General features: G+C 43.9%; 3 protein-coding genes across 8 annotated transcripts in view; 1 reads left to right on the top strand and 2 right to left on the bottom strand.

Moving 5' to 3' along the window:
• CALM1 (calmodulin 1) overlaps positions 1 to 6139 on the top strand; it is an 11068-nt gene extending 4929 nt beyond the window's left edge. For both annotated transcript variants that reach the window (XM_004434200.3, XM_087448060.1), the window contains 3 exons: positions 1314 to 1420; positions 2256 to 2391; positions 2570 to 6139. In XM_004434200.3, coding sequence (XP_004434257.1) covers positions 1314 to 1420; positions 2256 to 2391; positions 2570 to 2598 — 272 coding nt within the window. In that variant the 3' untranslated portion in view covers positions 2599 to 6139. The remainder of the gene's footprint in view (positions 1 to 1313; positions 1421 to 2255; positions 2392 to 2569) is intronic.
• A 105273-nt stretch (positions 6140 to 111412) lies between these two features.
• TTC7B (tetratricopeptide repeat domain 7B) lies at positions 111413 to 360363 on the bottom strand. 5 transcript variants are annotated; one of them, XM_087448059.1, is made up of 22 exons: positions 360157 to 360363; positions 336695 to 336849; positions 331103 to 331271; positions 301879 to 302009; positions 286113 to 286234; positions 255601 to 255679; positions 249916 to 250088; positions 241665 to 241728; positions 237679 to 237816; positions 217109 to 217192; positions 215966 to 216070; positions 214172 to 214289; positions 211953 to 212010; positions 206006 to 206078; positions 203082 to 203242; positions 181577 to 181693; positions 174601 to 174698; positions 169896 to 170060; positions 167436 to 167486; positions 158465 to 158605; positions 145297 to 145499; positions 111413 to 112393 (listed from the first exon to the last, which is right to left on the bottom strand). In XM_087448059.1, exons 1-22 carry the CDS (start codon positions 360275 to 360277, stop codon positions 112172 to 112174), a joined length of 2748 nt encoding a protein of 915 aa, XP_087304185.1. In that variant the 5' UTR covers positions 360278 to 360363; the 3' UTR covers positions 111413 to 112171. The 5 variants fall into 5 exon arrangements, with proteins under 5 accessions (XP_087304185.1, XP_087304180.1, XP_087304183.1 ...); XM_087448054.1 differs by lacking the exons at positions 167436 to 167486; positions 169896 to 170060 and having other exon boundaries at positions 360157 to 360356; XM_087448057.1 differs by lacking the exons at positions 111413 to 112393; positions 167436 to 167486; positions 169896 to 170060 and adding an exon at positions 116451 to 116561 and having other exon boundaries at positions 360157 to 360357.
• Positions 360364 to 402779: 42416 nt separating this feature from the next.
• On the bottom strand, positions 402780 to 573541 carry RPS6KA5 (ribosomal protein S6 kinase A5). The gene is made up of 17 exons (XM_087448053.1): positions 573249 to 573541; positions 516106 to 516177; positions 496506 to 496724; positions 469661 to 469776; positions 466289 to 466396; positions 449986 to 450069; positions 447419 to 447522; positions 429140 to 429290; positions 425884 to 426045; positions 423988 to 424113; positions 423477 to 423610; positions 423006 to 423099; positions 419294 to 419464; positions 415656 to 415847; positions 407501 to 407660; positions 405938 to 406101; positions 402780 to 404620 (listed from the first exon to the last, which is right to left on the bottom strand). Exons 1-17 carry the CDS (start codon positions 573352 to 573354, stop codon positions 404381 to 404383), a joined length of 2403 nt encoding a protein of 800 aa, XP_087304179.1. The 5' UTR covers positions 573355 to 573541; the 3' UTR covers positions 402780 to 404380.
• Between the last annotated feature and the right edge of the window lie 3175 nt (positions 573542 to 576716).

Below are 576716 nucleotides of genomic sequence, written 5' to 3'. Positions count from 1 at the left end.
CTAGATGATTGCCTTGATTAGTAGCCATTTAAAAAAATATGATATCTTAAGGTGATAGAGCAGAATTACACTTGTTTGGTCACATACATTTAGAAGCAATGGTTTTGGATAGGCATTTTAACAATCATTTCAGCCCATCTGAGCTACTTCTAAAGACTGTTTTCATCCTTAATATTGTTTGGAAAAAGGTTCTCTCTAGTTTGACTGCTAAGAGGATCAGCCATCTGGGAACGTGGAGTGGCTCCCTCCTGTGTTTTGTAAACCCTGGGAAATGGACTGGTCCCCTCAGATTGTGTGGGATAGGCGGGGAGAAGTTGTCTCAGGCTTCAGAATCTAGTATTTCCAATGAATAAGTATGATGGTGCCTAAGGCCATTATCTCTGTATGGCTATGAGATAGCACTTTAAATAATTTAAACTTTTGGAGGCCAAAAGAACTTGAAAAGATCTCTGAATTATTTTGATTTAAAGGTACTGGTGAAAATGAGTGACTTAACCTAAGGCTTTTTTCTTCTAATTTAATTTCATTTCCATTTAATTCAAGTTACACTATTAATCTGGTGGCTTGTCTTTGGGGTGTTCATCTAACTCTTAGTTTTAGAGGAGGAGTTGTTTGGAATACTGGCCATAGAACAGCTTCTTCTGACACAGTGTCCTAAATGTTAATGATCTAAGCTGTGAAAACACTTCTGACCCTTGCCCTTAATGGGAGATAAAGATGCTGAGTTGGGAAGAAAATGATTGGGTGACTTATCATCATAATGTGACTGAGAAATGCCTCCTGGAGAAGACTTTCTAACACTTTATGGTTCCTGGCATAACAAAGTCAGTTTTTCCCCTCTCATAATCCTTTTCTTCCCTAAAAACATTTTGTACTCCTGGTGGCCCAATTATGGGCCTTTATTAGCATCACTAACCGGAGTTAGAGCTGACTGCTGTCCCTAACTCAGGGGAAGGCAGTCTCAAATGCTTCCCTTGGGAGTGGAAAGAGTCAGCCTGTGGTGCTGTGTGCTTTTTTCCCTCTGGAACTATACAGCCCCCTTCCGTGGTCAGGAATCCATATGTGCAGTTCCCTTGGCATCATTAAATGCTATCCAGGGTACTCATTACTAGTTTGAATTATGTGAATCATGTGAAATTACATGTGAAGTATGTGAACAGTTTAGACCCACAAGTGGTTGAATCTAATGAAATAATTTACCAGTTTGTCCTAGCAAGTGCTTACCATTCTATAAAGTAGTTCTAAAATTATCACCGCAGAAGAGCGTTCCTGGAGTGCTTATTTTACGTGAGCTTTTTGTTTTTTAATTTGAGGTAATGGCACCATTGACTTCCCAGAATTTTTGACTATGATGGCTAGAAAAATGAAAGATACAGACAGTGAAGAAGAAATCCGCGAGGCATTCCGAGTCTTTGATAAGGTAATCTTGTGTCTACGTTGCAGACAGTACTTAAATATGGCTTTTTTGCTATCATTTTTAAAAGTTTTGACAGTCTGTTCTGGTTAGAACACTTAACTGCCTGAGCCTCTGTAATCTCACTTTTAAATATCCTGACTTAATTGCGGTAACTTTATTGGCGGGGGGTAAGCATAGTACATACAGTCACACGCCGCTTAACGACAGGGATGTGTTCTGAGAAATGGGTCGTTAGGCGATTTCGTGGTTGTGTGAACATCATGGAGTGTACTTACACAAACCTAGATGGTATAGCCTATATGCACCTAGGCTTTATGGTACTAGTCTTCCCCACCCCCCAAGCCCCAGTAGATAGCTGCATGTCATACCTGCACATCCTTCTAGTTGCTGTATGTGGGACGCGGCCTCAGCATGGCCAGAGAAGCGGTGCATCGGTGCGCGCCCGGGATCCGAACCCGGGCCGCCAGCAGCGGAGCACACGCACTTAACCGCTAAGCCACGGGGCCGGCCCTGTGGTACTAGTCTTAATGGGCCCATCATTAGACATGCGATCTGTCGTTGACCGAAATGCCGTTATGTGACACATGACTGTAGCAGAGAAATTTTGAACCAAGTTTCTTGATTGTTACTTTCAATTTCTGTTAAATTTTGAAGAGCCCCTGCCTTTTTCGCATTCACTGACTGCATGTATTTAGTAGGTAGAAGTGGGAACTGGAGATGGGAGGATTGTCAATGTCCAGAGTTGGCAGTAACTTGAGAGGGCATAATTAAGTCAGAGACCTTGCCCACACTGAACCCCCATCAACCTCTATCAGTAACAATTGCTGACCCTTCACAGGATGGCAATGGTTACATCAGTGCGGCAGAACTACGTCACGTCATGACAAACTTAGGAGAAAAACTAACAGATGAAGAAGTAGATGAAATGATCAGAGAAGCAGATATTGATGGAGATGGACAAGTCAACTATGAAGGTAAACATGACGTTTCTTTAGCTTAGTTTTTAATAGTCTTCCGTTTAGGCTCCATAAAGAACTGTTTCACTAGACCTTCACTGATTTTTTTTTTTTTTTTTAATGCAGAGTAGAGATGTTGTGTTCGTTAAAGCTGCTTTTGAACGTAACCAAAAGTTATGATTATTTGTCTTTACAGAATTCGTACAGATGATGACTGCAAAATGAAGACCTACTTTCAACTCCTTTTCCCCCCTCTAGAAGAATCAAATTGAATCTTTTACTTACCTCTTGCAAAAAAAAAAAAAATTCATTTACTCATTCTGTTTCTATATAGCAAGACTGAATGTCAAAAGTACCTTCTGTCCACACACACAAAAAATCTGCATGTATTGGTTGGTGGTCCTGTCCCCTAAAGATGAAGCTACACATCAGTTTTACGATATAACTCCTTGTACTACCTTAACGATAAGGAAGCACTTGGTGGACTCCTTGCAGGTCCATTTGCTAATAAGTAATACACTGTTTGGGCTGGCCGGTTTTTCATGCATGCAGCTTGACAATTGAGCAGAGTCAGGCATTTGTATTAAAACAAGAAAAACGAAAAAACAAATTCAAAACCTATTCAAATGGGTTCTAGTTCAATGTGTTAGTATAAATCGTCATAGCTGGTTTACTGAAAACAGACATATTTAAAATTGGTTTACCTCAGGATGCTGTGCAGAAAAATGGGTGAAGGATAAACTGTCTAGACAGAGCCCCACTAGCAGGATGGTCCTCTTGTACTTCCGTGTGCCCTGACCCGTGGTGACGATGACACCCTGGTGGCATGCCTGTGTGTTTTGGTTTAGCATTGTCTGCATTGCACTAGAGCGAAGTGGGTGTCAGGCTGTCACTGTTCACACAAATTTTTAAAAACAAACTTTTACCAAGGGAGCATCTTTGGACTCTCTGTTTTTAAAACCTTCTGAACCATGACTTGGAGCCAGCAGAGTAGGCTGTGGCTGTGGACTTCAGCACAACCATCAACATTGCTGTTCAAGAAATTACAATTTACGTCCATTCCAAGTTGTAAATGCTAGTCTTTTTTTTTTTTTTTTTTTTCCAATAAAAAGACCATTAACTTAAAGTGGTGTTAAATGCTTTGTAAAGCTGAGATCTAAACGGGGACAAGGAAGTCAGAGGGGAGGCCAGTGCGCCTTTAAATGCCCACAGCCCAGCATTGGGTTTCCCTCCCTCCCTCCTGATATCCTAGCACCAACCTCTGAGCCTGAGACCTTGCCTAAAACCAAGCAGATAATAATTGCTTCATCATATCTCTGGACATGTAGGTCTACTTGTGTTTTCACCGGGGTGGGGGGTGGTGGGGGGTGACTCTTGGTAACTTAATGATTATTCAGGCAGTAGAGCTCTTAATGAAGGAAAAAAACCACTTTCTCTCAAGCATGTATTTAGGGGTTCTTCTCAGTCGTGCTGCTGATTACCTGTTTTATGTAACTACTTGAGACCATCTGTGCAAGAGACATGATTTAGTGTGTCTGTAATTCAATCCTCGCTGTGTGTGGTAGAAGCAGTAGTCACTTTTCTAAGCCAGTCTCTTCATGCCTAGAAGACACTACCACTCACTCTTTGATTCACGATTTTTAATTTATGATTTTATTTACCTTAGCCTCCTTTTACCTTTTTTAAGTTGACTTGACGTTGCTTTCTTCCTCTAAGTGGAACTAATGCTAGCCCCTAGCTTGAAAGTAAAACTCCAGCCCAGAGGGAGTTGTCTGATTATAAACCTGTAACCCAAACTAAGAGATCCTGGTACTGGTCTTTGCAGTGGGATTGGTCCACTTAAAAAGCCCCCTTGCAGGCATATTGCGTTTAGTGCGGAACTCTCTGAAGTGAAGGCTGGATGTGCATCTTTCAGGGTGTTAACTGGTTTTATCTTACTAGCAAGGAGATTTGGGTTCTGAGTGTTTGTGTGGGAGGTTTTAATTTGCCAGGGAACAGTGGCAGGTTGCTAGCGAAGCAGCAAGAAGCTCTTGGCAGCCAAATGGGTGCATTCAGGGCTGATTTATAGAGACCCTTGGCTTCTCCCTCTCCTACTCCCTGTCTTTCTGGCATTTTGCAGCTTGATGGATTTCCTGCCAGAGGGGTGGGTCAGAGCAGTGGAGAGGAGCCCGCCCATCCGCCTCTGCTGCTGGCCCTTGGGCCGGGTGGTTGGTAGAAGAGAGGTTGACGTCATGAGCTAGGGTTGGTTTTCATAATTCCCTGAGTCTGGAAGGAACACCTAAGGGTACCTTGGGGGTTCTTCCTGTGAGATAGGGAGGACTGAGGGCACCTGGTTAAAATAAGTTAACGACCTGGATGTTTCTTACAGGGAAGTCAAGTTGCCTGACTGTTGACCCAGTCTCAGGCCTGCGGCTGAGGACCTTCTGGTAGTTTCAAAGAGGGTTGGGGGTGATTTGACTTGTTTTTGAAAGCTGCCTTCTATCTTACCCTCTCACCAAGTCTTTTTCTAGAAGCTGAGTGGACTCCACTTTAGTGGTCCCACAGTCTTTCCTAAAAGACTACCTTTGAAACCAGATTCTTGTGTGGCCAGGATCCTGCATGGGAACCAGAAACCTTTCCTCCCGGGAATGCTGAGTTCCAGTTTGGTGCAGAGGTGAAGTCGATTCCACTGTGGCCTTTTCCTCTGGCCTTTGAGGGGACGACCAGCCCGGGGGCCAGGTGTCCGTGTGAGTTTGTGGGAGGAAATGGTGGATGCTGTGGCAGGGCAGTACTCTTCGGTTGGTTAGCACCTTCCTGTAAACTCGTGCCCCTACTTCTAACTGCTCTATAAATATATACATATATTTATATATATAAAGTGATTAGTTTAACTGGCATCCTGCTTGACTTGCCATAAAAAACTGCTGAGTACTTGGCAAACACTTTTCCTAGTTTTGTTCTCCATCTGTTTGGGGTAGATGTTGAGTAAGACAAATGTATCCTGGTGTTTCAAATGGGCTCTTGAAGCACTGTTGCCAAGGAAGGCTTTTTCTGATTTTTTGACAAATGAATTTTTGCACACTTTAATTGGTGTCTTTCGGCAACTTAAACACGTTGAAAATTAGCTACTGTACATATTTTTATATTCTCTTTATAAATGCATGTCTGATTGTACTTGTAACCACATAGTAACGAGTGGCTGTCCAGTAGGCCTAGTGCCACTGTGGCCCATCAGAGTAGCAGTGTATTATTGGCCCCTCAGTATACTGGGAACTTCTTCCTAAACAAAGAATGTAAATTTGGTCAAGTCTGCTCTTTGTTCAATTATTTTAAACATCTGAATTAATGTATATCCTAAATACATTTATCCTTTTGGCAGTGACTAGATTTCCACGAATGCGTCTTAATCTATCCCTCCAGCTGGCAGTTATTTTCTTTTTTAATCCCTTGAAGTTGTCCTGTAGGAGACAGAAATTCTTTGCTGTCTGCATCCCTTGGAGTAAGAAGGTAGTGGCATGGGTGGAGTGTGTGTTCTTTCTCCAGATCTATTATACTGTTCATTAAACACGTCTGTAGCAAAGATGGTGGCGGTTCTTTTGTTACTGAAGTGACCCTTCACCGTGGTGATTTGAAAAGGAGATGTACTTGAACGTTTCTGTAAATCTTGAGATAAACTGTTTGGAGATTTAACCACCTCTCTGATGGGGGACCAACTCTATGGAAATTGTAAATAAGTTTTATTTATAAACCTGGCACTGTATTCAATAAACATTTCTGCAGCCTTTCATCTCTAACTGCGAATTGTGTAGGTTTTTAGCTTGGGTAGCTTTTAACCCATTTTGCTCAATGAACAAGATACCTGCCCTCGGATGTAATTCCACCTAGGCTCTAGCACAGTCATGAGCGTGAGGGACCAGAACTACCACAAACACATCCCACTACCAGCCTCGCTCGAGCTATAAGTAGTTTGGGTGTTAATAGCTGACATATTAACACAATCTCTTGGCCTATTAGTGTATCCAGGCTTGCTTTATGCAGAAAATGTACACCATGAAAAGATTAATTTCCCTGTAGCCTCAGTGTTAATGCAAGTCTCTAGGAGTTGGGAAAAGAAACACATTTAAAAAATTAGGTGGGAATTTTAAATTACATAAGCACATACCTCTCTGCCCATGTCAAGAGCAGGGCAGCTGAGGAAAACCAGGTGGGATGCATCTTCCATTCGGAGCCTTGGAGTAGAAGGTTAGCGCTGTCCCAGACCCTGGTTCCTAGATGAGGTTCTCAAGCAGGAAAGGCCACCTCCTGGCTGCCACCTCTTTCCAGAAGGAGCTTTTCCAAGCTGCTCTGCCCGTTTCCTTTCCACTTTGCACAGAAGCAGTGAGAAGGCTGAAAAGAGGAACCATCAAAGGGTAAGGGCCTTCTTTGGCCACAGGCTTGAGACACATCTCCAGGGAGCTTATAGCCCCTCCTGTATACAGGGGCTGGGACTGCAAGGATGTGCACACCACTGTGGGGACAGAGCCCTCTTCTCTGAGACTTTAGGCCTGTCTCCTAGTTTTGGTTCTGTCCCTCTGTAGCCTTGGGCGGGTTCGTTACCTTCTTTGGGCCGTGGTTTCCTCCTTGGTAAAACAAGGTTATTGGACTAGGTACCTTCTACCTGTGGCTTTCTAGGATTCTGACCAACCTGGCTTGGCATCACTTGGTGTTTAAATTGAAACTGCAGCCTAAAGGGTGGGAGGCAAAGTAGTGTGGCAGTGCCGTATGCTTTGAGCTGACAAATGGGGTTTTTAAAGTCTCAGCAGCTCCATGTTGGGGGTGGAGTGGAGGGTAATCTTAGTGTTAAGACTGTGATGTAATCTTGGAACGTGGGTCAGAGAAACTAATCATTAAGTGACTTCCATCCTCCTCCCAGGACGGAAGTAGGAAGCTACCACCAGGCCCGCAAGACAGATTCAGTCCAAGTGACAACGTCATCTGGTTTTTCAGCGGCTTTGGCTCAGGAAAAAAACACACATACACATTTCCGATTTGAGCTGAACTTCCCCAGGCCTTGGGGGCTGGAGCATCCAGTGACTCAGGACGCCTTAGAAGGAAATAAAACTTAAAGTTTTTTATAGCTTGGTGCACCTCCTCTCCCACTGCTCTCAGCCCTCTGCCAGGGAGTGGGAGGAGTCAGCGCATGCTCCGGCACCCACGGGAGAGCTGGCTGGAGCCGAGGAGCTGGCTGGCTCTCCCATCACATGGTCAACAATCTCCGAACTTGGGTTAAAAAAAAATTGGCAGCTTCCCTCAGAAGAGTTATGTCCTGCCTGTGTGTCAGCCACCCTTGGAGTGAGTGTGTATTTACACATTCAGATAGTATTTCCAATGCCACATTTTCAAGTTTTATTTTCCCTTTTACAAAGCTGAAAGGGAAAATCTGGAGGCTCCTCCTCTAGTAAGATAATTTCTTAAATATTTTGTTACAACATAAGCTTTTTATCCTAGCTACTGGTAAGCGTATACAGTTGGCTTTTAAAATAGTTTTCTTTCCCTTTTTGAGTCTTAGTATACCCTTCAAATGTGATTTTTCTATTTTAGTTACTCTGTTTTACGTGAAAGATGGATTCTTTTTCCCCATACATACTGGTACCAGTCAAGGTATGAGATAATGGATTATTAAAAAAAAAAGAAAATAAATGAGAAAGTAATTATAAAATGATATCATCTTAGTTAAAAGGACTCAGTCATATATAGTGGGTCAAACTCCTTCCCAGTGCAAGTACCCATATCTGGTGATTCTCAAACCTTTTGGAAAACTTCCCATGACAACAAGCTCATTACCTCACCAGGCAGCCCAGTCCCATTTTTACAAAAGTATTTTTCTGCTTCTAAAAGAAATGCTGTTTATTGTATAAAATTTGTGATATCAAATGACCCCACTACTCTTATAAAATATAGTTAACACTTTATATTTCCTTCCAGAATTTTTTATAACCAGATAGATGCAGAGATATAGTTGGTAAAATTGGAATCTGTATGGATGTTTTTTTAAATTAAGCATAATATTCTTTATTATATATAATCACATGTATATATACATATATATTATAATCTTTTTATTCCTTATACTCTTTCTTGAGACACAATTCATGTACCATGAAATGCATACCCTTTTAAAGTGTACATTTAGTGGTTTTTAATATACACAAGGTTGTGCAACCTTCAACACTATCTAATTTTAGAACGTTTTCATCACCCCAAAAAAATACTGTACCCGTTAGTAGTCACTCCCCATTCTCCTAGGCAACCAGTAATCTACTTTCTGTCTCTACAGATTTGCCTGTTCTGGACATATATAAATGGAATCGTGTTCATGATTCTTTATCCTCTCTTTTTCACTTTTTATACTGGACATTTCTCCATATACTTAGATTCTTGGATATAATTTTTAGGAGCTGGCTATATTAATATGGCATAATTTAGTTAACCAATTCCTTAATAAAGGCTATTCGGCACATTCCATCTTGAGCAGTTCCAAGTGTGAGAACATGCTTAATAGATTGAAACCTGCTTCCTTTTAGCTTCCACCTGTTGATTCTGCTTCACACTGGTGGAGCTAACACTGGATTTCTGATCTTGTTTCCCCGAGGCAGACCCTTGGTCTTTCATACTTTCTCATACCCCTCCTTAAGTCTTCAGGCTTAATATTTGCTCCTCTCTCTCTCTCTTTTTTTTTAAGCACCCTTTGAGAGGAATCAACAAGATTTAGTGAAATTTACCCAGGTTTTGTCTTCAAACAGCTCCACGTCCATATCCTGCCTTCTCAAGTGGCATGCCTTTTGGCAAGTGACAACTCTGTGCGTCAGTGTTCTCAAGGTGGTTGTAACAGTAAATGAGATGATGGAAATCTTCTAGCATAGTGGCTAGCACATGGAAGGTGCTTAAAAATGCTCTCTTCTCCTTCCACACAATATGAATCCTATTATCACAGAAGAAAATGAGACCAGTTTTACAGTTTGCTTCATTTGACCCAGCTCATGTTGGTTCTTGGAAATTGCCACTTCCTTTGTTAAAAGCACACAAGCCTTCTGTTTAAGCATCTACTCCTCATCCCTTTGAAAATCCTAATGACCGTTGCCAGTGTCTAGTCTTCTGGTACCTGCTCCCCAGAGCCCGTGGGCAAACCTGCTGGACCCTCAGCCAAGCCAGGCCGGAGAACTTCCCTCGTTGCTCTCCCTTGGTGTGCCTGCATGGAAAGATCTGCAGCATCTCTGGGCATTTGCAGGCTCGGTCTCCGCTGGAGAGGGATGGAGGTCTCATTCTTGTTAAAGGTCAATCTCCTTAATAGGCACTTGACCACACTTGGGAGAGGTCAGTGGTTAGGCCATCTCTCCATTCATCTCTCCAATTAACATCCCATTACCTTCCATCCCCTGGCAGAGGCCTGCCTCTTCCTGCTCCTTCTCTTCTGGGACCCTGTGGTTCTACCAGTGTTCTGACTAGTTCTTGAGAGACGCTCATGCCCCCAGCCGGGAGCTCTTCTCTGTAGTGTGGCTGGACCTGGCCCAAACTTGTCTAACACCATGGGAAGTGATGCCGTCTAGTCACATCTCACCTCCTCTCTTCTCTGCCAAAGTCTTGATCTTCAACTGGAAGATGTCATGCAACACCCCTAGCTCCCAAGACCTGATTGCAGCTCAAAGTCAGAGACACCTCCCAAAACACCAGAAGTGGGCGATGACCCAATGGTTGGCTAAATCCTAGCAAGCTCATCCTTTTTTAAGGGTTCTGGACAGGAACTCAGGGCCCGGATGCAGTGTTCAAACAGGGCAAATCCTTTAACTCAGCTTTGCAAATAACTACCTGGCCTCTCCATTCAGTGGCCGCCTGTAACCCGGAAGGAATTCACAACGTACTTCTTTTGCTGTTTCGTAGTGAGAGAGGCAGCTGGTTAAAGGAAAGAGTGGGTGAGTGGTGTTCTGATTATTTGTTCTCAGGTTTGATGCCTACAATGTTCAGAGCTCTGAATTAAGAGGATTTCAAAATATTGGAAGGCTCCGTCTCTACCTTTTGAGGAGCTTTTGCAGGCTTTCTGTTGAAACATCATCAAACACAGCTGCCAAGCAGCATGCCGATGAATAACGTATACCCACTTGAATACTTAAGAACTGTTGCAGACAAAGCGTAAAAATGTATAAAGCAAGAATCAACAACAACAAGAATAACAAATCTGTCATCACAGAGATTTTAACTTACTTCTCCCAGTAGTTAAGAAACGAAGCAGACAATAGTACATTTGAACCACACAATTAACAAGGTTGATCTTTGATGTGTGTATGTAGAACATTGCACCCAGTATTTAGAGATTTCACATTACAGATATTAATTAGGTATTAACATTAATAATATTAATAAGTTAATAAACTATTATATTAATTATAGTTATAGGATTATATATAATTATAAATATAGATCTATAAATAAATATGCTAAAAATGAAATTAATATGTTAGATAATTAAGATTGACTACACATTAGATTGTAAAGTAAATCTCAACAAATGTTTTTTAAAAATCATATTGATCATGTTGTCATAACTGCAATGGATAGAAAATAACTTTAAAAATACAGCTTTAAAAATATCCAGTTTTGAAAATTAAAACTTCTAATAACACATGAGTATAGAAAGAAATAATAACGAAAATCTAGAAAATGTTTAGGACTGAATGAAAACAAAATTTTACATTTCAAAACTGTAGGATACAATTTAGAAATGTATAGCATTAAAATGTTTATACTGGAAAAGAAGAAAGGCTAAGAATAAATAAGGTAAATATCCAACTTAAGTTAGAAAAAGGAACAGAATAAGCACAAAGAGAGTAGAAGGGAATTATCAAAGATAACCGTAAAAATTAATGAAATACAAATCAAAGGCACAATAAAGAAGATCAACAGGGGCCGCCCGGTGGCGCAAGCGGTTGAGTGCGTGCCCTCCGCTGCGGCGGCCTGGGGTTCGCAGGTTTGGATCCCAGGTGCGCACCGACGCACCGCTTGTCAAGCCATGTTGTGGCGGTGTCCCATATAAAGTGGAGGAGGATGGGCATGGATGTTAGCCCAGGGCCAGTCTTCCTCAGCAAAAAGAGGAAGATTGGCAGATGTTAGCTCAGGGCTGATCTTCCTCACAGAAAAAAAAAAAAAAGATCAAAGACAAAAGTTGGCTCTTTGAAAAGATTATTAGAAACAGTATGGTAGTTTGTCAAAAAATTAAAAATATAGTTACCATATGATCCAGCAATTCCACTTCTGGGTATTTATACCTAGAAGAATTGAAAGCAGGGACTCAAACAGATATCTGTACAGCCGTGTTCATAGCAGCATTATTCGCAATAGCTAAAAGGTGGAAGCAACCCAAGTGTCCACCAATGAGTGAGTGGATAAACAAAATGTGATCTATACATACAATGGAATATTATTCAACCTTAAAAAGGAAGAAATTCTGACATATGCTGCAACATGGATGAACCTCGAAGACATTGTGCTACATGAAATAAGCCACTCGCAAAAGGACAAATACTATATGATTCCACTTACAGGAGGTCCCTGGAATAGTCAAATTCATAGAGAAAGAAGGTAGAATGGGTGGTTGCCATAGAGGGAGGAATGAGGAATCATTGTTTAATGGGTAAAGTTTCAGTTTTGCAAGATAAAAAAGTTCTGGAGATGGATGGTGGTGATGGTTGCACAACAATGTGAATGTACTTAATACCACTGACCTGTACACTTAAAAATTGTTTAAAATGGTAAATGTTATGTTATGTATATCTTACCACAATTTTTTTAAAAAGTCAAGGAAGTGGAGAGAACGTTACAGAAAGATAATGTCATCCTGGGAGTTGCTTATATTGCAGATGATATTTCTCTTCTGTTTCATTGATTTATTGTCTATTATTTCACCATTAATACACTGTTTAATTATTATAGTTTTATAATAAAAGTTAATGTCTGGTGTTTCAAGTAGAAAAATTATTAGACAAATCTCAGGCAGTGCTGATGAAAGAAATGTTAGGAATGAAAAGGGAGTCAGAACCACAAATAAACCAGAGATGTTTTTTTAAAGTATATTATAAAAAATTTGATGGCAATAAATAAGAAAACTAAAATAAAAGGGACACTTTCCTAGAGAACCGACTCAAGAAGAAGTAGAAAATTTAAAACAAACTATAACCATTAAAGGAATCTAATCAGTAGTTAAAAAAACGTCTATCTGGGGGCCGGCCCCGTGGCGTAGTGGTTAAGTGCATGTTCTCCGCTGCTGGTAGCCTGGGTTTGGATCCCGGGCACACACCGATGCACTGCTTGTCAGGCCATGCTGTGGCGGCGTCCCATATAAAAAAAAAGTAGAGGAAGATGGGCACGGATGTTAGCCCAGGGCCAGTCTTCCTCAGCAAAAAAGAGGAGGATTGGCATGTATGTTACCTCAGGGCTCATCTTCCTCACACACACAAAAAGTCTATCTGTGGTGGCTGACAAACTGTGCTATTCCTCCCACTGAGTGATGAGGTCTTTGTCCCATCCCGTAAAATCTAAGTGGGCACTGTGACTACTTTGACCAATGGAATACAGTCGAAGGGTTGTGCCAGTTTCTAGGCGCATGCCTTAAGAAATTAGCTTTTTCCAATTCTGTCTTTGGAACACTGGAAACCCTGAGATCTCTATGCTGGAGAGGCTACATGTAGATGATGGGCTGAGCCTTCCTGCCTGCTGTCCGCACCAGGGTGCCCGATATGTGAGGCCATCTTGGATCCTCCGGACCAGGTCATTTGCCAGCTGAATACCACAGAGTAACCTCAGTTGACCCCGCATGGAGCAGAAGAATCACCTGGCTGAAGCTTGCTTGAATTCCTCACCCACAAAATCATGAGATAACATAAAATGCTGGTTGTTTTAAGCCACTAATATTTGCGGTTATTTGTTTTGAAGTAACAGGTAACAAAGCAACACCAAAAACAAAACAAACTTCTTCCAGGAAATGAAAAAAAATTATGCTGTCACTCTTTACTCATTCTTGACAAATTTTTCCAGAAAATAGAAAAAAAGAGATATGTTAAAACTGATCATCCACACCAGGTAAGAATATAAGAAGGAAGGAAAATTACAGGCTGGTCTTAAGTACCTAGATGCAAAAATATACAAATATAAATATTAAACTCAATCCAGCAATGTATTAAATAAAATACATCATGAACGTGTTGGTTGTAACCCCATAAACCAATGGTTATTTTACACGGGAGAAGAGAGAGTCATGTGAGGGGAAGGAAAGACTGAACAACCTAGCTAGTTGGTTGGAAAGGCAGATGCCCTGAGCCTCAGGCCCTTCTGGAACTGGAGACTTCCCTTCCTCCTCCGTCAACCCTCTGTCCCTCTTCCTTTGTACATTGCCTTCCTTCCTTCCTTCCTTCTCCTCACAGACTGGCTTTCTCTACGGTAGGAAATGTGGCTGGTACCACTCCTGGACTACTCAGCTGTACCAGGAGTTAGAGTTTGTGGAAAGGACTGTGTATTAGTTTCTCGTTGCTGTTGCAACAAGTATCACAAACTTAGTGGCTTCAAACAACACACATTTATTGTCTTACAGTCTTGGAGCTCAGAAGTCCAAAATCACTTTCACCGGGCTGAAATCAAGGTGTCAGCAGGGCTGGTTCGTTCTGGAGGCTCTAGGAGACAATCCGTTTCCACGCCTTTTCCAGCTTCTAGAGGCCTCCTCCTGCATTCCTTGGCTTGTGGACCCTTCCTCCATCTTCAAGAGTAGCATCTTCACATCTCTGTCTTTGGCTAAGACCCCTGTATCTATTGTCACGTCTCCTCTGACTGTGACCCTCCTGCTTCCATCTTGTGATTATATTGGGCCCATCTGGATGCTCCAGGATCCTCTTTCCACCTCAAGATCCTTAACTTAATCACATTTGCAAAGTCCCTTTTCACATATAAGGGCACATACTCACAGGTTCCAGGAATTGGGACATGGACATGTTTGGGGCCGTATTTTGTCTGCCATAGACTGTCATTGGCTTAGCTCAGATCAGGTGTTCACCTCTGGACCAGTCAGCCACCACTAGGAAGTTGGGCTACTGTAAGATCAGGCAGCTCCCCCAGGAACCACAGGGATGGGGGTGTTCTCAGAAGAATGGGAACGTTGCATGGAGAGGATGGAAGGTTTCCACTTCAGTGGCACTGACATCCACTCATCACCCAAACTAGAAACGTGGGAGTCATTCATAATTCCTTCCTTGTCCCTCATGCGATATCAATTACATTATTTGAACCAACACTTAAATAGCACTTAGTCTGTGCCAAGCAGTGGTCTAAGCCCTTGACACAGAGTCACTCATATAATCTTTACAATAGCTCCGTGAAATAGTTACCATTATCACCTCCGTTTTCCAGCAGGGAACCTGTGGCACAGAGAAGCTCCATCTCTTGCCCAAGGTCCCACAGCCAGAAAGCTGAGAGCCAAGATTTGGAGCCAGGAAAACGGGCTCCAGAGACCATGCTCTTAACTGCCCTGCAATGCTGCCTCGAGCCTCTTCCTGTTTTGCCAATTGAGTGTTTACTAAATGCCATGTTTCTTCCCCACACCACCTCATTTAATCCTTGACATAACTGTGACGGAGGGTGGTCCAGACAATTTTACCTCTTAAACACCCACCTGATCCTGACTCGCTTCCCTGATCCTGTTACCTTCCACCTCTTATCTCTCTCTTGGTTGACTGCCACCGCCTTCTAACTGGATTGCCTGCCTCTGGCTTGTCCCCCTCACATCCATCCATCACACACTTGCTACACATTTCATGCAGATAAAATGCAAATCTGACCGCGTCACTCCTACTTAAAACCCTGAAGTTGAGGGTTCCTTTCCTATTGTTGAGGGGAAAGTCCAGTCTCATTAACACGCTCTCCAAGGCCTTCCGTGAGCGGCCCTGCGCAACCTCTCTAGCTGCCTTCCCTGCCACTTTACGATTTGGCAAAACAAACTTGCTCATGGATACCCTTGCATACAACCCCATCCCATTAAATGGTGAATTTCTTGAGGGCAAAGACTTTCTTACTCATGTCTGAATCCACAGGGGCCTGCTATGTCGGAATGACTGTACTCCAAAAATGTGTTAGGGACCAACTCCCGTGTGGCGGGAGGTCTCCAGTGTATTCCACTGGGCTCTGTCCTGGTCTACGTTCCTATGCTTGTCTCTGATGAAGCTATGACAACACCCTGCATGACAGAATCAAGATATGGAAAGTTCAGGCTGGCCAATGGGCCCCCAGGAGTTTAACAGGCATTTATGTAACATCTTATGCATATGTTCCAGAATGCACCTGCCCATGTACAGCATGAGAGAGACAGGCTCTAGGGCAGCCAATGAGGTAGCACTATACAATTTTAGAGATTCAGTGAGTGACTCAAGGCCAGGGAAGGATCAGTGTTGAGTCCAAAATTTGAAATCCCGTTTCTGATGCTTCTTCTACATTCCAGTGTGGCCTGCGCAGTGGCGTCTCTCTCTTATTGGATTCTGTCCTCTTTGAGGATGAGGAGTGTGTCTTGTATTTCATGGCATCCCTCTTGGCTCAGGCTGTTCCCTCTGGCCACAATGCTTGTCCCTCCATTCTGGGATGGCTGGGTCCTTCTCAGCCTTTGGGTCTCAGCTTTGATGTTTCCTCCTTTGATGTTTCCTTCCATCCTCAGGAAGGATGAATCCTTCCCTGACCACCCTCTACAAGATGTCCACCCATTAGCCTCTACCACAGCACCCCTGTTTTGTTGATTCACATCAGCATAATTTGCGTCACTCCCTTGTTTATTGTCTGTCTCCTGTGCAAGACAAAGACCTTGGGGCAGGGACCAGGTTGGTCTGGTTCACCAATGTATCTCCAGCCCCCAGCTCCAGGCCTGGATGTTGGAGGTCCTCAATAAATAAATATTTGTTGAGTGGGTGAAAGATACGCCACTGAAGCAGTGGAAGGTTACCCAGGACAGAAGTGGCAAATAGTCAGCACAGGTGGGCTGTATCAGAGATGCTTCTGAACAACGTGGGCCCTCTATGATGGGGCTCCTGTCTCAGTGGGGGATGGGGAGATGGGGAGGTCAGCAAGCCCATGGCAGGGTCCAGCCCTGGGGCGGGACTGTGGTCCTGACCAGAGGGCCAAAGCAAGGACTCAGACCCCAGGGTCCAGGTGGCTTTAATGTAACATTGTTCTGGCTGTGTTCATATAGGGCCTGGCACACAGTAGGGTTTAATACATATAGCTGGGTTTTTAAAAATATACATATTGCACTGTAACTGCCTGACTTCTCCCTGGTTTTTTAATTTTATTTATCTTTTCTTTCTTTCTTTCTTTTTTTTTTTTTGTGAGGAAGATCAGCCCTGAGCTAACATCCATGCTAATCCTCCTTTTTTTTTTGCTGAAGAAGACCAGCTCTGAGCTAACATCTATTGCCAATCCTCCTCCTTTTTTTCCCCCAAAGCCCTAGTAGATAGTTGTATGTCATAGTTGCACATCCTTCTAGTTGCTGTATGTGGGACGTGGCCTCAACACGGCCAGAGAAGCGGTGCGTTGGTGCACGCCCGGGATCCGAACCCAGGCCGCCAGTAGCAGAGCGCGCGCACTTAACCGCTAAGCCAAGGGGCTGCCCAAAATATTTGTCTCGTCACTTTCTTTTTTTTTGTGTGAGGAAGATCAGCCCTGAGCTAACATCCATGCCAATCCTTCTCTTTTTGCTGAGGAAGACTGGCCCTGGGCTAACATCTGTGCCTATCTTCCTCCACTTTACATGGGACGCTGCCACTGGCATGGCCTGACAAGCGGTGCACCGGTCATGAGCCGGGGATCCGAACCCGGGCTGCCAGCAGCACAGTGTGTGCACTTCACCACTACGCCACGGGGGCGGCTTTAATTTTTAATGGTAGTGAAATTCACATAACATAAAATTAACCATTTTAAAGCATACAATTCAGTGGCATTTAGTACATTCACTATGTTTGGCAACCACCACCTCTATCTAGCTCCAAAACATTTTTATCACCTGAAACAAAACCCTGTACCCCGTTCCCCCTCCTCCCAGCCCCTGTCAACCACCAGTCTGTGTTCTGTCTCTATGGATCTATCAATTCTGGACATTTCACATAAATGAAATCATACAATACGTGACCTATCATGTCTGGCTTCTTTCACTTAGCATAATGTTTTCAAGATTCATCTGCACCATAGCGTGTACCAGTGCTTCGTTCCTTTTTACAGCTGAATAATATTCCCTAGTATGGATCCACCACTATTTGTTCCTTCCTTCATCAGTCAATGGACATTTGGGTGGTTCCCATCTTTTGGTCTCCCTTGTTTTGGTCAGTGATGCATGTATCTTAGCGGGTCTTTCAGTGACATAAGAAAACGCTACCCCTGTGTGCGATGCCACGTGTAACAAGTGAGAATAACACACAGTTGTGCCCTGGGGTCCCTGTGCCCATCTCGCTGTCTTTGGCGGCAGGGCTAAGAGCCCAGCCGTTGGCCTGAGGATACCGGGTTCGAGTCCTGGCTCTGGCCTGTGGGCTCCCGGGACCTCACCTGCCGAATGGAGATGCCACTCTTGTGTTGTCCCCTCACAGATGTGTGGGGAGGCTCCTGTGGATGCAAGAAGCCTTTGTGAACTGAGAAGCTTAGTCAATAGGAAGCTGGTGCCACGGGTCCCCAGACTCACTTGGAGCAGTAAGACTCTGGGCCCAGTGTGACCCAGACTGCTTGGGTCCAAATCCTGGCTCCTCTATGTTCTGGCTGAGTGGTTTAGGTAGGTTGCCAGCTTCTCCAAGCTACTTTCCCCTGAGCTGAGCTGGACTGGGAACTTGGTTCTCTTTTCCCAAACTTCAGATTCCTTCCTCTGAAATAATAAGAAGGGACACCTTTTATCAAACTGCTATGGAAAGGTGAGGGCCAGGCTCTCTGTGAAACCAGCCTATGTGAACTTGCAGAGACAACTGTTCACACAGCTGGGCACACACATGCAGGGCGACCGTCAAGACACTGAACAGCAGGTAGGGTCTCCTTTTCCCTCCACCAAGCAGAACACTCTGTTTCCTTCACCAGAGTGGGGTTGGGAGGTAACCCTTCAGTTGGAGGCTCATGGAGTGGTCCCAGGGATCCAGGGGGAGCTGAGGCAACAGAAGGCCACTCAGGGGGGTGTTTGGGGCAGTGTCTTTTTACCAGCAGGTAAGGATGTTATAAAGTACTTTAAGACCATTTAGGTCACGATGGTATTTATCAGGTATGCATCAGATGATGTCAGCGTAACACACCTGTGAACACTCGCTCATTCATAGGCACATACAAGGGCGCGCGCACACACACACACACACAAACGCACACACATCCTGCCCGACACCAGACTTCCTGACCTCCAGCAGTTAGTTTTCCTTGAATGAGGCCAGAGTTGGGCTGATGCAGGCGGCACCCTGCCAGCTTGCTGATATTTCCCTCGGCTCTGGCCTGAGAAGCTTTGGGGAAAAACCCACTCACATCCTGAACTCTCACCTGCTCTGGGCGGGCCTGCTGGCCTCCTGGCCTGCGGGTCATGGCAGGCAGCCAAAGTTCCACTCTGCTCTCCCCTCCTGCCAAACACGTTTGCAGGGAGAAAAAGCCACCACACACAGGGTTCTCCAGAGTCTTCCTTGGAAAGAGGCCTACGGGATGGTCTGAGGCCGGTTGTCCTAATATTTGGAGCTGAGAAGGCGCTTGGAGATAACTGGTCTGGGCTCTCCGCCTACCAGGTGAAGAGTTAGGTCCCAGATGGAGGAGAACCAACCGAAGTCATACATGGAGAGGGTGGAAAGACCAGGGCAGAACCCAGGCCTCCTGATGCCCCAGCTGGCACCTTCTACCCAACAAGTCGCTCCTGGGCAGGGCTCCCAAGGGCAAAATGGCCTACCTGGCCCAGTTTTCTGTTGAAGCTCTGTCCCGTGGCCATTCTGAAGGCCTGCCTTCCATCAGCCCCATCGGAACTTACCCATCCTGTAGCCTGGTCTCCCACGTCTGGGTGTTGAATGGGCCCTTCCAATTGGCCAGCTGACAAACACACTGATGCATTTTAAGGAATTCCCTCTCCTGGGGTGTGTGTGGCGCCTTAACCCAGTTCAAATTCAACCCTCCCCACTCCCACTCCAACATATTAGGCTGAGAGCTTCTTGGAGGCCAGGGCTGGTCCCACGGTCTCTTCTTTGCAGAGCCCAGTGCAGGACCAGACTCAGGGCAGGAGCTTGGTGAGCTTTGGCTGAAGGAGACTGAAAAGAGAGGGAAATGGTTCTCCTCATAATGGAGGGGACCAGGATGGGGCGGAGCCTGCGGAGGGCGGCCTGCCGGGTGGGGCAGGAACAGGCAGGGAAAGTGCTCCCTCAGAGGCCTTGGAATCCTGTGCCACCTTCATAGCCCTCCTGGATGGCACCCACGGGGCACCCAGTCCTTCCTGGGACTGCTGGGGACACAGGGCACCCGCAAGTGCTTGCTCAAGACAGGCTGGGTGGTGGTCCAGGATGCAGCAAGGCCGCAAGGACCCCCTGGGAGTGTTGCAATTCTGAACAGACCGGTGTGGGAGAGGTTTGGGGACTGGTCGAGAGCCCAGGATGCAGGTGTGGGGTGGGTGGGGGTGGGCAGTGGGGAGCCAAGGAGCCTGCCGTGCTGGCTGTTCTCCATTCACCCCCCAGACTCAGCTGAGCCCTTCTCTGCCCTGCCCAGTGCCCGGAGCAGGCTGACCTGTCTTCACTGCATCAATGGGCCCCCTTGCCTGCTGGCTTCTGGTTGGGGTTGGCCACATGGAGGCACCACGGTAGACTGAAGGGTGGAGGGGCGTGGGTCTCTGCTGGGCCATGAGTCAGCAGTGGCTGCTCCCTCTAGTGAGGGTCAAGCCTCTGTGGGGCGGGCGGCCCTTCCCTGCAGCTCTGGCTCTCTCCCCAGGCTCTGAGGACTGCTCCCGCCCCTGGTCCCTGTGTCTGAGCAGGCCTCGGGGCCAGTGCTATGTCTAGCCCTGGGGAGCTTCAGTTTCCTTAACCCTGGCCCCACCCTGTAAACAGTCCCAATCCGCTGTTTGAGGGGGGCCTCTGTCTCTGCCAGGACCCTAGCTGGGTTCACAACCCTGTGTGTCAGGACCAACAGTCAACAAGCACCCTTCTAGAAGATGAGAGGAAAGAGCCTAAAGCAGAAATGATAGTAACTGGGACTCTGGGAACTGAGGCTGGGAAATAGTGGCCAAGAAGGAGGCTCAGCCCCGGGAGAAGCTCCCCAGGGGAGCGAGACTTCTGAGCAGACGGTAGCCCAGACTCAACTGGGGGCTCTGGGGGCTCAGGTCAGAGAACCAGCTGAGCCCACAGACACAGTGAGGGCGACTCTGGCCTGGCTCCCAGGAGGAAGAGCCCAAGATGGCCTCCCCAAGTCCAGGCAGTGGGGGTGTCTGAGCCTGCAGACAGGCACCCCAGGAAGGTACGGAGCTGGGGAGGCCAAGGCAGGCTCATCTCCCACTCCCACTGCCCCGCCCCACGCCTCTGCAGCCTGCAGGGTGTTGACCTGGGCTTCCAGCATGCATGTGGACCCCTTGGGCCCTGATGGACTAGTCCCAAGCCTCGGGGAGGTGTGGGAAGGGGAGTGGGTCAACATGGGGGCTTGTTCTGGCTCCAGCCCTCCCACTCATGGGTGAGGGAATCTCAGGGGGCAGCTCCTTACCGCTGGGGCTGCGCCTTGCCCTGCTTCCACACCAGGACTCTGCGGCTTTGAGACAAACCTACTGGAGAAGCTACCGAGAGCTGCCTTGGCTTCTCTAGAAAATTGGAGAGAACAAAGAAGCAAACTTACCGGTTACCATGGAAACCACCCAAAATTTAAAAGATTAAAACAACAGTTTAATATCTCAAAAACCCTCTCATTTTTTTTTTGTCTGTCCTAAAAACACACCCTCACATACAAAGCCCATCGTACCACATTAGTCTGATGAGACAGGGGGCGAGGATGAGAAAAGGATTCAGGATCTCAGGGGGCCACGTGGCGCATGGAGTCCCCAGAATTAGTTTTAGGGCTTTAAATTAAAACACGAATAAACATTTGAAATGCAAAAGATCTAAATCCTCAGGGTCCACTGCAAATGAAAAAAAGGTAAAAGCTTTTTGTTGGATTAAAAGGGAGAGAAGATATGACGGTGGAGGAGGGGGGCTGATGAAGCCAACAGGGCACAGGTGTCTTGGCGAGGGATGGGGACCGCTGCTTCCCCCAGAATCCCATTTTGTGGACTCGGCCAGCACTCCAGCCCCATCCTGTCCCAAGCCCCGCGCTCTGCACGGCCTGACAGGCGGGGACCCGGGACAAGGCATCCCCAGTATTGCGTGGAGCTGGTATGGACGAGCAGGGACTGAGCTCATTTTCTATTTTGTGGAGGCCATGGAGCCACTGCCGACATGCTGGGTCCACTCCTGTGAGTACAGGTCTCACCTCCTAGTGCGTCACGCTGGCCCTAGGGATGCTGCCCTGGGGGGCCCCTTGCAGGCAGGATGAGTCTGTGAGGCGTGCTTGCTGCCCTCTCCTGGGAATGGCTCCCTGAGTGTCCACAGGAGACCACCTACCCTTGAGTCTCAGGCATGTGGTTTGTGTAGGACTGACCCCACTCCCAGTTCCAGGGGAGAGGCCTGCCTGGCCACAGGGCCCGGTTAGAGGATAGGCAAGTGACGCATAATTAGATGCTGGCTTGGAATTCTGCGAGAGTTTCCATTTTTCCCTCTGGTCTTGAACCTGCTTGGAGAAAGGAGCCAACACTAAGAAAGCATTGCTGAGACAAGATGATCCTGGATTAAGCTTTACCTGAAGCTCACTCCCCTCAATCCCAAACATTTCGGTTATATGAGCTGATATTCCCTCTTGTGCTTAAGCTAGTTTGAGTTGGTTTTTCCCATCATCTGCTCCTGACAAATTTTTAATTGGTACAGATCTGAACCCCTGGGCCTGGCATTCAAGGCTCCTTGCTGTCTGTTTCTCTCTCCTTCTTTCTTCACCCACACTCACTGCTCTGCACTACTCCTCCACTCAATACACTGATCCAGTCGGCCTTTTCCAAACAGAGTGCTGGCAGTCCACCTTCTAGGTCATGGCTTACAACTCTCTCCCTCCCTGGGGTGCCTGCCCCGCTTATCTAAGTACTAAATACTTAGCACTTAGTACAATCTAAGTAGTACTTAGACAAGTAGGGCAGATTAGATTAGTACTAAGTGCTAGTACTGCTTATCTAAGTATCTACTTATCTTCCAAGGCCCTTCTCCAAGACTTCCTTGTAAGCCTCCTCTCATGTGTTTTCCTGACCGTCCAGATCTCTCCTCTGGCCCCAGTGAAATACACCTGGCTCCCCCGGTGGCCCATAAACTCCAAGTATCATCCCTTGGCTTGGTTCAGTAGCTTCCTAGAACCTATTCTTATTCCACAGACCCGTTCCAGCAAGGGACCCCAGCCCTGCCCTGTTCAGGAAGGAGATGAATGATCATTTCACACTCATTTCCTCATTTGGTCTCCACAACAGCCCTGCGAGGTAGGGGGTTTAACCCACTTTAAGAACAGAACCTTGAGGCTCAGAGCAGTTCAGTGACTTGTCCAGGGTCACACGTCCCTGCGCTAGTGGCCCTGGGACCTCTAATCCAGCGCTTTAGATTCCCTTGTTCATTCCTCAGATGAGAGACAGGTATGAACTTACTGAGGGGTCCTGTGGGATGTGTGTGCCTCTCTCCCTGGCCCTGCCGAGCCCAGAGTGGCACCTGTACCCTCACAGCCTGGCTGGTGCCCTTCCATCGTGGATCCAGGGGGCCAGTTACCAGGTGGCTGTGGATTCCGAGCAGCCAGAGGCAGGCCAGACTCATCCTGACCACGTCAAATCCCAGAGGCCTCGCGGAGGGGTTGTGGCCCTCCAGATGGACGACATAAATTCATGGAAATGTTTTCACAAGGGCGTTTTTCCTCTGCTGGCCTCCACTTCCTTGAAAAACACAGACTGAGAGGTAAACAGTCTTTGCTGCTGTAAGGGAGCAAATACAGACTTCCTTCCACATCCCTGGCCCCAACAGCTCTGCTTCCTCTGCCCTTCCTTCCAGCACCGTCCCCCAGGGAGGCCTGAGAGGACCAAGCTCCAAGGATGGAGGGAGTCCCACAGAGACGTGCCATGGGGACCCCTGGAGCTTCAGATGCTTCTGTCTCCCTACCAGTCAATGTGCTTGGCCTCCTGCCCTCTGGACCCTCCCCACTCCCACCAGCCTGGGCCCGACGCCCTGGAGAAGCAAAAGTGGGGGCATTCCTGAAAGAAGGCTTGTTGTCAGGTTAAGACGGATGCTCCATCCTAAAGGGAAAAATAATCCATGGGCTTGAACTATGCTTTCTTTGTACTTCCAGACCCTGTAATTTGCTCGTAAACAACACATTGTCAGCTCGATTTTCAGCTTTTGGAAATTAAACACTCTGTTAGGAAGGTTTTGTGCGAATATCCCCAACTGCAGAGGGTAAAATGAGAGGAATTACTGTCTGTTTGTTTACACTTTACATTTTGTACTTGCAAAGTGCTTCAAAATACATTTCACTTTCTGTCGGAGATTTCCCCCCCCCGCCCCAAGATCCTGGTGGGGTGCATCCTTCTAGTGATTCCTGGGTATGGATTGGAGGAACACAGGTGCAGAGTGATGTGCCCTCAGTCACCTGGAGGTTAGAGACTGACCTGATCGGTCAACACCGTGGCAGGTGGGATAACTGGTTGCAATTCTTCACTTCCCTGTGCTCGTGTAACACACCCACACCCTTGCCACAGCCTCAGAAAGGCAGAGTGGATTTCCCCACCCTCCTGACATTGAGGCTGGCCACGTGACCTGCTTTGACCAATGACAAGTGGACAGAAGTGACAGCGTGCCAGTTCCAGCCTAGGCAATGAGACTGTGCGTATTTCTACTTGTCTTTCTGCACTTCTGCTCTCTCCACGCAGAAAGTTTTCCCGATAGCTGCTGCCCCTCCCTCCTGGTCCCCAGAGTGAATACATGGTGGGCAGAGTTGCCCCTGTTTGCCTGCAGACCCTTCAGTGAGAATAAATGATGGCTGTTTTAATTCTCTGAGCTTGGGGGTGGTTTGTTACACAGGGTTTCACGGCAATAGCTGACTGATACAAGTACCTAGTAGAAATTCTGTAGATAGTAGGTGATTAATAAATGGCACCATCCCTGGCACATTTATTTCCTACGGATTTGCTGAGCCTCTGTGGTTTTGCCAGGACCGTGACCTATTAGGTGATAGGGACACAAATAATAACAAAAATCAATAAAATAATAATAATAACTAACATTTATTAAGCATTTACTAGGTTCCAGGTATTCTGCTCAGCTCTTTATACATATTATCTTATTTAATTCTCCCATCATTCCTGTGAAGAAATTAAGCCTTTGAGAGTGTCAGCAGCCTGCCCCAGATCATGTGGCTGGAAAGATCCAGAACCTACCCTCAGGAAGCTCACAGTCTGGCAAAGAAGGACACGTTAATGGTAAACACTCATGCACGCCTGTCTGTGTATCTGGACTGGTGGTTATTATTGTGTAAGTCTGGATTCTGTCGTGAGGCAGCACAAGGCAGACAGGCAGTTTTGGTAGGAAAGTCTGCCCTGATCCTATCTGCAGGCAGAGCCCTGTGAAGGCTGTTAGGAAGTCAAGAAGCAGTAAGGTTATGTATGACCTGGCACCAAATCACTTGACAGTGAACATACCAGGAAACCCAAGGATGTTTAGGAAAGTCCCACCTTCAAAGTTATAAAAGCTTGAAACTGGGTTTCTGTGGTTCTGGCCCGGCTCCTCCACAGGCATGTGGTGCAGCATTGGGTCTACCCCTTGCCCTCTTTGGGCCTCAGTCTCCTCACCTGTAAAATAGGCTGGAGAATGCAGTTGGGTGATCTCTGTGGTGGCTTCCATTTCAGAGATGCGGGGAGCCTGGAATCCCTGCTTTGGAAGAAAATAGTCTTCCTTTCTCTTTGTTCTTTTCATCTGCAAGTGGGGAGGAGAGTGTGGCGGGGTGGAGGAGGAGCGGATATGTCCTTTTATTTATTTATTTTTTATTTATTTATTTTTTTTAAAGATTTTATTTATTTATTTTCCCCCCCCAAAGCCCCAGTAGATAGTTGTATGTCATAGCTGCACATCCTTCTAGTTGCTGTATGTGGGACGCGGCCTCAGCATGGCCAGAGAAGTGGTGCGTTGGTGCGCGCCCGGGATCCAAACCCGGGCTGCCAGCAGCGGAGCGCAAGCACTTAACAGCTAAGCCACGGGGCCGGCCCTGGATATGTCCTTTTAGAAATTGTGTTAAAAGCAGTATGCGCAGTCTCATACTGTGATGTTTGTTTGTTTAGAGACCATGTTTACTGCGGCACTTTGTCCTGGAAACTGAGCTATAGAGTGGGATTTTAGTACCAACATATGGTTTATATGCGTGTGTGTGTGTGTGTGTGTGTGTGTGTGTGTGTGTGTGTTGTGGTGGGGGAGGTGTTCTGTGGGTGGAGTTTAGCTTTTTAAATGGAAGGATCAAAACCACAGCAATAGATACCATTTATTGAGCAACTATTATGAGCCAGGCACTCGCATTATGCCAGTCAATCCTCGTAACAGCCTTGAGATGTGGGTACTAGTATTTCCCCATCTTACAAAGGAGAAAACTGGGGACCCTTTAGGGGCTACCATCGTGCTTTCTCTGGCTCAGGATTATCTCCTCTTGGAAAAGCAAAATGCTCTTCATGGCTCTGTGATCTTGGGCAAGTTCTGAACGTCTCTGGGCCTCAGTTTCCTTATCATTACAATGGGCATAAGAAGCCCTTCCTCACAAGTTTGGGGTGAGGATCACATTGAGTAATGTAAAGGGTCTGGGACATAGAAGGCATTCGATAAACGTCAATGTTTTGTTTAATGCATGTATTTACTTGAAATAAATTCGTCAGTCCTTCTCTCCAGATGAAATAATTCTAACTCCATCTTTCCCCAGAAAATTTTATTCTGTTTTCGCAGTTACTCACTTTGCTCAATTCAATTCAAACCACAGAATCATGGAACATCAAAGCTCGAAATCACCCAACGTCTGCCAGTCCAGTTGGTTTTAATCTTTTTTTGTGAGTCTAACCAGAGGAAACTTTTTCCTAACTAAACCTTATGGAGAGGCCCAACGAATAAAATACAGAGAGCTGGGCTGTTCTCACTGAGGCGGGAGGGGTGGGTGGCACAAGGCCTGAAGTCCTGCCCAGTGGTGGTCCCTTCTTCCCAGAGTAGGGGTCTCTCAGTGCCTCCGACCCTTGCCCGGTGCTCTTCAAGCTGCAGCTGTGACCCACCGATCGTCACGAAATCCAGCCGGAGGTCGCCACTTACACAGAACAGAAAAGGAAATATCTGAGTGCCTTGCACACAGTCAGGGCTAGTGTTGGTTTGTCTCAGTTTTGTTTCGGTTACATAAGTACCTACTGGACTGCCATGTACAATTCTTTCTGCCTGTGACTTCCCAAGGGAAAAGTTGGAAAGCCACTGCCATTCACTCCAACGCTTTCATTCCACATCTGGAGAAACAGAGCCCAGAAGAGGGAAGGGAGCTGCTTGAGTAAGAGGCAGAGCTAAGAGGAGAACACAGGTCTCTGCGTTCTTTGCCGCCTGTGTCTTCTTAACGCACCACACGATGGACTAGTTAACCGTCGCTGATCACTCGCTGTGTGCCAGGTCCCATGCTCCGTGCTTTAGACGAGAAGTCATTTCATCCCCACCACCCCTGATGATAATAAGAACAATACTCTTAGTATCCCCATCGATAGATGAGGAAACTGAGGCATAGAGCGGGTAAGCCCTGCTGCCCGGGAGGGAGGAGAGTTCACTGGGAGCCAAGGCTGGATGGGGAGGTCAGACACGGAAGAAGGAATAGCGCACTTTACCTGACTGATGACGGCAAAGGGCTGGGCAGGGAGTGGGCTGAGCTCAGAGGAAGGGGAATTCCATGAGGGAAGCAGCTCCCAGCCCGGTTTCCGCTAGACCAGGAGGGCTGGCACCCCCAGGCTGGAGCTGGGAGTTACCCACCTGCTGCACCCCAACACCCTCAGTCCCGCTCCAGAAACCTTAGAGAAGGCAAGTGAGCCAGGGCGACTCTGTTAGAGGACAACCTCGAACCTCTGTGAAGTTACATTGATATTAATCAGCACCTTTGCCCCATGCAAATTACTTGGCATCTACCTCACCAGCGATCCTGCCTGAGACACTGAAGTGGAAGCCCCTAGGCCTGCAGCAAACCAAATCTGGATTTTTGTTTTTCTTATCAATATTCATTTTCTAGACACAGCCCCTCCGACCCTTCAGTCCTGTCTTTGTCCTCATCCTCTAATTGTTCCAGTCTGTCCCTTTTTGTCTCTCTGTGTGTCTCCCTAGGTGCCCCAGCCTCTCTATGGACGCTCAGGGTCGCTGTCTCTTCCTTTTTCCCTCAGTGTCTCTGATGTTCTTCCTTCTTTTCTTACGAACAGGAACAGAGCTGGCTGCTCCAAATTCACAGTTGCTCCCCACTTGCTAATTGCACCACCAGGACCAATAGACCAACAATCACGTGGAAAGAGGCTTTCTTGCGCAACTTTCAGGGCAAGGGCTGTCCCCACGGTTCTCTCCTCTCTCCCTGGGAACCCAAGGGGAGCCATTAGTAGCTGGTTTCTTTGCAGGAAGCATTAACAAGGTGCTGGCGACCACTGGCGGCCTTTGGAGCCTCGATTGTCCTGCCTCCTCTGAGACACCATCCAATTCCAGAGAGAACCAAAATATCTGCCCTGCACAGGGCAGGGTATCGCAGTGATCTTAACGCTAAGACATGAACACTTTCCCCTCGGCATGCACAGGATCATCTCTGAGGGAGGCCAATATTGTCCCGTTTTATGGATAGGGACACGGAGGGCCAGAGTGGTGAGTGAAGTGACTCCCCGGAGGTCACACAGCTGGTTCACAGCAGAGTCAAGACTCCAATCCAGGTCTCTTGACCCCAAACTCCCATGCTTCTTCCCTGAGGCCTGTTGAGACGGAAGCTTCAGGAAAACGTTGGCGGAGAGAGAACAAGAGAAGCAGGATGCAGGTTGCTTAGAGTTGTGACTGTCTGTTTCCCCCGTACCAACCTCTTCTATTTTTCCAGGCTGAAGTGAGGAAGTTCCCTCGTGAAGAAAAGTGCCATTGCTCCCTGGAGGCTCCTCCTCCCTTGGGGCGAAGGTTCCCAGGGCAGGAGAAAGGGAGCAGTTGGTGGGGGAATTCCTTGCACTGTCCCAGAATCCCATGGGGCTGGGTGGGGCCTGTGGGCTCTGGAGACGCTGAGGCCAGCAAGTCAGACAGACCGCCAGCTGCATGCATCTGTTTATTTTCCCTTTGGCATCCTTCTATTAAAATCTTGATTAAGGGCTTCAGTCTGGTTTTGGATGGGCAAAGGGGAATCATGGGAACTGAGGAGGATGGTAAAGGAGGAGACCCCCGGGCCCCCAGGCTGCATGGGGGTAGCATTGGTGATGAGTGACAACACCCTAAAGAGAGTCAGGGAGCTCTGGAGTCCAGGCAGCCTCCCCACATGGAGACTCTCCCTTCACTGCTGGCTTTGAAGGGTTAGGGTGAGACTTTATTTAGGGGGCTGAAGCTGGTGGGCTTGATGGGTTATGGGGTAGGGGTGGAGGCACTAGTCCGTTGCTCTCCATCCTGGGGGTCTACCAGTGGTTTAGGGAAGCAGGTCAGCCTTGTCCAGCCTCCCTGGCAGGATGTGCACTGCACAACTGTGACGGGCACTGATACTAATGTGCAGTGTACAACCTACACTCCTGTATGTGGCAGCCTGGTCTGGGAAGGAGAGGTGCCTGATTTCAAGGCAAAAACAGCCCAACACTCAACACATCCTGGCTCTGGGAACCGAAAGGCTGGTCTTAGTCCCCTTTAGTGACCAACTCAATTTCAAATTGAACTAGCACATACTGAGCTCCTATTATGTGCCAAGCTCATGGTAGGTAATTTTTCTCCTTCAAACCTCTCTATCTCCCAGTGCATTCTAGACTACATTTTGAATTGGAAGAAATTTACTTGCTTTATTGATGGAATGACTGCATTTATATTCTCAATGGCAGATGGTTCATTTTCAAAGTCAAAAAGTCAGTTTTGCAGTCAAGTCTGGCTTGCAATGTAGTCTGCCTTTGTGCCTTTAAGAATGGTTGGGACATTCAGGTTGGTACCCAACAGGCTCTTTGGTGCCCTGTTGATGTCCCTTCTCACCCTAGTGACCCACAGGCTTCCAAGCAGTCACTCAAAGGGTCCCTGGGCATTTGGCTCTTAGCCAGGTTAGAAAAGGCTGATGATTCCGGGAGGTTCTCCAGCACACGGGCTGGGGCTGCCTGCTGGAGCTGCCCGCAGAACTAGAAAGGACCTGGCCTCAGCATCAGACCTTACCTTTCTTCCTTACTAGCTGAGGACCTCGGGTTCAACTCTTACATTTCTTGTTTACTAGCTGAGGACCTTGGATAAATTTCTTGCAGTCTCAGTTTTCTTATACGTGAAATGGAGATTATAACACATGCTGTATTACATTGTGAGGTTTGCATGAAATGAAGGCACTGTTTATTGAGTACCCGCTGACCTTTGTCAGCTGATGTGACTTGTACCAGGCACAAAATCCCCACTATTTGCTGAATGAATGAGTAAATACCTCCTCCTAGGGCCAGCTCCACGGGCATGTGACCTGGGCAGTTGCACAAGGAACCACACTTGGTTTAATGCTCTGCTGTTGCCATCTTGAAATATTTCATTATTTTTGAACAAGGGACCCTGCATTTTGATTTTGCATTGCAAATAATGTAGCAGGTACCACCTCTTCATCTATCCCTGTGGGACATGCCTATTCTGTCATACCTATTCCACAGATGCATAAACTGAGGCATGGAGAAGTGAAATGACTTGCACAAAGTTACCCAGCCTGTAAACCGCAGAGCAGGGTGCCGGCATGGACCGCCATTAAACCGAGTCCGTGTCACTGGGGTGGTGGCCCTGTTGCTGTGGTGGCAGGCCTGGGCCGGGCCTGGTGGTGGACAGGTTATAAATCCACAGTCTTGAGTGGCCTTTCCCTCCAGCTCTTAGAGGGCAGAGATTTGGAGGGTCTCACCAGTTTTTGGGAAAACTTCTAGTTTTTGGCAAAGCAGTAAGAATGGCCGTCGGTGCGCCCACTTTGTTTCTTGTTCTGGAAGATGAGGGAGAAGGAAATGGGGGAGAAACAAAGAAGATGAACAAATGTCATGGAGGGTCAGTGGTACCTCCCTCATCGGCCCAAGTGAGACGAGGTGGACGAAGGCAAATGCCGGGAAAGAACAACCCCTCCCACCTCAGACCTGGGGCCTCTGGATGGCTATATCCACAGCTCTCTGACCAATGCTGAGAATGAAAACCTTGGGACCAGCTTGTCCCCACCGCCTAGAACAAAGGGAGGCTGGTGTATCTTAGTCACTGCTAATTTCTGGCAAATTACAGGCCTTGGGAGCAGGCCTGCTTGTGAAGTTCTCAGCTGCTCCAAGCTGGAGGCAATTTATTCGAAGAGAAATAGGGCCATATCTGCCGAGTTGATGGGGAGATGGGGAGCCTCTTGCAAGCTCATAACATCTGAGTCAGAATCTTAGATGCACCTGCAGCGGGCCCAGCCCTCTCCCTAGCCTGGTTTTTATTCCTTTGGATTGGTTTGCAGAAGGATGCTCAGAAGGGCTTGTGTGAGCTTGGGAGGGTGTGATGGGTTCTTTAAAAAATAATAAAGTCTTCTACTACTCCCGAGGCTGAGCACATTTGAGGAGAGTCGTGGGCGAGAGGAAATTGCAAATGGTTTTTTCAGCCTGAGATGGAGGGTGTTGGAACACGTTCTGAAAGAGAGGAAATGCTCTGTTAGCTCTTAATTCTGAGGTGACTGGATTCACACACAATACTCCAGCAGCTCAAGGCAAGGAGGGACCCTCAGGTTCCAGGCGAGCATGGGTCTCAGTGCTGCAAACCCTGTGAGGGCAGGAGGAGAGAAGGAAGAGGAAATAATGTCTTTGCCTTCTCCAGCCTCAGTTTGCTCCTCTGTAAAATGGGACATGAGAGGCCAGACTAGAATAGACCTTTCTAGCTTGAACATTCTAGATTACGTCCCTAGAGAAAAGGAACAGACAGGAAGAGGTTATTCATGAGCTCTAATATGTGCACAGCACTTCACAGTTTATAAGCCTCTTTAAATATATTGTCCATTTCTTCTTCTTCCTCATTATCATCATAGCAGACATACAGAAAAGGACATAAAGGTAAAGTGTCACGAATAATTGTAACTGTAATAATTGTAAGGCAAACACGTGTGTAATGAACAATCCAGATCAAGACAGAATGAATGTTACGGTGATGCCAGCATCCCTGAGTGGCCTTTCCCACTCCCATCCCCTCCCACATCCTGCAGGCACTCATTGCTTTGCTTTTATGAAGATCATTTTCTTCTTTGTTTTAGTTTTGCCACCCTGTATGCATCCCTAAATAATAAAGTTTAGTCTTGCCTGTTTTTGAACTGTATATAAATGGACTTACACAGTATATGTTATTTATGTCAGCTTCTTTTACTCAAAATCATGATTGTAACATTTGTCTATTTTTCCAGATGAAAATACCGAGCCCCGGGGGCCGGCCCCCTGGCCTAGTGTTTAAGCTTGGCGCGCTCTGCTTCGGCTGCCCAGGTTGGCAGGTTTGGATCCCAGGCACGGACATACACCACTTGTCAGCCATGCTGTGGCCGTGACCCACATACAAAAGAGAGGAAGATTGGCAACAGATACTAGCTCAGGGAGAATCTTCCTCACCAAAACAAATTTTTTTAAAATGGAGCCCTGGAGAAGATAAGCAACACATCAAAGGTCACATAAGTAGTCATGGCAAAGCTGGGCATAAAGCCACACCTCGTGGTTACTCCGCTACTCAGAGTGATCAGCTGGGGTTGGTGACTTCCATTTCCAGCAATATGGCGGAGTAGGTAACCTGAGAACAGGAGAAACGGCCCTTAGGGCTGAGCCAAGGTCACAGGCCCCAGAGAAACAGCCTCTGTCCCCTGTACTTCTGTGGTGGGGTCCCATGCCTAGAATCATTCTCCCATGAAGAGTATAAACAACAAGGGAGACAGAATTCTCCAGAAGGAAATGGGGATGCTATTAGGAAGGCGGGTGGCTGTTGGACAGCCAACAACATATGTTTCTCATTTGTCCTTTCTTAAATACAGGTCAATCACTTTTAATTTCTCCAGCTTCACTTCTTAATACATGAGTTAGGACAAGGTGTCAAAATAAATCTCTTAGTACTAGTGTTCCATCCTCATCAATCAGTTCAGCAGTGATTTTGGAAACATCGACTTTCTGAATTTCTTCTTTAAGAGAGCCTTGAATTTTCTCCTCACAGGCTCCTGCTCCTGAGGCTGACACAAACATAACATAAAATCGCGGCCTTTTACAGCAGTGGGATGCCCGAAGGACTAACTTCCCTAGGCCCTGCCTGGGGAACTGTTGTTCATGTTACCCCGCCTTTGCTCGGCCACTCAACTTCATGCCAGGGACCTCTAAAGTCTTGAAAAATGCCCTCAGACAAACAGCTCCCAACCGTGGCAAAAAATGGTTCCCTTGTATTGTCTTAGGTGGGGTTCCCGGCAAGTCAGTTATGTCCCAGTGCGCAGAGAGGCCCCGAGTTTTCAGAAGATATTAGCAGCTGGGATGAGACTTCGGGGAAGGGGGGATTCTTGGCTGGAGCGGAGAGATTGTGAGGGAGGAGAAATGAATAGCTAAAGAAATTGGTCTGGTGGGGACTGGGGCGTGGGGATGGAGGCAGGGCCCCACAATACAGCTTAGAAATCACAATGCAGGGGTCACAGCCCTTGGGGAGGGGGCAGGGTGGCGAGGACAAGGGGCTGGCACAGCCCCTGGCCTGGGGCAGTTCCTCTGGGGTGCACATGACTGACTCCCTTGGCCCCTTCCAGGAGGGCACAGAGCTCTCCCAGGAGACCCCTAGCCTTGGGCAGAGGAGAAAGCACTGAGGGGGTAGGGAGCCCTCAAGACGTGCCTGGCACTGCTCGTGTGTTAACTCATTTGAGATTCACAAGGACCCTAGATGTTTTATTGGCATCATTACTTTCTCATAAAAGAGAACATTACTGTTTCCTTTTGACAGATGGGGAAACTGAGGCAGAGTGAGATTAAATAACATGCTTGAAGCTACTCAGTGGTGGAGCTAGGATTTGAACCCTGGCCATCTGACTTACTATTTTTTTTTTTAAAGTTTAAAAAAAATGAGGGATGTGACTGGGCGTCATCCATGGTCCTTCCCCATTCCGCCATCGGAATGGCTGATGGGCTTCTCTGCTAACATAATTACCGAGTCTGGGGTCACGCAGGGCAACAGAACAGACCTTACGAAAAATAAGCGGCTTTGTAAAAGATGAGCCTGTCAGGCTAACCCGATTTCCTTCCTCGAGATCATGAGATTATGAGAGAACAGCCAGGCCGGGGCACATCCTGCCCAGCGGTTTGTGGAGAGCTCCCTCGAAACTCCTCTGCTCTCGTGTCTCTGGACCAATCACGCTCTGCCTCCTACAGCTGATGCTGGGCCAGCTGGCCTCACCTCTTCCGCCCACCCCACCCGCTACCACGACAGCGCAGGGGACTGAAGACGGGCCTCTCTCATCCTTTCCCCATGGGGTAGCACCGGGTTGTCATAAAGTGGGGTCAACCTCACAGAGCTGGAAACCCAATGCTTTCATTGGCCTGACTTAACTCTGGGGCCTGCTTAACAGAAAAGCAAAGATGAGCCACAGAGGCTGGCACTTACCAGCCGCCCAGTCATCGTTGGAAACAAGGAATGCCCGGCGATCAGAGGGGAAAACATCGGCCCCCAGCTCTGGAGTGAAGCTCTGAGTGGCAGAATCAGGGAGTTGCAATCAGGGAGCCCTCTACCTACCCCCTCCCTGGACAGATGACGTAGTCGAGACTCAAGTAACGTGCTAAATTCACACAGCCAGGGATGCTGGAGCTAAGATTCAAACGAGATCTCGGGAGGCCAAGTCCAGGACTCGACCCACTTAACCTTGCTGCTTTCTCATCTGGTACCAGCTCAGGAAGCTACATGCTCTGGTAATACGGGCTCAGCACTCAGAGGCCCCCACTGCAAGGCCAACGAACATGAGACTCAGAAACATGACAATGAGCTTGTCCCGTTCTCTAAGGGAGCCTCCCGAGATGGTGACTCAGTAGCACTCGCATTCTCTGAGCTCTCGGAGCCTCCTCATCCAGAAATAGAGAGCCCGGGAGGAGGACGGCAGGCGGCTCTCGGAGTCTCTCCAGGCCGGAAGGGACACAGGCTGCATGGCCTCAGCTACGGGGCCGGCCTGGCAGCCTGCCCCGTCTCTTGGGGAGACCTCTCCCCCGTCTCTCTCCCAGTTCCCTGACGCAGTGGTACAACTAGCCGCCAATCATTGCATATGTGAGTTTATTTACACTGCACAACAACCCGAAGGGGTTGATATATCGTTGCCTAACAGCATTTTGCCGTTGAGGAAACAGCCATAGAAAGCTTCAGTACCCTGCCTGTATTAGTTAAGTACAACTGTAAGTGGGAAAGCCAGGATTGCAAACCCAGACAGCCTGGCACTCAGGTTCCCCCTCCCTTCTCCTTTCTGCACTAATTTCACTCAGTATTTCCATTAAGAAGAAGCCCCTGCCTCTTTCTTCCATGAGGCCCCAGGTGGGCCTCTCGGTCACCATGCCCCACCCAAAGGGCGGGTCCAACACTCAGCCTGGGCCCTGACTATCTGGGTGCTTGACTCTTAGCTCTGAGTGACAAAGAAGCCTTTGAGTCATCTTCACAGTGGTGCCCCCGAAAAACCCGCTTCCAACTGAGTTCTCTGGAATTGCCTTTGTTTCTTCAGCTTTTCTTTACCTTTGTGAGCTGTCCGGTTTCCTCCCAATAACTGGCATTTTTTTCCCCTGCTCGTTAGCCACAATTAGGTTCTACAATTCAAGAACCCTATTGATACAACCATCACAGAGATGATTCGCTTTTTATTTCCTATACATTTAGTAGGCACCAAACGTGTGCCCAAACAGGCCTGGGTTCAAGCATGGGTTCTGCCACTCATTAGCTGTTGTGATCCCGAGGAAGTGACTTCACTTCTGTGATCTGATCTTCACCTCTCTCGTCTGAAGAATGAGGACATTATCTTGTAGTGCGATTATAAGGATGATGTTCCAGGAAGAGGAAAAAGCAGGTGCAAAGAACCGGAAGTGATGGGCCGGCCCCGTGGCTTGGTGGTTGAGTGAGCGTGCTCCACTGCTGGCGACCCGGGTTCGGACCCCGGGCTCCCACCGGCGCGCTGCTTGTCCGGCCATGCTGAGGCCGCGTCCCACATACAGCAACTAGAGGGATGTGCAGCTATGACACACAACTATCTACTGGGGCTTTGGGGGGAAAAAATAAATAAAGAAAATCTAAAAAAAAAAAAAAAAAAAAAAAGAACCGGAAGTGAGCGAGTGTTTGCCTTTGACCACAGTGGCAGGTTGGGTGAATGGCCCCAGTTCTTCACCCCTCCCCATGTCCATGCTCTTTGCCATGTGACTTTGCAGTGCCCTCCTCGCTGTGAGAGGAGGTACTTCCCTTCCTCTTCACTCCTCACCACTTTGGCCAATGGGATGAGAGCAGACATGGCTCAAGCATACGCTTGAACAGGGCTTGCAGGATTGAGTTTGCACTCATATGCTACTACCACTGCCTCAGATGGACTTACCCAGGCTGGCCCAGTGGTCCTAGGAGGGGGATGAGAGCCACGTGGAGCACAGCCATCCCCAGTTGAGCTCAGCCTAGATCAGCTGATCCTCAGCCAATTGCAGACTCGCAAGTTAGTCCAGCTGAGACCAGTAGAGCCAGTCAAGTTCAGCCTAGATCAGCCAACCCCCAGCTGACTCAGAGACATGTAAGCAATAATAAATGATTGTGATTTTAAGCCACTGAGATTTGGGATATTTCATTATGCAGCAATAACTAACTGATACATAAACTGGTACCCAGAAGTGGGGTGCTGCCATAACAAAACTTAAAATATGGTACCATTGGTTTTGGTGACTGAGTGGTGGGAATGAGTAAACTATTAGGGTAGTCTGGAAAAATAGTAAGGAGACTGCTATTGGAAGCTGGAAAAACGGCAACCCACTTTACATAGTGCTGAATCATTCAGCAAAACTGTTGTCTGTAGTAACTTGGGAAATAAAAATAAAACTTGGGAAATTATCTAATGAACTCTCGGAATTGGGCAAAGAGATTTCCAGGTAGAATATTGAAAGGCTCAGTTGGCTTTTGTGGCTGTGTTTGATAAGATACTACAAAAAAGAGATGAGCTCAGAAAATACCTTCCCATTTGCAAGTAGTATTTGGACTATAGAGAAGTTAGAATCTGTTCTGTTGATATGGCTTTTGGCACGTGGAGTAGAATGGAGTCAAATCAGAGGGAACCCACAAAGTTTTTAGAGAGAGTAATATTGATAAAAAGACTCTCAGCCTAAATTAAAAGAGACAAAGACTGTTCAAAATGGAAACAAACCTCTGGGTAGGAAGCAATTTGATTGCTTAAAGGACGCATTTTACAATGCCTTCAGAAGTGGCCCACCAGGGTGATAGAAAAGGAAGGACATCTCAAAGGCCGGAGCAGGGAGCAGGAGCGTGGAGGACAAAGGAGAGGGGACCCTCCCCCAGGATGCAGATCTTGGGGCTAGTCAAGGAATGTCACCTAACAGGGTTGGAGTAACTGGAAACATTTTCCCAGCAGGATTTCAGAATTTCTATGGGCCAGTGACTACTGTGGGCCTCCTTCTCCCCCTGTTTGAATGGCAGTGTTTATTGCTGATGTCCTGTCCCTAGTTCCCCTTTGTGTGTTGGAGGTGTGGGAGGTGGATAATGTGCCCATATGTGTCTGGGTCAAGAGGGGCTGCATCTGGACCTGATGTAGATCTTGAGAAAATGGACTTGGAGCTTGACGCCATTGGTTTTTTTGGAGTCTTGCTATGGGAGTGAATGAATTTTGCATGTGGAAGGACTTGAATAATTGAGGCCATAAGGGTGGAATGTGGTAGATCTGATTGCATTGGTGGAGACCCAATTCTTCACTCCTCCCTGTATCCACGTCCTCAGCCATGCAACTTTGCAGGGCCCTCCTATTGTGGGCAGGGGGGCACTTCCCCATCCCTGACTTGGAGCTCAGCCACGTGACTTGCTGTAGCCAATGGGATGTGAGCAGACATGATAGACGCAGAGTCTTGACAAGGGCTTACACCATGGGGCTTACCCCTGTACCTCTGACATTGCCATGAGAAGGATATGCTCAGGCTAGCCTAACGATCCGTGGAGGAGGATGAGAGACACATGCAGCAGGGCCACCCCCAAGCTGGGCAGCTGCAAGACTTATGTGTGAGTCCATTCAAGATTGTAAGAACCACCTAGCCAACTCAGCCTAAAGCAGCTGGCCCCAGCCAATCCACTCACATGGAAAATAATATGATTGCTGTTTTAAGCCACAGAGTTTCGAAGTGATTTTTCATGCAGCACTAGCTATCTGATAAGCTACAAAGTGGAGTTTTTCTCCGCGGGAGGCTGCTAGCCACATATAAAGACAAAATGAACCCCCTCCATTGTTGTAATAATTTCTCCACTACTAATCACAATAACAAAAACTACCACTTACCAAACTCCGTTGCCAGGTCCTGTGACAAGTGCCACATATGTATTATCTCATCATATTGTTACAACAACACTGAGGGGTGGGTATGATTATTCCCATTTTACAGATGAAAAAGAATGAGGCTCAGAGAAGTTAAGAAACCAGGTCTAGGTCACACAGCTAATATGTAGTAGAGTTTGGATTCAACTCCAAGCCAGTCTAACTCCAAAACCAACCTTTGGAGCATTCTCTGTCCTACTTCTGACTTTACTTGTAGCGTGACCACGTTCATTATGATCTCCAAGGAGAAAAAAATCCTCGCAAAAACAACAACAAAAAATTTTATTCTGAGCCTTCCAGTAACTTTTTTTGTGTATGTACTTAGCTGTACTATAATAGTTGAATTGTATGAAATGGTTAAAAAGGCCAAAGGTAAAAGTTTTATTTTTTTTCCTTTTTTTGTCTATGAAGTTGCTGGGTTTTTTGTTTTGTTTTTTTTTTTTTTTTTGGCATGTTGGATGTATGCATGAAACAATGTTGTCTGACAATAAACTGGAATTTTATTTTGCTGAGTTGTTCTAAAAACAATATACAGGCAGGCCTATGCCTTGGGAAGAAGTGACTCCATTCTTTGGGCCGCCCTGTGGGTTACACAGCACTTGCTGGTTTTGTTTTCCCAACAGAATTTAATATAAGAAATTATTTGAACATGTTTTGGAGAAGTGAAGAAGCGAAAAGAGGACACCCGGGTACCACAGAGGTAGAAATTGCAGGAAGCTGCCGTCACCCCTGGGTCGGGGAAGAGAGGAAAGGTGGGGTTATCAGAAGCTCACAGCTGGGGGTGGGGCCCTGCAGACCTGGGACTCTGACTTCGGGGCAGGGGCCCTGCCTGGCAGGTGCTGGGGCCTCTGAGGGGGCGGAGCTTATTTTTGACATGTCAAGCGCCTCAAGGAACACAGCTGGCTGGCTGGGGGATGGAACCCCCTTTGCTCCATACATAAAGAAGATGCCCAAGAAGAAACAGCACCAGGGAGAAGATGGGGTTTGGATCGGCCATCAGAAGATGGTTACGATTTGGACAATTGAAGAAGAAACCTAAGGGAAGGATTCACCCACCCAGGTCATGGGGCTAGGATGGGGCAGGGCTGGGACTGAACACAGACCCAGGTGTGTGCACTTCCCACTACCCCACACTGCCCGGGGGAAGGACCCTCCCCTGGAACCTTCTGCCCAGGCCCTGAGCACAGGTTTGTCCACTATCTGACACACGGCCATGGGCACCCACAGCCCTGGGTCAAACCATGCTGGGGAGAGGCAGGTGATAGTGGCCTTCTGAGTTGGCAGAGTAGTGTGGTCAGAAGCATGGACTCTGCAGCCAGATGGCCTAGGACCTAAGCCTTACCCTGCCACCCACTAACCACGTGACCTCAGGCAAGTCCCTTAACCTCTTTTATTTTTAAACTTTTTATTTTGAGAGAATTTTGGATTTACGAAAGAGTTGCAAAGCGAGTTCCCATATACACTTCACCCAGCATCTCTTGACCTTAACATCTTACATTACCGTGTTACATTCATCATAAGTAAGAAATTAACAGTGGTACCTTACTATTAACTAAACTTCAGGCTTGAGTCACCTTTTTCTGTTTTTCCACTCAGGTCCTTTTTCTGTCCTGGGGTCTAACCCAGGATGCCATGCTGCATTTAGCCTTCATCTCTCCTTGCTTCAGTTTCCTCATCAGTAAAATGGGATGATGGTGGTGACAGCGCCTGCTCCATCGTCCTGTGGTGAGGATCAAGTGATGGATCACAGATGTTCAGCACTCGGATGGTGCCTGGCACAAGGAAGTGTTATGTAAGTGGAGGTCACAATTATTGCACTTAAACCCAGTGACACCTTTTCACGCCCTCTGGGAGTGTATCTTGGAGTGCCAGGCAGGGCCTCTACCACTCACTCAGGACCCAGGTTCCTCTGTAACCCCCTGACAGGCTGGGTGGGTGACAGCCAACCCCCCAGACACCATCATGGAGACCCAAGGGGCACTCCCTCTGCCCCTGTAACTGACCGGAACGGTGGCTAGGGACCCACTTTGGAATCAGACAGGCCTGGGTTCAAATCATGACCTGAACGGGATGGGCGAGGGCTTCCACTCACCCTCCTGTCGTCTGACGAGTGTCCACTGAGGGCCTACTGGCCATGCCTGGCTCTGTGCTGGGCACTTCCATGCATCATCTCATTGACCCCTCCCAACAACTTACAGGATGGTTATTGTTTTCATCCCTATCTTACAGATAAGGAAACTGAGGCTCAGAGTGTTTGAGTGACTGGCCAAAAGTCAGACAGCTAGGAAGTAAGGGAGCCAGGGTACAGGTGCAGACCCTGGCGTGTATCTGAAACCAACACCATTAGTTCCTCTTGTAATTGCCACTGCCTTTCTGAGCATCAGCCTCATTAATAACAGTTGCAACACCAGGTACCAGGCATGGTTCTAAGCACTTTACATGAACTCATCTGGTTAATAAAAGCTTTTTGTTTTAATTCACTTACTCCTCACAATAACGCTTTGAGGTTAGCACTATTATTATCCTTATTTTACAGATGAGGCACAGAGAGGTTAAGTGCCCAAGGTCACACAGCTGGAACGTGACAGAGGCAGGCCTTGAGTTCAGACTCCAGCATCACACGCTTCAGCACCCAGCCACGCTGCCGCACACCCATCAATTTGGAGTCAGGATTTCACAGGCTCAGGGTTTGAGGGGCCCCACACATACTGGAGGATGTAGGACAGGACACAGAGCTGCCTCAGAAATAGGAACAGAAATAGAGAGAGCAGAATAGGAGGAGAAATAGAAGCAGAAATAGGAACCCAGAGAGAGAGTGGGCAGCAGAACCTCGTCTGGGCCAGCCTGAGACCCTCCTCTCCAAGTCACGATGCCACCTGGAAGCCCTGGCCGAGCGCCCAGTGCTGGCAAGGCTCTGGGAGAAGAGCATGAGGGCGGGCACATATGGCTGTGCCACCTGAGGCCACCCTCCGGGAGCCTCCCTCTGCCTCTGGGTTCTGGAGACATCCCCCAGGGAAGGCCCTGATGGCCTGGTTGGGCATTTCCGCAGAAGCATCAGCTGGGGAGAAGAGGGCAGGCAGGGGTGCAGAGAGGAGGTGAAACAGCACAGCCAAAGCAAGGGGCAGCTGGGCAGACTGGGGGGGGAAGTGGGCATACGCGATTCCCTGTTAGCCAGGCGTGTGTTCAAGTGAGGACAAGTATGCGTGTGCGTGGGCAGCAGGGAGCCCAAGCAGAGCCCAGCAGAACAGTGCGGAAGTCATTGCACGGGTCTGCATCGTGCTGGGAAAAATAGGGAGTCTGGGCTTGCTGCAACGGAAGGAAGACAGGAAGCTGTCGTGTGCCTCACCTGCTGCATGCCCTGAGGCTGACATCCAGTCGGCCACCCTCTCATCTAGCCACCCTGGGAGGTCGGGATCATGGAGGCTCAGAGAAATGAACCGATTTGCCCAAGGTCACACAGGTATTAACTGGGAGGTGGGGGTGTCTCAGATAGTATCCTGCTCCAAGGAGGGGGGCTCTCAGGACACACGGAGCTTCTGCACCAGGCCGGCCTCCAGCTCACAGCCCCACCTGCTGTCATTCCTGGCTCTGAGGTGTAGAGGGGACTCTAATGCAGTTCATAGGCTCTGGAGCTCATGCCTAGCAGTGGAGGCAGCCGGAAAAGTCAACCCGCAGCCTTGGGGACAGACCTGGGGGCTTTAAGACAGGCACCAAAAAAATGTTAGGAGGGCAAAGAGAACAGGCACTTCATTTGGTCTGGAGTGGATGGGGAGGGGGACATTCAGGCAAAACTTCAAAGAGCTGGAGTATGAAGGGCCTTGAAGAACAGGAAACAGGCCAACAGGTAGAGGGAAGGGGCAGAGATGGGGTTTGCTGCCGACTGCATGATGGCCCCAGTGAATGCTGTCCCCACGCCCTTTGCAACGAGACTTTGTAGCTCCTTCCCACCCCCGAATCCGGCATGCCCTTGCTACTTGCTTTGGCTGACAGAATGCAGTGGAAGTGTGCCAGGCCTGAGAGCAAGCCACATGAGACCTTGTGTGTGGCCACTCACTCTCTCGGACGCCAGCCTCCTCAGTGTGGACAGCCTGGGCCAGCCCCCTGGAGGATGAGACACCACGTGGAGCAGAGGCAAGTTGCTCGGTTGTCCCAGCTGAGGCCCTGATGTGAGCCCAGCCCACAGCTCATCTGCCAGCTGACCGCAGACGCAGACACATGAGTGAGACAGACAAGATCAGAAGTGCCCGCTGACCCACAGACTCAGAGGCTAAAGAAATGCAGACTCTTAAGCCACTGGGTTCTGTGGTTTGTTAGGCAGCACCATTGTGACAATAGAGCTGATACAGTGCTCGACAGAGGCGGAGGGAACGGAAAGACAAAGACTCAAAAGTGGGAACATGTTGGAGCTTGGGGATGGGGGAGCAGGACAGAGTTTCTGGTTCAAAGGGAGGACTGAAGGTACCCCCAAAGCACCCCTCAGCCAGCAGCCCTGAAGCCCCCAGGGCAGGCTGTTGGATGACGGATTAAGCGAGTGTCTGATCACCTGGCTGACGGGCCACCAGCCTGACCATCACCTGATGAGCTGACTGGGTGGACGTCTGCCAGGGTCACTGACAAACAGGCTCGCCTGGCGGGATGTTTCCTCCGCCCGTTTTCTCCTATTTGCCAGGGGCCAGGCTTCTGAAACTCCTATCAAAAGGCTGCTTCCACATTCTTGGTGGATCCTGGTAGAAGGTTGTCTCGTAGGACAGTGTTTTCCGGATGTTGTGCAAGAACCTCCAGAAACTCCTGGCACCTGCACCTCAGCTCTGCCCACTGGTGACTTTAGGCCCCTCACTCATGCCCCCTGTTATGGATTGCGTGCTTGTGTCCCCTCCAAATTCATGTGCTGGGATCCTAACCCCCCATGTGATGGTCTTTGGAGGCGGGGCCCTTGGGAGGTGATAGGTCATGAGCGTGGAGCCCCCATGAATGGAGTTAGTGCCCTCATAAAAGGGACCCCACAGAGCTCTCTCACTCTCTTTGCCATATGAGAATACAAGGAGAAAATGGCTGTCTGCCACCCAGAAGAGGGCCCTCACCAGAACCCAACCATGCTGGCACCTGATCTCAGACTTCCAGCCTCCTCTGGAAGGAACTGTGAGAAATAACTGTCTGTGTTTATAAGCCACCCGTCTATGGCATTCTCTGACAACAGCTGGAGTGAACTAAGAACCTTCTGTGCCTCCATTGCATCGATGTCTGTATGGGGTTGTTCTTGTCTACTGTTCTAGTTGTTGGCAGGGAAGGACTTACAGGTGACTTGGATGACATAGGAAGGTGGAGTCAGGACAAGTAAGGTTGGGGGTCTTAGATGTGCCCCCTCCCCTGCTGGGGTCACCAGTGCTAGAGCCAAAAAGGGCCCTTGAAACCTTAGTTTAACCCCTTATTGTGGGAATAGGGAGCCCGAGGCCCAGAGAGGGCAAACAGCTAGTCCTTGGTTACACAGCAAGTTCACAGCTGAGCTCAGACTGGAACCCCAGGCTAGTGGTCCCATCACTCTGCCCAGTATTGCTGCCTCCCCTGTAAATCTCCCCTCCACTGCCAGAGCCAAGCTCCCCCTTGTCCCCCTCTTCTGCCCCTCTCTGAGGCTGAGGGGAGTGGAGTCACACAGAAGGCAGTCTGGCACCCCGGTTAGGCAGATGGTGAGCTCCTTTCTGCCATCTCAGGATCCCAAGTGCCCTTCCCCCGTAACTACAGACATCAGTCTTTCTCCTCCTCCTTCCTCTGTACATGATCTCTCCCCACCAACCCCAGCTTCTGTCTCAAGGCTGCTCAGAAGGCCTGGGGAGGGCAGCCTGCCCCTTAGAGAAGAAAGAGGGGCCGTTAAGGAGAGAGATAGGGTCCCTCCTTCCTCGCTTTCCACTCTCCACGTCCAGATAAGTGGTCCACCTCCATCCTCCCCTCTTCCAGCCTGTCCTGCCCCTTCCCTGACTCTTTGTTAAGGAGTCCTTGGTCAGCTACAGTGATGGGGAGAGCCCCACAGGCGTGGAAAGGACGTGAGCTGGCCCCAGTCCTGGCACTGCCCCAACTGTGGACCTCGGGCAAGACCTTTCCCCAGGGGCTCAGTGTCTCCATTTGTCAAGGTTGGGGGGTCTAGGGGAGCTTTGGTCCCCGTTTTTGTCCCCAGCCTGCAGTTTTGGTGTGCTTCCCTCCCCCACCCCAGAGATTTGCATCTGAAAAGGGAAGGAGGCTACCTGTATGGGGTGCTTCCTGCATGCCAGGAGCCCTTTGCACCTGCCATGTGGGTGTGATCCCCAGGAGCTTGAGGGAGGCCCAGAGAGGCTCCAAGACCACGCCTATGTCCCACAGTCAGTAAGTGGCCAAGGCTGGATGAGAACCCAAGTCTCAGGCCCTGGGAGGGTGCTCTGTGTGACAGAGTTGGGGCCCCAGCTCAGCTGCACACCCACCTCTGGCAAAGGCACAAGCAGGAAGTAGGTGGGAAGCATTCTAGTTCAGACCTAGGCTGGGGCCAGGGCCAGGGGTCAGGGAGGGGGCTGGCAGGGAGGCCTTACTGCCTCTCTGCACCAGGAAGTGCAACTAGGTGGGGGGATGGGTGGTCCTAGGGCTCTGCCCCGTTTCTGAGAAATGTGAGGAAGTGCTCCCTGGGTGCTGACTCTGGGGCTCCAGCTGGAAGTGGGTTTGCAAGGCAGGCTGTCTCTCCACCCTTCCTGCAGCTAGGCAATCCCCCTGGCCCAGGACTCCTGCTGCTCCCCAGCCCAGGGTGGAACCCTCTCCTCAGTCTGGGTCACTCTGGGTGGCCACCTGTGTGAACCACAGAGCACGGGCTTTAGAATCAGGCCGCCCTGAGCCAGCTCCAGGCTTTCTGCCACTTCACCTCTCTGTGCCTCAGTTTCCTCGTCTGTCAAATGCAGATCACCACAGCGATCACCTCATAGGGTTGGGGGAGGGGAGGGCCCTTGTGTGCCAGTGTATGTGGTTTGGATGCCCGGGGCACACGATATTCGAGGGGTCTCGCCACAGGTACCCCTAGAACTGGTGTCTCCTCCCCTCCCCGGAGAAGTAAAAGCTGCTTCGGTCCCCCTTCCCAACTCCCCCTGTCCCACTCCCTCTGGCTATTTGAAGGATCTTTTTTAAAAAAAGCGCACTGATTTCCAAGGCAAAGCCAAGCCCTGGGCAGCTCCCGGCTGCAGGTCCCACATTTCGGACTCAGACCTGTAATTCATCGCATGTCTAGAGCAGGTCGTAGGTATCGAATCATGCTTTATTTCTGTGAACCCAGGCGCCCGCACTCTCAGCCCAGCCCTCCTCCCTGCGGGCACGCGGCTGTCTCCCGCGCGGGCGGGGCTGGCGCCTGTTTCCCCTCCAAACTCCCCTAGGATTTGCACGCCCGCAGACGCCAGGACGCCTGCACCGCCCCAGGAGGCGATGGAGCGGAGGTGTTGAGAACCCGCAGCCGCGCTCCTCCAAGAGCTCAGGGAGGGACCACGGCTCCCCGCTCAGTCCTCGGCCCCCCAACACCCCCCGCACTCCCCCGCTCCCCAGACCCCATCTGCGGAAAACCTGCTGTGAAAGGCAGAGCCCCAGGCTCTGGAGTGGCAGGAAGGGCAGAGCATTACCTCATCACCGTGGGCTCCCATTGGTTGGGAACACAGCCTTCCTGGCTCCGCATCCCAGCCTCGACAATGGGCCTCTCTGCGCCCCAGGCTCCCAGCGCTCCGGTGCCAGGGTTGCAGAGAAGGCCCGTGTGGGGCAGAGCGCTGGGCTAGACGGAGCTGGAGGTCCAGGCTCTGCCGCTAATTGGGAGTGAGGCACGGTGTCGCCAGGCGTCGGGTTACTCAAATGCGAGAGGAGAAGGTTCCTGCTCTAACATCCTCCTTCACTGCCACCATTTTTCAGAACTCCCCAGGACCAGGTTCTGCCTCAGTTTCTCCACCACCACCCACTCACGCCCTTGAGAGTCCTCCCCGCAGGACCGCCAGGGCCACCCCCACCCCGGCCCTCGGAAGACAGGGGTCTTGTCTGGCTGGCTCTCCTTTTCATCCCCAGAGCCTGGCAGGATGTGAATATGTATAATAACGGTTAGCATTAACTGAGTGTTTCCTAAAGCAGACACTGTGCTAAGTCTTATAAATTATTTAATTCATATTATAAACATTAACTCCTCACTGACAGGGAGGCTGGGTGAGGATAACCGATTTCCCAAGGTCGTGGAGTTGGTGAGCGGGAATGTGAGGATTCGCACCCAGGCAGGCTGGCTGCAGAGCCCTCAATCCCAATGCCATGGGCACGAATAACCACCCCCACCGTTGTGCCTGGTTTGCGCTCCCCAGCCTGACGCACAGTCCCTGGCAGGAGCCTTCCCTGAACTGGCTTGTCAGGGCCAGGCTGTTCTGCTGAACTGTCGTCAGCGAGCCTGGGTGGTGATGGGGAAAAGCTGTTGCTGGGATTTGAGGAGTTCGGTTCTGAGATGTCAGAAAGGATTTCAGCTCTTCTGCCAGCCCAGGCAGGGATAGTGGTGCATATCACAGCGAGCTGGATCATGTCAGGTGAACTGCGGCATTCAATGCTGGCACATTGCTGCCTCTTCTTGCCTGCCTCCTCTCTCTCCCTCCTCATCTCCTTGGCTCTAGTTTGAGTTCTGCACAGATTCTCTGAGTGATCCTGAGAAATCTGTGCCTCCTCTCTAGGCCTTGGTGTCCCCAAACCTGCAGGGTGAATCCTGTCACCTCCAAGAAAATGCGGGGCCAAACCTGTGCCCTCCATCTAAGCAACCTGACATCCAGGCCTATGCCCTGAAGTTCTGGACCCTGAGGGGGTGCTGTCCCAGTGGGATGAGGGAGAAGGTGCAGGTGTCTGAGTGCTTAATAGGACCAACACCTCTAACCTTAGGAAGCTTCTGTGGAGTCAAGCTTGGTGACTTAGAACATGAACGTCTGACCCATTTCCCACTACTCCTTGGTGGGTGCGGCGGGGTGGGGAAGGGAGAGAGATTCGACTCTGAAGGATGGTCCTGTGGAAGACCAGCTGGCTTACTCAGTGTGGTACCAGCAGTCTCACCAAGGGTCCCAGGTGGAAGTTTCCGGTAGGCAGATTTCAGCTGTGCATGAAGAAGAGCTTTGAAATTGCCCAGAATAAGCTGTCTTATGATAGTGAGCTCCCTGTCTCCAGAGGCATGCAAGCAGATCACTTTCACTCATGCATCCAAATTGACCTCTGCAAGGTGCTGTGCTAAACGCTGGGGGTATGGAGGAGAATGAGGCCCAGTGGGGAAACAGGCACCTTAACAGATGACTGCACAGGGAGGGAGGGGCTGAGTCTGCCTGGGAGCCTGAAGAATGCTTTGAGGATGAGGATGCAGCTCTTTGCTGAGCCTTAAGGTGGACCAGATGTTTGCCAGGCAGACAGGGGCTGGGGAGAGGGCTGGCATTCATTCATTCATTCAGGTTATGTTTTCTGAATTATATATAGAAGGTCATGTTGCAGAAGAAATGCGAGTATCAGGGGAGGATAGAAATGCGAGTATCAGGGGACATTTAAAATTCAGAGTGGACTTCACTATGGGTCTTGAGAATTAATCTCCATGTAGAGATGCTTCTGGGGGGACGTTTCTCCAGCTCCCTGGAGCTCCAAGAGGGGCCTGGACCACCCCCTTCTTGGCATGCCTGTCTATTGAGTGCAGCCCCTCTTTTCCCCTCCCCACTGCACAGTCAGCCCAGCTAGTGTCTGTGAGCCACTCCAGAAGGATGTGCCTCTGAGGAGGCTCTGGAAGCCGCGTATCCTAGCAACCTGCAAGGCTGGCATCCGCAGGGCTAGGCCCAGACTCAAGTCTCTTTCTAATTTCTCAGCCTTCCATTAACGGTGCACCTCCCACAGGGATGTGGGGGGCGGGGGAGAGGGGAGAGGCAGGCAGGAAATGTAGCATCCAGCTCCATCACTCTCTCTCGAGCAACACAGCCAGGATGCGGGGGGAAGGGGGACAAAAGGAGTCCTTGAACTGAATATGCCACCTGCCTGTCACCAAGGCCAATTTATATGCAGTTAGAATACAATGAATCTAAGTAGTGCTCATCAATGACAGCTAACCTCGTAAAGAGATAGACAGCTGGAAATTACAGTTCCCTCTGATGGAAGACCACAACACCACCTATGAAATATTCCTGCCAAAAAATCAAACCTGAGTCTGATCAAGCCTCTAGAGGTAACTCCCGGTTACAGGGATGCGGCCAGGTTTTGTCTGTAGGCAAAACGCTACAGATTTCATCAGCAAAAGATTGCAAGGAAGAAGAATAAAAAGAAAAAAAAACCCAAACAAAACAGAAGGGGAACTTATAGATTAACAGAAGCTCAAGAGAAATCTCAACCGATGATGACATATGGACTTTATCTGGATCCCGATTCTCGCTAACAAACTAAAGAACAATAATGACAATAAAAACTGAGACATTCGTGAGACAACTGGGGAAATTTGAACACTGACTGGATGTTTGACGATATCAATGGATGACTTTTAATTTTTGAGGGGTGTGCAAATGGTATTAAGATTATGCTTAAAAGGAATCCTAATTGTTGAGGTATACGTCCTGAATCATTTATGGATGAAATAGTAAGATGTCGGGGTGTGCTATAAAATAATCCATGGGGGAGAGGACGGCGTGGAGCTTTAGATGAAAGGAGATTGGCCCTGAGCTGATAATTCTTGTAGCTGGGTGATGACGGGCACGTGGGGGTCATTAGATTACGCTATTAATTTGAGTCATAGGAAGTTGCGATGTGCACCCGTTTTTGACCTTCAAGCTGGCAATTTCATGTGATGCAAACTAATCCTTCAGTATATGTTTGAAATTTTTCATCATCAAATATTTTTTAAGAGCAAAAAGAGAGGTCCAAGCCAGCTTTTCCAGGAGCCTCTGACCTGGGAAGGAGGTTGCCCAGGCTGGCACTAAAATCTGTAGGACTGTCATGAAAAAAGCTGAAAGCAACACTCGGAGGCATCTGTAACCTGCATGAATTATTTCTGCTGAACTAATAATAATGGTAATAATAATAATCTAGTGGGCACTGACAGCAGACGCTCACCAGTTGCCTGGGTATGTTTGAGCTGCGGAAGATGGCTTCATTGACGTTTTAATAGCTCAGTAAACAGTAATAAAAAATGAAAGGAATCCAAACAAGGAGTAGAATGGGCATCACATGGAAATTCTTCTCATGGCAGAACGCACCAGGGTTATTCCCGGAGCATAAATTGTCCTTGTGGAATGCTGGCCAGAAGACCCCGCAGGCCCTGGACTTCAGCCCTGCTTTATTCTGTGGCCTCTGCAAATCTCCCAACTTTTGTGGCCATAGCCTTCAACCCCTGCCAAGTTCTCGGGCTTGTGGTTTCCTGCACCTGGAGAAGGCCCAGGTCATTGCATTCAGTCCCTTGTCTGGTTCCTGTTTCTATCTTGATGTCAAGTTAATCAGTTGGTCAAGCAACAAGGTTTTATTTGTTTGTTTTTAATGTCTTCTCTTCATTGACCACTGTGCTGGGTGCCTTAGGTGACGAGGTTTCTTGCCTTAACAAGCTTGTGAATCAAATCCTGCCTCCACCTCTTAATAGCTTTGTGGCCTTAGGCAAGTATTTAACCTTCATTTGGGCCTCAGTTTCCTTCCCTGCAAATTGGGGGTAATGACAGTTAAGACTTGCTTCATAGGGATTTTGTGAGGATTAAATAAGATAAGGCAGGTCAACTCCTTAGTGTCTGGCACGTTGTAGGGCTCAGTGTAGCGTAACTACTACTATTATTGTTATTGCATAAAACCCTGAGGGTTTAACAGTGAACATAACCTGCGTGGTTCCGATGATGTGTGATACGATATCCCAGGGGACTGATGTCACTAAGAAATCTTGTACTAAACTTTGAAGGATAAGGGAATCAGAAACTACTAACTGCCCCTCAATATTCATTCTCCCCTTTTTCCTTAATAACAAAGCTGAGATTATATTTCCCACCCTTCCTTGTTGCTAGGTATGGCCATGTGTCTAAGTTCTGGCCAAAGAAGTGAGAGCACAAGTGTTCTGTAGGACTTTTGGAAAGACTGCTTAGAAGGATCTGACTCAGCTAGGAGGAGAGTCCCTTTGTCCTCATTTCTTTCTTCTGCTGCTCTGGAATGCTGATATGATGGCTGGAGGTGCAGCATCCATTTTGGAGTGTGAGTTGACCTTGCAGATAGAAAATGTGCGCTGAGGATGAAAGAGCATGATAGGAGCCGGGGTTTCTGATGATACTGTGGAGCCACTAAAATATCCCTGGACTGCTTATCTCTTTCCTTTTTTGTGTGAGAGAAGTAAACTTCTAAGTCCCCTTTTTTCTATTATATGCAGCTGAACCTAATTTCAGGGGTGTTATTCAAAATATTTAACAACCAGAATGGCATGGGCACTGAGCATTCAGAACAGACTCTGGCCACAGTGCTAGAGCAGGAGAGGAAGAGATTGGGGTTGCAGGGGGGCTTGGAGAAGCAGATATTTACCAACCAGTATGGAAGTAGTTTAATATTTGGGCAACAAGTCCAGCTATATCAATGCATACCAGCTGAACACCAGCCCTGCCTAATCATAACTGATACATAAATAATGTTTGAGAATAGCTAAAAAGACAAGAAGCGGGCATGCCGTGGGCAAGCTTGAGCGGAGGTTTAGAGGGTGAATAAACCTAGTGAGTTATGAATATGAACAGTGAAAACTGTAGATCAATGTGACACGATGGGAATGTTCCTTTTATTTTATCCAATTTTAAAATTGTGATAAAATACACAGAACATAAAACTTACCTTCTTAACCATTTTTAAGTGTACAGTTCAGTAGTAGTAAATACATTTATAATGTTATGCAACCATCACCACCATCCATCTCCATTACTCCTTTCATCTTGTAAAATTGAACTTTATACCCATTAAACACTAATTCCCCATTCCTCCCTCCCCCAAGCCACTGGCAACCGTAATTCTACTTTCTGTCTCTGTGAATTTGACTACTCTAAGTACCTCATATAAGTGGGATCATATAGTATTTGTCTCTTTGTGACTGGTTTATTTCACTCGGCATAATGCCCTCAAGGTACATCCATGTTGTAACATATATCAGAACTTTACTTCCTTTGTAAGGCTGAATAATATTCCATCATATGTACATAGCGCATTTTGCTTATCTATTCATCCATCAATGGACAATTGCGTTTGTTCCACATCGTAGCTATTGTGACTAATGTTGCTATAAACGTGGGTGTACAAATATCTCTTTGAGATCCCACTTTCAATTCTTTTGGGTATGTACCCAGAAGTGGAATTGCTGAATCACGTGGTAATTCTATTTTCATTTTTTTGAGGAACCATCATACTGGTTTCCACAGCAGCTGCACCATGTTACATTCCCATCAACAGTACGCAAGGGTTCCAATTTCTCCACATCATCACCCACACTTGCTGTTTTCTGTTTTCTTGATAGTAGCCATCTCAATGGGTGTGAGGTCGTAACTCAATGTAGTTTTGATTTGCATTTCCCTAATGATTAGTGATGTTGAGCATCTTTTCATGTGCTTATTGGCCATCTGTATATCTTCTTTGAAGAGAAAATGTTCTCTTGAATGTGTGTGTGTGTGTGTGTGTGCGCGCGCGCGCACGTGTGTATAGGTCATAAGAGGGGCTGGAAGATATCACGGGAAATAACACCAAAGAGGTCAAATGAATCAGATTACAGAAGCCTGTGGGCAGCAGATTCAGAAGTATTCTTGAGTTTGAGGCAGTAAAGAGCGTTTGTGGGTTCTTTGGTGGGTGAGGGACCAGATGACCATCGGAAGTGAGGAGAAGTGGCTGCGCGGTGCCCGGGGTGTTTCAGTTACCAGTGCAGTGTAGCCATCCCTATTGGTCAAGGAAATCAAGTTCATCCAGATTCAAGGGGGAGCAGGCACAGGGGCCCCCTTACTGGGAGGAGTGTCAAGGTCACGTTGCAGAAATCGACATGGGAGGGGAGATACCGCTGCAGCCATCTTTGGAAACTACAACCTGGCCCAGGAGGTGCCCTCCTTTTCAGCACCTGTCTTGTTAAGAAGCCCCTCATGATGGATGCCTTCTCTTCCTTAGAAGTTCCAGCCATCTAGAAGTATCAGGAGGCTCTCACTGTCTTGTAAATGGGATATGCAGAGCGCACCTAAATTATTTATGGAAACCAACTATATCTTTGGTGGAAAGTGTCCAAGAAAAAGCTTAAGCATTGAACTAATTAGCTAATGTAATTGAAACGAAGGGAATAGTTCAGACTCAAAGTATGACTCAAATGAAAGGAAATGGATTTTTCAGTGGGAGGTGATATAGTCCCATCACTATCCAAAATTATTGGCTTTATGAGTTTATTCGTTTAGCAAAATTTCTTGAGTGCCTACCAGGGGCCCAGCACTGTGCTAGGTCCATACTGAAGATGCAGATGACCCAGCTCCTACCTGCAAGGAGCTTAAACTTGGCAGGGGAGATGACAAAAGATATGGACTATGATGTGCTAAGCGCTCTGATGGAGGAATACAAAATGTGCCCTGCGAACATGGGAGTGGTTAGCCTCGAGAGTCACCCTTGAGCTGGGTTTGGAGGAAGGAGTGTAAGAGTACCAGGAACCCAGGGGCAAAGCAGGGCAAGGACCTCCCAGGTGACCCTGGAAGCTTCCTGAGGCTGGGTCTTCTCAACCATGGCTGAATGTTGGTCTGTCCAAAGATATATATATACATATGGTCTCTCTCTCTCTCACTGTAGATTTAAGATGAGCAATAGCAAGTCAGACCAATTAAACAGCAATATGAGGCCATTCAGTGAAGGGGCAAGCAGCCCCCCAAATCTCTGCAAGTCCAGAGGGAATTGCCCAATTAGATTTAGAACAATAATCAATGTCCAAAATTATGATTCTGGGCCATCCAAATTTTAAATTACATCTTAGATCCATTGTTTAAATGAGATACACTGGATGATCACATTTTAAAGAAAGTTTTGTATCTTAAAGGAAAATCAATCATCCTTATATACATTTTTTTTTTTTTTTGGTGAGGAAGATCAGCCCTGAGCTAACATCCGTGCTAAACCTCCTCTTTTTGCTGAGGAAGATAGGCTCTGCGCTGACGTCTATTGCCAATCCTCCTCCTTTTTTTTTTCCCCCAAAGCCCCAGTAGATAGTTGTATGTCATAGCTGCACATCCTTCTAGTTGCTGTATGTGGGACGCGGCCTCAGCATGGCCAGAGAAGCGGTGCGTCGGTGCGCACCCGGGATCCGAACCCGGGCCGCCAGCAGCGGAGCGCGCGCACTTAGCCGCTAAGCCACGGGGCCAGCCCCATCCTCATATAAATTTACAAGGAACTTTTACACGTACCCTTTGATCTAATTTTCTTGACAGCCCCGAAAGGGAGTTCATCCCCATTTTCTTGATAAGGCTCAGAAAGGTCGAGCGGCTGATTCAAGGTCACCCAATTAAAATCAGAGATGGAACTCCAACCAAGTTCTTCTGACGTGTTATACTTTCTTTATTGGGTAGTTAACTTCTGTGGAATAGCTAGTTCTTCCGTGATGCCAGATAAATGACAGGTGAGTGAATTTGAGTTAACATCACAGAAAGGAGGAAGTGACAATCTTATACCGTTTAGACCGCCCAAGGTCACTCTGAGCCTTGACATCCTGCTGGCAGAAGGAGGAAGAGAAGGTGTGGAGCATCCCGATGGGGGTTTTCTGGGCCGGGTTGGGATGTGGTGTACATCACGTCCACCCACATTCTGTTGGCCAGACCTCAGTCACGCGGCCCCATCTCAACGCCAGGGTGGCTGAGAAGTATAGGCCCCAACTAGCCACATGGTTCCCAGCACCATTCTTTTACACTAAGAAGGAGGGGCATGATGGTTTGGTGTTCAGCTGGTCATCTCTGCCACAAGCCAACACTTACTGAGCACTTACCATCTACCAAGCGGCAATCTAAGAGTACCACATGTGTTAATGCATTTAGTCCTCACAATGTAACTCTATGTGGAGGTATTACTATTAGTCCCATTTCCTGGGTGAGGAACCTGAGGCACAGAGATGGGGTAGGTAACTAGGATTCAAACTGAGATCCTTGCTCTGGACCCTGGAGCTTGGCTGTGCCCATCCCTTGCATCCCTCATTGATTTCTCCTCTGACATATAGCCTGCCTCTCTCCATCCCTCTGCTACCGTTCCAGGTCATGCCCTCTTCATGTCTCACATGGTCCCCACTTTCCCCCAGCTTGTCTCCTCCCATCCAGTCTCCCCTGTGCTACCAGTGATCTTAAAAGTCAAGTGTGGTCCTGTCCATGCACCTTTTTACCAGTGCTCATGTGTTGCTCTCAGGATAAAGTCCAGAGTCCCCTCCTTGGCATTCTAGGCTGATTCCATTTGACCACATCTCCATCCTCATCTCCCACCAACCTGTGTGCTCCAAACTCTCTAGGCTTCAGCCCCTCTCAACTTCTCACCAGTTCCCACACTCATCAAGGAGCCCAATTGTGAATCCATGCTTTTGCAATCCTTCTTTCCGGAATGTTCTTCCTTTCTTGCACTTGCCAAATTCCTAGCTACTCAAAATGAGGCTCAGAAGCCACCCACCCCATACCTCCCTTCCAGGCTTCCCCAGGCAGGTCCTTCACTCCCTCTTCTGTGCTCCCTGAGTTTGCACCCAGATTCCAGCTCTTCCCACACTGCCTTGTTGTTGGCTCTTTATGCAAGTGTCTCCCTCCCCAGACCAAGAGGAACGTAGGGTCAGGAAAGTATCTCATCCATGATCATTCCCATGGTACCCAGAACAGTGGCGGAGCTCTCACGCTGTCACACTGTCGTTCCAGGAGGAAGGGAGCCTGTGTTCCGTGGCCTGTTCTGCCCCTGGCTAGGTTTGACTCTGGTCAGCCTCTCTGCGAAGGGAGAGCATTTGTCTAGTCAGTAGTTCTTAACCCTGGGAACCTTGTAAAAATCGCTGATGGCCAAGCACCACCCCCAGTGATTCGGACTCGACTGCTCCCCGGTGATGTTAATACGCAGCCAGGATGGAGAACCACCCTGAGTGCTTCTCCAGCTTCAATATGCCCATAAATCCCCGGGGATTGGGTTGAAGTGCCGGTTTGGATCCAGTAGGTCTGGGGTGGGGTTGGAGCGTCTACATTGCTCACGAGCTCCCAGCTGATGACAATGACGCCAGTCCATGGCCCACGGTTTGAGTGGCACTTAGATGATCTCTCCCGTCCCTGGTCTGATATTTGATGGCACTGAGACGGGAGGAGGAGGCCTGGAGGCCTGCAGGTCATAAAGGATGTATGGGGGTGAGGGAAGGTAGTGAGGTTGGGGAGGAGGGTCATACCTGAGAGCTGTCACGGAGGACACACGGGCAGGACGTGGCGACACCTGGCACACGGGCGGTGGGCGGGAGGTGGAAGTGCTTGTATCCGTGCCGTGGCACCAGGGTTCTGTGGTCCTGCTGATCATCATGGCTAGTGCTTACTAGGTGCCAAACACTTTTCTAGACTTCTAGTAACTCATTGAATCCTCCCTCCCATTTTATAGATGAGGAAACAGAGGCCCAGTGAGATTAAATAACACCTCCAAGGTCGTGCATCTGGGAAATGACAGAGCCCAGGCAGTCTGGCTCCAGACTCTGTGATTAACCCTTTGCCGTATTCCCCTCTAGTTTCTGAGCCAATGCCTATTCATGTATTTGCTCATCTCACCAAATATTTGATGAGCCCCTGCTCTGAGCCAGGCTTGGGGTTGGGCGCTGGGAACTCAAGTGTGTCACTGCCCAGGACAGAGCCCAAAGACAGGCCCTGAGCATGCACCTGGAGGGCTTTATAATTGGGGCATCCCTAGGCCTGTCTGGCCACACCACAGGGAACCCCATCTCCTCCTGCAAGATCCATGCTGATGAGTAGCTCCTAACATCTGGCCCCAGCCCGAACACGTGCCTGGCAAGGTGGAGGGTCAATGTACAGCCACCCACAGGGCTCTGGACAGGAGGCAGGCAGAGCAGCCCGGGGCCCCTGCCTCTTTCTGCTCACAACCTCCTTCCTCTCCCATCCCAGCTTCCTAGGATTTCAGTCTTCCTCGGCCCTGTGCCCACTCCAGCCTTTGAATCTCATTGTCCCAGCCCACCGGCCACATAGCTGCCTGCCTTTTACAAAATCAATTCCATTCTATTATTTACTGATTGCTTAGTTATTATTTTGATGGATGGAACAGAGCACACAGCCTTCCGGGTTCCTGTAAAACAAATTGACTTCCAGCCCACACCACTCGGATAAATAATAGATTCTCATGTTGGAAAGCTACCAGGCGGTTGCCCTGAGCTCCAGGTGGGGGAGAGGGGAGGGAGATCGGGTCAGCAGGAGAGTTATCTAGGCCAGAGGGAAGCAGACAAACCGAGGAAAGTTTTCTCCAAGGCTGGGCCCTCCCCAATCCCAGCCCCTGTCTCATTGGGTTGTCGTATTTGATGGCATCATTCCCTCCACCACCAGGCTGGGAGCTCCACCAGCATCCAGTTGATCTCTGTCACCTCAGGAACCAGTGTGGGGCTTGACAGAGTAGATAATGTCATGTGCATCCTACGGGAGGGGGGAGCCCAAGGATTATAATTCCAGCAGCTGTACCCAGCCTGGCATCTGCCCTTCATGTGTTGTGCTTGATTCTTGTTCCCAATAGCTCACGTTGTGACACATGCTTCCTGTGCTGGGTTACGTTCTGGCATATTGTTTATTCATAGTCAGTATTTCCACTTGATGAAATCCTATGGGATTTTGCAACGTATACAACAAACTCTTAGAGAGTATTTAGTATGAGTCAAGCACTGTTTTGGGTGTAAGTAACTCACTGGATCCTTATAATAGCCCTGTGAAGTAGGTACAGTCATTATCCACATTTTACAGAAACCTGAAGCGTGAAGAGGTTAAGAAAACCTGCCAGTAAGTGAGGAGCTGGGATTCAGCCTGGGGGGCCTGGCTGCAAACCTGTGTCCTAACCCTCAGCTGAACTGCCTCTCCTGGTCTTCTCATTTCCAACCATTCTTCTTGTTCTCTGATGTTGTATGCCTGCTTTGGTCGTCATAAAGTAGCTTCTGAACTTTTTGATCATGCACCCCACCAGCAAAAATTTCTGAGCATGAATCCCTCCAACATATGTCTATTTAATGATATAAATGATGGTCAAGCATTGCTATCAAGAATTAATATCTCAACGCCCCATATAGACTTCGTGCAAGGGTCATCATTTACAATGATGGAAATAAGCACACTCTTCAAACAGTCTTCTTGAGAATTTCAAATTGGGGGCGAGGGGTAATTGCTTATCAGATTTGTCACTGGTTTTATCTCAATGCAGCTGAAAGTAAGGGTTGTCCTCAGAAGAGAAGAGGGTCAGCTTTGTCATCTGCTTGTTTTTCTCCTGTGCTTCCGTGATTAGTACTATCTTCAGCCCACTGATTCTTTCCAGGAGTCTTTTTAAGCCATCTGTCCACATGGTGAGAGTTGATGTAATGGAAAGTAGATAGTTTGCAACCCAGTTGCCTGGGTGAATCTGGACTACCATACATTGAAACACAACTGAGAGAAATGCTGCCATTCACCCCTCCACCCTGTGGCGACCTGACCAGGGACAACCTAGAGATCAATTTGTAAATTAACATTAGTAAAGCTTCATTTATTTCCTAATTTTTACATAAAGATCTGAATAAAAATTCTAATATTGTCCTCCTGCACTCAGATGAATCAGCTTTTACACCCCCTTGGGTACGCCCCCCGCATTATAGTCTATTTCTTTGATTCTCTAATATTTAACAGCATTTCTCCTATGGTTTTCCAGAGTTCTTACCCATGATTCAGCCATTTTTACACAGAACATCTGGTGAACATTGGTTCACCAAATAAACGTTTACAAATATCTACAGGTAATTATTTGATTAAATAAATACAAGCTCAGAAACACAAACAGTTCTCAAAAATACTTTTGTGTGGGGTATTAAGTTCAGAATCTATGATCTATGGTTAGCATTACATATGGTGGAAATATGCTTGATCTAAGCTTGATTTTAGAGATCAAGTAAACAAATGCTCTGAAGGGTTTACAGTCTTTTTAAACAGTCCCTACCTACCTGTCACCGGTTGGGTCAACATTTATAAAGTAACAGGCATGGGTCTTAGGTGGTCATTGGCTGGAGTGATCACAGGTTTAGTGGGCCAAGCTAGAAGTATATCTCCCAAATAAGCAGAGAGATTTAATAGGGAAGCACCTGAATCTTGGAGAGGTTAAAGGTCACACAGAGAGTTAATGGTGGCACTGGATTAAAAGCCAGGTGTTTTAAGATAGCTGCTACAGCATACCAAGCAAGCTCTTTATTCTTTGGTGTATTAGGCAGCTATGGCCACAGTAATGCAGTGTAACAACCACTCCCAAACACAGTGGCTTAAAACAGCAATCAATTATGGTCACGTTCACAGGTCTCAGTGCACCTCCGCTGGGCTGGTTTACAGATGCCAGGCCCCCGGGCTCCAGCCAGGCTGCTGGATGGACTTAAGTCTGCTCTACATGTCGCTCATCCTTGTTGGCCCAGCGCCTACCTGGGGCATGTGGTCTGCTCCGCGTGTCTCATTCTAGGGCTCAGACTGAAGGGGCATATTCCTCCATGGCGATCGCTGGAAGCACATTTCAAGCCTCTGCTCACTTTATGGCTACAATATTCCAATGTCACATGGGTGAGTCACACAGGAAAGCCCAAAGTCCAAGGGTGGGGAAGTACGCTCCATGCACCACGAGGCTGTAGTAAGAGCGTGGATTTAGAACTCTATTAGAGGAGAGGAAAAAATTGAGACCAATAACTCAAGCCATGCAGCTGGTTTAAATTGAAGGCATGCACATCAGGCCCAGCATCCTGAAAGCATCATTGTTGCCTTGGACTCATACCTTCTGGAGCCCTTTGGATGATTCGAAGAAGAGGAACGCTTGAAGGGAAGGTGGGAAAGCTTGTCTCTTCATTTTTGCTGAGCTATTTAAATAAGTGGAGTGATTTCCTCTGGTTTCCCAATGCCCTGCAGGGATATTACTCAGCCCCTGGAGTGTGAAGGTAGTCCTGGGTTTCCCGGAGCAGGGCTAGGGGAGGCCTGTGCCGCATCTCTGTAAGGGCTCCTACAGAGCCCAGAGAAGCCCAGAGAAGCCCAGAGAAGGCCCTGGCTGGCACCATGGGGCTGGGGAGCTCTGCGGAATGATAGAATGAACAGATGTGAAGTTGGAAAAGTAGGATGTGACCTAATCACCCTCCAAATACCCACAATGACGGAGCTAAGTCTGAGCTTCTCTTCATACCGTTCCCGGAAATGCCCCAGTTGTCAGGGAGGGGAGTGAGCCCTATTCCCGCCCCTAGAAGCGGTGATTTGACTTCACAGGGGCCAAATCTCCAGCTGCCTGAATGGGCCCAGACTTGTGGCTGCCGCCTGCACAGAAGATAGGTCTGAGTCTCTGAAGGATTGCAGTTCTGCCTTTACTGGGGCCTTTTTTTTTTCTTTTTTGACTTTTTATTATGAAAAATTTCTAAACATACGGAAAAGTAGAGATAGTAGTATAAGGAACTCTCACATACCTATTACTTAGATTTAACATTCTGCCATATTTGCTTCATCTATTAGTAATTAATATAAGTTTAATACTATTGTCACCCCAACATTAATATTTAATTGCTTAACATCATCTGGTACCCTTAATTTCCCCCAATTCTCTCAAAAAAGCCTTTTTACTGTTGTTTGAATTAGGATTCAAAGTCCACACATTGCATTTGGTTGGCATGTCTCTTAAGATTCTTTCAATCTATAACAACACTTGCTCCTACTTTTTAAAATACCATTCATTTGTTGAAGAAACGCGGTCATTTACCCTATAAAATGTCCAACATTCTGGATTTGACTTGTTATGTTCTTGTAGTGTTGTTTGACATATTCCCCTCTCCTCCAATTTCCTGTGAATTGGAATTTGATCTAGGGGCTTAAATAGACTCAGATTTAGTGTTTGGGGTAGAGTGGCTTCATGGGTGATGCTGTGGACTTGCAGGCGTTGTATCAGGAGGAACGTTCTATCCGGTTGTCTCACTTTAGGGATGTTAAAATTGATCAGTAGGTACAGGCGCTGTCAGCCTGGCCTGCTATAAAGTTCTCCAAGAGTCTTCGACCTTCTGCCAATTTTAGCAGCCATTGAGTAGACAGACCCATTATTTTGTTGGGAGCTGCAATGGTGATATTCCAATTCTATCATTTCTCCTGCTTTTATTAGCTCTAATCCTTCTATAAAGAAGAACTTTCTCACATCAACTATTTGGTTATCTTGAAGATGACTTTGTACAGGAAAGGCATGATAAACGCTTGATTCTTTCTCTTTAATTATCAGTTTTCAAAGTAATGAGATGGAAGCTTAGCAACTCCAAAGGTAACCAGTAAGGATTGATTTTTTTAAAGTATCATTATGACTAGTGGATTTTTAACATATTTGAAGTGTTTAAATCCATTTCAGTCATTATTCTTCTTGACAAATAAATACTCCCATCTTTGGCCAGTGGGAGCTCATTCAAGTTGATTCTTGTGTCCTTTTGACATGACCCCAGTAATATTTGATTACTTTCTCGCTTTCAAGCAGAACAAAATGATCTATAGTGGCTGCACTAGTTTGCATTCCCACCAGCAGTGTATGAGGGTTCCCCTTTCTCCACATCCTCTCCAACATTTGTTGTTTCTTATCTTGTTAATTATAGCCATTCTGATAGGTGCAAGGTGATATCTCATTGTAGTTTTTATTCGCATTTCCCTAATAATTAGTGATGTTCAACATCTTTTCATGTGCCTGTTGGCCATCTGTATATCTTCTTTGGAAAGTGTCTCTTCATATCCTCTGCCCATTTTTTGATCAAGTTGTTTGTTTTCTTGTTGTTGGGTTGTATGAGTTCTTTATATATTTTGGAAATTAACCCCTTGTCAGATATATGACTTGCAAATATTTTCTCCCAGTTGGTGGGTTGTCTTTTCATTTTGTTCATGGTTTCCTTTGCCTCACAGAAGCTTTTTAGTCTGATGTAGTCTCATTTGTTTATTTTTTCTTTTGTTTCCCTTGCCTGAGTAGACTTGTATTCGAAAAGATACTGCTAAGACAGATGTCAAAGAGTGTACTACCTGTATTTTCTTCTATGAGTTTTATGGTTTCAGGTCTTACATTCAAGTCTTTAATCCGTTTTGAGTTAATTTTTGTGTATGTCATATGATAATGGTCTACTTTCATTCTTTTGCATGTGGCTGTCCAGTTTTCCCAACACCATTTATTGAAGAGACTTTCCTTCCTTCATTGTACGTTCTTGGCACTTTTGTCAAAGATTAGCTGTCCATAGATGTGTGGTTTTATTTCTGGGCTTTCAATTATGTTCCATTGATCTTTGTGTCTGTTTTTCTGCCAGTACTATGCTGTTTTGATTACTATAACTTTGTAGTATATTTTGAAGTCAAGGATTGTGACAGCTCCAGCTTGTTTTTTTTTCCTCAGGATTGCTTTGGCTATTAGGGGTCTTTTGCTGTTCCATATAAATTTTAGTATGGAGATTTCTCAAAAAATTGAAAATAGAAATACCATATGATCCAGCTATCCGACTACTGGGTATTTATCCAAAGAACATGAAATCAACAATTCAAAGAGAATTATGCATCCCTGTGTTCACTGCAGCATTATTCACAATAGCCAAGACCTGGAAGCAACCCAAGTGCCCATCAACGGGTGAATGGATAAAGAAGATATGGTATATATATATACAGTGGAATACTACCTAGCCATAAAAAAGATAAAATTGTTCCATTTGCAATGGATGGACCTTGAGGGTATTATGCTAAGTGAAATAAGCCAGACAGAGAAAGTCAAACACTGTATGGCTTCACTCATATGTGGAAGATAGACCAACACATGGATGAGAAGGATAGATTAGTGGTTACCAGAGGGGAAGGGGGTGGGGGGAGGGCAAAAGGGGTAAAGGGGCACGTATGTATGGTGACGGATAAAAACTAGACTATTGGTGGTGGACATGATGCAATCAATACAGAAACTGATATATAATAATATACACCTGAAATTTGCATGTTATAGGCCAATATGACCTCAATAAAATAATTTTTTAAAATGTTTTTCTTTTTTCCCACTGACTTGAAATGCTGCCTTCATTATATATTCAATTTCCATATGTACTTGAGTCTATATCTGGCTTTTCAAATCATGCACCATAAATAAGTACATCCATATTTATGCACCAATACTACACTGTTATAATTATAGAGGTTTTAAAATAGGTTTAATATCTTATAAGGCTAGAACTCTTTATTACTCTTCTTTTTTAAGGTTTTTTTTCTGGCTACTCTTACCAGCTTTCTTCCATATGAATTTTATAATCAACCTCTGATGTTCCAGGAAAAAAAAGATGGTATTTTGGGAGGGGGAAATCTCGTTAAATTTGTAAATTAACTCATGAAGAATTGACATTTTACAATGTTGAATTTTTCCACCCAATAACATGGTATATAAAAATCAATTTGCTCAAGTGAATATATTTGCATTTCAGGAACTTAAAAAATTTTCCTTCTATAGATTTTTCACATTTCTTGTTAAGCTTATGTCTTAATATTTTAAATTTTGCTATTATAAATGAAGTCTGCTTTTCTGTTATTTTCTTCTAACTGATAATTCTTTATATTTATGAAGACTGTTTCTGCATGTTAATTTTATTATCTTACTACTTTACTAAATTCTTGTTGTTTATAGCAGTTTTTCCATAATCTTTTGGCTTTTCCAAGTATATATAGTCATATCATCAACAAATAGAGATAGTTCTTACCTCTTCCTTTCCGATTCTTACGGCTCTACTTGCCTTTTCTTGTCTAATTGCATTGGCTTATACATCCAACACATGTTAAATAGTCACAATGTGCTGTTTTTTAACATGCTATTGGTTTTTGTTTGCTAGTATTTTTGTCTGTTTGTTTGCTAGTCTGTTTGTTTGCTAGTATTTTTTTTAGGATTTTTCTATCTGTGTTCATACATAAGATTGGAGGGGCCTGTTTTGAAACCCTTCTGTGGTAGCCATGACTTATGCATGGGTGACAGCATGAACCGCAAAGATTCTCATGAACTTCACTTTGCATCTTCCTTTGCTTTTGCCGCCACACCAGCTGCTGTAATCACCTTCAAAATGTACCCCTTCTTTGCTTCCTTTGCTTCACCCTCCACAGGTTTTTAGTCTTCTCCATTCACCCTCATATTTGCTTCCTGTTCCTTCTCCTTCTTGGAGATGAGTGAAGCTTGATGGTATTGAGAAAGTGAACAGGAGTTGGACTCACACAGACCAATCTGGTATCAAATCACAGCTCAGCCACTTACCAGTTCTGTGATTTTGGGCTGATTGCAGAATCTTTTCAAGCCTCAGCTTTCTCATCTGTAAAATGGGAATAATAATGCCTTACTTCACAGGATTGCTGATAAGAGTAACACAACTCAAGAGATAGCACAATTAACAAGTGTTTGTCATAGCTGTTCACCAAACCCATTCCTTCTTCCCGGGCATAGACTTAGATAACATTTTCCACTCTTCCTTGCAGTTAGATGTGGCCATGTGCCTGTGTGCTAGCCAATGGAATGTGATCAGAATGATGTGTGCCACTTCCAGTTAAGACTCAAAAAACTCCCCACACGTAATCTTCCATGCTCTTTTTTTCCTTCTGCTCGTTTGATGCAGACAAGCAAGGTGAAGATGGTGGAGGTGCAATGTGGAAGGGGACTGGGCCCCTGAATCACCACGTCGAGGAGAGTCACCTGCTAATCAGAAACATGGTTTTGGACTTTACATGAATAAATAATAAACTTCTATCATGTTTGACCCATTGTCCCTTTCAGGGTTTGCTTGTTACAGCACCTAGCATTACCCTAATTAATACCATGCTCAGTAAACATGAGATCTTCCTCTTACTTTCCCCTCTTCTCATTCCTCATGACCCAGCTCAAAATGCCAGCTCCCTGCTGAGACTTTCTCCAACCTCTTCAGGCAAAATTAATGAGTCATTCTGTCTCTGTGCTCACAGGGCACTTAACACGAGCCCTGGCCCAGTCACAGACTGGGTTGTGAATTTGTTTACACGTCTTCTTGAGGCTGCTAGGCTGGAGCTGGTGTTCAGCAAGGGTCAGTGGATTGAATGAGGAATGAGTACGTAGTATGCAGATACATCAAATGCATGTTCTGAATGAAGGCTGAAGGCTGGCTAACATCTGCAAAAGGGTATGGCAATAACACATTAACCTTCTCATCCAACTTTAAGTCTCAAAGCAAATCGCTGGCCTAGTTACAACTTTGGGTCACTGCCAGGGACAGCTGTCAGTAAAGGCTCCTGTTTTCGTACTGGAACAAATGACGTAGGTTGCATGGGCCCTTCATTTCCTACCACATAAGGTTCAAGTCTTGGCTCTGCCTGGAACTTGCTACGTGGCCTTGGACATGTCACACACACACACACACACACACACACACACACATACACACACACACTCTGGCTCAGACAGCTGTACCTGGGAGTGAGGGAGACCACTCCTGACCTGAGGGTGGGCCTAGGGAAGCTGAGTTGCAGGGAACTGAGGCTGGAGGAGGCAGCCCTAAGCTTCTCTGAGGTCCCATGTGGCGTTCACGTCAGCAGACTCCTGAAATGCCAATCATGGGCCCAGGCTTCAGCAATCCCTGCCTTGGTCAGCTCAGCCCCAGTCAATCTCCTGTCCAAACTCCCTGAAGGCAGGGCCACATTAAGACATTCTGAGGCCCTATATTTGGAAGAGATTCTGGGGACAGCCACCACCCCACAAGTCATACAAAATTAAAACAATACTGGAAACACCATAGTCCAACTGAGTTCTGATTTTTTCATGATTATTACTCTGATAGTGCTTTTGTATTACATATTAAAACCTTTTAAAAATGTTTTATTTTTCCTCATTTATTTTTGGGGCCTCTGTTTGCTGTGATCTTCAGCACCTCTTGGGCCTCCTGCTGTAGGATCCGGGAGGCAAGTGATACTTATCTTAAAGCACCTTGAAACTGTGCGTCCCTACTGTCCATGGGAGCAGAGCCTCACTCCTGTCCATGCGGGTAGGTGCTAATACTTTCCCTCACACGTGGCTGGAAAGGAGCCAGGTCTTGGAGCTGCAGCACCTCTCCGCGGTTCCTGTGGTGCTTGGAGGAGGCAGGAAGTCTTGCAAACTGCTGAGAGCGTGGGAGCAAGGGTGTGACAAAGGGCGCTGGGGACGGGGACAGGCAGGGAACAGACAGGCTGAGCTGGGAGGAAAGCGAGCAGGGAGGGGCCTTGGAAAATGCCCGTTGCGTGATCCCTTGGGCTCTGGGTGAGGCAGAAAAGTGTGGAACAAGCCCAGGTGCTTCCTGTACAGAGGTCTCAGAGCAGTTGGCTGGGATGGTGGCTTGGTGGGATGGGGGTGGGGGGCTTGGCACTGGGGGACGAGGAGCCCCTGGCTGCCCTCCCAGCCTTTCTTCTGATGTCTCGATAGGTGGCAATAAGGCAGAATAGTTAAAAAGCACACACTTTAGAGCCAGATTGCCCAGATTTGGATCTGGGCAATCATGCACTGGCTCCATCATACACTGGCTCCGTGACTTTGAGGAAATCACTTAATGTTTCTGAGACAAGAGTTGGTCCAAACTGGAAGCAATCAAAAAAGCCAATTAATCCACAACCTTGTTTTACAGATGCTGCTGCTGAGGTCCTGAGTAGGGAAGGAGCTCTCCAAGAGTCCTAGCTAGTAGGAGGCAGAGTTGGAGCCTGGACCAGGGACTTCTGACTCCCATCCAAGTACTTCATCCAGCATATCAATGTGAATATTGGGTACAAACAGCATCCACCCACCGATTGCCCCCAATTTAACCATTCATTCCCCCAACCATCCGTTATCTATCCATAAATCCACTGATTCCTCCATTTACCCATCCATACACCTCATACCATCCACCCACCCATCTGTCATCCATTCATCTACCCATCCATCCATCTATCACTCTATCCACCTATTCCTTATCCACCCATGTATTCACCATTCTTTCCATCATCCATCTATGCACTCATCTATCTACCCATCTTTCCATCTAACCACCACTAAATCCAACAACCTGGAGGGAATGACTCTTGGGTACATAAACAACAGTGTTTGCCATAGAATGTGAGAAGCTGCAATTATTACTTTTAAACCTTTTGTTCCTAATTCAATTCAAAGTGGTTACTGAATTGCTATTAAGTTCACAGCATTGTGCTAAGCACTGCTGGGTAGGGGTAAGGATTCACAAGAAAAAAAAACCAGAAAAACATAGAATATTTCCTCTTAAAGAAATATGACAACTCAAAGCAATCCAAGACCCTGGATTGGATCTTGGACTGGGAAAATAAAAGAACCATAAAGGACATTATTGAGACAATTGATGAAATTCTAATACAGACTGTGAAATAGATGATAGTATATTGCTGGAATGTTTGATTTCTTGATTTTTATAACTGTACTGCAGTTATATAAGAGAATGTCCTTTTTTTTAAAGGAAATTTCACACAGAAGTGTTTAAGGTTAAAGGAGCATGATATCTCCAACTTATAAATTATTTCAGAAAAAATTATATATTTATTATATACATAAATGTATATATAAACATTGCAATATATAACATAAAATATATTCATATATAATATATAAAATATATGAAATTGTATCTATATCTATCTATTTATGTATATAGACAGAGAGAGCAAAAAGTAAGCAATTGGTAAATTTTGGTCAAGGATATAAGGGAGAACCTTGTACTATTCTTGCAAATTTCCTGTCTGAAATGATATAAAATTAAAAGTCAACTCCCAAAATCAATAGTCCTTCTCTCTTGGAGCTTATACTTTCATGAGGGAGATACCCATGGGAAACCCAAATACATATGAAGAGGACAAGATATGTTAATCTGTGAGTGTTCATATTCCCTCCTGCAGCCCGGTAATGTACATAATGAAGAACTAGAGAAGAGAGAATGGAAGAAAAACTGTAGGAAGCGGGGCTGGGAAGAATTTGTGGAGTGGGCTTGTGAGAGCTGTAGCTGCAGGGTGTGAGAGAACTTGGGAGTGGCAAAAGGAGCTTCTGAGATGTTTGCCATGGGTTATGAATTTGATTGTTATTCAAGAATCAAAAATAAGGATTGAAATGCCTTTTAAAATTACTTTTGGTTGCTAGGCTGTCTTTTAGTGCAACTTCATGCAAAGACTGATTCACATGGAGCCCTGCATTTTATTCAGGTTACATATACTGATATATGTATATCATATATCTTGTTGTATATGTATCATATCTTATGTATATGATATCATATATCATGATATGCAACTATTTCCCATCAATGAGAGCTACAGCAAAGATGCCATTGGGGAATGGGTTGGTCAGAGAAGCTCTGCCTCCAACAGTCATTGGAAGATGTTGGGGGTAGAGCTTGAGGTGTATGTGACAGCTGGCTGGGCAGAGAGGAAGAAGAAGCCCTGGGACTCCAGGTGAGAAAGAGGAAAGACACAAAGAAGATGGATATTTATGGAGCACTGTACTAGGCTCTTTTACATACCTTCTTTTCACTTAATCCACGCAAGATCCCTGCCAACTACTTATTATTAGTTCTATTTCACAGATAAGGAAACTGAGTCACAGAGAGCTTGCCCATACTGCTGGCGAGTGGCAGAGCCAGGGATTGCATGACTCCAAAAACCTGTGATGCCACGTGGCTTCAGGAAAGAGCACAGCTCGAGGAGATGGTAGGGAGAGGTGGCATGGGGGTGGGCCTGACGGGAAAGGCCTGAACGCTAAGAGCAAGAGCCCAGACTTTACCAACACAGATTCCCAGAAAACTACTAGCAGGGAAGGGGCCTGGTAGACGTGGAATGTTAAGAATTGGGGTCAGGCGTTCACAATCTTTTCCAGCCACAATAGCCGCAGTGACAAAGAATGCTGCCCCTTAGAGGGCCCCGCTGGCAGACCCGTTGGCCTGATTCCTTCTCCTCAGGGTAGGAACTGCTTCTTTTGCCATGGCACCAGGCACATTTAAATTCAGAGAGAAGGATTTGTGATTCTGTGTGGGCAGACTCCAATTGTGATCTTGCCAGCTGCTGCTTCCTGCTCTCTCCTGCCACAGGATGGGGGGAACAAGCCCCCCTCTCCCCCTTGCAGAATGGGTGATTATTGGACACACACCAGCTGCTCAATTCACCCAGCCTCCTCTGCTTGGTGGCTTGGACTGCAGCCCTGCCCACCTGGCCAGCCCTGACTCCAGACCAGGCCCTTCCTGGATGGGCAGAGGGGCTGAGCATGTGACACAAGGGGCCAAGAGAAGGCTGAGTCTGGAGAAATGGCTCAAGGGCAGGATGAGGGGCGCAGTGAGAGCCAGAAAAAAATCTTTTGGGATTTCAGCAGAGTAGAAGTAGGATTTTCCTGACTGGGCCAGGGCTCTGTCTCCTTCTGTCAGCTGGAGGTAGACTATAATGAGGCCCTATAGGATGGCCGAGCCACAAGATGGAGGGAGCCTGGGTCTCTGAAGGACAGTGAGGAGTACAGCTAACCAACCACCCTGAATACCCACCCAGGACTAGTGTGAGCAGAAATAACTTCTGTGTAGTGATCTGTTACATGTTTGGCCTGTTTGTTACAGCAGTTAACCTACTCTGACTAATACACACTGAATCATCAAGTGTCATACAGAGAGTACCCTACTCCTGGCTCTGCCACCAGTTCACTCTCTCATCTTGGACCAGTCACTTTTCTGTACCTCAATTTTACCATCTATGAGACAAGAGGATCAGTTAGGTGACTTCCAAAGTCCCTTCTATTCTCTAAGTCTTTTTTCTAAAAGGCAGGCAGCAATCCTTGAGAACAGAAACCCAGCCAAATATTTGACAAAATGCCTCACAACGTCCTTACTGATAATATGGTAAAATGGAGCCTTGCAGGTTGTAGGTGGAGATGGGTCACAGCAGGTAGATTAATGATGCCTTAGGAGCATTGATTAGTAGATCAATAACAACCTGGAAAGGAGGTCTCTAGTGACATGCCACAGGGCTCTTTTAAAACAACTCGGATGAATACACAGAAGGGAATATAGGGAAAACACAGAACTGGGAGTGTTGGCTCATGGATGAGAGACTCAAAATAGTCTCTATAAGGCAAGAGGTTGGGACAAAGGCAACAAAAGGAAATGAACAAAGATAAATGCAAGTCCTGCAAAACCCAAGGGCTAGCAGAGCTTGTCTTAGCAACAGGCCTTAGCAATAGGCTGTGCAAAAGTGACCCGGGCATTTTTGTTGACCGCAGGTTCTCTTGGAGCCAATACTGGGCCATGGCTGCTGAAACCCCACAGCATCCCTGGCTGCACCAAGCAGCCACACATTGAGTCCGAGGAGGGGAAATGGAGGTGTCCATCCTGAAGGTTAGGCCATACCTGGGGTCTCCTGTGCCATTGAGGGGACCAATGATGCTTTAGAACAGGGCTCAGAAATGTTTAAATCTTTGTAGGCCATTCAGTGTCTGTCTCAACTATTCAACTTGGTCTTTGTAGCACAAAAGCAGCCATAGACAATGATAAACGAATGAGCGTGGCTGTGTTCTAATAAAACTTTATTTACAAAACCAGGTGGTGGGCCAGATTTGGCCCTTGGGCTGTAGTTTGCCAACCACTACTTTAGAAAAAAGACAGACATAAATGACCAGTCTGCTGAAGGTTCTGGAGGTTGAGACATATGTGGACTGGCAAAAGAACTGGGTGGAATTAAGTGTGGAGAGTTAGGCATGCCCACTCAGTGGTCCCAGAAGGAAAACCATGAGAGGAAGTTATTTTCATTATTATTTCACTTATTTTCATTCATCCAAGGAAGACCCTATAAAACAACAAAGGGATGATTTGGCGTCATCAGAGACGTGCAAGCAGAGGCTGCAGGATGGAGGAATTGGGCTGGGTATTCTTTAACACCTAGTTTTACTCTGGAGTGAGAAGTTCTCTGCCTCCCACCACGGCCCTGTCTTCCCGTCTTTCCCAGGACTCAGAGCTGCGCTGGTACATCCTGCCCACACAGTGAGGCATGAATAATACACTGGGATGCAGCCACAGTGCCTTTGATCATGAGGCTCCAGGAGTTGGGGAGACATTTGTAGGGCTGGAGACTATGGTAAGCCTTTGATTGGAGACTGTGGTAAGCCCTGTGGGGGCTGGGGAGGCCTCTGGCTGCCGATATGCTCCCCCATCCATATGGGTGATAGAAAGCTGGCTCCTCAAGTGGGAGTCTTGGCCCAAGACTGAGCATTCAGAACTTGGTTTGTGCCCTCTCCTGACCAAAATGGTGGGAGGGGATTGGATGAGTTAATTTCTCTGGTCCTTCTCAGCATAGGTATCTTGGCACCAGGCACAGCCACCGATGACTGCAGATGGAAACACAACTTCCATGTCACTTTTGGCTGACCACTGGAACGAGGCTTGTGAATAGAAGTGGGACCTCCAGGTTTCTCGAGGCAACATTCTGGATCCCCTCACCTCAGTTCTGTAAAGCCATAACTGAGCTTCAACAGGTCTGAGTCATTCGATCTTGCAATAAACCTATGAAATGGGGTACCAGCCAGGAGGTTTTGGCTGCTAGTAACAGAAACCCCAACTCAACTGGCCGTACTGAAGCAGAGAAGCAACTGATTCATCACCAAGGCATGAGGCCCCCAAGTTAGTGAGGTGACTGCTCAGGTAAAAAAATGCCCAATACCAAATAGCTTAAACAAGGAAGAAATGCACCCATTATCTCAGCAACAATATTCAGTAACGTGGGACCCCACCTCTCTGGCTACAGCTGATTGGACCAAGGAGAAGCACCAGACGCAGAACAGCCAGTCAGCAGCCTGGCCAGCAGCCAACGGGACAGTCTCCAGGGGGAACTCTGCCCAATTAGGGTGCCGGCAATTAAGACATCCAGGCTGGATCTCGCTCTTGGGAACTTGATCCAGAGAGTTGGAGAGAGTGTGGGACAACCCTTAGAGGGATCTGAAGACAAAAATCCCACCCAAGGTTGTGAGTAGAGGAGCATGAGCCACAAGGATGCAGAAGCTAGGAATGAGTGAGGAGCAGGCAGAGCCAGCCTGGAGAGGAGTCCACCATCTTTAAAGCCAGAACACGGGATTCTGTGCCCAGAGCTGAAGCAGATCTTTCCAAGTCCCCAGTTTGTTCTGGTCTCTCTAAGCTTGGCTGAGTGGCTCACCATGGCATCACACCAAGTGACCGGCCTCTGAGTTGCTATCTTTGCTGCTCCCACAAGATCTTTTTATATGACCTCCCACTAGCCCCTCACTATCACCTGGGAGGTTTCGAGGAGAGCAGTGAGTCCCCTGAATTCTGAGTAATTCTCTTGCAGGATCATGATGTGGCATTCGTCAGATGTCCCAGGTCAAGTTCTCTCTCCCCAGGGCATCCCAGGAGGAATGAGGGGGTCCTGGGAATGGCACACAGGTCTCCAGACCCAATGCCATCCCTGGCCCAGCAGCCTTCTCTGGGCCTGAGAGAGTGAGCGCCAGTCAGCCAAGGCCAGGGAACTCAGCCAACAGCGGTACCAGAGGGGATGCCGTCAGCCAGCATTGCCCTTGGCTCTGGCCTCCACCAAGAGGGTCGGTGTGGGGTGCAGATAGAGGAGAGGGCAGTAGGGGAAGGCCGTATGGGGTCTCGAGAGCATGGACACATGCCACCTGTGTCCCCTGTCTGCCCCCCACCCACCCTCATTTCATTACCAGCACCTGGAGTTTCTCAGACACTCTAGTGGCTGAGGGTGTAGTCATGGGAATCCAACCAAACTCCTGAATCCACCATTTACTGTGTGAGCTGGGCAAGTCACCCAACCTCCCTGGGCCTCCACTTCCCCATCTGTAAAATGGGGATGATAATTTTACCTACCAGACAGAGTGGGAGCATTAAATGAGTTCACGTGTGTAAACGCTTGGACTAGTGCCTAGTGTAGAGTACGGGCTCAATGTTAGCCACTGCTCCTGAGAGCCAGGGCTCAGGGAAGGGAGTGGGGAAAGAGGGCCCCAGAGAAAGGAGGAAAGGATACAGAGAGAAGCATCCAAAGAGGGAGAAGGGAGTGAAGGCAGAGAGGAAATACGGGCCCTTTTGGGTGCTGGCCTTGTCCACCCAATGCCTGCTCAGGGCTCACTTTCTTGTTCTTCCCTCCCCCTTAGAATCTCTCCAGAATTCTGCTTCCACCCCCCAGCAGTTGCCATGGTGATGGAAACCTGGACCCAGTGGAAAGTTCTCTGTGCTTGGCAACGAGGCTGCAGCACCCAGCCTCCTGCCTGCCTGCCTGTGCGTGGGCGGCCAGCTCCAACTGCAGCCAGGCTTCCGGGCCAGCTCGGGCTCTCCGTGCAGACCCAGCCCTCCCCACCGAAGAATCTAGGGTGGGGGCCCTGGTGTGACTGGTGTCAAGGGCCCTCGGGGAATATCTAGCCCGTCCCATTTTACAGGTGGGACATTGGGCCAGAGAGGTGACTTCTCCAAGGTCGCACCGGCCTCCTGACTCCCCTGAGTTCTCTCTCCTGGGCTCAGCTGTGAGTCCAGTAGGCCTGGTGCACCTGAGGACATCACAGACGGGACTAGCTACATGGCAGGCCAGCTCCAGAGAACAGGCCAGCTGCTGAGAGCAGGGGGATGCAGGAAAACAATGAGAGTCTGGGGAGGGCACCACAGCCTCCACTTCCCCCAGACACAGTGCGAGGTGGGGTTTGTTGGGATGCCATGTTTGCTCTCAACAGCCCCAATTTTCAGCCAAAGTGAGAAGGTCACAAAGCCAGCCTTTAGCAGCCTCCCTCCAGCCTTCTCTGACAGAGTTCCACTGCTCCATCTTGACTCCTCACTCCGTCCCTTCCCCCCAGACTGAGCCTCGGTTCCCAGCAGAAGGCCAAATACCCCCTTCAGGGGTTGGTAAGTCCTGGCTTAATCAGGAATCTCCCACATTTCCCCTACCCAGCTGCTTGTGTGATTTTTTTTCTGTGGACCCCATGTTTTCAAAACCTTTGTCCCTTAAGCAAACAGCCTTTACTGAATAACGATGCCCACCATAGCCCAGGTTTGTTTTTCTTTTTTGGTGAGAAAGATTGGCCCTGAGCTAACATCTGTTGCCAATCTCCCTCTTTTTGCTTGAGGAAGATTGGCCCTGGGCTAACATCTGTGCCACTCTTCCTCTGTTTTGTATGTGGGACGCCGCCACAGCATGGCTTAACGAGTGGTGTACAGGTTCGCACCTGGGATCCAAACCCGCGAACCCCAGGCAGCTGAAGCGCAGTGCACGAACTTAACCACTATACCACCAGGCCGGCCCCCGTAGCCCAGTTTTGATTATTAAAGCCTCACAGAACCCAGGCTTTGACTGCCCCAGAAGCAGTAACACAGGACTTGTGTGGTTGTGTGGTGGATACATGGGACAGTTCCAAGAAGTGAAAACTGACACTGGCTCAGGGCTTATGGTCCCCACCCCTCCAAACCCTGCAGGTGAAGGTGCCCAGGTTGGCGACAATGGAATTTCCCCAAGGTCCCATGAGCCACCAGCAAGTGGGATGTGTGCTGTCTTGGGAGCTCTGGCCACTGACCAGACTGAGGCCAGGCTGGGCCATATCACGCTTACCTCCACTTCCTATGGGCTTTGACTGTCCAGAAATTTTGGGTATATGAAAGGCTCTTGAGGTTGCTTCTGAGAATCCAGCTCTTGGAAAGAAGGAGCCTCCCACCCTGTTTCTGACAATGTAACTTGGACAATAAAATCACTTATTGGGAGAAAGGGCTTTCCTTGTGTAATAGCCCCAGAAGCTATTACCCAAAGAATAGAGACTAAGCCCATGGCTCTTAATTTTCCATGGAATCTGGGAGTTGGAAAATTCCCTTAGAAATAGATTTAGCCCGATGCCTTTGTTACACAAGGGCATGAACCGTGATCTGGGGAGGGGAGTGATGGCATAGGCAGGAGATGGGTACAAGGTCCAGAGACAAGGGGTAGGGGTTCACATTCCACCTCTGTCACTCTTGAGCTATGTAATTACAGAAGAATTGCATCACTTCTCTGGGCCTCAGTCTTCCCATCTGTAAAATGGGGCCCATGTTATCAGCCACTGTTAATTCCTCCACCAGGTCACATGTTCCTTAGTGGAGAGGCCGTGCCAATCTCTTCTCTTGTATGTTTCTAGCACTAAGAGCCTGGCATCGTAATCTTGGCTTAATCAAAGGGTAGGAACAAACCGTGAGGGCATTCCTTCCCTAGACCATCTGCCACTCATTTGTTCCTTTCATTAATTCATTCATTTGTTCAACCAAAATTTATTGTCCTCACTTATGTCCTGGGGACACAGCAGTGTGGGAGACAGATTAGGAGCTTATAGTTGACTGATGGGGCCAGACAGTTGATCACTGCATAGTGGAATGTGGGAAGTATAGGACACCATGTGAACACAGAGGAGGACATTACCTTCATCTGCAGAGTCCAAGAAGAGTTCCCTAAGGAGGCGATAACTCAGCCAAGACCTCAAAGATAAATAGATTTAATATACACAAAAGAAGCACGAATGGAGTTTCAGGAAAGATAAACGTAACCTGGAGGGGGAGGGGTCCTCTGAGGTCACACAATTCCCTTCCCTCCACCTCTACTTACCAAAGAAACAACCTCACCCTAAGCAGCGACGAGGTGATTCAGGACCACGGAGAGCACCGCAGCGACCTTCTCGCCACCATTTTGATCTTGCTAATCCTGTGGAGCACAGCTCAGACTAAGAACTGAGAAGGAGAAGGGCAGGGTCTGTGGGAGTTTGGGAACCACCAGGTTGGGAGAGGAGGAAGGAGAGTCTAGGGGGCTGGCTAAGGTCCAGGATACTGACTGTCACCTCTCCAACTGGGTGAAGTCTGTGGTCCAGACCCGGGGGGAGCCTGGTGAATACCTCCTAGGCCTGGGAGCCCAGGAACCCTGCTGGCCACAAGGAAAACAGCAGGATGAGTGAGGCAAGTGGTTCTCAACCATTTAGAATCAGAAAGCCCTCTGAGAATCTGATGAATGATAAACAATAAATTTAGAAACATAACATAATAAGTAAATTATATAGTATGTCAGGAGGTGATAAATCCTGTGGGAGGGGGAACCTCTCCACCCCCAAAAAAACCCAATTCAACCTAAAATTTTAATATTCAGGAGGTTTTTAGCAAGCCTGAGCCATCTACGGATAGAGTTAAGAATACTCCCCCTCTGGGATATAACCCATTTTGCATGAGAGTGGGGGAAGGGAGGGAGGGTACTTGGAAAGGGAAGCAGGACTGAGTCTGCCTGGATCCCCAAGACAGGTATGAAGGGGGCCCCATGCTCACCGACCAGCTACCAGGGGAATCCCCAAGCCCCCAGCTCCTGACTTGCTCGCAGCCCCATCTCTCCATCATCATATTTGTTAATTGAGCACCAATGTTGTATCAGTCACTGTTCTAGGTGTTTAGGATATATCAGTGAGCAGAAAAAGTAAAGTCAGTGACCCCAGGAGCTTATGTTCTAGTGGATGGAGACAGATAATAAATAATAAAATAGCTTAAAATTATATAATATATTAAAAGTGGTAAGTGCTATGAAAAAACTTGGCAGCGTAAGAGCAATTAGGAGCATCCAGGATGGGCCAGAGTTGGGGGGCAGTTGCAATTTTAAATATGGAGGTCAGAGTGAGGCTCACTAAGAAAGTGACTCCCGAGCAAAGACTTGAAGGGGACGAGGGACTTGGCCATGCAGACATGTAGGAGAAGAGTGTTCCAGACCAAAGGAACAGCCAGTGCAGAGGTTGTGAGAAGGGGACTGTGCCTGGTGTGTTGGATGAATAGTAAGGAGCAGGCAGGGAGGAGGTGAGAGGAGTTATGGGGGAGCAGATTGTGGGGAGCCACCGTAGAGACCAGCTTCTGCTATGAGTGGGATGGAAGCCAAGGCAGGGTTTTGAGCAGAGGAAGAATGCTCTGACATGTTTAGAATGGACTGTTGAGGCAGGGGATTGGTCAGGGGGGCATTGAAGTTATCCAGATGAGAGATGACGTGGCTTGCACCAGGTTGGTAGCCAGAGTAGTGGAGGCAACAGGTCAGATTCTGGATAGATTCTGAAGGTAGACCCAACAGGATTTGTGGAAGGATCAACTGTGGGATGGAAGGGAAAGAGAGGAGTCAAGGATGATGCTGAAGTTTTGGCCTGAGAAGCTAGAAGGATGGAGTTGCCATCAACTGAGATGGGGAAAGGTGTGGGAGGAGCAGGTTTTGGGGGACAGAGCAAGAGCTCAGTTTCGGCTGTGTTCTTTTTGAGACATCCGTTGGACATCCCAGTGGAAACATCGAGGAGGCATTTGGAAATATGTTTCTGGATTTCACAGCCCAGAGTGGCTCAGATGGGATGAGCCATTAAAAGGCTGCCTGAGCCCAAGCCCCCCTCAGAGCTGGCACATCTCCACACGTTTCCCACCGCTGCTTGCACGTCTCCAGGGGCGAGTCGTCGCTGTTTGCCAGGGCAGCCCCTGAATGTCTGAAGAGTCCTGACTGAGAGAAGTTCTTCCTACCCTGAGCAGACTTCTGTCCCAGGGGTCTTGGGACCACAGAGAGCTATGCAGATAAGAGATGCTGCGGCCTCTGAGTGCATGAGTGAGACGTAAAGGAGACATCTTCTCAGTGTCTGACTGCAATCCTTTGTGAGACCAGGTTTCCTCAAGACACCCAGAGGCTTCCCAGCAAATGCTCCCTTTCTCTTAAGCTGGCTCCAGTGGGCTCTGCTCCTGCCACCAGAGACCCCTGCCCAGCCAAGCCAAGTACTGACAGAGGGACTGTGAGGATTTAGTGAGAAGTCAAATGCTTAGCCAGGTGCCAGGTGCAGAGGAGGTGCAAATGCAATGAGATAATCATCTGTGACAGAGATAACCACCTGTACTCCAGAACCATCCTGGAGGGCAGTGATTGGGGCAGGACACCCTTGAGTTAAACCCTAAGAGGTGTGTAGGAGTTAACCAGATGAAGAGAAGAGGAAAGGGGTTCCAAGAATTCCCCACCAGTTTCCGTGTCCCCAGGCCATCTCTTCTCTGTACTGAGCATGCCCAGCTCCCGCCACACACCCCTCCCCTGGAGCTAGTGTGGCCCTGCTCCTTATTTAAAGGGCAGTGCCCAGGACAGAGCCTTGAGACCCAAGACAGCACAGTGCAGAAGCGTGTGGAGACTAGAGCAAGCTATGCACATCCAGGCCCCCTACTGGTCAGCTGTGCAATCTTGGACAAGTTACTTAACTCCTCTGTGTTTAAGTTTCCTCATCTACAGACAAGGGGGATAGTAACAAGACCTACTTTGCAGGCTTGTTGTGAAGATATAATGCCTGGAAAGAGTCTAGACATGGTGAGCACTCAAGAAATGTAAGCATCTCAACACCACTAATCATCAGAGAAACGCAAATCAAAACCACCATGAGATATCACCTCACACCTGTTGAAATGGCTATTATCAAAAAGATGAGAAATAACAAGTGTTGGTGAGGATGTGGAGAAAGTGGAGAAATTCCTATTGGTAGGAATGCAAATTGGTGCAGCCGCTATGGAAAACAGTATGGAGGTTCCTCAAAAAATTAAAAATAGAACTACCATGTGATTCAGCAATTCCACTTCTGGGTATTTATCTGAAGAAAATGAAAACACTAACTCGAAAAGATATCTGCACCTCCATGTCCGTAGCAGCATTATTTACCGTAGCCAAGACATGGAAACAACCTAAGTGTCCTATGATAGACGAATGGATAAAGAAAATGTGATATATATGTACACACACACACACACACACACACACACACAGGAATATTATTCAGCCATAAACAAGAAGGAAATCCTGGCATTTGCGACAACATGGATGGACCTTGAGGGCATTATGCTAAGTGACATAAGTCAGACAGAGAAAGACAAATACCATATTATCTCACTTATATGTGGAATCTAAAAAAAACCCACCAAAATCAAAACCAAAACCTGAGCTTATAGATACAGAGAACAGATAGGTGGTTGCCGGAGGTGGGGGTGGGGGATGGGTGAAATAGGTGAAGGGGTTCTAAAGGTACAAATTTCCACTTATACAATAAATAAGTCCTGGGGAGGCAATGTACAGCATGGTGACTACAGTTAATAACACTGTATTGCATAGAAAGTTGCTGAGAGAGTAAATCTTAAAGGTAATCATTATAAAACAAAAATTTGTATGTGTGTATGGTGATGAATGTTACCTAGACTTACTGTGGTGATCATTTTGCAATATATACAAATATCGAATCATTATGTCATACATCTGAAACTAATACAATGTTATATGTCAATTATATCTTGATTTAAAAAAAAATAAATGTGAGCATCTATTATCGTAGTTGGGGCCTGACAGTGTACTGGCCTCAGCTTCTGCTCAGCCCAGCGAACCCCGACAGGTCTGCCATGGTTCACAAAGCCTGCTCCAGTCCACGAGCTCAGGGGGCTCCAGTTTACAGAGAAAGAAATGAAGGCAACTCAGTAGCTGAATGACATTTCTCAGACCCTATGGCTGGTCCAGGGTAAACTCAGCCTGAGGCTCAGGATTTGGCTGAGGAGAGAGGCAGTTGCTGAAGGACCAAGTGAAAGTGTGGTGGGAACTTAGGGCTGGGAGCAGGAAGCAGAGGCGACAGGCAGGGCTGAGGGGAGAGGAGGCAGGTTCCAGCAGGAAGGGGGAGAGGAAACCAAGTGGCCTTCTGAAGGGCTCTGGAAGCTCCGGCCACGGACACCTGGCTTTCCCATTGGGTGCCCCCTCCTGCTTCAGCTCTGGGTCCTGGGCTGCAGCAGAAAAGCCATTTGCTGAGTCACTAAGCAGCTGGAAAGTCCTGGAGCTTCCTCCGGCTTTCTGTAGAGCTGAGTCAGCAGCCCCCACTCAGTTCCATTCCCCCACCCAGCAACTCCCCAGAGTCTTGGCTTCTGCTCCTGGCTGGCCACCAGCTGATTGTGTATCCTTGGGCAGGTCGCTTCACCTCTCTGAGCCTCAGACTCCTAAACTGTCCAGTGGGAGTTGCCATCACCAGAACACAGCCCCCAGGAAGCCAGGGACTTTAATGGCTTGTTTGCTGTGTATCCCAGGGACTACAATGGAGTAAGGTACATGGTGCTCAGAATGTATTTGTCAAGTAAGTGAATGAATGAATGAATGAATGCCCAGCCTTGGTCTGAGGGCAGTAGTGGAGACCAAATGAGCTAATAGACAACATAGGCCAACTTGGTTCCATGCTCCAGATGTGTGCACACATTGGCAACTGGACCCCTCCTTCAGGATGCTTCCAGGCCTCAGGGGCTCCATAACTGAACCCAGACTCATCACCTGCCCTCCCACCCCTACTTCTGCTTACACATTCCCTGCTCTAACATCATTGCCCCTGACCACTTGCTAGGAGTCCCCTCAGTATCACCACTCTAATTGCCTGTCCATAATTTGCTCCCTCTACCTCCTAAATAACTCTCAATCCCACCCAGTCTCTCCATCTGAACTCCATCAACTTAGCCAGACCACACCCTCTCTCCCTTCCTACTTACCCAAGTGACCTCGCAGCTGGTCTGTCTCCAGTCATACCCCTCACCACACGTGCCATTCCCTCCTCCCCATGGCAGCCAGATGGGTCTTTCTCTTCTAGGGCTCCTCATTGTCCTCAGGACAGAATCCAAATCCCTCAGTGGCGCCTGCATAGCCCTTGGAAACTAACCCCTGCTTATCTCCAGCCTCCTACCTCTCCATACTCCCTTCCTCTTACTGTACAACACTCCCCTTATGTTTCAGGAACCGCTATGCTCTTTCCATGCCTCTGTGCCTTTGCATATTCCATTCCCTTGGCCTGGAATGTGCAAAGATCTCCCTCGTCTATGTAAGAAACATCTATCCCTCAAATCCCTCAAGACCACCCAGGGAATCCCATTCTGACCTCCCCAGAGTTGGCAATTCCCCCTCAGGTTTGCACAACTTCTTGTGAACACATCTATTATATCACATTTTTCATGTTGTACCTTAAAGATGTGGATATCTCTCTCCCTTATGACGTGTTTCTAGAAAAAGGCTCATGGTTTATTCAGATTGAACATGAATATAAATGTGAATATTTAAATATAAGCAATATCTATATTTGATTTTTTTTCCTCTCCAAAGCCCCAGTACATAGTTGTATACTCTAGTTGTAAGTCCTTCTAGTTCTTCTATGTGCGCAGCTGCCACAGCATGGCTACTGACAGACTAGTGGTGTGATTCCATGCCCGGGAACCAAACCTGGGCCGCCGAAGTGGAGTGTGCTGAACTTTAACCACTAGGCCATCAGGGCTGGCCCATAAGCAGTATCTAGCTCAAGTAGGGGTTCATAAATATGTAATGGATGAATGTATTGATGGATAGAAAAGATGAGTGGACAAATGGAAGGACAGAAGAAAGAATGCTTGGATAGATGGATGGATGGAAGTAAGGAAAAAAAGGAAAGATGGATGGCTATATTGAAGGACTGAGAATGGAAGGAAGAAAGGACAGCTGAATGGAAGGAAAGAGGGATAGATATTGAAGAGAAGGATAAAGGATGCATGGATGGATGAATAGAGGAAAAGACTGAAGTTTGGATAGATAGAAGGAAGGATGGAAAGATGGAAGGAAGGAATGAAGAGAGAAAGGATGAATGGATAAAAGAATAGTTGGATGGAATGGATGAATGGGAGGATGAAAGGAAATAAGAAAGGGTGAAATGATGGATGGATGGTTGGCTGGGTTGGATGGTTGGACAGATGGATAGAAGGATGAAAAGATAGAAGGAAGAATGTAAGGGAAGAAGGAAGCCAGAATGGAAGGATGGCTGAGTGAATGGATGAATGATTGGATTCATGGATAGATGTGACAGAGTTTTTATGCCACTTGAGCTGGTCAGTTTTCTCACACGGCAGTCTGGACCCCCTGGTAGTCCCTGAAGCTGGTCCCAGCTGCCTGACCTGGTATATTTATCTTGTACATTTTAACCTTAGACAATAAGCTAACCATCTATTTGTGGTTATTAAGAAAAACTAGAATGCTGGAGATCAGTCAGCTCAATAGATTCAAAGGAGTGTCAGAGAAAACAGCTCAGAGGGCTTAAGCAGCCTGCCAAGTTCATGGCCGATTCCTGAAATGCTTAACTTGAACTCAGCTCTTCTAACTTCCCCCTGAGCTCTGCAATCTACTCTTTGATTTGCTCAAATCTTTTTCATGGAGGCTCCTTCTAAGCAGTGCCTGGCTGTCCACTAACCTGGGGGGAGTTTTTTATGGAATAAAGGAGAAAAGGAAATGACCTCAACCTAGGGTTGAAGGCTGGGGAGGCCTGAGCGGGGGCAGCTGCCTTTCCACACCAAATGTGATCCTGGGCACATTCCTGAGCAGGAGGAAGAGAATCTGGTCCAGCGCCAGCTTCTGGGCACCCTGCCAGGGCCATGACACAGAAAAGGTTTGGGCAGCATTAGAGGGCAATCTGGGTGCCCAGAGAAGCCTTGGGGGAGGTGAGCCAGGATGTCAGAGTGTCCCCCATGGAACCCAGAGCAGGGCCTGGGCAGGGAGACATCTGTAGCCCCTCTGCCCCTGCCCCAGCAGCCCTTTGTGGTCAAGGTCCAAAGGCTGAACCTCTAACTGTGTCCTCAGCCTTGTCCCCCTAGTAACACTCACCACTCTCTTTCTCAGCTCTTCACCACGGACTTCATTAATGAAGCTTTCAGAAGATGCTTGGATACCTGTGGTACCCACATCCTGTCCTGCATCCCTGCATCCCACTGTGGGCGACAATGACCCTGGATGCCATTTGCTCCTTCCTCCAGTCTCCTTCCACACATAGCCCCACTCTGGGACACTTGGTAGTTCCCTCCCCTGGACTTCCACCTTTACCCTCTGATGGAAACTTCTCACAGCCCCTTGAGGGGAGGGGCTTGGGGTGTCTACTACACAGATATGGACCCAGAACCCAGGGCAAACGGGTCAAGAGAGGTCACACAGTTTAGTTACCAAGCATCGCAGATTCTGGAAGTTACTATTAAGAAGAGCTAAAGACCACTTTTTTTAGCCTCTTTGTCTAATTTTGTAAGTCCTGCTGCAGGACTGTTTTCTTTAAGGCAGCTTAAGGACAGAGCATGTATTTTTAAAATGGCAACATTTTAGTGTTTTCTTTTTCTCCCTTTCTTCCTGGAAAACAATTCAGGGCTTTCTTTTCATGCTTCATGACCATGATGGCTGAAAAAAACTCTGCTTTGGAAAGTCCAAGATGAGTCCAAGTTTCCTAGGGAGGTCGGCCTGGCCAGTGGGGGGTGGGCTCTCTCGTTTTCTTTGGTGCAGATGAGGTTGGCCAGTCTCTGCCGGCCAGCCTCAGACACTCAGCCCTTTGTGGGCCTCGCGCCTGCTGCGGTTTTTAATGCTGTTATTTTTCAGAGTTAAGAATCTGTGGTTTGTAATTGCACCTCGGGATACCACCGTGCTCTGTTCCCAACCACTGCTCTCCTTACAGGCAGAATGGACGAGCACGAGGTAAGGTTGGAAGCTCCGTCATGTTGATAATTCACAAAAACACACAGAAATCTGTATTTACTCAACCAGAGACAAGTCCTAGAAACACTTGCAGAGAACTAGATATAAAGTCTAATTTTAAAATATGCTTGTGTAAATTTATATTTGAATTATACAAATATATAGCAAAAGTGTGATAATACTGTACTCTGGGATTTTATTACTGCTTAAGAGTCCAGCCTCCTAATGGGCCTCCTTGCCTCTACTCTTGGCCCTTGCAGTCTGTTTTCTGCATCGCAGCCAGAGCAAAACTCAAGGGACACACAGTTAGGACAGGGTTCAGAACACTTTCTCTGTAAAGGGCCAGATAGTAAATATTTTAAACTTTGTGGGTCATATAGTCTCTGGGGCAGCAGCTCAACTCTGCACAAAGCAGCCATAGACAATAGTAAACAAATGGGTAAGGTTGTGTTCCAATAAAACTTTGTTTACAAAAGTAGGCTGAGGGCCAGATTCGGCCCCTGGGCTGTATTTTGCCAATCCCTCTTTAGAAAAAGGACAGATATAAATGACACTATAGTGAGTACTCAGGAGGTTGAGACATATGTGGCGTAGTGAAAAAACTGGGTGAGGTTCAGTGTGGAGAAGACTCAGCGAGTTCGACATCCCCCTTAAACCGTCATGGGATGGCAGAGGGATGCGCTCAGTGGTCCTAGAGGCAGGCCACATGAGGAGGAGCTACAAGGAGGTTTATTTTCGTTCATGACAAGACAAACTCCGTAAACAACAAAGGGGTGAGTTCCCCAGGATTAGAGGTGTGCAAGCAGAGCCTGGGGCATGGGGGGATTGAGCTGGGTGTTCTTTAATGCCCAGTTCTGCTCTTGGAGTGAGAGGTCCCCTGCTTCTGCTCAAAAGTCTTCGTGGCCCCTCCATGGCCCCTGCTTTGCTCAGAGAAGAAGCCCTAGTCCCCACAAAGACCAACAACCCTGCACATCCTGGTCCTGCTGCCTCCCACTCCTTTCCTTCTCTCTTGACTCCAGCCCTGGTGGCCTCTGGGCTGCTCCCTGAGCTCCCAGACACACTCCCACCCCAAAGCCTCTGCTCCAGCTGATCGTCTCCTGGAATCTCATCCCTAGGCCTCCCCACAGCCAACTCTCATATGTCCCCCCCCCGCCAGCACACCCTAGCCCTCTACCCTACTTGCTTCTCCTCCTTAGCACTTACCTCCACTTACTATGCCTTTTAGTTCACCTATTTATCTGGCTGATGGTCTGTCTTCTCCCACTAGAATGTCAGCACCACAAGGCAGGGACTTTCTCTCTGGGTCACTGCTGTATCCCACTGTTAGTACAGTGCCTGGCTCACAGTAGGTGCTCAATAAATCGTTACTGAAGATGGCGGGTTGTATTTTCCAAAGATGGCGGCCACAATACGCCACCCACTTCCTCTTCTGACAGCATGATGGCAACACTCCCTTTGAGTGGCAGGGTCTGCGCTCGCTCCCCTGGAATCTTGGCACAACTGTGACTATGTCAGAAGGGACATGACTCCCAAGGCTAGGTCAGAATAGGCGACAAAGCTCTGTCCAGTTATCTTAGAATGTTCACCCTGGGAACCCAGTCGCCATGGTGTGAGGAAGCCCAAGCCACACAGAGGCCATGAGCAGATGCTCCAGCCAACAGCCCCGGCTAAGGTCCCACCTGATGGGTAGCCTCAACTGTCTGACGTGCATGTGAGTCTTCAAAACGACTCCAGCCCCAGCCACCATATCCCCATGCAAGGCTCCAAGTGAGAACCCCCAGAGCTGTGGGATAGAGTAATAAAGTATTGTTTTAAGCCACTAAGTGTTGGAGGAGATCTGTTATCTAAAGAGCATTGAATGAGTGACTGCTGATGTGGTATTTGTAACTCACTGTTCTGGACCCCGCGTGACACTGACTCCTTGCTAGAAACCAGCCCCCCTCAGAGTGGGCCGTGCTGCGTCTGTGTATTTCCCTGGGCGCTGCCTCCCTCATGTACTGTCCTGGGGCCTGGAAGCTTCTCCTGGGGCAGGTGGGTGGGGTCTGCTGAAATTCCTTCTCCTGGCCGTGGCTCTCTGTGGGGAGTCACTGCTCGTGCTCTCCAGGCCTTGGGAGGTGTGGGGACACAGCTTCCTCAGCCTGCTCCCCCTCCTGAGAGCAGCCAGAACAGACACCCCTGCTTCGAGGCTGAGGGCTGCTTGCTCATTGTCCTTGAGACTGGTTGTCCCAGGAACCGTTCACCATTCTGGGCTCCTACCGCCACCTCCACAAGTAGGAAACTGAGGCCCAGCTTGTCTTTGACTCCCAGCTGCCTCCATGTGATCCAGGGAAGCTCACCCACCACCAGGACCACTTCAGGCCCTGGGACTAAAAATGTGAGTTCAGGGAGAGGAGAAAATCCTTTCCCGCTCCTCGCCCACTAAGACTCTAGCCTTTCATGGATGTTCTTTCCAAGGTGACTGACAGCATCCATTCCACTCAGATTTCACCTGAAACATGCCCCCGATGCCCACCCAGGATGTGGTTCAGCATCATGGTCCCAGCACGACGATCCCCAAAGAGCCTGGCATTGGTGTTTTCCCGAAAATCTGGCCTCGTCAGTGTTATCATCCCTAAGCACCCGGTTCCACTTCTCTCTCCCTCCAATGCCCTACGGCGCAGGTTGGGGCAGGTTCCTCTGCACTTGCCTTCCCTAGGGGAGATGACAAAGGTACAAAGAGCAGGGCAGGGCTGGGGCAAGACCCAGGTTTTCATCTGGCTTTGTGACATTGGCAAAGTCACTTACCCCCTCTGATCTCTGAAAAGGGGATAACAGTAGCCCCTTCTGGGCTGTCGTGAAGATTGCTGGGTTAATGGATATAATGTGCTTCACATAGTGCTTGGCACATAGTAGGCTTGCAATAAACAGTAGATGTCGTTATTGTTATGTGACTTGCTGAGGTCGTGCAGCAAGGCAGGGCACAGGCAGTCGTGTGTCCCCATCTCCTGTGGCTCACTCAGCTCTGACTGCACCCTGCCCCCCATTCCGTGGCCTCAGACCCAGCCATTCTCATTAAATGATGCTGCTCCTGATCTGTGCCTCACACTCGTGTTCCAGAGTGCACATCCCCACCTCCCGGGGCTTTGTCCTCCTCCCCATTCTTACCACCATTCGGGAGACAGCCCAGGGAGTGGCCTCAGGGCCACGAGCCAGCCTCCCCGTGGCTTCTTTCCTGGGCTTGCAAATCAGAATGAGCTCTTCCTCCCTGTCTAGGCAGATCCCCCTTTCTTCTCATTCCCCCCCAAACACAACAGAAAGAAGAGTCCAGGAAAGGAGGGGGTGTGGAAATCTGGCCTTTGAGTCAGGGTCAAATGGATCAAGGCTTGACTGCTGGAAGCAACGTGAACCCCTAGAGGGTTTCGGGGACACAGCTCTGCTGCTTACTAGCTATATAACCTTGGGCAAATCCCTATACCTCTTTGAGCCTCAACTCTGTCATCTCTGAAATGGGCACAGTAGTACCAGCCCTGGGGCATCTGGTGCTCCAGCTAATGGGTAGCAGTGTGGGGTTCTCTGCTTCCTTCTGAGAGCAGCAGCTGAGAACAGGGCACCAAGTTGTTCTAGGCCCATCTCCAGATATGACGTTATCCCGTAAACCCCCCTACATGCCACCTGGGGCTTTGTGTGCTTGGGTTTCTTCATCTGTAAATGGAGACAATAATGGCCAGCTCTGTGGGGGCACAGGGCTGGGTACAGGGGAGGATTTCAATATCCATTCAGCCTTCTTCTCTCCTTCCTGTCCACCACCCAGCCAGGGCCAGCTCAGAAGTTCCTGCTGACCCAGTTCTGCTGGAACAACATGCTGGAGTGGAGGGGGTAAGAGCAGAGCCAGGGAGGGGCCCCAGACTCCAGGGCTGGCTGCACTGGGGGGCAGCCCCAGAGTGTGCCAGCCCCAGGCAGGGGGGCATGTGCCCTTGACCTTCCCCTGCCAGGCTGAGAGCCTGGGCAGGCTCCTGGAAAGAACACTGGGCCAGGCTCACAGCAACCCCAGGGCCTGGCCCTGAGCTGTGGGCTGTTTGCCAGGGTTGGTGACCCCAGGTCAGGAGGCGTCCCCAGGATGGCCTGCCCCCACCTTTAAGGAAATGCACTCTGTGCCCCAAGGATTCCCTGCGTGAGCATCCTGCCGGCCAAGGTACACAGGGCTTTTGTTTGTGGAGCCCAGGGTGTGGGCAGGAGGGGAGGGTGGGGCTCCGGCCAGGAGGAGCACCTGGCCTGGTGGAAGCCCATCGGGCACATGCCCAGGGATCATGGGTATTCCTGGAAATCAGCTCCCATCCCCCAAAGCCCCTACCCCCAACCCCCTGGGTCCCCTGTGTAAAGTGAAGCTGAACAGGGACCTCAGGGTGGGAGAAGGCAGAGCCAGAGCACAGTTTGTCCTTCCCCAGGAGGAAGGGAGCCAGGGAGGGTGGCATTGGCTGAAGGTCACACAGCAGCCCTGGCTGCCAGCCACCTTGGGCTGGGCCTGTCACGGGAGGCCTCTCACGCACCCAGGGCCTCAAAGGTAGCCCTTTGACATTCTCTCCAAAGGAGGCAAGAGCCTTAGGCATGGCTGAGATGTCTGCAGGGCTAAAAGGAAGTTCATTTTACAGCCCCTTGTGGGGTCCCACCACTGGGCGCACCTCCGGGGTCCCCTAAGTGTGTATACGTGGAAAATAAATCCTGTAACTAGCTTGTAGCTATCACTACAATATTGCCCTGGGAGGGAGGTTTAAAAGTGGTAATTTATTAATTGCAAGCATTAAAAATAACACTATGATTCTTATAACTCTATCTTGATGTATCTTGGTTTGGTAAGACATTAAGGCCCTTACAAACGACTGTGGTTTGGGTTGTTCTCCGCCTCTCGGGGGCCTGGTCCCAGGGACTGCTGGGCGAGTGGGCTGGGCAGCACCCCCTCGACCCACCTCAGGGATGGTGGGAAGGTGGTGAGGAGTCGGGACTGAGCCAGGCACTGATGACCAATGTGCGAGGGACAGGTGGACACCCGCCAAAATCAGCGCTGTGCAAAGGACAGAACCTCGGCGGCCAGGCCTGTCTTGGCCGGATCCCTCCTCTGTGACCTTGGGCCAGGGACCCTTGCCCTCCACCCACCTCAGTGTCTCCATCTGAGCCCTGAGGGGCTGAGCTGAGTGACCTCTCTGATGTCCTCCAGCCCTGCCCCTGTGTGGCGAGGACACCCCAGCTCTGCTGTGCACGGGGAAGCCCCTCCGATGTGGGGAATCACCTCGAGCAGCCGGGGGCTTGCGCAGCCTCAGGAAGGAAAGAAAGGCTCTTTAATCTCTCATAACAGAGCGGGCCTCCAGGCACCTCCTGTTTACCGAGGCTGAGTAAATACAGCCAGGCCTTAGCAACAAGCACAAAGGGGCCCTTGTGCGCCTGCCCCCCCTCCCCGGGCTCCCTCCCGAGCTCAGCCCCAGCTGGGAGCGCTCAGAGTGGCAGGGCGGCCTGGCCCGTGGCCCGCCTGGCAGGTGACAGGGTGGCCACAAGACCTGCTGTGTGCAGGCTCCGGGGCGTGCCAGGGAGCTAGGCCCTCGAGGGCCCCTGTCCTCTACAGACAGGAAATTCCGCCCTCTTCTTCCGATGGGCTTGTCAGTCAGAGATGGAGCAGGTGAGCCTCGGACCAAGGAAGCAGGGGGCTTGATGTCAATCTTGGTCGTGACACCTTAGGCACGTTGTGAAGCCACTTTGAGCCTCACTTTCCTCATTTGTAACAAGGGGCTACACTACCCCACCTGCCTCACCTGGGCCCCTGGACATCAAACGAGATGAATGTTCATTCTATAAACCCTACCCCTGGGCAGACCGAGGGAATTGTTGTTTCAGGCCAAGGGGCAGACCAGGAGTTAAGAGTCGATGATAAATGGGTTGTGCCCCTGTCGAGTGCTAGGAGTCCCCTCTGAACGAGGAGGAGTCCCACCACTGGAAGCCCGCTCTGTGCCGGGGACTGGGGGACGGGGTGCGGCTGGCAGGCTGGCACACCCTCTCCCCACAGGCCCTCACTGTCCAAACGGGCGGTAAGGCAGATAATGACAAACGGCTGATTTCTGTAGCATGTAATGCGCTACTATAAATCAATAAAAAGATAAATGGCCTGGTTGAAAAACGAGGAAAAGATATGAAAAAGTAATTCATAAAAGACTGGCTGATAAACACTTGGAAAAAAAATCAACCTTACCAGTAACAAAAATGAAAATAAAAGCAAATATGAGATTTTTTTTTCCTGCCATCAGATTATCACGAGATTAGAAATGCTTCTCCTAGTATTGGCAGAGTAGGGGGGAAATGGGCGTCCTCGTAAACGAGTGCTCTGCTACTCACTAACTCTTGACCACCGACGTGAACGTCCCCGTGCCTCACTTTCCTCGTCTGTAAAATGGGTAATGATATTACTCACCTCACAGGTCTGTCGGGAGGACGACATGAGTTATCAGGTATCAAATGCGTAGAGCTGTCCCAGGCAAGGAAAAAGTGCTCAATACATGGTAGCTATTATTTATTTTATTTTATAAAATAAATATTTTATAATTTCAGAGTATAAATTCATACAGTCTATAAATTCATACAACCAGGCCAATTTGAAAACACGTATCCCAGTTTTAAACGTGCCCACCAATTCCAGATGTAAGGAAATAATCAGACAAGTGGGTAAAGATCTATATACAAGGCTATTCGTCAGAGTCTTGTTTGTAAAAACAAAAAACTGGAAATAATCTAAATATGAATTAATAGGAAACAGAATAATTAGATTATAATCCATCTATTCAATGGTGGAGATGTTCGCATTGACATGGAAAGTTCTACACATTACACTGATAAAAAGCAGGTCATGTGACAGCTGGTACAAAGAGATCCTGTTTATATGAAACCGTAAACACAGATTTATAGGTGTGGACGAGCATCGAGAGATGTGCGCGTAGGGATGTTCACCAGAATGCTAGCGCCAGTTTTCTCTTAAGGTAGCTTTTATTTTCTTCTTTACACGTTTTTGTATTATTTAAACTAAAATACAAACAAACGTATACAATTGTTTTAAAAAAGCGTACTGAAGCTGTTTTCTTTTGTTTAAAGTTCAAACGGTTTAAGCGCTGAATTGGAAACACCAAGGCCTCACTCTCTGCGCCTGGAAATGGGACCATAGCATGGAGTGACTTAAATCGAGGATTCTCAGTGGGGCCGGGAAAGATGTGGTCAGTCCTGATGGGGGGAGGGGTTGGGACGGTTCCACGGAGGGCGGCACAGAGGACATGAAGTCAGTGCAGGAGGGCACCCCGAGGGTCAGGACCTGGGAGGAATCCAGGGGGGTGAGGGACAAGGGAGGGCAGCTAGAAAAGTAGGTTGAGGCCAGGCCATGGTGACTGGAAGGCCAGACACAGGGTGTGGATTTTATTTGGCAGGTGCCAGGGAGCTGGAGTGAGGCGTGGGCCCTGACCTGGCGCGTCTGCTCTCTTTCGGGCAGGAAAGCCTTGGAAAGGAGGGGGCAGGCCTGAGGAAGCAGCTGGACGCTCACACATGAGCAAGTCCAGCCTGCTTGAGGCCTGCCGGGCTGCGGCTGGGACAGAGTCTCTCCCAGCCCGGGAGCATGCGGGCCACCCTGTGACCCACAAAGAGAGCTGGTCCCCATGCGCCTGCTGGGACTCGGCGAGCCTGAGGAAAGGGCTGCATCCTCCTGTGGTCAGCAGGCTCTCCCACCTCAGAGCCTCACGAAGACCACAGGCCACTCTCCAGAGCCGCCCGCCGGCAGCCTGACTGGTAACACAGGGATTTTGCCAGGTGGCATCACATAATTATAGGGGATTCCTGGCTCCGTTCTCCGTGCTCCGGCCACTCCCCTCGTCCAGAGATGTGCAACTGACATTTTGGAGCTTGGAAAATTCTATATGGTGGGGGCTGTCCTGTGCACTGTAGGATGTTAGCAGCATCCCTGGAATCAACCCACTAGATGCCAGTAGCACCCCCTGCCAGTTATAACAACCCCAAATGCCTCCAGACGTTCCCAAATGGCCCCTGGGTGGCACAATCGCCCCCGTTGGGAACCAGGGCTCCGCAGTGACCTACGTGGCCGTCAGCCCCTCTCCAGGACTGAATGCCCCTGCAGAGGGCAGAGGGCAGAGTCTGCACAGCCCAGCTCAGGCCTGGCGCACAGAAGGGGCTTCAGCAGTTTGTGGTGGCTGAATGGGGAGCTCCGGCCCTGCCCCACCTGGCCCTCCCCGCCTCCTCCCCGCAGGGAGCACAGTAGCAGCGGGAGAGAAGCACACCCAGTGCCCGCCCCCGCACCCACCCCGGCCCAGGAAGCTGAAAGGCGCACTGTGCCCTCCCCGCTCCCCAGCTCTGGTCTCCTAGCTGCTGTGGAGAAAAGAACCAAATCCTTTGAGTGAAACAAACTTTAGTGACCTTTTCAGACAACTGGCCCCCAGTCCACCCCCACACAGGGAAGCCAGCCCAGCCGACACACCCGGCCGTGGTGGGGACCCCCTCTCCTTGGTGCACACGCATCCTTCACACCCCGTCTTCCCTGGTGCGGCTCTCTCAGAGGGAAGGGCCACCTGGGTGTAGCGCCACATCCTTGACACCCCAAAGCACTTATGGGGAGTTAAGTTCTCAGAAGGGCAGCCCGGGAAGTGTGCTGTAGGGGGTGCACCTCTGATGTGCAGGAGGAGCCAGCCAGCAGTGGTCCTGTGCAAGGGCACCAGTCCTTCACAGCCCCGCGTGAAGTGCACCGTGGAGGGGGGCTCGTGCAGCAAGTGTCCTGGGGCCACCATCTGCACAGGCGGCGGTTTGCTTTCATCTCAGACTCTGATCTGGAAGGGATTCTGTCACCTCTCTCTGCCAGTGCTTGGGACAAAGACAGCTGCTGGAGGGGGAGCTGCAGGGCCAACCGTAAAGCAAGAAGCTGTTCTGGTCAGGCAGGTGGGCAGCGCAGCCCCCAGAGCGTGGAAGGAAGGAAACTCACGACAGCCGCTGGCTGGGCTGGCTGGACGGGGAGCTCTGAGCCATCGCAGGTTCAGGGACCCCAGACGTTGTGCACACGGTGACACGGGCCTCACCTCAGGAAGGGCCCCTTTCCAGAACCCATGGCCTGGACGAGAGCTCGCGGGGCCCATAGGGGGCCCTGAAGAGGACGGTTTTGGACTAAACGAGAACAGGGACACTTCTCTAAGAAAAGGATTGTCACCGGTCCCCAGAGTGGAAAGACTGGACCCTGATGACCAAGCCCCACTGTCAGGGCTCAGCCATGGCTCTCCATCCTCAGGCTTTGTTAACTGAAGAGCAGACATTAACTTTGATTCCAGAAGGTGCCTGACAGCTGGCTACCCTCAATGAATCATCTCCATAAAGTGCTGCTACGTCAGGGCTTCTCAGCTCCAGGTGGTCCCTGGAGTCACAGGGTCCACGGAGAGGGGCCACACTAAGACATCTGAGCTTTAAATGACTTCCTGTTTTTCCCAAATTGAAAGGGATTCCAGGCCACCCCATGACGTCATCGTGCGCAGGCAGGCAGCTGTTTTGGTGAGGGCTGGTGAAGAGCGGGACACCACCGGGATTCCGCCATCGGATGTGTGGTGGTGGGAAGAAATGAAGGCCGAGAACTGCAGCACCAGATGGGTTTGGGGGACACAGGACACTGTGGCCAAGATTCCGGTGCCTGGGGGGGCGCACAGCCGTGTAAGTGGCCCTTTCCTGCGTCCAGCAAGCTGTCTTCAGCAGGCTTGTTTCTGGCGGGACTTGCTACCTTTCTGGGCACAGCTGCACTGGAATTTGGGGTCCCTTCTCCCCTCCTCAGGGAGTTCAAACCCCTGTGCCTTCTGTGTCTTCTGTCCCCATGTTGCCCCCTGGAGGAGGGATGGAGGAGGGAGCTCATGGTCACATGGGCACAAGAGCCAGACATTTTAACTGGCCCTCCCCCTCCTCTTCCTGGCCATCAGAATCCCGATTATGTTCAAAACAGCAGTGTGCCTAGGCCCAGGGGATGAATCTTGCCTCACTGACAGTCTTATGCCCCTTTGCGAGATCCTTTCTTTCCCAGAATCCTTTGCAGCTCTAGGTGGCCATTGATCCAGTTCCAGGTGATGAAATAGAAGGGAAAGTCCGTGCGGAGGGAGAGGGGGGGGGACATGTGGGAGAGCTTTTGCTTCTTCCTAAAAGGAACAGGTGTGAAAGGAGAGTTCTCTTGGGCCACATTTCCTTTTCTTTCAGGCTGGAATGCAGACATGATGTCCAGAGCTGCAGCAGCCATCCTGCAACTGTGTGGCATCAGGTTAACACTGAGGATGGTGGGCAGAGAGATGGAAAGATCTTGGGTCCTTGATGACCTCACCAAGCTGCCAAACCACCCTGAAGCCCCCTATGCCCAGGGTCTTTGTTAAATAAGCAGTTACTGTACTTGTGGTTTAGAGGGATTCTGATACTTGTAGCCAAACACATCAGGGAGGCAGTGAGGTGTGACTTGCTCAGTGTGAGTGTGTGTAAATCACCTAGCATGGTGGCCATCATCACCATCGTGTGTGTGTGTGTGCGCGTGTACACGTGGTCCGTGTGCATGCAGTTGCTTACTCACATGGGCACACGTGGATGGTTGACGGATGTGTGAAGTGTATGTACATGTGACCTCTGGGGTCAGAATGTGCTTCAAGTCCAGGTCCTGTGACTTGGCCTGGACCCTTGGGGCCCTCTCCTAACCTCGCTGAGACAGTTTCCTTAACTAAGTGGGGATGGTGACTAACTAAATTGGCAACTACTATGTCAAGTCTACGCAAACGCAGAAGTAGGGCAAGAGTCCTGGCTCCCCCTGGCAGATGGGGAAACCGAGGCTCAGAGAGGTTAAGCGACGTGCTGAAGTCATGAGCCAAGAAGCGGGGAAGCTGAGACTTGAACCAGATTTTCTGCTTCACCCTGTGGCCTCCTGGGTGTTGGAGGGCTGCCTGTGCCTGTGTGTGTGCAGGGTGTGTGCAGGGTGCGTGTGCGCACAGTCGCACGGGCCGGTCACATAGGCCCTCCCAGACTCCCGGGCTCCAGCAGGGCTGCCCCTGTGTGACGGCTCCCTCTGGCAGCGCCCCCCCACCCCACATCCCCGGGGCCCTGGGGCCTCCCCAGCAGCGCCTCCCCTCCGGCTCCCTTCTCCAAAACAACATCCACAGCAGCAGCAGCAACAGCCCCCAGGGGATGAGCCACCTCCCTCCTGTTTACCACCAGCCTGGGCCTTACCCCGCTGGGCTGCTCCAGGCTGCCACCAGCAGGTGTGTTTTCCAGGCCCCGAGCCTTTCCCCTCAAGGCATCTTTGAGGGCCAGCTTTGGTGCAGCTGCTCCTGAGGAAAGCTTCCCTTGCCTTTGATGCCAAGACCCCAAGACAAGGGGTGATTCCCAGGCTTCTCCAGCTGGGCCAGCCTGGGGGGACAAAGTGGGGACATTATGTGACAGAGAAGGAAGGTGAAGGAAGTCAGAAATTCTGAGACAGTCACAGGCTCTTTGCCCCACCCTCACCCTCTTCCTTGTTGGAGTAGATCTTCCAGGTTGCTCTGAAGACAGGGGTCCACTGGGACCTCAAGCTCCAGCCCAGAGGTTGCCCAGTCATGGCAAACATGCTGGGAAACACTCCTGTTCTCCCCTTATCCTGAAGGGCGCTTTTCTCCTCCCCCTTGCTCCTTGTCCTCGCCTCCTCTTCTGCATCTCTGGTGGAAGGAGATTCCCGCCCCCACCTCCATCTGGAGCTCAGGGCGGTCCCACCTCCTGGGCACACCCACCTTCTCCAGCCCCTGAGCCACCGGCCTCACCTCCGTGATTTTCTCACCACAAACACGCTGCCCTGTTGCCCTCCCCCCAGGGAGTCTTTGATCCAATTTGGGCCCCGAGCCAAAAAGTCATTAAAAGAAAGTACAGCCAAGGAGAGGAAAAAATTGCTCTTCTGACAGGACAAAGCCAAACACTGTCACATGCCAGGGCCACTGGCCTTCTCCCAGGAACTCGGGGAGAACTTCTCGGGGGGCGGGGCAGGGTGGGGGCCAGGCAGTGAGGCAGAGAGGGCTGCTTACGGCCAGGGCCTTGCAGTCCGGCTGGGGTGCAGAGCCCAGCATCACTCCTGCTGAGGCCTTGAGCGACACCCAGCCTCTTGGGTATGCCCACCCTGCAGGGTTGGTTACCTGGCACAGAGCAGGTCCTAGGGAGGAGGTCTCTGCTATTTCCCACAGCTCACAAAGGTGTTTGAGAGGGGACAGCTCCAGCCTGAGCCTCTCACAGGACAGGCGACCAACTGCTCGACATCACGGAGTAGATGAGACACCCCTTGGCTGTTCCCACATTCCCTGTGGTCCCGGTGCCCGTCCCACACCTGGCGCATAGAAGACACCACAGCAGTAAGGATTGCGTCCTCCAAGAGCCTCACCTTCTCAGCCCACAGCTGGAGAAACTGAGGGCCAGAGCGGGAACTCTGACAGGACAGGGGCTAGAATACAAATCTCCTGGTCCTCCCTGCCTCGTGCTCTGCGAAAAGAAATAGCTGATGCATATTGGGTGCTTACTGCTTGTGGGGCCGAGTGCTCTGAGCTTTCAATACTTGATCATATTTGGTTTTTACCACAAACTGATAAATTAAGGGTCTTTATTGCCCTCCCACTTACAGATGAGTAACCTGGGAGGGTAAGGGACAGAGCCCAGGTCACACAGCTGGAGCACGGTGGAGTCAGGACTGGAACCCAGGGCATCTGACTTCAGCGCCCGTGGCGGTGGCCTTTGATGGGGGCCCAGAGAAGCTGACCAATCCTCCATTCTCTGGCCCCTTCCTGAACCCCCGGGCCAGGTGGGAAGGGTACAAGAGCTCCTCTGCGGTGCACCTGGTGCATAGTAGGCGCCCAAAGGATGTGGCACTGACTCGAGATGCAGGCAGGCTGAGCGGTCATAGTGACAGGGTGCTCTGGCTGAGACCCCCAGGGAAGACATGAAAGGGGCTGAGGGGACACACGTAAAGTGCTTAAAAGTGCATGACTGTGGTTAGCGCAGTTTAAGGGCAAACTATTGACTCTATTGTTGTTGCTGTTATGGAAAGAGCACCACCCAGCGTTTGGAGCCCCTCTGGTGGAAGGACAGGTGGGCATGTCCGTGAGGAGGCAGGGACCAGTTAGGACAATTTGCAAGGAACAGAAGAGCAGAGAATGCGGGGAAAGTCTCTCTCAGGGAAAACCAGTCACGGTAGTGGGAGAGAAACCATTGGCTAGAGGATGCAGGGGCTGTGGTCAGGAGCGGCTTCCTCCAGGCGCCTGGGCCTGCCTGGGCGTGGTGGTGACCAAGGAGATGGCCTGTGATCTTGTCACGGCTTCCTCGCTCTCTTGGCCATAGGCCTTTCCCCGCCTCTAGAGCTTCTGCTCTGAGAACCTGTCCCCATCACCTGTCCCCTGAAGCAGCCGCATGTTCTTGGGGGGAAGGTAGGGCAGGGTGGGCCTCCTTCCTGATCCCCAGCCCAATCCTGCTTCTTCTGGCAGCCACAGCCTGGCTCCATACCACTCTCTGTCCTCCCAACCTCTCTGTAAAGCCAGATGTAGCCAGGACACTCAAAGAGAGACCCTCCTCCCCGGATTGGGTGGTGGGGGCAGCTGGTCCTTTGGCTCCAGACCCTGGGCCTGTGTCGGTTGCCAGGGCAACAGCAGCCTTGGGGAGGCAGGCCTGACAGCTGAGAGTAGGCAGGAAGCTGGAGTACCAAGGAGCCCAGCCCCCTTCATCCCTGTGTGCTGTAAGGGAGGTGTGCGTGTCCAGTGCATGCCCGGGTGTGCGAGCGGGGGCGTGTGTGCCTTGGCGTGTGTCTCTGTGTGTTCACATGAACCTGTAGCCTATGAGCATCCAGCCCTCAGTTCTGCAGGGGAGAGGAGGGGAGGGGAGGCAGAGGGAGGGGACGGTGAGGGCAAATTTATCAATCCTCCCAACAGCCCTGTGAGGCAGCGAGCATTGCCCTCCATTTTACAGATGAGGAAACTGGGGGACATTCTATCTTTTGCTGTGAGGTGGAGTCCCCCTAGACCCGCTGGCTCCAAGCCCAGACCCTTCCCCTGTCCTCCTTTGTCACTCCTTCTGGCAGTGGGTGCAGGGCCCGAATTATACATTTTGCTCTGTCCTGAAGGACTGTGTGCCTGGTGCTCTCGTGCAGACCTCCTGGCTCACCTGCCATCCGTCCTCCTGGGACAAGTTGGGAGCAGCTGTGAAGGAGGCCCCATTCAGATGGAGACCACGGGCAGGGGCAGAGCATGGACCCCACAGCCCTGAAGACCAGGGAGCCCTAGGAGGAGGTAGCAGCAGAAAGGGCTGTGGGTGCTGGGCCTGACCCCACCCTGGTCAGCTGAGTACCCGCGGGCAGTTTGAGGGTCCTGAGTCTCGCATTCATCACACTGTCCCTCCCACCCCTGGCCGCGGGGAGGGCCTGGGGCTCTCTGCAGGAGAGGCAGCTTAACAAGCTGGTTACCCACGGCCTCATCAATAGCTAAGCCCCCTCACAGTCAGCGCTCCCTCTGGGACAAGGAGAGAGCGATGCTCTTTTTTGCAGAGAACTTGGTGAAAAGAGCCTGGGGGACAGACAGTCCTGGCTTCAAATCCAGCCCCAGAAGCTCATCAGCTACGTGACCTGGATATGTGTCTTAATCTCTCCAAAGCCTCAGCCTTTTCACCTATAACAGGGCCTGTGTTAGTCGGCTCGGGCTGCCATAACAAAGTACCACAGGCTGGGGGACTTAAACAACAGACAGTTATTTTCTCACTTTTCTGGAGGATGGAAGTCCAAAATCAAGGTGTCAGCAGGGTTGGTTTCTTCTGAGGCTTCCCTTCTTGGCTTGTAGGTGGCTGCCTTCTCCCTGTGTCTTGACGTGGTCTTCCCTGTGTGTCCCCTTCTCCTCTTCTGGTCTCCCAATCTCCATCAGTCGTATGGGATCAGGGCCTACCCACGTGCCCTCATATGACTTAATCACCTCTCTAAAGCACCTGTCTCCAAGTACAGTCACATCCAGAGGTGCTGGGGATTAGGACTTCAACATATGAATTTTGGGGGCTACAATTCAATCTGGAACCGGGTGTAATATGAGTATCAGCCTCATAGATTTCATGTGAGGATTATTAATCATGACATGTAGCTACCAGAAAGGCTGGGCACCGCCACCTCTCCAGGGTCTTACACGCATTATATCAATAACCCTCATGGTCCAGGGGTGCCCAGCCTGCACCCCGAGGAGATGGAAGGTGCTAGAGCTTGGTGCTGGCCTGGGTGGGTCCTTGGCCAGGGTGTGGCCTTCCCGAGGCTGACCTGTCCACTCTACACAGGAAAGGGCAGGTGTGCACAGTTTTCGAGACCCATCCACACCCTCAGCTCTGTGGGCACAGCCCAGCTCTAGAGGGGGCGGGGCAAGGTGGGGGAGCACTCCACTTCCCAGACGGGGAAACTGAGGCACAGAGAAGCCATGCAGGGCTGTAGCAGGTTGCTGAAATGCACTGGGGCTGTAGGCTTAGCCCAGGGAGAGGCGGTGCCTGGGGAGTGCTGAGGATGAGGAGGCTGCTGCCTGCTCCGCCCGTGCTCCTGGCAGCCGGCTCTCGTGAGGTGGGAGACAGGAGGTGGGCCTGGCGTGAGCAAGGGAAGGGTCTCCGTGGCCCTGGTCCATGGCCTCTGGCCCAGGCCCTGCCCAGCCAAGCCTCCTCTTCCTGAGCTGGCCGCCAGGGCCGGCTGGGCTGCCGAAATCCTTCCTAAAAAGGAATCGGGCTGTGGTGGCCCAGGCTATTTTTAGACAATTGTGTTGAAAAATCCGCAACGTACGTGTAGCATCATGCGTTTTTTTCTTCAGGAAGAGAAAAGAGAGGGAGTGAGAGGACCCCCCCTCATCCAATGGGAGGGGCCCAGACTGTCCCCTCCCTGGAGGGGCGGTGGCCAGGGTCCTGCAGCTGACCAGCCCTGGGGTTTAAGAGCTCCAGGCTTCGGGCCAGGGGCAGGGCTCACCTCGGCCCCCTCCTCAACCTGGGCCTTCAGGGGTGCGAGGCACACACGGTCACCCCACATTACAGGTGGGGAGACTGACGCTATGCTGTCCTCGTCCCCGTCCTCAGGCTCCACTTAAAAAAACCAACCAGCTTTATTCAGGTACAGTTGGCACATAATAAACTGCACATATTTAAAATGTACAATTTGATATGTTTTGACGTATGTACACACCCAGGAAGCCATCATCACCATGAAGACAGTGAACATACCCATCATCCCCCACAGTCTCCTTACCCTCTGTGTAACCCCTCCCACCTCTCCACCCTCCTCAGTCCCCACCCGCCCCCCGCAACCACTAGTCTGCTGTCTGTCGGTATAGATAAGTCCACGTTTCCTAGAGTTTACTGTAAATACAGTGTGTTCTCCTGTTTTGACTGGCTTCTTTAACTCATCAGCATTATTTTGAAATCCACCCATGTTGTTGGACATATCAACAGTTCATTGCTTTTTGTTGCCAGTAGTATCCCGTCATGGGGATCTCCCACAATTTGTTTATCCATTCATCTGTTGACAGACATTTGAGCTCTTTCCAGTTTTTGGCTATTATGAATAAGCAGCTCTGAACCTTCATGTATGAGTCTTTGGACGGACAGATATGTCCTTTCCGTTTGGGTAAATACCTGCAAATGAATTCCTGGGTACCTCTATGTTAAACTTTTTAAGAAACTGCCCAGCTGTTTTCCAGCATGGCCGCACCACATTACATTCCCACCAGCAATGCATGAGCCTGCAATTTCTCCACGTCCTCGCCAACACTTAGTATTGTCTGTCTTTTTGGTTATAGACATCCTAGTGGGTGTGACATGGTCTCTCATTGTGGTTTTGATTTGTAGTTCCCTCATGACTAATGATGTTGAGCATCTTTTCATGTGCTGGTTGGCCCAAATCTCACTTTTTGTGTCTGTGTGTGTGTGTGTGAGGAAGATCAGCCCTGAGCTAACACCTGTTGCCAATCCTCCTCTTTTTGCTGAGGAAGATTGGCCCTGGGCTAACATCCGTGCCCATCTTCCTCTACTTAATATGGGACGCCGCCACAGCATGGCTTGATGAGTGGTGCGTCAGTATGCGCCCGGGATCCGAACCTGCAAACCCTGGGCCTCTGAAGCGGAGTGGGCTCACTTAACCACTATGCCACTGGGCCGGTCTCTCACTTTTTTTTTTAATTAAACTTTTAATTTTGGAATAATTTTAGATTTACTGAAAAGTTGCAACGATAATACAGATACCCGTATACCCCTCCCTCAGTCTCCTTATATTACCTGGTACATTTGTCATAACTAAGGAACCGACAGTGGTACAGTCCTATTGATTAAGCTCCAGGCTTTATTCGGATATCACTGGCCCTTTATAATACTGACTTCCCTTTCCTGTTCCAGGATCCCCTCCCGGAACCCATACCACATAACATTTAGTTGTCATGTCTCCATAGGCTCCAATGGCTAGTGTCAGTTTCTCAGATTTCCTTGTTTTTCATACTCTTGCCAGTTTGAAGAGTACTGATCAGATATTTTGTAGTAAGTTCCTCAGTTTGGGTTTTTCTGAAGTTTTCTCATGACCAGACTGGGGTCATGGGTTTGGGGGAAGAAGACCACAGAGGGGAAGAGCCTTCTCACCCCGTCCTATCAGGGGACATGCTCTCCACCTGCCTTTCTGCTGGTGATGTTGACTTGATCACTTGGCCAAGGTGGCATCCGCCAGGTTTCTCCACTGTCAAGTCACTATTTTTCCCCTTTCCTCACTCTGCTCTTTGGATGCGAGACACTCAGTCCAGCCCACACTCAAGCGTTTAAGCCCCCCAAGCCTCATTTATTTGAGAATCTTCTATGCCACACACTTCACACTGATGCTTCACTTAACCCCCAAACCTATCACTGTCCCTCTGGGAGAGGTCTCGGTGATCTCTAAATTTAGCGGCGTTTAAAGTTGCAAAGGATCAGGATCATTTAGTCAAACTCTTTATTACCCCTTTTCCAGATGAGGAAACTGAGGCTCAGAGAGGGAGGTGATTCACTTATGGTCACACCACAATTAGAAGGAAGATGGCCTCAGGGCACTGGGCCAGGGCAGCGATCTGGAAGGATGTCCCAGCCAGAGTAAACGCTCAGTAGGCGTTTATGGGTAGATGAGGTGGACGTATGTGGAATGAATGATAAGGACTTCTGTATGTGATAAGATTTCTCTGTGGACAATGTAGACAGCCATGCAGGACACCTGCCACCTCCCAGTTACTTGCACAACCGGGGGAAGCAGGAATGGGTGATGCCAAAGGGCAGACAACCCCACACTCCCCTGCTGTGAGCCTTAAATGCACCCCAGGCTGGCCATACAACAGCAAGACTGGAGGAAGCCAGATTTGTGGTTTCAGGTGGCTACAAATGACCTCCCAAGGGGTCAGTTAGGAACTAGGGCCCCCATAGTGAGCAGACACATCACATCCTGCAGATGAGAGAGTGAAGTGGTAGGGCAATTTATTAGTACATACCAGGGCATGAAACATGTTAGTGGTTTTTGCCCTGGTCCCTGCAGGGAGGCCACAGATGGGCCATGGAGTCGGATAGATCCTGGACAGAACACAGGTTGTGTTCTTTGGCGAGTCACCTGATCACTCTGAGTCTCAGTTTTCCCGTCTATAAAATGAGAGTGGATATGAGAAATGTTTCTTTTTTTTTAACGGTGAAATTAATGGTATTAAAGTGTAGACTGGCTAGCAATATTGTGCAGGCATCTCTAATGCACCCAGAAGCCTCTACCCTCCAGGAGCACCGCAGGATCTAGTTCTGTGTCCACAGGACTTTCAGGATTCTGTTGCCTGATGTGACCAGAAGGGAAGCTGAATCCTGAATCCTGAATCCTGCCGTCAGAATCCTGTTGTATCAGACTCAAGTCGACCTTTCATGGGAGTGCTTCCCAGTGCCTGAGATGCCAGAGGGCTGGGACCCGCACAGCCCGGACCATGTACTTGCTTTGGCACCTGCTTGCCGATGGCATAATCTGTCTGCACCTCGCATTCATCGGGGAGCCAGCTGGCAAGGTGAGCTTGCAGAGGAGGAGCCCATAGCCCTCACTACCACTAATGATTGGCCTCTACGCAGAGCCACCAGACAGATTCTAGTGATTTGAACTGACCAGCTGGGCTCAGTCAGTTTACAGACCGCTCATAGAATCATGAGGGTTAAATGAGATAATCCACAGAAAGTGTGTCGTGTGGTTCCTGCACAAATGAACATTCCTCCTAGAAGTCTATCCTAAGATAGACAATCAGAGATGCTGGGGAAAAAATGTGTATGTGAGTGGCTTAGAGTGTGGATCCTGGAGTCAGTGACCTGGGTTCGAATCCTACCACAGAATCACTCACTCTCGGGCAAGTTTCTTCATCTTCTGAAGAAGCCTCATTTCTCATCTGTACCAGTATCTGTAATAATAGTAGCCATCTCACAGGGTTGTCATGAGGGTTAGATGAGTTAATACATGTAGACTGCTTAGAACGATGCATAGTAAATGCTCAGTAAATGTGAGCCAGCATTAATTGTTCCATCACAACTGGTATGTGGGACAGCTTAAATGGCTGACAATAAGGGATAAGTTAAATCTTACAGTGCATCCATGTGATGGAAGGTTATGAGGTCTTTAAATTGTCTATAGAGTTTAATGACAAGGGACTATTAAGTGAAAAGGTCTATAACGTGTTATAATATAGTATGATTTCACTTCATTAAAAATATACACTCAAAGGAAAATGCTAGAAGGCAATAGGCCAAAATGCTGAGAAGGTGAACATGCAACGGTGGAATTTAATGACTTTAATCTTTATATTTCTGAAACTGCGTGTGGTGGGTGTGGTCGGCAGAATAAGGGCCCCCCAACGATGTCCATGTCCTAATCTTTGGAATCTGGAAATATGTTGCCTTACACGGCAAAAGGGACTTTGCAGATGTGATTAAGGATCTCGAGTTAGGAGATTATTCTGGATTATCCAGGTGGGCCCAAAGTAATCACAAGGCCTTAGCCATGAAAGAGGGATGCAGGAGTCAGGGTCGGGAGAAGAAGATGTGACAAAGAGGCTCAGAGGTCAGAGTGATTCACTGCTGGCTGTGAAGATGGAGGAAGGGGCCGTGAACCAAGGAGTGTGGGCCGCCTCTAGAAGCTGGAAAGGCAAAGAACGGAGTCTCCCCTAGAGCCATCAGAAGGAACGCAGCCCTGCTGACACCTTGATTTTTGCTGCACGAGGCCCATTTCACACTCTGACTTCCAGAACTCTAAGATAATAAACTGCAGTAATAGGAAACTAACACAGTGGGTATGTATTTTATAATCACACATACACAAAAGAAAAAGCTGCCTATTTTTTTTTTTTTAAAAAAAGGGCAGAGTTGTGGGTGGACTAGCTTCATTTCCACACATGGGCTGTGTGCATCTGCCGGTGCAGACAGGAGCCGCCCAGGTTCAAGATGGTAAACACGATGAGGGGAAGCTTGTAAAATTTCTTTATAAAGTTGAAAGCCAGAGAATTCAAAACACTATACCGAAAGTCTCATTGTTTTTGAACTTTATCTGGTTCCTTATTTTATTGTTTTTAAGACCACTGTCGACTAAATGAAAATATTTGTGAAAAGTAACTTAGTTACCTTTGAACAACTGTACTTGTAAAAAACAACCTTGAAAGGATTTAAAGTTGATCCCGTATTTTCAGCTCAGAGAATGCTTTTTCCTCTTCACGTGGTCAGATCGTCAGATCCTCGGTGTCGATTGGAGGATGGGTCCCATGTTTGCCCACTGGCCGGGCCCAGGCATCTGGTAGAAAGTGGCAGAACCACAAGCTTCTTGTTCATGGTTTGCTCTCAGGAGGTCTGCACATGCTCCTCTTTCAGGCAGAGAGCCCCAGACTCCCATGTGGCTCCATGGCGGGCACCTTCCTGTCACTCAAAGTCACGGCCTCATAGAGGTGTCCCCTGACCACTGATCTAAAGTGGCCCTCCACTCATCACTTCAAACTTGCTCCAGGCAGTTCCATCTCGCCGGTAATTATCTTATTTATTTGCACCTCTGCTGGCTGCCTCCCCAGTCCCCATCTAGACCACGAGCTCCCAAGGCCAGGGCCCCTGTGTCTGGCCACAGGAGATGCTCCATCCACGGTAGCTAACAAAGGAAGGAAGGCCCGGTTACTGCTGGGATGTGGCTCCACACCAGGCTGGGTGCCCAGGAAGCCTTGGGGGGATGTGGGGGGCCACCTTCCTAGCAGCTGTACCTTCCTGGTGCTGCCGAGAGACAGCGGGGCTGCGGGTGGGGCTGAAGCTCAGGCTGGAATCCCGTCCTTCCTGCCATGGCCTTGGGAAGTGGACCCGTTGGGGGTGCTGCCTGGGAGGGTAAGGTTTGCCTCCAGCTTGAGAATAGTTATAAACACACTGATAGTAAAAGTAATGCTACAACTGGCCCCACTGATTGAGCACACACGCGTGCTGAGCACTGCGCTCATTTTACGCACACACTGAGGCTTTGCAGCGATCTGTTCTGCCCATTTGACAGATGAGGAAACTGAGACTCAGAAAGGACCAGTGACCCCCCCCCCCCCAACAAGTGTCCTCAGAGAGTGGGCATCCAGGCCCAGATTCACATTCCGGCCAGCTGGCCCCACAGCCAGGCCGTTGGACCACAGGCGCCGTCTCAGGCAGCTGCAGACGTGAGCCGCCCCCAGCGCACAAGGGCAGCGCTGGGCCTCACCTCCCTCCTCAGGCCAGGCTGGACCCAGGGCCATAGGGTGACCCTGGGGGGCCGAGGAGGCAAAGGTGAGGAGAGGCCACCAGCTGCACTCCTGCGACCTCAGCCTGGGCCCCTCCCCTCCTCCTCCACACAGGGAGGGACTCTGAAGCACAGTGGGAATCACTGCCTGGCTTCCAGCTCGGCTGCAAATAGTTCTGTGTGGGAGGAGGGAGAAGAGAGCCAGCACGTCCCCGCCCGCCCCCCGCCAGGGCCCCTCTGCTGGTCCCAGGGCCACTTACCCCTCCCCTTGTGCTGGGCAGAGAAGAAAGGATGTCCTTGCAGTGCAGCCTGGGCCAGGCACCGCACCTCATCAGGGTCATGTGAGCATGCCCAACAGCCCTGTGAGGGGAAGTGTCACCCCCACTTTGAGACTGGAGCTGGAGGCCCTTCTCCACTGGAGGTGACGTGGCCAGGCAGGGCTGGGATTCCAGCCAGATCTGTGTGACCCACAGCCCAGTGGTCACCAGGAAACCCTATTGTCCTCAGTGGGTCAGGGGTTAACCAGCAGCAGATGGGGAGGCAGGGAGGGCCATGGAGGCTGTGGGCAGCCCAGATGGCCAGCTGGAGCTCCTGACTCCAGATGGACCTGCAGAAGGTGCCCCACAACCTGCCTGCCACCTCCCCGTAGCCAGCCCCACTTGGGGCCTGACCTCCAGGAGGAGTCCTGATGCAGCCTGGCCCGGAGGCCTCACGCGGTGGCCCTGTGGGGTGGCGTCCTCTTCCTGGCACCCTACAACCCCTACTGCCAAGTCAGGTCTCAGCCTGGAAGGCAGGCTGGGCAGGGGTGCCTGTCCCCATAGGACCCTGAGACCCAGAGAGGGACAGAGACTCAGTCAGGGTCACCCCCAGGCAGGCGCAGAGCTGGAATGGGTCTCCCAGGGTATGGCCTTGAGGAAGGGGCCTCAGCCTGGCCCCCAAAACCCTTCAGGAGGAGCCCATGCCTGTCTGAGACATTCACAGGATGTCCTTCTCCTGGTCCCATCCGGCCGTGGCGGGGGCGGGGGCAGCAGGAAATGAGTTGATCATGAGTGTGGGAAGAAGGCTGGTGGCGAGAGCGGTGGCAGCTCTGAGGGTCAGCCTTCTGGGGACGAGCCCTTCTGCTTGTGTTGGGGGGCGTGGGGTCTTCGCAGCCCAGCACGGCCCGCCCGCTGACTGTGTCCCCCGAGACGGGACCTGAGCAAGGTCTCAGGGGCTTGCGGTCAAGTGTGAGGATGCTTGGGAGTAGGCAGGAAGGCATACGGACAGGAAGCAGAGAGGGGCGGGGAGGGAGGCAGAGGTGCAGGGAGAGAGAACAGCCGCTCGCAGAGGAGGCAGCCGCAGCCACCATGCGGCCACCTTGCACAAGGCCTGAGGGCACTAGTCACTATTCTACAACAAGATTCGTGCCCCTAATTAGACAACGTCCCCCCTGCTGGCCATGAGAAGTATCCGGGAGGGAAGAGCAGGAAGGAGACAGGTGGAAAGCAGGAAAGAGGGAGCCAAGCAGTGAGGGGGCTCCCTGTGGGGGAGGTGAGCCGTACTGCTGGGAGGCTGGTTGGTGTTGAAGAGGGAGATGGCAGGGCACAGAGGAGCCCATCCCGCCTTGGAATTCCCTTCTGCTGCCCCCATGCCTTCCACACGGCTGTGCTGGTGGGAGCTGGGCTGGGGCCATGGCTGGGCTGGGGCCATGGCTGCGGTGGGGGTGAGAGGCTGCCCGAGGTGCCCGGCATGGACAGGGTGGAGGGTGGACATCTCCAGGGAAGTGGGGAGGGTGCCTGGCTGAGGGCGTGACTTCTGTGGGCAGATGGGATGGGGCATCCCAGGATGACCGTGTGACCACAAAGATCTGAGTGACCGTCTGGAGGAGTCTGGGGGCTGTGGCACATGGTTACAGACACGGACACACGCATGCCCTCTCTTAGGCCTGAAGACAGGTAAGGGGCACAGGGGACGGGAGGCCTTCGTTCCCATGCCTAACCCTGTCCCCAAGATCCTTCTCCCCTGGGAGGCGGGGCTGGCTGTCTTTAAAGAAGGGCCTCCTCTCTCCCATCGCCTTCTTCTCCTTCCCTCCCTGGTCCACCCGCCCTCCAATTCTCCTCAAATTCCCCTCATCTCCTCCCCACCCTCCCCCTCAGCTTGCTTTCCAGCTTAATGAGGAACGGGAGCTTTGGGAGGAGGACCCCCAAGGTCCACTGGCACAGGGCCCAGGTGCTCTACCCACAAGAACACCTGGGCTCCTACCTGAGGCAGCCCGTCGCCTCTCAGGGGCTCGAGGACACGGCCCCAGCAGTTACCAGCTCTCCTGCCTTATCAACTTGCCCCTCTGCAAACACTCCTGAATCCATTCCAACCTGGCTTTACCCCACCACTCTGTCCAAACAGCTTGTCTTAGTCAGCTGGGGCTGCCATAAAAAATACCACAGACTGGGGGGCTTCAACAACAGAAATTTATTTTCACACAGTTATGGAGGCTGGAAGGCCAAGATGAAGATTCCAGCTGATCCAGGTTCTGGTGAGAGCTCTCTTTCTCTTTTTTGTCCATGGCCATCTTCTGGCTGTGTGCTCACATGGTGGAGACAGCAAGCTCTGGTGTCTCTTCTTATAAGGACGTTAATCCTATGGGATCAGGGCCCCACCCTCATGACCTCATTTAACCTTAACTACTTCCTTAGGGGCTCCATCTCCAAACGCAGACACACTGGGGGTTAGGACTTCAACACATGAATTGAGGGGGAGCACAATTCAATCCGCGGCACAGCTCTTGTCAAGGTCATCACTGACTCCACAAACCCAAGGGTCAATTCTTGGGCCTGCCCTGCTGGACCTCTGGGGCAGTGAACACAGCCAACCACCCTTTCCTCCTTGAAATTCGGTCTTCGCTCGGCCTGTGAGACTCCACTCTCTGGCTCCTCCTCCTCCCTCACAGCTGCTCCCTCCCAAAGAGGGACATTCTTTGCTGGTCCCTCTTCATTTTCCCAACCTGTAAACCTTGCCATGTCCTGAACTCAGCCCTGACGTTTCCCCTTTCTGTCTCTATTCATTCCTGATGTGGCCCCATCACAGCCCATGGCTTTCAATTCCCCGTTCACGCTTCCCACATTCACTCCCTCATCTTGGACTCTCCCTGTGCTCCAGCCCCATGTAGCCAGCTGCTTCCCACTTGGAGGCTTCGTGGGCATCTTATTCCCAACCTGCCTACAAAGAAACTTCTGCTCCCCTAACGCCCCAACCTCACCAACCTGCTCTTCCGTGGTCGACAACTCCAGCCTTCCGGTAGCTCAGAACAAAACCTTGCCGGCATCCCTGACTTCTCTCTTTCCCTCACAGTCCGGATTTGATGTGTGAGCAAATCCTCTCAGCTCTGTCTTCAGAGCACTCACAATCCAACCACTTCTCGCTGCTCCGTCTCCTTCCACTTGGTCTAACCACCATTGTTGCTCATCTGGAGGGCCAGCCTCCTGACAGCCTCCAGCTTCCCCCTGTGGTCGGCTGAACAATGCCCCTCCCGGCCCTGCAAAGAGGTCCACATGAGGGCCGGCCCTGTGGCTTGGTGGTTAAGTGCGCGTGCTGCGATGCTGGTGGCCCGGGTTCGGATCCCGGGTGCGCATCGAGGCACCACTTCTCCGTTCATCCTGAGGCCGAGTCCCGCATACAGCAACTAGAAGGATGTGCAGCTACGACACACAACTATCCACTGGGGCTTTGGGGGGAAAAAATAAAATAAATAAAATCTTTAAAAAAAAAAAAAAGAGGTCCACATGATAATCCCTGTAACCTGTGAGTGTGTTACTTTATATAGCAAAAGAGACTTTGCAGAAGTGATTAAATTAAGGAACTTGAGATGCCGGGAGCTTATCCTGGATTATTCGGGTGGGCTCAATTTAATCACAAGGGTCTTTACGAGAGGGAGGCAAGAAAGTCAGAAGGCAGAGGTGATGTAACAATAGAAGCAGAGAGAAAAAGAGTGATGTGATGCGGGGCCTCAAACCAAAGAATGCGGGCAGTCTCTAGAAGCTGGAAAAAACAAGAAACGGATTTTCTTCTAGAGCGTCCAGAAGGAACATAGCCCTGCCAACACCTTGATTTTAGACTTCTGACCTCCAAAACTGTAAGAGAATAAATTTGTGTTGTTTTAAGTCACTAAGTTTGTGGTAATTTGTTACAGTAGCCACAGGAAGCTAATACACACCCTTAACATGGCCCATGAGACCCTACGTGATCTGGACCCTGTTAAACCTCTCTGACTCATCTTCTGGCTCCTCTCATCCTTTACCACCCTGACTGTCCCCTTCCCACCTCTGAGCCTTGGCACCTGCTGTTCCTGCTGCCTGGGACGCCCTTCCCCAACAGATCCACCCGGCTTACTCCAGCCAAATGTCACCTTATCAGAGGCTTCTCCGACCACCTTCTAAAAAATCGCAGCCTAACACTCCCTAGGCCCTGTACCCTGCTTCTTCTTCCTCCATACACATATCACCATGTATATATGGCACGAATTCCATGTTATACATTTGTCTATTTCCTTCCATAAAAGTGTAAGCCCCATTCACACACACCGCTTACCCTCAGTGCCCGGAATAAGCGTCTGGTGTTGTAAGCTCTCAACAGATATCTGGATGAATGAATGAATTTTACAGATGGGGACTAAGACCAGGGAGGGGGAATGAATCAGCCACGGCCTCTCCACTCCTCACCGTCCCCAACCACTTCAGCTGGGCAGCGCTGCGCACCTTTCAAGGTTTTACCCCTCAGGCCCGGGTCTCAACCCCGGTTCTGCCAGGCAGTTTCCATGTGACTCAGGCAGGCGTCTTACCCACTCAGCTTCTGCTCTTTCGTCTGTTAATGAATGAGTGAATGACTTCATTCATTCAGCAGGGCCCTTAGTTGGAAACTTGCTCAGCAGGCTAGGGGACTAGGAGGGAGGCTGGAGCAGTGAGGGAGTGGGAAGAAGGAGGAGAGGCCGGCCAGATCCAGGCAGCAGGGCCTCGGGAGTAGGGAGCCCGGTTGCGGGGAAGAGCTGGGGAGACCTGGAGGGGGTTTAGAGGGCGGAGCCTGTCCTAATCCTCACCTGGAAGAGGACACACAGGGTGTCAGAGGATGGGCTACAGGGAGAAGGGAAAAGCAGGAACACTGCCGGTGGTCCAGCGAGAGGAGGGGGAGAGGTGGAGAGATGGAGATGTGATTTGGGTAGAAATGACAGGATGTACTGGAAGGCAGAAGGCGTGGGCGGGACGGAGTTTAGGAAGAGCTCCCACACGGGGAGTAATGAGGACGCTGGCGCTTCCCTGCCTTTCCCAGGCCCCTTTCAGGCGTTAACTGATAGAAACTCCACTTGCTCTAAGCAAAACGTAAATGTATCGGCTCATGATGGAAAAGTCTAGAGCTCCAGTACTCCAGCGGTGACCCCGGGACCCAGTCCTCTATCTCCTCACTCTCTTCTTCTGAGTCAGCATCCTCAGGCAGACTGTCCCACACAGCGCCAAATGGCCACCAGCAGCCCCAGGTTGGCACAAACCCGACAGAAAGAGGCTTTTTTCTAATATTTCTACATAGTCCCAGGGGAGCCTTTCATTGGCCAACATTAGGCCACATGCCCAAATCTGAACGAGTCAGTGAAATCAGGGGCTGCAGAGCTCTGGCTGCCCAGGCCAGGCCCGTGTGTCTGTCCTTGAGCCATGTGGATGGAGAGTGGAGGAGGGGGTTCTCCCAAGGGAGACAGATGCCATGAAGGGGATAGATGACGGGCAGGCAGACAGGAGCCATTGCCAGCGCCCCTACACAGGCTGATGCGCACAGGATTTTCTGAGGCAAGGGCTTGGCACAGAGCCAGCCTGGGAGATAGTGGCTGGTATGGTGCCTGGACCATTATTCTGGGGTGGCCCCGGCCTCCTGATGCTGGGCCTGGGCTGGCCCTAGGTGGGCCTCTCCCTGCACTCCTGCATAGGATGGCAGGGCTGCGCCCTGATCCTCCAGTCAGGGCAAGCTGCCACTCCGCTGAGCACCTGCCCTTTCCTGCCAGTGTCTCATGTTGTCAATTCCATGATTTATGACCACGCAGAGCCCCAGATGCCTCCTGGCATGGTCAGTGCTGAGGTTGGGGTGCCTGCCTGCTCTGCCCACAGTGGGCTCCTGACTGTGGTCTCTCTCCAGACCTCAACTGCCCCCTTGCCTGCCTGCCCAGGGAGTCAGGGAGGTTGTGCCCAGCTTGGGTGGGGTTCTTGAGACTTTAGGACCCTTTAGCTCAGGCCCTCCACATTTCCTCAGATCCTGGCAAGGTGGGGCTGCCCCACAGTTGTTCAGCCAAGCAGCTCTGGGAATTGGAGAGGCCTGCTCAGGTTCTTTCTGTCTTGGTCTTCGCTATCCACTCTGTTGGATTCAGTCTCCAGCTTCACATGTGGCCCCAACACCTCTACACCCTCCCCTCATGGTGGCAGGAGGGCTGCTGCAGTTCCAGCCTCATATCTCAGGTTTAAGTCCAGCAGGAAAGAGTGGGAACCTTTCCTTGCAGCTCCCACTCTGATTGGACCACTTCAGGTCACATGCTCATTCCTAATCCTCTGTGGTCACTGAAGGCCAGATATTGATTGGCCAGGCCTGAGTCATGTGCTCCAATCCCAGACAACATGGGGAGAGTTGGGAAGGGTGAATTCCCACACTAGGGCAGAGCCTCCAACTGCTGAGGGCCCCCAGGTGCAGACAGCTCCCCACCCCAGGAACTGAGCCTTAAGCTCTCTCAGATCTGTGGGCTTTCACGAAAGACACAGGCCACGGGTCCGTTTAAAAATCATTTTATTATTAACATCATCTTCCCATTTAGCCAAGTGTCTGTCATGTATAAGGAATGTCGGTAAATATTCCATTTGAAGCTTCTTTGTACATATTTCCATCGATAAATAAACTCTGAATTCACATAAAAAAGTTAAACTTAAATAACTCATATTTCCTTCTCTTGTAACAGGCATATATTGGTAAAATATAAATATTCTTGGACTCAGGCTTTGTTCTAAGTGAGGACAGTAATTCATCACATAGTACAATTACTGACAACAAAACCAAGAAATTGTCAGCTGGTGTCCTGGCTTGGACTAGTATGAGGTGGGAAACGGAAAGTTCACATTTGGTTTCTGGGCCAAGGGTGGGGCGGGAGTGGTGATGGGGAGGAGAGAACAGTTTTCTTTACAGCTCTGATAAAAATAATCTGTTCTGCCACTGAATTTTAACTTTGAATATATTCTTCTACATTTGTTGATTAAGTCCATAATCATTTTACTTAAAACTCAGATGTCAACTAACAAAATATGGCACATAATCCATTTTGAACAATGTCAGTAGATTCAGAAACTATCATTGGGCTGGCAAAACAACAACAGAAATACACACGTGGGGAGCGATGATTCAGGGGTTGTTTGGTTAGTTCACTGTGGTCGATCGCACAGTCACCCAGGGCCTCGGTATGGCAGACTCGTCCCCTCGGGCCACCCCAGGCAGGGTCTCCTTGGCCTGAGCGGCAATGGGGCTGGTGGGTGCCTGCTCAGAGCACTCGAGGGATGATGGTGAAGGGCACCGCCGGGCTGCTGGCCTCCAGCTCCAAGGCCGTCAGGAAACACTCGGTGGCCGCTGCGTCATTGCCCTGAGCTTGGAGGACCTCACCCAGCCCGTTCCAGACCTCGTGGGCTGTTGAGTTCACCTGCACCGCATCCCGGAGGATCTTCTCTGCCAGACTGTAGCGGCCCAGCTGATGAAGGATCAGGGCCTGCAGGCACGGGAGAGACAGATAGACAGACCGTCAGAGAGACTCTACAGCTCTGGGCTCCTATCTGTCCGTGAGTTTCAGCAAGGTCCTTGGAGGTAGGTGTGTATCCCCATTGGCTGGGCACACGGTAAGTTCAAGTTCTACCTGCACTTGGGCAATGGTCAAAATAGTTGCTTGAACCATATGAAGTTGCCCACAATCAGCCAGTTTTGAATGATAAAAATGGCAGTTTAAAATGGTTCATCTGAGGGCCGGCCCCGTGGCTTGGTGGTTAAGTGAGCGCGCTCCGCTGCTGGCGACCCGAGTTCGGATCCCGGGCTCCCACCGGCACGCTGCTTCTCCGGCCATGCTGAGGCCGCGTCCCACATACAGCAACTAGAAGGATGTGCAGCTATGACACACAACTATCTACTGGGGCTTTGGGGGAAAAAATAAATAAATAAAATCTTTAAAAAAAAAAAAAAAAAAAAAAAAAAAAAAAGGTTCATCTGAATACTTAACACCCAGCAATGAACCAATTGGAATGGCCACGGTCTGTACTGATGCACGGTCATCCTGCATGTACCAGCAGACACCTGCCTGCATGGAAGGGTGTCTGTCATCTTTTTTCTTTAACCTACAGAAATGTCATTTGTGGCATTACTATCTTAACGATTAGAACAGAATTTTTTTAAATTGCTCACAGCCCCCTACCCTAACCAAACCCCTGATCTCATGGTCCCTTGCTCACCCCAGGCTCGGCCAGGGCACAGCTGTCATTTTACACAGTGTTAATCAGGGTGTATGTGTTGGTCCCCAACTATTAGATCATAATCATGTTTCCAAGTCGTGCAACTCCACAACTGATGTGTTTGCACTCTTTCATCCAACAGACATACCTTCATTTACCCAAGCTCTTCCTCACGGGGAGAGATTTAGGTCACACCCAATCTCCTTGCTACTATAAATCACGCTGTAATGACATCTTTCCAGATAGCGCCCCTTCACTCTTTTAGATCAGTGGATTTCAAATCCTTTTTACAGCCTCGGAAACCTTTGGGTAAATGGAATCTTACTGAGAACACCCACATATTGTGGGAATAAACAGACAAAAAGGAACTGCTTGGGGGCCGGCCTGGTGGCATAGCAGTTAAGTTTGCGAACTCCGCTTCAGCGGCCCGGGGTTCGCCAGTTCGGATCTCGGGCACAGACCTACGCACCGCTTGTCAAGCCATGCTGTGGCGGCGTCACGTATAAAATAGAGGAAGATGTTAGTCCAGGGCCAGTCTTCCTCAGCAAAAACAAGAGGAGGACTGGCAACAATGTTAGCTCAGGGCTAATCTTCCTAAAAAAAAAGGAACTGCTTGGTGTAGGGGAGGGGAGGGGTCCAGAGTCTGTCACCAGCTCCTCACAGGGGCCCTGGACGAGGCTCTATGGGACCAGCTTGACAACCATTTGGAGATGCTTCTTTTAGGGCACATTTCCCCAAAGTGGTTTATTGGGTTGGAGGATATGACTCTTTTTAGGGTTCTCCAAATATTTTGCAAATTATATCCCTAATGAGTCGTGTCACTTTTTTGGCCATTTACAGAGTTTCAGTGGTCGGTCCCCCATCCCCCCACTCTCATTACTCTTTATTTTTGCTAATTACCCAAGCGCAGAATGTCCCGCCTTACTGAAACCTGCGTTTCTTTCACAACAGTAGACGTTAAATATTTCCCATGCCTCTGTTTCCGAGACTTTTAGAAGACAGATATTCATCTGCTATCATAATTGTCTAGTTTGTTGTTGACTTCTGAGGTTTTTCTCTTTGAACAGAAGTTTTTAGTTTTCTTAGTTGAATTTCTTAAGTTGAATTTGTTGATCTTGGATTTTTTTGTTGTTGTTGCTTCAAAGCTTAGAAACTTACCCTTTCAAAGAACTGACACATTCAATGTCATTTAATGTGACCTGACTTTCCTTACGTAGCTGTCCACTTTACCTTGGCGATAGGAATCTAAGTGGATTTCCCCGACTTTGCTAATGCTCCCTTCCCCTCACTCCTGCGAGGCGCTGCCTTTGTCATATAGTGAATCATTACATGAAACTGGGGCCGTCTACAATTTCGCAGGGAGCCATAATACCTCTCTTTGCATCAGGACGTATTGTGTTGATTTCTGTTACTCCACATCATGTTTCAACAGGTGGGATTAGAGCCTTTCCACACTGCTCTTTGCTTTCAGTCTATTTGCGGACAGTCTTTCCCTGTACTATTCCAGATGAATTTAAAGATCATTCCGTTCGTTCCCTTTGGGAGGTGACCTGTACTGCATTAAGTCTCCAGGTGTGCGTGGAGAAGCCTGACATCTCTACAGTGTTTAGTCTTCCCACCCAGGAATGTGGCACCATCAGATCTCATCCCAGATCTCCCAGGAAAGCCTGCACTTCCTTCTTGTGGCTCATGCACAGCACTGATGAGGCATCCCGTGTTCTCAAGCCTGAGCTTCACCAGGGGGCAAGGGGAGGGGCCATCTGAGGGCTTGACAAGCAGCCTGACTTCTGATCGGCGCCTGCACCTATGAGCACCTAGTGCAGGAGCTGTGAAGCCGACCCGGGAGGAGCTCATGGCCAGTGGGGCGACGGCCAAGGAGACGCTGTGGAGTGTGTGAGGCTCTGGAGGGGTCCTCGCCACACCCCCAGCTCTGGGAGGGGGAGGCAGTTCAGGGAGCCTTCCTGAGCAAGGAGGTGGAGGAGGCCCCAGGCAGACAGAGGCTGCCCTCCCCCGGCCAGGGCACAGCAGGCTTCAAAGTCAGCTCTACCCTCTCTCAGAGGACAGCTGAAAGGAAACAGCATCCATTTCCTTTCTTATCAACACTTAGACATGCCTTAACAATGTCCATGCTGGAGTCCCTGGGTAGGACCAGGTCCTAGATTGGACCTGCCAGAGCTGAGGGCTCCCAGGAGGTGGCCAGGGCCAGGCAGACGGGCGGCTCCCTCCTTGAAGCTTTAGAAGGAGACAGGTGGCCGGAAGTCAGTGCTCGCAATTAGGATTCCACCTTGGCTTCTGAAATTTGCTCTCCTCAGACTGCAAGGCCTTGCCTGTTCTCCAGGTGAACTGCTGGGTTTCGGCGGCCTTCCCAAGGCTGGTCAGGGTCAGGTTCTCAGCGACCACCAGCGGAAGTCTCCCAGCCCTACCTGTCCACACACAAGGCCACCGCAGAGAACCATTTCCCAGGCCTCACAGGGTTTTCTCCTCAGCTCTCTCCCCCCAGCTCCCACACTCCATCCACTGGGGGTAAGGGAACTATGTGCTGAGAACAGGGGCAAATATCCAGCACGGACCCAGGCTTCCCGGCAGGGTGAATACTAATAGTAAGAATAGCAGCAAGCACTTTCACTGTGTTTATGACACACCAGGCACTGTTCTAGGTGCTTATATTAGTTCATTTGATTCACCTGGGGACCCCCAGAGCCATTTCACAAGGGCATGGCCAGGACACACACGCATCTGGTGCAAGGCCTGCTTTCATTGCTGTAAAGCAAGAGCCCACAGCTGCGGAGCACCTATTACCAGGTGGAGAAATAGCCCCATGTACCAGGTATTCCCACTCCATTTTGCAGGGGGTAAACTGTGGCTCCTAGAGGCTATGTCTCGTGTCCCCAAGCATAAGCTAGCTACTGCAGAGTGGGCTAGAACCCGCATCCCCTAACTCCCAGGGCCTGCCTGAAATCCATCCGGATGGGGTGTGCAGTCCAGGGTGGGCGTGGTGAGTAATCACATCCATCTCAGGGTGGTGCTCTTCCCACTCTGGTCTCCTTTAGAGAAAATCTGACAGCTTGACACCCTCATTTCCCAGCCTTGAAGGTCAGGCGGGAAGAACGGGAGGCCGCTTTCGCAGGTTGTGTTCGACAGTATGTAGGGCTCATGAGTTCCTGCCTCCTTCCTTCTACGGGAGGTTATCAGCCTGAGCTCACTCAAGAACACTCTGATTTACTCAACAGAAATGAGAGTAGGGAGGGGGTCCGTGTAGTGGCAGCGAGCAGCAGCGTGGAAAGATTACAAAAGGAGCCCCATCACGTTCCTTCAAGGCATGACTTGCTCAGTACATCAAAATTACTGAATACAAACCACCTTTCTCCAAGTGGCTCTACCAGGCAGGGAGACACACACCGCATGTGTTTGGCAAATGGGTGATGAGGGACGAGCCACCTGGTAAGACAGAAAGAGGCATCCTTGGTTACTTGGCTACAGGTGGAGGATAGAATTTAGGCCCCACTAGGCTCTGCTGCTGTCGAACTAGCTGCTGTTTCCTTCCTCTACGTGGAGTGTCTTCTCCCCATTAGGCACTGTGCTAGACTTGTGTACTAGGTTCATCTCGTATTACTGTCCATTTAGATACAAGGAGACAAGGTTCAGAAAGGTCTTGCATGAGGTCACAGGGCCAATGAGTACAGAGCAGCAGGCCAGCCCAGGTCTGCCTGAGGCCAAAGCCCCGTTCTCCCCACCACGTCTTCCCACTCACTTGCTGCTGCCTCTGTCGGTTTCCAAGAGGAGCCCAGAGCCCCTCAGGCACTAACCCAGTTACATCTGTGCAACAGCAAACGGGCATCTGCCTCGCTGTGTCTCCCTCTCACTTCTCCAACCACCAGGCTGGTTCTCCCTTTCTCTTCTCTGACCACTGGTTGCTGACTGTTGCTCCTTCCCACGGTTATGGCTGGGAGACTGCTCCTCTCCAGGGCACAGCTTTTCTCCAGCTCGGGCCTGCTGTTGGGGAGCATCCTATACATTCACTCAAGGACCAGTTACCTTTGGTGACCCACAGACTGGCTGTGATCTTGAGGCTGGGGATGGCTGCACGTGCCAAAGGACTGGGGGGTCCTGTTTAGCCAGAAAGTGGACCAATGAGATGTGGAGACACAGGAGGATGAGGGCCTTGGCCCAGTGAGACGTGGAGGTCACTGCTCTCAGCAGCAGTGACCTGCCCCACCCTGCTGGAGTGGAGACAAGGACACTAGTCCTTTTGCTGGGAATTTTGTTTGGAAAGTGGCAGGCTGCTGAATCTGGGTGTAGCCTACCATGGGGGCTCCAGGGTAGACGGCAGGGGCAAGTCTACCCGCCCCCAAACACCCGCAGAGAACCAGCCAATGGCCTAATCTGACCCATTGCCCTCAGGGCTGGGCAGCTAAGAGCCTTTGTGGTTCTCTGGTGTTTTGGGGTTCTTGTGGGCTTGGAAATTTCCAGCCTATACCAGACTTATATTCCTAATGCAGGAACAGGCTGCCATTTCCAGATGACCTTGAAGCTTCCTGAGCAATCTGTTTAGTGAAATTAATTCCTAAAGCTGGAGCTGCTCAGGGAGATACCACAGACTTGCCAGGGGCTGCCAGCTCAGGCTTGGCGAGGGAATGAAAAATCGGCCTCTCTCCAGTGCCCCAGTGAGCCAAGAGCAGCTCAGAAACCAGTCACCCAAGGGGATCGACCAGAACAAGCTTCGGCTGGGGTCTGAGCCACTGCTGGGTACCAGCGTCGCTGGCAGGTTGGCCAGAGGTAGGCTGGGACCTGGGCATGCCTGGCCATCAGGACTGACACCACCTGAGCCCCCCTGTGCTGTGAGAGGCCTTCCCTGGCTTTAATGTGCTCTTATGCCCTAGAACCCTGACATCCTTTCCAATTCTACGGGCCCTGCTTCCTCGCTTCTCCAAAGACCAGATGCCTAACTCCTGAGGCTGGCATTTACCTGTTCTCACCACCAGCTGGGCCCGACTTTCTACCAGTACAGACCTCTTGGTTCAGCCAGGCTGGTCTGACAGCCCCTGCATTTCTGCAGGATACAGCCCCCAGCCTCCTTCCACCGCCCTAACCCTAGTCAGTCCCGGCCTGGCCCCTCCCCCTGGAGCTCGAGTCCATCTGCCCAAAGCCCTGACCACCCTCATTCCCTCAAGAGCCCAGGCCACACTGCCCACTACAGGCAGCGCTACCCAGAGGCACACGGCTCCCGCTCGCAGCCCTCAGGCTGGCAGGAGACAGATTTCCATGACTGACATATTTCATTACAATAACCTGCCCTCCCCCCATATCAAAATCAACCAAAACCCACGGAGTGATTGCCCAGATCCCAGCCATGTGCTGGGGACACAGACGTGGGCAAGACTCAGGCCTGCTCTCAAGGAGCTCGGGGCCGAGTGAAAATCATAACACGACTGAGCAGTTCCTCTGTGCCAGGTGCCAGGCTACGCCTCGGCAGGCAAGATCCTGTTTAACCCTCTCACTCTACGAGTTGGTGCTGTTGCGGATACTGTTGGATAGACAATTAGACCTGCCTAAGACCCTTCCTCGGGTAGTGAGTGGCAGAGCTGAGGTGTGAATTCGTGCATCCGTGCTCTTAACACTAGGCCCTCCTTCCTTCTCTTGGAGAGGATGCCCAAACAGGCTTCCACCTTCCCCTACCCTGGTGTTTCTGGAGCCACTGTAGCTTAGGAGCCAGCTGGCCTTCCAAGAGGAGGGGAATCGCAGAGGAGGTAACTTATTAGTCCCTCTCTTGAGACACAAATGAAGACAGCCTCCTAAGCTTGTAATTATTATAATCAGGTGTTTTGTACAAATAAGATCTTGGTGGCGCACCAAATTGGAAATAAGGGATTAAATTAAACCCATTATTTCAAATGAGACAAAGTAGACCTGGCTAGGTTGAGGACAATTAGCATCTTCCTCACTCATGTCTTTTGTGTGCGTGTGTTTAGCCCCAGAACTAAACACCCTGCCACGTGCTGTGAGGACCTGTGCGGGCTCTAGTGTCCAAGGCTTCCTGCTGCAGCCCTGGCTCCGGGGAGCACACGAAGCCTGGCTCAGGCCAATAGCAAGGCTGCAGGACAAAAGCCCTTTTGGAAGATTTTAGACATTCCCATGGTGCTCTCCCAGGTGCCAAGTCAGCCCCTCGCTGGGCTCAAGGGCATGTTGCGGACCACTGCTTGTCCCTCTAGGAGTACAGGTACTGGGAGACAAGGGCCCTGCAAGAAAGCATTCTTCCAGCTACAAAGAAGTCACGCAGCTCAGCTCTGGTTGGGGGTCAAGCAATCGCTCTCTCTCTCACTACGTGGCTGTTGCTTTTTCCTACACATAATGCTTTGGAAATCAAACATTCGGCAGCAGGATGGAGATGAACAACTCCCTTGTACTTTCCATGCCGGGGCCTAGCTGCTGCTGCAGACTCCACCCTGCGGGCCCTGCTCTCGGCTGCTCTGAGCCAGCCTGGGATTCGCAGAGGCTGCGCGTTCTCACCGAGGCCAGGGTTGGGGAGGAAGTCTGGTGTCAGGGGTGGAACTGGAGCACCTAAAGATCCTTCTGTCCCATCTAGGGTCAGATGCTCCACCATCACACCACTGCAGGGGGCTGGGGGTGGGGGGTTTTAGGGCAGCTTTGTCAGGAGGCTCCTCCAAAAATACAAATGAACCTGGGAGGACAAATGCATGGACCCACCAGGCTCTACTAATATTTTGTGTGCAAGGGATTATAACCAACGTACTGTGTATTTTACTGATTGCAAAATACTTTCATAACTGTCCTGTGAGTAGGTACTACATTAACCCACGTGGCTCATCTCCATCTCTGCTCCCCTACTAGGCTTTGCTCTGAGTGCCTGGAGGGCAGAGACTGGGTGAGCTGTGGTCATCTCTGCACCCTTAGGCCTGACGCCATGCAGTCGGGTGGTAATCAGGGCAGAATGAATGAATGAGCAGACACCAAATATCTAAGAAACAAGAATAACGTTTAAAGCCACCATTGTCTGAGTCCAGGTCTATCCAGCCCAGAGCCCGTGTTCCTGCCCACCGCTGCATGCCTCGGAGAGGGTGAAGGACTTTCCCAGCACCCATGAGCTAGGGGCCTCATACAGGAGGAGGATGGGGGGCTGATGACCGGATCCGCAGCCTTTGCCAGGGCCTGGTCTGTGCCTGAGCTGCTTGGGCCATTCGAGCCAAACTGGCACCGCCAAGGCTTTTGGACAAAGCTACATTAAGCCCCCTGTGGTGGGACATCTGCTGTCAGGACACTGGGAGTGTCATGGCCACTAAAGGAAAGCCTGTCTCCCCAGCTCATCACCCTCCGGGACAATGACAGAGCTACCGAGCTGGCTGCGGCCTGAGCTGTGGCAGTGCTGGCCAGAGATGGCACGCCAGGGGCTCAGGACCCAGGTCATGTGTTAGTGGGGCCCTCCAGGTGCAGGAGAAAGGCTTTGCGCTCTCAGAGAAGGGAGAGACTGGGTTTGAATCTTAGCTCTACCATTGACTTGGACAACTTCCTCTGGGTCTCAGATGCTTTATCTGTATAATCGCTACAGACACGAACTCACAGGAGAGTCGTGAGGCCTAAAAGAGACACAGTTTGTAAAGGGCTCAGCAGAGTAAACCTTTGGTAAATGGCTGCCATCATCAATATTAAGATTATGATCATTATCATTACTATTAATGAACGAGGGGAGGGGAGGTCTCTCTGAGGGATGGGAGCAGCCCCATGGGAGAATGTGCATTGTTCCCACCAGAGTCCAATGTGTGGCTACAGTCTCCCCTCAGGCTATTTGCTCAGATCTGACACTGCTCCCCAAGAAAATCCCAGAACCTACCTAAAGACTCTCTGGTCCGACTTACTCAAGGACATGACCCCACTGGACACAGAGCAGGACAAGATCCCTGAGGGTGCTGGGAGGAGAGGGCCTGGTGTGGAGCCTGGCAGGTGCTAAGTGCCCCAGGTTCTAGACCCCGAGCACAGTGTTCCAACACTGCCCTCAACCCCAGCTGCTTTCTGCCTATCCTGCCAGGGGCTCTGTGCATGGCAGAGTAAGAGCTTTCTGGAAGCCTACCAGGCCCCCAAGAGTGGCTTCCATAACCTGGTGGGGAACAGGCACCCCTGTGAGTTCCTGCCCCTCCCCAGAAGCTGTAGTCTGCATCAGCCGAAACATAAGCATCAAATGAGAGAAACCAGCACACTCAAATCACCGCTTCTTTTCGGGTATTTGCATTCTCCTTCCTGAGGATACAATCGGCCAGAGAGAAAGAAGTGGGGTGGCAGTGATGCTGTTCTCAAAAATGTTTTTCTTCTAAATGAGAATATAAATAGACCGCAAACCAGTGCTACTCTGAGAAGACCACAGGAGACACGGCTTTGAAAGGGTCTCCTTGGAGCATTCATGGGAGCGCAGAGCCTCGGGCTGCCCCCTGCCTCCCTTCCTCCAAGCGGCCCTTTCTTCTCTGGCAAGTATCAAAGGCACTGTCAGTTCTGAGCACAAGCGTTTTGTGGGTGCAGCTGAGGGGGCAGCCCCGAGCCCCGCCCTGCTTTCCAACAATGCCTTGAAAAGGAACTGAAAACATACTGCATGGATGGGGGTGGTGCCCGGCTCCTCTACCTGGATTCCAGCAGCTCTGGGTCAGGCCTGGTCTATACTGGGCTCTGTTTTGTGTTTCAATTCTGTTTGTTTTGGGTGCTTAGAAATTGCACCGGCTTGCCAGGGGGCCGAGTGTGCGTCCTGGCCAACAATGCTAGCCTGGAAGGCCTGCCTAACCAGGCCAGGAGCCCCAGAGGAGCCAGATCCTAGGTGTCCTGGCTGACGCCGAGGGCATCTGCAGCCCTAACCCCTTGCACGTCTTTGCCCCCAGAGCTGCAGAGTGGGGTGGGGATCCCACACTGTAACTCACCCTTCACCAGGTCAGTCAAGAGGCAGTCAAGGGATGCCCTGCAGAAGGACCCTCTGGGAGTCGGCGCGACTCCATTTTCCTCTCAGCAGGTCAGAAGTTTTCGGGACGGACTGGTGTGGGGCTGGTCTTTTCATTTTGGTCATTTTACTCAATTTTGAGCCAGTGTCCCCCAAGGCCAGCATTAGCTGTTCCTGATCACACAGCTGTCCTAAGCCACAGAGACAGCAGGGCTTACATGTGGTAGCCGCAGCCATCACCTGGTGTTCTCCAAGTCCCATCCACCCCATCCCCTGCCCTCAGGTGGGGACAGAACATTCATGAGGTCACTTAACCTTCAGAGCAACAAAGGGCTCTGTTCTGGGGACCTGGACTGAAGAACACGAAGAGGCTGAGGGGCAGAGGAGAGGAGGGAAGACGCTGGCTGGGTGGCTCCTGGGCAAGGGCCATTTACTGAACATGCTATGCTGAGGCCCATCTGACAAAGGTCGGCTGGGATTAAGGAGCTCTGGAGGAGGCGCGCGGGAGCCAGGCTCCCATGGTAGCCGGCTTTTCTCCATCTCCGATGGGGTTAGACACAGACATTACAGAAGAAGCTCCTTGCATCCTTGCGGCCAGGCTGGCCTGGGGGAGGGAGGGGGCAGTGGTCTGGGCACTAACCAGACCCCCTTGGAGGCTTTCTCTCAGTGTGTGCTGTGAATTGGAGCTGAGTATTCCAGAAAAGAGGAGACCCCCAGTGACGACCAGACATGGGCCCGAGAAGCTGCCTGCACCTTTGTTCACTCAGGATATCTGATGACTGCAGGAGGCTACACTCTCATGGGGCTCCTTTTCCAGGTCAAATGTTTTATTTGAAGAAACGTGCCTTCCGAGGACTAGGCCTTTCTAGCATTGAACTCAACTCAGAAGGAAACAAAACTCAATTTTTCAAAAATCTCTTATTTTTCTAAGCCAGTGGCCAACCAGCTATGGAAGCAGAAATCCTCAGGGTTGGGAGGGGAGCTTGGGCCTCTGCTCTGTGATGTACAGGACCCTGCTGCAGTCCCTGGCAGGTAGCCTCCCACTCTTGCTTGCACCCTCCAGTGACGGGGAGCTCACCACTTCCCTGGGCAGCCCACACCATTAGTGGGCAGTCTGAACTGTTGGTTAAAAATGTGGAGCCCTAATTATAGCCTTTTTATCTAATTCCCACTCTTTGATGTTGGCTGAGTCCTCTGGAGTTATGCGGAAAAGTCCCTCCCCTTTCTACCTGATAGCCCTTCATGATCTGAAGAAAGCTTCCAGAACACACACACACACACACACACACACTCACTCCAGGGCTTTAGAGGAAGGGTAAATTCAGGCCCCCCACCCTACTTCCCCACCTCACTGAATTCTGCTGCTTAAGGCAGCACCTGGAAGGAGACCTCACTGTGGGTTCAGAAGAAATCATTAAGCCCCAGGAAAATGTGAATGTGGCTTTTTCTTTTTTTTTAAGCATCTGACTGGCAGAATCTTTCAAAGCTGCTTTCTTCCAGGATGGTTTGGAATATTCTGGAGAAGTTTATTCTGCAACGAGCTGTCAGGCAGTAAACACCAGCAGCGAGGATGGGGACAGTCTGGCCATAAGCCAAGGGGCCTGTCCAGCCTCGAGTGGATTTCACACAGACTCGGGCCCCTTGGCCCCAAATGTCCCCTGGCCTAATTTCTTTGCAACTGGGTGCTTCAGCATCAGTGCCGAAATATCCACAGGCTGTGGTGGCTTTTAGAGGATAGTCGCTGGGGATGGGTGGGACATTCAGGGGAGGGACCACAGCCACAGACCACAGTCTGGCGGTAGCTTCCAAGCACCAGACCCACAGTTTGCCCGCTCTCTGCAGCAGGTGCCCAGAGGGTGGTCAGGGATGGTAGAGAAGGGCACGTGAGCACTCCCGAAAGGGCCAGCCTTCTAATTTTATAGGCGGAAAAGGGGCCCTGAGCGGGCAAGCACTCTGCCAAGATCACAGCGGGCAGCTGAGGAACATCCTGGTTCCCAGGTTCCCAGGCTGGGGCTTTTTAACTATGCTACAACCAAAGCTGTTTCTAGTTCTTTCCTCCCTTCCACAAACTTTTCACTGAGCACCTGTGCATGTTCCGGCACCGGCGCAGGGCACTCAGTGGCACAGGCTGTCACCGGGCCATGCTCCCTGCCCTCTCTGGCCTGGAGGGGCTGGTTTGCTGTGGGTCCCGCCCCAGACTGAGCTCCTGGAGCCGGGCAAGGCTGTCCTGCACGTGTGGAGACCCAGCGCCTGGAGCAGAGCAAGGCCTGTTGGAAGGAAGATAGGGGGGACATTCCCAAAGAGATAACAAGATGCTCCCACCGTTTTTTTTAAACAAATAAGGGTGAAGCTCAGAGTCGGGGTGACTGGCTCATGGACATGCAGCTACAGAGGAGGAGCTACCACCCCAAATCGGGTCCAATGCCTCTGCCTGATTACACCTAAATGGTCTGGGGCAGGCACCTATCTCCCGGGCAGCTGCTTCTGGGAGGGGCCTCAGAAATGACGGAGAAATGAGGAAACAGCCCTGGAGAGGCAAGTACTTGGCTCAGCTGGAGGCCAAGCTGGGTCTCAGAACCCAGGTTTCCTGAGGACTCTGCTCTATGTCTGGCTACCAGGATCTCTAGAGAGGGTGTCAGGCATTTAGGGGACCAAGAGACACATTCCCAGAGGCCTTCTCTGGATCAGCTGGCTCTGGACCCCATGGCTCACGGCTGGGCTGCCCAGAGAGCAATCCTCCCTGGGGGAGAAGTTCTAGAGACTTCCCCGTTCGGCTCTGTCAGCCTGCCTGGGCACTGCAGGCCCTTCCTCCATGTGGTGGCTGCCAGACTCCAGAGGGGCCAAGACCACCCAAACTCAGGTGACCACCAGAGGACCAAGCTAGAGAGGGGCTGATGGGCTTGCCCACATCTGAGTGACATGAAGAATGCCCACCCTACCCAGCACCCTCTCATGGGGGCCGGGGGGGTTACCTACACAGCAGGCCCCTCACAGTCTGGATTCGGCCACACGGAGCAGGACAGGACGGGGGCAGCCCCGCTCCCTTCCCTGTGACCCCCCGCCCCGCCCCGCCCCGCCCAGCAGCATTCTGGCTGCTGTGCTCATCTTATAGCAAACCCCCACCTGTAATCGTTGCTGGAAGAGGAGATCATCTAGGTAACTAGTCAAACTCCTAATCAGAGAAGGGCCCTGTGCCCTCAGCAGCCTCACCTGGCCCAACTACACCCCGCTGTCTAGAGCTCAGAGTCCCTCTACTCGCCCTTTGGAATCAATGGTGTGCTGATTTTGCCAGTCAGGAGAGAGAAAAGGAGACTGACTTTAACAACGGAAGGATGACGTCACCTCCACATCAGTCTGTCTGAGCTCCTCTCTGACTGGAGACTAAGGAGGCGTCTGCTTCCTCCTGGAATAACAGCACGAAGGCTGGCTGGGAGCTGCCCCCACCCCAGCCCTGGGATTGAAGTACTTTCATCGGTATCCCCATGCCTGGGCGCCCCCAGCTGCTGCAGGCAGGCTCCTTGGCGACCAGGCGGGGAGGGTGATGGGGAGCCCTGTACCTGGGGTTGGGAGAGCTCCCCTCCAGCTGCAGCCTGAGGCAAGGCATGCATAAACTCAAGGAGCAAGCGCACACGCAGGAACACCGGCATGAGCACCTCAGAGCTCTGCACGGCGCAGTGACCTAACTGAAGAACCGTCAGAACCAAAGGGTCTGCCTCTGCGCCACTCAGGCTGGGCGGGCCGTGGCCAGGGGTGGAGGGGGACAGGAGGCAGCCTTGGGGTCCCCCATCCTCCTTACTCTGAAGCCTGACATAGTTCTTGGTAATATTCCAGATGAATCTCTAGCCTCCGGTCCCCCAACTTGCCATTTAAACCACGCGCCGTTGTTGTTGCGATGAGTATTAGCTCGAGGCTCGGTGTGAACAGGAATATCAGCTCCCAGCTCCCAGGAGAGAGAAAGCTGCAGTTTGGCCCTGGGGCTCAGGGACCTGCCACACCCCAGCCAGCGTTTTCTGTGGCGCTAACACAGCTCCCCTTGCTCGTACTTTTCCATCGGTAATGGGCAAGAGAATCCTGTTGACTTACTTATACACCTCCCTGGTTAACTTATTTATTTATTTTTATCTACTGTCCCCAACAACCAGTCAGGCACAGGGTGGCCTGGAAGTCACCGCTTCCCCATGGCCCGTGTTACCCACGCAGTGGAAAGTTTGGTGCTAATCACCCCCCAGAGGCCGAGGCCCAGCCTCCCACCCTCAGGGGAGGCTGCTGCTGCCCTGGGTGTGTTTGGAAAGATGGCGTTCCACCCCAGGCCTATGCGGCCCAGCCAGAGATGTGAGGGCCTCTGGGAAGCTCTGAGTGAACTGGGCCCTGCTTCAGGCCCAGTCTTCCCCTGGGACCCTGGGACCCCAGCTTCCACCAGTGAGACTAGTGGCCCAGGCAGATGCCTAGCTCCCCCACAAGCTGGTGGGGACAGGGATGGAAGTGGGGGGAGACACACGACCCCAGAACTCTGGTGGGAGAAGTGGAGGTTCTCCACGGTCAGACAAACAATTCACACGTGACCACTGCAGAGCTGAGCTGAGGGGCTTTCTGGGAGAAGCTGACAGTAGGAGAGTCCTGGAAACCCAGGCCCCACTTCCCAATGCCCCTGACAGACCCTCATAGGGACTCTGTTTCTATCTGTCCTCAGATGGCGCCGGGGGGTGTGTGTCATGCCTTTGATTGGGGGTCACTGTACTTGGGTCTGACCATTTATCACCAAACACTGAAAGCAAAGCCTATCCCTAGTTATTTCCACCGAGACGTCCTGTCCCTCCCTGGGGCAGGAGGACAGGGCTGGGAGATGTCGTGCTGGTGGGGGGCACGCCCTCTCAGGCCTGCTCTGTGGTCTACCACCTGCTGTCCAACTCAGACAGAACCTTCTCTCTCAGCCTCACTTTACCAACCTAGGAAATGAAGGGGTGGAGTAGATTATCCCAGATGAAAATTCTGGGGTTGGAAAAATCTGTCCAACAAGTATTTTTTGGAGCACCTACTTCACAGCCAGTGTGTATCTGTTCTTTCAGGACTTAAACTTTAACTGGAGGAACGAGCAGAAAACACCACAGGGCAGCCTCTCTTTCCTGCGGTCTGCGGGGTGGAATGCCCACAGCATGCCAGGAAGGGGCCAAGGGCAGCAGCTGAAGCGGCTGGGAAGGGCTTTCTGGAGGAGGAAAGGCCTGGTGCAGTGCTGTCCTCCAGCAGCAAAGCTGGCCACAAACAGGACAGCGGCCCTGGAACCACGCTCCCCTCTATGTGCGGTGGCGCATGCAGGAGAGAGAGGAGCGGGCTCTGCTCTGGATCCTCAGTGTGTGTGGCGTGTGAGCCAGCCGAGCTGAGCGGGGCCCTGCGGGTCACTGAGCAGTGCAGCGTGGCTTTCTCTCTGACTCTTTAAAGGCAGCCTGTGGCTGGAGACACTTTGGCCCAGTGTGGAATAGTGACAAAAGACGGACTCGCTGGGAGTACTGGAAGACTCTGGGACTTATGGGAAACTCTGGAAAGCTCAAAAAAGCCAATAGTGCAGAGGAGGAGAACTTCCAGAGATAACTCAGGCTCCTGGAAGCAGAGGCCATGGAGACTCATCTCCGTATCCCCAGCCACCTGTGTGGACACTCAGTAAATGCTTGTGGACAGCATGGCAGTCCTGGTCCCTGGCACACGCTTGGTATACTGTGGGCACTCAACAGATGACTGTGGAATGGGTGTCATCCCCCAGCTCTGCGCCAGTCACCCACGCCCGTCCAGACAGAGTCCACCATGAGAAGGGTGTGGAAACCTCACTCGGTCTCTGTGCCAACTTGCACCTCTGGGTGCAGCGGAGCAGTGCTCCCGGCAGGCTGACCCAGGAGTGGAGAGGGTGCTGTCTGGGTAGTGGGATGATGGGTGCACTCCTCAGCCAGGACGGCCAGCAGGGCACCCAGACCCCATCCCTGAAGGCCGCCATGGGAGGCAGGCTCCATCCGATTTCATGGAGAATGCCAGCTACATAAGCAGCCGCCAGGATGACACAAAGCCAGAGCACTCCCATAGTCCGAGTTTTCCGCAGGCTCTGCTGGGGGGCTGCCCACTCCAGGCCCACCCCAGGCAGTGCTTGGTGCCACAGCTATGGAGGAAATGTTCTCTGAACAGCCCACCGTGACACAAACACCGGGTGATTCACGACCTGCCACAGGGAATGTGGTCATTTGGCGAGTGCCTTCCCCATCCCTGCCAGGGTTTGGCATTAACTATTTTTCCATTTTTAAACAGGAACAAACAGAAATGATAAGACACTTTCTGATGGAGGGAGGACTGGAATTGATAAGCCTTGGAAAAAATTTTTTCCACAAATAACAAGAGAACTCACAAAATGGAATCTGGGCAGGAAGGCGGGGTGGTGGGCCCACTGGACAGCGCCCTGCTTGCCCCGACAGCTGCTCACTCACACCTCCCGGCTTTCCTCGTGCCAGAGCTGAGGAAAGCTGACATTTAGTGAGGAAAAGAAAAACAAGCAGTTTCTTCAGAAATGGGGCCTTTCATTCCTGGGTTTTGTTATAAACTTTCTCCCCAGGGCCCTCGGACTTTGTCCCAGGGCTGGAGCAGTGACCGACGGCAGAAAGGCTGGGGACACTCAAGGAGTAGCTGCCACTGGGGAACCGTGTGGCTGCTGTGGAAACAGCACAGAGACTCAGCCCAGCACTTTCTTTTCCCACACAATTGAGCTCTTACCATTGACCACTTCAATATAGAATAAATCAGCATCAAGATTAGAGCCATTTCCTCAAAAACTCCCCGTCAGCACCGGGGGAAGAGCACAGTGATGTGTCTGCTCCCCTGCGAGGAGCCGTCTGGGGCTGAGCTGATGTGCACTGGCCACTAGTCGTCTGATGGGCCGCGGCTGACAAGGAGCAGGGAAGTCTTCTCTGAAGCCAAATGCCTGTGCAGGGAGCTCCAAAATGGTCCCCAAGGGGCTCAAACAATCATTTGGAGGGAGACGGGGGAAATCGAGAGAGTAAATTAAAGCAACAACAAATATTGCTCCCGTGGTCAAGCTCATGTGACCCTCACACTGTGTGGACTTAGGAAAGGTAAGGCCGGGCCGGCCCCGTGGCTTAGCGGTTAAGTGCGCGCGCTCCGCTACTGGCAGCCCGGGTTCGATCCCGGGCGCGCACCAACACACCGCTTGTCCGGCCATGCTGAGGCCGCGTCCCACATACAGCAACTAGAAGGATGTGCAGCTATGACCATACAACTATCTTCTGGGGCTTTGGGGAAAAAATAAATAAATAAAATTATTAAAAAAAAAAACATTAAATGAGGAAAGGTAAGGCCACACGGCTCACTGGAGTCCACAGAGGGGGCCGCTCACAGCCAGGGGAGACCTGCTTGGCGTCTCTCGCTGCTGAGGAGCTGGGGGGTGCAGGCCTCAGCCTCCCTGTAACCCACTGGGGCACCCCCTGCTCTCTGATGGGGATGCTCTGCTGAGAAGTGAGTCCTTTCGTTCTCCCTAAGAATGGGGGAGGGCGGGTCCATGGGGGAGACTTCATGTCCATCCTCCATGGCCTCTGGGGGACCTCTTCACCTCACACACGACTCTCACAGCCACGCTGTCTTGGGAGAAGGAAGGCACAGAAAACCAACAGCTGCTAGGCAGACCTTATGTGCTGGGCAGGTGCTCAGAACCGTCCTCAACCCTCACAACAGTCTGTTAGGGTGGAATTTCCATTTCTGTATGACAGAGGTTAAACAACATGGCCAAGGTCACACAGATCGCCAACGGATGGGTCTTTGCTCCAAAATGTGTCCCAATCATACCCCTCCCTGCCACCTGCCCGGGCAATTCTGAGTCTTGTTCTTTATCCCCCGAGCCTCCACTCAGCTGTTCTGTCTCTATCTAGAGTGGCGAGGTGAGCTCCACTGTATCTGTGCCATGAGCACCCTCCACCCTAGAAGTCCTGAGTCAGGGACACTCGTGTTCTTCTCTGCCAATGTCCACTGCTCCCCCCATTAAACCGTCTGGATCTCTGAGTCCTGTGGTGTGGTAGTACACTGGTTCCCTGAAAGAAAAAAAAAGCCCTGATTTGTAGCGTTTGCCAGTTTCCGTGGTATAAATGCTCCCACCATGGCTGATTTCAAGCTGCCCATGATGTCACTGTAGGCGGAGCTGGGAAGGATGAGCAGAATGGGCTTGCTGGCTCTCGCAGGCACTGCCTGCATCTACTGACTGGCTGCAGCTGCAGGAGGCCCTGGCACAACAGCAGAGAGACCACAAGGAAATGCAGGCAATGCTGGGGCCCTAAATATGCCCACCCTGTTGGCCAAAGCTCACTGCTATCCTGATGGCTGAGGGGGTCAGCACAAAACTACCATTTTCTTCAGGGTTGAGGTTACAGAAAGGGAGAAAAGAGATATGTTTTCTTCTGTCATCGAGCAACTTGACTTAGGGAAGCTTAAGGCATCACCGAAACACTCTCAGAACACCTCCGACACCTGGGAAGATGGGCCGAGGGTTTTGTCTTCCCCAGTCAGTCTCCAAAAGACCACTCAGCCACACAGCCTTCTGAGCCTGACTTCCCTAAAGCCAATCTTCTTGTAAACTGGGCTGTGTCCCATGTCATACCTGCTGGTGGGTGTGTGGGCGTCTGTGCGGTGGGAGCGGGCGCTGGAGGGGCTGCTGTCGGCCAGAAGGATGGGATGGCGGCTGGCCTTCTTTAATCATTCCAAAGGCAGACGCAGGTTTGTCACCTTTGTGTAAGACGCCAGGCAGCAGGTAAAGAATTTAACAGCTTGTGGGGAGTTCTAATTAGAGAGCCAATTATAACTTGATTGACCTGCCTGGCTTTGAAAGGCCTGGAAAAACGCATGTTGTCCTTAGGAAGAAGCAGATTTTGCTTCTAGTTTGTTCTGGGAGATCCCCGCAGGGATCTTCGCTTGTGCTTTGGTTCCAGCCCCATGCATCTGTCTGATGCCCACTGCTCCAATGCAGAGGATGAGAGAAACCCTGCGGGGACACAGACCGCTGGGGAGGGGGCGTTTTCTGCAATAGGCATGCTTCGCTCCTTTATTTATGAAGAAGACCCAGCATGACATCCCACAGGCTCCCCTGTGGGGGTGGGCCAGGTGCTTCTGCCTCATTTGGAAGGACACTGGCCAGCACTGCAACTACAGATCTAATCAAGACTGACCTCTTGGCAAGGCCAGATCCCAGGCTTGGTGCGTGCGTGTGTGTATGTGTCCAAGATTCCTTGCACTGTTACTGTCAGCTTGGGTCACCCACCCTCCCCTGGGAGACTGATACCTGGCAAGAGAATCAGGTTTCCAACAGACATGAAGAGGGGATGTTTCACATTTCTCCCAAGAACCAAGGCACACATTCACTGTTAGACACCACTGCTAGCTCATACATGTGATCACATCTAATTCTCCACAGCCTGGTGGGATAGATACCATCATCCCCACTTACAAGGAAGAAATGAGGCCCAGAGAAGCCCAAGGGCCCCTAGCTCCTCCGTGTGGAAGCTGTGTTTCTAATTTGAGTCATTTCTTCTCCTGATGCTAATCAAAGAGTGATTTTGCTGCCTGAGTCCCCTCTTCTGCACAGTGGCTTTACAGGCATCACGTAAACCACGGCAGGGCGCAGGGCCAGCCACAGCCTTAAGCTGAGAGCAGAGTGGGGCTGTGGAAACAAGGGCTTGTGAATCTGGCAGGGTCAGGCCTGAAGCCCAGCTACAACTGGGATTAGCTGGGTGGATGTGAAAAAACTGTGAAATTATCAGAACCTAAGTTTCCTCGTTTGTCAAATTTCCCTCCAGCTCCTTAAATGTTGGTGCTCCTGGGTTCTGTCCTTGGCCCTCTCTCTCTCTTCCTCTCTAAGATTCACATCTCAGGCAGTCTCATGCCCTCCAATAGCTTCAGCTACCACCTACAGGCTGCCACCACCCCCTAACCATGGCTTCAGCCCCAGAAATGCCCCAACTTCCAGACCCATGCAGCCACATGCCACAGGGCATCTCTTCCTGGACAGAACCAGGTCACCCCACGTCAACATGGCCAACCAGATTCGTGTCCTCTTTTTTCCCATAGCTGCTCCTCCTCCTGTGTCCTCTCATGGTGGTGAAGACATCTTATCCATCTGGGTACCTGAACCAGGTGTCTGTGAGTCAGCCTAGAACCTTTCAATTCCCTCACCAAGCCTTACTGAGTCTACCTTCTCAATATCTCTTATCCTGGACTGTCGATGTCTTATCAGCTGAGTCCAGTCCTTAGTGTCTCTTAGCTTCCACCTAACCTATCCTCCACAGCTTCTAGAATGATCCCTCCAAAATGCAAAACTGATCACATTACTTTATTTTAAACTCTTTTTATCTTGAAAAGTTGCAAACCTGCAGAAAAGTAGAAAGACTAATAGAATGAACATCTATATACCTATCACCTAAATTTAATAACTGTCAACATTTTTCTTACTGGGTTTATTTATTTTTGGGGCAAGGGTGAGTATTTTAAAGTAAATTATAGGCATTGTGACATTTCACCCCTAAATATTTCAGCAGGAATCTCTAAAAAATAAGGATGTTTTCTTATATAACCACTCAAACATATCACAACTAAGAAAATTAATAGTACCTCCTTACTCTCATCTACTACCTGGCCAACATTCAGATTTCCCCAGTTGTCCCATACATATCTCCCACAGCTGGTTTGTTTATTGTATATTTAAACTCCATCTGAGCCCCAACTTGTGGAAGAGTCCACATCTCTACTCAGCTTCTGTGGAGCCTTTTCTGTCCCTCCTCCCCCCAGGATAACAGATCGCCCTATATCCTGTCCATCTGTCCATCAGAGTCCCCATGGCTTTTCTTATACTTATATATGTCTGTGCTTTCCTTCTAAACTTTCAGTGCTTGAGGGGAGCAGCATGTTTATAGCCTCAGGATCTAGTCCAGTATCTGGCACAGAGCTGGATTCCACGTATCTTACATACATCTCATTTAATCCTTACGACGGTTATTAAGAGGCTGTTGTGCTGAATCAATGACTAGTGACTAGATGAATGTGGTGCTAAAAGTAAAGCTGGAACAATACCTGACACAGGGTAGGCGCTCAAACACTGAGTCCTTGCCTGTTTCACAAGCCTTTTGGGTGACTAGCTAGCTGATGTTCTGAGAGGCTTGAAAAGAAACAGTACCTGCGAAGGTGTTCTAAGAGACAGGTGTTACGTAAACACCAAGCAGATGAGAAGAGGGCGGGAGCAGGCTGGAGGAGGGGAGGGAGGGGGTCACGCATCAGTCTGTGAACCTGGTGGGAAGGGAAAGGGGCAAAGTCGCCACGGGGAGGGGGAACTGCTGCGGGGCAGAGAGGGCTGGAGGCCCAGGAGCCTCGCCAGAGTAACTATCGAGCAAAGGAGCTCTCGAGGGGCTTTCCTATAGCTCTTAGAGACTTGGAGCTTTCTGGATGCTGGTGCCCACTGAGAGGCAGTGGTGGGGCTCTCAGACTGTGGTACCCTTCTCTCCCCAGGAGGTGGCTGAGGCTGAGAGGCACATTAGGGGCAAGGCCACCTCCGGACCCTGTGCAGTGCTCTCACAAAGGGCCCTGGGTGGAGGCTCTGCACACCTGCACCCCATTCGCTGGTCAGCAGTGCTCACTGGTTTCCAAGAGCAGGGGGTCTGGGAGGACAGGGCTCCAGACCAGGCTTTGGCAGATCTGTGCAGGGGAGAGGGACCTGCCTTGGCTCCAAGTCACGATCCTCCCAGAGCCTGAGGGTTTGAGACTTGGTGATTCTTGGTGTTTTGTCATTAGTATGTTTGTCACTGGTACATTTGTCATTCCTTCCTCCCAAGCAACCCCGTACTCTCACCCCCTTGGCAACAGGAGGGGTGCCAAAGGCTAACCTGGAAACTTTCCTGTGCCTGACTAGGCTCATAAATCAGTGCTGAAGCTGGCAATCCAGGCTTATGTGGGGCTTGGGCAGTATGAGAAGGGATGCTACACAGCAGGGAGAGACACTTCTAGGGAGGTAAGAGGCAAGAGGAGAGACCAAGACTTCACTCTAGTTGGGAGCAAAAGACAAAGGAGACAACTTCAGAGGACACTGCTTGACTGTCAAGACAGAGTCAGAGCCCTCCAAGCCCCAGAGGATGAGGAGAAATTCCACTCCTCCCCACTGGAGCAAGGGGCGCCGTTCTCTGGGGCCTGGGTCTGTGCTGGGGGCATTCAGAGAGCTGATCTCTTTCCCCCTCACCCCCAACCCAAGAAGGCAGGTGTGATTGTCCCATTTTACAGATAGAGAAAGTGGACACGAAACCTTCAAAAGTGATGGAGTCAGGATTCCTAGTGGGTCTACCACTCACTGCCCTATGCCCTTGGCAAGCTCCTTCTCCAGTCTGGCCTCAGCTGCCCCATCTGTAAAAGGGGGTGCTTAGATTAGGGAATTTCATTGGCATTCTAAATCCCGCCATGCCTTCAACTCTTTGGTGAGTGGCAGGTCCAAAGGCTTTATCTCCTGCCCGTCTACCTTAGGCCCTCATCCTTGATATTGCTGAAGAATAACTGGAAGCAGCCCCTGGGAGAGACTTCTCGTCAGATGTCCGCCCTAGATCTTTGGGCTGAAGATTTTTACGCTCTATCTGAAGGTCTAGACAACGTGTGGGGTGGTCACGGTGCAGAGAGGGCCCAGGAGCACTGAGTGAGGAGAGCCCAGGACCAGCACCAAAGGATGGGGAAGCAATTCAGGCACCAGCCGGGTTGGAGGCAGCCAGCCGGGGTGGCCCTGAATGCCACTTTCTCATGGTGGCAGCCATACCCTCTGGCTGAGTTCAGAGGCAGGCAGCGTGGGGGTGGAGGGTGCTGAGGAATCCAAGAGACGCAGCAAGGCTAAAATCCAGGGAGGCCTGAAATAAGGAGGGGGATTAGGGACTGGTATCTGAGAACACTGAATAGCCCAGAGAAGCGAGAACTCGGATCAGATAACCGGCTCCACGCCGGGAGCAGTATCTGCGGCAAGGCAGGAAGGCGGGAAGCGAAATGTCAAATCGTACTGGAATAACGGGGCAGAATTTCTAAGAATAAATGGTTTGGATAGAATATGTCAGATTTTAAATAATTTTAGATCATAATTACTAATGAGACGGTGAACTGCGCCGCCTGTAATTAGTCATCTAAGACTTCAAAACAGAAAATAGAAATAAACACAGAATTAATTTTTTCCTTAAGCTGCAGCAAAGGAACGCCTAGTGACCCGGCTTGCATTTCAGAGCCTGCACTGGCTCTGTGACTTCAGTCCTCGGTGAAAGCAGGGGTGGCCTGGTGCCACATCTCCCTGGCCAGCACTGAGAAAATGCTGCAGTGTAGGAGGGACCAAAAATCAAGCAGAAAATGTCTGCGGAGAATATCTCTGCACCAGTGATGCTGTTTAGGGTGGGAGGGTTTCTCGGCGGGGGTTGGCAGGAACAAGGGCCATAAGCCACATGGGAGTCACGGGGATGTATAGCAGAAGTCCCAGATTCCCAGGGGACTCTCCTTTTGCTCTAAGGGGACACACATGCCCAACAACTAGAAAATGTTTTATGCTAAAAATACACAGTTTCAAAAAGATGTGAGGACATAGCTTGAGTCATAAAAAACCTTTCATTCTTCCCCCGTAATTTCCAATACCTCCCCCTACTCAAATGTCCTCGGCACTGGGTTCACCCCTCTGACCCAGCTTCGGCAGGCTCACTCTGTGACTGTTACTGCTCCTGCTGTCAGCTCCTCCCCAGAGATGGGGGCAGGCCCCATGCAAACCCAGTTAGAGCACTGTGGCCCCCCGCTTCCTCCCCAGAGGAGCCCACCCTCTCAGCTGGATGTGAGAGCAGAGAAGACGTCCTGGTGCCATGGACACAAGGGGAGCTGCTTCACTCTGGGTCTGGGGTGGGGCTGGGGACAAAAGAAGAGGCTCCCTCAGTCTGGGACCACAATCAGAAGAAGGTCACGCCCTGAACGGGCCAGCAGGCTCACGATCTATGGAGGGAACCACGTAAGGAGGGCCGAGGATGTGTCTTGAGTCACCACCAAGAGACGAGGGAGTGTTCTTGGCGAGAGATGACTGGGGGGTAACTAACAGAACAATGTTCCACAGCAGTTTCTGGTCTAAGGACAGTGACCACTACGCTCCCCAAATGGGGTTCAGGATCTGACAAGGAAGAATGTGCTTGGGGACAACAGAACAGAATGTCTGAACTTGAGAGAGGTGGTCAGTGCCCCCACCAGGGCCCTTGAGCAGAAGGCTGCCCCTCCAGCCTTCTGCCATGTTCGGCCCCTGGAGCAGGTGCTGCAGGCCAGCCTGGAGACCCAGCTGTGCCAAGCACACCGGACAGGAGTCCTGCCTTATAGCCCAACACATCCTCTCTGAGATCTGGCCTGTCATATCCTGAGATCCTGCTGCACTGGAAGGTTCCACGAATTAGCCCTGACCTGGTCTCCAGGCTCTCATGCGAAACCATGTGGGTGCATCCTCCAGTCCTGCCTCAGCATCATTTCCTGTACTAATGGTTGGAAGAGACTTCGTGCCAAGGCCACGCCAACAAACACCCAAAGGCTTCTGAGCAAAGAAACACTTAACCTGACTGTTCAAAAACAGCATGTTCCAAGGATACCTGCTCGACACCTACTCAAGGGAAATAGCATCTAGTGCTTTGGGGAGCTTCATTTGTAAAAGGGGAATAATGATACCCCTCAAGTTCAAGTTCACTTGCAGTTGCTGTTCTCCCTCCCTCTCTCCCCCGTCCCCCACCCCTGGTCTACACAGGCCACTGTGCAACCTCAGGCATGGCGCCTTCCCCAGGGAGCAGGTAAATCCGTGAACAAAGAACCCCACGTTGGTTCAACAAGTGCTTCAAGAGAGGCAAGTCAAAGGCCGAGGGCCCCTCTGGATGGCTGGGTGGGTGGGGGTAAGAAAGGCTTCTCAGAGGCACTGACACCTGAGCCGGGCTCCATGACAGGCTCCACCCTTCCTGCCGTCCAGGCTGATCTACGGTGCCTGACCAGCTCCCGCCCTTCAGGTCCAGGCCCACCCCCACCCTGGCCACGGGGAGGGCCCGTCTGCAACAGCAGCCCAGTTCAGTCTCCCCTCTGAGCCCAGCCAGAAGACATGCTTTCGGTCTCTACCTGACAGGTCACGCCAGCTGGGGCCTCCACCCATTCCTACTCCTTTCAACTTGAATAACCTGGGCTATACGCTCGATAGAAACAGTCAGAAAGTCCTACTTAAAAGTGAAAGTACCATGCTTTTGGCCAACCATGTGCCATGCTATATTTCTATTTCAGCTCCTCCAACTGCTGAAATTCGGTCATGCTAGTTCAGAAGGAAAGTCACACCCACAGTCAGCTTGTTCGGAAAGGAGATGCCTCACTCACTGTCAAATGGATGCAGAGGGGCTTCCACCATGGATGTGACCCAAATTATAGAGAATGACAGTCATGCTCATGGCTGGTGTTTATGGAGCATTATGCAGCCTGTATCAACTCATTAACCCACACAATAACACCGTTGGGGGGGGCACTATTATTATCCCCCTTTTACAGCCATGAAAATGGAAGACCAAGGAATTTATCTCAGGCCATACAGATAGTAAGTGACAAAGCTGGGACTCGAACCCAGGCAGGCCCACTTAGCACCATGCTCTTAACCTCTGTGCTGTCCATCATTCAAGCTGTAGACTCTTAAATGACTCAACTAATGTCCAGTCTTAGTATCTTCCAGTCCTGGTTCTGCTCCTAACTTGCAATGTGACCCGGGGCAGGTCACCAAGAGCAGTTTTCCGTCAGTACAAAAGAAACTCTCCATTTCACCGCATATTGTGAGAACAAACACATCAGGTACGGCGTATGAGGTTTTAAAATTCCTTGTAGAGGTTAAGGTTACAGTCATGCCAAGTATCAATTCTTGAAAGGGCCTCAAGCTGTCAAAGGAGCTAAAACACAGTGTGTGCCATTAAAGGAAGGGAGAGAAGGTGGAATGAGGAACAGAGACCTAACCTCCAGGAGAATGCACTCCTGCTCCCTCTGCACTGTTAGTTTGAATCTCTGTTATACCAGGTAAAGATATTAGAGAAATTAAGGCCTGCACACTTTTCAAAGAGTACCATCAACAAGCACACAGACGCATAGGAAGGGTGGACATCTAAATATTTCATAAGTCTTCAAAGAAAAAAGTTTTCTCCTTAATTTTACAAGCATTTTTTTTTAAATCCTGAAAGTAAATAAAATGCAATTAATAGATGAAAGAGCCTTCTCACTAGACTGTGACGAAATGTTGTTTCCTTTCAATCATTCTATGTACAGAAAGAAAATGGATACTTTGGATGAAAGAGATCCATTTCTAAAGATCAGCATTTGAAAGGGGAAGGGTATCTCGATTCTATTTCATTAGTTTAATTGTACCTGGGTCTTATCCAGAGTAACAGAAGGAATCAAATGCCCCCCCTTCAGGATTGGTTTCTCCAAGGGAAAACTGGAGATGTGCTGATGTGAAACCCTGCCCTGTCTGTGCCCTGGGCCGCCCGTGGCCCCAGCTCCCCCTTAGAAGACTGGTAGAGAAATCAGACAGACACATGGACGCAGGCTGTCAGTCTCTGGGGAGACCCTGGAAAGTTCAACTTCATGCTGCATCTCTCCTCCAACAGAGGCACAAATTGGAAAACACGCTTCTAATTAACAAAATATGAGACACAAGCAATTTCCCCCAAATCTCATTAAACAGATGGACACTTTAAAAGACGGGAGAGAGAGAAAAACACAAGCGTTTCATAATTTAGCAGTGCAAGCTGCCTTAGGCAAGCCAGAGCTCACCTCTTTCCCTCGATTTAAACCCTCTCTGCCATCCTTCTGGCTTGTCACGCATAATAGGATGAAGGATTTTCCCACAGCAAACAAGCAAGTAAGCTGAAGACGGTTTAAAGGAAGCTCCGACTTCAGGCCTTTCTTTGAACTTCAGAAGAACTTCTTCTCAGAGCAATGTCGCTAGTCAACCTTGTTGTGATGGATACTTCTGGACCAACCCTTCAAGCTGTTAAGACAACTTAGAATGTAGTAACAATCCATGACACACCCCACCACACTGTGCACTTGATGTCCTCCTTCGAAACCCACCATCGGTGTGGTGGGCCTTCGGGTAGTTCATAATAAAATGCACTTTTCACATAGCTCAGCCATTCTCTCTGCCAGTCTTTTCTACTAACGTACTCCCTCAGAACAGAACTGCAACCCCACTTCTGACGTTTTTACTCTTAATGTTACTCCAGGTTTCTGATGTTTCAGAAAACATAAGATCATGGAGAAACCGTCCAAGAGAGCTCGCGCATGAAATCTTTAGCCTGAAGCCATCTTGATGAACTCAGGAGTTTCCACGTCTTACAATTCGTCCACAGAAGACAAACAAGCACTTCTGGACCCACCAGGCCCCAAACAAAAGCTTATTCTATTTTAGATTGACTCCTTATGGTAACCTGAAAGCTGTCTTTCCACTGAGCAGGAACCCCTGCCAGCCTCACTGGCATATCCTATCTGTACTATGACCCACACTCCTGCGCCCCCATTGGAGGCAGGCAGCCTCAGCCACACTCCTTGGGTGGACTGCCTGGGCCTATCACATCACGGCTCTTCCCAATCATCTTCCCCCTTCTTTGGGGAGCTCCACCAATGGTCTTTTCCACTGCTTCCTCTGGAGGAGAGGGTGAAACTTATCACCTCTCCAGTCTTCTAGCCACCATCCTTTGAATGACTGATGGCTTTCTGTCCCTTTCCAGGCCCCCAGCCTTGTCCTGGGAACTTCAACACTCAAGGCGATGGCCCCTTAGTGCTTTTAATCTCTATTTTCTCATCTCTCAGCATCAGCTCTGAAATACCCGTGTCTCTGTCGTACCAGAGTCGCTTTAGCTGAAGGCCCATCCCTCAGGTTGACACAACGGTTCTTCTTCCATGCTGCTGGGTGGGGGTGGGGGCTCTGGCTCACAGTGTCCCCAGACCCCCAGGTTGTCCCTTTCCCGTGCTTCTCTGGGCCAGTCCCTCTCCAGCTCACAGTCGTCCTCAAAGCTGCCTCGGGCACATCTGCCTCCCTCCTTCCACAAGCTGTCCACCCCGGCAAGCCCTGGGCAACCTCCACCATCTGCTTCTGTTCCACACTTTTTCCTCAACCTGTCAAGGGGGTGGAGGAAGACCGGGGCATCCTGCCTATGCTCGAGGATAAATTTATTTCTCAGCAACACTTTTCCCCTCCTAGCCTTATCAACTCCCCTCCACACAACCTGCTTGGCTCCCTTCCACGTTCATCTCTCCCCTGAAAGCTCCTGTGCCTTTCCCACCCTCCAATCTCACACACTGCCCTCAAAAGCCCAGGCTGACATTATCAGAGGGCAAGCAGATGTCCCTGTCCTGGTAACTCTGTCCTTGGCTACCCTGAGTCTCTGTCTCTGTCCTTGGCCTGGGCCGTACCACCCAGGGAGGCTGTTCCTCTGCCTTAGTCCATCGTGAGCCCCATCTCTCACTTCTCCCCTTACTGAGATCTGGAGATCTCAGAATTACTGGTTTGGACAAAGTAGCTCGATGTTTCATTAATTCATTTTGGGTACTGGGAGCTAAAGGCTTTTTAACATAGCATGCAAATATATGTAAATTTATACACTTATGCAAAAATGATATGAAAATACGCCTTTAGATTTTCTGGAAAAAGTCTGATCAGTCTATGAATTCCTCCCCTGTCAACATTACTTTGTAATTCCTCATCCCTTCAGCCCACTGCTCCCTAGTATCTGCCCACACTCAGCCCTCTGCCTCCCTTGTCATGTGCTAACTCATCATTAATATTAAAACACATGATTTCTCTTCTCCCTTCTCTCTCTGTGATTTTAAACACATATATGAAGGCTATAACTATTAGAAAATTGTCAGCTTTCATTGGGGTTTAATTTACATTTCTCTTGTCAAGTCTGAGCTTCTATTTAATTTACATTTCTCTTGTCAAGTCTGAGCTTCTATTAACGTTAATGAATACCATCTGCCTCCAAGTCATTTGTGCTTTTTAACAATATTAATGTGTTTGCATTTCTGCTTAAATAGTACCTCTCCTCCAAGCTGGGTCAGGTGAGCTGGCACATGTTGCCACTAACAACCCCTAGAAGTTAACAAATAATTGTTCTTCACGGAACAAGCACAAGCTTCTGACTGTTCACAGTTCTCTGCAGTCACCATCAGCCACCTGGTGTCTACCTGGAACAGACAATGTGGCCTCCTTCCTTGAAACACTAATTCGAAGAGATACATGCACCCCTATGTTCATTGCAGCATTATTTACAATAGCTGAGATATGGAAGCAACCTAAGTGTCCATCGATAGATGAATGGATAAAGAAGATGTGGTGTATACATACAATGGACTATTACTCAGCGATAAAAAAGAATGAAATCTTGTCATTTGCGACAACATGGATGGACCTAGAGGGTACTGGGCTAAGTGAAGTAAGTCAGAGAAAGACAAATACCATATGATTTAACTTATATGTGAAATCTAAAAAAAACCTGAACAAATAAAAACAGAAACATACTCATACATACAAAGAACAAACCGGCGGTCACCAAAGGGGAGGGCGGGGTGGAGGGATGGGTGAAATCAGCGAAGGGGATTAAGAAGGACAAACTTCCAGCTACAAAATAAATAAGTCACAAGGATATAACGTATAGCATAGGGAATATAGTCAATAATATTGTAATAACTTTGTATGGTGACAGATGGTTACCAGGCTTATCATGGCGATCATTTCATAAGGTATATAAACGTCGAATCACTATGCTGTACACCTGAAACTAACAGAATATGGTGTGTGACCTATACTTCAAGAAAAAAACCAAAAAACAAACCACTTCCTCCAGCTGTCCCTGCAGCTCCTCTCCTTTCTCTCAGAGCGTCAGTGCTGACGCAGACAAACTTTCCATCCTCTGGGTTCTTCTACGGCACAATCTGCCTGCAATTGGTTCCTTCCTTTGGAATGTCTTGGTTGGTTCTTTAGTGGTCCCCGGTGCCCATGTTCTTCATACCCCTTCCAGTCTTGATCTTCTGGCCTTTGCCTTGGCCTGGCCCGGGGCGGCCTCCCTAGCCAGCCCCCTCACTTGCACACTCCTCTCCCTGAGTGCCAGACAACGGTCATTGTTCATCTCCGTTTCCGCCTCCCTCTGCCACATAAGTCTGGAGCCCCTGGACCTTCCCTGGGACTTGACCTGGTAAAAAGACACCTTCTGATCTCCCTGCTGGCCCTGTCTTCTCAATTTAGGGGCTTATAAACCAGTCTGGTTCCCATGAGGGTAGAGGCGGGATCTTTTGTGACTCAATGAGAGATTTCAGTTCCTGTGCTTTATTTGTGTCTGGTGCTAATATTATCCCCATTTATACAAGTGAGGACACTGAGGCACAAAGTGGGTGAGTAATTTGCCCAAGGTCTCAAGGCTAGTGAGTGACAGAACTGGGATTCTAATCCAGGCCAGTGTGGTGTGGAGCCTCCTCCTTAGCCTCCGAGTACACGCAAAGGCCATTTCCCTCCCTCCTTCTGTCCACAGTCACAGAATCACCGCTTTTCCGCGCAGCGTGGTGAGGGAGGCAGAGAAGAGAGGACTGTGATGTCTCAGGGCTGGAGAGCCTGGGCTTCCAGGGACTGCCCCTCCACAGTCACCAGGAGGTCCAGCAGCACCAGCAGGAGGGGAACCTCCCTTGGCTATAGCCGGGGGCCCCCCCAGCTGTGCCTGGGCTGCGGGGGCAGGCTGGGAGAACACCGGCCAGCATGCATCATTTACAAGGTCGCCAAGAAGGAACTATCGAAGCCATCCTTTGAGAGTCACACCGATTACGGTCTCTGACCACGAGAACATAAACTCCTCAAAATCTGTAGGCTTATTGGTCTCAACCAGTCTCCACTCTGGACAGTTTTTGAATACATCAGGATGTAATGAGAAAAGTCTTAAGAGTTTATTACTATTACTGTTTTCTATTGGTGAGATCTCCAAAGCAGCTAATGTCTCTGAGCCAGAGAAGGCTCAGTCACTGCCCATGGATCCAACAGGCCAGGCCCCTCCATCACCCTCCCCTTGCTCGCCAGCTCTCCTGTGCTGCGCCCACTGCTGCTCCTTTCAGAAAGGACAGGGCCCGGCATGTGTCAGGGAGCTCAGGTGTCTTGACAAGCTCCAGAGGTGAAACAGAAAACTTTCCTGGTGCGATTTTCCTATTTGATCTTTTGTCTCATGTGTTCCCCTTGGGGATGAACAAGAGATCCTTCTTTGAATAATTCATAGGCCCCAAGGTGGAAACACGCTGCCTTTATTAATGAAAAGGGTGGGTACACGGTGCTGATTATACCTCTTCTGCGACACTCCAGCAAAAGCACAGAGATCTGAAAAGCTCCTTACAGATTTCCTCTCACAATAGTGAGACAAAAACGAAAAGCCATGTCATATCTTTAATCAAAGAGACTAATGTTTGGATAATATGTAAAATTACTTATAAAGCTGTATCGAGCTACAAAATGCGCATAAAGGGAAGCTGAAAACAAATTAAGTAGCTATAATTATTATAAGGTCTGATTTATTTTTAAAACTGAAAAGGACTGTCTTAGTGTTCTATTTAATGGGCACCTACTAGGAGCCAGGAACTCTGCCAGGCTTGTTACGTGAATCACTTCACTTAGCTCTCATGATTGAACTGGGTAAGTGACAGCCGGATTCACAGAGGCACCGAGGATCCCAGAGGTTAAGCGACAGCCCACGGTTTCCCAGGAGCAAGGACAGGGGTGGAGTTTGAACCCAGAACACGCCAGGAAGCACACACTCTTCCTCGATGCCTAATGCTTGGGGCCTCAGCATTCTTCTGCTGGAAACCAGCAGTTACTGCTCAGCCACTTCTCCATTTTGCAACGTCACTGTGAGAAATGGCCAGAGAAGGAAGGCTTTGGGATCCGTCAGAGAACATTTTACTTCTTAGTTACAAAACCATATCCTATCAGCACTGGATGGAAACTCACAGTCTCTCTAGTTGAATGTTTTCATTTTACAGAAAGGAAACTGACAGAGACCTTATGGGCTTCCCCAAAGTTAAAGAGCGAGTGAGTGACACCACTTGGGACCAGAAGTCTGTCCCGAGACTCCTTGTTCAGTGCTCACTCTACCATACCACACACCACTGAATGGACGCTGTGCTCCCAAGGGCTGCTGACATGAAGGGCACCTCGGTTTCATGACAAGGCTTTTCTTTCCTGTGGTTCATTAAATCAGAGACATCCTACTGCTAAGAATGAAGCAAAAATTCAGAACTCAGCCTGGCAGGCAAGCCCAGAGAAAGCGGTATGGCTTTTCACCAGCCCCTCAGACTTGTTACCTTTCGAGTTTCAATTCATCCTCTCACAGGAGGATAATAGCAGACCGATGGCTTTGTGGGGCAGCTGTGCTCAATGTATGTTCTTAACAGATGGAACCCTCCAGAGTGGTCAGTCTGCTCCCCCACCTAACGGAAACCAATAGTCGGGAGGCCAATTCCAGGCAGGGGAGGGAGGGTGAGCAGTGGGGCAGCCCCAGGCTTCTGGCCTGGGCATCCAGAAGAGGGACGTGTGCATTTCTGGAGAGCCGCCATAGCCATACGCAGTGTGAAAACTGGGGTGACTTACATGGGTCCTCTCGGTACAATAGGGCCCTCCCCTCGCCTCCTCTGATGGGATGCCCCCACTAGCCAGCGGCCTCGGAGACAAGCTGGAGTCTCCAGCTCCCTCAAGGTAAGAGAGCCCCCCAGGTTTTTAAAGTGCTCTGACCTTTGTACTGAAGTCTCCCCAGGGTGTGACACCCCCCAAGGTGGCTGCTACTTGCAGCACAGAGAAAAAGATGACAATGACAGTGCCAGGGCCACAGGAATGTCTTTATTGAGCCCAGAGCCACAGGGTGTCTTGGACTACTGGCCAGGAGACCACTGACTCAAACTCTCCCCTCATACCGAACAGCACCACCGGCCTGCTCGGTCTGTGCACTGCCAAGTCCTAGGGGCTCCATTTGCATAAACTACAACAGGAACGGTGCCCACCGGCTTTGTGCAATGTGACAGCCCGTCAAGCTAACTGCATCTGGCCTTTGGAACCAGAAGAGGGCTTGAGGGTCATGAGCCACCTGCTGCTTCCAAGGGGAGCCCCAGTCTAAGAGTGGGGCCCCCGCCGGTTCTCGGACTTACCAGTCGCTGCATGCTCTTCACGTGGGTGGGGCTGATGGACAAGGCTTCTTCATACCACCGCCGTGCCTCATCGATGTTGCCGCGGAGCTCGGCAACCTGGCCACGCATGTACAAGACGTTGTGGGACATCGGGAAGAGGTTGGCAGCTTCTTGGGTACAGGCTGTGGCTTCTGCAGGCTTCCCAATGCCAATGTAGACTTCAGCTGTGGGGAGGAGAGCAGAGGCAGATGCTTTCCCGGTTCACTACCCTTCAGAGGCCCTCAAAGGGCTGTGACTCTGGTTGGGACACTTACGTTCCCCCCACGGGAGTCTGGCAGGGGCCCATCTGGAATACCCCAGGCCCAGAGCCAGACAATCTCCCACGCGAGTGGAAACAGCTGCTGGCTACAGTCCTTCCCGCCCATCGTCACACAGGGACTCGTCACTCGTACTGTGGGGCCTTGGAGGGGACACATGTCACCACCAATGAGAGGGGAGTGAGGACTGCCTACTGCTCGCTGCACCCCTGGCCTCCGCCCTGGTAAACCGCTGCTGTTTCCACACACACTTTTGTCTACCCTCTTGCTCTGCCCGTCACCCGCAGCCCCCTTCAAGGCCTAGCCCAGTGGCCACCATCCCTGGAAGCATCTCTGACCCTTCAGCTGAAAGGGAAGCCAGCTCCTGCTCCTCTCTGATGGCTGCATCCTAGACGTGTTCTCGTGAGAGGTCTGGGGACACGCCGGGACAGCAAGCTCTGCTGCGGATCTGTCTATCTCCCCACCTCAGGCTTCGGGCACGGAGACTGGGAAAGGGCAGGTGCCATCACACGGTTGTGGTCAGTGTTGGTGCTGCTGCCTTTTTGACCCCAACCAGCCTGGATGGCCCCTGTCCTCAGCACCCTCACTTCCCTGGGGATCACAGGCACACCAGTGACTGACTCCTCAGGCTACAAGAGAGCAGGCCCTGCCGTGCACAGACCTGCCCTGCCCCTCCGGCTGTCAGTCCCCTCCTAACAGAGAGCCCCGAGATGCTGGGCTGGCCAGGGAGCTATAAGGGGAGGCCCTGCGCCTCTCACACACGGAACTCCGGACACTTCAACACAACCACTGAGCCCTAATGGGGCGCCTGCCCACGTCCTCTGGACATTCAGCTCACGAGGTACTTACTGAGCACCTACTACACCTGGGGACTCTACAGGGACAGAGGTGACATGGACCTGTCCTTTGTTTGGGCCCAGGCAAAAGCCGGCCCCTCCTGGGAGATGAACACCCTCCTAATGACACTGCAGGGCTGTCTGATGTCTTTCAGTAACACAATTCTCTCCAAGCTCTCGCCAGAAAGAGTCGGGTGTGTGCCCACGGCGGTTTTAGGTTACCTGAATGTGGTGGCGGGTAACTCGGGAGAGCGGTACAGGACGTCCCTCTCACTGTCCACTGGGCTCCTGACTTGCTTCCATTCTGAGGGTGAATTTATGCACATTTCCAAGATCCCCGGGGCCCAGAGCTGTCTGTGGTGAGTGAGACACCTGGGCCTCTACAATGTAGATCGCCATGGAAAAGCCCAACTTGGGAGAGGGGCCCGAATGCTTCCAGAATTTTTATAACAAGATTCAAAGGGGGGCACAGTGCACACGTAAGTCCTGTTCTCTAGGGTCCTCCGTGAGACAAATGTGAGACCCAGTATCTTACTGATCACCGTGTCCTCATCAGCCACAGGTCTGACGCTATTGCTCCCTTCACGTAATGAGGAAACGGAAGACACGCTACGCTGAGTCATGACCATGAAGGTGCGAGAAAGAATCCAGGCCTCCAGGGACCTCTTTCCAGGGCCGTAGAAGGCGTAGGAGGGAACCTATGTCACTGATAAGGCCTGTGCTCCTGATGCAGACGGGGCAGAAAAATGCATGGCCCAGGTGGTGCCTAAATCCGTCCATTTTAAGTTGAGGTGGAAGGACACAGGGCATGATGTACTGTGCCATTTCCAAATGACTTTCCCTTATGGAGCCTCTTTTTTCCAAACAGATCTTCAGAGTGGGCAGCTTGGCCCCCTCTTGGTTTGGCCCCCTCTCCCAGACTCTGGGGTACCGCTGGGGACCCCAGGGCTCTAGGGTACCCGTTTGTAAGCTGCAGTGTCATGAGAACACGGAGGGCCATGGGTGTGGCCTTGAGCAAGGTGGTCGACTTCTCTGGGCCTGTTCACCTGTCAGATGGGGGCCCGACGCTGGCCTGCATCTCTCTCGGGAAAGTGGTAAGGATCAACCAAGAGGATGGAAGCCCGGAGCCCAGAGGGGCTGAAAATGGTGAGGACGACGCTTAGTCGAGCCTCATCCCCATTGAGACTGCAGCATGAGGAAACTAAGGCGCAAAGAGGTAAGATGACTCTTTCGAGCCCCGCAGCTCTGTTTGGCTGAGTCAGTGGATTAGGGGGTGCAGGTGCAGCCTTTCCGTTTCCCCCTGGCTCCCTGGAGACAAGGGCTTAGTACAGCCATTCCCCCTTTATGAGGACATTGCATCTTAATGGAGCACAGAGTCTTAGGCTGCAGGAATGAAACCTCAGTGGTGGGATTTCCGACATCAATCAAGTTGTTTGGGATGGGGTTAGGGGAAGAGGAGGAAAGGGTTAGAATGCTTCCCAGCATCCCTGAAATTCCCAGAGGGGCCTTCCTGCCTGGCATACAGCTGGTCCCCTAGAACACAAGGAGGCCGTGTGGCATTCACCATGAGGCTGTGCTGCTTGGGAAGGCTTCCTTCCTGGGAGTCCACAGCTCAAACAGGGACCAACATCTCCCCGGAAAAGGGTTTCACAAACATCCACCCCTGATCCCACAGGCTCGCAGCCCCTCTTCTGTGTTCCCCTAGCACCTTCTATAACCTCTGTCATCCCCTTGATGCATCATCTTTGCTAGAGGATCCTGCAATCTTTGCTTCTTGTTTCTGTCAGGGGCCCATCTGTGCAGCCGCACACCTGGCCCCTCCCCTAGGTCCCATCTGATTGACCCGCTTGGGAGAAGGACTGAGGCTTGCTCACTGTGGCCCCTCAGACGCCTCTCTGTCCAGCGCCCTGTCCCTGGGATGCTCACGCAGGCACGTCACTGGGCTCTGCCCCTGCAACAGGAGGCCAGCACTTGGGGATGGGTGAATACAACTTGGCTGAGATGCACTGGGAAGCCCAATGGAGACCAGAAGTCAAGCCATGTTCTCTGATTCAGCCTCCCCAGTAACAAAGCTGGAGGTGCAATCTCCATCTGCCTCTCCTGTCTATTTCTTTTTTTTTTTTTTTTTTTTGTGAGGAAGATCAGCCCTGAGCTAACATCCATGCTAATCCTCCTCTTTTTGCTGAGGAAGACCGGCTCTGAGCTAACATCTATTGCCAATCCTCCTCCTTCCCCGCCCCCAAAGCCCCAGTAGATAGTTGTATGTCATAGATGCACGTCCTTCTAGTTGCCGTATGTGGGACACGGCCTCAGCATGGCCGGAGAAGCAGTGCCTCGGTGCGCGCCCGGGATCCGAACCCGGGCCGCCAGTAGCGGAGCGCGCGCACTTAACCGCTAAGCCACAGGGCCGGCCCTCTCCTGTCTATTTCTTAATTGGTTCAGAACTCAGGAGGTCAAGAGAGGAGTATTGTTCATACTTCCCTAAAGCCTCCAAAATATGATCAGCAGTGTCTTTTCCCAGTAAAGTGTGAGCACTGCCCAGCCACAGTCATCTCTGCATCCCTCAGCACAGGCTCTGGCTCTTAGTAGGGGCTCAAGGAAGTCTGTAGGTTAATGAATGCTGAACGATGGTCAGAAGAGGGCACAGGTCAGTGAAGAAAGTCGAAGGCCAGAGAAGCAACAGCACATGAAGTTTCCCTGACCCTTTCACCAAGGGCTAAATTCCAGTTAAAAAAATAAACAAAAAGGGCCTTGTGAGCTTATTAAGAGATAGAAGAGCTTGTACTCTTCTATCAGGAACCGTAACACAGAGGGAAGCTGGCTCTGGGCGCTTCCAAAGGCAATCAGCTCCAATAAGAACACACGTCAGTGCAGTGTCGGTGCTGCAGGGTGGGCTCTGAGACGTCACTCTCTGAAGAGGTCACAGGGACCGAGATTCTGTCCTGGTCACTGACAGTCTCCAACCAAAAGTAAGGGGCTACTCAGGGTCACGGACACTTGCCACCTCACTCCGAGAGCTCCCTCTAAGCTCTGACCATCTTCTTTGGAATCCCTTGCTTGGTCCTTGTTACCGGGTTACTATGAAAAATGTTGGTAATAAATCCCACCTCTGCTTGCAAACCTCCAATGGTTCCCGATTGGAGGTGAATGTTTTTGCCTGGCTTTCAACATCAGGAGCCGGCTACCTTTCCAACTCCCTCCCTCTCTGTTCAATTCACGGTCTGACCTCCACACCTCTGCTGTGCTGGTCCCTCTGCCCAAAATGCCTTCCCTGAATTGCCGTCTGTTGAAGACACACCACTCCTCACTCTGGCTCCACCAAATCCCACCCGGCACATGATGTCCCCAGAGGCCCCAGGTGAACCATCTCTCCACCGCCCTGTGTGTGCCCTGGGATCCCTCACCCCAGTCTGCCTGTGCTACAGTGACTGCGTGTGTGCCAGCTTTCCCACGAGATGCCACGCTCCTGCAGGGCCAGGCTCAAGTCTGCTCCACCTTTGCAGTGCCCCATGCTCCTAATTCGCCTTGCACAGAAGGCTGTCTGAAATCTTTGCTGAACCAAACTAAAGACGTGATCTGAAAGAGCTGAGCTATGCTGCGAAGGCCTGAGAACCATCTCTTCCTCAAGGTGAAGTGGCATCCCGACTGGGGGACCTGGATGCACTCACAACCCCACACAGGTCCAGGTTCCTCAGTCACTCATTCATTCTTCTAACACTTGTCAGGCACCCGCTTCATGTCGGGCTGCAAGGTTGAGAACTGGCTCACGATGTGCCTACCCTGGCCTCAGGGTTGTGCAGGTTGTGCACTGTGCAAAGGTGCTGGGCAGAGTGGGGCTAAAATCTAGCCTGGACTCCACTGGGAGGCTGTGTGCCTGGTGCAGGACTGTGTCTGCCCCGACGAATGCAAGGAAGCCCTTTTCTTCTTGTAAAGGTGCCTTCAGCTAGCCCAGCCTGCTCCCTGGGGGTGAGTCTATCCAGAGGGGACACCTTTTGTGAAACTCACAAAGGAGCAGTATATGTGAGAGGCAGCCCAAGGACTGTACCTAGTGTGGGTGCTGTCAGATCTTCTGTTCCACCTGAGGTCTGGCAGAAAGCGGTGAAGGAAAAGATGGGAGCACCATCAGGTACTCCCCAGTCTTGCAGGTCAGGCAGGAAGCTAGGCTGGCACACTCCCTGATACCTCAAAACCAGTTCCTCTACCCCAAACCCTACTTCCCTAAAGGAGAAGTGACTTGTGCTTAGGAAATAAACTCCAGCAACTTGGTTCTGGGATAGCCCCCGCCGTGAGGGGCAGGAGCCCCCAGGGTGAATGCAGGTGTCTGCCAGGAGCAGCAGCTACTCCCTGAGCACGCCCCCCGTGTCTTCATGGATTCACTCTTTCATACAAAAATCAGCACGAGGGCCAAAGAGGAAAGGGATCACGTGTCCTGATGAGTCTCCTGTCACCCTTCCAAGTCAGCAAGGTCCAGGGGAGGCCTCATCCTTATCAGCTCTCACAGGAATTGTTCTTTATTCTGTCTTTGTTTGGGGACTCCAGGAAGTGAAAGGAGGTGGTGATTTTGATTTGAGCTTCTCTGGGCCAGCCCCCAGCTGGGGCCTGTAGTTCCCTAGCTGAACACAGCTCAGGTCCTGCCACTGATGGCCCAGCCACATGCCTTCGTCAGGGTCTTGGCTGCACGACTGACATTTATTTCCGAGTTTGTGAATGGCTGTGTCAGTCTGTCAAGAGTGATCCCTTCCCCAGGGGCTTGGTGGGGTGGCGAGACCAGCTCCTCACCCCCTAGCTGCATTTGTGATACGCTTTATCCCTTCCAGGCCTTGCCCAACTGTTCTGACTCCTCAATCCTTCCCCCAAACCCCGCACCCCCTTCGTTGACCTTGACTCGTCATTCAAAGAGAAAACAGAGGCAAGCCAAGCTGACCTCAAGCCTCTTCCCACTACCAAACCCACAAGCCCACTGATGTCCTCTGTCCCCACCCTCTTGGCCCCCACCTGCTATAACTGAGGGCCAATCCCTCTGCCTGTGCCCTGGACCCCACACTCTTGCCTTCTCAAGGACTTCATACTTCATACATCCTCTCTCTCTTCTGAACGACCAGGGTCTCAAGCTTGACTTGATCATCCCCATCAGCAATCAACATGCTTCCATGTCAGCCATTTGTGTGTGTGTGTGTGTGTGTGTGTGTGTGTGTGTGTGTGAGGAAGATCAGCCCTGAGCTAACATCCATGCCAATCCTCCTCTTTTTGCTGAGGAAGACTGGCCCTGAGCTAACATCCGTGCCGATCGTCCTCCACTTTATATGGGACGCCGCCACAGCATGGCCTGACAAGCGGTGCATCGGTGCACGCCCGGGATCCGAATCCGGGCCACCGGCAGCAGAGCGCGCTCGCTTAACCGCTACACCACAGGGCCAGCCCCCGTGTCAGCCACTTTTAACCCCCCTCCCTTGACCCCACATTCCTCCCCAGCTACCTCAAGTCCCCACTCTGCTCCACAGGGGTTCTTCCCGCAGGGACTGTGCATCCCCTGCCTCCAGTTCCTCACTCGCCATAGGCTCTGGAGCCCACACCAGAACGGCTCCATCTCTACCCCTCCACTAACACCTGTCTCGTCACAGTCACCAACAACTCCCACACGCCACATCCAACAAAGGCTTTTGTCTCCACCTCACTCAGTCTCTCAGCAGCATTTCCTACCAGCCATATCCTCCTTAAAAAGTTATTTTAATAGCTATTAAGCACTTGCTACCTGCTGAGCACTCTCCATGCACTATCTTGTGTAACTGTCACAACTGTCCTCATTTTGCAGTGGAGAACACTAGGGCTCAAGGGATTAGAATAACCTGTCCAGGTCACGGACTAGATCACGGGTGGGGAGGCCAGGATTTCAACTAGTCTGAGTCCAGAACCCATGTTCTTAACTGCACTGCACAGGTTGCTTTGTAAACCCCCTTGGCTGCCATGACAGCCCCTCTCCCGGTTTTCCTCTGGCCTTGCTGACCACTCCCCATTTCTTGGGCTTTTCCTCTCCTCCCCAAATTTTAAATTTGGGGGGCTCAGGTCTCAGTCTTGGCTCTTTCTCTTCTCCATTGACATTCTCTTCCTAGGCCTTCTCATCACACCCCTTAGCTTTAAATCTCCACTCCCAGATTTATGTTTCTAGCCCAGATCTGAAGTACAGGCTTGAATATCCAGCTGCCTGCCAACATCTTCACTTGCATTTCCTCAGGCACCTGACGCTTCCAAGTTCCATCAGGGCTCTGGCTTCTCTCCTCCCTGGCCCCAACACATCAGTTCTTCCCCCAGGCTTCCATCGAAGAGAACGGAATCACCCGTCACCCACTAATTGCAGCCCCAGACACAGGATTCTTCCTTTTCCTTCACTCCTACATCTTATCCATCAACAAGTCCTATCAGTTCGAATGCTATCGAAAAAGCATCACAGGTACCCATCTCTCTCCACTGCCACTAATGCCACCTCAGACCAAGCCGTCTCCTCTCCCGTGGACCAAGGCTCCTCACTTCCACTTTCCACTTTTCTGCCTTCCATTCCGCTCTCCACATTGAGTGAGAGTGGCCTTTAATGACCTCTATCCGATCCTTCCACTCTCTCGCTTGAAGTCCTTCAATAGCTTTTCAATACTTTTAGGATTAAGTTAAAAGATCTTAACCTGGCTGCCAGGGGCCTGGCATGATCCTGCCTCACCTCAGGCCACTTGATTCCTTTCTCTTTAGGCTTCAAGCCCCAGGGCCCCTGCCATTTCTCTAACACGCTGAGCTCATGCTGCCTGCAGGCCTTCCCACGTGCTGTCCTAGGCCCCCCACCCTCGTCCTGACCGACTGCTGGCACTCCTCAGGTCTCTGTTCCCCGGATGGGGAAGGCCTCTGCTACAGTTCTCACAGGCCCACACTGCTCCTTCATGGCACTTGGCACAACGGGAATTAAGTGCTTCTGTAATTGTTTTGTTTTGCATCTGTAAATTCCAGGAAGGCAGGGACTGTGTCTGTCTTCAAAACCACTGCACTCCAGAGCCTTGCTCTGACTGTGGCGTGCAATCAGATGCTCAAAGATACTGGGTCCAACAACTGGGTGCCCATCCTGGGTTACAGCTGGGGTTCTGGGGCCAAACTGGTTGGGTTTGAATTCTGGCTTCTCCATTTATTAGCCATGTAACCTTAGGCAAGTGACTTGACAGCTGTGTCTCAGTTTCTTCATCTGTAAAATGGGTGAATAAAGGTATTTATACCTCATAAGGCTATTATGAGGACTAAACAAGTTAAGATAGATAAAGTCTTGGGAATAACATCTGACACACACACAGTGCTTGATAAACGTCAACTAACTGCATGTTGTTGACCATTAATCAAAACCTCCCAGGGCAGGAGAAGGGGCAGGTCTGGCGGGCCGACCGATTCAGACTGGCAGTGTGTCAGGGCAGGCCTGACCCTGGTACCGCGCGTTCCCTCCTGCAGCGCTCCCTGTGCAGTGACCCACACGCCACCTGTCTGGGAGCTGTCTTCATCTCGTCGTGGTAACTGTGCCACAGGATTACCCGTCGGCCCGGGTGAGGCAGCCTCCCGGAGGCTCAGAGGAGCCTGGTAGGGGGAAGGGCAGACAGGCCAGGGCCAAGGAATTTGTGTGAGTGTCACAGCTTTAAATTCCCAGCAGAAATCAGAAAATCTGATCTTGCACATCTAAGAATAGCTGTTGGTTTCGACTGTGAGAGGTGCCAAAGTGGAAGCTATAATTATTAGTAAGTAACAAGCAGAAATTAACCACCTACAGCAAAGTCATTTTTAGCTGCCGTCCCAATGTGGAAATTGAAAGATGGGCACCAAGAAGCTGCTTGGCTTGGGAAAGCTCTGGTTCAACTTTGAATTATGGTGAATGTATGAATTTCCAAAGGCCAACACTAGGATTCGCATTCTAAAGAAGTTGTATGGTTCCTAGGGAGACATGTCTTGAGGCACGATAAACATCAAATGCTCTAATTCAGCTCTCCTGACTCCTTCCCCAGGAGGACTGTAGAGGCACGCACTTCTATCTAGGCTGGGTTTCCCTCCTGCAAAACGGAGGAAATAACCCCTCTGACCTTCTTTATAAGTTGGTGTGTATATAAATGGCACTGGAAGATACGTAGAACTTTCAGGAAAAGAGATCATAAAAATGGGTAGTTCCTTCCTAAATATCAAGTGAAGCCCAGATGCAATAAAGAAAAGACTGATAAAGGTACTTAAAAAAAAAGAGATGAACATAAGAGAGTAAATCTTAAAAGTTCTCATCACAAGAAAAAAATATTTGTAACTCTGTATGGTGACGGATGTTAACTAGACTTATTGTGGTGATCATTTCACAGTAGATACAAATATCAAATCATTATGTTGTATACCTGAAACAATACGATGTACGTCAATTATACCTCAGTAAAAAAGACAAAAGACACACAAAAAAATAAAAATGAAGGAAAATATTTACAACACATATCACAGACACAAGGCAAATTTCTTTGACACATAATAAATGCTTATAAATCAAAAACAGAAGCTCAGTATTTAAGAAGATGAATGGCAAGAAGCCGTGAACGGACAACTGAAATACCACTTTGCACCTATCAGACTGGCAAAGATCTAGAGGTCCGATAATTCATTGTGTTGGCAAGGATGTGAGAAAATGGGCATTCACACATTGTTGAGTGGAATCTAAATAGGTACAATATTATGGAAGGCAATCTGACAAAATTGATCAAAATTAGAGTCCACACCCTTTGATCCATCAATTCTACTTTTAGGAGTTGCTCTTACACATATAGAACAATATATAGAAGGATATTTATTGACCCATTGTCCGTAACAGCGAATTACTGGAAATAATCTCAATGTTAATCAACAGAGTACTGGTTAAATTATGGTAAATTCATGCAATGGATTTATTCTATGCAGCCCATCCTTATATGAGCTGAGAAGCAAGGCTCTCCAGTGTGTGATATCTCTGGAAGGTGCAGACTGCTAACGGTGGTTGCCTGTGGGTGAGGGGGACTGAGGCTCAGGGATAGGAGAGAGCCTTTTCCCTCTGTGTCTCTGTACCTTTTCAATTGTGTACCACATACATGTCTTATTTATTCAAAAATAATTTAAATACAATTGTCACATAGGTCCAAACAAACCAAAGAACAAAACACCAACAACCCATGCCGGTTGGCCGCCAGGTGTCCTGGTGCAGAGACTGAGGCACTAGGGTCAGAGGTGTCCAGGACAGCAGGAGGGAGTGCAGAGAGAAGGGGCGCCCAGGGAGCAGGTCCCCCCCCACAGGAAGGGAGAGACCCTGCATGATCAAGCATCCCTGGTCTTTCTGGGCCTGTCCTCCGTGCTGGGCCTTTGGCTCGTTCCCTCACAGAGCAGCTCGACGTTCAGGTGTGCTACTCATGATCTCTTCGCCATTCAAATGGACACCCAGGTGGCTCAGGGGCTCTCTCATACAATAGGCTGGAAATCTGACGTTGTCTCACAGTGACCTTACCTGCAAGCCCCAAATCTGGGGCCACCTCCACTGCAGGCTCCCCTCACGAGCTCCCACTACACTCAGCTCACCAGAAACAACCACCAAGAGAGAAGAGACCCACAAACACCACAGGAACACCATGGCCTTGGCTGTTAGGCCTTGATCTAACTAGTTTCTCCTAAAGCTTGCAAAATTTATGGAATCTGGCAGTAGTGCTAGAGCTGATGATGGACACAGATGTCACCTCGTTTCCATAAGTTATCAAAAATGTGGGTCACTTTCATTTTGCCTCTTAGAGCAGTACAGCTCAAACCACATATGCTAAAACCTTACAGTTCAGTGGAAGCTGTTTTCTGAATTCCTTCTGAATTTACCTCTTCAAAGACCATGTGAATATATCATATGATTCTAAATCTTTACTCAAAGTCATGGCTTTGAAAGAGTCATATGGCATGAATCCTATAAAGATTCTAATTACTCCATTCATTCATATTACATAAGCACTATGTACATTCTGCCCAGGTCTATAGGGCAGGTATCACCTTCACTTCCCATAGTTCAAGTCCACCAACTTGTAGAATTTTAAAAGCCACACACGTTAACTAGCAATGAGAGCTTTATTCTGTCCTATTGGCTCTGGCAATGAGAAATGGATGTTACATGATTATGTAAAAGTTCAAAGATAGTTCCAAACTGAATCTTAGTCACTGAGTTCTTCCGTGTCTAATAAGTAGCTACAAAATTTCCTCCCAAGAGCAATGGTAGGCCATGCAAAGAGGAACAAAGTCCCTGGATAACTGAGTGAGGGGCAGCTGGCCACCAGGTGAAGCTGTCCTGGTACTTAGTGACCCTCACTCAGGTCATTAACTTTCCCAAGAAATAAGAAAGAGAAACAATGTCTGTGAGGTCAAGGGAGCTAGATCCAGCCTAGAAGGATCACCTTCAGCTCTTCTGTTGTTTTTAGACTTTGGCCCTTCAAAAACTCCACTTTGAGCCCAATCTGAAAGACAACTCTGCCCCCACACTGGCCCTGCAGGTTCAGCCAGCCTCTCCTGGCCCGGACACTAAAGCATACTCCTTCTCTTTCTCCTCTCTGCAGTCACTGCTCACGATGGCGACGGAATAGGAAAGGCGCCAGGTCCTAGACTGGGGCCTGGGCTTTCCTGTAAGAGAGCTGATGGGGAAGGCATTACTGCCGCTCCCGTGCCCTCCGAGTCTGCTCGTCTCGGACCCAGTGAGAGGCCGAATGCTGGCAAGCGTCTGCACAGGAAGAACAATCAGCACATTCATGAATCATCCCTCTTTTGTACTTCGGCTTAGAAGAATATAATTTGTTAATTTACGGTGGTTGTTATGGCTCAATTAAAGATGCCAACACAGAAAAGGCTGGCTGAGCTTGGCTTTGTGACACGCCAAAGCCAGGTAAACCCAACCATGTTTTCATAGCTGAAGGTCCGCCGACGGTTTGAAACAAACATCATACAATTAACCTTGGCAACAAAGGAGTAAACAGATGGACAATGGTGGATAATAAGCACTTTCCCAGCCAAATTTGGGCTTTTCTCGTGCATCCTGAGAGTCAAGCCTGGGAAGGCCCAGTTAGGGTCTTGCCGATCAAGTGATAAAGCTTGATAAAAGTTACCTTTTATATAGAAATATAAATACATAAGTAAATCAACAGCCATCATTTGCTCGGAGTCCCTGTATAGTGGGATTCTCATTGCTAAAATGCCTGCATGCTGGGTTTATTTTTGGGAATTCCAGCTATGCAGAAGCAGCCACGTGAAACTGGAGGCGAAATCATACCTGCTTTCTGGGCCACTTTCCAGGTCAGCCTCCCTCTCTGGATTATCAGAGTGCCATCAGAGAGGGGAGTGGGGACATCAAAAACCCAGCCCCTTCCCAGGTTTTGTTCAAGACATCTATATCATCAATATACCCGCCCCTCTCCCAGGGACTCCAAGACTTCACTGCTGGGAGGTGCCAGGCACTGTGCTCATCAAAAGCAGGAAACAGGTGCTATTAACCCCACTGTAGAGATGAGGAAACTGAGGCTGAGAGGTGAAGCTATTAACTCGAGTCTACACAGCTGGTAAGCAGTAGATCTGGGACTCCACTCCAAGTCTGCAGGACTTCCAGACTCCCAGGTCTGGGACACCAGGCTACGTTGTCTCTCACAAAGAAGTCTGGGGTGTAGCCCTCTGGTCCATGCAGCACAAACCCTGCACCCCACACAGCAAGCTCCCCGAGATCCTTAAAGTCCAATTCAGAAAATCTTTCCTGGATGCCTGCTCTGTGCCAGGCTCTGGTCAGGGTACTGAGGCAGGGGAGGGATGGGGAGATACAGAGTAACTCACGGTTCCTGCAAAGTAGTAACATTTTGGTGTGTGACTGCAAAAGCTTTGATTTCTCCTGAGGAGAGGTTGTGGGCTAAATAGGCAAGTGTCCACAGGATCCTACAGCCTCTGGCACAGCAGTAGGTTGTGGGCAGGGGTGGGTGGGGTGGAAGGGCCCCAGTGGGGGCAGAGTGGTACCTGCATGGAGCCAGATCTGCGCCAGCGTCATCCAGGGGTGCAGCGGGCCCTGCTTGGGTGCACTGCTCTGTAGAGACGAGGCCACTTCCGACAGGGCCTGCTCCACTCTTGAGGCTGCTACTGATGTGGCATGGATAGAGCCTGTGAGAGGTTTTCAAGAAGGTGGCATCAGAAGTGAAAGGACAGACCCAACCAACCAACCACCCACACCCTCCTTCCAGACACAGACAAGAGTGCGAGACGTACATACGCCCCTTTCCCCATGATGCTTCTAGGTGTTATTTGTCCCTAAAGAAATACAGACAATCATTATGGCCTGGAATCTTAATTTCCATCCTTTGCTTTAGCTGATCTTTTAGTCAACAACCAGGGGACATGCTGCTAGGTGCTCCCTCCAGGAGCTCGTCTAGTACAGTGCGAGTGTTGGGGGCAGGAGAGGGGTACAAGGTGTCCACAGCTGTGATACACATGGCATCAACGAAGTCTACCAAGGGAAGTTCAAGGCACCTGTCAGTCCCTAAACCTAGAAACATCTGGGGAGCGGGGGAGGAACACACTCGCCTCCGGGGGTGGTATTTGGAGTAGATGGAGACCATTCTCAAGACAACCCAGCAACTTCCCACTTCATTCCCTGGCCTTTGAGAGGTGGGCAACACCCCTAGATTTGGAACCATATTCTAGGACATGGCTGGAAAACTGTAGAAAAGGCACACTTTTGCCCTGTGCATAAGCAGATGTCCATTATTAAGGCTAATAGTCGACTAGTGGAGGAGAGGTTACGGCAAAGACGCCTGGAGCTCAGAGGCTGCACCTCCCTAAGTCTTCTTAGGCCCTGCGGCCCTGAACGGCCCAGGAAAGGGGCAGACTAGGCACATTCACTAGTCCAAGAAATTTGGTAAAAGAACTTCTATTCAGAAATCAAATGACTCATTCTTCTCCACGCTGACCTTCTAGAGGTCCTGATGATCAAGACCACCTCCTTAAACAGGGGCTCGTTCCCCACCTCTTTCCAACACTTACTCTTGGAGCTGTGGTTTCAGAACTGAGAGCAGGCGTCTCTGTTATTTCACATTTAAACCTGCTGATATTTATATTCACGGACAACATTCTTAATTTATAATGCATCATAAAGTTTAAAATGGAGACAAACATTCCAACGTTGTTAGCAGTAACTACCAATTTATCCTAAGGTTTAAAACAGTGATAATATATAATGACAAATGCTGATTACTCAAATCGAGTTAGTTATACTCTGGATAAGACAAAATTGTGAGCATAAAAATAATTTCTGTTGGGCTTTGAAATGCACCATAATTTATTCATTTTAAGAGTATTTGCAGCAATAGACTGGCCACCCATATTGTGTTTTGACTGTTCCAACACGAAGGAAACTTGGATTCCTCTAAATACACTCAAATCCTTTGGTGCGGGTTTGGTGGAGACGACTTATGGGAGGTGGATGGAAACCGGACTGGGAATCCACCTTCTGTGGATAATCCACTACTCAGACAGCACCCACGAGGGCGAGCAAGAAGACAGCACCTCTGGGAAAGTACCAGTGAGTTCTCCAGAGGGCACGCTGCCTCGCAAGAAGGAGGAACTTGAGTCCCGGTCAAAAGCCACTAATTGATGTGCCATTCTGATGCAGGAGAGCCAATGAAGCTCAGCTAAGAATCTATCCTTGCTTAGACAAAGCGTGTCTGACTACTCCGAAAAAAAAAAATCTAAACAGCAAATTGATGAAACTGCTGTTGATTTTTTTGTCTTGTTTTGTTTTTAACCTTTTTATGGAAAATTAATATTTGAACTTTGATAACAAGGACTTAATGTAATTTCTCTGAGATTTTTAGTAGCAACAGTCAGTTAATTAAACGAGTAATCGAGAGGTTGTTGTTGCTATATTCTGACATTACCAAGCTGGCTTAACTTCTCATTGACTACCTTGAACAGTGGTTCTCAACCTTGGCTTCACAACAGAATCACCAAGGGATTTAAAAAATCATGACGCCATAGCTACACCCCAGACCAACTGAATCACTAACTCTAGGGGTGGGGCCAGTCTGTTAATCACCCAGGTGACTCCAATGTGTAGCTAAGCCTGAGACACCCTGACCTGGAGAGACAGGAAGCAGATGGTACTACCATTTGGTCAGGAAAAGCCTGAAGGCGTATTCCACACATGCCAGCCAGCCTGAGCTCTCCTGCTTCCCTGCAGCCCCGTGAACGGGGAACAGGGTTCCTGGAAGACCTTGTTCTTCAGAACAGTGGTTCTCAAACCTCTTGGTCTCAGAATCCCTTTAGACTCTGAAAACCTACTGAAAATCCTAAAGAGATTTTGTTTACCTGGGTTATATCTAGTGCTATTTACACATTAGAAAGAAAAACGGAGACACATTTAAAATATGTAGTTATTAATTCATTTAAAAATAACAATAATAAACTACTGCTCTAGAAAAATTCTACCAGGATCTATGGCTTCTTTGCTATAAGGACTTGTGACTTTTCAAGAGGCTAATTTTGCTTTTTGGATTAACTATTTTGTCCACAAATGAACTAATCAGAACTACTGCCAAAGTTCCCTCTCTTTGTGATATCTATATAAAGCTAAATTAATTAATTCTTCACATAATAATATGTTCCACCGTGAACAAGCTCTGACGATGATGATGATGGTGGTTATCAGTTTTAGAGAACATACCATGTTTCAGGCACTGTGATTAGCACTTTATATATATTATCTCATTTAATTTTTAAATAATTCTGTGAGCAGGTAACACTGTTATCTGCATTGTTTAGATGACAAAATTGAGATTTAATGAAGTTATATAACTTACCCAAAGTCATACCACCAGCAGGTGGTAAAACCAGGACTCAAACACTGCCTCTGACCCCAAATCTGCCTCTATCTCCAGCTGACACCACCTCCTCCAGGAAGGCTGCTGTGAGCCTTCCATTTCTTCTCCCTACCACCCCCCTGTAAAGTTAGGCTGTGGGTCCTCGGTGCTCCCATAACACCCTGTGGGTATGGTTGTCACCGTACAGACCACACTGTTTTCTGTTAAAGCTGATGTAACTGTCTCTCCTATTAGACGTGTGTGCAGTTCTAGAAGACAGGAAGCATGCCTTCCATTGAGGTATTTTCAGGGGATAACAATGCTAGGCCCATGGGAAGTGCCTGGTATATCCTCGTGGAATGAATGAATGAATGAACAAGTGAGTACTGTCAACAGACACGTCACTGTATGAAATTTGGAAGAGAGTGGTCCCCTCCTTTGGATGCACGTCTGTGTGCTCTACTCTCCTTTCCCATTGGCTCAGAGGCCAGAACCTGCACTGTCTCAAAGGGCTTCCGTCACTTTCAATACCTGGACTACAAATGACAGTGGCACATAGTTAGATGACACACTGCACCTCCTCTAGCAACTTTCCCCATCTCTAACATAACTAACCCACTTAAATATGGAGGATAACTGAGGTTTATCAGAAATAATGTTTTCCTTCCCAGTCAATCCCTTTTTACACGTTTCCCCAGGGCAGAGACCCTTCATGTTCTGAACGAGGGATGGATACTAGCGCGTTCAGATATTTATTAATAATAGCAGGTTACTAACTACAACGGTAAAATTATTTAGTACTTAATGTCTACTATTCCTGGCAATAAGACAATAAATCAAATTCTTCCATTGGATTAGAATTTGGAGGAAAAAAAGAATAAGCATCATTATGAATCAAAACGGATATATCTGATTAAAAAAGATCAGAACAACCTGTATCTTACTGTTTCATAGGACTGAAATGGTAAGTGCCAAAATAGATGCTGGATTTTCATTTATGTGGGTAAACAACTAGAAATGCTAATTCTAACCAACATATTTTTAAAAGCAATCCTTTTCTTTCTCTCCAAAGCAAATGTGTTCCTACAACATATATGGGGGTAAAGAGGATTATTACCCTAAGGGAAATGGACAAATTGAGGCTTGAAAAAGGAATCAGAGGGAGGAATATCAGATATATTTCTAATTTGAAATCCAAGACTCTGGAGAAATAAGCTTCCAAATAATCAGGTTTGACAGGTAAGCGCCTGGCTGCTGGGCATCTTTTATTTATCACATTAATTCGAGAAGTGCTTATCACTGTTGTAACCCTGAGGGCTGAGCAGCTGCTGTGCTCCACCAAGTCCCTCAGTCATAGCACACAGTGGCTCTGAAAAGCCACCTTAACTGAGCACTGACGCAGGCAGATGAGAGCGCGCCCTAAAATCTGGCCCAGGTTCTGTGAGCTAATTGCCCAAATGGTCCAGGGGGCATAAGATGCTCAAGAGCTGAGGAGATCTGTACTATTTCCTCAAGCTGACTGCTTTCTCTTCCCTCCCACCTAGATGCCCAAGAGAAGATGTTATCTCAGACGCTGGGTAGAACGGCCAAGTTCCACTTGAAGAACTGTTCTGATCCCTGCATCCAGGGTTTTCATCTGGGTCCCCCCTTGGACCACCATGTGTGTGGGGGTGGGGGAAGGAGCAGGCAACAGAGAGGATCCAGGAACTGCAGTGGAGAAGCTTTTTTCCAAGGGCTGAGAGGACCAGGAACCAAGGCCACTGACCTCAGGAAGCTGTGAGTCCAAGCTCTGAACCCCTCCCAAGGATTTCTGACCCATGCTCCTATCATATGCTGAAGCCTATTGAGAAACCTTGTCACAAGTAGGACACTGGGGACAGCCAGCTCAAATTGCCTTCCCAGTTGAAGCCTTTCCAAAAATCCTTTTTCGGAAGCACACTGCACCTGTGGTCAATTTCACATAGATCTCAAATGTGGCAATCACATACAAACCCTATTTCACCAAAGTTCATCATTTAAAGGGATCTCAGAGCCAATAATTTTGTTAAGCAAAAGGCTCAATAAATTATGTGGCTTAGTTATGTTCGATAACCTTGTATTTCACAAGCAGGGTCACTGAATGCATGGTATATATTTATATTCCAGCTACCCTTTTAATGTTCTGGTGGCATTAAGGAAGCTGCTGTAGTTTGAAGGATGTCCACCTTCCCTCTCCCCTCCTTTCTTCACAGCATGTAGAAGATGAACTAGATCTCAGATGAAACCCTGCCCGCCTGGTGACTTGGTGAGCACCACGGTCCAGGAACAAGGGACAACTATGTTACATTATATGCGAAAAAAATCCTCTACCAAGGAGACATCAGTAGACACATCTCACAGGTGTTTGCTCAGGATTCGGGCTGCTCTTTGCTTCCCAGCCCTGGAGTATTAACTCAGATGCCTCACGTGCAGGAATATGGGAGGATGATGGAGCACACGGCTGCACCCCAAGTCCCATCTCTCTGCTTGTCACCTACATGCTCTCTGCCTAATGCTGCAGCAGCAGATACCTGCTCCCCCAACGTTTTTCTGAAAAGACACCGAGCCCACCCAGTCGCGGGCCTGCAGAAGTCACCCATTGCTAACAAATCTCCGTGCTTATTTTCCCTCAGTCCTGAAATGACTCAATATTATCTATCAATAGAGCTATTCAGCTTCCAGCTCTTAGAAGCTGTGCCCTCAAAACAAAGAAGAAAAAAAATCAGCAGTTCCACCTCCTAAAGACCCGAAACACGAAACAGCAATCCAAATGACTAAGCCTTCTGCCAGAGAGCTTTGCTTAAAATTTTTCATTTTTAACAGGAAAAGAATGTCTGTTTCTCAAAATAGGGCTTGAAAATAAATCAGTCCAATACTGCGGACTGCTGGCAGCTGGTGACCTTCTCAGACCTGCCACCTGTGCTCTAAGAACCCACACCTCCTGGGGGCTGAGGGAGGAGGTGGCCGGGGAGCCAGTGATGACTGTCTCTTGCCTTTTGAAGAAGGAGATGAGATATGAGAGGCCACTCTCACTTCAACCCTCAAATTAGGATATTTTCTCTGTACCTTTTTTTTTTTAACATCAAACATTTTGGTCTCCCCCTACCCTGCCCCTGAAGGCATTAGGACAATTCCCATCTTAGTTGGAAGTGGTCCTGCTTTTCTGAGGAGGCTGATTTGGGGTGGTGGGCTCCTCATACTGTGCTGTCAAGGAGCTCCCTCCCATATTTCTGATTCCGTGACAGCTGCCACCTCCCCTCTTCATAGCACCTCCACCAGTGTGATGGGGGTGTAGAGCTGTGGTGGCTTTATGGGTAACTGCCTGGTCCTACCCGCTTCCCACCGACAATGAGGCCTCCTGCTTGTGGGTTCCTCTGAGAAATAACTTTGGTCCCCATTCTAGTAGATACTTTCTTTTTTCAGTGAGTGGAAAAGAGATTAAGACAGCCAAGTAAATCAGGACAGCCAAACCCAGGGTCCCAAGACGAGATCATTATTTCCAAATGACTTTAACAGACTGTCAAGCACAGTTGAAACCTGATGGCATGTGTCTTCTTCTGAAAGGGGAAAGTTCTTTCCAGGGAAAGCTTTAGGGAAGGATCCCACCGAGGCAGGGAGGGACTGGGATATGCGGTCACCAGTGGGCATGCGGGGGAGTCCAGCATGCTGCCGGGGCTGCTGGCAGGGCCAGGTGGTCACACGGAAACGTGGAGGGAAGCCATTCACAAGCATGCGGGAAGATGCCAGCTGTCACTGTGAGCTGCGCTGTGGCTCTGGGCTGGAGACAGTACCTTCTGGAGGACTACACCGGGCAGATGCTTCCATTTCCATCGAAACCCTCCCCATTGCATATTCATGAGGGTGTGTCTCTGGACTGAAATGCCCTTCTGCCTGGGGGAGGCTGTACTTGTCTTGGAATGCAGCATATGGGCAAAGCCTCCCAGGTTTGGGCGACAGTCTAATTACTGGACACAGACTCCTCAACTTCTATCTGAGTGCCATTTATTACTGACTTCTCAGTCTCCTAAAATTCCATTCAATCTTCTTCAAAGAAAGATACCATGGAACTAATTAAGGAGAATTCATTAATTTTAATTAAAATAGCAAGAAAAGGTTTATAGTTGAATCATTAGGGCTGAATTTTTAAAACTGCTCCCCCTCAAAAGCAATGGGGTCGTCACTAGAGTAACTTTCTCCTACATAGGTTAAAAAAAACTATTCTATTAAGAAGGAGCAGAGTGTGGAATATAACACCTAACTGAGGAGTCACTTCCTGATCATGATATACATTTTTGAACGTTAGAAAATACAAAGGCAATAATAAAATGCTGGCCAAAATGGAAAAACTACTACCTTGAATTTATTTCTCAGTCTATTTCATTTGAGAAGGGTGTTTTCTCATTACTCTGTTTATTCTCTTCTCCCGGTTTTACATTCCTAAAGGAGAACAAGAGTTTCACCAGAATCGGCAACATGGAAAGCTAAGCCAAGAACCCGAGTGGGCATTCTTGACTATAGCACTTCCTGGAGAGGAGAATAAAACATAAGCACATGTTTTTCTCCAAAATGATGGCCGCTAGAGCACTCAAGAATGGGGGCGCCTGGGGTCCTCAAGTCTAAGGAGTGATGGGCAGCATGGAGGGAGCCCTGGGTGGCTGTGTTACCAGCCGGCTTTCCCCACCTGGTGTGTCACTTCCTTCTGGGAGCCACAGCTGGAGAAGGACACCTGACTGAGGCCTGAAATCAGCATCAGCTACTGGCAAACCACAGAGGCGTGTGTGAACAGACGCGTTCGTAAATTGACATCTTGACAGATGAGGAAACTAAGGCCCAGGGAGATTACGTGAGTTGTCTGGGTTTCTCTGCAGAACTGGCTATTGAACCCAGGCTTCCTGATCTTTGAGAGAGTGGGAGCCATTTCTATGCAAAACAGCTAAGTCCCCTGCATAAGTATATCAAGCCTCCTTTAACTAATAAGGGCTGCTTGAAGATTTTAAAGTAATCTGACTTTCTGAAAATCAAATCTTTTTAATGTATCTGAGGAGCCTGATATTGAAAGGACCCTGGCAGTGAAACTTTTTTTTTTTTCTGAAGAACCCTAATGTGATGACAATACCAAACATACCTCTTTTCCACTATGGACTTTTCAAGCCAGAAATAAAGTCAATCTAGGCTGAGCTGGATCTCAGAGGGGAGATCAACTCCCTGAGGGGTATATATAAGCAGTAAGGCTCAGATCATTCAAATAGATCACCATATACATATGGATCACCATATACATATGGATCACCATATACATATGGATCACCATATACATTAGCATTTCCCAAAATACAGTCCCTGGAACACCAATTCCACAGGGTGGAAAAAATGATGAATTTAGCTTGGGAAAACTGGGTCAAAGTTAAGAGAGTCTTGAATTGTTTAAATCGCGGGACTGCTCAGAGACTTTAATGTGCTAATGTGAACCGTGAGTCTGTACGAGAGAGATATACTATTTCCCAAAAATATTTGACCAGAGAGAATCAGTGGCCTAAGAAACATCCTTTGAAGAATGTAATAATTCACTAATGCCTTAAAAGAATACCACCTAAAGCACCAATCCTCAACCAGAGAATTGCTTAGTCTCCTTTAAATGTTGGTAGAGGCAGTTTAGCCTACTTTAGGGAAAGTAATTATTAGAACTGCTTTTCTATGTAGCAATAATGGTTGAACTGGAAAGGAATTTCAAGATTCAACTGGTTCCCTCTACCCCAAATTTACAGACGACCCGTACTGGGGAGGCTAGCTGTCTCAGATTTCTGATCAGCACCAGTGGGGCTGCTGATCAGTCCACTGCACGCCCTTAGTTGGGCATTTTTCCTGCAATGCCCTCTTCTGTAGTCCTTCCCAGACAAGTACTGCCTCCTCAGTATTTAAACCCAAGCTGCGTTGGAATGCACTAGGATCTCAGGAGAGATGGGCCCCAGGTGGCGGAATGGGCAAGCAGGTGGCAGCTTAATGTCCACACCATCTCAACATTCCCAGCAATCAACAACCACAGCACACGTTCCATGGTGGAGGGAAGCGTGATTCTGGAGACCCTCAGAAAGGTTAATAGAGATTGGTAAACTACTTACTAACTGAAAAAAGGGAGGGAAAACCATGAAAGTATACTTCTGGAGAGTTGCCTTGGAACAACAAATCAAACCAAAAATTAAAACCAAGAAACAAAACATTTGAAAAATCAAAATTAAGGCTAAAAAAGCAAATAGAGTTCTAACAACCTTCCAACTGTAAGTCTGGCTGTCTGGGATCAGATTTCAATTCGAGTGACACATGTTTTTCCACTAACAATGACTTTTTTTTTTTAACCAAAGAAAGGCCAACCGGGCATTCCCCTCTTTTTAAATGTTCCTCCAGCACATGAAAGTTGGCCAATTCATGTAACGTATTTTGTTTCCAGGGCAGGAAATTCCAAGGGGAAGGGAAAAATAATCAAATAAGCAGTTTTCAGGTCTTTCCAAATATTAACCCTAATCATGATTGCAACAGTTTGTAGGGTTGGGCTAGTTTTCATTCCCATGAAGTTAAAGGATTGGAGGAAGAATTTCATAAAACTTCAGGTCTTGATTATCTATCCTAATAGAAAGAGTTGGGATTCAAATTCATTACAATTTTAATCAAGAAATTCTACATTTATCAGTAATGTATGGTATGTTTTCCCTTCTCTAAATGTTGTATTGATGGGGTAGAAAAAGACTCTTGGGTTCTTCACTCTTAGTTAAAATACCTGGTTACTGGTATTTTAGGCATTCCCATGGGATGCAACATGGTAAATACTGGCAGGGTGTGGAGTTGGTGGGTTTGTTGTGTAAACAAGAGTGGACGGGGCGGTGAGAGCACACAACATTATTCTAGAACAGTGAGATCCCATTTTAAGGCAAAAAGTTGGGCAAAAGTCAATGTAAAAAACTATTTTTTGGAAAAACAATTTTTCTGGAAGTTGGCAATTGCCCCTATGCACTGTATTAAGGGAAAATGTCTATTTTGAGAAGTAGATTAAAAACAACATAAGCAGTTTATAAACATTATCCTCGTCTTCCATTTCATAAAACTGGGATTACCATTAAAGCAAAGCTCACAACACTTAACATACAGATAAGTAAGGTCAGAGTGTTTCTTGGTTTGAATGATTTATTTTAGACGATAGCCTCATCTCTGCCCTGACTTCGTGTGTGTGTGAGTTTAATGGCGGGTTAGCCATCCGAAAGATGAGCACATTAGGGAAAGTAGCTCTTTCTGGCAGCAGTTCCCCTTATGAGCTTTTGTTCAGCATATAACTGAACATTTGGAACAAAGATGAGCCCCTATAAATCATAGATATAGAGATTAAATTGTCTGGCAGTGCTGCCGGACAAGTGAACATTAAATAAATGAGGGAAACAAAACAAGGGTGGATTCTCCTGGTGAAACCCATATTTAGGGCCCATCTAAGGACTTTATCAACCAGTGTTTTACTTTAATACAGGGATCTTTTTTTTCATTGACAGGTCCCCGAATACCCTAAAACAGACTTTCAAATTTCTGTATTAATTAAAAGCAAGATCAGATTAAAATACTGTTCAATTTCCCTGCATAGTTTCAAGACACTAGCCCTACATTTTCCTTCTTTGCAAATGGAAACAATTTATAGCATCGTTTCTCAAAATGTAGTACATAACCCACTGGCATTATAATCACAAGGGGGTATTTCATAAATCCAGATTCCTGGGTCCTTCAGGTCTACTGAATCATGAATTCTGGAGGTGGGGCCCAGGGGATCTGCAGCTTTCAAGGCTCTCTATGGGATTTTAATGCACATAAAGTTGAGAACCACATATTTAAAAGGCATATGGCCATTATCTTTAAAATACTTTCATTACTACATACTTGTTGAATTAATTTCTAAATTGAGGGCCAGCCTCGTGGTGTAGCGGTTAAGTGCACGCGCTCCTCTGCTGGCGGCCCAGGTTTGGATCCTGGGCGCGCACCGACACACCGCTTGTCAGGCCATGCTGTGGCGGCGTCCCATATAAAGTGGAGGAAGATGGGCACAGATGTTAGCCCACAGCCAGTCTTCCTCAGCAAAAAAAAAAAAAAAAAGAGGAGGATTGGCATCGGATGTTAGCTCGGGGCTGATCTTCCTCACACATACACAAAAAATTTCTAAATTGAAAACCAGAAATATTTAGGAATCAATGATTATTTGCAAAATGTTCTAATTTGCCCTTTTAAAAACAGGAATCTTATGCATTTATATCAACTCCAGGAAAGCACAGAAGTACCTGAGAACTAGAAGCAATATTCTAGAGAAGTTTCTATTTATTCTGCTCAAAACAAGTTTCTTTTACTTTTCAAAGAGGAGGTTGGAACTTGGGCACCAATGTCTCCTTCTGCCCCACACAGCTTTTGGATTTTCAAGTTGGCAAGATTTTCTCTCATATAAATTTGATGGAGTTTCCTATCCAGCTTATCAGTTAGGAAGATTATCAGAACATGAAACATCAGGCAAATGAAGCAGGTCTAACAAGAAAGGAAAAACCATAAACCATGTTTACACAGAGAGGGTTCCTGGCGGGGACCTGGGTCACTGAATGAATGAGCTGCAGGGGGCCACACAAAGGTATCGGGTTTGGGATGAGAATGAAGATGAGAAGATACAAACAGGTGGAGAGGAGATTCGGTTCTTGAAAGAGAAGAGGAGGAGGAGGAGGAATCTGACACTAAAAAAGTGAAAGAGAAAAAAAAAAGGATAAAGGCAAAAAAGCTTTAGAAACACAAAGAAAAAAATAAACCAGCTTTTAATATACTCACATAAGCTGCAAAGAAAATGAGGTCATGTAATACACAATCATTCCTCTACTTGACAATAGAATACAAGTGCTTTTCGAAGAAAACAAATTTGTTGTTTTTCCACTGGTTATTTAAGTGTTCTGCAACAACACCATGGAATAAAAATAACTCAGATTTACCTGGGCACGGATTCAGCAGTATGATCCACTGAAAATAATACATCTTTAATTTACAATGTCCAGGACACTCTAGAGGAAACTATTTGCTTTTCAATTGGAAAGGGTTAGAACTTGACTTTTCCTAGATTTGTTTTTTATGAGAAGCACTTATATAAAGTTTACTTGAGAATTAAGGTTTTCCTAGGTGCAGGTACTAAGGTGCAATGATATGTCACGGTCCCAGCATCATGACAACCGAGTGCTAAGCTTTCTAAGTTGGTCTATGGTTGGGCGCACTGGCTGGGCACTTGGAAAAGGAAGCTATTACTGCCACCTCCATGTCTTACAGCCGGAGAGAGACACAGCAGTAGGGGGACCACCACAGCGACAATTATTTTCCCAGACAAAATGGACCAAACTTTCAAGTTAAAAGAATTATTTTGCTTTGGATAGGTGTCCAGTAATATCTACCAATGACCAAAGATAAATCCCCTTACTCCACATCCTGTTTTGAAGGCAAAAGGAAGAAAAAAAATTTTTTTTCACCCTCTATTTAAGGAACCAGCAACTTATTCCAAAGAAAAGGCAATGATTGATAGCTTCAGAGCCAAGGCTGTCGCTCCATTTGATTCCTCTTTGTCGATGCTGGGACCTATTAGATGACAGAGGTGGGGGGAAGGGGAGCCAGAGATGATATTAGAAGGGAAATCAGGGTCTTGAAGGGGGGCTTTTTCAGTTTGCCACGTCCATTTAATAAAACCAGCATCTACTTTATAAGCCACGGCAGATTTGGCCAATCCAAAGCTTCTAGACATGGGTTCCCCTTATGTTATTCCACAGGACTGCATATGGACAAGTTCAGAGGTGGAAAACCATATTCTAGTTAATGAACCCCTTGAAAAATCAAGCACACTGAGCCTTTATAATGACCCAGATGTATAACAATGGTATTGTAATTCTATTTGTTAAAAGTTCTGTTCTGTTTGACAAATATACTGAAATTTTAAGGTGAAATATGATGTTTGGGATTTGCCTTAAAATACTCTTCAAAAACTAAGTCTGGGACAGGAGAGATGGATGAAAAAAAGAATACTAATTGTTGAAGGCTGGCAGTAGGTACATGGGGATTCATTAGATTAGTATCTCTATTTTGGTATATTTGAAAATTTTCCACAATAGAAAACAAAAAAATAAAAAGGAAACAAATTTTATTTCTGGAACACAAAAACAAGAGATCCAAGAGGGCCTGTGGCTTCATGAAGGGGTCAATCTGCACAGTGGGTGATTCGGAATTGGCAGGACTGTGACAGTGGAAGTTCACCATGGCTTTGGCCACTGTATGGCTTTGCTTGTGTTAGATGCTTGTGCCCTTTAAATTAGGGAATTTAGAAAAGCAGGGAAGCAGCGGGTGTGGCTTGGACCAATGCTATCGACAAGCTGTCACCTGCCAGGGGTGGGCTCTCTCGGACCATGGCTGGTCTCAGAGTCACTTCTGTTCTGATTTTTTTTACCTCCGATAAGTTCCTTTTCTCTTTTTCTCTATGGCCCAGTAGCTTTCCTAAATGAGCAGTGCTGCAGTGGATATTCAAAATTAGCCAGTCTCCTTCAGCACCACATGAACTGAAAATGCGGCAAAGGAAAGGAACACGGCTGAGATCATGCCGGACAGAGAAGCCCAGAACGTGTAATCTGTGTGTCATGGAATACTATGCTGCTCTAAAGAAGAATGAGGACATTCTCTATGATGGATATGGCAGGATCTTCAGGATATGCTGTGAAGTGGAAAAGGCCAGGTACTGAACAGTGTATATATATATAGTACGCTATTTTTTCTGTAAGGGGACATAGGAAATAATATCTATGCTTATTTGCATGAAAAAACACTGGAAGGGTAAACAGAAAGCTAATAACAATGGTTATCTTTAGGGAAAGACAAGATGGAAGCGCAGGGGTGGAAGCAAAATTTCTCTATGGTGCGTTCTGAACTAGAGTTGAAACAAAATCTGTAGGCAGTTCACAAGACAGGCCATCCACAGGGGTGTACGAATAAGAATGTGCTGGCCCTCCCGGAACTTCCCCCTGAGCTGAACTATATAAAATTGGGCTTTATCAACCAAAATGGAGGCATCTTTTCCATTTTTAGATGAGCCTTCCTAATTTTTAAGTCTCTTTGATTTAAATGATCATTTCAGAAAGTTTTATCCTTACTTACAACCAGTCTGCAACTGATAGGGCCTCCTAACATGGCCTTCCATTGTTCTGATTCCCTGGCCTCCTGGTTAAGTAATCGGTGGTGTGCAAACCAACAGTGTGGGGCTCTGGGGGCAGGGCTAGCAGAAGAAGTCTTGGAGGGATTCCTATGGGTATCTCAGCAACATCAATAAAATGGGCACTGGGCAGTGCCCTGGAGGCTGTGGTTTTCTCCTGTTGTTCAAGGACTCCTGCACCAGCCATCTAGACTCTGACCACCTGGGCTCCCGGTGTGAGAGAGAGAGCGGATGCATCACCACCATTAAGGAGAAAGGGGCAGCGACCCCCTGACTGTGCCACACAGACATACTTCACCTGACACTATGGCATCTGAGACTCTGAGGGCTCTAGGGAAAATGTCCCAAGGGGCAAAGGGGAGAACGAGAACAAGGGCCTCACTTCTTTTCTGTCACTATCTGTTGTCATGTGATGTGGCAGGAAAGTCTTGGGACCTCAGGGGAAATTAAGGTCCAAGCCAGCTGGAAGGAAAGAGGTTCTGAATTTGGTATGACTGTCCTCAGAGGATCCTTGGGAGGGGCGAAGGGGGAAGACAGCCCTGGGCAGCCGCAGTATCTGTTTTGAATCTGCCAAACTTGCTGCTGGTGCGGTAGTGAGCGTCCTCTCCTCTTCTCTGCCCTGTGTCCGAGCCTCACCTTGCAGTGGCTAGTCCTGACAGCCTGACTTGCCCTTTCCAGCAACAAAGAGGGTTAGACAGTGTCTCCAGGAGGACTGGACCCACGAGCAGAAATCTGCTGTGCCGGTCCAAGTCAGAGTCTCTGCCTAGTTTGCAGTCTAAGCCCACCAAGGACTACTGATCAACCCAGGGGTCAGGCCACTGCAGGGGGTGAGTTTCTCTGTGGCTTAGGCAGTCTGCATTTTGAGCAGTGGCTGCAGCCATGTCAAACTGTACTAATTTGCAATTCGTACTACTTCCAGTGCCCAACACTCTTTTGACCTAGGAACCCCAGGGTTCTGGGATCAGACTTCTCAAGCCGACTTTAAAATTTGGTAAAAGGGAGCCTAGCATAGGAATGCAGTCTTCAGGCAGCTGTGAGGACTGGCTTGCGTGAGTACCACACCTGGCTCCCAGAGACTCTATCCCTTCCATCCCACCAGGGCAGAGATTTTCCAGGGGGTGGCTGTGCATGCCCAAGGGTTCCTCTCTGGCTTTCTTTGGAAGGGCTCGGCCAGGAGCTGGGACCTGGCACAAGAGCTGGAGAAGGGCATGGAGGTTCCTTTCATGAAGCCAGCCCATGAAAGACCAGGCACACCCAGCTACCAATTAAGCCTTTCACAGGCCCCTGCGGGGTAGAGGGAGAGCAACAGAACCAGGTTCCAAATGATGCTCTGGAACTACCTTTGAGGCTCAAAGTGGAGTGAATTTCTTTATATTTTGTGAGTCTGTGGAGTCCTCCAAATTGCCACTGAATAGCCAGTATTACTATTAGAATTGCTTGTTTGGAGTTTTGGAAATTGCAGAGGTATATTTACTCCTCTGTACTTAGGCAAATATGGTCATGGAAATGACAACGAGGAGTGAATATTTGCTCAGAGGCCAAGTGCTACAGGCCTCCCTCTGGGGAGAGTAGGATCAGAAGCTCGGAACCCACCTGCCTCTCTACAGGGTCTTTTTGCTGGGTATGTGTGTGTTCATATGTTCAGTTAGAACAGATGAAAATCCAAACTTGGATTTTAGAAATCCAAACCTTGATTTCAGCAAGGTCTCAAATCTAGAGAGAGAGGGAGAAACAGAAAAGCAGAGGGGAAGCTCGATGGGGATGGGAACAATCTAATTTTAGTCTCAAATTTCAGGCTCCAAGAGCAAGGGGAAAAATAAAAAGATTTCAAAGAGTTGTATTGGGCAAGTAATATTACTTCCTCCACCGTGAACACACACTTGAAAAAGACACTGGAGAATATGCGCCTCATTTGAGAGGTTAACCTATTTGTGTGAGGAATTTTTCCAACCCAGTCCCTGGCAGTCTTCATCCCACACCACTCAGGGCCAGGCCCCCATATTCTCGTTGACACCATTTCATCCCCTCTGGCTTTTTATTCTCACCTGTCTCGGGATCGCTGAAGTCTGGCAAAGTAATTGTATTAAGCTGTCGTCTGTCAGCAATGGTTCTATCTAAGAGGCTGCTCCCACGTCCAGAATCACTGCAAAACACAGCTATAATGTCAGTCATTTGAAAGGTGGGCAGGGGGAAGGAAACAGAATCAACTCAAACCGACTCCTGAAATGCAGTAATACCTTCTGTGCGTTTTTGATGTTCTTCAGCACCTTTCCACTTATTACAAGCATCCTGCTTCCTGGCTCGGCCTGGGCTGGGATTCCTTTCAGTATTAAATATCACAAACATGGCATAAACGACACCCATATAGACTCTTGCTAATTTTAGCCTCTTTTGTGTCATTATAAGATACAAAAATGAAAACTTCAAGCCAGGTTCTCCATCCACCTTATAGGGAGAACCTGATTGGCATTCTATGCTGTGAAGTCTTAGAACCCATCAAGCCCATAAAGACACCATCCTGGAACCGTCTTTATGAACGAGCGCCCTCATCAGTGCTTCTAAGCCCTCGCAGCACAGGAAAATCACCTGGGGCATTTCTGAAAAACACAATGCCTAGGTCCAGCTCCAAACTAAATAAATCAGAATTTCTGGGGCGGTCAACATTTTTCAAAGCTCCCCAGATGGTTCAAATGTGTAGCCGGATTCGAGAATCCCCAGCCCCTGCTTTTCAAAGGGCGATCACAGCCACGGCCCCGTTCGCATCCCGGTTTAATAGATGAGGAAGAGGAGGTGTCAGGTCACGCAATGAGCCGGTTGCTGGCAGACCGGGAAGCTACGGCCCCTGTCCAGTGCTCCAAAGCTGGAGAAGGTCGGGCCTTGCAGACAACACAGCAGGGCTTTGGCGCCAGCCTCCAGGCCAGCATTCCTACCAGCTTCCTGCCCTGATCCCCCTTCTCCAGCTTGTTCCTATAAAACAAGCTTGGCACCACTCGTTTGGCAAGTCACATGGAGGCCACATCAGGCCTAATGGGAATGAAACACAGTTAAGGGACCTTAGCTCATACAGACTCCTGTTTTGTTTTGTTTTGTTTTTATTCTAAGAAGCTCGTAAGTGAAAACAATTACATTCTCCTTTTTTCCTCTCATGATATTCCATCAAAGAAGCTCCAAAAAGAAGCATATCTGTCTCTTGAGGTTTGAGTCTCTAATGCTTTTCTTGGAATCCATTTTTTTTTTTCAATCTGGGGGCTCTGAGAGTGATTTTTTTTTAAAAGAAGTTCAAATTATACAATAAAGGGACACAATTTCCTTCCTCTATGCAGCTGTTGCTAAAAGTGGTACAAACGAGATTTGGTATGAAACTTAATATGGCTTGCAGGCTGCAATTTCCACGTCCAGTGATGTAGTTAGAGAAATCCACAGGAAACAGAAGGGAACTTGCTTCAGTACAGACTGTTTGTCAGCCTATACTTATTACATCATTGGACACATGTTTTTTGGAAATTGTTCTATTAATTATTTCCACAACTGAGAAACAATACATGTCTCTGAGCAGAAGACAACATAAAAGAAGTACATGCAAATTTTCATTAATCACATTACTGAATGAATATTTCTGGCACTGGTCTGTTCATGTATGTATTTTTAACATAAACATTACAAAAATATTCCAAAGAGTTAATTATCTTAATATTGCAATGGCTCCCCACTTAGGAGTTTTTCAGAAGATATCTGAAAATACAGTGATATTTTTCATCACCTTGGGGAGTCCAGGACACACATTGAGGTGTTGGCATTTCGAAGGAAGGACCTGCCTGGGTTTTCGGTGGACCAAATCTGAGGAAGTGGATCAGAAACATTTGTTTCAGCCATACTCCTCCAGGCTTCCTATCTCACCAAGGTTCAGAGCATAGGGTTGGCTGCCATGTGTGATGCTGGTCCTGAAACTCAGCTGGGGGTCTGGATTCTTATCCTACATCTGTCCCTAAAGAGCAGGTCACTTTGGGGAAGGCCACTTTCCCTGTGCCTCCGTGACTTCCCTGTCAGATGAAGACAAGGACCGTCTTCCTACATAGAACTGTGTGAGGCTGAACCAAGGTCGTGTAGATGGAGCATTCAGAAGAGTTATAACTTCCAGGCACACATCAGGTGTCCTTATAAATACACATACCTACAAACATACATCTGGGGTTAATATGGCCAGCTAATTTCTGAAGACCACTTATTCCTAGTCTTCTGGGACAATGAGAGGTGTGGGCAAGCTGAGTTAAGGACCTCCTACTCCAAATATTAGAAACTCCAACTAAAACCAAAATCTCATCTTGTGGACCTCATCCACTGATACCGACACAGGATCTGTTCCCCCTCCCCCAGCAGAGAAACTATATTTGATTACAGTCCTTAGTTTGTCTCCCATAGCTCCTTTTGAAAACAGTATATAAGCAACAATTAACTATTCCAAATGGAGATGTTTTTGTTTCTACTCTGAATGTTGTGACTGATTGAGAATTTTGCTGGATGCTTCCAGCAATTTTTAATTCTTCATTTATATGGGGCAGAGTCTTAACCAATCAAGATGTGCCTTGGCTATGATCCATAGAATGTGGAAGAAGGGGCCAAGAGAGGCCTTGGCCAACCCTTGAGTCTCCTTAACTCTCCCACTCTGGCCAGTCTCTCTCATGCAAGCCTGAAAGTTGTCATCCCTCTCCCTCTAGGACACTGTCTGCCTGGGCACCTCCTGTGGACCACCCACACTCCCCTCACAGGCCAGGTACCTCACCTTTTCTCTGCCTGGCCCTTCATCTGCCAGAAGCACTTTCCAAGGAGGATGGCAGGAGGGAAGGAAAACCATTCCTGGTCAGGGGGGCCAGTAGAGGGTTTAGGGAGAGGAAACCGGAAGGAACCCCAAATCCAGGGTACCTAAACTTGGACATCCACATATGTAGATGTATATACATCCAGGTAATTTCTTTTCCCCATTAGGACTGACAATTCAGAGTAAATTGTAGTGATGGTTCAACCTTCTCTTGGAAATGCTATTTTCCACAGCCAAACAGAGGTGAAACACAAACAGAGGCAAGCAGTGGTGGCCTGGGAGTCAGAACCCTGGAGTTTTTGTCACATGCAGCTTTGCCTTTTCCCAGCTTCTGAAACAGCGCCTGGCACACAACAGATACTGGATGTAAAAGCAGGGCCTTGGATAGGAAACCAGAGCGGGGCAGGTGGGAGCGGGAACTCCTGTTTTTCTCCAGGCCTCTTACGACTGGATTACAAGAGTCAAGTTCCCAACGTTCCTGAACCTCAATTTCCTCATCCGTAAAATGAGTATAACATGACGTTTGCCCATTTTATGGAACTGTTTGAAGATGAAATGAGAGCACACTTTATAAAAAGAAAAGTTCCTCCAAAATGCTGGCGACTATTAGTATGAAATGGGGTCTCTAATTTCCAACTGAGGTTAGAGCAAAAAAAATCATCCTTTTTTTTAAAATTAACTTTAAATGCTATTCGTAAGTGATTGAAATAGGACTTAGGAAGAAAAAATTTTCTTCCAATCATACGGCTACATGATGGAGATAGTCCAAGTGGCAGTGACAAGAGGGGGGAAAGAAGTGGTTAACAACAAAAAATAAAAATAAAGGAAAAGTTGGTTGTCAACTCAGAGGTAGAGGGAGCTGATGTTACACAGACCTGGGTTTGAATCACAGCTTGATTACTTGTTTAATTGGGAAAACTTGGGCAAGTTATTTAGCCTCGTATAGCTTCAATTTTCTACAAAACGGAAAGAATGGTAGCTGTCTGGCAAGGCTAACGCAGGGGCTGAAGATATATAAATGGCCTAGCACACTGCTGACACAGAGCATGTACGACCATCCCTTGTCGACATGCTGTGATGTTCACTTCAGGGAGGCTGCTGAGACCTTCCGTGGGGCTCTGGTCAGAAGTCACACTGTCTGGAGTGGCCAAGTCAATATGCACAAGAACCGAGGGACCTTTATACTCTACTAAGAGACAGAAGACAAAACACGAGACAGATTTTTACCCTAAATGCAAGCAAAACTGCAGAGCTAGGGAGATAAACCCAGGCTTCTGCAATGACAAACACCTTGCCAAATGTACACTCAAGAGAGTGCCACCCACCATTTTGCTCACAGCAAGAGATGCATTCTCAGACTGCAGGTGGAACGCTCTTTGCAAGTTGTCTAAGGCTCAGTTCAGCAACCAGCTCATAGTGGGATTTTCCTTCAAGCAAAAATAAAGAGGAGGGGCCAAGCTGCAGAGAACATGAAGCTCGGGGCTCTTCTCCATTTGGCCCTGTTACTGCCCATGTCTCCCTCTGTGCCTCACCGCCTCGCTGCTCTGGAGGCCTGTGCCAGCCTCACGATGGAGTGGGGAGGGGGTGGGGGACAGTGGGAAACCCTGGCAGGTTGAGCAGAGGACCCTCCCACAACTGAGCACGTGCAGAACTAACGGCCCCTGAGCCAGGACGTCAGTGTGGACCTTCTCCAGGTAGAAACCGACCGCCTCCTGCCAAGATGCGTTCTGCTCAGGTTTTTTGTTTTTTGTTTTTAAGCAGGGATGATTCTCACACATTTGTTCATGCGAGTCTACCCTTTTCTAAAACCCTGTGTGACCTGACCGCAGACTCAAGGCTGTTGGACCCAGAGCTGCCCTTATCTGGAGAACTGCAGTGTGCTGTCCCTCGTCAAGACACAGCCCTCCTCTCTCTACGCTTCCTTCTGCCGCCAGGGTCACGTCTTACCCGACCACACTGGGCAGGATGTCTAAATTTGCACAATGGTAAGGGCTACAGGAGCAACATTTATTTATATCCCAGAGAAAATAAATATGGTTAAAAAAATAAACAGGAAGCTCCTTCATAAGGGCCTGCTCGATTACCACCCCCTCCCTCCGGGCTCGCAGAGGAGTGGCAGGAGCAGTCCTGTGGAACTGATGGGTCCTCCTCCACACCCCCACCTCATCCAGACTCTGCCTGGAGCCCGGGTTCCTCCCTGCTCTGGCCCTGAAAGATCCTTCAGGAAACGGAGGAAGTATGGACACAGCCCAGGCATTTGGTTAAGTATTTTTAAAAAGCCTTCCAATTCCGCTATTTTTTTCTCCTCGCATTCAATATTCTTGGTTGCTAAGTGGGAGGAAATGTGGGGAGGTGGGAGAGGTGTGGAGAACTGAGGGAGAGCTGGCAATGTGAAAGCCGATGGATTTATTTTCTCATTTCTGAAGGGGGTACAGGCAAAGGGATGGGCTCCAACACGGAAGCAGCCAGCCTGGGGAGTATCTCCTGTGAGCTGGGCTTGTGGCAAAGACTCCCCCCCAAATCCTGCTGCTTCTGATAGGCCAGGAGTGGGGGGCTTTTCTGGAACATAAATATGGGCATTTTCTATTTCTGCTGACAGCCTTAGAAAAGTAGAATTTTTTAAAAATTAAAATGATCTTTATTTATTTTCAGAACATACCCACAAAAGGGAAGAGGCCAGTGTCATGGTTATCTTTTCATCAAGAGGAAGGTGGGAGCACTAGGCACAGTAATGTGCCACAGGCTATGGTCATGAAGGGGACTCTCTCTAATTCTTTTGACTCCAGCTCTGCAAGGCCTTGCATGGAGGCCCGGTGGGCGCCGGACTGTACAGCGGGCTGGCTTTCCAGTCTGAGCTCCCTCCCTTCTAGCTGCACTGCCCACGCGGCCTATGGTCACGAGTCTGTCTAACATCAGTTCACAGGGACCCATCCCCTTAACAGAGCCTTGATTTTGAACATTTTTTTTTAACCGCAGAAACTTTTGTAAAACAAAATCTCACATGGGACCCCACCTGCACTCTGCTGCTTCCCTAACGCCCATCCCACCTTTCCTCTCCCCAGGCCATTAGCCACTTGCCTACCTCCTGGTGGGCTGGACTGGGCAAGCCACACCCTTAGTACACATTTACAATTTGAGTTACACATTTTTAGGCTCCTGACTTTTAAGAGCATAATGTGGGCTTATCCATACATCTTGCTATGAACTTGAAAAATATTCTGAGTATATGACATGTTGTTCAAATTCACTTGAATCACTAGGTCCCTTTTCATTAAATTACTTCTTTCATAGGGCAGGACACACTTAGCAATCTAAACATAGACCAGGAAAAATTGCCCAAGACTTGAAAATGGGCACAATAGGTTATCGGGTATCTTTCAGGGGCATGAGGGTGTTGACTAGTGGACCTTCCCCAGATTATCTGCCTCCTCAGTGTGGCACCTTCGACTAGGCCATTTTACAGCTCTGCAGGGCAGAGTTAACCTGTAGAAAACTGATAGGAAGGCAAATGAATTTTGTCTGGTCGAGATACAGTCAATTTCCACCCTGTAGAAAAGACGACCCCACACAATATATTTCACTGTCCTATAAGATATTGTTTTTGCAAATTCATTTCAGCATATCTATTTTTCAAATTCTTCTTTGAACAGGTCTTAACATGTTACTGGTTCCCTCATTAGTTAATGAGGTAAATAAAATCTTTGATACGTGTTTATTTTATATTTGTTTGAGTCATGATTTTACCTTTTTGAAAATTATACTTTATCATGCCAACAGGGATTTCCACTCTCCTTAGTAGAAGGCGGCCTGTTGTCTATGCAGGTCTTTTAAATCTCACTGTAAGGCCCCCTGCTGGAATATATAATTGACTAGTCTATCCATAAATCACTAGGAAGACGATAAGACTTGTCAAAGGAGTTCAGTAAACGGCTGGTTGAGAGAAATCAGATAGAGACCAACTGTGAATTGAGCCTTGTTGGTCACTGTGGCAGCAAAAGCAAAAGAAACCCACAGAAAAGAGTTGGAGGCTTCGTCAGCCATGGGGAGAAAATCCCCTTAGAAATGGAGTGTGTGAGGCTCCGCCGCCATTATCTGCTGCTCGAGGGGACCTGGAGTTGATGCCTGCTAAATGCCGACCAGAGATGGCACTGATAGGCAGGGGCCCATGCAAAAATCACACAAAACAGGCGCTGCTGGCCTCTTACCTGGGATTGGTCAGGTTGTAGCAGGATTTCCATATTTGCAGCATGTGCTTACAGGTGAGGAGCGCCTCGTCAGGGCCCCGGCAGAGCGACTCCAGCTTCACCTTGGAGAACAGTAGTCTATGGCAGGGGGACAGGGAGAAAACAACACAGCTCAAGACAGAGTCCCCACCAAAACAAAACCAAGTGGCCTGGCTTAGAACCGGAAGCTGCTGGACTCATTCTAGAATGGGGTGTCCAAAGGCTGACCCAAGGGAAGCAGTGGCATCAGGGCCCAGGATTCCAGAACTCCCAGCTCAATATGTGGCTTTGCATAAGTCACCACTAAGGCAAATGCAGGCACAACATGACCATTTGTGGTCAGGTTAAAAGCATCAGAGTGACTAATTTTATTCAGAACACAGAGATTTTGCTTTTAGAACAAAACCAACTTGCAAAACTTTAAAAATTTGTGAAAAGCGAATCTTGATTTATTTACAAAATTATACGAGATGTGACTCAGGTGATATAAGTATCTACAAAAAACCTTCCACAAGGATCCTCATCATGTGAAAGTGAATAAATCTCGTACGCTTTGAAAAGCCTGAACTGAAGGCACATAACGAATCTGGCTAAGGTCCGCTCCTCTTTGATCTTCCCCAGCCCTGCTGTTCAAGGGCTTCACCAGCTCACTCCATAATCACCAACTATCTCTTCTCTATTTTTGTCACCAACAATGGCTTCACCCCCCATCCAGACCTTCTGAATATAAGCTTAGATCCTTGTCTCTTGGCATCTCAGAGTTATCCCACTCCCAAATTCTACTTGAGTCTCCCTGTAGACGTCAGCTCTCTTGGTCCCTGGGCTCATCACTACTATCCTTATGAAAGCCCCAGCATGAGCCCAGATACCTTCCCAATGGTCTTTCTGTCCCTGACTTGCCCGGCTCCAAGAAATTATAAAGATCTCCAAAAATCATTTTCATTCCCAGCTCAAGAAACTACCATGATTCAATACTGTCTGTAATAATAAGTCAAAATTCTTTATTAAGTCCCTTAACACTCCGCCCACTGGCTACTCGTATTTCACCATCCCATTCTGTGCCATTTACTCCTACCAATATCATTCATTGGCCAAAGACTATGTTTCTTTCATAACTCTATGAATATATATGCCATGTTCTCCATATTAATCTCCACTAATCCATGTCTCTTCTTAATTCTTCCTAAATTCAGCTAAAACCCCACCTCATCAGATAAGTCTTCCATTGATATCACTTTTACACCTTTATCTTCTCTATTCAGTATGTATCATACTGGCTGGTGTTTGTGTCAATAATAACAATAAAAAGAAACAAAAGAAAGGGGGGGGAGCTCCTGTTTATCCAAGGCCTCCTATGTGCCAGGCTCTGTGTTTGGCACTTTACAACAATTCCAATGTCATCTTCCAATGTCGTGTAATAACCCTTCTCAGTAGGTGAATAGTAGGTTCTTCAATAAAAGAACTCCAACCTCTCTCTCTCTGGCCTCACTTCCACAGAGCCTAGAATTATGCTCTGAAGTCAAAGGGCCTTAAATCAGCATTTGCTCACTGACTACTTTCTCTATAAACCACAGAAGATAAGGAAATATGTTTCTAGCTATGTAAGTTAGATGTATAGGAGAATTCCTCAACCACACATGCTGTAATGGCCTCATTCGAAGGCACTCTGGAGGAGGAAAGTCTCTTTTTCCTCTGGGGTAGATGTGATGAGGGTGGTCCTAACCTGTCACTGCTCAAGCTCAGGAACGGGTTAGCACCAACCACCCCCTCTAAATGGAACAAAGGATGCCTAAGGGGGTGCTGGTGGCTCCCAGAGGGCTCAGGTCTGCAGCCTCCTCAAGCCTGGGTTTGCAGAAGCCCAGGATAATGGGGCAACGGGCCAGGTAACAAGAGGATGCAGCCCCTGATCCATAAGCAGGGGGGCATAAAGAGTGAGACCAGACATGAAAACAGGGGTCAGCTTCTGCTAAAAGACATCTCAAGAAGCTGAAATTCCCTGAGGCCTTTCCAGGATCACCTACAAGGAATCGCAGCCACTCAGGGTGTCTTGAGACATTTTTAAGGAGCTAGAAGCGAACTCCTGCTGATGTCTTCACGAGTCCAGAAGGCAGTAGGACTGCTTTTCCACTAGAATCTCCCCCCAAACTTGGGTCAACTGGGAGATGTGTTACAAAGGAAGGAGAAGCTGCCAAATGGTCACCTGTCAGCACTTGGTGGAGACCTATTCGGAGGCCAGAGACCTTCCTGGATGAGGGCTGGTTCTGAGCCATTTTGGCCAAGAGAGACCCCACCTACGACCACGGTGATACCCTCTGGAAGGTACACTGAGTTCCTCTGGCTTAGCCAAGCTTAGAGCTGGCTTGCCCCAGGGAGAGCCGTGAGATGCTGGGGAAGGTTTCCCTGCATGGCAGGCAGCAGCAGGGCCCTAAGAGCAATTATCCACGATTCCTTTAACTGTACCCAAAGTACAAAACGCCAGAGCTCCTCTCTAAGCCTCAGCTTGGGGGAGCAGTTCTGTGCAAGGCTTCTTGGCTGGAAAAAGAACTTCTAATTAACATGAAATAACAGCTTTCAAACACTTGACTCAGGATATGGAGTTGAAAAGGTGTGGGCTGATTTAAGAGAACCAGACAGGAAGAACAATAGTAGAATTGCTGAGCACAAATGATAGAAAAGGCACCTGCAAGTGAAGCAAGAGGAACAGCATGAAAGAGAAACTGGCAGAGAAAAGGAGCCAGAAACACAGGCAGGAGAGAGAGACCAGGGCCTCTCAGCCACCGCCAGGTGCTTGCAACACAGCGGGCAGGCAGCCCTGCCAAGCCCAATTCTGATACCCCCTCGAACACCCAGGTAGAAGCAGGAGAGAGGCATTGCCTCAAAGACACTGTGCTCCTTCTCACCATGCCCCACATCTCACTTGTCCATAAGGCAGAGAACAATACCGAAAACAGAACGAGTGATGACTTGTCATCATATTTGCCAAACCCCGCTTGCACTTTTCAAGACTGTTCGAAAATATCTGGCCGGGTGTATGTTACATTAGCACAGAAATGAAGGGTACACAAACATGATTAGCATTAATTTGCTGCAGTTGATGTCCAAAGATATTATAGATTCAATCTACTGGGGAAATCCTTAGGCAAAAAAACAAGTTATGAGAAAACCTGGGACAAACCAGCATTGACTGCATTTAAGTACGTGGAACTGTCAACCTGACAGAGAGGGCAGAAGAGACTGCCGGGCCACATTACCCAAGTCCACCCAAGAATTAAGGAAGATGTCTCTCTAAGCATAGTGAGAAGTCACATGCTGGGAAAACAGTCTATTCCTATCCCATACACCTGGCTCAAAGTTCATTAACCTAATTTAAAAAATTTTTGTTCAGACTCACTGAAAACTTACAGGAAATTACTGAAGAATAGAAGAAGAATCTTGCTAAAGTATCAATCTGACTACATTACTGATAGCCCAAATCTAGCTTCTCATACAATGCCTTTCATGACCTGCCCACATGCTTAGCTTCGGTATGCCCACTGCCCATCACATACATCCCCCATTCTAGCCATGATCCACGTCCTCCATATGTCACTTTCTTTCACGCCCTTGGGTCTTCGCACATGCTGTTTCTTCTGTCTGGAATGCCTTTTCCATCCATTTCTGCTTTGTAGGCATTTACTCGTCTTTCAAGGTTCAGGTCAAATAGCACCCCCTCACTAAAGCCAGCCTTTAATAGGAGCTAACTCTCATACAATTCCAGAAAATACAAGAGCTCTCAACTGTGGAATCATAAGCTACAAGCCAGGAAACTTCTGCTTTCAAACAAATGAAATAATAACAATAACAACAGCAGCTGCCATATACTTTAAATATTTAATCACTAATTCTTACAATGACCCTGCAAGTTAGGTTGAGAGGTAAGTAATTTGCCCAAGTTCACATTGCCAATCACTGGTAGAACAGAAATCTGAACCCAAATCCATCTGACTCCAAAGTACTAAACAGGAAACAGAGGAGAATGACTTAAAATCTTCTAACCACACTACTGACACTAATGAAGATATATAGAATTTTCTAATCCATTGCCAAATATTTAAAACCCTAAAATGTGCAAAGATCTGTGTTAGATATTGTGTGGAATAAAAAGTGGTATGAAATATAGTCCCTTGTTCTCAAAGACCTCAAAGACCAATCAGAAGACCTGACCATGAATATTCGACAGGACTTTCACGGGGGACAGTGGACGGCCCTGAAACTTGAGTAGAGTGGCAGGGAAACAGGAGTTTGGGTTCTGGGGTGTTGTTCCTGGGATACATCATACGTGGATCTTTAAAAAATGATCACATTTGCTGGTGCTTTTTGTGACTTGCCTCTTTCACCCAAAAGTCAGGCACATAGAAAATTCTAGTCATTTGAAGGATCCAGTCAATCAAGGTTTTACTTTTTATTAAAACTAATAGAAACAATATTTTACCCTATTTTTGAATTTTTTAAGAATCCCAAGATAACTCTTGAAATAATAACTATGTTTAGCTTAGTGTAGAGCTTAGAGAGAAGACATGACACCCCTGTGAAGCGCTGGAGCATGTGGCATTGTGACTTTTCATTGGGCACCTTAGGGAATGTATCAAAGTGGCATTTTATCAGGGCCAGGTTTAATGTCTAATGATTATCCCCAGGAAGACTTTCTTGACTCCCTGGAAATCACCCCAACCACTAGACATTTATCTCTCATACCTCACTCTAGCTTAGGTATATCCTGGGCCCCAGCCTCATGAGTACCAGACTCCAGACACCATGCCTTGAGCTCATCGCAGACACTCACATCTCCCTGCCTTTGCTCTGCTTGCCTGGAAGTCCTCTCCTCAGCATCCCTCCCACCCCCAACTGTGAAAATCTCACTGTCTGACATCTTCCATGACCCCATCCTCAGGCAGAAACTATCTTTTTCCTCAACTCACATGTATAAAATATTTTTTGTAATCTGTTTATTCATCCCATATTTGTATAGTTGACTACCTATACATCAATGTGCCTGACAATGAATTTGAATTTGCTCATCCTTTGGTCAATCATTTTAAAAGTACCTATTATGCCCCTGAGGCTACAAAGGGAATAAGACATGGTATCTTCTCCCACAAAGCTCACAGTCTAGTGTTATATACACATATGGACAAAATTCTTTGGCAGCACAAAAGGAAGATGAGAGATTCTGCCTGGGGGTCACAGAAGACAACAGAGAAGAAGTAGGACTTTCACAGTTGGGGTGGGAGGGGAAAAGGGGGGGGCCTTCCAGGCAGGCAGAAGGAACACCTGGAGCATAGGCAGGGAGGTGTGAACATCCACAATGAGCTCAAGAAGTGGTGTCTGGAATCTGGGATATAAGGCTGGGGCCTGAGATAAAGCTAAAAGAGTAGATATTTCTAAATTCTGAAATCTAATATGACTTACTGAAGCTTTCTGATGAAGAACTCTCAATGAAAATAAATTAGAAAAGTTCAGAGAAATACTAAAGTAATAATTCCCTTCAATCTTATTTGGCAGTATAAAAACATGCATTTAAGCGCAACAAGGAGGAAACATTCACATTAATACACAAAACTCTCACTAATTAGCTTGAATAATGTTGCATTCAAGGCAGCTGATTCAGAAATAAAATCACGGGAACCTTGAACATTTGGTATTTTGTACTGATCTGTGTTTTGTGTGCTCCTGGGCTCAGCATGCCAGGGACCTGCTCTTTGTTTATCTGCTGAATGTAGGCAGGGATGCAAAACAGCTGTGCAGGAAAGCACATGGTATCTGCCCAAGGCGGGCAATGGCCATGGGGGCCTTGAATGCTGTCCCCATCTCTCGCTTCCAGGGAGTCTGAGCTGAGATCTGGAGTGGGGCTGGCTGTCAAACGCCCAAAGGAAAGCGAGCATCTGTTACCAGGTAAAAGAAATAATAGATTAGCACGAGGTGGGAGAGGCAAGTATGTTGAAATAAAATTTTAAATTGAGAACATGGTTTGGCAGCCACAGATCAGATTGGTAAGATAAATCAAAAGAGATGTGCCAAAAGCATGTGGTGACTAGGAGAACAGACATGGAAATTTGAAGCCAGATGAGTCAGCTGGGAACAAAATCTGAAAGGACTGAGCCCATGTGCAGCCCATCGCTGCTCCGGGAGAGGAATGTCACCAGATCCATCTAACCAACCCCTCAGAAAGCAGGGTTGCTTTCATGAAGGCAATCTATCTCAATACATTGTTAGCAACATCTCTGACGACCTACTGTGTGCTGGTCTTGGAGCCTTTGCTCCCCTGGCTGAGTTTCCTAAGCTGTCCAATCCCAGAAGGTGGTATTTGCTGCAAAAAGCAGCCTCTGATCCTGGGCTGAGTCACTGTGGCTGAAAGTCAATACCATGACCGGTCTGTGAGCTGTCTGGCCTGAAGTAGTTCAACTGGGCTCGACCACCATCAGGTGAGCCAATGATGCTGGGTTTACAGCTGTGCAGGCCCCAGAGCTGAGACCTCAAAATGGCTCTGAGGCTGCTCTGAGAACAGCTGGAAGGAATGGGAGTTGTGGAACCAGTTCGTGTGACTGCTCCTCTCACTAAATAACAAATACTGCTTGGGGTCTCACCAATGATGCATGTCCAATAAATGTCACCTGAATGAATGATCTTACCTACCCAACTGTTACACAGGAATATACAATTTCTTTGATCATCTAGTTTACCTAATTGCTGCACTGACATGCTGTTCATCAGCTCATTAGAAAAAATATAGATTTTTCCAGTTAATCCAAAGCTGGAAAAGGCCTTGAGAGGTCCTATAAGGCTTTGCTACTCAGTGTGGTCTGGGGCAGGCAGCCTCAGCATCCCCTGGGATCTTGTGAGAAATGCAGAGTATCCACACACTCTAGACCCAACGGATCAGAATCTTCCTGTAACAAGATTCCCAAGGTGATTCGTGTGCAAATTTAAGTTCAAGAAGCACCACTCTAGTTCATAACTCTCCATCCTAACCTTCAGTGGTCTGGTTTTTTTTTTAAAGACCTACAAGGAAAAGAGTTCCCATAGTCCCTACGCTTAGGAAATTCTACTCATGTTTATTTCATCCCTATAAGAATTTTCGGAGTATTTTGTTCTTAAATTCAGTGGGAATTCTGATCAACCAATTACATTAAGCTTACAAATGAAGGGCACGCCCACCCATGGTCTTGAACAGAATGCCTCCCTTCCTTCTGGATGGCTTCCTGATGACTGTGCTATAACCTCATCCAGGTCCTCCCTGAGTGTCTCCAGTGAGGGTCAGTTACCAACCCCAGGGCACCATTCACACTGTCACCTGCATAAGGGGCACCTCCTGAGACTGCAGAGCACTGAGTAGTCATCCACCCTTGTTGTGGGTCCTCTTCAGGGATCAAAAACTCAAATGTCTCCCAGAACCAGGCAAGTAAATAAGAGCCAGGCTCAAGATATCAGCCTGCCTACACTAAAGGTAATTAAATCTAAACATTTTTGAAAGGTGCACTGACCTAATGGAACTCTACTAGCAGACGACAGCTCACAGGCTTCCAGATGGAAACCCCTAGTCTACAAGCTTTTCAGGGATCAAATCCGAGTACCTGGTTTCCTTTACAGAACCCAAAAGCACCCGCTGACTCCTGGTCAGTTTGCTATCAGAACCACCAAAGGAGGGTTTGAAGAGTATGGCTCTTATAAGTGCATCTCCTCTAGGAATAAAGCCCTGTCGAGTAACTGACCCAGGTGGCTCACTGGCAAATTTCTGTGTGAGAATTTTTAACCACTGGAGAAGTTCTAGAAATCTGACCACTTTTAAGGCCTATGGTTGCCCGAGAAGGAGACGCCGAACAACGTGCCAGCACGTCTGGGGAGGTCATTCGGCATTTCTGCCACGCTGGCCTTGCTGTCACTGTGAGCGTTTTCCCAGTCCAGGCACCCAGATCTGCTGGTTCCTGGGAAAATCGACACTACGTCTATTAAGCAAAACTAAGTGTCAGGAGCAGACGTCTAGCTCGACAGAACTCAGCGGCCTCTCAGCCTCAGCTGGGAGGCTGCTCATGAGTGGCGGGTGCTGGGGACAGTCCACAGCCGTCCCTGAGGATTCGCCTGCGCCTCTTGGTTTCCTAATCCTGCCTCCTCTTCATAACAGGCAGGAACTCCTGTTAGATCCCATATCAGTTACATTTTGCTTCTCATTTCAGTCAAAGTGTCAACAATCTGGAATACTCCCCCATCCTTCTAGCAGTATTTCTAGAACAAACAAACAACTGACATATTTAGCTGGAATAAATCACCTCAAGAAACCCCAGTTGGGCTCATTTTTTGCTCCTGATTCAGCTATTAATCTCAACTCCTATTCGTGTCCTGGAGCCAGCACCTAAGCCGGAAATGATCTGGACAGCTTGAACTAAAAACACCTCTGGAATCACACCGTCTGTGTTTCGAAGACCTCCTCTACTGCCTGAGTTTGATATCTTTATGAAGGGAGCCATTTCCTTAGTGCGATCCACAAGGCAAGAGAGAATCCACATGAAGTTGGGACAGCTTCCTGAGTGCTATCTGACCGGGCGGTGCTAGGGGCTGCGAGGTGCAAAGCAAATAGGAGGTAGGGAACCTGCCCTCTGGTTTGGTAAGTGAGCTGGTGAGCAAGTGCCTTTGGCACAGTGAGCCGTCTGGTAAGTAAATGTGCGAACAGGAAATATTTGGAAGCAAGTCTTCCCATGGAACAATTCAGGCTCTCAAAAGAAATACTCTATTCTCTCTGAACCACAAAGCCATTTGTCATTTCTAAAGTGGGGGAGGGGGTGACCTGCTGCTCCCCAAAGGCCATCTCTCTGGAGAATTCCCTGTCTTCATTTCTGACTCGGCTCCCATGGCCCTGATTCCCCCACATTCCCAAGTCTGAGGATGGGAGTGCAAGTGAAGAAATAAGACATCTGGGCCCATTCCAGTGGACAACAGCAGATGTCAAAAGAATGGGAATCCTACAATCACCTTACCCTAGAAGGGAAAGGGCCCAGGCCAGATGTGACATGGACTCAAAGGAACCCATGAAGTTCTGTAATATGGAAATGGCTCCCTCCACTCAAAGTCAGGAAAGGAGCCAGAAAGGAAGAAGCCCAGCAGGGTGCTGGGAAACTGAACCAGCTCTTTGGGACCAGAGGTGGACAACGCATCTCTCTGGGATCATCTGGATGCCGAATGGGACCAGGAGTCTTTGCATCAGAAACCTGCTCCTGTGAATCCTGGCCTGTTTTCCATCTCCCACATTCTCTGTCTATCCCTCCTGTGGGTTCACATGTAGTACGTCGGGAAGGGTCCTGTTTTGTTTTGCTTGGCTTGTTTCAGTGCTGCCAAGGGAGATCAAAGGCAGGACCTTTGTTGATGGGAGCTGGAGCTTTAACAGGGAGCCCAGCTCCCTGATGGTGCGGCGGTGGTGGCCGCACTCACCATCTTTGTTCCTTCTGGGGCACTCGGCACACTCCAAAGTAATTCTCCTCCACATCGAGCTGTGAGCGGCGTGAAGGCAGGGACAGTGCTTTCCTCAGCCTTGGCTCTCCTGAGCCTGGCACACACTTGGCAGAAAACGGGGGCTCTCTAACCATGAACTGGGGGAGATGTTCAAAGGGCAGTGAATCTGATCATCTGTAGGTGGATTATCGATTCCCACTAGCTGTTTTCAGCTCAGGATTCCCACGAGAATACTTGGGGGATAAATTTGGAACTTCTCTTCTTTGTCTTCTTTGCTCTCAGGTGTTTTTGTTTTGGTTTGTTCTTAAATAGTAAACTTTCATTACCTTAAAACGCAAAAGACTGTCACAAATGAGCTGATATTCAACTGTATTTGGACTGTTCAATGGGTTTTTCACAGTTGGCTGGGTAACTAGCAGGTGCTCTATATGACCCATTTGCAGTAAGTAGACCATCAATTTATCATATAGTGAAAATTGGCAGTCAAAACCAAAATGGACCATAGAAGAAACACAGGTGGACATGCTTGGGCTATGAACTAAGGCTGCCAGGCTACTCAGCAGGGTCATTAATTTCAACTATTCATTGCACAAACATGTATTAATGTTTGCAGCATACCAAGCACTGGGCTAGGTGCTGGGGATCCAGAGGTTTCCAGGAAACACCCTGCGTGAAATCTGAAGATGATACTCCATACTTTGAATTGTTGAACAAGATATCTAGGAGAACTTGAGATCTTGTAAAGAAAAGCACTAAAATAAATAAACCTTCTGTATGCCACCTTGGGGATGGATGGCTTTGGTGTGGCTGCCCCAGCCTGGCCTTTTCTGAGGAGCTCCCTTCCCTGGCTGACAGGGAGATCGGCATGCCCTGAAGGCTTTCTCTCCAGCATACTCAGAAATAACCAGGAAAGGGGGAACTCTCTGGAAAAGAAGCAGGATACTCTTGTGAGGACTTTATTTTGGGGGACAAACAGCCACACGCAAGCCTAGTGCTGGTCAAGTGGAAATGGGGAGAGGAGTTCAGGCCACCACAACTCCCCATCTGAGGACAAGATGCTCCTAGCCCTGGAGAAAGGAGGGCCCACTCATAAACAAATCTGGCTTCAAGTACATGTCTCCTCCATTTTCTCTTTTCCAGTTCTTCTACCCTGGCCTCATAAACCCAATTTTCAGTTTCTGAGGCATTGCCTTTTGGGGATTCTGTCTCTCTTGACAAGCATCTACATTACTGAAGGCAACAACACAGACCCAAAACCTCACAGAAAGATTATAAATGGCTGGTATGGCGGGAGGCTCTTCCCTGCTTCAGTAAGTCCCTCCCAGAGGAACAGTGGCTTTGTGATCCAGAGCCACAGAGAGAATTCAAGGGCAGAAGAGCTCCCAGCCATCTAATCTCAAACTTTCGGGAATGCTGGAAACCCTCCTACCCCAACACATGTCAATAAGGAGAGGTCAGAAAGTTGATTTTTTTAAAAATTGTGGTAAAATATACATAACATAAAATTTACCATTTTTAAGTATACAGTTCAGTGGTATTAAGTACATTCACATTGTTGGCAACCATCACCACCATCCATCTCCAGAACTTTTTTCATCTTGCAAAACTGAAACTCTGTACCCATTAAACGATAACTCCTCACTCCCTCCTCCGCCCAGCCCTTGGCAACCGCCATTCTCCTTTCTGTCTCTATGATTTTGACTAGTCTAGAAACCTCATATACATATAGTAATTGTCTTTTTGTGACTGGTTTGTTTCACTTAGCATAATGTCCTCAAGGTTCATCCATGTGGTAGCAATGTGTCAGAATTTCCTTCCTTTTAAGGCTGAATAATATTCCATTGTATGTATAGACCACATTTTGCTTATCCATTTGTTCAAATGGACACTTGGGTTGCTTCCACCTTTTGGTTATTATGAATAATACTGCTATTAACACAAGTGTATAATATTTGTTTGAGTTCCTGCTTTCAGTTCTTTTGAATATTTACCCAGCAGTGGATTTGCTGGATCATGTGATAGTTCTATTTTTAATTTTTTGACGAATTGCCATACCCTGTTTTCCATAGTGGCTGCACCATTTTACATTCCCACCAGCAGAGCATAAGGGTTCCAGTTTCTCCACATCCTCACCAACACTTGTTACTTTCTGTTTTTTCTTTTAAGAGCCATCCTAATGGGTATGATGTGGTATCTCACTGTGGTTTTAACCATCCCTAATGATTAGTGATGCTAAGAATATTTTCATGTGCTTATTGGCCATTTGAATATGTACTTTGGAGAAATGTCTATTCAAGTCCTTTGCCTATTTTTTATTCAGGTTGTTTTTTTGTTGTGGAGAGTTAATTTTAAATAAGCTACCACACCACTGAATCCACTCTACTTTGATCCGTGGTGTTTTTCAGGCTGCCACCCACTCTCCTTTGCCCAAAGATCCCCTCCCCAACTTGTATCCAAGGGACAGGCATCCCTGGGTTGGTGATGTTGCCCTCCTCCCTCCCAGACATCTTGCAGGTATCCATGGATCATTTTTCTAATTTAATGAGATGAACACCCTCTTTCCTTGTGGCCCAACTTTCTATCAAATGCAAATTTCATGGGCTTGTTCATTACTTCATCACTCAGCTCAGGCCTAAAAATATCCCATAACATCTGGCCTCTCAGTAATCACTACATCAAAACATTACTCAGTATGACATTTCAACTTAAATTGAGTTTCTCTGAGTGAGAGTGTGTGTGTGAGACAGAGTGAGAAAAAGACACAGTCTTACTTGCCAAGTAATGATTTTTTTTAAACCAGATATATACTCCAATCAAGAAAAGAATGATCCTTATTGTGTTTTCTAGTTTATTGAAGAGATTAACAGGGAAGACAGCATAAAAATCCTGCTCATCTGGATCGTTAGTTCTAAGCATAGACTTTTTCTTGTTCATGGCAGCATCCCCAACATGTTGTATGGCAACTGGAATGTGGTAGGAACTCAATGCTTCGAAGGCAGTGCTTAAGAGCACAGATGTCGAGGCCAGACTGCCTGGGTTCAAATCATGGCTCTGCCACTTACAAGGTGCATAATCTTGGACAAATTACTTAACCTCTCTGTGCCTCAGTTTCCTTATCTGTAAAATGGGGATGGTAATACTACCTACCTTTGATGATTCTCATGAATCATTTAATTCTCATTAAATTAGTTTAAAATGTGTAAAGTGCTGATAAGAGTTGCCTGCCACAAAGTAGCGTATAAATGCCAGTCGTTATTTTTGCTAGATGAGTGACTGAATGAAGGGTACAAAAAGAAATGTGATTGTCTGACAAAATCTACTTTCACATGTACAAGAGCAGAAGACCACACATAGAAGAAGAGTATTGCAGAAGAGCTTGTGGTCTTGCAGTTGAGGGGTGACTGAAGACTGGTTTCAATATCTTCCAATGTATCAAAGTTATGGATCAGAAAAAACACTTAAAAGAGTTGTGTATACACCATAATGATCCCACTTGTATTTGTATCCTTGAGATGTTTCAAAAATTACTTTCTTGTGCTTTGCAGTAACATCGGATGGCTTCTTAAGTATATTATTGATATGATGACCTCTCTGAGAACACATGAGTAAGAGTGTGTATATATTCCATTTAAATAGGAAAGAGTAAAATTCAAATCAGTTAAAAATCTATAATTAGGAAAGTTGCACAACCATAATTCATCTCAGGGTGAGAAACTAAACCCATTGTAAAGCTTGCTGAACTGCAATAAAGCATTTTAGTTACACTCAAGTTCTCAGACTCCACCATAAGTATGATACTATCTGATAAATCTTCCAAAGAAGAAAGTAACAAACTGTCAGTTCTCATCCCCATATTTCATCTAAAAATGAATCTCCCTGGCAGAAACACAAAGCCTGTGAGGGTCTGATCAAAGCCCTGCTGACTGATGCCACCCCGTCTTTAGGAGAAAGAGTCTTTCCAAACATCACCAGGCACCTACCTCTACCTTTTCAGGCCAGCAAGAAAAATTACTGAGTAAAATGTTTTAATCAATTAGGAAATTTTTGCAAAGTTATATTTCAAAACAAGAAAGATCAAAGCTGTTATACCAAGTACAGTAGATCGTGAATCCACTGGAATTCACGAACACTATTCAATATAAAAATGTGTACTTTGCTAAATTTTATTTTAAGAAAAACAACATGTTTGAGACATTTAATACATAATCAGCAAATATTAATTTTTAATCCTTTGGTTTAGGTATTTAATAGTTGAAGGGTTTAAAAAACAATTTTTTTCAACAGAAAAAGAAGGCAGTATGGGGGGAACAAAAAAGGCAGGACACAAATAGAAATGGCAGACACAAATCCAAACATATCATTAATTATATTAAACGTGAATGCACCAAACACTTGAGAAAAAAGTCAGAAATTATCAGACTAAATAAAAAACCAAGACCCAATTATATGCTGTCAATAAGAGAAGAAATATTTGAAGAAATAATAGCTGAGAATTTTCTGGAAATGATAAATAATGCAAACGATACTGATCTACAGTTTAAAAAGTCCCAAGAATCCCGAGCAGGATCCACTCTTAGCTGTATCAGAGTGAAAATGTAAAGCATCAGCAACAACAGCAATGAAAAGCAGCCAGAGGGAAAAGACAGATGACAATAAAAGAAACTAAAGTTAAACAGCTGACTTCTCAACAACTACAAAAGGAGCAAGATCACTTGTGCTGTGAGGAACTGTGAGCCTAGAATTATACACCCAGTTTGAAGAATCTCTTTTGAGAGTAAAGCCAAATATATTTTTAGACACAAACTGAGAAAGTTTGCCAGCAAACAGACCCTCACGAAGATTTCTAGGGCTATCACCAAACAACCACCAGCAAAATGGAATGGTTCTTTTCTAAATTAGTAAAGGAAAAATAAGTAATAAAAACATAATCTAAAAGAAGGTAGGAAAGGAGAAGATAAGATATGAAAAAAAGAGCAGGACAAATAGAAAGTACAAGTGAGGTGGGAGATAGTAATACAAATATATCAGTATTTACAATAAAGGGAAATGAATTAGATATTTCAGAGAAGACTGTCAGCCTGAGTTAAAAAAAAAATCAGCTATATATAATGAGCACAAGAGTACATCTAACACATAAGAATATAGAAAGTTCAAAGAGAATGTAAAAAGATGTTCCAAGCATATGTATACACGCACACAAATAGTTGTGTGTGTATATATGTATATGTGCACATACAGGTGAATATATGCATATAGATACGTGTGTATAGCATATAAAATAGACCGTGAGACAAAATGAATTACATGACTTATTACATAATGATCAGGGGTTGAATTGACCAGGAAGACATAGCAATTCTAAATTTATATGCACCTAATAGCATAGCTTTAAACTATATAAAGCAAAAATTGCTATTAACTATGTGGTGAAATGGGATAACCTACCATCCTACTGGTAGATTTCAAGATTCCTCTGCTCAATAATTGATAGATTCAGTAAACAGAAAACATCAATAAGAATAAAGAAGATCTGAATAGTATAATTAATAGCTTCATCTAATAAAATATATAAAAATTTACCCAAAAATGCAGAAAACATTCTTTTCAAGCACACACAGAATATTTACAAGAAGTTATGACATGCTGAGCCATAAAAAAGTCTCAAAAAATTTCAAATTTATATAGATTATAGTCTCTCAGCCCAATTCCATGAAGTTATTATAAGCCCATTAACAAAAGATAAGTAAAAAAAAAAAAAAAAAAAACCCATATATTTGACAATTATGTAACAAGGTTCTAAAACAACTTATGAGTCAAAAAAGAATAATGGAAATTTTAAACTATTTAGACCTAAATAATAACAAAATTTTCACTTATTGAAATTGTGATTTACAGCTCAAGCAGTACTTAGCGGGAAATGTTTAGTCTTAAAGGCTTATGTCAGAAAAATGAGAAAGACAAAAAAATAATGAACTAAACATCCAACTTAAAAGATTAAGAAGGAAAACCAAATAAAACAAAATGGAACAAACTGAAATAAAAAGAGAAGAGAGGAAATAACAGAAATAAGAACAGAAATACAGGGAAGAGAAAGTAAACATACAGCTGAGACCATAAAAAAGCTGGTTCTTTGAAAAGATCCGTGTCACAGACAAACTTCTGGCAAGAGTATTCAAGAAAAAAAAGAAGGGACTTTAAACAGTATTAGGAATGAAAAAGACTTAACCACCGAGGCTGTATGATAACAAATAGATGATTAAAACACATTATGAACAACTTTATGCCAATAAAATTTAACATTTAGATGAAATGGATAAATCCTTAAAATATATATGTTACATATTACAGCTTATATGTTATACACAGCTTAATAAACTAAGAAGTAAGAAAGGTGAATATCATATAATCATTTTTTAAAAAGCATCAGGAGTCTTTCATAGAGAAAAGACCAGCCCAGATGGTTTTACAGACAAATTCTACCCAAACTTATTATTCTAGGAACAAGTAATTCCAATCTTACACAAATGATTCCAAAACACACAAAAAAGAACTACTTCAACTCATTTTATGAGGCTGGCCTAACCTTGATGCCAAAACCAGACAAACATATAACGAGAATGGAAAATTACAAGCTATTTCACACATGAACATAAATGTGAATGTTCTTAAAAACACTAGTAAACTAAACCCATAAACAAGCTAATATGTCATGATCAAGTTGGGTTATTCCAAGAAAGCAAGGTCAACTTAACATTTAAAAATATCAATTAGTGTAACATTCACAGATTAAAGGAGTAAAACCATATAATCATTTCAATAAATACAGAAAAAGCATTTTGATAAAATCAATACCAATTCATGATTTAAAAAAAAGAACAACTCTTAGCAAACCAGGAAGAAGGAAATTTCCTTAACCTCTTAAATAGTATCTATAAACAAACCTGTAACAAACATTCTTAATGGCCAAACATTGAAAGAATTTTATGCAACTGCACTGAAGGTCCTAACTAGTACAGTAAGGCAAATTTTAAAAAAGTCAAAGGATTAGAGAAAAAGAAACTAAATATTAATTAGTTCAAATAAAAGTAATTGTCTATATAGAAATCCCAAAGTAATCTATATACAAATTGTTAGAATTAATAAGGGTTTGGCTGGGTTGTTGGGTCAAAAAGAATGTACAAATACCAGCTGCCTTTCTATACACTAGCAATAAGTAGATAGTAAATTTGATTAAAAAAAAATTACTGCAGATATATACTGTATACAAAAGCATGGAGATTTTTTCAGGTAACTAGAAATAAATCTAGTAAAAAACAGGCAAAATATGTATAAAGAAAATCATAAAACTTCATGAAAAAATATTTTTTAAAGGCCTAAATAGAGAGATATAATGGCCATGGATTGGAAACCCGCTGTCATAAATATATAATTCTTCCCAAACCGAGCTATTAGATCAAATGTAATTCCAACAGATTTTTTTTTGTAGAACTTGACAAACTGATTTGAAAATTTCTCTGAAAGCTCGAAGGCCTGAGAATTGCCACGACACTCCTGAACGGAAGAGCAGGTTAAAGGGACTGACCTACCTCACACATAACAAAGCTGTAAGAGTGAAGAAACAGTGGCACTCACACAGAGAGGGACGCACTGACCGACAGAACCAGATAGAAAGCTCAGACACAGCACCCTCCCCCACATGGACATTTGATTTAAGACTTCATCGGCACCATGGAGCAACAGAAAGGAGTCTTTTCCACGCATGATGCTGAGACAATTGGACATCCATACGGGAGAACATTACATTGGATCCCTCACACCATACAGACATAAAACAATCAGCTCCAGATGGACCCTTAGAGTTAAGCGTGCAAGGTAACAGAGAGTTTACAGAAGATAACTTAGGAGACTATCTTCATGATCCCAGAGAAGGGAAAGGTTTCTTAAACTAGACACAGAAAGTACTATCCATAAAGGAAATAATTGATAAATTGAACTACTTTAAAAATAAGAACTTCTGCTCACAAAAAGACATCGTTAAGAGAAGGCAAAGAGAAGTAAGTCACAGATTAGGAGAAGATTTTTACAATGCATATAAAAACCAAAAGGACTTGTAACCATAATTTATAAAGAAATCTTACAAATTAGAATGAACAAGTCGACCCAATTAGAAAAGAGGAAAGATTTCTACATGTGCTTCACAAAAGAGAAAAGCTAAGTGACCAATAAACAAATGAAAATGTCTTTAACCTCATGAATAACAAAGGACATAAAACTTAAACTCACAATGGGATACCATTAACCAGCAACCACATTGCCAAAAATAAGTCTGACAACACCGAGTGTTGGAGCCACGTGGGCTCTTGGGCTCTGCTGGTGGGATTGTAAACCAGCACAACCACTTTGGAAGCAGTTTGGAATTATTTGGTAAAACTGAAGATACACATATCCTATGACCCAACAATTTCACTCCTAGGTGTACACCTAGAGAAACGCTTGCATGTGTGTACCAGGAGACCCATACAAGAATATTTACAGCAGCATTGTCCATAATAGCAAAAAACTGAAAACAACCCACATATCCATTTATAGTAGACTGGAAAAATAAATCTTGGTAAATTTATATAATAAAGTATTATTCATCAGTGTAAATGAATAAATTGCTACTATATGCAATAAGGATGATCCTCAGGAGCATAATGTTAAGCAATGAAAGCAAGTAATATAAGGATAGTCAGTATATCCCTTAAAAAACATTTTAAATATGCAAAACTGGAAATTTTTATTATTAGGAGTACAAACATATATGGTATTGAAACCAGGGGCCAACTTGCTTTAACTAGACTCAGTTAGTTATCTGTTTGCAAAAGTAGTTACATAATGCATTACTAAAAACCACCCTTATAGATAACATCTCTGATGCCTTGGTCACCATGGTAACAAGTGCTTGAGTTTTTCAGGAACTGAGAGTCAACTACTTGTCCAGTTCAGGTGGCTGAGACCACCAACTCATCAACCTGGCTTGTACGGATGACCAATAAGCGATCTCCTGACATCAGGGAGCTAAAAACTCTACCCTCATATCATGCTAACACCGCTATTTTTGAACATGCATCCTATGAAGAGCCATAAAGCTTGACTACACTTCCGCAGATCATCAATTACCTCAAGTCTCCTTACCTCCAATCATCTATTCCCACTTCAGACCACGCCGCCCCTTTATCCCATAAATATCTCTAATCTCCATTTTTCAAGGAGGTGGATTTGAGATTGGTTCTCTCATCTCCTCACTTGGCTGCCTTGTGAATAAACCCTTTCTCTTTGCAAATTCGTCCTCTAGGTGATTGGCATAATTGTGCAGCAGGCAAAATGAACCTGGTTCAGTAACAGTATAGAAACACAAGAGAATGCTCAACATGGAATTCAGGATGGTGGTTAACCTATGAGGGCCAAGGCAAGGGGATAACATAGAGAGAGTCATACAAGAAGCAGCTGTACATATGTTAGTTGTATTATTATTTTAAATATATTCAACAAATATTCTTTTGCTTCTACTCTATTTAATAACAACAATTTTAAAGGATTCTAAAATATCATATTTGAAAACACTGTAGTAGTAGTAGCAGTAATAATAACATGAATTCATACCAATTATTGACTGATCACCATGTACAGATGCCTTAAATGCACTAGCTGAGACAGCTGAATGCCCCTGGAGGGACAGCCAGTCTCTCAAGTATTACCCATCCTACTGTCACCATGAAATGATAAAAGTTGGTGTATAAGCACCTTGAATAATCTTAACAGGGACCAAAAAGTTCTGTAATTCTCTGCATCTGCATCAGGCTATGAGGCTAGCTAAATCAATTCTCTGTTCAGCAGTTTAACTGTTCCACAGGTGGACAGGCCTGACCATAACAGTGGGGAGGGCTGTCACCTCCATCTAGCAGGTACTGACGAAACATCAACTCCGTACTCAGTCTGTGGTAGCTATGGCTGGTGGCACACAAGAAACATGAGGCATTCCCAGGCTTCTGAGAGCCTATAGTTCTGCTGGAGACAAGCACGTCACAAACAAACAGATAATATTCCCTGGCAGCTGGGACAGGTGCCCACATCGTTTTGTTTAGGTTGGTGTTAAAATGTTTTACCCAGGTTGGGAAGAGACCATGGGACCCACTGACAACATCTGGCCCCAACTTTTAATAAAGTATTCTTGGGAAGAAGTTTCCCATCACAAAGGAAAAAATACAAATATTTAAAAAGCAAACAAGTCATCGGTTGCTCTCAGACCTGCTGCCATATGCTTTGCTTTTTTGAGCTTACAGCTTAACATTAAAATAACAGGCTCGCATTCCTCAAATATCTCTACTGCTGTTCCTTACTTACACTACTTGAAAAGGCTGTCAGCTGCTGTCACTTGGAGGCATTACCATATTAGCCACCACTGTTTACTGCTTACTGTGTGGTGTGGTTATTAGTTTAATAAGGCTCCTCTCGGATGACACCTTAGGCTGTCGATGCAGGAGCCACATGCTGGTGTCTAATGTCTAAGGAAGGTGTTGGGGGTGGAAGGCAGGGAACGCTACTTTATAAATATTGATGAGAGAAACTGAATTCAATTGCATCAGGTTGTAGTTTACTGATGGGTAAAGGACCGAGTATTTTTCAAAGTGCTTTAACCACTTTAAGGTTCCACGGGCTAACCAGCTTTGGATAAACCCAGAAATATACTCGCTGTGCAAAAGAGCAAGTTTGAGATCTGCAAGAAGTAAAACACTGAAGCAAAGCTCTTTAATTCACTCTGCATAAATAGCTGAACCTACAAAAGAAATCTCTAGTCAGAGGTTTCCTGGATTATAATGAGAATTTTCTCGATGGGGGGAAGAGAAGTGCCCTTTTCACTTGAAGACAAAGAAATGTTTGTAATGGAAATGTGTGAACCAATTTTCCAAGGAGAGCTGCTGAAATGCACTGATTAAAAACACAGTGAGGTGATGAGGCAGAGAAATAAAGCCAAAGCCAATCCACTCAGATTTGCAATGGCATTTATTTCTGAAAGTGAAGAGCCAGCCCGGCCACCAGCTACATTCCTTCCCCTCTCCCCCGCCCCATTACTGACCCTGCCACTTAGACAATTAGAACCTGCCAGCCTGCAGGAGTGTTTACTGTTTCTAGCTTCTGTGTACTGGTTACTAAGCTACTCCACTGAGGATAAAATGGGAACCAAGTAGCCCAAAAGACAATGTCCTTCTCAACAAAGCCTAAACAACAGGCCTGGATTCAGGGATTCGGAGGAAAGACGTGAAGATAAGTAGATAACTCAAACATGTGGCAGTTTATAATGACAATTCTTAGGTTATGTACAAATATCGATTGATTGATTTAAGGAATTCTATTTCCCAGAGAATAAAACCAAGCACAAAGAGGTCAGGTATCTTGATCAAAGTTGCCTAAAATAGAATAGTCACTCGGAACTAGTGACAGCCCCTGGAAATGCAAGACAAACAAGCTATAAAGCAATGTTTCCCAAATTTCAGTCACTGGAGTTTGTTCAACATAGCGTCTGCCATATCCATGTATATATGTATTTACTTAATTTTTTTCTTTAAATTGACTTTAAAAAAATTTATTTAGGAAATTCTTAGTTTCCCTCTGAGCAATAATTTCCATGAAATCACACTTTTAAATGCACTTACATTTTTTTCTAATGTACACTTAAAAATGTATAACTATTAAAACAAAAATGATCATGCACAATCCATCTAAAATCATCTTGTACACTCCCAGGGTACACACTGGGAAAGAATGGATCAAGTATTTAAACTTAATAAGGTTGGCCTAACAGACTATGTTTGTTTCTAAATATCATGAAAAAACAAGAGTGAAGGGAATTTTGTACTATTTACCCATGAAGGACTTAAATTAGATAGACTGGAGAGAAGGAAGGGGGAAGAAGTAAATTTAATATGTTTCGAGTAAGGGAAAATAAAAGCCCAGGATCACTTACATAAAATTTTCTGGATATTCACTCAGCGCCATGTCAATGATATTCAGAGCATCGTGGTAATGCTTCTGTGCTGACAGTAAGAGGGCAAGGAGGTGCAGGGAGTTCACATCATCGCCCTGAAGTTGAAGAGCTTGGCGGACATACCCCAAGGCCTCTGGTATCTGGTTTAAAACAAAAGAAAAAAGATTTTAAACACACACACACACACACACACACACACACACACACGCACGAAGCCACCATTTCAATAACTGATTCTCTGTAAATACCAAGAGTTGTTTCACCTTGTGCCACACTCAGATTTTAAGCTGTCTTTATGACAGCCCCAGGATATGAACCACAAACATGAAAACAGATGCCCTTTTCAAGTGACAGTATGACCGATGAAGTGATAGTGGAAACTGTTTCTCTGTATGACTGCCAACACCAAATCTTTTATTTCTCCCTAAATAAATTCTCTTTTTCCATAAAACTGATCTACTTTTGATTATAAGAGAGATAATTTCACTCTAAATGGAGACACATAAAAATTGCCAGAAGTTTTTAGTGGAATTAAACTGCCTTAGCTGAACTGTTCTCATTTTTTATAGTATTACTGAAACTACAGTGCTTAACATTACAGAGCTTCCCAAAGGATCAGACATCTGTGATTCTTTTCAAGTTGCTTTGTCCTGGCTCTCCACTAGACATCAAGGAAATATGCAAACAAACAAACAAACAAAACCCCCACATCTTTCCAAACTACAAGCTAAAATAACTCCATCCAAGAAGCAAATTGCAGTGCCACATACAAAGCAGATGTATCCAAATTCAAGCAGGACCAGACACAACCTTAACCTTTAAAATGCAACAGCTGTTGAAGACTCTCCAAAATCCTCAAGCACAGGGGTTGATAAAATGCATACATGGTGGATATTTGAACACCCAAGATTCCACGCAGGTTTCACAGTGACCAGGGAGAATTAGAACCTGAAGCTGGATTTTGAAATAGCGCTCAAGACTGAAGCTTTCTTACACAACTGCCCCAGGGACTCCTTCCTGTCCTCCCTCCAACTCCAGTCCCTGTGCTGGACCTCTTCTCAACAATCCTGCTTCTTCCTAAACCCTCAGTAACCTCACTCCTTGGTAGGAAGCCATGACTTCTGTCTTTCCCAAATCTATTCGTTTTCCTCTCTGAAATTCCATTTTTGATGGATTTCAGTTATAAATGCTGGCTATAGAGGCTTTCTGCTTTTGTACCTTAGAATCATGGCTATCACAGCTGGAAGAGAAATCATCTGGTCCAACCCTTCATTTACAGGGAGGAAGATGAAGTCTAGAGAGGTGAAACGACTTGAGCAAGGTCACCCTGCCATTGAGTGACTGAGATGAGAGTGGCTCTAGATCTTCTGATTCCTCTCTCTTCCTCTCTTCCTGGTCAAAAGGCATTGGCTCTAAAGATAAGAGGGCCACAACCCCATACCCTTGGTCGGAAGGGAAACACTCCCACAGAGGTCTGGTGTTGTCATGCTGCATGCCACCCAGGCTGCTGCTGCCCCCACAAGGCTCCATCTACTTATCCACTCCTCAGGGTGACAACCTACTGTTATAACCACTCAGCCTGGTATTATGGAAGGTTGGAAAAGCAGGTATACCAATGGTGTCAATTTGCAGGACGACCAGAGCAATCAGGAACAAACTGATGAAGGGTTCAAAATGATGGTCTTAAGGGAGAGCTGACTTGAAGGAATTCAAAGCTGGCTCCTTCATTCAACGAGTATTACTGAGTGCCTAACACATGTTAGGCAGTGTTCCAGCCGCCAGGGTAAAGCAATGATGACGACAGACATGGGTTCCTGCCCTCATGGAACCTAAAATCTAGTGGAAAGATACTGAAACAAGAGAGCTGAGCAAGAGGAAGGAGAAGTGCAGGCTGCTGTAGGACGGAGGCTTCACGGAGGAGGTGAGAGAAGTTCCTGGTGGAGGACAGAGACCAGATGGTCAATCACCAGCCCACAGTGTTGCAGCAGCAGCTCTTCATCAGTCTAGCTGCGAGCCACACCACGCCGGGTGAAAGGACCTTTACAGAGGAGGTATCTTGGTTTCCTCAGTCCCCAGGTCACCAATAGGAGCCACCTCTCAACACCATTCCCAGGCCTCCAGGAAGAAAGAAGCATGCCTGCGGCCCAGGCTGGCCAGGGGAGTGGCATGTCTGGGGCACTGACCTTCCTTTCACCCTCCAGTCAGCACTCAGGAATGTGCTGGGGCTACCACCAGTGTCTTGCACCTGGGGGCAGGCAGGCATGCAGCCAGAGTCTCCAGAACAGCTGGGAGGAGACAGAAGGGTACAAGAATGGCAAAGGCAGCTTCTGGAAGCTGCCATTGGGAAGATGATGGCCAGCAAAGCTTGCCCCTCCAGCAAGGAGAATACTGTTGATGCTCCTATTTCTAGGAGCCACTGTGTGTAATTGTTCACATCCTCTACATATTTTAAAGGAACTGGTGTCTTTTGTCTATGCCTGCTGGCATCTTCCTGTCAATCACCAACACCCTTATGACAATCAGGCCCCAACCAGTGACTAAATCCCCACCATGCAGCTCAGCACTGAGCTCTGTTACAAGGGACAAAAGCTCTGTGAGGACTCCCGGGTTCACGGTACATGCCACGAGCTGCATCCCCTGTTGCCATCTGACCCCAGGTTGGGTCATACAGATTTGTGGACTTAATCTCCAAAAGCAGAGCCTGGCACGCCTGTGTCTTCACAGCGATGCTTAAACTGATTAAACACCAGGTCTTCACCGTGGGGAGCCAGCATCCTCTGAGAAGAGTTCCTGGCTCCAGGTTACGAACGAAGGAAGATCAGCTACTCTCTCAAACCAAAGGGCTGAAGGGACTGTATCAAGACAGAGCGTGCACCAAGTTAGGGAACATCAGAGACACTGACCTGTCTGGAGATGGCAAGCTGCAGAGCCAGGTAGAAAGCTGCTTGGTGATCTGTAGGTGACAGGCTGTGGGCCCTGAAAAAGTATTTATGGCTATTAGTACATGAGAGGCCATTTTTACTTTCTCTATCCAACAAGTATTTTCATTTGCACTTTTATGCCAAGGCCATATATTTAACTATTTAATGTTTCATTTAAACTCTTTTCCTTTGTCTACTAACAAATGTAATGCATTTTCCCTCTTACCGCTGTATATCGGCACGACACAGGAGCATGTTCTGTGTTTTGTCTAGCATCTGAAATGGCAGCCAATGATCTTTGGCTTTGAGGGGGAGCCTGGAGGTGAGGAATCCATAGGCCCTGAGGCCTGACCTCCCCAGCAGACGTCTCCCTTGGGCTGAGCAGGAGAGGCCTACGTGTCATGCTGGGACACGGTGAGGCCATGAGTGTACTTGGCAAGGTGAGGGCTGCTTTGGTTAAGTTTTGGCTTGGCCTTAATGCTACTTCATCCAAATCTCTGAATTTCTGAGAAACCATATGAAAATCAAATACCAGGCTTTGCTTATAAAATGAGGTTTTGGTTTTTTATGAACTACAGAGAGAAAAGAAGGATACTCGTTCAATTTTTTGAAGCTTCTGCTAAGTTCCATGCAGTTTACTAATTTAATCCATGTAACTGTGACATGTTAAGGCTCTGTGGCCAGACACTAGGCTTAGTTCTATTCATCGGTGTTTGACACCAGATGGGAGAGGCTGTCCTGGCCTCCCACTTGATTGCAAAGATGGTCATTCTTGCTTTTATGTGAAAGTCAATTGCATTTCACCACGAGCAACTCAAAACGACTATACACAAGACATAATTCTGTGTTTAACAGTCTGGTGGGAAGAGAAAAACAAACTTTTACTTTCTTTTAAAAGGCACTATAGAGCAGACTAACTACAAACAAGTGGAACCCAGATAGTAAACAAACCTTCAGGCTGTTCTGTCAACATTCTGTGATTAAAGGAGGATCTTCTACCAGCATAAAACAAATTCAAGATAAAAAAGAAAGCCAAATCATTATGGATTCAGCCAAGGCAAACATGCCAAGGATGGCTTTCTACAGCATTAAGGTCTTTTAATGGAATTGTCCATCTGGAGAAGAGCTCAAAAGTCCTCTAGGTGTTTGCCATCCAGAAAATACGCGAAGTCCCACAATCCAGGGCACTGTTGGGGCAGATGTGGTAGCTCATGTGAGGGACTGGGGGAACGCGGGGGGGCGTCTATGTCCTTTTATTAATCTTAAGAGCAGAGCACCTAAATTCCCCTTCCTGGGGAATCTTTACCAGTAACCTTGCCTCAAGACACAGCCTTTGGACTCTCCTCACTTTAGTGGAGGAGGCTGAGGCTGAGTATTTGCCTGCGTTGCCCTTTTAAATGTCTTATTCCTACCAGAGGCCTACTCAGTATGCTTCAGTTTTTATTATTTTACAAGTATTGGTTTTCCACAAATTTGAACATCAAAGAATTTTTTTCTTTGGTGTTCATAAAAAGTAAGACTGGAACATCATGGTTTCTGTCTCTCCCAATTATTCAGGGAAGATGAATACAAAATTAATTATAAAGAGACTTTGAATTATTTAGCATTATTTATTTTATCTCATCTTCTTTCACAGTTAATAAAGTCAAGTTTCTATAACCCTCAAAAAGAATTCCTCAGAGCTATACTTTTCTCAGCCCAGTTTAGATTTTTCACACATAAAGTTAAATCAAACCATGGCTGCCTCTGCCCAACACCAAGCAAGCGAAAAGCTGGCAAGGGTCTGGTGACTTCAGGGTGTGGATATGGATAGTTATGACCAGAGGCCCCACTTGAGTTCATCAAATGATCATTAACTATTAGCCACAGCACTGAGAAAGAAACAAATCAGAAGTGCCAGAAATTTTGGCATTTCTGAGGTGTGTTAGGGCAACATTTGAAGAATTGCCAACTTGGCTAATAATGCCTATCCAACCGCCAAATTCCTAATGAAGGACAACTTAAACATACACATTTTTAGAAAATCTTATTTCAATAATTTGGCTAATGAGTTAAACTGACCACATTAGCCTAAGAATGAAAAAAGGATAAAGGAGAATGCCCAAGAAAAAGTGCATGGTGTTGATCTCATGTAGACTCTAGAAAACTTGCGTCAGTCGTGCAGAACAACTTCAGAAGGTATGCTTCCTATGACAAAACCACTATGGTATGCCCACAGAAAACTTGCTGGACAGAAATCATCAAGCGATGCAAGTGAGAGGAAGGACATTAGTGATCTTGAAAACTGCAAGCCTGCTGGACTCTGCACATGAATTTAAAGCAGCCCCATAAACCCCATTCCCATACAGTGAACACCTGGTGAGGCTGCTAAGAGAAACTCAGAGACCTAAAAATGTCACCACAGAGACGCTCACAAAATGCTTCCCTTGTTAAAGCACCTCCACGTCCATTAATTCAATTTCTCTTCCATAAGGAAAGAAAGAATTATTAGACTGCTGGCCCACCGAGGCTGCCTATCTATTTATCTATCCACTCATCCATCCACTTATCCATCTGCTCATCTACCCATCCATCCATCCATCCATCCATCCATCCAACCATCCACCATCCATCCACATCATGCAGTACCTACTGTGATGCCAGACCCTATGCCAGCCTTTGGGGAGCCTGAAGATGAAAAATACAAGTGCCTTTCCTTGAGGAGCACCCCCCCATCCCACAGAGGGGGAGACCTACAGTGATTATTACAGTGCAGTGGGAGCAGTGCCCTGAGAGAGGTATGCCAGGCTGCTATTGGAGAGCATGGGATGGGCCTCCCAGACCACCTGGCTAACACTCAAAATGCCTTGAGGTCTACCCCAGTGCTCTCCTAGACTCCGGTTCCAACATCCGCTAGAGCTGAACAAAGAATATAGAGAAGGCTGATCAATTTTGACCCTGGTCCATAAGCCACATACTTTGTAACAATAATAACTATAATTCATGAAGCATCTACTATTAAGCACCTTGTCCAAGAACATCCAGCAAAAGAAGTAAAGCCAGAAGTGAAATTCTGAGGCCTGGTCTCTTCACCATATCACCCTGCTGACTTGTTAGCCGATTCTCCTTGGAGTTGCTTTCAGTACTGATTACGGTGGACATGGGATTAGTGTATTACTAAGTTAAGAAAAAAATGTACCTACCTGGTTAAATATATTGCTCAGGAACCTCCCATTAGTTACACACATACTTGTCCTAGTTCGCCCAGGATTTTACTGGTTTTAGCACTGGAAGTCCCAGATTCTGGGAAACTGCTCAGTTCCTGACACACTGGGATGATCGGTCACTCCGCACACACAAAACATACCACATTCAAACTTAAAGTCAAGCTAGGAGGGGGAGAGGAAAACAAAGCGAGATTGTGTACCCTATACCACACTGAGTGACAAACACAAATGACACCACGCCACCCCTTCCTCACGGATCAGCCCAGATTTCTGCATGCTGGGGGTCAAGTCACTGAAATATGCTCTCAACTGTTTTCAGACTCGCTTTTCTCTGTAGGATGTGAGAGCCCACAGAAGAAGCCACTCAGATCAATTTGACATCTTCAGAAAGCTTTGCAAACAACGTTGTGCTTTTCTTCACTACACTTTTGTACAGGGCAAATGAATTGCTTCAGCTGCTTGGGCCGAGATTATGAGTGTACGTACAGCTGAGGGTCTCAATATTAATGTAGTCACGCAACTGGGACGTCTTCAAGAATCACCTTGTTGCCTCCACTAGAGAGTAAATCTTTCTGAATTCTGACCCCAGTCATAACTAAGAGTTAATTTTCACATACTATATCTGCAACCCCGCTCCTTTTTAAGTTACTCTGTCTTCTTTTTAAACAAAAATTGCCAAACAATAGTACAAACAGAATTGCAGGGAGAAGATTTAAAATACATAGTAAAAAACGTACAGTCATGCATCACTTAATGACGGGGATAGGTTCTGAGAAATGCGTCATCATGTGATTTCATCATTTTGCGAACATCATAGAGTGTACTTACACAAACCTAGATAGTATAGCCTACTATATACCTAGGCTATAGGGTACTAATCTTATGGGACCACTGCCATATATGTGGTCCATCATTGACCGAGACATCATTATGTGGCGCATGACTATACTTCTCATCCAAGTTGTTTTTAAATATCCATTTACATTTAAGACGTAATACAAATCATTCTTATTTACTTAAAATCCATCCCTTATAGATTTTTGTTAAGTCTACATGCATTAGAGTCCAAGTTAATGTGTACATGAACCAAAATAATTTTATTCCTTTGAAAAATATTCTTTATTTCACACAAATACTAATTTAGGTTAGCCTTCCCCAATATAATCACATAGGTTAGTAGGATTTTATTACTCTTTATTCCCATATGAACTAATATTTTAAAAATCTCTTGAATTAAAACCTAAGCAAAAAAGGAACAAAAAGGAATTCAGGCCAATGGAACAGCTGTTACATAACATGAAGTTACGAATTCTGGCGGCTCAAGGCAGACCACCACCATGGCTGTTTTTAGAGAGCCAGTGAGATGTGCTCATTTAAGAAAAGTGAAACAGACGTAATGACCACTTTCTTAGGCATCCATGTGTGGGTTTTACGAACTAGGACTGGAGGATTTAAACCTGCAAATCATTTGAAATGGAAATGCTTTCCACACTCCGTGCTGAAGAACATCAACAAAAGCTTAGCACAGAGACAGGAGATCTGTTTGCAGATGTCAACTGGTACTTTTTGTCATTAACCAGTCTGGGACTGGCAAAGTGAAGAAGCTATCAGCAAGCTTGCTAGGAAACGGAGAGAAATGAGATGACAGAATTTCAGACTAACTGACACCGAATGATAATGATGTCATGAAAAAAGTAACATGTACCCTGTGACAAATCCGTAGGCAACCCCAGTTCTAAGAAAAGAAATCTAACAAAGGTTTTTAGGTATTGAGAGGTCCTCATGAAATTTTCAGATAAGTTACTAAGTTTCTGATACAATTCCAAGAAATCAGTGTAACAGTTATAGTTAAGGTGACAGGATCAATACAATTCTAGATTTGACACCAGGGGACTGTACTTTCAGGCAACGATTCATTTTAGTGATTTATTATACCTGCAATAAGAATAAAATTAGGGCAGTGTGGCATAGAAGGTACCAGAAAAGCTGGGCCAGAGTCAGGAGACCTTGATTTTACCTTAACTTTAATAGCTACATGATTCTGGCAACTCTTCTCACTCCCGCATCTCAGGCCCCTACCTGCACTAGACATGCTACTTCTCCTGTCCACCTGACCGGTGAGGGGTGAGGATCAAGTTAAATAAGGATGTGTTAGAGCACTGGGACACTCGACATTCTCTAATCATAAGGCATTCTCCTAACTTCACGAAAGGCACAACGCTGGAGACAAGTACAAGGTGCTACAGAGCATGGCGGAGCTGGAGGGGCCTGGGACTTGCTGGCCTGACTGTCTTAACATAGCATTTCAGAGGCTGTCCTAAAGTCTGCCTTTTCCTTTCTTAATATAAAAATCTGCAGCTTGACATATGGGGGGGAAAAAAAAAAGCTAGAAAAGAATGATCCCTTTTCTAGGTGATGACAAATTTGTTCAATAAAAGGAATCATCTCCCTAGACATACAAAGTATCTATCTTCATAGAGCTGAAATCACTTTATTAGGAATGAATAAAATGTGCCCAAATGGATAAACAGATTAAGAATGCAGATTTACACAGCAACAAGTGATGCAGCAAGTTTGGATACTGTATGTTCAGTGCTCGAGATGAAAGACTCCCAGGGGTAAAACACTGTTTACATAATCTTTATAAATATCTCTTCTTTTTATACTTATCATACTTTGGTGTCATTATGCACAGCCAAGTGAAAAGATGAACTCCCACTCACCTCTGAAATGCAAGAAGCGCCTTTCTCTGGAGGACCTCCTGCATCCCTCGCAAAGAAGCTAAGAAAAGGGTTCAATTAGTCAGTGGCATGGGAGATCAGGAAGTTTTTGACAAATACAAAACTCATCACAAAAACTATACATTCGAGTGGATTAAAGGCAACAAATTCTGGGTGCCTGTGTGCCCAGTCCTGTCCCAGGCAATGTAGAAGACTGGAAATGAAGCCCAGGCCAATCCAAGGTGCTTGCACTTGCTGGGCATAACTGTGGAAGGACGCCAAGGGGAGAGTATGGGTGGGCTGGTCACTTTGGTGCCCCCAGGCATAGCAGGCTGTTTTCAAAAGACCCGCTGGGAACTCCAGAGAGGAGCACATCTGGTTTCTCCAGTGTAGGCATATGACTCCTGAGTGAAGACTGGCTCTACCGGGATGGTATAGAAGAGATTTAAGCACCAATGGTGTTGGATTAGACGGCCTTCAGGGTTCCTTTTGGTACTGAGAAGCTATGCTCCTGGGCCAAGGGCACTAGCTTGATACCATGAAAGGCCAGTTTAATTCACACTGGACAATAACCAGGACCTTTACTACCTTGATGTGAACACAAGGGATAGACCAGGTAAACCCAGAACTGATGGCAGAAAATCAGCTGGAAAATGTGAGGCCATCTTGCTGTGAGCCAACACTTCCCCTGTGTGGAGCACGTGAGAAATGGCTCCTTTAGGGTCTGTCATAGGAACTAAAAAGGTACTTTTTACTGGGACAAGAGACAAAGTCCTGGAAGAACCTGTTCATGGTTGGAACTGGTGGAGGCCCTTATCTAAAATCCAACATGGCAGATATCATCCTGACATCACAGTGAGAACAGCTGAAGGCTGCCCCAGAGGGCCAGATGTGACTATAACCCATGGCTGACTTAGAACAACAGTGAGTGAGCTAGAGGGAACCTTCGAGATGACCCAAGTGAACCACGAATGCAAAATGCAGTCCAACGGGGTAAGTGACTCTCCCAAAGTTACAGGGCCAATTAGGGGTAGAGTCTGAACTAAAAATCTATATGGATAAATATAGGGCATTAAACTCACACTTCACTGAAAGTCTACTATAATTAAAACAGTGTGCTGGGTATTGCCAATATACCATGTGTGTATGAAAAATTAGCCAAAAAATATTCATTATTGAAAATCAATTGATATGCAAAACTCCTCCAGGGGCTTTGATATTTTAGGGCAGAGGAAAGAAGGATTTAAGGTAATTTGTAAAATAAACTATGGCAAAACTATAAAGAAAGAAAAGGAAAGTGAGTATATAAAAGTCAGGATGGTATTTTCCCTTAGGGGGCCTGGGATCGGGAGGGGACACATGGAGAGCTCCCCAGGTGGCTGGCAAGGTTCTATCTCCTGAGCTTGGTGGTGATTACAAGGATATTTGCATTATCCTCATTCATTAAATTATACATTCATTTTTAAAACTTTTTTTTTGTATTTGTGTTATATTTAACAACAAAATGTTAAAGAAATAATAAAGAGTTCAGAAAAACAATTTATCAATTTACACTTTCTGCAAACATATAATTGAAAATCTCATTATGTATACAAAAAATAATTAAGATTTTTTATTTTTTATAGCCAGAAGCCTGTCCACCAAACCTCTAAGTACATCCAAAACGTATAATATCACTGCATGGGTATTTGGTGAGCTGCTGCACTGCACGTGTACATATCTGTGAATTAAAATGTGCAAACAGAGAAGGGGCAGATCTTGGCCAGTCAAGGGAAGCTTCCTGGAAGAGGCTGGCCCTGAACTCCTCTACAGTCCTGTGCCTTAGACCCACATCCCTTCATATGAGGACACCCAGCTGAACGCTGGGGCAGAGGCAGACGCAGGCTGGGTTGGGTGAATCCTCTCTCAAGGCCCTGCTCACCTCACACCTCACAGAAGAGGCCCTGCACCCGCCAGCAGGGCACCCTGTGCACTACCAGCATAACACACCTGTGAAGAGGGCCTGGGAACGCTGGCCCAGGGCCTTCACCCCTTCCCTCCCTTTCTCCAACCAGTCCGAGCTAGGAGAGCAGCAGCAGCGGGGCTCCACAGGACAGCCCAGCAGAATGACCCAGCTTATGCACCCTCCTGAGACAGGGGGGGACTGCGGGAATCCCACAGGGCAGACTTAGGCAGCCCAGCCCTGCGGATCAACAGCTCCCGGGGCGTGGAACTCCTCTCACCGTCAGTGGCCTGCAGACTGTACGTGAGCCCCAGAGCTAAGTAGCCTTTGGCCTTGAACTCGGACGTTTTCTCTCCCGCATCAACGACTGTTTTGGCAAACTTCTCAGCCTCTTCTAACTGAAAAACCAGACAAGTGAAAAACAACAACCTGCAGAATTTCTAACACGAGTTCCCATAAGCATCTGCTGCCAAAAACAGATTTCAGATGAGTCACTGTGAAAATAACTCTCAGATCTTCCAATTCCACTCTGGTGATTCTGTTTTCTTGATTGGAGCCTCGGTAACAATCCTCAGGATTCCCACCTTGCCTTTTTCCTTTCAAGTTTTCCTTATTGCTTTTTTGACTTCTTTTCCAAAGTCACTTTTATACTTGGTGGGGTTCTACCATTTTCATCTTTCATTTTTTACTGATTGGTTCTGTAATTAGGTTGTGCCAGGTATTTAGAAGTTGAATTTTATACATATAAATAATGAACATATAATAACTATATATATGTAAATAATAAAGTCCTTGAAATGTTTTGTGCTTGAGTCTTTTCTTTTTTTATGACATAAAGAATCCATTTAGGGTTGGATTCTCTTTCCCACAAGCTGTTAAAAATTCCAGAACTCCATCTATTTATTTTACAATGCACAGCACATGGACCTCGCAGCAGCAGATTCTAATGAGAAAATATGCACCTGTAAACTACACCCACAATAAGACCTTTTGCACAATTCATTAGAGGCAAAAATAATAAGATTTGTTCCTTCAAAGTATGGCAAATGTTGATGTTATCAACGCTGGGTGACAGTACATGAGAGTTCATTATACTCTTTACTTTTGTGGTGTTTGGAAATTTTAATAATAAAAATGTAAAAAATATATACAGAAAAGGTTTGTTACTCTCATCTTTAAAAAAAAAGAGTCAGGTTTATTTTAGGGGTTAGAGAGATATATGTTACAGTAATGAACAATGCCATAGCTGGAAATTGGCACTTTCAAAACCGAAGTGTTTGGTCCCCTCCTCCACCCACTCCCAGGGCCGGCCGGCATTGTCCCAACTTGCAGCACCAAATTATTGAAACCTGCACGGACCACACAATGCCTTCGCAACTGTGTGTTTCAGGTAAGAGCCTGCTCTTTCAAAATGCCTTCTTCCTTCCACATTTTCCCAAGTAAAATCTAACAAAAGTAGAGCACTTTCTTCATAAGGCTTATTTTTCTCTTGCTGGGTGAGAATACATGGAAAAAACCAAGCAGCAAGAACTGTAATGGTAAAAAACCTTAGCAAGATGTCTCGGTCTTTGGAGAAAATTCTTCTTATCACCAATCTTGACATAAAGTTAAAGAAAAGGAATTAAAATTCCATTGTATGTTGCAATTATCTCTACCACCATCTCAGCAATTAGTTTGAGTTTTCTATTTTCTATTCAAATGGTATATTTTTGAAGTATAGAACTGTTACAAATCAGGTTATTCCCAAGTTCAAATTTGAACAAGAATATTGGAAGAGGAAAGCCCATGTGAAGGAAAAGGAATGAAGAAAGTTGGGTCCACATATGAGGGTCACTCTTTGCTTTATAGAAAAACTCAGGCTCCACTAAAAGCGAATCATTTAGTGACATACACTTTTTCAGTGCTACGTTACTTGCATACAGCAAGATACGTCTGCATATAAATCCCAATTCTATCTTATCATTTCTACCTTTGAAGCACATTCCCATGAAAAAGAAAAATCTGGAGTACTCTGGGAATATACTGAAGAAGGTTGGTAGCCCTGCCGTGAGCAGAGAGCCACAGCCCTACTCACCCAGTGAAGGGAGCCCACGCACAGCTTCGCAGCGAGGAGCGGTATGGTGGCATCATCGGGCTTCAGACGGATACACTCTTTAAGCACCTTCACGGCACGAGCAGACTTGGCAAAAGGAGATAATTTCTGTGAAACTCAAAATTTTTGACAGAACAAAACACTAAAGCCTTCCCAGAAGGGTTTTTGGTTAGGATGCCCTCTTCATGAGGTTTTCCAACTTTGAGCCCAGCCACGCAGGGGCCTGGGGATGGCAATAGCCAGAGTGTGCGGCTCTTGAGTGACAGGGGAGTCAACTGTGGTTAATGCAAGCGGGAATGCTTCCCTGGAATCACCCTAATTCTGTTCCCTCCTTGTGGGGCCATTGTAAAAATAAGAAAGAAAAAAAAAAAGACAGTGGAGGCTTATGTTATTATAAAAAATAAACCATCCAATTTAAAGCATACCATACCGAATTTCCATCTCCACTTAGCCCCAGTAATCTTATATCTCAGGCTTAACAATTCACCAAATGGCAGATTTACTAAATGGCCCAAATTAACAAGAAGAACAACGGCTATGACCTTCACTGAGTGTGTACTGTGTGGGAGGTGTCATTCTAAGCACCTTATGGGTATCATCTCATTTACCTGATAACAATTCTATGAAGCAGGTACTATTATTACTCCACTTTACTGAAGAGGAAACTGAGACACTAAGGGACCTCCCTGGGTCACACAGCTATGAGGGCAGCCCCAGGCCTCAACTCCAGCGGCTGGACTCCACAGCCCACACTGTCAACCAATGTCACGTGTTGTCTAATATAATATACTGCTAAAGATAACTAAAAGATTCCACCTCCAGGAGTAAGTTTATACTCTCAAATGAGTAAAAGGGTCAGTGTGAACAATTAGCCTTAGTTTAAGCCACATCTTCACATGATGAAGTTACAATAGCTAGAAAAGGCAAATAATTCAGAAATTTTTCTTTTCAATGATGTGTCCATGTTGGCCCCCAAATAATTACATTTGATTGTTCATTTACAAATGATCACAGGACAGTTTCAAACAATTGGTTTAGACTTCTACAAGGTATTATATCAGCCCTTGGAATTCAAAGACATTAACCACCGACACAGAGAATTGCACAGCACAAAGGGTGACTCACTTTTCCAGCAGCCATGAGTGACAGAGCAAACTGGTACCAGAGGTGGAACTCCTCAAAGGCAAACTTCATGGCTCTTTCTAAGCACTGGTTTGGAAAGAAAAACAAAGACAGACATCTGAGAATTGCCAGTGTCACAGCTGGACAAGTGTGAGTTTGTGTCTGTGCACAGTAAGTTAAGTCCTACATGATCTGCTTCCCTTGAACGCTCAAGACATAATCCACCACCAAACCCCTCCTGAGGAGTCCCCTCAGGGTACAATGCACCGAGCCAGAACCGAGGACAATTCACAGTTGCCTAAAACACAATCATTGATCTCTAGTAGCTTTTCATCTGGTACAAGGAAAGAGGCAGGTGCACAAATGACTCAAAAACATGTGCCCCAAGAGCGGGAAACAGAAAGTACAGTGGGAAAGTGATCACAGGATTCAGGAATGGCATCCTGGAAGAATGCTGTTTGAGCTGTGCCTTGATTAACGAAAAGGAAAAAAACACAACCTATGATTTGGAAACACACTCCAGGAAGAGGGGGCACAACAGCACATGCTTTGACTCAGCGATGGCGAGTGGTCCAGTGTACACGCAGCCTCGGGAACACAGGCAGAATGGGGAGAATCAGGCTGGAAGGCAGGTGCGGGCTGGGGCCACGTCCCTGAATCTGACACACAGCTCCTTTGCAAAGTTGTTTCATCTCCTTCCTCCAGCCCAGCTTTGGTTCTCATAACTGGATGTTAATGCGACTGTCTTCACCCTCCCCACCCCAGCCCAGCCCAGTCCCACTATGAGAAACTATCAAGGGCAGAGATCCTGACTTCTTTGTCTTCTCAGGGCCTGCCCATGGTAGAAAATCTACAAATGAACTTCATTCTCAGTCAATGAGGAGTCTCTGGTTTCTGCACAGAGTGACATAATCATATCAGAGCTCCAGGAAAATCATGACGGGGGAGGGTGAGACCAGAATGGAGGCAGACCAGGAATAAGGGAGATAGAATGGTGCAGGGACTTCAGAACTAAGGCAGAGAACCAAGAAATGTGTCCGAGTTACAATTAGCAAGGACAGGCCACCCAAGGTGGGGGTTGGCTTGTGAGGTATAAGGGCTGAAGGAGGCCCCTAGCATCTCTGGTATACCCAGGAGCACACCCATGGCATAGAAAGCCCATGAGTATACACACATGTGTGCTGTGTGTGTGTATGTATGTGTGTGTTTATGAGAGACAAAAACAGAGAAAGAGACAAAGAGAGAGAGAGAGAAAGAAATTTTTTAGAATAAAGGGAGAATGAGGAAGAAAGGTGTTTCATTAATGAATAGGGTATGGAACATGGTGAGTTTGAGGTGTCATGTGATGATTTACTGGAGATAATTAGAGACAATCTGAGCCTCAAGAGAAAGATCTAACAAAAGACATACATTTGAGCTGAAAGAAATTAAAGAAGACATAAATAGAAACATGTCCAATTTCATGGACTGGAATGTTAAGATGTCAATACTACCCAAAGTGATCTACAGATTCAATGCAATCTCTACCAAAATCCCAATGATGTTTTTTGCAGATATAGAAAAACCCATCCTAAAACACATATGGAATCTAAAGGAACCCCAAATAGCCAAAACAATCTTGAAAAAGAACAAAGCTGGAGGACTCACACTTCCTCATTTCAAAGCTTATTACAAAGCTACAGTAATCAAAATAGCATAGTACTGGCATAAAGACAGACCCAAAAGAATTAAAAGCAGGGACTCAAACAGATATCAGTACACTCATGTTCACAGCAGCATTATTCACAATAGCTAAAATGTGGAAGCACCCCATGTTGCTTGGATGAAGGGATAAACAAAATGTGATATATACATACAATGGAACATTATTCAGTCTTAAAAAGGAAGGAAACTCTGCAATATGTTACAACATGGATTAACCTTGAGGACATTATGCTAAGTGAAATAAGTCAGTCACAAAAAGATAAATATTGTATGATTCCACTTAAATAAGGTACTTAGAGTAATCAAATCATAGAGACAGAAAGTAGAATGGTGGTTGCCAGGGGTTGTGGGGAGGGGAGAATGGAGGGTTATCGTTTAATGAGTACAGAGTTTCAGTTTCACAAGATGAAAAGAGTTCTGGAGATGGATGGTGGTGATGGTTGCACAAAATTATGAATATATTTAATACCACTGAACTTTACACTTAAAAATGGTTAAAACGGTAAATTTTATTTGACATATATTTTACCACAATAAAAAAATTTGAGAAAAAAACACATTTGAGAACATGAAAACACCAACGCGTAAAGATACATGCACCTCTGTGTTCATTGCAGCATTATTCACAATAGCCAAGACTTGGAAGCAACCTAAGTGCCCATCAAGGGACGAATGGATAAAGAAGATGTGGTATATATACACAACGGAATAGTACTCAGCCATAAGAAACAATGAAATTCAGCCACTTGTGACAACATGGATGGACATTGAGGGTATTATGCTAAGCAAAATAAATCAGAGGGAGAAGGTCCAATACTGTATGATCTCACTCCTAAGTAGAAAATAAAAACAACAACAAACAAACACATAAGAGACAGAGATTGGACTGGTGGTTACCAGAGGGGAAGGGGGGAGGGAGGAGGGCGAAAGGGATGATTAGGCACACGTGTGTGGTGATGGGCTGTAATTAGTATTTGGGTGGTGAACATGACGTAATCTATGCAGAAATAGACGTGTAATGATGTACGCCTGAAATTTATACAATGTTATAAACCAATGTGACCTCGATGAAATGAAAAAAAAACCACAGTTGAGAAAACAGTTGAAGTTACTGGAAGAGATCAGATCACCCTCAAAGAGCATTGAGAGAGAGGGCAGCTGGGGCAGAACCTTGGCAGAAATCTCTATCGAAGGGAAGGGAAAGAAAAAGGACCAGGAAAGGAAACTTAGAGGCAGAATCTGGGGAGAGGGTGCGGCAGGAGGTCACGACACAGACAGGGTCTTGGGAAGGCAGAACAACAGGGTCAGAGCAATGGAGGCCAAGGATCTGGCCTCGGGTGACCAAGCTCCACGAGTGTAGTTGTGGGGTGTGCTGGAGGAGGGTGCCAGGCCATGGGGGCCGGATGAGTCAAGAAAAGGTGAGGGAAAGGACGTGTGAAGCAAAGGCCTGGAGGCGGAAGAAAGGCTCCTTATCTACGCACTTATCTTTTCACGGAGGCAACTTGAGAGGAACAAACAGAAGAAACTGAGGAGATAAATTGGGTCCCAGAAGACTAGAGAGAGCCAGGTCCCTGGAACGAATGGGCCCCTGAAGCAAGGCCTTCTCTTAAGGAGGCAGGTTCCATAAGATAAAGAGGAGAGACCCTTACGGGCTCCTGCCCAGTCACTGTGTTCTCTGTAAAGACGGATGAGGTGGTTATTGGGAGGAAAGAAAAAAAATAGGGCTAGGAGTTTTTAAAAAGAACAGAAAAGCTTTAAACAACAATGAAAACTTTACCCTGAGGAGACAGAATGCTCACATCGGGGTCACCTCAAAGACTGTGGTATGGACGTGCAGTGGTACCTACAGCACCATGTGGCCACTTTTCTCTAGTGATGCTCCACAGCCAGCCCAGGAGCAGAGGAGAAGGATGGATGGAATGCTCAGGATTAATGGATGGACCAAGAGGGAGGGGCACAGAGCTGGGGGCCAAGAGACAGAGGAGCTGCAAAGAGGGTGACAAACTGGAGGAAATAATAAAGGTAAAGAAGTGGTGGGAGAGGAGAGAAAAGAATTCCAGAATTTTACATGTTATTTACAGAGAAGGTCACAGTAAATATTATGCTAGCTGGTTTACTGTGAAAACCTATCCAAACAAAAATATGTCATATTAAAAAGCAAAGTAATAAGCAGTTAATAAGCCACCTACTATCACCTAGTGATGGTATAGGATGGGTATCTGCAGATCCCAAGTAAGATGAACTTGGTTCCTCGTTTTGATCACATTGGCAATGTGCTTAGCTAAAATCTCGGGCGTGGACACGTGACTCCATTCTGGACAATGCGATGTCAGCAGAAGTCGCTGGGTGAGGCCCAGGATAGCTCTTGAAGAGGAAGGCATCCTCAGCTGGTGCACACTTTGCTTTCAGCCCTGGCCCCTCCTTCTGCCTGAGACAGGGACTCAATGCTGGAGGTGGGGCAGCCAGGGATTGAGAAGCATGAGAACAAAGCCACGCTCTAGAATGACTGAGCAGAAAGAGAGAAAGCACTGGGCCCCTGATGCCATGAGAAGCTGCAGCTGCCTCAGATGGCAGCCTCTCACCAGACTTGTTGTCATAGGGAAAAAATAAACTCATATTTGGTTAAGTCACCATAAGCTGGTTTTGTTGATTATATCTGGATACACCTCTCACTAATACAGACACTAAATGGCAAGGCTGGATCTGAGTAACTGCTCTGCTATACTGATAAGCAACAAGAAGCCGTTACTTTAAGAAGCACAGTGGGGAAAAAAACCTAAAGCACCTTGCTGAGAAGATCAAGCAGGCAAGATGTAAGATGAGATGCAGAGTAAGGGAAGACCTGATCCGGGTGTGGGTAGTACGGGCTGGGAACAAGTGGGAAGGACAGGGGTTAGGGAGAGAACGCCAAGCAATGAAAAGCCAACAGTACTTAGAAACTGATTTAGGGGCCGGCCCTGTGGCTTGGTGGTTAAGTGCGCGCGCTGCGATGCTGGTGGCCCGGGTTCGGATCCCGGGTGCGCATCGAGGCACCACTTCTCCGTTCATCCTGAGGCCGAGTCCCGCATACGGCAACTAGAAGGATGTGCAGCTACGACATACAACTATCCACTGGGGCTTTGGGGGGAAAAAATAAAATAAATAAAATCTAAAAAAAAAAAAAAAAAAAAAACTGATTTAGGGCAGGCGGATGAGGGATGATGAAGAAGGAGGAAACAAGAAGGATAATCACATTGGCTGGAATTAGGCAAAGGAGCCGGGATGTGGAGAGAAGAGGGTAGATGATGATCAAAAATGAGGCTTGTTCTAAGAGCTCTCCTCAACTAATTCACCGCAATACAACCACTAAGTACTTAAATACATACACAGAAACATGCAAATGTTTGAATGCTTTTCTTCCTTCTTTTGCTAAGAGAAATGATAAATATCAACTGTTTTCCTGATAAACAAAAGGAGCTCAGCAGCTGAAACAGTCTGTTCTAAATCAAAAAGCTGGATGCTATAAATAAGTGTGCAGCCTTCTTTTCTTTTGTGCCAAAGGCTAACACACTCATTATACTCAGTGAAAAACACTTACTGGAAGCCCAATTGGTAGCGAGCTCCACTCCAGGTGCTACAGGAAACTACCAGCCCTTGTGGAGTAGACTCGGAGCATCTTGGGAAGCTTCTAGTTAAGTCCCCAAAGGAGAGGACATTTGTCATTTTGGCTGCCTATGACCTCAAAACTCTTCTGATTTTTTGTTTTAGGGGGTAGGGCACCCTAGTTAGAAGGGAAGCAGCCTCTCTGCTTCCCAGTAAAAAAGCCTAAGTGCAAATGAAGGAGGGAAGCCATAGGTGTGTCACATGACCTAGAACGGCCAATCAGATGCTCCTGCCAGCGAATTGCCTCTGGAGCTAGTGAGGCAGGGAGAGCAGCCATTGGATGTTATTTCCAGGGGCCAGGCCTGGGGGCACGGTAGCAATATGGTTGGTGGAGGCCCTCCAGAGCCAACTGGATCCTCCCGGATTGGGGCAGGGGCCTCGCCTCCTCAATTTCTGCTCATGGCCGTTCTTCAGCCTTCTGTGGATCCTGTGAGCAGTAGGCATCAATAAATGTCTTTTGTGCTTGAGTTAACTCGTCAGGTTCTGTTACCTACAACCAAGGCCCTGAAGGGGCTTCAGGCCCCTCTTATAACATCCCCTACCTCCCAGCCCCCAACAAGTAGTTGTACTCCTTCTGCCTGAGAACTTTCCAGAATAGGGAATTCACAACCTGAACAGTAGCTAGAAATAAAGAATCTAGGCACCACCACAGATTAAGGGTGTGAATTTGGGCAAGCTAATTAACCTCTCCATACCCAGATTCCTCACTGTAAAATGGGAAATATAACAGTAATTAATGTAGAGAGTTATCAGGAAGATTAAGTTAGTTAATACATATAAGCAACAAGAACAGTATCTTAGATATAGGCTAGTAAGTGCTAAATCAAGGTTAGCTATTACCTATTTTTTAAAATTTAACATTCTTATATTAAGAAAGAAAATTGCATAATATCTATCACTTTATCCACATTTAATATATGAAAATTCAAATTTATAATACATTATATCAGAAATAATTATTTACTTTACAAAATGTTTCCTCATTTTAGGACAGGATTCAATCTGAGACCCTTGAAAATAGTGCACAACTTTACAGAACCAGACAAGAATATATGTTTATTATTTATTTTCTTAACAAGTGGTATGGACTGAATGTGTGTCCCCCCCCAAATTCATATATTGAAGCCTAATTCCCAACGTGATGGTGTTAGGAGGTGGGGCCTTTGGGAGGAGCTTAGGTCCTGAGGGTGGGGCCCTCATGAATGGGATTAGTTCCCTTAAAAAAGAGGAGAGCTCCCTTGCCCCTTCCACCCTGTGAGGACACAGGAAGAAGCCAGCAGTCTGCAACCTGGAAGTGGGCCTTCACCAAACACTGAACCTGTTGGAGGCGTGATCTTGGACTTCTCAGCCTCCTCAACTGTGAGAAATAAATGTTTGTTGTTTATAAGCCACTCAGTTTGTGGTATTTTGTTATAGACAGCCCGAACGGACCAAGACAACAAGCTCCAGGATAACAGTGACTATATAGCCAAGAGCTATTCTAATTGCTTTACAAGAACTGCCTCATTTGCTTGCCATCCTAACAACCCTATAAGGTACAAGCAGGTATCATTACGGTCCTCCATTTACAGACGAGGAAACCACAGCACAGACACGTTCCGTGACTATGCAAGGTCTCTGTGAGCGGTGGTGGAGCCAGAATCCGAATCCAGGCAGTCTGGTTCCAGAGTCGCAGCTCTTAACCACAACACTTGTTGCCTCTGAGACTTTAATTACAGACATGCCACTCACACTTAACTTTCCAGGCCCACTCATGCTGCACAAAGCAAAGTATAGCTAAATAAAAGGCCCCTAAAAACGCCACATGTTCCCTGAACAGTTTCCAAGATTCAGCAATATTTTTTATTGCTAACAGGGCCCTTGCTCCTATGGCCTCTTTGGGATACCCGAGGCTACGGAGGACTGAGGCCTTTCCAGCTTGCGACATTTTCAGGAAACTTCACAGATCTTGTGATAACCACTAGCCCCACGGCGGCCGAGGATGCACTGTCCCAGCCCATCTCAAAGGTGTCAGTTTATACGACTCATGTGTTTCCTCTACACTGCAGCATCTTCCACAGACTACTCTAGTTTGGAACTCTTTCTCATAACTATAACAACTCCCATCCCATAATAAGCCACAGGGGTATTATAAAGAGAGTTAGGCAATACAAGTCAACAATTATAAATTAGCCCTTCACCCCAATTCAGAGGCATTTGAGCTCTGGTGTCACAGCTGATGGCTCTTGGCATCAGTGACAGCACGCTGGCTCTGAAAAAGTGCCCAGACAGTTCCAGCTGCTCCTGAAATCTTGATGCCAAGCACACTGCTTGATATATAACATGTCCTCCCCTATGTTCCCGTAAACGTCAAGATTATATAAATCCCTTTTAGCTCAGGTCAACATAACTCCGTCACAAAAAGAGGCCCTCTCCCAAAGAATGCATCCAAGAAAAAAAGGAACCTGGGTTGTCACGGGGACATTTGCTATCCACAACCTCTGCCCCTCAGATGGGGTATGGCTCACCCCAATTCGGTTTGACCACCCCTTTTAAGCACCTAATCATATCTGTATGTGACAGAGTAAAAATTTCCACTTTTAATGGAGTGGGGGGATTGGGAACAGAATATACACTATAAATAAAATAAAATAAAATAAAATAAAAGCATTCATATTTTAATAGTGGTTCCAGTCTAAAAGAAGTACTGATGAAATGGACTTTTAAGAAGACATAGGTGTTTTGTGCATGGGGGAGGGGGCTATATAAGAAGCTGCTTCAGTCACCCAGGCCCAGCATGGCTGGGAACGGAAAGTAGAGGCAGCATGAGTCCAAGAGGAGGGCAGCCACGTGGTGGAGGCACTGGCTCTGCGGGCGACTGCCTACGCTCAATCCAAACTCCTTACTCACCAGCCATAGGGTTGTTATGGGGTTCAATGAAGTGCTACACATAAAATGCTTAGAAGGGTGTCTGGCGCAGAGTGCATGCTATAGACACGTTACTGCTGACGTTGCTTTTATGAAACAGAGAAGTAGCAGATCCTGTGGGGCTCAAAGTTCCATCTGAAGGAGGAAAGAAGGGGAGAAGGAGCAGCCCTGGGAACAAGGGCAGGGGTGCCAGTGGATGGCAAAGGGAGAGTGGAAAGGAGCCTCAGGGTAGAAAGGGAGAGAAGAGAGCTAGATTCTGGCCCTTTTTCACTTCCGGTGTCCAACGGAAAGAGGGCAGTGTGAGCCTGGGGAGAGGGATATGGGGTCCCACCCAGATCTGCAGATCCCTGAGTCACCCACACAAAACAGCAGGTGACATCTCTCAACCATCTCCCTTACCAGAAAAGAAGATGGATTTGGCCGTCGTAGTATTTCTACCAGGAAAGACAGGCCCATTCGCTGTAATCATACTACTGCCACCTCTCTACATCCCAGATAACATTCATTTAATACCATGAATATTTGGTAGAACAATAATTGGACTCGAATGGCATCCTAATCATTTGAGTCGTAGTCAAAATGTCACTTGCAAAAACGTTATTTCCTTTTGGTAGCAAGAGCTTACCCTTTCCAGTCTCCTATTTTGGCTTTTCATACACCAGCCATCTCTGAGGGGGCTCAGGAATGAGCAGCTCTTCTGGCATAAGAAGGGGATCTAGCAATTACCTTCCTAGTACGCAAAGCCCAATTACACGAACTGGGCGCATGGCAGTGACAGCTGTAGAATACCACGAGCAAGGAAAAGCCAAAGTCTATTTTTGGAATTCAAGAGTGAGATTCAGCATCCAAAAACCCATGGGGGAGGGGGCAGGAACAAAATAATCAGATACCCCTCAAATTTAGCCTGGAGCTTAAGTCTAAAACTCATCACTATTAAAATAGAACAAATAACATAGTGAACTGTCTTCACCTTTGTGGACAGGTTGGCCTTATCCTAAAAGTTCTTTAACGTAGATCTTTCAATTGATTAGAAAGATTTTCTTTTCTACATCATAATACTTAATGAGTCAGTTAATAAATGTATTTCCTTGCAGTTGTGTAACAATTTTTTTTAATTTAATACGGTACATGGATAATATTTCATGTCTTTACTTTTAGCAATGAAAAACTATCTAAGCAATTTAGACATTTTGGACCATTATCTTAGACTCACAAAAAGACATAACCAGAGAGCGTGTTGAGACCTTCAAGATTATCTCATGCCATTCTTACTTTTCAGACGTGGAAACTAAGACCCAGAGAGGAGACAGGACCTGCCCAAGTAAGAGCCCTTATTTCTAATTAACTAAAAATAAAAGTACAAATTAAAGTGGAGTTTATGAGATCTACTCTGCGGGAGTATGGGTCCAGGAAAAGCTTCTAAAAGGCACGCTTTTGGGACTCTCAGCTACAAATAACACCCCCTCTCACGCACAGGTTTTGAGAAAACATAGATGATGTTTATCAAGTCTTGCTAGAGTCTTCTCCCCTTTAAATTGGAAATAAAATAAAGCAAACTCCACATCCGTGGTCGCCTCCCATTTCTCTTTTTGCCCTAAAACAGCAATACTGCTCTAAGCAGAGGAGTCTCAAAGCTTTATTGCTTTGGCAAATGCTTAAATTAAAGGATACCATTGCCGCCGGCCATGGTGGGAGGAGTAGAGAGTGGGTTGTTTTTCAAAGGTCATAGACGTCATTACAGAATTTGAACACTGGATGTCATCCTCCGGCATGCTCTCTGCTCAACTATATGAAGCAACTCGATCAAGTTTGCACAGTGAGTGAAGGGTCTCCAGGGTCCAACTTAAATACTGCTTCATCTGCCATTAGCTGACGTTTCTGCCCTTTGTTGTTCTTGCAAAATGAATCACTGAATTCAAGAACCGAGCATTTCATTCCTCTACCTCTTCCCTCCTCAATGGCCTCTCACCTTCTGGTCTTTGTTTTCAGTCTATCTCCCCAGGCTTGGGGCACCAGGTTTTAACCCTTCAACCACAGATGCCACTTTATACACACAAGACCTAAAGGAGGGAAGAAAGGAGTCCAGGGTGCTGTCCAGAGGTGTGTCTTCCACAAAATAGGTGCTCAATGAATGCCTGAATGAAGGAATCAACATAGACCACATGTTAGGATGCATTTCTTCAGATAGCCTTTATGGAGGCCATGGACAAACAAGAAAACACCGTGAGGAGTGCAGTGAATACAAAGAATCTGGAGATGATGCCATATCAGAAAAGACTAAAATAGAGGTGGTAAATTATGGCCTAAGGGCCAAATCCGACCTGCTGCCCATTTCTACAGCAGCAAAAAGTTAAGAATCGTTTTATACGTGAACATTTGCCACCAATTTGATGAGAGGAAATACTAACTTTGAACCCAAATTAAGAAAATGTTATCTTCCAAAACAATCCCATTCTTCTCAATAATGGACCTGTATTACAAAAACTTGTACTCACTAATTATATTTTGAATTTCATCATAAAAACCTTGCGGAAACTTGTTTCCTCTCGTTATACCTACACAATATCTTTGATTTTGCCTCTTGGTCCTCAAAACCTAAAATATTTAGTGTTTGGCCCTTTATAGAAAAGTATCCAACCCCCAGACTAAAGGAATGGGGCACTTTATGCTAGAGGAAGAAGACAATATAATAGCTGTCTTCAAAAATAGGTGAAAGTCACAAGGAGATACATTTTAGATCAATCTTTGCTAATAGCCAGAGAGGAATGGCAGGGTGGGTATTACACACCAAGAGCTGTGCTGACTATTTTACACCTAATGTCTCACTGAGCTTCATAACAGTCTCTGAGGTGGAAATCCAGAGTGGCTAAGCATCTTTGCCAAAGTCACACAGCTAGGAAAGGGTAGAGCCAGAACTCAGATCTGCCTGATTCCAAGGCTATTTTTTCACTAAATAATGAAAGACCCTACTAAGAGTTAAGGATCATCTGCCAGGGTTATTACAGAGGAGTTTTTTACGTTAGAAAGCAGATTATCAACACCACCGCTAAGAATAGTAACACACACTTTGCAAACATTATCTCTTTAATCCTCACAATGACCCTGGAGGTCCTATTATTACCTGAATTCTCCACAGAAGGTTTAGAGAGGTAAAGGGATCTGCTCAAGTAGCAGAACTGAGATTTAAACTCAGATGTGACATCAAAACATGAGATATTGTTAAGATGGCAATACTATTCAAAGTGATCTACAGATTCAACAATATCTCTATCAAAACTCTAACAGTCTTATTTTTCCCAGGAAGATATACAGATGGCCAATAGGCATATGAAAAGATGTTCAACATCACTAATCAACAGGGAAATGCAAATCAAAACTACACTAAGATATCACCTTCCACACTTGAGAATGGCTATAATCACCAAGGCAAAAAATAACAAACGTTGGAGAGGATGTAGAGAAAAGGGAACCCTCATTCACTGCTGGTGGGATTGCAAACTGGTGCAGCCTCTATGGAAAACAGTATGGAGATATGTCAAAAAATTAAAAATAGAAATACCTTATGATCCGGCTATCCCACTTCTGAGTATTTATCCAAAGAACTTGAAATCAACAATCCAAAGAGGCTTACGCACCCCTATGTTCATTGCAGCATTATTCACTATAGCCAAGACGTGGAAGCAACCCGTGTCCATCAACAGATGATTGGATAAAGAAGATGTGGTATATATATATACAATGGAATACTACTCAGCCATAAAAAAAAAACGACAAAATTGTCCCATTTGCAACAATATGGATAGACCTGGAGGGTATTATGTTAAGTGAAATAAGCCAGACATAGAAAGACAAACACTGTATGACCTCTCTCATATGTGGAATATAAACTAACACACAGACAGAGAGAATAGTTTGGTGGTTACCAAGGGGCAGGGGGTTGGGGAGTGAGCACAAGGGGTCAAGGGGCACATTTATATGGTGACTGACAAATAATAATATACAACTGGAATCTCACAATGTTATAAACTATTATGACATCCATAAAAAATGCAAAAAAATAAATAAAATCTGGGATTTGCTTCACAGTAACAAGAGAAGGGGAGGTGAATGGCATTACGGATGGGGCAGTCAGTGTTGGCCATGGGTTGGTGGTTGTGGGGCTGAGTGATGGGTGAATGTGTTCATTACACTACTCTGTTTTGGACATGTTCAAAATTCTCTATAATAAAAAAGTTAAAAAAAAAGCAAAAAACTGTAACAGTCTTTTCTGCAGAAATGGAAAAGCCAATCCTCAGATTCCTGTGGAATTGCAAGAGACCCTGAATAGGCAAACGAATCTTGAAAAAGAGCAAAGCTGGAGGACTCACACTTCTCGATTTCAAAGCTTATGACAAAGCTACAGTAATCAAAACAATGTGGTATTGGCATAAGGATAAATATATAGAGCAATGGAATAGAATTGAAATCCTAGAAATAAACCCACATCTATGGCCAACTGATTTTCGACAAGGGTGCCAAGTCCATTCAATGGGAAAAGAATAGTCTCTCAACAAATGCTGCTGAGACAGCTGGATTTCCACATGCAAAAGAATGAAGTTGGACTCCTACCTGATACCGTACACAAAAATTAACTCAAAATGGATCAACAACCTAAATATAAGAGCAAAAACCATACAATTCTTACAGGGAAACGCAGGAGTAAATTTTCATGACCTTGGATTTGGCAATGGAGTCTTAGATATGACACCAAAAGCATAAGCAACAAAAGAAAAATTCAATACACTAGACTTAATCAGAATTAAAAACTTGAATGCATCAAAGGGCATTATCCAAAAAATGAAAAGACAACCTAGAGAATGGGAGGAGATATTTGCAAATCATATATCTGTTAAGGGTTTTTTATCCACAATAAATAAAGAACTACTATAACTCAACAACAAAAGACAAATAAACCAATTTAAAAATGGGCAAAGGTCTTGAATAGACATTTCTCCAAACAAGATACACAAATGTCCAATAAGCACATGAAAAGATGTTCAACTTCATTAGCCAATAGGGAAAGGCAAATCAAACCCACAATGAAATACCACTTCACACCTACTAGGGTGACTACAATAAACAAAAAACCAAAAAATAACAAGTGTTGGTGAGGATGTGGAGAAAATGGAACCCCAGTGCCTTGTTGCTGGGAACGTAAAATGGTGCAGCTGCTAGGAAAAACAGTTCGGTGAGTCTTCAAACAGCTAAACAATGAATTACCCATATGAACCAGCAATTCTACTCTTGGATATATACCCAAAAGAACTGAAAACAGGAACTCAGATATGTGTATGCCCATGTGCACTGCAGCATTATTCACAATAGCCAAAAGGTGAAAACAATCCACATGTCCATCAGTAGATGAATGGATAAATGAAATGTGGCACATATACACAACGGAATTATTCGGCCATAGAAAGGAATGAAGTTCTGACACGTGCTGTCAGATGTATTATACAACATGGCTGAACTTTGAAAACATTAGGCTAAGTGAAACAAACCAGAAACAAAAAACAAGTATTGCATGATTCCATTTATATGATGTACATAGAACAGGTAAATTCATGGAGACAAAAAGCAGATTAGAGGTTACCAGGTTATGGGGGTTGGCAGAACGGGGAGTTACTGCTTAATGGGTATTTCTGTTTGGGGTGATGGAAAAGTTTGGAAATAGCTATGATGTTTATACAACATTGTGAATGCTATTAATGCCACTGAATTGTATACTTTAAAAAGGTTACAATGGCATATCTAAAAAAAACTTTTTCACCTAAAAAATTAAAAGTTAAAAAAATTTTTCAAGGACCTTAAGAAGAGAGCAATGATGCTTAATTCAAAAAACGCTGCCATAATGGTGGGAATGTAGGTACCAGTGGCCATGTCAGTGGCTAAGATTCTTCAGGGCAGGCCTGTCCTGCAAAAACGACAGAGTTGGTCCCTACTGGGCTGACCCCTAACGCTGGTCCAGAGTTGGCATCTGTACCAATGCTCTGCCCCAAGCTGGCCCCACCTCTTCTGCTGCCTATTTCCCAGGTAAATGACCTTTAACCTTGGGCCTGCCTGTGGAAGACACACTCATTGCACATCCATGGACAGTTTACCCTCAAAAAACCAAAGAAAAGGGAGCAGGATGAGAATGTACACTGACTTTGCAGCATTGGTTTGTTCAGCACTGACCATGAACCAAACACTGGGCCTTGATTTATCAGAAGTCTGCGGCTCCATCTGTGTCAGGCCACACTGATGCCTTCTCGGGACCCTGACACCTGGGTCAAGGCTGGGCTTCTGCAGTACAAGTGGGCTGCATGAAACACCAAACTCTAATGTAAACTAACAAATGGTGGCCTGTTAAGCAGACTTAATTAGATGCACAAGTGTTTTTCACAATGCTCCCTGATTAAGTAAGTGTTTGGGTTAGGGATGTGTAAATGTCCTTTTGGTACAAGCGCTAGCCAGACAGTTCTACCCACAGAACTATAATGTTGTTGAGACTTACCATAAACAAATGAATATGAGTTCAACAGGAAAGACAAAAAAATACCATTTCTGTCTTTAAAGCTGCCATTTCTATGTAGAGGCGACACATACACCCTTTCAAAAAGGACCCTATAACGTTCCATCAAAATGGAGCCATTAATAGTCAAATTCAAGAAACAAACCTCCTTAGCAGCTTAGGTTCATTCTAAAAAACAGAGGAAGCCGGGCTTGTTGCTTTACTTTTAATAGCGCGGGTTGTCATGCCAACTAGTGCTGCTGTTTAAATTAAAGGGGAAAAAAAAGAAGTGTTCCTTCCTACACAAATCTTTCAGCAGGGCTCACAATTAGTCTTTAAAAACATGAAAACTCATAGCACTGGAGATATGGTAGACATTGTACTTATATTTAAACCTCTCAAAATGAGGATGAGATAAACCTTTGATTTGTATTTCCTTTGCACGATGCTCCTTGCCCAGTATCTGGCCGAACAGCGCCCTGAAAAAAAGAAAGGCATGTGGGCATACACAAAGGCACCAACCTTGAGATGGGAGAGGAGCCCTTCATCCTGAATAAACACAGCTGAAGAAGGAGACAGAGAGAAGACAGTTTTCTTGTGCAGGTCGCTCTGCTTCCCCTATAAGCACAGTTCTTAAAAGGCTGGGTCCGGGCCGGTCCCATGGCTTAGCGGTTAAGTGCGCGCACTCCGCTACTGGCGGCCCGGGTTCGGATCCCGGGTGCACACCGACGCACCGCTTCTCCAGCCATGCTGAGGCCGTGTCCCACACAGAGCAACTAGAAGGATGTACAACTATGACATACAGCTATCTACTGGGGCTTTGGGGCAAAGAAAACGAGGAGGATTGGCAATAGATGTTAGCTCAGAGCTGGTCTTCCTCAGCAAAAACAGGAGGATTAGCATGGATGTTAGCTCAGGGCTGATCTTCCTCACACACACAAAAAAAGGCTGGGTCACATAACGCTGCACAACGCACGCAAAAGTGGCAATAACAGGAGGACAGAAGACGAGCAGACGTGCTAAGAAGCCCGGCAGAGGTGCCCCTACCCTTCCCCTGTGGGTGCAGGAGTGCCTAGGGGCCCAGGTCAGCAGAGGAGACAAGCCAGAAGAAGGAAAACATGCCGTGTCCTGATGTGGAAGTGATGCTGGTTCGGGACAAGAGAAGCAAGGAAAGTACGAGGAGAGGGTGAGAAGGAGGTAAGACCTCTTCTCTCACCATAGCCTGGTGGTTGTTGACTCTTCCGTTGGTAAAAGCTTCCTCCCGGTATAAAGGAAGGTCTGTGCAGAGTCGCTGAGGCAGAGGACCTGCTCACAGACCAGCCGAAGGGTGATGTGGCCGGATCACACCAGCAAGGGGCACAAGCAGGCTGTACGGAAACGTTGGCTCTGACACTCTGGCCCCACGCTTTGTGTCCAATGTCCTCTCCTATCACCCCTCTGTGACAGAAAGCCCTTGGTTCCCGGACCCTGAGGTCCAATGCCCTCGCACCTCCACAATCCTGATGGTAAAGGGTGTCCCTCTGCGTTTAGACTTTTTAATCCCTATCAGGCCTTGAAGAGCCCATGCATATACCAGCTGTTCATAATCTCTCCCTGGCGCCCCCAACCTGCATGCTCTGAGGCAGCTGGCCTAGTCTGTCCACCTGCAATTAACATGTTGCACTATCCAGTCTTCTCTAATTAGTTATCTTTTCATGCATTTCTGTTTGATCTCCCTGACTAGACTAGAAGTTTCTGGAAGCCAAAAGACCTTTTTGTATACTTTGTAGCTTCCCCTGTGCATACAGCAGTAGGAAGAGCACAGCTGCCACTGAATGAGCTCTACGTGCCGGGCTCTGTTCTGAGTACTTTATATGGATTGGTCAGTGACCCTCACAAATACCTGAGATAGGTGTGATTATTATCCCTATTTAACAGAAGGAAAAACTGAAGCATAAGAGGTTAATGACTAGCCAGGATCACACAATTGGTATGTGGCAGATCCAGAACTCAAACCCAAGCTCTCTGACCCTAGGCCTGTGCCCAGGACGCACTAGTTGCTGACCTGGGGTGGGGAGCTGAGGAGGCAGGGATGGGGTGGGATGCCAATGGAAGGAAGAAGAATGATTCGGAATATCCACAACAAAACAGGTATGATATGACCCTATTCCTTGAAACTTACATAAATGTACATGCATTTATTCATAAAGAGATACATGAAGAGATGGTCTCCAAATGTCAATGGGTAGTCAACTATCTCAGCAAAGCGGGATTCTAAGTGACTTTTATTTTCTTTTCCCTATTTGTATGTAGTGTTTGATTCTTCAAGGAGCCTGCAGGGCCGGTGCGTATGGCAGAAAGATCAACAATGAAGTCAATTTCATTATTGGAGGAAAAAGAAAACAAAATAACATAAAAAGAGAGAAAAAGAAGGGAGAAGGGGAAGAGCCATCAAACATTTCTAAACAGAAGGGTGGCATGCCCATTCCTGTGTTCTAGAAAGGTCACTGTGAGGACGATGCAGGAGATGAAGACAGGGAAATATAATGTACTACCACGACGAATGACAACAATGGTAATCACTAACATTCGTGGGCCCGAAGAAGTAACAACAGAGTTTAAAATGCAATTACCCACCGCCCCCAGCACCATTCTCCATAGCCAAATGCTCACCAACTGATGCATGGATAAATAAATTGTGCCAAATCCATACAACGGAATGTCATTCAGCCATAAAAAGGAATGAAGTCTGATACTTGCTACAGCATGGATAACCTTGAAAACATTATGCTAAGTGAAAGATGCCAGACACAAAAGGTCACTATTGGATGATTCCATTTATATGAAATACCCCAAATATATAAATCCATAGAGTCAGAAAGCAGATTAGTAGCTGACAGGGACTGGGGGAAGGTGGAATGGGGAATAACTGCTTAATGGGGCCATGGTTTCCTTTTAGGGTGATGAAAATGTTTTGGAATTAGATAGAGGTGATGGTTGCACAACAGTGTGAATGTACTAAATGCCACTGAATTGCACACTTTAAAATGGTTATGTTAGATGAATTTACCTCAATTAAAAACAAATCCAGTGGGCCGGCCCAGTGGCTTAGCGGTTAAGTGTGCGTGCTCCACTACTGGCGGCCCAGGTTCGGATCCCGGGCGCACACCGACGCACCGCCTCTCCGGCCATGCTGAGGCCGTGTCCCACATACAGCAACTAGAAGGATGTACAACTATGACATACAACTATCTACTGGGGCTTTGGGGGAAAAAAAGGAGGAAGATTGGCAATAGATGTTAGCTCAGAGCCGGTCTTCCTCCACAAAAAAAGAGGAGGATTAGCATGGATGTTAGCTCAGGGCTGATCTTCCTCAGGAAAAAAAAAAAAATCCAGTTAGCCGTTTAACCTAAGGTCCCAAGAAAATGGAAGGGCAGATGAGAAGTAAAGAAAACCCCAGCAAATGAGGGACGCAGGACACTCTAAGACATGGCCTGAGACCAAGGGAGAGAAGGTCACTGCTCAGCCGAGGGTGGACCCAGCCCCCGTCTGCTGTAACCAGGCTATCCAAAGACAGAACCGCTGCCTCGAGATGCCGTGTACTTTCACCTTTCTCCTATGACACCACCAGTTTTAGTTAGATGATCTGAGACAACATGGCCGTCAAATGTTTGCTGGGGGAAGCTCCAACTGCAAAACTAAGCAGAAATAGCAAAAAAGGCTGAAGCCAAGTCTTCAAATCCTTTATGACTGGATGCAGACACTGCATGGACCCTTCCCCAGACTCAGCCACATAAGATGGAGACTGCCCGCTGCTTGGCTGTCGCCTTCCAGACTGGGAGCCACTCCTGGCCAGGGACCACGCCTCATTCATGGCTGTATCCTCAGCCTTAATTATAGCCCCTGGCACAGAACAGGGGACTGCATGTATATGTGTTGAAGAAACGCATGTCCTCCATTTTATATATTTTATCAATTGATTTATATTTTTACTAGATAAAATACAGACATAGTACAAAATTCAAAAGGCTCCAAGGGATATACAGTGACAAATTTCCCTTTCTCCCCACCTTCTACTCCACTACCTTCAAGGCGACCTCTGGCACTGTCTCCATCATTTTAAATGTGACCAGGGTAGTGAAATTCTAAATTGCAAAGGCTCCGGCAATCAACCAGACTATCCAGAGACTCCAGCATCAGGTCATCACCACAAGATGGAAGCTACACATGACATCAAGGTGAAAGTCATCTGGGTGAAAACAAGGTCCCAGTATTCTGTGCCAGGAGGAGGCACATGCCAGGGAGCTGCCGGCTTGCAAAGGAATGCTGCTAGGGTGACAGCCGTCCCCCCAGAGACATTCACGGCACGATGAGAAGTCTGTGGGCAGGGGCCATGCAGCCTGTCAACCAAACCAGCCGCCTCAAGCTCCTCACACCTGTTTCAGACGTAGGCGAATTTCAAGCTGTGGAAAGGCTATATTGCTATATGACGGAATGAAAGCAGACATGAAAACCACACTCAACCCTGGACCCAGAGAGATGTTTAGTGGTTTGTTTGGAGGAAAAAATTTCATCTTAAAAAGAACTCAACTGAGCTGAGTGGCACTGTCCCCACAGATGGGCTCCATGGCGGACGCAGTAGACAGGAACTAAGCTGGCCAGGAGAAGAGGGTCCCAGGAAATCAAAGCACCCAGTGTGGTGAAGAATCTGGGCCAATCCCAAGCTCGGGCAGAGTCCCAGGGGGTGAACTGTGTGTGACAGGAACATCTGGATACACGGCTTTATCTAGCTGGATTGTGAGGGGCTTTTTTTGAAGACTGAGTAACCATTGCCCTGTATAGTCACCAAACCAAAGACTAAAAAAAGATCCAAGCCACACAGGCTCATCTGTTCTCCAAGGCTCCTGCCTAATGTGGCGATGCACCGCAGGCTAGAGGGTGAGCCGGGCGCTTATCTGATTTCAGCCAATCTGTTACTGTATTTCATTCCCTGTCCTCGTGCCCAGAGACTATTGCAACGTGTATAAATTTAGAAAAAGAAAGATAAATAACATGGAAAAGTTCATTTTAACAAAATGAGTTGTTTTCTTTCTTTCTTTCTTTTTACTCCACTAAAGAAAAGATAAAATGATCTTGTTACTTATTTATCCCCCTTACCATGGTGGAATTCGGTATTTTGGGCAACAACTCACTAACGCAGTACCACGGCCCAAGATTAACCAGATTCGTCTAAAACTATAAAACAGTCAAGTTTCCATCCTAAATGTTTCTTAGAAGCTGAGGGAATGAGATGACAGTACCTCACATAAGATCTGTAATCAACTGGGGTCTCTTCCGAATGAGCAACAGACTCTAAATGAAAACAGAGCTTACTTTACATGAAAGCCTACACCAGCTCTCCTGACAACACACTGCGCCTGAAGCTGCCATTTCACCAGGAGTTATGCATTGATACTTTAAATAAAATAAAATCTGTTTTATAATGAAATTAATATCACAGATGGGAGATTGCTGGTTATGGTGGAAATTACATGGAAAGAGAAACTGTTTGAGAAATGCTTGCCTTCCCTCACACAACTCATAGCCAGCGGGTTTGTGGACCACCGGTAGCAAGTGACTGCCAGTGAATTCCACCACCTAATCATTTAGCCCAGTTCCCATTTTACAGAGGAGGAAACCAAAGTTAAATGATGGAACCAAGGTCACATGGCTGCTAGTGACAGAGCGGGGGCCAGGACCAGGTCCCACAGCTCTTCCCACCGCCAGCACCACTCACTGCCTGGAAGTCAACCAGACTCAAGAGCTGTACCTCCGACAACATCTCATACTGGCCTCTTCTTCCAAGAGCAATGGTCAGTAAATCATACACCACAGATGCGCTCTGCAAACTGATGAGGCGGTCGCTCTTGTGCTCAGGTATCCTGCTCAGCACAGCATCCCGGTTGGCCTGAAAACAACATTGAAGACAGGAGAAGATGATGAGCCATGGATATAGCTAACACTTTGTGAAGAGAAGACATTTGGGCCTCCTGCCCCTAACTGCTTGCTGGGGGGTCCAGAGACAAGGGCAGGAATGAGTAAGGGGCTTGTCGCCTCAGGACATTTATTCAAAATCCCCAGAGCACCACAGCACATGGTACACGGTATTACACCAACCCTGAAGGCCTGGAGGTGTAATCCTAGAGGACACGTGTACCTGTCAGCAGGCGTCTGGAGGAAGCTTTAGGAGCTGATGAAAGGCAAGGTGATTTTTCCTGGGCTCAGGTTCACAGACAACCTCGCCGCAGACACAGCTGTGCTCTGGGGCAGCAGAATCATCCATCAAGTGAGGCCCTGCTGCGCCTTACTTGTAGATCCTGCTTCTGCTCTACATTAAAGAGCGGGAGAAAAGTCCCAGCCCCACACTTCCCATCACCAAATGGTGTCATCAAATTCCTTCAGTCCTACAGAGATATATCACACTTTTCCTCTATCACCAAAGCAACATTCAAATCCCTATATGACATCTTCACTGGAACAGACTACAAAGACTAATTCAGTCTTGTTTAGGGAAGCATAAAACAGATGCATAAGAGAAAGCAAGAAGCAAACAGATTTTTGTTTTAAAAGATATTACCACAGAGGACTCAAGGGAACACAGTGCCTATTTCACATCTCCACTGCTTAGCACAGAAGTACAGCAGGGACGTTCAAGCTTATTAATCTCATCTATCTAGAAATCAAATGCTCTTTACAGCAACTTGTTTTCATTACTTTTGAAATTTAATTTCTCTACAGATTCCTCAAGACATATCACATGTATTAGAGACTCTAACTGCTGGCTCATTTTCCTTTTTTCCCTACTAGGAGTTCAGAATCAATACAGTTAAGAATTTGCCTGTCTTTTTTCCCCTGCTAATTAACAGAAGCCCCAGATCTATCTATCCCTAGGAACACAGACAGGGCCCCTCAGCTTTCCCGGTGAAAGTGGTACATGAGGTATCGGGCTCTTGTCCAGGCTGATGTTTATCTTCCAGCCTGACATTCGGAAAGGCCACGCACACACCTTTTCTCTCACTAATGAGACAAAATGCTCTCTTTTTGTGTGTGAGTCCAAGGCATTTACATTTAGCCACCCATCAGTACTTACTCACTTTAAAACTCCTTGCTCTTAAATGTCAAAGACAAATAAGAATATATAAGACAGGCCACTTCCTACAAAGTGAGTCATCTCTTATGGAAACAAGCCTGCTTTTGAAGATTTCATTCTAAGTTTTTCTTGTTAGGAATGATTTTGAGCCAACAAAAGAAGATCTGAGGCAAATAGGGACTGCTATAAGTGGTCCCATTTTATTTATTTGCTATAAATGTTTCATATTGAGACCAATGCCTAGAAGAGAAGAAAACAAAACTATTTAAGAATACTATTTAAGAGAGATTTTCAAGTTATACCAAATGCATTCTTTTGTTAATTTTTGGAGAAAGTCTATCAGTGTCTTTTGATTAAAAAGGTAGAATGTAGAACCTCAAAGAGATCCACAAAACATAAATATTCCAGAACATTATCTCAGTGGTAGTTGTGCAAATATAGTTCTGATAACCCCTTTCTCCTGGAGAGAGCTAATTTGATTTGAGGTGAGAAAGGAGTATAATTCCAAATAAGTTCTGGTAGGTGGAGAGACTATGGACAAATTTATGTTTCTAAGTTTAAGTCAGAACCAACAAAGAATACAATTTCCTCAGACACCAAAAAAAGCACAGCAATTCTCATTTTGGTTCTTATATTGAGCACATTCATTTTCTGTCTAAAAACTGAAAAATCAAGGATTCAAGAGACATGAAAAAAGGCTTCCAAAGGCAACTTAATTTAGGTTCCTACCTACATAATTATGGAATGATTTACAGGGAGAGCATAATCATTTTGGTTGGAAACCTAGTCCTTCATATTTACTGATGATGTCATTGGATTTCACCATCCTCTGAAGAGATTTTTCCGGAAATTAAATACCACAGAGCCAAATCTGACTGTCTCAAAGGGATTTCAACTTTCAACTGAGTATTATTAGTCGCTATCACTTCAATTAAGGAGCAGGAGAGTTGGAGACATCATTCCCAAGACATCTAAACTTAGAGCAAGCATTTTAGAGATGTGGCCATGTTTTCTAAATTCTAACCTGGAACACATGATCTGACAATGGAACACAATATTTTCAAACAGAATTGTCCAAGAAATCTAAAATGTGTGGTCATCATGCTTTCAGAACTTTTACAATGTAACCAACCAAGTTTGCCCAAAGGAAGCTAACCGCCAAGTTGCTAAGAGTCCGGCTTAGAATGAGGGCATGTTAGCTGGGAGGCCAACATGGCCTGGGACCCATCAACGAACTGATGATGAAGCACGGTGCGACTTGCTCATTCGGTAAACAGTTACAGAATGCCGGCAAGTGCCAGCCTGCTCACATATATGCCTTGCCTGATTGTGCCAAGGCAGAGTAGAGAATGTAAATGACACCGTCCTAAGTTACCAGCTGACAGTCAAGGAAAGACGAGCCAAGGGGGCAACCTGTTTCCTTCAGAGGAGGTAAGGCCAATGACGTCAAAGAGCTTCCAAATAAAAAGAAGCGGTAACTCAAGCAGTCTTGCTCTTGTAAACATCTCCGGGCCATTTTGCAGAACAAAACCCAACCCTCCCTGACTAATCCCAGTCCCTTCTGATCCCTCCTGCACTCAGCACACCGCACATTCTTTTTCTGCTCCATTTCTAAGTCTTTTTCACCTGAGTGTATTTCAAACTTCCATTTAAACTGTATGCTTGGGGAAGAAGGGAAACATCTTCTCTTGCTTTAGTTATGATTCCTTTTTCTCCTCCTGCCTGCCTGGTGGGGTGGGAGAGATGGGAGGAGGCAGCACAATCTACTAGAAAGAGCAACAGACCCCTGCACGATGCAACCATTTTGCCTGCTCTGGGCCTCAGGTTCCTCATCTGTAAAATGAGTGAATGGACGTGAGGACCCCTAGGTCCTTTCAAGCTCCAGGAGCTTGCCATTCTGCTCAGGTGCTCAGCTATCACACATATTACTCCAAAAGTTTCAAGCCAGGGTCCTCATGCCTAGTAATATGCAGAGTAGAAACCAAATAAATGATGAGCGATGAAATTCTAGACCTAAAATTTGATATCCTGGCCAAACACTAAGAAAACATTTCAAAGGAATCTCACGATCTGGCAAAAACTCTCTCACAACAGCAGAGCCAGTTAACAGGAGTGAGCTCTCCTGGCCTGGGGCTGTGCAATGCCTGGGGAACAGGTGGGAGCCTGGGGAGAGGACCTGTGCAAGAGGACGAGACAGGTTCACCAGGCTCCTGCTATAAAAACCAGAGGTTCATATATCCAACAAGTGATTTATCCTCAAATTCTCCCTCCCACCAAGGCAAATGGAGAAGGCTCACAAAGGCTACCCTTTGGGGGTTTCTTCCCCTTTTAAGGTTCCCTTGGTGGTCATTTTAGCTATAGTTTACCTATATACAATTGTGTTAGTGTTCAATCAATACTTGGTGGATAAACGAATGAACTCAGATGCCTGCTAATTGCTAAGGGAAGAGAAGCTCCACACTCCCGGCCGACCAAGGGCCATTTCTAGCCAGTCCAAGAATTAAGAAACATCTCTCTTTTTAAACCTCTATTGTTTTTTCCCACCCAGGTATCCCCTCGAAAGTATTCTTTTCCCTTGAAAAAGAGTCGCTATGCTGGTGGAGTCGCATATCAAAAAAGGGACTATAGGAACAGGGGAAAGAAATGTAAAAACACATTCTGCTTACCATTGACTCACTAATCAGCAATAACAACAGGGCTTCTTCAGTATTTTCTTGAGGACAAAAAATGCTGTATAAAGAAAATCAACTTTGATATATCGCAATTTCAAAATAACACAAAATACATGACTATGAGCAGAAGTGAATGCTAATGCTTCTAGATTTTTATACAGAACCCGTGAAAAATACAGTATAATCTGGACACAAATTAATTTGCTAATTTCTACGGTAATCTATGGAATTTATACGTTTTAACTATGCATTTTCATAACAGTCAGCAGGGTGAAGTAAAGCTGTAAAAACCAAGTTAAAAGCCCAAATAACATATATGCCTATTATAGAGGCAGAAATTTAGATTTGCTACAAACTGACATTATCTAAATCATACAAGCTTTCTCCTAAACCCATTATAGAGGCATAAATTGCAGATATTTCACTAAACAGTACTTTTCTTACCCCTTACTTGCTAGCTGGAATATCTTATATTGTCATTTAGATGAAAAAAAACAGATTGGAAGCAACTTTAGAGTTTGAATAATTCCTAGAATACTGTAAGAATTTAGTGAGCTATCTTACTTAAACACACATTTTATTCTGGGATGGCATGCAAGAGCTGTCTTATTAATCTATTTTATGGAATTTGGCTGAACGTTAACCTCTTGGATTAAAAGAAAAAGCTCTTAAACTCAATATTGCTCAGGATTAGAGAAAAATAAAACCCCATCTCCATTTGCTAGATCCTATTTGTTGTGCTTTGAGCATTTTTAAAGACTTCTAGCATTTTTTTTTTTTCCTGTTCTAAAGTTCTAGAATCCTTTGAGTAGAGTTCTGAATGTGATCACCAATTGGGCCAAATTCAACCCTTTTTCATACAATGGAAGAAGAGTGTAATAAAAATGAACTTGGTTAAAAAAACAACTCCTGGATGTTTTGGAGATGACTAGATAAAGGCTAAATTTACATCTTCCCAGGGGTAACATTACAATCATTTAAGAGATGGGATGATTCCCAAAAAAAAGGGAAAAAAAAATTTTTTTCCAAATCATTATAAATACTTGTTTTCTTTGAAATGCTGGCAAATTTTGTATTGTATCAAAGGGCCATTAAGGGCAAGACAGAAAAAGCACAGTGCCTGGTACTCTTTTTACAACTTGGACGTCCCTAGAGGCAAGGAAACCACCTGGGAGATAGTTCTATTGTTCTTGCAGGGCTAAAATTTTATGGAATGGCTGACCTGTGAATGAGGAGCAAGATTTGGGATTTTTAGTGACTTCCTTAAAAGAGGCAGTTTGCCGTGATCTGGGTTTTTAGAAGATGGAACACTTCTTTCCCCTTAAATTCAGAAAGAGAGCCTACAGGCTCTGAATTAAGAGCACCCCTGTGTGTGTGTGTGCACGCGTGTGTGTCTATCCAGCAATCATTTCCTGATAATCTGGCTCGTGCTTACATGCAATTGGGACCTTCCAAATAAAGCAATATCATAACTTTTTTTTCATGGTTAGCCAGTTCTGCATTGTCCAGATTAATTGAAAAGAGAGAGAGTCCATGCTAATTGTGACTTGACACCAGCCAATTCAGCCCATAGATAATCCCCAAATTCCATCTGAGCCATCCAGCTTCCTTAAATGCTAGGTTGTGTTATTTTCACCAGAGCTGCTAACAAGTAGCACATTAACTGATTCTAATTCCACTTCCTCCATCCTTCCTTTCGAGGCAAGATGGGTACTCAGGAGCACTGCAAAGCTCTCAGGGCTGGCAGAAAGATGTGAGGGGAAGGGAAAAGGGCAGTTTTAAGAGGAATGCCTGAAAAGTTACACACCGGAATGCTCCCCTCTCCTTCATTATGAATTCTCTAGACCCATTTCTGGCCACGCTTTGCCTCTTCCCTGTTCAGGGAAGTGTGGAGCTCAGGGTGAACAGTCAAAATTGCAGGGACTTTCCTTTTGTGACATTTTCCTCTTGGGGCCCAAAAACCTCAAGGGGAGACCTAGGGGTGCCACTCAGCCCTGTGGAGCTGGAAAACTAGGGCCCTAGACCCGGAAGAAGTTGATTGAAGGGCAGGGTGGGGGATAAAAAGGGACAGGGAGAAAACAAGGATCAGCAGGCAGTGAGGACAAGCCCCCAAGAGCTGGACGGGTGGGCTGGCGGGGGAGGTGGCAGCCCCGGCGCTGTTGGGCTAAGAATGGGAGGGCTGCTTTCTAATTCTAGCCACGTTACCAACTCACTGGCTGACCTTTAGGCAAATTGCTCATTTTCTTACTTGGAATGAATTTACCAATTCATTATCTGATTCTACAGAAGACATACAGAGCCAGGGCAAGAATCTTCACTTATAAATAGTAATTATGATCTTACCAAGGCTCCCAGCTAATAGCTCTTTCTTAAAATTTTTCCCAGATAGGTAAAAAACCTTACTGTACGTGGTGGAAACAATCATACAAAAGAAATTAATCCAACTTTATCCAACTGCATTTCATCTCTTCTGACATCTGTTACACAACTAATGACGAGTCGGATGTCTTAAGGTCAACGGCACCATGCAGGAGTCAAAGCAGATGCTACAGTCACATGTCGCTTAACGACGGAGATACGTTCTGAGAAATGTATCATTAGGCGATTTTGTTGTGTGAACATCATAGAGTGTACCTACACAGACCTAGATGGTATAGCCCACTACACTCGTAGTCTACATGGTGCTAATCTTAGGGGACTATGGTTGTATATGCGGTCCGTCGCTGACCGAAACGTTGTGATGTGGCACATGACTGTATTTAGGTGCAAGGATGGCCTTAAGCACCTCCAACCCATGAGAAAGTTGATCTGTAAATAACGACAACATCACCCCAAAGCCCAATAATGGTGCCTTTATAATTTTAATATGCCTGGCTGGGACACTAACAGGAAATTCCTGGAGAAATACAGCCTCGGAACCAGTGCCAGCCAGATAGGAGCTGAAGAATTCCCAGCCCCACCCCACCCCAAGTCGCACTGTCTGTTAAACACGCCAAGGCAGAAAATACTGTCAGTCCCAGGTTTGCGTGGAAGGATCAGTGTACCAAGAAAGAAACAAGATTTAAATTAAACACTAAGAGTGCCTCTTGCTTATTACGGATCAGCTGGTCCAATCTGAGGATTACCTAGGCGTCTTCACAAGCCTTCCCTTTTTTGTCAACCCACATAACGTCAAAATCTCCTCGTGACAAAGAAAGAAGGGTCCTTCACACAGATCAGCCCAGGTCCACTGAGCTATGCTGTGCAGGGTATTGGGTGAATCCCACACAGCATATCACCTTGAACAAGGGCTTCCACGTACCTGGTGAGAAGACATGCCTCTCCACAACAACTCAAAGGTGGGCCGTGTACAACAGAGGTGAGGAGAGGAGGTGGTGCAGCTGGTCGTTCACACAGCTTTGGTTCTGCCATCAAGTAGTTGTCAGGACCTTTCAACGTCCTTCATCTTTATACTTCGAATAGCATCCTCATCCTTACCAAAAACCTCTGCCTTGGCTACCAAGAGGCTCAGCCCTATATTTAGCACTCCATGATCATTACTTTCTCCTCCTAGGCCTACAAAGGAGTTTAGCACAATGGCTGGCACTCCTAGCTTTCAATAAATCCTTTCATCATCCACTTCCTGGCACAACAGTGGTTTTTAATCTCCTTCTTTACTTTGTGCTAATTATCTAGCCTAATATGCATTTAATTATCTAAGTCACCTCAAATGCTTTTTACAAGGAGGAACACGATGAAAAGAAAAATATACCTGACTGAAATGCACATATATATGCACTAAGAAACATGTATAAGAACGTTCATGACATCACTCTTCCTTTCAGGCCCAAATGAGAAACAACTCAAATGTCCATCATAAGTAGAATGGATCAATATATTGGAGTATATTAATAAAATGGAATATTATGCAGCGATGAAAACAAACTACAACTGCATGCAACAATATGGGTGAATCTCTCAAACATAATGTTAAACATAAAAGAGTACTTAATATATGACTGTATTTATATAAATTTCAAAAATGGGAGCAATTATAGTGATAGAAGTCAGAATAGGGGTACTCTTGCAGGGGTAGTAATTGGGAGAGGGTACAAAAAGGGCTTCTAGGGTTCTGGCAATGTCTGTTTTTTGATCAGGATGTTAATTACATGGATATGTTCACTTGGTGAAAAGTCATCAAGTTTTATACTTTTGGTTTGTATATTTTTCTCAATGTATGTTATGTGCCAATAAAAAGCTTACTTAAAAAATAAGTAAACAAAAGTCAATAAAATTCTTCACAGACAGACCTAGAAGAATGGAAGTGAGGTGGCCAATGACATGCGATCCTTCCTCTCCTTTCTATCCAGGACTGTCCACATTTTATTTCCTTTCAAAATTCAAGATGGAGAGAGAACGAGCATCCTGTTTTCACTTTACGTCCAGGTCGTAGTGATGGGGAGTGGAACTTTCTGGCAGAGCTTGCTTTTCAGTTACATTCGTATATTATGTTATGTATTATAACCAACCACTCTGAATGGCCCTTGTGGTTTGCTGGAGCTGGAAGGACCTAGGCCACCTAAAGTTTGCTTTGTACTCATATTTCTCATAAGAGACTGAGGCGGGGGGAGAGTTCGGGACTACTGGCCAAAATGAGGTTTAAACATCATCTATGGATTCCCGTTTTTACCTCCCAACCAGCATAACTGAATTGGTGATAATGTCCTTTTGGCAACAGAGTCTATTGATCAGATACTCCTGCCTTGTTAATAAGAGAGCCCCAAGAAAAGTATAACCCCAAGACATTTTCTCTCTTTACTAAATAAATCAGAAGTAAGGATGTGAACATACAAAACTAGAAAGCTAAAAACTTATGGTGATAACTGAAGGAGTAAGGATTAGCACGGAAATTAATGAAATAGAGAATAGAAACACAATAGGGAAAATCAACAAAACCAAAAGTTAGTTCTTCAAAAAGATCAACAAAATTTGACAAACTTTTGAGCTAGACTGATCCAAAAAAGAGAGAGTAGAGATTAAAATTACTAAAATTAGAAATGAAAGAGGAGACATGACTATCAACCTACAGAAATAAAAAAAATTATAAGGGAATAGTACAAACAACTGTATGCCAGCAAATTAGACGACTTAGATGAAATGGACAAATTTCTAGAAAGACACCAACTACCAAAACTGACTCAAGAAGAAATAGAAAATCTTAATAGACCTGTAACAAGTAAGGAGATTAAATTAGTAATCAAAAACCTTCCCACAAAGAAAACTCCAGGACCAGATGGCTTCCCTGATAAATTTTACCAAACATATAAAGAAGAATTAATACCAATTCTCTACAAACTCTTTCCAAACATAGAATTCCTATTTATTATTCCTATTCCTATTATTGCTATTAATTACCCTAATACCAAAACTAGACAAAGACATCATGAGAAAAGAAAACTATAGATCAATATTTTTATGAATATTCATGCAAAAATCCTCAATAAAATACTAGCAAATCAAACCCAGCAATAAATAAGAAGGATTATGCACTGTGACCTAGTGGGATTTACCTAGAAATGCAAGGTTGGCTTAACATATGCAAATCAACCAATGTAATACATCACATCAGTAGAATAAAGGACAAAACCCACATGATCATCTCAATAGACGCAGAAAAAGCATTTGACAAAATTCAACACCCTTTCAGGATAAAAAATACTCAACAAACTAGTAATAGAAGGGACCTTCCTCAACCTGATAAAGGGCATCTATGAAAACCCACAGCTAACATCATACTTAATGGTGAAAGACTGGATGCTTTCTCCCTCCTAAGATCAGGAATAAGACAAGGATGTCCACTCTTGCCACTTCTATTCAACACCATACTGGAGATTCTAGCCAGGGCAATCAGGGAAGACAATGAAATAAAAGCATCCAGGTTAAAAAGGAAGAAGTAAAACTACCTCTTTTTGCAGATGACATGATCTTGTATAAAGAAAATCCTAAAAAATCTAAAAAACCATTAGAACTAATGAATGAGTTCAGTAAGATTTTGACTGCAGTGTAGAAAATCAATATAGAAAATCGATTGTATTTCTATATACGTGCAATGAACAACCCAAAAACGAAATTAAGAAAACAATTCCATTTGTGGTAGCATCAAAAAGAATAGCGTGCGCATGCACACACACACACAGAAAACCCTTAGCAATAAGTTTAACAAAAGAAGTGCAAACCTTATACCCTGAAAACTACAAGTTGTTGTTTAAAGAAATTACAGAAAACCTAAATAAATGGAAAGACATCCCATGTTCATGGATCAGAAGAGTTAATATTGTTAAGATGGCAATACTCCTCAAATTGATTTACAGATTCAATGCAATTCCTATCAAAATCCCAGCTGCCTTTTTTTTTTTCCAGAAATGGACAAACTGATCCTAAAATTCATATGAAAATGCAAGGGACTGGGGGGTGGGAGGGTGACAGCTAAGAGGTGCTGGGATTATTTGGGGGGGTAATAAAAACATTCTAAATTTGATTGTGCTGATGGATATGTGACTATATTAAAAGCCATTCACTTTAAATGAGTGAATTGTATATATGTGAATTACATCAATAAAACAGTTAAAAAGAAAACCAAATGATTGTATCTGTGTGAAATGAAACTTGTGACTCAGTAACCAGCATAGTACAGGAATGCTCCCTTTAACTGGTAACTGCACTTCCTAGATCTGCATTTGCTTCCATAATTCTCCCTGTATAAATGAGGAAGCTGATGTTAGAAGAGGGACAAAGTCTGAGTGGTTCAGGAAATAAAGAAGTGGCCAGCACTGTGGGCTTTTCTGCCTTCAAGGAGTGAGGCCACATTGGAATAGCACCCAAACAGACACCGAGCTCCATCCATGTGTCAGACTTCGTTGGGGGAGAGAGCAAGAACTGAATTCTTCAAGATACTGGCACCTTGGCTACTAAGACGCATCTAAAGCAGAAAAAAAAATCTAGAGTCTATTTTTAAGATATAAATAACACTTAAAAAATGAACCCTAATCCTGCTGCTAAATAAATAGTTTATAATGAGGGGTCAGCATTTTTAAAGTGAGACTTTGAGAATTGCTAGAACAGATGTTCCATAAATCCAGATAAGGACTAAGGAGTAAACACAGGCTGTGAATTAAGCAAATTCCTGGCTCAACAAGGCCATGAAAAAGGGGGAGGACAACTAAATTAAAATAAGCCTGGGGGAAAGCTAAGAACATCCTCACTTGTCTGAATCTATACAAGAAATGCAAACCGAACAAGAAGATAATGAGGGAGACAAATGCCAGGGTCAACTTAGAGGATTAAGAGGCGGCCGCCTTGAGAACTGCTGTCCCCTTTGAAAATGCAACAGTCATTTTCAGAAGTCACACATGTAGTAAGTATCCAGTCACTCCCATCTCTTATCAGTGCTTCCTCTGGGGCCTCAGAAGCAGCAGCCTGCAGTCTTTCAGCCATTTTTCCAATTTGACGACAATCGAAGAGGGTTTCCATATTTATTCATACACGTTCCCCTTGCCTTCATGCAGAGAGTTTGAAAAACCATCATACCTGTTCCTTCTAGGAACAGGGAAGTAAAGACTCTGAGGGAGGAATCAGTAATGAGCAGCAACCCTTCCTGTCTCCCAGCCCTTCTCATGGTCTCTCTCCTTCCCCTCTCCTCATGCCCTGACCTGGGGAGACCCATGTGAGACTGCGGTAATCCACCTGCCCGTTTTCCTCAAAGGCGATCAAGTCCCAAATTTAAAACTTAAAAAAATTAAGAAGTTCTCAAGAGACATCACTTTCCAATCACTTGCAAATTATTTAATTCTCCTTCTTATAGCTAATTCAGTTTAAAACAAGTTTTTAAACAAAAGGATCAAGGAATTGCTGAAGAAAAGAAAAAAGGTTAACTCTCGTTTACTAGTAGCTTTGTCACTGATTGCTGCCTAATGCTGGGTTCTCAATGATAAATGGAATGAGAATCCCAAAGACCAATAGTGATGGCTGAGAACAGTAGCCAAGCACTGAGAGGAGAGCATTTTCCTACTTAAAATGTATGTCCCCAGTACAGCACAGATACTTGCTGCAGTTGTGAATAGTAACGAGGTTATCTCTATTAAACTGGTAAATGAGTCTTATTCATCTGGTTCTCCTTTAGGGGAAAAACCTGTCTTGGAACTTCCACTCATCCTTGAATTTTTCCTCCCCTTCCCTAACCTACAAATGAGGACATCAACTCTCATACTTCTCTCCTGAGTAGACGCGGGCTTTCCGAGTGAGGGTGTAGGTTTTTGTGTTTGCTCCTTTCCGGAGAGGATCGTCCAGAGGCGACTGGCATGGCGGATCCTCCAGAGGGTTCCAGTAGCTCTGTTCACACATCCCCCGCAACAAGATCTCAGCCAACTGCCTGGCTATTGTCTGGGAACACAGAGGGGCAAAGGCAGAGCCATGAATCCACTTTGTATCATTCATTCAGTCATTCGCTCACTCACTCGTTTAATAAATATTTTTCAGGCATAACTTTGTGCTAGACACCATTCCAAGACTCGTAATTAAAAATTTTTACTTCTATGATGAAAATTATATCAGTTGATGGCAAAAAAGGAAAGAAAATATGATACACTAAGATATTTGAACAATTTAAAAAAACAAGTTCATGTCCTTCAAATGCCACCCTGCCTCTGCTACACTCTGGAACACTAAACATGTTTTATACCTGAAACAATGGAAACTTTTAGTTAAGCTCTTTTCCAAAAGCTCTTATAAATAATAAGTGAACTGCAAATATTTTCATCACCTCCCAACTGATGCCTACTAAAGCCCAAACTTGGCAAAAGCTGGTACTCAACCTAGATGATGTTACCTCTGAAAAAATCTCTTCATTGACAATAAGATGATGTCCAGTGCAGATTTTTAGAAAGTCTTCCTTCCTGGAAGTGCCAAGGGCCACTCCTACATGGCCCCACCCTGGGACTCAGCACCTGACTGTCCTAATCTTGGTGCACCGTGGGCCTTCCAGCCCAAAGGCTCCCACCAGCCTTGTACAATAGGGAAGGCAAAATGGGGACTATGACTACTGATCAAGAAAGACCTTCTTTCAAAGCTGGATAGGTATCTCTTTTCTCACTGTGAAAACCCAGAAATATCTAGATCTGCCCCTCCTAAGTTAGAAGCAGATTACTGTGCTTTTCCAAACTCACCATAGCGCCACTACCTATAAGAGCACCATGTATGATGTGTAGGGAGAGGGGGTGTATAGCGTCTACTAAGAAGTATTCTGTTGACTGACGCGTATCAGTTCATTTACCTTGGACTCTTCCATTGATAAAGTGGAGAAGTTTAAAAAAAAATCCCTCTGAAAACAGAAGCACTGCATCTCAGAGCAGTCCAGGCTACCCCATAAGCAGCCAGAGGTGGAAAATAAAACTTCAACCAGCAGGTTTTTCCACCAGGTTTTATTTAGCATTCTGTGGAAGATGCAAACAAAGAATGCTGATCTTCCCTAAGAATGAGCCTTTTTTAATAAATATGTTCCAGAAGAGAACTCTGGTAGGCTTTCCTCCACGTGAACTCTCTGAAAACACCACAAGGAAACTTAAATGCAACCAAATCACTGGCTTAGTGGTTTCTGATAACCACTGGGTAAAGGCAAATTTTCTTGATTATTCCCAAGTAAGACCCACTGGCTTTAAATGTCTACAAAAACATGAAATTAAATGCTCTCCTATCATCCCCAACTGAGCCATCTGTAAAGATCTCATAAGAACACAATTTTCAGGACCTAAACAGCTCCTGAACTGTTTTGTTAAACCTTCCATTATAGTCACATTCTGATCTCACTGCAGTCATAGAAGCTAATGACTTCTGCTGGAAGCGTCAACTGGCAAAAAGAACCTCCACTCACTCTAGCTGGGAAAAAAAATGTTCAAGGAAAAAAATGGGCAAGGAACTTCATTTTCTGGCTATATCTGCCATGGAGATTCTAAAGTTGTAGAAATCTCTGCCCTCAACAGTTTGCTTGTTCACTACAGACAGCTCATGCCAGATCTCATTTTCCCTCAGGGTATTAACCCTCCAGAGAGACTTTGAAAATGAGGTTTTGATGTGACTGCACATTTTAAAGTTATCACCTCATCAGTGCACTACTGATTAGGAAGGACGTTTGGTTGTGTTCATTGGAAGCTCAAACGAAGTTCAGAAAAGGAGATTAAATATGAGAAATTATGAGCAATCACTAATATCTATCATACCTTTTATTTTTTATACTCTGGTTTTATTTAGCTTGTGGTTTAAATGCTTAAAAATTGTTAGTAACTGTCAAATAAATTCAGAACTAAAGAAAGGAAAGAAGGGAAGTGGGCCTGAGAGAAGACTCGAACTTTTATATACAAACTTGGTCATTAAATGCACTGTTTTTGTATGTGTTTTTTTTAATTGTGGTAAAATTCACATAATATAAAATTCATCATTTTAAAGTATATAATCCAACGGCATTTAGTACATTCACAACCTTGTGCAACCATCACCACTGTCTAGTTCCAGAACATTTTCATTACCCCAAAAGGAAACCCCATATCTTTTTAAGTAGTCACTCCCCATTCCTCCTTCTTCCAGACCCTGGGAACAACTAATCTGCTGTCTGTCTCTATAGATTTGCCTATTCTGGACATTTCATACAAATGGAATCATATAATGTGTGGCCTTTTCGTGTCTGGCTTCATTTACTTAGCATAATGTTTTCAAGGTTCATCCATGGTGTCATATGTATCAGTACTTCACTCCTTTTTGTGGCTAAATGATATTCCATTATATGGATAGACCACATTTTGTTATCCAGCCATCTCCTGACAGACATTTGGATTGTTTCCATCTTTTGGCTGTTGTAAATAGTGCTGCTATAAACATTCATGTACAAGTTTTGTTTGAACACCTGATTTCAATTCTTTGGAGTATTTATCTAGGAGTGGGGTTGCTTAAATGTACTTTTAAATCCTTCTCTTCCATGGTTTCACACCAGAGTTTTACACAGCAACTTTTCCATCTCATAAGAATACTATAAATTTTCAATTACCAGCTAATCTAAAAAGAATCATATAGTTATTAAGGCTGATGGAAAGCTCTTATGAATGGCATTAGCTGCAGAAGCTCTCTGATATCCACTGTAAACCAAGACACCAGCAAATAAGACCCAGGAAGTGCTTCTCAACTAGGTTGGGCAAAGAATCTAGTTTGTGGAAACTAGAAAATAAGATTCTCAGGTCCTGCCCCAGACCTACTCAGTTGGCATTTCTGAGCTCAGGCATAGGGATGTGTATTTGTTCAAAGTTCTTCATATAATTCTGACGCACACCTTTGGTTAAGCACTCAAGGAATTAGAAATAGTTTAACCTAGGTCACTTGAGGATCACCAACCAAGACAAAAGGTATATTGCACCTCAAGTATGACATAAAGGAGAAATGACTCCCCTCATGTTAACACTAACCAGTTAATAGCTGAAAATGTCCAGGGGCAGCTCTAGTCTACTCAGACTTTCTTTAGAAGCCTCTTCATTATACTTCTCAGAGAAAAGAAAAAAAATTGAAGAAACTCTCTCCCTTACTAACATACCTCTATTCAGAATCCTACCTCACAGGATTTTTATGAGTTAAAATACATTGATCTGGGCCGGCCCTGTGGCTTGGTGGTTAAGTGCGCGCGCTGCGATGCTGGTGGCCCGGGTTCGGATCCCGGGTGCGCATCGAGGCACCACTTCTCCGTTCATCCTGAGGCCGAGTCCCGCATACAGCAACTAGAAGGATGTGCAGCTACGACATACAACTATCCACTGGGGCTTTGGGGGGAAAAAAAAAAAAAAAATACATTGATCTAAAAATCATAAACCTTAGACAATAATGGAAGATATTCTCTAATTCCAAAAAATAATGCTGAAGTAAGTATAGGTAGATTCCCACAGTGTATTCAATGCACTGGCATCTATTAATAGGGAAAAACCATTCATTTCCTTAATGAAATATATATATTTTTGAGAGTCAACAATATAAACAAATATTCATATTTAAGCAATTTTGAAAGATTGGCTTTTTCAATGTGCTTTTAAAACAATTATAAGAACACTTGCCAATTTAATCAAGTACTTTCATTGTGTTTCCAAATCTTGGAAGAAGCTGTTCATACTGACCAAGTGAGAAGTTTTATGGAATGTTGGGAGTAGGTCAATTTGAGAGAAAAGACATTTGGCAACAATTTTTACCCATATTTTGCAGGGTTTTTTTCATTAAAGAACTCTACAAATTGAAACGTTTTGTTTGAACTTCTTAAGGTACCATAAATCACATCAATATATAAACAAATACTGAAGACCAAGCGAGTTCTTGGTAGGGAGAGCGTGTGAAGTTGCTCCTCTTGTCTCACCCCCATAATTCTAGGGAAGCCTAAGGCTTAGCCATCTGGGCCCGAGGGTTGTATGTCCACATCCTAAAACTCTAGAGAAGCCAAAATGAAGATACGGCCTCATTTCCCGTGACGGGAATCTATTAGCCTTGCTCAACTGAAGATTCTCTCACAGCACTTAAAGGAGTCACGATAATTGGAGGACAAGAGCATGGATGACAAGAGACAAAAGAAATTGCAGTCTTACACGGGGTTGCTACATCAGTTGTGACATGTGGCATCTGCTGAGCTTCCAGTAAGCACCAGGCCTTCACCCAAACACTCAGTGGCTATGGTTCTGAAGGGCAAGCTCTGCAAGTATAATTAATGAACCTCCCCACACCTCCCTCCCCAGGAAAGCGAGAGGATTAAAAAGGAAGAGAGAGAATGCAAGTCAACAGGAGAGCCTAGCTCCTGATAACCAGTTTATTTAACTAGCTTTTATATTTCTCTTCTCAGTTTTATTGTCAATATAATTAGTCTCAAGATCTAATCTGCTTTGCTCTGTCTGGGTTTTGGTATGAATCATTAGCATAAAACCAATCCCTTCACTCATTGACATCCGGGAGTGGTTACATTGTACCTGCCTTACAGGATGCATTTCTTATGTTTCAAGAGAGAGTGCTACCAATGAGCCCATGAAAAGATGCTCAACATCATTAGCCATCAGGGAAATGTAAATCAAAACCACAATGAGAGAACACTTCCCAAGCACTAGGATGACTATAACTAAAAAGACAGACAACAAGGGTTGTCAAGGATGTGGAGAAATTGGAACCCTGGTAACTGCTGGTGGGAATGTAAAATGGAGCAGCCACTTTGGAAAATAGTCCGGCAATTCCTCCAAATGTTAAACACAGAGTTTCCATATGATCCAGCAATTCCACTCCTAGATATATACCCAAGAAAAATGAAAACATATGTCCACATAAAAAACTGCATAAGAATGTTCACAGCAGCATTATTCATAATAGCCAAAAAGTGGAAACAATCCAAATGTCCATCAACTGATGAATGGATAAATAACATGTGGTAGAGCCATACAAGAGAATGTTATTCGGTAATAAGAAGAAAAGAAGCACTGATACCTGCTACAACATGGATGAACCTCGAAAACATTATGTTAGGTAAAGGCCGCCAGTCACAAAAAAACCACATATGGTATAACTCCATTTATATAAAATGTCCAGAATAGGTAAATCCATAGAAACAGAAAATAAATTAGTGGTTGCCAGAGGCCGGGGAAGGGGGAGAATGGGGATTGACCACTAATGGGTATGGAGTTTCTTTTGAGGGTGATGAAAATGTTCTGAAATTAAATATTAGGGATGGCTGAACAATCCTGTGAATATACTAAAAACCATTGGCTTTAAATGGGTGAACTGTCTGGTATGTAAATTGTATCTCAATAAAGATCACATGTATATGTACATATGTGAAAGAGAAAACACTTGAAGGAAGGGCCTTTCTGGCCTCAGTCAAGTCATTAGTCACACTTACCATTCGCAGGTTTTGAGTTGTTCTCGTTTCAACTGCTCTGAGGATCTCTCTAAATCTCCCCACTCCTCTTGTCAAGTTCCTGTGTGCACACAGAATGTGACAGGGTTTCCATCTGGTGTGTATTAATACTAAATATTTTATACACATATTTCAATGCATTTTGTCTACATAAAAGCTGTTGGCTAGATTCTAAGCAAACAATTATCCTGCACATGTCTGTCCATCTTTGTCCAACTCTGAAAAATGTGACCTACGAATGATGGTCTTTTGTTCTTCCACATCAAATTTTCTCAAGAAAACAAAAATCTGAAAATCAGTTCTGAGGTGAAAAAAAATGCAAGACATCTTACAACAGTCTACCTTCAACCTTACGGTGGCTCGGTGGTTTTCCTGTTCTGTTGACTGGTACTGAAATCTATCTTTTCACTTAAAAGGTAGGTGGCAAAAGGGTATAGGAATATCAACAAGGCACCATATGCAATGTGGATAAGGCTTCTTGTCACTTATAATTTTTATGGACAAGACAAAGATAAAGGCATGACAAATGAGGGGCTCCACCAAGCAACCACTCTGCTTCTTTGAGAACATAAACCACTGCCCAATAAATCCATCAAACCACTCCCACTCTCCCAACCCTGCCCTGAGAGAAAGAAGCCAAGGGTCAAAGGCCCCTTCTGGGAGCGAGTGGGTGAGGACTGGGACCTGGAGCCACCTGACTGTGATCAGAACACGTCTCATCTCGCTGCCCCATACACCTCACAGAGACATGTTTGGTGACACATTTCGTTAGGGGACAAACAATTCTTTAGTAGCATCCTGGTCACTACATCCAGGCCTCACCTGTTGTCCTCTCTGAAAGCTGTGCCCGGCTTGTTCAGCTGGGAGCACTTTCCAGCCGGTCCCTTTACATTGAGCACTGCCACCACCTATGACATAACTCGGTGATATTTATAACCTGCTCATTAGAACACATCTCATCTTTCCAAAAAGCCACAGAGCGGGTCAGCCGGTGCGAACCTGTCAGCCAGCCTCTGCAGGCTATGGCAGATGCTCTAGGTATTTGGCTCTCTCCTTGGATGACATTTTAGATCGCGCAAATGTATTAAATCAAACTGAATGTGAGTTCTGTACGTTACAAGCACTCACAAGCGCTATTAATTCGTATCTTATACCTACATGACATCCCAGGACTCTCATTCACAAGACCAGCCCCAGAACTTTAAGATAATGGTTTATTGGCATAGGTACATAAATACTCCCCTATTCCTCTCACCCACACATATCAGATGATATCAGATCAGAAGCTTTATGGTGGCATTAAAAGAGAAGCTTGTGCTCAGGATGCCAAGCAGCACTAAAGGAAATCTAACAGAGACGTGAATAAAAATTAGGTAATAGGCCCTGGGACACGCAATCTACTCTGCTTTCCTCTTCATTCGTTTTTATGGGATCTGTGTTCACAGGCAGCAAAGTACATTTGCTTTGGACTAAAGCTCGGTTCTCTTAAGTAACATGGGGGAAGGAAATAGCTACAGCTAAAAAAGGGATGGGTAGGACAGAGAAGTCTAATTTTATTCCAGAATCACAGATTAAGCTCCTACTATGCACGAAAGGAAGGGCATTTTGAACGGTATGAAATCAGGGTGGGACTGAGACAATGTAATTGGAGACCCAGGTTTAAAGAGCTGCTTTACCAGGGCAGAGATTAGGCCTTGAATAGGCAGTATCAAATCTAAATATTATAACTCAGGGAAGGCTACAAGATAGGAATTGGTCATTCAGAATGTCTCCTGTGCCCCCCTTGCAGAATGAGATACTTCTCCTGTTACGGTCTAGCTGTAAATGATCCAACACAATCTAGTCCATTATAACACAGAAGTGAAATGGCTTGCTCAGGTTCACAAACCCAGTGAGAGAGTGAGCGGGGAGCTTTCTACCATACTCTATCACCTTCCTGGGCAAAGAAATGTAAGCTCCCAAACTGAGGTGCAACTCTAGAAGAAAGAACAAAATATGAATACAAGAGCTCGCGTCTATGTTTTATATCATTAATATGCAAATTACTTCATATATATACATAGAAATTTTATGTGTTTCAGTGATCACAGCTAATGAGACACTCCTAGGAACTGGTTCAAAATTGGAAAGAAAATTCCTTAGCCCAGGTGAAGCAGTCCAGCGCCCGAGGGTAATGCCTCGGCTGCGTTTAAAGAGAAATGATGGCTAGAGAAATTCAACTCCCCTCTAAGGCAGGCGGTGGCTTCTCCCGTGCAGGACCGAGGCCCCCTGGTGGAGGACTGGAGGAAGTGTCCGTGACTGAAGTGAAGCCACACAGTATCTGGCAAAACCAGGAGCAACAGAAGGCAGATCGACATTGCCTTTGAAGGAAATACAGGTTTTTCTCAAACTCCTTTCAGTTTATTTCTGGAGAGAGCATAGGATTCAGAATCAAATTCTTCCTCAAGCTGGGAAGAATCCTTCTTGTAAACAAAGGATCCCCAGTAACCACAGAATGTCTCAGAAGGCCTGGGGCTGTGCTAGTCAAATGAATGTGGCACCATTAGGACAACCATGAGGCTGGTTGTCCAACACAGATCAACGTGATAGCAGGAAGAAGGACAGACTGGAGGTGAAAGACTACACATTTTAAATGTCTGAAAAGGAAAAAAGTATCCCACATATGAAAACATACAATTCTCAGCAACTCCTATACTGTTCATATATTTTTTTAGTCACATAATTTTATTCAACCAATCACTTCCACTGTTGCCATGACAGCAGAAAAAAAAATTTTTTTAAGCTAGATGGATAAGCATGATAGAAAGGAACAAAAAAAAGGAAATCAACTTTTAAGAATTACATCCCAAATGCTATGAAATACCCCAATCTGAGGGAAATAAACAAAAGCCACGATTGCTTTCATGTCTCTAAACTATTATTTTATTCTTAAAATGTTGAGATCTGTTAAATATCTAGAATGAACTGTTGCTTAAAAATACCACTCCAAAATGAAGAGGAAAGAGCCAAGGAATTTCCCTGGTTTTGACGGTTTCCACAGACCCTTGACATGAGGTCATTGATTCCATTTCAGCACCCCTGACTGAGAGAGTGCAATCATGTCAGGATTCATTATGGTGAACTAGTCTCAAACTGAATGTTCTTGCCAGCGTTCGAGCAGCGGACACTTTGGCAAGCTGTCAGAACTTGGGGTTCACCTCCTGCACCTTGCTTCGGCAAGCTTCCTGAGCTGGGGGCGTTTCCCTCCACGTGGAACGGTTCCCAAGAGCTCAGCTATTACCACGGAGAAAGGGCCTGCAAGTCCCTTGAACACCAGCTGGCTGTTCAGCCTGACAAGCAGGCAAAACCCCGCTTTCTCTTGCCAACATCATTGTCTGTCCCCCACCCAGGAAGGAGAGCTCAGGCCAGTGTCCCACAGCCTTGCTCTTGTTCAAACCAAGGCCGCCTACTGCTCTGTCTTTGGCAGGAAAGCCCACCCACTTTTCACGGGGACACATTCTCTTCCCTTGACCTACTTCCATTTTTTCTTCTCTCCTCCCTTTTCTATCCGGTTTCATCATCCTCCTTCTGAACCTCCTCCTTCCAGGTCTTGTCTGCTGGCTCTTAGGTCAGTGCAAAAGGAGGACTTCCTGAGGACACATGGGGAGGGCACTGACTTGGCCTTCCTCTTGACCCCTTGGGCTCTGCAGCAACATTTTTGAAGGCTGCTCTCTGAAATTTACATTCTTACATACAAGCCTACAGCAGTGCATGGTTTTGTCCTGTTCTGTTCTACGACTCTGAACCACATTCTCAGCTCTTTAATACTGTCGCCTGTGCCTCTGTACTATCAAACCAAGGCGGAAATGGATATGGGCAGGAAGCCAGAGCTCCAAAATCAAAATGGAAAACCAAGGCTGGGAGAAACTCAGAGACTTGAGAACCATTTCATATGTGGCTACTTCAACGGCAAGCTCAATATATTTTTTTGTTATTTCTCCTTTCATTTCTTGGGAGTGGGGTGGGAAAAGACAATTCTCCCCCTTAACTTGTCCTTCCAATGTATCTTCTGACCTCAGAGTTTGATCTAGGCCACCAATACGCTTAAATTCAATATCAACTGTCATCATGCAAACTCAAAGTTTGGATGTGAATACAGTACTTTTTACACTGGATATCAAATTCCTAGGTAATAAGGAAAAGGTACCCCTGCTAGAGTATGTTCAATATTTTTTCTCCTTCTCCGTGGTTGAGAACTTTATAACTAAAGATCAATTACAGAACAAGTCAGCGTAATAGATCACTTAGAGCTCAGAATCTTTTGGTTTCTTCCCATGTTCTTTCATACCAACTAGCACTTCTGAAACTCTTAAGTGGTAGGTTATTTCAACAATTGTTGAGCACTGTTACCTGTCAGGCTCCAGGCTTACCCCTGAGGATACACTAGTGCACAAGGACGCCATCCTCGCCTCAGGGAGCTCAGATGGCTTCACATTCCCTCAGATCATAAGCGCCTTGAGGACCGGCATTTGTTTTGCTCACTGACATGTCCCAAGCCCCTCAAACACAGCCTGACATACAGAACATGCTCAGTCAATATTCCCGAATGAATGGAATTCAGAACTACCAGGAGCTGAACGAGCCAAGACCGCAAGGGGGTACATTTTCTCTCTGGTTCTTCTCCTCCTCTTCTTGCTCGCTGCATACGGACTGGCAGGCATTACAGCAAAGCACGCTCTTAAATAAAATATATCTCACCTGTCCTCGGTGGCACTGTAGCATGGGTGCCTGGGGGACCAGTGACATACCTGTACCAAGACCTGGGCATGCCTGGCCTGACAGCTTCTAGAGAGTTGTGTGGATAGTGAGGATTTCGAGACTTGAGAAAAACCCTTCCAGGCATTTCTGGGAAACTTTCCTGCACATGTGCCTTTACACGTGCTCCTCTCTCTGTCTGAAGTGTCCTATGGAACTTTTAGTCATCCTTCAAGACCCAGGTCAAAGACCACCCTTGGGAACCTTTTCCTAGCTTCCCCAGGAAGACACAGGCACTGCTTCCTGGGTAATCCCAACAAGTGTGCACGTATTTTGAGCATAGACAGCACTCAACACACTGAGTTCCATTTGTATTTATATCTGCCTGTCAACCAAACTGTGAACATCTTGAGAGCACTGGCCCTCTTTCTACCCACCTCTCCTTGTCCCAACCGCCTCATAGAGCCAACCAGGCACCCAGTGACACTTAGTAAGCTGTGTACCCCAAAAGAAAGAAGAGAGTAAGCACGATTGTATATTCTGAAATCCCTTCACCACTCCTTGCTGAAAAGAGTTTTCTTGATTACAAAAGGGCAACACTAAAGCAGATACTTCTTACATCATGAGATACACCCCATCAGTATTCTGGACATTGTCAACACTTATAACCCTAGAGAAACAGAAATATGCCATTATCTCTAGGTCAATTTCTTCTAGCTCTCAGGCTTGGGAATTGCTTCCCCTTCATTTATTTATTTATTTTTTTTGTGAGGAAGATCAGCCCTGAGCCAACATCTGCCAATCCTCCTCTTTTTGCTGAGGAAGACTGGCCTTTGGCTAACATCCATGCCCATCTTCCTCCACTTTATATGGGACGCTGCCACAGCATGGCTTGACAAGCGGTGCATCGCTGTGCACCCGGGATCCGAACTGGCGAATCCCAGGCCACCGCAGTGGACGCGCACACTTAACTGCTTGCGCTACCGAGCCGGCCCCCTCCCCTTCACTTATATAACCCTTAGTATCATCTGTTTGGAAAAAGTTTGAAGCCAAAGACAGATGTCCAGATCTGGAAAGTGGGAGAAGAAAAAGACATCGTTCACAGTCCAAAAGGACACTTCTGGCCGGCTGTCAGCGAGTTGTTTTTCCCAGAATGGATTCCAGCTTCTCCCTCTGCACACCCTCTTTGCCTCGTATCCAATGACATGCATTTGTGAAGACAGATGGCTGCTGGTAGTCAGGGGCCAGGGATCAAACCCACAACCTTGGCCTCATTAGCAAAGGACTCTCTGTGATCAACAGAGTAAGCCAGCTGCAGCCTAGATATAGTGACAGAGGGTGTGACAACCATCCACGCTGGGATGTGAACAAGCAGGCGAAGCTTCCGGAAGTCTCATTTCGAACCTAATGAGAGTTGTACTAGGCTTAACAACATTTTTTGGACTACCTCAGCAACTAAGGCTTCCTCGTGACAAAAGCAGAGTAAATTAGGTCTTTTGGTCAGCCGGCCAGGAGGCAAGCAGCATACCGAGCAGGCACTGTGTACCAGGCAGCGTATTAGGCAGTAGAGAAACAAGCCAAGTAAGGCCCAGAGAGCCTTCTCAGAGTCATGACAAGGACATGCAAAAGGTCCTTCCAACATGGCGCACTGAAGGCCTACAGGTGACAGCCGGGTAAACTGCTATGAGAACTCAGGCAATAAAACAAGTCACCCTCATATCTGTTCCTTCCCACTCCCCCAAACCCCAAGTCTCTGAGGAAACACAGAAATATGGAAAGGTTTGCCCTATCTCATGTACTTCTTCCTTTCCAACTTTTGGGAATGAGTCAAAGGATATCAATCCTCATTCAAAAAATATATATTGAGTGCCTGCTGTGCACCAGGAAAGGAGCACCAGAGATGCAATAGTGAGCCAGCCAACAGACGTGCCTCCTCATGAACCTGTATTGTAATGATGCTCAACTTCACCCTAGAAGCCAAACAGCATCTAACACAGAGTTGGACTCCTCAGTCTAATAATGCTTTTAACAAACAAGCCAGAACTTGTCTAACATGTGAGGATTGCTCCTCCAAGTATTCACCTGGAAATCCATATACCTATCTATACTTAAACTTAGAGAGACAGACTAGAACACGGACTCTGGAGCCAGACTATGGGCTCAAATCCAAGCTTCGCAACTCACCAGTCATCGACCTTGGGCAAGTGCCCATGCCTCAGTTTTCTCATCTGTAAAATGGTGATAACAAATGTACCCACTTCATAGATTGGTTGTAAAAATTAAATGAGTTAATATACGTAGCGAGTGCTTCTTAAGTGTTCACCATTATTACTACTATTATCCTCAAAATTCTGCCATTGCTGAAAACAGTTTTGGAATTCTGGAATCTATTCCAGAATGTATAGCACATGAAAAGTCTGTTTTACTTCTTTGGAGTCATTTATTTTGAAGACAAAGGAAGGTCCCCAGTTTGATTCGTTCATTCACTTTGCTATTTATTGAAGGCATATCATGCCCGCAACGACAAAAGACAACAACTGATGTCAGGTGAGGAGAGCAAAATCCCTTTCTCTGGGATCTGTAGTCACTCTCCCAGGAAATGAGGGTGACATCTCCTAAGAGTGCTGGTGTCCAAGGGGAGGAGTGCAGAGTCTCCATCGAAGACTACAGGGTGACAGTCAGGGACGAATGCAACACAGAGGAAGTAGAGAGATGGAGGGTGTTGGCAACTGAATCCTTCTTGTTCTATCTCAGTTAATACAGCTAACATTTGAAGATTGTTCTAAATCAACCAACAAGGGCCAGGCCAAACTCAAAAGTGTGAACTTGGGTGGCTGAGCCACTCAAGTTTTATGAGAGCATAACACAAAACTGACAAGAGAAAAGCTCGGCACCAACATAATTTACTTCCACTGAGGGAAGTGTTTGCTCCAGATCCAGCCGAGGTGGAAGACATGCACATTTAGCATAAGGAGAACAGGAGTGGCTGGGGCTCTGAATGACCTGCTTCATAAGAAGGAACACAATTAATTACACGGAACACTGAAGAGCACCAGCCCAATTTAAAATTCATTTTATTTTATTTTATTTTTTTTAAGATTTTTTTTATTTATTTATTTATTTCCCCCCCAAAGCCCCAGTAGATTGTTGTATGTCATAGCTGCACATCCTTCTAGTTGCTGTATGTGGGACGCGGCCTCAGCATGGCCGGAGAAGCGGTGCGTCGGTGCGCGCCCGGGATCCGAACCCGGGCCGCCAGCAGCGGAGCGCCTGCACTTAACCGCTAAGCCACGGGGCCGGCCCTAAAATTCATTTTAAAAGTCAATAATAAAGTAGAAGAAAGACCATCTAGGCGGTAGAAGTAGCCTGCTAACAATATGACTTCAAAGCTTAATCAATTCTAAACAGCAAAGTCACATAGATAAAATGACTTTTGACCCTCCTGTTCATCTGATCAGCTGGGCTGTGGAGAGGGAAAAAGGCAGATAGGACATCAAGGGGAGGACAGTCCTTCCAAATGCATCACAATACTTGAGCTGAATGTTAAGAGCAAGGTAAGAGCACAAGGTTCACTTCCATTTCAATTAGCAGAAAACAGGAGAATTGCATTTCTAAAACAACCTCTGGGGACAATATTTCAAAAGCTATGACAAGTAACAAAACAATCCAAGGGACTCAAGTTAAAAAAAAAAAAAAAGACCTTAAAATGTACAGGGGTCACTGGTTAAGGTGTCCTATTCAAAAGCAGCCAGATACACTCAACACTGAAAGGAGGGGCTTTGCCATTAAATGGGTAAATAAAAGTCTCCAACGTTTATCTCGTGGAAACAAAGCAGTATTGTTTGGGCTGAGGCAGCATGGTGCTGTTTGGGATTCTCACACAGTCTCGTGAGTCATGCCAGATAACTTCCTTGGGCCTGGGAAAGGCTAATAAGTTGAAGATAGAAAAGAAGAAAAGGGCAAAGGTTGAGAGTGATCATGAGAAGAAGAAGAAGAATCGAGAATGGAATGTGAGACATCTGGAAACATGGCAAAGGGAAAATACCAGATGCTAAGCACACATTGACATGGATAAGAACTTGGGCAACAGGCTTCACACCTTGCTGTGCCTGCTTCCTCATCTGTGAAGTGGGAATAATACCCACTTCCAATGCCTCAATAAGAGGATACCTGTAAACTCCTGGCCCCGTGCTCAAAATCACACTAACCCTCCCATTCCCTAACCATCTGCTACCCCCCACCACCCACCATCTGGCCCTCCATGCCACATATAAACATTTACTGGGTAAAAGCCCAAAGCAGCCACTGGTATGTTTGTGTAACTTTGGTTTAGCAGAAAATAGTGCAAAATCCTAACTGCTTTCTATTATATACTACATCAAAATTTTCTTCGCAACTAGTATTTATCTAGCACTTTCTGTAGTTTTATATATGAGGAAACAAAGGCTCAGAGAAATTATGTAACATGCTCATGATCATCACTCAGCCCACAAACAGAGGAGCTGGTATTTGACTCCAGTGCCCAGAAAAGTTGAAGATGATCCCTGTCATGCAGAAGCCTGTAAACAAATTGGAAACTATGACTAAGTCCCATGACACAAACCCAAAAGCATCAGAGAGGCAGGAGAGAAGCAATTATTTGGGAGCAGCGAGGGCCAGATCAAGTCTCTACCCAGACACACTTGGCTCTAAAGAAGGGACAGGATTCTGGCCCCTCCCAGTGGGGTTGGATGACAAAGGGACAGCATAGAATTTCTGTTGAGTGCTTCAAAGCAGAAACAGAACTCTGAAGTCAGGCAGAGAGATTACCATTGACAAAATGATGACAGTGTAGAAATGGGTCTGTCCACAAGTCGCTAGGATGAGCTTCTGAATTAAATGCTTTCATCGTACAGCACCTCATTTATTTGGCCCTTTCCAGCCAGAATTCACAACCAGCCACTAAGATGGTGAGCTCAACTCTACCTTTGCACCAGCTACAGAAAAAAATGCTTTGCTAAGCGCATTAGCAGGGCAAATGTGATCTGTGGGGAGAACATTTAATTTGCTCACGGGAACAAGCTATTTTCAAGCCCCTCTAAGCCATCACAAGAGCTGACATTTACTTATAGACCACTGACAAGATAATTAAAAATTACTCCACTCTCTCATCAAGAAGCCCCCTAAGACTTTCGGCTCCTTCAAGACAGAGCCTGGGTCCTCATGTGCTAGGACAGAATAAGACCCAGCTGCATCCCTACTCCTCACAGGGCTGTTGTGAGGATTACATGAGGTAAGTCAGTGCTCAGTAAATGTTAGCCATCATTGCCATCTTCTTCTGAGGTGACATGGGCTGGTTCCATACCATCCCCCAACCCATTATTCCAGATGGTTCTCCCACCAACCTAGTGAAGCAGACAGGATTTCGTTCTTTAACTGACAGAGAGGGAAACTGAGTCCCAGAGAGGGAAAGGGAGAGGCCTGCCCAACAGCTTCGTGAGTGGCGGAGCCAGGACTGGAATCCTGGCCTCTGGATTCCCGGTGCAGGGATCCCTCCCTGCCCTCTGCTGGGCATTGTCCTACGCCATCTTTTATTGCCCCCTCCTTCTTTTTTAATCTTTTTATTGTATAAAATATAGAAACAGAAAGCCATATAAAACAAATATATCACTTAGGGAATTATTATAAGGCAAACACCCTTCTAACTACCACCCAACACCCAAGTAAAAAGAAAAAAAGTAGCTGCTACCCTGACTTATAGTAAACACTTCATTCCACTTCCTTATGGCTTAATCACTCAACTATACATCCCTACACTATAGTTTAGTCTTGCCCACTTTTTTTTCTTACTTGATGAGTCTTCAAAATCTCTCTTAATCTACTGGTTCCCTTTCTACCTCCTTCTTTTCCTTACAATTTATCTGTTAAAGAATCTAACTGTTTGACCCAAAGAGTTTCCCACTGGCTGGAAAATTGCACAGTGATGGAACAGTTCGATATATTCCTCTGTTCTCTGTATTTCTTGCAATTGGCAGCTGGATTTCAACGCTTGACCAATTCAAGCTCGCTCTCTTTGCAGGACTCTGCCAGTCGTGTACTCTTCTATTGCAAGACACGTAGTGTCTGGTTGTCACTCTTTTTTGATGTTACCAGCCCTTGATGCTCAATAGTTAGATACATTAATTCACTGGGAGTTACAAACAGTGATATTCTAATTCCCTCATTGCATTTTCATTTATTAGCTGGAATAATTTTATAGGGAGGTGTTTCTTTTCATCTAATATTTGGTTTTCCAGTTCATATAGTAAAGGTAGGATAAATGTCAGATTCTTTCTTTTTATTTATTTTGTTAGATAATGAATTAGAGCTCATGAATTTAAACATATTCGATGAGTCTATTGCAATTTTTATCCTTCTTGAAATTCACATTGTCCCATGTTTGGCCTGAATTTTTTTAACATGAGCCTAGAAATCTTTGATAGTTTCCTTGCTATCTGGTATGTAAAGATGTTCCAGGCTCATCTTATTTATTTTGTCCCAGAACTGGAATGAGGCTTCTTTTATTGGAAAATGACTTCAAGATCACAATCTAGGCACAAGGGATGCTCATTGCTACTGGGTCGGTCACTGAGCCAGACCTCCTCTCTCTCTCTCTCTCTCTCTCTCTCTCACACACACACACACACACACACGTATACATGGGTATATATACACACAAGCACGCATATATACACAAACAGACACACACACAGACACCTCATGATTTCATACTGAGATTTGCAATTCAATCATTCAAATTCAGGACTACAAAATTTTTCCTTGATTTCTTCTATCTTAAATCTATTTTGTCTTTTCTCACACCAAGAATCCTGGTTCTCAAGGACACAAGGAACAATAGAATTAGAATATTCCATAAGTATTTATTTGCTTTATTCTGTGCTACACAAAAATGTTCAAGAATAGCAATACTAATAATACCACTATCATTATGATTACTAAAAGTTTAAAAAACATATTTTCTGTATATGCTATCAGCATTCTCCTTCCATTTTTTAATTTGTGCTTGTATTATATCTATTATGAGACATGCAAAGAAATAGAAAAGCAAGAGCTATGTTCAGAAAAAAGAGCAGTCAATATAAACTCACTCCAAATGGGTCTACATGTTGGATTTAGCAAAGTCTTCACAGAAGCTATTATAAGTATGATCAAAGAATTAACAGAAACTGTGTTTAAAGATTAAAAGAAAATAAGATGAAAATGACTCAACAAATAGGGAATCTCAATAGAGAAATAGAAAGTATAAAAATTAACTAAATGGAGATTTTAGAGTTAAAATGAAAAATTCCCTAAATAAGCTCGACAGCAGTTTTGAGATGGCAGAAAAAAGAGTGAATTTAAAGATAAATGAATAAAAATTATCCAATCCAAAGAACAGAGAGAAAAAAGATTGAAGAGGGGCCAGCCTGGTGCCGTAGCAGTCAAGGGCGCATGCTCCACATCGGCGGCCCGGAGTTCGCAGGTTCGGATCCCAGGCGCGCACCAACGCACTGCTTGTCAGGCCATGCTGTGGCGGTGTCCCATATAAAGTAGAGGAAGATGGGCACGGATGTTAGCCCAGGGCCAGTCTTCCTCAGCAAAAAAGAGGAGGATCAGCGTCAGATGTTAGCTCAGGGCTGATCTTCCTCACAAAAAAAAAAAAAAAAGAGTAAAGGAAAACAGGAACACATAATTATAAAGCTGCTGAAAGATAAAGAAAAAAAATCTTGAAAGTAACCGAAAAACAATCACATGCAGGTGGACAACAATAAGATTAACAATGACTTCTCATCAGACTTAGTGGAAGATATACTCAAAGAGCTGAAAGAAAAGAAAAAAAAACTATCACCAAGAATTCTACATACAGTAAAACTGTCATTCAAATATGAAGGCAGGGGCCGGCCCCATGGCCTAGTGGTTAAATTCGGCATGCTCTGCTTTGGTGACCCAGGTTTGGTTCCCAGGCATGGACCTATACCACTCGTCAGCAGCCACGCCATTGCGGTGAACCACATATGAAACAGAGGAAGACTGGCATGGATGTGAGCTCAGGGCAAATCTTCCTCAAGCAAAAAGAGGAATATTGGCAACAGATGTTAGCTCAGGGTGACTCTTCCTCAGCAAAAAAAAATAAAATAAAAGGCAAAATACAGGTATTCCCAGACAAACAAAAAGCAAGAGAATTCATAATTCATAGCTAGTAGACATGCCCAATACAAAATTTTAAAGTAAGTTCTTCAGACTACAAAGAAATGACAAGAGAGGGCAATTTGAATCCACAGGAATAAATTAGTAAGAGCACTAGAAATGTAAATATGTGGATAAATATAAAATATTGTATAAATATATTTTTGAATCTTTTCTTCTTTTAATTTCTATAAAAAATAAGATCGTATAAGGGAATAATTATTATACTGCATTATTGTGTTTATAACATATAAGGCATTAATAGCACAAAGAAGGGAGGAAATGAAGCTATATTAGAGCAAAGTTGTATATTTTACTGAAATTAAGTCAGTATTAACCTGAAGTAGACTGTGCTAATTTAAGATATATATTGTAATTCATAGAGAAAACACCATAAAATTTTTCAAAAAAATACAGTTAAAAAATCAACAGTGGGGGGCCGGCCCAGTGGCATAGCGGTTAAGTTCACTGGCTCTACTTCGGTGGCCCAGGGTTCACAGGTTCAGATCCCGGGTGCAGACTGACGCACTGGTTGTCAAGCCATGCTGTGGCAGCGTCCCATACAAAGTAGAGGAAGATGGGCACAGATGTTAGCCCAGGGCCAGTCTTCCTCAGCAAAAAGAGGAGGATTAGCAATGGATATTAGCCTATGGCTAATCTTCCTCCCCCCCCAAAAAAAAAATCAACAGCAGAATTAAAATGTAATACTAAAAATTGTTTGTTTAACACAAAAGAGGGTAATGGCAAGGAATGAAGAATCAAAAAAGACATGAGACATATAGAAAACAAAGAACAAAATGGCAGACGTAAACCCAATCATATCAATAGTTACATTAAATGTGAATGGATTAAACACTCCAAGCAAAAGGCAAAAATTTTCATACCGAATAAAAAAGCAAGATCCAACTATATGCTATCTACAAAAGATATACAGGAGAAGTACTTTAATTCAAAGACGCAAATAGGTTGAAAGTAAAAGGATAAAAAAGATAGAGTATGTAAACAATAACCACAAGATAACTGGAGTGGCTATATTAATATAAGACAGACTTTAAACAAAAAAATATTACTAGAGACAAAGAGCCATTTGTGAAAAACCTACAGTTAACATCTTATTTAATGGTGAAAGACTGAATGCTTTCTCCCTAAGATCAGGCAGGAATAAGATAAAGATGTCTGCTCTCACCACTTTTCTTCAGCATTATACTGGAGTTTCTTGACAGTGCAATATGGCAATAAATAGAAATAAAAGACATATCGTTTGGAAAGGAGGAAGTGAAAGTGCTTTTATTCACATATGACATGATCCTATACGTAAAAATCCTAAGTAATCTATTAAAAAATTACAAGAACTAATCAATAAGTTTAATAAGTTTAGCAAAGTTGCAGGATACAACATCCATGTACAAAAATCAACAGTATTTCTACATGATAACAAAGAATAATCTGAAAATAAAATTAAGAAAACAATTTCATTCAGAACAGCATAGAAATGAATAAAATATTTGCGAACAAATTTAACAAAAATTTCAAAACCTGTACAATAAAAACTACAAACCATCTTTGAGAGAAATTAAAGGTCTAAATAAATGGAGAGACATTGGATTAGAAGATTCACTATTGTTAATACGGAAATTCTCCCTAAATTGATCTACAGATCCTGGCAGGCTTTTTTTCTAGAAATTGACAGGCTGATTCTAAAATTTTTACGGAAATGTCAAGGACTGAGAATAGCCAAAATAATTTTGAAAAAGAACAAAATTAGAGGACTTACATTATCTAATTTCAAAACTTGCTATACAGTTATATATTCAAGACAGTATGGTATTGGCTTAAAGATAGACACATAAATCAATAAAACAAAATAGACTCTCCAGAAATAAATCTTTATATTTATGTTCAATTAATTAATTTTTTACTAAACCGTCAAAGCAATTTAATGGGAAAAGAGTAGACTTTTCAAAAAATAGTGCTTGGACAACTGGGTATCTAGATGCAAAAAAAAATTAACTTAGACCCTTACCTCACACCATACACAAATATTAACTCAAAATAGATTAGAGAGGGCCAGCCCCGTGGCTTAGCGGTTAAGTGCGCACGCTCCACTACTGGCAGCCTGGGTTCGGATCCGGGCGCGCACCGACGCACCGCTTCTCCGGCCATGCTGAGGCCGTGTCCCACATACAGCAACTAGCAGGATGTGCAACTATGACATACAACTATCTACTGGGGCTTTGGGGGAAAAAGGAGGAGGATTGGCAATAGATGTTAGCTCAGAGCCGGTCTTCCTCAGCAAAAAAAAAGAGGAGGATTAGCACGGATGTTAGCTCAGGGCTGATCTTCCTCACCAAAAAAAAAAAAAAAAAAAAGTGGATTAGAGACCTACATGTAAAAGCTAAAACTATAAAGCTTCTGGAATAAAACATAGGAGAAATCTTTGTGGTCTTAGATTAGGCAAAAATTTCTTAGGTATGACACCAAAAAGATGATTCATAAAAAGAAAAATCGATAAATTGGACTTCATCAAAATTAACTTTTCCTCTTTAAATGACATCCTTAAAAAAAAATACAAGCCACAGACTGACAGAAAATATTTGCAAATTATATATCTGATTATCTGATAAAGGACTTGTATCCAAAATATATAAAGAACTCTTCAACTTGATAATAAGAAGACAACCCAACTGAAAACAGGGCAAAAGATTTTAACAGATGTTTTACCACAGAAGATAAAAGAATAGCTATTAGGCACACGAAAAGCTGCTGAACTAAATTAATCATTAGAGAAATGCAAATTAAAAATCACAATGAGCTACCACTACAAACCTACTAGACTGACTCTAATTTAAAAACTGACAATACCAAGTGTTGAAGAGAATGGAAAGAAGCAGGAACTCACATACACTGCTGGTGGGAATGTAAAACGGTAGAGTCACTTCAAAAAACAGCTTGGCAGTTTCTCAAGAAGTTAAACATAAACTTATCATATGACCCATCAATTCCACTCCTATAAATCTATCCACAGGAAATGAAAACATATGTCTACAGAAAGATTTGTACATGAATGTTCATAGCAGCATTATTCATAATAACCAAAAAGTGGAAACAATCCAAATGTTCATCAATTAGTGAATGGATAAACAAAATGGAGTATATCCATACAATGGAATAACTATTTAGCAATAAAAAGAAATGACCTATGATACATGCTACACTGTGGGTGAACCTCAAAAACATTATGCTAAGCGAAAGCAGTAAGACACAAAGGACTACATATTCTATGATTCCATTTATGTGAAATTTCTAGAAAAGGCAAATCTATAGAGACATAACAGACAAGCAGTTGCCTGGGGCTAGGGTTGGGAGTGGAGACTGATTGCAAATACACACTTTTTAAGGTGATGGAAATGTCCTAAAGCTGAAGTGTGTCAATGATTGCTCTGCTGTATAAATTTGTTAAAAACAATTGAGCTGGGCCGGCCCCGTGGCTTAGCGGTTGGGTGCGCGCGCTCCGCTGCTGGCAGCCTGGGTTCGGATCCCGGGAGCCCACTGACACACTGCTTCTCCGGCCATGCTGAGGCCGCGTCCCACATACAGCAACTAGAAGGATGTGCAGCTATGGCACGCAACTATCTACTGGGGCTTTGGGGGGAAAATAAATAAATAAAAATCTTTAAAAAAAAAAAAAAAACAATTGAGCTGTATATTTACAACAGGTGAATTTTTGATACATAAATTATACCTGAATAAAGTTGCTCAAAAAAATATAGCAGCTTGCTTTATGATAATTCCTGGCTCTCTCCCCCTCCCCCACTTTTATCTCTACTTTTTCTCCTTATGTCTCTTGTGCCACTTCTTGGTCAATTTTCATACCACCCTCAGCAGCTACTTCTCAATGTGGGGCCCAGCCCAGCAAAGAGCCCTAGTGGGTCAGTTTCAAGTCTTCAAGGGGGCCAGACTGCTCCAACCCCTTAGACCTTACTTGGTGTAACCCTCTTATTTTCAGCTGCTAAGCTCAAATTGGCCAGATGAGCTTTCCAGTCAATACTTGTTGGCTATTTTAGGGTCTCCTGCTCCCAGGTCCATCAGATGCTCCATTGCTTCCTTCTGCTTTCTCCCACACAAATGCAAATACAGTAGTCCCCCTCATCCGAGGTTTCGCTTTCCGTGGTTTCAGTTATTCACAGTTGACCTCAGTCCAAAAATATTAAACGGAAAATTCCAGAAATAAACAATTCATAAGTTTTAAATTGCGTGCCGTTCTGAGTAGCGTGATGAAATCTCAAGCTGTGCCACCGGGGACATGAATCATCCCTTTGTCCACCGTATCCACACTGTTTACAATACCCACCCCTTAGTCACTTAGTACACATCATGGTTATTAGATTGACTGTCAAGGTATCGCAGTGCTTGTGTTCAAGTAACCCTTAGTTTACTTAATCATGACCCCAAAGCGCAAGAGCAGTGATGCTGGCAATTTGGATATGCCAAAGAGAAGCTGTAAAGTGCTTCCTTTAGGTGAAAGTTCTTGACAATAGAGAAAGAAAATCATATGCTGAGGTTACTAAAATCTACTAAGATCTACTATGATCTAAGATCTACTAAGATCTATGAAGTAACTTTTATTATAGTATATTGTTATAATTGTTTTATTATTATTAATCTCTTACTGTGCCTAATTTATAAATTAAACTTTATCATAGGTAGGTATAGAAAAAAACATAGTATATACAGGGTTCGGTACTATCTGTGGTGTCAGGCATCCACTGGGGGTCTTGGAAAGCACCCCTCATGGATAAGGGGGGACTACTGTAACATGCTAGTCTGTAGCTGTTGGTAGTTTGTCCCTATCAGCTTGTAGTTTGGGGTTCATGAGTATATCTTCTCATCTGGTTTGTTGTAAATTTGTTCATGGGTTTTCAGTTTGCTCTCTGGTGACTGTGTCTTTTTTATGTGGATATATGAGAAGATCCCAAAACTATGCTGCCACTGTTGTTGTCATCTTCCCAGATGTCTCAGTGGTCAATTCTTACCTGTCCCTCTAGGGAGCTGACAAACTCTTTCACTCCGTAGGGCTTTATTTATTCATTTATCAAACCCTATGTGCTAGACACTGTCCAAGCACACTATAACTACGAACTCACTTAATCCACCTAACACCACCATGAAGTAGGTACTATTATTATCCCCAGTTTACAAATGAGGAAACTGAAACAGAGAGGTTAAGTAACTCGCCAAGATCTCAGTATTAGTAAATGTAAGAGGGAGGATTCAAACCCAGGCAGATGGATCCAGAGTGAGTGCTCTTTATAACCACTAGACCATGCTGCCTCTCAAGAATATATAAAGTGTACCTGGCCTGGTAGATCTAGCATTCGACAGCAACTACCACTCCTGTCCCCCCAATCCTCCCTAAGATGGGGAAATCTTACCCCTCCCTCAAAGACCAAGTTCAAACGTCAATTCTTTTAAGAAACTTGATGAACTCACCCAGGCAGGTAGCTTCTTCCTCCTTCCTCCCTCCCTTCTCCTTCTCCCCCATCCCATCCCTTCATTATAGCACTTCTCACCAGGTGTTATAATTATTTGTTGACATCCTTGTTTTCCCCATGAGCTCAGAGAACATTTTTTATTCCTCTCAAATCCCCAGAGCTTACCCTACTGACTGGTGCCCAGCAGGCTCTCAATAAACTTTCATGGAACTGAGTAGGCAATCGTTTTTTGGTTTTTTTAACTAGCTCAAAATGTACTTGAAAGCAATATAATTGCATCTTTTAAAAAAAAATCTCTAATTCAGAAGTTTTACCAAGTCTAGCTAATGAGTTTTTCTGGGTCTTCTTCAGAAGAAACACAACATCAGTTCCTTCCTGGTATTTTAACTGCTTGTTTCCAACATACAGAGATTGGAGTTTCTGATGCTAATTTGCCAGGGAGATTCAAGGAGAACCGGTTACCATACCCATCAATCACACACCTGCCAGCAGAGGGAGGATCCAGAAGGAAGAGCTCGCAGAAGAAAGGTACAGAGTGTCTGTGCTGGGCCTAGAGAATTACCACCAAAGTCACTTGTGAATAAAAAGTAAAAATTCAAACCCAAAATGGAGAGGAAGGTGGAACAACCAGTCAATTGAAAAAAATAATTCATTAATTTTTTAAAATCTTGTAATTTAATGCAGGAGTTTCTATAAGAACATAGAATTATATTGTAGATTTCCTTATGGGTGTACAGATCTATGGTAGACATTGCCATATAAATATATGTGTAAGAAAATTTATGGCCCTTCTCATTTTCAATAGAAGGTTCTAGTATTTCCTAAGAAAAGTCATAAATTCTCCAAAGATGTCTCAGTCATTTTCTGGGCTTTAGCTCAATCTCTCTCTGCAAGTCTCTCTAAGAGCTGACTAAAAATACCTCTGCAAAAAAAAAGGATGGAGAGGAAAATGATGATTTAAAAAGAAATAGGTAGGAAGTATCCCCTGAAAAGAGCTGGAGCCTCCACCCCCCACCCTGCCCTCATGTACAATATGAATGCATTTGACACCTAAACCAGGCAAGGGAAGAAGCAGGTTAACGAGCTTTGCTCTGGCCAAGAGCAGAAGAGGGATGCTGCATGCTCCCCCACCACTCTCTTTCCATTCACCCTGCTTCCCGGGCAGATACATCTGGACCCACTCTACAGTGCAGACGTCACTAAATTACCAAGACAGCTCCCCACAGTCTGACAGACTCAGAAAGGGTGAAATTTGGCTTCCTTCTAGACCAGACAGGATGTGAATTCCTCTTTCCCAACACACACGTGTCATTTCAACGGTCTACCCTTGAGGGGCTCCTACAAAGGCCACACTTAAACGCTCTCACATGCTTCTGGTCCAACTTCACCCCACGAGATTTCAACTCAAAGAGCGACATACTTAAAAAATGCGGGCATGGGAGGCTCAGGGAGCAAATGTTCTCAACAACTAGACCACAGAAGACGATGATTCTCTTTCTTGCTGTGGGAACTCTGGAATCCCATCCAGATGTGTACATGCTAGGCTTAAGTAAGGAGGCCTACGAGCACCAAAATTCCACCAAGCTAGAAGCGTCTCAGAAACGAAAGAGTCTGTCAGGGACTGCTTGAGGAGTTTCTTATAATAAAGCCACCATTATTATAAATACTCTTCAATCTCAGAGATAGGGCAGAAAGCAGAGGTCCCTACGATCTTCCCAGAAAATGTACTATTTCTCACTGAGGGCAAGGAAATTATTTGATACCTGGCCCCCTCCACCCTCTTTTAACAGAAGGACGTCATACGCAGGAAGACCCGGATGGTCACAGCACATCTCTCTTTACCGCCAAGCAGCAGGAATGGAGCAGTAAGCTCCACGAAGCCCGTCCAGGTTGTCTGGCTCACCTTTAGTATCCCCAGCCCTAGCACAGTGCCCAGCACGTTTAGCTCTCAATAAACATATGCTGCTGCCTTAATTAATTTTAAAGAAAACACACAACTGTTAGGCCACAACATCTCAGCTGAAAACTAGAAGTTCATTCACTCACTCATTCACTCATTCATGTACAGCTATACACCAGACACTGCTGAACGTACAGATCCCTCCCCAAACAAAACAGACAAAAATTCCTGCCCAAATGAACTTATATTCCAGTGATGGGAGATAGACAATAAACAAATTAGATAAGAAAAAAATACAATGTGGGCAAAGGGTTAACAAATTCCTTTCCTTTTCTGCTTGAGAATTTGACCTTAGGTTAACTTTCTAGTTCTGTTTCCCTGGAAACCTAATAAAGATAATATGTCAATTATGTTTCTAGGCAACATTGCTTATGTTAAAAATGACCCCTGATTGATAACTTGCATCTGGACTGGAAGGAACTATAAATATCTGAGGGGGACAACGTAGCTTTGGGCTTCTTTGAATGTGACGACTTACAACTGAGCATATCCCATGGGGTGCCCTGAACACAGGGCAGAGATGTTAAGAGAGGGCAGATCCCACACCTACTCAATGTGAAGCTCATTCTCTAGTACCTGAACTGTCACTTGAGGGGGAAAGGGCAAGGAGAACAGCTCTTGGGGGGCAGTATGGATTGCCGAGAGCACAATTCACGTGAAAGAGAAACCCCTGACACCGCCCTGCTGGCAATTTATGGTTCTGTTCTAGATCTTTCTAAATAGGTGAGTGCCAAGTGTGGCCAGTGAAAGTCTTGTGGGTCAGAATGTTTAACTGAACCTAAGTAGATGCCTAGTAAGCATTGTTCATAGTATATCCGACGTTGGTTAAATGCTAAGGAGAAAAATAAAGCAGAGAAAAAGGATGGGTTGGTTGGACAAGACGCCTCTGAGGACCATTTCAGGTCTGAATAAGAATGAGCACCCCTCCCCCTCCACCTTGCCTTTGCTAGTTAGCTCCTATTCTCTGTTGCATCTTCAGGTTTCTGTTCAGACACTTCCTCAAGAAAACCTCCCGTAACCACCATATCTAAGTCAATTTCATTTTAAAATAGACTGTCATAGACATGGGTACCTTTCCTCCTGAGCACTATCTCAGGGTGTAGTCACACATCCGAGAATATAATGATCTGATTTATCTCTGACAGCAAGGAGTATGTCTGGCTGCTCACCATTCTATCTCCAGCACCTGAAGAATGTCTGGCACAGAGCAAGAGCTGAATAAACGCTGGCAGAACAAGTGAATGTCCTAACATATCATCTGAAACCAGAGGTGGGTAGTATTCCTTATACCCCACTGTATGTTCCTGCTGTGTATGTTTATTCATGCTACTCCCATCCAGAGCATGACCCGAGAGCTGGCCTGCAAATACTACCAGCTATACAGCAAATCCCAGGGGATCAATCTCTAGTCATATCAAGAGTCACTGGGAAATATCAAAAAAATTAAGTTAACTTTGATTTTTAGACACCATATGATATAACTGTCTCTTAGGAAAACTCGCAAAGTGAAAAGCTAAATTAAAAAAAAAAAAAAAAGCACTGTCTTCTTCCACTTTCCTAAGGCTTAGTCCACTTGTAATTATTTATTTTCCTGCTGGACTAGAAAATCCACAGGGATCATTTGCCGTCCTGACCCTAGACCCTAGTACATAAATGTTTAATGGATGAATAAGTGAATCAGTAAACAAACAAATAAAGAATCTCTCCTTTCCCTCCTGCCCCCATTAAAATAGAAAGTCACTACCATAGACAGATCCAATGTGAAGATCTGGAATAATCTCCTATACCAGTTCATCTTTCAGGGAATTCCAATTCTGAGTGGTGGCTAAAGGAGGCAGCACACAGCTGGGCAAAATCATGTGGGGAGGGGCTTCTGTGAGATGCAATTGTTGCCAACTAGTGGCTAGTCCCCCTGCCCCCAACGCCCCCCCCCCACCTCTCTCTTCTTTGGAAGCCTAAAGTGACCTACTTTTGCTGAAGCCAAAGACAGACCAATGTGGATGCACCCACCTTGTTGAATGCTGATAAAGCTTCAGACGGCACAGGACGCTAACACTCATTATGAAGTACACTGAAAGCAATTACCTGTCCCCCATAATTCGTTCCCCATAATTCATCACTGAAAGTGGTCTTGGAGTTTCATAATTAAAACTGACAAAGATTCCTTTGTTTTCATACTGAAGTTTTGATGGCATTAAGGGATGAGCCAGACCTAGTCTACATTTAAACAAAACAGAAGATTTGGCTGATGCTTTTTATTACATAAATTACATCTAGACTTGCTTTTAGAAGTCCTTATTTTCTGAGTGTAATGTATTCCTTCAGCTATGCTGCTCAGTACTCCATTTTCAGGAAAAGAGTACTAAGTGGGCATGGACAATATGGTCCGAGTGGTGAGAAACCTGGACTGGGCATCAGAAGGAGGCACAGGTCCCAGCTCTGCCACCAACTAGTGTGTGACCCTGAAGAAATCATATTGCCGTGTCTATTGACTGTTTGCCCAACCAAAATGTAAACTCCATAAAGGCAGTGACTGTGTCTGACTTGTCCACTTAGAACAGTGTTTGGCACTAGTAGGTAACCTAGTGAGGTTCTTGATAAACACAGTATTTACTGAATTATTACTAACATGATTTCTCTGAATCTCAGATTCCTCATTTATAAAGGGCAGTGATTAAAACAAATGTGCTCTAACACATCTGGACTCCAGGATTTTCAGATTCTATACCCCACCATCAGTTCAACTATATTTCCTTAGTAGTGAAATGACTCTATGAAGTGCTTAGCATGGTAAGCTAGATTGATCAAAAGTCTTCTAGTGACTGCCTGAATGACGTGTGGCATCACCAAGGTGGCCCTGGCTGGCCAGGCTGCAGGATGCACACTGCTCCATAACCTTCCCTTCTGAAGCTGTTGCAGTAAAGGAAGTAGCCCCGTTGCATCGACTCCCTCCTGTCTCCTGCACTCCCTCCAGCACCCCCATCTTCCTCTCAGTCAACTGCATAACTTATCATGGTTCCTGCTAGGGTCAGACTGCAGCCTGTGGCCAAACACCAAGTAAAATCAACCAAGTCCAGCTGAAATGGTGGACATGACCCTGCTGGCACTAAATTCCTGCCAAATGAACTACCCTATTTTTGGCCCTTCCTAATACCCTACCCTGTGAGTCAATGGCTTCTCCACACCTAGAGAATGAATTCTCTATTCCTTAGCCTGGTTTTTAGTCTCCCACCATCTTTCTACCATTCATCCTTCTGGGAAGAACTCTACCTTGGAAAAGGAAAGAACATTTAATGAAAATGACCCACACCCAGGGACGCCACTTCCTCCTGTGTCATTTGGTCCTCTCTTTCCCCAGTCTAGCTCTGCTCTTACCATCCCACCAAAAGTCTTTTCAAGGTCACAAATGTCTTCCATGTCATCTACTCCAATGCTTTGATCTTTACCCTTATTAACATCTCAGCACCATTCAACACAGCTGATCACTTCCCCCTTCCCAGCACATTTTCCCCTTGAGGCTTTCACGAGAACACAGCCTCGTGGTGCCCCTCACACCTGAGGCAGCTCCTCCACAGGTTCCTCCTCTTTTACCCAACTTCCAGCTCTGGCAAGTTTCCAAGCTGGGTCCTGGGCTGTCTTCACTTCTCTCTTTACACTCTGTCCCTCACTGATCTCATCCAGTCCAGGGCTTTAAATATAATCAATATGCTGAAACTTCCAATTAATAACTCAAGCTCCAACCTCCGCTCTGTGCTCACACACACTTCCTAGTGGACACTTCCACTTAGACATCTCACAGGCTCTCAAACAACATATCCAAAGGCAAATGCTTGATTTCCCCTTTCCCAAATCTGATCCTCTCCTTGTCCCCAATCCATCTAACCAGCTCTGCTCAAGACGGGGAGTCATCCCTGATTCCTCTGTCCCCCCACTCCTCCCCAAATCCAATTCATAAGTTAGTTCTAACACCAGTAGTTCTGACATACATCTCAAATCCATCCAATTCTCTTGGTCTCTACTACCACTGTCATCTTTGAGGGGAGCATCTAATGCCTCGCCCACCTATTATCACCTCACCTGTGTTCTGGTGACCTGGAGATTTTTCTTTGAACAATCACTACTCTCCCATTGTATGCCGCCATAGCAGACCTGCCTTCTTCAGGGTAAGCCAGACCGAGAGAGCCTATGACTCTCCCCCTTCCAACTCTGCTTCAGCCACACTGGACTCCTTTCCAATTCTTCAACACATCAAGCTCTTTCCTGGGTCAAGATCTTTGCACGTGATGGTCCCTCTGCTTGCAATACTCTTTCTCCTGCTCTTGGCATGGTCACCTCCTTCTCATCCTTCAAGTGTTGGTCTCAGTGTCACTTCCTCAGGAGGCATGGCCTGACCAGCATCTCTAGGCAGGTGCCCTCCGTTATTAGCTCTCACTGCACCCATTCATTTCCTAGCACTTACTACAATTTGTAATCATATACACTGATTTACTAGCTTATTATCTGTCTCCCTCACTAGACTGTATCCTCCCTGAGAACCTGGACTATGTCTCTTATATTCGTCAATGTAGTACCAAGCACAGTACTTGGCACACAGCGGAACTCAATAAATACTTGCTGGATGACTGACCAAACCTACTGCATGCCAGGTCTTGTGTGAGAGATTTCTATAAAAGTCCACAGATTTCTATATAAACCTTCACTCCAACCAGAGTGGTCTCTTCACACCCTGCAGAACACATACAATACTGAGTACAGTGCTAGCTCCATGTTTCTACCAACTACTTGGAATGTAGCCCTGCTCTCCCCAATCTCTTTGCATCTGCATCATTTCAAGCCCATCTCTTCAAAGCTTTACTCCCCTTTCCAAATCCTGCAGCCATCTCAACCTGCGGTTTTCTTATTTGCTTTTGTGGCAACCTGGACTTCCCCCGTCCCAACGTGTACAAACTGTCCTGAAACTGCTGGTTTTAATTCTTAATTCTCTGAGACTGTAAGTTCTAGGAGGGCACTTTTAAAACTGTGTCCCTCCTTTTCACCATTATATCCCCAGTGCCTAAGATAGGGACTGGCCCCTAATAGGTATGCAATTATTCCTCCTTAAGTGAATGAATAAATGACCTTACTCAATGAATGAGTGAGTGAATGAACCTGGAAACCTCAGCTCAGTTAGTGATCAGGTGTTCTTTCACTGTTTATTCTTTTATACAACCATATTGTAACCTTATTAAAGTCACTCATGCCCTTTTTCTTTTCTCCTACCTCCCAGAGTCCAGGCCCATTTCTTTTAATCTCTGAATCTCTTGAAGAATGCCATGTACAAAATGTGGATACATATTAAATGCTTTCTGGAAATGTGTCTGAATGTCGCATGTTCACTGCACTTGACTCATAATGTAAAAAGCAGTGTGCAGTTTCAAAAGTGAACACATCCTGTCACTGCGCGAGGGAAGAGAGCCTGAGTGCTAGAATGCAAAGGGCAAGGCTGAGTTGCTCCAGTGCCTGGGGAGACAGTGCTTCCTGGCCAGCACCCTCCCCACGATCACATGGACTGTGGAAGCCCGTCTGCTGCTACTGCTGTCTCCGAGGCCATAAACCCAGGAAGCACCCTACTCAGCAGCCCGTGGGACACTGCAGGCTTCACGACCCCTTTTTCTGCCTTCTAATTCTAGGCTACATTGAGCAGGGCTGAACAGTTGCAAAGGTCAACAAGATTATTGGAAAAGTTTTAAAATTTTTTAAAGTCAATGCTTAGTGGTGATTAGTAGTCTATTTAAAGGCAATGCATACTGGTGGTTGACTATAATAAAAGAACTCCAAAAAGCCCTCCATTCCACTTTATTCTCTGGCTTGGCTGCAAGGACCTCAGGGGAGCCCAAAGTCCGACCACACTGCCTGACTGCCTACCTTCTCCGAGTCAAGGTCTCCCAAGCAGAACTCCGTGATGCACTCGAGCAACGCACCCTAGGAAAGAGTGCAACCCCATGGGCATGCCTGCCAGGTACTGATAGTCATTTGCCTTCTTGCCTCAATTTACCCCCACCCTCCCTGAATTAAAACCAATTCAGGACCAGAGAAAACACACACTACAATCCGTTTCGTTCACTAGTCCATCTGACATGGCTGACAAGAAGCAAAGTTACTTGAAATGTCCTTTGCTACCCTTTGTTTATAAGAGACGGCTAAATATTCCTCAAATGACATGCAGTAAATAATTGGCATCCCAAACCCAAGCTTCTCTGGCAATTCTGGCTGCAAGGACTCGAGTGGGGGTAACATTTCTCTTCTCCTTAAAAGGCTGAGGGAAGCCCCATGCTGAGGCCGTTTCTCTGCCACCAGCTGTGCAGCTCAAAGAACCCCCCGATGCCACTCTGTCAGACTTGCAGCTCCCCCTCGCTTCTCTGACACACTGACACGGCCGTCAGTTATTAGGGGGTACCCAAGCTAATTGTTATGCATCTTGAGCAGAGTTCACTGAAACTGGCAGCCATAAATAACTGCCCTTTCTGGAAAACTCTGGTGGTGTGAAGCTCAGCAATAGGATGAGTGGCGTCTGCTTCATGAACTTCCACTTCAACTGGAGTCTGACCTTCATCTGGTCCCACTTCCAGCCGGAAAGTCAGCCGGGCACCACCATCACTGGAAATTACAATTTACCACTTGCTGTTTGCCTGATGCTTCACGAAGTGCTTCCAAACGCATTTTCTTATCTGCGCCTCACCACAGCTCCGTGAGGTAGGTGGCATTAGCCCTATTTTACAGATAAAGAAACTGACACCCAGCAAGGAGAAGGGCCTGTTCCAAATCCAGGTCCTCTGGCTCCAACGCCCTTGCTGCCCCTCATCTGAGTGCCAGCCTTAGGCGAGGTAATTCGAGAGCCCTCCGAGGCAGCAGTCCTGGCATCTGAGGCTAAGGCTCTCTGATTTCACCCTCTGCAGAGCCTGAGCAAGATGTTTTTTCCATCCTTAACAGGCTTGCTGCTGCCACCCAGAGGGGTAAGAGAAATAGATGTGAAATAGACGTGGGTGGGTCCAAGTGGGACCATGCCCAGGGGCAGTGGGGCTGGACAGCAACTGGTATTCTCTCCCTCCAAGGAGGAAAAGGGGTGGAGGAGAGGGTGGGGGAGAGAGGGAGTGAGAGGGCAACAAGGAGAGGGAGGGGAAGGAGGAAGGGCAGAGGGGGAGGAAAGGAGGGGAGGAGAGAGAAGAGCCAGGAGGGAGAGAAGAAGAAACCGCTGATTTGTGACATGCTGTAGATGAGACCTGAGGACAAGTGATGAGGAAACACCAATCAGCAGAGGCTGGGAACCATCCCCGGCAATCACTCAGCCTGAGATCAAGCGCTCCCTCGCAGACCTGGCTGGCAGCCAGGTCACTGTGTGTAAAACCAGGGCAGTACTACTTACACCGCCAACCTCACAGGGCGCGGCAGACCAGAATGCTGACGAGGAGGTAAAAGTACTTGGTAAACAGAGTGTCACTGGATCTCAGGGGTTGGGAGGGGCCCAGGAACTGGTCCTGGGGTCAGGTTCTTTCTGAAAGGGACCCAAGTTCACCAGTTTGCCATGTACTCTTGGAAAAGATATAAAATGATAAGATCAATTACTATAACTCATCAAGTCCTCAGAGATAACAACTAAAAAGCTGAATATATTTAAGTATAGTTCTAAAGAAAAAGATGTGCCTCAATAATTTCCATCTCTTATTGCCAAACTCTTCTCTAATGCATTTTCTTATCCCTGAAAATCAGTCAAACCCTGTCCATTAAATCCTTCCAGATACATATTTTAAAAAGTGCAGAAAAACAAAAAAGGAGTGAGATGACAAAGGAGCAAACACATCAGAAGACGGAACTCTGAGAAGCCACTGGTGCTCAGGGGCGGCAGCTACCTCCATTGATACCGGCTGTAGGCGTCCACTGACAATTGACCCCTAAGTGCGGCTCTGGGGCCCTGAGCAACCCACTGGTCTAAGTCAGGCAGCCCTGAGAGCAGTTGGCTTGCCCAAAACCTTCTACTGGTTTCGCTCCTTTCATCCATATTTTGTGGTCTCATAACTGGCCTCACCACTACCTACCCAAAAGTAAGCTCTCGTCACTGTTGCACAATCTCAGCCTTTAGAACACTGCAGCTGTCAAGAACCCTCTAGAGTAGCTGGCCCAACCCCACCACTGGTCTTTAGAGCCCAGAGAGAAGAGTGAGAGGACATGAAAAGAGGAGAAAAGTTTTCAAAGTTATGCAGTCTCTTAACTTTGGCTACGTCAATGGGACTCTCCTTGAACCCGGGTAAAATAAAATGAGAAATGAGTCAGTAAGTAATTCCGGCGTGTAATTCATCAACGCGTGCAAATCTCTCATCACTATTATTTTTTAGTTGGATCCAGTGGGCAGCCAACGGTTCAGGGCAGGAGGTCAAAGCCCAATAGCTCTGCTTCTCCCTCCTCAACGCACAGCCTTCAAAGATGAAAATGTGTCACCCACCCCACCCTCATCAATCTCACACAAAGCATTTTCAATAGAAGGTATTGGTTTGGCACTCCTGAGAGCCCAAGGGAATTCACTCCTGCCTCTGGACTTGCACATAAACCACATACACTCACAGGTTGGAGGGAGGGAGAGCAAAGTTGGAGGCTCCTCTGTGATGACCACCATAGAAGAAACAGATCACTGGAAAAATATTCCACATTCCCTCCCTTCTCCCGCTATTTAAAACAGCAAAGAAAACAGAGCTCAAAACTCAGCTTAGGGGACATGCACTATTGCTCAGATGATCTCAATCAGTGGCAGATGAGATCAAACTCAGGAGCATCTTCGTGTCAAAGCCACCGAGCCATTCAAACCTTGGGGTGTTTTTTTTTTAATTTTATTTATTTATTTTTTCCCCCAAAGCCCCAGTAGATAGTTGCACGTCATAGCTGCACATCCTTCCAGTTGCTGTATGTGGGACGCGGCCTCAGCATGGCCGGAGAAGCAGTGCGTCGGTGCGTGCCCGGGATCTGAACCCGGGCCGCCAGCAGCGGAGCGCACGCACTTAACCGCTAAGCCACGGGGCCGGCCCCCTTGGGGTGTTTATTGTGGCCTGTTGTAGGCTATGCCGATCTGAACCAGAGGCCTTTGGAGCACATCAGGCCTTCTCCACAAACAGTTTAATATGATTTGGAAAATAAGCATTGACTCCCAACAAATGGAAAATGGATGCATGTGGCTCTAGGCCACCAGGCAAATGAAATCCCACTTCCATGAGCTACACCCCAAGGTTTGAAGCTTTTAAAAATGAAGAGGGAGCGACTCCATTGTTCATTTATCCAAAGGCTGGGACTTGTGTCCCTCTGTGGTTCAAAGCACTATTTAACTATTCCTAGAGGAAGGGGAACAGGCCTCTAGGGGCCTCCCACGCACAGCCTAGGAGGAGCTACAGAGGAGCCAGACACCTACTGTTGGTCTTCATGCACATCTATCCTGCAGCACAATGTCAAAACAAGGGACAGCTGAAGAGATTTGGAACAGAATCATCGCATTTCTCATAAGAGCAACACAAAAAGGAAAACAAACATCAAATGCATTAGAGAGCTATCTATCCCTTACGTTCAGGCTCTCAAACTCTTTTCAAAGGCAGCTCAAGTAGACAGTGTTCTTGTGTGGCATCATAGCCACACTCACTTTCATAAGAACCATCTGAGATGTGGCAAATCCATTCCTCCTAACTGATCAGCCATCCAAAGGGAGATGATCCTGGGTGCCAGGGTTTCCAATTCATTAACTTTTCCCCCAACGAAGAGGTGCAGCCCGTGCAGTACCACACCCATGAGGAAGGCAGCATAAAGCACAGCCCCATCAGATGCACCCCCCTGCTCTCGGTGCTCCATACTTGTGACTCATATTCACATAGGAGCCCTCCTCCCTCCCTTGTCCCCACTTCAAATCTCATGAGAAAGTGAGAGAGCCGGGTGGAGAAGAGACCAAAGAGCCTCTGTTCATTCTTTTAAAAAATATTCCAATCGTTCATATTTAAAATTGCTTTATTATGATAACTACACTGGAGACAGCATTATAAGGCTTTCTATTTTCCTTCTTTAGGAACTTGATTTAAAAAACGAAGAAGGCTTACCCATTTTTGAAATAGAGGACATGGGCTCTCTGAAGTCCTGTTTCTAGGAAAAAACCTAGTTCTTGATCGTGGGGAGCAGGGCCAGGCTTAGGACTTCTGTTTTGAATATTAGAAAGTATGACCTAGAAGGGGAGAAAATTGGAAAACTAATCAGATCCACATCCACGCCTACTTCCTTCAAACCCTATCTCTAAGTGTGCCACACAGCTTGAAAAATCAACTTCCTTACACAAACATCGGTGCATGGGCACTGGTGTGGAAGTACAAGGATTGGAGAAGCAGAGAAAATGACTCCTACGAGACAGGGAGCAACCAAGCAACCCAGGGGCACGCATGGCCCTCCTGGCACCAAGGGCTGAGGAGTGAAGGGCGCTGACGAGTGCAGGGTGCCAGGAGAAGCATTAGAGGTGGAATAGCTCTGCCGGATGCCAGGATGTTGACAGAGAGGCTGAGTGACACAGAAGCAGGTCCCAGCAATGGGCAAAAATAGTCGTCATCCACCAGTGGCCTAGGTCGCTGATGAGCAGACTGCAGCTTCAGCCCTACACAAGCTTGATGAGCTCCAAAAAGAGCTGAGAAGTGTGGTGATTGGCACTGGCTCAGAATTAACCAGAGAGGGCAAACTCTCCAGGCTTCAAAGCTGAGGCCTGTGGTCTGGGCAGCAATCATCTATTCTTAAGGGGATTGCTGAGAAAAACAACCTAAGCTCCCTCTCGCCCAAAACCTGACAACATCTAACGAGGTTTTAAAGGTTTAAATTTTTAGCCCTGCAAGAAAGACTGCCAACTAATCAGGAGAAAGACTTGCAAGTTGAGTGGGTTATAGTGAAGTGTAAACACATATCTACTATTACAGAGACTACTCTCTCTAAACTCACAAGTCAAATAAAGCGTTTATCACCCAGAAGCTACTTGTGGCCCATTTAAAAACCATACAAGTGTTCTCCAAACACGCTGTCCACATTTGCTGAAAGTCAGCAGCTCTTCAAAGATCCAGCTGTTAGCCAAACCCAAAATATTCTAGCAGTCTTGACATGATTCTCCAAATGGAGTTGAAGAAATCGCTGGTTCTCTAACTCACGAGCTTTGGGAAAAAGAGAAGTAGAAGGCAAACAATGAATGAGATGTTGTGGAATGATATCCAGGTGGGCGACTCTTGCATTTGAACTACATCCCAGTATCTTATCAAAACTGCCTGGCTCCTTCTCAACTCAGTACTTGGCTCTGCAAGTGCTAAGAGGGAGCTGTTCCCCCTACCTCTGGGAACCGTGATTTTTGGGTCTACTGCAGGCTCCTCCCCGACCCATCCTCTGCGTGTCAGAGATGCAGAGTGCATCTAGGCACTTGTCCTTTCTCTGTTAAGCCGCTCTCAAGATGATCTCATCCATTCCTCTGAGCTTCAAACATCATCTATATGCCGCCAACTCCCAAATTTATAATCTCCAGTCCAGACTTTCTCTGTGTATTTCCAGACACACATATCCAAGTATTTCCTTGACATCTCCTCTTGGAGTTGGACTTGGAGGTCCAACACTGAAACTTTTAAAAATTATCTTTCATTTGCTTTTGAGAATAGTTTTTTAATTTTAAAAAATGCCATGATTATTTTAAAGCAAAAACAATTCAGTACTGTACAAAAACGAAAATTAAAAATCGTCTCAAAATTCCACTACACAGAAATAACCAGTTAACATTTACTGAACAATAATCCAGATAACTGTGTATACATATGTATCAAGAGGAGAGAAAGATAAAAATCATTTTACAAAAACTGAGATTGTGTTATATATGCTAGTTTTAAATTTAAAACATTACATTTAATTTTAATTAAATTTAATAGGACAAACTAAAGTGTGACCAAAGTAATCACTCAACTTCATAAAAATGTGGTTTTTTTATACACAGTTCATAAAAGGTCTCTCTAAATAGAGTTAAAAATATATCTTATATTTATTATATGTATGTATGTATATATATATGTTATGTATGTGTGTGTGTGTGTATATATATCTATATACATATAGAGAGAAAGAGAGAGAGGGAGAGAGAAAGCAGGTCACTCTTTTACCCACATATTTCAACTTTATACATGAATGGACCCATGATAATGAATGGACCCATGATAAAGATGAGGAAGTTAACATAGTCATATTATCTTCTATTTTGCCTTCTCCTCAGTCTCCTATTTTTGTTATATTACTATTTTATATTATCAAGGTTCCTAATAATTATGTTCTACCCCATAATTGTTTCGCATCAGTTCTATATTAAAATGCATTCATTGTTTCTTGAATTCTTCGTTTTGAATCAATTCTTGGTTGGTAGAATATTGCCAAAAAGGGCTCATGATGGTATAGGCCCTGAATTCTTGTGTGTTTGAGAATGTCTGTCTCTTGCCTCTTTTCCTCTAAACCTGACTGGGTATGACATTCTGGATTTCACACGTTTTCTCCCTCGGAACATGGCAGATGATACTCCAGTCTTCTGACACTGAAAGTTGCTGTGAAGAACTTAGAAGACAGCCTTACTGTTCTCCCTGTAGATGATCTGCAAAGCGCAATTCTTTTTTCCCTGAAGTCTAGATAATCTACCAGGAGTTGTTTTGCCATTCATCACTCTGTGTTGGCTGTTCTTGGAACATAGCATGAACTCTCAATCTACAAATTCAGATCTGTGGTATAAAATAATGCACTGGAGTCAGGCTGCCATTCTGGGTTCAAAGCCCAGCTCTACCACTTTGGGCAAGTCACAGCCTCTTTAAACCTCGGTTTTCTCATTGGTAAAATGGAGATGGCAACAGAACTTTTCTCTTAGCATAGTCCTATGGACTGAAGGAGATAATGAATGGACAGAATACTTAGCACAGTACACAGCAAGTGCTCAATATAGTTTTACTTTGTTGAAGAATTTCTCTTTGATTATATAATTGTATTTTTTACCTATTCCATTTTTTTTCCATTTTCTTTTTCAGGAATACTAATTGTGTGCACCATCTTGATAAATGTAGCTTTGTAGTCGAGTTTAGAGACCAGACCTTCAACTTTGTTCTTTTTCAAGACTGTTTTGGCTCTTCTGGTCCCGTGTATTTGCATTTTAATTTGTGAATCAGCTTGTCAATTTCTGCAAAAAAGGCAGCTGAGATTTTGATAGGAATTGGGTTGAATTTGTAAATCAATTTGGTGAGTATTGCCATCTCAACACATTAAGTCTTTTGATCCATTAACGTGGGATATCTGACCATTTATTTAGGTTTTCTTTCATTTCTTTAGGCAGTGACTTGTAGTTTTCAGGGTATAAATTTTGCACTTCTTTTTATTATTCCTATGTATTTTAATCTTTTTGATGCTATTATAAGTGAAATTGTTTTAATTTCATTTTAAGATTGTTCATTGCTAGTGTATACAAATAAAAGTGATTTTTGTATGTTGACCTTCTATCCTATAACCTTGCTGAAATTGTTTATTAGTTATAATAGCTTTTGTGTGTGAATTCCTTAGGATTTTCTGCATATGAGATCATTTTATCTGCAAATAGAGATAGTGTTACTTCTCCCTTTTCAATCTGGATGCCTTTTATTTCTTTTTCTTGCATAACTGCTGTGTCTAGAACCTCTACTAAACAGAAGTAGCAAGAGCAGGCACCCTTGTCTTATTCTTGATCTTAGGAGGAAAGCATCTACTCTTCCCAGTTATATATGTTGTTAGATGTGGGTTCTTCATAGGTGCCTTCTATCAGGTTGAGAATGTTAACTTCTATTCCTAGTTTGTTGAGTGTTTTTATTATGAGAGGGTGTTGGACTTTGCCAAATGCTTTCTCCGCATCTACTGAGGTGATCACTATCATGTGGTTTTTGTCCTTTATTCTATGGATATGTTGTATTATATTAATTTGATTTCCGTATGTTAAATCAACCTCGCACTCCCGAAATGAATCTCACTTGGTCATGGTGTACAATCCTTTCTATGTGTTGCTGGATTAGGTTTGCAAGTATTTTGTTGAAGATATTTGCATGTACATTCATAAGAGATAATAGTCCCATAAAACGAGTTAGGGAATGTTTTCCTCCTCTTCTATTTTCTGAAAGTTTTTATAGTATTGCTATTATTTTTTTCCTTAAACTTTTGGTAGAATTCACCAATGAAGCCTACTTGACCTGTAGTTTTCTTTATGGGAAGATTTTTAAACTATAAATTCAATTCTTTAACAGATGTGGGAATATTTGGGTTATCTGTTCCTTCTCGAGTGAGCTTTGATGGTTCGTTCATTTTCAGGGAGTTTGTCTATTTTGCATAAGTGATCAAATTTATTGGCATAAAGTTGGTCATAACTTCCCCTTACAGCCTTTTAATGTCTGTGAATCTATAGTAGTGTCTTCTCTTTTCTGGGTATTGATAATTTGTGTCTTGTCTTTTATTCTTGTTCAATCTTATTAATGGTTTATGAATTTTATTGATCTTTTCAAAGATCCATTATTGGTTTCACTGATTTTCTCTACTGTTTATCTGTTTTTTATTTCACTGATTTCTTTCTAATCTTTATTATTCCCTTTATTCTGCTTGCTTTGGCTTTAATTTGTTCTTCTTCTTCCAGTTTTGTGAGTTGGATACTTACGTCACTGATTTGAAGTTTTTCTTCCTTTCTAATATAAGCATTTAATGTTATAAATTCTTCTATATATTTTGTTTTATATCTTTTGAAGCTTTATTATTAGGTGCACACACCTTTAGGATTATAATGTCTTGTTGATGAATTGACTCTTTTTATTATGTAATATCTCCCTTTATCTCCTGTAATATTCCTTGTTCTTAACTCTGCTTTCCAATATAATACAGCTACTCTAGCTTTGTTTTGATTATTGTTTTCATGGTACATAACTTTACTTTTTGTCTACCTATATGTTAATATTTAAATAGTTTTCTTGTAAATAGTATATAGTTGTCTTGCTTTTTGTCCAATCTGAAAACCTCTGCATTTTAATTGGGGTGTTTAGACCATTTATATTTAAGGTAATGATTGACTTGATTGGAACTATCTTGCTAGTTGTTTTTTATTGTCCCATATGTTCTTTGTTCCTTTTTTCTCTTCCATTCTGCTTTTTTTTTTTAAATTGATGATTCCATTTCATTTCCATTATTGACTGGTTTTTTATGTCTTTTTTTCTTATTTTTTAGTGGTTGTCCTAGGGTTTACAATATAGCTCTTTATTTATCACACTCTATCTTCAAATAACATTATACCAATTGATATATAGTATAAACACCTTAAAACAATATACTTCCATTTCCTCCCCTATCTTTGTGCTATCGTTGTCACACATTTTACTTCTATGTTATAAATCCCACTAGTTTTGGTTTAGGCAATTATCTTTTAAAGAAATTAAAAATAAGAAAAAGTATTTTAGGGGCCAGCCCGGTGGCGTAGTGATTAAATTCGCATGCTCCGCTTCAGCAGCCTGGGGTTTCGCAGGTTCGGATCCCAGGCACAGATCTACATACCGCTTATCAAGCCATGCTATGGTGGTGTCCCACATATAAAGTAGAGGAAGATGGGCACGGATGTTAGCCCAGGGATAATCTTCCTCAGCAAAAAGAGGATTGACAACAGAGGTTACCTCAGGGCTAATCTTCCTCACCAAAAAAAAAAAGAAAAATTCTTTTATATGTACCCTTGTTGTCACCATTTATAATGATCTTCATTTCATTGTGTAGATCTATATTTTCTTCTGCTTAAAGAACTTTAACATTTTTTGTCATGCATGTCTGTTGGCAATGCATTCTCTCAACTTTTGTTTGTCCTAAAAAGACGAAAAGTATTTTGTCTTCTTTATGAAAGATGTTTCAGAATTTTTCATCCAATACTTTAAAAGTGTCTCTCCAATGTCTTCTGGCTTGCATAGTTTCTGATGATAAGTCTTCTGTAACTCTGATCTTTATTCTTCTGTGTTTAAAGTTTCTTTTTCTCCAGCTGTTTCAAGATTTTTGTCTTTGGTTTTCAACAGTTTAACTACGATGTGTCTAAGTATGTGTTTGTATTTATCCTGCTTAGAGTTCTCTGAGATTCTTGGATATGTGACTTGCTGTGTTTCAGTAATTTTGAAAAATTCTTAGCCATTTTCTCTTCAAATATTTCTTCTGTCCCAGTTTCTCTCTCCTTTCCTTCTGGGACACCAAATATGTGTATGATATTTTTCCCACAGCTCCTGGATGCTCTGTTCTGTTTTTTTCCCCACTCTTTTTTTTCCTCTTTGTGTTTCTGTCTGAATAATCTCTATTAACCTATCTTCAACAGAAAGATTTTTTTCTTAGCTATATCCAGTCTTCTAAGAAGCCATCAAAAAAGTTCTTCATGTCTTATATTGTGTTTTGTTATTTCTAGCATTTCAATTTTACTTTTTTATATATTCCATCTCTCTGCTGAAATTCCTATCTGTTCATGCATGCTGTATATCTTTTCCAGAATATCCTTTAACAAATTACTCATGGATATTTTAAAGCTCCTATTTGATAGTTCCAATACCTGGGTCATTTCTGGGTTTGGTTTTGTTTATTTCTCTTCACAATGGTTTGTTTATTCCTGTTTGTGTGTGTATGTATGTGTATCTCATACTTTTTATTTTAATGCTGATGACTGTATATAGAAAAACAGACTGAGGTAAATACTACTTACACCTGAAAATGGGTACCCCTCTTCCTTTATCAGGCTGTAAGTATGGCAGATTGAATCAATGTAGTCAGTAGTTGAGCTGGGGCTGTGTTTTGTTATTTCTATAGTTACCCCCAATGCACCACAGACTTCAAATTCCTCCAGCATTGGGCTGCTAACTTGTGCTTACTGTGGGGCCTGGGATGCTAGAGGGTTCTCCTCGGTGTTTGTATTCCACCCTCAGTTTTTGGCTGTTCCTGTATGCTTGTGTTACAGAGGGGGTCTCTCTCCATACTCATGCCCCTTTCCCGGGAGTATTCTGCTGTTGCTTGTAACTTGGTGCTGTGTTTGTTATGTGGCTGGTGGTGGGAGGGGGAAATTCTTGGTTCTCCTGGTCCAGCCTCAGTCTTAGGAAGGGTCTGTACACCCAGATCTCAGAGATGGGGCTCATCTTCAAGGATCCCTTTCTGTGCATCTCCCTCCTAGCTCCTAGAATGCCTTCCTGGGACAAGAGCCACCTAACTTCCACCCCCCACCCCCCACCCCAGGATACCTCTGAGCATGATTACACTCCTAGGAGTCCAGGCTCCACCCAAAACTGAAGTCTCTATTATCAACTCATCTTAATAAATGATGTCATCAACCCAGCTGCCCAAATCAGACATTGGGGAGCAAGCCCTGACATCTTAACACTCTCACATCTAATCTATCCCTCTTAATTATTTCTCAAATTTGTCTGTATCTTCATCTAAGCTACCAGTACTTCCTGTTAGATTTCTACAATAGGCTCCCAAATGGAGTCTCCACATCCTCTCTTGCTCCTTTATTCCCTTCCACTCTCAATAAACCGCCTGCATAACTTTTTATAACACAATCTGGATCATGTTACTCTTATCCTCTTTCTCATATCTCAGGTATCAGCTTGATTGTCACCTTCTCAGGAAGGGCCTTCCCTGACCACCTAACATAAAGCTGGCCTGCTTCTATTATTCTTTCTCACAGCATCCTATTCTATCCCTTCATTGCATTTACGAATGATTTTTTTTTACTTGATTATTGGCTATTTTCCTCCACTGTGTTGCATCCATAAAGTCAGGGGCTACATCTATTTCATTTACTAATATATATATCATAATATATATACCCAGCATCTACTGCAGTGTCTGGTGCAGGGTAAGCACTCAAAATATGTAGTAAATGAATGAATGAATAAATTTGCAAAGCCAATCAGACATGCAGAAAAAGGGCAATAAGAAAGTAATCTACTATGCATTAGGCACTATGTGGGTACACAGGCTATCTCATTTATTCCCCCACAAAAACCCACTGTTACACACTATAATCCTCTCTTTACTGAAGGGGAAACTGAGACTGCTCCATTGAGCCAGTTGCCCAAATCACATGGCTAGCAAGTCTTAGAGCTGGTGCTGACACCCAGGTCCACCTGACTCTGCAATCCAGTTTCTCCCCCTTTGTCCCATCAGTCTGTGTTTGCTTGCAGAGCAAAGTCCAAAAGACAAGAGGTCAGGGTTGCCAGTATGAAGCTTTAGGTTATAAATGGGAAGAATGGGAAAGACACAATGGGGGAGGCAGAGGGAATAATTTAGCTCAGGGTTTACTCTGAAGTCTAAGCACGTGGGTTTAATCCCTTCCTCACAAGGAGCCTCTAACACATGGGCAGGAGCATTGTTTGGCAGTGTTGAAGCCACCACTTGCTCTGTGGATAAACACTTGCCTCTGAGAAGACTGCCAACAAGTATCCTTAACAAGTGCAGCCTGCTTTTGCAAAAGCACACACCCAATGACTGAGGAAGCATGATAGCAAGGGGCAAGGGGCCAAAGATGTTAAGTCAAAAGACCCAGGTTCAAGGTCTGGTTCTGACACCCCTCACCATTTGCGGACTTAGGACAATTCCTTTGATCTCTCAGATCTTGACTGTCTTCATCTGTAAAATGGGGATAATAATATCTACCTCACATGATCGTTATGAATTGCAAACGAGAAACTTAATGAGCATATAAACATTATAATCCTTAATAGAGATATGTTAAAGAGTTACTTTCAAATAGGAACAAAATAAGAATATTTTCCACCACCTTTGTTTTTTAACATTGTTTTAGAAAGTCTGGAGATAGGGCATGAGAGAGAGATAAGATGGAAAATATTAGAAAGGAAGAAAACAACAACAACAAAAATCATTCCACTGCCATATACTCATATTCTTAGAAAAATGAAAAGAACCAACTCTCTTTTTATAGAGGAGTTCAATATTGTTGCTAATAATCCTACACAGCTATCCTTGTCAGCCTTCAACATTCAGCTCAGGCGTCATCTCTTTCAGGAGCCGTCCCTGAACTTCCACACTGGTGCAAGACCCTTCTCTGGGCTTGTAGAGTTCTCTGAGTGTCCCCACCCAGGCACTCTTCACACTGGTTATGGACCTGTGTCCTCAGGAGATCCTTTCCTAAGGACATGCTCTGTGGCTCATTCATTCTAGTGCCCCTGGTGTTAAGGACAGTGTGCAGAACATCAAAGGCACTCAATAAATGTTTGTGTAATTGAATTAAAGAATCAAAAGCATTGTTGTATGTCAAAATGCAATGAAAAAAATAAGGATCCTATTTACAAAGCAACACAAATAGAAAAGATCTGGGAATAAAATAAATCTACCAAAATCTGTAAAACAAAAAGTCTTGAAAACAGAAAGAGATATCATGGTCATAGATGAGTGAAGACTAAATATAATTCTCCAAGTTAACGTATAGAGTTAACCAAAATTCAACCAAATCCCAATAGGATTTTTCTTGAACTCAACAAAATTATTCTAAAATTCATCTAGAAGTATCAACAGAAAAGGACAAAGGATATTCTGAAAAATAAGAGGAATAAGTAGTTACTAATCCTTCAGAGGTTAAAACCCATCATACAAATACTTATTAAACATGTCATATTGGTGCAATATAAGACTAGCAGAACAAAATAGGAAAACCAGAAATTACCATTGTACCTAAAATTTTATTGAATGACTTAAAATACATGACAGAAAATATGATAAAGAGAGATAAGATCATCTTCAAGTGGCACTGAAATTTGGTAAAAACATTTAGAGTCATATCTAATATCATACACCAAAATAAATCCCAAGAAGATTTGGAAATTAAAAATTTTTTAAAAAAACATGGAAAATGGTTGAAAACTTTTCAAATCCTAGAGGAGGTTTATCCCAATATTTCAACTTTAAAACAATAAAGTAAATGTAACAAAAAAGATAATCAGATTCAACTATACACAGATTTAAAATTTATGAGCAACTTAAAAATAGAAAATTACCGATTGGGAAAACATTCAGGACAAATATGATAAAGAGTTAACACATTTATGATATAAACACTTTATTTAAATTGTAAGAAAATCACTACACTCAAAAATTGGACAGAAAGTATAAACAGACAAAAAAGAAATATAACAAAGTTAAACATAAAGTTACCATATGACCTAGTAATTCCACTCCTAAGTATATACACAAGAAAAATGAAAACCTTTGTCCACACAAAATCTTGTAAATGAATATTTATAGCAGTATTATTCATAATAGCCAAAAAGTGGAAACATTCCAAATGATGTGTTAAAATGATACATGGATAAGCACAATGTAATATATCCCTACAATGGCATATTATTTAGCAATAAAAAGAAATGATGTACTGATACATGCTGCAACATAGGATGAATCTTGAGAACATTATGCTAAGTCAAAGAAGCCAGTCGTAAAAGATCATGCATTGTGTAGTTCTATTTATACGAAATGTCCAGAAAATACAGATCTATGGAGACTGGGGAGATTGGAGGTAAATGGGGAGTGACTGCTAATAGGTACAAGGTTTCTTTTTGGGGTGACAAAAATGTTCTGAAATTAAATATTGGTGATGGTTGCACAACTCTGTGAATATATTAAAAACCATTGAATTGTACACTTGAAATGGATGAATTGTACGGTATGTGAATTATATCTCAATAATGCTATAATTTTTTTAAAAAAAAGAAAAGTAATATAACTAGTAAGCAAATAGATGGAAAAATTTCAACCTTACCGATAATGAAAGAAACGCAAACTAAAACTGCAAGGTATCATTTTCACCTAGCAAATGAGCAAAATAACTTGTATACAATAGCAACCCAGTCAAGATTGCAAAGCAACCACTATCCTCCTGTACTGCCAAAGGCAGATGTGAGTACCACTTGTAGAAAGCAATTAGACACACTATGTAGTAACAAGAATGGTAAAAATGTCTCCACTTCTGGGAATTTGCCCTTAGGAAACAATGCAGAACAGGGGGGAAAGCTTGGCGTTGCAGCATTATTTATAACAACAGCTTATCCCCAACAATAAGTTAATTATATCATAGAGGCCATCCACTTGGTGAAATATTATATAGCCATGGAAACACTTTGAAGTCTTGACATAAGGTTGAGTGAAAAATGACAGATATAAAACTCTTTAATGCTGTAAAATTATAAGGGCGAAGACTGACCGAGAATATACAAAAATTAAAATTAGCTACTGCTCTTTTCTTGTTTCCAGATTTTTCTCACTCAGCTGTAAGTGTGTTAGCCTCCCATCTCAGTCAGTCAGATGGAAGGCTCCAAGTCGCTGCCTGGACAGTTGCTTGACAGTTTTTAAGGAAGTATTTATTCAGATGTACTACATTAAGCTTTGAACTGTAACCTGCTGCGTTGGCTTGACTGAAACGATGGGGACTGGAAAGGGGGAGGGAAGGAAGATCTGTCTTTTCTTCACTGTCCCACATTTTAAAGCCAAAAGCACAGCCACAGGGACTCCAGAGTCACACCCTGCCTTTCTCAACAGCGGCACTGGGTACTTTCCTAAGACCCAGTTTGAATTCCGGTTTGAATTCAAGACACACAGTAAACTTAATCTAATCCAGTTCGCATCCAACACTTCAGCTATGTCCCTGCAAGGTCTTCCTGGAGGGAGGACGTAATCAACTCAAGTATGACCATGCTGACTGGTGCACTCCTTGATGAACAGAGGAAATCTGGGCTGGGCCCTGCAATATTTGGGGACCAGCTGTTTCTTCTCAAAACTTCAGCACTAAACAGCCCATAAAAAGTCTACGGATGTCCCATAACTTAGCCTTAACTTCTTTTCTAAAATAAGGTGTAAAGGAATGAAAGGTCAGCAGAAGGTAAAGTTCCACCCTGGCACCGCTTCTGCTCAGGAAAGCCATAACCAGCTGGTTGGCTGATGCACGCAAAGGACAGAGACAGGATGATTTCATTTGCCAAAAGCAGGGCTCATGTTATGATAGTCAAGGATGAGGTCATCTTTATTCCTATCATTGCACCACTAGAAGCTCCTTGTGGGGCGGATAACTTTATTTACTGTTGGCATAATGCCACCATCTGAAGATAAACTAATCAAGCCCATCCTCTGTCATTTCTAATTCTATCTGCTGTAATTTGATTTATTTGATTAAATTATTCTACGTGCACAATTTTAGAGGTATCTTTTATTCCCCTTCAGAGAACAAGCTATCAGAGAAAATTAGATGTCTCTGTAACTCTAATATAACAAGGACAACACTAAGCAAATATTTAATGCACACGGCTTTCATATATTTAGACTGTCTGTGGCCCTGCCTCCCGTTTGGAACAAGCGGGGAGAATGACACATGGAAAGCTCCTAGCATACTGGCTGGAAAGCACTGGTGGCTCACTGGTTCTCTATTCCCAGACAAATCTGGCAGTATTAGCCCCACCATGAAAACGGGAAATGACTGGACCAAGGGCAAACAGTCAGGAGGGAACAGGAGTCCAGAACCCAGATGGGATACGGGGACTCCTGGCAAGATGTTGTCCCATTAGCTTCTGCACAAGAAAGGGAAAATCAAATTCTCCTGAAAAAATTACTCCCTTAACATTCCCCTAAAAATTCTTTAACATTTTAAATAAAACAGTGTGTTTATAATGGTCCAGATTTTTATCTAAATATTTGAAATCTTCTCAGGTTAGGAAAGATCCCACTGCCAGGTGACACAGGAACAGATAACAACACAAAACTAACATTTACTGGGTGCTAACCATATACTGGGAAGTACGTGGGTTAACCCATTTTATCCTCATGACAGCCTTATGGCAATTATTATTGCCGTTTTCCAGATGAGGATCCTGAGGAAGCACAGAGAGGCTGAGTATTGCCAGGATCCCAACACCAGCAGTCGCTGTACTGCTGTGCTCTGCTGCCTCTCACAGCTTAAGTTAGCCGCCTCGAGGGGAAGCCAAGGTCAGCCTCCTCTCTGAAGAGTCAGTGCCCTTCAGGAAGCAAACAAATCTAACATCACTGAACATACCCACTATCAGAGAAACTCAGAGAATGGGGTGCCTCAGAAACACGAATTGTTGGCTCCAGATGATGAAAAAACACAAGCCACAATACTCCAAACTGTCCTCAAAAGTTCTCAAATTTTATTCTTGCTGGTGAGTGAAGTTAAGAGCCAACACTAATAAATAAAATGCCAAAAGGTCCTGGCAAACAGAAGTTTCTTCGCTATAGCATGGCCAGGAAATGAGAGGAAAACCACGAATGACTGCCTCCGCCCAGCAGAACAAGTATAGGAACAGAGCATGTGGGAGTTTCTATGACCCAGAAAATCAAAGCACTGTTTACCTAAGCTTGCCCCAGTCTTTTACTTCTTTCAGATTCTATTTCCCTAACACTTCTGTTTTCAGTTTAGCATAATTCTTAAAAGTCACTTAAGTTAAAAAAATAAAGAAAAAAAAAGCCAAGCAAGTATCTTCTGCATAGTACCATTATCTGGCCTCATAAAAACCCCTGAACTTCCACCTAGCCCAGCGGTCACTTAAGGAAGGTCATTTTTCCCCTAGACTTCTCATCAATCAACAAATAATTTCTTGAGCACCTAGTACAGTCAAAACAGATGTTTGGTTCATTCAATCTCTCTCTCAATTCAGTCTCTCTAATATCCCAGCTTGCTGGATCTGGGGAGGCCCACAGTGGTTTCCTACAAAGGAAAACTGATACTGGAAAATCACAGCCAGAAATGTGCAAGCCATCTACACATCCTGAGATTGAACCCTGAGCTGAGGCTGCTTCCCCATGCTACTAAGAGCTCCCTTGGGCAAATACTTACTGAGCTCCTTCTATATAAAAAGGTGCGGGAGACTACACAGTTCTGTATTGTTTGCAGCAGCCTGGGATAATGAAGTGAGTGATCGCTGAACTAAGTGTCAGAACAGTTGAGTTCTAACCCTAGCTTTGGCCCTAACTTCCTGTGTGTCCTCCCTTTCTGGGCCTCCATTTTCTTCTCAAAGTCTAACATCCTATAATCACTGTTTCCCCAAAACCACAAAAAAATATTTCTTTTAAATACTATGATTAATTGAGTCTCTCTGGTGGTCTGGCTAAAGAAGCCAGTGGGGAACAGGTAGCTATAAACGAACACGGCAGGAAGTACATCCAGATCTGCCAATTCCCTCGTCATTAAAGATACATGTAACAGATGAACCTCCTTTCCCCCAGCCAGGAAAAGCAGCCCCAACACGATAGGGCTGAACAGTTGGAGAGTAAGGTGCAAAAAAAGAGCCCCTAATGGCAAGGGCTGTGGGCTCAATAAGAAGAGCTTAGCTGGGGTAAGCAGACTTCTCCACTGCCAAGCACTAGCTATCAAGGAGGCAGACAGTGAAAATAACGTGGATTTTAAAAGCAAGCTGCATGACCATTTCTCTAAAGATCATATCATAAATTCTCAATAACAAAAAAATTCCTTTCTCATAGCAGCCTTCTGATAGAACAACATTTTGGCAAGATGGTCGAATATCTTCCTAAATTCCCAGACATCGTGAACCATGATTTATAATCCATTCTGGTGGAGAACAGGTCCAATGCCACTCCCATTGTTCTCTCCACCTGTTCTCTGTGGCTCTCACCCTACTCTCCCTGCCCCTTAAAAGGCAATTCTGATCTTCATCACACACATCAACACACTATGAAAATATTTACAAAAAAAATTACTTCCAGTCTGTACACTTCTAAAATAATGAAAACTAACAAGATTTTGGTAGTCCCTCTCTATTCTAATCCTTAAGGAAACAGAGAACCCATAAAATTGATGGGAAACAAGACTTTGATCATTTTCAAAGTCTCACGGGATTTCTCATCATTTCAAACTATCTCACAGGATACACCTCTGGGTCTGAAGGGGGAAATATCAGTGTTAAGCCTTGGTTAGAACTCCAGGAAACTCCACTATGGGCAGAGATAACTAGGAGCTACCATTATTAGTAAAAATTAGTGACATTTACCAAGAATTCAATATGTTCCTGAATCTGGGCTAAGCATCTTTATTTACATGACCTTTTATAATCCCCACAAGAACTCCATGAAGTAGGAACTATTATTATGCTCCTTTCACAGACAGGAAAACTGAGGCAGAGAGGTGAGGAACTTAGTAAAGAGTAGAGCCAAAAGTCTTTCGGCTCTACTCTTCTAAACAGACAAGTTGCCCACACCTCGCTGGCGCCGTTCCACTTCCAACTTCCTCTGGCCGTGGGTGTGAGCTCAGGGCCTCTCGTTCCCTCCCTCTCTGCTCAGGTGGCCCTCTTGTCAGTTGCTGGTTTCATTCCACACACCATCAGCAAACCACTGATTGCTGGGAGAAAACCATCCCAGATGGTCTCAGGGGATACCCAACCTGCTCCAAGCAGGTCAGTTGAGAATCCCCAGCAGACCTTTCTCATGACCATCAAGGTAAAGCCTCCCAAACCCCAGAGGTCCACACAAGTACAAATGAAGCTCAACCCATTTTATACAGAACAAGAATAATTAGCCACTTCAGGGCACCGAGGGTATAAGCAGATGCATATTATCATTTCTGCTCTGAGGATGTTAACATGCTTCCCAAACACTGACCCATCTATTTTCACAAAGTGCCACCATCTCCTTAGCATTAAAGAAGATAAGTAAGGTTTTGCATCCAGAGGCACACAGGCTGAAGGCTTTCCAGAGGTTGACCACAGTTCTGTATGATCTGATTTGAAATTTTTTTAAATTATCAACTGGAATGAACACACAGTCCTCACTTACCTTTTCTATCTCTTGGAGGTACAGGAGTGCAATGTCCCCAGCTTTCTCATAACACGTGATAACATCCTGCTCCCGGTCCACATGGAGATTACTGGTAGAAGAGGAAATAGGCAACTTCTCTAAGCAAAGTCCTAAAAAAATCAAACATACAAAAACTGGGTGAGTTGTTTTTCCTGGGGCTTAATTTTTTAATATTGCTCTAGGGGGCCAGAAAATCTTGACAGTAGTGTTAGTGTTCTGATTTTGTTCATATTTTTCAGTTTTTTGGCTATTCTTAGTCCTTTGCATTTCCACATAAATTCTGCTTGTTAATTTCTAAAAAAAAAAAGTTGGCTAAGATTTTGATTGATATTATGCTGAATTTATAGATCAATATGGGGAGAAATGGCATCTTAACAATATCGAGTTTTCTGACCCATAAACACAGTATTTCTCTTCATTTATGTAGGTCATCTTGAACATCTCTCAGCAATGGTTTGTAGTTTTCAGTGTACATGCCTTGCAAACCTTTTCTCAGATTTACTCTTATGTATTTCATGTTTATTATGCTGTTGTAAGTGGTATTGTTTTAATTTCAATTTCCTTCTCTTCATTGTTGTATATAGAAATAAAATAGATTTTTGAATACTGATCTTGTATTCTGTAACCTTGTTAAATTCTACTTATTAGTTCTCCTACTGTTTTTGTATATTCCATCAGAATTTCTAAAGACAATCATGCTATTTGCAAATAAAGACAGTTTTACCTCTTCCTTTCCAATCTGGATGCCTTTTACTTCTATTGCCTTATTGCACTAAGAACCTCCAGCACAATGGTCAGAGCAGACATCCTTATCTCATTCCTGATCTTAGGAAGAAAGCATTCAGTCTTTCACCATTAAGTTTGATGTTAACTGTGAGTTTTTCATAGATGCCCTTTATTAAGTTGAGGAAAATCCCTTCTACACCAATTTTGCTATGAGTTTATATCAAGAACAGATGCCAGACTTTTTCAAATCCTTTTTCTGTGTCTATTGAGATAATCATATGGCTTTTTCTCTTTTACTTTTTTAATCTGGTGAATTACATTGACTGGTTTTCAAATGTTAAACCAAACTTCCTCTCCTGAGACAAACCCCATTGACCATGATGTATTATCCTTTTTTATATCATTAAATTTGATTTGTTAAAATTTTGCTTGGAATTTTTTTCATCTATGTTCATGAGGAATATTTGTCTGTAGTTTCCTTGTAATGTCTCTGTCTGGTTTTGGTATTAGGGTAAATGCTAACCTCATAAAATGACTTGAGAAGTATTTGCTCCTCTTCAATTTTCTGGAAGAGTTTGTGTAGAATTCTTATTTTGTTCTTAAATGTTTGGTAGAATTTACCAGTGAAGCCATTTGTGGAAAGCTTTTTAACTACAAATTCAATTTGTGTGATATAGGATTGTTGAGACGATCTCTTTCTTCTTACGTGAACTTTGGTAATTTCTATCTTCCATTTCTTCTGAAGTGTTAAATTTATTGATACAGTGTTATTTATAGTATTCCCTAATCCTTTTAATATCTGTAGAATCTCTAGTGATGGCACCTCTCTCATTTCTTTTTATCCTGAACAGTCTGGATAATGGTTTATCAGTTTTATTGAAATTCTCAATAAACATCTTTTGATTTCATTGATTTTGTTTTCACTGATTTTTCTCTGTTGTCTTTCTGTTTTCTATTTCACTTATGTCTGCTCTGATTTTTATTATTTCCTTTCTTGTGTGTACATTTGATTTGATTTACTCGCCCTTTTCTAGTTTGTCAGGGTGGGAACTAAAGTATAAATGTGAGACCTTTTTTCTTCCCTAATATAAGCACTTAGTTATAAATTTCTCCCTAAGTACTGCTTTAGCAGTATCCTACAAAATTTGATACGTTGTGTTTTTATTTTCATTCAGTTCACATAAATATTTTCTAAGTTAACTTTTGATTTCTTCTTTAGAAATGTGTTATTTCGTTTCCAAATACCTGGGAATTTTCCAAAATCTTTCTATTATTGATTTCTAAACTAATTCCATTATGGTCTATATAGTGAAGGGCTAAGTGGGCGTGGGATGTTCAAACTCTGCACATTCCAAAGAACTGTGCCCTTGATCAGCTCCTGGGAGAGAACTTCTAAGCCCTTGGAGTATCCTATCTGATAAGGGTATCTTTGTATATCTGGGGTCTCGGGCCACATCAGATAGCTACACTTACAGTGAGATTTATGGGCCACACTATATCAGTCTGACCTCTGGAGGGGCTGGAAACTGAATAATTAAGGTCAGTTCCATGGGCACTCCATGCCTACATAACTGACCCCCAATAAAGACCCTAGACACCAAGGCTCCAGTGAGCTTCCCTGATTGGCGATACCCCATAAGCATTGCCCCACATCATTGCTGGGAGAATTAAGTCCTGTCCATATGACCCCACTGGGAGAAGACCACTGAAAGCTTGAACCTGGTCTCTCCTGGACTCTGCCTTAAGCACCTTTTGCTTTTAATTTTAATCTGTAGCCTTTTGTTGTAATAAACTGTAACCATGAGTATAATAGCTTTTCTGAGTTCTGTGAGTCTTTCTAGTGAATCACTGACCTGAGGGTGGTCTTGGAATCCCTGAGACAGACCAGAGAACATACTTGAACCCTTCCAATTTGCTGAAACTTGTTCCTGGCCCAGAATATAGTCAATCTTGGTAAATGTTCCATTACAGTTGAAAAGAATGTGTATTCTGTTGTTGGGTGGAGTGTCATATAAATGTCAATTAGGTCAAATTGGTAGATTGTGTTCTTCCAGGGTTTTATATCCTTACTGATCATCTGTCTACTTGTTCTATCATTTATTGAAACAAGGGTATTCAAGTCTCCGAGCAGAACCGTCAGTGGTTGCTTTAGGGTTTAACTTATCCCCGTCTACTTCAAATGATATTATACCACTTCACATATAGTATAACACTGTTGCAATTGCATACTTCCATTCCTCTCTTCCCAGTCTTTATTCTCTTATTGTATACATTTTACTTTTACATAGGTTATAAATCTCACCCTACATGGTTATTATTTTTTTTTTTAAAGATTTTATTTATTTTATTTTTTGCCCCCAAAGCCCCAGTAGATAGCTGTATGCCATAGCTGCACACCCTTCTAGTTGCTGTATGTGGGACTCGGCCTCAGGATGGACAGAGAAGTGGTGCCTCGATACGCACCCGGGATCCGAACCCGGGCCGCCAGCATCGCAGTGCGCGCACTTAACCACCAAGCCATAGGGCCGGCCCATGGTTATTATTTTTATCGAAATGGCCAATTACCTTTTTTTTTTTTTTCAGATTTTTTTCCCCCCAAAGCCCCAGTAGATAGTTGTATGTCATAGTTGCACATCCTTTTAGTTGCTGTATGTGGGACGTGGCCTCAGCATGGCCAGAGAAGCGGTGCATCGGTGCGCGCCCGGGATCCGAACCTGGGCCGCCAGTAGCGGAGCGTGCACACTTAACCGCTAAGCCCCGGGGCCGGCCCATGGCCAATTATCTTTTAAAGACACTTAAATAAGAAGGAAAAACTCACATAGTCACCAACATAGCTATGATTTCCAGTGCTCTTCGTTCCTTTGTGTAGATTCGTATTTCCTTCTGGGATCATTTTCCTTCTATCTAAAGGCATTCACTCAACATTTCTTATAGTGCAGTTCAGCTGATGATCTCTTTCAGCCACTCTGTGTCTGAAAAAGGCTTTATTTGGTCTTCATTTTGAGAGACATTTTCACTGAATACGTAATTCAGGTTTGACAGTTTGCCCCACACACACACACACTCTAAAGGTGTTGCTCCACTGTATTCTTATCTGCATGGTTTCTGACAACAAATCTGCCATCACTTGTATGTTTGTTCATCTGCATGTAATGTGTCTTTTTTTTTCTGGCTGCTTTTAAGATTTTCTCTTTATTACTAGTTGTGAGCAATTTGGATTACGAAGTGCTTTGGTTTAGTTTTCTTCATGTTTCTTGTGCTTGGGCTTCATTGAGCTTTCTCGATCTGAGGGTTTATAGTTTTCATAAAATTTGAAAAACATTCAGCCATTATTTCTTCAAAATTTTTTATGTTACCCTCCACCCTCCTTAGGGGACTCCAATTACACACATATTAGGCCACTCGAGGTTGTCCCACAGTTCATTTATGCTCTTTCCACTTTTAAAAGAAAATTTTTTTCTCTCTTTTATTTTGGATAGTTTCTATTGCTATGTCTTCAAGTTCACTAATCTTTTCTTTAATGTCCAATCTGCCATTAATCACATCTAGTATGTTTTTCATCCCAGACATTGTAGTTTTCATCTCTAGAAACTTGACTTAGGTTTATTTATTTGTTTATTTTTTTTGTGAGGAAGATCAGCCCTAAGCCAACATCCATGCCAATCCTCCTCTTTTTGCTGAGGAAGACTGGTCCTGAGCTCACATCCATGCCGATCTTCCTCCACTTTATGTGGGACGCTGCCACAGCACGGCCTGACAAGCGGTGCATCGGTGCGCATCCAGGATCCAAACCCGGGCTGCCAGCAGTGGAGTGCACGCACTTAACCGCTACACCACGGGCTGGCCCCGACTTAGGTTTATTTTTATCCTCCATGTCTCTACTAAACTTTTTAAACAGAAGGAATACAGTTATAATAACTGTTTTAATGTCCCTCCAGCCCTAGATGCTCAATATTCATGCCTTTTCCACTTAGAGCCAGAGTTGTTTAAGCAGCTGCAAAAAAAAAGCAGCCTCTCTCCAGGGTGAGCTTTATTACAACCTCCTGGAGTTTTCTTTGAAGGAGAATACAAGATTAACTGAATGAATTCAATGGGAATATTAGTTGAGTTTATTTATATAAAGCACTCAACAGGGCCGGCCCCGTGGCTTAGTGGTTGGGTGCACGTGCTCCGCTGCTGGCGGCCCAGGTTCGGATCCCGGGTGCGCACCGACGCACCACTTGTCCGGCCATGCTGAGGCCGCGTCCCACATACAGCAACTAGAAGGATGTGCAACTATGATGTACAACTATCTACTGGGGCTTTGGGGGAAAAAATAAAGAAAGAAAAACAAATTTTTTTTTTAAATAAAATGATTTTCAATGTTTAAAAAAAAAAAGCACTTAACAAATGTTTGCTGTTACTATTGTTAAAATATTATCACTACCACACAAATTCTCCTAGACTCAGAAAAGAAACTGAACAAATTCACCATTTGGTAGAACAGCTCCACAACTACTCAAAAGCCAGCACTTGCTTGGAGCTTCCTAAATGTGCTTTAAGGGCTCACTTGTGCAAAATTAAAGCCACCAAAAAACAAGAAAAAGAGATAAATTGTTTCATACTCTGTCTTCTGCTTCCATGAGAAGCAACCAAATAATGTGCAAGTTGACATCAAGGATTTAACACAAAAAAGAAAAACACAAATTCTCCAGAGTGTGTCAAAGAGCCAGGAAAAAGTGAGTCTACTCTTTGGCACTTTGTACCACTGCAGGCTGGACTCTGACCACTAATGCTCATGAAGATGACCAAGGCCCTCAGGGACCTGCCAAACCCACTGAAACAAAGAAAAACCAAATCTAGTTCAATACGGTTTATCTATCATCTGTATTTTGAGTTCTGAAATATTTGAAATCCAGTCATCTAGGGCTGCAATCTGTGGCCATGCATAGTCAGTAAGATATTCAAACTAGCTACACAACTTAATCCTCCACCATGAGGAGGGACTGGTGTTTTCTGAGGGTTTGTGTTCTAATTAGGCAGGTATGTGGACACCCAAGGTCTGGGCTAGCAAAGTGGTCCTCAGCATGCAGCCCATTCTTGGGTAGGAGGCCCCTTATGGTAAATATTATTCCCTTCCTTCTCCCAAATGCTATGATAGTCATTCCATGTGCCACTAGGTCCATCTCAGAGCAATAGCAGAGTCTTCATTTACCACAGCGAATTTGTGGCTCTGCAGCTTGGTTCCAGAATATTTAGCTCTCTGTCAAAAGCTGCTTACAGGACCTCTGGACTGGACTATAAATTTTCAAGTGTCTGGGATCAGATCAACACTGTCTGAGAAGCAGAGTCCTGAGGTCACAGCCCAGATTGGCCCCCCCTTAAAATGTCAGCTGACACCTTGTCAGTTTGGAAAGTTATCATCAATCATGTTTTCAGTTACTTTCTTTTTTCCAGAAAAATGCATGACAAAAAAAGTGAAAAACAGACTTGATAAATAGCTGGTGTGACGGCAATGCCTAATAAACATCTCAATAAGATCTGCATCTCCAAAATCAAAGCTGTGTACAAAAAGGGTGGAAATTAACTGCTCCCTGACCAATCATTGAGGCCAACTTTAAAGCAGGCATGAAAAACGCAGCTGACCGTGTGCTGTGATATAAAGAACGCTGAGTAGCCTCTGGACCCCAAATTTATCTCCCTGCCACAGAAGAGAATTCCCACAGATAGGCTCACTTCTGTAAGGTCCTTTCTATGAAGGGTAACACATTTTAAATAAATTAACTATAACAAAATCATTTAGATCACACATGACTGCTCTCGATGCTTTTCCATGTGCATTAGCCTGTTTGGTCTTATCTAAGAGGTTCCATCCTCCTCCCAATCTTGTAGAAAAAGAAACAGTCTCAGAAATGTTAAATGACTTGCCTAAGGTCTGTGCAGGGGCCAGAACTGGAAAGGATAAGGAAGCCCAGGAGTCGGGGCAAATGTACCCTGCTCCAGGTAATATTCTGAAAGAGGAAATAAGGGCTGCTAAGTCTGATGCAGGGCAGAGTGCCCAAAGGAAGGTGCTCCACAGATACAGTAGACCAGTGGGACATCACAGCTGGGAGGGGGCACTGGGCAGCTGAGGAGCAGCTGAGGAGCAGCTGAGGAGCCCGGACACTTAAGAGCTCCAAGTGCTCAGCCTCCGAATGGCTCTACTTAGGCGTGACTTACAGAACATCATATGGCAACCTGGCCTCTCCACCCTTTGCTTCCTTCCACTTCAAGGTTTCATCATCTCTGAAAGGGAGCTCCATTTTATTTCCTCAAGGGCTATACATCCCTGGAGGCTTGGCTGAGGAAATGGAGAGCTACACATCTCATCACCAAAAACTCCAGTGCTCACTGAGGGGTTAACACCCCAATTGTTTCAGGACTCTCTAAATTTGAGATCCCTCTGCTGGGAGCCTGCTCTGGGTATGTAAGACTGAAAAGTTTCATTAATAATAAAGGTCCAGGGGCCAGCCCCGTGGCTTAGCGGTTGAGTGCACGTGCTCTGCTACTGGCGGCCCGGGTTCGGATCCTGGGCACGCACTGACGCACCGCTTGTCCGGCCACGCTGAGGAGGCGTCCCACATACAGCAACTAGAGGGATGTGCAACTATGACATACAACTATCTACTGGTGCCTTGGGGAGAAAAAGGGAAAAAAAAAAATAAAGGTCCATTTATCAAGGCCCCTTCACACCCAGCACTGTGCCTGGGGTTTGACAGTCATCCTTTATAATCCCCAAGGCCACTCTGCTAAGAAGGCGTTAACAGCACCTTACAGATAAGATTGAACTTGGGGTTCCATGGCTAGTAGATGATAAAGCCAAGTCTTGACCTCTGGTCTATCTGACTACAAAATCCTGCTCACAACATCCTGTCCCACTGAGCCATTGACAGCACAGTCAGTGCCTGATAACAGCAACGACAATAACGATGAATTTCAAATTGTAAAGGCAGAGAAACCGAAGTCGAAGTCGGGAGCCTTAGGGCGGTGGTTTTCTCTCCCACCAAGAGCTGCATCACTCTAGGCAATGCCCCGGATCATCGGGATCCTCGGGCCTCTCACTCCTTGTCTGTGTCATGAAGGGCTGAACTACTGAGATAACCTCTTGAGCTGTACGACTTCAGAAGACTAACAGCCAAAACAAATACTGTGATTTTTTTAATCACATTAAAATGAACAGGCAATTAATTTCTTATGAAGTAATGTAACACAATAAAAGGCTATAAAATTATATGAACAATGTACTACAACATTAGGCATTGTTTCCTCATTTATCTTAACCGCATCTCTGGAAGCCAGGCCCGGGACAAGCAGACCTGACGCTTTGCTGTAACATGACCCGCAGAGCAGTTTATAACTGCAAGTACCAGAAAAACTTATTATAATACCACGTCTCTGATAATCCAGCCTTGTGGTAAGGACTTCAAAGACAGTAAGACAACTTCCAGGGATCTCAATTTCCAAGGCTGGAAAGAAACTCGGGAAGAGATTCAAGATCCTCAAAGCAAAGTCCTGGCAAAGGCAGCCCCAGATTGCTGGTCCTACATTCTCCCCTCTAGAATGGCCAGGCGCCCACAGGTGTCCAACGTACTCAACTCAATGGGAGAACAAGCCCCTGTAAGGCTGTAGAGAGAGATGGCTAATGGAAACCACACAATGCTGGGGAGGATGGGGGGCTGGCCTAGATCTCCTGTGCCCTCCCTGTCAGTCCACAGCGTCCGTGATTTTCAGTGGTCTCTGGACTGGGAGCCACGGTTAGCACATTCTGAGTGCTTTTAGAAACTGCTGTCTTCCTTCCAGAGTCAGCACACTCTTCTTAGGAGGTGTGCATGTACATGCTTACATACACTCATATATACACACATCTCTCAGAAAAGAAGGGGATGCCAGGCCCTGAGTTAGACATTACCGGCTAGAGCAGATTATCTTCCAATGTCCCTTCCAGCTCTATGATTCTGTGAGCAAATGAGATGCTAATTCAACCTGAAATGCTCACTAAATGAGTTTGTAATTTGAATTTTTGCTCTTTAAGTCTCTACTTAGTAACCACATAATAGTAATAACATGTAGTGAGTGCTAGCTACATGTCAGACACTGTTCTGAGAGTTTGACATAATTTTTCTAACCTTCACAAGACGGAGAGAGGATTTACTGTCATCCTCATTTCATAGATGAGGGAACTGGGCCTCTGAGCCGTTAAGTAACTCACCCAAAATTACGCAACCAGTACGTGGCAGAGCTAGGACTTGAACCAGACACTGACTCCTGAGTTCTTGCTCTTAGCCTTTACATGACACTCTCCCATATGGCTGATTGACTTGTCTTTATATGGAAAGCAGTACTACATAGTGGCTAAGAACGTGGGCTCTGGAGCCAGACTCCGCAGTTCCTAACCCACAGCTGACTTTACATGTAAAATGCTATGTGCCTAGAACAGTACCTGGCACCGTAGTAAGCACTAGAAAAATAGTTACTATTGTGATTATTCTTTACATCACTATTATCTTTGGGTAACAGTAGGCCAGAACATCTCCAAGAGGAAGCATTTTATTCATTTGCTATATTATTTTTATATATTTTTGAAACAGCTTTATTGAGATATTTATATACCACGAAATTCACCTGTTTAAAGTGTACAATTCAGTGGTTTTAGTATATTCACAAAGTTGTGGAACCATCAACACTAGCTAATTCCAGAATATTTTCATCACCCCTAAAAAAATCCCATACCTATTAGCAGTTACTCCCTATTCTAGCCTCCTCCCAGACCCTGGCAAACACTAATCCACTTTCTGTCTCTAAGGATTTGCCTATTCTATAAAAATGGAATCATATAACATGTGACCTTTTGTGTCTGGCTTCTTTGACTTAGCATAATGTTTTCAAGGTTCATACCCGTTGTAGCAAGCATCAGAACTTCATTCCTTTCTTTTTAAATTGAGGTAAAATTCACACAACATAAAGTTAACCATTTTAAAGTGAACAATTCAGTGGCATTTATTACATTCACAATATTGTACAACTTCTCTCTCTCTCTAGTTCCAAACATCCCATTCCTTTTTATTGCTGAGTAATATTCCATTGCCTGGATATAAAACATTTTATTTATCCATTCATCAGCTGATGAACATTTGGGTTGTTTACACTTTTTCGATATAATGATGAATGCTGCTATGAATATTCACATACTGGCTTTTGTATAGACATATGTTTTCAATTTTCTTGGCTAGATACCTAGAATGGAATTGGTAGGTCATATGGCAATCCTACATTTTATTATATTATTTTTAATCTTTGTGCTAAAAATCACATCTGTTATCTAACTGCCAAACTGCTGGGTAAAATATTAAGACGTGAAAATACACGGACTTTTGAGTAGACACAACTGGATTCAACCTCTTGCATCTTCATTTACTAGCTCTGTGACTCTGAGCAAGCTACTCATACCTCGGAGCCTCTGTGTCCTCATCAAGCAAATGAGAATAATAGCACTTGCTCCAACTGATTATTATTGCCCCAGTGCCTGGCATAGAGCAAGGTAAGTACTTGATAAATAGTAACTACTACTATCAACAAGCACCTTTCCTGGGGGGAATGACAATCCTCCTCAATTTTTTTGAGGGATATCTGAAAAATACAGAAACTCATCGAGAAGAAAATAACGATCATTCACATTCCCACCACTCAGAATCAAGCACAGGTAACATTTTAGCACAGACCCTCAACCTTCATCATATGTGATGCCATGGAAACTTTGGTCTTGGTTCTAGTTTCTTTCCTAAGAAGAGGGGATCCCCACAGGGCAAAGTACAGCCCCTGGATGCCCCAACCACAGCAGGGAGTGAGAGCTGCCGTGAGCAGATGTCCTTTCTTCATTCCACAGACTCGCACTGAGCACCAGCTGTGTGCAGTGCTCTGGTGAGGGCTGGGCTTCCCAGAAGAGACGCGGTCTTGTCCCTGGAGAAGCTCCACCTCTAGTAAAATGGAGGACAAAGATATTTTCAAAACAACGTAAAAAGTGCAGTGACTGAGACAGACATGATACCACAGAAGAACCAAGAACAAGCGCCTCAGTGGACCTTCACCTAAGGGTCCAGCCCCCTAACTTTCTTTGGGGTCTTTGAGTCTCTGCTTGCTTCCAAAAAGAGAACCAATGAGAAGCCTACTAACACAACCAACATTAAATATGAATATGGGTCAGCGGCAATAAAAGGGCTCCTACTCTTCTTACACCACCTAAATATAAACGGGAAGCTTTGACCAGCAACCTGAGATGAGTGGCTACATGAAATACAGCCTTTAGCCTCCCACCACTTGCAGAACCGTTAAATCTAGACAGGAAGAGGCCTGGGAGATTACTGAGTCAGAGATAAACAGCCAGCAGAAGGCTTACACAGCAGATCTCCACCAGGCCAGGGCCTCACAGCTCCTCCCACTCTCACACCCCACTCCCACATTTTCTGGGTTTCCCACATTGGCAAAAGCAAGCATTCTACAAGGACTCCCCAGACCCCACGTCTACAATCCAGTGCCCTCCACTCACGGACCTTCAATAAAACTACTTTTTTCATTGTACCTAGAGGGATCGCAAGGCTTCAACAAAATGAAACACAGCTTCTCAAGGAAAAAAAACTGATCCCCTATCTTCTCTCCTCTCCTCACTCTGCAGATGAGGAAATTCATCACAGAGGGTTCATGATTTGCCCAAGGTCACAGAGTGGGTACTGGCAGAGCCCACCCTGAGCCCTATCCAATGGGCTAACTACCAGAGCAGGTCCACAGTAGGTGGGACACAGCCCCCAACACACTGGAGAACTCTTCTGTCAGGGAGGAAGCATTGCCAGTGGCTACGTGTCTGTCCTGAGCTCCGAGATACCTAGAAGGTCATGGTCATTAACAAATAACCAATTCATCAAGGTCAGGATTGGATTCTGTCATTTGGAGACTTGAACATTAATCCACCAGGAAATACTCTGGGAAAATCCTCCTTGGGCTTCTGCAGTCCTCATTACCAGGGTTTTCTGTCCATGGAAAACAGGAAGCACGTCCACTCCTGCCAAAGCTCCACTACAGAATGCATACTAGCACGCCCTTTCTCTTTTCAAGGGATCCACGCCCTGAATGCTTTCACGTACGAGACGCTGTCAGCTCCCGTGGGAGTCTCTGTAAACGTCGTCACAGAGAACAGCGCTCATCGCAGAGGTTCGGCTCCCGGCCTACGCGTAAATGCCTGCAGAAGGCACAGCTTTCTAGAAACGGCCCAGGAGTCCCTTCCGAGGCTCAACGATCCAAGGTTAATAAAGAAGGCTGGCAAGTTCACCCTTCTTCTCGGATCCCTGACCTAGCGTGGAATCTCAGAAGGATCCAAATTTCCGGGCCTCTGAGTAGTGAGGCGCCCCAGGGAGCCGCTGCCCGGGAACGGGCAGGATCCGCGCATGCGCGAGAGCCCTGCGAGAACGCGACTCCTGCGCCCCCTGGCGGCGGCGGGCGGCACGCCGCGGGAAGACCTCGGGTGACTGCTGGACCGGGTGGTGTGGTCCAAGACGGAGCTTGTAGCATGTGACTCGTTCAGAGGTCTTCTGTGAAATTCCGGTTTGGGAATGTGCCATGAATACTAAAGTACCCTACTGCTGAAATAAGAAGCCCAAGTGCTGGCTCTGCTGTGCAGGGCCTTTTCCAAGACGTCCTGCAAGGTCCACACTGGCCCTGGGGGCGGTTCAATTCAAACCAGGCACCTCACTCACAGCCCCCCAGGGGCGACTGAGCCTCCTGCAGCCCGGCCTCAGGTCTCTGCACCCGGGAGTTCCTACCCAAATGATACGCCAGCCCGGACGTACGAAGCAAGCACTTGACAGCAAAGGAGAATCAGAACTAGGGGCTGAAGCAGGGGGTCGCCCTTCACTCCTCTTAAATGGGGACTCTACCCGTTTCTCTCTCTCAAGGCTGTTGTGAGGATTAAGGGCATTAAGGGGCAAGTGCTCAGAATGGTGTTTAGAAGGAATTATTTCTAATGCTGTAATCATTAATAATTTACCACTATTATTCCAGAACCTGGCACACAGTAGGAGCTCAACATGCCTGAGTTCCTCTCCCTCTCTTGCGGGGCTGCAGTGTGCCCTGCAGGGCAGTTGCAGACCTCTGCCTGGTTCGTGGTTCAAGGCACAGAGCAGGGACGCCCAGCCAGGGCCCAGCACAGCCTCCTGCTCTGTGCATCAGCACCAACGCGACTGGGGGAGAGCCGGGAGAGTCAGCTCTGACACCCTCCTTCTCCAGAGAACAGTCTGTGCTCTGCTCCCGCCCCCAGAGAGCTCAGAGCTTTCCAAATATGGATGCTTTTTTCATTCCCCAAGCATCAGGAACATTTGGGGGAAGAACATGAACACCAGACATGGTTTGGAAATGATGGAAGCCAAGTGATGGGTGGTGGCAGAAGAGCACCGTACTGGGAGTCAGGAGTCCTGGTTTTAAAATGTTAAGTGGGAGTCTGGACCAGGTGATCTTTTATAACCTGGCCAGCTTTGTAGGAATCGAGGCCCCAAGGAGATCTTAGAAGTAGGGACCCAAATCCAAGGAGAGAAAAACAGAGCAGGTAGTATACAATGAGGGGAGAAAACTGCATTAAGGAGGCCCAAAGAGTCACTGGCTTTCAAAGAAAATGAGCCAGGGGAGATGGACTCTTCAGAGCCAAACAACCTGAAAGACAGGCCACAAACTGGGGTGATCCAACCTGAAGGTGAGTGTAGGCAGAAGAGGAGTTAGAGACAAGATTATTTGTTTTCTGTCAGGCCCAAACCAAAATCTGTTTTCATCTAAAATGCAGAAGATTTCAGAATACACTGAAAACACTGCACTTTTGCTTAAGCAACTTGCGTGTTACAAGGGGAGAGTTTATCTTCGACAGCATACCCCCAGATGCCAGGGAAAAATGTTTAAAGAACCATCCCATTGCAAGTACCCCTGTGTGACAGGCACTGTGCCTGGTGCAAATGCAGGGATGCAAAGCAAGAGCTTAGATGTGACACAGCCTCAGAGCCCACCTCAGAGCAGGCACTCACATATTTGCTGATTTAATGAATTAATGATACAATCTAGTTTGAGAGAGGCAAGTGGTAGGTGTGAAATAATTAAACAAAAGTGGAATGCCAAACTGGATGGTACTCACTATAAATAGAGAGGGAATAAGAAAAAGGAGAGATTAAAGTGGACAATGGAGCTGGAGACGTTGTCACCAAGGTGCCACCCAGGGTGGGTTCCCCCCAGGGCAAAGGAGAGGACTCCAAGTTGGAGCGAGAAGACAAGCAGAGGTGGGGAATGGGCCTGTAGGGGTAAGGGCTGGTGGGCAGGCCAGCAGGCAGCCTGGAGCAGAGTGTGGGTGAGACAGAGCAGGACACGGGCTGGCTTGGCAAGACCAGGACAGAGCCTCCAGAATCTGGGAAAATGCATGGTCATGCCTCGACTTGTTATGGTTAGCATGAGGACCTGAGCTTCAACAATAAGGAAAAAGATGACTTGGGGGTGCGGGGCAGTCCACTCTTGATAACCTCAGGGTGGATTTTTCAACGGTGTGTTAAACCTCAGACTGACTTGTCCTGACACTCAGGCCACTGTCTACTTGCTGCCTTCACCACATTTCAACTTCAACCTACTTAAGAATATAAATCTGCCCAAATGTACAAATGCTCATGTGTTTTAGGCCCTGTAAACCCCGGGGGAAAGCTCTGTCATCTGCATCCCTCCTCCCTGTCATTAGCCCAGAGCCAGGTAGAGCTCCCCTGTTACGTGCTGGGGCCTGGAGAGGGCTCCAGGCTCAGTTCTTGCCTTCCTCACTCTGTGGTCTTCTGAGTGAGTTTCAGCCACTCCTGGGCTGTAACCAAATCTGCATACAGTCAATTCCTGAATCCTGGCCAACAAACCGATAGCCTAGAAACCCTTATGCCTAGCAGCAGCCCCAGAATTAGAATGGGTCCCTGGACAGCACCCCCTTGTGGTCACAGAAATATCACCATGTTCAACTCAGACCTAGTATCTTCCCCCAACCCTCCAAGGAAAATTGGGTCCTCCTCCTGTAATTCTTATCTGGTTTAACAACATCATTCATCATCTGCACAGTGAGCTAAGCTAAAAATCTCACAGTTATCTTGATTCCTCCCTCAACCACCTTCCCACACCAACTCCCCAGCACACCTACTGTCTCCATGGCCTACTGCAACCCAGGCTTTTGCAGTATCTGTCAGGATCCAGCTAGGACAAAGGAATCACTCTAGTTCTTTCAAATAAAGGAGATTTAATGTATGGAATTGTCTACATAGGGGGTGAAACAAATGAGAAGCCAAACAGGATGGTATCGCATCCCAGAATTCTGCAACAGCTGGAGGCCACGAACATCCCTAGGGCTAAGGGAGGAGGTAGACTTACAAGATCCCAGAAGCTGGGGCTAACGGGTGGGAGATAGAACACAGCAGAAGCTCCCTGGCTGGAGCCGAAACCACAGAGGGAGGGTTTGTCTGACGGGAGCTGGAGCCACCAAAGTGATGCAGTTGCTGTGAAAGTTGTTGCCTGAAGCAGAAAGAGATAAATACACCTGGGCTTCTCTCTCTCCTTGCCCTCTAATTTCCAGCCAATGCTTTCTATTGGCCAAACCCAGGCAGAAACCAACTGACTTGGGCACCTTGGAAACAGCCTGCAGAGGTCAGGCCCCCTGAAATGCAGGAAGGCAGAGGGGAAGGACCCAAAGCCAGATCACCCCCCGCAACCAGCCTCGTTCTCCATAATCTTTAATTCCTTCTAATCTATTCTCCACTCCATGCCAGAAAGATCTTTCTTGCTTATAAACTTAATTAAGTCATTCCTCCTGCTTAAAACCTGGCAGTGGCTGGCAGTTTCCTGGCAGGAAAAAAATAGGACTCATCCACCAGGCTGATTTTGTCAATCAATTGCAAATATAGGAAGGCTACTTCCCTTACTATGACATGAATTGAATGCCAAACTGGATTTCCTACGAGTTTACTTTATGACATGGAGTGAGCTGCTACTCAAGGTACTACTATAGAGTAGTATGCCTCAAAGTCATTCACCCTGGCACTGGTAACTAGCTAAAGATCAGTCCTTTCTGACCGGGATTGTTTGCCATGATCAAGAGGATTTTAAGGGCTCCAATGAAAAGATGTCATGTAGAAGAAAGTGGAGAAGAAGTAAAGGCTATTAAAATCTATTAAAACAATAGAGTAACAAGAGATTGCATCAGTAATTTAAAAAAAAAAAAACTTCCTACAAAGAAAAGCCAAGGCTCAGATGGCTTATTGGTGAATTCTACCAAATCTTTAAAGAAGAATTAACACACTCCTTCACAAACTCTTCCAAAGAGTAGAAGAGGAGAGAATACTTCACAATTCACTCTATGATACCAGTATTACTGTGATACCAAACCAGACAAAGATATCACAAGAAAACTACACCAATATCCACTATGAATATAGATGTAAAAATTCTCAACAAAATATTAGTGCATCAAACCCAGCAACATATAAAAAGGTTTATATACCATGACCAAGTGGGACTTATCCCAGGAATGCAAGGCTGGTTTAACACAGGAAAGTCAATCAATGTAATATACCATATTAGAAGAATAAGACACAAAAATTACATGATTATCTCAGTAGAAAAAGCATTTGACAAAAATATAACACCCTTTCATGATGAAAACATTCAACAAACTAGAAAGAGAGGAGAACTTCTTCAACCTGATGAAGGCCGTTTATGAAAAACCCACAGCTAACATTGTACTTAATGGTGAACAGCTGAAAGCCTTCCGCCTAAAACAAAGATCTCTGCTCTGGTCACTTCTATGCAACATCATATTAGAGGTTCTAGCCAATGCAATGAGGCAACAAAAAGAAATAAAGGGCATCCAGATTGGAAAGGAAGAAGTAAAACTATTCTATTTAGAGACGACATGATCTTATACATAGAAAACCATGAAGAATCCACAAAAAATTATTAGAACTAATAAATGAGTGCAGCAGGGTTATAGGATAAAAGATCAACATACAAAAATCAGTTGTATTTTCTATACACTAGCAATGAACAATCTGAAAATGAAATTAAGAAAACAATTCCACTTATTATAGCATGAAAAAGAATAAATACATAGGAATAAATTTAACAAAAGGAATGTAAGACTTGTACACCAAAAACTACAAAACATTTTTGAAAGAAATTAAAGAAGACATCCCATGTTCATGAATTGGAAAACCAAATATTGTTAAGATGGAAATCCTCCCCAAATTGATCTGCAGATTCAACATAATCCTTATCAAATGCCCAGAAAGCTTGCTTTATTTATTTACTTATTCATTTATTCATTTATTTATTTATTTTTGTAATTGACCATTTGATCCTAAAATTTACATGGAAATGTAAGAGACCCAGAAAATCCAAAACAATCTTGAAAAAGTAGAAAAAGTTCCTTCCTTCCTAATCTCAAAACTTACTACAAAGCTACAGTAATAAAGACAGTGTGGTATTGGCATTGGGATAGATGTTTAGACCAATGGAACAGAATTGAGAGTTCAGAAATAAACCCTTACATTCATGTTTAATTGATTTCAACAAAGATGTCAAGACAATTCAATGGAGAAAAAATAGTATTTTCAACAAATGGTGCCGGAATAACTGGATATCCACATGCAAAAGAATAAAGTTGGACTCCTACCTCACACCACATACAAAAATTAACTCAAAGTAGATCATAGACCTAAATGTAAGAGTTAAAACTATAAAACTCTAAGAAGAAAACATCGGAGTAAATCTTTGTGACCTTGATTAGGCAGTAGTTTCTTAGATACAACACCAAAAGCACAAAAACAACAAAAGAAAAAAATAAACAAACTGAACTTGAAATTTATAACTTTTGCATTTCAAAGGACACCATCAAGAAAGTGAAAAGACAACCCACAGAATGGGAGAAAATATTTTAAAATCATTTATCTGTATATCTAGAATATATAAAGAACTATTACAACTCAATAATAAAAAGACTAATTACCCAATTAAAAAATGAGTATAAGATCTGAATAGACATTTCTCCAAAGAAGATAAACAAATGGCCAATAAACACATGAAAAACTGTTCAACTTCATTAGTCATTAGGCAAAGACAAATAAAAACCACAGTGAGCTACCACTTCACATGCACTAGGATGGCTGCATCAAAAGGACAGATGGTAAAGTGTCGACAAGGATGTAGAGAAACTGGAACCTTCATGGGTTTGGAAAACAGTTTGCAGTTCCTCAAAAAGTTAAACAGAGTTATCACATGACCCCCTAATTCCAGTCCTAAATATATACCCAAGAGAAATGAAAACATACATCCACCCTAAATTTTGTACACAAATGTTCATAGCAGCATTATTCATAATAGTCAAAAAGTGTAAACAACCCATGTTCATCAACTGACATGTGGATTAACAAAATGTGCAAAATGTGGTATATCCATACAATAGAGTATTATTCACTTGCTGCAACATGTGAGAACCCTGAAAACATTCTGCTAAGTGAAAGAAGCCAGACAGAAAACATCACATATCATACGATTCCATTTATATAAACTGTCTAGAAGAAGCAAGTCTATAACATAGAAAGTAGATTAGTGGTGTACTAGGGTAAGGGGCGGGGGGGCGGGGGCACTAATCGGGTAATGGGAAGTGACTTTTAAAGAGTACAGGTTTCTTTCTGGGGTGATAAAAATGTTCTAAAATTGGGGTAATGGTTGCACAATTCCAAATATACTAAAAACCACTGAATTGTACACTGTAAAAGTTTGCATTTTATGGTATGTGAATTACATCTCAATAAGACTGTTTTTAAAAAAAGCTATACAGCATATTTGTAATATGAAAAACTGAAACAACACAGATGTTCCATGGGCAACTGGTTCAAAAATATCCATAAGGCAGACCACTGTGCAGTCATTAAAAACTTTTCAAAAATACTTAGTGACATGGAAAAATAACTGTACATACACACACATATATACATATAATGAAAAAAGCAGAATGTAAAATAGTAGATATAGCATAATCCTAATTGTATATAAAATACTATATAAATATACCTTTATATATTTAAAATTTTATATATATCTTTAAAAGTGGTTAACCAGCTCAAGTGGCAGTATGGTGACTGATTTTATTTTCTGCTTTATATTTTCCTTTATTTTCCAAATAGCCTACACTCAACATATAACTGAAGAATAAATGTTCACTTTCAGATCAGAGGGATTCTATTCAGTGTTGGCCAGAATGAGAGGTGCTGGTCCCACACACTGCAGGCAGGAAAGCACACGGGTACAGTGGTTCTGCAGGGCAGTCAGGAAATACTTCTCTTTCAACCCAGAAACTCCACTTCTGGAAACCTCTCCTAGGGAGATCATTAAGAACAAGCACAAAGACCAGGTGAGAGGGCGTTCGTCACAGCCTTACGTGTAACAGTGAAAAGCTGAAAACAACCTACATGTCCAAAAATAGAGGCTTTTTAGTTAAATATGTTATAACTTATCCACACAATGAAATGCTGTACAGCTGGTAAAATGATGCAGAAAAGTATCTATTATCAGGAAAGTGTTTATGATCTGTGTAGCAAAGGGAAAAAGCAGGTCACAAAGCAGTATATGTGGAATAATCTCATTTTTATAAAAAAAAAATTCACACATATGATAAGTATAGAGAAGATCTGGAGGGAAACACACTAAAATGTGAACAAGGGTTACCTCTGGGTAGACTGGGTGATGGATAGCTTTATGTTCTTTTACTGGCCTGTATTTCTGATTTTTATATAATGCACATGTATTTTGTCTATATTAAGAAGAACAATAGAATAAAATTAGGGCCAGCCCTGTGGCCTAGTAGTTAATTTTGGCGTGCTCCGCTTTGGCGGCCTGGGTTTGGTTCCCAGGCATGGACCCACACCACTATCGGTGGCCATGCTGTGGTGGTGACCCACATAAAAAATAGAGGAAGATTGGCGTGGATGTTAGCTCAGAGTGAATCTTCTTCAGCAAAAAAATAAATAAATAAGATAAAATTATGGGGGAGGGGGTAGGAAGTCAACCCCAGGGACGATTAGAAGCACCACTGGCTACCCAAGCAAAGGAGCAGGATAGGCAGGGCCTTTGGGAGGTGGGGCCATGGGGAGGGTGAGACCATCACAGTCACCAGCTCCTCCCAACCTCAGGTGTATGGGAGGTCAGACTACACAAATCCCCTTCTGTTGATCTGGGAATTATATATTTCAAAGCATTTTTCCATTTTGTCTTATTCATTCTTCTCAGAGCATTATTATCCCCATTATGCAGATAAGAAAAGTGAGACTTAGATTAAATTACTTAAGAATCACAGAATAGAATCAAAGGTTCGCAGGCTATCTGACACTAGACCCTCATCAACAATATCCCCGCTCCAGATGAGAGGTCATGCTCCAACTGCAAGGCGGCTCAACAGAGCAGGAGGAATATGCATTCTGGAATCCACAGGCCTGGATTTGAACCCCACCTCACTCTTGAAATTTGGTCTCTCTGCAGGGAATGATAATCCCTATAGCACAGGATTGTTGTCTGGACGAAGTGCAATCACGCAGGTAAATGACCGAGCACCATGCCCCCTCTTTGCAGGGCTCGACGAATGCTAACCCAACATGACCCCCCACCTCTCAGGGCAGCTGAAGCCTGAGGCAGCTGTGGCTGTTAGAAAGATTTCCAGATATGGGACTAGTTTCCACTGCCCGGCTCTGGCCCCATCCCCGAGGCCAGAAAAGACAAGTTTTTCTTCCCCCAAGAGCCCTCAACATATGTGAGGCTGGAGCCTCCATCCCTGGAGACTGCTCTTCTCCAAAAAGCCCCATTCCTTCAGTGCTAACCCGACTGATGTGCTCTGGTCCCAAGGCCATCTCCAGTCCACAGTGACTCCGTCACAGAGCGGTCACCTGGCTCCTCCCCAACTGTCCCTTCGCCTCTTCCCCTGCAAGGATCGCCCCCAAGGAGAAAAGGGCATAAAGAGCTCAGGCCTCTTTGACAAGAGGGCTCCCATATAGAGGAGCCACTGCTGTGGATGTCTGTCATGGACACTCGCCCTCCCTCTGCTTCCCGTGATGGGCCCACCCCTCTTCATCACAGCCTTCATGTGAGGCCTAAGTCAGTCACAGGGCAGGTCATTGGCCACCATAACTGGATCAAGGATGGGAATGTGATCAGCCAGGGCCAACAAGACACAATGAGAATCTGGCTGAGATTTCTGAGACTTACCCCTAACAGAATCAGAGTCTGGAGCTGCTTCAGCCACCTGGAGCCTGAGACATGGGGGAAGGTGAGCTGAAAACAGAGAGAAAGCATCCACGTCTTTGAGCCCTGAATCCCGCTGCCCCTGAAGTCAGATTGGGTTGGGTTTTCTTTCACCTACAGCTGAAAGGGCCCTAACCCACAGATCTTGGCAGAACTTCAAAATGAGTCTTCAGCTTGGGTTGGGAAACACTCTCCATCTAGTGTTTCCCCCTCTGCTCTGCACATGCCCAAGGCAGGGGCTTTGGCCCCAGCATCAGAAAGACTTTTGGATGGAGTTTTAGCTGCTGACTTGGATTTGCACTTCTGCCTCCATCCTGTGAACAAAATACATTCATTCACTACATCTGCCAAGCAGCTGGCTGGGGCTAGGCAGAGCAGATGACATGGACACCCTGCCACCACTCCATCCCCTCCCCCCTCCTATGTCCCCAGCAGCCATTGCATCTCTCTCGTGGCACTCGCTCCCACTGAGCACACAAGTGGCACCAGATCTTGCCTCTACCACGCCCCTGGAGCTTCTACCAGTCTACGTTAGATGGCTCAAGAGACAAGCCCTGGCCGCCATGCCTGGGCCTGAAGCTGTCAGCTGAGCAAAGGCACCAGCTGGCCCAGAAGACTTCCACCCAAGACCTGAAGAGGGCAGGGGCCTAGGTGTGAGAGTGGACCAGCGCTGCCTACCCCCAGATGCCTCTGGCACAGATGGAGCTTGGCAAGCCAGGAGCCAACCCACCATACCCAGGTTCCCCTGGGACCAGCACACTAACATACCTAAGGATGGAGCCCACTTCAGTGATAGCCTGAGAGCCCCCACTGAACGTGTCTCCATTTTCCTGGGGGAAACTGGGGCTGCTCCTGGGAGATAATATTCTAGAATGGAACAATGAGCTTTGAAGCAGAAAAGTAAACCACCTTTCAGGAAACCCATTCCTCAAGTCACCTTGTCAGGAGCCTGGCCTCACCTTGACATACAGTGCTGTTAGAATTAGGCCCTAAGGAGAAAGAGCAGATATACCTTCATTCTCGTTTCTTTTGTATTTCATGGGGGGAACCCCGTGATTAAAGATACACAATTCCTCTGTGGTCTTCAAATGTGACAGACTTTTGGGGATATGACAATACTCAAGTCATAACCACCCAGTAGCTGAAGAATTTCCAACTCAATTTGTTTCAAGCATTTTTCGATACCACCCAGCTGCCCAGGACTGAGTAAAGTGTGGTGGAGAAACACATGAGCAACACCTGATAAAAGCCCCTCATCAGTCAACTGGGTCCCTTGTGCTGATTTATCTAAATTTTGCTCTGGTAGGAGGCCCACAGAACACAGCGAGCAACTCCCAGGTGCCTCTTCCCAAGACATTTTGTCAGTGAATGTTTTAAGTCTTCTGGCCTAAGCTGAGGTCTGTGGGTGTGCAAAGACAGTTTTCAAGCTGGGGAGAGCAAGGCTGAGATCCAAACCTTTCTGGAGACGGGTTCTGTATTTAAAGACTAGTGCTTATAAGCTTGGGGGAACAGGCAGCGCTTCTGAAAAGCCCCCCTGAGAGCTCTCTGGTCCCTCTGCACTGCCCACTGTAAAAGGGAGGTGTCTCCATTCCTTCCCTGACACTGTACCCTGAGACCTGAGACAGGATGCTCATAACACATGGCAGCCCAGAGAGAGCTCTCGGGCCAGTTTTACACGAGGAAGGCACAAAAGGATATAACATTTTCCAAAGAGAGGTCGTTACATAATTCACTTACCACGTCCCCACTGCTGTTCTTCATCACACCTGTGCTCTGAGGAGGCGAGAGGTCCATGAGCTCTGCAGACTCTAGACTAGGGGAGGCCTTAAGGGATCGGGCCCTGGCCTGCGGCCAGGAAGGAAAGTCCAGTCAGAAGAGACAAGCCCTCCTCCCTAGAACCCAATCAAGAGATGGTCTCTCCTCCTCTGCTATCTCGCCTCTTATCAGCCAATGTATTTACCATGTTCCTTATGAAGACAGAGTTGTCTGAGAGTTGTGTGAATTATTCTTGCCTGTTGAAGGAACACTACTTGAATCAACTGATCCATCCCAATGTGAATGGCTTTTTGTGACAAAACCATTAATGCGAACCCAGCTCCAAAGACCTCTAACCTTCTTGGTCAGCCCTGGGCAGGACCAGAGAAGCGCATGATGAAGTATGTCTTAGGCCCCACCTTCAGGCAATCCCCTTAGGGTAACCTCTCCACCTGCCCTGACCACTGGGTACTCCCCATCCTCCAACATCATCAACAACTTCTCCTCCCTAAGCCACACTCCAGGCCTCAAATCTGTGCTCAATCTCCCCCTAAAGATTTCCTTTTAAATGTACTGGTCCCAGGTCTCACATCCTGAGAGCCATACCCTCTGCCAGACAAAGCAAGATACACTAGGGCAACTCTCCCCTCTCCCTGTCACTGGATATCATCTGGGGCTTCTGAAGAGGTCCATCCATGTGGGGTCAAACCCAAGGGAAACAAAAGAATGAAAACAGCTACCCTTTGTTGATCTGCCGGCACGGTGCAAAGAGCTTCATATGTATTCACTCACGGCCTATAACAACCCCATACTCTAGATGCTATTATTATCTCCATTTTATAGATGGAAAAACCGAGCCCCAGTGAGGTGAAAGTAATTTGTCCAAGATCCTATTGCAAATAAGTGACAAAGCTAGAGATCAAACCTGGGCAGTCTGGCTCCAAAACCCCACGCTCTTAACCAATGCCTCAGAGGAGCAACTTCAAACCCAGGAGTGAAGGAGGAATAGAGAAAATGGAAGAGGCTCCATTAAGCTCCCCAACATCGTGCCACCTTCTCTACCTGAGCACACACAGGTCAGGCAGCTTGATGGGAAAGTTTCCTATCAAGAACCACCCCTCATCCTGGCCCTGCTCCCACTTTATTGTGTGTCATCGGGCAAGTCCCTTACCCTCTCTGGTACAGTCTCCCCCACTGGAAAATAAGACGTTTGTGTGAGAGATGACTCTGAAGGCCCCATTTAGTCTTTGGAGTCAGTTCCTCTGTGCTTGGGTACCAGGCAATCTGGAAGGGAAGTTTAATACCACACTGCTGTTTCCAGGTTCATGATTTCCCTCCTTTGGGGCACCAATCCCAAGCCTCAGGTCCTATGTGTCCCCTTCATTCACCTGAGTGCAGACTACTTCTTTCTCCCTACACCTTCCAACAGGTTCCAACTGGCTTAAGAGACCAAACTCTATGGACACGTCTAATCAGAGGCTTACATGGCCCCCAATCTCTTCTTTTTCCCAGGCGCCTGGCGGCTATGGTCCTCTAGTAACTTCTCACCAATGGAATGTCAGCAGAACTGATGTGTGTTACTTCTCTTCACCGTAGACATCTCTCTTTTCCCCTGTCTACGAGCTGCAACACACCAGCAACCCAGCTTCAGTCACAAAGATGAGGACTGCGCCCTGGCAGATGGGGAAGGAACGGTAAGCTCAGAGAACACAGATGCCCCACCAGCCCTGACCAGTTGGACTATTCCAGGAATGTTACGGGACTTCCCTCACATTGGAGCCAATGCATTTTTGTTCCCTTTGCTACCACAGGGTACATATCAAGGCTATTTATAAAGGCCATCTCTAGGAAGGCAAGCCACTTCCAGCTCCCACTGTCCTAGCTGCAGAAAGTTACCCCATGTCCAGCAGATCTAAGTCCCAAAATAGACAGTGGCCATGTGTCCGCTGTTCCCAAACCTCCCCATTTGGGAAAAGAATATCCAGGCCACTCGGTGTCCTGGAGATTTCATTTGATATCTCAAGCTGTATCCCAGAACAAAGATCTCTACTCACTTGATTAACCCAATACTACCAGAAGCTAAAGAGTTTCATCATTTCTTCTATTCCCATTCTGTTTCTCTACCTAGGTTTAAGAGATAGGAGGAAGGAGGTGGGGAGAGGCGGGGGGAGTTGAGATCCACTTAGGAGCTCCCTGATAAGGGAAATGAACTGAAATGTACCTTCTTTGGGAAAGAGATCCATGTCAGGCTCTGAATGGTGGGATGCCAGCATGCTCTTACAGGTATTCCCCATTATTGGCAGGGAATGACTCTGAATCATCGAAATATGCCCAGTATGTTACCTACAGGCAAAGAAAACGCATCTGCCCATGACAGGCTAAGAGCAAAAGCACCCGGAATCACCCAACCTACATAACAGTCATCTCAGTAGAAATCCAAGCAAGGGAATTTTTATAAATTTCCTTCAATAATTGAGTACCAATTATGTGCCATACACTGTGTTAAGTTCTGAGGATGCAAACAAACAAAACAAAGAGTTCTTCCTTTAGAGGAACTCACAGACCAGCAAGGGTGTCAGATAATGGCACAACTAATACGAATATGATTTTCACGTAATTCTAATCTACTGCTATGACACTATTGAATATGACTGACTCTGAATGGGTGAGTCTCAGAGGGCTGCAGAGAAGATAGGACATGTGGGCTTGAGGGACAGAGCTTAGAGGAAGACACCTGGGCAAGAAGGTAAGGTGGAGTAACAAGGGAGTGGGGCTGAGAAGAGGAGTATATGTACAAATCTAGAGTGTTCTCTAGTGACCTGAATGTTTTCTACCTGAGGAAACCTTACCTGGCCCAAGCGAGCTCCCATCCACCTGCCAACAGAGCAGAGTGATTAAGATCATGGGCTCTGGAGTTGAAGGCTCTTCAAATTGAGTGCCCCTTCTGCCACCCAGAAGGAGAGCTTGGGCTCTAGAACCAGTCTCTGAGGTCAAGTCCTGGCTCTCCCACTTCCTACCTGTAGGACCCTGGGCAGGTTATCTAACCTCCCTGTGCCTCAGTTTTCTCATCTGTAAAATGGAAAGAATAATAGTGCCTACCTCACAGAGTGGCTGTGAAGATTGACTGAGATCCCCAAATGAAGGGCACAGTGCCTGGCACACAGTAGCCACTGATGTCATTCCTAGGAACCTCACCCAGTCTCCTTTCCCTTGTCTGTAAATCAGGAGTTGGGAGGATTAAAGAGACAGTAAAGCCAGAACATGGTGTTGGCCCACAGGAGGCTCTCAGTAACTCAATGATGTCGACTTCTGATACCCAACAGGCCAAGGCTGTGATTACCTGGCGGGCGGGAGGTGCTCCCGGCTGTGGCTGGAAGAGAAGGTGTGCGAGGTCAATGGCACTTCCAGGCTCTAGCTGAAAGCCCTGGTCAAGTCAGGGCTCAGGAAAAGCTTAGGTGACCTGTGAAAGTATGCCTAGAGCAGCATGCCAGTGGCACATGGGAGGGGCATAGGCTGGTGCATGCCCATCCAAAAGGCAGCTGAGCTCAGCTCCACCTGGTCTTGCCCTGGGGCAATGAGGGGACAGCTCTTCCCTTCTTTCCAAAGAAAGCAGAAAGCAAAGTTTTTAGCTGGATGGTTCTAATTTGAAAATGTGAGCAACTAATTCAAAAGCATTGGAAACACTGAGCCAACTAAACAAACCCTGTCTCAGGGGCCTGCAGGACAGCGGTTCACAACATTCATCTAATCCTTGTCAGCAGCCTTCCCTTGAAAATTTTCAAGGACCTTGATGAAGAAAGAAAAACCAAGAATACTCCTACACAGAGCTAGGATCAAGACCCTCTCGACCTCCTCAAAAAACTGGCCTGTCTCTGGGCATCTCCATGAATTAGAGGCCCTCCACCCTTGTGGTCCCTCCACCAAATACTTATCCTTCAAGCTAATATTTACATCATGCTCACTATGTGCCAGGCACTGTTTTAGGCATTTTACATATACTATCTCATGTAATCCTCATGACAACCCAGTGAGAGCTTGACAGATGGGGAAACTGAGGAACAAAGACATCAGGCCCTCGCATAAGGTCTCATGGCCAGCACAGCCACACGTGACAAAGGCGGGATGGACCCAGGCAGATGGTCCAGTGCTGCTGCTCACAGCCATCGCTGCATGCTGCCTCTCTCCCGGCCAACCCAGGCTCCCGGGGGCTGGGTCCTCCTGGGCGACAGGCCACTTCCTCTAGGCAAAAGCGACCCTTCCCTCTCCCTGCACAGTGTGACTCTGCGTGTGCCTACAGAAATCAGAAACCAGCCAGGGCCGGGTCTCCCAAGAGCCAGCCAGCATGTCCCAAGAGCCAAGTGTCTTAGCCCCATGGCTGGGGACCATATGTCACCCAAGGCCAGACTTGGGGACCGAATCTCCTGTCCTCCCTGCCTGCTTTGCATGGTAGCCACAAGACTAAGCTGGCAGTGCCACCTGCAAACGGTCTGCTATCACCAGGCTGCCTTAGATCCAACACTAAGACCTGAGCTCTTGGTGCTAAACAGGCCCTAGAGCCATCCCCCACCCCCAACTAGCAAACCAACTCCGGGCTACCATCCACCAGGCCCCAGGTCAATCAGGTGACTGGAAAGTGCCAGAAGCAGCTTTGCTCTCATCGCAGAATATCATTCCTGGCCCAAAGTGACACGCACACACACCTATCTCCCTTAAGCCTAAGGCACATGAGGTGGCTGAGTGAGCACGAGAGAGAGAAGAGGGCAGCTGTGTGGCACAGACCCCAGCACACTCCAAGGCTCAGACAGAGGCAAACCCAGGCCAGGCGCTCTCAGGACCCCCTGAGACAGCCTCAAAGGACTGTGCCCATTAAACCGCCAGAGTGACGGTATCTTTTCCCAACCCACAGGGATCTTCAGAAGATTAATTAGATGAAGCTGGCAGTACTCGAGGCTCCCCAGGGAACTGGGTGAATATGTCGCCCCCATCAAAAAGCTCTCGGTCTTTGTTCAACATTGCACAGGACAACCAAGTCAAACAGCTGGCAGCACACAAGTGGCCAGCTCACTGCTGTTCTGGAGGGTCAACCCACGAGGGGCCTTGGCCTCTGTGCCAGCCACAGTCAGTCACAATGCACAGTTTGCACAGTAGGTGGCAGGAAGGAGAGGAGCTGCTTCAGATGGTTCTCTTCTCACCGTGGCCTTTAAAAGTCCAACTCAAAGTGTCTCTCCTCCTCCAGGAAGCCTTCCTGGCCCTGCTGGCCTGCAGTGACCTCTCCCGCCTCTGAAAAGCTATTACCCAGGCCCGGCCTTTACCATTTGCTGCCTTGTTTGGAGCTGAGGTTTTTTTTCTGTGTGTGTGTGAGGAAGATCAGCCCTGAGCTAACATCCATGCCAATCCTCCTCTTTTTTGCTGAGGAGGACCGGCTCTGAGCTAACATCTATTGCCAATCCTCCTCATTTTTCTCCCCAAAGCCCCAGCAGATAGTTGTTTGTCATAGTTGCACATCCTTCTAGTTGCTGTATGTGGGATGCCGCCACAGCGTGGCTTGACAAGCAGTGCATCGGTGCGCGCCCAGGATCCCAACCCGGGCCGCCAGTAGCAGAGCACGCGCACTTAACCGCCAAGCCACGGGGCCGGCCCCTGGAGCTGAGATTTTAAACTATCATTCAGTATGTGCCAGGTACTGTGTCCAGTGCTTTACATAGAGTTGTGTTACTCCTCACAACTCTATCAAATGGATGTGATTAAACCCATTTCACAGATGAGGAAGCAGCAACCTGGAAAGGTCAAATCACGTGCGTGTCCTGCCTCTCTGTCATTTCCATGGATTGTGTTCTCTCACATTAGATGACAAACTCCTTCCTGGCCATCAGGGTGATGTTGCCTTTCCCTTCTATCCCCTAAACCCCTAGGCACACAGTTAAACACTGGATGACTGACTGTCACAGGGACTGCCATATATAGCAACACTTAGCCTTAATTAACCCAGAGGCGGCATTAATGAATAAAAATGTGCTCAGCCACGTGGCCAATTGGTCACGTGACAAGAATCCCTGTATGTGCTGTACAGCATCTTAATTACCAAGAAAAGTCCTTGCACATTAATTACCAGGAAACTTGGCCGAAATGTTTTTCCTTCATTCCCTTCACTGATAACTGAAGAACTGACACTCTGAGGAAACACCGTGTTTCTGGGCTTAAAATTATCCAACGCGTGCAGTGGGGCCGACCCCAGTGGCCTTGCTGGGAGTTGCCAGGGTTAAGCACCAGCCAAGGGCACAGGGGTGAACTGTAGGCTCCAGGCAGGCTCTGCTGGCTCCAAAGAGCGTGACCCCGGGGGACACCCTCCGCGGGAGAGAGGGCGCAGGCTCACCTTTGGTGGCGTAGGCTTCTGCAATCATCCGCAGCCTGTAAGGAGGGACAGCAGTCAGCGGCAAGTCATCGAGGCCCACCCGGGCGTAAATGTTGAGAGCTTCTTTATAATCTCCTTCCACGTAATTCAACTTGGCCATGATCAGATTGGATTCTTGTAGGAATTCTGACTAGAAGGAAAAGGAGAGAAAACAACATTTTCCTACGATATTATGTGCGATGCTCTCTCAGGGCCCAGCCACCTGCTGCTGCAAAGCCCGGTGGCTCTGCACACAAAAACGTGTGCACAAATGTTCACAGCAGGATTGTTCACAAGAGCCCCAAAGTGGAAACAACTCAAAAGTCTGTCCATCAACTGATGAGTGGGTAAGCATAACGTGGTCTGGCCACAATGGAATATTATTCAGCCATAATAAAGAAGTACTGACCCATGCTACCACATGGGTGAACCACAAAAACACTGTGCCAGGTGAAAAAGTCAGTCACAACAAGCTACATATTGTATGCTTCCATTCATACGAAATGGCCAGAATGGTCAAATCTACAGAGGCAGAAAGTAGATTAGCGTTCGCCTAGGGCTGGGAGGATGAGGGAATGGGAGGAGACCGCTAATGGTTATGGGTGTATTTTTGGGGTGATGAAAAATGTTCTAAAATTGAGGTAATGGTTGCACAACTCTGTGAATATACTAAAAACCATTGAATTGTACACTTTAAATGGGTAAATTATATGGCATGTGAATTATATTTCAATAAAGCTGCTGCAAAACAAAAACCCTGAGGCTCCCCTCAGGCCCTTGAGCTGGGCTGGGCCAAGAATGAAAGGAATGCTTTATGAACAAAACGTATAAGCACCTGCCTCAAAGAAGGACATCCTGCTGGGTCCTGCCCACCGTACTGGGGGTGGACCCCACGCCTGTAACCCAAATAACTCGAGGAGGGAGGCTTTCTAAATTGGTGCAAAATCAAGACTTGCCGTCTTTCCAGGGGTGACCTTTTCTCACCGAGCCATTCCAGCTCGTTAAGGTGACTGACCCCTGGTCCCCTCCCCAGAGGCTGCAAGCTCTAACAGTCCTGTGACGGGCTCTCCTTCCTCTCCAGTCAGGAGAGGTTGGCTTCCGCAGTCCACACCCGCCAGCCTCACCCTCTCCCCTTCTCCCACCCCGCGCTCATCAGCAGCGAAGAAGAGGCAACCCAGCCATCTATATAAGGAAACAGACTTATCAGCCTCTCCAGGCCTTCTCCCTGGAACCCAAGCTATACAAGGCTAGAGTTTTCAGTTTATGGAAGCACGCCAGGGAGCTGCACTGTTCTGTAATCTATAGCTATGACGGGCTGGGCCACCCCTAGGTAACCAGCCAGAACATGGCGAAGCAGCTAGTTGATTCAAGGTGGCCAGCTTCCAGGCATCTCTTGAAAGGGAGCAGGGGCAACAGGCAGCACTGGGGAGGATGGCAGAACGGGCAGAGAGGACTGCAGGGAACAACAAGGTTTTATGAGTGGCCTAAGGGAGAAGCAGCAGCGCAAGAAATGAGAATTGTATTTGCAAATAAAAATCCAAGCAGACTTAAGAAAAAAAGAGTTGTGAGAAAAAGCACCCACCACAGGGGTTCTTTACCCGGCTGGGGACAGGGCAGGCTTGGGTATTTTGAAAAGGCTTCCCTCCTTCCGCCAGGCCTCCAGCACCGAGAACCATGGGCTTAAAAGCAAACTGAAGGGGGAGGAGGAGGGGAGTTAGTGTTTGGTTCTGGAGATGGATGGTGATGACGGTTACACCACAATGTGAATATACTTAATGACACAGAACTGTACACTTAAAAATGGTTATAACGGTAAATTTAATGTATATTTTATTACAAGAAAAAACAGTTCAAAAAATTTTTTAAATTAAAAAAAAAGCAAACTGAAGGGCCAGATGGAAAATATGCAGGAGTCTGAAGAAAATGACAAGTGTAGAGGCACAGTATGGACGCAATGGGAGAGCCTTGCTGGGCAAGTCTGATCTGCGGCCTCGAGCACAGGAGGAAACAGCTCGGCCAAGGCCACTGGGCTGCGGGTGGGGGGAGAACAGCTCCGGCACGGTGCCCGCGCCACCTTGCTCACGATAAGCAGTTTTCTTGACTTGAATCAGAAGCAGGTCTCCTGACTCGTAGTCCAGGCTCTTTCTGCCACACCACACTGCTCCCTTGCTCTGGCCCTTCCAGCCTCAATCCACTTGTGTTTGCACAATATCTGTCTGCACAGGGCTTTAGTGAGCTCCCAGCCAGAAGACACACTGACTTCAGGTCAAGAAGAGAAGAAGTTTCCCATTAGCCAGTGTACTGGGCCAGCACACCCATGCAAAAGCTGTGACTTTGGAACATTCTTTATAAAGTTGAGGAAGCTAAAAAATGGAAATAGGAGAAAAATTTTCCAGGTAGAACCAATAAAACTGCAGTAAATGACATGTATCTAGCACTGTGTAGTTGTGAAAGAACTCTCACATCTGAGCCCCAAAACAACCCTGAGCTAAGTTTACTTACAGACAAGAAATGTGAAGCTCAGAGAGGTTAAATAACTTCCCCAAATCACACAGCTTATAAGTCCAGAACTAGAATGCAAACTCAGGAATTCTAACTTGAAATTCAACGTTCTTACTACCGCTTTGGGTTATAGAGGATGGAGCGCAAAAACTACCAGCTCCTGGTAAAATAAAAGGTTAATTTTTTCAAAATGAAGTTAGAGGGGTTAGGAGTGGGAAAGAAACTAGCCTTTCTCCCCTGACACACAGTCACACCCTCACACCTCCTGGAGGGACACTTGAGTCTGACTGGCTGTCACTGAGAGCTGTGGCCCCATGTGCCCATTGTCCCTCCACCCTTTCCCACTGATCAAGACCCACTAGTGTCATGGAGACAACTGGTCTCTACCTTTGGAGGAAAGTGTAGCAATGCCCTTTGAAAGAAACTGAACAGGGAAGAGAAAATACTTGGTTTTTAAAGCCTGAAATGCAGCATCACGTCCTTCAGAACGTGGGCTTCCTATGTTAAAGTGATGCTCTCACGCCAGCCTCTGAGGGGCCACCGGGGGCTGCATCCAGGGGAGACAAACATACACAAAGGAGGCTCTCTGTCAGGGTTTCCAGAAGCCTGTGGCTACATAACAGACAGACACTAACACTAACATTCAAATGTTGAGCAGTCTTGCCAATCCAAGCCCTCAATTCCACCAGGGCCAAGGAGGTGACCAGATGACAAAGAGGAAGGACATCTCAGAATGGAAGCTCACAGGCTTGGAATATGTAGGAGCTGGGAGGGTCCAAGCTTACCCTCCAATAGCCCATCCCATTCAAACCTACAGAAACTAAGCCCCAGAGAGGGAAGTGACCTCCTCGGGGTTGCACAGCAATTTGGGAATAGGCACGAGTTTCCAATACAGATACGAAAGGTAAAGCCAAGGAAAACATGGCTTCTCTGGGGGAAATGTACACAAGCAGGAAGTCCAAGGAAGTAGCCCCAGAGGATTCTGAGACAGGAAGAAAGGAAAACGAAAGAGAAATCATCAAGGTTAAAAGGTCAGAGATACAACTCAATAACAACAACAAAACCAACCCAATTGAAAAATGGGCAAAGAACTTGAATAGACATTTCTCCAAAGAAGATATACAAATGGCCAATAAGCACATGAAAAGATGCTCAATTAATCGTTAGGGAAATGCAAATCAAAACTACCATGAAATACCACTTCAAAACTATTAGGATGGCTGCTATCCAAAAAAAAAAAACAGAAAATAAAATTTAAAATGCTGGCAAAGATTAGGGGCTGGCCTGGTGGCATAGTGGTTAAGTTCGTGCGTTCCACTTCTGGTGGCCCAAGGTTCACAGGTTCGGATCCCGGGCACGGACCTATGCACTGCTCATCAAGCCATGCTGTGGCGGTGTCCCATATAAAGCAGAGGAAGATGGGCACGGATGTTAGCCCAGGGCCAGTCTTCCTCAGCAAAAAAGAGGAAGACTGGCAACTGGTGTTAGCTCAGGGCTAATCTTCCTCACAAAAAAAAAAAAAAAAAAAAAAGCTGGCAAGGATGTGGAGAAATTGGAACCCTGTGCACTGCTGGTGAGAATGTTAAGTGGTGCAGCTGCTACGGAAAATAGTATGGTGGTTCCTCAAAATATTAAACATAGAATTACCATATGATTTAGCAATTCCACTTCTAGGCATATACCCAAAAGAATTGAGGGCAGGATCTCGAAGAGATATTTGTAAACCCACATTCATAGCAGCATTATTCACAAGAGGCAAAAGATAAAAGCAACCTAAGTGTCCATTGACAGATGAAAGGAAAAACAAAATGTGGTACATACATACATACAGTGGAATAATAGCCTTAAAAAGGAAGGAAAATCTGACACATGCCACAACATAGATGAGCCTTAAGGACATTATGCTAATGAAATAAGCGAGTCACAAAAAGAAAAATACTGTATGATTCCACTTATATAAGGTACTTAGACCAGTCAAAATCATAGAGACAGAACATAGAATGGTGGTCGCTGGGGCTGGGGGGAGGGGAGAATGAGGAGTTACTAATGGGCACAGAGTTGCAGTTTTGCAAGATGAAACAGTTCTGGAGACGGATGGTGGTGCTGGCTGCACAATACTGTGAATGTACTTAATGCCACTGAACTTATACACTTATAAATGGCCAAATGGTAAACTGTAAGTTATGTACCTTTTATCACAATTGAAAGAAAGAAAGAAGGAAGGAGGAAGGGAGGGAAGGAAGAAGAAAAAGTCAGAGCTTCAAAAGTTCACTGAAGACTGCCCATCCTCAATAGAAAATACATCCTAAAAACAAAGGAGCCTTCTAAAGAAGCTGATGGAAATGGGACTTCAGGAAAGCAGTAAGAGCCAGAGAGAGTAAGTGAGCTCACGGGGTGGGTGGGGAGGGGGCCAGGGAAGCGAAGGCGAGATGAAAGGGGATTCAAAAGAAGCAGGAAAGGAAAGCCATGTGAGAGGGAAAGCTGAGTATCAATAGAGACTAGAAAACAGGCTAGATGAATAGAAGGGCAGCGCTGAAGGTCTCCTGTGCCCTGAGGATTAGGGTCATTGCTCAGGGAAGGGCTGTCCTGGTTCCCTCCCACACAAAGCTACCAGGCCTGCTGTCCTCAGCGTGAAACCCCACATGGCTCTGGGCCAGAGCAGCCTGGGACATTCACAAGCCATGTATTTTAGGCAGGAAATTGTGCGCTAAGTGATACTCCTGATTCACTTCTCTCTTTTCTAGAGTGGGACAAGATATCAGGTTGAGCTCTGCGCTACATACAACAGCTTTATTCCAAGCACCTGGCGAAGATTAGTGCCATTTTTCAAGAGAATGTCTCACTAAAGACTCTCAGTAGAGAGACCTTATTGGACCCCACAGCCAGCCTAGAGGCTGACACAGTCACACAGAGAGCTAGCCTGCTTCTGAGAAGACAAGACATGGCAGTGTGCAGATGTGCTCTGAACATCGCCCAGTTCATCACTGGGCATCCTTCCAACCACACACTGCCCTGAGGAGGTGGAGCCAGCATCTCCCCACTGTCCCCCCTCATCCCCCAGACCCATGCTACCTTGAGGTTCCCTCGGTCCAGGGCGGCGGTCAGATGCTTGCGGACCTCAGTCAGCTGGGGCCTGGGGCCTCGGGGACTGGCCCCCTGCCGCAGGGGGTGTTCCTTCAGGTACTGCTCCAGCTTCGACTCCCCAAGGAGGAGTTCTGCCATGTCATCTACAAAGAACAAAGTGAGAAGCTAAATGGGAGCCAGGAATGGTCTGTGTGCTGGGAAGCCCCAAGGACTTCAGAACCACACCCTGCTCCATGCCCCCAGCAAGGCCCTTCTGGAACTTCATGACCTTGGATGGAGTCTAAGTAGGCACCATCTTACAGTGAATTCAGTTCATTAGTAAAGAACATTCCAGTAGTATGTACTCAAACAGCCAGTGGCTGAAGCATTCAGTCATTCCTTTGTCACACATTTATTGAATCTAGAAAGATGGATACATATTAACACGGAGAGAGCTCAAGTTCAGTAGAAAAAACACAAAGATGTCTTATGTTTTATTCCGTATAATCTTTACAAAACACATACAAAACCCAAATACTATATATTTTCCAAAAGTGATTCAGTGAAATCTCCTAGCTTTTTTGTGTTCTATGGCCTTATACACGGATATGAGCTGATGAAATATCTTGTACTATCAGATTCTTAGAAAGAATTTGTGTCAAAATGACCTCAATGCATGCAATCGGTTTCTGCCTAAAAATCAAACCTATACAGACACTGATACTTGGGAATGTTCGTATGGAGGTTTTACTCCTAAGAGTATGCTACTTACAGTTATAACTTTGTTAATGTCTGTGTTGGCTTGTTAATTAGAATAAAAAGTTCACTCCAGGAGCAGCTCTGTGGAATCCACTCATCTAGATATTCTGAATAAACCCAGAACAATTCACACACCAGCCTGAGCATGGTCTATTTTTTCTGTGATGGGACAGAACATAATTGTATTAAAATATAAGAGCAGTTTTAAAAGGTCTGGAAGGATATACCTCAAATCCATGATTGCAGTGACCGCTGGGGGCAGGAGAGGGGGACCTCAGCTGGCGTTAGTGGCCAAAATGGACTTGAGCTTTATCTTTAATATTCCAGTCCCAGAAAAGGGAACAGATTTGCCTATTATTTGTGCAATCTAAAATTAACTCAAAAAATAATCACGGACGACCCACTGCGATTCTGGGTGGTAGGTCCATTGAAGGCCGAGAGCTATAACAAGAGGCTTTCCAAGTCCTCTGGCCAGTGACCTACAGCTGCCGAATCTGTAGTTCTCAGCAGCGCCTTTGTCTGTGAACTGGGAAGCCTAAAACAATCTTTTAGAGTTGAGACCAGGGTCCTGGGAGGAGCCAAGCAACACCAACACAGGGCTGAGTTAAGTTATTGAACACAAGGGTTCTGCAGTTGTCCAAGAAGAAAAAGCAAGTCGCCTACCAGATGAGAACATCAGGCGGGACCCACAGCAGCGTTCCACACCAGAAGACAAGGAAGGAAGTGATGTCTGCAGAGGGCACAGGCACACAAAGCATAACGCAAGTGGACCGGACCCAGCCACAATACCAGTCAGGTACGTCAGGGACGAAGGCGACAAGCAGCATCCTCCCAGGAGCACGAGCCCTTCTTCAGAAAGAAATCCAGCTAATCAAGAACTGCAGGACTCAAGGATGAAGGACGTGTAGGCAAAGGCCTGACTGAGTATCAGAGCGTTGACATACAGAACACTAAACGCTACAGAACTACAGTCACAGAACAGGATATGACGTCATAAACCAACACAATGCAAAAGCAATAATATATCAAAAATTGGGAGGCGCTTCAGAGGGCCATGTCCTCATCTTTCAAAAAACTGTAATATATGTTTAAAGAAAAAAAAACATGATTCTAATCTTTTTTAAATTTTATCAGACTCAGGAAATGATGTCATGTGGTGAAGCGTTTATTTGGAGCTCAAGGATTCCTTTAGATTCCCTTTGGTTTCTTTTTTCCCATTAGTACTTATTAACACTTTATTTTTTAAATAGAGCACAACTGTCCAATAGAAATATATGCAAGTCACAGGTTATTTTTAAAGTTTTAGGAGCTATATTAAAAAAGAAAAAAGTAACAGGTGAAATTAATTTTAATAATATATTTTATTTAACTTAATATATCCAAAATATTATCAGTTTAATAAGTAATCAATATTTTTAAATTATTGAGATATTTTACATTCTTTTTTCATATTAAGTTTTCCCAATTTAGTGTGTACTTTACACTTATAGCACATCTCAATTCAAACCTGCCCCATTTCAAGTGGTCCAGAGCTACACCAGGCTGGTGGCTATCGTATGGGACAGGAGTATGACCACTGTTGATAAATGTACATCTGTTTATCTTTATATCTGTCCATGTCCCTAGAAAGATGTCTAGGATGAGTATTACTTAAGAGTAAATGATAGAAATTTGTAAATGATAGGATTTGGGATAATTTTTTAACTCTCATCTTTGTCATTTGAATTACTTTTATTGAACAGAATCATTTTATATTACTTTTAGAAAAAACTGTAACTCTTCTTTAACAATTGGAAGTATATATGCAGGGACATTAATAGTGGTTACTTCTGAGTAGTGAGACTATCAGTATACACTGAATTTCCTTTCAGTATATTTTAAATTTCCAAAAAATAAAATGGGATTCAGGGTCCTAGATTTAAATCCCAGTTTGTCACTGTGACTTTGGCCCTAGAATTGAACCTCAGGGCTTTGGGGGGCAATTCTAAGAAAGCCCCTCTGTATGCCTGAGCTGAGGACTCCTCTCTCCCCATTATTCCACATTATTCCACATTATTCCCCGCCCCTCCGCTCACCTCCCTGCTGCGGGCTCCTCTGACCTTGCATCTGGAAAGGGCTGCCCTGAGCAGCATCCTACCACAAGAAAGGACCATAGATCAGGACTTCTGCTCCCTCTTTCTGGCTGTGGGACAGGGGGCATATTACTTACTCTCTTGAAGCATCAATTCCCCATTTATAAAATGGGGACAATACCACAACCACAGCAAAACTGTGGAGTTGAGCTAATGAGTTCTCGGGGGGAAACGCTGTGACCTGGAGTGACCACACCTCTCAACTGTGCCTTACAGGATGAGTAGGATCTGGACTAGCAAACAATACAGGGAAGGGCAAACCAGGCTGGGGGAGCATAAGAAAGGTGCAAAGGCAAGGGAAGTATGTTGAACCGAGTGGCCGGGGAGTGGGGTGGGGGTGAGTGAGAAAACGAGCACGGAGACTCAGCCGAGAGCAGAAAGTGGGGATTTAATGGTTCTCTCTCCCCCCGCCTCCCTACTCAGCCCCACCACCACAGGATGACTTCCAAATCCCTTGGCATGGAAAACAGGTCCTGGTCAAGTTCTCTGCATGCACGTGCCAGCCCGGTCCACTCCTCCAAGCCTTTGGAATGCTCTGGAATGCTGAGAGCACCATTCAGCATTACTTGGTAAACACCTACTAATCTTTCAAGCACCACTGATCTCTCCCCACTTATGCCCCATCCCAAGCCACCACCAGCTGCCCCAGGAACCTCGAGCACCCTAACCTAGGTGTTTATATATCTGTCTGCCCCTTCTAGACTGCGAGGAGAGGCATGAAGGAAGCACCTGTGTGTTCTTTATTTTTGAGTCCCAGGGCGGAACACAACACCTGGCACAGAGTCAGTGCTCGATAAATGGTGAATTAACTCAACAACAGGCCGAGGCACTTGGACTGCACGCGCCACAGTTTTGCCAGAATCTGCCAGTTGTCCCCAAATATTCATTCTCCCCTTCTTCCTTTATATTAGAACCCCCAAGTTTTATCAGTGCACACAGCTGCTGGGTGCAAGACTGTAACTCCCCAGGCGCCCTGGGAGCTAGATGCTGCCATGTGACTAAGCTATGGCCAACAGGATGCCAGCAGAAGTGTTACATGCAGCTTCCGGGCTGTGCCCTTAGAGGGAACGGGCTTGCCCTCCAGCTCCTCTTCACCCTACCCCACCAGCTGGAATGTGGCTGTGCTGATGGAAAATGGCCCATCCATCCTAGATCATGAGATGGAAGCCATCTACTGAGGACGGCAGAGCAACACAACATAAGGAGCCTTGTCTCCAACACCCAGGAGCTGCCGCCAAGCCCTGGGCTGTTGATGATCAATTATTACATGAGAGAGAAACATTAACTTCTACCTTATTCTTGCTTAAGTCACTGTTATTCTGACCTTTGTCACACGGGCCAAACTGGTATCCTAACTAGATCTCCCAGACACGAGACAGGCTTCAAGTTGAGAACCACTGTCTGAGAACTCCTTACCAACACCCATCCTGGGTTCACTTGTTTCTAAACAGAATTCCGCAGAACCCAACTGAGAGCTTAGGTAAAACTCCCAGACTCTTCACCTCTTCTATTTCATTGGTTTTACATCCTGGGCTTGCAAAAACGTGTAAGGGCCACATAGTTAAAGAGCAGTGTAAAAACCACCACTCTTGTGTTATGTGGGATTTATGTCCTTTAGTTCATTGATCTCCTGACACTGGGGGAACACACAGAGTCTTCCTGCCAACGTGTGGAGAGAGCCCGGCTCTATCGGGAACAACCGGGAGGGCCCTGGGAAAGGCTCAGCTGAGAGGAAGAGGCTTTCCTCAGAATTAGAAGACATGGTCCTTCCCGCAGGGAGGTTCTAGTCCTTCAGGACGATTCGACACGATGCAGCTCTCATGGAGATGTGTACAGGCCTGGATGGGCGGAAAGAAGGAGACAAAGCCTTCCCCCAAAATGTGACAGGTATATGTTTGCAAGGTGGAAAATGTGGGGAGAGGCATTCAGGCAGAAGGAACAGAATATGCAAAGGCATGACACAGCCTAGTTGTTTGGGGAACGCCCAGTAGTCTGTTAGAGCTGAACCATGAAGCACAGGGAGAGGACGAGGGGAACCATCAGGGGAGTTTCCTGCCAGGTAGGCAAGGATCAGCTCCTCAGTTCTTCTGGAAGGAGGTGCACACTCCAAGTAAAGAGCTTACAATCTAATTTGAAATTTAGCATAACGGCTACAAAATCATTTTTTAAATTTTTCAAATTTTTAGGCTCCAATTAATCTCCCAAGCAAACTATGTTTTCTTTGTTCCTCTTCAGTAAAAGTGACTTCCCTGCCACTCACTCTCCCACCAGGCGGGCAGGGATCTTAAACCCATCAAAGAACTCCTGCCAGAGAAATTACACAGAGGCTGCAGGGCTTGGTCCTAAGGACGGTGGGGCGCAGCGGCTTGACCAACATGCCTTGGGCCCTGGCTGCGCTTGTCAAGGCCCTCACAGGTTCCCATTCAGAATCCACCAGCAACAAAAGAAACAGACGTCACCTAACCAGCTGTTATCGCCCAATAGTGAGTCCAGCTACATGCTAGGACAGGGAGGCACAGGGAAAAAAGACACCTCGGCACACGAGAAAATTAATTCCAGTTGGATTAAAGAATTAAATGTAAAATAAAAGAGGATCAAAATGTTAAAAATAGACTTTTGCTTGCAGCGAAGATGAAACAGATTTACCCTCCTATATGAAATAACCACAAAAACAAGACAGAATATATGAAAAAAACAGTTTTAAAGACACTGGACATCAGGCAAGCGAGGAAAGTGGCCCCTGAGAACTGGGTAGGAAACCAGGTGAGCTCTATGAACGCCTGGAGAGTTTCCAGCTGTGACAGAGGACCAGGGACCCTTACATCAGAATCCTGCCTCATGAAAGACTTAAATCTGAGTCTCTCTTCCCCCCACTTGCCTACTGGCACTCACTAGGCACAGAGTAGAGCACAGCCGGGCTTCCCACCGCTGCAGGTGTGGCCTCAGGACTGCAAAGTAGGGCCAGGCATGTACTTTCCAGAATGGAAAAGCCCAGTACAGTGGTCCAATGTGGAGGAAAGAACTCTGGCCTCAGGCAGCCTTGGGCTTGAATCCCAGCTCCTTTGCTTATAGCTGTGTGGCACTGGGTAAGTCATTTAACCTCTCTGAGCTTTAGTTTCCTCACCTGGCTACTGTGAGATAATATATGTAATGCATATAGTACAAAGCAGGTGCTGAATAAACGTTAATTACTATTACTGTTATTTGCATTCATTTTGGACTTACTACTTCCCAGAATGGTGATGGTGCTCAGGGCAAGCTGCCCCAGGAAGCACCACTCTGGTTTGCGGATTATTTCGAGCTGAAGACAATAAGGACATTTGACCTCCCCCACTAACTGCCTAAAGAATCTGACATGGTGGCTCATTCCTGGAACAGATCTTCTATCATGATGGCTATAAAGATAATGTAAAATAGATGTTACAATGGGAGGGGCACCAAGCCCCTTTTATCAAAAAAACTCTATCTCTCCCTGACCAAATGATCAATAGATGACCCTGAAAAGAATTGTCCTTCTGCCCTCTGAAGTCCCAGGCCACTACCCAGCCCCAACACGTTCCTCGCCTTTAGCTGCAATACTTAAGCAAGCAGCTTAGACAGAGGGACGAGTTGCTCATTTCTGAGTTTCTCCCATGTATACATGTTATTAAACTTGGTATTATTTTCTCCTGCTAACCTGTCTTGTTGATTATTTGGCCAGCCAGAAGAACCTTAAGGGAAAGGGCAGAGGGTGATTCTCCCTCTTCCCCCTACAATGGTTACGTTGGATCTAGTGGGGCCAGAAAGCTCTGAGACACAATCCCTGCGCCCAAGAGGCCTGCAATCTAGTAGGAAGACATGAATGCTATGCGACATTCATTACTAGCCAAGCGATACTGAGCTCTCACTAAACGCCATGTAGTGTGCTAGAAAGTTCACATCATCCTGTTAGTCCTCCAAACAATACCGGGACGTTAATAATATTATTATCTCCACCTCACAGTCAGGGAACCAGGCACCAGCAGTGAAGCAACATGCCAGAGGTCACAGAGCCAGCCTGTCCTGGAGCTGGGATGTGAACCCAGGCTGTCTGCATATGCTGTCTCCCCAGCACGCCCAGCACAAACCATGTGGACATCAGCGTGGAGAGAAGGGGCCCAGCTTCCCTCCCAACCAGCTGTGTGACCCTGGCCAAGCCACTTAACGCTCCACTGCAGGGCCGGACAGGCAGTTTCTAAGCCCCATTCCTGCTCCACCTGCACAGTTCAGGGGACTGGAGTGAGGGGGGACTCGGGGTGCCCAGGGCTGGTCTCACCTTCCCCACAGGCATTTTTTGGGGTGTGAGGCTGCAGAAACCAGATCCCCAGTGACTTATACAGAGTTAACACCTGAAGCTGAATGGAGCCCACTCCGTGAGGAGAAGAGTGTGGGGAATTAGCCCCCAGCGGGGACCCTGGGCCCGTGGTTCATCTCCAAACAGACAAGCCCGTAAGTCTCGCGGCTGGCACAGCTCAATGCCCAGGTGCCTCGGCCTCCCTAACCCCCAGGGAGGCAGGGGCTGTGGCCTTTGCCCCTTGAGGTGACTGCCCCTTCCTCACAGCCTCCCCCTTTGCAGGATAAGCATAACACACAGAGGTTTGATTAGATGGTAAGGAAAAAACTTAGAGCTTCTACTCTATTCCAGGGAGTACTTGATATCAGTACAAAAAAATCTCAACCACACGGTTTACATGTCAATAGGGAAGCATTTAGGTCTATTCAAACCATTCCTGCCGCAGCTCGGATCCAAGAGGAAAAACAAACCCCCATTCAAGCAGGAACCGGTTCTTCAGTGTCTCGCTTCGTCACCCAGCAAAGACAGCCAGGTGCTCCATTGCTTTGTCTCAGGACGACCTCAGTGAACTTCATCCCCTCGTTTGTTTGGCTTCTTGTCAGTCCCAGGCCCCCTGACATCTGCAGTACTTCCCCCACCCACCAGCATGTTGCCAGGACAGCAGACACCGTAGGACAGGGCTGGTAGGAGTATAAATGGTGCGCGTGTCCACAGAGGGCAATCAGCAACGTCTATCAAATGATTTATGGACCTGTACCATCTGACCCAGAAATTCCAGTTTTGGCAACTTATCCCATAGATACACACACTCTAGATGTACTCAAAGATGTACAGACAGGGGCGTTTACCACATACAGCCCACTGGTAAAGCAAAGGATAGGAAACAACCTATAGGGTCCTCGACAGGGGACCTGCTAACTGAATTACGGTGTCCCTCATGTGACGGGACATGGCATATCCATTAAACAAAGGGAACACATGTAAAGACAGCTCCGTGGAGCCTGACTGCACAAATGGCCCCAGATCTTCGTGGCTGCCTGAGTCCACATGCTGTGTGGCCTCTTGCACTGATCCTGGGCTTGGCCACATGCCTCGCTCTGACCGATGGCCCAGTAGCAAATCTGTTGCACGGAGAAGCTTGGGAAAGAGCTTACTCACTTCTGCCTCCCTCTTGCTTCTCGGTGACCAGCATGAGAACGTGCTCAGGCTAGCCTGGGAGTAGGAGGCTGAAAAGCCACGTGGAACAGAGCTGAGTCGTCTCAGCCACGGCCCCACCATATAAGAGAGCCCAGCCAAGGCCAGCAACATCACTGCGCTGACCCACGGCTGGCCGTAGATGCACAAGCGAGCCCTGGCAAGCCCAGAATCATGAAAAAAAATAAAAGGTGGTTGTTTTAAGACACCAAGTTTTGAGATGGTTTGTTACACATCAATAGATAATCTCAAAGATAGATACAAAATTGGGTGTGCCTTATGTTACTATTGTGGGTAAAAAACAAAAACCAACAAGATACTTTCTTATAAATACAACAGATATACACAATATTTCTGAAAGGACCTCCTAAGAGTGGTAGTTTTGTGAAAAGGAGCAAGAGGACACGGAGATGATGGAGGAAGGCAGTTACTTTTCGCTATTCCCTTTTGTGTTATTTGATTTTTATTACCATGCACATTATGGTACACAAAACACTAACTGGTTAATTTAAAAAGAAAAAGGATGGCCCGTGTTACAGTGTGCTCTAAATCAAGAGTGGCTAGTTTGGTTGCCCACAGAGGGGTCCATACGACCTAGACCATCTCAGAACCAAGAGAAGGAGTTTCAAGTCTGTGGTTACCACCGAGAGCCCAGCTCCTGCTCTGCCTGGGCCACCAGCCTCTCACACATACACACCAGGCCCTCAGCATCCTTCCGAGGCCGTGGCAATCCATCTCACCTGAGGGTGCCTGGACATGCTGTACCTCCCTCCCTTCTCCTGCCAAAATCCCCAGCATCGTTTGAGACACATCTCAGGGTCACCTTGGAGGAGCTTTCCCAGCTCCCTCGGCCGAGCTAATCACGTTCCTCACAGCACTCTGCACGTTCATTCATCAGCCAGCACTTATTCAGCACCTGCCAGCACCAGGGCCTTACAGCAGGGAATGGGACAGAGGAGGTCCCTGCCCTCACGGAGCTTACATTTCTAGACAGGGAGACAAAGAGGCAAACCAGAAAAAGGCCAGACAGTGGTAAGAGATGTTCAGAGAACTAAAACAGGCGGCGTGCTAGCGAGTGACGAGGGGACTGCTTGAGAGTGGGAGGTCAGATCAGGGAAGGGGTCTCCATGGAGAGTGCACTGAGACTTGAACGACCAGACAGAGTCAGCCAGGCAAGGATCTGAGGGAAGAGCATGTTCTCAGCTCAAGTCAGGGCCCTGCGGGGGGAGCGCAGCCGGTGTGTTCTAGGAACAGCAAGGAGGCCAGTGTGGCTGGAGAAGGGGAATGGATTGGAGTGGGGTAGTCAGAGAGGTGGGGAAGAGCAGAGCGTGAACATTCTCGAAGACTGCGGTGAGGGTTGGGCATTCACTCTAAGTGCAAGTGGAAGTCTTTGTAGAGGGCAGCAGTGTGTAAGCAGAGGGAAGAAATGATCTGATTTAGGTTTTGAAAAGCTCCCTCTGTCTGCTGTGTGGAGAACGAACTCAGGGTTGGAGTGGGCGGAGGCAATGGCAGAAACCGTCAGGTGGCTACTGTAACAGTCAGTGAGAGGTGACAGTGACTCGGACAAGGAGGTGAGAGGTGAGAAACGGTGCAGAAAGGGAAAGACAGACTGAGTGAGGACACAGTCTGGAGGTAAAATAAACAAGACTTACTAATGGATGGGCTTGGAGGTGTGGGAGACAGAATAAAGCCCCCCTCCCAAATTCCATGTCCTAATCACAGGAACCTATGAATGTGCCACCTTACATGGCAAAAGGGACTTTGCAGATGTGATTAAGTTAACGATCTTGAGATGGGAGGACTATCCTGGATTATCTGGGTGGGCCCACTGGGTCCTTAGAAGAGGGAAGTAAGAGGGTCAGAGTCCAAGGAGGAACTGTGAGCAGGGGTCGCAGTCACAGGGAGAGAGACTGGAGGAAGCTAAACTGCTGGCTTTAAAGATGGAGGAGGGGCCACGACCCAGGGAAGGTGGGCAGCCTGTAGAAGCTGAAGACAGGGACACACATTCCCCCCTTGAGCATCCAGAAGGATCCAGCCCCGTTGACACTTGATTTTGGCCCAATGAGACCTATTTTAACTTCTGACCCCCAGAACTGTAAAAGAACAAATTTACATTGTTTTAATTTGTGATAATCTGTTATAGCAGCAATAGGAAACTAACACACGAGGGATAAGGAAAGGAGAGGGAGTTAAGATAAATCCCAGATTTTAGATTGCACAGTGGAGCAAACAGTGGTACCATTTTGCCATTTACTGAGGTGATGAGGAATAAAACCAAGAGTTCTGTTTTGACCAAGCTAAGTGACATTTGATATCCAAGTAATCAAGTTGGTGGATGGAGGTCTGGACCAAAGCTGGAGGAGAATGAATGGCAAAGACTAGGGAAGAGAAACCAGGACCCTGTCTGCTACAGAAACCAAGATTAGGAAGTTTCCGGAAAGAGGGAGTGGTCAAGTGGGTTAAAAGCAGCTGGAATATGAAGGAAGAGAAGAGCACAAACATAATCATTAGATTTGGCAACATGTAGGCAACATCAGAGGGTGACCTTGACATGAGAAGTCTCGAGGGAGTTCAGAGGATACAAGCCCTGGGCTGAGAAGATGATGAGTCTTTGAAGAGGCTTTGCTGAAAGAGATGGGGCCAGGGGGTGGGCAGTAATTAGACCGCAACGTGGCGTCAAGGAAGGTTGTACGTCACAGGAAAGTCTAGGGCATCTGTGTATCCTGAAGGGAACGACCCAGGAGACAGACAGACAGAGAACTGATCCAGGAGAGCGAAGAGATGGCGGCAGGAGCCAAGTCCTGAGAAGGCAGGAGCAGAAGGGGCTGCCGGCCTTTGAAAGGAACTGGAGCCTGTGACAGGAGGAGAGCGTGTAGACTTGGTGCTAGGAAATTAGGAGGTTTCCTAATTGTTTCTATTTCCTCCATAAAGTATGAGACAAGCTCATGAGCTAGGAGTGAGGGGATGGCATTCAGAGAATGTAAAAGGTCTAAGAAGAAAAAGGAACGTGTGAAATAGGCGTTTTGGAAAGTGGGAATACAAACACACTGGAAAAGCGGCAGTGCCTCTGAGGTCATTGGTCACCAAGTGGTCAGCATGGTGAGGGCTTCGTCCAGCAGCACATGGGCGGGCAGAGAGCTGGGATTAACCAGGGTAGGGCCATCGTTAGGCAGTAGGATGGAGAAGACAAGGGCACATACCTCGACTGGAAAATATAGATTAGTTGTCCCCATTCCTGTTTTAAAATGTAAATCATATCAGGTTACTCCTTCCCTCAAAACTCTCCAATGGCCCCTCTCACCCAAAGTGAAAGCCAAAATCCTCATCATTTATTACCCCAGCTCTGACCTCCATCCTGTCACTCTCACATCCATGCTCTAGGTCCAGTGCTCCGCACGTAGTCGGTGTTCCACACATATTTCTGGAATGAAGCAACCAATAAGTATGTCCCCTCTTCATGGACAGGGCCCAAACAAGCACCTTAGTCTCTGGAGACTCAGCTCCCCGCAGCCCCTCGGGGTGCCTGGCATGGAGTCGGGGCTTGATCATTGACTGAGACCCAGACCCTCCCATTTCTACCTCAGGGCCCCATTGCTCCCGGCTCCACTCTCTGTTTAAATTGTGGCCCCTGGCTATTTGGAACTCTTGACCGAAAGGCAAAGATGGCAAAAGTCAAAGATTAAGGAGCTCAAAAGAAGTTGGCAGAAATGATATTCTGGGAAAATCTTGGTAGTCGGAATCTGGGCTTCATGCCAAACCCTCCTCCCCATGTCCACACACAATGCAGAAGCTGGAAGGACAGGATGGGAGAGTAAAATGTGGGAACAGAAGACAATACTTCCACTGCGATGGCAGAATAGACGAGTAAATTGATCTAACACACACACACACTTCCCCTACAGAAACCTAGCCTAAGACAAGAAAAGGTAACTTGAAAGTCATTGGCTTGGAGCTGGTTTGGCCTGTCCCCAGACCTCAGCAGGGCAGGAAGTGACTCTAAGGGGCAGGGGGGATGTTATCAGGCCAGCCCAGAAGGCTTGGAAATGGCTCTCTCAGGAAGCCAGCTCCACAAAGACAAGTTAAACGCACACCCACACAGTCAACAAGCATCTCTTGAAGATTCAAAGGCCAGTCCAGTCCCTGCCCTCAAGAAGTATGGTCTGAAGGGAGACAGGTACCACCGAGCCCTGCATGGTGGTGTGGAAAGACCACCAGGGACACCTAGAAGTGTCAGAAGCAAGTGAGGTCCGAGCTGTGCCTGAGAAATTTCTCCAAGTAAGGTAGCATTTCTCCAAGTGAGATTCTAGGGGGAAGGGAGACGGGATACAATTGGCACGTGTGGTGCTGCAGGGGCAGAGAGGAGGCCACCGCAGGGCGTGGCATCTAAGGGCCTGAGAGAACCACTTTACCAGGCCTCCAGGCCCAAGCCTCAATGGAGTGCTGACTCCCGTGGCCTGGTGGGCCCAGAAAAGGAAAGTGGCATTTACTGCAGGTCCCTGGACTTGACACCCCAAGCAGTATCACCTCACCAACTGGACACTCCTCCAAGCCTGACTAACTTGAGAGAAAACACTGCTTCTCGTTAGACTTAGGCCCTGCAAGGCAGAGAGGGCGGTTCCCCAGGGGAGCCTCTCACAGCCAAGGGGCTGAGCCAGCCTGTATGTGAGGAGAGAAGAGGAACAAGGAGGGGTAGCAGAGGAGACCGGAACCCCTGCCTGGGAAGGGCCACACAGCAAGTGTCCACCCTGCAGTTGACAAGAGACACAGGAAGACAAGGTCACAGGCATTCAGTCAGCCCAATCAGCAATCTATCAGCCAGAACTCACCCAGAGCCCCAGGCCAGCCCGAGCCTCAGTCACCCTAGGGACGACATCAAGAGTCTTAGATGTGGGACCACACCTCGAGTGGACACTCCTTCCCCTGGGCCTCCACAGCCCTTGTCCCTCTACCACCCCCGGCCCTGACCACAAGTATGCCAAGTCTCTCCATTCTATACTTGCGCATAAGGATGGTGTTAGGGATCACTGCATCCCCGGTCCTCAGGACAGGGGCTGGCACACAGTAGTGCTCTGTAGGTTTGGTTGCTCAGAGGCTAGGTTGTTCATTTAACAACTGAGTACCTACTGTGTGTCAGACATGTTACTAGTACTTGGGCTATTGCAGTGAACAAATGGGCTATTGCAGCGAACAAAACAGCCAAAAGCCCTGCCCTCGGAGTGCTGACAGCCCAGTGGTCTCATTCATCTTTGTGTCCCTGTTACACATCACAGCACCCCCGCATCCTACCCCTGGCCCACTGAAGAGCTGAATGAACGGCTGGAGGAGAAGGTCTGTGGAGTCTGCCAGACCCGGGCTGAAGCCCTAGTCCTGCATTTACTAGTTCTGTGACCAGCTAACACCGTGTGCCGTCGGCTTTGGGCCTTAGCCACAACTCAGTACACAGGAACCACCCGCCACACATCTTTGCCGTCACCACTATTATCGTTATCCTCCTGCCTGCTTCCTCTACCCGCTGTGAAGGACTGAGTATCTGGAACTTTCTACTCTCCTTCCACACACAATGCTCCTGATTCAGTCAGGCTGCTTCTGATGATGCTGGTGCCGGAAATTGCATTACCTCATCTACGCCTCAAAACAACCTTTGAGGTGAAGAGTGAGGCTCAGAGAAGTTAAGTAACTCACCCAAGGCCAGAGGAGCAGTAAAGCGTCAGACCCGGGATCTGAACCTGGGTCTAAGAGAGCAGAGCCCTCTGCCTCCCCCTGCACTAGGGGTCCTTTCCCCTCTGCTGAAATACCTCCCTCCGCCTAACGGGGTGAAGTATCATCCCACTGCTCAGGACTGAGGTGGTTCCAGGACAAGCGACTTTCAGTGCTAAAACTGGCAAAACTCAGGCCACCTAGGACAAGTCGGTCACCCTAAAGCCACAGCTCTGCCCAAGACCCTGGCACTCTGCCAGGACTTACCCACTGCCAGCTAAGCCCACCCTGCCCTCAGCGCCCCAATAACCCAGCTGCACCTTGTAGCCTTGTAAGTGATGCTATCACTGTTCTCTGTGGGCTGCAGGGTGACATTCTGTCCCAACACTTGGGCAATCATGTCTAATGTCTAGTCCTGGAACTCCCTGTGCCACAGTCACCTGGGCACCACTAACAATCCTGCTCCCTGAACCCCAATCCCACTAACACCTCCTGAGGCAGAAGCTCAGGCCCAGCCTGGGAATCTGAGTGGACAACCAGCCCCCAAGGGACTCAGCTCCCCAGAGGTGTTGAGTGATGCCCCGAGCTGTCAGCCACCTGTGGCTGGTGAGCTGCTCACTCTGTTTCTTCTGGTGCAGGGACCACACACAGCAGGTGCTCGGTACACCTGCTGAGGACTGTGGTGGAGGGCTGTAGCTTCCAGACCTGCCTGATCACACACATCACCCCAGACTCGATTTTAAAATGCAGATTTCCAGCTCCCATCTGAGACTGAGAGAATCACACCCCCCACAGAAGGGAATCCACAATGTCCAGGCTCCCTTAGTTCAGTGCTACTCTGGGCGTGTCCACAGACCAGCAGCATCGGCATCACCTGGGAGCTTGTCAAGAATGCAGAAGCCCAGGTCCTGCCCCAGACCTGCTGTATCCACATCACTAGCAGTGGGCCCTGCAATCTGGGTCCTAACAAGTTGGCTTGGTGACTTCTTGATGTGACAAGTTTAGAAAAACATTAGTGTAGTAGAAAGAATAATGGAACCAGAGTCAGAAGTGGGCTAGAATCCACTCAATGAACATCTCCAAGCCTCAGTCTACTTAGACTCTGAATGAAGGAGAATTACAACCCCGACCCCACTCCTCATGCAGCTGTTGTGATCGTTAACCGAGATCCATGTAAAAGTTCATGCCCAGATCCGGCACACAGCAGAAGCTCAAGAAATGCTTGTTCATTCTTCTTCCCTACTGGGACTGTTTTAACACCCATGAAGTCAGGGAAATTAAGGTTTAAGAGGATCAACTGATGTGCACAAGGTCACTCGGAGGGCAAGTGCCTGGGGATTCTGACTCCACGTCTGGCAGGCCTCTGACAGGACCAAAAATCATCTGTTCTGCCTAGTTCTGGCACCTCCACCACCCACTGCACTTGATGAACAGGGAGAAACCCGGGGGGCGGCAGGGGATCCAGCCACACTGTTAGGTTTCCTGTGGCTTGTGGCTGCCCTTTATATTTTATGTGGCACCCCTCTAACCCGTCTGCCAAACACTGCTCAGCTCGTCTTGGTGGCTGATGGGGATGGTTTTGAGAGGTCTCAGAAAACCTCTTCCCTCTCACTGGCTTCTCAGATGGAAAACACTGCCTGTCACACAAGTCAAAAACCTGCAACCCTCCACCATCTGCCAAGCATGAGGTCACCCAGAGGGGCAGGAATCCACCCATGTGAGGTCAAGGTGAACAGGAGCACAGGCTATTCCTGATGGAGTGCCCAGTGCACAGCTGGCCAGGCAGCTTGGGGTGCTCCCGGTAAGAGATGAGGTGTACCAGTTAGAATGCCTTCAGTGGCAAAGCAAAGACCGAACGCCCAACTCAATGTGGCTTCAACCAGAAAGTATTTATTATCTCACATACAGGAAGTCCAGGGAAGGGCCGCTCCCGGGTGGAGCCACCATCAGTTCATTGATGTAATCAGAGACCATGTTCTTCTTGTCTCTCTTTGCTACCCTCCATGGGTCGACCTTACTCCCCGGGAGCCCTCATGGCCACAAGATGGCTGCAGTTCCAGGCCTCAAAAGCAGGAACAACAATTTCCAGAGAAAGAAGAGACCATTTTTCTTCCTCCCTAAGCATGTATGTCACTCTCAAGCATGAAGAAATCTCTCCCAGAAGCCCCCCTCCCACCCTCTGATGTCTCATTGGCTGGAACTAAGTCACATGCTCGAGCCTCAACCAATCACGGGCAAGGGAGTAGACCCACTGCGGCCAGGGCCCGCCTACAGTGAAAGGCAAGGCACTTATGGAGGCTGAGAGTTGATAGGGGCTCAATGAGGAAGGAGGACAATGAATGGAGGGGGAGAATGCTGGATTGACAACCAGGGAGCCTCTGGCTGGCCCCAACTCACTTGACACCACCAGCCCCAAAGGTAAACACCAGTCCATGCAGGACACCACTTCTCAGGGAGGAGTCATCCCTTGCACTATGGCCCTCACTTCCATTTTGGAAGGCCCCGCCTAACTTTCTTAGGCCTGTTCCAGTTGCCCGGAGGCCTCCACTTGTGAGAGTCTGTGGGTCAATTCAACACAGCACACCAAGTACAGACTGTAAGCCTGAGGGCTCATTAAAGATTAAAGCAGAACTATGGCCCTCTGTCCTCTCGAAGCTGACCACCTTGGTGAGGACACAAGGCACATGCCAAGATAGGCGATGTCGGGGAGGGGAGACAGCCCTGACCTGAGATGGGAGATGATAACACCCCCACCATAGGACGGCAGCTGATATCCACCGAGGGCTTGCTCTGGGCAGCCACCCACCGTGCTAAGCACTTTCAGGTAGTTTTATTTTTTTTCCTCATTTGGTCTTTACAAACACCCTGCAAGTTTGGCACTGTTCTTACAGGTTCATAATCACTTATCCATAATTTCCAAAATCTAGAACTCTCTAAAAACCAAAAGCTGGTTTTTGTTGTTGTTAACTTATTGGGCAGCAAAACCTCAACTGAACCAACATGAGGCTATTTATAGTCTCTCCCTTTTGCAATGCCTGCTCATATGTTTTGATGCAGAAATACTGACACGTTTTATTATGAAGTGCTGCCCCTGACCCCATTGCGAGTGTCACATAATGCCCAGTCTATGTGCCATGTTCTGAAAAATTCTGCATTCTGAAACTCATCTAGTCCCAAGGGTTTCAGAAAAGGGATTTGGGAAATGTGTCTCCACTTTACACATGGGGTTTCCCAGGGTGAAGAGACTCTCTTAGTTAGGAAACAGCAGAACCACACTTGGAGCTCAAGCAACTGCACTCTGGGGCCAGAACTCTGACCCACTCTGCTTGCTTCTGCCACTCGCCAGCTGGTGGCTTTAAGGAAGCCACTTCCCTCTCTCTGTATGTTTTCCCATCTGTAAAATGGGGAGGGGAGGCTGGACTAGATCAGTGGGTTTGAAATGTGGGGTTTTTTTGCTGAGGAAGATTCGCCCTGAGCTAACATCTTTTGCCAATCTTCCCCCCCCACACCTTTTTTTTCCCCCTGAGGAAGATTAGCCCTGAGCTAACATCTGTGCCAGTCTTCCTCCATTTTGTATGTGGGTTACCGCCACAGCATGGCTGACAAGTGGTATAGGTCCACGCCCGGAACCCAAACCTGTGAACCTAGGCTGCCGAAGTGGAGCGTGGAACTTAACCACTACACCATGAGGCTGGCCCCCAAATGTGTTTTTTAAAGCATATTAGCCCTTCCTTCAAAGGAAACCTTAAGGAAAATGTCACTGGTCCCATGAGTGGGATCTGCCCACCCAGCCACCAGGCCCCAAGAGCATGTTCCCAGAGGGGTTCCTCGACAGCACAGCTTGAAACCTGCTACACAGTGTGATCTCTCAGGTCCCATCTGGCTCTCACACCGTATGGCTGTCTTCTCTGAGGAAACAGCCTTTTCTGTGAAGGAAGGACAGCTTGATGGACGGGTGGGCTTCTGACCTGCAGAGAGGACTCCAGAGCCAAAAAGCATGAGCACAGGTGGAAAGACAAGGGCAAGGTGTGTGAGAGGGTCCAGGAAGCCAAACTAGCCACGGGGGCGGGGGTGCGCCAAGGTGACGGGAGGACATGCTGGAAAGAACATGCTGGAAAGGTTGGCTGATCAAGCGGATGAATGTCAGGAATCCTCCTCCCTCCCCACACGGAGCTTGAAATTCCTCCAAACGGGAGGCCAGGGAAAAAGCAGAGCAGTCCCAGCCCCACTGTGTGTAGCCACAAGGTCACAGTCCTTCTGCCCTGACTGCAGTGACCACGAGCCCCCATGCCCGGCTCAGCGCCGTCAATATGTTATTGTGGAATAAGTGAATCTTCTGAATCCGAAAATCAGGGCACATGGTCTGCCACAAAGACGTGACCTTTGTGGACAAGAGGGCAGCAGGACAGAGTGTTTGAAAGCAGGACAGCTGCCCTGGGAAGGCCAGGATGGAGGGTCACCGAGGTCTCACTGGTGCCCTTCCCCACTGTCTGGGGACAGTTTGACTCCCAGAAGTCTGCAGGACCCTGGAAATATCCAAAGACGCCATTCTAAACAATAGTGCCACCTCTCACTCCACAGCAGACTCAGTCAAACCTCAGTCTTCCTTCCAAGGAAGCCCCTCAGGCTGGCCTGGGGTCCCCTGGTCCATCATTAATGCTCCCTCTTTGGGAAGGCTCCAGAGGCCTGAGGGAGACCAGGGAGCGGTCCAGGAGCCCAGCTCTCCTCCAGAAGGGGAAGCCACAGGGCTGAAGGCAAGAAGGCTATCCGTGCCCCTTCATTCCAACAACGGGAATATCAGCTACCGGCAAATACAAGACCTTCACTCCCACTCAATGGTCTAAACACATTTTGTAACCAAACTTTGCCCCAGAAATATTCTTATTTCAGGCACCATTTCCCTACCTACCAAGAGGAAATTAAAATGCCCAAAATCACACCTAATCAGAAGGGTAATGATCCCTCAAAGGACAAACTACCATTTGGGGCCTAACTATACTAAGTGAGCTCAATAACTGAGCTGCCTAAGAAGATTAACAGACTGGGGGAAGGGAGGAGAAGCAGACACTGTCTCAGAAAGGGAGTGGCCGTCTGTGGGGCTGGCACAGGCCTCCAAAACACCTGTTTCTGTCATGACATATGTGGGCATCCTGACCAGACACAAGCTCAGGTGTGTCCTTTCTAGGTCTCCCACTCTCTTTTCTTCCCAACCAGGTGACACACAGGACATGGCCTGCTTTGCCCAGGGTTACACTGAGTCAGCTGGAAAAGAGTGAACACCAATTTTTCCACGTACCAAAGTTTACATATGTCAACTCGCGTCATCCTCACAGCCACCCTAATGGAGGAGGTATTAGGAACCCTGTCTTACCAATGAGCAAATGCAGGCTCCGAAAGGTTAAGTAATGGGCTCGAGGTCACCCAGCCAGCTACAGGTAGAGTCTGAATTGAAAGCCAGGTGCCACATCACTGCACTTTTTCACACAGCAGTGAACTTCACCATTGGGTGGCTGGAGGGTGACATTCCAGGGCATGAGGGTAGCTGGTACTGCCCTCCCAGGGGCCAGGACTGATCTGTGAGCCAACAAGAAGCCAACATGCAGCTCTCCATCATAACCTCTGACCCCCTCAGGCTGCCACCTGAGCTCCAGACCAGGGCAGCTCAGACTTTCCTATGCCCACGAATCCCCTGGACACCTTGTTAGGATGCTGATTCTGACCCTGCAGGTCTGGGCTGGGGCCCGAGAGTCTGCATTCCTCACACGCTCCCAGAGGATGCCCAAGCTGCTAGTCCCCTGACCACACGGAGGACAGCAAGAGCCTAGACTGGAGTGGAATTTTCTCCCACCTCCTTACCTTGTGGGATCACCCTCTTGCTGAAAGTCACCAGGACCTGGCATTTGGCTGCAACACATTTTGGTTTTCTCGGATGGAGTGATTAACATGGGGACTGTGGTGGGATATGAGGCAGAAGGATTCTGGGTTCTGTTTTCTGCTTGGCATTTGCCCTTTTCTTCCTTATCCACCTCTTGGCAAAACTGTCTAAGCCAATTTATCTCAAAGGAATCCGGCTGGAGCAGCATGCTCTGAAAGTGTCCATTATTCAGAGCCCTTAATGGGGAGGGACTGCCACGCTCCTTTCCCATTAGAAGCTAATGCTGCTGAGTGGGGAGGCCGCTGCATTGAGAATCTAAGGCATTGAGAATGAGTGATTTCTCTGCTCGGAACCCTCCCATGGCTCCCATCTCACGCAGAGAAAAGCCAAAGCCTTAACCATGACCTACGAGGTTCTGTGATCTGGCCCGGCCACCCTGCTGCCCTCATCAGGCCTCTGCCCTTGAAGTCCCCTCCCTGCAACATGCTTCTCCACCACCTTAGGTCTTAGCTCAGACATCGCCTTCACAGTGAGGCCTTCCCCGGCCACCCTATCTAAACTAGGAGTCCCTGCGCCCCCACCACCCCACCCCCAGAGCACTTCTCCCCCTCCCCCTCTTTATTCTGATAGCACTTATCACCATAGACATCCTGTAAATTTCATTTAACGATTTCATTTTTTATCTGTCTCCCTGCTCCTTCCCCACTAAAACGTGGGCTTCATCAGGGCAGGGATGTTTGTTATTTTTGTTCACTGATATATCCCCGTGCCTAAAACAGTGGCTAGTGCATAGCAAGTACGCAATATTTGTGGAATGAATGAATGAATGAATGAAGGGCCTGCCTCCGAAGGTGCTGGGCTCTGTGGCTAGCCCTGGGAGTCATTAGCCCCTTTGATTCTCATAAGAACCCCTACAAGGTAAGTCTTTTAATCCCCATTCTAAGACGAGGAAACTTAGGCTCAGAGTGGTTAAGGGATTTGGCCAAGAACATCGAGTTAGGAAATGGCAGGTCTGGGACTCTGGCACCGATCTGGCTCATTCCAAAGACCCGTGTGTGCTCTTTGCTGCCTGTGGCTGCCTCCAAGGTAACTGTCTTAGGATGACAAACATGACATTAACTCGCTTTTCTTATTCTAAGCAGCAAATGCTTTAGCTTAAGGATTTTGCCAAATCTGCCCAGAAATCTAGTGCACCCATAAGGGTCTAAGGAGGAGCTGGTGCCCCCAAGGCCAGGAGGAAGTCACACTGACAGCCCAAGGAAGCCCCTACCAGCCAAAGAAAGGGAAGGACCCTTCTTCAAACACTTGTCTGAACCCCAAAGAAAAGCCACAATAATTCCAGTTTTGTTTCATCTTTTTCTTTGATTTATTTTTTTATCTTCCTGAGCAATCTTCTTTGACCTTTTCAAGTCTGGGTAACTTTTTGCCATCAATGGCTGCTGCTCACCAAGTGGATTCTGGGGCAGAAATCTCTCTCATGAGTTTCCCAAAACTAGACTTGCACAAGGACCCATGGACCACTGCGCCCCATACAACCCCCTCCCCCTCAAGCTCCATTAATGACAGTGGCTTAGGCCACAGGGACCAGGACCTGGGAAGGGAGCCTTGGGGGGCTGTGAAGGTAAGACGAGCCCATGCCACTGAAAGCCCATCCACCCTCTCATTCCAGAGACCACCATAGTTTGTGTCACTCCACCTCCCCTACCTGTCATTCTCAATCACATTACCTCGTCCGCTTTCTTTAAATCACCTCTCACCATCTGAAGCTCTCCTATTTATTGACTTCCATGTTTGCTGTCTCGGAGGAGGAGGTTAAGTACCTGAGGGTAGGAGCTTGGTCACTGCTGTCCGCCACTGTTCTGTGCCTGGCACAGATGGGCACACAAACACTGGTTGAATGAATGAGTAAATAAAGCAGGAAACAAGTGGGTTCTGAAGGAAAAAACCAGCAGGCTCACAAATGAACCCATTTAATCCTAACATCAACCTGCACAGAAGGTATCATATGCACACACAGCTGGGAAGTGACAAAGTAGACCCAGGACTGTCCAACTCCCAGAAGAAACAAGAAGATGCTGCAGGTAAGGAGAGGAGACGCAAGAGGACCAGCTGGTGAGCCTTACAGGGAGGGCAAGGTCAAGCTGCCAGCGGGACCCAGGGGGCTGAACACTTTTCCTCAAATGCTGACTTAACTGAGAAGAGTCAACATTTTCCACCAAGCTGAGCCCAGGTAGGTCTGTGCTTCCTCCACGCCCCTGGGATGATCGTGGCACCTGCATTCGCCCAGGAAATACCTGCCCAAAGCAAGGTACCACAGTTGAGAGTGTGCAAAACCAAGTTCTTATTTCGAGGCGCTAATACAAACATAAACCATCCTTGAAGAGGACATGCGACAACCCTTTCCATTTCTGGGTAGTTCGAGGTGAAAATAGTGCAGATGTCCTTTCTTAGAGCAGTATCATTCATTCATTCACTCTCATTCATTTGTTCAGCCAACATGTGCTCTCCCAGCCTCAGGAACCCAGACACGAAATAAGACAAAACCTCTGTCCTCTCACCAGGCCACTGGTGCCTGTGGTTTTGGCGGGCACTAAAAGACACGCAAATATTAATGATACTTGCTTCCAAAACAAATAAGACCACGTGGAGCTGCGCTCTGAAATGGGATTTTGGATGCAATTTTGATTCCACTGGGTAAAGAACCAATTCAGTCAACGGGGTCAGAGACTAACTCCAGGCACCAGGTTCCCACTCAGTGGCCCCCTCAGACCCCTGCCTCCTCTAGGAACAAAACCCCTCACCCATCCAACCCCATTTCCCAACATTCTTCAGCCACATTCTCACCTCTCTCCACAACAGTCTCCCTCTGACTCTATTTCCCCTGGATTCCCAAACCCGACCTCCCTAGGTCCACAGCTTTGACATCCTACTCTCTGAACCCCCAAGACACACATCTCAACCTGCCTTCCACCACAACCCCACACACACCCCAAATCTGAGCTTCCACCTGGAGCCCCTCGAACACCATATGTTTACTAACCATATTTCCCAGGGGTCTCTGTTCAACACCCCCATTCGCAGGACCCCTATAAATACATCCTGACTCCCTGAGTGCACCATACACACACCCTGGAATCCTCTACACACTCACATCCATGTCCTAAGGGAGCATCTCCCTCCATCCCCTCCAACTTCTTAGAACCCCAAGGCGGGCCCCTGACCCCCTGGGACGCGGGTGCAGCAGCCGACTCCCTGAGCCCCCGACACCCCGACCCCGCAGAAGCCCGCCATGCACGCCGAACTCTGGGACGCCCGGCACAAGCGCTCGCCCGCTGGACGCCCCCACCGCGTGATCCGGGGCCCCCAGGCGCCGGACCCGCGCACATCCCCGGCCGCGGCGCCCTGGCGGCCCGGCCGCGCCCCTGCCCGCGCCCTGGGGGCCGGCCCAGCCCGGCGGAGGCCGCGGCGCCCCCCGCAGCCCAGGCCGGCGCCCGGCGCGTACCGTTGGCGATGAGCTTGGCCGACAGCTGCTTGACGAGCTCGGGGAGCCGCTCCCACTGGCACTCGGAGCGGCAGCGCTCGATCTCCGTCTCGAGCCGCGAGCCCGCCTTCCTGGTCGCCATCGCGGCCTGGCCGGGCCCGGCCCGCCGCCCGCAGGCCCCGCAGGCCCCGCCGCCGCCGCCCGGGCGCCTCCGTCGCCGCCTCCCGCCGCCGCCGCGGGCTCGGGCTCGGGCTCCGGCTCCCGGCTCCGCGGCGTAACGGGAGCGCCGGCTGGGGAAGGGGCGGGGAGGCGGCGGCGGGGCCCCGGGCGCCGCGAGGAGCGGCCCCTGCCGGCCAGGGCCGGAGCCACAGCCGGGGCCGGGCCGGGGGCAGCGGGAGGCGCGAGGGAGGGCGAGGTGCGGGGAGGGCGACCTGGAGCGGGGCTGGGGCTGGGGGAGCCCCGAGGTGGAAGGGCTGGGGAGCTGAGGACGGCGCGGGTGGCGGTAGGGGTCCTGGCAGGGTGGCGGCGGGAGGGAGGGAGGGAGAGAATGGGCGCGGGAGCGGGCGGACCCTCAGGAATAGGGCTGAGAAAGGGCAGTGACCCTGGAGAAGGTCACCGGCCGGGCAGGACTCGTGGGCCTGGGGCCTGGGATGAGAGGCGAGGGGGAGGGGGAGGCCTGCCTGAGCTTGCCCGCCGTCTCAGGTTTCAGGTGGATCCCTCCGGACCAGGGTTGGCCTGTGCCCCTGAGTAGGCCCCTCTCTGCCCGCACCCAGCCCGAGGTGGGCGGAGAGTCTTCCGTCTCAGGCAGGCCCAGCACCTGCCCAGGGTCCATAAATGTCTGTTGAGTTGAACTGAGCCAGGCAAGGACTGCTACCCGCTCAGATGCCAGCTCCCTTGCCCTCTGAGGAGGACGCACAGTCACCAGTGGGCCTTCCTTGTCTCGGCCCTGTAGCCTGAGAGCTGGGACCAGATGTCCAAGCTGTGCATTGTTTCTGTTATTCCATAATTATGGAGTGATCACCTACTATGTGTTAGGCACTGTTCTAGGTGCTGCGGATACAGCAGAGAACTAAACAGATGAAATTCCTGCCTTAGTGGAGCTTATGTTCCAGTGAGGGGATAAATGAGCAAAATAAAGTAATAAACTAGAAGGTAAAAATGGCTATTTGAAGAAACAGCACAGGGTCAAGTGCGGAGAATAAAGAGTTGAGGAGGTGGAGGGTGTTGCAATTTTAAATGGGACAGTCAAGGATGGCCTCACTGAGATGACATTTGACAAAGACTTGAAGAAGGCAAGAGAGAGCCATGAGGATATCCCTGGGGAAGAGCATTCTAGGCAGAGGAAACAGCAAGTACAAAGGCCCTGGGGTCTTTTTGGTGAGGCATATTTGGTGAGTTGGAGGAACAGCAAGGAGACCAGAGAGGCTGGAGTGCACTGAAGGGGAGGAGGGAAGCAGGAGAGCTCAGAGGTGGGGGTAGGAGTTGCCGTTCAGGGAGGATCTTGTGGGCCATTATAAAGACTTGGGCTTTTACTGTGTTGAAATGGGGCATCCATGCAGGGCTTTTAACAAAAGAGTGCCATGGTCTGACCTACATCATAGGAATATCACTGTGGCTGCAGTGCTGAGAATACTGCCAGTAGTTCAGGAGAGAGATGGCGGTGGATGACCCAGGGTGGTAGCTGTGGGGGTGGTGAGGGTGTTGGATGCTGGATACTGCCTTTGAGGATGGAGCTGACAGACTGGAACTCCAGATATGAGGAAGCACCAAGTCATAATAAGCATCATCCCTTCTAGGGGTGCCTCACTCGAGCTCTCCAAGAGTTCTTACATGCAGGTTCGTCTCTCATCCCCTGGCAGCCCTGGGGCTGTTCTTGAGAAGAACAGACATCGTGAACCCCATTAACCAATGAGGAAGCTGAAACTCAGGCATTAATAGATGTGAGGAGGGAAGAAGGGGAGATGCCTTCTGACCTGACCGGCATAACCTCAGGCACCCCCAAAGACCTCTGAGGTGATGAAGGTTGACCTGATGGGCCTCAGACACTGTGGATAGCCTAAGGAAAAGAGAACTAGAATGTGAAAGTTTCAACAGGGAACCCTTTGGTGCCCTGGTCCCTTGGTTCCACCAACAGGGAATAGGAAAAGAGAAGGAATCTCCACAGGAGATATTTCCCTACCCACCAAACCCTCATATTCTCCTCTCAACTCTCGCATGGAGGTCTGTCTCTCCAGATGTTTGCCTGGAATGTTCTCTCCCCTCTGGTCCAGGAGGGAAATTCCTGTACATTCTTTAAGACCCAGGCCAAAGGTCACCAAGAAGCCTTGCTCGACATCTGACAGATCCTCTGTGATCCCACAGCAGTGTTATTTCCCTCTGTGATAGGACTTCTAATGATGAACTTCATCATGTAACAACTGATGTTTATACTGCCTCAGTTGCCACCCTGTAATGTAAATTTCTGGTGTCCATCTCTCCGCTCCCCTAGCTGAGAAGTTCCAGGATAAGGCCTGTGTCTTCATGACGCCAGAGTGAAGCTGGAATCCTGACTTGGCATGTGCTGCCTGGGCGGTGGCCTTTCACCTCTCCGTGCCTTCCATGCTTCAGTTCCTCAGCTGTAATACCTACTACATAGAGTTGGTTGAGAATTAAATGAGGAAATACAGGTAAAGTGCTTAGAATAGTGTTAATACACCGTAAGAGTGCAAAAACTGCAAGCTGTCATTCTGTGTCTCTGTACCCCTTGCACCCAGCCGAGGGCCTGGCACAGTGTAGGCGCTTGAGTGAAAGAGTGAATGAATGAATGAGGCTGGAGATCTCCAAGGTCTAGAACCAGGCCTACAAATGTTCTACTTTAGGATTTAACACAACAATAAGTATATGTGACTACATTTGAGGCTTCACCTTCACTGCAGGCTACCCCGGAAGGGGCCAACACTCACAGAGTACTTGAAACTATTTGCTTGAGCCCTGAGGTTGCTGGGGTATAGGGGTTCAGAGCAGAAGCTGACAATCATTGTCAGCCTAACCCAGCAGAGAGAAAGAACATTCTGGGCCTTCAGTGTGTGGAGCCCGAGAGCTGGGCTGCATAATCTCCGGGCTCATTCCCACGTCTGCGATGTTTTGATCCTCACCCATTGCCCAGGCTGTTCTGGAAGCTGCCACAACAACCCTAGAGACATACCAATGATTGCATGAGAAGAAGGTCCCCAATTTGTTTTCCGGGTGAGTTTACCTGCAGGTGGCACTCAGGGAAATTCAGGAGTAGGAAGTCATTTGTGCTAATAATAGAAATTAAGCCAACATCTTTTTTGCAGGCTTTGGTATTACAGGTTTGACAAGGATGTGAAAAATCACAGCCTATAGGCTGAATCAACCTTGAGACCTGGTGATGCTCGGCAGGAAAGAGGCTAAGTGGAAGATAGCTCAGGAAGTCTGACTACAGGCTAATTCCTTGAGAAAAGCTGACTTTCCAGGAGCAGTGAGCCGAGCTACAGGCTCAGAGTGAAAGTCAGTGCAAAGAGGGTGCCTCTGTGGTCTGGAAACCTCCCAGTCCTTTTCCCCTGGAAGCCGAGGTCTCCTGTACGACTAGAATAGGAGGAGACACGAGTGAGAGGAGGGGTCAGGGCCTTTGACCTCTGCCCCTAGGTCACCTCCACAGACAGGCCTTCCCTCACCACCCTCCCCAAACCCGCTCCCTGCCATTCCCTTCACTCCCTATCCTCTTACTCCGCCATGATTTTCTTCTTGTCACCACCCGATTTATATTTGTTCGTTTAGTACATATTGTCTGTCTCCCCTGACTAGAATGTACGTTCCTTGAGGGCAGGGATCTGTGCGTGGTTTTGTTCATCCCAGCACTGAGAACGCTACCTGGCACGTAGCTGGAGCTCGGTGAATACCTGTTGAAAGGATGGATGAGTAGAAGGAAGTTGGTGGGGCTGGGGTGGGACAGGTGGACTCCAGGCCTGAGCATCCCCGTGGACAGGCTCAGAGAGAAGTGGGAATCAGCTTGCTGAAGGAGATGGGTCAGGTTTAATGGGGAGACAGAAATCCAGAAAGAGGAAAGGACCGGGGGCCTCAGTGTCCTAACAGGACAATCACTTCTAACCTTTGACCTCACCACTCAGGGCAGCAGCCCTGTCATCTGGCTGCGGAGCCTGGGGGGTTTGAGCCGTGAGCAGCTGGCCCTGTGGGCGGGAGCTCCAGCAACGCTCATGAGGATCCTGGAAACCACGCAGCAGCTTGCAGGCCCGGGGCTTGAGTGGTGACAGCTGCGGTGCCTTGGGACCGTGTTTAATTCTGAGATATTTGATACATAACAAAACACATTATCACCAGGGAGCCGTGTGACTATCCCAGAGTTAACCACCAGCTTGATTTTTGTGTTTATTGTACCCCTGCTTTTTTTTAAGTAGTTTTATCACCAAACTCACTTTCTGCCATAGCGTGTAATATGAGTGTAATGTATAACCCCACACATGATATTGTTTGGTTTCGTGCTTCCGAAAGAAGGTGTCATGTTCTGTAACTTGCTTTTTTGCTCATTATGTTCCTCAATTTGTCCTTGTTGCTTGTAGCTGTGGTTCGTTCCTTTTCTCTGCTGTGCAATATTCCATGGCATGACTCTGCCACACTTGAATTATCCATCCTCCAGTTTTATTATATTTCCAGGGCCCAGGTTTGCTTTTATGAACAAAGCTGCTGTTTATAAAAGCTGTATCAGTGCCGTTGTTTTGAGCAGGGTTTCTGAGGATGATTCAAGATGGCTCTGTGCCCCTCTCCCCATCTGAAGTACTCTGGGGGTCCCCTAACTTTCTTCCTAAGGGCCGCCTGCTGCTACCTGGAGCCATGGTTCCCACGGTTGGGACAAACCATGGGAACCTTGCTGGGCAACTCGGCTGCTGGCACTGAAGCTGGTGTTTCTAATTTACTGCCTGTTGCCATTTGAGAGGGATAGCCAGATGTAGGAGGCTGGCCGGCTGCTCAAGGAGGGCCTCAGCATGGCATGACCCGCAGATGGAAACCATGTTCCTAGGGTGGCCTTCAGCTTTGCAAGTCCAGAAACATGTGGGTGCTCCAGGGTGTTCCATCTACTCCCACTAATGAAGCCCACTGGAGACCATTGTTCACACTCCATGCCAACTCTCATGTATGATGGAAACTATTTGCCCACTATCCCATACCTGGAGACCCCATTCCCAATGTCAGGATGCATGCAAAGCTGAAATGCTTATTAGGAGGTTGTTTGGTGAGCATAGACTTGGAACCGGAGAGGGGAAAGTCTCAAGAAGGTCATCATCCAGGCTCTGTGGGCTCTGTGGGCTGTCTTAGTCCCAATCTTGAGTGCACCTCTCCATGGCTGAGAATATCCACGTGTCCCAGATCATGAGGCTGGACCAGCTGTGTGAATGTTCACTTCTCATCTCCATCCACGCCAACCTTGCATAGGCTTTGGACACCATAACAACAGTCAAGTTGGGTTTTGGTTTAAGCTTACGCGATAGGAATCCCTTATCTTTTTTGTGTGTATGAGGAAGATTAGCCCTGAGCTAACATCCATTGCCAATCCTCCTCTTTTTGCTGAGGAAGATTGGCCCTGGGGTAACATCTGTGCCTATCTTTCTCTACTTTATATGGGACGCCACCACAGCATGGCTTGACAAGTGGTGCATAGGTCCGCACCCGGGATCCGAACCTGCGAACCCTGGGCTGCCGAAGCAGAGCACGTGAACTTAACCACTATGCCACCAGGCCAGCGCCCAGAATCCCTTATCTCCGTGAGTATTTGTTTCACACTCAGAGTTCTGGGGACACTTTCCTGTTATCCTATATGCCACCTGTCCTACCTTCCTCCAGAAAGGCAAAAAGTGGCCTTATGATAAAATACCCACTTATACGTGTAAATGAACAGCAAAGTAAAGATCAGAAACTACATGGATACAGAGGAGATTATTGTACCTGTCACAAAAGAGGAGACTGTTCCTGAGACTGTGACTAGACTGATTTTTGAGCTTCCTAGCAGACCAGGCACAGAAGAAAACACATGGAGTGGTTGGATTTGAATAATGCAGTTGATTCACACATCTGGAGTGTTAAAGGGCAGTCAGGAACTAGGTAAGCACAAGGGATCCGGTTGTTCCTACGGAGTTGTGTTAGCAAACAGTTGTGAAGCTTTTATTTCAAGCACTGTACTAATAAAAAGAAGCTAATTCTCATTCTGTGTGAAGGAGCCTCCCAGACACAGAATCTTCTTAGGAATTGTGAGTGATCTTCCTCTGCACAAGGCACTAGCGTGCAAGGTCACCACAAAGTCACCACATGCATGCAAGGTCACCACAGTTCAATTCAGTTCAGAACACTGACTGAGCATCTACTATGTGCCAGACAGCATTAGGCCCTGGGATAGGATACAGCATCCTATAAAGTGTGATCCCATTCCTCAAGGAAATCACAGTCCAGCTTGGAAAAGGGACAGAGAAGTGAACAGCAGCTCTGCCATTGGACTCAGATGAGTACCAGGGACTGGAGGAGCCCTTGGCTCACCTGGAGGACTTCAGCAAGTCTTCCTGGAGGTGGTAACCCCTGAGCCAAGCCTTAAAAAAAGGATTTCAGGTCTAGTCTGCTCGCCAACTCTCCCCATCTAACAGAATGGACCTGAGTTTTCAAAAACCCTAAACTCAAAATAGAGTCAGAGCATTCAGACACATCAAGCCCCAGATCACTCCCACCATCAGAAGAGAAAAATCTCACAGCTTGGTCTCCTTTCCTGTAGCAAAGCACCTGTTGGTCAGAGAGGTTGGGGATGAGGGCTCATCTGACCTGCTGGCCAGCCAGGGAAGCATACAAACACTTCTGATTGTTTTCTTACCCCCATATCTGATGCTTGCAGGACTAAAACCATGCTGACTGCACAGACCTTTCCCTGGGGACTCGTGGGCATTCCATTCCTTCTGGCGTTTGGGGGTCATCCCTGGACGAGAAGAGCAGGAGGCCTGAGTCAAGCCCTGCCTCTACCCATCACCAGCCGGTTTGTGATCAGGTGCCCTCCAATCTCCTCATCTGTTTAAAATGAGGGCGCTGCTCTAGGAGGTTGCGGGGCTCCCGTCCATGATTCTGTCCTGTCAAAGTGAGAATTGGGTAGTTGCTAGTATGTGAGGAAACCCGGGTTATCCCTTATTGGTATGTGGGTATGTGGGTTCTCCTACAAGCCGGGGTTCCTGGACTGCAACGCGGTTCAGAGCTCTCAGGCAGCAGATGGGCGGGCGGGGGCGGGAAGGGTGACACTGAACTTGGAGTTACGAGCCCTGGATCTGATTTTCATCTCTGTAACTAACCGCTGCATAAGATCATGCTGGAGAAATTCATCGACTGCGAAGCAAGACAAAACTTGTCAAAATACGTGATTAAAATAAGGGAATAAATGTTATCTGTCAGGTGCTTAGGAAGGGAAGGGGAAGGATGAAGGTACCAGCTAAACCCCAGTAACACACCAGTCAAAGGTCAGCGCGGGAAACCAGTACTTTGGCTGGTTGGAGGGAACACTCAAGTCGGTCTCAGAAAGCCGAGTTTTCCTCCCGAGGGATCTGTTTGCAGACAAGCCCTCAAGGCTTGCAGACCCGGTTAGAACTCAACCTGCCTTCAGCCTTAGGGGGCGGGGCCCGCTCCCGCGCCGGAGCGCTAATGGACGCGGCAGGCCCGGCGCGGAGGGCGGCAGCCAATCAGAGAGCCTCCCGATGAGGTCATGGCGTTCCTCGGCGCTTCATTGGCGGATCCGCCGCGAGGCGTCGGCGCGGACCGCGGGGCGGGGGGCGGGTCGCAGCTGGGGACCCCGGGGAGCCGGGGGTGGGAGGGCGATTCCGCAAACTTTCTCCCAGCATTTATTTACCCTGAGCAGAAGCCACGCGATGAGTCCGGGCCGGTCTCCTCCTACAGGGAGAAACGAAGATGCCCAGGAAAAAGAGCTCTTACCGACCCCAGAGGCTGGGTTTCCCTATTTTGGGGGAACTCTTGATTTTTTTTTGGTGAAAGTGGAGGGTTGGTTTGTTTTGTTTTAATCCAGTCCAGCACACTCATTAATTAACCACTTTAAATATTTAAGGACACCTAGGAAACGTCCACTGGTTAGTCCCCTTTTATTTCCTCATGGTGACACTCAAGGTTGGGAACAAAGACATTTCTGATGTGAAACATTTTAAAGTGATTCTCAAACCCGGGTGTACAGAGAGATCCTGGAATGCCGGTTGCACACTCCAGGCCTCTCCCCTTGTCTCCCTCCTTCTGACTCTGGAACCTGCAGGAAGAAGAAACTGGCACGGCCAGGGATGTGGACCCCACTTTGGGAACCAAAGTGTTTAAAGCATCATCAGCATCTCAGGCTGTGCCACTCTAGACCTATTGAATCAGAGACTCTGAGGTGGGGTCCAGCCATCAGGGTTTTGACAAGACCTCCGGGTGGTTCTGATGCACACTCGAGTTTGAGAACTAATGTAAATCAACTCCTTATTGAGACTGCTTCAGAACATTCTGAAGAGTTACTCTGCAGTCCATTCTCTCCTGCACTCTCAGAGTCTTAGGGCTAGGAAGAGGGGGCCCTAGTCCTATCCCTTCTGGAGTAGACAATTTAGAGGTACCTGCCCTGTTCTCACCATGGATCTCCTGGGGTTCACAGGGGCTCCCAGCAGCTGCGGTGGTTTTGGCTACAGGTAATTGGACCAGAGATGCACCTGTGACCAATCCTTTCCTGAAAATAAGAAATTAATTGAGGGCCGGCCCCGTGGCTTAGCGGTTAAGTGCACACGCTCCGCTACTGGCGCCCCGGTCCGGATCCCGGGCTCGCACCGCCTCACTGCTTCTCCGGCCATGCTGAGGCCGCGTCCCACATACAGCAACTAGAAGGATGTGCAACTATGACATACAACTATCTACTGGGGTTTTGGGGAAAAAAAAAAGGAGGAGGATTGGCAATAGATGTTAGCTCAGAGCTGGTCTTCCTCAGCAAAAAGAGGAAGATTAGCACGGATGTTAGCTCAGGGTTGATCTTCCTCACCAAAAAAAAAAAAAAAAAAAAAAAAAAAAATTAATTAATTGAGACAGTCCCTGTGAGTGACTAGACCCTAAGGGTTTCCTTGGTACCCAAGGGCAGCCCTGTTCTGGGAGGCCTGTCTGCAGAAGGAAGAAGAGGGAAGCAGTCGCACAGAGGCCCAGAGATGGGCAGTGGAGAGAGAATCCATTCCAAGATGCCCTCCAGGCCTTGCACTACTGGGCCGCTGCCTCTCTCTCAGACTTAAGTCAGGACACCAGCTGTGGCTCAGTGGACTCCAGGCACATTCATCTTCAAGCAAGGACAACATGATCCCGCCTGAGGCTTTGTGCATGCTGTTCCCTCTACCTGGAACTCTTGCCCCTGTCTTTCCCGTGCTGCCTCATTCCTGATAATCAGGAATGTTCTTAAATGTCACTTCCTCCCAGAGTGACGCTCCAAAGTGGCCCCTCCTCCAGCCACACTCGATCACATTAGCCTGCTCTACTGTCTTCATTGCATGTGTCATCTTCATGCTATCTCAGGTATTCATTTCCTTACTGGTCTGTGGCAAGCTCCTTGAGAGCAGACCTCCTGTAGTTGTGTTCATCACTGGATCTCCAGGCCCTTGAACACAGCCTGGCACATATAGCGGTAGCTCAATAAATGTTAGTTGAAGGAAAGATCACTTTCCCAGACTTCCTGAGGCCCAGCTGCCTTGCAGTCCTCAGGGTGCGGGAGACTCCCCAGCCTGTGTTGTCTGATCACAAACGTCCTTCCTAGGAGACCCATGTGGATCCTAATATTTGCCACCCAAGGACTCCTAAGGGGTTCAGCCTTGTTTTACTGATAAGGAAACTGAAACCCAAGTGACTTTTGCAGGCCTCTGTGGCCAGTTAGTGGGGCAGTGGGGACAAGAGAAGTAAGATTTCAGGCCACTGCTGCATCCCCAGGGGACTCAGTCTCCTGGCCTTGGGTCACAGCCCAGGGCTCTCCCCACAGCAAGGTGGTCAAGTCAACCTCAGGCCTGTGTGCTTCCTGTTGCAAGCTTTTAATAAATCAGTTTCATTTCAAAATACTGCCCAGAATAGTCCGTGGTCAGCAGAAAGATGCTGACAGCCCTGTCTCTTCTAGGAAGTTATTTTATTTTCTGATGAACTATAGTGGGAATGGACGGTTTGAATGTCTGTTGCTGAAGGAACATGACAGGTATTACACTGCTCCTTGCCTCACCCAGATTTCTTTTCTAAGATGTCCTGGAGTTAGAGCCTTTGGTTTGCTGCAGTCCAGGGAAAACACAGTCCTAACTGCTGTGTGCAGAATGTTCTTCTAAGGAACTCTCCCAAGGAAATGGGACCCTTGCACTTGGCCTGGGACCTCAACAAATGTGTGTCGAATGGCTGACTCAGCCATGACCGCCTGAGTGACTGTTATCAAACTCAGAGAACATGATGGTCGGGGAAGGCAGCAGAAAGAGTGGACTGAGATGCACTTACTCATGGGAGGCAGAATGGCCATTTGTCATGCTTTGTGGACACCTGGGATCTTTATTTCCTTTCCTGTGTTTGGAGAATCCCCCATCTGATGAGGCAGAACCTTCCTCCCACTGGAGAAGCTGAAAATGCCAGGCACTCACTGTGCCAGACTCCTTGGTGGCTACAGCAGGGGCGGGTGACCTCGGCTCTGCTGGACAGACACCACTCAGAGTCCAGGGGCAGCTGCCTCCCAATTCGGTCGAGGTTGTCCAGGCAGCTGTGGGTGGAGTTGGTGCACGTGCGCCTGGGTGTCCATGCCCAGCAGTGGTGCAGTGGTCTCTCTCCTTGCCAGACCAGTCCTGAGGAGGATTGCCAGCCTCTGTCACTGGCTGCCCAGCTTCCCAGCCTCATCCTCGTCCTCCCAGAGACTGTGGCCCACTTGGGATTAATTCCGTTTCTGCCTGAATGAGCCAGGGTTGGTTTCCGTGGCTTGTAAGGGAGAACAGGACAGAGAGGGGAGACCTCCTGAAGGAGGGCCAGGCACTGGAGCATGAAGAGGGTGCAGCCCAGGCAGAGGACATGGCGTTTGAGCAGGGAGAGACGCCATGGCACCTTGTCATTCAGACCAAGTCACAAGTTGTGTGGAGGGAAGTGAGTCACAGCGGCTCGCAGTGGCCTCCGGCTCCTCACAGGGGTTACAAAGGGTCACGGGAATCATGAACAGGCCGGAGGGACTTCCTCCAAGGCTGGCTTCTTTCTCTTTGCTGCTTTTCAAGCTTTCCACTCAAGAACGTTGGGCTTTCCCCCATGGAAGGTGGGAGGGGGGCTAGGGGGGAAAGGTTAGACTGCCTCAGCCTCATCATAGGCAGCTTCTTGGGTTTGATTGGGAAGCCTCAGGGTGCTTCCTCACCTCGAACCCAAAACGCTAAGTCCTTCACCCAAAGCACTGTTTTAACTAGGGGTGGACTTGCTTTTCGCCATGAAAGATAAAGCTTAAAACAGCCACCACCTCCTGCACAGCTCTTATATTTACGCGTTTGATGGGAGCAATGAAGTCCAGTGGATGGGCCCTCGCAGCTCTGTGTGCGTTAGAAGGGGCTCGTGGGCCCCAACCTCGGGGGCACGCCACCCCTGAGCGGCTGAGGGGACCCTCTAGTGGGGCTTCACCCCTTGTGGGGAGGCGCTGAGGCACACTCAGGGGCCGGGGATCAGGTCCTTTCTTGGGAGAAGGTTTGAACAAGCAAGAAACAGCTCAGATACTTGGACCTGGAGGAAGAGGAGGAGGGAAAGGCCTCTAGAGGGTGGAGGCAGGGGTCCAGCACCCCACAGATAGGCCTCCCTCCCCTGTTGTCAGAGACTGGGCTGCGGGTCTCTCATCTCATCCCTAACCCCGGTTTAAAGCATCAACTGCCGCACAGCCCTGCCTGCAGATCACCGTGGACAGGCCCAGGAGACATCTGCCCACACAGCGGGGTTTAAGGAGCACAATCTGGAAAGAGTGGAAGCAGGACATGGCACTCCTGTGGCACTTACCATCCTGGGCCCTCAAACCAGCGTCAGTCACTGCTGCCTTCTGCAAGTCCTCGGCTCTGGGCATCAGCTTCTCAGTGCGCCCCGGCCCAGTGGGCTGTGGACTCCCGGGCACTACGGGCCATGCCTGAGTCCTCCGGGTATCCCCACCCCCCCAGGATACCCCGCCCCCCCCGGGCTCAACAGGTCCTCATCAGTTCACCCCTCCATTCAGTGGAGTGTCTTAGGAGAGGCCCCATAGGAAGGAGAAGGAAATCCCTGCTGAACTATGCCTTCCTCTTCACCAGGCTCATTTCCTTCCCCAAGAGGAAGGAGCAGTTGGCATTTCCAACTCTCCCATGTCGTTTGTTTCTTACGCTTCATGCTTTTGCTGTAACAGATATCCACAATCCCTCTTCTGTTAGAAGCATTTGGGTATTTGCTTCTCTGAACAGACTATGAGTCTCTGAAGGGCCAGGAGTGGGTCTTGGTCCCTTCAACATCTTCCATATCATCTGGTCCATGGTTGGCACGCCATACAGTTTTTGAATGAAGGGATAGTCATGGAATGGAATTGTCATGCTCAGAGGCCACCTACCACCCTATAACATCTGTGTAGTGTGTTAGAATGTGTGATTTTAAAAAAAAGCTTATTGAGATATAATCACATAGCATACAGTCTCAATTTAAAGTATACAATTCAATAGTTGTTAATATATTCACAGAGGTGTGCGACCATCACCACATTCAATTTTAGAACATTTTTTCACCCCAAAAAGAAACCCAGGACCTATTAGCTGTCACTCCTGGGGCCTCCCACTCCCCAGCCCCTGGCAAACACAGATAGATTTTCTGTCTCCATGAATTTACCTATTCTGGCCACTTCATATAGATGGAATCATACAATATGTGGTCTTTTATAACTGGCTTCTTTGATTTAGCGTATTTTCAAGGTTCCTCCATGTTGTATCATGTAACAGCATTTCATTCAATTTTATGGTTGAATAATGTTCTGTTGTGTGGATACCACACTTTATTCATCTATTAATCAGTTGTGGACATTGGGCTGTTTCTACTTTTTGGTTATGGTTAATGATGCTGCTATGTACATTTGTGTGTTGATTTTTGCGTGGACATGCGTTTTCATTTTGCTTAGGTACATACCTAGAAGTGAAATTGCTGGGTCATATGGTAACTCTATGTTTAACCTTTTTAGGAATTGTCAAACTGTTTTCCAAAACAGCTGTACCATTTTACATTCTCACTGACAATGTATGAGGATTCCAATTTCTCTACATCCTTGTCAACACTTGTTATTGTCTGTTTTTTTGATTCTAGTCATCTTAGTGTATATGAGGCATATCTCACTGTGGTTTTGATTTGCATTTCCTTGATGACCAATGATGCTGAGCAACTCTTCATGTGCTCATTGGCCATTTGTCTATCTTCTTTGGAGAATTTAGATCCTTTGCCTATTTTTAAATCAGGTTATTTTTCTATTATTGAGTTGTGATAATTTCTTATATATTCTAGATGCAAGTCTCTTACCAGATATATGATTTGTAAATATTTTCCCCCATTCTGTGGGTTGTCTTTTCACTTCCTTGATAGTATCCTTTGAAGCACAAATGTTAATTTTGATGAAATCCAGTTTATCTAATTTTTTCTTTTGTCATGTGTGCTTTTGGTGTTGGACTTAAGACAACGTTGCCTAATCCAAGGTCATGAAGATTTACACCTATGTTTTCTTCTAAGAATTTTGTAGTTTTAGCCTTTACAATTAAGCCTATGATCCATTTTGTATTAATTTTTGTATATGGTGTGAGGTAGTGACCCAAATTCATTCTTTTGCTTGTGGATATTCAGTTGTTCCAGCTCATTTATTGAAAAGACTCTTCTTTCCCCCATTGAATGATATTGACCTCCTTATGAAAAATCAATTGGCCATAAATGTAAGGATTTATTTCTGAACTCTGAAGTTTATTCCATTGATTTATATGCCTATTCTTATGTCAGTATCATGCTGTCTTGATTACTGTAGCTTTGTAGTAAATTTCAAAATTGAGAAATGTGAGTTCTTAACTTTGTTCTTCTTTTATAAGATTGATTTGACCATTGAGGGTCCCTTACATTTTCATACTAAAATTTGGATCAGTTTGTCAATTTCTGCAAAAATTCACAGCTGGGATTTTGGTAGGGATCGTGTTGAATCTGTAGACCAATTTGGTGAGTATTGACATCTCAAGAATATTAAGTCTCATCCTGTCTGCTGCTCCTTTTTCCTTGTCTCTGCAGAGTTGCTATTGTTTGAAAGAGGCCAGGGAGCTGGATTTGCTGAGTTCCAGTGGCCCCTGGGACATTCAGTTCCTGAAATCAGAGAAGAGCTTTGCTTTTTCTCTCAGAGACCCTTGGGGATCAAGGCTCAGCTCCTGGCAGGATCATCTCCTGTGTGATTGCCAGAATTCCTGGGCCCCGGTCTGAATGCAATTTCCCAGGGCTTCTTTCCCACACAGGCGTGATCAGCAAATGCTCCCTGCCTGCCCAGGGAGGTGTGGGAGGGCGCTGAGGAGAAACTGCACTGACGTCATCATTTCCAAGGCCAGGCCTGAACTAGTTCCTGGTGGTTAAGAATGTTAGGGCCGGAGGCAAGTCCTTAGAGAGCAGAGGGTCAAGCATCACAGAGAAGGAAACCAGGCCAGGGCCTCAAAGAGATGCCGCTGCAGTCTGGAAGTGAGCCTGGGCCAGAATGAGACTAGAGCCCCGGGCTCCCAGTCCCTTCTTCCGTACACTGCACCGCTCTGCTGCCGCCGACAGGCCGTTCGTCCCAGATTTAGAGTGTCTCCTGTGGCGCTGGGGACAAAGCTTGATGCTGGCGACATGCATTGGGGAGCGGACAGCTTAATGGGGAAGAGGCACATCTGTTAGATGGTTATATATTCATTTACTTATAACTGCTGGTTATATTAGGAAGATGTGTGGGTTGCTGAACAGGGCTCTTCAACCTAGCATGGGGTCCAGGAAGGCGCCCCGAAGGACACTAGTGGTCTGAGGGCCCTGGGCTGAGGAAGGGCGGGGGAGGGCTCCTGTTGGGAAGGAGTTGAGGAGTGCTGGGGGAGGAATGAGAAGAGCAAGGAGCTCAGGGGGCCAGGGCCTGCCCCACACAAGGTGCAGAGGTGGACAGGACCACATGGGCTCTGGGGCTTCTTCCTAGGAGCAGCCGGGAGCCACAGAGGGGTTTCAGTGGGAATATGACATGATCAGATTTGAATTTTCAGATGGTCATTGAGGTGACGCCCACCTCTGAAAGCCCCGACCCTGGCCCACCTCTGCAGCCAGGCCCTCACCCCAGGAACCGCCACCCAGCAAAGCCTTTGGGGAGGCCAGCTGCCCTGCCCCCACCCCCACCCCCGGAAACAGATTCGTGTCCCTCGTGTAGAAACCACAGCCCAAGCTCCTTTCCTTTCCTTAGGAACAGGGGACATGTAGATCCACTCTTAGTCCTGAGTGTCCTCGGCTCCCAGAGGCACCCTGGTCTGGCTGGCTGGCTGTCTCTGAGCTGGAGACCCAGCACACCAGAGCACACAGGGGCTTTTCTGGGTTGGCTGGCCCCTAACTTGAGCCTGGGAGGCAGAAGGACCATTTTCTCTCAAGCCTTCTCTCCACCTCTCCGAAATTTCAGGAAAGTTACAGAGCCACCCTCTGACAAGGATGGAGCGCTCAGGTCAGCGTGGTCCAGCTGCAGGGGCAGAAGGATGCACAGCTCAGGCACCTTCTTTATTATTAGTATCTGCACAATGTGAGGGACGCTGTTGGGCAGACAAAATCAGCTCTGAGTCCCATCCCTTTGTCAAGAAGCTCGGTTCTAAATTACCACGCTCCTCCTCTGTGGCCTGTTTATTTGAGGTGTCTGTATACAAGGCTGGAATGATGTCTGTCTTTCTCTCTCTCTCTTAGGAAAATTTCTAAAAAAACAAAATATGATGTCAGGGTGAAGCAATCTCTGAGGGTCTTTTCCCCAGACTATGAGTAAGTCACTTAATCTCTCTGAGTCTCAGTTTTCCTGCTTATAAATTTTTCTTGACCCCAAAGTGTCTCAGAGTAGCAGTGTCTGGACACCCCATATGAACCATCAGCACCCCATCCTGGTTGGCGGCCGGTTATGCAGCGTCCAGAAACTCAAGTGCAGGGAGACCCTGGGCCTCCCCGGATCATCCAGCAGGTTTTACTGGATGGTTTCACGTGGATGCAGATGAGCAGGCCCGGAGCTTCTGAGGGGCTGTCTGTGCTCCACGACATCGCAGGAGAGCTCAGGTCCCGGCCTAAAACCCCAGGCAACATTCATTTACCAAAGGGCAGTCATCAGGGAGTAGGGTTTTGTTCCTTGGTTTGAAGTTGGTTGTTTTTTTGTTTGTTTGTTTTCTGGGGTTTGTTTTGGTGAGGAAGATTAGGCCTGAGCTAACATCCGTTGCCCATCTTCCTCTCTTTGCTGAGGAAGATTGGCCCTGAGCTAACGTCCGTGCCCATCTTCCTCCACTTTATATGGGACGCCGCCACAGCGTGGCTTGACGAGCGGTGAGTAGGTCCACACCCGGGATCCGAACCCACGAACCGTGGGGCAGCTAAAGCAGAGCGCACTCTTAACCACTATGCCTCCGGGCCTGCCCCTGAAGCTTCTTTAAAAAATGTCTTTGGAAGGGAAACTATAAAACTGCATAGTGATGCAGGAGTTTGCCAATTCTTCTTCCATGCTCCTGACAATAGTCCGAGTTTGATCTTTAGGTGTTTAACACGTAAGATCAGATGATGTTTATGAGCTCAAACAGTGGTCTTAATATCAGAGAGAAAATAGGAAGGCTTATTATTTCACACATGGACTGTGAGAAGCAGATCAGCTTGCTCCCACGAAGGCTGGCCCCGGGTGCCCCTGATGAAGGTTTCTCAGTGTGAATGTGTGGCCCCTAATTCCAGTGACTACCGAGTCACTTCTCAGAAAGTAAGTTGTGCCAAGGATTGGGAGAACGTGTGCGGCCTCTGACTGAGGCCATGAGGGATGTTCTTTGACGCTGTAAAGGGAAAGACAGTGGGCTCCTGCATCGAGACTGATCGAATCAACACAACTCTGCTGAAATTTGCATTCCTTTCTTTCTCAAGGATGGAAATTAATATTTGGCATCTATGAGCCTTTTTTCAAACTTGTCTAAGAATAAAACCCTCATTGTTGGATGCATGTCTTCACAGTAAATAGCAACATTATTCCATTATTCTGCAACACCACAGGGAATGTCCAACCCAGAGTGGGTGAAGGGGAGGAAGCAAAGAGGAGCTTCCAGGGTGAAGAGGCCTCAGAAACACGAAGCCGGTCTGAGGTATTTCATCCTCACCTCTTTACCTTAGAGCACAGCAGTGTTTTGACCTGCTGGAACAAACTTTGAAAAGATCTGCATTTCCATTTTTCCTCCCTTGGATTTCACTGAATTCTATTCCTTACACGGTTGTTAAGCAGTTACTAAGTATCAGGATGGTGCTGAATTCCCTCCCTCCCCCTCCAACCAGGGAAACAAAAGAGGAGGAAGATGGCCCCGTCCTCTTGGAGTTTGAGATCTGCTGGGGACACAGAAGGATTGTTGAAAAGGCCAGACAAGAAGACATGGCAGAGCGGATGAGCTGGGTAGTGGCCGTCGTGTTATTTCTGCCCCGCGTCCAGTCGCCCATCTTCTGGTTGGGTCCCATTGAGGAATGACCTCAGACCAGCATCCTTCAGGGCCTGTCGGGGGAGATGCCGGCTGTCCTCTAGCCCGGCCTGGGCACGTGACCGCAGGCAGCTCGGACCCTCTGCCCAGGTAGCTGAGTCTCACCTGGAGGAACACAAGGATAGAGAAAAGGAAACACACTCCCACATGCTCACTCACACGCCTCTGCAGACTCTGCTCAGCACGGAGGCCCAGATGAAACAGTCCACCACCTTTTGTTCCCCAGACCCCAGGGGCCAGCCCAGGCTCCTGCCTGTTCCAAGCCGGCTTCTTTGTTCCTTTGGCCTTGTGGTTCTCCCGGTTCCTGTCACCCATTCCCTTTGTGCTTAGAGGTAGTTTTCGTTGCTTTGAAACAAAGAACCTGAGCGGAACACCTGGCAAATTATTTTCATGTCCTTCAGAGTTGGAAAAGCTTAGGGAACGTGACTAGCGCTCAGGGAGACTGACAGAACTGTCCAGAGCCCAGACCCAGGCAGAGAAATGCCAGCCCTGGGGCTGTGAGCTCTAAGAACAGAAGGAAGACTGCCCTGAATACAGAGAGCATGGAAACCCTTCTGTGTTGGTCAGATGAACAGAGATCTTAATATCTCCTCCCGGCTCTTCACCCCACCCCCTGCATGTTCAGTATAGGACATCACACACAGTGGGACTCACTGCTCAGAGTGGGCCTGTGGAGGGATTCAGTTCCACAGGTCACATGTTCTGCCAGGCCCATGAGCCCCCAGAGGCCTGATGGCCTGCATGAGTGAGCACACACAGCTCCTCAGTCAGAACTTTGTATCATCTGCTCACTCACCCCGGGGATCATCTGGGGTAAAATCTGAATCCCTGGGTGGCCTCCTCTCACCATCCAACATGCTGAGGGTGGACTGCCTCCCTTACCCGTTGTTCAGGGAATGTTTTAAAACGAGCTGGAACAAAACAACTGGCGTGCCAGTCTGTTGCATGCAGCTCTCTCTCATTGTACCTCTGTTCCTCTTCTCCATGTTATGTACTTGAGAACTGGCTGCTCTTTGCTGGTGGGGCTAGGCCTACATTGTCCTTTCAAAAATCATTATGAAATATTTCCAACATATGAAAAGGCTTAAGGAATCCTACAGTGAACACCTGTGTGCTACCACTAAGCTCGAGAAATAAAATATTAGAAATACAGTTGGAGCCTCCCGTGCAAATGCCTGCTTAGAGAGCCCAGACTCTAACCCAGAGCTTTGCGGCCTGCACAGAGGCTTGGGAGCAACAGCAATTCAATGTGGGCCACAATCAAACATAGCTCTGTGTCTGATTGGGTCTAAAAGATCACTGACAATTATTATCCATATCACTGTATTTTTCTGCATCCAAAATGTGTCACCAGCAGCAAGATCAACACAGGCAGGCCTGTGTTGACTTCAGTCCACTGTGCCCTCTTCTCATTGTGGGAGATCAAGATTTGGCCACCCTGAAATCTATCTCTTTACCTTGGTTGTTTTCTCTGAGGACATTTGACCTCCCCCACTAACTGCCTAAAGAATTTGACATAGTGGCTCCTTCCTGGAACAGATCTATCATGATGGCTGTAAAGATAACGTATGGTAAATGTTACAATAGGAAAGGCACCAACAAGCCCCTCTTATTAGAAGTTCTGTCTCTCTGGCCACATTCTCTGGATGACCCTGCGAAGAGTTGCCAGATAATCATTTACATTTACAAGGGAAATCTCCATTTGTAAAGGTATCTCCCTCTCTGTATTGGGAAAAGGGGGGATGAGCTCATTTCTAGTAACTTATCAATGTGGAAGGTGAGGCCTTGGGGCTGCCCGATAACCTTACTCTTGTTTACTGTGCTTTAGTGGTAATCTCCTGCAACTGACTCCCCCCACCCCCAAAATCCTCCTTTGTCATTGGCTGAACATGGTATTTAAGATGAGAATTTCTGCTATTGTGTTGAGAAATGCAGTGTCCCTGCTTTCTCCCACGTATACATGTTATTAAACTTGGTATTATTTTCTCCTGCTAACCTGTCTTGTTAATTATTTGGCCAGCCAGAAGAACCTTAAGAAAAAGGGCAGAGGGAGATTCTCCCTCTTCCCCCGACATCATCCTAAAAATAACCACACAGTCAAGGTGGGGGGTGTTATGTCATATTGCCCAGGCCCATGACCTTCCCCTCTGCCCAGATCCCCTCAGAGCCACCATGCCCGACTTATTCAGGTCGTGCTGGCTCTTCCCACTCTAGGCTCCCTCTTCAAGCTGCGTAGGGTTTTATTGGCCTTAGAACCTCCCTCAATGTTTGTCATCTATCAATAACTACTATAATTTTTGAGCACTCTGAAAATAGCAGACACTTTATACAGAGTTTACAGTCTAAAGAATTACCCCAGGGAATGTTCTAGTCTTCTGTAGTGTGAGGGCCTGTTACAGAGAGAAATTGACTAAAGGATTACAGTAACGTTATCCCTATTTTGCAGATGAGGAAACTGAGGCTTACAGAGGCCTGACCCTGCAATGGTCAGAACTCGTGCAGTATTGAGGTTGGTACCAAACTTGCTGAGAAGATGGGATTTGAGGGGGAGGTCTGCCCAGACCTTCTCCCAAAGGCTGATTCTGACGTTCTGCCAGGCTGGTCCATCCACTGTTTTGGTTGTTTTTTAGCCACTTGTGGTCACCCCACATTGTTGAATGGAGGGACCAGGGTGGCCTTCATCTGTGTTTCCTGTGAGTTCCCCATCAGGACCAGCTGCAGCCTCCGACTACCACAGGGTACAATTTGGAAAGTACCAACTGGTGTTTTGCTCAGCTGTATCATCTGTGACTATGACAGTCTGATAGAATTAACAATAATAATATTTACTAGAAATATCCATGGATGCTTTACATACATTATTATCTTACAAAAATGAGATTCTTGATTCAATCTGAGCATGTGGTTCAGCGTCATTTGCAGCCAAACATTCTGCAAAGTAAACACGCAGATGCGGCAGCAGTAGGCCAGACCACCATCTGTGGGATATCTCGGGTGGTCTGAGGTTGTCCCCTCACCTCTACATGGCAGCTTCATCCCAGCCTTTGGTATCGCCTGATTTTACACTGGGGATTATTTCTTCTTTGTCTTATAAATAGCCAAACACATGCCTGGGTTAGCTGTTAATCCACGGGGCTGGCTCTGAGATTTCAGAATCACGTCTCTCTCAGTTTGAGCCGACAGCACACATCGCATAGCTGACCAAGGATAAAGAAACACAAAATGTGAAGTGCAAGTCCAGTTTTGAGTCTGTGGCTGGATTTGATAATTGATCAAAGAATGGAACATGCTAAAAACAATACCCGCAACGCAATCTTGTTTACGTTATCCCATTAGCACCTCCTCTTGGCCACAGGCCACCGCTCTGGTAATTCTTTGTGGCGAAAGTAAACTTCTTCCATTTGGCCAGGAGGCTTCAGGGCCCATGGAAGGGGATAGGAATTGAGAATAAGGGCTCCAGAAGCAGGAAGGTGGGCTCTACTTTCCAAGAAATAAAAACAGACAAAGAGTACAGAAAGAGCTATGTCACAAAGTTGTGAATGACTAATGAACAGGCTTCTTCCTCAGCAAATAAAAAATCCACTGCTCTTTTTTATGCATCCAGTTTCAAACAAAGCCTTAGAAAAGATGTCATCCCGTTTGAAACTTGATGCAAAATATAAACAAATAGTGCACCCTACCCAGGCCAGGTGCAGGGAGTCCAAAGTCCATTGTAAACCAATGAAGCTTTACTCCTGGGCCAAATGATGACCTAAGCTTCTAAGTTGAGGACACATTTATTTCACTCCCAAATTTTTGTTTTAGCTGGTTGAGCTCAAGATCAAAATGTCTTAAGAAAAGCTCTCGGGGGCGCTGTTCCCAAGCAGGGCCACTCCCAGAAGTAGGTGGGAATGGGGAGAGATTTGCTCATCTAAGGCACTGGGAGATGGCACTGTTTTCTCCCTGGCTTGTAAGAGGAGTCTCCTTTGTGTTGTGTTCATTTTGGTGTGAAGTAAAGCTTGTCTCCCCCAAGGTCAGTAAAAAATACATCTTCCCCAAATGGTATGAACTACCAAGGGGCAATAAAGCAAGAGCCAGGAGAGAGAGTAGAGCGGGGAGCCCATACAGCGGAGTCAGCTATCACCTCATGGCCAGATCCACGGGGCTGGGGTGTCCAAGTTTCCTGTTGCTGCTGTAACAGTTACAACAAACGTAATGGCTTAAAACAACACATTTATTTTTTATTGGTTCTTTTTAAAAACAGATTTATTGAGACATAATTTACATACCATACAATTCACCCATTTAGAGTGTACAATTCAATGGTTTTCATATTCACAGATATGTACAACCATCACAATATTAGAACATTTTCATCACCTGAAAAAGAAACCCCATACTCTTTAGCCATCACCCCCTTATATCCCTAAATCCCCCAAACCTAGGCGTCTATGCATCTAGTTTCTGTCTGGAGCTGGGGACAATGGCGTGCTTCCCTCTGAGTGACACCCCTGCCTTAGGAGCTCAGTGGTTGGTGAGGCTGGGGGTGGGCAGCAGCCTCAGGTCTTCTAGGCTCGCCTCTCCCAGCATGGAACCTCTGCCTCAGGAGCCAGGGCAAGGCAGTCAGGGCCCCGGGGTTCTTAAAGCACCACACCCAGAGTGGAGCCTTCAAGCTGCAAGTAGGGGCTGGGTGGAGGAAGGAAGCCCCCCACTCCCATCTGCACTTGCCCAGAACTTGACCGCAGTAACAGGTAGTTGGGATAGGATGAGAAATGCTGACATCCAGGCTCTCCGGGGGAGACAGCCCTTCACTGGGAGCTGGGGGAGAGGGAGCCCTGTGTTCTTGGCTAGAGTAGAGTTTCCATCTCACTGAGCTGGAGGTCAGAAGTCCAAAATCCATCTCACTGGTCTAAATAAGGTGTCAGCAGGGCTGTCTCTTTTTGGAGGCTCTTGGGGAAAATCCATTTCCTTGCCCTTCCAGAAACCACCTATATCCTTAGGTTTGCGGCCCCTTTCTTCATCCTCAAAGCCAGCAGGGTAGCATCGTCTGTACTCTCTGACCTCCTGCCTTTCTCTTATAAGGACCCACCTGGATAATCCAGAATAATCTTTCAACTCAAGATGCTTACTTTAATCCCACCATCAAGGTTCCATTTGCCATGTAAGGTACCGTATTCACAGGTTCTAGGATTAGGGCGTGGCCCTTTTTGGGGAGCAGGGCATTATTCTGTCTACTACAGGGTAAGAACAGGAGAGAGACAAAGTGGTGGCCTCTAGTTCAGAGGCTGGTGCTTTTGCACTAATGCCCATCATGGCTCATTCACTGACCCTGACAGGATATGGCACAGGATATGGCTGCAGGGGAAGCTCCCTGTACTGTGGGGCTGCCTGGGGAGTGTCTCTCCCCAAACACTCCATCACCACCATGCTGAGGTTCCATCTTCACTGGTACTGTCAGCAAAGACTCTGGCCTTGGTCTTCTTCTGGAGCCGAGATAACAGTAACTACCATTTATTGAACACCTACTGTGCCTCAGACATTGTTGTGCTAAGAGTTTTTAACCATCTTGAATCTGTAGGACTACCCTTTGAGGAGATAGTGTTATACTCATTGTAGAGATGAAGAAATTAAGGCTTAGGAGTGTAACTAGCCCCCATCAAATGATTAGTAAAATGGAGGAGTAAGGATTTGCACTTGCAGAGATGTTAAAATACACCCACAAATCCTTCAGTACCCCTCCATTCAGAAGGTAGAGCCTTATCAACCTCCCCTTCAGGATGGTTGTACTTGGTTGCTGGCTTCTAGAGAATGAGATGTCTGTGACATCTGAGATTAGGACATCAAAGGAATTGTGGCCTCCTCCTTGATTTCTCTTAGATCATGAGCTTAGGAGAAGCCAGTTGTCATACTGTAAGGACACTCAAGCAGCCCAGTTGAGAGGCCTAAGTGGCAAGCTACCTGCTGAGTGAGCCATCTTGGAAGCAGATCTGCCAGCCCCAGTCAAGCCTTCAAATGATGGTAGCCCTGGCCAACATCTTCATCTTGACTGCAACCCACGAGAGACTCTGATCTCCACCAGGACAATCCAGCTAAGCCACTCCTGAATTCCTGACCCATAGGAACTGTGAAATAATAAGTGGCTATTGTTTTAAGCCACTAAGTTTTGGGGTTGTCATGCAGCGATAAGTAACTAATACCGCACCTAAACCTGTGCTCATCCCATCGACTGCTGCTGCCTCCGAAATAATCAAATTAGGTAACAATTTCTTTGAAAGACGGAGGGAAGCGGGCTTTGAGGGATGTAAGGTGGATGAGCTTCAGAGCATAAAAGTGAGGGATGAGCGGCTAAGGTAGCGGGAGGAGGGTCATTTCTCAGGGGGGCTGAGTCCAAGAAGATTGGGTGGGTGGTAGCCAAGGAGACCAGGGAACCAGCTGCCAAAGGCTGAGGTAATGAAGACCCAGGATTCCCTCTCTATGATCTGCTCAGGGGCTGGTTGCTTCTGGAACCCTCAGATCACATGACAGGGGTTCTAGGAGCAGAGTGATGAACGGGCAGCTAGAGGACAAGACCTTCAGAGAATGCAGTGCAGAGGGAAGCTTCCTCTCCTTGCAGAGCAGAGCAGAGCAGACAAGTGCAATTAAGAGAACAATAGAGAACTCTGAATTCAGTTATCTATACACAATTTTAGTACAAGTAAGTTAATTTGAGTCATTCTTCTAAAATGTAGAATTACTGATATACACTGTTGTGTTTCTTTAATAATCTTTTTTTTTTTAATTAATTAATTTATTTATTTTCCCCCCAAAGCCCCAGTAGATAGTTGTATGTCATAGCTGCACATCCTTCTAGTTGGTGTATGTGGGACGCGGCCTCAGCCGCGGTGTGTCCGTGCGCGCCCAGGATCCGAACCCGGGCCGCCAGTAGCGGAGCGCGCGCACTTAACCGCTGAGCCACGGGGCCAGCCCTTTAATAATCTTAATTCCAAAAAAACAACATACATAAATCCTTCTCTCCCCACCCCAAAAATACCCCCACAAATCCAAATCAGAGAGCAAGTATTTGGACATTGACAGGTTTATTCTTTTCTTAAAGCTTGAACAAGTACATTTTTACGCACACAGAAGTTGGTAAAAAGTAAGCCCTTACTGCTTTGTTAAAAATAAAACCCATACATAAAGCTTTCCGGCAGAACTCCCAAAGCAAGAAAACATCACATTTCTACATCCACAAATACATCCCTTTTTTGATACATGTGTGTTTTCCAGTCGACACAACTCATTCAGACCTGGGGACAAAGGGAAAATTAACTTTAAGATCATGAAGGGGAAAAATACAGGGCTCTTATCACTGTTAAAGACAAGGAGCCATGGAATCTTGAAAATTCTCAATAAATAGTTCATAGAATAAAAGTTCTTAATTCCATATAATTTCCCTTTAATCAACGGCAGTACCAATTATCACTATAATGAAGCATTCAAAGAACATTACAATAACTATGCATATTTACAGGAACAAAAGAAACATGAAACATTTAGCTCTTCTATATAATCCCAGAAGAGCGAAAGTTCAGTATAAATTAATACTTGAAGATTCTAGCCCAGCTAGAATTAATCAATTTCCAAAAAAAAAAAAAAAATCTATCATAAAATATTATAAATATGGGACTCAGGAAAGCAGGTAAAGAAAAGTTACTACTTCCTAAATGCAAGAGGTGTCAAGCAAAAAAACCTCACTCCCTTTAGGGAGAATAACACTCGATTAATACTAATAAAAATAATGGAAGATAGCATAGAAGGCAGATATAAAATAAAATTGATCCTTGATGTGAGAATGATTTTATTTCTTGCATCTTCAGCATGTCTTATGTTCTTCTAGAGAGACTTAGAAAAAAACCATGCAAATAAAATCCTAATTACATGCCAGTTGAGTGACTTTGTCAAAGGTTTGCCCCAAAAGAGCTTTTTCAAAAAGGTTAAAAACCCATTCTAATTACCCTCCAAATTGATGTTTACAAACAAAATAAGAAGAAATCATCTACTCCCAAAGCAAATTCCATCTATAGACTTCATTTAAGAGCATTTTTGCTTCTTTCTTGAATAAAAAGGGAGGATAAGGTGAGAGCAGGAGGGAAGGGACAGATATGCAGGTAAAGAACCTCATGACGCCAGGCAGAATATGGCAAAGACCAACAGAAGAAAAACGCAAGCCAAGTTTCCTCAAGTAGACTAGCTCCCTCCCTTGAAGAAGAAAGAGGACTTAGTCCAGCGGGAGAACCCGCACAGGCACCTGGGGTCTGGATATAACAGATGCTCCCCAGTATTTAGGGGATGATGAATTAGCTACTGTGTATCAGGCAGCGAGCAAAGCCAGCAACCAAAAGATTACAAACACATCTTCCCAGCCCTTCTGAAATGGGAAACAAAGTTTTGGCCAGAAATGAACATGCACCCACATGTCTGAAAAGAGGTTTTAAAAGGGGCACTGACTACAGGTCTTTTATTTTAGAAACATATCCAGTCTGGCTGGTGATTCTTTTGCCCAAAAGGCCACCATGGACTGCTACATAGCTGATGGGACTAGCCAGCAAATAGCTGTTTAAAACTGTCTAAAACAGTTAATTTGGTGGCTACACGCAGATCATCATAACTACAGGGTTTAGAGTCTAAGGCTGATTCATTTTAACATGGGATAATCTGGACTGTAGCAAGATCAAGCATAGCTTCCCTTAAAAGGTGGGAGAAAGCAGAAGGAACACCATGGTGAGAGAGACAGGGACAGACTGAGAGAGAGAGAGAGACAGACAGACAGACAGAGACAGAGAGAGTAATGAAAACCAAAAGAAAAGATACAATTAAAGTGATTTACTTTGTTGATGTGAATTTGGGCCAGTTAGCAAAACCAAGGTACTATCATTTGCCAAAGATGGAACGCAGGGTGGAGTTAAACATAAGGCTGTATGATGTCCACAAACCTGACACGTGTGAAAATTGACACGTTTCACAGCCTTCTTCCCTGGCAGCTGGCGCTACACTAGAATGCCGTGGCTTTGGGAAGTATGCTCCTTAGAAGGAAATATGGTTTTAGGACATTCAGACACTGTTCTGTACTCTGGGGTCCCATCAGCTTCCCTTTCCCCAGAGCTGTTGACAACACTTACCAGGCATTGACCTGAAAGGAATGGTTTCTAGTTTCAAAAGACCGTTAAATAGGAGATAGTAATCAGTCCAGCTGCCACGGTAAGACAAGAACAGAAGTTTTGGTTTCAGTCCATTTTAAAAATAGACATCCTTTCCCTCTCCGCTACCATAAATGCTAAATGGAAGAAGATACAAATAAAAAGAGAAGAAAATATTTTCAAATTATTAAGAAAATAGAGAAGACAACCCAATCAGTGGGGGGGGGGGGGGGAGACGGACCATGCCTCAAACAAAAACAAAACAAAACCCAGAAAATATTACAAACATAGGCGCTTTAACTGAGGATAGTGTTCAATACAAAATGCAAAATGCTTGCATCTTCGAATGTAACTAGTTTCAAGTTTTAGGAAATTCTTTAACAAAAGGTACATATCAAAGTAATGATGTAGCAACACACCCCCCCCACTTCCCGCAAGTTTTCAGGAAGAGGCCGCACAGCACCTGTGAGTCACGTCACCAGGAAGGAACCTTGCTTCCGGTAGGAAATTGCACGGGGTGACCTCTAAGCTCCTGAACTCTAAGATTCTAGGATCTGCTAAAAATACCGCTCTGATCAACTGCGCAGCCCTCTGGAATAAACGAAGTCAACTCAAATAACAAGACATTCTACAAATTAGCTGAGTGCAATAACATATCCTAAACTCACTTCAGACCTATCACATACACCACACATTTTTACTGATATTGTTTCATGACCATAAATATTAAAAATCTGTTTAATTGTAAACCTACTTATTTTCAATTTCCACTTCAAAATGCTAGTTGATATTCACTGTACAAAACCAGGCAAAGACACTTTTAAAATTAAAATGCCACATAATGAAGTCTTCATTATTAAAGAACTGCTACATCTATATTCTGCTCATCTTTGGGACCAATGAACCTTCTAGAATTTTTTTCCTCTTCTTTAATGGATCCTTCAGTGTGCTGGCGAGGTGGGGAAGGACAAGTATAATCACCCCCATTTTACAGATGAAGAAATAGAGGCACAGAGAGGCTGAGTGACTTGCTTAGCTTGTTACCAGTCTGGAAATACAGTACCCAACTGCCTTCCCACCTCCTTTCACGAAATCATGAGCAACGCTAATGGAGAGGGTCGCACATAATACATTTTACTCTTCAATCAGAGACAAGAGTTAAGCCAAGTGAGGAGGAATAAAGGGAGCTTTTTGGGTAACCTGTTTTCTTTTAGAAGACAAATGTGCTTTTCTTAAGATGCTGATAAGTATAATTATTTTATTTTATTTTATTTTTAATTTTATTTATTTTTTTTCCCCAAAGCCCCAGTAGATAGTTGTATGTCACAGCTGCACATCTTTCTAGTTGCTGTATGTGGGACGCGACCTCAGCATGGCCGGAGAAGCGGTGCATTGGTGCGCGCTCGGGATCCGAACCCGGGCCGCCAGCAGCAGAGCACGCGCACTTAACCACTAAGCCATGGGGCCAGCCCTGATAAGTATAATTATTAAAAACTGAATGCAGAGAAACAAAGCTAGGGCCCTGACTCAGCTGGACATGGATGACGGGCTGTACGTCTCATGACTCACTGCTTCCTGAGACCTCAGTTCTCACAAAAGCCTCACGGTACAACAGTCGACTTCACATCTAACTTCAACACACAGTGTTCCCAATCATCTCAGTGTTCTTTTGAACAAAAAAGAGCTCATTTAATAATATGATATAAAGAAATAAATAGAATGATTCAGTAATAGTCCTGGATATAGAAGCATAGCATTATGCCCAAGCAATTCATCTACAAAAAAAGTTAAGAATGGAAATTTCATCTAAAATGGTTCCTCAAATCTATGGCTCACAAGCAAACCACTAATTTCCAACGTCTAAATACCTTCAAAGGAGCAAATATCTACGTATTAGCTCAATTATGTGAAATCCACCCAAATAAGACCTGATGTGAAAACACTTTCAACGTAAAGTGCTAAGTTTAATGAAAAACAGTCTCTCTGGATGCTGTTAGTATGGCTGGTATGTAATGCTGTGGAGTACTGCTAATTTAGAGATCGCCACATGAGAGGCATATGTGCAACTTTTATTTTCTCCATATTAGAAATATTTTTCTTTAAACAAAAATAAATTTCAATCAGCCTCTTACCAGAGAGGAACATTATTAAGTTTGCAAAACAGTCACAATGAAAAGAAGCCCAGAATATTAGCAAAAAGTGATAAATATGCTCGTCATTCTACATGAGATGAATTCACTATGAAAGAGAACTCACTACAATGCATCGCTTAATTTGCCTATCTCCCAATATAGGCTTTGAAAAATTCCTCTAAATGCCACAACTTTATAAGGGACCCATATGGTTTCATGATATTTTCTACTGCAGAAACTTCTTAGGTCATCATTTCTCACCTCCAAAAAAACCCCAAAACCAACCAAACAAGAAATTCAAAAACCCCAAACCTAGCAGAAAGATTTGACTAATAAAATTAAAATTTCCCATTAAGACAACAACAATTGGGGGTGTGGGAGGAGTAAAGGGCAACATTTGCACAGTGACCGATGGCAACTAGACTTTTGATGGTGAAAACGATGTAGGCTAGACAGAAGTTGAAATATAATAATGTACACTTGAAATTTATATAATGTTATAAACCAACGTGGCCTCAATAAAAAAAAGATATCAACAATGAAGTAGCTAATAAAAAAACAAACACCACATTTATAATGTCTAGATAAAATCAACCAAGTAAATAAAATGCATTCCTTAATTTTATTTTTTTTTTTATTATTTTTTTTTTTTAAAGATTTTATTTATTTATTTTTCCCCCAAAGCCCCAGTACATAGTTGTCTGTCATAGCTGCACATCCTTCTAGTTGCTGTATGTGGGATGCGGCCTCAGCATGGCTGGAAGAGTGGTGCCTCGGGGCGCTCCCGGGATCCGAACCCAGGCCGCCAGCATCAGAGCGCGCGCACTTAACCGCTAAGCCACGGAGCCAGCCCTACACTTGAAATTTATATAATGTTATAAACCAACGTGGCCTCAATAAAAAAAAAGATATCAACAATGAAGTAGCTAATAAAAAAACAAACACCACATTTATAATGTCTAGATAAAATCAACCAAGTAAATAAAATGCATTCCTTAATTTTTAAAAAAAAAATACCTACTATCTACAGATGTTTTAAATATCCAAAGTTTAGCACTCTGAAGTCTTTGTATTAAATCAAAATCCTTACCATCTTTAAAGCTACATTAAAATAATCCTGGAACTCTGGAATGTTATCACCATATCTTTCATTTAAGAAGAAACAAACACAGATATCTCACACCTTTGGTTGACTGATCATTCATACGGAGAGTACTTCATACAGGTGGGGATCATAGCAGAGCAGAGAGTGAATTTAATGAATAGGTCTTACTAATTAGGTGTTTTAAGCCTGTGTGTGTGTGTACACACATATATACACAAACACACAGGTACATTTCACAATATGGAACTATGAAGTAACTAGTAGCAAGTAAGTTAATTGTTAAGTAACTAGAGATAGCATAGTATTTTCTCCTCCAAACTAAGGTATATATTTAGATACATACTATTCATGCCACCTAATTTTAAGTAATTATAATGCAAGTATGAAGATTTGACATTGTAACTTATAATTTAATAATTCCTAAATAGGCTACCAAATTTAAAAGAAAACCATTTACTAAACCCACCATAATCTGCTAACATTTGAAAAACCATCAAACCAGGGCAGAAACTAATTTTAAAAAAAAGCCTACATAATGAAGATTATACATTAACTATAATAGTCACAGAGTTATCTTTTTAGGTTTCATAATATACATATGGCTCAAATAAGTCAATTTAAACTCTAATTACAATTTTTAAAGACTTGAGTTTTTCACGAATATTTATCCTTATAAAAAGTTGTCTGGATTTTTAGGTGAGTAGGATTTGATTATTCTGACATTAGAAAGCCAATGCTAGGATCAAAAGCAAGGACACTGAAATACAAAAAATTTGGAATACTTTGATGGTAGACTTTACTCAAATATCCAGAAGTCCTATCAGAATCACTCAGTTAAATAATACCATACTTATTAAAAATAAATCTCTATCATCTCAGCCCATTTTATTTTAAAATATATATACAATTAGACTAATGATACAACAAAATTCTTACACTAGTTCATACATTTTAGGTGTGCTTTATTCTAAATATTTTAAGAAAATTTTTTCAATAACTAGTTACTATTAAAAAATACCTTCAAAACATTTACCATTCAAAATGTACAAAAAGTATTAATTTTATTGTGCTATGATATATTCCTCACAGAAAGCTTTTATGTAAAACAATTTGCGTTTTGAAACAATCTTATTTACATTTGCTGTAAAAGCATTTTGACATTTTCAAAGTCTGACTGTCTTCAGTATGGTTCATCTTTGCTAGGAACAAAAGCAAAGTTTCATTTGATATCTCAGTCAGGGAATAAAAAGATTTATAAGTTCATTCTCATGTTGATAAAACTTTTGCATTCAATAAATATAAATAAATTATCAAGGATAAAAATATTTTAAATGTATCCATCAGAGTGAAGGGAGACAAGACAGCCTCTGACCACTTAATAAAATGGCAAAGTCATGAGTAGCGCAATTTTCTGGTATTTCCATGGTATTATGATTGAGAAAAAGACAACTGCTCCAAATGATCATGAATAAATAATATTTCAGTTAATTGCACCAATGAAAGAAATTTAACATAGGTAGGATAAGAGAGAGATGAGAAAAGCATTCATCAAGGGAAAATGTATGTAAAACAAGAAACTGGTGGTCCCATTATGACAATGAGGCCAAAAGCAAGGGACCAACCTTTAGAGTAGAGCTAAAGTGATGATAACGTGATCTCCAAGAAAACACACAGCACGTCGATATCTATCCAAACAGTGGGACAAGGAATGTGAAAAATAGGGAAAAACAGGATCCAAAGGAGGTGCCCGCTCTCTGTTAGGCTGGAACTTTGATGTTATCTGCAAGAAACAAATTCACTTTGTCCCCAAGAACTTAATTTCTGCTTGTAAGAGAAGATTTTCCAACCATGCTATCAATTATGCTTCAAACAGAGTTGAAAGAAAGGAGAGTTGGGATGGTACTCTCTGAACAGCCAGGGGTTAGAACTGACTTCCTCAAAACAATTATATCCTTTCTAGCTGGTAGTTCTTTTGTGTGTGTGTGAGTATGATTTTTAAAATTAAGGATAACATTCACATAACAAAATTGGTCATTTTAAGTGTACAATTCAGTGGTGTTTAGTTTATTTACAATATTGTACAACTACCACCACTGTCCAATCCCAGAACATTTTCATCACCCCAAACCTTATCACCTATATACATTAAGCAATCACTTTCCATTTTCCCCTCCCACCATCCCCTGGAAACCACTAATCTACTTTCTATCTCTATGGATATGCCTATTCTGGACATTTCATATAAATAAAATTATATAATATGTGGCCTTTTGTGTCTGGTTTCTTCTACTTTAACTGGCAGCTCTAAACCATTCCAAAAGGCTCTATTTCTAAGGACCCCAAACGGCAGGTGCTCAAGATTCTCATCTGTCCTCTGAGTGCACTCTAGTTTCTATAGAGCTACTTATATGATGATGTTCTAGTTCTTTGATTGCCTTTGATCACATGAAAATGGACTGTAATTGGAAGTATAAATTATCATCTCTGGAACTGACTTTAGAACAGAAAATAACCTGTTGGATAAAGTTTCTGAAGTGGGAAAGAAAAACTACAGAGGAGTAAAATTCTTGATTTGACCATAATATCTTAACAGTGACATGTACCCAGGTTATATTTTTCTCTTGGTAACAGTGACATGTAAGCTGTTCTGGAAGACTGAGAACACCAAGCCATTTTTTAGTATCTCAAAGCATTTCATAAGTGCTTTGTAGCATGTGAAAACTGAAGTTAAAATGAGAAACCATAAGCAGGCTGATTCTCTATCAGATCTCATGCTGACATTCACAGAAAGATTTCATTTCAGAGCTAAGTTTGTTTTCCTTAAGTCAGTTCCTGGAGTTTTAACTCAAACTGTTACATAATTGTGCTCCAAAGTGAGTTTTTCATGTGTTTTTGTCTGTATGATGTAGAAACTCATGGATAGGGAATTAAGCATAACGTCATAGCTTCCAAAAGGTGGGCCAAGTATTGATGTATTGTGTGTGAACTGTGAACTGGGTTAATCTCTGCAGAATTTTTAAAAAGTCCAAAAATATTTGTATAAAATAGGAAGGTGTTGTCATCCAAAAGGTCTTGGCCTCAGTCTGTCTCTCTCACCCACATGTAACAAAAGTCTTTAATTAGTACAAATAGGACACAGAAACCATTTCTCTGACGAGAGGCTATTAAGTCTTAAAGAGGCAGAGATCTTATTTACTGTTATATTGCCCGTGTCTAGATCAGAACCTGGTCTGAAGTAGGAGCTCAAAAATGTCCAGTGTATGAAGGAACAAATGAATAAACTTGGTGCCCTTCCATGTGAACCTGTGACAACCAAGTTATCACTGTCGGGAGCAGGCAGAACCTAAGGAGATATAATCCCTGAAAGAGGGGAAGCACCCTGAGGTTAGCTCCACATTCACGGTGACTTCTCTGAAGGCAGTGTGACTTCATGGCACAGGAAAGTAAATTCCTAGCAGAAAGCAGCAATCCTACTTGGTTGAAGAGACAAAGGTTGACGTTTGGGCTGCCAAAGTAGCTAGGACTTGAGAGACAAAATCCCAGAGAGGAGGAAACCTCAGGGAAGTGAGCCTGAAATGCTGGAACAGTATCTCCTTGAGTTGTTTGCCAATTCTAAACGTACACACATGGTGAACACTCCAGACCCCCAGCAAACAGCAGCAGTTGGGAGGCTAAAGAGCCAAGCAGAGCTTTTCATAGATCTTAATGCTGAGGAGACAGAGGTTGGAGGTCAAGGCCACCAGGGTGAAGCGGCCCTGACAAACATCTCAGATTTTCCGTTGAGAACCTAGAGAGGTCATGTGTCAGGAATAAGGACAAAAACTGAAACCAGCCCTAACAAAGTCTAGAATCAACCCTCAACAGGATTATGGTGATCTGCCTGTACTTTACCAACCTGCCAAATGAAAACATAACAAGCTTAGGAGGAAGATAACATCATGCAGAGCCTCTACAATCTTTAATATACAACGTATGCTATTCAGCCAAACTTACGAGGCATCCTAAAAATCAGGACCAAATGACTGAAAACCAAGAGAAAATATATATGGACAAGAGAAACAACCAATAGGTAGTAATTCAGACATTGGATTTATCAGACAATAACTTTAAAATTACTTTGATTAATGTGTTCAAGAATATAGAGGAAAAGGTGGAGAATTTCAGCAGAGATCCGGAATCTATAAAAGTCATGAATATTTTAGATCTGAAAATACAATACATGAAATTAAAATTAAAATTCATTAGATCCAGAACTGAGGATAAATGAATTGGAAGACAGGTCAGTGAAAATTATACAGATTGAAGTACAGGGAAAAATTAAGATGGAAAACACAGAAAAGATACATATGGAACATGGTGAAAAAGTTTGGAAGATTTCTAGAAAAGAGGAAAGAGAGAAGTGGTGAAAAAGTTTGGAAGATTTCTAGAAAAGAGGAAAGAGAGAAATGGATTGGAAAAAATTATTTGAAGAATGACTGGTTAAGAACTTCTAAAATTAAGGAAGAACATCAACCAATAGATTCAACAAGTTTACTATCCTTAAGGAAGATAAAGAAACCACATATAGATACATCATAGTCAAATGTTAAAAACCAAAGACAAAGATATAATCTTAAAAATGACCAAAGGAAAAAGACATGTTACCTTCAAAGGAGAACAGTAAGACTGATGGCTGACTTTTCCACAGAACTTAAAGGATGGAATGACATCTTGAAAGTGCTGAACCTAGAATTTCATACTCAGTAAAAATATCCTTCAGAAATAAAGGCAACATTGAATTGTACACTATTTAAGTGGGTGAATGGTATGATATGTGAATTTTATCTCAATAAACATGTTACAAAAGGAAACAAAGGCAAAAGGTTTCAAAAAACAAAAGTTAAAAGAATTCATTGACAGCAGCCCTGGCACTAAAATAAATACTAAAGAGAATTCTCCAGGAAAAAGGAAATAATTACAGATATAAATAAAGAAAGAAAGGCAGGATGGAATGAAAAACATCAGAAAGACTAAATACGTGGGTAAAGAAAACTGAATACTGATGCTTCAAAATAGATGGCAATGGTAATTAATAATAATAAAAAATAATGTGTTGTGAGGTTTAATATATATAGAATATAGATGTAAAATACATGGCAACAATAACACAAAAGGAAGGAGAGGTAAATAGATTTAAACTGTGAAAAAGTTCTTGCATTGTTGGGAAGTGATAATGTACCAATTTAAGGTAGACCGTGGTAAGTCAAAGATGCATGTTGTAATCTCTAAGGTAACTGCTAAATGAATTTTTAAAATATTTCCAACAAACTAACATAGTATGAAAAAAACGAGTAAGAAAGAATACTTAGTTTATTCAAAAGAAGGCAGAAAATGAGAAATACAGGAACAAAGAAGAAATGGGACAAATAGAAAACAAACTTTAAGAAGGTAAACTTAAAATCAGTAATCAATAATCACATTAATGTAAATGGACTAGATATTCCAATTAAAAAGTCTTCCCACAAAGAAAAATTCTTATCCATGTGGCTTCAATTCATGGTGAATTATTTTATTTATTTATTTATTTATTTATTTATTTATTTATTTTTTTTTTTAAAGATTTTATTTATTTTATTTTTTCCCCCCAAAGCCCCAGTGGATAGTTGTGTGTCGTAGCTGCACATCCTTCTAGTTGCTGCATGTGGGACTCGGCCTCAGGATGAACGGAGAAGTGGTGCCTCGATGCGCACCCGGGATCCGAACCCGGGCCGCCAGCATCGCAGCGCGCGCACTTAACCACCAAGCCACAGGGCCGGCCCAATGGTGAATTATTTTAAACATTTAAGGAAGGAATAACACCAGGCTTATACAAACTCTTCCAGAGTATAGAAAAAGAAGGAATGCATGAGGCCAGAATAATCTTGATACCAAAACTCAACAAAGATATTAAAGAGAGGAAAATTATAGATCTATCCTTCTTATGAATAGACTCAAATTTCTTAGGCAAAATATTAGCACTCTGAATCCACTGACACATGAAAAGAATAACACATCACAACTAAATGGGATTTATTCTAGAAATGCAACATTTGAAAATCAATTAGTGTAATTCATCACTATAAGAGAATAAAGGTGAAAAACCACACGCTCATCTCAAGAGAGGTAGAAAAAGCATTTAATAAAAACTCCCAGAAAACTAGGAGTAAAAAACCCCTTAATTTAGTCAATAGTATCTACCAAAATATTTACAACTAACATCATATTGAATGGTGAAATACTGAATTCTTATTTTGAGTTCAGAAACAGGTCAAAGAGGTCCACTGTCATCTCTTCTATTCAACATTTTGCTAGAAGTCCTAGTCAGCTCAATAAGGCAAGAAAAAAAAATTGGAAAGAGAAAAATGAAACCATCATTATTTACAGAAGATATGACTGTACACGTGAAGAAATGCAAAAGAATCTATAGAATTATTAGAATTAAAGTGAATTTAGTTAGGTTGCTAGATGCGAAGGCAATATACAAAAATCAATTATATTTCTATATATTAACAAAAAAGAATTAGATAATAAAATAAAAACATCAAAAACCCGGAAATAAATCTAACTTCTATATGTAAATCTATACAACATTGCTGAGACAAATTTAAAAAGACCTAATAAGGGAAATACCAGGTTTACGAATTAGAAAACTCAAAATTGAGAAGATATATATTCTCCTGAAATTGATCTATATATTCAATGCAATACCAATTAAACTCTAATAACTATTCCTCCCTGCCCCTTCCCGGGAAACTGACAAGCTGTTTCTAAAATGTATATGGAAATGTGAAAGGTTAAGAATAGCTAAGACTATCTAGAAGAACACGAAAGTTAGAGGTCTTACATTACCAGATATGAAGACTTTATAAAAACCGCAGTGTACTGAGCTTTTCAATACCTTGTGCTATGTCAAGTGAGGACTCACATGGAAACATATGAACTTTGGCTACTATCTCACATCATATACAAATATCTGTGTTAGATGGATCATAGGCCTAATGTGAATGGTAAAACAATAAAGATTTTAGAAGAATATAAGAATATCTTCATAATCTTGGAGTAAAGATTTATTATACAGGACACAAAATCATTAACCATAAAATAAAAGATTGGTATATTGGACTTCATAAAAATTAAGAATTGCTGGTCATCAAAGGACACTATTTAGAAAAGCAAACCAAAGAGAAGATATTTATAATAACATATCAGACAAAAAACTCATAACCATAAAATGTAAAGAACCCCTGCAAATCAATAGGAAAAAGACAGACAATCCAATAAATATGAATAAGTGACTTGAACAGGCACTTAACAAGTGAGAATATCCAAACGGCTAATAAAGATATTAAAAGGTGTCCCACACATCATTACTTCTCAAAGAAATGCACATTAAAACCACAATAAAATACACACTTGCCAGAATGACTGAAACCATGATGAAATAGACACTTGTCAAAATGGCTAAAACTAATAAGGCTGATGGTACTAAGTATTGATGAGGATGCAGAGCAATTGGAACTCTCATATATTGTTGGTGGGAGTGTAAAACGGTACAACCGCTGTTGAAAACTATTTGGCAAGATATTCTACAGCTATACACACCCATCCTATGATTTGGTAGTTTCATTCTTATGTATAAACTCAAGAGAAATGAGTGCACACGTCCACTAAAAGGATATGTATAAGAATGCTCACGGCACCTTTAGACATAAAAGCTAAAAATTATAAACAACCCAGATGTCCATCAACAGTAGAATGGATGGTGATATACTCATCTAATGGAATACAACTCAGCAACGAAAAAGAGTAAACTATTGTTATTGTTACATGAAACAACATAGATGAATTTCACAGACATAATGATGATCAAATAAAACCAGACACAAAAGACTACTGACTGTATAATTCCACTTACAGGAAGGTCAAGAACAGGGAAAACTAATCTATGGTGACAGAATTCAGAACAGTGGTTATGTCTGAGTATGGACTGGGAGCCTCACCTTGATCTAGACGATGGTCTATGGGTTCACACACGTAAAAACTCATTGACTTGTCCACTTAAGATCTGTGTACTTTACACGTTATACAGCAATAAAATTTTTAAAAAATATGATCACCACTTATATGCAGTCTTAGTGCTCCATTTGGACTGGTCTCTTTGGCCACAGAATGTCAGTGGTCTGGGCAAAAGGCAGTAGGAAAATTTGGGGAGGGGGAGGGAACCAGAGAGAAGAAAGTTATCACATGGGCCTCCTAGAAGAAAATCACCACCTTACAAAGCCTGTATAGACATGTTAAATATTTAAGTTCATTTATCCACACAGTAGACAAACATTTTTAAAAAGATTTACCTATATGGTCATTGAAATAGCATTTTTGTAAAGCAGCCCTCTGTTCATACCAAATGTTTGTGTCTCAGAGTTAGAAGGCTACTCACTTTCTCATACAGCATCATTATTTCCTTATTCCTAAATAATTTTTATGCCAAACTTTTCCCTTCTCTGCCCCAATCAAGTCTTCACTTCTCTGATCTTAATTACAAGCTGTACATGTTAATCAGTACATGGACACATTAAGAAGTAGCAAGGGAAATATCAGTGTAGGGATATATTAATGCGTGTGGTCATACAACCGGAACACAGAAAAACAATGGGAGAAAAAGTACTGCTGCTGCAGGCAATGAAGACGGCACAGATTGGCGGCAGACAGGAGGGCCATTCATCTGAGTCATGGCTTGACTGTACTCAGATTCTTAACTGTCCACATAGAACAGAAGAAAAACAACATTTTTCATCTTTTAAATCTTCCGTTTATCTTCTAGTAAGACAAATTCTTATATAAATTCTTTATGTCAAGCTGTGGAAGAATTTACATATAGTTACATAGATTATTGCGGCTTAGATTATTTTCAACCATTTTTCAATTCCACACCTAAGGATACATACATACCATTTTAGATAGAAGTATACCACCTATATATTAAAATGTCGGTCTTCTGAAAATTCCTCTAAGTATGTGTATACGTGGTTTCTTCTTCTCCTTTTTAAAGAATCATGCCAGTAAAGTTTTTAGGGATATTTTTAAAAATTTTAGTACTAACGCATTAATTTTATATATGATGTAGCACCTTTATATGTTCTTTCTTATTCATCAAAAGGATGAGAATTATTGTACATTTAATCTCTCCTTTTACCAGTATTTATAATTCGAGTAAAAAGGATAGCATTATGGTACCTAAAATAAACTGTTATGAAGAGTCAAATGTCTACCACAGCAACAGGTCTTTAATGAGGATAATTATCAAACATCCATCCCACAACACAGTGCACATTTAACATGACCAGCCTCTTACAAAGTTAAAAATAAAACTGCAGTTAAGAATGTCACATTCCTCAATCTTACTAGATTTTAAAGCAAAGAAAACAACAGTAACAACTTTCCAATCTACCTACAAGCAGAAATGCCAGAAAATAAATCTATAGTATTCTGTTCATACGATTTAAATTTGCTTTTCTAAGTCATGACATTTTTTTGTTCTTTGTTTTCTTCTTCTTTTTTAATATAGGAGGACTTCAAAGCATACATGACAAGATAAAAACGGCTCAATATGGGAAGGAACAAGAAGGAAACTGAAATTTGTTTTAGTAAAGAGACAAATTTTATAAAATCATGCAAATGAAAAATGTTGTGCAATGGGAAAGAATCACGGGAGCAACACAATGCCGAGTATTATCCCAGTCTCCTGTGTTCTGGAGAAAAACTGCTGTATCAAATACTACCTCGACCTATCTGAAGTATTCGACTCCTTACGATAACCTCAACAGCATTCTAAGTAGAAAAATATTACCAAATTTCCTTCCACCCGTGCCAGCAGAAATACACCAGGAAGATTAAGCCTGACGAATAACTACCAAGAATTGTGTCTTTTAATCCAAGTCTCCTTCTAAATACAAAATATCAAGCTTTTCACCATGTGGTCAGAAGTAATAATGGAAAGGAAACGGTTGAAATAAACAGGAATATTTTGCACTAGTATGCTGAAGCCAAGACAGACATATTTGGGAGCCACTTTGGTTAATGACTCCTTTTTAGTCTAATAGCAGGGAAATATAAAATACTGGCACTTGCTTCCTTCACAAACTCATGAACTAAAAGGTGGACAACAGCCTTGGGGGAGTGAAGCATCAGATACTTAATCACGTAACAGGGAGCCGGGCATACAAAGAAAAGGGCTCAGAAGAACTATCTAGAAAGCTCAAAAGTGAGAAATGCTGAAGATGAGGACTGAAACGAGACTAACCGAATGTTCTTAACATGAAAACTGTTGCACCTTGAAAATACACTTTTTCCCCCATATAAACAAAATTCAAATAACCACTCTTAAGGAAAATGTTCTAAGGAATGTCACAATTTGGAGTTACTTAACAAGACTGTGGATAAAACCTTTATGTGGCTGTAGCAGCTATTTTCTTTGGGTAGATTATACTTAAAACAGTCATTTGATGCATATTTCCTCTGTTATCTTATGATTACTTTTCCATTCTTTGAGTTTTACGATAACTCACATTTGAATTCCAAATTTCATTAGAGGCTGCTACATTCATGTTAGTGCTAGAAAAAAGTATCAAAGGAAGGGGGGGGGTATAAATTAATTAAAGGCCAGAAATTGGGGTGTTTTGGTGTAAGACATGTGAGGGGCCAAAAGTCATATAATTTTAAGATATTTCATTATGCTACAATAATTCATCTATAAGATGATTATTTTGACAGTGTTAAGTGGCATATCAGAATTTAACTTATTTACTGAGATCTTAAAGAATATTAGAAGCATGGTAACACAAACATCCAAATCATGTTCTTAGTATGATCATTGGGAGAATATCCAAAGTAATCAGGTGGGCTAAGGCACATATAGGGCCAATGATTTAGAAATTTTCACCATTTTGAGATACCCTGTTATTAATAAATATGACAATAATGGGTGTTTGAAATGGTGGCAAGGTGAACAAGTAGACACTAAATTGTTTACCTTGATACAGAATTGGAGAACATACTCAAAAAATAAAGTGAAATACAAAATGAATTCCCTTATCAAAAAAAACCAGTCTCTGCTATCCTAGTAGGCTTCTTTAAAATAACTTACCTTATATTTAAAAGGTAGCCTTTTACACAGTTATTTAAGAAATCAGCAGTGATATTAAAAAAATTAACATGTAGTTTTTCATGGGTAAATAAATCTGCAACTCCAAGACAGACAAGCATGTTGAAACTAACTCAGGAGACCTGATTTTCTGTTCCAGTGGTTCAGTGGTTTATTATTTTATAGAGGTTTGGAAGAATTAATGAATTTCAAAATAGCAAATTGAACTCATTCAGCCACAGGATCTGACATAGTAATTAGAAGAAACTGGTCTTTTAAAATTCCTTTCCTCTACTACCTTCCTTTTCTTATTCTTGCCTCTCGCTTAGCCATATATAAAGTATATTATACGAGTTAGGATTGATGATAGGATAAAAACAACATACAATAAAATCAATAAGGGAAGAAGAAAAGGGGTGATTTGGCTCAATTCCCCAAATCAATGTTATAAAGAGAATTTAATGTATATATTTGTTTTTCTTAGATCTACTTCTCTTTTACTCCTAATACCAAAAAAGAGTCCTTTCACTTAACATTTTCATATGAAGTATTTTTCAGTTTATTTTGATGTGACTAAATGAAAGCTTTGTGAATTTTAAAGTGCAATTCACTTTACACCAACAGCCTGCACACAATTTAACTGCTGCAGACTTAGCATCAAAGGCTGCCTTTTCTGGTATTTACAAGTAGGGTGAGGATGAAGACATGTGAAGAGAGGGCACCACTCTCTTTTCTGAGCTCTTCTCAAAAGCTCATTCTAGATTATTCAGGGAGGTTCATCAGTTGATGGATCAGCCTTCTCTTTCCTTCCTCCTCTTTCTCTGCCTGTCTTTTTACCCACTTCATTTTCTGTCAAGTCCTTCAGAAGAAGATGTAAGGAAAATAAGAGAAAATGAAACCCACCAATTTCTAATATTCACAGTGAGTCAATTCCATCATCAACCATTAGGGTATATTGACCGTTTTTCTGGATCATTTTCCATCAGCAACAAGTCCCTTTAGTTTATACTTTACAACTAGTATTTTCTACTGGGGTGCACAGTTTTAGAAATGACATGAAGAGCTAACTTACACATTTCCAAATATATTCAACATAACCATAGATCTAAATGGACATTTTCTTGATTATTATAACTCTGTGCCTGACGGAATCACATTTTGTGAATTAGCTACAGTTTGGTAGTAATTCATGAAGATTTCCCATCATTACTAGGAATGATTGAAGGCTGGAAGTACAAAACTTGCATTGACTCAATGAGAATGATGTAGCCATCTGACCTACTTTGTTAAGTATTTCTAATAACCATTGTGGACAAAAATGTAAACAGAATAATACAATATTTTGAAAATATTTTAATATTTGCCATTTTTGTTGCCTGTGCTATTAATATACACATTGATTTAGTAATAAATATACTATTACATACAGTGCAATATTTTTAGTATTCATAACTTGTTGAAATTAATGCTGCTATTATCTCAAGAAAGGAATAAATAAATATCATGCCCAAATTCCAAACTAATGCTCACGAGGTTATCATTAACAAAAACTAGAAAATAAACAGGTTGGGCATTACCTTTTTAAGCATGATTCCTGTAAACACAGCAAAGATTACTTTTCTCAGCCCTGACACTTCACATGATGGCTTTAAAAGAAAATACAGCATACAAATCCTATCACTTCTTTGTTTGCATAGGGAATGAATTAATCGTATTTCAAAATGCAGCAATCTTTAGTGAAATGTCTTCATCACATTGCACTTATTTTCAGAACTTTTGAGCAATAAAAATGCTCTGCATAAGTTTATAAAATATGCTTTCTGGATTTAAAATTTAACAGAAAAATTTCAAAACAAGTCATAGTTATGATTCTAAAATATTATGTACATAATATCCAACTACAGGAGGAAATGCCTCACTGTAGTACAACACAGTGTACAAATATGAAGCACAGTGTTTAAGAGAAATTCCCTTTAGGTTTTCCTCACATCCGTGCCTAAGTGGCTAATGACTACGTGCTACAACATGTCCCATTCTACTTGTTGCATACAGAGTAGAAGGTGGATGTGAGGATAAATTAAAGTAGATAATGGAAAAAATGGCAAAAATACAGTACATATGCTTTAAACAGTGCACTTTATAAAATAAGTTGCTTTATTCATATTCTTTTATAAAGTGCAATATTACTTAGAGACATGTACCTTAATATTTTGCAATGACCATTAAAACAAATTGCCAGGAAAGAGCAGTGCAAAATTAAAAACATATGTAGCTTAGCATGCATCTCAGATGGGTCCCAAATATAGAGCATGGGACCTGAAGTTCTTATATCCTTTTTTTTTTTTTACTTTTTAGAAAAAGATTAACAATAGCCGGGTATCATCAGATGTAACCATAAAATAAAAACAATAAGTTAAAATCCTCTCTCAAGAAATAAGTATATGCCACACATAAAATTCATTACAGAATCTTTTTGAAAACAGACCTTTTTCTCTGATAAATCACTGTTCAAAGGGTGCAAATCTGTTAAAAACCCACATTGTCCACAAGGTGAAGCAAAAGGTGGCATCATCAGTCTGAGTAACTCTCTTGCTGGCAGACATCTGAGAAACTTGTGACTTATTTCGTAAGCAGCTCAAATCTAATCAGTCCTTAATTAAATTGACAGACACCTTTGCTCCTTCAAGAATAGTCCTGTCGGCATCAGGCTAGGTCACTAAACAGTATAACGTGTGCTCTATTCACAGTAACGTTCTCTGTCCAGTGCTTTCGGACAAGGATAACCAATTGGGTTTTCCTGAAAAAATTCCCTAAGAGGAAGATTCCAATGAGACCAATGGGACACACTTTTAAAAGCAGAAAACATCGCCTCAGGCATCTGCTGAGGGAAGGAAAGGAGCAATGGATCATCGGTTACATTCCTACCATTCCTGCGCTACTCAGTCCGAGAACTGGAAGAGGGTCTCTGGGTTATTGCTGTCGGCAGGGTTGCTGGGCTGCAGAGTCTTTGTAGGTGTGGTTTTACCGTGAGAATGAGAGGAGGAGGAATGAGAACTTTCACTGGAGCTGCTGCGCGTCTCCGTGCTGGTGCTAGTCTTTTTCATTTTCCTTCTCTTCGCCAAAGGGGCCTTATCCACGTTCTGAAGGCAAAACCCCTCTCTCTTGTATTTGTTAAAGGCCTAGAGGAGAAAGAAAGGGAAGCCCCGTGAAGGTAAAAGGACTGAAGATTTCTTGGCAGTTATGACTTAGAGCAGAAGACAACCTTCGGTTGGCAACCATGGCTCCAAGTCATTTTGGGAACAAAGTCCTTAAAACCATTGTATCCAAACCTCTTGGCAGGGCACAGAAGTTCATGAGAAAAGATTTCTGAGGGCTCTGTTTAATTCAAACCAGCTAGGCTGTCCAAGAGCCACAATTCTAATAAATCTTTCAAAAAAAACAAAAAACATTGACTGGAAATTCCTAAAGAATATTAGCAATCTAAACCAACCCTCCCACCCCATTACTTTTACTAGTTCTGTGTCTGAGATTTAAAATTCTGACCACAAAGTCCCAACACAGAGCAGACTTGATCCATTACAGGCCCCTGCTCTCCGACTCCAAGTCAACGTAACTTGGGAGTATCTTGGACAGGGAAGCTTAGCTCTATAAACCTCAGCCCGGCTTCCTCCTCACAGCAGCCTGTCTCTGCTTTTCTTCGCCTCAAGCTTAGGCATTGCTGCGGTTACCCCTGACAACCTTGCATCATGTGTCACTGAGAAGATCTGGACCATCTGCTAGAAATTCTTGCAGTTAATCTCTTCACACCTCAACATTCCCTAGTTCATTAACTTTTTAATCCATTTCTGCAGCTGAAGAGGAAATGCTATCCCTTCTTTCTCAAGATAATCCCCTCAGAGGTAATTTTATTTCTCCTGAACTCATCTATTCCTTATATGATTATCTTATGTATTTGCATCTTCTTGGCACCAATATGCAGAATCTCCAGTTACTGCTCTGTAGTCTCGGCCTTTCAAATGTACCATCTATACTGAATACCAATTAACTTACTTCTTATCCCTCACAGTCTCCAGGACATGTTATGCACTAAATAGTTGTTGAATGAATGAACTTTCACATGTGCCTTAGTTCCTCAGGTTTATTTATAGGTTTTAAAGAAAACGATTTAGCTTGAGAGAAAAAAGTTCTAATATTATGCATATTGTTTTATTACCTACTGAAAATTTTCAACTATTCAAATATCAGACTACTGCCTCATCTCACAAACTAATTCCAAACATGAAGTAAGTATTTTGTGGGTTAGCAATGACTCTGGTCCCCCATGCACTTTCTGTTTATAAATGTGTTTATATCATGAAGGGATTTATAAAAACATACCTAAAATTTAAAGAACACATTATTTTAAATGTATTACTAAGAGTGTGCCTCTGAAGTTATAGTAAGAACACCTGATTCCTTTTCAAACTGCCTCACGTGCGCAGGGCACAGGGCCTTACATGGAAGGTGGCTTTCACACAGGTATGCACAGCAGCTCCTGAAGATCCTAGAATGTCTGGAGTCATCAGAGGATTTGAGGACAGCTGACTGCCATCTTGAAGCCATTCGTTGTATCTCAAGCCAGACATTTTAAGCCTCTTATTTGGATCGACTGTGAGAAGTCCTGTGGGAATAAATAAGATATTTTTATTTTATGATTTGTCATTTCAAACATCGTTTAAAATCACCCTCAGACATAAATCTCAATTATGTTCACATGATACAATGGTTCAACCTCCTACAAAGATGATTACATTTTCATATACATTTAAATCCCCTAGTGAAAACTGGATGCTAACAGTAAAGCCGACAATAGCCTATTTCTAGGAGGCTGTAGGCTAACTGCCTGTTCAATCAGAAGGCAATAACCACCCAAAACAAAGACTCCGACAGTGACTGGGTAAACTCCAGACGAACACAGAGCACCCAGATATACTTCATTCAGGTACAAATACCTTCTTCAAGTCAGGGAGTGTAGCAAGGGACTTGAGATACAGAGATGGAGACAAAGACACAGACAAAAACCCAGCTATTATGACACCAGGGGACAAGAGCAATAGGAAAATCCACATGCACATGTGTTAGTGGGCCCAGGGGAAGGGCTCACCTAGGGAGGGTGGGCACCCTGGAAGGCTACCAGAAGAAGGGTCCTGGAGGATGAGCAGAAGGGGGCTCGATGAAGAGGGTGCCCCAGAGATTCACAAGAGCACTGTAAAGGCAAGCAGGAGTCCGAAAGCTTGGCACATTTGAGGAATTCAAGTGTCCTACGATGGCAGAGTGAGGGTGACAGGAAGTGGAGGCAGGCAGGGCCAGGTCATGAAGGGCTTTGAATTTTGAGTGCTCCACTCTGGAGTCTGACCTGAAGCTAAGAGGGATTCTCAGAAAGATCTTTAACAGAAAAGAGGCATGATCACATTTGGTTACTGGAAGGTCACTTTGCCAATCGATGATTGACAGGTAAAGTCAGAGGAAGTGACATTCTAGAAGTCACTACAAAGGAAGGATGGATGCGGAAGGATGTTGCAGGATTTCAGGAGGGAAATGATGACAAGAACTAAGGCAATGGCCAGGTGAATGGGGAGGAGGCGATGGCCAGAGGGATGCTGAACCTGCAGGACTGTGACTGGCTGTGGAAGGTGAGGAAGGTGCAGGTATCTAGGATGATGTCTGGCTTTCTGTTTTGGTGATCTGGCTTCTTGGCAGTGCCATCGTCCAGAAGACAGGAGACGGAGAAGGCACATGTTTGGGGGAAAGGAGAGTAAAAAAGTACAGGCTCGTTTTGGAGGTGTTGGATTGAGATGCTGGTGGATCCAAGTGCTAGTTCGCGCCATGGCTGTGGAGAAGATTACTAAGGGACAGTGTTCTGATGAGAGGAAAAGAAGGCTGAATAGAGTCACCTGGAAACCTTTTAGAACACACGCGGCTTCCTTGAGCAATTAACAGACAAATATATGTGTAATGGGTCTGATGCCACTTCAATCACTACACATCACATAAAATGTAAAGTTTCATTAGATTCTTACCTTGGATCAAATCTTTAGCCTCTTGGGATACATTCTTCCAGGCTTCTCCTTCAAAGGAGAAATCTCCCTTTTTAATTTTCTTCATGATTTCCACTGCACTGGTACACGTCAAACTTTTGTCATGAGATTGGAATGGAACTTGCCCTGACAACATGGTATACTATCAAGGAAAAAAAAAGGAACAAAACAGAATGTCTGCCAAAATCACTGTCAAAGCCACCTCTAGTATTACCAACTTCATCAGCATAACTTATCAAATACTACAACTAGCATTATTGGGTTTAAAAGATTACGTGACTTCTATCACTGAAACAACTAAAGCATTTCAAAGACTTATAAATAAAGATGACTGGCTTATTATGATATCAAGATTTAAAACCATTTTTATAACTATATTCAGAACAAGAAGAATAAAAAGGGATAATCCAACTGCTTCAGAAAAGATGGTATTAATGTTAACAGAAAACCGAGAGACAGCAGAACCTTTTAATAACTATTTTTTTCTATCCAATTCCACACATCCTTTCCCTAGGACATTAACTATGGTCAAGGACTTTAGAAGATTTTTATTTAGGCCTTCTTATTTTGTTTGTAATTACCTCCATTTTATTTTTCTCATTATAGTATTAAATATAATGAATTCTCTACAGTCACCTTATTTTATTGTAGCCATGTGTCTGAAAATTTGTAAGGTTTTTGTCCTTTAAGAAGTCAACAGCAAAGCTGAAAAACTAAGGCTTGCCTTTGTAGCAGAGACTGGATTTTTGAAAAGTGATCCTTTAAAATTCCTGGACGGTTTTCTGTCTGCTCACTGAGAGCCTTACGGGCTTACAGGGGTGGAAGGCAAGCTGCAAGTGGTGGTGGACTGGCTGGTGCTATGAAGTGACTGTGTTTGTGCAGAGACCAGAGAGAACCACCGCGTCGTGTGAGAAGAGGGTGGAGGTGTCAGCGGGAGCCTGCTCACCACGGCTGTTAGTTAGGAAGGGACACGAAGAGGACAGTCTCAACCCCAGCCCTCAGTAGGAGGTATGGAGGCCATGGAGGTGTCCCAGTGATGGAGAAGGAACGTGCCATTTTTCTACTCCGACCTTTGTGTGACAAGCCGGCTCCCTCTCAGGATGGCAAGATGCGCAAGCAGCTCTTACGCCCTGGCTCTCAGAAAAGACGGAGATTCTCAGACAGGAGAATCAAAATAACAGAAAAAGGAAAACCAGCAGATACAATAAGGTAGGCAGTCAACAAAACCTGAGTAAGAAGGGCAGAGGATGGAGGAACAAGGCCCAGACAGAGAGGAGAACCTGACCCCTCTGAGGCCACCAGAGACTAGGGGGCTCTGGGAAAATGTGGACTTTCTGACAAAGAAGGTTGTGTCTGACAGAATAAAAACTATATTCTTGAGAACGGAGAGTCTGAAAATAGAAGACAAGGAGAAGAAACTTCAGTTTCTAATTTGGAGCAACCAAGCAGGAAGATATTTGTTCTAAGGAGGGAAATGCTAGGACATCTGAAGAACGAAGACAAAACAACTTAAAAAAAAACCCCGAAGCCTCCCTAAATCCTTGGTGTGGAAGGAAAGCTACAGCTAGACATGACTGGACTAGGGCTCACAGTTGGGGTAACTGCCCAAGGATACACTGCAGCCGTTTCCTACGGATCCCATGGCCTCTCCCTGCCCCTTCTCAACTCCTTCCCTCCCTCATCCTTCGGGCGGACACAGAGTAATATTTACACGATCTAAATCTTATCCCAACTTTCCCCTTCCCAAACTCCTTCACTGGCTTCCCAACACTTACCCGGCACCTTTCAAGCTCTGACTCGCGCCTGCCCTTTCGGCCTCAGCCTCTGCAATTCCCATGTTCCAATCCCACACTCTGAACCAACAGCTCTTGTGCCTCCCTAACTTTGCACAAGCTACTTAGTCTCCTTAGAATGTCATTTTCTTTGTTTAGCTGGCAAAGTCCTGCCCATCCTAGGGTGTAACTTTCCAGGATGTGTGACAGGACCTCTGCCCTCTGTCACCATTACTCCAGAGAGAAGACACAAGGTACAGAAGGGGAGAAATGAGCTTTAGAGTCAGACAGGCCTGGCTTCAAACAACTGCTTTTTTATTTACTAGCTTGGGCAAATTAGTTAACCTCTCTTAGACCACTTCTTCATCTATAAAATAAAAGCAACAAGATCCAACAATCCATTGTGCTTGGTAACAGCAGTGGCAGCTCAATAACACACCCACTCTCCGTCCTGGCCTCACTTTGTTTCCTTTCCTCCTCTTTCTCTGGTTGGACGGCAATAGGGACCCCATTGTTGAAGGAAAGCAGGGAACAGTGAGTCATGCAACTTCAAAGCCCCTTCCTAAAGGTCTGCTTTCTGGGTCACTGCTGGCACCGACTACCTCAGCCTGGGTTCCCCAGAAAGCAGAGTCGGAAGCAAAAGCTTATGTGCAATTATGTTATTAAGGAGCACAGTCCTCGAGGAAGAGGAATGGAGGAGAACGGCAAATGGTGTACACACCAGGGGAAGGGCAGGTCCCGGCTAAAATGGATCAGCAGGGACTGGCTGCCATGCTAAACGTGGTACAAGTCACTATGGCTCTGGCATTGATAAGCACCTATTAATCTAGTCAATGGATTCTTCTGGATTCCCCTCAACAGGAAAGATCAAAGCAGTAAGTCTTTATGTGGCAAGGACAGCACTCACTGTCTTGCCTGAGAGCTATGCTACCTCTCCTGCTCTGTTATAATATGGTCTGTGGTGATCATCTTGACATTCTAAAGAACCCTGTGCTGGTTCTCTATATCGATGTCTTCATTAGATGAGACCTGGTAAGCAGGAACTAGCAGGTATCCTAAATGCCCTATAAGCCACATGAATGCCAGAGGGTGGGAGATAAACTGCACAAACATTCAGGGGACTGTCACACAGGTAAAGATTTCAGAGCTCCAATGGTCAGGGGCACAGAGGCATTCCCCTCTTAAAGACAAACTGCTGGACCTTGTACCACTGCGAAAGAGGTCCAGGACTTAGTGGGCTTCTTTGGAATTTGGCGTCAGCATATACTGCACCCGAGAACACTGTTCCCATCCATTTATCCAGTGACTTGGCAGGCCACCAGTTTTAAGTGGGGCCCAGAGTAAAGAGGGTTTTGCTGCAAGTCCAAGCTGTAATACAAGCTGTCCTGCAACTTAGGCCACAGGGTTTGTAGACCTGATTGGGCTAGAGGTATCTGTAAAAGAGGAGAATGCTGTGAGGGGGAGTCTGTGGCCACGCCAACAGAAGAGTCGCAGACCAGACCTGAAGGATTCTGGCGCAAGGTCATGCCTCCTGTGGTGGAGAACAACTCTGACAAACAGCTCCTGGGATGCTACTGGGTCCTAGTAGACTCTGAGTGCCTAAACAAGCCATACCAAGAGCAGTGCATCGTGCGCGAGGATCAGCAGATGCACTGATTCATAGTCAAGGCAGCAATCCAATGTACCACATGACATGGCACACTCAGAATCAACCCCAGGAGGTCCAGAAGGCATGAGTAAATTACAAGCATAGGTGCGTGTCATCTATCTCTGTTGCACCAATGCTTTTTCTTTAACTCAAGCCTATAGCCTCATTGAGGGGGGCTCCCTATGATCAAGTGATGGAGGAAGAAAGGAAATTGGGCCTACTTGACAGATGGGTGGGCACTCTTTCACTTGGGTGCAGCTGTCCTGTTAGAACATGAAAAGCTCAGTAAAGGCACCAGCTCAAGACAATACCCTGTGGGGTTGGAGCCCTGTCCTTGAGGACTGTGCCAAACCAATGGCTGGTCCATTGGTGCTGGGTCCCCCACGTATAGATTCTACGGGTACATGACCCACCTACAGAATTCATGGTTTTGTCTCTGCAAACTTAGGGTCTGCTCAGTTAGAGGTCTTGGTTCCACGGACTCAAGTGATCAGGTGCACTGATAACAAAAGGTGTCAACCCAGTAGCATAGCCTCCCCTCTCCCTTTTTCCTTGCGTCACTCCCACTTCCCTGGGATTATGCTCCCTAGGAACATGATAACCATGAGCTTTAGCTTCAGGTTCTGCTTTCTGAGGAACCCAGACTAGAACATCTTTCTATTGTTGATGACCATTTGACTTGTTTCCAGTTTGGGGCATTCTGAAACATGCTGCTATTTATCTTCGTGTACGTGTCTCTTGGTAATAAAAACACACATTCCTGTTGGGTGTATTCCTGAGAATGGAACTGCTGGGTCACTTGGTCTGTGTATGTTCAGTAGACACTGCCAAAGAGTTGGCACTACCTCACTTCCTGACAGATATGAGTGTGGCTAAATACAAGAAAGTAACCTTTACAAATACACTTTTCTTGCTTTCTGATGTGTAAGAATGCAAGACGCTGTTGGGTGGAAAAACTAATTCTTCATCCTTGTAGAAAACTTTGTAGAAAAGATCCCTTCTCTGGAAGAGGTAGAATTAAACAAACTTTAGGCTCATTTCGACTCCAAGATCTTACAATTTTAGCTGATTATCCAGCAGTCGACTTCTGTTAAGAATAATTTTGTGTCTGCAAATGGTGTGGCAAAAAAGTATCTACATACATACAGATATATATCTATATACATATATGTGTGCCCATATATATGTATTATGTATGTGTGTATATATGTATACATGTATATATGTATACACACATATAAACACATGTGGAGAGAGAGAGTACGTAAATGTGCATGCACACGAGGGAATTAGAAAAGCAAATGTGGCAAAATTTTCTCAAATTTTCTGTAGGTCTGAAAATTTTCAAAATAAAATTTTCAGAGAAAAGTAAAAAAATAAGGTTTCCAAAATAAAATACTTGGAGGAAATATGTTTTAAATGGAACTATATGCCACCCCACGAGTTATGTATAACACACATACCCATGAGAAGGCATATAATCCTATCCTACATTTTCTAATTATGGACTGAATGTTTGTGTGTCCCCAAAATTCATATGTGGAAGACTCAACCCCCACTGTGACTGTATTTGGAGATAGCGCCTTTATGGAGGGAATTAAGCTTAAATGAGGTCATATAGATGGCGTCCTGATCCAATAGGATTGGTGTCTGTACAAGAAGAGGCACCAGAGAGCTTGCTCATTCTTTCTTTCCAAGCACACACACCGCGGAAAGGCCGTGTGAGGACACAGTGAGTAGGGGGCCATTTGCAACCCAAGGAGAAAGCTTTCACTAGACACCAACCCTGGTGGCATACTGGACTTCCCAGCCTCTGTAATGGTGAGAAAATAAATTTCTGTTGTTTAAGCCACCCAGTCTGTGGTATTTTGCTATGATAGCCAGAGCAGACTACGATACTGTGTAAGCTCTATTTTAATTAAAGTCCTGTATATTTTAGACAGGGACTGCACATCCATGAGGTAGACTGGGTGGTAATCAAAGCCACATGACAGTATACGATGCATCTCCCTGGAGTATTTATTTTACTCAAGGCGGGTAACATAAATTATTTTCACATTAAAATATCCACATTCATGTTTATTACAAGCTACATGCAAAAGAGTCATAGATTCTAAGGCAAATCAGGAGACTCCAAATAAATTCTGTGCTTGCTACGGATGATTCAGGCTTTGTATCTAGATCCTCTGGAGATGGGCATTCATTTATCAGGAAAAGTCACAAAGCATTCTTTTTTTTGACAGTGTAATGCAGGTGTTACCTTTGTTTCTCATCTGTAAGTACTTCATTATGTATCTCTAAAGGGCAGTGACTTCTAAAACCTACAACCACAACACCATTATCACACGTAAAAAAATTAGCAGTAATTCCTTTGTATCATTCAATATTCAATGTTCAAATTTCCCCAATTGTGTTATATACATTATATATATACATATATTATAATTACCTCTGTATGACTTAGATTTAGAATCTGAATGTAACAAATAGAATTTAAATTAGAATTTGCTTGAATCAGAATTCAAGTAAGATGCAAACATTGTTTTTTAAGTGTCTTCCAATCTATAGGTTCCCAGGCTATTTTCTCTTATAATTTATTTGCTGAAGAAACTGGGCTGTTTGTCCTATAGAACTTCCCACAGTCTGGATATTATGATTGTACCCCTGTGGTATCATTTAACCTGTCCTTTGTCCTCTGTTTCTCTTAAAAACTTCACAACTACATGTGCAGAGAAGCACAGCTTCTATCCATGCCATTATACACAGTTATTTCCATAGATATGGCATCTGGAGGCTCTGAAATACCTGTCTGTGTGTCTAAGACTGTCTTTTAAAACCTTAAAAGGCATGATGGTTATAATTGGCCTATATTTAAAGTAAGGGCTCTTTTACAAGGGGTAATCTTATATTATTACTAAAAATAAAAATTTAGAGTAATTTTTTAGGAGAGTGCTACTAATGAAAATGTAATCAACTTAAGTCCTTAAAACTCTTAAATCTACAGAAGTTATTTTTACTAAAAAAATCTTATAAATATGTAATTTAAATGTGAAAATTATAAATGATGACTTAAAATTGCTGAGAAGAAAACCATATAAAGCTTAAAAATAAAAGAAGAACCATCCTGCAGGGACAACTGGCTAGTCACTGGGGAAAACAAACTGACACCAAAATAAACCCCAGATGGAGTCCAGATTTAAGCACAAAAATAAAACATAATTCTGGAGGAAACTTTAGGAGAATATTTTTATAATCTGGGTTGGGTAGAGGTGGATGACAATCTGACATCAAAGCCAGATATCATAAAGGAAAAAATTGTATCTTACTACATAGAAATAAAAAAAAACTTCTCTATTTAAACCCTTCTAAAAACCCAATTAAAATCCCACATTATTATAACCAAAGTTTTCAAACAAAGGACAAACCAGAAAAGACATTTCCAATATTAATGGCAAAAGACTAAAATCCTTAATAGAGCTTTAAAAATCAATAAGAAAAATTTCCCCATAAGAAAATGGGCAAAACTCATAAACAGCAAGTCATAAAAGAGAAATTACAAACGTCCAAATAAAAGATGCTCAGACTGAATATTCATCAAAGAAACGCATGCAAATTATAACAACAGTAGGAAATAATTTAAGATTGAAATTGATAGTATCCGATGTATTTGCATTCAGTTGACGAAAACATGGTATGGCAAACCTTCTAGAAGGAAATCTAGGCATATACGTCAAAATAAAGATGTGTATACCCTTCAACTAGGAATCTATTCTAAGAAAATAATGAGACAAATGCAAGCACACATGTAAAAAACATTCATTTGTGTAGTTTATCATTAGTGAAAAGCTGGAAAATGCTAACTGCTCATTAGTAAATAAACTTTGGAGACTCAAACTACACGTATAATATAATCTCATTTGTTAAAACCCAAATATATATACACATATAGAAAAACCTGCAGAAAGATATAAAGCACACAGATACGGTGGGGGCGGGGCATTAGAAGGCACGTGAGAGCCTGTACCACAGCATCTCTGTATGATGAGATTACCAGTGATTTCACTTTGTTCCTTATATCTTCCTGTATTGTCTAAAAATTTCTCTCTAAGATTAGGCAGTACAAATTACATGCATAAAAAAATAAAGCTATTTTGAGAAAAAAAACATGCCACAATTTTTCTAGCTTAACGTTCTGTTTCTGATCGTGGCAGCCAAGGACACTTTGTGAAAAGGATGCTTACCGCGATTACTATAAGTTACTGTAAATAATTATAATTTTTTAACTATTAATTTGTTAATTTATCCTAAATGATATTCTCTAATTACATTTTTAGTCTGAAAATCTCAGAATATTTTTAAACGATTTTCTATTAATGAATCACTTTGCTATTTTCACATCCTCTCTAACATAATAGGCACATCTTTTGAAAATATACTATTGCTTCTTTTAAAGAAACAATACAGAACACTTTTATACACATAAAACACAGCTGCCTTAAACATTTCAAAATAAACCAAAATAAAAATTCCTACATTTTCTCCAATGTAAGTTTTAAGAAAAGGAAACAGTCTTCTTTCAGGTCTTTAAGTGGCTGTACAGAAAGGAAACGAATTTGCCAATTTTTTCATGAATTTAAGAAAAACAGCAAAGAGAGAGAGGGGTACAGAGGACATCCAAGAACTGACTGGGTTTAACGGTCTACTGAAATGAACTCACCAAAATGACGCCCAAGCTCCAGAGGTCACAGGATTCGTCGTAGCCGTTATGATTCAAGAGCTCTGGGGCAGCATAATGAAGGGTGAAGCACGGCGTCTTGAGAGGCTGATTATCAGGCGGCTTTAAGCGTGCAAACCCGAAATCAATTACTTTAATTTCCAAGTTGTCATTTTCATCAGTGAACAATAAATTCTGCAAGACACAAACACACTTAAATTAGTGTCTCATTAAAACGTCATGGGACTTGGTGATGCCATTTATGTAACATCATCTATCCACATATTGATACTGGATTCAGACACAGAGAGAGGGTCTGGGAGCCGGATGTCAGTGAACTGTTGTTCTCTGCTTTATACCTTTTGGTATTACTTCAATTTGACGATGTCATGTGAAATGGTTTTCGACTGCACTACATCTCTTCTGCTGTCAGACCCTTCAGACATCAGATCCTTCTAAGGTCTCCGCTTTGCCCTCTGACTGCCTTTGTCTTCTACTTCCTGTACCAACCTCCCTTATCTACTCCTCATTTAGAGAGACCACACTAACCGTGCCACTAAACTGAAGTTAGACCTTTATATATTTCCTCCTAGCATTATTTACTTTTCCTTCCTGGCACCTATCACCTCTGCATTGTATGTTAAATGTCTTCATCCCCATTAGACCACAAATCCATAAGGGCGGGGGCTGTGTGTCCACCTTACTTATGACTCTATCCCCAGAGCCTGGTGCAGTCACATAGTAGGTGCTTTGGTAAATATCTGTTCATTGAATGAAGTCATAAATAAAATAGTTATATAATATCTAGTGTAGCCTATTAAAGAAGACACGATGGAGACATACATTACATTTCACAAATATTTTATCCAAAACAGTTAATACTTACAACATTTTTTGATGCTTATGGGTATTATCCCTCAATCATGCAGAAAACATTGTGATTTTGAATCATTCATTGCCAGGGTTTCTCAATTATTAAGTAATCAATAAATCAGGTTATTACTCATATTACCTGAGTAATACAGGTTTTACTGTATTACTTTTGTATTTATTGCATGTTTAATAAATGCTAACTGTACTGATACACAAATCATTTTTATTAGTACAGCAACCCAGTACCCACAGTAAATGAATCTGATTATACTGTCTTTAGACATCCTAACAAAATGCCTTTATGATCATTAAATTATTACCCAGCTCTGGAATGTCATTTGCTTTGTTAATATTATTCTAACTGAAATAAAAGACATCATAGAAGGTTTCATTGCAACAAAGAAGAAAAATCTTCTAAGCCTTCCATTCAAAAGTTAAAAATGAATAAAGTGGGAGGAAAGAAAAGCAAAAAAAAATTAACTGAAAAGTTTTCTTAAATTTTCTATCATACAATGCTTCATCCTGAATTTCTGATGGAATTAAAATGTGGATATAATTAAACGTAAGGTTCACTACAACCGAAGTCTCAGCTGGGGTTCACAGATGGGCGCTTGGGAGAAGTCTTCAAGCAAATGACTCCTGAGCTCCTCTGCAGCGTGAGGCATTGTGCTACACAGAGAGCAGAGGGAAGCACACGTGGCCCGTCTGCATTGAGCCTAAGTCTTTGGAAATGACTTCAATTCATTCTATATTAAGACTGGCGAAGGACTTGCTTAATCTTAGTTCTTGAAATGGAGGAGACGTGGCACACACCCCTCTTGTCTCCTCTCCCAACACTCCAAGTGGAGCTAGGTGTGCATGGTTAGGAATGGTAAGAAGCAACCATTCAAACTCCTTCCACCCGCCTCTCAAGTTCTGCCTGAAACTAATTTGATACAATTTTTCTTAATCTTTCAAGAGTATGGGGACCAGTTTGAAAAATACAAAGCAGCCTACTAAGAATGTCAGCCAGCTTCTAAATTTATCTGATTCTCATCTAGAATTTAGGATTTCGTCTGGGCAGAAAATGAATGCCACATACATATCTACCAAAAGATATAGAATCAGATCTTAAAATGCCATATCAACATGAAAGGGATTAAACTTTCAGTTTGGAAATAATTACTCTCCCATTTAAAAGTCAAAGTGAAATCTATTTTATTATGAAAATTTTAGTACAAAGGCATATTTTCATTTCTCCAAAATATATTTTGATTTAGGACTATAACTGTAGTAGACTGTCTTAAATAATCTGACATTCTTCATTTCAAATGACTATTTGAAAGAAAAGCTTTATAACAAGTAAGAAGAATTAAGCTATATAAGTATCTTTTTCAGTAAAATAGGAAGGCAAATTTAAATTCTGCTGGAGAGGATGGTTGCATCATTTGAGACTCATGAGACGACAGATGGCCAGTTATCAAAGAATAAAACGTGAAAATGAATTCTATACAGTCATGGAACAGATCTTTTCAATTAAAAAAATTACATGCTTGTTCCTTGTCTGTCAAGAAAACATTTAAGTGGTGTGCTTTCACATTTAAAAATAGACAGCTAATCTCCAATGTACAGAGCGCCATATTTTCAGTGGGTGTTATGTAGGAGAGTGAGAACTATGATGAAGGAAGCAGAGGGGTAGCTATCATAGTTGCAAGTTCATAAAACACAATTCACTTTTGATTAATTACTAGTAATATGAAGAACAGTAATAGAAAGTACACAGACTGAAGTTTAAATACTTTAGGAATCAATTATATTTGAATGCATAGAATTTCATCTAAAAAAAATCCTCTTCCTATCAATAATCCAAGATCCTTAAATAAAAGGCAAAAATGGTGGTTTCTGGGGAAATATTCTTTTGTGGTCTAACATAAAAAATAAACAGCAAATAAATCATTATTTTAAATATACTTGAAAATGCATTATAATCACATGGTAATTAAAAATGAAATTCTATTTTAGAGAGGAAATATGTATAATTTTGCATACGGTAAAGGATGATTCATTGTTATTCTCTTATAAATTATTGGGTTTTGATATTTAATTCTCATTGTTATTTTGATAATTTTCTAAAAGGGAGGAATTTTCATATTTTTGATTCTAAAAGAGATCATTCTAGAGTTAGAACCTTCTTTATTAACCTTTCGAAAGAAGAAATATATAAAAAGCTGCTACTTCTGCCTTGCTACACAGTTCTATAAATACAGTACATGAGCAAAGAAAAGTACATATAAGGATGGCATAACTAATTAAACCAAGACAATTCTTTATGTGTAAATATTTAGAACAGAATTCTATACATTCCTGTTCATGAGCTAATCAATTTGATTACAAATGTGAAAAATAAGCTTTCGAATATATCATCCAAAAAAACCCCTCTAAAATGGTATACATATAGAAGGAATATTATTTTCTGCTACAAAAATTTCCATTGCTATTTTTAGTCCACAATTATTGCATGAAGTATTTCTTCCATAAAGGGCTGTCACACTTACAAATATAACCTTGAGATGATCAGCTGGCGCAAAAAAAAAAAAAAAAAAAAGACAAATTTATTTGAGACTGAAATAGATAAAGAAAAATCCAAGAAACATGATATCTGCAAGTATCTATTTAGCAGAAAGCCCTGAAAGTAAAAATATAAAACAAACCAAAAAAAGCCCATACGTATTTGAGGGATATTTAATAATGATGCTAGATTGAATGTGAGAGAACACGTTATTTGATACCTCAGGTTTCAAGTCTCTGTGCACCACTCCCACATCGTGCATGTGGCTTACAGCTGAGACCAGCTTCCGCATGATGTAGCTGGCTTCGGTCTCACTGAAGTGTTTCTTTCTCTTAATTCGTTCAAACAGCTCTCCGCCATTCAGAAGTTCCATCACTAGAAAAGTGTGAAGCTGGGAAAGAAATAAGGATAATGTGGAGGATGATAAGGAAGAGGAGTAGAAGTTTATTAATGTGGAAAACATTTATTGACTATTAACCAGCACCAACAAATTTAAATAATCTCTCGTTAAAATAATCCACAGTGATCCTTGTATTTTAGAGGGAAGAGTTGAAGGAGAATGTGGCTGTTTTAGAATTCTATTTTGGTAATGGAAAATTTCAAGTACTGCAGTGAAATCTTTATATATCTCCTCCTTGACTAATTCTTTCATTTGAATTCCATTCCAATTCCTCTCTATCAAGTTTACATATCTCATCGCTTCTCGGCCTTTTGGCTAAGATCAAGTGAAGTTTACATACCTTTCTTTGTAAAGTGTGACCTCGTACTGATAATAATGTGAAATTGGTTGTTTTAAATAATATAGAAGATTACTGACATGAGCAAGTGCCCAGGGGAGGGCTGACACACTCATTTAATGGCAAATTTACCTTAAAAAGGCAACGTTTGATGATGTCACTTTAAACTTCCCGTTAGGGCTCAAGAGATTAGTTTCAGGGTTCCGGTTAATACCCAAGGCAAATATCCATGACTCACTGTGGGTTTTTTTTTAAAATAATTGCTTTTCATCCTAATGGTATTATCTTAAATAGTTTAAAAAGTTATATATTTACTATGTTTTACATCCATTTCCATAAAGAAAATACCACAGGAGCTATCAAAAAGCAAAGGAATTATATCAGTTCCCAAATGAACACAATCGGTTTAGAAAAAGATATCCAGTCACTACTTGGATTCAGGTGCTACGCGTTACAGCACTGTCACTCCACAAACAAGATGAAGTATGTTTCCCTTTGAATTAGCAAAATCCAGAAAAATTGCTTCTTAAAAAGACGATTACAAATACATCATCCTGCACATAATAGGCAAATTCTAAAGAGTGAACAACCCTTTTAATAAGAGAATTGTTCCCAGGCTACTAGAGATCAAGCTAATCTGAATTTTGACATCAGACAAATATGGTCAAAGTTGAAGATCTGCTACAAGTATATGGCAGTAAGATTTAAAAAAAAAAAAAGGAAGGCAATACCTATAGTGGTTTGAAAGACAGGTTTTAGAGTCAAACCTGGATCTGAATGCCACTTATGCTGAATGCTACTTACTTATGACCTGGGGGATGTTACTTTACCTCTATGTACTTTAGGACCCTTACCAATAAAATGTAAATAACAGAGAGAAAATGTATGTATGGTAGTTTGAGGAATGGCCCTCTGAAGATGTCCATATCCTAATCCCCAGATCCTGTGGATGTTACCTTACATGGTAAAGGGACTTTGCAGATGTGATTAAGGATCTTGAGATAGGAAGAGCATCTGAATTATGCACAGAGTCAACAGTATGAGATGGGACTACGGAAACAAGAGATTGGAGTGATGTATGAAAGGGTCACAAGCCAGGAAGGTGGGCAGTCTCCAGAAGCTAAAAAAGGGCAAGCAAACGGACTGTCCCTTAGAGCCTCCAGAAGGGAACCAGCCCTGCTGATACCTTGACTTTACACCAGTGAGGCTGATTTTGAATTTTTGGTCTTGAGACTGTAAGATGATAAATTTGTATTGTTTTAGGCTTATGGTAATTCGTTACCCCAGAAATACGAAACTAATAGAGCAGTAAAGCACAAAATGAACTACACTGCTGCAGAGTCCAATGCTGAAGACCGACTCTCAATTAATTTCACACATTAGTTGAAGACTATGTGGATTTGGGGATGATCTAGGCAACTGTGTCATCATCATGGAAAAAACAACCCAAGGTATCAACAACTGAATATTATAATGAAAATATATTTATCATGAGACAATTTATATTCTAGTATATCTAGTAACTCTTGAACACAAACACAGCAAATAATAAATTTAACTTGTGACATAAATAAAAAATTAGGGATGCAGTTCCTGAGATCCAACATCAGCCCAGAGGTCAGAGATCGAATGTCTTTGCCAGGATGTACCTAGGGGCACAGCTGCAGACCCAGAGAGGGGAGTGACCAAGGCCATCCACCAATCCCTTGATTGATAAGTGAATCACCTTCAACAGGAGACCGTCCAGGCTCTTCTTAAGCACCTCCAGTGGACAGGGCACTCACTACCTCCACTACAGCTGAGTAGCCCGATGAGGTGGAGGCAGCAGAGGAGCAGGGACAGCAGTTCTCCCTGAGTCCTCGCTTCAAAGATGCTCCTTTTCTGACTAAGAATCAAAGAGCAAGTAGATGATGATGTCATTTTTGGGTGCTCACTCACCCGATGTGAAAACCGGCTGCTTTTGCCTCCCTTAAGGCAGGAGAGCAAAGTAACTAAAGGTTGTTCTGAAGTTGGACCGCATCGGTTCAGACGCCAGCGTTACCACTTACGAACCGTGAGACCCTTTACGTAACTTCTGTGAGTTTCAGTTTTCTCACCTCATGGAGTTACTATACAGATTGAATAAGATAATACACGTAGAGTGTCTGGCACAGCACCTGGGTCACAGAATGTAGGCAATAACAAATGGCAGCAGTTACTATAGTTATGATGCTACTGCTGCTGCTGCCTGGTTTCACCATCATGTATCATTTGGGGAAATTTCAATGTGGTAGAGAACTGGGCCACAGCTATCCTAGGACGTGGATCTTACAGCAGCTCTATGGAGACAGCCCAGAAGTGGGGACCAGGTTTTCCCTACTAGATTTTCACTGACTTGCTATGTGACCATGGACAAGTCTCATGACCCTTCTGGATCTCTGTTTCTTCTTTGCTAAAGTTAGGGCACACCACATCCAGGATTGGTTTTAGCTCTGGTGCCTAGGATATTGTCTTGGGTAGGACTGTGTCATCCCACCCAGTCCCAGGGGGAAAGACAACTGTAATGGAGTAATTTCTGTCATGGATGGTGGCAGTGGAGGGGCTGGAGAGAAGATATAGACCTGACACAATGGTGTTTCTCCCATATCCAAAGTCACATGCCTCTGTGTTAGGTTCCCGTTGGACTGGGAGCAGAAGAAGCGGGCAGCATGACCTGGTCTGTGGTCTGAGCAGAATTTGCCACCCGGACTAAGAAGATGAAAGGAGAGTATCTTTGCCCTTCTGCTTCCTACTTGTTCTTTAGCTTGCACTAATTAGGCTTCAGGCTCTCTAAGTTCTACTCCAGAAGTAAAAGGAAAGTTGAAGTTGAGAATCACTGAGTACTGAGAGGTATGTGGTGATTAAGCTATGGTGGGTAGCAGCTGAACTGGCAATAAGCACAACGCAGCTGGGGGCAGTGCTATTGGGCCCCTGCCCTCTGTCCTCCTTCCATGTCATATGTGACTACTGCTGAGTAAGAAAAGTAGAAGTGAAAGGACACATCCATTTTGGAGTGGGTAAGCGGTAAGTGGGTAAGTGTGTGCAGCGGTTTCTCTGCCCTCTGTAGTGGTTGGTGATGTCCCATATCCCTGACTCTGACGCAGCAGCACCAACAAAACTGGTGAAAACTAGAGCCTTGTATGTGAATTAGTATGCGCAGAAAAAAATGTGGAATACCTGATCATGAAAAACTTCATGCAATTTCACAATATTGGGATGTCCTTCACAGAGTTTCAGAGCTGTTATTTCTTTCTGAGTATTGGCTTCCAACCTGCAAGATGAAGCAATTAGCTTCTATGTATCTCTTCACCATGTTTTTATGTCAGTATTGCCCGAACCCTAATTTTGTTTTTATTTACAGTGTATTCAGAATATAAGTGTCAAAAAATCAGAGTAAGGCTTCCATAAAAGTAATGAGTCATACTACCCACCAGAGCAAGTATGTATTATTCTCGAGAAAATGATTATTTCTGAGTCAGAAAAGAGCTCATCATAGGAAGAAATGGATGCCCTACTTGTCTGACCATTTAGTAATAAGAATATACAATCATGGAGGTAATTAATAATCAGTTAGCAAAACAACTACCTGGCTCTCAAACCCATTGACTAGGACGAACACATAAGAGAGACTGCCAACAATGGCCATACCTTTTGCTGATTATTTTGACTGCAAATGCCTGGTTACTTTTTTTGTGTATGCACTTTCGACAAATTGAAAAACTTCCTTCTCCCAATGGTTTGTCCTTCAGATCTAGGTCATAGTGTTGATAGAACGGAGAGTCCTGATAAGAAACCAACATCATTTAACTTAAGAAAATATTAGTAATACACAGGGATAAATAAAATTGTAGAGTAACAGAAAATTATTCATATTAACAAATATGAATGGAATACGTTTATAATCTTTGAAAATTCATCTTACTTTAGCTCATTTCTATTTTCTTCTATATTTCATATAATTTTCTATCATTGTAAAAAGAAGCTCATTCAAATTGATGTTAATAATTCTCTAGGGCAAATATTGCTATTTCCATTAATTCATGTTTAAAATTACATTTAAGTCAAATAGTAGTCTATTAAATATACCGGAATTGAGAAAGTCAATTAGTATTGGTATTTAAACCCTAACTATGTCATTTAACTAGCCACATCTATATACCTTCATCATCGCACTCCTAGCAACATTTGTAGCTCCAGGACGTTCAACTCCCATGTGAAACTGAAGAGGATCTATGACGGCCGCATTACGCTTGAACAGAATGGAGGGAGCAACAAAGGAATAGCCCTAAATAAGAAAAGGGAAGAGAAAGAATCAGAATTTGCAATTTTCCAATTTAGCACAAACTAGATTGTAATAATTTTTCTCTTAAATCAAGAAAAAAGAATGAAAAACACAAATATTTAAGATGAATCTAATTTTATTTGTTATTCAAAATGCAAAATTATTTCAAATCAATATAAAAATGCTTTTCAGAAGGAGATAATGCCATCTTCTGGCAGAATTAAACCAATTCAAAATTAAAGACAGAGAAACACTTCCTCCCTATTCCACCCCCCCCAATATCTGACTCATAGCTATGATGCTTTTGCATTCCTGATAAAAGTTCACTTTTAAACATAACTAACTTCTCAAAAAAGGTAGAGTTAAGGTATTAAACAAAGTGGTCCAAGTGCTACTGTTTTTCAAGCTAGAAAAACAGCAAGTTTCATTACAGTTATTGTCTAATTCAGCTTGACTCTTATATTTCCTTAGACTAATCAAATTTAAAATTGAGTTTAGAAAAAGAATCAAGTGAAATGGCAGAATGATGTGCTGAACCAAAGGTGGTATAATGATGGATGAGTAATCTGTTCAAGCTAGAACATTCACTAGTTCAATGACTATTTCCTAAACATCCACTATGTGTCCAGCCAAGTGTTAGCCATTAGTGTCACTAATGTTCAGACAGACAGTCTGGATGGTCAGATTAAACCATACTAAGTCTACTTATGGGAGTCAAAGAAGTGAAGCTATGATGCTATTTAATAGTCAGAATATTCTATCTTAAGTCTGAGAAAGATCCTTTTCTAAATATAAAATCCTTTCTGAATCTTTTTTTTTTTGTGTGAGGAAGATCAGCCCTGAGCTAACATCCACGCTAATCCTCCTCTTTTTGCTGAGGGAGACCGACTCTGAGCTAACATCTATTGCCAATCCTCCTCCTTTTTTTCCCCCAAAGCCCCAGTAGATAGTTGTATGTCATAGTTGCACACCCTTCTAGTTGCTGTATGTGGGACGCGGCCTCAGCATGGCCGGAGAAGCAGTACGTCGGTGCGTGCCCGGGGTCCGAACCCGGGCCGCCAGTAGCGGAGCATGCGCACTTAACCGCTAAGCCATGGGGCCGGGCCCTCCTTTCGGAATCTTTATGAGTTGGAAAGCAGTTAAGATTATTCACTGAAGATAAAAATTAGATAACACTGTTTAAGAATTAAAGAACATTTTATATGAATAGAGGTAAAATAAAGTAGTACTATATTTTCTGTAAAAGAGGCTGAACAGAAATAAAATTTCAGGTATAAACTCAACACTTCTTTATATCAAAAATAAATACATAAATGGGGCCGGCCTCGTGTTGTAATAGTTGAGTTCGGTGTGCTCTGATTCAGCAGCCTAGGTTCACGGGTTCGGTTCCCGGCGCGGACCTACACCACTTGTCAGCCATGCTGTGGCGGTGACCCACATACAAAATAGAGGAAGACTGGCACAGATGTTAGCTCTGGGCTAACCTTCCTCAACAAGAAAAAAAAAAAAAGGAGGAAGATTGGCAACAGATGTTAGCTCAGGGTGAATCTTCCTCAGCAAACAAAATAAATAAATAAACACATAAACAATATCTGCTATTTAACAAACCATAAGCTTCAGTTAACAATTTGCAATATCTCTGTATTTAATAATTTTGACGAGATTAGAGAATTCTGTTTTTTAGATGCCAAAAAATACTTTCATATGGGAAAATTAATCTTTTCTTTCAAAGCACATATGGCTGACGTACAAGTGCACACTCTTGGAGATTACCTGGAACAGCCTCTCGGAGCTCTGGGGCAGTGCTGCGGGAGAGTAGGTGGGATCCATTTCTGTGAACTCTTCTGCAAAGTTACTCACATCTAATTCATCTCGGATGACTGGCTTGAATGGTGCGGGCACTTTTTTGGCAGCTAAATCATCCCAATTTATTTTCTAAAACAGACAAAGAAAATTGGTACAAAGTAGAAATAAAGTTGAAACATTTTCTAAGAATAACAAAGGTAGACTATGATTTTAATTGATCAATGAGGAGAGAGGCACATATTTCAAACCAATGATTAAAAAAATATATATTTTTTACAAGCATGAGCACATTTTCTGGCTGCAGCTTAGAGCTCCAGCCACTGCTGTGTCTCAAAATGAGACCACTTTCCATCCCAGTAGGGTCTTACCAGGTCCTCTGGGGGCACCAGGACACCCCGGTTTACCCTTAGGGACAAGAGAAAAATTACTTTTGTCATGAGACTCCTGAGAAAAGTTTTAGGCCAAAACAAAACAAAATGAAAACTAAGCTCCCCTGTAACAAAGGGCTTTAAAATGCTCTATGGATATGAATATTACCTCAAAAGGAATATTCCTATTTTCTAGAGGCAATGTTAACTAGCTCTCCTCTTGTACTTGGTTTTCCTCGTGGTCATCTGGACAGATCAGAAGATAAACTCACTATAACTTATACATTTTTAATGTCTATAAGTCTAAATGATACTATGATAGTATGAACTGAGGTAACCATTCTTTTCTCATTCAACTGTATTCAAGCATTTTAAACATTGCCTCTTCTTTTCCCCATGGGATAATCCAAGCTCCCTTTCCACCATGTCAGTCACTTAACTGTTTGATAAACTGCTCTGTTTTATATTATTCAAATTTAACCCTCTGCTCTGTTTTCTTTGTGCCCCTTCTGTCACTTAAAACAATCTCAGATAATACTTACTGAATTAAATCCTACAGATAGCCAATGAACACATTTCTTCGAATCATTGATAATAAGATAAACCATTATTTTATGTACCATTAAGAAAGAAAAAGCATTACCAATTAGAATAGTAAGATGTCCATTGTAAGATGCATACTGATTTCAGAGACAGTAAAACGTGAAACTTGCACTTCTTGGTTGATGACATTCAGTAAGTTTGATCAACTAACATAAAATGTTTTTATTATGCCCTCTTGTGGAAGCAATGGAGATAAAATCATAAAATTACAGATTTTCAAATTTTTCAGCTAGAATGGGTTTTAGAGATCATTTAGTTCATCTCCCTTATTTGATCTGGTTGGAAATTGAAGCCCAGAAATAAGAATGAACCTTCTCACTTAAACATTAGCTAGTGGCAGGGTCAGTCTCTCGACCTTCTAGTTAGTATTCTTTACTCTATGTGGCTGTGATGTTTTCCATTGTAAGTATATGATTTGTGCTTGGCTATTGTATATACATTAAAAGAAAACTTCTAGAGTAAAGAGGTAATTTAAAGAAATATGTTGTTAGCAGGAGAACGTTTAGATGTAGAACATTGAATGCTATTATGATCCTCTCCACCTCCACTCCATTTAGTTCGTTACAACTAGAATGCTGGTCTTTCTTCAAGTGTCCCTGTCACTCAAAAAGTCAAGGCAATTAAATAATCTAAAATTACTATTCCAAGCTATAGAAAAGAGAAATTTCTCTAATATGAAAGACATATTGTAATATTCATAAGCAGGGAACCATGGAGAAAAAGATCCTACAAAAACATGATAGGGAGTTTTTTGCTTGAATACTTTCTTGAATTTTACTTTATTGTTAATTTTTGAGCCAAACTTCTGAACACGTTATTTGAAACAGTTTGTTCAAATATGAACCTTTCCAAGCCATATTAATCTAGGAAATGCACACAATGAGAAATTAATTTTATTCTAAATGTATTTCTCACTGTTACTAACCTTCTGTAAAATGTACAGTAATATTATCTAAAATGGTTCCACTGAGAGAGTGAAATAAATGTGCTGTTTTTGAGCATAAAAGTATAGAAAGATCATTCTTATTCTTAATCACTATTTGTTTTTGTATATTTAAAAAACAACAAAGGGGCCGGCCTGGTGGTGTAAGTGGTTAAGTGAGCGTGTTCTGCTGTGGCGGCCTGGGGTTCGCTGGTTCGGATCCCGGGGGCGCACCGATGCACTGCTTGTTAAGCCATGCTGTGGCGGCGTCCCATATAAAGTGGAGGAAGATGGGCACGGATGTTAACCCAGGGCCAGTCTTCCTCAGCAAAAACGAGGAGGACTGGCATTGGATGTTAGCTCAGGGTTGGTCTTCCTCACATAAAAAAAATAAAAATAAAAAACAATAAATAATAAGAAGCTTACTCTATAGCAGAGTTTTTTCTTTGTTTTGGTATGCTATTTTAATTTGTTTGGTGATAATAACGTAAAAACTCAGTTTGCAGAACAAAAATAAAACTTGGATGGTCCCTTTAGACCATAAATATTTAGGTCATGCTTGTTGATACGATGAAAGAATTTAAAACTCATAGCTCAGAGTTTTAGAAATCAAGGTCATGGTATCCCAGGTTGACCATTTAGAGTGAAATAACAAGCCAACTTAGTCAATTTAACTTTTTTTTTCCTAGTTCCTAAAATTTTGGTATTTTTTGGAATAAATTAAGCCAACTAAGTTGAGCAGATGTGTTGGTGCTCTGTGGAATGGTCTCATTAGGCTTTTTCAGAATAAGAAAAGCACTGTCTCAGGTACAAAGAAGATAAATGAATAATTCTCTATATATTATAGCTATGTAACTGAGAAATAGGTACATTTTGAATTTTCTAAGATTTCTCCTGGGAAAAGAAGAAGAGATGAAATTACCATCTAAAAGGTGTAACACAGTGGCAGTAACAGTTCATGAACTGAGAGAGAAGTAAAAAGTATAAGTAAAAGTCTCCTCAGTCCACATGCCTGAATCTTGAGATCATAAATGGAAACCACTACTCAGAAACTCTAATCAAAGAGTATGTAGAAAATTGAATGCCACTATGGTCCTCCCCACTCCCACTTCATTAAGGGAGAAAAAGACCAGTTAGGTCTCTACAAGTAGAATTCTAATCCTTCCCAAAGGATCATTGTCATTTAAAAAAAAGTATATAAACTAAGCAATGTACACGAAAATAGTGAAAATATGACCCCAAAAGAGATCAGGTTCACTCATTTCACCAAAAACGCCAAGCACCCTGAAAACAGCAGGGTATATAAAACCATCTGTTCAATAAATTTCACCTGAAAAAAGAGATGTTCTTTGATTTCATCTGCATCACGTGGACCACATCCCAATCTTTTCTTGGGATCTTTCATCAAAAGACGCTGAATTAGGTCTTTGGCTAAAGCACTCATTTTTGGGGGATACGGAGGCTCACTTTTTAATATTCTCCTGTAGGCAGATAAAACTTGCTGTTAAAACAACCAGAGAATGAAGTTACAGTGATGGTATACTTAGCAAAAACAAGTATAATACAAGATACTCTGAAATGGAATTACATGTGAAAAATGAAGAAAAAAATAAGAGATACTATGAAATCAAATCTCTGAAATAAGCAGAAACAAAAAGTATTGGATCATTTTTCAGTATAAGTCAGTCCTAATGGGAAGCCACCATCCCAAATACTTAATTGGGGAAAAAAAAAAAAAGGAAGGCTTGGGGCTAGATGATATCTCCTACCTATGGACTAGACTCTACGACGAAAGATTTGACACTGGAAATAACTCTTAATAAATTCAGGGAAGTGAATTCAGCACACTGATTAGAAAGGACAAAAGAAACCCCAACTGTTCCCACCTCACTTCTTTCCCCGTGTGCCAGCGAACATAAGGGGCCAGCGGGAATGCAGATGGAAGGAGACTGAGACCAGGAAAGTCAGAACAACCTGGATATGGCTCAACTCTTGATAGCTGAAAATGAGCACCAGAGCTGGGGCTTTTCAGGTGAAAGCATCAGCTTCATCATCCGCTACGATAAAACAGGCAGGCAAGCCCTGAAAGTCTACTTACTATGGAAACTAAAACATTAAGAGAATGATGCTTCTTAAAGATTTTATTTTATTTTATTTTTTCCCCCCAAAGCCCCAGCAGATAGTTGTATGTCATAGCTGCACATCCTTCTAGTTGCTGTATGTGGGACTCGGCCTCAGGATGGACGGAGAAGTGGTGCCTCGATGCGCACCCGGGATCCAAACCCGGGCCACCAGCATCGCAGCGCGCGCACTTAACCACCAAGCCACAGGGCCGGCCCGAATGATGCTTCTTGATGAAATGTTTGAATTTGTTCTAAGGTCACAGAAGAAATCAATCCAATCCAAACGTACCTTTGCCCCCCTTAAAAGCCAGATCAATAATTTAATAAAAAAGAAATAATGGAAGGGATTGATTGACATTAAGAAGCTTAACAGAGTATACATGAAGATAAACAGTTCCTTCTTTATTTGGATTTGCAAACAGATCCCCTGTAGGGCATTAAAACATTAATAACTGTTATGAAAAAAAACAGACAATAAATTTATAAGAGATAGTATTGTGTGGTGAGTAAGAACATGGACTTTGGAGCAGACTGAGTTCAAACTCAGGCTCTGCTGCTTACTGGCTGTGTGACCTTGAGACAGTTAATTAAGCTCTTCGTACCTTGGTTTCCTCAACCGTAGAATGGGATAACAACAGTACCTTCCTACAATGGGCATTATGATGCTTAAGTGAGTCAAGACATGATGTACAGTGCTTAGCGCAGCACCTGGAAAGTAGCAGATGCTTGACAAATGTGAGTGACTAACTGTTACACTCTCTCATTCTAAGGCACCCACAGAGAAAACAGACACAGAGACTGTAGCAAGTAGCCATCGAGGATCAGTGAGATGAGAGGGGAACTGTACTGTTCCCCTAAAAATTCCAGCAGTGTCGTTCATTTCAAAGCTAATTCTACTTCTAGCACTCCATCCTGGGAACCTAAGAAAACAGATAGAACAAATAAAAAAATAAGCAGGACCCTCTTTTGTTTTTGATTCGTTAAGTATTCTCCCATTGCTCACTGCTCATCAGGGTTTTCCACATTAGAGATAATCCTCTCCTGAGATCAGGTGCCGACATATCGGAGAGAGAAACCAGGAGCCCTGTTTCTCAGGGAAAAATAATTATAGGATTTTCCATTTTCTCCACCTCCAAAAAAATGTACTTTTTGCAGGTAAGAATTTTTTGTGTAAAAGGATTGGGCTATAGATACACTGCTGCTGACATTCACTTGTGCTGAACCAAGGTGCAGAAATAAGCGCTTTGGCTGACATCATCTGAGGGTACTGACTGTGCCATCTGCTACTTCTTAAACCCTAGTCATCCAACGTTTCGTGGAAGCCGACTCTGGACCAGGCCCTGGGGAAGGAATGGTCAGTCATGTTGAACATTGGGGGTTCTCACAAAAGGAGGGGCATCAAGAGAACAGTGAGCACTCGAACATGGGGGTGGCCCCACTGAGATGCCACGACTGGAAAGAGGAGAAGGAGACTGCATTCACAACTCGAAGAGGTGGTCTAGGCACACACACAGCAGCACGGGTGTGCACCCGAGGTGTGTGGCAGGTGCGCGTGCAGAGAAAGAGAGTTTTAGGTTCAGGTGAGGGAAGGATCAGATCAGGAAGAAACTGAGCAGAAATTCCTTCAGATTTCTGCTGAAAACAGTGCTTATGAGGGAACATGGAGGACAACCGGTGACAGCCCCAAACCCTTCCCTTTCCCGAGTGAAAATAATATGGCCAGACCAGCAGGAGTGGACCCTAGCAGGTGATGATGAACATCCACCCCAGCTTGGGGAGGTGACCGTGGAGCCATGCAGGAGACAACACAGAAGGCACGCTACTTAGGCTCCCTGTTGTCTTGGTAAATGGAGGGGCACAGGGTTTCCTCAGCCTGTGGACAGGTTCTGAAGACTAATCCTGCTAGAAGACTGCAGAGCCAGTTAGAGGACCAGGAAGTGGCGGGGGGTGGGGGTGGTGAGGAGAAAGGGCTCACAGCTTATACCTTGTCTCCACAGGAAGATGATCTGGGATTTACCTTCTTATACTGTTTCCTTGAAACGTACAGTGTCAGATGAAGGTGAAATGTCAGCTGTGCCCAGTTATTGTGAAGTCACCCCTGAGAGGTGAGCTGTGCCTGGCCTGAGAGATGTGAGCAGGCAGGTAGGCCCTGAGGGTTTTCTTACCCAAGACTATTTAAAACACTTCCAGCAAACTTGCGCTCCTATGTGTTACCTCTTATCCCCAAGGATGTGGGGGCTTGGAAGCCATGCTCATGGGAGTTATAAGATACAGTTCCTGTGTTGAGCTTCCCATGCTGGGGTGGTCCACATCCACCCACTTGGTCTCACCACTACTGGTGGAGTGCGTCCTTTGGGGGCTGGGAAGCTAGGCCTACGTGGTTGGAGGAAGCCCTGATGAAGATGCGTTTGATGTTGTCATGCCTATACACTGTTTCCTGACCCGTATCCTTCCAGACAGCTAAGAAAAACTGGTGCCAGATTCTAGGCTATCATGCCCTGAGAGTATGAACATCAATCTGAGCCCCAGACCACTGCGCCTATGCAGAATGGGCACTGCAAAAATGGGGAGGCAGGTGGAGGATTCCTGTGGGACGCCTAGTTGTGACAACACTAGAGCATCCTGCAACAAGGGCAGAGGTCATCTCTTCCGATGTGCTTGATCTCTGAATTGGTACTAACCCAGAGCTATTCCTTCTTGCTTCCAGATCAAACTTGGAGCCCTCTGTAAAATCAGAACAGGCTCTGAGTTGATATACCATGTTATACACTTCGCATGTATGCTGTTATTTCATCCATACAACAATCCTATCAAAAGGCTGCTATTATCCTTGTTTTACAGATGAGGAAAGATTCCTTTCAAAAAAGCAAGAAATAAACGTATGAATTAAAATTTCAACCAGATATTTAGGACATGGATAATTTTAATATTGCAAGAATAAGCACATAACACAGCTAAGAAAATTTTGAAAAAGCGAATAATTGGGGAGGATTTGCCTAACTACATATTAAAATGTATTATAACACCAAATTGTAAAAGCGAGGTGCTAGTAAAATAAATTAACAGCCATATCAAGTGAACAGAAGAGACAACTTGAAAAATACCCAGGCATATACAAAAACTTACATTGTTTTTAGAAAGGGACCACCCACCATAGGAAAGGCCGCGTTGTTCGACAAATGCGTTGGGGAAACCAGCTGTTTGGAAAAGAAACAAACAAGGCAAGAGCCTTGCCTTATACCACAACCCCAAATAAACTCCAAATGGATTGAGGAATTACACGTAAAAAGCAAAATGAAATAAAATTAAGCCTATAATGATATAAAAATGAATATAAACTTTCTTCCTATTCATGAATGTTAAGTTTCTAAAACTCCTGTGGTAAAAGAAATTCACAACAGATTAGCTTCAGAATTTACCGATTAAAGGATAAGGGCATCAAGATTAAAACTAAACCTCTGATGGAGAGATGGATGGATAGACGGGTAGATATGTAAGAAGCAAGGATGGTAAAACAGTCTTGGGAGAATCATGTAGTGAGTATACGGGTGTCCATTGCAACAGATTTCTGAAATTTTTATAACCAAATGTAGTGGAAAAAGTGAACCTATGCAATTCTGCACATGTGTTTTGTATGTTCACTAAAATATAACAAATAAAGAACTGCCCCAATAAGAAAGTATCAATGCCCTTAGTACAACAGTACTAGCAATAATGGGCAATGCTCACCTCGTCACCTCACTAAGACCTTTGCTCAAGTGTCACCTTATCAGAGCAGCCTCCTCTGACCATCCTAACAAAAACAGCTGTTTCCCCCACACTCTTTATCTCTTTCCTTTGTTTTATTTTTCTTTGTGGAATTTACAGATTATTATATATTTACCTATTATTTCTCTCTCCCAATGGAAGCTCTAAGGGAGTGGGGACTCTATTTTTTTTTTTGGTGAGGAAAATTGGCCCTGGGCTAACATCCACGCCCATCTTCCTCTACTTTATATGTGGGACGCTTGCCACAGCATGGCTTGAGAAGTGGTGTATAGGTCCGTGCCCAGGATCTGAACCTGAGAACCCTGGGCCGCCGAAGCAGAGCACACGAACCTAACCACTATGCCACTGGGCTGCCCCCGGGATTCTCTTTTTTAAAATAGCAGTTTTGTTCACTGCTTTATTCCCAGAGCCTAGAACACTGCTTAGCACAAAGCAAGTTCTCAACAAATATTTACTGAATCAATAAGTGTCTAGTTGTTTTCCATTTACTATACCTTGCTCACTCAGGATCTTTCTTCCTCAGTTTCAATAGATGCCTGCAGATAATTTGTTCTCTTTTTTGCAGATGCATGCATTCTCGTGGGTTATTTCTACTTGTCTTCCATTTAAAAGTTCACAGTTTTTCCTATTTCGTGACTTAATGTTGCTGACTCTCACTTCCTGGTTCCCATGTGGTCCCAGAATTACAGAATTACTTAAATGCCTGCCTGAGTTAGAAAGAGTTTTCAGTAAGCTTCATTTACTCTAAATTTTTGTTCAACACTAGGGGAATAAGTAAAGCATATTATGGTGGATCTATTCAATGGTATATTATACAGCCATTGCAAAATCACGTTTCTGAAGAGTGTGTAATTAGAGAATGCTCATAAATTTAAACAAAAACTGCAAAATATGAAATGATATTTCTAGCATGAGCACAACATTATACAGGTGAAAAAGATTAGAAAGAAATTATTAGCAGTGTTTGTCTCTGGGTGTTAGCACTATGTTTTCCCCTTATGCACATTTTAAACTATAATGAACATTACTTTTAGAACAGGAACAATTAAGTGAACTTCAATTACAAGGTCACAGACCCACTGAGAGCAGTTCACAGACTGGCAGGGAGTCTTGAATCTCCCTCTGTCTACAGGCCCCTGTGGGTCTTTTCCCACCCTCTGACAGGCATTCCCTTCTACCCTCAGCCTATGCAAACCTCGCCTGTCCTCCCAGCCCCAGCCCACGTGGCTGGCTCTCCATCACGAATGCTTCCCGGACATTCCCAGTCCTCAAGGGACCATGGCGCCTTTGTAGTTCCACAGCATTCTTCTCCCCAAGCAAACATTTGTGAAAGCTCCCCAATATTGTGAATTGTCATCTATTTATTCCATATCTTCCCAAACAGTATGTCAGTTTTCTCAGAACAAGAGCTATGCCCTTATATTTTTCTTCCTCTTTAGGAGTTAAAAATTACTCAACAAAACCCCACAGATTAATGAAATCAATCCCCCTGTTGTCTGTGGGCCAGGACTTCCCAACCCTTTACCTGAAATAAGCATCTGCCTCACTAGAAAAGGAAACAGCAGCATGGAACTGTTACCCATGAGAGAGCATGAAGCAACTTTCCAGTCACTTTGCACTTGACCCCAGTCCCACCTCCCAGTAGCTCTGAGTCCCTGGGGCAAGATAAGCTCAGCTCCTTCGTCTGTAAATCAGCACAGGCTGCTACCTACTTTTCAGGGCTGTAAGGATTCGAGGATATGATGTGGGTGACTTCTCGGCAAGAGATTGGCACACAGTGGGCCCCTGGTGAACAGTGTCCACCGTGGGGCTACTCCACAGGAGTGTGCTTTCTCTGAGCCATGAGACTGGCTGCCCGGGGGACAGTCCCACGCTGTCACTTCCCTCTGGGTGCTACTGAATTCTTCCTTGATTCACCTAACCTGTGTTTCCCTAGGCCACACCAGTTGGGTCATTAAGAATAATAAAATGAGATTCTTTACCTGCTTTTGCAGAATCTGTGACTCTACTCAGTCTCATCCAGCAATTCCTGGGAGTCCCCGCGCACGTCTTATGTGAGCTCTGAATACTCTTCTTCACTCTCACATAAAGCATCTCATTTCCCTCTTTTGCCTAGTTCCCCCATCCTTTCCCACCAGCCTGGGAAGCCACCTGAGAGGTTATCATTCCTGCCTCAGCTTCTGGTGCAGAAGGGAGAAAATCTTTGTCCCTTATGAGGTTAGGGGAGCCACAGATGGATGCATGATCTTATAAAGATTTTGGTGAAAAGAGCTTTCTTTTCTTTTCAACTTATAACATCTTCTCCCTAAAAATGATAGATCTGACCTAGAACTGCCCTTCCTCTCTCAATGGCTAAGGTCTTTGCGAGCTGAGCTGGTCTGCCTGGGCTCCTCTTCCTTAGACTCTTGTACACTTAGATTACTGGTGGGTCTACTAAACCAGTTTATTGGACACACCTGAACGCATCTTAATATCAGGGTGAGCACAGTTTAGGCTGAAGCTGGCATCCCATTACACTCACTATGGCTTTTACTGGGAGATCTCTTTCCAGTTCCTCTTCCTTTCTCTACTCTTCTATAGCCCAATGCTCTTGAAGCTTTTACTTCTCCACCTACTCTATTATCTCTGTTAGAGTATCTTTCCCTAAGGGGCAAGATGATAGAGATGGGGGAGGATGGAGAACCCATACATTCGGGGTTCCTTGGGACCAAGTGGCTGCACGTGACAATAAACTACGGCAGTGTCTGGAGTCAAGAGTGGATTGCAAGAAATTTCAAAGAGACTGCTAAATGGAAAAGAGCCAGAGGCAGAGAGCAAGAGCCAGAGTACAGCGCCAAGACTGCCATCCAAAAGGATGAGGCCCTCCTGGGGAGGCCACGGAGAACCACAAGCACATAAGGCACAGCAGGTTACTCCAGAGACCAAAATAACTGGTAGAGTCGTGGACGTAGAAGGCCAGCTCCTTCCCTCCATGGCCTTTTCTGGTAGGTGTGAGCTGACTTGTAGACTTCAGGTGGATGGGAATAGTGGAGAACTGGCCAGGGTGGTGATCAGAGGTGGCAGTAAGGTGCCTACACAGGGGCCTCACTCGGAAACAACAGAGGCCAGGTCTCAGGTGGGAGCAGTGAGAGACTAACGGGAAGAACAGGAAATGGTAACCCTTCTGATGGCATCTCTGATGGATCCTCTCCATGGATGGAAGGATTCTCTCTCTGTTTTATTTAGGGCTCTGAACTCTATACCCACTAAGGAGCGCTTCAGAGGGCAAATTAATAACACAGTACGATTCAGCTGTACCCCGACATGTTATGCAAGTGAAGGAGGAGGAAACGGATGTAAAGTATGATGAAAGGAACTAAGACAGAGAGCTGAGGAACTGAGTACAAGGGAAGAGTCATTTCACCCTGCTCCTCTCCTTGCTACACCCCTCCCACCACTGGACCCCAGTCAGAAGCTGTGGCAACTGCCTCATGTAGAAGACTGTGTAGATGAATAGCTATTGTGACACACGGTAACAGATTTGGGGGTAAGTGGTCAAAAAAACCCTAGAAACATAGATGCTGCTATTTGGTATAAAAATATCTAAAATGAAGAAGAAAAAAATGAACAGCATACTGGGAATCAAGAAGGCTTTATAAAATATGCTGAAACAGATTTTATCAAAAAGCTATAAGAAGTATAAGAAAGCCAAGGAAAAAATAAATTTAATCTCTTCTTAAAACAGGGCAAGAAATTATACTTGTAATTATTCCGTACATAACTCTAAAAGTAAGACATCTATAAACAGAAAATTTTTAAAAATACAAATGAGCTAATTCAAGGTGTTAGGATTAATCAACATGGATAAAATACAAAAATACAACAGAATTATTGTCTTCATCTTTTTTTTTAGAAGACTATAGCATGTCACACAAAATCAATGTATTAAAATAATTATGCAAACAGAAACACTCCTTGGGAGAACAAATAATAAATTAATTACCTAAACCAAGGGTTGGCAAACTTTTTTGTAAAGGACTCACGGTACACAGACTTCTAAGATGGTCCCCAATGATCACTGTCTCCTTGTTTTCGCGGCCTTGTGTAATCCCCTCCCCTTAAGTGTGGGCTGGACCTAGTGACTTTCTTCTAACGAATACTATTCACTAAAGATGACAAGATGCCACTTACATGATCTGGTTACAAAACATTCCATCTTCCCAGTAGATTCTCGCTATTGCTTTCCCAGCTTACATACTTTGATGAAACAAGCCGCCATGTTAGATAGGCCCACATGGCAAGGAATCGAGGGCAGTCCTTCAGCCAATTCCTAGCAAGGAACTGAGGCTCTCAGTCCAACAACCCAGAGAAACTGAATCCTGCCAACAACCACATGTGCTTGGAAGCAGATCCTTTCCCAGTTGAGCCCTGAGATAACTACAGCCCAGCCAACGCTCTGATTGTAGCCTGTGAGTGACCTTGAAGTGGAGAACTTAGCTAAGCTGTGCCCAGATTCCTGATCCAGAGAAACTCTGAGATAATAAATGTATGTTGTTTTTAAGTTTTGAAGTAATTTGTTACTTAGCAATGGATAAAGGATAACTAATACAAGGCCAGACAATAAGCACTTTAGGCTTTATAAGCTATATGGTTTCTGGGGCAATTATTCAGCTCTGCTGCAGTAACACAAAAGCAGCCAGAGATGATATGCAAATGAATGAGCATGGCTGTGTTCTAATAAAACTTTACTGATGGACACTGAAATTTGAATTTCATATAATTTTCATGTCATAAAATATTGTTCATCTTTTTATTTTTTTCAACCTTTTAAGAATGTAAAAACCATTCTTAGCTCACAGACCACACAAAAACAGGCAGCAGAACAGATCTGGCTTGCAGGCTATAGTTTGCCAAGCCCTGACCTACACAGTACAGCTAAAGCTGTTTAATGTCATTATTTTGATGACACTTAGACCTGAATTTACTTTTATTTTTTGCTGAGGAGGATTCGCCCTGAGCTAACATCTGCTGCCAATCTTCCTCTATTTTGTATGTGAGCTGCCACCACAGCGTGGCCACTGACGAGTGGTATAGGTCCACATCGGGAACTGAACCCGAGCCACTTAGGCCACCAGGGCCGGCCCAGACCTGAATTTATATAACATTATACTTATACTAGTACAATGAAACACATTAATAAAGCGAATTTTATTAATGGATAATGAAAATACCAAATAAACATCTCCTGGCAAATATTTTCTACATTTCAAAGGCAGAAGAAGTGCGACAAAGAAACAACTCTGTCAGAAATGACGGAAGAGCTGCAAACAGAACCCGATTCCTAGGTGAGGGCATATTCTATCACCATGGTTTGCAAAGCCCCAGGGAAATAACGGTCTGCTCCTTGGAGGGGCAGGCAGCAAAACTGATGGAGACACCAACGACTGGGCTGACACCTTCCCATGCAGCAGTAACACATACCCCAAAAGAAGAAGTTCCACAAAGAAAGGCAGTAAAAACTAGTGGGAGACACACAAGTAAGAAAAGCACATGCTATATACGTGAAATAAAGATAAGAAACAGACTCACAGAAAAGCTCAAGAGCAATCATTTAAATCTATAATCTTGATAATTTAATATTTGTCCAAAATGATACCAGCATGTGAGGAATCTGGAAGTGATTTCACAGGAACAGTTAAAAGAACTAGAAAGGTTTACCCTAGATAAAACTATCTTCCAATACCTAAAGCAATGTCTGGAAGAAGCAACAGAACTATTCTATGTTCTTTAGAGGACGGGACCAGGATTGACGTGCAGAGGTTAGAGGAAGCTAATCTCAACTTACTTTAAGGGGGAAAAAATTCTATACAACTAAAGTTGTTCAATAATGGAAGGGGCTTCCTTGAAAATACCTTACACAAGAGTGCCATCCAATCATTGATGACACTCAGGCACAAAGGAAATGACCATCAGGGACACTGATGAAGGGATTCTTACATCATGGAGAAACTTTTCTTCTCATTCTAAATTCTTATCATATTTTGAAATTCGATATACCAGAAAAACACTTTTGTTCTGATTTTAGGCTACCTGCAGACAACAACAGGCAAACAGATAACTTGGATAATACATTATTTTGAAGCATCTCAAGTAAAAACTATAGAAAGTATGCCGAGTTCAGGGAAGATCACAATGATTAAGGAATGGAAGAATTCGATGATGAGAAAAAGCCTTGGCTAATTAAGATATTTGGGGACAAGATAATGATACATTTATCTGAATGGTGCATATTTTAAAAAGAACGGACGATAAAACATTTTACACCAGGAAAGACAATCAGAACAATTATCTTAAAAGGAAAAGGTAATGTAGGATAGATAATTCAGTTTTTACACCGTTTGTAAATTTTGGTAACCAAACGAAACCAAAACAAAAAACCATGGAATCATCAGTTAACATCAAGTTTTAAACAAAATTATTAACAACTTGACAAAGTGAATAAATAACTAATTAAAGGGAAAGAATCCTATTTAAATTCTTGAAAAGGTTGCCCATGTTTTAAGATTTGAGACAGTCTGATTCAGGCTCTCCTTCTAAAACCATAATGCCAACTGATTGATCTAAAGGCAATAAAAGTGATTTAAATTTGAACATGACTTGGTTCAAAATATTCCTGCCATCATAACATACAATATACTCTCTCTCTAGTGGCAGACCCTATGGTGGAAAGGAAAACTATAAAAAAAAGATTGCTTGTGTACGTGGAATCAGAAAGAAGGGAATTAGTGAAAAGGAGCCACTATTTAATCTTGTCAGGCTAAGGCCACCCTTTGCACCTGTTACCATGACACGTATGACCTTGCAAAGAACCCAAATTTTCAGGACCATGGCCAAGGTTTCCTATAATTCTGAGGCATTCTGAAAGTCTCAATAAGACCATCTAAAATAAGCAAAGTCATATTTAGAATTTTTAGTAATAGGCATGATTTTAACAAGAAATATTCCTAATCACCTAACTTTAGTAAATAAACTAGAATAGTGAGAAATTATTTACTTCCTAACTTATCCTGTGAAAGGTACACTTAAAAAATTTAAGTTTTATTGACATGAAATTGATGTACCATAAACTTCCACATACAAAGTGTACAATTTGATAAATTTTGACAAACGCATGTACGCGTGAAATCATCGCCACAATCAAGAAAATGAACACACTCAACACCCTCCAAAGTTTCCTTGTGTCCCTTTGTCATCCCTCCTGCCCTCTCCCCAATCAATTCCCACACTTGAGCCAGTTTACATACCCAGAACCTCTTGAATGAAGGGGAGGGTGGGCTGTCTTGAGAAAGGACCCCGAAAATGTATACTGGTAATCTTTCTCCTAGTCTTCCCCAAAGAGAACTATGACCTTTTACCAGAGTCACTGTACATTGGGGAAAAGGAAATAATCAGACCTTTCAGGGACTACTGGACACTGGTTCTGAACTGACACTAATTTCAAGTGACCCAAAACGTCAATGTGGTCCACCAGTCAGAGTAGGGGCTTGTGGAGGTCAGGTGATCAATGGAGTTTTAGCTGAGGTCCATCTCACAGTGTGTTCAGTGGGTTCTTGAACCCATCCTGTGGTTATTCCTCCAGTTCCAGAATGCATAATCAGCAGCTGGCAGAATTCCCACATAAGTTCCCTGACCTATGGAATGAGGGCAATTACAGTAGGAAAGGTCAAGTGGAAGCCATTAGAACTGCCTCTACCTAGGAAAATGGTAAACCAAAAAGCAATACCGCATTCCTGGGGGATTGCCGAGATTAGTGCCACTGTCAAGGACTTGAAAGATGTAGGAGTGGTGATTCCCACCACATCCCCATTCACCTCGCCTATTTGGCCTGTGCAGAAGACAGACGGATCTTGGAGAATGACAGTGGATTACTGTAAGTTTAACCAGGTGGCAACTCCAAGTGCAGCTGCTGTAGCAGACGTGGTTTCATTGCTTGAACCAATTAACACACCCCTGGTATCCGGTATGTAACTATCGATCTGGCATGTGTCTTTTTCTCCATCCCTGTCCTTAAGGCCCACCAAAAGGAGTTGCTTTCAGTTGGCATGGCCAACAACGTACCCTCACTGCCCAGCCTCAGGGGTACATCAACTCCCTAGTCCTATGTCATAATTTAGTTTGCAAGGCTCTTGATCACCTTTCCCTTCCATAAGATATCACACCAGTCCATTACATTGATTGGTGATTATGCTGATTGGATCTAGTGAGCAAGAAGTAGCAACTACTCTAGACTTATTGCTAAGACATTTGTGTGTCAGAGGATGGAAAATAAATCTGACTAAAATTCAGTAGTGATTTCTAGGGGTCCAGTGGTGTGGGGCTTGTCAAGATATCCCTTCTAAGGTGAAGGATAAGTTGTTGCATCTGATCCCTCCTACAACCAAAAAAGAGGCACAATGCCTTGTGGGCCTCTTTGGATTTTGGAGGCAACATGCTCCTCACTGGGTATGTTACTCTGGCCTATTTACCAAGTGACCTGAAAAGCTGTTGTTGAGTGGGGCGCAGAACAAAAGAAGGCTCTGCAACAGGTCCAGGCTGCTGTTCAAGCTGCTCTGCCACTTGGGCCATATGATCCAGCAGATTCAACAGTGCTTGAAGTGTCAGTGGCAGATAGGGATGCTGTCTGGAGCCTTTGGCAGGCCCCTATAGGTGAAATGTAGCACAGGCTCTTAGGATTTTGGAGAAAACCCTGCCATCTTTCGCAGATAACTACTCCCCTTTTTGAGAAACAGCTCTTAGTCTGCTACTGGGCCTTAGTAGAGACTGAACAGTTAACTGTGGGCCCCCAAGTTACATGTGACCTGAGATGTCCATCATAAACTGGGTGTTATCTGAACCATGAAGCCATAAAGTTGCGAGTGCACAGCAACTGCAAGTGGTATACACAAGACTGGGCCTGAGCAGGCCCTGAAAGTACAAGTAAGTTACATGAAGAAGTGGCCCAAATGCACATGGTCCCCACTCCTGCTACACGGTCTTTTCTCTCCCAGCCTGCATCTATGGCCTCATGGGGAGTTCCCTAAAATAGCTGACAGAGGAGGACAAGACTCAGGCCTGGTTTACAGATGCTTCTGCATGATATATAGGCACCACCTGGAAGTGGATAGCTGCAGCCCTACAGCTCCTTTCTGGGACACCCCTGAAGGACAGTGGTGAAGAGAATTCTTCCCAGTGTGCAGAACTCTGAGGAGTGCACCTGTTTATTCATTTTATTTGGAGGGAGAAATGGCCAGATGTGTGATTTTATACCGATTAACGGGCTGTGGCCAATGGTTTGGCTGTATGGACATGAGTAGAAAATTGGTGACAACGAAGTTTGGTTGACAAACATATTTGGGGAAGAGGTATAGACAGATCTCACCGAACGGGCAAAAAAATGTGAAGATATTTGTGTCCCATATGAATGCTCACCAAAGGGTGATCTTGGCAGAGGAAGATTTTAATAATCAAGTGGATAGGATGATCTGTTCTGTGGATACCAGTCAGCCTCTTTCTCCAGTCAACCCTGTCATCACCCAGTGAGCTCATGAACAAAGTAGTCATGATGGCAGGGATAGAGGTTATGCATGAGCTCAGCAACATGGACTTCTACTCAACAAAGTTGACCTGGTATGGCCAACGCTGAGTGCCCAATCTGCCAGCAGCACATACCAACACTGAGTGCCTAATATGGCACCAATCCCCAGGGGGATCAGCCAGCTACCTGGCAGCAGATTGATTACATTGGACTGTGTCTATTATGAGAGGGGCAGAGTTTTGTTCTAACTAAAATAGACATTTATCTACAGATATGGATTTGTTTTCCCTGAACGCAATGCTTCTGCCCAAACTACCATCCGTGGACTTACAAAATGCCTTATGCACTGTCATGGTATTCCACATAGCACTGCTTCTGATTAAGGAACTCACTTCACAGCTAAAGAAGTGCAGCAATGGGCCCATGCTCATGGACTTCACTGGTCTTACCATGTTCTCCACCATCCTGAAGTAGCTTGCTTGATAGGATAGTGGAATGGCCTTTTGAAGACTCAGTTACATTGCGAGCTAGGTAGCAATACTTTGCAGGGCTCAAGCAAGGTTCTCCAGGAGGCTCTATGTTCTCTGAACCAACATCCGGTATATGGTGCTATTTCTCCCACAGTCAGGATTCACAGGTCCAGAAATCAAGGGGTAGAAATGGGAGTAGCACCACTCACTGTTACCCCTAGTGACCCACTAGCAAAATGTTTGCTTCCTGTTCCCATGACTTTATGCTCTGCTGGCTTAGAGGTCTTAGTTCCAGGGGAGGAATGCTTCCACCAAGAGACACAACAATGATTCCACTGAACTAGAAGTTAAGACTGCCACCCAGCCACTTTGGGCTCCTCATGCCTCTGAATTAACAGGCAAAGAAGGGAGATATGGTGCTGGCTGGGGTGAATGATCCTTACTACCAAGACGAAACGGGACTCCTACCCCACAGTGGAATTAAGGAAGAGTATGTCTGGAATATAGGAGATCCCTTAGGGTATCTATTAGTATTACCATATCCTGTGATTAGTCAATTGAAAACTACAACAACTCAATCTAGGCAGGAACGAGGGTTTGGGTAGCCTCACAAGGTAAAGAGCCACAATCAGCTGAGGTACTTGCTGAAAGCAAAGGGAATACAGAGTGGGTAGTACAAGAGAGTAGTTAACAATACCAACTAGGACCCTGTAACCAGTTACAGAAATGAGGACTGTAATTGTCATGATTATTTCCTCCTTATTTTGCTATGAATACATCTGTGTGTGTATGTGCATATAAACAAATAAATAAATATTTTATATATATATATGTCTTTGTTTTCTTTCCTCCCTTATTCCCTTATCATGTAAAATAAGATGTATTGACTTTCTATCATGGTATTCAAGTATTGTTAATTTTATACCATAGTATTTAAGTCACGGGATTTCCAGGAGAAGAGTGAACATCACTCAAGGACTTTATGTCCTCTTCTGGGGAAGGGGTTAGTGGGTTTTCAGTTGTAGGTGGGATAGCGGTATCATGTTAGGTGGAATTATGATTTGGTTATTGTCTTTATTTGGAGATTAAGTCTGGTTTAAGGAGATGCATATGGCTGCCAAGTTGACAAGGGATGGACTTGTGATGGTTAATTTGAAGTGTCACTCGACTGGCCCACAGGTTGCCCAGAACAAATGTTATTTCTGGATGTGTCTCTGAGGGTGTTTCCGGATGAGATTAGCATTTGAATTCCCTACCCAATGTGGATGGGCACCATCCAAACCCTAGAGGGCCTTAATAGAAAAAAAAAGGCAGACGAAGGGAGGATTTGGTCCCTTCCTGCCTGCTTAACCTGGAACACAGGTCTTCTGCCCTTGGACTGCGAATTACGCCACTGGTTCCTCTCCTCGGGCCTTCAGATTCGGACTGGAATTGCACCACTGTCTTTCCTGGGTCTCCAGCTTGCAGATGGCAGACTGTGGGATTCCTCAGCCTACGTAATTGTGTGAGCTGATTCCTTATAATAAATTTCCTTCTATATATATACATACATACATCCTATTGGCTCTGTTTCTCTGGAGAACCCTGACTAATATAGTCAGTCTCTTTATTTTTAGCCATTCCTGTGGGTATAAAGTGGTATCTCATTGTGTTTAATTTGCATTTCCCTAAAGACTAATGATGTTGGTCATCTTTTCATGTGCTTATTTGCCAACCATAGATCTTCTTTGGTGAACTGTCTGTTCAAATCTTTTGCCCATTTTTAAAAACGGAGAGTTTTTTTCCTTGAGTTTTGAGAGTTCTTTATATATTCTGGATACAGTCCTTTATCAAATATGATTTGTAATTTTATCCCAGTCTGTGGCTTGTCTTCCCATTTCTCTTAACAGTTTCTTGCGAAGAGCGGAGGAATTTAATTTTGATGAAATCCAATTTATCCATGTTTTCTTTTATGGATTGTACTTTTTGTGATGTATCTAAGAAATCTTTGCCTAACTCAAGGTCACAAAGATCTTCCTTTAGGTTTTCTTCCAGGAATTTTATAGTTTTAGGTTTTATATCTAGGTCTATGATCCACTTTTAGTTAATTTTTCTATATGAAGCAAAGTATTTATTGAAGTTCATTTTTTTTTCCATACGATAGCCAATGGTTCCAGCATCATTTGTTGAAAAGACTATCTTTTCTCCACCAAAGTGACTTTGCACCTTTGTAAAAAAAATCAGTTGCCTATATCTGTATGGTTCTATTTCTGGACTTTCTGTTCCAGTTCACCAATAATCTGTCTATCCTGATACGAATACCACAATATTTTAAGTATTGTAGGTTATAAGCCTTGAAATCAATTTTGGTATACCTTTTCAAAGGTGATTTGGCTATTCTAGGTCCTCTGCATTTCTGTATGAGTTTTAGACCCAAGTTGTCAATTTCTACCCCCAAAAAAAGCCTGCTGGGATTGTGATTATGTTGAATCTACAGATCAGTTTGGAAAGAAATAACATCTTAACTATATTGAGTAGTTCCCTGACACATGTGTGCTTATCAATACTTAACTGAACACTTGAGGGGTCCCTTCTGCAAATGGCTGGATCTCTCCCTCTCTGCAGCTTTCTCCTCTCCAACACTGCCCTGCAAACTCGAGCTGCTTTGGTCTTCCTGGACTTTCAGCTCCATCTCCTCAACTCCGTCTGGGTTTTCCCTCCCTGCAGCTGCAGCCTGAACACTCTCAAGGCAGGAAGCTGGGCAATCACAGGGCTCACTTCATTTATAGTCCATCTCTCAGTGTTCACTGTCCTTCACTGCCAGATGCTCAGTGTCTTTCATACTGTTGCTTCATATATTTTGCCCATTTTTAAAACTGTTTCAGGCAGGAAAGTAAATCTGGTCCCTGTTATTCCATCTTGGTAAGAAGCAGAAGTCTCAATTTTTAAGTTTTAATGTCAAATCTGTTCTCACAGTTATAAAATTCAAGTAAAAACAGGACAAAAACATAACTAGTAATTAGTATAATGTTTCATCACTGTTCGTTTATTTGTTCATTAACTCATTTCACTCCAGAAATATTTCTTGAATTCTGCATGGGAAGCATGGTGCTGGCACCTGAGTGCACAATGCGGAGGCTCAAAGCCAGATGTGCGTGCCCCTTGCTCTCACAGAGCTTACAATCTAGTGGGACAGACAGACATTCATCAAATAATGATAAACAAAAACGTAACACTGCAAGTGTGATAACTGCTATGAAGGAAAGGTATAGAATAATGCCAGGATAACCTATAAGAGGGTGATTTTACAGTATTGGTTTCTATTGAGCCTATATCCACGAGTTGAAAAATATCACTACTGTTTCTTTATGTCAAAGTCACAAAGAAATCACATTATGTATGCAGTGGGAAAAAAGTATTCATTAAATAAACTCAATACATGATATACTTACTAGGTTAAGACAATATGCTGAGTGCTTTGGAGCACACAAAAATTATGACACTATCCCTGTGAAACTTAAGATCTAATCGGGCACATAAAATATAAAGAAATATAAAGGTTATATATCTTCATCCTATATGAATATAAATGTAAATTTATCACAAACATCATTTCATCTATCCACATTTAATACATTATTTTTTCCATCAGCCTAATTGCAGAAATTTGACCAGTTCCTTTGAGAAAACAATACATTTATTTTATTAAGTCTTACCTAGATATCTCAGCTTGGGAATTCTTCTCTCCATCAACAGTGAAAGGAGATGCTCCAGTTAGTAATTCATACATTAGAACACCTAAACTCCACCAGTCAACTGCCTATAAAACAATAATAATTTCATTTTATAGAATATGGACTAACATATATTTTATAAGAAAGAAAAATGAACAAAATAAAGCTATATATTTGGAAAATGTTTGAACGAAAAGATTTTGCACATAGCTTTCTGTGCAAGGAGCATTAAATTAGCACGTGCAAGAAAGACATTTAGAGAACAAATATCCGGGTATCCTCAGACCAGAACTGAAACACAGCAAAGTCAGTCAAGGGGCTAAAAGTGTTTTAACTATTTCCTAAACTAGTAATGGTTTTACTTTGGTTAACTTTTAAAAAATTTTAAATTTAAAATAAATTTTTAAAATTTGAAGTAAGTGAAATCTTCGGACTTATGAGAGGAGAAAAAAAAGTACTGATCAGTATTTTTATTAATTATTCAGCTCCAATAAATACTATGAAATTATTTGAATTCAAAGAACAAAAATGAAAAAAAAAATCCCATCTAAAGCTGTTTTTTTTTTTTCATAACCACCTAAATCAATTCCTCTTAGAGAACCTATCACATAAATCTAAGAGTCTTCATTTGTGGCAAGCATGAAGAGATTTCAAATAATATAAAATAAAATGTGATCTAAATTGGAAACAAATTTATAAATGCAGGTACCTGAACTAGAAGTATAGTAAACTATATACAATTTAGAGAATCTTGATATATTGAAAATTAGTTCTTTCATAATTAGGCAAATCAAGATTTCAATAACTGTTGAATATATGAGCTTACAGCAATGAGATATTAACTGGATGCTAAAATTTTAAACTCTCCTGCTTCTAATTTCAGGGCCAAGGTTTCAGAGAGATGACGCAAAATTTCTGGGCCTAGAGCTATTTTAAAGAAAATACGTAACAACGACATATAAAACAGGATCAGGTAGCCTGAAATCAGAAAAGGAAGAGTCGGAGCCAGGCATGGTGATGAGCACTTTGCATATATTATCTCACTTAATTAACTCAAAGCTGTTGAGGTGATCCATGAACAAGAAAGAATATTTATTGACTAGCTGTATTCTGGACCTCAGGTATACAGAAATTCTAGGAGTAATATAAGGTTTTATTTCCTAAAATTTGGTTCTATTAGGTCTTAGAAAGTAATTTTCAAATTTTTAACAGTTATAAATTCCCATCAAATTCCCTAAAAGTTCCAAAGAATACCATGAAGCAAACTAAACCAGCAATTCAATTCTTTTAGTTCTATAAGCAGTTTTACTGCTCTCTGAGTCAGGACCCAGAATGTTTTGCTGTTACATTTGAAACCACGCTCTTAAATTGACAGAGATCTACAATCAGATTCCCTCGTCATGGCCTGAAACCAATTCCACACAAACTTGAAGAACAGGCTTTTAAACATATGATTAGTCATTAGCAAGGAGACCATGATTCTCCACACTTAAGATATCTAGACTGTATATATGGGATTTTGAAAGAGGATGAGGGAGAGGAGGAGATGAGGAGCAAAAAATAGCTAGAATTCTTTATTTGGAGAAAGTTATTAATAAAGCAAAAGTACTGAGAAAGAACCGAACAAATTTGTACCCTTTAATATGGGAAGAAAAAATATGTGACCTAGATTTTATGACATAACTACTTAGAAAGTCTTTTCCATAATCTTCATTTTGCACATACAAAGGGAAGTGAGGAGGAAAAAAAGTGAGCTTTTTAGAGGGCCTAGGAAAACAAACTTCGACTATCTTGAATGCAAGATTTTTTTCTTTCTCCAGAGATCGTTACAATGGTTATTTCTGTTGAAGAGATAATGAACGAAATCTCTAGTTTCTCTACAAAGTTAAAAGCAGAAATTGGGAATAAGAAAATATGAAAGATTCCCTTTTCAATGATCTCTCAGAAAGCAAATATCAACTAACGGTGAAACACGTGGCTAAATGTCTCTGTACGTTTTTCTAGCAACAATCAATAACGCCAACAAGCACTGTCCAAAATCATTCAACATGACTCAGACAGGAATGATGTGCACTGTTTATGCTTTCAGTGACACTTCTGTATTGTACTGCGGCTCAGCTGTGTCCTAAAGGATCAGGTCCCATCAATAGAAAAATAATGATTTTTGTTTTAAATGGAGTTACAACTGGTGCTCTGCTCAAGATATAGACTCTTTTAACAGAAATAAAATAAAAATTATTTGGAGAATTAGTTGATTTTGAGGTTTCCTTTAACAAGAGTGTTACTCTACAAAACAAAAAACTATCCTCACCAATAAAACCTGAAAAAAGGGAAGGCTAGAATGTCCTAATCTATTACCTTTTTCCTCCACAACACTAGATATCATAATGTGTTCATGCATACATATAAAGCTAAGGAGAGAAAAAAATGCAAGTAAGACAATACCAGAAAGAGGGCTCTGTTGAAGAGACTGTACCCAAGTTATTAACTAGGATTCTTACTATACATTTTATAGAAAAATATAAAGAAGCGTCAAAAATAGAACATACCTTGTCATGTCCTGAATCTCCCCCTCTGACAATATCTGGTGCCATGTATTCAATAGTTCCACAAAAGGAATACGCTCTTTCAGCCTTAAACAATCAAATAAGCAAAAAAGGATTTGATTTCAAGATAGTATTACAGGTGACAAAAGAAGAAAGTTAATACTACATGTCAGTGGGTGAGATACACCACAGTAGCAAAGTAGTGGTAGAATCTACTTGACAGACCCTCTTCTCACCAGGATAGATCATCACCTATGTAAAATGAGTCCTGGCTAAATATCCTGTCAGAAAAACTTCCCATGCCTGAAACTCTAACATCATTCATTCACCCATCCACCCATCCACTCACCCATCCATCCCTCCCTCCCTCCCTCCATCCATTCACTCTTCTTCTTTTCTGTACGTGTGTATATTTCCATTATTGATCTTTAACCATTCTTTTTGTAAGAATGCAAATAGTCCTAGTAGGGTAACATGGACTGCCTACTACTTTAGTATGGATGACTTTATTCCCCAATAGGCAAGATTGGGAACTCATTGGGAAACCTGAAGGGGGAAGGGAGACCAAATAATTAGGAAACCCAAAGAAGAAAAGGATGAAAAAATTTTTCCTCCCTTACCATCTTTTCTAGGTTTGGCACTAACAATGGTATGTTTAGTGATGATGAGCAAAACTGTCTTTAAAAAAAGACTGCCTCTTAAAGACAGTTGTTTCTCTTTTGTAAAACTTTAAAAAGGGCTAATATATCAACCTGAAAATTAATTTAAAAAACTGAAGTAATTTTTAAATAATCAACTGTGTCATATGACTCATCCCAATGTAATACAGGAGAGTACATATCTAAATTGTTATGCAGATAACATTAAATAGGGAAAAAAGGAATTCCTCTTTAATAATATACATTCGTATGGTTATATCTGAAACTTTTAAACGCACTTGGGTGCCATCAAAATAGTTCACAAAACTATTTTAGAGGAAGCTTTTCAATTTACACTTGACCCTTCTTTCACCAGCAATGTTTCAAGAAAAATAAGCATTCCTCTTATTTACCAACTTTAAACGTAAAGAACACTACTCTAGCAATGTTACAGAAGTGGCAGAAGTCCCCTACTTTGTTGGCTGAAAGTTAAGCCCAGAGACAACGAATGTAATGAATTTATTTAAACACTGTGGTAATAAATGTATTAAAACTACTTGTTATATATATATATATATATATATATGCACACATATACACACACACATATATAAAAATAAAATATGGTTTATGATTCATTTCTTTCTTTTTATGTGCTACATATATTGAAAGATTGCTTTTCCCCCTAGAAACTAAAAGAAATAATTCAATTATGCTTAGACCTGCAGAAAATTTTCTTGTTTGTTAGCTGCAGGAAAAAAACGTGTGTATCAGGAAGCGTTCATCTGTTACTGAATTATTAAAAAAGAAATACTACAAAATTACTTTTTTAAAAAACCCCAAACTTCATAAAACTAAATAGTGTTTTTAGTTAATATAGTATCTATTATGGAATAGCCCCCTTTTGGATTTAATTAAGCAAAAATCACTGTATAGCTGACATAAAGAAACATAAAAAATACTAAGTCATAGTATTTGTCATTTGATCTCACCTTAAAAGATACCTTTAGGGCTGGCCCCGTGGCTTAGCGGTTAAGTGCACGCGCTCTGCTACTGGCGGCCCGGGTTCGGATCCCAGGCGCGCACCGAGGCACCGCTTCACCGGCCATGCTGAGGCCACGTCCCAAATACAGCAACTAGAAGGATGTGCAACTATGATATACAACTATCTACTGGGGCTTTGGGGAAAAAAAAAGGAGGAGGATTGGCAATAGATGTTAGCTCAGAGCCCGTCTCCCTCAGCAAAAAAAAAGAGGAGGACTAGCATGGATGTTAGTTCACGGCTGATCTTCCTCAAAAAAAAAAAAAAAGATACCTTTAAAGCATTATATCCTAAATCAACTTTAGATAAGGTGAAAAACATTCTCCAAACTGGTTTATGAGTAGAAAGATAATAAGTTTTAATTTATTGCTTCTCTAGAATTTTATTTATTTAGAAAACTAGTCTTTTAGCAAATATAAAGTTTCATTTCCCTTTATAGGCAGATCCATGTCACAAACCATTCTTAAATCATGCATATTTCTTTCCAAGTATGAGAAATGATTAAATTTTACAAACTGAAAGCCATGAAAATCTGTACTCTCTTCTTCAAAACATTAGATATTCATAAGTTTAGTGTAAAAAGGGTATGAAACATACAGATCTTATTGATTAATGTAAGAAAGGTCTGATAGTCACCACCACTTCCCATGTCTTACTTTACCTGACCATGAGAACTATGCCGCTCAGTGCTTTATTGTCTTGACACAGAGGAGGCTCAGAACCACATAAAGTGCTCAAAGATATCTCCTCCACCTTTCTCCATGTGATATTTGAGCTCTCTTTTATTTTAGCTTCTCTGTTTTTTTTTGGAGGGGGGGTGAGTAGGTAGTGTCTACATTAATAAATAATTAATAGATAATTATTTATTTGATACAAATTCCAGGAGACAGAAAAATTAAAGCTTAAGTGTTGGGAAGTTCCAGTTACTGAGGAATAAGAGTAAACAAAAATAAAGCATTTCTTAAGTCTTGCTGTTATTTTAAAACATTGCCATTTTAGCCCCTTGCAATTCTGTATCGCTTCCTCTTCCTCTGCCCCAATGGAAGTGTACTAACTTGCAGTATACTAACTTTTAGGCAACCCCAATTTCCTAAGAGTTTATCTTCTATTTGTAAAAATATCCCCAATTTTAACTTTGAATTTGTGTTTATCTGCCTAGGAAGATGCATGTCATCTAGAGTATATACTGAATGCCTTTCAAATAATTCTACCAAGAAGACAAACTGATGAGATATGACAAGGGAAGGTCTCTGGTGGGGGCAGGAAAGATTTTATATCTGAACTATGATATAAAAAGGCTAGGATAACATAGCTAAATTCTATTATGAGTATTGTTTATTATTTGTTCAAAATGTCTTTACAGTAATATTTTTCTCAAGGAGACAGGCAATCAATCCATTTAGCATTTAAGTCCATACTGTTTAATAAACAACATTACTTCCTAAAGCTGCCACAGATTTAAAAGATTGTGAATGAGAAAACAGTAAAAGCAGCGTGTGCACCATCCTGGCAGATAATACAGAGTATTCTTGTGCTTACGTGATCAGCTGATCAAGGAAGCTTCAGTGTTCCTTAGAGAGAAGGATCAGATAACATTGGACAAAAAATTGGCTTTCTTCTAAGGAAGGATCCAAACAGGAACTCAACTGCCAAACTTTCAGGCATTTCTCAATAAACACTGGATTAAATCATTCCTAGCTTTTATTTGTCAATATTTTATCCCGATCTTATCTGCTTAAGATAGATAAATTTGTGACTTAAATGTAAAATTACCAATGAAAAGGTTTTTTTTCCCCACCCTGTATTTTTTCCCATCTAATTTTAATAAATCTCCTTACAACGAATATCTAGAAATGTTTGATTTTAAAAAAGAAGTAAATATTGCACCGCTAATCATCCAAGACCAGGCTCACAAGAAAGAAAGGGGAATCCCTAGGTGCCAGCCATGAAGAAGGTTCTGGAAACCAGTGAAGTAGGCATATGACCTATGCTGCAGCAGCACAGAGGGAGGGAAAGTAAGCTGTTACAGGTCTCAGCAATCCAGAAGCTTGAGTTTTAATACTCTTGTGAGGACAAAAGATGAGGCTCTCAGCTCAAATGAGGCAGGCTGGAATTACCATTCTCTTGTAAACCTCAGAACCTAAGAAAGCTGAACCGTCAGCAAAAGGAAAGTCTAGAATAAACTCATCCACTAGCACAGGTTTGCTTCTGCCTGGACCCTAGCTTAAAAGACAAACATGCCTCTTGTAAAACCAAATCTCTAGGTTTGTGCCTCTTGTAGATTTGGGGCCTGAATTTACTCTCCCTCCATGGTATGGGAAGGTGAGAAAGTCTGGTCCAACATAGCGATGCTCTGGAACACATGACAGAACCAGAGACATTCTCACAACTTACCTGGCCCAGGATTCACACAGATAAAGCCCTTGAGTCTCAAAATTACTAAATAAGTGAACTACACTCCACAAACACAACAATAAGAAGGATTACTTGAAACACTAGAAAAACAATCTATAAAAGACTAGTATGTTGTAAAAGATGAAAGACATAAAGGAAGGAAACAGCTATAAAACAATATAGCAGCATAGAAAAGATTAGAAGATACGAAAAAGAATCAAATAAAACTATATAAATGAAAAAAATACAGTAATAAAAATAGGCAGATTAAATAGAGTAGACACAACTAAACAGAGAATTTGTAAACTGGAAGATATATTTGAGAAAATTATCCTGAATGTTGCAAGAGTCTCAAGCAGACTAAATTACAATACATCCATAGGTAGTGAATTTCATTTCTTAACTTGAGTGGTGTGATAAGAATGTTTGCCTTATAATAATTCACTAAAGAAAAGACTTTTGTTTTCTTATTTTATTTTATAATACAAAGATATTTTTAAAAAACTAGTCCATTCCTAGATGTATTTATACCCAGCTAAATTATCACTGACTGTGCAGGACAAAATAAAGGCATTTTACAACAAAAATAGAGTTTATTATTCACTGATCCTTGTTAAAAAGACATCTAAAGGATGTACTCCAGAAATAAACTGAACTCACAAGAAAAGAGTAAGATGTAAGAAGTAACAAGGAGCAGAAAAAATAAGGAAACATAAGAAAAATCTAAACAAGTATTGAATTTATCAAATGAAAATAATAATTACACAATAATGATTAATTTGGGGAAATATAACACAAGGTGGGACTAAAATAATAAGTAACAATTATATATTAAATGAGATGGATAATTGAAGCTAAAACATTCTAATGTTCTTGTAGTGGTTATGACAACCATAGACATAATGGTTGATTTTAGACTCTAAGTCAGTACATAAGTTAAAAATTTCAGGGTAATAACCACTAAAATAATAGAAATAGAATACATGTAACTTCTAGACCTTCAGGGGAAATGAGATAAAGAAATCTTAATCATTTAAATAGACGTCAGGAAAGGAGGGGAAAAAAGCAAAGAGAAATGATGATAAAAAAAACACACAGCAAGATAAGAGAAGTAAATAAAAATATATCAGTACTTATAATATACAGATTTAACTCACCAGTTAAAAGATAGAAACTCTCTGGATCAAAAACAAAATTCAGCTATATGTTATTTACAAAAGGCACACCTAAAACATAATGACAAAGAAATATTGAAAGTAAAGAGATGGAAACAGATATGTCAGACCAGCACTAACAAATAGAAAGCTGGAGTACTTTTATTAATAGCAGGAAAATGAACTTTTAAGGCAAAAAGGATAATTACAATTAGGTAGGGTCATTATATAATAATAAAAGGAGCATTTCACTAGAGAAAGAACACTATTCCAAGCCTGAACAGTCTCAAAATTTTTTGAAGAGCCTTAAACTATATAAAGCAAAAATGGAGAGATCTTTAAGAAGAAATAGACAAATCCACAATCACAGTGGGCATTTTAACATATCTCTTTTATAACTGACTGATCAAGCAGGAAAATAGTGAAGCTATGGTAGATTTGCACAATGTTCATGAAAATATACAACTTTATATCTAACACACAATCTTTTCAGGTATACATGGCACCTTTACAGAAATTAACCATGTAATAGGTCATAAAGCAAATCTCAGATACCAAAGAAATAAAATCATATATATTTTGTTCTCCAAACAGAAAGCAACAAAATTAGAACTCATTTCCAAAAAGATAACCAAAAAAGTCTAAATATTTGAAAACTTAAAAACCAATTTCTAAATAATTCATGGCCAAATGGGAAAAAACACAATGAATATTAGATTATTAGAATAACAGTAAAAATGTTATATATCAGAACTTGTAAGATACAGTAGGAAAGGAACATCATGAAAGAAACTGAAAAATGAGATGCTTGACAAAAGCTGTTTCTTGGAAAAAGACTTATAAAATGGACAAATCTCTAGCAAATTGAAAAGAAAAAAAGAAGAAAGTCACAAATCAATAATAGTAGTAATTTAAAAGGAAACATTATTGCAGTTACAACAAAAAAATAGCCTCATTAAAAAATAGGCAAAGGAGACATTCTTCCAAAAATGACATACAAATGAACAATAAGCATATGAAAAGATGCTCAACGTCACTAATCGTTAGAGAAATGTAAGTTAAAACTACAATGAGATATCACCTCACACTCATTAGGAGGACCACTATCCAAAAAGCAGAAATAATAAATATAGGTGAGGATGTGGGAAAATCGGAACGCTTGTGCACTGTTGGTGAGAATGTAAAATGGTGCAGCCACTATGGAAAACAGTAAGGCAGTTCCTCAAAAAATTAAAAATAGAATTAACATAGGACTCAGCAATCCCACTTCTGGGTATATATCCAAAAGAATTGAAAACATGATCTCAAAGAGCTATGTGTACACCTGTGTTCACTGCAGCATTATTCACAATAGCTGATAAGTGGAAGTAACTCAAATGTCCATTAGTGGATGAATGGATAAACAAAATGTGGTATATATACATAATGGAATATTATTCAGCCTTAAAAAAGAAGGAAATCCTGTCACATGCTACAACATGGATGAACCTTGAGGACATTATGCTAACTGAAGTAAGCCAGTCACAAAAAGGTAAATATGTACGATTCCACTTATATTAGGTATCTAAAGTAGTCAAATTCATAGAAACAGAAAGTAGAATGGTGGTTGCCAGGCGTTAAGAGGAGGGGAAAATGGGGAGTTTTTGTTCAGTGGGTATAGAGTTCAGTTTTGCAAGATGAAACAGTTCTAGTGATCTGTTGCCCAACAATGTGAATATACTTAACATTACTGAACTGTACAATTAAAAATGGTTAAGATGGCAATTTTTATGTTATGTGTATTTTACCACAATTAAAAATTTTTTTAAAAGATTCCAAGAATTTAAATCTTAAAAGATTAGTAAATTTGGTTATATTAAAATGTCAAATCTGATAATGGCAAAAACACCATTAAACAAAGTTGAAGACAAGTGAAAGACTTGGAAAAGAAATTCACAAAATATATCATTATAAAGGATGGTTATTTAGAATATTTAAAGAACTCCAACAAACAAATAACATCAGAAAAAAAACCTGCAACACTGAGAGAGAAAACAGAGAAACTGAAATGTATCTCAGTAGGAAAATGGATAAATAAACTGGATAATTCATATAAAAGAATATCAGACAGTAGATAAAATGAATGAAACAGTTCATATTTATCAACTTGGATACATTTCAAAATTAACTCAAAAAACAATCTGCAATATGGTATGCCATTTATGTACATTTTAGAAACATAAGCTAATAGTATATATTATTTATGGTTATACACATATGGAGTAAGGACGCTAAAACAAGATGAAATTCAATCCACTACCCACTCTTTGTCTGTACTCATGCAGCTAAATGTGGTTGGAGTAAAACACAGAGTTAGGTTGACCAAGTTCACTTTAAATTCATGGTCCTGAACCTCAGGTGGGCCTTTAATGAATGCTGCCCAGCAAACATGCTAGTTTCCTAATCCATTCACTCTCCCACTGTCTTCACTGCTTATTTTATACCTTCTCCTCTCTCCTCCAACCTCCAATGTCTCCTTTCCCTTCCTCACTCTCAGCGAGAAAACAGAAGCAATCAGAAAAGACCTTCTATAAGCTCCCACCACCACTTCTTGACAGCCGCCACATCTGCGCCCAGTAACTCAACCTTCTCCTGCGTTTCTAAGGATGAACTGACCAAGCTACTAGCTAAGGACTACGTCTCCACTTGTGCGCTTAGTTTTCCTTCTCAAAGACAGTGTTCCAGCAATTTCTCCCCCCCCTTTTTTTTGTGAGGAAGATCAGCCCTGAGCTAACATCCATGCCAATCCTCCTCTTTTTGCTGAGGAAGACCGGCCCTGAGCTAACATCTATTATTGCCAATCCTCCTCCTTTTTTTTCCCCTTTTTCTCCCCAAAGCCCCAGTAGATAGTTGTATGTCATAGTTGCACATCCTTCTAGTTGCTGTATGTGGGACTCTGCCTCAGCACTGCCGGACAAGTGGTGTGTCGGTGCACGCCCGGGATCCGAACCCAGGCCGCCAGTAGAGGAGTGCGCACACTTAATTGCTAAACCATGGGGCTGGCCCCACCCCTTTCTCTCTTATTTCATTATTATTCTACCTCCACTTCCTTTTCAGGACTGTGCCAACCAGCATATGACATCTGTCATTTCTCCCACCTTAAAAAAAAAAAGACCTCTCTTGACCCCACTTCATCCTCTGCTATGCTCTCCACACAATTTCTCTATTCCTTTTCACAGAAAACCCCAAGAGTTGTCTATATTTGTGGATGGCAATATGTCTATTCCCATTCTCTCTCCTCTTAGGTTTAAAATGAGCCAACGCTCAGTCTTCAGTCCTCATCTTACTTGACCTAACAATGGTATTGGACATAGTCAATCATTTTCATCCTTGAAACATTTCTTCACCTGGCTTCCAAGACAATGTACTTACCTGTTTTCTTCCCAACTTCCCAGTGCCTTTTTCTCAGTCTCCTTTGCTGACTCTTCCTCCTCTCTTGACTCTTTTAATGTTGGAATAGCCCAGAGTTCAGAGCTTTGTCCTTTTTTCTTTTCTAGCTATACTTACTCTGTTTGTATGCTCTTTAATTTTCATGATTTTAAATATTACTTATATATTGTTAAATTCTAAATTTGTATCTCTAGACGAGACCTCTCTCCCAAATTCCAGACACTGCCTAAACATCTGTTTGTATGTCTAATAGACATCTCAAACTCAACCTGTTAAACTGCACTCCTCCACCCACCCGAAACTTTCTCCCCACAGCAGCCCACTCCATATCAGTTGACGGAAACTTCATCTTTCCAACTGCTCTGGCCAAAAACCTTGGAGATACCCTAGATTCCTCTTGTTCTCTCACATTCCATATCTAACCCATCAAGAAATTTCATTAGTTCTAATGTCAAAATATATCTAAAATCTGACTACTTCTTACAACCTATCCTGCTACCCCATGGTCTAAACTAATACCGTCTCTTGCTGGGATTAATTCAACAGCTTCCTAACTGGTCTCCATCCTTCTAGACTCGTCCCACTACAGGACTTTCACACCTGGCAAACAGAATTACCCTTCCAAAATAAGTCAGATTATGTCACTCTTCTACTCAAAACTCTCCAATGGCTCCCCATTTCACTGAGAGAAGCCACAGTCCTTAGAATGTTCTTCAGTGCCTGCACGATCTGTACAATCCTTCCTCTGCATGATCACCACCACATCCTTACTTCCTACTCCTCTGACCCTCTCATTCTATACCCCACACTGGCCTTCTCATTGTCCCACAAACAGCCCAGGCATACACCCACCTCCAGGGCCTTAACACTGGCTGATCCCCGTACTTAGAAAGAAATCTCTTTCCTAAGATAGTGATATGGCTCATGCTCTCACTTCCTTGGTGTCTCCACTTACTGGTCACCTTCTCAGCGAGGCCTTTCCTGATCACCTGATTTAAAAGTGCAACCTCTTCTCACCTTGATACTTCCTACCCCTCTTGCCTATTGGACCTGTCTTCCTGCAACTTACCACTATCCAACATATTCTGTACATATTTTACTTACTTGTTATCGTCTGCAGCCCTGTGTAGGGGAGAAATGTTTGTCTATTTTGTTCATTGCCAGATTCCTAGATAGAACAGTGCCTGAATCATAGTGGACACTCAATCAGTATTTACTGAATGAGTGGGAAAAAACCACAAAATATTCATAACTACATATGTGAATAGTGGCTGCACGGATTCTGTTATATCATTTTCCCTATTTTTATTGTATTTTAAATATTTGATATAATATAAAAGATTTTTTAAAATTTGGAAAATATAAATATTTACTAATAACATTTATGCAATGTTAGTATTCCAGGATTTCTTCTGCTAAATTCCCCTTACGGGTTTGAAAGGCCCTGATACTAAGCATGGTTTTAAATCATTTCCCTTTCTTTCTTAGAAAATAGATTAAAATAATCTATTTATAGATTAATATACTCTACATTAATACAGAATTAATGTGACTTCTAAATATAGCATTCAAGTCAATAAAAATTATATATTTAACATGAACAAATGCAAAATATAACAGACATTTCTGTGAAAAGAATCTCAATTCAAAAGTTGTCCCTGCTTGCTCTGTGACATAATTTACATTAAACCTGCCCAGTGAACTTGTGCACTGAACCTGCCTTAAAATAATAAATAGTATTATCAATAAATCTTACCAGAGCCAATAATTTCCACCATAAAAAAAGTTATAGGGGGATCTGTGAGGCAGACACCTGAGGACAAAGCTATCTCTGTCCTCCCCCCACTTTCCTGTCCAAAGGTAGAGGATCTGCTCTGATATCTGGCAGAAACACAATTTACAGATGGACTGAAGCTAATGTGTTAGTATCCGAATACTATGTCATACTGTTTGAGTTGAGGAAAAACTGGGGCAACAGAACACTGTGACTGGTTTCTAGGTCTCCTGCTTTCCTAACACTTCCATCTCAACGTTTACCTTAAAATAATGAAAATTATCCTAGAGTCACTGATTCTAGGAAATGACTGACAGGACTTATTTACAGAGACCTGATAGGTTCTTCAGGGACACATGCAAATGAAAAGAATCATGAATATAAGTCACTACAAATCAACCAGGAAGGGAGACAGAGGTAACTAAAAAGTTGCCTTAGAGAGCTGGGTTATCTGATTCCTAATGCAAACATGCTCTTTATGGATCCTGAACCTCACCTGGGCATCTTGAGATATGTATAACAGCAGAATCCTGCAAATGACATTATTAACTAGGCATTTATTACAGAAAAAGATATAATTTAAAACTTTCCTACAAATAAGAAATTAAGGGAGAATAACTTAAGATTCTCATTCATATATTTTAATTTCGCTCTTGATAATCAGAAATCTGAATTTCTCTTATAAGTAGAAATTGATATTTATATAGTGCTTTACACTTTAAAAAGTACTTTCAAGAGCATTAACTCACTGTGTACATATGACAATCCTATAAACTAGATATGACAAATACTATTTTACAGATGAAGAAACTAAGGCTGAGAGGGGTTAATGACTAAGTGACTTGCCCAATGTCACATACTCAGGAAGTGGAGAAACGAACAAGATCCTCTAACTTCAGTATGTGTTCATTCTACTACACCAAAATGCCTCTTATGTGTTCAAAGAATTAATTAGTGAATAACATTAGCTGAACTGAGAAAAGGTTGCATTTTTCTATTTTCTGGAAAGAGAAAATACTCACAAATCCATAGGCCTTTTCCTTTTAAGTACAGCTACCATGGCAGTGGGTTATAATTAACTTAGCTACCTCTGTTTTAAATGCCGGGCATGTTATTTTTCTTTCAGTTTTATGTATCTACCTGAGGATTCATGCTAGTAATCTGTTGTGAAAATTTCAAACACTCAGTGTTAAATTATGAAAACATAGAATGGATATACCATATTTAAGTACAGGGTAATTAACAACACATGAATGTATCATTTTGACATTATTTGTTTATAAATAGGTAAGAACAGATGCCCTTTTAAAAAATGTCTTTAAAGTCTTCAACATTAGAATCATATACCTAATACCTAGCAGATTGTGTGACTCATACTAAGAACTCAACAAATACTTGCTGAACTGTACTCTCAAAAAATCCTATGAAGGACATATACTAGCCTGCAGATATTTAGAAATGTCTTCTTTATTCTCAAAATCTCAAAGGATTTACCAAATTCTGTGGTTGAGAAAAGAACATATCAGTAAAAGTATGAAATCTGTAAAGTGTTCATTATCATATAACGATTTTTAAGGTTTCTAAAATAAATCAATTTTATCCTGTATACAATCAAGTTGAGCATCAATTTTATCCTGTATACAATCTAGTTGAGCAAACTATAATCTAGGAACAAGTATATGAATATTTGACAAATACCTATAGAATATACGCTCATTAAGGCAAGGAATTTGTTATATTCACCACTGCATCTCTAGGGTCTAGCACAATACCTGGCACATAGTAGGTACTCAATAAATATTGGTTGAGTTATTAAATTAACAAGTATACAGAGAGATGAGTATTACACCATGAACAGAAACTTCAAACATATATAAAAAGTAAATTCCTGTAAATTAAGTAGAAACAAATTTCCCAGACCAAATGAGGGCTAATTTGTAACGCATAAAATTGTGGTATACTGAAAGAAAAGCAGATGCGGGTGGGCGAAGACGAGTTCAGTTTTGGAAACGTGGAGCTTAAGGAGCCTATGAGAGACTCAAGTGGAGATACACTATAGGCATGTTTGGGTCTGAAGCCCAGAAGAGAGGTCGGGGTTGGCCATAAATATTTGGGAATCACCACCATGATGGGAGAGAATGTAGCATAAAAAGAGAAGAGAACGTAGGACTGAACTGTGAGGAACCCTCAGGTAGAAGAGGAAGAGCCTGCAAAAGATAGTGAGAGAGAGAAGGAAAGCCAGGGGAGTGTGGTGTCACAGAAGCCAAGGTGAGAGGCACTTTCCAGTTCAACACGACCAGGCAGTAAAGTAAGATGAAGACTAAAAAGTGTCTAAAATTGAGGTCAATAGTGACTTCGGCAAAGAACAGTTTCACTCAACTGGCTGGGGTGCAAGCCAAATTGGAGTGGACTAAGCAGTGAGGGACATGTGGGTAACTGAAGAGAGTGTGGAGACAAATATTGACAAAGGAGGACAACAGGACAATAGCTGGAAGGCAATATGGGATTCTAAATTGTTTTTCTTGTTATCTATCAGTTTTTCAGTCAGTCCACCCATCCATTCATCTCTCCATTTTTAAAATTTTAAGACAGGAGAGACTAGGCATGTTTAAATGGTGATAGAAAGGGGTCCAAGAGGAAGACAAAGAGTTTGAAAAGGAGAGAGGTCAGTTAGAGATACAGATAGGTAATCTCTATGTATAAACTAGAAACCAAGGAGGACACTCCTTAAATTGGAGTTTAAATTAGAAACCAAGGCAGTAGAATGGGGATGGACAAAAAAGAAACTCATTCCAAGAAAGATATTTTGATATAAGTGAGTCGGGCTGCCATGTGAAACCAAAAGGAACGCTAGCCAATCAAAACAGAAATCGTTTGATGTGAATATTTTTAAGGTGGAAAGGGTCTATGCAGGGAAACTTGCTAGGTAGGTGCTGGATGGAATCAGGGGAACAAAGGGCCAGTAGGTCAAGTTTTAGGGGACTCAGAAGAGGACAGTTCCTACCCGAGCCCTGAGAGTTAAACTTGAAGCTCAGCATGACAGTACGTCCTCTACGGCTAAGAGGGAGAATGAGCTGATAGTCTAAGGGGAAAAGAGATGAAACTGTAAAGCTTATACACACAGCCATAACACCTATGTTAAACACAGCTAGGCTGTACTCAGTGAGTAATAAGGGAATCTATAAATTACTTCTCTACTAGATTGAACCCCAATATTTCATTTTTGCACCTAAACAACTAAGTGCTCAAAAATTATGGCATCTGATGAGAACTCCCTTCATTCCCTTGAGGAACAGCTGCTGACACGACTAGCAGAAAACACAAGCCTCTCTTGTGAGGAGTGACCTAGCTGATTTAGTCACACAGCACTTCTGACTAATTTATATTACTGTATTAAAACCCAACAACTCTGACCCATGCTTGATTTTTGTTTATTTTTGTTTCTGTTTCTAACATTTTGCTGTCCCCCAGGGCCAAAGTCTGCCACGTGATCAGCCACGCTTGTCCATAAATATAAGATCCATTAAGTGATTCTCTTCATTGTTGCATTAGCAGAACCTAGCCTAATGTGAAGCAGGTAGAAGGCCCTCAACAAATATTGATGGAGTGAATGAGCAAATGTATGAATGGTTCCATGGAGAGAAGAAAAGGTGATCATTAAACCCCTCCATGCAGGGGGTCCTTTACATGCCAAGGACCCTGTGGCAGTCTGTTGAAGCAGATGGGCCCCTTCTCAGAATAATGTTTTTATTTTTAATTATTTATTTTTTTTGTGTGAGGAAGACCAGCCGTGAGCTAACACCCATGCCAATCCTCCTCTTTTTGCTGAGGAAGACCGGCCCTGAGCTAACATCTATTGCCAATCCTCCTCCTTTTTTTCCCTTTTTCTCCCCAAAGCCCCAGTAGACAGTTGTATGTCGTAGTTGCACATCCTGCTAGTTGCTGTATGTGGGACGCGGCCTCAGCATGGCGGGAGAAGCGATGCGCTGGTGCGCGCCCAGGATCCGAACGCAGGCAGCCAGTAGTGGAGTGTGCGCACTTAACCGCTAAGCCACAGGGCGGGCTCCAGAATAATGTTTTTAAATACACAGTATGACAGAGGAAACTAATTATATTGAAATCAAAATATAAAAAGAAATTATGACATCATCACAAACAGGCTTCTGTGGCAGTAGGCTGGGCTTGTCATGTCACAGGCATCTCTGTAGGGAGATCTGGCTGGGCCAGTTCATTGGCAAAACCACCAACTAACAGCATCTGCAGATTTCTTGTTCTCAGTTTCTCAGAGAGGAATCCTCCAAACTCCTGTCTAGGAAGCCACCGTTCTCAGAGTGAGGTAGGAGAAAGAGGCCATGGGAGCTCCATAGTTCAGTGTGTCAATTTTCACATCACCCACTAGTTTCCATATGGTGTCCTCAGCCTCAGCTGTGCCTAACGTCCCTGAATCCAGTCTGTCTATTTAACTTTCTCAGTCTTCCATGAGGGTAAGGAAGGCACAGCTGCCTGTGTGAATAGGGTAGACATGGGATCTGGGGGCTACCTGTTTCTGACACAGACTTCCAACCAATCCTCCTGTGTCCTGTATCCTACTTTGAGGGATACCTGGTACCCCCAATTCCTAAGCCTTTTTGGGGGTCAGAGGTACAAATTAGCCTGCTTTGGGGCTTCTCACATTATTGGCTTAGGATTCAGCTGTGATCAGGGATGCTAAATTGGTTACAACTAGTATTTCTGCTGTCCATCTTCCAAAATCTGGTTGCTATTTTCTTCTCTCCCTTTGGAGTGCACACCTATTTTACTCCTTTACTTTACTTTTACTAGGGGGTTTAGTGAGGAAGCAACGGTAAACATATTTCATCTGTCACATTTTACTGAAGTTGCCACTAAAATTTTTACAAAGGAGAAAAAGTTTTAAAAATCAAACTTTGAAGTAAATTCCTCAAAAATTCATCTAATCTATTTTATAACTATGATTTTTCTATCAAAGATAATCAATATACTGCTATAACCACAGCTCTACGAAGGCAGACACAATTTCTATTTTATTCATCACTGTATTATCCAGTACCTAGCACAGTAGAGTTGATCAATAAATATTTATTGAATAAGTGAACTGAATGAAAATAGATATGATAAAAAATTGAGATCTTTAGTTTTAATAATTTTGGCACTTATCTAATTCACCTAGGACTGCTTTGACAATATTTCAAAAAGCAAATAATCTGAAATAGATACACCTAATTTGGAACTCAAGAATGATGTGTTTTATAACAACAAAGTCCTTTACCACAAAAATTTTACTTTACTACAAAAAAAATTTTACTACAAAAAATTTTTACTATAGTTCTTTACTACAAAAATAATAATCCTGTTTTTTTTTTGCTCATATGCACTAAAATGACAGCAAGATTATTAAAGAATTAGGTCTAGTAGATCCTTGTCATTCTCGCCCAGTGAATTCAAAGGGCCATCATGACATGACCTACTTTGTAATTACAATGTAAACTGTATGTGCTTTGTTTTGTAATTCTCTATTGGCTACCATCTAAGCCATAACTCTCCTAAAGGCACCAAAGGGTTATTTAAATTTTTCAGTTACATTTTATGGGGAAAGTTAATGCATAGTTTTGTTTTAAACTGTGGAATTCTGATATATCCATTAAAAGTTTACTGCAACTCTAACAGGATGGTTCCATGGTCATTTTAAACTAAAAATCTTTACAGTCATTCATGTCAAAATGTTCCTCCCCGCAAACCTGCACAGAAATCCATAATCCATATGGTACTATCCCCTTAAATGCTTATTCTATAGCTAATTTTTCATCATTGTTTACATTCTCTTATTACTAACTTCAAATTAAAATATAATACTCACTTCATCAGCCACAAACTCCTTACTCAGACCAAAATCTGTCAGCACCACATGGCCATTAGAATCAAGTAGAATATTCTCAAGCTTAATGTCACGGTATATAATCCCCAACTGTGAAAACAAACAAATATGCATTTTAAAATAATTTCTAAAAAATAAATTAGGAAAATCTTTCTTATCTACCTTAAAAATAAACCAAAAAAAGGCATTCTCCTGCTCTTAGTCACTGGCCAGGGCAAATGTAAATTCCTCCACTGGGGGTTCGTCTGCTGGGCTCCCCGGACCTCTCTAATCATGTCTTCATTCCCTATACAGTGAGGGTCCATTCCTGTTGGCCAGCTTCTGTATGGTCTCTCTGCCGACGACTGCTTCTTCCTGTCCCTATTCTTCTTGGTATATGTCATCCTCACTCCGGATGACCTTCAGGTGCTTTCTTAGTCAACTCATGTCCGTCCCTTCCCAACGGGTCCAGAAGGCTTTGCTGACTCACAGGATCCCACACTGCTCATTTTCTTGTTTGTATTCCTACAGCACTTATATTCACATTGTACTTACCTAAAAATAACTGATATTTTCTAGGTATTTCCTATTTGTCTTGATATAACCATAGGCTAACTCTGTTTTTCACTTTTTATGCATTTATCTAGTATCTAGCATGGTGTCGTGTGTCAAATAGGTCATTAATAAAGGCTTGTTGAATAATAGGCTCCTAAACATAAAGGCTGAAGACTGTAATTTAATTTTAGTTGATCTTTAGTTCTAAATGAGCAAAGTAAATCAATTAGGTAATATTTATATATCCTTCCATTTTGTTCTGCATGTAAGTTTTATAGCAAAATACTTCAGCTATTACTTTAGCTGTATAACATAAATAAATCTACCCAAGTCATATAAGAAGTTCTTGATATATGTGAATTCCATGTTTCATGTTATGTCAGCCTGAATTAAACGTTTGTAAACGTAGAAACACTGCTTTCCTCAACACTAAGTGTATGAGAAAGCAGACTGTTAATAATCTTAAGACTGAAATAAAAAATTACACAAGGAAAAATACTAGGCAATTTTCTCCCAAGAACTGGAGTGCCCCACAAGAAAGAGAGGAAGGATAACATCTACAGCCTACTGCACAGATATCTGACTTGAAGCATTATAAGCATCTAACCAGTAGGACATTTTTTTTTTTTTAACAACCTCTCTGGAAAAGATTTTAGGAATAAATCATTTACCATCTGCTTTACCTCATCACTTCCAAGTAAACTCCCATTTTTGTCTCTTCCTGGGAAACTCAGTGTTAGTAACTATATCAAAATTAATATTACTGGCTTTGTGTTATACTTCTTTGTATTTATCTTTTTAGGGTAGTAAGATTAAGAGAAACTTAGCTGAGCTCTGATTTGCTATATAACTGTCACTCCATGTCAATTACATTTATATAATGTTTCTGATTACCTTGTTTTAATAACAATGAATGTTCATGGATTTTCCTTTAATAAACAGAATTAACAGAATTAAGACTTTCAGACAAATTAAAAGCTAAATTTACTAGCTTACCCGTCAGAGCTCTGTATTTTATTTGTTTTTACTCTGGTGTTTAGGGTGATTTCCACTACGTTTTATATTATAAAAAATTACATCTAACACCCCTATCCATAAAACTCAAAGATTTTTTCAGCCTAGTCCTGGGCCCAATTTGGTTCACGTACGGAGAGGTCCTAACTACTTCATATCCCACAAAAATGATCATAGGCATGAAGCTCATCACCACAACGACAATTCTACCAAAAGGAATCCAGCTGTCTACTCCTACCCCTTCAGCACAGCTCCCTACCTTACTGCTCCTCTTTCCTTTCTCTCCATGGCATTGCAGCCCTGTCCCCTCGGCCTTTTCTGTTTCTCTCCTGCTCTTACACATTTTTCATTCACTCCGCATAAGATTCTTATTCCAAACCCCATCTCCCTCCACCTGCCCAGTCTTGTTTCTGTTCTGGGCTAGGTCTACCCTTTTCTTGATGCCTTCCTTCTTTTCTTCTATCTTACCATCTTTTCTCACAGTCTCTCCCATCCATTGCCTCCATCTTGCAATTCTGATCTCCCTGCCCCTATAAAAACTTCATCCTTCTTCCTTGCCTTTTTCCTTCAGTTCTCTCTATTCTGTTCTTTTCTATTTTTGGTGAGGAAGATTGGCCCTGAGCTAACATCTGTTGCCAATCCTCCTCTTTTTTCTTGAGGAAGATTGTCACTAAGCTAACATCTGTGCCCATCTTTCTCCACTTTGCATGTGGGATGCCACCACAGCAGGGCCTGATGAGCAGTGCATCCGTCTGTGCCTGGGATTCGAACATGTGAACCCTGGGCCGCTGAAGGGGAGCGTGCGAACTTAACCACCACGCCACCAGGTCAACCCCTCCATTCTTTTCTATGCTCCATAATCAGCACTTTGATCTCTGTTTATCTGTAATCTAGTGTAGGATCTGAATACATGACAAAGAAGAATAGAGGCTTTATGATGTACCTGTGTCATCCTAATTTATGACCAAAGTCATGCTGGTCTCCTTATGGTGTCAGACCCCTTCGGTAAAATTACTCTAGCATTTTCCATTTCTAAGGAAATACACACAAGTCTAGTTTATATAATGATTGTTTGCTTCCACAATAATGCTTCCTCATTACGTTAAAAAAAATTTTTTTTAGTCAAAAGTTTTCAGATCAAAATTAATAGTATCAGAAATAATATTTTTTAAAAAGTTTAAACTGATATTATAGAGTTCAAACAGCATCACAGACGTGAATTCCATTTAAAGTCTTTAGTAACTGAGTTCCTACTACATGGAGGCAATAGAGGAGGAGGAAGGGAAAGGGAGCAAGACAGGGCCTCAGTGACCAAAAAAAAATGGAAGAGAGAGCCAGAGTGGGAGGATAGCTGGGTAACGCAGGTAGGCGCTTCTTTCAAACAACGCATCTTCTCCAACCTAATCAGGAAATACACCTGAAGACGGGCAGGCAGATTCTGCAGTGGAGTAAGTCACAGTTAAGGAAATAGACATTACGATTTGTGGTTTCATCTTACAGGCTATTTTAAGAATGAAAAGCTTTTATTCTAAAGATACTTTGTAATAAGCATTAGGATTTTGCATGAACAAAACCAAAAAATTGCTCAGGTTCTACCTTTTTGATCTACACCACAGGAACTGCAAAAGGAAAGCAGCTTTTTAAAAAGGGAACGATGAAACTAAGAAAACTGGTAACAGTCTGTAAGTGTGCTTTCACCATCTCCACTAAGACAATGACGTGTAAAAACATTAGCTCTTTTAGCCCCATCATTACCCAGTTAACAGACTTTTCAAAAAGAGAAATCCCAAAGATCCAGCCTCTTACCTTGTGGAGGTGTTCGAGCGCAAGCACGATCTCTCCCACGTAGATCTGCACCTCGGGCTCTGTGAAACGCTCTCTTTGAGAAAGATGAGTAAAAAGCTCTCCACCATTTATATAATCTAAAAATGAAATATATTTTTTCTTTCTTTGACTTACGTTCATAAACTAAAGGAAGTATTCCCTTTTAATTGCTTTGGATTAACCATAAGGCCCTGATTTTAATATATTATTTTTTGTACAACTCTTACTATATAGTATACAGTTTCATATAGAATATATGACTAAATTCATATAGTAATACAGTTTCGTAAGATAATGACTATCCTAAACCACAATCAAATGAATTTGCATAGAGCATTGCCATTAAAACTATTACACGAAATCTGCATATATTTAATTACATTTCCTCAAACACAGCATATCAGAAGCCTCTGCCATCAGCACAGAATACTTAACTTGCTGTGGAGTACCAAAACATCAGCCACGATGTAACTAAAACAAAAAATGAAGAGAACAAAACACAAAAATCCCAGGCTTTCCTTTGCAATAGCTGCCAGTCACTATTTTAAGCAGATTCCCTATTTTCCAGAACTGTCTATGTACCCTTCCAAAAATGTATATTAGGCAGCAGGTAGCCTTCTTATTGCTCGACATAGCTCAAAAGTAAAAGTAGCACAACACGGCCTAATTCAAACACCTGAAACCAGAAGATTCCCATTTCCCTTTCAATCTGCCCTATTTATCCCAAGAGGAATAATGAAACACAAAAGGCTACAGTGAGAAATAAATTAGGGAGCTTAATAATAATTTTTAAAAAACACAATGATGTTCGTAATTGGCTGTAAGACATTTACTGATAAACTGACAATAGTTTCATCAGAAACTAACCATTGCTACATCAACACACAATATTTGTTTCTCAGAAACAATGTACACCTAGAAAATAGTCAGAAATGTTGAAAGCTTTTCTCCTAAAAAATTTGAAAGCATGTATACCAAGCATATTCACTTGTCAAGTTTACCACAATTTGATAAAAGAACAAGCAAAATCTGCACAAACTCACAAATTTTTGTTTTATCTTGACCATTTAACTTGAAATTCCAAAAAGCAGATGCAACAGAATGAAAGAACTCTAATAGCTGGTTGTTTTGCAATGTATTTTACACAGTGCATGCCAGCAAAAAGCATCGCCCTTCTAAAGCTTCTGTATTTTGCCAAGAGGTTTTAATTATATCTTAACACAAAGCTAATTATTAAAAAGGTGTAAAGGAACATAGCATCCCTGCAAACTAACAATGAATTTTTCCTACCTTTAAGTAGTTATTTACTAAAATCTAATACTGATGTTTATGCACAAATGGTGTCCACAGTTAGCCATGACACAGAAATAGGCACCCATAGGTCAGCTGACCAACTCCTACACATCCTTGAATGTCCTACTCAATTATCTCATCTTCACTAACCACTCCAGCAGAGTTGATCACTTCCTTTTACGTTAACCTTTGTACTTATTGAAGACTTCTATCACTACAACTATCTTGCTGTATTGAAAATGTTTATTTGCATACTTGCTTTCTCTATCAAACCGAGGTTTTCAAAGTCAGGATCAATGTATTCATCTCTACAAACCCAATATAGTTCCTGCATGCAGTATGCACTCAATAGATGCTTACTGCATTATTAATTGAAAAAATTCTTTACATTGGAATAAACATTAGAGTCTCTGAAAAAATCACTTAGAAACTCTAATGCAAGTGCGTTAAAAAAAAAAAATCCAACGTACTCCTGTCTTTGAGGCAATCTGATATGGTCCAAAGGATGTGGGCTTTGTAATCAATAGACCTGGGCTAGACAATGGCTCCACTGTGTCCTGCATTGAGCAAATTAAGTCTCTCTGAGCTTGTTCTTTATCTGTACAATGGGAATAATAACTACTATGGATTATTGTTGCTTGGAACATAGACAATGCTTTATTTTCCATTTTCTGGGGATACTGAGAAAAAGTAACTACAAAGCTAAGAAGACAAACCTAAAACAACATCAAGTAACCTACTTCCTACTTTTGGAATAGACTAGCAGCCCAAGGTGATGACTTGACTTTCATAACAAATATGTTTTATTCGTAGGTACATGGCTGCATACTTTACAAGGTGAACAGCTAACTCCATCCAGTGGTCCAGGTAGTTAACAGTGGCAAAGTAGATACGGAGGCTGCCAGGGGCTATAACAGCAGGAGGTGTGGTACCTGGAGTGTCATTATGGGGTAAGTGCTATAATCAATGGCAAGGATTGAGGTTAGTGGGAATTTCTATAAGGTAAGCACTTGATGCTCTCAGTCATTATAATTTTAGTTGTTCTGTCTGGCATGTAGTGGTATCTAATTATGGCTTTAATTTGCATTTTTCTGAATAATAATGATATTTAGCATCTTTCCATGGCTTATTGAATATTTATGTAAATAAAAATAAAGTCAGTTTTTTTGGTAAGAACTCCACAGCTCTCTGTTCTTATGAACTACCTCTCCCTCTGGGGAAATCTCTGAGCCATTGCCCTGGAGCTGGGAGGAGGACAGTGGCCCACTTCTCTTGGAGTGACACTCCTGCTTTATTAGCAGGGTGCTGGGTGAGGACAGTAGTCTCTGGTCTTCTCAGCTTGCCTCTACCACCATGGAACCTCCACTCTACAAATAAAGTGGGGTGAGGGCATCAGAGCTCCATCTTCTCAACCTGCCACACCTGAAATAAAGCTTCTGCCCTTTGAGTGGGGGCTGGGTGGAGGAAGGGAGCTCCCAACTTCTCAGCCACATTTGCCAGGAGTGTAGCCTATATAACACGGAGCTGGATGGATGGGAAACGCTGGTGGCCTGCAATCTCCTCGTGAGACACCGCATCCCTTAACTGGGACCTGAGAGGAGAGGGAGCCCCATCGTCCTGGGCACACCTACCCAAATGGTGCTTCTGTCACACAGGTAGCAGGTCATGGCTCAAGTGCCACCCACTTTTGCTGTTCTTACTGCGATTTAGTAGATTTTCTTGAACAAATGTTTCTTCATTTGCTATACACCCACCCACAGGCCAACTTCCAGAGATTTAAAAAATTTTTTTAAATAACTTTTACTACTTATTAATTGGTTGATTCCCTAGAAAGCAGGTCCACGGAGCTCCTCACACTCCCATTCCAGGAGAGAGCTGGTTCTTTTTTAAATTATTAATTTGAAGGCATTCTTGTATATTGTGGACACAAATCCTTTGTCAGGTGTATGTATGGAAAATATTATCTCTGAATCTGTGGTTTGCCTTGAATTTCCTTACAAGTGCCTCTTTCTTTTTGTTTTTTTTTTTTTGTGAGGAAGATCAGCCCTGAGCTAACATCCATGCTAATCCTCCTCTTTTTGCTGAGGAAGACCGGCTCTGAGCTAACATCTATTGCCAATCCTCCTCCTTTTTTTTTTCCCCAAAGCCCCAGTAGATAGTTGTATGTCATAGTTGCACATCCTTCTAGTGGCTGTATGTGGGACGCGGCCTCAGCATGGCCGGAGAAGCGGTGCATCGGTGCGCGCCTGGATCTGAACCCGGGCTGCCAGTAGTGGAGCGCGCGCACTTAACCACTAAGCCACAGGGCCAGCCCACAAGTGCCTCTTGATGAGCAGAAAATATTTAATTTTGATTAGTTCAACTTTCTTCTTCTTTTTTTTTGGTTAGTGTCTTGAGGAGTCTTCGCCTACCCCAAAGTTATAAAGATATTCTCTTATGATTTCTTCTAAAAGCTTTATATGTTTAACTTTTATGTTTAGGTCTGTTTCAAATTAATATTTGTGTATAGAGCAAAGTAAGGGCTGAGATTCACTTTTTTCCATACAGACATCCAGTTGTTCCAGCACCATTTGACTCCTTTCCCCATTGAATTGCTTTGGCACATGTGTCAAAAACCAAATGACCACATAAGCGTGGGTCTATTTCTGGAGTCTCTATTCTATTCCACTGATCTATATGTCTCATACTATACTGTCTCGACTACTGTAACCTTATAGTAAGTTTGAAATCAGATAATTTAAGCCTTCCACATTCGTTCTCCTTCTTTAAGACTGGATGGGCTATTCTAGTTCCTTTGTATTTGCACAGGAATTTTAGAGTAAGCTCATCAATCTCTACAAAAAAATCCTGCTTAGATTTTGATTTAGACAGTTTTGCATCTATTGTTCAATTTACAGAGAACTGACATGTTAACAATATTGAGTTTTCCAACCCTTGAATATAGTGTCTCTATTAATCAGGTTTTCTTTAATTTCTCTCAGCAATGTATTATAATGTACAGAGCAAATTTATTCCCAAGTATTTTGTTTTTTTTTTTAAAAAAAAGTTATACTGTATAAGATACGTTAAAATTTTATTTTCTAGTTGTTTGACGCTAGTATATAGAAATATAATTGGGGGCCAGCCCAGTGGTGTAGCAGTTAAGCTCGCGTGCTCCACTTCGGTGGCCCGGGGTTCAAGGGTTTGGATCCTGGGCACAGACCGAGGCACCGCTTATCAAGCCATGCTGTGGCGTCGTCCCATATAAAGTAGAGGAAGACGGGAATGGATGTTAGCCCAGAGCCAATCTTCCTCAGCAAAAAGAGGAGGATTGGCAACAGATGTTAGCTAAGGGCTAATTTTCCTCACCAAAAAAAACATAAAAGAAATATAATTGCTTTTTTCATTTTTATTTTGAAACAATTACCAATTTACAGAAAAAGTGCAAGTCTAGCACACAGAACATTTTCATGAACCACTAAGTAAGTCAGCAACTTGATGGCTCATCACTCATTTATACTTTCATTTCACACCACAACATAACCATTTAAAAATCAGAAAATTAACATGAGTATATTATTAACATCTAATCCTCAACCCTAAATTCAAGTTTTCCTGGCTGTTCCCAAAATATCTTCAATAGCAAAAGGTTCCAGCTCAGAATCAAGTGTTAACCTTAGTTCACTTATCTATTTTCTTCAATCTGTAATAGCTCCTCAGTCTTCCCTTGACCTTTATAACCTTGACACTTTTGAAGATTACAGGCATGGCAGACTGCCCACAATCTCAGTTTGTCTGATGTTCCTCCAAGATCATACTCAGGTGTGCATCTTGGGAGGAAAATCATGGAAGTGACACTGCCTTCTTGCCGAATCCTCTCAGGTGGTGCATGATTTCAATTCATCCTAATAGTAATGATGTCCACTTTATCACTTGATTAAGGTAGTGTCTCCTTGGCTCTCTACCATCAACTTACCTATCTTATTAATTACCTTGGTAATTAATAAGAAATTTTGGAGAGGTACTTTGAAACTATGTACCTATCCCAACCCACATCAAATATTCAATTTATTCACTTCTATCTGAATGGATTCACAGTTTCCTATTTTATTTAATGGGTTAAAATTCATGACTATCATTTATTTTTTTTAATTTGTTTTTTATTGATGTCATAATAATTTATAACATTGTGAGATTCCAGTTGTACATTATTATTTGTCAGTCACCATATAAATGCGTCCCTTCACCCCTTGTGCCCACCCCCCAACTCCCCTCCCCCTGGTAACCACCAAACTGCTCTCTCTGTTCGTGTGTTAGTTTATATTTCACATGAGTGAAGTCATATAGTGTTTGTCTTTCTCTATCTGGCTGATTTCACTTAACATAATACCCTCCAGGTCCATCCATGTTGTTGCAAATGGGACGATTTTGTCATTTTTAAACTATCATTTATTTTTGATTCTGGGAATGTAGTTCTTACTCCTAAGGAATGGCTCTTCTAGAATTTTGTTGAAAACCTTGTGGTGTTTATCAAGTCCACGTACCTTGGGAGGAATTTAACTCCAAACTCTGTCTCCCCTGAGGCTGGAGCTGCTGAAATCTTTTTGTTTTCTTTCGCTTTTTATTAAGAATTTACTGTGCTTCTTTTTTTGATAGACTAGCTGAAATAGAACTATTCCAGTCGTGGTGTATGCTAATTAAATAAACTTGCTGCCTGAATTGACTGAACTGGCTTCAGAAAATGATCCCAGTAACACAATATCTACATCTCACTATAGCTTCATCTTAATTTATACCAAAAGCACATTCTGAGGCCCTTACATTAAGTTTTAATTCAATAACACTTTCTTCTTTTTTTTTATTGTGGTAACATTGGTTTATAGGGGAGCTGCTGAAATCTTTACTCAGCTCCTTCAACTTCCAGCTCCTGCTTTTGTCTGGGCTACTGAGATTCTTGCCACACGCATTCACTGTTGAGAACTCAGCCAATCCACATGGATTTTTGAACTGCCTCACTTGTGGCTCCCTTCTTTCCAGGATCCCTCTCTTCCACAATTTGTAGCCACTCTGTTACCCCAAACCCAACTCTGGACTCCTCACCCTTTAAGATTCCCACCTCTGGACTCCATGTTGACCTGTTATTGTGCATATCCTTGGAAAGAAATATTCTCAGTAGTTAGAAACACAGGACTTTGGTGTCAGCAAGTCCAAAAATGCTAGCTGTACCATTTATCAGTTGTGTGACTTTGAGCAAGGTGCTTAATCTTTCTGAATCTAAAACAATTTTTATAAAAGGAAAACAATATATCTTCCTAGGGTTTGTGCATTTCATTCAACAGATACTTGAGCCCTTATTATAAAAATTCTAGGCACTGCATACACAGCACTGAACAAAACAGACAATAACCTTCATCCTAGCGAAGCTTGCGTTCCAGTGGAAAGAGAGAAACAAAAGTAAATTAGATACTATTAATATGCTGGGAGATGATGATTGTTATGGAAAAAATAGCACGGATAAAGGCAGACAAGGGAGCGCCAGGGTAGAGGTGAGGAACGCACTTTAATAAGGGAGGTCAGAGTACGGCTCACCAAGGTGACTTCTGAGCAGACTGTAAGAAGGTGAAGACATGAACTAAGCAGACAGTTGCGGGGAAACTGCTCCTGGCAGAGGTAACAAGTACCAAGATGCTGAGGCAGGAGAGGGCCTGGTGTATCTGAGGATCAGGAAGGAGGCCAGCGTGGCTAGAACAGAGTGCATGAGAGAAGAGTAGTAGGAGAGCCAAGCTCACAGAAGTAACCGAGTTAGGGCACTGGGCAGCTTGTGTAGGGCCTTGCAGACCATTACTGGGGCTGTTCTGTATGCCATGCACTGCACAACGTATTGTGATCCAAGCGAACAGTGGCCCCTGGAGCAGGGCAGCACAGAGGTTCTGGCCATCGTAAGGATCTGATCTTTTACTCTGAATGAAATGGGAAACCTCTGGAGGCTTCTGAGTATAAGAGTGGTATATGACTTGCATTTTAATAGGATCAACGACTCTGGCTGCTGTGCTAGGAACAGCAAGGGTGGAAATAAGGAGATCACTTGCAATAAAGAAGTGAGAGATGATGGTGGCTAGGAGGAAGGTGAGCAGCGGTGGTGGGAAGGATCCAGCCCGACCCAAGCACCTGAGAGATGGAGCTGGTGTTACCTCAGATGGGGAAGGCTGCACGAGGAATAGGTTTGGAAGGGATGATCCAGAGTTCGCTTTTGAATGTGAGGAATGCAGTGTCCGACAGACAGTAAAAGCTCAATAAATGGTAGTTATCCTTATCATCCTCATCATCTTGAATTATACATTCTAAGACTAGTCAGAGGTACAAGAGAGCCCTTCTGGAACCGTTTCAGGAAAAGGAAGATAGATTTCTTGTGGTCAGTTTTAGAGCATTAAGAGGAGGTTCCACGAAGCATCATGCAAGTGCTTTATGTAAACTCCTTGAAATCATGTGCAATTTTTTCAAGTAGGCACAGGTGCATTCTTCTGAGAAGAGAGAGTCCACAGCTTCTATCAGATTCCCCAAAGAGTTGTAAGCCAAAAAAAGTTTAAGGAACATCACTCTAAAGACAGCATTATAAATCTGAATGGAAAAGTCCCTATCAAGTTTATTTACAAACAAACCAAGGAGTGCTGACTGCCAGCACATGGAAACACCTGCAAGGAGTGTCTGTAAACTTCATCACCACAGCACACACACCGGCGTCGCTTCTCCTGGGCACTGAGATCGCTTCTCCCTGACTTCTGCCCCTGCTTGGCATAGCTGTCCTGGAGCCTATTTGTATTTGGAATTGGACTGGTGAGGTTCAGAGCTTAAAAAAGTGACGTGGAGCAAGCGGTCTTCATTTTCAACAAGATCTCTGACTACTGAGGATGTGCTGGAACTGCACCTCTGGTGTCTTTACACCTCTGTGTTTATCAGGGGATCTAACAACTCTGTGAGGGGAAGGTTGGGACTTGCCCTTGAAACTAAAAACAACTGAGGCAGAGAAACAGCAAATAAAACAAAATTTAGAAAAGACCATAGGGATATTATTAAATATGAGCTGAATTATAAAATTTGTATTCTCTTGAAAGAGAACACCGAGATCAGGAATGCAGGCAGATTCTGGGAGCGAGTTAGCAGTGGCATAAATACGGTCGGTGACTTCATGAAAACCCAGACACTAACTGACATCTGAGAGGGGTCTTCTTCTCAGCTTTGTAACTCAAGGAACCCCCTCCCCCTGCCTCCATCCCTTTCCATTTGGGCATAAATTACATTTCTTCATGTAAAAGACTTATTTAAAAGCTCAGACTGAATAAAGTATCTGAATAGAAATTGTCTACTACTAGAATTATTTAAGGTCCACTCTGCCTGGTGGGCTCTTGGTCCCTGCCAACTTGTCTACCCTGAATAATTTTCCTGCCAAAATTATGGATTCATCATGTTTCTAGAAATTAGATTTCTCAAGTCTCTGCCAATTTCTTCCACAACAAATTGCAAGCATGAGGGTTTTTTTTTTAAGCCAATGCTGACTGTTTTTATTCTCTTTATGATAGGAAAACTGCCAGAAATAGCATGAGAATGTTCAGTTTTTGTTGATATTCCGGAGGCTTTTTGCCTCTGTGGACATCCAACCAAAACAGACTAAGGGGTGTTGACTCAATATACACTCCTGCCTACTGCTGTTTGCATAGAAGCAGCATCTTAATAACCCCAGTTGTCAGGGTAAGTGGTAAAGGGCTGCTGACCGATAAGAATCAAGTGATGTAAAACAGGGTTTCAGCTGCCCTCCTTTAAAATCTGTATCTTAACACAGCTCACTGCTTTTGAGCCTAGACAAAGAAGTAATAACAACTAGAGATACTGGGCACTTTCTATGTGCCTGTTCTATTTAGATATGATAATGGGTTGATCCTCATAAACAATGCTCAGAGGTAGGTACTATTATAATAATAGTATAATCCCCAGAGAAAATCGTTAATCTCTAGAGAATAGTGAAACTCAGAGAGGTTAAACAAATTATCCAGAGTTGCACACCCTGTGAGTGGGAGAATAAGGATTACGAGCATGGGCAGTCTGACTCCAAAGACAGTGATTTTTTTATGCTGTATTAGAATTGCCCTTTTCCCCCTCCTGACATGGTTTTACTGTCACTAGGAGCAGCCTCATGAGGCAGTTGGTCTTGCTAATTACTGCCTTAAGATCAACTGTTCTGTCCTTCAAATATTTAAACGGCTTAGAGCCAATAATTCTACATATTCAGTCGTATAATTTTGCTATCTTACATGCTTTTCACAATTTAAGTTTTGGAGGGCTCGTCAGAATGTCACAGTACTCAAAAGCATACTGAGAGGTTTTTTTTAATGGCCACAGTAAACAATGAGTTTCAATCTTTTTTGAGAGTATACCAAGCTAAAATTATCACTGACATATTTACGGCACAGAACTTAAGAGAGTCCATTTATATCTTGTAGGAGTGGACCCAGGGCTGTTTTCTCAAAAAAAGTACTTGGCCTTGCCTGTAGGAATATCTAGCCTTATAGAAGCCTTCTTAATTTTTCCTAAGAGGTTATCACCTTAATCTACCTGCTTGTTAAAGCAGACAGATCTGAATTTGGCAACACAGAAGAGCTACATTCTAGGTTCTTGCCAGAGATTAGAACCTCAAATTGTTTGCAGTCCAAATCTCATAAAATGTTCAGTTGTGAGAAATGATACACACAAAGGATAATACACATAATCTATACATCCTTCTTGATATGCTGTAATGACTTTGGACAAAGAGCAGGAGAAAGTTACAAACTTGGAAAACACTGTTTTGGAAAAATTATAGTCTGATCTTGTTCCACAGGCTTACATTATAAGGCATAGTGTCATGAAACTTGGCACTATCTTTAGTCAAGGAAGGCTGGGGAAAACTGTCTGTTACATCTGGGTCCTATTAAAAAAGGTTTTCCTAGGTCACAGTGCCTTATCTGTGGGTTTTATTTATTTTTTTAAAACTTATCTTGATACAATTTCAAACTTAGAAAGAATATTTGCAAGAAAAGTACAAGGAATCCCCATGGACTCATTATGCAAATTTACCAATTGTTTACATTTTGCTTCATTTGCTTTAGTATTCTCTGTGTTTTTATATATGTGCATATTTTTCCTGAACCAGCCAAGAACAAGTTGAAGACACTGTGCTCCTATCCCTAAATCCTTCGGTGTGCATCTCCTAAGAAAAAGAACATCCTTTCCTTCAACCATAGTACAATTATCAAGACCAGAAACTTTATGAAAAAAATACTATTATCTAATGTACACCTTCTATTAAAATTTTGTTATTTGCCCCAATAATGTTCTTTGCAGCTACTTTTTTCCAGTCCAGGATATAGTTTATGATCACACAATGCACTGGATATCATGGCTTTTTAGTGTGGACCCTCAGAGTGTCTTTCTTTCTAGATCTTGACATCTTTGAAGGGGATAGCTCAGTTACTTTGTGGACCAACCCTCAATCTGGGTTTTATCTGACGTTTTCTCATGATTAGACACAGGTTATGCATTCTCGGAAGGAATATCAACGAAATGATGTCACCTGTCTTACAGAACATCAGGAAGCAGGTGTTCTTCCAATATCGGTGTTAATTTTGATCACATCATTAACTGGAGTGACTAAGGTAGTGTTTGCCAGGTTTCTCCACTGTAAAGTTACTATGTTTCCCTTTGTAATTAATTAATTAATTTGTAAATTATGGGGAGATGAATTGAGACTATGTAAAAATATCCTATTCCTCATCAAACTTCACCCACCCCTTTTAGAATCCAATGATGATTTTCTGACTCCACCATTCCTTCTCTAGGTTGGTTGGCATTCTCCCATAAGGAAGAGCTTTCCCTTCACCCCACTTACTGCACTTTCTTACTTTCTGGCACAACAAGATGTTCCAGTCTCATCTTGTACTTTTCTAGGCTTCATTTTAATACAGCCACCACTTATGGATCACTATCTGCCATGGGTGGTACTAAGCACTTTACATCCATCATCCCATTTAAGGCAAACAACTCCAGGTAGGTGGGAAAGCAGAGGGTCAGAGAGATTAAGCAACTTGTCTACCAGAAATATTGAAACCCAGAGTTGAACTCAAGTTAGTACTTAAGTACATAACAGGGAAAGAAAAACGCATGTTCACAGAGGAGTGAGTAGATTATTCAGATTGCCTGGAGCACACTAGTGGGAGACTGGGTCTGACTGTTTCGAAAGTCTGACATAGAGTTTAGACTACATCCCCTTCAAGTAAATGGGAGTCAGTGGGAGACTAAGCAGAGGAGTGATCCAATCATGGCTATGTGTTAAGAAAACTAATTAAATAATAATCTAAAGGATGGATTGGAAATGAATTGACAGAGGTCAAAAAGTAGACATTACAATCATCTAATTATCTGCTATTAAAAATAATGCTGCTTAGGGGCCGGGTTGGTGGTGTAGTGGTTAGGTTCGTGTGCTCCCCTTTGGCGGCCTGGGGTTTGTGGGTTTGATCCCGGGCACAGACCTACACACCGCTCATCAAGCCATGCTGTGGTGGCATCCCACATATAAAATAGAGGAAGATTGGCACGGATGTTAGCTCAGGGACAATCTTCCTCACCAAAAAAAAATAATAACAATAATGCTGCTTCTCCAGATCACCAAAGAAGTCAATACATGTGGGCTGAGCTGTGTGGAGAAACGAAGTCACGTGGTTCCTCCACACACCAGCTGTGGCCTTGGGCACCTCTCTTGAATCCCTGAGCCTAGGACACCTCATCCATAAAACAAAGATGATAATCCACACCTTGAAGAGTTGCTTGCAAAGAATGAATGAGATAATATATGGAAAATGCCAAGAGTACTGTCTGCTATCAAGCAAGTATTACAAAAACTAAATATTACAATAGAAAACATTTCCCATCTTCATCTCAAACCCCTTTGTGATTTTGGACACAAGAATCTAGGATATTTCTGGCCCATAGCCGATCTTACTTTATATTGACACTCTCATATTTATAATAATTAGAACAATAATAAAAACAAAATAACACCACAAGAAACATCCTTTTACATACATTTTGTACACTTAGGCAGGTATAGATTAGTAGGACAGATTCCCAAAATTAGATTGCTGAGTCACAACATACTTACATATTAAATTTTGATAACTGCTGCCAAGTTTTTATAAGTACTTTCCACAAAAAAAGCTATAGCCATTTATATCTCCTACCAACAGTGAATGAATGCCTTAAAAAAAAAAGTTCTCACTAACTCTTGTTATTATTATCATCTTTAATTTTTACTAATCTGATAGGCATTTCCAAGATACAGAAATTTTTAAGGTGTGGAAGAAAAAAGAGGAGAAGCAAATCTGAGAGTCTGTAGCAGCTGAACTTGATATATTTTCAGTGGAAGAAGGATAAGTGTCACCTCAGACAGGCAGAAAGACGGTGATGGGGCTGTAGGGTTGAGAAGGAGTAAGAGGTCGGGAAAGCTCACATGAGTTCACAAGAGAGAAGTAAAATGTTTGCTAATCTCTGTGAAGTTTCATTCAGACTATCAGCATGAACTTCAGGCCAGACCCAGCTGACACATTCTGGAGACATGAGGACAGCTTAGAAAGCTGGTATTGGAAGAAAAGTTCAGAGAGTAATCAAAGTGACTGCCATGTCAGGCAAGAAGGAAGGTTAACAGGGCTAGTGATCCTAGTGCCAGACCAGGCAGACTCCAGGCTAGTAAGGATGCACATGAAACCCAAAGGAAGTGGATGGAGAGGTACAGGAAAGACTCAAGGGAAGGCAGCGTTCAAAGAGGATTAAAGAACAGGTTCAGGGCGTGTGAAAAGGTAAAAAATAGAAGATTACGGTTAAAAAAGAAATCTGACTTTGAGTTCTTAGAGGTGGCACTGGTTTCAGGGATGAGGCCCAACGTGTGGCTGTGCTTATGAACAGCTCAAGACAAGTACAGGTCATAAGGTCACAGGTCAAGGAGGGCTGGCATGGTGTGTTTCTGGTTATCAATATGGCTACTAAAACTGGGGAAGGGGATGGACGGAAACTAGAAGAAAGAGAAACCACACCTGATGAGTAAGTCATGGGAAACAGCAAGCACATGTCCTGGGAGTCAGTTACAAGCGTAAGGGGTTAGAAAAGCTCCTTCAAAAACGAAGCTCTGTTGAGAAATGATTTTTTTTTAAATGATATTTATCATCACTTTGTTGAGTGCAAGCAGCAGAATGGGAAGATAGATGCTTTTCTATGAAAGGGGCTGCTGGAGAAGTGACATCCTCCAAGGGCAGGAAGTTTCACTTAAGAAGAAAGAATAAGGAAAGCACGCTCGGCTAAGATTTGGGAGCTTGTGCACATGGGGTTCTCCACAGAGCACAATAGAAGAGGTTAGTAGGGGAAGATAAGGGAGAGAATGAGGTTTAAGTAGGGGAAGAATAATTTAAAAATTCCTAAAGATATTAAAAAACCTCCCAAGTTTCTAAAATAGTAGATACATAGCAAATTAAGCTTCACAGAGAGTAGGGTCCAGAAACAGATTCATACCTCTCTAATGACATATTCTACCTTTTATCCCAGAAGCTAATTTAAATGTATCCTGCCAGAAAGTGAAGTTGAAATCTGGCACCAATGAGGCAGATCAAAGCCCCAGGGCAATTTTCTCCCTGCCAGGCACAGGGTCTAGCACTAGCAAATATAAAGCATTCACCATTATTGGTTGCATGAAATGAATAAACATGTAAAACCTGCTTACGGACTGTGACAGCCACATAGGAATATTAGGGTAGATTCTTCCTCTCAAGTTTTAGTAACAGTAAAAGTAGAAAGAAATAGTTAAATATTGTAATCACTAAAAGCTGCAACTGAAATGGGCCAATGGGCAGCAGAAAAGAAGGGGAGAAGGAAAAAGGGAATCAATAATAACCTATTAAGAACATCTTTCTTGATGGATATGTCTCAAATTCTGATCTCTTCTCCTCCTAACAAGGTCCAGAATGAGTCTTAAGACTTATTCTGTTCATAACTGAAGAACAGAAGGCGATCAGCTATAGTACATCTTCATGACAAAAATTATAAACAAACAAGTGAATAAATCTCATATGTTCTCAGAAGCTGTGAGGCTTCTCACATTTCATCAATGTGACTCTTCCAAAAAAACATTTATCAATTTATAATTATATTGAGATTTATTTACAGTCCATATAATGGAATACCTCATAAGATGCTTGAATAGACTACTGGTTCCTTGATTAAACTAAAAGGAACTTCTTATATGAAAATGATTATATCTCAGTTCTTTTGTATTTGCTAAATAATCTTCTTTACTTGTAGAATGGCTCATACTCTACATCTGTAAATATGAATATAAATAATTCCAACTCCCACATAAGACTGTCATGAGGATTAAATGAGCTATTAAGAGTTACACCTGGGCCAGACATATAGTAAGCACTTATTAAATGGTTACTATCAACTACTGCTATTATTTACAGACATCAACTACAATTTATAGAATTGAAAAATAATGCCAAGTTTAACTGTAATGATTTAAAAATAAAATTCAAGTTTATGGTGTCCTGACATCTATTCTCTCAATGTAAGCATAATTTCAAGGCTTATAAATGTTTAATATATATTTCCATAAAGGACTACAAGGGTCTAATTAGTTTTAGTCAGTATTAAGCTAAAGAGAAATTTTCTTATATAACTGATATTTTAGTGCAATCCCTAAGTTTTAAAATTGCAGAGATATCTGGTTTTTATTCAAGTGCAATTAACTTGCTTTTAAAGATTTTTATGTGACAGTAGTTGGAGTGCCAGATGAAGCACTGTTGCTGTGTCTCTAAGAAGAATAAAAATAACACAGAAATCACACAAACAATGTGAAATTCAAAAACACAAAATCTCTCCCATTTTAAAATACACTACCGTCCTCCTAAAAATCCCACATGTCCCATCTTCTCTTTCTCTTCCTTTCATGGCAAAATTTCTTTAAAGAGTGGTCTACATGCCTGATCTGATGCTCCTTACTTACCCTCTCTTCACTTCCTATTGCTGCTCTAATGAATTACTACAGACTTGGTGGCTTAAAATAACCCAAATTTATTATATGTTGTAGATTAGAAGTCTGACATAGATGTCATTGGGCTAAAATCAAGGTGTCAGCAGGGCTACATTTGTTCTGGAAGCTCTAGGGGAGAGTCTGTTCCCTTGCCTTTCCAGCTTCAAGAGGCTGCCTGCATTCCTTGGCTCTGGCCCCTTCCTCCATATTCAAAGTCAGCAATGGCAGGTAAGCCACTTCTCACACTGCATCACTCTAACCTCTTCTGTAGTCATATCTCCACCTGACTCTCTTTGCCTTCCTCTTTTACTTTTAAAGACCTCTGTGATTACACTGGGTCCACCCAGATAATCCAGGATAATCTCCCTATTTTAAGGACATCTGACTAACAATTTTAATTCCATCTGCAACCTTAATTCTCATTTATCATGTAACCCAACATATTCACTGAGTCTGAGGATTAGGATGTGGGCATCTTTGGGTGGCTGTTATTCTGCCTCCCACAGCCTCTATTCATTCCTTAATACATTACAGTACAACCTCTACCTCCGTAATACCACCACAGACTAAGGTTAAAAACAACCTCATGTTACCAGAGTCAATGAGTACTTTTCAGTCCTCATACTACTTGACTTTTCAGCTGCACTTTGCAAACCAAAAGAAAGAATATCTCAAGAAGAACAAAGTGAGACTGGCACAAGAACAATTCCTGTGGGTCCAGCCCAAACTGAGTTCTCCAAAAATTTTGTTGTGTTAAAGCCACTTAATTTGGGGGTGGTTTGTTATGTAGAAAAGGCTAATGGATACATTAGTAAGTGGTAGGTCATGCTTGTAACCAAGTGACTTGCTCAAGATGACACACTTAGTAAGTGAAGAAGCTGGAATTTAAATCCAAGTCCCTGTGAGTCCAGAATCTCAAGGCCCTGCATTATCTGACTCTACAACCCTGCTGCTGCAGGACTCCACACTGTATTCCCCTTTATCTTTCTGCAGTCCTCCAACGCTCCACAGAGCTTCCTGTCTTCAGGCTACCACAGACACTGGTTGGAGCCCTGTGCCTGAAAAACATGTTCCTCCCCATCCCTCCTGTAGCTCCTCTAACTTCTATTCTTCCTCTTAAATTACACTTTAAATGTCACTTCTCCAGGAATGTCTTCCCTGATAACCCAGAATAGACTTAGGTCTTCTTATTATAGGCTCTCATTAGTACCCTCTGCATTTCCTTCCAAATACTTATGTCAAGGATAATTACTAACCATGCACTAATTTGTTTATTGTCTGTCGCTCTTTTAGATTATAAGGCCCTGAGGACAAGAATTCTGTCTAGGTTGTTTGAATCTATATCCAAGCACCTGGCACATCGTAAACATTTGTAACATGAATGAAGAGTTTTAGAACTGACAATATCTTGATGCAGTTCACCTATTGTATCAAAGGGGTCAATATCCCAAAGAGTGCTCCAGGAAACCTCCACAATGAACTTGAAGCTACATATCATCTCTCAGATGAGCCATCATTTATTCTTCCATTTTTGAGTCCTGTAAGGGCTCCTGTGCTTCTAAACTGGCTCAGTATTAGGCCCAGGGACTGTGGAGACAAGACTTCACCTAAAAGTTTGGGTGAAGTTCATATCTAGAGAAGTAACAAGTTAGAATGCTCAAGACTACTCTACCAGTGTGCAGTAATTCTAGTGCTGTGACACTGTAATATGTCCTTTTAGAAAATAATCTAAAATTGCAATGTTACAATGGTAGATTCTTTATTGTTCCCTTTAAGAAAAAAAGGATCTTTTTCTCTATTTTACTACAATGATGTACATGTAATTTAGGTCAAACTTTTTTCATATTAGGGACACAATTTGTGTCTCATTTCAATGGCACTTAATTTACATAGATATTTAATAATAGCAAGTAGACTTTGTTTTGTTGTAAGGTTACTCCGCCCTCAATCATACTTCCTTCTTGGATTTAGGATAGCGTACTGAGCACACACTCAAGTGTGTGTGTGTGTGTGTGTGTGTGTGTGTGTGTGTGTGTGTGTCATCTCTGTGTCTAAATAGGAAGGTGGGTGGAGATTGGAGGTGGGGGAAGTAGCCTTTAAACTAGTAAATTTGTTTTTCAAAACAATGAATTAATCTTAAGAACCTGAAGTGAAGATCTCCACAAAATTTCCAGGATTCTAGCAACTCCCTATGACAAAATTATTCATATAGTTCTGACAATATTTTATGGGGCTATCGTTAACAATACTGTATTGTATATTTGCAGGTTGCCAAGAGAGTAGATTTTAAAAGTTCTCATAGCAAGAAAAACAAATTTGTAACTACGGGAGGTGATGGATATTAACTAAACCCACTGTGGTAATCATTTCACAATATATACATATATCAAATCATTATGCTGTATGCACACCTTAAACTAATACAATGTTGTATGTCAATTATATCTCAGTAAGACTGGAAAAAATATATCTTGTGGGATTAACATTAGGGTAAACAGCATCTGCTCTCAATCAAAATTATTACTTTCTAAGTACATTTTATTTAATTACATTTCAAAACAAAAAAAGTAGGTGTTCAAAGTCATTTGTAAGTATTTGCAACAACTTTTTCTATCCGCACTATGAACGTTGCTGTTGAGAAGCCATGCTATTCAAGCCCTAAGAACAGGGAACAAATTCACGTTGTTGAGAAGGAACATACGTTGTCAGTTGGTAGAGGACAGTTTCAGCCACTCAAGACCTCTGCACATGTGACTTGACTTAACGTTGAACCCAGAAACCTCTCCACCATTTGTAGTTTATGTGCTTCTAAATCCTACACCTCCTGCTTTCAAGGAAAGATTCTCTGTTCTGCTTTCACTCTCCAAACATCTACTTATTTCTAGTAAAAGTCTGACTGACCTCTAGTCATCGAACCTTTTTATCTCCAATTCCCTCATTTAGTATTTCTCTCTCTCATATTTCCTCCTATGGAGGCACCTTCCAAAGAGCTAAATGCTCTTAGTCCCATATTTCTCCCATGATTCAGACCACCCTCCCCCCCTGCCCCAGGCACTGTTACTTGGTTTTCTTTTATTCTTTTTTCCTACAAATTTTTCTCTTCCTTCAGATATGCCTCACATACATTAACTCCCACACAGTCTGCTTCTCATTTCCACCTACTCTTCCTCCTCCAGACCACCTAAATCTCTCTCGATTGCTCCTTTTTTCTTGTCTTGTACCTAGAGTACAGTCTTAACATGATGTACCACACACACCTGAAAGTAATTTCTTTTTAATGTCCTGCCCAAGTCATCTCACTTTTTTTTCTTTTGGTTTCAGCTCAACAATCTAATAGCACCTCCTGTGAATGCATTCCAGCTTATCAAAATCATTACAAAGTTCTGACTAAGACATATCTATTTATCAGCGTTGTGAATCAGTCATATTTACTTCAAAGCAAGGAAGCTCCTTAGTTACTGTTTTGCTATATATTACAGACTGCAATGGATCATGACCATTCTAACTTTACCATCTCAGCAAGTATTCTCACCCTTGCAACGTTTGAGATGAAATTAATACTCGAAAGTGAAACTTTAATGTTTCAAATACCTTTTAACTCACATTGAAAGGATGACTCATGATGACAGAACTGTCTACAAGGCTGGGGTGGCATTCGTTACTGAGAACGCTCCTTAGCATCACCTTTATAAATACCTTTGTCATTTGCTTCTTTAGTGTCTTATGAATTCTACTGATTAATCTGACAGTTTATACAGTCATAGATCAGCTGGTGTTGTGATAAAATTACCACTAACAGATCAGAGAACACCAAAAGAAAAATTGTTTTTTACAGATTATTTTCCACATAGAATTCCCTCCCACTGTTAGTTGAAATGAATACAAGTTTTAAGAGACAGAGAGAATAGATGAAAAAATTTTTATATTTCTTGTTGTAACCATGCAGAGGTACAGAAAGAGCTATAAAAGGAGGTATGGTCTCCATGTTATAAGATTTGGAAAGGCTAAAAAATATATAAAGGAGAAAACCCATCAAATCCATATGATGCCATTAGATATAAATTAAAACAGAATCTAAAAAGATATTAATGATGTAGAATTAAAAAAAAAACAAAACAGAAATGTGACTTATAACAGATGGGTTTACAGGAGAGGTCAACAAATTATAGCCTAGAGGCTGAATCTAGCCCATTACTGCTGACTCCTGATTGAGAGGATAGCAAAAACAATATAAACTAATGGAAGGTAATTACAGCTAAACAAAGCATATCGTAGGAAACAATCAGACATACTCGGTTCTGATAGAAATGCTATACTTCCTATCTGGCAAATGTCAAGGGTAAGCATCTGTCAAGATAATACTAACACTAGAATCACCTTATCATTTGGAGAAGCCTGTGCCAATCAGGCAAATTTTATCCCAAAGGAACAAGCCTGGTCAAGAAATCTCCAGTGAGCATGAATTCTAGTAGGAGCATGATGCCAGCCTAGACCTCAATCTCCACGTCTACTCCCAAATCATCTTCAAGAATGGCAAGAATAATTATAAACCTCCATGACCTACCCCCTCAGCAAAACTCAGAGACAAAGAAAACTCATGCACACCAAACAGCATGCTGTGGGCAGGCTGAGAAAGAACAGAGCAGGACACAAGCAGTGCAGGAAGCTAACAAAACGCAGTTAAGATAGCAGGATACAAAATAGCTGAGAGCTATTAGATATGGTAGAAGAGAAGATCCCATTTACAACAGCAACAGATGACAGAATATCTAAGATTAACTTAAGAAATGTGGGTAGGAGGAAAATGATAAAACACTCTCGAAGGTCTCAGAAGTAGATTTCAGTATATGAGAAGATATACCATGTTCTTGAATAGGAATAACCAATATCATAAAAATGTCAATTCTCCCTTAATTAATTTTTTAATTTAAAACAATCCCACTAAAAATACCCTAACAATTTTTCCCCCCAGAACTAGACAATTTGATTCTCAAGTTCATTCTGAAAAATAAACAAACATGATGGGGTCCCATAGAGCTCTGAAAAATAACAGCAATGAAGGATAAAGGTGGACTTGCCTTGCCAGGTATTAAAACATACTGTAAAACTTTGATAAACTAAAACAGTGTGGTAATAGCATATGATTCAACAAACCAAACAGAACAGAGAATCAAGAAACAGACCCCAGTGTATATGAGAATTTAAGATATGAAAAAGGTAGCACCTTGAGTCTGTGCAAACTTGGACTTTTTACTAAATGGTGCTGGGAAAACCAAATAGCCATCTGAAAAAGAATAAGTTGGATATTTATTTCATGTTATATCTAAAGAAAAACTCCACACGGATCCAAGTTCTCCATGCAGTAAATAAAACTATATAAGTTTTATTTATTTATTTAAAAAAATATCAGTGAATTCTTTTATAACCTCAGAGTTGAGGAGATCTTTCTAACTATGACTTAAAATCGATAAGCCATAAAAATAGTTTTTATAAATTCCACTACACATAAATTTAAAATTTTATGTGGTAAAAATATTATGAAGTCAAAAGACAAATGAAAAACAGGGAAATATTTATAATGCATATCACAAATGGTTAATCTCTCTAAGAGCTCATAGAAAATTGAGAAGAAGAAACAGGCAAAGGGTATAAATAGATAACTTTCAGAAAAAAAAACAATTGACCTTTTAAACATATGTAAAGATGTTTAGCCTCACCAAGAAAAAATGCAAATTAACGCTACAATGAGACACCCCTCCTCACCTATGAGATAGGCAAATATCCAGAAGTTTGACAATACGCTCTGTGGAGAAATAGGCACTCTAATATAATGCTGGTGAGTGTAAAATGGTGCAACGCCTATGAAAAGCATCTGCAAAATTACAGATGGCAAAAATATAGATTTAGCAATTTCCCTTCCAGGAATCAAGCCTACAGTTTTTTCCTATACAAGTGGGAAATGACATATGTGCAAGTTATACCCTGAAGCAGCAAAATAGAAGACTGGAAACAACCCAAGGATCTGGTCATAGAGAACTGGTTGAGAACACTATGGAATACTATGTGGGAATAAAAAAGGATGGGGAAAATCTTTATGAATTGATTCAGAGTGATCTCTAGGATACACTGTTAAGTGAAAAATGAAAGGTCAGAACAGTACATAGAGTAGGCTACCTTTGGTTACAACTAATGGTAGCTGATATCAGGGACCCTGAAATATACCGCCATTTGAGTTAGCTTTTTAACTTCTTACTTTAAATACTGACAGTTAAAGGGAATGAATCTTGCTTTTCCATTAGCAACTGTATTTCAGGATAACCAAAGAATTACAGTGGATGAGATAAAGCCATACTTTACACACGAATGTCAACCAATAAATATAGAAGAAATGATAGATTTAGAAAATCACCATTTTGCAACTTATCAAGAAATAGTTGATTTGATCAAGGAATTATCAAGTGTTAAATGTTAAAACCATTAAGTGTCAAAACACCTCACATATTATTTTAACTTCTAAGGAAAAAAACATAACTCTATTATAGAGGGATCAGACTGTCATCTCTGTAATCGAGTCTTAGCATCACTAACAACCAGATAATAGGTTTCTCTTGATGTGACATAAGATGAAATATGCAACATCATCTATGGTATATTCCAGCTAAAATATTTAATGTTAATCTATCAAGACTTTAGATCTAACTTTCCAACTACTAGAATTCGGTAGAGAGAGGAATAAACTAAAAGATACTACAAGATATTTTTTCAGATGAATGAGCCAAGGATATAAAAAAGGGAATGTTCCAAATTAAGAGACTTCAAGGACATAACAAGCAAGTGAGTGTTCCTGGACTGGATCCTGGTTGGGACAAATCAGCCGTAAAGGATATTATGTGACAATTAGTGAAATCTGCCTCTGGACTTGTGTGGTACATCCCCACAGATTCTTTACAGTCCCATCATCAAGAAGTGAAGTCTAGGGGCCCGCCCGCAGAGTGGTTGAGGTCGCATACTCTGCTTCTGGCGGCCCGCGGTTTGCAGGTTCAGATCCCAGGCGCGGACCTATGCACTGCTCATCTAGCCACGCTGTGGCAAGCGTCCCACATATAAAGTAGAGGAAGATGGGCACGGTTGTTAGCCCAGGGCCAATATTCCTCAGCAAAGAGGAGGACTGGCAACAGATGTTAGCTCAGGGCTAATCTTCCTCACACACACAAAAAAGAAGTGAAGTCTATTTCCCTACTCGTTGAAGCTGAGCTGGTCTTGTGTTGGAACTGAGGCTGTGTGAGCTCCAGAGCCTGGCCTCAGGAGGCCTTACAGCCTCTACCTTTGCCCTCTTGGTGGTTTCATGAGCTGTCCTGAGACTGCCACATTATGAAGCTGATCTACTGCACGGGACGATAGGGGGCCATGTGGAGGAGAAGTAAGGTGCCCCAGCCAACAGCCAGCACCAATTGCCAGACATGAGAGTGAAACTATCTTGGCCCTTCAAGCCCAGCCAACCCTCCAGCTGACCACCACATGAGGGGCCCAGGCTAAACCAGCAGAGATCTGCCAGGCCAACCCTCAGAATCATGAGAAAACAAACCACTGTTTCAACAGCTAAGTTTTAGAGTGGTTTCTTATGCAGCAATAAATAACCTGTACCACTGGGTATTAAATGAAATGAAAATTCACTAACCAGGAAAGGTACACACCAACTGAAAAAAAACTGGTTACAAATTATATGTACAGGACAACCTCATTTAATAAAACATACATGCATGCAAACACAGACAAAAAGATTTAGACGGATGTGTACTGAGTAATAACAAGGGGATATACAATGAGGTAAACTCTGGGTAGTGAAAATGTTTTCCTCTTCTTATTTTTGCTTTCCTATATCTTCTATATGCCTATATACGCTTTTGTAGTAATAAAATAGTTTTCAAAACATATCATGTTCTTAAAAAAGGTCTATAGTGTTTACCTATTCATCAGACAAAGAGGTCAGCTGGATCCCTGAAAAGCTCAACACGAAAATCTTGCTATTAACCTCTAATAGGTTAACAGTACACTAACAGTACACTAAAAGTACACTAACAGTACAAAAGTACACTAACAGTACACTAAAAGTACACTAACAGTATACAAAAGTACACTAACAGTACACAAAAGCTGGATAAAGTCCCTTTAGGGACAGTTAGGGCTGAATTGCGTCCCCTCAAAATTCATATATTGAATCCCGAGCCTCTAATACCTCAGAATGAGACTGTATTTGGAGACAGGGCCTTTAAAGAGGTGATTAAGGGGCTGGCCCAGTGGTGCAAGCGGTTAAGTGCGTGCGCTCCGCTGCGGCGGCCCGGGGTTCGCCGGTTCAGATCCCGGGCATGCACCGACACACTGCTTGGCAAGCCATGCTGTGGCGGCGTCCCATATAAAGTGGAGGAAGATGGGCACGGACGTCAGCCCAGTGCCAGTCTTCTTCAGCAAAAAAAAAAAAAAAAAAAGAGGAGGATTGGCAGATGTTAGCACAGGGCTGATCTCCTCACCAAAAAAAAAAAAAAAAAAAAAAAGGTGATTAAGGTATTAAAATGAGGCCATTAGAGTGGGTCCTAACCTGATCTGACTGGTGTCCTTATAAGAAGGGGAAATTTGAACACAAAAAGCAACACCAGGGGTGTGAATGCACAGAGGGATGACCATGGGAAAAGGCAGCAGGAGGGTGGCCATCTGCAAGCCAAGCAGAGAGGCCCAGAACAGGTCCTTTCCTGACGGCCCGCAGAGGAAACCAACCCTGCCAGCACCCTGATCTTGGACTTCCAGCTGCCAGAAACTGAGAGAAAATAAATTTCTGTTGTTTAAGCCACCCAGTCTGTGGTATTTTGTTATGGCAGCCCTAGCAGACTAAGATAGGAACTAAGAGCACAGCACAATATTTGGAAAACTAACCTAGTGTGCATTTTAAGCACAGCAAACAAATAACTGAACCATAAACAGTTTATAGTAAGCCTTGTTCTAGATTGCTGAAAAGCTTTTTGTCTTTAAACTCAAATAACAACTACAAAGATGCACAGAGAGAAATTATATTAAATATACACATGTGGAAAGGAGGTAGACGGCATGCTTTCTAAATGCACTGCCTCACTTATGATGAATAAATATGTTGTCTAGTCTACATTCTACTCTTGAGAGCTGGCAAAAGAAACGGGTTTTCTTGCTTCGTTTATTTATGGGCCACTGACAAAGAGCAAAAATAATGGAGAATCAACAACTAAAGAGCAACATTATCAAGAACTATTGCTTTTTAATGAAATACAAAATATTTCTTTCACTCATCTACTTTTTTTGTGTGTGTGAGGAAGATCAGCCCTGAGCGTTACGTCTGTTGCCAATCCTCCTCTTTTTGCTGAGGGAGGCAGGCCCTGGGCTAACATCCATGCCCATCTTCCTGTACTTTATATGGGATGCCGCCACAGCATGGCTTGATAAGCGGTGCGTAAGACCGCACCTGGGATCCAAACCCACGAACCCGGGGCCGCCGAAGCAGAGCACACGAACTTAACCACTACAACACCAGGCCGACTCCTCACTCATCTACTTTTAAATTTAAAACATTATTTACAAAAACTACACTATTTATAATAAACAATAAAGAAAAAGATTGAGTACAGTTATGGTAAGAGAACAGGAAAAAGAGAGAGGAGAGAGAAAGCTGTGGTGTGGTGGGACCAAGTCTGGCAGTTTGGGTTCTTACTGCTTCTGGTTCATACTAGCTGTACAATCTCAGGCAGGGCATCTCACCTTTATGAGCCAGTTTGTTGTGAAGGGAGAAGCTTGAACAAGATAATCATTTCTCAACCACTCTCTGTGGACTCCCTAAGGCTTCCTTAGAAATTCCGGTAGGGCGAGGAACAGAAATGAACTGGTAGGGCTTGGTGCCCTTAAGCTCAGATTCAAGTAGAGCTACTTATTTCTATTTGTTTTCCATTTGAATATTTGTGTTTCACTTGAGGGAACGGTTCTGGTGCTAAAAATGTTTGACACCATTGTATTAAAATGGTCTCTGCCCTACAACCTACTGGGTAAAAATACTGAAGGAATATGTATTTAAAAATCATTAAATAACATAGCTGAGCAGATACACACAGGAGACAAAATGAAGGCCCAAATGATATTGACTTGAGGAAACAACTGGCAGATAACATTAATGGGGACTCTGATGGGACAGGAGAGATTGTGGCCTATGTGAATAAAAGATTTAGGATTGTAGTTGACGGTAAGCATTGCGAAATGAGCCTGAAGTGTAACTTCATGACTCAAAAAGTGAATGCAATTCTAGGCATCATTAATAAAAGTATAATTTCCAAAACGAGAGCATTCAATAAAACTGCCAAATATATATTTTAAAAACCTGTTTGTACTACCAATAATCAAAGAATACAGGCAGCATTGTTTGGTAGACTGAAATGAGTCAGACCTGAGTTCCAACCTTCATTCTCAAGCTTATGCAAGATACGTAACTTCAGGAAATGCAGCTCGCTCCAGACCTTTGACATAGCTATCGAGGGGACTCTGGCAGCGTCGTTGTAAGGGTTAGTGTTACTATGGATAATACCTAGCATAGTGCTGGCATACTGGAGGCACCCAAGAAATAGCCAGTGTTTACAGAGCACTACATGAAATTCTATCTCATCTAATCCTCAGAACAGTTCAATAACAGGGGATTATAATACACGAATGCAAAATATCCCAAGAATGGGACTAAGATGGTAACAGATGAAATAGTCGATGACGGCAGAGAGCAATACTAGAAGTATCGCATTTACTTCTAGTAGGAACAGAAAATGGTGCAACTTTTCTGCAAAGTAATCTGGCAATACGCACAGAGGACATTTCCAAAGTTCAAATGCAATGGTTCAACTCTACCTGGGAAAGGAAAGGTTTCAGAAAGTGCCTGTGGGTAGAAATGGGAGTGATCAGAGGGTTGACTGATTAGCGGGTATCTCCATTAATACGCAGGCTGATCACCAGAAAAGCATCTCTAGGAACAGAAGGTTTTTTCTTCTGTTTTATTTTTCCCAATTACTGATTCCCATAAATATCCCCTTGTCAGCCCCAAACTGTATGTTCCTGAGAACTGAAGCAGAAATTGTGGCCCACTTCACCATTCAGCGCCTCCTGTTTGAATGGAAGCACACCACCCAGGGAAGCGGCTATTCCTCATGACTCCAGTGTTAATCTTAAGGTTAACAAAGGAATGTGGGATAGACGTATATAAATTCCTTCCGGATGAGAGGTCCCAAATTCAGAGCAATTCATGATGTTCAAGGAAACATCACCACAAAGAGAAGAAATGAAGTATTTTGACTTCCACTCTTATAAGTCCAAAGTATGTTGCCCTTTGACTGCATTACAACACAAGAATCAAGGAAAAATGTTTTTGTCAAAAGTCTGACAACAATGAACACTTACCTAAAATGAGATGAAGTTTGGTTTCTGTCTGGAAAGCATAGTGCAATGTCACCAAAAATGGCGACTGCCTAATGTGTTCCAGGACTTGTCGCTCCGTCCTCGTGTGCTCTGTGGTTTTGGCCTTTTGAACTATTGTTGCCTTTTTCAAAACTTTCATGGCATACAGCTTTCCAGTATCATGACCACTTATTTTACGAACTAGAAATACTTTTCCATAAGCTGAAAATGAAAAGAAAAATAAAAAGAATTGAAATGCGACACAGGCAGAATGGTAATTTATTGGAAGTTGACAGCTACAATGCAAAAAAAAAAACACTCTTTGAATGAAAAAGTATCCTTAGTGCTGTTTCAAACAGTTCTTTGATAATTTTTTCAATTTTATGCTAAAAATATTTCTAGGTCTAACCCTCAATATTTACATATCTAACCACTGCTGACAAAATTATGCTTTCACTCTTTTACTATTATTCTCTCCTCAATATTTTTTTTTTTTTTTAAGATTTTTATTTATTTTATTTTTTCCCCCCAAAGCCCCAGTGGATAGTTGTATGTCGTAGCTGCACATCCTTCTAGTTGCTGTATGCGGGACTCGGCCTCAGGATGAACGGAGAAGTGGTGCCTCGATGCGCACCCGGGATCCGAACCCGGGCCACCAGCATCGCAGCGCGCGCACTTAACCACCAAGCCACAGGGCCGGCCCTCTCAATATTTTTAGCTGTAGGAAACTAGCTGTTATTATGGTCAATTAACCACAATCCAGTTCTGGAACAACTAGGACACTTTAGACATCAGATAAAACCTCTAAGTTTTGCTACTGATGTAAACAAATGAAAACAGTTCTTAACACTCTCATACACACATATAAATCAAGTACCTCAAGCACCCCTCTATACTTATTTAAAAAAAAGTCTAAAGCAACATAAGCTGACATTATATAAACAAAACAGACTTTCAGATCTAAAGACCCTAAATTGCAAGCAATACTGACAGAAGCCCCTTTATATCTCTGGGCACTAACTCATGGCTTGGTAGGTCAACCTTGTCACATTTCCGTAAGTACAGGCTCAGTGGGCAAATCTTGTGAGTGGTGCCACTCCCCCACGTGGAGAACTGTGGCTGTATGGGCACTGTGCCTCTCGGGCAGAGCAGGCATCTGCATTTATTTCCTTAGAGAAGAGAGGAGAGGGCAGGAAGAGGTGGGAGGAAGAGGCGGAGGAAGGGCAGGCAAAAACACTGCCAGAGGGAAGAGGTGCGTCCCCAGTTCATCCCTACAAGGTATAAATTCTCTTCCCTGTTAAAAAGCACACACCTCCCGGGATGGTTAAGCTCAGTCCCACGTTCCAAGTTAATCACTTGGATCAGACCACTCTGGAGTTAGTCTGAGTTCTGACCCAGACCAGTGCTTCCACACACTCTGCCCACACCTCTACAGCACTTGGCACAGAATTCTGTTCTAATGCACCCACCGAAATAAGAGAGCTTTAAGGGAAGGCCTCTTGTACCCTGTACGTCATTCAGTTCAATACTTCGGGAAGTAAATTAGTACTGACACACGATATACAGCAGGTCAGCGACTGACTGTAATATCCCTGAGGAGGCGAAGAACCAACACTTATTAAGGACTCGTCTATGCCAGGCTCTGTGCTAAACATATTCCACATATTGATTCACTTAATCCTTACAACAGCCAATAAGGTCAGCACTTTTAGTAATTTCCTTTTGTAGATGAGGAAATAGGTTCAGAATACTTGAGGAACTGGCCAAAAGACGTGGGTAAGAAGTGGCATAACTGATTCAAATGCAAGCAGTGTGACTCCAGGAACCACACTCTTAATCATAAATGAATTAAAAAAAAATGATTCTTCACAAATACCAGAAATCAGATGTTCTGGATTTTAATAAAATCAGCACCATAAACATACTGAACACATTCTGGAAGACAGAAAAAGTTCACAAAAAGTTTGTGTCTTATCTCATTGTAAATAAAATAATTATAGATTGAGATTTTATTAAGATTTTTTAGGGAACCAAAAAAGAAAATAACTTTTAGATCCTAACAAATTAACCTAAAGTATAAAAATGAAAAAGTTCATCTATTCAGAAGCATTGAAATGAAGCCAGACAATATTCTAATGACGTGTACTATATCTTCCACAGAGTAAGTCACTATACAAACTCAGGAGAAAGTAAAGTTCTCTACAAGTATGGGGCTTTTGTGTTCCCTGCATACACATGGCACCTACCCTAAATTCCTGTTCTCCAAGACTCCTATCTCCAGGGGGCTACGGTCCTTAGAAATTATGGTTATCCACCTATCCTCTCCAACAAAGAAAATTTTTCTACAATATCACTGGAAGATGGCAATTCAGCTTCTTCTAGCACTCACGTTTGTCTCAGCATAGATGTTGACCATGTGGCAGACAGACCCAGGGTGTTCGCACCTCACCTCTGAGTACGTGTCAAGCACTTGAGAGAGATATTAACTCATTCGATTCTTATAACATCCCTATAAGTAGGGAAGGAGGATTACCTCTATTTTACCGATGAAGAAACTGAAGCGTAGAAGAGCTGGGTCACTTTCCCAAGGTCACATTTGCCCATTCAGCCCAACTCCTAAGCCCACACTCGTAGCTGTGCTCCAGCTGCCTCCCTTAAATGAAGGACCTCACAGGCAAATAAACAAGGAGCCAGACATTCAACTGAAGTCACAATACAGGTTAGGTGTTATAGTATTGGAATGGACACAGTGCTACTACTTCTAAGAAAAGAAACTTCTGTGAAGTAGCAATTTTACTGAGTGGGGGGGGGAATCTAAATATGTTCCTTATATTGAGTAGAAACAGACCTTTTTATAATATTCATCTGTTGATCCTTCTATACCCTCTAGACTTACAAAACAGAAAATTACTCTTCTTCTATAATTGTTTAAATATTCCAAAACATTGTCATGCCATCTCATCTAGGCAAAATGTCCTTATTCCTTAAACCAATCTTAAAAGTAAATGACTTTGAGACTTTTCACCACTAGGAGGTTCCATTTGTGAGTTTGTAAATATTGTTTCTTTGATTTCTTTCCTGTTACTGTAAAAAACAACTTATTTTACTCCAAATAAATGTGAGGTAGCATGGGATTCTAATGCATGTGGTCAAATAATTTAAAATCATCCTTATTGCCATGTTATACGCTATCTGGTCAAATAATTAAGTCATCCTCCTTGCCAGGTGATGATATCCAGAAGTTTTCCAAAAATATGAGCTAAGGACTACATATCCTGCCAATACAATTATTTTCATCTATCAGAAAATGTCAGGGGAAAAAGTATGATGAAGCTCACAAATCTTTTGTTTTTACTTTTATAATTGCCATAATGAATTAAAGCTACAGTACTCCTAGTGCATGGTAAGTGCCAACAGACGCTTATGTCAACAAAATTCAAGGAGTGCCTTACTACGTTCCAAACAATGAATATCTCAGACAAACAGGATCTTATTTATGAGCAGGCTGCCTAACTAAAACATAGTTGCCTCCCAACAGCCTTGTTTTTAAGCAGCCATCAGGCTGCTTATCACATTGCCAAAGGGGAAGAAAACACATTCACTATTGGAGAGACCTGGAAGAGGCCACCTTCCCTAGTTAACCTGTTTTGCAGATTAGTGCAGAGGGAGAAAGTGAAGTAGCCCTTCTGTGGAATAGTGCCATCCACTCCAGAACCACCTACATGTTTTCCAATATCTTGAGGGGCCATTGAAACTGAAATTGGTGGCAATATTATTTCCTTTTAGTTTGCAACTAGATGAATGACTGACTGCCTTCTAATGCAGCCAACTCCTGGCTTTCATTTGCTATGTGTGTGCTGACATCATTAAAGAATTCCCATTTTGAAAGCATCTTTTGGAAATTGCAAAGGCTACAAATGGTGAAAACTCTTCTGGCTAAAAAAGATAAAGAAGAGTACTTCCTGCTCAGACGGAGCCCCTAAAATGGATGTTTGGCAACACATCCGGATTTGCTGCTTAGATGAATAGACTAAGCTTCATGCTTAAGTCTTTCATTTCTGCATCAAAATGCAATGGCTTCAAGTGCTCTATTAGCAATCTTCACAGAAGTCTTGTATACTGCTATGAATCTTATCAATTTCATCAGAGCCGGGGCCTTTTCAAAATACTTTGTCAAGAAATGTGAGTAAAAGAGGATATGAAGTTCCCTGGTTTTCCAGTGAGCAGTCTTGCAGCTCTTGGCTGAACTTGAGGTAGAGGTTCTACTTATTTTGAGGTAGAGGGAAAGTAAATTCTAAGAATAAATGATGAGAAGGATTAATTCCTGACTTAGCTTGAGTCATCTGTGACCATACGAATGAGATAAATCTTTCAATTCTAGGCCCTACAGACATCGTTTTGGATTCTGCTGAAAATTTGTGTGTTCTTTTAGCCAAGTAGCCGTTTCAGAAGAGAGAACTGTATCAACACAGCTATGTAAACTTTCCCAAAGCTGGAGAAAGACTTCCCTAGGTTGGAGGACACTACAGATATCTTATGAAGGTTACTTCTGTTCAAACTAAGATGTGGATTTATAATTCTATTCTACCTGACATAGACAGCACAATGTTGACAAACCTTGTTGACAATGATCTCACTGGCTGGATGATAAAGAAAATAATGTAAAATGAACTGAACGGGTGTCATGGGGAAATGTCTAGTTCCTTAGAGTAGATCCTGCCTCAATCTGCTTTTCCAAATGTGGTACTTTTATTCTATTTGCCACAATTATCAGTATGAATCAGGCTTTTTTACCACTTGCTGTCATAATAAAGAAAAGTTAAAACTGACAGTTTTAAAACAAGATGACGTTCATGCTGCTACGCAAAAAACCACTGCACAATTTCAACTACTTTTTCAAGCTAAACAAAAGCAGCCTTCTTGCTGAAATTTCTTGTGAGCATAATTAAATTGATCTTTTCACTTTATTTATGAAATCTGAATTCATTAAAAATTTTTAGGAAGTAACCTTTAATCTTTGTATTAAAGTGATTAATGAGATCAATTGGTTAAAAAATATTTTTATAGTCTGTCTGTAAAAGCAATTAATTTACAAGGCCAAATGATTAAATGAATATAAAATCTGTATATGTTGACAAGCATCATGCTGGGGGGAAAAGTTAAGAATTATTATTGTTCTAGAAGGCATCTGGTTTATTTCCTTCATCATAGTGCTCACCTAGGACATGCTGCTCTCACTGGGATCCGAATGGCTCAACTACTGTGAGATCACTGTTTTCTGTCACTGAAACTTTTATTAATGCTGCTTAAAACTGTATACATCATACACACTGCTTAGCAGCCACGCGACACTTTGGGTTCATACCGAACTTGTAGCGTAAACTACTGTATTTGAACTACTGCTTTTTAAAATCGTATGGCAGAAAGTCTTTTAGTGACTTCCACTTAACTCTCAAGACTACACCCCCTCCCTCTGTAAAACACACGGCCGAACACTGAACGCCTGTAACTAGTTCACACGCCTATAACCAGTTCACCCGTGCACTTGTGTCCCCACACAATTCGGCTGCCTGCTTCACACCAGCCACACTGCCTTACCTGTTTAGGCCTGTTGTACACACTATTCTTATTATATAATTCAACTAAATATTACATAAACCACTGAAATGTAAATGTGAAAGAAAAGAGAAAAATGAGGTTGGATGCTTTGGGAGAACTAGATAAAAGCAAGACACTTAAAAAAAAGAACTGCTGAAAAATTAGGTGTGGGTGAAACAACCATAAAATACCAGGGGAAAAAACTGTGCAAATCTAAAAGGATTTTGTACTCAGATTACTTCAAATGTGTCTGCTTCTCACGCCACTTGAAAGAATCTGAAACTTAATTTTAGATGGATGCATTACAAGTGTGCTTTATGCAAAATAAACCATTGTTTAGCAAGCTATTTTCAAAGAAAGAGTCTTGTACCTATATCCAAATACTGGCAAGTGAATACATATTTACATGTTTTAAGTGAAAAGTAATACATTCAAAGTACATATTTATATATAACCTTTTAAAATGATTTTCCACTTTAACCAACTTTTTTTTTTTAACCACACGTACCAATCATGTCATATGAGAGAGTTTCCACTAACTAAAGGATCATATTTATTGCTGCTGGAATTCATCCCTTTCATCCTTCCAGATAATTGGAATCTTGTTAAAGAGTGACTTGGCCATCAACCATAGTACCTGTGCATCCTAGCTTGTTTTCATCCTCAATCTGGTAAACATGCCTTTTGTGCTGTCATCTAAGTTGTTGATAAAAATATAACTCTTCTGGCTCAAAACACTTTATTCCTGTTGCTCTTAAGATAAAGAACATCCTTCATATAACCTCAAAATTATCTGGCTTCTACCTACCTCTCTCCACCTTCTCACCATCTCCTTTAGCTCACTCCTTCAGACCTCCAGCCTTTCCTGACCTTCTAAACTAGGACAATTCCTCTAATTCCTCTAATTTTATGCTTTCATAACACCATGCATTCTCTGTCATAGAAATTATCAGAAACATGAATTTCTGTGATTGCTTCATTGTCTAACTTCCACTGGACTATAAATTCCACAAAATCATGGACTATGTCTGATTTTACTCAGTTTATATCATTAGCAAGAAACTCTGGAGATGGCACATCGTGGAAACTCAAATAATGTTGAATGTATGAACAAAATGAACAAACAAGCAAGCAAGCAAACAGGATAAAACCAAAAAAGAGCTCTACATAGCATATAGCCAGATACCCTCTTCTCAGATGACAATTCTGATCGAAAGTTGAAGCTGAGTCTAGCAAAAGAAACTAGCCATTCAGATCCATAATACACAGTCATAGCTGGCCAACTCCTTCCCTTTCGGGAAGGGACAATGAGCTTTCATGAAGCAATCATTTTTAATTTTGGTATTAAATCTGATCCTGGCTACACTCCCTGGTGAAAGTGAACTCAGGAAATGTAGCTGCCACCATTCCAGAACAGGAAAATATCTGAACATAGTGACATCTATAAACGGCCACTGCTTTGTAATCTGCCACAACTACCTAAGAACTAATTACAATGCCTGGCCACATCCCTTTCTCATACGTAATTTAACTTGGGGAAGGATTTCTATCTTTCCACATGTGATAGGTCCTAGGCACTGACAATCAATCCACCTGCCTTCTCCTCCCTCTTCCCCGGTAGAACTTCATTCACCCCAAGACAGCAGTGTCAGAAATGGAACCAAACAAGAAATACACTCTTGGAACTCTAAATTTCACTTGTCTTGCCCTTGGACATTGGTATCTTTGTTAATAGGCCAGCCGAATATACATGGTAAGTAATTCTAGGGCAGTATATATCAATGCTGCAGTAAAATCACCATCATTGAAAGAATTCTCAGAGAAGCAGCTTAATTTCAGTGTTACTACAGCACAATCAGTACACAAAAAGCAAACATTCAGAGTTCAACCGTGAAACTGAAACTGATTGGCCGTAATTTGGTACTTCTAAAAGACTCACTGGAAACATCTGATTAATTAGACCTCAGAATCGAAAAGAAACATTACTGTCCATCCCAGTACTTCTCTAAAGTCTACTCTGTACTAAGATCAACAGAGAGCACCTCACTTGGACCACAGTAGTAGCTGAGTTCTAGACTTCAGTAAATTGAGGTTCAATCTTCTGTGTGTCACTTTTTAAAGAGACTACATAAGATAAACATATTTTTTCAAGAATCTCTCCATATCTTTTGTTAAAGATGCTGTTTTCATGACATTATTTAATGTCCATGATATTCTAGTAGCTATTTGGTAACTTCAGTGCTTGTTAAAAGTCTCTCTAGACCAATGTTTTTTCAAACTGCGGGCTGTGACTCATTAGAGAATGATGATACCAATTTAGTGGGTCCAACCAGCATTTAAAAAAACTAAAACAGAACCGAATATACTAAAAGTGTTTCATGAAATGTCCACTTCCTCTTTATATATACATGCACATGTGTATGTATATATAAATGTAAACAAATCTGAGCACACGGGAGGAAGAAAAAGAGGGCAGTACCGAACAATGGTTAAAAACATAGACTCCGATGCCGGACAGCCTGGGTTTGAACCCTAGATGTGCTCTTTAGTAACTGTTTGACCTTGGGCAAAATAGTTACTATAACTGTGTCTCAATTTCCCCATTAGGGATAGTAGTAGTTCCTACATCATATGGTTTGGGGATTAAATAAATTAATATAAGCAACTAGAATAGGGCCTGGTAGATAACAAGCACTACATAAGTGTTAGTGGAAAAAAGTGTGTGTCTGTATGTGTATACACACACATAAATACACATATGAGTTGCAATATAAAAATGTACCTATTTCACCCTATGGGTAATAGTCACAAAAGCTCAAAAGTCACTCTTCTAGATGAATTTATATGCCTTTCCTTTCAAAAATAATACAAATTATGTAGGTCAAATAATTTTCCCTTTATCCCTAACTCTTAGTAACCTCAGAGTTAGATTTATAAGACACCATTAAAATGACTATCTCATCCCAGACTCTATAACACCTATTTCACTTTCCTTTAATCTGGCTTTTGCTCTGTTTTCATTACGTTTTTAGGTTCTCTTTTTGTTTCTATCTTTGAAAACACTCTTAAATCTCTTTTTGAAAATAGGTAAATTTCAAAACATATTTAAAATAAAATGCACTTGATTTTACGTATTTATCAAACAGAAGCATTGATTCCTAAATTCCTTTACACAATAGAAATCTTAATTACACATTAAATTCCAAATATTAAAAAAATACATACCTATAAAACTAAGTATTTCAACATAATTTTAAAATAAAAAAGGAGAATTTGAGCCATTTAATATAACTATTGTTCAAATTAGTCATTGCTTGTAAAATCATAAAAACATAATAGAAGACATAAAAGTACCAGCATTCTAAATTTAATCCAATTTTAGTTTTTAGGTTAACCAGGGCCATTTGACTTATTTGCTTAACTACTTTAACAGTCAAAAACAGCCATAGAGCTGAATCAGGAACACAAACTAGTATATTTTCTCATGGATGGTGACAGCTCCTAAAAAAAGACTTCATATCTAAGGGCCGGCCCTGTGGCTTGGTGGTTAAGTGCGCGCACTGCAATGCTGGTGGCCCGGGTTCGGATCCCGGGTGCGCATAGAGGCACCACTTCTCCGTCCATCCTGAGGCCGAGTCCCACATACAGCAACTAGAAGGATGTGCAGCTGTGACATACAACTATCTACTGGGGCTTTGGGGGGAAAAAATTAAATAAATAAAATCTTTAAAAAAAAAAAAAAAAAAAGACTTCATATCTAAGAAGGTTGAAAATAAAAAATAGTTATGGGATTAACTATCTGTGGATTCCATTTTTGCATACTGCATTAGCTTGAATAATTAAAGACTAACTGTATAATAATCTTCTAGATCAGCACTTTTTAAGTTTCAGAGAAACTTAAAGACACTACATGCATTAAACCAGCTCATAATTGCATATATGTATGTGGCTCTGGGCAATTCCTGACTATCTCTAGTACGGGTGATCCATGTAAATCACAGGTCATTTCTTACCCCTGATCCCAAATGACTTGAAAACCAAAGACTTTGGCCTAGGAGGAAAGAAGAAAAAGCTGCAAAGGAAACCATGTCCTACTATGAGGTCTAGACTTAGAAATGACTACCCATGGATGTGATTACCAGAGGATTTTACTAAAATAAAAATATAAGAAAACAAGGAAATAAGGATGACTATGAAGCACATTCATAAATCACTCTCTGTTTCTACCTCAATAAACAAGCTGTTTGCCTAGCTAAATAGTTATGTTTTAATAGCCAATGTTCACGATCATTTATAGTAGATGCAAATGGTGCCCTGCCCGATCAGACCTTCACAGGCTGATGCACCATACCTTAGCTGCTAACAGCCCACAGCTGCTCCCTTCTCTGGAGAAAGGCCTAAGGTAGATAGGAGCCACAACCTCACCCGGGAGGTTACATTCCACCATTCCCTACGCTACCCCTACCCAAGCAGCCTGCAGCCCATGACTAACATGGGTACAAAAGGCTTGCCTCCCCATCCTTGGTCCAGAACCTCCCGTGGGTTCAGGCTGAATCTAGACCCCAGCTTAGACTATGCTGCTTAGGCTCTTCCTCTGCCCTTGCCACTCCCTCATTCTTTCCAAGAGCATTCCTGCAACAAATCACGTGTGCCCAGACCGCTGTCCCAGGCTCTGTTTCCAGCGCACATGACCTAAGATAGCATCAGTAATAAATCAAATTGTATTTACATTAGGGAGACAATGTCAACCAACATCATATGGTATTATCTCTTGATTATGGCATAAAACATCACAAACATTTAACTCTTAAGATTTCCATAAACAATGCAGGCTTACACTGAAGTAATAAGGTATAGTGAGTAAACACAGATGCAAAATTACAGACTTTTTTGAATGACAATTTTGACAATTTAATGAATACATGATTTTTAAAGTACTATTTTAATAGGGACACTTTCCAAACACCTAAGAGAATAAAATGACAAATGATGACTAAGTCATCCTACTTTTTAAAACAGTCTTTTACGTGACTCAACCAAAGTTTTTTTCCTTGTATCACCAAAAAGTAGCTGTGACTTTAAGGTGCCTAGTAAAATTTCTACCACCCTCTAGTGGCAAAGTACCCCGGAGAAATAGAAATACATCTTATTTAATAAACAAAATGTGTTTCTGAAAAGTGTGCAGTAAAAATTTTTTTTTAAAGAAAAAGGCTATATCCTCTCAGGGATGATTTTCATAGAGCCTGGGACCAATGAGTAAGAATTATCAGAGTCAACATCTCTACGATGGCACTTAAGACTGGGGTAAGCAACCCCAAGATTGTCTATCTACTGCATAAATAAGTATTTCCAGATAACAACTTGCAAAATCTGCTGTTGATTAGATGACCAAAAATATAAAAAAAATCCACATGATAAGGAAAAAGTGACCTTCTTCAAAGGTCAGTGGCCAGTGACAGAGGTAAGCACAAATGGTTGTTGCTCAGTAGACATTACTAGAGGCAAGGCATTTTGAATTTCTATACTCTGCCAGCACTCATTCCAAGGTTTCATAAACCCAGAAATAATTCTATATTAAATGAAGACCAGATCCATATTATTCAATTTCCATGTAATATATCCTTTTTTTTTTTAACGCTCACTACTCCATCCCCAGCACCCAAAACGTACTTGCCTCTCGATAAATACATGTGAATGAATGAATCCCAGGAGCAATGGGAATGAACTGAAAGGTTTTAAATAAAGAAGCGACGGGATCAAATTTGCACTTAAGAAAGACCACCCTGGCTGTAGTGTAGAGAATGGATTAGGAAGGACCAGCCTGAAAGCTGGAAGATCTTTTTTTGTGTGTGTGAGGAAGATCAGCCCCGAGCCAACATCCATGCTAATCCTCCTCTTTTTGCTGAGGAAGACCAGCTCTGAGCTAACATCTACTGCCAATCCTCCTCCTTATTTTTCCCCCAAAGCCCCAGTAGATAGTTGTATGTCACAGTTGCACATCCTTCTAGTTGCTGTATGTGGGACGCGGCCTCAGCAGGGCCGGAGAAGCGGTGCGTCGGTGCGCGCCCGGGATCCGAACCCGGGCTGCCAATAGTGGAGCACGCGCACTTAACCACCAAGCCACCGGGCCGGCCCTGGAAGATCTTTTGATGGTTGTATTTCCCTGTTGCTAGACATATTTTAGGCTTTACAATAAAACATTTGTTAAGAAATGACATTCACTTACGTATCAAGCTAATCTGAGATCTTGGTAACATGTTAACGTTAGCTCTTTTAGAAGCTGGGCTCCTTTCCCTTTCAACTATATAAACAGCTCAAGTTTATATAGCATTTACTATGTGGCAGGCAATTGAAATGTTTTACTACTCATTTTATGTATATTTTAGCATAAGATTGTTAACCTAAAATACAAAAAGGTTGTTCTGAACCTAAAATGTTTGAATAGTTAAGAAAACAAAGAATAAGAAAGAAATACAGGGCCGGCCCGGTGGCTTAGCGGTTAAGTGCACGCGCTCCGCTGCTGGCGGCCCGGGTTCGGATCCCGGGCGTGCACCGACGCACCGCTTCTCCGGCCATGCTGAGGCCGTGTCCCACATACAGCAACTAGAAGGATGTGCAGCTATGACATACAACTATCTGCTGGGGCTTTGGGGGAAAAAATAAATAAATAAAATCTTAAAAAAAAAAAAAAAAAAAAGAAAGAAATACAATCTTTTCATTTGACATGTTATTTTTAAGGTAATATATAAATCAACTTCTTAGAAATGCTAATAAAATTTCAACTACCAACATTTCATTTATGAAATATTTTTGTTAGATTATTATTACTAGAAATATAACTTTAGTTGAAATTACTCCCAGATAGCCTAATAGAGTGACTGTATAAAATAACTAACAATCTGTCCTTATGAATAAGTCCCAAATAATTTTGTTTTTCTAATTTAGGGTACAGCTTTACAGTGGAGCTCCCTGTTCAATAAATAACCACAACTGATGGTTACCTAGCAATTGGCAATTCATATCCATTATCTCATGAACCTTATAAAACAACATTGTTAGATAGGTATTATTAACTTATGCCAACAGGAACTTAGGCTCGAAGAGTTCATGTGATTTACCCAAGGAACACAAGTACGCAATGATAATGCCAAGATTCAAACCTGAGTCTTCAAAGTCATCCTCAATATTCAAGTACTTCACAACTATGAATGCACTAAAATGGAAAGAGGAAATCAACTGAGCTGCACCCATTATAGCTACATGGCAAAATTTATCTTTTTTGTCATAATGACAAAGATCTCCAAAGTATAGGGCCATGTATGATGAATAAAGAAAATTCAAAGAGAATACTCAAGTCTTTTAGTTGAGACTTTCATGCTCTACTTCATTAAGCATCAGATTTACTAATAATGCACACAATGGGTATGTTTGAAGATTTTCTTCTCCTGTACTTGGACAGATGTCTCACAGAAAGCAAAATGGTCAAAACGAAGAACGGTAAGGAGAGAAATAAAAACAGAATCATTATTCTCACAAATAATGCAAAATTTCATTATGAAACAAAATAATTCTAAAAGATGAACCAAAGATATTTCCTGGATTTGGGAGTATCAATTTCAAGAAACAAGAGTATAAATTATATACTTGTTAGACTATTATTATACTTCATACTGTTATGGGTTATCGGAAGCGGGCAGGGCAACAGGGTTGGAAAAATACAGAAAGACGATCTTAAGAACTTACAATCTAGAAGAAAAATAGCAGATATGAAGGAAAATTCAGAGAACCACTCAGTGCTGTATTTTCTACAAAGGACTGAGTGCCACAATTCAGAGAATGAAGCAATTTGGGCAGGATTTGGACAGGCAGAAAAGAGGAGGAGCGCTAAGATGGGGGAACAAGGTAAGGCAGGCATCAGAGGACGGGAAAGTATGCATAACCATGGGGGAGCAAAAGAAAATTAACCGGACTAGAAAGCAGGTGGAATATTGGCATAACTGAGAAAACAGAGCTAAGCCTGAAAGCAAGGCAAGAATTTGGACTTGAATAATTAACTTGAAAAAAAGGCAATATTAGTTCTGAAACAGGAGAATAGCACAATAATGTTGAATTTTAATGAGGCTGCATACTATCTATAACAGAATATGTATAAAATGGAAGAGAGAACTTGCAGAAAGGAGACTAGTTAAGAAAACTCTAACAACTATCCATGCATAAGGTAATATGTGTGATGACACGAAGAAGAGGGAAAAAAAGGTAAATCCAAGGGTCATTTTGAAAGAAAAATTGTAGGATTTTGTGAGAAACAAAAAATAAAAAGGTCAAAATAGAGAAGAATCAAAAATTTTTTCCAAGGTTCTAGCTTAGGAAACTGATCAACAGATTAACCAAAAGAAACAAGTCAATACTCTGAGTAAAAGAGAGTTTTTTCATGATTATTACATGTATTTAAGTATGAGATCAAAAAATAAATCTTTCATATTCCAACATTCCAATAAAGTCTTCAAGACATTGGATGAATAGTTTTTTTTCTAGTTCAAAATATATAAAAATTAATTCATCAGAAGAGTTTTCAGTTTCACTTCCAAAGAAAACCTGACATGACAAATAAAGACATCTGATGAGGCTTTCCTATTATTCCAAGTAGTGCTGGAAAAAAAGTTATCTTAAAAAGGTAATGAAACTGAGAGATTAGTAATGAAATTTTTGAATAAAAATTGAGATTTTATTATATTCATAATAAAAGTTTCCACCTACTCCATTTAGTCATCAAAATTGTGATTTTAAATACAGAAATACCTACAATGACATTTCTTAGTTCTTCCATTTTCTCACAAGAGCAAGTATACTGTCAGCTGACAAAAAGGAAAAGTATATCTATAGCTCACAATAGACCAATTATAGGACAACGAAGAAGCATGAACTGAAAACACAAAAGTAAAGCATTACTGGTAAACTCTTTCCTCCCCTTTGCAGAATTATCTTAAAGACCTGTAATCAAAACCTCAATTCAAAAAATTGAGGTAGATAATGAGACAAAGTATTCAATGTGCTGAAAGAAACTACACACAAGGTTTAATTTTATAAATTTGATATTAAAAATTTCATGTGTACAGGGGCCAGCCCAGTGGCGCAAGCGGTTAAGTGCATGCACTCCACTGTGGCAGCCGGGGTTCGCCGGTTCGGATCCCAGGCGCACACCGACACACCGCTTGGCAGGCCATGCTGTGGCGGCGTCCCATATAAAGTGGAGGAGGATGGGCACGGATGTAGCCCAGAGCCAGTATTCCTCAGCAAAAAAAGAGGAGGATTGGCAGATGTTAGCACAGGGCTGATCTTCCTCACAAAAAAAAAAAAAAAAATTCACGTGTGCAACTGGCCTATAACTTTCCTTTCTCATCTTCTGTATGCTTTTAGAGTCAAGGTTATACTAGCTTTATACAAGGAGATGAAGGAAATAATCCACTTTTTCTGTTCTCTAAAAGAGCTTGTGGAAGATTAGAATTACCTACGCCTTGAATGTTTGGCAGAACTTAAAATTGCACCAAGTGTTTTCCTAGTAGGAAGATTTTTTACTTACCAATTTCTTTAGCAGTTATAGGACTATTCAGGTTTTCTATTCTTTTTTCAATCAGTTTGGTAATTTACACACTTTAAGATTCATATGCTTGTTAAAGTTTGAGGAACACTACCTTAGAACACTAACTCCTATCAAGTCTCAAATTATATGCTGTTTTTGTCCAAAATTTCAGTTTTCTTTTTCTAACCCCACAAATTCAACATTATGACTATGGTTTTACACAGTCAATATTGTTTAGATTTTCTTTGTTCACCATTCCTTTCTGTATCTCAGAAATTCCCCTGAGATCATTTTCCTTCTCCCTAAAACTATATCCTTCAGAAATTCTTTTAGTGAGGACCTATCCATGGAAAACACCCTCAGCTTTCGTATGTATGAAAATGTCTATTTTGCCCTCACTTCTGGAAAATAATTTTGCTGGGTATACAATTCTAAATTGACAGTTATTTTCTCTGGGCATCTTGCAGATTTTCTTCCATGCTCCTATGGCTTTCATGGTTGCTGCTGAAAAGTCATTTGTTAATCTAACTGTTCCTTTTTAAGTAATCCTTTTCTCTCCTGCTGCTTTTAGGGTATTTCTCCGTCTCTGGTGTTCATCAGTTTCTCTATGATGTATCTATATAAGAATTTCTTTCTATCTGTCTGCTTGGGATTTGTTCTGTTTCCTAAATCTCTGAATTCATATGCTCCATCAATCCTAGTAAATTCTCAGCTATTATCTCTTTGGATAGAGCCTCTCCCCACTCTATTAGGCAAATTTATATCTTCCATCTGTCCTCTCTATCTTAATCTCTCTTTTTTATATGCCATCTCTTTTTTCTCCAGTCTATATTCTGCGTATTTTCCTCAAATCCACCTCCCAATTTGCTAATTCTCTCGTTAGCTACATCTCTTCTGTTAGTGAATCATTCATTGAGTTTATAATTTGAATTATTTTTTCACTTCTAGAAGTATGATTTGTTCTTTTTCAACTCTGGTCACTTTGTAGCACGTCCTGTTCTTTAATATTAACATCAAATTTCTTTTTAATTAAAAAAACCATAGAAACATGTGTATCGTATTCCATATCTAATAATCCCAACAGTCTCTGCAGGTCTAATTCTGCTATTTGTTGTTTCTACTTCTTTCACTCATGGTGCCTTGCTTCTTGAATGTTTGCAATTTTTAATAGTAAGATCATGTCTGGAAAACTTTCTTTGGAACTTCTTTAAGGTCTAGGTAAGAGTTTATTCTTCTAAAGAGGATTTACATTTGCTGTTGCTGGGTAATTTGCTTTCAAATATTCAAAGATCTTTACAGAAATCTCTTACTACATGGAATAAGAGCACTCCTTCATTCATTCCTTTATTCACTCATCCAGTAAACATTTATTGAGAGACTACTGTGTATAAGGCATTACCCTTGAAAAGTTACCTGTTAAGAAAATTTCTGTTTATCCAAACTCTATTTTCCTGATGATTTATATTACTAAATTAAGAGATGAGTTCTGATGGAAAAAATATAGGCCAAGACATTACAAACTCCTTAGGCAATTAGATTATAATTTAAGTTGAAGCATGTAATATTTTTCTGTCACAGATTTCTTACTGTCTCACAAATTGCTATACCTAACCTGTAGAAAAAGGAAGATAAAAAAGATCATTCTCACATCAAGGATCACTTAAAACTGGAATAAACTTAACAGGGAAGTTATATGAACTTGCATTCAAAATATTTAAGTGTGCATGACTTTGTGTAAAATATCTGAAAATATAAAATGAGTGAGCTAACCTGAATGATTTAAGCAAGACAAAAAGCATTGATGAATTTCATTCTTAAAAACTAACCCTGGTCACTTCACATCCAGTAGGATGACTGTAATAAAAAAGTTAGAAAGTAGATAATAACAAGTGTTGGCAAGAATGTGGCAATATCGGAACCCTCATATGCTGCTGGTAGGAGTGTAAAATGGTGCAGCCACTTTGGAAAACAGTCTGGTAGCTCCTCAAGAAATTAAACATAGAATTAAACCATTTGAACCAGCAATTCACAGCTACATATATACCCAAGAGAAATTAAAACAAGTGCTCACACAAAAACTTGTACATGAATGTTGATAGCAGCATTATTCATAACAGCCAAAAAGTAGAAACAATCCAAATGTCCATCAACTGATGAATGGATAAACAATATGTGGTAAGTCCACACAATGGATTATTAAGTCATAAAAAGGAATGAAGTATTGATATACGCTACAACATGGACGAAGCTAGAAAACAGTATGCTAAGTGAAAGAAGCCATACACAAAAGACCATACACTATACAATTCAATTTATATGAAATGTCCAGAATAGGCAAATATATAGATACAGAAAGTAGGTTAGTGGTTGTTCAGGGCTGGGAAGGATGGTGAGCCTGAGAAGTCACAGCTTAAGTTTTCACAGTTTCTTTTTGAGGTAAGGAAAATGTTCTAAAATTGATTGTGGTAATAGTTGCACAACTCTGTGAATATACTAAAACCACTGATATATGAATTATATCACAATAAAGCTATTAGAATTAAAAACTTGCAGTTAAATAGATTCTGTGGCTATACTATAAATTGCCCTGAAAAAGCTTTTGACAAGATGTCACAAACACTATTTTTAATGGAATTCAGTCACCATAGGACTGTGACCCTCTTTCCCCTTAGAGTAGATACTGCTTTTGAAACAGGAAACAAAGGTAGGGATAAAGGAGAGTATTTTGATAGTTTGAAAGCATGCTTTCTTGGACATAGGGTGGGGTGGGGCTAGTTTTTTTTTTTTAATACATCTTTACAAATGATCTGTAGGTGAGAATGCACAGTAAAATCTCCAAGCTGACAATTACACTAAACTTTTCCTGATGAGAAAATCCTTAGTTGATGAGAATAAACCATAGGGCATATTCACGGGCAGCTGTAAAGGTTGGCCCTACATGATATGCTAAACCACTCAGGGAAATTATGAAGACTTTGTACGGCAAGGCCCTAGGCATGAAGGCTCATTACCGAATGACCTAAAGACAAACTACATATGGGAACTCAACCATATGCATCTACATGAGTATCCTAGGGCAGTGGCTGGGATTGACTGTGGAAGCCCAGAAGAGAGGACTTTTCTCCCACTAGAAGGTTTAGCACTTTGGAAGGGAAGGACAGATACCCTTATATGGACAGCTGTAATCCATCTTGTCATGCCGATTCCCTGGCTGGGAATCTAGGAAGGTATACAGGCTCCTGAGAGTATGAAGCTAAACTTTAGTGCAAAAGAGAAATGGTCTGTCTTCTGAGGCTCTCTCTCCCCTTCCAGGGAAAGAGCCAATAGACCTGCTGAGGACGGAAAAAAGGACTTAGAAAAACTCTTTTTCACTTTGACCTGAAGGAAGGAAAATGAGAGTAGCAAGTTCTCACAGCAGTGGTGACTGCAGAGCAACCCCTCCTGGGGGGAGAGGTGAAGAGGCAAGGTGCACGCCTGACAGGACCAGCTACGTAATCCGCTGGCCCAGTGCAAAGTGAAAGCGTTGGGTGCCTTGCTCACGAATTATTTAGAACTTCAGAACAATGAAGGCAGGGCATTAAACCAAACATGGGGCTCTTCTAAATGCAGAGGTCTCTGCAACCACACAGGTTGTACACCCGTGAGGCCCTGACTCTGAAGCAGCAACGACAGTGGGAGCAAAAATTCAGAACGCCCAGAAAAGTATAAAGCAGAAAATCAAGATCATCTAAAATCCCAACACCCACTATTATAATTTTGATGTATAGCTCAGAGATTTTCCTATATACATATAGCTATTTATTCATATAATTTTTTATATTATGGAAATGGTATATTGTATTCTCTTCTGTACCTTTTTTTGAACTTATTACATTGTGAGAGCTTTCAAATATATTAGTAAACATAGCTCATTTCAATCATATTGTATAGATTATAGAACATATAGATCCATGTTCCATTTAACCAAACCCGTACTGCTAGGTTTCTAAAGGGTCTTGAGTTTTCCATTATTAATAATGATGAGCACTGAATACCAACAAAGTTGAGTGAGGATTAAATGAATCAACCATTTGTGAATAAAGCATTTCACAGAGTACTTGGCAAGTAACAAGCTCTCTATAAATGTTAGTGACTTTTTTAATATTGTGTCCTCTGCAAAGACTGAAGTAATTTACATTCCCAACAGCAGGGTAAAAGAGAGTGGTTCTTCTAAATCCTTGCCAAGTTTTAAAATTTTGCCCTCTGTATTTCTTCTGTGAACGGTTTGTTCATGTTCTTTGACAGTTCTCCTATTGGATTCCTTATGCTTTTTAAATTTAAACTGATTTCTGTATTGGGGATATCAATCCTTTGTCATAGGAATAACAAGTACTTTTTTTACCTAAAAAAAAAAACAAAGAAAGAAAGAATTAACTTAAGACTTACCTCCAGTTCCTAGGACCTTCAAGAGCTCAAAGTTTTCAATCCCCACCTTCTCCGCATGTCCTGTTAAATTAGCTAAAAAAGAAAGAGAAAAAGGACATAATTAAGGGGATCAGCAACAGGAGCGGGCCCACGGGGGCTTCTGAGGTACCAGCAATGTTTTATTTCTTGGGGGATTAAACCAGGGTTCACTTTATAACTATTTGTTAAATTGTACAACTATGTTTTGTGCAATTTCCTGTATGTTATACATTACAAGAAAACATCTTTTTAGAATTTAGTAACTATCATTTGTACCAAAGGGTAACATACAGATAGTGTTAATAGACTCTACTGACCACTATAATCTGAAAACTAACACAAATTCTAATATATAGACAGATATGCAGTAGAAAGAAAACTGGACAGATTAGAAGATGTATTCATTTATTCAACAAATATTTACTGAGTATCTACTAAACGTCATCCCCAGGTTCTAGGCCGCATTCTACCCTCATTTCTGCTCTAAGCACTTAAACTTGCTTTAGTTTGCATCAATCACTTGACCTCCCTGTGTCTCAGTTCCCTCATCTCTGAAATGAAAGTGTTGGTCTCAATGAACGCTAAGATCTTAGCCAGCTCTAAAATCCTAGGACATCTAAATATGTATAAAAATATAAACTCTTCAAAAACATATTCTGTCCTAAATAAGCAAAATTAGGTTATCTTATAAATGAGCATTTTCCAGAGTCTATTTCACTGAATTCTGGTCCTATTATACGAGATGTTAATAGGTGGGATGTTTGCAGGAAAGGTGGGGAGGAGAGTGCTCTGATCAAAAAAACTGAAAATGGTTGGCTTAAAGTTAAACGGGTTTCTTTACAGCTGAACCTCACAGATCCTGTACCATGAAAATACACATGTGAATCTTCAAGGCTGAGATAACGCATTTGTCAAATTCGTTGGATGACAAAATTATTTTTTCTGGTAATGCCTATTAATATTATGTGAATTAGCATCCTGTAGATATGGTTAAGAAAGGCTTGGTCCCAATCCTAGTTATACCACTTTTAAGCTGACAAATTACTTAACTTCTCCGTGTCTCCGATGCCTGTAGTACAGAATGGGGATAATAAAAATACCTATCTTCAAAGTGTATTGATGTCTGCAATTTACTTTGAAACGCATTAAAAGAGTAAGATAGACTGATAGATGAATATAGGTATGGACAGATATGTGATAAAGCAAATACAACAAAATGTTAACTGTAGAATCTAGATAGTGAGTATAAGGTTGTTTAATGTACTATTCTTTCAAATTCTCTGTGTATTTGAAAATGTCTAATAAAATGGTAGAAAATAAAATAATACCTACCTCACAGGATTGTGATGAGGATTAAATGAGTTAAATTTATACAATGCTTGCTGTGTGCTATTAAGCATTATCAACTATTTGTAAATAAATTAATGCTTGGGGACTACAACTTTGAGAAAATTAGACCGAACTAAGAACTTCTAGAATTAAAAGTTGCAAAGGTAAGTAATTTCATTGTCTTTCCATAGTTTAACTAAATGCATTAATTAAAAAGTTTTTTAATTGCAGTCAAAAACACATAACATAAAATTTACCATCTTAACCATTTTTAAGTGTACAGTACAGTAGTGCTAACTATATACATTGTTTGCAACAGATCTCAGGAACTTTTTCATCTTGCAAAACAAACTCTATATCCATTAAACATCTCCCCTTTTTCCTCTTCCCCCAGCCCCTGGGAACCACTAGTCTACTGTTTCTAAGAGTTTGACTATTAATGCATAATTTTATAGTGGAAACAAATCAGAGTACACAGTCCATGCCTTGAGTTCACATTGGCATAAATCTAAAATGAATACCAAAAACGTAGGTAGGCTCTTACAGTAAACACACAATAGCATATCCTCCTATAGTATGTCAAGCAGATTATATAAAAGTCAAGCTCACAGGATACCACCACTTTTGAAACAATGATTTGGGTCTCTTCTAATTGAATGTTAAATTCTATTATTCTATTGTGCAAAAATAAAAAAGAAGTTTAAGACATTATTCAAGAGTCATATGTTAAAAATTATTTCTCCTGATTCTCACTATTAGGAATCATCTTTTATTTACTATGAGATACATAAAGACCCAGCTTTCCAAAAACATTGTCCATACACTACATTTCTCCCATATCTATAACTAGATAGACTAGGAAGATAAGGAACTATCTTTTGATACACAGCCACTTCAGCTTTTCTTCACTAACCACAGAATTACCTTCATAGGAAATTAAAAGAGGTCACAAATTAATTCCACTTTGTTCTACAAAGTATATCATCCAGGAAACCCTGGCCATTCACAAAGATCTTTCAGGTGATCTGTGAAGCGCTGTTTTTGTTCATAATCGACTACCTTTATTATTTGGTTTCTGACATAAATTAACACTTTGCCTGCAAGGGGAGCTCAAGGCTTCTCCAACTGCCTTTTCTTGTGTGGTGGGGGGAAGAATTGACAGGGCTCAAGATGAAGGGCACTGATACCTTCTGTACTTGATGGAGGGGGGTGGTGGTGAAGGTTTCCAGGTGATGAGGAGGTTAGCTCTGGTTTCTTCAAGGAATGTTCTCTTTAAATTCTCCTCTCCGTGGCTTAGCTGCTGAAAGTTTATTTACTCTTTGTATTGCTTTTCTACCAAGATTGTTCCCAGGTGGCTGGTGAGGTAAGGCAGAGTTTGAGGGAGGTTCTTCCCTCCCTCATCCAAGCCCCAGGTCCTAGGAAAACCCGAGAACGCTGGGCTTGAAAAGACCTTAGCTTTGGGCTTACGAAAACACACTCTTTTTCCACCTCAAGTTTCTCCTCGAGTTTATCTTTCCTGGCCTTTTCTTGCTTATGATGGTGAGATTCCAGTGAATAAGCTTAGTGGGTATCTGCTTAGGGCTAAGGAACCAATAAGTCTTAAGCAGGTCCACGTGGTCAAGTGCAGCTGACCAAGGGCAAGGATTCAGTTTGGGGTAAAGGACCAAAGATCAAGCTCGTCATAATGTATACTCTTTTGCTTTATTTTGTCCTTTCTGTCTTAATCTCCCTTGGGGACCAAGCAATTGTAACTGCAATAGGGTAGGATACAGAGATCTTAATCCTGACAATAGTCCTCAAAGCTAGAACCTGGGGTTCTCAGACAACATTCCTTTGGCTCATCTCTTTCTACTCTGAAAATATGAAAAATAATTTTTATTTAATAAAATTAATTACAATTTCACTGGTGTTGAAACAAAAGTAATATCATTCACCACTTAACCCTCATTTTTATTTTCTTTTCTTATTATTTTGCTTTTGAAGTGCTGAGAAATAGAAGATAACAGTTCATGGGTCAATTTTTTGCTTAAAGGGAAAATTAACTGACGACATTTGAGCAAAAAAATGTACAGTTAACACATTTTAAGTTTTATTGAGGTATAAATTTACATACAATAAAATCCACTCATTTAAATGAACAGTTTAATTACTTTGGTAATTGTGTACAGTCATGAAACCTCCACCACAATCAAGAAATAAAACAGTGCTATCATCCTGACAAGTTTCTAGTCATTACAGTTTTAAATTTCTAGAATTTCATATAAATGGAATCATACAGTACATAGTTTCTTTGCATTCAACTTCCTTTACTTAGCCTAATGTTTTTGAGTTTTATCCAGGTTTCTGCGGGTGTTATTACTTCATTCCTTTTTATTAGAGTAGCATTCCATAGCACAGATACACCACAATTTGCTTTTCCACTCACCAGCTGATGGACTATGTTGGATGGATTTATGTTGTGTGCAGTTCTGGGCTATGGTGAAGTATTTTTGCGGACTTAACGTTTTCATTTCTCTCGGGTAAATACTTAGCAGTGAGATTGTTGCATATATGGTATGCCCATGTCTACCTTTATAAGATACTACCATACTATTTTATTAAATTGGCTGTGCTATTTTGCATTTCCTCCAATATAAGGGGTCCAGTTGCTCCACATCCTCTTGAAGATATGGTAATATCAGACTTAATTTTAGCCATTCTAGTGGGTATGAAGTGCTATCTAATTGTGTTTTATCACAGACTTTATTTTTTAGAGCAGTTCTAGGTTCGCAGCAAAATTGAGCAGAAGGTATAGAGATTTCCCATATACCCTCTGCCCCCATTCATGCATAGCCTCCTCCATTACCAACATCCCCCACCAGAGTGGTACATTTGTTACAAGTGATGAACCTACACTGACACATCATTATCACCCAAAGTCCATAGTTCACATTAGGGTTCACTCTTGGTGTTGTACATTCTATGGGTTTAGACAAATGTATCTACCACTGTAAAATTTAGTTATCATATAGAGTAGTCTCACTGTCCTAAAAATCCTTTATTTTCCACCTAGTCATTCTTCTCTCCCCACTAACCCTTGGCAACCACTAATCTTTTTACTGTCTCCATAGTTTTGCCTTTTCTAGAATGTCATAGAGTTGTAACCATACAATATGCAGCTTTTTCAGATTGGCTTCTTTCACCTAGTAATATGCACTTAAGTTTCTTCCATGTCTTTTCACGGCTTGCCAGCTCATTTCTTTTTGGCGCTGAATAATATTCCATTGTCTGGATGTAACACAGTTTATTAATTCATTCACCTACTGAAGGACAACATCTTGGTTGCTTCCATGTTTTGGCAATTATGACTAAAGTTGCTATGAACATCCATGTACAGTTTTTGTGTGGACATTAAGTCTTCGATTACTTTGGGTAAATACCAAGGAGCATAATTGCTGGGTTATATTGTAAGACTATGTTTAGTTTTGTAAGAAATTGCCAAACTGTCTTCCAAAGTGGCTGTACCACTCTGTCTGCATTCCCACCAATAATGAATGAGAGTTCCTGTTGCTCCACATCCTCACTAGCATTTGGTGTTGTCAGTGTTCTGAATTTTGGCCATTCTAACAGTTGTTTTAATTTGAATTTCCCTGATGACATAACGATGTGGAGCATCTTATCATATGCTTAATTGCCATCTGTGTATCTTCTTTAGTGAAGTGTCTGTCAAGGTTGTTGGCCCTTTTAATCAGGTTATTTTCATATTGTTGAGTTTTAAGAGTTCTTCATCTATTTTGGGTAACAGTCCTTTACCAGATGTGTCTTTTGCAAATATTTCCTCCCAGTATGTAACCTGTCTTCTCATTCTTTTGACATTGTCTTTTGCAGAGCATTAGTTTTTAATTTTAATGAAATCCAGGTTACCAATTCTTTCTTTATGGATCATGCCTATGGTGGTTTTCTAAAAAATCATTGCCATACTCAAGGTCATCTAGGTTTTCTCTTAGGTTGTCTTCTAGGAGTTTTATAGTTTTACATTTTACAGTCAGGTCTGTGATCCATTTCAAGATAATTTTTGTGAAGGACGTAAGGTCTGTCTGGATTCATTTTTTTGCATGTCTATGTCCAGTTGTTCCAACACCATTTGTTAAAAAGACCGTCTTTGCTCCACTGTATTGTCTTTGCTCCTTTGTCAAAGATCACTTGACTCTATTTATGCAGGTCTATTTCTAGGCTCTCTGTTCTGTGCCATCCATCTATCTGTCTATTCTTTCCCCAATACCACATTGTCTTGATTAGTGTAGCTTTTTAGTAAGTCTTAAAGTCGGGTAGTGTCAGCCCTCCAACTTTGTTCTTCTCCTTCAACATTGTGTTGGCTATTCTGGATCTTCTGACTCTCTGTGTAAACTTTAGAATAAGCTTATTGATATATACAAAATAACTTGCTTGGATTTTGATTGGGATTGCACTGAATCTATAGATTAAGTCAGAAAGAACTGACATCTTGACAATATTGAGTCTTCCTGTCCATGAACATGCAATATCTCTCCATTTATTTAGTTCTTCTTTGATATTTTTCATCAGAGTTTTGTAGCTTTCCTCATATTAAACCTGTACATATTTTGTTAGATTTATACCTAAGTATTTCACTTTTAGGGGTGCCACTGTAAATGGTATTGTGTTTTTAATTTCAAATTAAAAACCTGCTCATTTGCTGCTTTATAGGAAAGCAACTGACTTTCATATATTAATTTTGTATCCTACAACTTTGCTATAACCACTTATTAGTTCCAGGAGTTTTTTCATTGATTCTTTTGAATTTTCTCCATTCTTAATGTGGTTTTAAATTGCATTTTCTTGATGACAAGTGCTGTTGAGCATCTTTTCATGAGTCTATAGGCCATTTTCACATCTTTTTTTATGAAATGTCTGTGCAAATCTTTCGCCCATTTTTTATAGAGTTGTTTGTGTCTTAACTGCTGAGTTATAAGAGTTCTATACTTTCAATAAAAGTACTTTGTCAGATATATCTTTTGCAAACGTACTCTCCAATTCTGTAGCTTGTCTTTTTATTTTCTTAACTGTGTCTTTTTTAAAAGCAAATTTTTAAAATTTTGATGAAGTCCATCTTGTCAAATTTTTTGTTTTATAGTCTGTGCTTTTTCAGATCCTGTTTAAGAAATCCTTGCCTAATCCAATGTCACAAAGATATTCTCCTATGTGTTCTTCTAGAAGTTTAATAATTTTAGCTCTTACACTTAAGTCTAGGATCCATTTTGAGTTAATTTTCTTGTACGGTGCAATGTAAGGATCAAGGCTCATTTTTTCTCATACAGATATCCAGAGTTCCAGTACCATTTAACAACAACAAAAAACCCTATCTTTTCACTATTGATTTATATTGGCTCCTTTGTCAAAAGTCAATTGACCACATAATTGTGGGTCTATCTAAGGACTCTATATTCTGTTCCATTGATCTACATCTAGCCTTATGCCAGTAGTTCACTGCCTTGCTTACCATAAGTCTTGAAATCAGGTAATATAAGTCTTCCAAACTTGATCTTCTTTTTCAAGATTGTTTTGCCTTTTCTTATAAATTTTAGAATTAGGTTTTGAATTTCTACCAAAAAAACCCTGCTAGGATTTTGTCTGGAGTATATTTAACTATTAACATTTATTTTAATCTAAACTGCTAGTTTAATAGTCTAATCTATTAACAATTTAATGTAATTATTGATATTGTTGGATTTGGATCTGCCATTTTATTTTTTGTTTTTAATTTGTCTTTTCTGTTGTTTGTTCCCATGTTCCTTCTTTGACGACTTTTAAAAAAATCATTGAAGTGCTTTTTAGAATTCATTTCAATTTTCACATTGGCATCGTAGCTCTACTTGTTTGCATTATTTGTGTAGTTGTTGCTCTAAGGATTACAATAATCATCTCTAACCATTCACAGTCCTCTTACAGTTAATATCATACCATTTCACATAAAATATAGAAAACTTGCAATCATCCTTTATGGAATAGTTACTATATATTACATGGGGTTTATAACATCTTCTATATTTACATTATAAACTTCACAAGACAGTGTTATAAGGTTTGCTTATATGATACAATTCATAAAGAAATTAAGAGGAAAGAGAGAGAGACTTTTGCATTTCTGCAGATATTTATCATTTTTGATGATGTTTCTTTTCCAAGGATCCAAAATTCCATCTGGTATCACTTTTCCTCAGCCTTAAAGAACATCCTTTGACATGTCTTGTAGTGAAAGTGACGAATTTTATGAGTTTACTTTTATCTGAAAAAGTCCTTTTTTCACCTTCATTTAAAATTTTTTTTCAGATATAATTCACATAAAACTTACTCTTTTAAAGTATATAATTCAGTGGGTTTTTTTTAGTATAGTCACAAGATTGTGCCATCATTACTGCTAGCTAATTCTGGAATCTTCTTTAGTCTTTTTTTTTTTTCTTTTTTTTTTTGTGAGGAAGATCAGCCCTGAGCTAACATCTGCCAATCCTCCTCTTTTTATTGCTGAGGAAGACTGGCCCTGGGCTAACATCCATGCCCACCTTCCTCCACTTTATATGGGATGCCGCCACAGCATGGCTTGACAAGCAGTGCATCGGTGCACGCCCAGGATCCAAACCGGCGAACCCTGGGCCGCTGCAGTGGAGCACACGCACTTAACTGCTTGCACCACCGGGCCGGCCCCATGGAATCTTCTTCATTCTTCAAGGATATTCTCCTTTGATATAAAATTCTGGATTGACTGGCTTTTTTCTTTTCTTCCAGCACTTTAAACATATTCTTCCACTCTTTTGGAATTCATGGTTTCTCAGGTGAAGTCAGTCAAAAAATGGATCATTGCTCCTCTGTTTGAAATGTGTCATTTTTCTCTCACTGCTTTCAACATCTTTATCTTTCAACAGTTTTGCCATGATGTGTCTTGAGGTAGACATCTTTGGATTCATTGAGCCTGGTATTCACTGAGTATCTTATATCTGTAAATTTATGTTTTTCATCAAATTTGGGGAATTTTTGCCTTAATTTTTCAAATATTTGTCTATCCCCTACTCTCCTCTCCTTCTGAGATTCTAATCATATGTATGTTGAATTATTTGATACTACCTAAGAAGTCCCTGAGACTGTATTCACTTTTTTTCAATATGTTTTCTCTCTGTTCTTCACATTAGTTAATTTCTATTGCTCTATCTCCAAGTTCACTTACGTTTCCTTCTGACAACTCTATGCAACTGTTAAATACATCCAATGAATTTTTATTTAAAGTATTGTATTTTTCATCTCTAGAACTTTCATTTGGTTCTTTTTCATTGTTTCTATTTATCTGATTTCTTATTTTTTCATTCACTGAAAGCATGTTGTTTTATTTCATTGACAATATTGTAATAGCTGCTGTAAAATTCTTGTCTGCTATTCCCAATATCTCATTAATCTCAGGGTAAGAGTCAGTTGATTTTCTTTCCTCTTGGGATATGTTCCATTTTCTTGATTCTTCATATATAGGGTAATTTTAGATTGCACCCTTAATATTATAAATGTTAATTTGTGAAGCCTTTAGATTGTTATTTTTTTCTCCAATGAGAGTTGTTCCTTTTGTGTTAGCAGGCAAATATCACGGCTTGGTTGGGCTTAACTTGAACTGCAAACTCTGTTTCTTAGGAGGCAGCTCTAGTCCAGTTCAGACTTTCTGTCTTTAGCTGTGCTGTTTTGAGTTTGTTGTACTGGCACACGGTTCAGAGGTCAGTCAGAGATGTGTGTACACAAAATTTGAGGACTCCCCTCCTCTGACTCTTCCCCTTCTGAAATTCCTTCATGATTTTCAGTTGTCAGGGTTCTCTTGGTTTCAGTTTTCTAGTTTCCCAGGCCAGAGAGACTACTGTTTTTCCACCAGAGTCCCCAGAGTACGGACTGTACTTAGCCTGAAACTAAAATCAGTGACGAGGCAAAGTTACTTCTTACAGCTTCCTTCCTTCCCTCCTCCAACTGTGTCCTCCCCTTTAGAGTCTGGCTGCTTCTGTTCACTCTCAAGCGCCTTAAATAGTCGCTTTTTGTATTAAGTCCAGGTTTTATATTTGTTTTCTGCAAAGGAATTCTCCTCTTATCTTGACATCACAAGAAGCAAAAGTCTTCCTGCAGTCCGCATTATAATAGAAGTTTCTACTTTAACTTCAACTACTGCCTTAGCAAGTTAACTTCAAAGAGTAAAATAAAATTAAAAAGGTGCTATGATATAGGGCCATATCAGAGATCTTGAACTTAACATCCATACTGTACTTTCTTTTAATTACATCTGTTAGGCAAAGTAAGTGATCACACATACAGAAGCGAATCAATAGAAAGCTCTATCATATTTAGGCATGGGGGAAATATTTGTTAATTATAAAGATTTTTTCATTGTGTTAACGACAAAACTCATAAAAGCAAATGGTAAATATGATACAATTAGAATCCTATGCAAAGACTAATACACATTCAAGCCTGTGAGTCTAGGTGTCTAAATGGTTCTCATTTGTATGCTATTATTTGTCATTGTAATTAGAAGCCTTTGAGCATGCAAGTCTAAAAATAAACTACATTTCTCTTAATTAAATTGTTAACCTAAGAGCAAGAGCTCAAACTTCCCAGCAACAATACTAACATTTATTAGAACAAGACAAAATATTTACTCATTTTATTTCACCCTAGAGGTGAAATAAACAGCAGCCAATTACAGAAATCTTCTGCATTTCCGAGACATTCACTCATGCCTTAGTAAAGGCCAAAATGATATGCTGATCAGATGGTGTGGAGCTATCTGCAAGCCTGGGACCAGACTGTACCAGACACAGGCCTGTACTATTGAAATAGAATTGTCCATTGTCTTGATTCAAACATGAAAGTAGATGGTACTTTATTGTGGTTGTAGGAGCTCCTTCTCCTGTGCCAGGCATGCCTCTGCCCAACTCCCTGTCTAGTTCTCCCCAAAAGTATGAGAGGTTACTAATGTAATTACTCAAGAGTCCAAAATTCTGATTGGGCAGAGTGAGTAGTAGGTAGAATCACTGTGTTACAAGCACAGTCTCCGCAGGAGGTCTGTTTTTTTGCCTCAAACTTCTGGGCTGGCCTGACTCCCTGGGGCCAAATGTCCAATCTCTCACACTCCTCCCTTCACTATATAAAGTAATTAACTAAGTGGATTTGGAGGGTCTCTTGGGACCTGGTGTTCATTCACTAGTTTGTTCTCCCCTCTAACCTTCTAACTCATACACCTAATATGCTGGTGCCAAGATTATGACTAGATGCAGTTAGGAGGGACGTAGGAGTCTTCACTTACGCCTAAAGCCTAAATTACAGGCACCAGTGCTGCTTTTAAGAAGAGTTCTACACTGGTGAGTTGAAGGTCTGCAGAGCTTTTATTAAAGTGGTACTTAGTCCCACTGGCTACTGTTCCTTGCAGACAGTTCCCTCATGACTCCTAAGGGAAAAGAATAGATTGGATGGGCAGAGAATGGCCATTTCTAGATTTCTGGCTATAAAAGCATAATGGCACCAAAACCTCACCCTGACCCCCTAAATCATAACTAAAAGGATTAACTCCTTCCCACAGAAACAATGCCTTATGAAAACTCTTCACAAACATGTAAAATAACAAAGAATGTCAACAAACTTTAAAAACTTAAAACTAGAGCTATTTAATTGGTACACAGCAGTAGGACCATATCAGTTGTTTACATCTAGCATCTATTTTGATGCCTGGCCATCCCTGGTGGTCTAGTGGTTAAGATTCGGTGCTCTCACTGCCATGGCCTGGGTTCGTTTCCCAGTCGGGGAACCACACCACCCATCTGTCGGTTGTTGTACTGTGGCAGTTGCGTGTTGCTGTGATGCTGAAAGCTATGCCACCAGTCTTTCAAATACCAGCAGGGTTACCTATAGTGGATAGGTTTCACCAGCGTTTCCAGACTAAGACAGACTAGGAAGGAGGACCTGGGCACCCACTTCCGAAAAAAAATTGGCCATGAAAACCCTATGAATGGCAACGGAGTATTGTCTGATATAGCCCCAGAAGGTGAGAGGATGGCACAAAAAGACCAAGCAAGGCTCCTCTCTGCTGTACACGGGGGCGCTAGGAGTTGGAATCAACTCAATGGCACTAACAACAAATTTTGACGCCCACCTCATATGAGCTGTTAAATATTAGTAAACTTGGACTAAAACAAATATTTTTAAACTTTTCGAGGTCAACTTTAGGCTTATCTATATTGTTAACCAGCTTAGTCTCTTTTCTTCGAAAGCATTTATAGGCTTTTTACATTAACGCAATACCAAGTTTAATCATTTTGAAAGAATAGGTGTGAACAGGTTTAATGCTATCACAAAGCAATTTTAACCAATTTTTTTCTTATTAAAATATTAGGGACTATCCCAGTGAAAACCTTCACTTCTCGATTAGTGTTATTATCCTATAATATATAGTCCCTGGTTAGGAAATCACTTTTAAGACTGAATTCAACTAAGCCCTTTATAAGAAGTCATTGAACTTGTAAAAAAATATTTGCCAGAACACAAATAATTTCAATATTTAAATGATGCCATTTAGAAAACAGTTTGAATTATTAAAAAATAATTAAAAAGGAAAAATCTTGTATTATACAATGAATATAAAATACTTGGTTCTTTATAACTGGATTCCTTCAGCTCCTCCTATAACATCAATATGGTTGTGTGCAGTGTGGGAAAATATGACTGATGTAATTTTTAAAATAATAAATTTAGACTAAAAGGATAATTGTCTTTTCTCCCAAATTTAAATAGCTTTGTTGTTTGTGTGTTTATTATTATAAAACAATTTAGGTTCAGAGTTTTAAAAAAATAGACCAATAGGCCTAAAGTAGACCTTGAAAATCTCCTATACTCCCATCACTCAAAGATAATTACTGTTAATCCTTGGCATAGTCTTCCAGGATTTTACCCACAAATCTATGATTGATAAATGGCGTCTTAACCAAACTTTATAGGCAATTCTATTACCAAATGTAATCTGTAATGCACATTATCTATGATAATTTTTCTTTTTAAATTGTGACATATTTAACTTGGAACTTCCCACTCTGATGGAGGAAAACAATCAGTAAAAACACATTTTTCATTCTGTTGCCATAGTTTCTGCTAAGCTACACAAATGTAATTGCACAGAGCATGTGCTGAAATCATTTGATTAGATCCAATGATTCACTTGTGTTAAAGCTAAGAAAAGGCTTAATTTAAAAGCACTTTTACAATTAAAGTAGAAATAAAGAGAATAATGCTTTTGAAACCATTTGAAGTAAGTTTCTTAGCACATGACTAAGGCACTCCTATGCCAGATTTTATTCAATGAATTAATCACTTATTAAACTTGCAATAAGCTGTGAGAAGTGTAATTTAATAAAAAGGATTACGGAGTCTGTGGACATTAAGGGGAATATTATTATCATGTGAAGCTAGTTAGAAATGCTCATTGAGAATATAGGTCCTCATTCACTCATTTAACAAATATTCACCAAGTCCCTACTAACACCTGAGCAAGATGCTAGGTCTTGCTAAGAACTACAGGATTTGAACTGGCAAAGATGAGAGAGTGGCTGGGGAATTCTGGGCTAGAAGCCTAGCTGGAACAAAGGCATAAGCAGGAATAAGTATTTTCCTAGTAGAGAATAATAAGAGGACTGTTCTAATTAGCTATAATGGGTTCATGTGGGACAAACTGTAAAAATATAACATCAAATAGGTACATGAAACTAGCTGATTCAAAACCTGGAATGCCAGACTAATTAGTTTTAATGAATCCATAGGCAATAACGGCTCTTGAAAAGATGCAAGTAAGGTTTTAGGAAAATCACTCTGGCAGTAGCGTGGGTTAGAAGCAAGGAAAGACTGAGGCTAGAAGATGGTAAGGTTACTGCAATAAACTAGATGTGTGCTAATGAGGGTCTGGTCTAAGTAGAAACTAGAATGAAGAGGAAAAAATGAACCTAAGAATCACTGTCATATTCAGTTCAAGAAACAATCGCTGAACACCTGACTTGGGTACTGAGACTAAAATCAAACAGGACAGAGTCCCCACTTTCAAAGATCAATTAACTGAACTTCTGTTTCATTTTTTCCCATTGGCCCCATATCTAAAGTACAAGAAATGAAAGTCTGGTGAATGGTAGTATTACTGACAGAATTTTGCTGAAAGCGGAAGTTGAGAGGGAAAGTTTAAAGGGGAACTTTTTGGGTTTCAACACTGATTTTAAAGCGATGGCATGAGATTCCAAAAGGGCTGCCATATAGGCAGTTCTAGACAAGGAACTAAAGTTCTGCAGAGACAGCATGCTGATGAGGTTCAGGACATGCTACCCCAAAATATAGCGCCTTGGCTTACTGGATATTTTAAGATGAAGGAATGTGAGAAACAGCACGTGCAGAAGCTTTCTGACCCTCCCCTGAAGCAAGTCATACAAGGCTCCTGTGAGAGGTGCCCTCCCTCTACCCAGAGGAAAGGAGCGTCCTTATCTCTGAAGACAAGCGACACAGAGGAATCCGAACCAACAGGTTGAGTTGCTTGCTAAGTTTCCCCCAGTTTACTACACTTACCTCATTCCCTTTGTCCATCATACCCTTTTTCCACGACTTTCCACTCTTCATCAAACCTAATATACAAAAGCTCAGTTTTAACTGTTTCTTCAGGTCTTCATTTCCTTAAAAGGCTCCCACGTCACATAAAACTTATATTAAATAATATGTATGCTTTTCTCTTGTTAATCTGTCTTTTGTTACGGGGGTCCCAGTCGAGAACTTAGAAGGGGAGAGGAAAAAGATATTTTTCTTCCCCCACAATGCACAAAGTTATTAGGAAAGGGGCAATGGCTAAAGATTTAAGAAGAAAGCCTTTCAGGAGCCCACACAAAAAGAAGGATGAGTCGATGATGACCAGGAGTTAAGGATGCAAGAAGAAAAAGAGCCAGAGAAATGGCTAGAAAACTAACAGTGAATAGAATCCAAGGAAAGACATAACGTCGATAAAAAATTGATCATCAATGAAGTCAAACTGTGGTACAATGGGAAATATAGATTTGGTCTTTGTCCTAAAAGCTTAGGAATGTCCAGAGTGGTAAGAGTGTCTTTTGTATGCTAATGAGATGACTGGTGGCTGGGGGCCCCTTAGATAGCTTCAGGATGGGAGCTGGTTGCTAGAGACCAAAGACTTTCAGCCCCACCCTCTCAGCCTCCCTCCCTCCCACCACTGGGGAGGGGAGAGGGACTGGAGATCCAGTTAAGCACCAATGGCCGATGATTTAATCAATCGTGTCTACACGATGAAACCTCCATAGAAACCTCTAAACAACGGGGTTTGGGGTTCCGAGAGGTTCTGGATTGGTGCACACATAGAGGTGCTGGAATGGTGGCAGTCCTCGAGAGGACATGGAAGTTCCACATTCCCTACCTTCATGCCCTCAAATCCCTTGCCCTGTGACTCTTCCATTTGGCTGTTCCTAAATTGTAATTCGATCCTTTATACTATGAATTAACAAAGCTTGAGCCTCAAGTCTACGCAAAGAGGTCAGGGTGTGAGGGTGGGGAATGGCATTAAAAAAATCCTTAAAAACAATCAATATAGATAATTCCGTTGAAAGAATGGGGATATAAAAGGAAGGAATAGAGGGACAATGGGAAAGAATCATATGAAATTTTTTTCAACATAGAAGGCAGATGAGTGAGAAGGCCCAGGGACAAAGGGAATATGGGAAAGGCTGGAAAAGGTGGAGATGGGAGGGGTGGTTCCTAAGGGAGCAGATCCTTCAGGAAGTCATACATAATGGGATCTAGGATGGAAGAGGTTAGAGAGAAGGATTAAGGACAGGGAGAAGGATAAGGATATGTTAAGGTGTTCAGGATGAAAAAAGATTATAGATAGTCTTTCTAATGGACACACAAGGTCTGTGAAGGGAGTACCAGAGAGGCAGTGCATTGAAGCAGGAGTAAAATGCTCAGAAATCAGCTTGGCTGAGATACACAACAGAGGATGAAATTATATCTACGAAAAGTCACCTTAAGAGATAAAAATCACCATAAGCAGGGTAGCGGGAACTGAACTATCCTAATCAAAAGAACTAAAATATCTAAAGAATGGACAACAAAAGATGGACTAGGAAAAATGAAAAATAAAAAATAAAATGCCAAATTGGGCAAGTGTTTCTAGCACTTTCCAGGGTACAACCTAACCAGTCGCTTGGAATACCAGGTCTCCTAGGAGGAACACCCCTATCCTGGAGATAACTATCACACTCTTGAGCTTCTATGTCTTTAGCTATTAGAATATACAACCAACTCCCTTTTTTCTAATTCCATGCTCACCAAGCAACCCAATTTTAACTTGACACCCTTACCCAAAAGGAAAAATGCACTAAGCAAGCAAAAAAATGTTTAACGTACTTGTTTATTTGTATTTCCCACTGTAAGTTGGTAAAGTGTCATTTCGGTTTACACATCAGACTTTTATGATTATAACTACAGCTATACGCACAAAATCAGAGCATGAAACCACAAATAGTATAATGATCCAGCATTGAATCCTATTTGCCACTAGCAAGAAACACTTAGCAATATATACAAGATACTGCAGTAATATACTGTGACCTTGTCAATGGTTTTCTGATTTTTTTTCATTTCATAAGAAAAGGAGAACAATTATAAAAAGCAACATAGTGAGACTTAGCTGTGAATGCAATAGGAAGTAGAGAAACTTACAGCTTGTTGCAGCAGAAACTGAAATAATTAAGCCATGATTTATTATAAATCTATGATCTACAGAATACCATCAAGCTCTAAAAATGTCTACTCAAAACCTTGGCCAATTTTCTTGGTACTTAGATTATTTTTTTCTCTGAGACATTAGCTCATCAATTTAGGAAAAAAAAAAAAAAGAGGGAAACAAAGCCTAACAAGTTAATAAAAAAGTTCCTGTTTTTGGTAAAGAAAGGAGTTTCAGTCCTGGCCTAAAATTCCCTATTCCTCAATGATTAGTTTCATCTTCCCCTTTCCAGCACCTTCGATATTAAAGAAATCTCAACATTAACCTCAAAAATTTCCAAATTCTGGTGTGAATAAGATCATGACACTATATTGTAGACATTTTCCTCTTTTTAAAACTTTTCTTTTATTATGAACTATAACAGAGAAAATCTCAGGGTGAGGTCAACTGTAACCCCACCATCCTAACACTAGCTACTCTCATTTCGTGCGTGTTCATTTCCAGTCTTTTCTTACTATATCTGTATCCTACTTATTAGCTGAGGCTTGTCGGCTCCTTATAATCTAGACTAAATGCACTCAATTCCTGCTGAGCCACGGCCTGTGCAAGTCCAAAGCCTCCTGGTCCCCCAAGGTTTCTCTCAATTACTAGGAGAGCTGACATCCTCAGCACCCTTTGAGGTACCCGAGTACTGTCTGTTCTGCACTGCACCAGTCCAGACACAACACAACTTCCTTTGAGTTCTGTAAAAGACAAAAACAAAACCCAAACACATGCAAAAGACAGTCCTTAGCATACGACACTTCAGTGAAGACTTCTGGAGAAAGGCAGAGGAGTGGCACACACCGCAATAAAAAAAAGGGAACTGGAGGTAGGAACGTTCTTAATCTCTCTCCATCTTCCATCCTTGGCGGAGAAGTCTGTAACTCGCCTCTTCCCTAGCCTTGCATCATTTTTTTGACTTTTCTCCTTCTTTTCTCTCTCTCCTTCCCTATTAGGAACAAAACCAACAAATCTGTCCCCTTGTTTCCTGTCAAGCAGCTTCCTCCACTTCTGACCTCTCAGCCCTAGCTAACATCCATACTCATATCCCTAAGTGAGCTTCATAACAAGGCAATGCCCCAGGGCAGTTCCTTCCATAAAAAGGAACTCCGGTGCCCATTGCTGTGACAATACATCTTTCTTCTCCCTATCTATTTCGGAGGTTTTACATAGTCATCATACTCTACATATAACTATATAGTCTACTAACTGAACAAAGATTTTGGACGCTTACTTATATCCGATGTTGTGTAAAGCACTGGCGAGACTGCAGCAGACAAACTCCCTGATGCCAAGCAGCGCAGGGTCCAGAGGAGGCACTCGGGCAAGTGAAGAAGCCCAAGGTGCAAGCACTACTAGCGAGGGATGAGGCAGACAGAGTACCAGAAGAGAACAAGAGAGCATCTCACTCCATCCAAAGGTTTGGGGAAGCCAGGCACTGATGGACAGCAGGGCAGGAAAAAAGCCTGCACACCAGAAGGAAAAGCATACAAAGGCACCGAGAAGACAGAGAACACGGCCTATCTGGGAATGTGCAGTTAGTGCAGACGGGCAGGTGCAGGTGAAGGAAGGGGAAAGAAGGCACCACAAGACACAAGGCAGGAACCAATCCATGAAAGACTGTTTGATTTGAAAAAGTATGTCTTTTGTTCTAAAGGCAGTAGGGAGCCAAGGAGAGATTTTAAGCAGAGGATTAAGATAATTAGTTCTGTGGCTTAGAAAGACCACCAGCAGTGGTGTGGAAGATGAATCTGAAAGGAATTGAGATGGAAAACAGCGAAGCCAATGCACAGGTTGATGCAAGGGTCAAGGCCAGAAACCATAAAGGCTATACTCACGTGCTGAGAGCAGGGAACGAAAGTGAAAATAAATTCCCTAATGTGTTATTCACTAACACTACTAAGCACAAAGTGAAAACATTGGAAATTACTAAAATTATTAAATTCTGAATAGCTATAGTGCAATCTTTAAAGTTCAAAATGATAATCCTTCAGTGACCATGAAATCAGAGAGCACTCAGAGTAAAAGACAAGTGAAGACTAGTTTTCAAAACGCTGCAAATGAACTGTATTCATTTGTCAAAACTCACAAATTATATCTCAACAGAAAAAAATTAGGGCTATACAGTAAAAATCATGAAAATATTTTTTTTTTTTTTAAATCATGAAAATATTTTTTAAGCATGAATATTACAAGGAAGACATTTTCAGATTCAACAAGGATTTTCTTAATGTTTATTTGGGTATTGTTTTGCACACATATCTATTTCCTTAGCAAAGTTAATGCTTGCTTTTTAGAAGCCACATATTTCTAAATAGCAATATAAATCTTCTAAGACTTATTTTTCAAAATGCACACGTTTGTGATACATCTTACACTACATCATCTAGGCAACTTGTTCAATTTTATAAAAATAGATTATTTATTAATGCATTATTCTTAAGTGTTGCAAGTTTTTCTGTCCTGGCTGTAACAGCATGTGATTTAATAGCATATCACAATTTAACATGCAGCTTTGTGTGTGTGTGTGCCTGTGTATAGATTTGGTGAAAACAAACTTTATGAATTAAAAATAAGCACATGAAATGTCTATGGGACTTCCAAATGAAGATGGCCAGTGGACAGTAGAGAATTTTACTGTAGTCAGATTATTTGAAAATTCACAATTACTACAAAACATATAGCTTTAAAACAACAATGACCTGAATAGTTCATTTCTTTGCCATGTTATATGACTGAACTTAACACACACAAAAATGTGAAGAAAAAGATCATTTAGGGAACAACATAGCAGATCAAAAGGATTTCACTGACGTTTTTAGAAGACTTATTTTCAAAAGCAAGTTCCCTTTGTGTTACTTTATAAATCATTAGCTTTCTGACAGTTTAAAGACAATTGTGCTTTGAACCCAAATCTAGATACACAAAGAACAGAACTGCACGGCATTCCTTATTCTTAAGGTATACTTTCATTTACAATACAAGTCATGCTTAAGTATTTTGGCCAGCAAAAAATTAGATAATTTATAAGTGATAAAAACTTACAACCATTACAGCAAGGCTGTAATTCCAGCTTCCAAAGTGCTACCAAAATTATTTTTATATTTGTTGATATATTTTAAATTATACCTTCCATGAAAAGATATAAAAGTTTTTAATAGTCCAAAGTAATATTCCCAAGGATCAGATTTCAATTTGATGTAAGAAAATACAGCAGCACTTTGTTCCTCCTAAGTCATAACCTCATTTTTCCACTGCAATTCTACTGTCGCCTCTGCACTTAATTCTATTGTGAGAAAGTACTTCATCAACACCCTTTCCTTCTTCTATTTTCCAGACTACATACTGCTAACAGTGCTGATTTGGTTTCTATTAGCACTTAAATGTAGCAGCCCTGAATCAAATTTCAGCTGGCAATAATTTGTGCTTACAGCTACAAACTTTCATAGGGTTACTGCCAACTCATTTTTCAAGAATAATCCTACTTTTTAAAAATGTTAATTTTCACTCATAGTGAACTATCTAATTTAATGCTATGAACACTGGGGACCAAGGAAATTAAATTCATCCTGTCTTGTCCCATCCTTCCTCTCCTATCTCAGTTTTAACTGTTTTCTCCACCACAGCCATGCTCCAAACCCAAGTCTGTGATTTAGAAGAAAAAGGTCCAAGAGTGCTCTGGGGGGACTTACAGGCACCAGACCTCTATGGCAGCATGCTCCCCTGCTGTCCCTCCTTATTTCAAACATGAAGTGCGCAACCCATTCCCCTGAAACCAAGTTGAGCAATTAACGCTTCCAATTTTATGACAAGGGTATCAGCACAATTACGTTGCCATATAAAAAGTTACAGATGTTCTGTGCCTCTAAACAATCACAGTGCTCCCTGGTCATTTAAATTTTTTATTCTATTTTAAAATGATTTCAAAATCCAAAGTTGCAAAAATAACGGACAACTCTCACATTCATAATCACCAATTTTTAACATTCTACCACACTGGCTTTCTTATTCATACACTCACACATATACACACACACTCACACACGTATTATTTTTCTGATCTACTTCAGAGTGGTTTGCACACATTTCCTAAAAATTCTCTTAAGTAATCTCAGTATAGTTATCAAATTCAGAAAATTTAACATTGATAAAATACTTTAATCTCTGGTTCCTATTCTGATTTGTCAATTGTCTGATGTGCTTTATGATGGTTAATTTTACGTGTCAACTTGGCTGGACCACAAGGCACCCAGATATTTGGTCAAACATTATTCTGGGTGCTTCTACGGGGGTGTTTTTAGATAAGATTAATATTTAAATCAGTGGACTCTGAGTAAAGCAGATTGCTCTGCAAAAAGTTAGGTGTTTACAGCAACACTCCATCATCAAATGGAAGTAGTCAACATGAGACTGGACTCAAGCAGGCCCTGAAGGCACAAGTAAGTGACACGAAGAAGTGGGCCAACTTCCTTTGGTCCCCACTCCTGACACACTACCTTCTCTCTCCCAGCCTGCACCTACAGTCTTATGGGGGTGCCCTAAGACCAACTGACAGAAAAGACAAGACTCAGGCCTGGTTTACCCAAAAGTGGACAGTTACAACACTACAAGTCCTTTCTAGGACATCCCTGAAGGACAGTGGTGAAGTGACCATGTGTCCAGTTAAACAGAAATGAAGACTGTGATTGTCATGAGTATTTCTTCCTTATTTTGTTATTAATGTTTGTGCTATATCTTTGTTCTCTTCCCTCTTATCAACTTATCATGTAACATAAGATATATTGACTTTATATCATAGTCTTTAAGTTAGAGGATATCAAGGAGAAGAGTAAACTTCACTCAAGGACTTCAAATCCTCTTCTGAGGAAAGGGTTGGTCTGTTTTCGGTTGTACACAGGATAGCTGTATCATGTTAGCCAGAATTTGTTATTGTCTGTACTTGCAGATTAAGTACGATTTAAGGAGATGCATATGGGAGCCCAGATATTTGGTCAAACAGTCAAACATTATTCTGTATGTTTCTGTGATGGTGTCTGGATAAGATTAACATTTAAATCTATGGACTCTGAGTAAAGCTGATTGTCCCCTGTGATGTGGGTAGGCCTTACCCAATCAGCTAGAAGCCTGAATGGAAGAAAAAGACCAGCTTCCCCCAAGGAAGAGAGAATTCTCCAGCAGACTACCGTCAGACCGGAACTGGAACATCAGCTCTTCTGGGTCTCCAGCCTGGCGGCCTATCCTGCACTTTTTGAATTTGCCAGCCTCCATAATCACATCAGCCAATTCCTTATAATAAATCTCTTTGTACACACACGCACGCACGTGCGCGCACACACACACATAGCCTGTTGGTTCTGTTTTTCTGGAGAACCCTAATACATCCTTTAACAGCACTTTTTCCTTGAGTACAAAATCCAGTACATAATCACATATTGCATTTATTTTGTCATGTCTCTTTAGTCTCATTTAATCTGGAAGACTTCCTCAACCTTTCCTTGTGTTTTATAACAGACTTTTTTGAAGAATAGAGGTCATTATTTTCTGTTTGTTTGTTTAAATAGAACTTTCTGTTTGACTGAAGTTTCCTCATGATTCAGGTTATGCATGCCCAGCTGGAAGACTACTTAAGTGATGTGTGCTTTTCAGGGTATCACAACCAGAAGCATAAAATGTCAGTCTGTCCCTCAGTGGTGACGTTAGTTTTGATCACCCAGCCAAGGTGCTGTCCAGATTCTCCATTACATAGGTACCAATTCTCCCTTTGCAATAAGCAATCTGTGGGGAGACACTATACAGCCATGAAAATATCCTGTTCCTCATTAAACTCCTGCATCTAGATTTAGCATCCATTGATGATTCTTGCCTGAACCAATCTTTACCATAACGGTTACAAAACAGTAATTTTCCAACTCTTCCATTCCTTCCATATTTATCAGTCAGCATTGTACTGCGAAAAGGGTTCTCCCTTCTTCCTATCTATCTATCAGTCTATTCATGGATTACTATTTTTTCAATGGCTTAAAATTCATTCCTGTCCTTAATTATTTTGATGGGCAAATTGACCTAGATTTGGTCAGTGTAAGCACCTTCAAGCTGGCTTCTGTATCCTTCTGATATGCCCTCTTCATTTTTTTTCTTTCCTTTTTTTTTTTTTTTTTTTTTTAGCACTTCCTTGCTTTCTCTCATAAATAGATTTGATTCCTTTTAATGGGAAATGGTATTAGAAATCAAGCTCTGGATGCCAGGTGGACTCATTGCTGCTTGCCCTCTGGGCTCTTTCATGAATAGAGCTAAGAAATGTATATTTGTCATTTTATATATATGTAAATCTGCTGTACATACACTTATGCTGTACATGGACTTATGCTGTACACATACGTGGATGTATGTTTCCAAATACTGCAAGGGATGCCTCATTCAGTTGGCTTATAACCATTTGCTTATAATATCCTAATGTAGAAATTATTTGTGTGTGAAATCATTTGACCGTAAACTTATTTGCTGGTTTAAGTCAGCCCAAATGAACCAATAAGCATATGGCCAACTCACTCAGAACAAATAAGAATGTAATGAGCACAAGAGTAATGATATTCTAATGTTGAACCAAAGGAATGTGAATTATATCAATAATGTCCATGTTTCTAGCTAGTATACATATTATAATGTTGAACCAATGGAATGTGAAGTATTTCGATAATGTCCAAGTCTCTAGGTGGTCTGCTACGCTATCCTAAGCCACTTCTCATTAAACAGTCTGTGTGCTCATCTCCCTGTGTCTTTCCAAGAAACACCAAAATGTCAGCAGCTAAAGGACACCTGGTGGCAGATGAAGCAGAAAAAGCAGCCGAGCAATTTGAGGAGTCAGGTCGTATATCCCTTTCCCACCGCCTTATTAGCTTAGAAATAAACACTTGAATGTGAGAATGTTTACATGATTTGCATGGTTTCTTAGTTCTGCTTCTGTGAGCTACATCTCAAAGAACTAGATTTTTGCTGTGACCTCAAGGAAAACTGCAACTGAATCTAAAATAGGGAACAAACACATACATATCCTTACGCGCTAAGCATACTTCTGCAATATAAATTACAAATATTTAGGTTTACATACTCTTATTCTATCTGTGGCCCCATCCTTATTTTAGTCCCAGCTGTATAAATAAATATTAAGTGCTCACCATCAGAGCTTTTCCCCAGTCTGTCTGGACAAAACTCATTGCCTAGTAGATTCCTCAGGAAGACCACTAGTGGAGGGTATTCTTCGAGTTCTTGCATACTTAAAACTTCTTCTGTAGCCTTAATCTTGAAGGCAGTTGGCTGAATATAATTCTTGGTTTGCACTTCCTTTCCTTAAATTTCTTTAAAAAAAGAAGTTGTTCCAGTGTTGCCTTGCTTTGTATGTTGCTTTTGAGAAGTCTGACGCCAGCTAATTATCCTACCATTGTGTAATTTATTTGATCTTTTGGCCTTAAGCTCTGAGAATTTTTTTATCTTTAAAGTCTAATAGTATTACTAAACTATGTCTCAGAGCTGATCACTATGGGAGCCGCTCATCATATCATTATCAATTTTTCCCAAGACCCAGTGGCCATTTCAACATGTAGACTCAAGTCTTCTCTTATTTTTGTGATTACCTTTCTTGGATAGTTTATTTTCCTTCTGTAAGGATTCTGGTTGTACATATGTTACATCTTCTTTGCCTGTCCTCCACTTCAACCACTTTCTCTCTGACCTTTTTCTTTCTTCATCTAATTTTTAAAAATTTGTTTCCTTGCTTTTCTTTAATGCCTCTTATTAAATTTTCATTTGAGTCTATTCTTCCTTGGAGACTATGTTATTTAGTCTTCATCTCTGATGTGATTCTGTCTTTTCCTTCATTTTTTTTTCTGAATTCAACCAGCTCTCATTGCATTTCTCCCCCCCGCCCATTTTTTTTGTCCATTTCTTTCTTAGTTTTTGAATATCTGATTCAAGGTGTTTTTTCAACATCGCCTAATGCTTATCTGAGGATATTTATTCAGTTTGGAGTGTTCTGTTCCTTTTGCTCTTCTGCACAATGGTTGGATTTAGGGAAGACTTTGCATCAGCTGGAATGTTTTGATTTTCATTTTGTTTTCTTTTTACAGAAGCTTTGTATTGAATTTTTTTCTATTTCTAGGTATTTGGTGCACAGGATTCCTAGTATAAGAGGGCCTTATCAGTTTAGTGAGATTCACACTTTGTTTCACGGATGATAGGAGGGACTGTGTATAATTTTTCTTGAATCTGCAAGACCTGTAATTTTCTCCTTTGCTTTCTTTCTCTTTACTGGCCACATTCCCAAGATGCCCATCCCTTCTATATTTATTCTCCTCCAGAAGCAAAGCTTCTTGAACGTTGCTAATTCAGATCCTGCCCACTTTCAAGCTCTTTTCTTTTTTGTTTTTTTGGTTTTTTGCTGAGGAAGATTCGCCCTAACATCTGTCGCCAATCCTCCTCTTTTTGCTTGAGGCAGATTCGCCCTGAGCTAATATCTGTGGCCATCTTCCTCTATTTTGTATGTGGGTCATCACCACAGCATGGCTGACGAATGGTGTAGGTCCATTACTGTCGACACTTTCTTTTTCTGAGGATGAGTTTTGCCTGTGTTAGGTCTAAGTTTTCTGTGCCTCTCTCCTCTTTTTCAAAGGGCTTCTTAAGACTCCCCTCTCCTACTCTATGCCCCACAGGATTGCTGCAGCAAGAGCCCTATTGGAATTTGGTGCTGTTTTCCTTCCTCTACTTAGACATAATCTGAAAATTATGGTATGCCCTATCTCCTAGCAAAGCTGAAGGCATGGGTCATATGTGGTTTTGTTTAAGCTTCTTGGTGGTCTTAAGGGGTTTTTTTTGGGGGGGACGGGGGGATGTATATGGAGATTTGGAATCAGGGCAACTGTCATACCCTCCAGACCTAGAATATCTATCTTTGCTCATTGTTAAAGTGTCATTTCTGGAGTTCCCAAAAATCAACAAAAAGTCCTCAAGGCAAACTGGAAGTTTCCAGCTGGGCTGGGGAGTCTCTTAGAGATGTTCTAAAAGTTCAAAACCCTCTACTCCATCTCCACCTGACTCCAAATGCCACTATCCTTTTTCTCTTAAAAAATGGTGAATTCTTTGCAGCTTCATAGTCTTAAAAAATTCTGAGATGTTTCATACAGACTTCCCCTACAGGAATATTTATCACTCAGAATCATCTAAACTATACTGCAGTAACTTATTACCCCAAAATTTCAGTGGCTTAAGACAACAGTTTATTTCTCACTCCTTCTGCGTGTCCATCGTGGGTTGCCTAGGGGTTCTGTTCCAAGTCTTCTTTACTATAGTACCCAGAACCACAGAGAAGCCACCATCTAGACTACTACCAGTTGCTGAAGCCGTGGGAATACAAGCTTTGAAGGGTGTTCCACTGGCAATCAAATGCACCATTCCTGACATCTTGCACGTAACTTCTGATCAATTTCATCAGCCAGCACTAGGCACATGACTCCACTCAACCACAAATGGTCTATCTTGTGCCAAAAGGAGAATCAGAAATTCCTACAATAGAAGCTTCATCTTAAACCTAAAATATCCCTAAATATTTCTGTAAACAGCAATAAGGAAATGTCCTTCTTAGCATGTGAAAGCTAGATTGATTCTTAATATTAAAATCAAAGAAATCATGTCCTAATGAAATGCAAATGACATGCAGTAAATCCAAATAAAGCCTGTCAAATACATGTAATATTTTAATCGGCCAAATGACGGAAACCAAAATGCCTTGGAGTTTCCAGAAAACAAATTTAGTTATTGCCAAAGCAAGCTATTGCCAACTTTAAATTATGCGAGATGACTGTGTCCATAATACTCTTATAGGAGAATTTGCATGATTTTTAATAAAGGGAATCACTAATATATGCACACATAGGCTTACATTTATATTCACAGAGATGTTTACCTACATACAGATTTACATGTCATATTAATCACCTGCTTACATAGCACAAATACATCAGCATATCTGAAGGGGTAGTAAACACGAAGGAAGGCATTTACTTAATTTTGTACTTATAATAGTTCTTAATTTGGGCTATACAGCTGAAAGGTAAAAAGGCAAGTTTTAAAGCAGCTATAATATCTGGATAATAATTCATTGATAATCATAAACTTTTTTTTTAATTCCAAGACATCCGTAGTGAAAGAAGATTAACCACAGAAAAAGACTTATTCTTTCTTTGTTGTATGCCTGTAAAAGGGAATTTTAAAGGAATATTATAAGAATAAAAAATTGAATACCCATAGACTCCTCATGGGAAATAACACAAAAAATTCAATTTTGCTTTCCTATTATTTGCTTTATTATTGCCTTTCATTTTCTATAACTATTAAAATGTGGATGAAAAACATCCTAGCTTTTAAAAAGTGGTTTCTACTTTTCTAAGTTGTCCTTATTTATGAAACTGAAATTGACTCTGAAAATAATGGGAGAATAAAAAGATATTAAGATTTCACATAGAAAAGGATAGCAAATAGTCAGTAGCTAAGCAAAAAGTGTATCTATAAAAATACTGTCTTAATTAAAAAATTAAAACCCAGAGGATACTTTAAAATATTTATTCTACAACCATTTAACCAGTTCTAATTACATGTAGGCACTGCACAGAGCTATCTAGAATAGGAGTGGCTTAGAGCCTCACTGCGGAGGTTACAATCCAGGCTCCATTTACCAGCTATGCACTCTCAGACAAGCTGCTTACCCTCTCTCTCTGCACCTCAGTCAGTATCCTCATCTGCAAAATGAGCATACCAATAGTACTGGCCTTATAGGATTTGTCATGGGGATAGAAAGAGTTAAAATATTTAAAATTGTTAGGAAATTCAGTGCCGGGCAAAAACCAGATATTGTATAGATTAAAAAAGATAACATATGTACATCATTTGGAATGATGCCACATATACAGTAAGTGCGCTATATACATTAATTGTTGCTGTAATTCATAGAAAGGAAATCATTTATTGACTTCCAATTTCAAGATGGTGAAGAGCTTTCTATATCCTAGTCTTTCAAAAAATTGCTCCCAAACAACACAGTAAACAAGAAACAGAAACACACTTCACATTCAATAATACCCAAAGACATCTATAACCCTAAGCTACGATGCATGAGGATAGAAAACATTTGAAAGAACAGTAAATGACTCAGCAGAGGGGAGAAAGGTCAAGTCAAAATGCCTGCAGAGGAAGCTGTTCATGCGAGCAAGCTGAATTACCCCAGAGGACCCCAAAAAGGCTCAGGATATGGAGGCACCAGTAACCATGGACAGCAGAGGACTGAGAGAAGGGAGGCAAAGAATGAAAACGGGAAATGTCCGAAACCCTTTTAAGGAGCTTTATTCCCCAGGTCCCGACACTCACACGACGCAGGATTAATAATTTCAGGAGGAAAAGAAACAGATTTGAGGGTTATCAGACACAGTGAGGGGTGAGGATGAGGTAGGAGACTGAAAACAAAGAATTAAGTAGAAGTCTACATATCCTCTGCTGGCTCCAGAAAGCAGAGAGCCAGGCTAGTGCTCCCCAAGTGGAAGACTGGAGGATCCTTCTCTGGAGAAATGGACAACCTGAGTAAAAGACATTGATATTGACATGTGGGGTTCCCAGCGAAAAAGCTCTACAGTGTAAGCCTCCAACTAAAAAGGTAAGTATCCCTCACACAGAGTTTTTAACTAGTGTTTTAGTGTCTCACTCATGTTAACAGTCAACGATCACCAGACAATTGAGAAAAAAATCCCTCAAGTGCAAGACACCAAAATAAATAGAGAAAAAGAAGGAATTCAGAAGAAAGAGAGGCAATTCAGGGCACAAGGAAAATAAAACTTGGTAGAAAGTATAATTAATTAATATCCTTAAAGAAATACATTTTAACCATAAAACAGAAACAAGGTGCAATTAAAAAGGAATAAATTAAAACAAGAAGCTCTTAGAAATTTTTAAAATTTGAAAAAAAGAATGTCTGTTAAAGATCTGGATGATAAAGTTAAAGAAATAGGCCAAAAGTAGAGTAAAAATGCAAGGAGATGAACAATAGGAGAGAAAAATACAAAAATTACAGAATAATCTTGGAAGCCTAATATCTTAACAGAATTCTAGAAAGAGTGACTAAAAGAACCAAGAGGAGGAAATTTCAAATATATAATCCAAAAACTATCCCCAGAACTGAAGGAGTTTTAAAGGGTGCACTCAGTACCTAGCATAATGAATCAAAAAGTATCCACATCAACCCATGTAAACGTGAAATTCCAAAATTCCAAACCAGGGATAAAGAGAAGATCCTAAAACCTTCCTGAGACTAAAAAAATAGGTCACACACAAAGCACTGGGAATCAAAATGGCATCAAACTTCTCATCAGCATCATTAGAAGCTACAAGACAACAGGATATGTCTTCAAAATCCCAAATGATAATTCAATTCAGAATTCTACACCAAGCCAACCTATCATCCACATGAGAATATAATGAAGACGTTTTAAGATTTGAAAAATCTTTAAGAAAAAGAAAGCCATGGGATCCAGGAAAAAGGATTAAGCACATCATTCCCAGGATGACAGCAAAGGCAAGTCCCATGATGACAATTATGCAGTAGCTGAGGGGGCAACCAATCCAGATGGAAGAGGACAGAGGGTTCTAGAAGAAATGACTTCAAGAAAAAAGTAGAGCTCCTGGGTTAACTCATCTACAGAAAATCATACTGAAAAGCATTTTACCGAGTTGTTAAAACATGTGGAAACACTTCCACTCACAGAAAAGTAAATGAATGAAAAGACTGGGGTAATTTAACTCAAGGAAAAACAAAAAATTTATACAAGGAAGGAAATAAAGACATAAAACACTTGGCCCAGCAATGAATATTTACAAAGCCATTAAAGATTGAATATGGATCGGGCCGGCCCCGTGGCTGAGCGGTTAAGTGCGTGAGCTCTGCTGCTGGCGGCCTGGGTTCAGATCCAGGGCGCGCACCGACGCACCGCTTCTCTGGCCATGCTGAGGCCGTGTCCCACGTACAGCAACTAGAAGGATGTGCAGCTATGACATACAACTATCTACTGGGGCTTTGGGGGGAAAAAATAAATAAATAAAAAATTATAAAAAAAAAAATTATAAAAAAAAAGATTGAATATGGATTCAACCAAAACCGTAATATAACCTCATTAGACAGGTGGGCAGAGAAATACAGGAGGTCTAAAGCTGATGTCTCAAGAGCTTTATAGTGTCATTTAAAATTGGCAGACAATATTGGAAGAAAGTAGAAACTGGGAATGGAACGGCAGATGAGGGTCAGGAACTGCCGATTTTGTTTTTGCCTTTGGTATAAGCCTTGTAGTGCTATTTGACTAAGTATCTACCTGGATTAACTTGATAAAAATATTTAAATTAAATAAATAATATTTATTGAGTACTCTTTGTGGCAGATACTACACGCTGGTCCACCTAACACCAAGTTCCACCACCTTCTTCCTTGTCTAGGGAGGTTGAGAAGCTAAATATTCAATTTCACGGCTTCCCTGGAAGAAGGACGGCCAAATGACACCGTGTGGCCAAAAAGAAAACATACAGAAAAGTCTGTTGAAGAGGATTTTAAATCCTAAATAGGAAGAAAACACCTCACAAACAGAAAGTGTTTTCCTCTTACCCCGCATTGCTGTCTGAACACGGACAGTCACCAGCAAGGACAAAAGTCACACGCTAGGGTCGGCATGAGCAGCAAGCCTGAAAGAGCCGGATTCTTAGGGGCATGGCTGCCTGACTCCAGACTTCTTGTTATGTGGGTTTTTTAAAATACTATTTAGTATTTAAACCATCGTAGTTGAGTTTTCTCTTACCAGTTACTAGGTTAGGCAACTGGGAAACAAAGATGAAGAAAACAGTTTCTCTTCCAAGAAGCTTAACCAATAAACAACCATAATACTAACAAATGCACTACAGCCAAAATATGGTGCCGGAAGAAATCACAGGAAAGAGAGATCACAGCCAGTTGAAACATCAGGGAAGGCTTCTCAGAACCCATGGCTGACTGCTATGGGTCCTGCAGAACTGAGGGAGTTTTAACAGAAATGTACATTCCATGTTAAAGAAACAGCACGAGCAAATGTGCAGGGGAAGGACAGCATTTTCAAGGAAAGCAAAGGCTTCTGAGTTGAAAAGACCTAGTTTGAAATCTCAACCATATAATTCACCAAGTTTACGACCCTGGAGAATATATTATATTTGCAATATATATATAAAACTGATAAAGGATTACTATCCAGACTGTATAAAGAACTCCTACATAAAAATAAAGACAAACTACCCAATAGAAAAACAGGCAAAAGACACAAACAAGCACTTCACAGAAGATGAAATCCAAAAGGCCAATAAGATGAAAAATGTTTAACCTCATTATTAATCAGGAAAATGTAAATTTAAAATCACAATAAGGTCACAGTGAAATTCACACCTCTCATAGTGGCAAAGATTTTTTTTTTAATCTAACAATAAAAACTGTTGGACAGAACGAAGAACAACCAGATTACTTACACACTGCTGGTGAGAGTATAATTAATAAAAATATTTTTTTTAAAAATCAGTACAATCATCCCTAGGTATCCACGGAAGACTGGTTCCAGGACCTCCCATGGATACCAAAATCTGTGGATGCTCAAGTCCCTTAGTAGGTCCTCTGTATTTGCGCATTTTGCATCCATGGAGTCAACACAGATCCAGACCCTATGGATACGCAGGGCCAACTGTATTATCCAGGAAAGCTGAAGATGTGTATACTCCCACGACTACTAGATTATTTGACTTCTGGGTATACGTCTTATAGAAACTCTTATACATATGCACCAGGAAAGATGTAACAAAAAAATATTCACAGCAATACTGTTTTTAACAGGAAAAAGAAAACAATTCAAATGTCCCTTCAGAGTAAAATGAATAAATTGTAGTCTTCATACATGTAATAGTTTAATACCATAATAATGAATAAAATACATCTACATGACACAACATGGATCAAGCCAAGAACATAAGGCCAGGTGAAAAAAACTTAAGTTGCAGAGGAATGCATACAGCAGGATTTTATCTATCTACTGTTTAGAGACTTACACATATGACAAAACTATAGAGAAAAGCAAGAGAATGATTAACACAAAATCAAGATAATGATCCCCCCTCTGGAAAGGAAGGGATGAAATTGGGGAGCAGTCTCTAAGGTACTTCAAAAAGAATATTCTTTTTCATAAACTAGGTGATGGATATATAGACGATTGTTGTAGTATTATTCTTGGCACTTTACATATATTTTTAATCTACTCCATAGTTTAAATAATTCTTTTTTTTGAGAAAGATTAGCCCTGAGTTAACATCCATTGCCAATCCTTCTCTTTTTTGCTGAGGAAGACTGGCCCTGGCCTAACATCTGTGCCCATCTTCCTCTGCTTTATATGGGACACCGCCACAGCATGGCTCGATAAGCGGGGCATCGGAACCTGCAAACTCCGGGCCACTGCAGCAGAGCGTGCAAACTTAACCGCTGTGCCACCGGGCCGGCCTCTAAATAATTTTTTTTTAAACCACATGGAATACACTTTGGACAAGAGTCATCCTTATCACCATACAAAAAAACAGAGAAGACAAAAGAAAATACAGATAATTTAAGATAGAGATAAAGAAAATGACTGAAGCAAACACAAAATAACCTTAATCTTTTCAGTCAACTAAGTCAGGGTTTGTTACTAAAAATAAGGGAGGTGGAATTTATTCTCTTGTTCATCCCCTCAAATATCTGAGTATCCACCATGTTCCAGACACTGTTCTAGGTGATTAGATACAACTGTGAACAAGAGATAGAATCCCTGTCCCCAGAGAACTTTAATGCCACAGGGAGTCCAAAGCAACAGGGGAATAAAAAAGTTTCAGAACAGCCAACGTGAACATAAAAATCTCAAAAAGCAACTCTTAAGCAGAGTGGGGGCCCAGCCAAATAAAGAAAATCAGAAAGATTTCATTACTGCTCCAGCAACACTCAGAAACCCAAAAGAGACAAAACTGACTTTAAATTGTAACTCAGAATTTTAAAAGATAATTTTTATGCTGATTTACAATAATACACGCCAGTCTCAAAAACTTATCATCACTACTGAAAGGGTATTGCAATGTCCACGCTAATCGAGAGGTTAAAGTTCAGCAAATCAAACGACTCAGTTCAAATACGAGCCCCCAACTGAACATGATGTAATCTATGCAGAAATAGAAGTACAATGATGTACACCTGAAATTTTTACAATGTTATAAACCAATGTTACTGCAATAAACAAAAAATTAAAAAAAAAAAAAAGAGAGAGGGAGACTGTTCATGTTACAGATTAAAGAAAACTAAAGAGGCATGCCAACCAGATGCAATGCATTATACTGACCTAACTGTACTCTGGATGAGGAAAAAAAGTTTTAAAAGACATTTGGGGACAATGGTCAAAATTTAACTATGGACTGTAGATTCAACAATAGAATTTTATCCAATAGAATTTTATCCAAATTAAATTTTGTGATTGTATTTTGGTTATAAAACAGAATGGGAAATACATGAATAAATACATACTAAAATATTTGGAGTTCAAAGGGCATGATGTCTACAGCTTCTTTGTGAATGGGTCAGAAAAATATATATATACATATAAAGAGAGAAAATAATAAAGCAAATATGTCAAATTGTTAAAAAAAAAAAAAGAAAAAGAAAAAGACCTCCGAGAGGCCTCCAAGATTTGAGGAAAGCGGCTACATCACTGCACACTCACTTCGCAAAGACAACATAATTCTTGGAGCCTCGTCCAGATAGTTTTGTCTAAAATCAGACAGCAGAAAGGAGGAATGAAATACTTTGAAAACATCAAGAAGGAAAACAAGAGGAAAAAAAAAAAAAAAACAAGGGAAGAAGAAGAAAATACTATAAAAAGTAAAGAGAGGGCCAGCCCTGTGGCTTGGTGGTTAAGTGCGTGCGCTGCGATGCTGGTGGCCCGGGTTCGGATCCCGGGTGCGTATTGAGGCACCACTTCTCCGTCCATCCTGAGGCCGAGTCCCACATACAGCAACTAGAAGGATGTGCAGCTATGACATACAACTATCTACTGGGGCTTTGGGGGGAAAAATAAAATAAATAAAATCTTTAAAAAAAAAAAAAAAAAAGTAAAGAGAGTAATTATAAAAGGCATGGCATTCTAGGGCCATTGAGTATAGGAACACCTCATACACCTCCAGCATCGCTATCAATGCAATGCACAATGTTGTTCATAGTTATTTTTTTAAAAGGTTAAATTACGCCCAGAATACTCTGTTGAACACGTTAGGGACACAATGCAGGCAGCATAAAGGACTCCTTTCAAACCAAGACAAACAATCCAATAAAAAAAAAAATTTAAGTAAGGGGGCAAATGATATGACAGATAATTTCACAGAAGAGGAAAACCAAACGGTCAAGAAGCCTATTAAACCTATCAGTTTCAGGGAAATGCTAATTCAAAAAGAGAGACCACCCCCCTCAAATCAGTAAAAGTTAAAAAGCCTGATAATACCAAGAGCTGGCAAAGTAAAATGAATTCCCATGTCCTGTTGGTGAGAATATGAACAGATACCAACAGTTTGGAAAACAGTTTGGCAATATCGAGTACACCTGAAGGTGTGCATACCCATGACTCAGTGATTCTATTCCTAGGTATATACCATAGAGAAACTCTTGCACATATGTATGTGGACACACACACAACACCACAGTCAACATCACTGCACAATAGCAAAAAATTAAAAACCTAAATGTCCATCAACAGGACAATGAATAAAGAGATTGATATAATCATACAGTGGAGTACCCAGAACAATGAAAATAAGTTAGTAAAAGTTACAGATGTCCATACAAACAACTCTCACTTATAACATTAGCAAGGAAAGATATGTATTATATGGATAATAAGAATATAATATGTTTATTAAAGAAGTGTATATAATGTCATTTATGTAAAGAAAAAGACGTGAAAAACATTATCATGTACCATAATCTATGGACATATACCTATGCTATAAAAATATAAAAACATAATTGGGATGACAAAAATTAAATTCAGGATAATGGTTACTTCTGGAAAGGAAGACAAAGGGGGGACAGCAAGGAGGGGTCCTTCGGCTTCAACTGACTTAGTAATGCTTTATCTCTTGAAAAACAGGTATGAACTCAACATCATAAGATAGTAAGATTACATAACACTAGTTGGCAGGCTTATGGGTGTCCACTTCTACACCTATCAAAAAAGATCCATGCTTTTAAAAATGACCTCTTAAAAAAAAAAAAAACTAAAGTAACTGACAGTTCCTAAAGATACAAAAACATTAGCTCCTCTTCCTCAGCTTGCCACCCTTGCCCTTACACAACTCCAGTTTGAAAGTAAAGAAATGAATAAATCAAAGTGTATTCTTCTCCAGCAGGGTGAAAATCAGTCATGGAAAAAGTGTTAGGCAGAGCAGTCTCTGGACTCCAAATATCTGTGTTCATACCCAGTTCCGCCACTTGCAAGATGTGTGAACTTGAGCAAAGCCCTGAACTTTAGTCTCAGTTTCTGTAACACAAAGACAGTAACAGCACTTACGGCACAGGGTAGCTGACGATTTAACGAGAACGCATACGTAGGTACAGCACCAGCCTGAATTGTACTACTAACAACAGTAATCATAACTGAGTAATAAATAGTACAGTGAGTCTCATGTACTGCCTCAAGAGACCAGAGTGGTCTGTTCACAATCTTTTGAATGGTATACAGGCGACACTGCTAAAAACAGTAAAGTCAAATATCTTCTCATAATGTCCACCTGAAATTAAAATGTTTCCAAAGAAATCACTCCACAATTCTACTTTTGTGTGGCTTACTTACCATTTCTTTTGAATAGAGCCAAAATAGTCAAACTATAGAATGGTACAGTTCAAAAATTATCATACAAATGGTAGAACTAAAGAAAATGATCTTCCAATTAAAAAATTTTTGAAAAGAACACCTATACCTTATGGCACACAAATATCAGATGACTATCCATTCTGTTCCCTTTTCTCTTTTTTCCTTATTAATTTCAGAATACAGAAAACTAACATCTATTTTCTGAACAAATTCATTTACAGAGACAAATTTCCCTTCTGACCTGGACATTAGTAAATCAATGCAGTACAATGTTGACTAATGCCTGCTGTTTATAGCAATATCCTTCTACAGGGAATTCTGGATGATGTCAGTTTTTTTTTTTTTTTAAATCCTGTGAACTACAATAAAGTTGTATATATACTTACTTATTCAATCTTCCAAAATCTTATCTAATTTTTGTGTCTAATAATCATGGCCCACAATACCAAATGGAGTATTACAAATAACAAACAGGTTAAATGGATCCCTTGGTCTGAGAAGAAACAGCCCTCACTTCTAAAAATGTTTGTTTATGTTATGAAAAGTTGGGCAGAAAAAAACCCCCAAATTTCTATTTAATAATTATTTAGTAATTATTATGTAAATAGTCTGAATTTTCACACATCTAGTTTCTTTAAGGATATACAACTATATTGTCAAATTCTTTATTTCAAAATGAATTACAGAAAAAGCACAGACCAGATATTTGCAGGGTGCTAAAAAGTAGTGATAACTGAGCAGAAGATGGAATTCTGGCACACCTACACCCAAAGTCCATCAGGTAAATTTAGCATTGTACACTTAAGAACCCAAATTTGTCTCTTCCACAAGTATGTGGAATTTTAGCTATGTGGCACATAAAATACCTCTTGTATAACAAAAAGATAGAAAGTCACTTATACATTGAAATAATCCATTAAAAACTGTAATTTTGCAGAACCTTTTCACAGATAATCTTTAAAAAACAAAAACAAAAGAAACCCCATGAATCATTCCAGATTCTAGAGTTTTAACTAGTTAACAATATTAGAGGTAAGAAAAGGCATATATGAAAGTCATTTCAATTTTTTAAGATAATTAACATTATAATTTCTATGGGAGAAAGTGATAATTTTATCATCTTAAACTTTAGTATTATTATAATATATATAAACCTGATCATTATTCAAATTTTCTACTTATCTATCTTCTTTTAAAACTGAAGATCAAAGTTATTCACATTATTATTAAAACTGAAGATTCAAAAATATTCACATTATTCACAGCTGACAGAGGTAACATTAATCAACTGTTTCTATTCTGCTTTAAGGAAATTAATACATTCTGTGGGTACCTACTGTGTATCACAAAAAAGAAACATGTAGTTTGCTGGTTCAGAGACATTCACAATTTGATGGGGGGTGGGGAAACAAACACATAATTACAATGCAATATAACAAATGTAATTAGAGAGAAGCAAAAGTAGTTAAGAATACAAAGAAGTAGCAAATATTTGAGCATGGAAACTGGAAAACGATCAGGGAAGAAAAACGATCAGGTAAGACTTGAAAGAAGAGAAAATGGTCAAGTTTGAGCTGAGTGTTTAAAGGTACAAAGAAACTTCTGAGTTTGGGGGACAATGAAGGCTGCCTGATTTCAAATCTTCCTGTTCACCCTCAAAAAAACAAAACAAAATCCTACCATAAAATCAACAAAGAGAGGAAATAAAACCACATATAACCCATGCCTTGGGCAGTACTGGGAGACAGAATACTACAACCTTCAAATGACCTGTAATAGAAAAACAGACCAAATGCCAACAGAGCTCCCGCCACCCCCCACAGCAAGTCTGCAGGTTTGCAGACACAGAGAGACAATTAAGAGACACTGAAAAAGAGTAGAGGGGCACTGAGGACTTAGACACAGCAGGACAAAATCATCTCCAGAAAGAGTCCAACAATAAAAGCCAAAATACTACACACAGACCCGGACTTGTACTTTGAAGCACAGGCTAGAAAAGAAGCTTGAGGGTCAGTCAGTGGAATTGGACAGTAATGGCAGCCCCAGAGAAGCACAGCTTCTGAGAGCAAACCACATAGAGAAAGAGAGGTACCCTTGGAAACAGGACAGTGAAGGGAAAGAAGGGGAAAAAGAGGAGAAAATTAAGGATTCCACAGAAACAAAAGGGAAACAAGACATATTCCACCCCCCTCCCCCAACACCATCCATAAAAGAAAGTGCACAGAGGAGGGTGCTAAAGAACTTTCTAAGGGAATGAACAGATACACAAAAAAGCAGGCTATAGACACAGAAAACTCCTGTAAAAAAAAAAAAAAGGCAGAAAATGCTAATAAAAGCATTTCAGCTGATAAATCCCTCCCCCATCAAAAGAAAAGCCAAAAAGCTGAAGAAAACAGTAACCCAACACTCCAAACTGAACTCGAAATCTTCAAACAAGCTTTTGGGATATGAAAAAAAATCCTAGGGCAGAAATACAAAAACTAGGAACAGAAATGAGCAAACAAACAACAACCAAAAAAAGGCAGAAACGAAACAAAAGTTGACTGAACTCAGAAAAGAAACAGAAAAAAAAGTACACATTTTCCAAACAGACTGTGAGGGGTGCATCCTCGCACAGGGAAAGGACAGAAATCTACTGGCAACGGGATGAGCACATGCACAGCACAACTTGTAGACTGGTGAACTATCAACAACCCCTATGGACAGGCAGGTGGGGCCAGATCACTGAGGACTCTGAAGGACAAGCTAACTCAGGTCTACTGATTTCATCTCCAAAGGTGGGGAGGCAGTCTAATGAAGGAAGAAGAGAACGTGTCTCGGCTTCAGATAAACTCAGTTTAGAACTCAAGCTCTACCATTATTAAAGCTGTGCTGAGTGATTATTTTTACCATTCTAAGCCCCTTATTTGTAACCTGGGATTGGATGGATGGATGGAAGGAAGGACAGGTGAGTAGGTGGATGGGCAGGTAGGTAGGTGGACAGATGGATAGATAGAAACCCATAAACACATATAATAATTGTAGCTGTCTGAGCCTGGGTTCCTTCCAAAAGCAGAACATCAGAAAAGGACTTGTATATAGGCAATTTAATTGGGAGGAGAAGTAAAGGACCAAGGAGGGTAAAACCGGAAAGGTGCGTGAGCTAAGACAAGGGTACCTTATTGAGATGCTCACTGCTGTAGCCAACTGGAGCTCAATCTTGACAGGACTCTTTGAGGAACGATTAGGAAGCTCTTAGAATTGTCTGTGCAAAGACAGGGAGAAGCATTTCTCCATTGGCTCCTGCCCCCTCTGGTTAAGGGATGCCCCAAGGGGAGCATTAACTTCCCCACACTTTCAGGCTGAACAAATCTTCATGCCCTCCCACCTGTATCTCCTGCTGGGTGGGCTTGGAGAAGCCCTGGAACACAAAGGAAAAGATGCACAGTGAGCATACTTGAGACAAGATACTGCTAGGGCAAAGTGAGTCAAAGCCTGCATGGAAGAGTGTGAAGATAATGTGAGGTGGTGCTTAAGAGGCAACTGATGGAATATAGCTCAAATCCCCTCCCACCTCCATCACTGAATATACGTGTATCAAATCAACACGTTGTACACCCTAAATTAACACAATTTATATGTCAATTATATCTCAATAAAGCTAGAGAAGAAATAAATAATCATGGAGTCTTCAAGGAGGAGATAGCATTGCTACTACATAATGGCGACAAGGAGGAACTTATCTCGAACTCAAGGGATTTACTACGATGCTTCTTGTTGCTTCCATGCCTGGTGGATAATACTGAATAGGCATTTGCAGCAACGTTACTCCAACAAAGGCAAGGCAACTGAAGCCTCAGATCCCTCAGAGATTAAGGTCTGAATCACACAAGTCAAGTAACATCCTGGCTGGGTGTCCATCTTTCTAGCCCCATGACCTATTAGCCATTGCCACAGATCTCTGTGGGTCAGGGCACTCTGAATGCCACTCTGGCTCATTATGGTAATTACATCCACCTTGTCCCTGATGGTTAAGTACCACCATCTGGCCTGTTATTCCAGAATCCTATCATTTCTGTGGATACCAGGGAACCCAGTTCCATGGAAGTAACTCCTATCGACCCCAGCCTGTTTCCCCTCACCAGTGCATTCTGTATTACCTTAGGGAATTAAGTGTTTTCTTTGGACCCACCTAAGGAACATGGTCAGATAGTGTGCTCTCCAGTCTCATATAATAAATCCATTCTAATAATCGCTCTTTTCTGAGACTTCTGACCTCAACACTCTGCCAAAGCAGTTCTTGCATATTTATCTAATTTATTGTAGGTCATATTCATGTCCAAGCTTCTCAAAACCATCCCAGCAGTATATTAGGACCAGGTTACTAGGATGTTAAATCTTGAGTTATGAACAGTGCTCCCCTGTTAATAAATTCTCCCTTATCCAGCCTTATTATTCAGCCACTCCTGGTCCAATACCTTCAAGATCCACTCCCCAACATGCTCCTCCTGTTCCTACTGGTACATATTAGCCAGGTCCTGGAATTATTTGCCTGAGTATTTTCTCCCAACAAGAACAATATCCCTGATTAGATTATGCTGAGATTGCATGCAGTTATTGTTCTGGAGGCAGTAGGGGTAGGGGGTGGGGCAGATTCTAAGAAGGACACGCATCACCTTGTGAGGCATCTACCTCAACGGGATCTTTGCATGGTCTCAACAAGGGAAGGATGTTCTCTTCTAACAAGGTGTTGATTGTGCCTGTCCAGAGGATTCAGGAAAATTCAGGGGTTCAAGATTCTGAGGCTCATCCACCCACATTTCCCATCTGAGATCTCAGGGTCCTACTCTTTCCGTATTAGAGCCCTGACTTTGGCCCTGAACACCTGTCAAGGATGTATAAGAGAGGCAGAAACACTATGAACACTAGAGAATAAGAAAGTTACATAGGGGTTTGACTTCACACAAGTATGGGAGTTAAACAGTCTACGTAAGACTGTTTGCTTCTGCGTTTGGAGCTGAGCCTGAAGACAGCAGAGCAGGCAGTTGGAAAGGAAAGGTGGACATGAAGCAGGAAGGAGCAAGGACAAACTGGAATCCCAAAGACAAGATGGAACCCACAAAGACAAATAAGAACCCATGCCTGTCTCACATTATCTTCATGCCTCTGATGATGTGGGTAACCTGCAGAAAAGCTGCATACACTGGCCCAGGATTCTAAGAAGCTGTTGGAGGGGATCCAACAGGAACTAAAGGAGCTGCAGGCCTGGCTAAAGCTCCACGCCAACAATATGACACAGCAGATCAGCAACAATGAGTGGGAGCTGCAACCGTGCCTAGTACCAACCTTCACATGTAAAAGAAATATGGCTGCTGCTTCACTTCTGCTCTTAAATCTCACTCAAAATGTCTCTTGCGGCCAGTGCTAACCCAGAACCCAGAAGGGAGTTCTGGGAAATGTAATTCCAGTTTAGCTCAGTGGACACAGTACAAACCCACCACAGAAGGTATACAGCTCTACCACCCTTAGGATTAAATCCTAGCCTGCTTTTTTAGCATCATCTGTCCTACGGTTGCAGGCAATGAAGATCTTTTCAAACGCTGCCACGGAGGCCCTCTTTTCACAGTGTGCCCTGCACTGATAACTGGCTGACCTCAGTCTGTCATTCTCTGGTTTTCAAGGTTTCCAAAGGTAAAAGAGGTCAGTCAATTTCAGAGCCCTTATAATTACCATTGTCCTCATACCACTCAAGTCCCAGAGCTAAGGCCTAACCCAATACTTCACCTTCCATTCAATGCTAGTCCCGATCCTCTGCAGGTGGAAGTCTTAGTAACTGTTCTGTCACACATGCCAGAGGTTATCACCAGCAATGGCATCCTTGTTGCGGTCTCACCAGTGGGTGATCCACTCCAATATCCCATCCGAGGTATGCTTTCTAGAGCCACTTTAGGTACTGTCTTAGCTGGGACTTGTGTGCATGTGGTTTGTTTGGAAGGTAATCTCAGCGAGAAGAAGTAAGGAAGAACTCAGAAGAGTGAAATAGGAAAGAAGGAAAAGCCAATACAAGAATGCATTATCAACTCAATCTAATCTGGACCTTTTCAGGAACGTATGGAATGCCTTTCAGAATTTGCCACTCTAGGATCAATACAGAGAAGCACTTATTATCAGCTCCCATCCCCCATTAGTTGAGAGTTGCCCCAGTGGGACATTAACACCCTACATTTCTGGGATGTGCATTTGTGCTTGCTGAGCCAGTGCCCACGAGAGTCCTAAACCTTGGAGCAGGATTCAAAGTCCTGGGGCAGAAAGTGAAAAAAGTGCAGTATGCATGCTTAAAATTAGAGGCCATCAACCTAAAGCGAGTTGACGCCCACACAGAACTGTTTGCCACTGCCCACAGCTGGACTCCAGAGCGAGGCGGCTAAGATGTGAGCTTGTGCACCAGAAGTGTCAGCTACAATACCAATCACATAGGTATGTTGTGAGAATTAAATGAGACGTGCAAAATGCTTGGCACAGTACCTAACATACAAAGCTCAGTAAATGATGGCTATTATCATTAGGTTCGACACTGCACTAAGACTGTGGTAGCGGGTAAAGGTGAGCAAGAAACAGATAAAGGAGATATTTCAGAGTTATAAATGACACAACTAGGAGAGCGAATTGATGCGCAGGGAGAATGTACGGCAGAGGAAGAAGCCCAGGATGTTTCTAGCTAGGGTCGTGGCAGGATGGAGAATGGCAATGACACTAAATAAAATACAGAAAGTTGGAGAAGAAGTATTATTCAACTTGAGAGTGTAAGGTACCTGGTGGCTGTCCAAATGTTCTCTGTTCAGGAGGCAGTTGGAAGTAACTGATAAACTCAAGAGAGAGACCTAAGCTGAAAGTAGACACTTGGATGGTAGTGCAAGCCCTAATAGTATCTGATTTCGCAGGAAGAGTGCGTACAGTTACAAGAAAAGAGGGCTGACAGTGGATTACCAATATTTAAGAGACAAGCAGAGGGAGAGAGGCCAGTGAAAGAGGGAGATGGGGCAGTCAGTGACAGAGACGAACCAGGGGGAAAAGCACAGTGTCACTGAGTAAAGAGACGACAGAACCAACACTCAAGCACCAACTGTTCTAAGGAAGTTAAGTAAGATTAAAGGGAGACTTCCACCAGATAAGGAAAACAGGGAGACACTAGTAACTTTAGAGAGAACAGTTTTGGTGGAGCGACTGAGATGGAAGCCTGATGTTACAGCACATCAAAGAGTGAATGGGAGATAAGTAGAAACAGCTGGTATCAACCGCTCTTTCAAAAACTGGTGGAAAAGGGAATGATAAAAAAACTAGAGGGCCACAGAGGATTTTTTTAAAAAAACAAGACAACTCAAATGTGTTTGTGGGAAGGAGAGTTTGAGGACCAGGGAAAAGGGAGAAAAAAATGGAGTAAGTTCTCTGAGGAAGAGGAAGATTTCAAAAAGAGGTGTAAGAGCACAGTCTGAATCAATCATCTTTACTTAATATGCTTGGGTTTTTTTAACATACCAACTAGGAAATACGCATTTAGCATCTAATTTACTGGCACCAACCTAATAAAGTCGTAAAATAACTTTTCTTATGAAACCTTGTCTTTTCTTACTCAACATTACAAAAACATAAGCTTCCTGGACTAGTTTAGTTTCAGTCAAAAGGTGACAATTGTATGCAGTGAGAAAAAAATCTTTCTCTATTTTAGGTTTTTTTTTTTCTGTTTGTCAGGGGGAAATAAGTTATTTATAAAACAATTTATCAAATAAGCTTGAATTTAGGGGGTGTCCAGCATACTATTGACAGCACATACATAACTCTGAAATCTAAAATCTTTAACCCCTGTCTGCAGGGTCTAATTAGCCCCATTCTGGGGGAATATCTGAGAGCAGGAAAATAAGCTAACTAGCTAGCACATTAGGTTCCTTTTAACTGCCAGGTGGTAAGCTATTCTGAAGCTGTTTAGATTTGTGGTTGGGCCTCAAACCATGTCTCTGGACAGCATTCTGCTGGAGGCAGAACAAAGTTATATTTAATATCTGTGTACTTTAAAACAATGCTGCCCACTTTTCTCTTACTGCCGGAGTCACTTACATTGAAGACTCACTGTACTTTTGGTGTATAAAACAGCAATGTTTACTTATCCAACTGATTTTGGAATTACACGATGGAGCCAACACGAAAACTGAGTCAATAAGAAAACAAATGCTTATAAAGCAGTAACAAACAGCCTCTTTTCCAATACGTGTACCAAATAAATTTAACTTAGAAGAACTGAACTAAATATAAAACACTTCAAACAGAAGAAAAAGAACATTATGCTTACTAAGAATTTTGGCATGATCCAGAGAACGTGTTCAGGGAACTGACCTCTGTGGAAAGTATAGAAGCATTTCAATGGCCGTGCCTGAAAGCCTCTTTCTCTAAGTTGTTCTACAACATTCTAGAAAATATCATCTTATGGCATGTAAATTTTGTATCAACTTTTTGTTTTTCTATATCTAACAATTTTTAAAAGCCCAGAATAACAACTTCTCAAAACAATGAAGCTATTTTTCTCTTCTTGAATAAAGAATTGCTTTTCTTCATAATTCATAGAGGAGAAAAAAAATCCATGAGCTTAAAACTCCCATATCTTCCTGCCTCCAGTTCTACAAATGCACCTGTATCCTCTCCCCCCGTCCCTCTCACTATAATAGAAGCAGTGGGCCTTCCTTTATCAGAGGCCAATCTCCCCCCTCATCGCCATGTCCTCCTTTCCTCGGGGACCTTGATGCCATCAGCTATCCCCTCTTGTTTTGTGGTTTCAATCTCTCCCTGTGTGTAATGGATTCAGACTAATGGTATTTAAGCATGTTCTAGCACCACTTATCTTAAAACAACAAAAAATAACCCCCCCGAACCCCACATTCCTCTCTAAGTCTCTCTCTTTAATACCCTCCAGAACCAAGTCTCGCAAAAGTTGTTTTCACTTGCATCCACTCCTCAACCCATTCCAGTCTGGCTTCTCTCACCAAATCTCCAGCAAAACTGCTCTTGAAGAGGTCATCAGCTGATTAGCCAGAACTGATACACATCTTGAAGCACGTTTTCTCCTTGGCTTCCATAACATCACAACGTTCCTAGGTTTTCCCCTGGCTGTTCCTCCTCTGTATCCTTTCTTAGCAACTCCTTTTCTATCCATCCTCTAAGTTTTGGGGTTTTTCAGGGCTCAGTTCTGGGTCCTCTTCCTCCCTCCATTCTACCATCTACCCTAAGACGATCTCATCTACACTTGGGCTTTAAATGCAATCTAAATGCCAATGTTGGGGCCGGCCAGGTGGCGTAGCAGTTAAGTGCTCCGTGCTGCTTCAGCGGCCCGGGGTTAGCAGGTTTGGATCCCAGGCGCGCACCAATGCACCACTTGTCAAGCCATGCTGTGGCGGCATCCCATGTAAAGTGGAGGAAGATGGGCACAGATGTTAGCCCAGGGCCAGTCTTCCTCAGCAAAAAGAGGAGGATTGGCATCGGATGTTAGCTTAGGGCTAATCTTCCTCACAAAAAAAATAAAATAAAAATAAATGCCAATGTTGCTAGGATTTTTACCTGCAGCCCAGATCCAGATCCCACTCATGAATTAAAGCACAGTGGTTTAGATGGGCCTTGGGGACAGATTACTGGGTTTCAAAACTAGTTCTTCTACTTACTTCCTGGGTAACCCTGAGCAAGTCGGTGACCTCTCTAAGACTCAGTTTCCCCATCTGTAAAATAGGAATAATAATAATACTCACTTCATAAGGTTATTGTGGGGATTAAATGAGTTGAGGAAAGCTCCTACTATGTAGTACACAGCAAGCTTTCATTATCCATGATTACTATTACCATATACGTCCATTGGAATATGTCAAAGCCATCTCAAACTTACTTCAATCTGTATAAAACCAGATCCTATCTTTTCTACCCACCCCTTGTTTACCATCTGTGAATTCTAAGACAGAATTCTAAGGTGACGCTTTGCATGATCTCTTCCCCTTGACTGAGTGAATACGAGGAGATATCAATCTTGTGATAAAGGGATTTTGCAAATGTAATTAAGGTCCCAAATCAGTTGACCTTCTGATGTGAAGATTATCTAGGCAGGCCTGACCTAATCACAGGAGGCCGAGAGGTCAGAAAGGAAGATCTGGAAGCCAGAGTGTCAAAGCATGGAAAGCATTTGACACACCTCTGCTGGCCTAAAGATGGAGGGGCCAAATGAGAAGGAATGCGGATGGCCTCTAGGAGCTGGCAGAGGCCTCCACCTGATAGGCTACAAGGAAACTGGGACCAATCTGTTTTGTGATACGGCTTTAGAAATGCATTGCTAGGGCCGGCCCTGTGGCTTGGTGGTTAAGTGCTCGCGCTGCGATGCTGGTGGCCCGGGTTCGGATCCCGGGTGCTCATCGAGGCACCACTTCTCCGTTCATCCTGAGGCCGAGTCCCACACACAGCAACTAGAAGGATGTGCAGCTACGACACACAACTATCCACTGGGGCTTTGGGGGGAAAAATAAAATAAATAAAATCTTTAAAAAAAAAAAAAAAGAAAAAAAGAAATGCATTGCTATTACTCTTGAATGATAAGTAGAAGGTTACTAGCAGAGAAAATGAGGAGGACTTTCTGAGCAAAGGGAATCACAAGATGAAATACAGAAGGTCATAAAGGAAAAACGCACTGCAAATTTGACAGAGTAGACCAACGGGTACAGGAACTAAAATCTGTCAACTACGAGAACGAGCTTGGAAGTGAATTTTTACCCAGAGCCTCCGGACAAGAACTCAGTCCGGCTACCACTCTGATTTCAGCCATGCAGTGGGGACTTCTAACCTACCAAACTGTGAGCTGATAAATGGGTGCTATTACAAGCTGCTAAACTTGTGGTAATGTTAGGCAGCCACAGAGTATTAATATACACCATTTGAACAAATAGCACCTTCAAACATGTTTGTTCCAGCCAGAAAACACCATATCAATACTACACCAAGTTCTGTTGATTCTATCTTCTAAATATACCTCAAATACATTCACAATTCTTAATCTCTAATTGTTACCTAATCCAAACTTATACACTCCATCCGAACTTCTGCAATAGCCTCCTTAATTGCCTCCCTTCATATAATCTTTCCTCCTATTCTCCTCACAGCAATGGGACGCATTTTTCACAATGCAAAACTAATCTCTGAAAAATCCTTCAATGGCTTCACATTGCACTCAGGACAACGCCTTATCATAACCTAACAAAACCCTGCACCAAATGGCCCTGGCTACCTTGTCAGCCCCATTTCCTGTGACTCTCCCACTTGGATACGATGCTCAAGCCACAGAGGCCTTTCTTCCAGTCACCCGGGTGTGCCAAGCCATTTCCTACTTTAGCACCATCTGTGTTGCTTACTTTGGCAGAAATGCTTTATCCCCCACTGTCACTCCATGATAGCCAGGCCTCAGCTTAAACATTACTACTTCACAGAAGCCTTCCCTCACCCCTCACATGATGCCAGGTCACCCTGTAGACTCTCTCACAGAACACTGCACTTCTTCACAGAGTTGATCAAAATTGCTATCATATAGTTAGTTGCATGATTATATATTTAAGGTCTTTCTCTCAGGTGTAGTTCAGTGAGGGTAGGAGCCATGTCTAATTTGTTCCTTTTTAAAACCTAGCATCTGGTATGGTGCCAGACACACAGTAGGATTCAACATATCCTTAATGGATAAACAAAAAATGTGGCTGTTTTGCCCAACTTGCACATGGCAAAATTAGGTCGAGTTATGAGTTTGATTCGGGTATGCCCCATTAGATTTGTCCTAATCTAGTCCTAATTATGATATTTTCTTACAAACAAACGACATTAGCATAAAGGAAAACCAAGGGGAAGTTCATGGGAAAGGGTTATTGCAAATCTACTGCTAAGATTCACTGTTCATGCCCTCTTAAGGCAGCATCATATTTAGATATGAAGTGCAACATTATCCTTATTACGTATTTTAAATAGTTTTTCCTTTAGGAAAAACATATAATTCCACTCCAGTATTGATGTGGTTTGAGGACAGAGTGCTTCAGTTGACTGAATTTTCCAGTTAACAATGGGATATTTCACTAAAGTAGAAAACTGCCTGATACAAAGACAGCTCTGTGTATGATCTCCACCTTTTTGCCAAGAGAATTTGTTTTTAAAAGTCTGCCTCTATTTTATTGATTTATTATGTATTTTTTTAAAAAATCAACAGTGTTATTAGAGACTTCACTTTTTTCCTCTTTAGGAGAAATATAAAAATAGCATGAACACCATATGACCAAGATTTTATTTAAGAAATAGAACACTGGCTAGAAAGTCAAATATCTTCCATATTGTCCAAATTATTCATGGTTTGTATATATGTGTTTGCATATAAATGTATTTATCATATAGTTACCTAATTCTTGCCTTGGTCCAGAAAAGATTTAAGGCAAATGACTTGGATTAACTAAAGCATAAGAAAAGAAGAAAGAAAAAGAAGGAGAAAGATTAGGGACAGAAAATGATACCAGGAAGAGGCTCAAGATGCATGCCAGACCACAATTTTATGTGGTATAGGCTTGAGACGTGAAGCTTTCTAGCCGCCCACTTGATAAAAGAGGTCTGCTCAGGGACCCACTTCACGGCGTTCCCATGAAAACCAGAACAGCTGGGCAAAAGCAGCTCCGCGAGGCTTGGTACTAAGATCAGAAAGGAATGTCTTCTTGCGGATTCCTTAGAGAGGACACCATCCTACTTCTACTAAGAACGACACTTTTTACCATTTTCCACTAAAATAGTTGTTTAAATAACTGACTGCTTTACATTGTTGTCACACTCAGTTACCCGGGCCTGGGGCAAAAATGATCTCTTGGCTCATCCAATCTTAAGCAAGATGTATTAGTTTCCTATCACTGCTGTAAAAAATTAACATAAACGTAACGGTTTATTAACAACTCAAATTTGTCTTCATACAGTTCTGGAGATTACAAGTCTGAAACTGGGTCTTACAGAACTAAAATCAAGGTAACAGCAGACCTGCATTCCTTTTGGACACTCTAGGAGAACATCTGTTCCTCAGCTTCTGGAGGCTGTCTGCATTCCTTAGCTCACAGCCCCCTTCCAGCAATGGCATCACTCCAATCTGTTTCCATCGTCACATCTCCTCCTCTCCCTCTGCTTCCATCCTCTCACCACCTTCTCTGACTTGGATCTTCCTCTCTCCCTCTTATAAGGACCCTGTGATTACACTAGGTGCACTTGGATAATCCAGGATACTCTCCCCCTCTTAAGATCCTTAAGTTAATCACCTCTGCAAGGTCTCTTTGCCATGTAAGGAAACAGTCACAGGTTTCAGGGTTAGGACACAGACATCTTGGGGAAGGGGGGAATCTTTATTCAGCCTACCACACAAGACTCCGTCATTTACCTGTTTGCAGCTACCTAAATTTTAAGGGTGGTGTCAGAAAATATCAGCATAAGGCCAAATCTACATAATAACAGTAAAGCCACAAATGGAGAACTGATTCAAAAAAGTTTTTTTAATCCAAGACTTAATCATGGAATTCTTTTAATGACCAATTTCACCTTCTATGTTCCCAATAATTTGATGTACAAAAATATTTACACAATTTTTTGTCAGGAACACACTGATTATATAAAAAGAAGCACACCTACACAAAAACTTGTGTGTGAAACAAAATAACTGTAATACCAAGTAATGCACTAAAAATCGGGAACTTTACCTCCCTATTCTCCCTGCAGTCTCAGGAGAGGATGCCTACTGAATATTAAAAAAAAAAAAAGTGAGAAAGCCAGCTCACTTACAACTTTAGGAAGGTATAAAGTCCAAAGAACTTACTGGACTTTTGGAGGAATAGCAATAGCAGAATCCAGAGGGGCACTGCTAGAGACAAACATAATGAGGGCAAGATTCTATTTTAGACCCTATTCATCTTCCCTGGCAAACAAGAGGAATGTAGGAGTGCTCATCCCTTTGAGGTGCAGAGAGAGATCTGTAAATCATTAGGGGAGCTCAATGGAGATAACTGTGACAACCCCTCCCTCCCACCGCATTTTGGGATTGACATCTCTCAACAGTGTATTTAATTGTGAAGCTTCAGTCAACACATGATGCTATTACGTTCGATTTTCCCTAGAGGAGTTTCACCAAGCATCCACTTCTTTTTCATGGGAAGAATTCAATCCTGCCCACCAAACCACTCATGTCTCCAGGAAGTTGAGTTTTCAAGATTATTCCTTGCTCTGGAGTAGAGGTTAATGTTGGGTCTGATACAACAGCAGACTTGCCACCTGAGAAGGTTTTTCCCATTATGTACTATAAATACAAAATAAGCTTGAATCCCCCTTGACTTAAGGGCTGAGATGCCACCTCCTTTGCCCAAATAGATCATTTGCTTAATCACTAAAACTTGTAGTAGAAAGTTAAGAAGGAATTTTCTTTTAAGCTCTAGGCTCTAGGGAATTAAGTTAGGGTACTATCAATAACCTTTTGGTTTTGTTTTTTTTTGGTGAGGAAGATTGGCCCTGAGCTAACACCTGTGCCCATCTTCCTCTACTTTATACGTGGGACACCACCACAGCATGGCTTGATAAGTGGTGTAGGTCTGTGCCTGGGATCCAAACCTGCAAACCCCAGGCCGCCAAAGTGGAGTGTGCCGAACTTAACCACTGCGCCACTGGGCTGGCCCCAACCTATTTATTTTTTAACCTTCCCAATGTATCCTATACAACTAAAGATAGAGCACAAGTTCTGCCTGTTCTTCTCAAGGTGAGGAAAGTTTGAAAAAAAGAGAAAAGTACTATGAAAAATATACACACACACAGAAATATATATTTACGCATGTATAATATAAAGAGGATAGCTGTGTTGCTTTCACAGATAACTAAGATTGTCACCGAAATCTTTCAAAGTGTATTACTGTAGGTAATCATGTTACCAAAGAGCTAATTACAAATTAAATCATTATAAGTGGAATCATATTCAAAAAGCATCAGAGAACTGCTGTTTTCCAGTGGGATTCAATCATGAATCCTTCGGCAAACAGAATTATCTTTTAAAGTAAATCACCATTCCTCACTTGTGTCTATACCAAGATTTCCACAGAACATCAGCTTAACACTATTAAGTACTTTGGATATAATTCAGTCCAACACCTCCACTTTATGGATGAGATAGCTTGGGCTCATTAAGGTGAAATGACTTATCCCAGGTCACACAGCAAGTTGGGGGCAGAGCTAGAAATATAGTCCACCCCCTGACCTCTGTTAGCCTTTACACAGAAGACCCTAAATATAGATGCCAACAACCAAACAGGTAAAATCTTTAATTGATGGCAAAAAACAATCAAGCACATTTTGGGGAAACCAGACAGAGATATCATAAAAAAACAAAACTACAGACAAATATCTCTTATGAACATAGACACACAAAAATCCTCAATAAAATACTAGCAAATTGAATCCAGCATGGTGTATAAAAAGGATTATATACTACGACCAAGTGAGATTTATCCCAGGAACGCAAGGTTGGCTTAACACCCAAAAATCAATTAATGCAATACACCATATCAATAAAACAAAAACAAAAACCACACAATCATCTCTATAGATGCAGAAAAAGCAGTTGACCAAATCCAGTGTCTTTTCATGATAAAAACACCCAAACAAACAAGGGAAAGAAAGGAACTTCCTCAACCTGATAAAGGGCATCTATGAAAAACCCATAGCTAACCTCATACTTAAAGGTGAAAGACTAAAGCTTTCCCCCCAAGATCAGGAGCAAGTTAAGGATGTCTGCTCTCACCACTCTATTGGACATTGTATTGAAGGTTCTATCCAGGGCAATTAAGCAAGAAAATTAAATAAAAGGCATGCAGATTGGAAAGGAAGAAGTAAAACTCTCTATTTGCAGATGACATGATCTCGTAAATAGAAAATCCTAAGATAGTCACTAAAAAACTAAAAGAACTGATAAACTAGTTCAGCAAGGTTGCAGGATACAAGATCAATATACAAAAGTGAATTGTATCTCTATATACTTGCAATGAACAATCCAAAAACTAAATTAAAAAACTAATTCCTTTTACAATAGCATCAAAAAGAATAAAATACTTAGGAATAAATTTAACAAAAGTGCAAACACACTCTGACAACTACAAAATGTTGTTGAAAGAAGATCTAAATAAATGGAAAAACATTCCATGCTCATGGATCAGAAGACTTAATATGTTAAGTGGGCAACACTCCCAAAATTGATCTACAGATTCAATGCAATCCTTACCACAATCCCAGCTGGCTTCTTTGCAAAAATTGACAAGCTGACCCTAAAATTCACATGGAAATGCAAGGGATAGCCAAAACAATCTTGAAAAAAAAGAACCAAGTTGGAGGACTCACACTTCCCAATTTCAAAACTTACTAAAAAGTTATAGTCGTCAAGACAGTGTGGTACTGGCATAAGGATAAATATAAAGATCAGCAGAATCAAACAGAGGGTAGAGAAATAAGCCCATACATCTATGGTCAATTGATTTTCAACAAGGATGCCAAGAAAATAAAATGGGGAAAAAGTAGTCTTTCAACAAATGGATTAAAAACCTAAATGTAACAGCTAAAATCAAAAAAGTCTTAGAAGAAAACAGAGGCAGAGGCATAAATCTTCACGGCCTTGGATTAGTCAATGATTTCTTAGATAACACGAAAAGCACAAGAAACAAAAGAAAAAATATACAAATTAAACTTCATCAAAATAAGACTTTTGTGCTTCTGAGGATACCATGAAAAAAACAAAAAGAAAATCCACTTTATGGGAGAAAATATTTGCAAATCATATATCTGATAAGGGACTTGTATCCAGAACACATAAAGAACTCACATCTCAATAATAAAAAGACAAATTAACCAATTAAAAAATAATCAAAAGATCTTAGACATTTCTCCAAAGATATACAAATGGCCCATAAGCACATGAAAAGACGCTAAACATTAGTCATTAGGGAAACACAAAACAAAACCACAACGAGGGGCATAGTGGTTAGGTTCAGCACATTCTGCTTCAGCAGCCCGGGTTCACAGGTTCAGATTCCAGGTATGGACCTACACCACTTGTCAGTCATGCTGTGGCAGTGACCCACATACAAAATAGAGGAAGACTGGCACAGATGTTAGCTCTGGGCTAATCTTCCTCAAGCAAAAAAAAAAAAAGAGGAAGATTGGCAACAGATGTTAGCTCAGGGCAAATCTTCCTCAGCAAAAAAAAAAAAACCCCACAATGAGACACCACTTCATACTCACTAAGATGGCTATAAGCAAAAAGACAGACAATAACAAGTGTTGACAAGGATGTGGAGAAACTGAAGGCCTTGTACACCACTGGCGGGATGTAACGTGGTACAGCCATTTTGGAAAACTTACAAAGTTAAACATAGACTTACCATGTGACCCAGTAATTTTACTCTTAATATATACCCAAAAGAAATGAAAACATAGGTCCACACAAAAATTTCTAGATAAATGTACATAGCAGTATTATTCACAATAGCCAGAAGGTGAAAACAACCCAAATGTCAATCAACTGATAATTGGATAAACAAACTATGGTATTATCTATACAACAGAGTGGTATCTGTTAATTAAAAAAATGAAGTGGTGATACATGCTACAACATGGATGAATCTCGAAAACACTATGGTCAGTGAAAGAAGCCAGTCATAAAAGACCACATACTGTAAAATTCCATTATATGAAATGCCCCTAGGCAAATGTATAGAGACAGAAAGTAGAATCAGCAGTTGCCTAGGGCTGGGGATGGGTGGTGGGAATGTGAAGTGCCTGATATAAATGGGTAAGATATTTCTTTTTAGGGTGATGGAAATCTTCTAAAATTAGACTGCAGTGACGGTTGTATAACTCTATAAATACACTAAAATTCATTGAATTGTACACTTAAAAAAAGTGGATTGTATGGTACTTAAATTATATCTCAAAAGAAGTTGTTTAATAAAAAAGACATTGCAGCTTTGATTTTGCTCTTTCTCTTCAATCACCTCTTCTGGGGGAGCCAGCTGTCATGTCATGGGGACACTCAAACAGCCATATGGAGAAGTCCACATGGCAAGGAACTGAAGCATCCTGCCAACAACATGTGAGTGAGCAGTCTCAGAAGGGGAGCCTCCAGCCCCAGACAAGTCTTTAGGAGACTGCAGACCTGGCCAACACCTTGGCTACAACCTCAGGAGAGACCTTGAGTCAGAAACATCAGGTGAAGCAACTCCCTAAGTTCCCAACCCACAGAAATCATGTTGCTTTAAGCCACTAAGTTTTGGGGTAATTTGTTACACAGCAATAGATAACTGATAGCCCTTCGCTGACCCGTTCCTCAGTGTTAAGCTCTCTCCTAATGATGGACATCTAAGGAAATGTCTTCCCAGCAATCTTTCCTCTTCTAAGGGTTTAGTTTCACCCCCATCAATACCTTTACTGTCGTAGCTGTCATGTTAGCAGAACATGATCCAAAGAATCATGAATCACCCGAAAGAGGGCACCTCACAAAAGCCAAGCCAATAATGTTCTTTTCTGAGATTTTTATATCTAAAGCTCAGAAAAAGGCAGTGTTTCTCCAGTACCTGAAGCTGTAAGATGTAAAACTTGGGGTCTGTCAAAACGATGTTCTTTCCCATTTGGAAAGAGCTGGACAGCAGTGGAGAAGAATGAAGCCATCACACAGAGACAAGCAAAGATTCAAGATGGAGAGAGTTCAGACAACATAAGCCTCTGCTTCCAGTGATTCCTGATGAAACCCTGTCCTTCCAGTGGGAAGACCATATCTGTCTTGGAACTCCAGCATCTAAAACAGCACTCATAAGAGGTAATGAAATATTTATGGAATAAATGCACGGATAAGATAACCCAGTATTCTTCCAATAACCCCCTCTTTTTTTGTTGCTATTGCTCAACAGAGAGTTAGATTATTTGAAACCTCAAAGTCCTAACCTCTTCTTTGCTACCTTTACACTCTGAATATCCCTCTATTATTATACTTATGGCAATATATTCTAATTACTGGTTTACATGGCCTTCCCCCTACTATCAGATGGCAAGACATTTTCTTGCTCATTTTTGGTATCATCAGGACCATCTAGCCTAGAAAACAGAAAGTGTTTAAGAAATGTTATGTTTAACTGATCTTATCAATCCTTTACTCTTCATTGTTTGGCTTTTATCATCACTGTCATCAATTCATCAACCACCTAACACCTCCAAGGTACTGGGAATACAATAAACTGTTAGACTTGGTCCTGAATTTTCATCCATTCAGTGAAGTCATTCAACAAATATCTGAGTACCTATCATACGCCAGGGGCTAAAAATGGACAAAGGACATGGTGTCTGCCCTCAAGGACCCTACCGTCTAGCACAGACTAGTAAATCAATTGTTACAGTAAGGTGTGTTAAATGTTACTGAGGCGCTATGCACAGGCTGCTAAGCAGCAGCAGGGATCATGGGCAGTTTACACTCTACTTCAGAAAGCAAGACATGTACAGAGAGAGGCAACAGCTTGGCAATGCGGCATAGCCTAAGCACCAAATGAGTGATTTGTTTTCCAAGTTACACTGGATTAATTCACACACTTTAAGAAAAGATACTGTTATGAAGTGATTTTTCAGATTTACATCCAACCAACATCTCCTGAGTGCCTAATACGTACGCACCAAGCAACCTGCTTAGCACTTTTCCAACAGGGTCTCATTAAATTCTCACATTTTGTACTTTAGAGAAGTAAGTCTGAAAGAGTGAAGTGGCTTGCCCAACTCTACATAGCTATTGGGTGGCAGAGCTGGGATTTAGAATTAAGTTTTCCAAGCATACCATGCTACTTGGTCTAAACAAGTGGAACAATTTCCATGTCTTTACATGTGACTTACTGCCTTTTCATTCATCCGATGGCACAGAATACAGTGTTGGGCACAAATGGGAAATCACCAACTGCTGACTTGATATGACTATACACTTGTCCACATTTTGAGAAGGGACCACATGAGATCAAATTACTTTGGTGCCTATTATAGCATCATGTGCTAAGAGGAGCACAGTTGGCTGAAGATGAGTGAATCTTGCAAGTTATATTTTAACAGTGTTTTTGACCACTATATCCGGTCAGTTGTTCCAATGTTCAGCAATAAATCAAAATGACTGCTCACTTCCTTTGACAGTTAACAGTACTAATAAATTCAGTATAATCTCACCATCCATCAGAGAAATTTCTAAAGTGCAAACTTGAAGCTGATGATTCACACAGTTTGTAGAGAAGGGAAAATAAAGCAGTATTCATTGTTTTCTATAAAACTAGCATTGTTTGCAAAACCCAGAAACAGAGTAGTTGGTTGACTACTAATAACAAGTAGGTTTGCTCCTTGGTCATTTAGCAAAAAGCTGCTTGGTTGCACCATGGTCAACAGCTGAGAAGCATATGACCTCAAGTAGCTTTTGCTGTACAGCACGATTCTACATATATAAATCAGTGACTTGTTATGTAAGATAAGAAAAAGAAATTCAAAATCTCCACACCAGAAGGCACCTGCCACTGAGCCTGGCACAAATCAGATATTAATACTGAATCAATGTTTATTGAATAAATGACTTAACAGCCCTTTGAAAACATCAGTTGTCTATTAAATTGAGATAGAAAAATCAAACCAGCCAAACCTACACAGGTTATGTTAGGAACTCAAAAAGATTATGCAGTAAGAGCCTCAAGATACATAACAAATTCACAATGATGAAAAAGACAGTGTTCAAAAATGTTGAAATAAGTAAGCATGTAGTTGATATCCCCCTTAAATTACAGTCACCACACTGGCACTCAGTGGAAAGCTAACCATAGTCTCATTAGAAACAACAAAAATTCAAAGACCCAGGGCAGATCTAACTTTACAATCTGTTCAAAACAGTAACAAGGTGTACTCGGCATACATCTGAAACCTGCTGTATAAGCTGTGTCCACACAATGAAAGACTATCCCAATACGCCCAGGAAGCTGAGTCAAAAACCTTAACACACGCTCACGAGAACATTTCATAGTAATAATGAACAACTCATTAAAATGTATTATCCGTTCAAAAATGAAAAAGTATCTCTAATAGGAGACTGCGCTCCACAAATATAACCCCGAACTGTACTGATGAGTCCAAATAAGCATTTTCCAAAATGAATAACCTGGACCCACACAACGAATAAAGTAATCCAATAAGTATAACGCTTGTGACAACTCTAGTGATCTCAAACACCAGAACGTAAACGCTGAAGCCGGCTAGTTAGCCGCTTTTACCTAGAGCTTGAAATTTAAAGAGCCGTCTTCTCAAGAGACCTTTGAAAGAAATTCAAGGCCAAGTATAGCATTTCATAGTAATCGCAAATAAAAGCATTCAGTCCCCGAAGCCTACGATCCCTCTTTATCTCACTGGAGATCGGACTCATGAAAAGCCCGAGGGACAGCCACCCTGTTATGTCGTACACGACTCAAAGCACCTTAGGGGGCAGTTCCACAAACCCCCGCTGGGACCACCTCTAGGGAAGCAGAGGGGTGGAGAAGGGAATCACTCTCCAAAACAAAGCGTCGCTGACCCCACACCGAGGAAGGCGCACCTTTCACCCCTGACAGGATGCAGTGACAGATGTGTCACCTGTGCAGGAAGGGGGCGCGAAGACATCCTCGGAGACGAGTGCCAACAGACAGCTGTCCACTGCTCCGCGGGCCCCCGCGCCCCGCGCCCGTCGCTCATTCCCGGGCTCCAGGAAACTTTCGGCCGCTCCCCGCCGGCGCGCCCCCACCTGCAGGACCCCCGGCCCCCGCCCGGCCCGCCGGGCCCCGCCCCCCGCGCCCACTGCCCGGCCCCGCGCCCCCCGGCCCGCGCCGGCACCCGCGTGCCCCCGGGGCGCGCCCCCGCGCCGGGCCCGGCCGGCAGAGGGCGGGGTCGCTCACCCGTCCGCAGCTCGTGCTTGACAGTGAGGAGCTGCTCTCCCCCGGCGCCGCCGTCCCCGCTGGTCCCCGCCGCGCCGCCGCCGCCGCTGCCGCCCTCCTCCTCCATCTTCTCCGTTTTCGGATCCAGCGGGGTCCTACGAGGGGACCCGGGAGACAGCGGACGCCCGGCCCCTCACGGCTCCTGCTGCAGCCCCAGGAGCCGGGGTGCGGCGGCTCCACAACTCGGACGCTGAGACGAGTCTCTTTCCCGCTCTGGCCGCACGGCTCGCTCCTCCGCCTCCACCCCCTTCGGCTGGCACCGCTAGTACCGCGCAACCAAACCGCCCCCTGCCCCGCCGCCTTCTCCGTCAAGCCGCTCCGCCCACAGCCAGCAAGGTAGAAGAGCCATTCGAGCCGCCATCGCTTATTGGGCACAGGGCGCGCGCATCTGTCAACGCCGGCTCCCATTGGGCAGTCCGCTCTGACGCTGCGCGAGCTGCCCCGCCCCGCTCCTCGAATTGTTGCTTGGCGCGGAGGCAGGAGAGGGGAGGAGCGCGACCGCTGCGGTTGGTGAGACCCGAGATTCTGCCCCGCCCATTTCCCCTAGTGTGCACGCGCAGTCTGGACCTTCCCTTCCCTTCCCTGACCTCCCAGAACGGTCACACCCCTTATTCCCCAGCTTCGATCTGTTAGTAAACAGTATCTAGTAGTCAGGAGGCCCTCTGGGTCTGTGATTGGATACTGCTGAAAGAGGCGGGGAAGGCTGATTGGAACGTTTGGTCCGCCAATCACCGTGGACAGAGGCGGGGCCTGGAGGAAAGCGCTTAACTCACGTGTTTGCAGACGTGCCTGAGGGTCTCGGACAGCGATCCTCAGGTGTGTGACCAGCTGGAAGACAGCCTGTCTTAAAAAGGTGTTACTCGCCCTAGTGAGTCCTAAGCAAGTTAAGTGGAGTTTGTGCTTAGAGATAGTTCTTAGACATTGCAAAAATTCACAGTCCTAGCTCTCGATGAAGACTTCTGCAAAGGATAGGCATTTTCATTTTGTACAAGTCTTATCCTAGGCACCAAAAGGATACAGAGATTAATAAAATAGAATACAATCCTGGTCCCTAAGCTGCTTTCAACAGAACATTAGAAACAATCTGTGTATATACACAGGAAACTATAAAGCAGAATTTGAAATAAAACCGTCGTACAAACTGTTAGAGAATCGCACAGATGGCAATAATTATTCTAAGCAGAGGAGATGGGGAATGCTTTTAGGGCAAGGAGGCATTTGATAAAACCAACTTAAAGGATAGGTAAGATGGAAATAGCAACAGACATTTCCAACAGAGATGGTAACTGTGAGCATAGGCCTGGAAGTAGAGAAGGCAAGGGTGGGTTAAGTGATTGATAAAGCTGGGTGGAACTATGATGTAAGAGATAACAGCTAAAAAAGTAAAGTGCGTTAAGATAATGGAGAACTTTACCCTGCTAAGCAGTGCAGACGAGTGCAGGATGGGAAGCCTCAAAGAATAGTTACAATATCAAAGCTGTTCTCTTGGAAGTTAGCTTCGGTTTTAGTGAGAAGGAGGAAGAATACCGTTGCAAGAATGGAATTTGAGGGCCTAATGGGACATGAGAATGGGAAAAGGAGAGGGTTAAAGATGGATGCTTGGACGTAATTCACATAGAAGTAGGCTTTTAAACTAAGCATGGATTAGATCAGAGGTCAGCAAACTTTTTCTGTAAAGGGCCAAATAGTAAATATTTTAGGCTTTGTGGGCCACATGGTCTCTCTCACAACTACTCGACCCTGCTATTGTAGCAGGAAAGCGGTCATAGACAATAAGTAAACTAATGGATACGGCTGTGTTCCAATAAAACTTTATTTATGGACATTGAAATTAAATTTCACATAATTTTCACATGTCATGATATATTCTTCTTCTTCTAATTCTTTTTAACCGTTTAAAAATATAAAAATCATTCTTAGCTCTTAAAAAACAGGCAGTGAACCAGATTTGGCCTGCAGGCCATAGTTTGCAGACTCCTGGATTAGACTGCCATGGAAAAGAAAGCCGAGAAGCCTGGGCAGCCCTTTCAGGTTGCCTCAGCTCCCTGGGCTTACCTGCCTGGATCATTTATCCCAGTAAACCAGGACTTCCTACTTACTTGTCTTTCTCCTCCACAAGGAGAAAGAAAGTATGCTATTGGAGCCAGAGAATGTGTGCAATTGTTCATTTGTTCACTCAACACCTTTTACACCAATTATGTACCAAGTACTATGATAGATGCTAGAGGGACAGTGGGAGCAAAACAAATACAATCCTCGCTCTCACAGAGCCTACAGTCTAGGAATGGAAATAAATATTAAATAATCACATAAAGAAATGTAAACTTTACAATGTGATCATGCTGTAAAGGAAAATTATAGGATGCTACAATAGAATATATTGGGGGGCCTAATTGAGGTTGGAGGAACTTGAAAGCCTTTATAAGGAAGTGTTATTTAAGCTGATTCTTTAAAGATAAATAGGTTTTAACGAGGATGTGGCAGAGACTGGCCTGATGCTTACCAATCTCATTTCCTCTTCCTGGACACACAGGAAAACTACATTTTTTTTCTCCTTTGCAGTTAGGCTAGGGTCATGTAACTGTGATCTGGCCAATGGGATGTGGGCAGACATGATGTGTGCCATTTCCAGGCCTGGCCAGAAAACCCCATGCGTACTCACTCACACTCTCTTCTCTTTCCACAACAACTACAAAGGCCACATTTTGAATATGGAGATGCCATAATTTAGAAGAACCCTGAACCCCTGAGTCCCCACTGGAAGAAGAGCTACCCTAACCTACATCAGACCATGATGTGAGCAATAAATAAATCTTTTTAGGCATCAGCTACTGAGATGTTGGGATTGTTTGCTACCAAAACATAATCTAGCCTACCCTAACTATTTCACAAGTGAATTGTTGCGGGGAGCAAATTCTAGGAAGATGCAGATGCAAAGAAAGACCCGAGGCAGACAAAGAGCCTGTTGTATTTTAAGGATTGAGAGAAAGCCAATGGGGCCATCATACAGTAAGTAAGCAAGAGATGAGGTGAGGGAGGCAGGTAGAGACCCAAGCATGAAGTGTGTAGTAGGCCTTATTAATATTTTTGGAGTTTTTCTGTGTGAAGTCAGAAGCAATAGGAGGAATTTAAACAGGGGAATGATACAATTGGGGTAATATTTTCAAAAGGTCACTGTGGTCAGTATTTGGAGACCTGGCTGGAGGGAGTGAGAGGTGATACAGGGAGACCAGTCAGGAGGTTATCACTGTAGTCTGGGCAAAAGATGGTAGTGGATGCAGTAGATATGGAAACAAATGGAATGCTTCTATTATATATTTTTGACTTCATGAAGGATTAGATTTGGTGGGTGAGGGAAAAAGGTATATCTGAAATGACACCAAAGTTTCTAGCATGAGCAACTGAGTGGATGGAAGAGGATGGTGGTAC

Source organism: Ceratotherium simum, chromosome 24, assembly GCF_057802395.1.
Source record: "Ceratotherium simum simum isolate JZ-2026a chromosome 24, ASM5780239v1, whole genome shotgun sequence".
Taxonomy (NCBI): domain Eukaryota; kingdom Metazoa; phylum Chordata; class Mammalia; order Perissodactyla; family Rhinocerotidae; genus Ceratotherium; species Ceratotherium simum.
This window is presented reverse-complemented; position numbering and strand designations above follow the sequence as displayed.

Coding starts and splice junctions, on each gene's coding strand:
- TTC7B (XM_087448059.1), bottom strand. CDS start 360,277: ATGGCGACCAGGAAGGCGGGCTCGCGGCTCGAGACGGAGATCGAGCGC. Junction 237,817..241,664: donor TGCTGATTAGTGAGTCAATG/GTAAGCAGAATG, acceptor TGTTGTTTTCAG/GCCAACCGGGATGCTGTGCT. Junction 181,694..203,081: donor GAATATCCAGAAAATTTTAT/GTAAGTGATCCT, acceptor CCCCTGCCATAG/ACTACTGTTCTCCAAGGTGA.
- RPS6KA5 (XM_087448053.1), bottom strand. CDS start 573,354: ATGGAGGAGGAGGGCGGCAGCGGCGGCGGCGGCGCGGCGGGGACCAGC. Junction 469,777..496,505: donor CAAACTTCATCTCATTTTAG/GTAAGTGTTCAT, acceptor TTTCATTTTTAG/ATTATATAAATGGTGGAGAG. Junction 426,046..429,139: donor AAGAACATCTCTTTTTTCAG/GTGAAATTTATT, acceptor TGTCTGTTTTAG/AAAATAAATTGGGATGATTT.